Source organism: Pipistrellus hanaki (genome assembly GCF_964339955.1).
Source record: "Pipistrellus hanaki genome assembly, chromosome: X".
Taxonomy (NCBI): domain Eukaryota; kingdom Metazoa; phylum Chordata; class Mammalia; order Chiroptera; family Vespertilionidae; genus Pipistrellus; species Pipistrellus hanaki.
Genome location: NC_140524.1, coordinates 44,536,881 through 44,973,399, shown reverse-complemented (window position 1 = coordinate 44,973,399; position 436,519 = coordinate 44,536,881). Strand labels below are relative to the sequence as shown.

At 39.2% G+C, this 436,519-nt stretch overlaps 2 protein-coding genes and 1 pseudogene across 12 annotated transcripts; 1 reads left to right on the top strand and 2 right to left on the bottom strand.

Annotated features, from left to right (window-relative positions):
• Positions 1-6,325: 6,325 nt before the first annotated feature.
• Positions 6,326-246,958, top strand: TMEM164 (transmembrane protein 164). Of its 9 annotated transcripts, none has more exons than XM_084870512.1 (7): positions 6,327-6,545; positions 7,651-7,932; positions 98,534-98,583; positions 148,186-148,252; positions 200,100-200,178; positions 240,650-240,750; positions 242,433-246,958. In XM_084870512.1, the coding sequence occupies exons 2-7, from the start codon at positions 7,924-7,926 to the stop codon at positions 242,637-242,639; spliced, it is 513 nt and encodes a 170-aa protein (XP_084726638.1). In that variant the 5' UTR covers positions 6,327-6,545; positions 7,651-7,923; the 3' UTR covers positions 242,640-246,958. The 9 variants fall into 9 exon arrangements, with proteins under 9 accessions (XP_084726642.1, XP_084726638.1, XP_084726635.1 ...); XM_084870509.1 differs by having other exon boundaries at positions 6,428-6,545; positions 7,263-7,932; XM_084870508.1 differs by lacking the exon at positions 6,327-6,545 and adding an exon at positions 6,796-6,928 and having other exon boundaries at positions 7,263-7,932.
• An 18,714-nt stretch (positions 246,959-265,672) lies between these two features.
• On the bottom strand, positions 265,673-397,170 carry AMMECR1 (AMMECR nuclear protein 1). Of its 2 annotated transcripts, XM_084870499.1 has the most exons (7): positions 396,473-397,007; positions 337,683-337,793; positions 298,571-298,685; positions 273,834-273,924; positions 272,350-272,446; positions 272,160-272,233; positions 265,673-270,023 (listed from the first exon to the last, which is right to left on the bottom strand). In XM_084870499.1, the coding sequence occupies exons 1-7, from the start codon at positions 396,940-396,942 to the stop codon at positions 270,004-270,006; spliced, it is 978 nt and encodes a 325-aa protein (XP_084726625.1). In that variant the 5' UTR covers positions 396,943-397,007; the 3' UTR covers positions 265,673-270,003. The 2 variants fall into 2 exon arrangements, with proteins under 2 accessions (XP_084726625.1, XP_084726626.1); XM_084870500.1 differs by lacking the exon at positions 272,160-272,233 and having other exon boundaries at positions 396,473-397,170.
• LOC311615806 (inhibitor of growth protein 1-like) lies at positions 278,888-279,862 on the bottom strand (annotated as a pseudogene). The gene has a single exon. The product of its transcript is annotated as an inhibitor of growth protein 1-like (transcript).
• Positions 397,171-436,519: the final 39,349 nt, after the last annotated feature.

Below are 436,519 nucleotides of genomic sequence, written 5' to 3'. Positions count from 1 at the left end.
CCCTGAATTGTCTTGCTCTGCTCACCTGTGCAGCTGACTTGATACATGCAAAATTTGCTCTTAGGACAGTAGCTCTTACTTGCTTGGCTTGTGATTGTATCTCCCTGAAGTATTGTTAAGCAAACTTTCTTGTTTGTGAGCCCTGATTACCTAGCTGGATTTTAAGCTTCTTGAAGGCAGAGATTGCATATAGACTTGAAGGCAAGTCTAGCATATTCTTATGCACACAATAGAGGCTTAATAACTGAACCAGGTTTGGCCTCCTGCTGGAGGCTAAGACCAGCAGGTCATAATTATGCAAGAAGTTCTTCAGAAGGCTGATGGACCTTGGGCTTTTAGCAAGTTGAGTCAATGATAGCTGAAGGCAATTCCCCTAACCTGATAATCTTTTACTGTTTACCAAACCTTACCTTTGATATGTGTGTTTGCTCTGCTAAAGGGAAAATGTATGTTCTAGTAAATAAAAGCAAAGGGGCTGGAAAAGTCAGAGCTTCTCCACTAGAGGAAAGTGATCCACATCCCAAATTTATATTTCTTGTCTAGTGTATCCATTTATGTGCGACCCCTTCTCCAGGTTCCTAAACCCTTGCTGCGAAAGACTACAGCAGCTGCCTGCCACAATGAAAGCCAAGTTTGTGAGACAGGTGTTGGTGAAAAGGAAAGAGGTTTATTTGAGTGTCATCATCTTGAGAAGATGGGGGACTCCTGTCCTCAAGAACCCATCTTAATATCTCAGTGCAGACAGATGTTTTTATAAGGATATAGAGGGAGGGCAAAACAAAGAGATCAGGGGAAGGGCCTGTAGACATCCCACCTCCTGGGTGTAAAGATAGGGGGAGCTGAAGGGGAATTCGAACATGCTGCTTTTCCTGAGAAGTGAAGAAACTTGTGGGTATTTAGAGCTTCTCTCCTGAAATAGGTGGCTCTAAATTGTTTTTTTTTTTTTTTTTAAAAAAAAGGCTAGATAAGAAGTGAAAACACCCAACTTTATTTACATACTCAAGAAAACAGGGAGTTGGCTATAGCCTTGAGAGAATACGGAAAACTTTATTGCTTAATTGAAATGTTAAGTTATGGTTAAGAATGTATGCTGATGTTGATGATTGTGGGTAAAAAAGCACTAAGCATATAGATCAAGACAAAAGCTTCTCTCTTCATTCTCCTCCATACACATGCAGTTTATTTTTACTGAAAACACTTTATATAATATCAGGATTGTGCACTGGATTTTGCTTGTGGTTGATCATGTATGAATTTGACTTTCAGGTTATAATGGGGTAGAGGAGCAGGAGTAGTCTCAAAGGTCAAATGCAGGAGTAGAAAAGGTCAGATTGCCAAGTCAAAGAGCAAGACCATGCTGTTGAACCTCAAATTCTAGTTCTCTGCCACTAACTTGTGTGATCTTACACAAATCACTTTACCAATCTGAGCTTCATTTTTTCTGTGGTAATAATTTTGACACTTTGGACTTCACAGGAGGTCAGCCGAGCTCATAACTGGGAAGGTACTTTGAACAAAGGAATTTAGAGTCTTGTCTTAATAGGCAGAAAGGTGGCTCAGATCACCAATCCAGGTAGATCAGCTTTCTGCTTTAAGACTCAAACATGACTTGGATGAAAAGCAGAAGGCTGAGTTCCTAGAATCATAAAATATTATAGCCAGCAGGTATCTTAGAAACCATTCTAGTCCAACCCCTTCATTTTATCTGAATACACTGAAACAGAGAGAGATGACTCTCCCCAAGGTCTCTCTGAATGGAGCCCGGATTCCAGGTTTTCTTTTCATGTGCTCTGCAAGGCTCCTCTTAAAAAGCAAAGCTCATTTTCTCTTGTTACTGTTTGGAGACATGAAGCCTCTGGCCTGTGTGCCAGCAGAAAATGATCAAGACATTTGTGTGAAGCTTTTTGAGATTCTAAAATTTGACACACTATTTTAGTTCAATTATTGCTTGAACTGAACTCTATGGGGACAACAATGTCCTAGTGTTTGTCTACTACCTACTATCTTTACCACTCTGCTAGGTGCTGTGGGGGGTTTAGAAAAGATTAAGAACCATTCCCTGCTGTTGAAGATCTGAGTGTGGGAGACAGGACTAACAATGAGAGAACAATGGAAGGCAGTATGTGATTCAGAATAAAATGAGTAGTGCAGGCAATAACTGCTATAGAAGTTCAGAGGAGGCAGAGAGCTCTGGGAACTGGGGGTGGGGTTTAGGAGACTGCAGTTTCACTTGGGTTTAGAAGGATGAGTAGGACCGTTTATACAGATGTGGGGGAGGGCACTGAATTTGAGTGTGTATGCATGTATGAGCAGATGCAGAACTGGGTAAAATAATGAGAAGCACTTACTGAGCACTTTCTATGCACCAGATACGACATACTATTCTATATAATTCAACTTACTTAAATGTGCATAATCATAGGAATTGAACAATAGATCATTAACAACCCTTCATTTAATACATAGAAATTGAGGTAGAGAGAGATTGAATAAATTGCAGCAAGTAAAAGACATAAATTTAATTATAAAAAGACATGGTGATTCTGCCTATGAAAAAAAGAATAATTTGTGGCTCAGGTGAGAAAGTTGGCCTGGCTACAGTAGTTTAAAGGCAGTCATTTTGCAAACACAAAGACTCTCCAGGCCAAATTCCCAACTTAAGTTCAGCATGGAAATTGGAGGGATTAATGAAGCCATTTATTGAGTTGGTCTAGCCCAGTGTTTTTCAACCTTTTTTGGGCAAAGGCACACTTGTTTCATGAAAAAAATCACGAGGCACACCACCATTAGAAAATGTTAAAAAATTTAACTCTGTGCCTATATTGACTATATATAAAGTAATTCTCTTGAATAGGAATCAAATAAACACAAGGAAAGTATTTTATAATTACTTTATTATGAAATATTAAGTAAACAAAATAGTGAAAAATTATAAAATTCTTGTCTTGTCTGCACCTACGGCACACCAGGCAACATCTCGCGGCACACTAGTGTGCCGCGGAACAGCGGTTGAAAAACGCTGGTCTAGCCTGTTAACCTAAAATAAAAGGCCAAAGTGAGAGAAACAAGCATTTATTTGAGATCCCAAAGAATAGCTTGTTGGAAAGCACTGATTCTGGCAGTAACTCAAACAGCATTTGGAATAGGAGGTGAAGGGGCCATTTATGAGAAAGGGTATATGAATAGAAGTGAGAGGGCAGGGCGGGGTAAGAGGGCAGGGCGGGGTAAGAGGGCAGGTGGGGTGAGAGGGCAGGATGGGGCGGGTCCAGCTCCAGGTAACTGGACCCTAGGCCTAACCCAACCAGTCAGGTCAGCCAAGGTAGCCCACACTCCCTATAAAACCCATTGATATGTTAAGTTCTTCCTCTTTCTCGCCCATGCCCTCGTGGGTGTAGGTGAGACTGGGCTCGGATTAGTCCGAAATAAATACAGGCTTTCTGCAATTGCATCGGATTCGGCTCCCTGGTAGTCTTTGGGGTTTATGACACTTGGGCATTACAGAAGGAAGGCATTTCTATAAGTGAAGATAAGCTAAAATAGTGATACTAATTCTAAAGAAAGTCTTTAATTTTCAATTCCATGGCCATAAATGTCTGCTTTCTTGTTATCTTTGCAAACAGTTGTTTGGAATTTAGTGCTGCTTTAGGTCCAGTCAAAGGTTATTTTGCCCAGTTTTATCATTCCAAAAGTTTGAAGGTTAAGATATGAAAGGCAGCTCCAACCCCATTTTAAAGTGGCTCCATTTAGCCCTGGGCAGGTAGTTCAGTTGGTTATAGAGCTTTGTCTCATACACCAAGGTTGTAGGTTTGAACTTGTTAACAAACAAACAAACAAAAAACAAAACAAACAAACAAAAAAAACCCACCATTGAAACCTGTAAAGAATTTTAGTGAGTTTATTTGAGCCAGACTGTCGAAGGAAGAGGAACCAGGAAGAGGAACCCTCAATGAATTGAGATAATGCTCCGAAGAATGGCGGGTTACAGTTCTATTTATACATTGCAATAAAAGGAGGGACATAGATGGGTTACGTGAAATTCATTGGTAATGGATTAAGGAGGTGGGATAAAGCAAAGCGGTGGGAAACCCCTGGGATTGGATAAAAAATAAATGATGGATACATACTGAGGTGAATGCAGGAACAATTAGCATGATAATGAAGGAATTTGAGGCATCTGTCCTGGCGCCTACCATATTTGGTTGTGCCCCAGGGGCTCCAGAAAAAAAAAGGGAAGTTACAAGTTACCCAGACATCTAACAGATAGTTATCTTAGAGGCAAAAAGGCAAATGGGCTCAGGAAAGATCTAAGTTGATGTTTGTCAGGGAAAATATCAGCCTAGGAATGACTGCCCACTATAACCTGTTTGTAGTTAAATATTTAATTTTCAGACCATCTTTTGTGGTTATTTTAGGTCTCTGAGTTTGCAAAACTGCCACGCAGGCCTCCCCTGAGCTTGTCAGGTTAGCATGTGGCTCCTTTCGTCCACAAACTTCAATCAGGGAACATATATGAATCAACCAATGAGTGCATAAATAAGTAGAACAACAAATTGATGATCCTCTCTCAAATCAATGAATAAAAATTAAAAAATAAAGTGGCTCCATTTATATTATTTTTCACACCTCATTCTTATTTCCTTCAACATAAGAGCTTGGTCTCCAGAAGCTGCATGTCATTGCCAGGAGCTCTACAGCTTTATCCTGAATGTTTCTGGTTATGTTGCAGAGAATTTAACAAAAACACCTAAGGATAATGAATAAGTGAGCCTCTGAATCAAAGGTTTGTGGTTGTTCTTTATTTACTTTATGTTCTTTTAAAAAATTTTAAATCCTCACCCAAGGATATTTTCCCATTGCTTTTAAATAGGAGGGGAGGGAGGAGAGAGAGAGAGAGGAGAGAGGAGAGAGGAGAGAGGAGAGAGAGAGAGAGAGAGAGAGAGAGAGAGAGAGAGAGAGAGAGAAACAGATTGGTTGCCTCCTGCACATACTCCCCTGACCTGGAATCAAACCACCGACCTGTGTGCAGGCCTACTCTGCTACTCTGTACACTGAGCCAACCTGGCCAGGGCGTGCTTTTTCTTTATTAATTAGCACTTGAAGAGCAGCCAGCCTATGGTAGATTCTGTACAAAAGCTTGGAATTAGACAAGGCTACCTGGCTCTGAGGCTATAATCAGACTTAGTATGGGAGGACAATAGTCTGATAATACAGCAGATTTTATTTTATATTTTGAGTCTGGCTTGCAGCCAGCACCCCAAAGTGTTTCCTAGGCAAGGTACCTACCTGTGTTTTTCTGGATATTCTCCTAACTCACTGTAAGTCTTCAATAAATATTAAAGCAACATAAGGTAGATTTTAAGAAGGTCCTTTTCCTGTTTCCTTATCCCTAGAAAAGCAAGCCATAGTCTATGGGTAGAGAGCAGCAGGTGAGACAGGGCCCTGTTTCAATCAGATGTCCTTACCAATTCTTGGGCCCTTCCCACACCCACATTGTCCTGGCTGGCCTTTCAGTGTCAGGACTCTTCACCAAGTGCCAAGTGTATTACAGTTTGGGAAGCAGCTGCTACCTTGCAAGGAGGAAGGAGTGAAGGAGGTCAGGGGAATTTTCTTTTGGTCTGGCAAGTCTCCAATGGAAGACATCGTAGGAGATAGGGGAAAGGGGAGCGCCTGGAGAGGGAGTGGCACAGGTAGGCTGTGCAGCCCAAGGTAAGAGAGAAAGACCAAATCCAAGCAGGAGGGGGAAGAGCAGGGAAAAGGACTAGAAGCTGGTGTCCTAGGGACTGAAGTGTGAGGAGTGGGGCTGTAGCTAGAAATGAGAGAAGCTGCCATCCTGGTCCTGCACTATCCTAAGGCAAAAAGGAGTCTACTATTCCAGTGCAAAAAGGAGGAGACAGAAGGCCAGACCCGGCCAACATCCCAAAGGAAAGCTGGCCCAGCTACTCAGCACTAGACTTCAGCCCCTGCAGAACTTGAGGGATGGCTAAGTGCCTACTAAGTACCAGGAGCAAAAAGACGTGCCTTGGTGAGACGCTAGTCGCGGGATGTGGAGTCAGTCAAAAGGCTTCACAGAATGAGGTGCCTTAGGCACCCTTCGGGGAAGGAAGGTGGATATGCCCGCATGCAGGCTCCAAGAGTGCAGAATTCGAGGCAGGCCCAGGAAGGAGGGGAAGGAGGCGGAGATTGAGCCCGGAGGAAGGAGAGGGGAGGGGAGCCAAGAAGCAAGGTGGGAGGTGTGATTGGGGGTGGCAGAGGCGGGTGCGAGGGGGCCCGAGGAGGGAAGGAGGCTGGGCGGTTGTCGTGGCCAGCGAGCGTGGAGGCCTGGGGGGGGGGGAGGGGGGCGTGAGGCTGAGCAGCGCCGGAGGAGGCAGCGGCGAGGGGGAGGAGAGAGGGGAAGAAGGAGGAAGCGAGCGCGGCGGCCGCAGGGGGAGGAAGACGGGAGGAGGAGCCCTGCGCGGCGGCTGCGGCCGCCCGGGAAGCCGAGCGCCGGGGCGCGGGGAGCTCGGGAGCCCGGAGGGGCCGAGCCGGGGCCACGGGCCGAGCTGCCGGTGAGTGGAGCCCCGAGGGGCGCGGCGGCCGGGGCCGGGGCCGGGGCCGGTGGGAGGCGCGGGAAGATGCGGCGCCTGGTTGGAGGGAGGGGGCCGGCTGTAGCCCAGCCCCTGGCCGGCCCGGCCTCCCTCCCACCCCGTCCCTCCCTCCCTCTTTCCCTGCCGGCTTCCTCCCGCCGCTGCCCGCGCGAAGGGGGCCGGTCCCGGGCGGGCCGCGGGCTGGGGGAGGTGCTGCCCGAGGGCGGGAGCCAGGGGTGGAGTTGGGGGCTCCGGGGTGTACCCGGGGGCGGGCGGTCGGACCCGGACGGCTCTAAATTGGCCAGAGGGACCTGACCGCGGCGAAGTTGCCAGCTGGGGGCAGAGAAGGCCACGCGGTTGCCGGAGTAAGCGATCCCCGGTGGCGAGTGTGTGGAAGGAGGAGTCCGGCGTCCCTGCCATCCCTGTCGCCCTCCCTGCCCGCCCGGCCCCGCTAGCTCCCCTCCCGGCCCCCGCGTGTTCCGCGCTCTCACCCCTGTCACCCCCGGCTCGCTCCCGAGGCGCTGCCGGGTCCCCCTCGGCCCCGAACCTCTCTGCCTCTGACTTCCCCTGACCCCTGCTTGCTTCGCCACTGCCCGGGTTCCCCTTTTCTTCCCTCGCTAGTTACCCTTCCCCGCTTGGTAATTCCTGATGCAATTGCCTCTTTGAGACCTTTTTTTTTTTTCCTCTCCTTCCTTTTAGATTGGCCAACGGCTCGTTTCAACCCTGCCTCGTTGGTGGCCACTGGAGAAGCGCGGGGGGCTCCCCAGACAGCCGTGGGGACGAGTTAGAGCCAGCACTTTGCCCCGGGCCTCGCGTGTAGCTTCTCCCTCCCCTGCCCTCGGTGCCCCCCTGTCTGGAGGGAGTGCGGGTGTGGGTGTGTGCCCTCCGTACATGTCCCACCACCCGGGCGACTCTCTGGGCTTGTGTTCCATCTCACTCTTGCTTCCTGCACGGTGGTCGAGGGGAGCCACTTTGCATCATGTCCCGGTATAGCTACCAAACTCTTCTGGACTGGCTCTATGGGGGCGTGGACCCCAGCTTTGCAGGCAATGGGGGCCCCGACTGTGCTGCCTTCCTCTCTTGGCAGCAGCGGCTGCTGGAAAGTGTGGTGGTCCTGACCCTGGCCCTGTTGGAGATCCTGGTGGCCCTGCGGCACATCCTGAGGCAGACGAAGGAGGACGGTAGGGGTGGCCATGGCTGCCAGCCAGAGCAGGTGACCCAGCGGCCAGAGGAAGGCAAGGAGAGCCTGAGCAAGAATCTGCTCTTAGTAGCCCTGTGCCTGACCTTCGGGGTGGAGGTGGGCTTTAAGTTCGCCACCAAGACTGTCATCTACCTGCTCAACCCCTGTCACCTGGTCACCATGATGCATGTGAGTTTGTTGACTTTTTCCTGGGCAGCCTTAGTGATAAGAGTCATTAGTGTGCTCAGGACACTTGGCAGTGTACAGCACCTCATCCCTTCGGGAAGTGGGACCTTTAAAAACGATTTTCCAAAAATCTGTTTTTCTGCATATTTCAGATTGGCTTTCTTTCACCTTTGCACAATGCATCAGCCTCACAGTGTGGGGAAAGAACATAGCACCACAGCCGACTGGCACTCAGACTGGCTGCCTGTCCCTCCCAGCCCTGCCGGGCCTTTCACAAGCAGGAAGTCCAGCCCCAGCCAGGTGCCCTTTCTGAATCACATCTGGAGACCTGGCCCAGCCCCCACGCTCTCAGTCACAGTTAATCCTCAGAGGCCTGGTGACATTCTTTACTGCAGGTGGTCAAATAAGGTTCCTTTTCTCTATTAGGGTACTTTGGGGGAATACTTTTATTATGGGTTTCCCTTAATCATTCTTTCATTTGGGAGTTTGTACTATTAGGGTGATGTCTGCTTTTGAATTTTGAGGGTTTGGAGCAGTACTAAGCTCCTACTAAGTGCTCTCTGAAACAGGCCCCAGGCTGAAAATTGGGCTGGTGGTTTCTATCCTGGTGAAAAGGTATTTAATTTTTTGCAAACCTCTTTATCTTATTCTTATCCTGTCTGCTGTGGTCATGGTCCAGGGGCACTCAAAGAGCTGGTTTCTTTACCTCCCATTAGCCATATTAAGAAAAACAAACCGTATTAAAAAGGAAAGTGTCAGATACATAAAAATAATCTGATTGGAGACCAAGAGTGAGGCTGTCTGTCTGTACTCAGCCTGTGTGAAGAGATGTTAAAAAACTATAAAATCATGGAGGATAAGGAAGAGTTGAAAGGGAAACAAATCTTTTGTAAATTTCTGGATGTGGAAAACTTGGTGTGTTTTATTCAGAGATAGTTTTGAAACCTGTCATTAGAATCTTTATTGCATTTGTATTTGTAGGTTATTCTCAGGAGATTTGTGACAGCCCTATGTGGGGCAGGAGGCTAAGATTATTATGTCCATTTTACTGGCGTGTTGGGTGCCTAGGGATTGGATGGTCACTTGCCTGAAGCCAAAAGATGAATTATCTTCCAGTTGGTCTTTGGGATGGCAAGTTGGCAGTGAAATAGGGCAGTCTCTGCGGGGAGGCTGAGGCTGATCAGCATGACAATGCCTACTTGAGGCTCACAAGCTTGTTACTTCTTTGTTCTAGAACTCCTTGATTGCAGGTTCTTGGCCTCAGTTTTCCTATCTGTAAAATGTGGTAAATGGCCTCAAACCCTTTCCATTTTGCAGGTGTGGAAAAGAGATGCAGATAGCTTTGTAACAAAGAGGCTGTTATTGATTGGGTGGCTCTCATTACTGAGCAAAGCTGGAGGGGGCAACATTTTTTTTTTAATTATAAGAAAAGGCTTCTTGGGAAGTGGTGCTATTCACAGGAAGCCCAGGGCTCTCCCAGCTAGACCTTTTGTGTAAATTTGAGCCAGTCCTTTTTCTTTTTTTTCATGAATGGCCTGTTTGTTAATGAGAGGAAACAACGCATCTCAGCCACTGCTGCACGAGGCTCTTGGGACAGGAGTGCTGTTTTTGGACGGCAGGTGGTGAGGGTCAGAGGGCAACTCTTCCACAAAAGGGTCTTGAGGCCTCTGGCAGCCACATATCTAGAAGGTCAACAAAGGACTAAATTCAGCCCCACTGGGGCTGCTGTTGGTGTGATGATGTCAAATCTGGCAGTACCATGGTTTTTAGTGGAAAGGTTTTTAGAGGCTTTTAGAAGACTCTGGAGATTAGTTCTGGCATTAATTAGTTGTGTGACTGGGGAGAGTACTCTTCCTGGACCTTAGTTTGCCCATCTGCAAAATGAGACATTTTTTTACTCCTAGCTGTTGACAACCTATGTTCTGTGGTCTTTTTCTCCATGAAGCAGTGGCCCAGGATGCAACAGATAACTATTCTAGAAATGCTTTTGCCATCCGTGATTGAAAAAAGGAAATTAAGTCAGATGGACTTGTTCATCTTTTGCTGCTACCTCTGTCTCCTCAGTAAAGTCAGCCTGACCAGGTCACCCTTGGGGATATGTATAAATGATGATAACACTTAGAGCTGGTTGCTGCAGAGGGATGGATGTTTGGGAGAGTATGGACTGATTCCTGTCACCTGTGCATTTTCTATTTTCTTAGCTCAAGCTCTGTGCATTTTCTATTTTCTTAGCTCAAGCTCTGAACAGAGTCATGCTGAGGAAGACTTGAGTGTACCCTGAAGTAGACTCCTCTGTCCTTTACTTCTAAGTCACTACTTTGTGTCATTTAAATAGTAACTTCTGGCCTACCAGGGGACCTAGTCTTTGATGACTCCAATGTTCTATACCCTACCTATGGCTCTTCCTGGGAAGCATGAATGTGTGGATTTTAAAAACTTTATTTAAATCCTTAAAAAAATTCATAACAGCCGGAACCGGTTTGGCTCAATGGATAGAGCGTCGGCTTAGGGACTGAAAAGTCCCGGGTTCGATTCCGGTCAAGGGCATGTACATTGGTTGCGGGCATATCCCCAGTAGGGGGTGTGCAAGAGGCAGCAGATCGATGACTCTCTCTCATCGATGTTTCTAACTCTCTATCTCTCTCCCTTCCTCTCTGTACAAAATCAATAAAATATATTTAAAAAAAAAATTCACAACAGATGTTGGAAATAGTTTGCTGACTTGGTTGCAGCAATGACTAGTGATAGTAAGTATAGTTAATATTACCTTACATTTCTCTAGCACTTTACTGCTTATTTTAAGGCCCTTTCCCATAACTTGTTTTATCTATGGTTTTGATGAAGTAACTTGGACCCGGAGAAAAATATGTTAAAATGTTTCCTGTGACTGTCTTTATTCCAAAGGGGAAAGGATGAGTTCAAAGAAATACTTTGGCAAATGAATTTGCTGAATTAAGCTATATTTCGGCAGTAAATTATACGGAGTTCAAAGGTCATGATTAGGGAGAGGAGACATTAGCTGAAATAAAAGGAAGAGCTTAGCAGAAACATTTCTGATGTGTGTCTCACAACAGGATGACTAAATTTTGGCTTTATTGGAAGACCTTGTTCCTCAGTGAGTGCAAGTTTGTCTATAACAAGGATGGTATTGCTTTAGGCCAGGAAATAGAAGATTTAGAGAGAAGTTGGTTAGTCGTCTCATCTCCCATTTTGCAATAAAAAATATGTATTCCCAAAACCTCGTTACCCAGATCCTCTTCTTGGCCACATTGCCAGCTTTAGAAGCATAAGGGAGGGCAGTTTTTGTGCTTGAGTTCTGGTCTTAATACTCCTGGTGTCAAGTTTCTTTTTGATCTTGTCTGATTTCTCAAAGGCCCTGGGACTGTGGACTGATAGAGGTTTATATGATTGAAGCAGCACCATCTCACATCTAAACTCAAGCCAGAGATGTCTAAGGGTTCTCAGAATCAGCAAAGTAGCACCATCTTTAAACTCCTTGCTGAATATCAGTGGCATTTACCAATTGCACCAATAAGTATTTCTTCAAGCATAGCTAGTCCCCTTGTGCATATCATTTTGCCAGGTGTGGGTGACAGGAAATTAATTTACTGAATGATTATGCTGTTTACTAAAAATCATCCAGCCACATTAGTGGCAGAGGTGGCTTAGGAACTGAGCTGCCACAGTGGCAAGCTGGCTTTAGCAGGAAGAGATTCTCTTAGCTATTTAAACCCCCAAACCTACAATTTCTCAGCAAAAGGTTTAAAATGTCCTTGATTGATTGTATCTGTAAAGACCAGTTGTCATAAATTAGTGGCCCTTTATTTTCCTTGCATAAGTTATATTGTCTTTGCTTTAGAAACTTAACAGAAAGATTCCATTTGGAATGTCTTGTCTAATTGTCCAGTTGTTGTTGGTTCTGTATGTGTCTGTGTCAACATCTCCTGATGGGGCACGGAACTTAGTGAGGCACAATAAATGCCATTTAGTCCTCATTGTTGTGTGTACATAAAGCAAGCTGGATCCAGGCTGGACATTTGGCAAATAATTGATGCTATCATCCCTATATCCCCAAGGCACTGTGTGTTTTTTTTTAAGCAGTAATACTGAGTACACTCCATTTTTTTTTTTAGAGTTGCCATTTGCTATTTGATTTCATGTTTTCTTTACAATATATTAGAAGTCTGATTTCCTCCAAATATATTGTAGCTTACCTGCTTTTGGTTCACCATTTGATTCGCTTACTTCTTCCTCCTTGCTCGAAGTGTAGAATGGCACATATTCAAAACAGTTCTGAGCTTTTTTTGTGGCAACTTTGGGAATTAGCTGAATATACTCCAGTGTGTTCCATTTGCTCTGTGATGAATTTGTTTTACAGAAAACCTGATGGATTGGAGAACTAGCTTGACTTCAGACCAGCTATACCTCCCCATCCCCATCTGCTGTCTAGAGTGCTGATAAGAGATCCTGCTTAGAATTGACATCGGATGGGTAATGGGTACAATGAGGGATCCATCCATCTGCTGATAGCTTATCAGATGGACTGTGTCCTGTGCCATCAGTCTAGGGGACACAAGAGGATGTTGTTTATATGGGCCTCAGCAGTGAGGCATAACATTCCTTTTTAGTTTGTTTTGTTTTTTCTCCCATGGAAATTTGCAGAGAATTTTTCCATCTTTCATTGTTGTAGTCTTTTGGGGGCATCCATTATAAAGAGAAATGGTGTGCATTGGTGGATTAAACTGCCCACAGACAGCCCTGGGATTTAAAATTATGATGCTAGTTCAACTCATGGCTTGTTAGGGAACCTGGACAAATTATTTAACTCTTTCCTATCTCTATCTTCTCCATGAAATGGGCCCCAAGCAAGCAAAGCATTTTAATCCTCTGAATAGCTATGTGGTCACTTAAACAGAGAAACTGGGCAAAGCTGATCAAAGCTGGCAGATGCCCAATGTATTTTTACCTCTGACTCAGAAACTGACACACCTCAATTCCTTTTCATCTTTGATAGCCATTTGGAATCCATCCATTTAATCCTTTCTGTCGCTTTTCTCTGGATCCTGGCTTGTGCCTGCATACCCTTCTAATGCAGTCTATAAAACTGGATGCTGAAACTTACTAGAGGCCCAGCCCACAGCTAGTAAGAGAAAAGATGAATTTGCCAGCCTTTGCTTGCCATGCACCTGTTAGTACTGTGGTCAGCAAACTGTGGCTCTTGAGCCACATGCGGCCCTTTGGCCCCTTGAGTGTGGCTCTTCCACAAAATATCACAGCCTGGGCGTGTCTATTTTGAAGATTTGGCATGAGAAGAAGTTTAAGTTTAAAAAATTTGGCTCTCAAAAGAAATTTCAATCGTACTGTTGATATTTGGCTCTGTTGACTAATGAGTTTGCTGACCACTGTGCTAGTACAACCCATCAGGGGGCTTGCTTTTGAGCTACAGTATGTTGCTGGCTCCTATTCAGGGGGTAATCCTCAGGGCCCCTGAATTTTTGTTCCTTTGCCATAAAGTGGCACCTTTGTCATCATCATCATGGACTTTGTCATGTGTTCCTGCCCTCTGTAGATACTCTTCTGAGGATTCTCCTCTATGAAACTTTTCAAATGACCTTGAACCCGACTTTAGTTATTCCAGTTATTTTAGTAATACCATTTTTCTTCCTTTCTGAACTCTCTGAACATTCATCAGCCTATTTGATTCTATAAAGTATACCTTTGAATATGTTAGGTAATTCTATAAGTGTTGGCCTGAGTTGCTTTGTTGTGTTTTTGTTTTTTTTGTATACATATAGGTGATTCTGTAAGTATTTGGCTGAGTTGCTTATTTTTGCATGTTTGTTTAGTCTCTACCATTAGCAGAAATGCTTTTTTTTTTTTTTAACCAAAAGGAATAGTGCTTCTTTTTCTTTGTAATTCCTTGCATAGCTTAATGCAATATATACATGCACATTAATTGTTTAATGTGTGCCTGGAAAATGCTGATGGACTGAGAGAGCTGATTTGATAATTCCCTGTTTTCTTTCCCTCTGGTGGCCCTGTTTGTTCTCCTGAGGTCTCATGGGCATGGTTCCTATGTCTCCTTGTGCCATTAGGAAAATATCCTGTCTGTTTTGTATGTGTGTGTGTGTGTGTGTGTGTGTGTGTGTGTGTGTGTTTTTTAAATAACCAGAAGAGAGAGGCACTTTCAGCTCCAGCTCACACATCTTTTTGTTGAATTTCCATCACAAAGAGCTGGTTATTAGAACTGCAGCCCATTTTCTGCCTGAAGTATCCATTCCCTTTCATCACAATGAGGAAATTATGCTGTTGGATCTTGGTATTACTCTCCTGGTAGATATCTGGACAATACATACTTTCTTTTTGTCCTTTTTAATATCATATAAATTTTTAAAAATTATTAGGCTAGTGAGTTACTTCTCATCTTTTTCCTCTTCTGTGATTTTCAGTCATCATGCCTCATTAAAATACCCTCTCTGCAAGAACAGCCAAGTTTCTCAACTTCTGGTTTGTCATGTCTTTTTTCATGTTATTTTTTTTAGCTTTATTGAGGTATACTTGACAAAGGAAATTGTTGTGAGATATTTATTATTTTAAATATATTTTTATTAATTTCAGAGAGGAAGGGAGAGGGAGTGAGAGATAGAAACATCAATGATGAAAGAGAATCATTTATCAACTGTCCCTGGCACGCCCCCCCCCCCCTCCCCCAGGGATCAAGCCTGCAACCTGGGCATGTGCCCTGACTGGGAATCCAGCCATAACCTCCTGGTTCATAGGTCAATGCTCAACCACCGAACCATGCCAGTCAAGCAATTGTGAGATATTTAAAGGGCACAGCATGATGGTTTGTTATAGGTACATGTTGTAAAAGGATCCCCCACCCCCATCGGTTTTTAACACATGAATGGTCTTTCTTATTGCTTGTTATAATAAATTGAGAGTTTTTTGTTTCAGGTGCTCCTCTTCTGCCAGTAACTGGCTGAGTGGACATGAAGAACTATGGGTGTGGAGAGCAGTGATTCTTGAACTTTCTCTGTGAAAGATCTCCTTGGAAGCTTGTTGTAATGCAGAGGCCTGGCTCTCTACAGAGTCTGAGTAGGTGTAGGTCAAGGGTGGGGATCTGCATTTATTACAAACTCCTGAGTAATTCCGATGCTGATAAACCTTGGACCCCACTTTGACAGACTAGTTAGTGGCTAATGTTTTATGTGGGAAGTTGGTTCAAAAGCTCATCCTGTCTGACATGATTGCCCTGTGGGAAGGGCATTTAGTCTTCTGGTAGAACTAGTTTATATAGGTGATAAAAAAAATTACAGTGTTTATATAGGTGAAATGAGAGATTTCAGTTGGGGCCCCAAGTTATTGTGAGGTGGCTTTACAGTTCCAGTAGCTTGTTTGGTGACTGGTATTATGTCAATGGAATATTTCAGCCAGGCTTTCCAGTCCTTCAGCACTTCTCAGTTCTTCAAAGTCCCCCCCTTCCTTCAAGCCTCTAAGATCTTCAGGAAATAACAATAGGAAATATTGACACATGGTTATTGCATGCTAACTTAACTATTTGCAGAACTCTTAAACAGACATTGGAATTTATTCATTCTTGTATTCATTCAGCAAACATTTATCCAGTGCTATTATGTGTCAAACATTGTGTCAGGCACTGGAGATTCAAAGATAAATAGGAAACATTCTTTGTCTTTGTGTTGTTCACAGTTTAGATGAGACAGGGAAGAAAAGAGATCAACTAAATTGCAACATGACATATTCAGCAACAGTTTTGAACAAAGCATAAAAGATGGAGGGTCTTTTTTTCCTAGTGCAAGTAAGGAAATCTTCCTAGAGGAGGTGACATTTTAGCTGGATCATAAAAGAAACAAATTAGTTCCATGAGAGGGGAGATCCTGTGTGTCTTGTTTTCTATTCTAGTACCTCTAACAGGGCCAGGCTTATAGTAGGTGTTCTGAACACGTCTGAATGGATGAATAGAAGTTTGTTGGATGTTGTAGGAAGGAGCAGAATGAAGGCATAGGAAATGATACATGCAAAGGCTCAGAGTTACTTTGTTTTCACAGGAAAATGTCTCAACTGTAACTTGGAGTCATTTGAATATTATAATCAGGGCCAGAGTTCTTATTTTTCCCTTGACAAACCAAGTTAAACTGTAGGAATACTCTGTCATTTCTGGACTGTTAATAAGACAACTGCAGTTGCCCATGAATCTTTGATATAAGGACTTGTGAGATAGTGTTCTCTGTGTTGTCCCAAGGAGGGTTCACACTATCAAGGATTCACACAGATCATTGATGAGAGGGGGCAGACATTAAATATAGAAAATGAGATAGCAGGCATCCCACATTGACCAGAAAAAGATATTTTCCCTTTTTTATTGATATGTGTCCTTATCCCCCCTCCCCCCCATTGCCCTCCACCCCACTCCTATGTTCATAACAGCACAATTCACCATAGCAAAGATTTGGAAACAGCCTAAGTGCTCATCAGCAGATGAGTGGATTAGAAAACGGTGGTACATCTACACAATGGAATACTACGCTGCTATAAAAAAGAAGGAACTCTTACCATTTGCAACAACATGGACAGAGCTGGAGAGCATTATGCTAAGTGAAATAAATCAGTCAAAGAAAGATAAATATCACATGATCTCACTCATTTGCGGATCATAATGAACAACAGAAAATGATTTATAATGCCTGGTGCCCCCACTAAAGTCTACAGCAGAACTAATAGAATGTGATGCTATCCTTTCTTTTTCCTTTTCCTTCTTCCCTGCTTCCAAGTCTCTTCCCCCACCCACTGCATGCAAACTTGCCTCCTTCCAGGGTACTCCAAGCTCCAAACCAATCTCTTCTACAATTCAAAATTCCCATTCCACCAGATAAGGTGATATCCAAGATGGAACTAGGAAGAAAGCAGTTCTATTTTAGAGATTTATACTGAAGTGTGAGTGGCTCTTAGACTCATCTGGATGTGGGGCAGAGGATGAATTTTAAAAATGGCCTTGTTACCCTGACTTCATCCAAATGGTGAGGTAAATCCCGATGTATTTGAGCAGTGGCCTATGTTTGTGAGCAGTTTCTTGCCCCATTGTTGGTCTCTTCCCCACCCTGCCCACCCAGAGAACTGGGGTTATCAGTATCTTGCTACCCTCCTAGCTGACCCTCATGGGTAAGTCTGCACCTAAGGTACTTGGGTGCAGCAGTTATGTTTGAAAGCTTGGAGAAGACTCCTCTTCTTGTGGGTAGCAGTCCCTTTTGCTTACTGTGCCAGCTAAACAGGGCATTGCTTGCATATCTGGCAGTACATGGTGTGTCAAGGGACTTAGACCTGCTGCCAGTCTGAGCTCCTGCAGGGGGATGGTTTGGGGGATCTCTTGATTGGCTCTGGTTCCTTTCCAGTAGCTGCTGGAGGAAATGTTAGAGGGAAGAAGGGGTGAGTCTTGTCCTAGGCTGGGTGGTTCTGAGGGAAGGAAATGGATGGCAGGAGCTAGGAGGTTAGAGAGGATTGGCCTGTCTGGCAGAAACAGTTCAAGTTATGCCCTGTGGACAGGTGTTTAGGTAGGTAGAAGAGGGATAAGCAAGATTATCTGGAGGAAAAAGTAAGCATGAGCCCATTTCAGTTTCGTGCTTTTGTCTTCAGTCTTCCTATCTCCATCACACACCAGTGTTGTCATAAACTTGGGGTGTATTTTGCCTGTGAATTGAATTGCCTTTGCCAGTCGACCAGCTGTGTTTGCATAAAGACTCTGGCTGACTGTGCTCTGGCTGTTGCTAGCAAAAAAGACATTTCATTCAGGTGCTGATTAAATAAGGCGCAGAGCCGGATTGCACATTAAGGCCTTTAACTGGGGCTCTGGGAGCCTTGGGTAAACACTTATTAGATGTTCTGGGCAGAGCATTAGCAGACACTGCTGGAAATGAGGTACTTTTTTCAGAAATCAGGTTGAGGGGAAAAGGAGGTGATGAGAGACTTTTAGAGTCTTGAATCTCTCCCTAGATTAATCAGATCCGAGTTGCTGGCAGGTACACAGAATGACTAAACAGGCTTCCTCATTGGCATTGACTTGACAAATTCTCACTGAGACACTGTAGGTTTGGAATGGGACACAGCAGGGAGTGTGACTAAATAGAATAGGAGAAAAGCCTCCTTTTCCTAACGAAAGTTCAGTTTACTGGATTGAACTTTTGGACCATATTTCATGAGTTTGTTATTGAGCTCCATCACCACATGATTATGGGCATGTCACTTAACAGCTCTCAACCTCAATTTCACTCATCTGTAAAATGTTAATAATAGTAGTACCCACCTAACAGGGTTGTTGTAAGGATTAAATAAAATAATTTAAATCAAGCATGTAGCAGACGGTCAGGCTCACTGTGAGTACTCAACAGATGTCAGCAGTTTTTCATAGTAGTAGTAGTACTACTACTACTACTACTACATATTTTAAGGCAGTAGTGACACACTGGATAAGAATATAGACACTAGGATGGGAAAAGCCTGGGTTCAAATTCTACTACTGGCTGTGTAAGCCTGGGCAACTTAACCTCTCTAAGCCTAAGTTTCCATAATTGTAAAATGGAATAATAATCATACCTATCCTGAAGGATTATTGTGAGGATTAAATTAAAAATACCAAGAAAGCACTTTAGTTAGTATCTGGCACAATAAATTTTAGCTGTGATGATGGTGATAATGATGCTGACCATCATCAGTATTATGGTGGTGGCTGCTGCTGTGAGCTTGGGTGCTTGATGTTGGTTTAAATAATGGATTAGATACTGCAAGAACCTCACCTGAAAAAAGCTGCCCTGGCATCTTTGTTTCATGCAGTGGGCAAAAATGTTGGTTCTATGAAGTTGGCATCCAAGTAATCTCTATAGGGCAGGGCGGCTTGGCTGTCTGAGACCTAAGGACAGTTTTGTGAGTAATTTGAAAGTCACTTTAAATTGCACAGTCCTAGTTGAAGCATTTGGGGGATGGCTCTCACTGGTGGAAGGTTGGCTTAATTATTGCTGCTTTTCATCAATGGACAGGCTCCATGGTGCAAGCTATCTTGAGATTGGTAACCTAGGATACAGTGAGCCCATGACAGAAGTATGAAATGAGTGGTTTGGGGGGTGCGTGGGCAGAGACAGTTACGTGGATTTATTTTTTACATTTTCATTATATTTCACTTGCTTGAGGGGAGTGCAACTTCCTCAAATGCCACCTGCTACCAGAGTTAGGTGATTATTAGAGGAGAAGGGCTGCTCCTAGAGCTCCTAAGAGAAAGGAGGGTTTTAAATATCTCCGCTGGAGTAGAAGCACAGTGGTGGAAAATGTGCTCCTCAATAGAGATTCCAGTGTGCTTTGACTTACACATCAGCAAATGGACAGAAAACGGACAATTATTCTTGTCTCCAGGATATGGGAAATCTCTCATTTTCAAGACCAGCTACTCTCTTTCAGAGTTAACCTAATCCACCAAGCACTAGAAGAAGGCCCCCTTTATGTGCAGACTCCCAGGACAGAGGCTTTGTCATGTGGGGCCTTGAGTGTCCCTTCCCACCAATGCCATTGCAAGGCCTCTGTGCATATTTCCAAGAATTGGGAGTAAATCTGAAATTCCTTTGTCTCGAATTTGAGAGAAATGAGAAGACTAAGGTCATGTTTACTTTAATGATTCTGGTTCTCTGGGAGGAGCTGGCTTGGAGGGTACTTGTAAAACAAAGAGCAACCCAAAGAAACAACAATCTTCAGAAGTAGCGGTGGAAGGTCACTGTTCCAAGAGACCTAGGAGAGATTATAACAAAGGATCTTCATATCACCGCTTGTTCCTTGTCAATTTGCATTTGTTAAGAGTTTTCTTTTTTTATATTCCAGGCACTTGAGAGTGTACATGCCTGTTGTGGACTTTATTCTCTGCACCCTGCAGGAATGCGGCTGAGGGTCATGTGCTTAAGTGTCTCATTATCATTATCATCAGCACTTTTACATCCATCCCCTTGAGCTGCAACCACTGCAGGCTGCTGCTTCATGGGGTCATTTCTCCTTATTTCCTAGGCTACCAGCCCCAAGAGGAATAGCAGGGTACCCCAAATAAAGGGGCTGCTTTTACATTTGGATTTTCTTTCGGCTGCATGGTAGCTTACTGCACTTCCCACTTCAGCTTTTCCCAGAATAGTCTTGCAAGCTAGCACCAAGCCAAGGTCAAGTTTCTGTGTTTGCTTGTTGGGTTTCTGACCAGTGAGCGAAGAGAACAGATTATTGCCCCCCTCCCCTGCCCTGTGACTATTCTCTCTGAGCAGGACTCTCAGGGGGTTGTTGCCTTGGGCAAGGAGGTCGGGTAACTTTTAGGCCAAGGCTGCATTATATTTGTAGAGAAGAATGTGAAGCCTGTCACAGCACAGGTGCGCCTGACTGGTTGTGTGGTGTTTGGCCATACCTCACAGCCAGGCTGTGTTTGCCCAGATGGACACATGTTTAGGATCATCTTCCAAAATTTCTTACCCCCTGCTTTGGGTCTGTCCTGAAAACAATTTGCACAGTTCACTGTGGTTTGCACCTGTTGTTTTTTATTCCCCTTTTCCATAATTTGCAGCAAACTGAGAATTAATCCAGGCTCCTCACACTTTTTTTTTATGTTTTCATTTCTCTCTCTTTTTAATACTTTATTGTTTAAAGTATTACATAACACTCCTTTTCCCTCATTGACCTCTCCTGAGTCGCTTCCAACCCCCAGCATATGCCCTCCACACCCTACTGTCTGTGTCCATTGGTTATGCTAATATGTATGCATACAAATCCTTTGGTTGATCTCTTACTGCCCTCACCCCCTACCCCGTCCCCCGCTTCCCTCTTAGGTTGGACAGTCTATTCGATGCTTCTATGACTCTGATTCTATCTTTGTTCATCAGTTTATGTTGTTGATTATATTCTACAAATGAGTGAGATCATGTCATTTTTATCTTTCTTCTACTGGCTAATTTCACTTAGCATAATGCTCTCCAGTTCCATCCATGCTGTTGCAAATGGTAAGAGTTCCTTCCTTTTTACAGCAGCATAGTATTCCATTGTGTAGATATACCACAGTTTTCTAATCCACTCATCTGCTGATGGGCACTTAGCCTCTTTCCATATCTTAGCTATTGTAAATTGTGCTGCTAAGAACATGGGGGGCGGGAGGCAATATATTCTTTCTGACTGGTGTTTCTGATTTCTTGGGCTATATTCCTGGAAGTAGGATTACTGAGTCAAATGGGAGTTCCGTTTTTAAATTTTGATGAAACTCCATATTGTTTTCCTCGGTGGCTGCACCAGTCTGCATTCCCACCAGCAGTGCACAAGGGTTCCTTTTTTCTCCACATCCTCGCCAGCACTTGTCGTTTGTTGATTTGTTGATGATTGCCATTCTGACATGTGTGAGATGGTACCTCATTGTCATTTTGATTTGCATCTCTCAGATGATTGAGCATGTTTTCATATGTCTCTTGGCCTTCTGTATGCCCTCTTTCGAAAAGTGTCTATTTAGGTCATTTGCCCATTTTTTGATTGGATTGTTTATTTTGTTAAGTTGTATGAGTTCCCTGTAAATTTTGGAGATTAACCATTATTAGAGATAACATTGTTAAATATTTTCTCTCATCCAGTGGGCTTTCTTGTTTTGTTGATGGTTTCTTTTGTTGTGCAGAAGCTTTTTATTTTAATGTAGTCCCATTTGCTTATTTTCTCCTTAGTTTCCATTGTCCTATGTGCTGTATTGGTAAAGATATTGCTACAAAATATGGCTGATATTTTGCTGCCTATGGATTCTTCTAAGATTTTTATGGTTTCCTGTCTTATGTTTAAGTCTTTTATCCATTTTGAGTTTATTTTTGTGTATGGTGTAAGTTGGTGATATAGTTTCATTTTCTTGCATCTATCTATCCAATTTTCCCACCATCATTTTTTGAAGAGACTGTCTTGACACCATTATATGCTCTTGACTCCTTTGTCAAATGTTAATTGAGCATAATGGCCTGGATCGACACCTGGGTTCTCTCTTCTGTTCCATTGGCCTATATGTCTGTTCTTGTGCCAGTCCCAGGCAGTTTAGAGAACAGAGGCTTTGTAATACAGCTTGATATCTGGTATTGTGATCCTTCCAACTTTGTTCTTCTTTCTCAAGATTTCTGGGCTATTTGGGGTCTTTTTTTTTTTTTTTTTTTTTTTTTAAATAAATATACCTTTATTCAAATTATGTATTTCTTATTGTGTCATCTTTGGTAAGTTTATTGTTTTTTTCAAGAATTTGTCCAAGGGTTTCAATATATTCTTTTATTGATTTTACACAGAGAGGAATTGAGAGCGATAGAGAGTCAGAAACGTCGATGAGAGAGAAACATCATCGACCAGACGCCTCCTGCGGATGTGCCCGCAACCAAGGTACAAGCCCTTGACCGGAATCAAACCCGGGACCCTTTAGTCCGCAGTCCAACGCTCTATCCACTGAGCCAAACCGGTTTCGGCTGGGGTCTTTTTTTTTAATCCATATGAATTTTCGGAGAATTTGTTCTAGGTCTGTGAAATGTGCCATTGGTGTCTTAATGGAGATTGCATTGAATCTGTAGATTTCTTTGGGTAATATGGACATTTTAATGATGTTCATTCTACCAATCCATGAACACATATGTTCTTCCATTTGTTTATGTCTTCCTCTATCACTTTTTTCAACATCCTAAAGTTTTCTGAGTACAAGTCTTTTAGCTTCTTAGTTAAGTTTATTCCTAGGTATCTTAATGTTTTTTTTTGTTGCAGTGGTAAATGTGATTCTTTAGTTTCTCTTCCTGTGAGTTCATTTTTGGCATATAAAAAAGCTATAGATTTCTAGGTGTTAATTTTGTATCCTGCTACATTGTCAAATTAATTTATTAAGTCAAGTAGTTTTTTGATGGAGTCTTTAGGGTTTTCTATGTACAATATAATGTCATCTGTGAAAAATGAAAACAAGAAGTTTTACTTCTTTTCCAATTTGGGTGTCTTTTATTTCTTCTTCTTGTCTGATCCTTATGGTTAGCACTTTCAGTAGTATGTTGAACAGGAGTGGTGAAAGTGGGCATAGCTATCTTGTTCCTGTTCTTAGGGGAAATAGTTTTAGTTTTAGCCAATTGAGTATGATGTTGGCTGTAGGTTTGTCATATAAGACTTTTATTATGTTGAGGTATGATCCCTCTACCCACTTTGCTGAGAGTTTTTATCAGAAAAATAGTTGTTGTCAAATGCTTTTTCTGCATCATTTGGTATAATTATGTGATTTTTATCTCTCAATTTGTTTATGGGATGTATAATGTGTATTGATTTGCGGATATTGTACCATCCTTGCATCCCCAGAATAAATCTCACTTGGTCATGGAGTATGATCTTTGTAACGTAATGCTGGATCAGATTTGCTAGAATTTTGTTGAGAGTTTTAGCATCCATATTCATGAGGGATATTGGCCTGTAATTCTCTTTCTTTGTAGTGTCTTTATTTGGTTTTGGGATTAGGGTAATGCTGGCTTCATATAATGAGCTTGGAAGTGTGCCTTCCTCTTGAATTTTTTGGAATATTCTAAGACGAATAGGTTTTAGTTCTTCCTTGAATGTTTGGTATAACTTCCCTGTGAAGCTGTCCAGTCCAGAGCTTTTGTTTACTGGAAATTTTTTGATTACTATTACTTTTTCAATTTTATCAGTAGTTACTGGCCTATTCAGCTTTTTTATTTTTTATTTTTCCTGATTGAGTTTTGGGAGATTGTATTTTTCTAGGAATGTGACCATTTTGTCTAGGTTGTCCAGTTTGTTGGAGTAGAGTTGTTCATAGTATTTTTTTTTTTTAAATCTTTTGTATGTCTGCAGGGTCGGTTGTTACTTTACCTCTTTCATTTCTGATTTTGTTTATTTGGGTCCTCTATCTTTGTTTTTTGGTGGGCCTGGCTAGAGGTTTATCAATCTTGTTTATCCATTCAGGGAACCAACTCTTGGTTGTATTAATCTTTTGTATTTTTTGTTGTTGTTGTTGTCTGTCATTTATTTCTGCTCTGATCTTTACTATTTACTTCCTTCTACTTACTCTGGGATTTTCTTGTTGCTCTCTTTCTAATTCTTTAAGCTGTAGGGTTAAATAATTTATGACTATTTTTTCTTCTTTTTTGAGGTAGGCCTGTAGAGATATGAACTTCCCCTCTCAGGGCTGTTTTCAACTGTGTCCCATAGATTTTGGATTGTTGTGTTCTCATTGTCATTCCAGGATGCTTTTTATTTCTTCTTTGATCTCTTTGGTAACCCAATCATTGTTTAATAGAATGCTATTTAGCCTCCAAGTGTTTGATTTTTTTCATTGTTTTTATTGTAGTTGATTTCCATTTTTATGCCATTGTGAACTGAGAAGATTCTTGATATGATTTATGTCTTCTTTAATTTGAAGAGACTTTGCCTATGTCCTAATATGTAGTCTATCTTTGAAAATGTCCCACGTACACTTGAAAAGAGAGCAAAAATATTAGCAAGAAAAGTAAAATAGATAAGATGGAGCAGAAAAAGAAGAAAAAGCAAGAAAAAGATATATATGGAGAAAACACCATAGAACAAACAGATAAACCAAAAAATGCAAATAACCAACACCCAGAAAAAGGGTGGAGGGGGTCTGAATCTGTAGAGGCAGAGCTTATATACAGAAAGTATGGTTAAGGAATTGAATGAATAGTGGGAGGACCTTGGTTCAGTATAGAGGAGGCAGAAAGAGAATGAGTGGGTAAGAAGATAAGAAAGAAAAATAAATAAATAAGTAAAATGAAAAATAAGATAAAACGACAATAAATAAATAAAAATAGGATAAAGAAAAAATAAGGTGAAAAAATAAAACAAAAACACACTGAGAAAATAAATGAAACAATCCTATAGAATAAAGAGGTAATATGTGAATTGACCATCACTCCAACACACAAGATGGCTATCTCCATGTGGTCAAAGATGGCTGCTCCCATGTGGACACAAGATGGCTGCCACAAGATGGCCAGCATGGGAGGGCAGTTGTGGGCAATCAGGCTAGCAGGTGAGGGAAGTTGGGAGGACCAGGCCTGCAAGGGAAGGCAGTTGGGGGGGACCAGGCCTGCAGCCGAGGGCAGTTGGGGGGTGGGGGGAGAACCAGGCCTGCGGGGGAGGGCAGTTAGAGTGACCAGGCCTGCAGGGGATGGAAATTGGGGGTGACCAGGCTGGCAAGGGAGGGTAGTTAAGGGTGACCGGGCCAGCAGGAAAGGGCAGTTGAGGGTGACCAGGCTGGCAGGGGAGGGCATTTAGGGGAAATCGATCTGGCAGGGGAGCAGTTAGGCATTGATCACACTGCCAGGGGAGTGGTTAGGTGGCAATCAGGCTGGCAGAAGTGGTTAGGGGCAATAAGGCAGGCAAGCGGTTGGGAGCCAGCAGTCCTGGATTGTGAGAGGGATGTCCAGTGGGATCAGGTGTAAATGGACAATCAGACATCCCTCAAGGGGTTCCAGATTAGAAAGGGTGCAGGCTGGGCTGAGGGACCCCCCTTCCCCTGCACTAATTTCATGCACCCAGCCTCTAGTTTCTTTAATAAAAAAGTAAAGTAAAATAAAAACGTGAATTGTCATTTGATTCAGCCAAGTTTTAATTCCCCACAGAGGCTGATTTAAGATCCCACTCTTTTGTCTGACACTTCTCAGTGTCCTGTTAGGTAGTTAGCACCATGTTGAAGTTTCAAGTGATCTACCACTCCTCTGTGCCTATCTCTACAGCCTTGACTGCAAGCAAGTGGGACCAATCTGCCCACTTAGCCTGTCTGCCTGCTGTCAATCTTAATCTCTTAAGTAGCTGTGTCTGACTAGGCCAGTGTTTCCCAAACTTCTCTCATGATGAGAATCACCTGGTGGAGTTGTTAAAACACAGATTCCTGAATCCCAACTAAGAAGTGCTAAACTATTGTAGAATTTTTGGGAACATATAGGTAAAATTGTATACTTAACTAGTGCTCTAAGACAGATTTTATATACAGTGCACTAACTAGTGCTCTAAGACAGATTTTATATACAGAGCACTAAGTTAGGTATGCAATTTTACCTATATGTTCTCAAAAATTCTAGTTTAGCACTTCTTAGTTAGGATTCAGGAATCTGTGTTTTAACAACTCCACCAGGTGATTCTCATCATGAGAGAAGTTTGGGAAACACTGGACTAGGCTATAGGTAGAGAGGGTGCTGTATCTCATTCTATGACTGAAAGGCCGCTCTTCAACACAGTCCCTGAGGGCTCTTTGGGGCTATTCAGATTTTTTGTGTCCTTTGTATCACTCAGGGTGTAGTCTGGGTATGCCTGTATTAGTTGCCTGAGACTGTTGGGAGGGGCTGGCTCTTTAGGGGAAAAGTGGCTGCTTAGGTCTGGAAAGTCAGGGATGTTCCAGTGCTGGTCTTCTGGTCATCTTTCCCTGACCCACTCTCCTCCACAGCCTCTCCCCAGACTCTGTAAGTCTGCACCTCCACCTGAACCTCAGCCACAGGTGAGTGTATGTATTTGAAAGGTTTATGTATTGGGTTTAGCAAATAAAAGCAAAGACCAAACAGAGGCAAAACAACCGTGCGACTGCTAGTTTCTCTCCGCCTGGCACTGTGCAGTTCAGGCAGTTCTTCAGGCTGCTCCTTTGGACTCAGTCTCTAGCAGCTGTGGACTTAAATCTAACCCCCTGCCACCTGGAGCCCTTTGGACTCCCTTTCCATTGTTGAATGTTATGCTTGTCCCCAAGGGACACGGACTTGGTGCTGTGCAGCTTCCTTCCGACCCTCTTGGCTCAGTGGTCTCCCAACTCTCTTCAGCCTAGATCCCTGATCCTACTGTTCTCCAGGTGTCCTCTGCCCTTCCCAGCTGTGAATTGTCTCACCAACTGTGTCTACTTCACCAGTTGCGGGTGGATGTTATTCGATTTAGTTGTTCCTTCTATCTGCCTTGGGATAAGGCTTAGGACACGTCTGCCTATTTAAATGGCCGACATTTTGTACTTCTTTGCTGGTTCCCTTCCTTGGAGTCACACCCCCTCAGACCTTTAAACACTGTAAACCTGAAACAGGGTCAGATAGGTTAAAAATAGTTGAATTTAGGAGGAAGAGTTCATAATTTTTGGTTATATTAGCAGTAATAAAGTTGGCAGTATTTAAAAATTACTTGTAAGGTTTTGAGCATGTATTATGCTCCAGGGACTATGCTTAATATATTACCTCATTTTTTGGCCTTCCACAAAGGTCATTTTTGTCTTATATAATTATATAATTCTTCTTTGTTCTAGCTGATTTCTTCTTTGGTTTATTATAAATACTAGATAAAGGATTCTAGAAATACTTTATCAGGTTGCTGGAATAGAATGATGCCACATTAGAGCTAAAAAAAAACTTCAGAGATAATCTAATTTGACTTCTCCCTCCTTTTTCCAGATGAGCAAACAGACTCAGAGAGGTGAAGTGACTTGCCCAAGGTCACAGCAAATAGAAGCAGAGCTGGGTCTCCTGACTCCGCAGAGCTCACTGTGGTGAACTCATGGTTTCCTTTCATTCATAATCATTCCAGCATAAAAAGACTTGGACTTTTGTTTTGCTCACTAGTAATAAATAAAAATCTTGTGGGTTTTTTTTGGTGTTTTTTTTTTAATGTTATTGTCTATTGCAGCCTGGAAAGTGAGGATTGAATGGCTGCAGGCTACCTCTGTACCTGACTTTTATAGCAACTGCTTTTTCCATGTGTTTTTCTGCCTTTGCTTCTCTTTCACAGAAGAGCCTGAACCCAGTGCTCCCATTGCTGGCTGCTTGCCCTGGGCAGTTAGTCCAGAGAGACATGTGTTCAATGAGCCTGTGTCTAGAGCCAGTATGTTCTGCCATGAGAGTGGTTGTTTGGAAATGGGATCCTTTCAGCTGGAGATATAACTGAGGTCATCACTTCCTTCCTCCAAATAGAAACCTGCATTAGGTCCTAGTGAACAGTTGTATGAGTCTCCAGGGCAAGGGACCAATGTCAGAACCCAAGAACTTTGTCTAGCAGAGGTGACAAAGGCCAAGGAGGAAAAAGTTAAAAATAATCTGTCAGCCTAGTTAGGGAGAGGTCAATTCTTCTTGGTAAAGAATGAGTAGTAATAGAAAGAGCCCTACATTTAGTGCCAGCCAGACTTGGGCCTTGATTATAGGTTTCATCACTGACTAGTTGACAGAAGCTAGCTGTTTTGGCTAATCAGGAGCCTCTGAGTGCTCAACCTTCTTATATAATAAGATGTATAGTGTGGTAATTAAGAGTACAGGCTCTGTAATATCTGGTTGACATCTTGGCCCTGTCATTGTTGAGCCAGGAGACCTTGGGAAAATCTCACCACCCTCTGTGCTTTGTTTTCCTCTTTAGCAAAATGAGTTGACAACAGTACCTGCACCTTATAGGGTTGTTGTCAGCAACAGCACCTGGCAAGTAGTAAGTGGGATATATGTGTTGGCTATTTTGATTAAAGATGACACTCTTATTTTGATTACTGTGAAGAACAACAAAATTAAAGCATATTCTGTTGTGGCTGCATTGTATGTGCCCATGCTTTCTACTGGATTCTGTCAATGTGGAAGTGACAATAAAAATAGTCAAATGAACATAAAAAATGACATCAGTACAAAAAAGTAGTGACAGTGGTTTGTACCATCTGTACTAGAAAGCCCAGCTGTCACACAGGCATTACTGCAAAGAATTCCTCCACATGTGGTCGGACCTGGATATCATATACCTAGCCTGGGTCACATGATAAGACTGGGGAGATGGGAGTAACGTGGATATTATTGATAGATTATCAAGTCTCGTCTTGAGTCAAGCAAAATGTCATGAGTTCATCAAGCTTTAAGATGTGATCAACCTTCTAATAGTGAGAGCTTCAGTTTCTTAAAACATAATGTAGCATGTATCCCAATTATGTCATTTGGACATGTTTAGTAATTGTAATTTCCCATTTTAAAAGGCCTACAGATATGCTGTGATTAAGAATGGTTTCTTAGTGGTGCAAAAAAAAAAAAAAAAAATGAGTGCAAGCTCTGGAGCTAGACTAGCCAGGTTCAAATCCCAGCTCTGCTGCTTTCTAGCTGTGTGGCCTTGGGTAAATTAATTGATATCAGTGGGCCTGTTTTCTTCCCTGTAAATTGGGTTAATAGTATCTACTCATGAGAATTAAATGCATGGCTGCATGTGAAGTATTTATAGTATCTGGTACATAGTTCTTAGTAAATATGGGTTATCGCTGTTACCATCTATAAGATAGAGATGATCAAGTGAAATAAGGTACGTGAATAGTGAGCTCAAGCTAAATGGGAAGAATAATATTTTGAGAGCATGAACATCCAAAGGGTTAATTAGCTCTTTGTTTCTAGGATCAGATATTTATGGAAATTTCTTTGGTGATCTTGCAAAAAGGAAGAATGGTAAATTTATATTATATAAATGCTGAGGTCATCAAGCAATCATATATCATATCATATCATGCCTTTTCCCTTCCAGTGTGCTTGACAGCCTTGAAGCCATGTATCCCAAGTAAAGTGGTTGAAGGATTTGAAATGTAAAGCAATGATACCCTTTCTTCAGTACTCTTATCTTAGTTAATAACACTGCAGTCTCTCTACTAACTCAGGTTAAACCCCTTGAAACCTTGATACATTTCCCTTCTTTCCTTTTCTTCCCTTTCATCATCATAATCTGAGTCAACTTGAGTCTGTCCTCTCTCTTTTCTTTTTTGATTCCTATGCCCTAATTCATTTGGTTGTTTACCTTTATCATCATCATCATCATCATCCTCCTCCTCATCATCATCAATTATAGCAGTGTCCTGACTAAGTGTTCCTTCTTTGTCTTCCTATTCTGACCATTATTTTTACTGCTGCCAAAATGATTCTAGTAAAAGGAATGTGGGCCATGCCATTCTGTTACTCAAAAAACTTCAATAGCTACCTATTGCCTTATACTATATGTATACAGTATACAGCAGGTCCCCAATAACTGTTTTTATTCAATGTCTTTTTGTTATAACATTGATGAGATGCCATAGGAACTTAACTCTTATTTATATGTTAGCCTAGTGTAGCAATGGTTTCCTTATACATCATTTCATTGCAGTTTTCAGAACCTATTAACGACATTAAGTAATGGTACCTTATGGTGCCCTGGACAACTTTGCTAATCAGTCATAAACATGCTTTCCCAATGAGTCTCCATGTAGGTTCAAAATCTTTCTTAGCATAGCATTTAGGCAGCTATTCTTAATCACTTGGAGTTTGCACATAGGCTAGGGCTGGCAAGTATTATAGATAACCCTTTGAAGCCTGGATTCCTGATGATAGGATTCAGGATTTTCTATGATTTTGGTCTTTTCTTTCTGGCCTTGTCCTGCACATCCTTCCATAGGTGCCATGTACTTCCATGCTTCTCTGAGTTTATATTTTTGTTCATGCTATATCCTCAGCCAGAAATATTTTTCTTTATCTTTCTATTGAAATGCTAGTCACCATTCAAGGCTCAGCTGAGATATTCCCTCTTGTGAAGCTTTCTTCAAGCCTCCATGTCAAATTTAGGCACTTGTGTTTTAGCATTTTTTTCTGCCTTGTACTACATAATTGTTTATATGTCTTTCCAACTCTTTAGACTGTGTGTTCTTTGAATGTTAGAAGCACATGTGTAGTTTTATTAATTTTTCTATCCCCACAGCATCTAGTGCGTACTGTATTCCTAACTTAAAAATAATTGAATGTAATCCAGGCCCTTTGTTTTTTTTTCAGATGAGGAAACTTGAGGCTTAGAGGAAACAGTCATGAGTTCATTTGGGGATTTGTTGAATTTTAGATGTTTGAGAATTGAGGCTAGAATGTCTAGCAGGCAATTAAGGTGTGAGTAGGGCTAGAAGAAATGTTGATTTAGGGGGCATTTGTTTAGAGAAGAGAGAGGAGGAGGAGATGAGGACATTACGCAAGCTAGGAAGGAGAATGAAGAAAAGTATTCTGTGTACTTTTGGAGGCAGAAAAAAAAAAAAAAAGACTCAGTGATGCAATTACCCAGAAAGTGGAAGAAGACTCAAGAGAGGAAAGAGTTTCAGGAAGCAGGAGCAGGTCCTCTGTGTCATGTGATGCAAAGAGGTTGAGAACAAGAATGACTTGAGAAAAGGCAATTGGAATTGGCAAGTACAGTCTGGGTCTATTGCCAGCCATCCATCCACTTCTAAATAGTTACCCTGGGAATGTCCGTGTGTGAAGAGTTGTATGCAAGGGAGTTCTGGCATCAGAAAGAATGTTTACCAGCAGCAGAATGGTAAATCTGGCCAGCAAAACATTGTGCAGCTTTTACAAAGGAGGCTGATCTCTGTATTCTCTTTGAAAGATGTTCATGATATATTGCTAAAATTTAAAAAAAAGTTGCAGAACAATATGTATGATAGAAACCTATTCTCATAAGAAAGGAAACAAACTGTGAGTATTTTTGGATACACTGCAAAAGTGTAGAATGTACAGCTGACTTTTGAACATCATGGATTTGAACTGTGCGTGTCACTTATATGCAGATATTTTATTTTTTTTTAACAAAAATGCAGTTGGCCCTCTGTATCCATGGGTTTTGCATGCATTGATTTAACCAACTGCAGATGGGAAACAGTATTTTTGAGAGAGAGATTGGGAAACAGTATTTTTGATCCACGGTTGTGAATCTGCAAATTTGCAAGGCTGACTATGTGCATTGATCTACACCATTTTATATGAGATTTAAGCATCCATGGATTTTGGCATCTTCTGGGGGGTCCTGGAAACAATCCTCTGTGATACCAAGGGATGACTGCATTTTGGGGGAGTCAAAAGTTATACGTGGATTTTTGACTGGGTGGTGGCTTGGTACCCCTAACAATTATGCTGTTCCAGGGTCAACTGTATACCAAATACTGCTTACGCCTGAGTGATTAGGGGAAGGACACTCACTTTTTACTTTATACTTTCTGTATTGTTTGAATTTGGTGTAACTTCATATTTCTTCAGTTATTAAGAAAAAATTATTTTTAAAATATATTATTGATTTCAGAGAGGAAGGGATAGGGAGAGAGAGAGAAACATCAATGATGAGAAAGAATCATCAATTGGCTGCCTCCTGCACGCCCCCTCCTGGGGATTGAGCTTGCAGCCCTGGTATGTGCCTTGCCTGGGAATTGAACCTTGACCTCCTGGTTCATAGGTCATTGCTCAACCATTGAGCCACGCTGGCCAGGCAAGAAAAAGTATTTTTTAATGAAAGAGAAAAAGATGATTGGAAGCCTGGGAGAATACTTTCAGTAGAAAAGATGGATGAAGGAAGACAACTCATGAGAGATCTGGCAACTGAGAACACATGTGTTTGGAGGCTGTACTTACAGGAAGCTTACTATCTGTGTGTCTGATGGAGGTGAGGCAGGGGGCATGGAGAGAATTCTGCTGGAATGAGGCAGCCACCCCATGCTCAGGAGGTTCAGCTGAAAGGGGATAAGATAAGTAGAAGGGGGAGGAAGTGGCCAAAAGGCAGAGGAAGTGCAGGGGAGGGGGGAGGAAGGGAGGGAGGGCTGGCTGGGTGGTGAACTGCAGAGGCAGTGGAGAGCACTTATAGCTGAAAGGAAAAATCAGTATGAGGCTCAGTTGAGAGGGGACAAATTAAGTATCAATTTTAGGAGTAGAGAAGCTTCCCCCAAAAGGATGAGATCTCAGATCAATTAAGCCTCCAATAAATGGAATGGCTGCGGCATAGGCTGGATTACTTAATTGTCTTCTCTAATTATATGAGGGGTAAGGCAGCCCCTTTTGTTTAAGTTTTAGTTGCCCAAACTGCTTTGGCAGTGGCAGATTTGTCTTAATGGCTCAAAGATTAGTCTCGTGAGTGACCAAAATGGAATTGTGTCTCTTGCAGGCCTCTGAGTTGTCTGCTGGGCCTGTCACTAAGTTTAGGACTAGAAGTGGAGGTGGAGAAGGTGAAGGTCAGGAGTCCTCAACCCTGGCTGCACCTTACAGTCACTAAGCAATCATTTAAAAAATGCTAATGTCACCCTGGACAGTGGCTCAGTGGTTAGAGTGTCGGCCTGTACACTAAAGTGTTTTGGGTTTGATTCCTGGTCAAGGGCATGTATCTCCATTGCAGGTTCAATCCCTAGCCCCCAGTCAGGGCACATGCTGGAGCAACCAATCAATGATGTGTCTCTGTCATATTGATGGTTTTTTCTCTTTCTTCTGTCTCCCTCCTCCTTCCCTGCTCCTTTCCACTCTCTCTGAAAATCAATGGAAAAGATATCCTATTATAAAACTAATGTCTGTTTCCTTCACTTCATTCTTATACAGTTGTCTTGATGGGGGCCTGGACATCAACATTTTCTAAAACTCCTCAAGTGATTCAAATGTGCAATCAGGATTAGGAACTACTAGTGTAGAAAGCTGTATTAAATGTTTTCTGAGCCTACACTGGCCCTTGGAAGGTCGTGTGTGTGTGTGTGTGTGTGTGTGTGTGTGTGTGTGTGTTGTATAGTATCTCCACACAGGTATTTCCTCTGTATTCCCAAAGCCTTTGAGTGGGCTATTATTAATGAAGGGCTCATCCCATTGCATGCTAGTTAGTTGCTAGTCTTTGGGAGAGATCTGAGATCTAAGATGTGATAGCAACTGCACTTAGTGAGCTTCGCACCATGCTAGGTTAACTGACCCTGACTCATACAGCTTGTAGGATGGATGCCAGCAATAGGCCCAGTTTGTCCCTTTTCCAGTAGAGAACAGAACTCTTGGTACCTAGCTTTTTTTTTTTTTTTTCTTTTTAATGCAATGCTTTTTTTTTTTTTTTTCATTAAAAGGTCAGAATAGCAAAATCAGACATACTAAAAAAGTCTGGTGGGAAAGAGATTCCAGAACTGCCTGGCATGATAAATCAGGCCCTGTGCAGCTAATCTCTATAATGCAACATTTATTATGCAATCACTCCAGGCCTAGCATCATTCTAGGGACTGAGATACAAAAGGAATATCAGGTATGGTTTCTGCTCCCCAAGGAGCTTATTATCAAGGCTCATTTTTAGTCTCATTACTGCATTTTTGGTTGCATTTTATCTGCAGAACTTATAATAGGAAAATGCTGGAGGTCAGAGTAGCTTTTCTGAGTTCCTGTAGTTGAAAGCTCTTCATTTTGCGGAGGGAAAGAAGCCCAGAGGGGGAAGCTACTTGTCCAAGGTCACACCACTGGGAATGGCAGAGCCAAGGCTGGCAGGCCAGGCTGGTTCCCTTTGCGGTCCTATTACACTCTTCTGTCGATCAGCTGAAGGACAAGGGAACCTAACTGTTCATGTTGAAACTTTAATAAAAATTCAATTTTATACTTTATGCTTCGAGGCTTCCTGATAGTGGAAGGAGGGTGGTTTGAATTTTAGTCTTTCTGAAAACCTTGCCTGTGGAGCGCCAGCTCTAGTCACCACAGGAATTATAACTCAGTCTCAAGAGGCATAAAGATGGCTAACTTTTCCTTGACTGAAATAACCATTGACTCTAGACCCTCAGTTTTTAATTATGGTACCTTTCTACTTTTTCTAAGGGTCTTTCTCATGCTTAGAGTGTTTTTGAATTTTCTGCCTCAGTCATTCCCTTAAAAAAACATTGTGAAACTTACTGTAAAGGCAGGAGGTACCTGGACTTAGGTGTGGGCCCGAGAATTTGTGCAGTGGGGTGGGTTCCTAGTGGTGCCAGCATAGGCTGGTTGTTTTCTTTGTTTCCTGTCAGTTCCCAAGTCAGAAATTCACTCCAAATATGAGGATTTCTCTGAACAGTCAGGTGCAATTCAAGGTAGAGATACTGGGTTCCTTTTCCCAAAGCCCTTGCCCTACAGAGACAGGATGAGGAACTGCTCTGCCTTTCAGTTTGCCAGGTTGTGTTACTAGTCACTCATAATATTTAGAACAGTTACCATGTGCCAAGCACCCTGTAGGATCAATGCTGTTATTGGCATTCCCATTTTACAGATGAGGATAAGGAGATTTAGAGAGGTACCATGCTCCCATGCTCATTGTCTCACAGTGAGAAAGTGGCCAAGCTGATATGGACATTCAGATCCAGCATTGTTAACTACTAGGCTAATCTAGGTTAGAGTTCTGTATACAGTTCTTTTCCACTGTGGAACAGACTGTGTCAAGAGACATGCCAGTCACCAGCACTGATGAGTTCCCTTTCATCCTCTGGGATTCATTTTCTGCATCTGTAAACGAGAGATTTGGATCAGATGGTGTCTGAGATCTCTTCCACCTCTGACATTTGCTGACACTTTGTTTCATTTCTCACTTCCTGGCAGAATAGAAAAGTCAGAGAGCTGGGGGAGGGACCAAAGGCGTCAATAAAAGGCAAAAGTGGGGAGAAGCTAACACTGTTTCTGGATATTTCAATTTACCTCAAATGGCTTTACCATGTTTAGGAAGTTACACATTGTTTTTGTTTTCCGTCAGGAATTTATAATGAAATGGACTTTCTTTTCAGTTAGCTTGTTACCCATATGAGAAATACTTGCTTTCCTGCCCTATCTGATTTGGCTCAGTAGATGGAGCATTGGCCCGAGGATTGAAGGGTACTGGGTTCGATTCCAGTCAAGGCCACATACCTCAGTTGCAGGCTCAATCCCTAGTCCTGGTTGGGGCACGTGCAGGAGATCTCTTTCAATGTTTTTCTTTCTCTATCTCTCCCCCTTCCTTCAACTCTGAAAACCAATGGAAAAATATCCTCTGGTAAGGATTAACACAAACATACTTTCTTTCTTAAAGTGGCTATAATTTACTTTCAGGTTTTGTAGTCTCTAAAACTTTCCCTAAAGATTAAATAAATATAGGAAGGTAATAGGGCATTTAAATAGGGGGTGCTCATGCCAAGACCGGTTTGGCTCAGTGGATAGAGCGTCGGCCTGCGGACTGGAAGGTCCCAGGTTTGATTCCGGTCAAGGGCATGTACCTTGGTTGCGGGCACATCCCCAGTGTGTGGTGTGCAGGAGGCAGCTGATTGATGATTCTCTCTCATCGATGTTTCTAACTCTCTATCCCTCTCTCTTCTTCTCTGTAAAAAAATCAATAAAATATATTTTAAAAAAATATGGGGTGCTCATATTTTATTGTTATAGGTTAGAATTACTAGAATTGATGTTCTATTTTGCAAGAGGGCCTGAATCTAAACTGTAAGTTGTACATACAGCAGTTATCTCCCCTCAGAGTTTTTTTTGTTTTTTGTTTTATTTTTTAAATATACTTTGATTTTTTACAGAGAGGAAAGGAGAGGGATAGAGAGTTAGAAACATCGATGAAAGAGAATCATCAATCAGCTGCCTCTTGCACACATCCCACTGGGGATGTGCCTGCAACCCAGGTACATGCCCTTGACCTGAATCGAACCCGGGACCTTTTAGTCTGCAGGCTGACACTCTATCCACTGAGCCAAACCGGTTTCAGCTCCCCTCAGAGTTTAAGAACAGGTATATACATAGTTTGATTTAGTGTAGTTTACATTTTAGTGGTCTGTTTGTCATAAAAAAGCAACTTATAACACTTAAGGTTAATAATCTGTCAAATCTATGTGGTACTACAGTTAGATTACTAGCTTTGATCTTAAAAACATTTGTATGTTATTGTTGGGGTGTGAATATTCTTGAATCTAGAGGCCCTTATTTTGGATGGCGTGTATGTCAGCTTGTATCATGCAGGGCTCTTGGGGCTGCCCCTAAAGCCAGGCTCTTGTCTCCTCTTCTGCCCATTCAGATTAGTTATTACCAGTAGGAGGAACAAAATCATTGACATGGGGACAGGAAGGGGAAGTCCTGACAGGTGGCAGCAATGGGTGGCACATAGTACTGTACAGGTATTAGCCTCCTACTCACAGTTCCAGATTGAAGCCTTGGTAGTAGTTACCAAGTCACTTTGCCCAGCAGTGTTGCCACACAGCAGGAATTAAAATCCTGGTGATATCAAAACCCAAGAGAAACATCCTGTTCTTTAAAAAAAAAAAAATTAAATTGATTTTTAGAGAGAGGGGAAAGGAGATGAAGAGAGAAAAAAAACCCCCACACATTAATGTGAGAGTGGAACATTGATTGATTGGCTGCCTCCTGCACACACCCTACTGGGGGGATTGATCTTGTACTCCTAGCATGTGCCCTGACCAGGAGTTGAGCCAGCAACCTTTCAATGCAAGAAACAATACCCAACCAACTGGGCCACACTGGCTAGAACTAACACCTGTTCTTTAGCTACCAATCCTGTACCACAACCTGATTTTACCTTATTTTCATCAGGGTCTAGGTAAGCCCATATGTGTGTATGCTGTGACCATGAGTATCCTGGGCTTAAGAAACAATAAGTGAATTAAGGCCACACAGTGGCAGTAGTCTGGTGGGATTTTTCAAAATATTGCTCAGTCAACTATTCAATGGAATGGCACCAGCATTTTTTCTGGCTATATCGCAAGCACAGATTTGGATATCCTGCTGTTTTTCTGACTTTCACTCTTCTCTTCACATGATTGTTTGCATTCCCATTCTCATTTTAACTTCTGGCCTCAGAATGAGTATTAAAATCCATAGCTTCATATATGTAGTACCTACTTCCTTCCTTCATTTCAGGAACTAGTCCCCTTTATTTCTTTCTCTTCTTCTAGTTTTGTTTAAGTCATTGGGGTCAGACAGATCTGGGTTTGAAGCTAATTTCTGTCACTCATGAGCTGTGTGCCTTTAAGCAAGTCACATAATAACTGTCACCCTGTTTTCATTTATAAAATGTGGCTAAGAATTCTACCTATCTCATCACATTATGTAGAGAATGAACTGAGTTAATAATATTTGTCAAGCCATGCGAGAAGTACTTGGTACATAGTAAGTGTTAAAAAATATTAGTTACCGTCTTCCTCCCAAGAAATGGAGCCAATGACAAAAGCCTTTCTTTCAATACCTCATTGCAGCTCTCTGTCAGTAGTTTGCCCCAATGGGCTAAGGTTTGCCTTTTGATGATGAAGAGTAGCTGTCAAGAACTCTGGATTTCATCTTCACAGGAAGCTTGAACTTGTTGACTTGCTGCCAGTTAAAGAGTTGGTAAGATTGGGGAAGACATCTCAGAGAAAGGGTGTGAACTTCTGGTAATTTCTCTGTAAACAGAAGGGTATGTGCATAATGACCTGTATATTGGGTGTGAGACTTCACTGCCCAGCCTTAGGGAAACATGGGTGAGTTTCATTGGGTCCTGTGACAGGTGGCTCCCAGACTTTTTACCTTTGAGTTGGCTTGGAGTCCAATAGTTGAAACCTTGGATCTCTTGGTGATAAGCCTATTAACTACTTCTCCACAGTAATAATAACACCTTATATTTATTTCCCTCTCTCTTTGTACCAGGCCCTTAAGTGCTTTGCTTATACTAACTTATTTAATCCTCATAAAAATGCTAGAAGTTACATAGCTAGTGATAGCGTTGGGTCTAAAAACTAGGCAGTCTGATACCAGAGCCCAAGGACTTAACCAACATTGTATAGTCTCTTGTAGTTTTTTCCTCTTCTTAAAACATATATGTTGTAATTGTTAGCTGCACATTTCCAAAAATTCAATTGATTTTTGTTCATTATTTTTGTATCTACCCTGTTTCCCCGAAAATAAGACAGTGTCTTATATTAATTTTTGCTCCCAAAGATGTGCTAGGTCTTATTTTCAGGGGATGTCTTATTTTTCCATGAAGAAGAATATGGTACACATTTATTGTTAAATGAAAATAAAGGAAATTTATTACCTGTATAAGGTACAGTAGTACGGTAGTTGTCAACACACATCAGACAAACGTGAATCCTACAGTATCAAGAATTTACTCATTTATTCAATGACAATCATGTCACCATCTTCTGGAACATTATCATAACAATCCAATTCCTGAATTTCCTGGTGAATTTCTTATGACTCTATTTCTTTCAGAATCAGTGGACTAAATCTCTCATGTTTAGCCTGGGGGGGGGGGGGGAGCCTTATTTTCAGGGGGATGCTTTTATTTCACTCAGAAGGAAACCTGTAAGTAGGTCTTATTTTCGGGGAAACACGGTAACAACCTGGCTAAATGCTTTTAAGTTAATTATAGTTAATTTATCTGAGGATTGTTTTGGGTTCTCTGTGTTGATGTTCATAATCTGCAAATGAGACCTTTGTCCCTTCCTTTGCAGTGATTATAATTTTTAAATCTTTTTTTATAAAATTTATTGAGGTGACATTGGTTAATATAATTATATAGGTTTCAAGTGTACATTTCTATGATACATGGCCTGTATATAACATTGTGTGCTCACCATCCAAACTCAAATAATCATTTGTCACCATATATTTGACCCCTTTTACCCTTTAATGACCCCTCTTCCCTCTGGTAACCACTATACTGATTGATGTCTATGAGATTTTGTTTGTTTTTCTTATGTGTTCATTTGTCGCTTTTAGTTTTATATATGAGTGAAAACATATGGTACTTAATTTTTTCTGTGACTTATTTAACTTACATTATATTCTTAAGGTCCATCTATGTTGTCGCAAATGGCAGTATTTCATCTTGTCTTATGGTTGAATAGTATGACATTGCACATATGCACCACATCTTTATCCAGTCATCTATCAATGGACATTTTGGTTGTTTCCATATCTTGGCCACCGAGAATAATGGTGCAATTATCATAGGGATGCATATAAATGTTTTCAAAATGTTCTGGTTGCTACCCAGAAGAAGGGTTGCTGGATTCTAACTAGAGGCCTGGTGCACGAATTTGTGCACCTTATATCCTTGCTGTTTAGAAGGATACCTTGGCCTGGCCAGTGATCAGGCTGATCTGGGAGGTAGGCCCACCAGGGGGAGGGGTCATGGGAGGTTGGCCACTGGCTGATTGAGGCCGGCTGGCTGAGAGGAGGAGCAGTGGGAGGTTGGCCGGCCAGCCAGGGTATAGGCTGTGGGAGGTTGGCCAGTGAGAGGAGAGGCTGTGAGAAGTTGGCCGGATGCAGAGGTTAGCTGTGGGAGTGCACTGACTACCAGGGCACAGCCCATGCATTGAGCATCTGCCCCCTAGAAGTCAGTGTGCTTCATAGTAACTGGTCAACCAGTTGTTCCAGTTGTTCAGTCTTTTGGTTGGTTAGGCTTTTTTAAATTTTTTTATTTTTAAATATATTTTATTGATTTTGTACAGAGAGGAAGGGAGAGAGATGGAGAGTTAGAAACATCGATGAGAGAGTCATCGATCAGCTGCCTCTTGCACACCCCCTATTGGGGATATGCCCACAACCAAGGTACATGCCCTTGACCGGAATCGAACCTGGGACCCTTCAGTCCCCAAGCCGACGCTTTATCCATTGAGCCAAACCGTTCTCGGCTGGTTTAGACTAGGGGCCCAGTGCACAAATTCATGCACCTTGAAAGAAAGGCTGTGAGGCTGTGGTGGGCACAGGGGTGAGTCTGTGGGCACAGGGGCGGCTCTTGGCCCATCCTCCATGCTCCCACCTGGCCCTTCCCACCACGGCCCCCAGTTTCCTGTCTGCTAGCAGTCCAGCTCCCATTGTCACCACTAGTAGCACCAATGGTACCCGCCCCGATTGCCCCTCAGGAGCAGGGGAAGGTGGAGAAGCCCTGAAGGGTGATTGGGGCAAGCAGCCACCGCTTGCACCCACTGATGGTGCCAAGTGATCAGGGCCAGTGCTGGACACTGGCAATGGGTGTGAGCAGGGCCAACGCCAGCATCAGGTGTGAGCACCAGGTGGGACTGTGTGGCAGGAGAGCAAAGAATTTTCATTGATCATCAGCAGCTCACCCTGATGATAGCAACTGGTTCTCTGCCTTGGTCTGGCACCCCCACTCACCTGGTCCACCATCCCGCTGCAGCTGATGCCTGCCATGTTCTGTGCATGCCCCCTGGTGGTCAGCGCATGTCATAGTGACTGGTTGTTTTGTTGTTCCTATTAGCCTTTTAATATATAGGATGTTTAATAGAAATGGCAATAATGATTATCCTTATCTTGTTTCCTGTGTTAAAGGATATGCTTCCAGTGTTTGACCATGAAGTCTGATGTTTGCTATAGAGTTTTTGGTTGATATCTTTTATCAGACTATAGAAATTCCCTTCTATTCTGAGTTTGCTAAGTTGTTTTGTAAAATCATTTGAATGGATATTGAATTTTATCAAATTTTTTTTTTTCATCTATTGAACTGATCAGATTGCTTTTGTTCTTTAATTTTTCAATGTGGTTTATTACATCAATTGTTTTTTAAATATCAAACCAACCTTACATTGCTGGAATCTTACTGCCTTGGTCATGAAATTCATTAGCTTTCTTATTGAATGTGCTTTGTTAGTATTTGATTTTGTGTTTTTACAGCTATATTCATGAATGAGTCTGGCTCTAGTTTTCATTTTCATACTGTCTCTTCATGTTTTGGTATTAAATTTATGCTAGCTTCATAAAAAGGGTTGAGTAGTGCTTCCTCTTTTTCTAAACTCTGGAATAGTTTGCATGAGATTGGAGTTACTTGTTTCATGAATGCTTGCTAGTACCTGTTGACAAAACTATCTGGGCTTTTATGTTTTTTGTTTTTTTTTTGGGGGGGGGGAGATTTTGGACTATTGATTTAACTTTTTTAATGATGATAGGAATATTCAAATATTCTATTTATTTTTTAATCAGTGTTTATGTATTTTTTAGGAATGTGACTATTTTGTCTAAATTTTTTAATTTATTGGTTTTAAATTGGTAATATATTCTTTTTTTAATTTTAATTTTTATTTTTTTAAACATATTTTATTGATTTTTTTACAGAGAGGAAGGGAGAGAGATAAAGAGCTAGAAATGTCCATGAGAGAGAAACATCGACCAGCTGCCTCTTGCACACCCCCTACCGGGGATGTGCCCGCAACCAATGTACATGCCCTTGACCGGAATCGAACCTGGGACCTTTCAGTCCACAGACCGACGCTCTACTGCTGAGCCAAACTGGCTTCGGCAAATTGGTAATATATTCTTAACTAAAGAAACTGCAGAAAATGCTACAAAACTGCAAAAAACACTAATTTGAAAAGATATATGCACCCAATTGTTCATTGCAACATTATTTACAATAGCCAACATATGGAAACAAACGTAAGCGTCCATCTGTGGATGAATGGATAAAGAAATTGTGCTATATGTATATACAGCAAAATAAAACCTTGCCATTTGAGACACCATGGATGAACCCTGAGGGCATTATGGTAAGTATAAGTCAGAGAAAGAAAATACCATATGATCTCTCTCCAGTATGTGGAATTTTAAAAAAGATATAAAAACCTTTTAAGCTCATAGATATAAAGAACAGATTAGTGGTTGCCAGAGGTGAACATGTGAGTGTGTGTGTGTGTGGGGGGGAGAGGGAGCAGTGTAGATGAGATGGGTAAACTATTTTTGTTTATGTTTAATTTAAATAAAAGACTTCTTCAATATAAAAACTACAGATATTGGGAAGATGTTTTCACCCGTAATATCACTTATTTTAAAAAAAAAATATTTTATTGATTTTTTTTTACAGAGAGGAAGGGAGAGGGATAGAGTTAGAAACATTGATGAGAGAGAAACACCGATCAGCTGCCTCCTGCACACCCCCTACTGGGGATGTGCCCGCAACCAAGGTACTACATGCCTTTGACCAGAATCGAACCTTGGACCCTTCCATCCGCAGGCCGATGCTCTATCCACTGAGCCAAACCGATCAGGGCCATAACATCACTTATTTTTAACAACCAATCTCAGCAGAATTTTATAAGCTTTATTTATCATTTATAGGAAGCTATTTGGTATTTTTAATCCTCCCTATAGTATGTTAGTTTTCTATTTAGTTAATTTCTGCTACTTAAAAAAATTTGTATATTTCATATTGAGTTTTATTGCTTGTTCTTTTTCCCCCAAAATTAAATTGGATGCTTTGTTCATTTATTTTCAGACTTTTTTTGTTTCCCTATGAGCATTAAAGGTTAATAATTTTGTGCTTCCCACTGCTTTGGCTAGATCCTACAGATTTTGATGTGTAGTATTTTATTATGTTGTTTAGTTCCAAGTATTTTTCATTGCCACTGCAATTTCTTAACCCATGGATGTTTAGAAGGATTTTTAAAAAAAATTCTAAACATTTCATTAGTTATCCTTTTGTCATCAATTTCTAATTTAATAACACTGATCAGAGAATGTGGTATGTGTGATCTGTTTCTGAAATTTGTGAGACTTGAATTTTAGCCCAGCATGAGACCAATATCCACTAAATCAACCTTGTTAATTTTGCTGCTCTTTGATAAGTCTACTACCATTTATTTCCCTGCTTACTTTTATCAATTATTGGGAGAGTTGTTAAAACTTACTAACACAAGGTGGATTTATCTATTTCTCTTTTAGTACTGTCTACTTTTACTTTATGTATTTTGAAGTTTTGCTATTAGGTGTAGTAAGTTAGTTTTTTACACTTCTTTGTTATATCCATTTATCAAATGTTCAATATAGGAGTTCTCATTGCAATTTAGCTTGTAGATAGATTAGTAAGGATGACTTGGTGAAAGCAAAAATCCCCCTAGGTGGCCTGGATAAATTGAATTTTGAGCTCCAGGGAAGAAACACATTCAAAATCAGAATTTCCCCTTCCCGGTTATAGAATTAAATTCTTAAAGCAATTTGATTTTGCCAAACAAAATTATCACCCTTATATCCTCAAGTGCCAGAGGATTTTGTCTTCATTAAAGCATTTTTGAAAACCTGTATTCCTTTTCAGTTGGGTGAGAGGTTGGGAAGGAAAGCTTTGTTTCTCCTGGGCCTCATGGACATTACTGTTGGTTAGTCAGCCAGGTTTTAGACCCTTTAGGCATTCTTTTTTCTATTGCCAGGCATTTTCTGTGGGACTTGGCCCAAATCCCATTAGCTCTCTGCCTTTTAGTTTCAATGGCTGTAATTATGTGGGTAGTGCTCATTCCCCTTCCACCTGACAGGGGTGAGGTGTGCAGAAATTGATATAATAGTTTCATGGGGGTTCTAAATAATTCATCAATTCCTTGCTCACTCTGCAGAAAGAAAATAAAGACTGTAGGAGACAAGTGCTCACAAGGACCAAGCAACAGAAATGATGGCAACGACTACACCTTTTATTACATTTCAAATAGATTCAGACTACATGATGCTGGAAGTCATAGTGACAAATTATATTTGGTCACATTTGGGGGGAATGAAGCTTTTCAGCTCCAGCTCTTGAGCCTATGCGGTACTGTGAAATCTCATTTTCAGGCTCTGTCAGGGCAGCCCCGGATTCTGATTGTATCTCCTAAATAAGCATGCAGAGCTGGTCCTCTTGGCTAACACCTCCATCCCTCCCAGAGAGTTTCAAAGAAGCCGTTAGGTGAGCTATTTAGGACCCCTGTTTCTGGCTGCCCTTTCCTTTAAATAGAACAACAGTTGTCTTTCTCCCACTGCATTTTCAAAAATAAACCATTACTTTTTTTGAATTTGGAAATAACATAAATTTAAAAATCATAAAAATATAGGAATGTGTAAAGAAAAAGTGAAAGGTCCTGGGAATCCATCTCTCTGTCCCCATTCTCTTCTTTTTAAAGACCTGGCTAATTTCAAAGAATCTGTCCTCCCCATCCTCTGATTCTTCAAATTTTCTTTTTTCACAAAAGTATAGTGTAAAAGAAATTCCAACCTAATGGTGGGAGAGGTAGGGGTTCTAGATTTTACAGAAAATGGCTGCATAAAATAAAGGTCAGAGTTTGAAGGAACTGGATTTGGAGATACCAATTGTTCATCCTTATTTACAAATGGATAAATTATAAGGCAGGGAATAAGACTTTAGGTCCCCATACCCTGATCAGCTGTGTTTATGTCTGTCAGGGGGATAGGTGAGTAAGAGGCACAGTCCAAATTAGATTATTTTTGTGAAAGTGCTTTGTAAACTATAACATGCCCTACAAATATGAGATTATCATTACTATTGGTGCTGGTTGTGGGTGTGGTCTCATGTGTTTGAACAGTTTGTTAGTATCTGTTAGGCTACTGCACAAGGAACTGGCAAAATGGTACCCTGTACCTCTATTGTTACTTCTGTTTACAATTCCAGAAGTTTATTTAATTGCCCTTATTAGCTTATTGTGTACCACAGCAAAAGGGTAGGAAGCAAAAGCCAACCTTAGGAGAAAGAACTTATTACTGATATACATAGTTGAATAACCCACCTAATTTAGGCAATTGAAGCTTATTTGCATTGATCACCGAGTAGGACCTTAAATACAGTGAAGTGGGTGACAGCACTCCATAAACTGTAAAGCTGGGTAATAATGCAAAGGATTGTTGTCATCATGACTAGACATATTGGCTGTCACCCAGCAGCTTAGCTGTGATTTGCTTCCAGGCAGTTCCACAGGGGTCTTATAAGCTCCTTTCCAGCGCAGGTGCTTAAAAATGCCACAGAAATACAGTCCCCTGATAACTGTGAAAGTCAGGCAGCTAAATGTAATAAGACATTTGTCAAGAAGATAGAAGATAATGATTGGTAGACAGATAGTTGGTAGACAGATAGTTGCCTGCTGAAACAAAGCCTGTATTGAACTATTTTTGAGTGGGAAGAAGCATTGCTATGACAACAAATTACTTATATTTGATTTAGAAGAAGGAGAGATGTGCAGCTTAATGGTTCAGAAACCTTATGAGAACAATTGTTGGCGCTGGGTATATGTTAAAATATAAAATGTTAAGTATGATCTGTTAAATAATTGAGCACCTTGGTGTATTATGTATCCTCTCTCTCTTGAACCAATAAAATACAATATAAATACATGCGAATTGTTCTGTTTTATAATGTGCCCCAAATGAAATTCACAGCCTTAATTTGCTGAGATATAAAAAGCTATGTGTTTAAAAATGAAACAAAAAGAGAGACATATTTACTGTATTTTTTATTCCATCCAGACCTGGAATTATGGTAGTTTGGAGTTTTTCATTCTGGAGATGATTGATTAAACTTTGTGATGGGTAATGTGTTTATTTGAAAGGAAACTACTCTTCAGACCATTTCCACCCTTTCACTGTGTTTATGTCTGAGAAAATGAATAAACAGTGGTTTGTGGATCTGGTCATTGGCAGTGTATCTGGGAAAGTAGGCCTGAGGCAGGTGGTAAAGGCATGGAGAACCTGGAGAAGGCCTGTGCATAGAGATGCAGGCTTTCTCTTAGAGACAGCTGCTTTTCCTTCATAAGGATCAAACCGAACAGATGGCCCCTGTTCTCTGGAGATAGGTTTTAGCGTTTTCTTGTCCAGGTTCTAAAGGTGGATAGATATAGAGGGCTCCTTGAGGGTTCTTGAGATAGAAGCTTTAAATACTTTTTATTCTCTCCTTTTGTGCCTTTCTCCTTCCCCTTCTCCCCCTTAAGCCAAGGTCATTTTCCTGTGTACTTCTAGAACTGAAAGTAAAGTAGGAGATAGGGGAAAGATTGGAAAACAAGTACTGACTTCAAGAAGAGAGGAATACCACCCTAAACTTTCAAACTCTCTCTAGGGAAAAGCCACAAATTTGCATATGGCCTTCCCCTTTCTTTGGAGGGCAAAATTTGATTGGTTATTACTGCAGGGAGGAGACCATTACATAGGGTTTATTCAGAGGAGGAAGTTTGAAAACAATAAGCCAAATCTTAAGCTCATTTTCCCTTTCAACTGAGGAGTGGCCTAGAATCACAGCTGTTGATGAATCACAGATTTGGCCTGGCACACAGTTTAAATTCCATCTTCTTAAATGGTCTGGTGTTCTGTGGGCATCATGCCTGATCATGTTCCACTCTACTCAGAAACTTCTAATGTTCAGTTAAAAAATAACATCTTAAGTTGTTAGCCTGGTCCTTGCTTTTCACAATGTGGAAATAAACCTTTTAGAAAAAGGTTGCAAAAGAAACACATACTCATTATATAATATTTGGAAAACACAATGGTTGCCAAACTTTTTCTGTAAAAGGCCAGATAATAAATATTTTTTTCTTTGTGGGCCATGTTACCTCTGTCACTACTCAAATCTGTCATTGTACCACAAAATCAGCCATGGACAATGACAGTATGAAAAAGATTGTATGTGTTTGTGTTCCAATAAAACGTTATATACCAACCAGTTATATACTTACCAGATTTGGTTTGTGGATTATAGTTTACTGAGCCCTGTTATCCTATATAATAAAGAGCTAATATGCAAATGGTTGTCTCACCCTCATGTCACACCTGAGGCCAGGCCAGAGAACTTGAGTCCATGCCACCCTGCCCTGGTGCCGGGGCTGGTGGAACTGAGGCCACACCCCCTGCCTTTTGGGGGTCTTGATGGGGAGCCTGAGGCTGTGCCCCTGTACCTGACAGGGCTTGACAGGGGACCTGGGGCTGTGCTCCCCACGCAGCGGGGATTGATGGGAGACCTGAAGCTGCGCCCCCTGCCCTGCGGGGCTTCACGGAAGTGGGGCCGGCCAGGTCTGGGTCTCGTGCAATTTTAAGGCTGGCACAGATTGGCAGGTACTTGACTCTGGGTCCTAGAGTGCACCCCAGACTCTGATAGGAGGGAGATTTTCATATATGTTTTACTAATTGTCTTTCATCTCTGACACTTCTATTATTGAGAAAGGGCAAATAGCAATATTAAAATATTTCCTCTAATTAATTTCCTTTTAATGTGCACAAATTTTATGCATCAGACCACTAGTAGAGAATAAAACTCACCCATAATCTGATTACCAAAATATTAACATTTTTGCTTATTTTCTTACTTCTAATTTAAATTGTTTTAAATGGATGTGACTATGTATTGTATACTACCAATTTTATGCCCTGATTTTTTTCACTTGTTCTCATAAACATTTTACATGTCATTTAAAACTTATGAGAAGCATAATTCTTTTTAAAAATTAATTAAATTAAATTTTATTATTTTTTAACTTAATAAATCTTTATTCAGATTATTACAATTATTTCTCTTACCCCTCCCCCCCATAGCTTCCCTCCACTCAGTTCCCACCCCACCCTCTGCCCTTACCTCCCCTGCACTGTCCTCATCCATAGGTATATGATTTTTGCCTGTGCTCTTCCTGCACTCCCCACTCTCCTTTCCCCCTGAGAATTATTAGTCGATTCCTTTTCTATGCCCCTAATTCTATTATATTCACCAGTTTATTCTGTTCCTCAGATTTTTAATTTACTTGATTTTTAGATTCACTTGTTGATAGATATGTATTTGTTTTTTTTTTTTTTTTTAATATTTTTTTATTGATTTTTCACAGAGAGGAAGAGAGAGGGATAGAGAGTCAGAAACATCGATGAGAGAGAATCATCAATCAGCTGCCTCTTGCACACCCCCTACTGGGGATATGCCCGCAACCAAGGTACATGCCCTTGACCGGAATCGAACCCGGGACCTTTCAGTCCATAGGCCGAAGCTCTATCCACTGAGCCAAACCGGTCTCGGCAGATATGTATTTGTTGTTCACAATTTTTATCTTTACCTTTTTCTTCTTCCTCTTCTAAAAGAATACCTTTCAGCATTTCATATAATACTGGGATAGTGGTGATGAACTCCTTTAGTTTTTTCTTATCTGTGAAGCTCTTTATCTGACCTTCAATTCTGAATGATAGCTTTGATGGGTAAAGTATTCTTTGTTGTTGGTTCTTTCTATTCTTTACTTGGAATATTTCTTGCCACTCCCATCTGGCCTGCATAGTTTCTGTTGAGAAATCAGCTGACAATCTTATGGTTGCTCCCTTGTAGGTAATTAACTATTTTTCTCTTGCTGCTTTTAATATTCTCTCTTTGTCTTTTACCCTTGGCATTTTAATTATGATGTGTCTTGGCTTGGTCCTGTTTAGATTTCTTTTGTTTGGCGTTCTTTGACCTTCCTGAACTTGTAAGTTTATTTCTTTCACCAGGTGGGGGAAGCTATTGGTCATTATTTCTCCAAATAGGTTTTCAGTCTCTTGCTCTATCTCTTTTTTTAGCACCCCCACAATTCTGATGTTGGTATGCTTGAAGTTGTCCCAGGGGCTTCTTACACTATCTTGAAATTTTTGGATTCTTTCTTCTTTTTGCTTTCCCAGTTGAGTGTTTTTTGCTTTTTTGTATTTCATATCTTTGTCTTGATTCTTGTGTTTCTCTAGTCTGCTGTTGGGTCTCTGTATAATATTTTTTATTTCAGTCAGTGTATGTTTAATTTCTAGTTGGTCCTTTTTTATATGCTTGAGGGTCTTGCTAAATTTATCGGCCTTTTCTAAGAATTTTTTGAAAAACATTATAACCGTTGTTTTGAACTCTATATCTGGTCGTTTGATTTCCTCCATTTCTTTCGTTTGTGACCTGTTTCTTTGTCTCCGCATTTTCACTGCTTTCCTGAGTTTGTAGGGTGGATTTTTGTGCTAGGTGTCCTATATGGGCCAGTGGGTCAGCCTCCCAGTTACCTAAGGTGGACACTCTTGGTACACCCCTTTGTGGACTATGGGTACAGCCTTGTTGTGGTTATGTCTTGATTTTTGTTGGTATCACTGGGAGGAATTGACTTCCAGGCCAATTGGCTGTGAGTACCCCCTGTGTCTATAATAGAAGAACTGCTGTGCTGGAGACATGCTTATGGGGCAGGACTATTTTCAGTGGGGCTTTGGTGCTCACTAAGTCTTCCTCTTGAATGTGTGACTTATGGATGTGAGTAGTTGAAATCTGGTGTTGTCTCACACTGACCACTAGATACACTAGTTTCTGAATCTCCAATGGGGTGTGCATGTCAGCTACTGTCTGAGGCCACCCAGCAGGAGCTATGGTGAGAACTACAGTTTTCTCCTCTTTGCTTGGGGTTTGGAGGTTTTGGAGCTGTCTGACCAGAGCTGCAGTTTATTAGGTTAAGCTTTGAAAGGGCAGGCCATTTATATGCAAAATTAGCACATATTACACTACTCCTCTCTTGCATATATTGTATAGCACTGCCTTGCTCTATAGAAGTTTCTGTGATGATAAAAAAAAGTTTTATATTTGTGCTCTCAATACAGTAGCCAGTAGCCAGTTGTGGCTATTGTGCACTTGATAGGTGGTTACTGCAACTGAGGAAGTTATTTTATTTTCATCCTGCCTTTTTAAAAATTTAATTTTTAATATTTTATTTCAGAGAGGAAAGAAAAGAGAAGAGAGAGATAGAAACATCAATGACGAGAATCATTGATCAGCTCCCTTCTGCAGAAGGGGATTGAGCTCACAACCTGGGCATGTGCCCTTGACCAGAATAAAACCCAGGACCCTTCAGTCTTTAGGCTGACGATCTATCCACTGAGCCAAACTAGCTAGGGCAGGATGTGAATTTTTTATTAAAAATTTTTAAATGCTTTAAATTGAAATAGCCACAAGTAGAAGTGGCTATTATAGCAGATAGTGCAGGGTCATATAGAATATTTAAATGCATAGTTTCTTTTTATGACTAAGAGAAGGTTGGTATTTATAGTAATCTACAGTAACACTAACATTGTGTTACTTGCTGGAATTTTATAGAGGCAGTCAAGATCTTGGTAGAACCATGGAGAAAGAGGAAGCTGTGTTTGGTTCAAAATGGAAAACTGCATTGAAAGGTGTGTGTTGATATAAGAGGGAGATCATGCCAGATTGATATGGTGGAGGCAGAGTGTGACAAACTGGAGTACTAAGAGGAGACACTTGGACTTCATTTGGTCGGTAATAAGCAACCATTAAAAATTCATGAGAAGAGGAGTGATGGATGAGAGTGGTATTGTAAGATCACCTCTGCTATGGGTGGGCAAGCTGCTGGTGAGGGGTTGTAAGTCATTGGCCCCTCCTTTATTGGATAGGCCTGGGCGGTAGTGATTCACCAACTCTATCAAAATGCAGCCACACCAGAAAACACAAATTATTTATTTTTGCATTGTCTTCCAGTTATTGTGTGCCTTACTGAGGCTCAGATACACAGCCTGAATTGGGAGGTGGGAGAGAATGGCCACCATTGAGGGGAGGCAGGTTGGTCAGTGCTGTGGAGCCACAGATAGAATTGCTGTTTGTGGCCTTGGTACCCTGAAAGTGTGTCTTGGATGGCTCTCTGATTTTTCAAGAAACAAGTTGGGAGTCCACCCATTCATTCTGTTCCCACTTGCCTGATTCCTTTAAGGGCCAGTTGAAAATTATGAGTAGTTACTAATAATACAATTATGATTTCATCTATCAATATAAATCATAGAAATGTTCATAAAACAAATATTCATATAATTAGATTTATATATGAAGTTATTTTATATGTTAATGACTAAGTAGAGGATAACTTCATTTTTTTATAGACTAGTCAACCTAATATTTCAAGTTCATTTGTACTTTAAATACAAATAAAAATAAACTTGGTGAAAAATTTTTTAAAAGTTAAACATTTATATTTCTTTCTTCTTTATGCTCCTTACTGTCCCTACTCTGTACCTTATTACGTTGGTTATATTTCCATAACCCTCTTGTGACCTTAATAATTAACTTTTACAGTTCTAAAGATCTGCCTCCGGACTCATTTTAAGGAAAAAGAAAAACATTATCAAAGGGGCTCTCCCTCTTTTCATTATCCCCAACAAGCCCAGGTCGCCTCGCCCAGCCATTCCCCATTTTCTACCCTACCCGGACTCCTAACCCCAGCCTGGCTCAGGGAAATAGTCTAGCTTAGAAACAACCCACATTTTGGGAAAACACATTCTAGTTAAGTTATACCTAGAAGTCTTCAGATACCATAGACTCGGGTGGGGCCTTAGGAGACTAACAGTTAAATCACTATGTGTCAGGAGGACTTGCAGTTGAGAACAGAATGCCCCTTCCACCTTACTGACAATTAACAGAGGCCAGTTGCTGAGAGAAAAGGTGGCCCTGTGTGGGCTTCCTGCTCTTGAGATATAGTTAGAATAACTGTGAGTAGCCTTTCTCTTGCTAGAGTGAAATACTTTCTCACTGTTGCCCAATTAAAGGAAAGAGAAAAGTTCTTGCCTTGAGTTGCCATTTGGGGGAAGGAGAAATTTAAAAAAAAAATGCTTACTTGACCGATACACTTAAGATTTTTTATAAAACTCAATGTTGTTTTGGTTTCTACACTGCTCATGGAGATAGCATAGTTCAAGGATTATTGGTTCTGCCTGTTGTTAGCCATTTGAGCTTGGGTGAGGTTTTTTGAGCTTCATTTGACTTACGTATCTGTAAAATGGGAGTAATAATGCTTACCATGCATGTGTTTTTGTGAGGATTAGAGCGTCCATACAGTGCATTTCCTGGGATATAGTACAAGTTATTATTAAAGCATTCCATTTATGTTTGTAATAATTTGAAGTTAAGCCTATTGATTCAATATCCTTTTTCCTCATTCCTCATCATGCTTGCTGTTGCCTTCGTGAAGCTTCATATCCTCAGAGTAAGAGACAGTCGGTGCGACATATTTATGTAATAGCAAGATTTTCTTGTTGGAAAGCGTTCTTACTGGTAGGTACCAGGTGAGTGAGGAAAGCTCTTGTACTGCCTTTGCTAAGGAAACCTAAGGTAATTGCCACATGTCTTAGAGGTTTCTGCACTGTCTGAAGAGGGGTGGGGATTGATGACAGTGCCTCTTCCTGGCTTTTTCAAGAGTAATTTCATGGGGAATGGCACCTCTGTTTTCTGCAGTTGAGCGGGTGGGTAATGGAGGATATTATTTTTGAGTTAGGAAAGCCTTGTATTCCATACTTGGGGGTCATGGTCTCTTTACCTTGATTTGAATGCTCTATTGGTTTGGCTCTAAAGAAAGTTTCCTGATTGATCTCTTGATCTTAAGAAATAACATTGGAAATCAGTTATCATTTCACTTTCCATAGAAAACTAGCTTTCACTTGGCAGAGTTGTGTTCTGGGGAGTTAGTGGGTCTAGATTTTAACTTTCTGTACTGCTTGGGCCAGAATTTCTGAGAGTGATACATGTGGTATGTGGATTGAGGGGTCAGGGTTGACTCAGAGAATAACATTAAAAACCCTGAGCAAGGCTGAGGGAGTTTCCATGTCTACTGCCCTAACAGGGGACCCTAGCAAACAAGAGCACGTTAGATTATTGTGATCAGTTTGAAGAGATTATTCATAGATATCAGAATTAAATGTTAAGAGGATGCCCCTGTAAGAGCCACCAATGTCTTTCCTTCAAATTTTATCTCTTGCTATCTTTTTTTTTTTTTAAATAAGAAGACATATACACTTTAAAATTGCTTGTGATACAAATCTATATGTTAAATTCAACTTTAAGTGTTGGGGGGGGTCTTGCCTCTCTATTCTAAGGAATTCACAGAGAGCCTCTTTTTTTTTTTGATCCTCCCCTGAGATATGTTTTTATTGGTTTTAGAGAGAGAGGAAGTGTGTGTGTATGTGTGTGTGGTGAGAGAGAGAGAGAGAGAGAGAGAGAGAGAGAGAGAGAGAGATTGATATGAGAGAGAAACATCAATTGGTTGCCCCCTGTACCCACCCTGACTGGGGATCAAACCTGCAACCAAGGCAACCTAGGTATGTGCCCTGACCAGTAATCGAACCCCACAACCGTTTTGTTGTATGGGACGATGCTGTAACCAATTGAGCCCACCCACCAGGGATCCACAGAGAGCCTCTTGAAAAATTCTTTGGTAATGTGAATTATAGTCTTTAAATTTCTTGGTTATCGAATCTTGATTTTAATGTACTCAGTTGGCTTCAAGTACTTCAACTGTTTTGCAGGCTATGACCTCCTTTTAGTGAAACTGGGTGTGTTCCTTTTATAAAATACTCATTAAAATGGTACCAATGTCTTGGTCTCCCTTGATCTAGCTCCATAGAGACCTCAGAGCTGTAGGAGCAACTGTGTTGATTCAGTAAATATTCAGGTTCCCAGCAGCTTCTCTACACAGTATTTTACAAAGTTGTGTACAATCCTTTTCATGATGACAGAATACCGAGTAATTGATTTTTTTGAAAAGGAAATGAATAATTCTTTGCTTACGTCCTTCTGGCATTTGCCTTCTGTTTTTATTTATTTTATTTTTTTAGTGTTTTCTTTTTTTAAAATTTCTTTAGTGATTAAGGCATCACATATTTGTCCTCATTCCCATCCCAAACCCCTCCCCACGCATGCCCCCAGCCCCCTGTTGTCTGTGACCGCTGGTTGGGCTCATATGCATGCACACAAGTCCTTTGTTTGATCTCTCCCCCTTATCCACACCCTCCTCTACCTTCCCTCTGAGGTTTGACAGTCTGATCGATGCTTCCCTGTCTCCGGGTCTGTTTTTGTTCATCAGTTTATGTTGTTCATTATTTCCCTAGATGAGTGAGATCATGTGATACTTATAAGAAATACACTTATAAGAGCCGAAAATGAGACAAACAATAATGGTTATGCTGAGAGGCAAATGAATCAGTCTGTAGTGAGATTGTTTCTGGGCCAGCAGCTCTTTTGAGTCCCAATTTCAGTGTCGAACAGTTCCTTATGTGTACATGTCCGCAATGATATTTCAGTTCTGGATGGTGGACAATGGTGGAAATGCAGGTCCGACCCTCTATGGTTTGGTCTTGGGCAACCTCCTTTCCCCTATGCTCATCCTCACTCTAGGTTACCTATTGAGGCTTAGAGGCAACTAACAACATGGTCTCGGAGGCTAAATGGATACATCTAAAACTAATATTTGGGTCCTAACTTTCAGCTTGATTTAAAGAAATGCCACAGTTATTTCCAATGCCAATGTCATCTCCCCCCTCTCTCCCCACCCCTGCGGATCTATATTGTGAAGTTTGACTCTGACCCTTTGCAGGAAAGACGTAGGTGAGCAACAGATTAAGTGGAAAATCCTTCCATAAAACTAAATCCATTTAATAGTATTATATTGGTTGCCCCCCCCCCCCCTTATCCTTGGTTTCACTTTTCATGGTTTTGGTTATTCTCATTCGACTGTGGTCTGAATATATTAAATGGATAATTTCTGAAATAAAAATTCATAAGTTTTAAATTGTGGGCCATTCTGATTATATGATGAATAATCTCTTGCTGTCCTGCTTCATCCTGCCTGGCAGTTGAATCATCTCTTTGTCCAGCATCACTACACTATATACACTCATTGCTCTTTAGTCACTGAGTAGCTGTCTGGGTAATCAGATTGACTATTGAAGTAGCACAGTTCAAGTGACCCTTATAGTAGCCTAATGCGATGTCACAATGACTACATCATTTACCCCATTGTAGCTCATCAGTAGGCATTGTATCATCTTACATCATTACATGAAGAAGGGTAAGTACAGTACAATAAGGTATTTTAAGAGAGAAGAGACCACATTCACATAAATTTTATTACACTATATTTTTATAATTGCTCTATTTTATTATTATTTTTGTTAATCTCTTATTGTACCTAATTTATAAATTAAACTTTATTATAGGTTTGTTGTATGTATAGTATACATAGGGTTCAGTACTACCTGAGGTTTCAGGCATTCACTAGAGGACTTGGAACTTATCCTCTGTAAATAAGTAACAAATAAGAAAAAAAAAAAAATCCCTCATCCCTACTAGCCATACAGCTAGAGTATGAAAGTAGATATTTTTTGTTTCTTCAGTTTTGATTTTACTTAAAGTAAATTCTCAGATCAGATGCACCCCTGTTTGTGCAGAAGTCCCCAAAATATTGTCATAAATTAATCTAATAGGCCAATTTGGTTGTTCACAGTTATTAGATTCTATTTTGGTGGGTATTACTGACTTCCAGTAGTTAGATGTAGTTGAGGGCTGTAGGTTTCTTGCTCACAACTCATATATTAAAGTGAGAGTAATTCAGATATAATTCTACCACACATACATCCTATATAATAAAAGGCTAATATGCAAGTCGACCAAACAGTGGAACGACCGGTTGCTATGAAGTGCACTGACCACCAGAGGGCAGATGCTTAATGCAGGAGCTGCCCCCTGGTGGTCAGTGGGCTCCCAGAGGGGGAGCGCTGCTCAGCCAGAAGATGGGCTCATGGCTGGCAAGTGCACATGTGGTGGCGGGAGCCTCTCCGGCCTCTGCAGCAGCACTAAGGAACCCTCTGGGGAGCAGGGCCTAAGCCGGTAGGTGGACATCCCCCGAAGGGTCCCGGACTAGTAGAGGGTACTGGTTGGACTAAAGACCTCCACCCTCCGTGCACAAATGTTGTGCACTGGGCCTCTAGTTTATTAATAATCGGGCACAAAATAGTTGTATAGCTTGATCTATACAGTTGTACAACTACTCAGAGACTACTCGCATATTTTCTCCACCTACTATTTTGTGTGAAAGTTCATTGGAGATACTAGTAGATGTGACAATATTCTAGCAGTAGGATTCAGCTTACCTTCTAATCAAAGGTCACATCTGAATTCTTCATAAAGTGTCTGAACATAGGATTTGTTGGGACTCCTGAGCCTAAGGTGTCGTTCCAAAGGGGTGGAGGACATTGGGCTAACTAGAGTCTTAATCATGCAAGGATAGGGATGCCTGAATAATATTTCTAACTTATTCTAATCTTGGTAGGGAACATCAAGAAGTTCCCCAATGCATTATCATTTGTAGTATCCATTGTTCTTTTTTTTTTTTTTAATATATTTTTTATTGATTTTTTACAGAGAGGAAGGGAGAGAGATAGAGAGCTAGAAACGTCGATGAGAGAGAAACATCGACCAGATGCCTCTTGCACACCCCCTACCAGGGATGTGCCTGCAACTAATGTACATGCCCTTGACCGGAATCGAACCCGGGACCTTACAGTCCGCAGACCGACGCTCTACCACTGAGCCAAACCGGTTTCGGCTAGTATCCATTGTTCTAATTAAAATTAACAAACCATTTGAGTGTGGCTCTTTTTCCATTAAAAAAAAGTATATTTTATAATAAAATTCACCTTTGAAAAGTGAGTTTTGACAAGTGTATACATCATAATCAAGATAGAGAATGCATCCTATCCAGATAGCTCAGTTGGTTGGGGCATTTCCTGTACACCAAAAAAGTTGTGGGTTTGCTTCCTCGCCAGGACACATACTTAGGTTGAGAGTTCAAGCCCAGGTGGGGCACATTTGGAAGGCAACTGATAAATCTTTCTCTCTCACATTCATGTTTCTCTCTTTTCTCTCTCTGTAAACATAAAATAAATAAAACTGACCCTTAGGTGAGGAAAACAAAAATATAGAAAATGCTTCTATCACCACCCCTCTAAAATCCCCCCACAACATGCTTGAAGGTTTCTAAAGAACTTTATTGAGATATAATTCATACGACAGAGTTCATCCATTTAAAGTATACAAGTTATTGGTTTTTGGTATTACATTATTAATTTTTAAAATTGTGGATATATATATAATAAAATTTGCCACTTTACCTACTTTTAAGTGTACAGAATAATTTAGTGATACTACTTATATTCACAATGTTTGCCAACCATCACCACTATCTATTTTCAAAACCTTTTCATCACCAAAACAGAAACTCTGTACTCATTTAGCAGCAACTCCCTATTTCCTTCTCCCCCAGTCCCTGGAAACCACTGTTCAACTTTCTATCTCTATGAATGTGTCTATCTAGGTACCTCATATAAGTAGAATCATGCAATATTTGTCCTTTTATATCTGTCTTTTTCTCACTTAGCATAATGTTTTTAGAGTTCACCCATGTTATAGCATCTATAGGTACTTTATTCCTTTTTAAGGATATACCATATTTTTTATCCATTCAACTATTCATGGACACTTGGGTTGCTTCCCAATGACTATTGTGAATATACTGCTATGAACACTGGCTTACAATTATCTGAGCCCTGGTTTTCAGTTCTTTGGGTATATAACTAGCAGTAGAATGGCTGAGCCATATGGTAATTTTGCATTTAGATTTTTGAGGAACTGCAGAACCATTCACAAAAGCTGGGTCATTTTATATTCCCACCAGCAACGCATGAAGGTTCAAATTTCTCCATATCCTTTCAGGCACTTATTATTCATTTTAAAAATGTTAGCTATCTTAGGTATGAAATGATATCTCATTGTGGTTTTCTTTTGCATTTCCCTGATGACTAATGACATTGAGGACCTTTTTATGTGCTCAGTAGCCATTTGTATATTTTCTTTGAAGAAATGTCTGTTCATGTTCTTTGCCATTTTCTAAAAATAGATTGTCTTTTTGTTATTGAGTTTTTGATTATGAGTTTTGATTAGATTTCAGTTGCTAACTAATCACCCTGGCCGAAACTGGTTTGGCTCAGTGGATAGAGCATCGGTCTGCAGACTGAAAGGTCCCAGGTTTGATTCTGGTCAAGGGCATTTACCTTGGTTGCGGGCACATCCCCGATGGGGGGTGTGCAGGAGGCAGCTGATCGATGTTTCTCTCTCATCAATGTTTCTAGCTCTCTATCCCTCTCCCTTACTCTCTGTAAAAAGTCAATAATATATATTTAAAAAGAAACAAGACACTCCCTTAAAAAAACCAAACACAACAACAACACTAATCACCCTGTGAGTGTGTATTCTCAATTAGGGTTTTTTAGTTGTTAACAGTGGTGTGCTGGTAAACATTTAAAACACCTATTTATAGCATTTGCCATTTTTCACGGTGCATTTCAAGCTACCCATCTGTCCACACTAAAGTAAAAAGGAAAGGATGTATACAATCAATTCTTGCTAGCAGTACTACTGGGCTTTCATCACACCACTGAATGTTAACACTACTTAGCATAAGTAGTACACACACACAATATCAGTGTTTATACTGAAATTAAATTGGAGACAATATAACTCAAATTAAATAAAAATGATTTTCAATTACAGCACTTTCGCTTTCCCATTGAATGTAAGAATAGGTACTCTTTGTTGAACACATTATATGTTAGACATATTTCAAGTGCTCCATAGACATATCATCAGTACACAGAGGGTGGGAGTTAAAACAAGTTAATAGCAGGTTGAGACTTGAACCTGGACTCCAGAGTTTGACCTCTGTGCTACACTGCATTCTGTCCCATTTGTGGGATTACTGATGGAGTGCCAACTATCATAAACAGAGTGAACAACCTTCTTCTAACCCCAGAGACCCTTCTTTGATACTTTCTTCTCTCCTGTCTCTCTAAAACATACACAAATCGAAAGTGAAAACTAAAGCTGTGGGGTACCACCTATTGATGAACTGGAGGGGGTTAAAAATATCCTTTTCTTGATTGTAAAAAAATGTTTTGTAAGAAAATTTTAGCAAGTTATAAATGGCAAAAATATAAAGTGGGAACCCTCCATAATCCCATCCATCAGAAATAATCATTATTAACAGCTAGTATTCTCTCAAATCTTTTTCTTTGCACATCTTTTTTTAAACAAAAATTGGATTACTAATTATAATCAGAAACTTTTTTTCACTTGACAATAGAGTTTGTTGCCAGTGCATACAGTGCTTCTTCATTCCTTTTAACAGCTGCATAATATCCCTTGTGTGCAGGGAGTGTGATTTTGAAAGACTATTTTGAAGAAGGGATGATGATAGGTGGTGGCACCTGGAACAAAAATGTTGATACTGTTGGGTACCAAAAATAGCACCACCGTGTCCACTCACCCAGCTCCAGAACTACCATAACTTACTAACTTTGGAATGATAAGATAAAACCCAATTGTGTTGTTAAGAGTTACAAGAAAACTCTTAAACTAAACTACTCAGGGATAATTGCAAGATAAAACTACATGTCAAATTCTTTTACATTTCTTTGGGACTTTGCAGCTCTGTTCTTTGAAACGATGTTTGGAATCTTTCTTCAGCTGCAGTAGGCCATGCTCTGCGTTTGAGAAACACTGCTTTCAAGGCAGTGCAACCTTTCAGTTTCTCTTCATCTGTTACTCACTTTGTGATTTGGGTTTTCATTGGTTGTCAGTGTTTCCTCCTCTGTCCAGGCACTTGTCACTAGCAAACCTCCTATTGACTTTATCAGGTGTGGCATTTATTATTATTGAAACTGAAAATTGATAGGCAAAGAGAAGGTTATATAGGGGATGGTTTAGTTGAGAGTAGTATAAGTGTCTGAAAGCCATTATTGGGTGGTTGTCAAAAGAGCATGCTTTACTTTCCTGTATGGTATCATTCTAGGGAATAAAATAACCCAAGAATGATAAGCTCTCAATTGCCATCATCTGTTAGTTTGTGATGCTGCTTCCCTTATTCTAGTTAGCATTGAACACTGACCTCACATAGCACTTGGAGAAATTTGAAGAAGATTAGATGATCGTAGAGTGTAAAGCAAACTGACAGACTGCCTGCCAAGAGATGGGCTGAAAGCGAGTGCTGTCAGTTTATCAGGATTTGTCTATCTCCTGCTCTCTTGCCTTTTCATCTTTACCTCAGAGGGCTGGCAGTATGGAGGCCTAAGAGGATTGGGTTGTGGTAAGATGCTATCTTTTCTCTTAATTAAGAAAGTAAAAATGTGGGTATTTGAAGCTCATGAATGGGCACGCCATCTTCCAAATTTCATACTAAGCATCAGGCATATATATATGGCAGCAGCCATGAACTGTACCGGACACCTTGTCTCCCTGGCTTGGGTTGATTGGATGAAAAGTGGCTACCTGTCCTCAAAAGAGCCCATTGTTACCTGGCCAGCAACATGGGTTTAATAAGATGAGCTATACCATTTGTATGCCTCTCGTAGGAAATTAGAATTGGGAAGCTGAGAGACTAAATAAGGCTGTCCACAGCAGGGACAAGAGCCAAACGATGATGGGGAGAGGAGCAGTCATGTTAGGACATGTCTAAGCTGTTGTTATGAGGAGACAGAAACCATGAGTAACAGGAAGCTAGTAAGAGAGGAATAGAGATGCCCTGAGAGACAGATAAGCTATTCCCCATCCCTACCTTGAACTCGGAACCATTTTCCAGTTCTGAGGCAGAGCTTTATCCTGCATTAAGGTTCTCATGGGATACCTGTTTTCTTAACATAAACCTCCATATTTTTAAGTCACATTTAGTAGGACTCTGTTTTCTTGCAATAAAAATTGTCACACCAGTACTTGTTGTCTTTTGTGTTTTTTTATAATAGCCCCCCCCCCCCCCCCAAAAAAAAAAAAGATAATTGTTGGTGAGGATGTAAAGAGTCTGGAACCTTGATACACTATTATTGGGAATGCAAAATGGTGTGGCCCCTGGAAAACAGTTTGGAGATTCCTCAGAAATTAAAACTAGAACTACCATATGATCCAGCAATCTCACTTCTTGGTATTGATTCAAAAGAATTGATCTTGAATAGGATCAATCAGGATCTTGAAGAGGTATTCGCACCCTGATATCATTGCAGTAGTATTCACAATAGCCAAAATGTAGAAATAACCAAAATAGTTATTAATAGATGAATGGATAAAGATGATATAGCTGTGTGTGTGTGTGTGTGTGTGTGTGTGTGTGTACACTGGAACATTCCTCAGCCTTAAAAATGAGGAAATCTTATCATATGATATGACATGGTTGAACCTTTAGGTTATGCTAAGTGAAGTAAGCCAGTCACAGAGGATAAATGCTGCATGATTCTGCTGATATGAGGTATTTATATATATACTGAGTGGCCAGATTATTAATGATCTCTGAACGCATAATAATCTGGCCACTCAGTGTGTGTGTATATGTATGTGTGTGTGTGTGTGTGTTATTATATATATATATTATATATATATAATAATATATATATATATATTAGAGGCCTAGTGCATGAATTCGTGCATGGGTGGGGTCCGCCTAGGCTGGCCAGTGGAGGGGTCATGGGCAGTTGGCCAGCCTGCATGCTGGTTGAGGGGACACTTTGCATATTAACCTTTTATTTTATAGGATATATACTGAGTGGCCAGATTATTATGCATTCAGAGATCATAATAATCTGGCCACTCAGTGTATAATCAAACTCAAAGAATCAAAGAGTAGAATGGCAGTTACTAGGTGCTGGGAGGAGGGGTTATCAGGGGCTGGCAATTGCTAATCAATAGACATAAACTTTCCATTATATAAGATGAACAAATTCTAGAGATCTGCTGTACAATGTTGTGCCTGTAGTTAACAATATTGTATTATAGACTTAAATTTTTGTTGAGGGTCAATCTCATGTTAAATATTTTTATCATAAAGTAGAATAAATTGTCAGATCAGATCTAGACCCTACTTTTACAATTTTAGATTTTTGGGCTGAATTGACAACAGTTGGTTAACATTTAGGGTTAACATTAAGTGCTAAAGACTGTTGTATGTATTAGCAATAGTGGAAAAACACAGATGTTTATTTCTCTCAAGCTTAGTGCTGACGTTATGCACTTTAAATCTGTGTTCCTGGCAAACAGTGAGAATGAAAAGAGGCAGGGATCCTGACTGTTCATTTATCACCTCACAGCTCTCAACCAACAGGGGGCTGCCTTTATTCTATTTAACCTCTCAATAGAATATTTGCCTTTCATTTATTCTTCTTTCTAGTCAACTCTTGATTGTCCACATAATAAAGGAAAGTATTAATGTGAATAATAGGAGACTGCCCCAACTTGGCCTCTCTTTCCTGCCACAGCAGCACTCAGTTCCAGAAATGGAATTCAACTAACAGGAGAGGTAAGGAGGCTGAAAAAAGTTGGGGCAGGGCCAGGCAAGTTAACATTGTTTCTTCTCACACGTTTATATCTTCCTTCTAAATCATCCCTGTAGAGTTCTTTTTCTGGTCTTAGTAGGAGATTGCTGGAAAGGCAACGCCATCTGCCTGATTAAAGTAAAAATATGAAATTTTTAAATACTAAAATATAGTTGACGGCAGGTTGACTAGGATGTTATTTTCCCCACTTATCTATTTTACCCTTTGTCAGTGTCATAGCATATGAGAGCCACCTGCTTTCTGATTGGCGACTGTTATACTGTTATTCTCAGTTCAGGATTTAGCTAGCTAAAATATGTACAGAGTGGTTTCTCAAATTTGATTATTGAGCTGCTTGCATTAGAAGTAATTTTCTTTTTGTTGATTATTACAAATGCTGAATCCTGGACCTTAGCTTAGACCTATTGAGTCTGCATATGGAGGGGGGGAATTGATCTGGGAATATAAATTTTACCCACCCCTCTCCTGGTGACATTTATGCACACTCAACTTTGAGAGTGGCTACTCTGTAAAATGACCTGAGGGGATTTGGAGGGCAGTTCTGAGAAATCAACATTACTTCCTTTTTCCTCACTATTAATAGACCAAGTGAGTGTGCAAGGAAAACGAGGTGTTTCAGGTGTCACAGGGTGTTTTTCTGGGCACAAATAGATAAGAGGTTCTCTACGGAAAGAAACGTGAAGAAAAACAGAGATGCCACCATGAGAAATTAGATGGCTCTTAGCATTTAAATATTTGTTGAATTGCTGTGTGGGTAATTGAGAGTTCTTTGGGGCTGGGACACAGGTAGATTGTGTTGGTTACAGACTTGTTTTGGATCCATGTTTCCTTCTAAAGAGACCACCGTCTTTTCCATTTCTTCATTGTCTTTATATAGAATGAAAATATCTTCAACATATTTGGGGTTTTGTGGAAATTTAAATATATAAATAGGCACTACATAATGCCACTCAATGATTGTGCCTAAATATAACCCTACAAATCAAAATGATGATATTGTGTTCATTTTAAGACAGTGGTTATAGTGTTCAGTCTATTTTTCAAGTATTGGCTCTATGGAATAAAGCAAGGTCCTGTGTTTCACTGTTTGCCAGGCATCCCCCAACAATTATTGAAGGGGCTTTATTTCAAAAATTTATTTGCAAATCTGTTTAGAATTCAGATTGCACTTTCCCATGGACATAATATTCTTGAAGATCAAATTTCCAGACCAGCTGGCAAAAGCCTATTCTGAAGTGGAATGAAAATACAGTCACCCAGCCCCTAACAGGAATCTTAACAGTATATTTATGGGGGGGAAAGAGTTTCAAACTGTGATCCTAGGCACATTCCAGCTTTACTCTCTGAGCAGAATCATAATGATTTATTGTTGGAGGGAATAATTCAAACTCCTTCACGTGGCTTCCAAGGCCTTGCTTAGTGATCTTGCTTCCGTTAGCAAGCCTAATTTCTTACCATGTTGCCCCTGGCACTCTATATTATACAGGCAAAAGGAGCTACTTTGAGTTCCCTAAATATGCCTTTATAACTCTGCGCCATTGAAGCCTTTATCCATGCTTTTCCTTCTGCCTGGAACCTCTTCCCTTTTTCCTTCTGGCTAATTGGTGGCTCTGTTACAGGCTCTCAAAACTCTGACCACAGTTTTTGTTGTATATAGTATGATTTGCATGTTTTATGTCACTTCTCTTCTCTCCTGCCAAATTGACTACTCAAAAACAAAGGCCATGTTTGTGTTACTGTGATATCCTCGGCACTTCACATAATGTCTGAGAGGTGGTAGGTTCTTAATAACTATATGACTAGTGAATGCATGATCTAGTCCAGGGGTTCTAAACCTCTTTCTAGCTGCTGTGCTCATGATAGATGATCTTCACATCCTCAACAGATTAAGCCAAGGGCTGCATTAATAAAAATATAATATTTAGGTTATACAGAATTCCCAATCACTCATCTGTAACATAATTCAAGAAAGCATATAGGAATGCAAGTGAGAAAAAGTGGATTATCAGAGAGATCTATATATATAAAAGCCTAAGCGACCATTGCAACTGAACGGATGACTGAACAGGCTGCATGGGGTGACCAGGCTAGCAGGGGGTTAATGAGGGGCGACCAAACAATCAAGCAGCAGGCTGCGTGTGGCAACCAGAATGGCAGGAGGGTTAGTGAGGGGCCACCAAACAACTGAGCAGCAGGCTGCATGGGGTGCCCAGGCCGGCAGGGGGGGCAGTTGGGGGATGACCAGGTCAGCAGGGGGAGGCAGTTAGGGACGATCAGGCAGGCTGGCAGGTGAGCAGTTATCAGCCAGTGGTCCCAGATTGTAAGAGGGATGTCCAACTACCAGGATTCAGCCTAACCTGGCAGTCAGACATCTCCCAAGGGGTCCCAGATTGGAGAGGGTGCAGGCTGGACTGAGAAGGCCCCCCCCCCCCATGCATGAATTTCATGTACCAGGTCTCTAGTTATATATATATATAAAGCTAATATGCTAAGTGTCCATCTGGGTAATGACGTCATGTAGCAATGCCCAGCTTCCTCTCCCTAGTGACTAGCCTCCTTAGAGTTTCTTCAGCCCAGGAACACAACTTGCTTTATATCCAAGTACAAACATTTCACACTGTAACCAAATGTCTGTGAAGTGTTTTCCCGTGCCTCGTCTCATTTGATCCTCACAGAAGTCCTGTCCTGGAGTAGGTAGAAAGGAATCCCGTTTTCTTTTCATTAACTGGAAAACAGAGATTAAGAAAGCTTAGAAACGACCCAAATGAAAATAAGTAAGAAATGGTGGACTTTGAAAATGACTTCAGGTTTTCTCACTGTGCATAATATAGTCAAACACTGCTGCAGTTAAATATTTTACCCTTTGTTGTCTCTGTGTGACCTACAATAATAATCTGCTTTGTGTTGATATTTATTGCTGTGTTGCTGACAATTATCTGAAAGAGAAGTCGGTGTGCTTCACTGGGCTGAAAAAAGTTTAGCTAAATCAAAAAGCAGGTCTAATTAAGCAAACTTATTCTCTCTATATAAAAGGCTAAGTTGACTCGTGCATGCACAATATATATAAAGCTCTCACTGGTGCCAATCACAAGCATGTGTTTCGATCTGTCATTGTTGATCATTAATTTGGTTGACACTTCTATTATAGAGAAAGGGCGAATAGCAATATTAAAACATTTCTTTAATTTCCTTTCAATGTGCATGAATTCATGCACCAGGACACTAGTGTACAAATAAATATATATGCAGATAATGTAAATTTCAGTAATTTATTATTCATAATAACTCACTTGCCTCAGCTTTCGCCTGATGATACCCTTGGGCTGCTAAACCATGCTGAGAAGTACCAATCTGGATCAAACCCTGTTTTTCAGATGTGGGCTCTAACATTCAGAGAGGGAAGTTTTTTTGCCCAAGACCATACTTTAGTTAGCAGGTGCCTGGGATTAGAATCTAGGGTTCTGACTCATAGGCCATTGTAACTTCTTCCAGAGGTATACTTTTTCATTAATAAAGTCTGTATACCTTGAGGCACCTTATCCTTCCATGGTATTAAGGAAGTCTCAAATCAATTGGCTTGGGGCACTATTGGTGATAGATTGGTGAAGTAATGCAGAAAGCACATTCTTTTTAAAATATATATTTTTATTGATTTCAAAGAGGGAGAGGTATTTTTTAAAAATATATATATTTTATTGATTTTTTTACAGAGAGGAAGGGAGAGAGATAGAGAGCTAGAAACGTGGATGAGAGAGAAACATCTACCAGTTGCCTCTTGCACACCCCCTACTGGGGATGTGCCCGCAACCCAGGTACATGCCCTTGGCCGAAATCGAACCTGGGACCTTTCAGTCCGCAGATCAAAGAGGAAGGGAGAGGTATATTTAGAGAGAAACATGAATGATGAGAATCATTGACTGGTTGTCTCCTGCACGCCCCCTACTGGGGGGAATTGAGCCCGCAACTTCAGCATGTGCCCTTGGCTGGAATCAAACCAGGGATCCTTCAGTCCACAGACCAAGCTCTATCCACTGAGGCAAACCAGCTAGGCAGAAAGCATATTCTTTAGTTTAGATTTGGTTCATTAATGCTAGACCTGGAGCTAAGGGGGCACTGCTTACAGAATTGAGACATAATAGATGGCTTTTCATTATTCTCGGACTCCATATCTGTAGAGAGTTTAGAACATGATTGAAAGCTCAGTGGGTATTTCTTGATTATGTAATTTGCTGAAATCACTGCTGGTGTGATTTTTTTTTTAACACCATGGATCAGTTAATTGGTATGCATGTGGTTTTATAAGTGATGTTGTTGTTAGTTTTTTATAGTTCATATAGAGCTAGGAGAAACTGTTAGGCCATTCTGCTTAGCTATTTTTCCACTATTAAAATCTGGAGGCCTGGTGCACAAATTCTTTGCACTGGTGGGGTCCAGCTGGCCCACCCTGATGGGGGCTATTGGGGGCTGGCCAGCTGAGGCGAGGGGCCATGGACAGGGCTAGCCAAGATGAGGGGCCGCAGGTGTTCTGATCATTTCACTGTTTGGTCAATTTGCATATTTCCCTTTTATTATATAGGATTACATTGTACCTTGACTACCTGGTGCTTAATATTATTTGCAGGTCTTGTTTGGACTCTTGTGGGTTTCTTTTGTTCAGAATAGAATCTTCCACAGGACTGAATTAGAGGACTCAACATAATGGGTCACATAAGTAAAATTCAAAGGCATTTAGGAGAAAGGCTGATTTGTAGGTCCTTGGAAATGAAGGGAAAGCAGTACTTTTGTAAGTGTAAGCCTGTGACCCAGAGTTGGATTCTTGTGGAAGGTATGTGGCTGACTGGAAAGGATGGCATGGCTTGTTTCTCCACCTGCTTTCCATTAGAACACACTGCAGAAGTCTCACATCAGCCTCGTTGTTTGTCCTTGTGGTGAGGAAAAGGGCCAGCAGGTAGCTAATTAAAAAGATCATAAGCCCATAAGCCAATTTAAAAGGCTTATGAGAGCCAAGCATCCTTCCAGTGGGCCACCCAAAGTTCTCAGAGACTGGTCGGCCAATATCATAATAATAAAGGAAAGCATCGTTTATTGTGTTCCTTTAATAAAAGATAATGTATGGCTTTGTATTCCCTCAAACTACCAATAATTAGCTTCATCAATGTGTGCCCCTTCAATGTCACTCTGAATAAACTCTTGGCTGCCTGTCTGGACTGAGGGGAATAGAATCAGCCTAGAATGGCTATTCTTAAAGTCATGTATTTCCTTCCCTCTCCCAAACCACCAAATTCTGGGTCATTTGCATCTGCCTTGATTTTTCCTCATAATGTATGGTAAAATGTGTTTTGCTTCTAGGTACAATGCAGAGCTTCCTGGAGTGAACCAAGTGTGGAAAGTACTGTAATTTGAATCAGTTTTTAGGAAAGAGCCCTTCTGGTAAAGAAAGACCCATTTTCCTTGTTGCTTTCTCCCCCTCTTCTTTTATTATTATTTTTTTCATTTATGCCTCATCACATTGTGTCCAATTTCAGCTCATTGCAGGCTGAATTTTCCTTTTGATCTCTATTTTCCAGAATAACTCCTGCCTGAAAAAGGGGACAAAAGGCCAACTCCGTAGCTTTCAATTTACAGTGTCCCCAACTCTTTCATCCATCTTAGTGCTTCTCTGGTTGGGAACAAAACTTTAGCTCCAGGGTCAGAGCATATTCCAAGCATATGTGGATTTCACATTTCATTTTCATTCTGTTTTGCTATATGTACAGGTGGAGGTGTGAACTGAGAGAGGGCTTGGAGGAAAAAAGTGGTTTGTAACCTCCACAACAGCAGACATTCCCATTCTCCACCCCCTCAGAAGATTAATTAAGAAGATGAAAGGATGTTTTTAATGGTTTAATTTCATAATTCAGGGTTGCTTTCCATCTTTAGAGCATCTGTGTCAAGGTACTCAGTTTGGAAGATGGAGCCAGGAGTTGGATGTGCTGACAACCAGGCACTCTCAGACATCATGCCATTATTCTCTGGTTTCCTGTCCATTTTTCAGTGTCTGCTTTCTGACTTCTCTACTTTTTCTCTTCTGTTTCCTTTGGTTTCAAATCACAGAGACCTATCTCTTTGTGCTGCTAGCTTGTTGTCTTGGTTACAGACTTCTTTGGCCTGCCTTTTTTGAGGGGAATATACTGCTTAAAGAAGAGTTTTAAAAATAGGGACTGAGTGCTCTTTCTCTGAGAATACTGTGTTAGCTTCTGGATTTACAATAAGGACCAGGGCTATTCAGCAGTAGGTAGAAGTGTGGTTTTCAAATCAGGCTGTACACTGAAATCATCTTGGAAACTCTAAAATGCTGTTGCACAGGCCCCAGACCTGAGTAGTTAAATCAGGATCTTGACAAGTAGGCCCCAGGATTAGTATTTTAAGTAAACCACCTAGGTGATTTTAATGTGTGTTCAGCATTTAAAACCATTGATTTTTAGCACCAAAGCCAAACAGTTATATTCTGGGCTGTTTGAGACAGGTGAGGTAAATATGATCAACTTTTCCGTACTCTAGTTTTTCTTGCCTAGAAGATGAGACCAATAAAGTTTGAAGAGTTAAGAGTCTCCCTGTCACCTTCCTGTCATTATTATCATATACAAAAGAAACACCTTCCCTTCAAAAAAATATCCAGCTATCCAGCTGGCTTCACGTCTAGGCTGTAATAGTGGTTTGAGGCAGTCTCAGGGATTAAACTAAATCTTCCTAGCTGTGTGAAGAAAGAGCTTGTCTGTGGGGAGGAACAGCAGTGGCACGTTCCCCAGTACAGTTTAGCCAGAGCTTTCCGGATTTTTGAACCTGCCCTAGTTTATAATTGGTTCTATTCCCATAATCCAGGTGGTTAGCAGAGTTAGGCACCGATTTCCATTCTTTGTGAAATTGCCTTGTTATCATGTTTTTCTATCATAAAAGCACTACACGCTCATGACCCAAACCTGAAACATTACAAATAAAAGTTCTCTAAAAATCTTACTCCTAGAGATAACCATTATAAGCATGTTTTAACTTTTATGTTTGATTGGCTGTTGTTTATGTTTATGTTTGATTGGTTGTTATTTAAAAACTCAAGCAATTTGAAAGGAATAAAATAGCATGTATGATTCCCTCCAATCCCCGAATCCTACTCTACTATTACTGCTCCCCCAAAACAAATCACCATTACCAGTTTCTTGGAAATTTTAGGAGACACTCTATGCATAACCAAGGCTTACATATTTTAAATTGCTTTTGATTAGGTAACCAAGTTTGTTTCATTTATTTAATCAATAAATAGCTGATGAGCATCTTGTATTGTCCAAACACTTAGCTTCTGGATCTACAATAAAGACCAGGACCCCACAGCCACTACCTCCAAGAGCTTGCAGTCTAGTAGAGAAGATTGACATTTAACAAAAGTACTAGAAAATGAGAAATGTTGATGAATGTTGTGAAGGAAAATAACATACCTAGTTCACATGCAATACTTCTAAAATAGTGGCTGATAGAGTCTCCTTCCGCAATTTGCTAATACAGAAATGGGGTATTGGAAGCAGAAACATAACCCTCAACCTTTATTCTTGCCAGCATTTACCTTCTTTCCCACCAGAATTTTCATCTGACAAAATGCCCTGCTAAGAGTTAGTGTAATCTATCATTGGCTGACAGAGTCTAGCAGTACTCTACATCAGAAGACCTTTGTCGGACAGACTGTGAGCTTCTTGTAGAAAGCAATGATATTCTGTATCTTTCTATGTTCAACCCAAGCAAGGACAAACTAATGCAGGTATGGGGTGATAGGTACTTTTATTATATTTATTTTTTATAACTTGGGAGCACTGTAAGTGATAAGTATTCTTATTCCTATTTTTAAATATGAGAAAACTGAGGCTTACAGAGGTTTCCCCCCCCCAATTCTTTAAAAATACTCCTATCACCCTCTCTTCCTCCCCACAGCCTTGACCAGAGTCACATGGCTTCTCAGTGGCAGAGCTCTGTAAACATTTGCTGGCTTACATGGTTGTGACCATGACACAGTTGGCCCCTCTCTTGCAGGGAACTGGATATCATTCATCCCTCCCATTGGTTGGCCTAGGCTCTGTTCCTTTAGGGCTGTCTGGAAGAGTTTTAAGATAACCAGGTCATCCTGTTCTAAATATTTTTTTCTGGGTTTGAGGTCAAGGCATCAGCTTGATCCTCTTGTAAATGGGTCAGAGGAGGAGGACTCCTGTGGCTCCCTGAAAGGTTGAGCCTCTCTGTACTCTCTGTCCCTATTTCCTTCTCTCCCAGCTTGTGTCCTGGACTGGGCTTTGGCCAGAGAGCAGAGTCACACTTGCACATGTTTCCTGGGAAACTTTTCTGTGTCTGACAGTGTTTTAGACACTATGGGTAGTGGAGGCAAAGGAAACTCCTCAAAAGACCAATTATCATATAGGAGAGACAAAAGATAGTTGGCTGTAAACACAATCTCTGGGATCAATTCTGGGTATAAGGACTGACTTTCACTTATGTTTTACTTGTAGGACCTTAGGCAAGTTACTTAAACTTTTCTTAGATTGATTTCCTCATATATAAACGGGAGGGGTGGGATGGGGAAATATTACTTACCTCATAAGGCATACATGAAATAATACACCTAAGATCCTGAATATAGTAAAGTGGTCAATAAAGAATAGTTGCTGCCATTATTATTATTATTATTATTATTATTATTATTATTATTATTATTACTGTTAATAAATTTAACAGTATTTATTAATAATAAATAGTAGGCTAATGAAGGAATATGTGTCTAGTACAACTAAGTACAAATGGAATTCAAGAAAGGAATGATCAATTTGGGTGGTTTATACAGGAAATCTCTGGAGGAGGTAAAAGTAGAATGAAATATGCCAGGTAGAGCAAATATGAAAATTGGAGGCTGAGCTGAACTGTAGTAGAGACAAAAGAAGGCATAACCCCAATGTCTGGTATATACTCAGACTCTACTACAGCTCACTTGTCTTTGCAGCCAGTATGGCTTCCCATTTTGAAGTCCTGCATTACTGCTGTATTTGGGATAAATGGGCTTGTTGAATGGCTGCTCTGGCTGACTTTAGAGGGTATCTGCCTTGATGGAGTTGATATGGGTCCTAATTCTGCAACTTGGCTATGGGTTCAGAGCCTAATTTTTCCACTTTACCCATTGGTTTTTACACTCCTCAATCTTATAAAAGACTTCTTAATAAATCAGAAGGTGGATGAATGAAATGATGATGGGAGAGAGGCCTGTATAAATATGTAAAACTTGTGTCTATCAGCAAGATATCAATATTTTTGAAGCCAAGTTAAACAAGGGTTTGTTTGATAACTCAAAATGAGAACCTAATGGAGTTGAAAGGTCTAATGAGAGAGAGCATGTAGATCCATCACACCTTTCTATAGACCAGAATGTGTATCCATTTCTCTCTTCACTGCTGGAAAAACATCAATGAAAATTTTTTTCTAAGGGATGCTCCTGCTTTCTAATTCCATGCAAAAACTGATTGCTATGATCATGTTATTCTCCTGAATTTCTTTTTGATCTTCTTGATAAAATTTGGAACATACCCACTTTTCAACAGAAATACAATTCTAGCAATTCTTTCACTCTTGGCATTTTTTTTTTCTTTGCTTTATTTCCAAATTCTACTGATGTTTCCAAGCAGGGCTGCCATGAACAGCTATGCACTGCACAACCCTAGGAGTGTGTGCCATTCACATAGACTATAATTGAATGGCGCCACTAGGGTTGTGCAGTGCACAACCTACACAACTATACTTGGCAGCCCTGGCATAATATAATGTCAGTGCTTTGTTCATCAAGGGAAGAATTTTAGGAAAGCTACAGAATTGCAATTTGAAACCATTTTCAAGGACTTAATAATGTGGCTGACGCAGGGAGCTGTTGTGACTAGGTAAGGAAAAGGAAAATATGGCTTTAAGAGGACTATCCTCTGGCAGAAGCAACCATCATATGGGAAGACTACTTATTTTCATTCTTTCAGTAAATAACTTTCGAGCCTCTATTATATGAAGGTTGAAGAATATGGAAGGATTTTCATAGGAGGGAGCATTTGAACTGGGCCTTGTGAGAGCAGCAGGATATAAAAATATAAAAATGTAAAAATAAGCTATTAGGAGAGAGTTCCAGGGGAAGGGAATAGCAAGAGGAAAGACAAAGATGGAAAACTGCATGGGGCATATAGATAATGGTGAATAATTCATTTTTTTTTTTTTTATAGAAAAGGACTTGAAAAATTACTGAACAATAATTTTGGATAAGGGCTCAAATGATGATGGGTGAGGGAAGGGAATTGGGTTAAGGAGTTTGAACTTTTTGTTCAATAAGCATTAAGAGCCTTTAAAGTTTTGAAAAATAGTTAATAGATATATAACTCAGGACTATACTCTTTTTAAAAAAATTTTATTTTTTATTTATTTTAAAAAAATATATTTTATTGATTTTTTACAGAGGGGAGGAGAGAGGGATAGAGAGCTAGAAACGTCGATGAGAGAGAAACATCGACCAGCTGCCTCCTGCACACCCCCTACCTGGGATGTGCCTGAAACCAATATACATGCCCTTGACCGGAATCAAACCTGGGACCTTTCAGTCCGCAGACCAACGCTCCACCACTGAGCCAAACTGGTTTTGGCTATTCTCCTCTTTAAAGTGTTTAATTAATGGTTGTTAGTATATTGACAGGTATGTGTAGCCATTACCACAGTCAATATTGTCATCACCTCTAAAAGAAGCTCCATACCATTTAGCTATCACTCCCCCACCTGTTCTTCCCCTATCTTCCTAGCTCTAAACTATTGACTAATCTGCTTTCTATCTCTATAGATTTGCCTAATCTGGACATTCCATACAGATTCAGTATATAATAATATATGATATATTTTGACTGGTTTCTTTCATCCTATCTAATAAAAGGGTAATATGCAAATTGACCATACCTCAGCTACACCCACAGGCAACACCCACCAGCCAATCAGGAACAAGTATGCAAATTAACCCAACCAAGATTGCTGCTGCCATGAAGCGAGCAGGAGGCTTGGGTTTCCCCGGCAATGGAGAAAGCCAAGCTTCCCGCACACCCTGGCCGGCCCTGGACTCCACTCAAGGCTACAAAGATTCAATTATAGAGGATAAATAAATCCCAACAAAAATGATGTTAGCCATGGAGCTGAAGAGAGCAGGAAGCTTGGGTTTCCCCCGGCAATGGAGGAAGCCAAGCTTCCTGGTCTGCCTTGGCCTCCACTCAAGACTACAAAGTTTCAATTATAGATTATACATAAATCCCAACAAAAATGGCTGCAGCCAGGGAGTAAGCAGGAAACTTGGGTTTCCCCAGTGATGGAGGAAGCCAAGCTCTCTGCCTGTGCTGGCCTGCCCTGGCCTCTGCTCAAGGCTACAAAGTTTCATTATAGAAGATAAATAAATGCCAGATAGCAAGGACTCTGCTTGGGTCGCCGGGGGGCATGGCCGGCCTGAAAACCACCACAAGCTCTTGCCCAGGCCAACCCACACACCAAAGGAACCCCACCCTGATCCGGGCCACCCTTCAGGGCAAACCAGTCAGTCCTCTCCCATGCACCAGGCCTCTGTCCTATCTAATAAAAGAGTAATATGCAAATTGACCATCATTCCAACACATAAGATGACCAGCAGGGGAGGGCAGTTGGGAAGGAACCAGGCCAGCAAGGGAGGGCAGTTGGGGGCAATCAAGCCTGCAGGGTGACCAGGCCTGCAGAGGAGGGAAATTGGGGCAACCAGGCTTGCAGGGAAGGAAAGTTGGGGGGATCCAGACCTGCAGGGGAGAGCAGTTGGGGGGACCAGGCGGGTAGGGGAGGGTAGTTAGGGGCAATCAGGCTGGCAGGAGAGTAGTTAGGCATCAATCAGGCTGGCAGCGGAGTGGTTAGGGGGTGATCAGGCTTGCAGGCAGAAGCGGTTAGGGGCAATCAGGAAGGCAGGAAGGCAGGCAGGCAAGCAGTTGGGAGGCAGCAGTCCTGGATTGTGAGAGGTATGTCTGACTGCTCGTTTAGGCCTATTCCTACCAGGTATCTACCAGGTAGAGGGGTCCCAGATTGGAGAGGGTGCAGGCTGACCTGAGGGACACAGCCCCCCATGCATGAATATCATGCACCAGCCCTCTAGTTAAGTATAATGTTTTTAAGATTCACCCACGTTGTAGTATGTGTCAGTACTTCATTTTTTTGGCCAAGTAGTACTCCATTGTATAGATATACCACATTTTATTTATTCATTCGTTTAGTGATAAATATTTGGATTCTTTCCACCTTCTGGGTGTTATGAATAATTCTACTATTGACATCCGTGTATAGGTTTTTATGTGGACATTTCTCTTGGAGATAAACATTAACATATATGAAATTGGTGGTCATATAATAACTCTATGTTCCTTCCTTCAAGGAACTCCCATACTATTTTCCAATATTGCAGCATCATTTTATGAAGTTTCCATTTTCTCCATAGCATCATAAACACCTGTGATTGTCTTTTTTATTTTTGCCTTGCTTGTGTGTGTGTAGTTGTATCTCACTGTGGATTTGATTTGAATTTTCCAAATGTTTAATGATATTGAGCATCTTTTCATATGCATATTGGCCATTCATTTGTTTATCTTCTTTGGAGAAATTCTATTCAAATTCTTAGTCCACTTTTTAATTGGATTATTTGTCCTTTTATTGTTGAGTTTTAAGAACTACTTATGCATTCTGGATACTAGACCCTTATCAGAAATAGGATTTTTAAAAATTTCTCTTGTCCTTTGGGTTGTCTTTTTACTTTCTTGATAGTGTTCATTTAAGCATAGAATATTTTATTTTTATGAAACTCAGTTTACCTATTTTTTAAAAAAAATATTTTATTGATTTATTACAGAGAGGAAGGGAAAGAGATAGAGAGCTAGAAACGTCGATGAGAGAGAAACATCAACCAGCTGCCTCTTGCACACCCCCTACCGGGGATGTGCCCGCAACCAATGTACATGCCCTTGTCCGGAATCGAACCTGGGACCTTTCAGTCCGCAGACCGACGCTCTACCACTGAGCCAAACCGGCTTCGGCTACCTATTTTTTCTTTTGTTGCTTCCATTTTTGGTGTTATATCTAAGAATCCATTGCCAAATCTGGAGATTTACCATTATGTTTACTTTTGAGAGTGTTATAATTTTTGTTTTTATATTTAAGTCTTTGATTTTGAGTTAATTTTGTATATGGTTGTAAGATAGAGGTCCAAAGTTCATTCTTATGCATGTGGAAATCTAGTGGTTTTTTTTGTTTGTTTGTTTTTTAAAATATATTTTATTGCCGAGACCGGTTTGGCTCAATGGATAGAGTGTCGGCTTGGGGACTGAAGGGACCCGGGTTCGATTCCGGTCAAGGGCATGTACCTTGGTTGCGGGCATATCCCCAGTAGGGGGTGTGCAAGAGGCGGCTCATCAATGACTCTCTCTCATCGATGTTTCTAACTCTCTATTTCTCTCTCTTCCTCTCTGTACAAAAATCAATAAAATATATTTAAAAAAAATAAAATATATTTTATTGATTTTTTACAGAGAGGAAGGGAGAGAGAGAGAGCTAGAAACGTCAATGAGAGAGAAACACCGACCAGCTGCCTCTTGCACACCCCCTACTGGGGATGTGCCCGCAACCAGCGTACATGCTCCTGACCGGAATCGAATCTGGACCTTTCAGTCCGCAGACCGGCGCTCTACCACTGAGCCAAACCGGTTTTGGCGGAAATCTAGTTTTTCAAGCACTATTTGTTGTAGAGACTGTTTCCTCATTGAATGGCCTTAACACCTTGAAAATCTGTTGTGAGGGATTATTTTGGACTTTGAGTTCTCTTCCATTAGCCTATATGTCTATCCTTATGACAGTACCACACTTTATTTCTGTTGCTTTGTAAGAATTTTTGAAATCAGATAGTGTTGGGTCTCTCTTTATTTATTTATTTATTTATTTATTTATTTATTTATTTATTTATTTAAGATTTGTCCTTTTTAAGATTGTTTTGGCTATTTGGGGTACCTTGCAATTCCATACGGATTTTAGAATTAGTTTGTCAGTTTCTACAAAGAAGTCAACTAAGATTCTTATAGGGATTGTGTTAAATCTGTCATTTGAAACTTTTTAATGAAGAGCATAACATGATCAGAAAACTAGTTTAAAACTAGGAACCTATACTGAGTGAGCTAGAGTGAAGAAGGGGAGACATTGATAGGGCCCCGGCTGGTGTGGCTCAGTTAGTTGAGCATCCTCCTATCCGCCAAAAGGTTACCAATTCAGTTCCCTGTCAGGGCACTGGGAATTTCCATTCCTGGTGTGTGTTTGTTTGTTTGTTTGTTTCTTTCTTCCTCTCTCTCTTTCTTTCTCTTTTTTTCTCTCTCTCTCTTTCCCTCCCTCCCTTCCTCTTCCCCCTCTTTCTTCATCTCTCTCTAAAATCAATTTTTTAAAGAAAATGATAGGGACTGAACTAGGAAAAGATAATGAGGATGAATTTTAGATATATTCAAAAGGTTAAAGTTTCAAAATGACAGGACTTGGGGACTGACTATACATGGCTGTGAAAGAGGAGTCATCCAAGATAGCCCTGAGTTTAAAGATAGGCCAATGATTTGATAACAGTACTTTTTTATTTTACAGAAGAGTTGTAAAGATATTACAGAGAATTTCCATATACTCTTCAGTCAGCTTCCCCTAATGTAAACATCTTGAATAACCATGCTCAAATTATTAAAACAGAAATTAGCATTGATACTATGGGCCAAACTATATGCTTTATTCTGACTTCATTAGTTTTTCTACAAATGCCCTTTTTCTGTTCCAGGATCCAATCCAGTATCCCATACTGCATTTAGAGTACATACCTAGTTTGTACTCTAAATGTCTAAACATCTAAATGATGTTTCTCTCTCTCCCCCTTCTCTTTCTAAAATCAATAAAAAACATATCCTCAGGTGAGGATTAAAAAAACCAAAAAACATCCATCAGTGTTCTTCCTTTTCATGCGCTGACAAAGGATAGAAACCGCAAACTTGGTATGTACTCTGAGTTGGAATCAAATCCATGACCTTTTGGTGTCTGGGAAGACACTCCAACCAACTGAGCCACCCTGCCAGGGCGTTGTCATGTCTCCTTTATCTTCTTCATCCATGAAAATTCCTCAGCCTCTGTCTTTCATTATCTTGTCAGTTACTTTGTAAAATGTCACTAATTTGGACTAACCTTATGTATTTTTTCATTTGATTTGGGTAAAAATACCACAGAAAATGATGTTGTACCCTTCTTGGTACCTAGTTTCCAGGGGCACATGATGATATGCCTTATTACTGTGTTGTTAACCTTGGTCACTTGGGTAAGATGGTGTTGGTCAAATTTCCCCACTATCAAGTTACTATTTTGCCATTGCAATTAACAAGCATCTTGCATGCAAAAATGATAAGACTGTCCTTACTAATCAGGGTATCAATGATTCTTACCTGCAACAGTTATTGCTATAGTATTTACTTAATGTTGATTTTGTTTCCTTCATTCTTTTTACCTTTAACATTTGGATTTCTATTGTTACAAGAGCTGTCCCTTCTCTCCCACTTTTTGTGGGAGCAGTTAGAGAAGGAAGAGGCTAGGGAACGAAAATGGCAAGTTCAGATTTAGGTATTTTGGTATGAGGTACCTGAGTGCCATCCAGATGGAAATATCTAGAAAGCATTTGGTATCTGGAACACAGTTGAGGTTAATGATATTGGAGGCAAGCACTATTAGAATGTAGAAACTGAGGTTCAGGGTCAAAACCTGAGGCATCGTGAGTGATAAAACTGGTAAGGCTGCCGGTGTTTGGGGAAGGGTACATTGTTGAGGACCCTGATCACCCTACAAATGACTGGACTTTGTTCAGTGGCTCACCAATGCCAATTTAAGATTTGCCAGGAGGAAAAGTTTGATAATCAAATTCTAGCTCACAATTTATTGTAACACTGTGCGCAACATTAGAGAACCATTTAATGTCCAAAATTAAATAAAATCTAAGTACCCAATTAGTTCTATAGGGCATTAGAAAACAAGAGAGTTGTTACCTGAAGTTCTTGGAGAAGGTTTGTGGAGGAAATAGAATTTATCATGGCCTTGGATGGAATTATCAGTGAGAAAAGAGAAAGGGCCTCTAAGAAGGATGATGCTATCAATAGCTCATACTTATTTTATTCCTTACAATGTGCCATCCACTAAATTAAATGCTTCAAGCATTTAATCCTTACATATACCCTATGAGGTAGTACTATTTTAGTCTCCATTTGACACCTGAGGAAATTGAGCCCCATTTTATACATGAGGAGAATGGTTGTAAGTATTCTCTTCCCATAGGGACCTGGAAAAGAGGAGCCAAATAATATATCTGAACGTTAATATGCAAACATGGAATTAAAATAAGTCAAGTCAGATGAATTGGAAGTTCAATATGTGCTGATGTAGCTTACAGTAGGGATGGATTTTCTATTGAGATTAGAATAATTATAGCTACTTTGTATTGAGTGCTAGCTATGTGCTAGGCATTGTGCCAAGGGCTTTGTGTACTTTATCTCCTTTGATCCTCTCCAAAACCTTGTGAGACATAGATACTATTTTATCCCTATTTTAGAGATGAAAATTATTTCAATATCTTGCTCAGGGTTACAGTGCTGCTAAGTGTCATAGCCAGCATGTGGACCCAAGTCTGTCTTGACTCTATAGCCCATAAACTTAACCACTTAGCCATGCTAACTATTCACTTCCATCCTCTTAATAAAGATGAAATTGCCAATGGGATCAGAAAACTTGGTGATGAGTTAAGGTTCTCTGGACAGATGATGTAAGGACATCAAAATCTGTAGTGAATTTTTATAAACTTTGAGGTAAACAGAGGATAAGCCTAGAAATAATATCTCAACAAATTGAGATAAATGCTTCCAAGAAATGATAGTTTGCAGTTTTCATTTATAATTAAGACCATTTGAAATTAAGGGAGATTACATGAAGTTGGGAGAAAGCAAGGTAGGGGTCTGAATTACAGAATAGTTAACAATATTATGTGCTCTCTTGAAGATGGTCAAGCTTTAGAAGGAGGAGGTTGAAAGAGGCATTTCAAAGGTATGTTACTTTGATGCACAGAAACAATAGACAGGGCTTGCTTAAGGCAAAGGTAAAACTTTTACTAAAGAAGTCATATGTGTGGGCCCAACTACACACTAAGACCTGCCCAGGTAGGAATTTATGATCAGATCCATTTTTTTGGTCACAGGACCATGGATAATTGGAACCTGCCAATATGATTTGTCACTATTCTATACCTCAATGGTTGACCAACTTCAGTCTTTCTTTAGGTATAATTCAAGCAGGTTACAATCTGTTTTTTTTTTTTTTTTCCAAGCCTGAATGCCATTTTGGCTTTAAGATGAAGCTATTACCATTTTAATCCCTAATATGTTGATTTTAAAGCCCAATTCTTAGTAGGTACTCTTACTTTTCTTTTGTCTACATTCTTGAGGAAAAGTTCTCTCTGTAAGTTCCTTATACTGATAAAATGGTAATTTCTCAGCAAGAGGTATGCAGAATGAGTTAATGGGAGGAAAGAGGATGGGGACTTAACCAAAAGCTCCCTGGAGAAAATGATGCATAATTTTGTGTTTGAGAGATAAATAGGAGTTAGCCGGAAGAGCTAGGTGAGAAGGCCATTCTGGAAGAGGGAATAGAATTAGCAATGTTGCAATTTCTTGATATTAGAGATTGAAACTTTAAAAATAAAATTAGGAAACAATAATTGACTCTTTATAATTTCAGGGTTATAAAATATTTTCAAAGAATGACACCAAAGCCAGAAGCCAGAAAATAAATGAAAAATACATCTGATTACATAAAGATAAAAAAACTTCCACACATAAAAAAACTACCATAAGCAGAGCTATGACAGACAATTACAACCTGTGAAAAGTATTTGCAATAAATATAAAATGGTCTCCATTAAATGCTATTAAAACATAAATAACTCTTAGAACTTAATATGAAAGAGAACATACCAGTTGAAAAATAGACAAAGGCCACAGATGGTCATATCTCCCAAAAAAGTAATACACCTGGCCAAAAAACATGTTAGGAAATAGTTACACAAATTAAAGCAATCAGAGGGTGTGTGTGTGGTGTATGTGTGTTGTAGGGGAGGGAAAATAATTTTACTTCTACCCTTCTAGGTTCTTGGTTGAGACTCCTTCCCTGTAAAATGGATTAACAGGAGAAAAATGAACAGACATTTAATAAAATGTATACCTCTTATATACATGGAAGAGATCCCAAAAAACTGGGTAATTCTCCAAAATGGACCATATTACGTCCACCTCCAAGTAAAGACAAAAGGTGTTTGGTGTGCTTGTTTAGGGTAAGGGGGGAGCTAAATGAGGGAGGAAAGCACATTAAAAGGTGAATGCTGTTAAGCAGATTTAAGCCTTTGCCTTTTTTTAAATTTTATTGTTTAAAGCACATGTGTCAAACACAAGGTCCGCGGGCCAAATCCAGCCCGCCAGGCCTTGCAATGTGGCCCGCACCGCGCTGTCATCACTGCACTCCGCTGTCAGTTTATGGCATTGTCAGTTTATGACTGTTCAGTAAACCATTCGGCCCGCGATTTAGGCTGGATTTTAGATTTTGGTCCCTTCTCTGATTGAGTTCGACACCCCTAGTTTAAAGCATTACATATAGTAATACATATATCTCATTCCCCCCTCATTGACCTTCCCCCAGCCGCCCCTAACCCCTGTCACATGCCCTCATCCCACCCCCTCATTTATCTTTTGTCCACTGGTTGTGCGTATCAACATGCATACAAGTGATTTGGTTGACATCTTCCCCCAACTCCCCAACATTCCCCAGCCTTCCCGCTATAATTAGACAGTGTGTTCGATGTTTTACTGCCTCTGTATCTGTTGGTTCATCAGGTTGTAATATTCTTTATTTTCCATAAATAAGTGAGATAATGTGGTATTTTTCTTTAATTGCCTGGCTTATTTCACTTAACATAATGCTCTCCAGTTCTATCCATACTGCTGTAAATGGTAAGAATTTCTTCTTTTTTATAGCAGCTTAGTATTCCATTGTGTAGATGTACCATGGTTTTCTAATCCACTCATCTGCTACTGAGCATTTAGACTGTTTCCAGATCTTAGCTATGGTGAATTGTGCTGCTATGAACATAGGGGTGAATATATCATTTCTGATTGGTGTTTCTAGTTTCTTGGGATATATTCCTAGGAGTGGGATTACTGGGTCAAATGGGAGTTCCATTTTCAGTTTTTTGAGGAAACTCCATACTGTTCTCCACAGTGGTAGCACCAGTCTGCATTTCAACCAGCAGTGCACGAGGGTTCCTTTTTCTTCACATCCTCGCCAACACTTGCCATTTGTTAATTTGTTGATGATAGCCATTCTGACAGGTGTGAGATGGCACTGTATTGTTTTGATTTGCATCTCTCAGATAATTAGTGACTTTGAACATGTTTTCATGTTTCTCCTGGCCTTCCTTCTGTCTTTTGAAATGATTCTATTCAGGTCCATTGCCCATTTTTAATTGGATCATTTATCTTCCTTTTATTAAGTTGTATAAGTTGCCTATAGATGCTGGAAATTAAACCTTTATCACTGATATCATTTGCAAATATGTTCTCCCATGCAGGGGGCTTTCTTGTTGTTTTGTTGATGGTTTCTTTTGCTTTGCAAAAGCTTTTTATTTTGATGTAGTTCCATTTGTTTATTTTCTCTTTAGCTTCCATTACCCTAGGAGCAATATCGTGAAGAAATTGCTTCAGCACATGTCTGAGATTTCTCTGCCTGTAGATACCTCTAGGATTTGTATGGTTTCCCATCTTATGTTTAAGTCCTATATCCATGTTTATGTCCTGTATCCATTTTGAGTATGGTGTAAGTTGGTGGTCTAGATTCAGTTTTTGTGCATGTATCTGTCCAATTTTCCCAACACCATTTATTGAAGAGACTATCTTTTTTTTTTTTTAATATATTTTATTGATTTTGTACAGAGAGGAATGGAGAGAGAGAATCAGAAACATCGATGAGAGAGTCATCAATCAGCTGCTTCCTGCACACCCCCTACTGGGGATATGCCCGCAACCAAGGTACATGCCCTTGACCGGAATCGAACCCAGGACCCTTCAGTCCCCAAGCCGATGCTCTATCCATTGAGCCAAACCGGTCCCGGCTTGAAGAGACTATCTTGAATCCATTGTATGTTCATGCCTCCTTTGTCAAATATTAATTGAGCATAGTGGTTTAGGTCAATACCTGGGTTCTCTCTTCTATTCCATTGGTCTATATGTCTGTTTTTGTGCCAGTACCAGGCTGTTTTGAGAACAGTAGCTTTGTAGTACAGCTTGAAATCTAGTATTGAGTTCCCCCCTACTTTGTTCTTCTTTCTCAGAATTTCTATGGATATTCAGGGTCTTTATTTATTCCAGATGAATTTTTGAAGAGTTCTTTCTAGGTCTGTAAAATATGCCATTGGTATTTTAATGGGGAGAATATTGAATCTATAAGTTGCTTTGGATAGTATGGATATTTTAATGATGTTGATTCTACCAATCCATGAACATGATATGTTCTTCCATCAGTTTATGTCTTCCTCTATCTCTTTTTTCAGTGTTCTGTAGTTTTCTGCGTATAGGTCTTTTACCTCCTTAGTTAAGTTTATTCCTAGGTATCTTAATTTTTTGGTGTGATGGTAAATGGGATTGCTTTTTTAGTCTCCGTTTCTGTAAGTTCACTATTGGTGTATAGAAATGCCATAGATTTCTTGGCATTAATTTTGTATCCTGCTACATTGCCAAATTAATTTATTAAATCTAGTAATTTTTTGATGGAGTCTTTACGGTATTTTTTTATGTACAATATCATGTCAACTGCAAATAAGGACAGTTTTACTTCTTCTTTTTCAATTTGGATGCCTTTTATTTCTTTTTCTTGTCTAATTGCAATGACTAATACTACTAGTACTGTGTCAAACAGGAGTGGTGAGAGTGGGCATCCTTGTCTTGTTCCTGTTCTTAGGGGAAATGGCTTTAATTTTTGCTCATAGAATATAATAATGGCTGTGGGTTTGTCATATATGGCTTTTATTATGTTTAGGTATGATCCTTCTATTCTCACCTTGTTGTGAGTTTTTATCAAGAAAGGGTGTTGGATTTTGTCAAATGCTTTTTCTGCATCAATTGCTATGACTATGTGATTTTATCTCTCAATTTGTTTATGTGATGTATCACGCTTTTTGATTTGCGGATATTGTACCATCCTTGTATTCCTGAGGTAAGTCCTACTTGGTCATGTTGTATGATCTTTCTGATATACTTCTGAATCTGATTTGCTAGAATTTTGTTGAGGATTTTGGCATCTATGTACATGAGGAATACTGGCCTGTAGTTCTCTTTCATTGTGTTGTCTTTATCTGGTTTTGGTATTAGGGTGATGCTGGCTTCATGGAATGAGCTTGGAAGTGTTCCTTCCTCTTGAATTTTTTGGAATACTCTGAGGATAGGATTTATAGTTTTTCCTTGAATGTTTGGCAAAACTTTCTTGTGAAGCCATCTGGCCCTGGGCTATTGTTTGCTGGAAGCTTTTTGATGACTGCTTCAATTTCTTCCATAGTTATTGGCCTATTGAGCTGTTTAGAATCTCCCTGATTGAGTTTTGGAAGGTTGTATTTTTCTAGGAATATGTCCATTTCCTTCAGGTTGTTCAGTTTGTTGGAATAGAGTTGTTCATAGTATTTTTGAAAAATCCTTTGTGTTTCTGTGTTGTTTGTTGTTATCTCGCCTCTTTCATTTCTGATTTAGTTAACTTGGGTCCTCTCTCTTTGCTTCTTGGTGAGCCTGGCAAGAGGATCATCAATCTTGTTTATCCTTTCAAAGAACCAGCTCTTGGTTTTTTGATCTTTTTTATTGATTTTTGTTGGTCTCTATGTTGTTTATCTTGGCTGCAATCTTTATTATTTCCTTCCTTCTGCTTACACTGGAAATTTCTTTTCTTTTTAAAAAATATATTTTATTGATTTTCACAGAGAGGAAAGGAGAGGGATAGAGAGCTAGAAACATTGATGAGAGAGATATATTGAGCAGTTGCCTCCTGCACACCCCCCACTGGGGATGTACCTGTAATCAATGTACATGCCTTTGACCGGAATCAAATGTGGGACCTTTCAGTCTGCAGACCGATGCTCTATCCACTGTGCTAAACTGGTTTTGGCTACACTGGACATTTCTTGTTGCTCTCTTTCTAACTCTTGGAATTGTAGGACTAGGTAATTTATTACCATTGTTTCTTGTTTTCTGCAGTAGGCTTGTAGAGCTATGAACTTCCCTCTCGAGTCTGCTGTGTCTGATAGATTTTGAATTGTTGTATTTTCATTGTCATTTGTTGCCATGATGTTTTTTATTTCTTCTTTGATGTATCTGGTAACCTAGTCATTGTTTAATAGCATGCCATCTAGTCTCCATGAGTTTTTTTTGGATTTTTAAAATTGTAGTTGATTTCTAGTTTTATGCCACTGTGGTCTGAGAAGATGCTTGCTATGATTTCTATCTTCTCGAATTTGAAGAGACTTTGCCTATCACCCAATATATGGTCTATATTTGAAAATGACACATGTGCACTTGAGAAAAATGTATATTTTGCAGTGAAATGTTCTGAAGATATCAATTAATTCCATCTGGTCTAGTGAGTCATTTAGGATTGCTGTTTCTTTATTCATTTTTTTGTTTAGTAGGGGTGTCGAACTCAATCAGAGAAGGGGCCAAAATCTAAAATCCAGCCTAAATCGCTGGCCGAATGGTTTACTGAACAGTCATAAACTGACAATGTCATAAACTGACAGCGGAGTGCAGTGATGACAGCGCGGTGCGGGCCACATTGCAAGGCCTGGCGGGCTGGATTTGGCCCGCGGGCCTTGTGTTTGACACATGTGGTTTAGAGGATTTGTGAAATGGTGATAGTGGGGTTAAAGTCCCCTACTATGATTGTATTGGTATCAGTCTCTCCTTTGATATCCTCCAGGAGGTTTTTTTTTTCTTTTTTTTTTTTAATGGGTTTGGGTGTTCCTATATTTGGTGCATATATGTTTACCAGAGTTATTTCTTCTTGTTTGATTGCTCCTTTTAGTATCATGAAGAGGCCTTCCTTGTCACTTTTTATGTCCTTCACTTTGAGATCTAATTTGTCAGATACAAGTATTGCTACCCCAGCTTTTTTTTTCATTTCCATTCACCTGAAAAACCTTTTTCCATTCCTTAATAATCAGTATATGTGCATCTTTTTTCTGCGGTGGTTTTCCTGTAGACTGCAGATATATGGGTCATATTTTCTTATCCAATCAGTTACCCTATGTCTTTATATTGGGGTATTTAATCCATTTACATTTAAAGTTATTATTAATAGGTGTTTGTCACCATTTTAAAAATTTCAATAAATCTTTATTGTTCAGGTTATTACAGTTCCTCTTTTTGTGCCCAATAGCTCCCCACCCCACCCTCTGCCCTTATCCCCCCCACTCTCCTCCTCATCTATAGGTGTATGTTTTTTGTTCAGTCTCTTCCTGTACCTCCACACCCCTTTCCCCCTGATAATTGTCATATCACTCCCTTTCTATGTCCCTGATTCTATTATATTCACCAGTTTATTGTGTTCATCAGATTTTTTATGTACTTGAATTTTGATTCACTTGTTGACAGATATGTATTTGTTGTTCATAATTTTTATCTTTACCTTTATCGTCTTCCTCTTCTTCCTCTCCCCCCCTCCTCCTCCTCTTCCTCATCCTTCTTCGTCTTCTTCTTAAAGAATACCTTTCAGCATTTCATATAATACTGGTTTGTCGGTGATGAATTCCTTTAGCTTTTTCTTGTCTGTGAAGCTCTTTATCTGACCTTCAATTCTGAATGATAGCTTTGCTGGGTAGAATAATCCTGGTTATAGTTTCTTGCTATTCATCACTTTGAATATTTCTTGACACTCCCATATGGCCTACATAGTTTCTGTTGAGAAATCAGCTGACAATCTTATGGGTGCTCCCTTGTAGGTAATTAACTGTTTTTCTCCTGTTGCTTTTAATATTCTCTCTCTGTCTTTTTCCCTTGGCATGTTAATTACGACCTGTCTTGTCGTGGTCCTGTTTGGATTCATTTTGTTTGGGGTTCTGTGTACTTCCTGGACTTGCAAGTTTATTTCTTTCACCAGGTGGGGGAGTTTTCATGTCATCATTTCTTCAAATAGGTTTTTAGTATCTTGCTCTTATCTCTTTTTCTGGCACCCCCATAATTTTGATATTGGTACAATTAAAGTTATCCCAGAGGCTTCTTACACTATCTTGAAATTTTTGGATTCTTTTTTTTTAACTTGATTGATTATGGTATCACATAATTGTCCTCATCTCCCCATTCCCATCCCAAACCCCTCCCCACATATGCCCCCACTCCTCTGTTGTCCATGGCCACTGGCTAGCCCCATATACATGCATACAAGTCCTTTGGTTGTTCTCTCCCCCTTACCCCCACCTTCCCCTACTTTCCCTCTGAGGTTTGAGAGTCTGATCGCTGCTTCCCTGTCTCTGGGTCTGTTTTTGTTCATCAGTTTATGTTGTTCATTATTTTCACTAGATGTGTGAGATCATGTGATCCAATAAATACCCTTGTAAGAACCGAAACTGAGAAAAGCCATAATGGTTATGCTGAGAGGCCAATGAATCAGTCTGTAGTGAGTTTCTTTCTGGGCCAACAGTTCTTTTGAGTCCCAATTTCAATGTCAAACAGTTCCTTGTGTGTACATGTCAGCCATGGTATTTCAGATCTGGTTGGTGGACAAATGGTGGTGATGCAGGTCCCACTGTCTCTGGTTTGGTCCTGGGCATCCTTCAGCAACATGCAGCTGCTGTCTGCTGGTATGGCGAGGTATCGTCAGCATCTTCCATCTTTGAACTGTTTCTCTTCTGTCTTCATGGCTGGAGCACTTCTGTCTATTCCTATCTGTTACAGGAAACCAGATGTTCTCGGAGTTGTTTTCTGAAAATATACAAACATATTCTCGACCAAAAGTTAATAAAGGGATATTTTCTATAAATTTGACTTGGGATCCTTTTTCATTTTTTCCCCCCAAATGATTTTCCTCTGGCTTGTTTTGACACCATGTGTGTATTTTCTTGGGTATATTGCTGTTAGTGTTTCGAATGAAAGTTAATTTCCTAAAGTACAAATTTTTTAGATGTAATTTACTCGCAGAATATTTTTCCTTACATGATATTCTTCCACTGTCACCCCCTTTTTTAATTTAAATAATAGGAGTCTTTTGGAAATTTTATAATGTCGTCTTGATAGCTTTTACATTTTAAGTATTTGTGCTAAACTATGACTGCTTTAAGTTCATTACATGTTATGCAATTTTACCATGAGACGCTCTGCCAATAAGAATTTTGTTAATACTTTAGGAACAGCTTTTTGTACAGTACAATCAGTTTTTCTAGAATATTTGTTTATTTCCATTAGCCGTGTATTTATTTACCATGTGTGTATTAGTGGAAATGATTATTTGCCTGCTTGAGAAGGGCCTGAGTATTCTAGGCTGGATTTGGATATTAAAAACCTACTTGCCCACACCATGGGTACAAGACCTCTCAAACAAGTCTTGTTGCAGTGAGGGTGCAGCTGCTGTCAGCCAAGTCTCTGTCTGTTACCTGGGTCCTGATTTGAGCTGTGCATGGGAAGCGAAGCAGCCATAGGGGCAGGAGACCTCCCTCAGAAGGGGTGAAAATTCAGATGCCTGCCAAGTTGCAAGGGGGTTGGTGGTAAGGGTCTGTTGCCCCACCTCTGTTGACCCCCAAGTTCTCTCCTGATGGCCCCTCTGAGACTGTGCCTGTCTTAGGTTGTTCCTTCCTTGGAGAATCATACCCGTCTCCAGCTAACCAGCCATCCTCCAGGGCCAAGCAGGGTGATGTGAGGTTTAGTTCTGTCTCTTTGGTAGCCTATTCCTCCATGGGCTCCACGCCCAGCACCTGCCTCGAGAACCCCTCACCTGCTGGCTAGGCCCGGGTACTGATCTCATATTTTGGGGAACCCATGATTCTTCTCCACAGGGTGAGAGACAGATCCATGGTACCAGCCACCATGGTGTTTCAGCCTCGGCATGAACTGAAAGGTCAGGCAACAGCTGTGGGCACCTGGACCAAGAGAAGAGGGTCATTTTTGGCCAAAAGTGCAAGAGGAGCCAATATAGAATGTTCAGGTGCCTTTGCAGAGGGCCCTCTACACAGTGGAAGGGATTAAGTCCTTTCATGTAGTTTTTAAATTGCTCCCAGACATTCAGAGGATTGGTTTGTAAGTTTGTTTGGGATAATTGTACAATATGCTGTTGTAATTCTAAAATATCTAGAGATGTGTTACCTTTGTCTCCAAGCACCAACAAAAATAAATAAATAAATAAATAAACAAATAAATAAAATAAATGATTTTTTATTGATACCCCATGGTGCGAGGTACTATTATAGGTAATGGGGATAACCCAAATCTGGGAAAAATTATAATGACCTTGTAGAATAATATGTAAGGATATTCTTTGTTCTAGGCCATGGTAATTGCATTTTAAACTGTCAATTTTTTTTTGTGTAGACAAGGTCTTTGTTACATTTTCTGCACCTCTCCCAGGAGGAAGTAGTGATGGTCCCTTCCTTTGGTGTCCTCACAAGCCAGAAACCTCTCTTTAATTTTCCACACAAAGGAGCAGTGGTTTGATTTTGTGTCATACAGAATGGCAGCTGGGTGATGACCCCTATGTAATTATACTTCCTTATCCTACCTGTGGTCCTCCCGGTTGACCAAGGTGTTTGGTATCATCAGTGACTACTTTGGGCAGGAGGATCAGCTCAAGTAAGGGCTCCCACCCATGAAGAATTAGGAACATAAGTCCAGAAATACTTACCCAATAGCCCCAGGTTATATTACTTTACAGCTGATGACTGCTAGCATGGCAGTAAAGGTGTTCTCTGGTGTTCTTGGGGTTTGGATTCTTTTTTCTTTTTTCTTTTTTCTTTCCCAGTTGAGTGTTTTTTGCTTCTTTGTATTTCAAATCTTTGACTTGATTCTTGCATTCCTCTAGTCTGCTGTTGGGTCTCTGTATAATATTTATTATTTCATTTAGTGTATGTTTAATTTCTAGTTGTTCCTTTTTCATATCCTTGAGGGTCTCATTGAATTTATCGGCCTTTTCTAGGAAATTCTTGAAAAACCTTATAACCGTGGTTTTGAACTCTATATCCAATCATTTGCTTTCCTCCATTTCTTTCATTTGTAATCTGCTTCTTTGCCTCCACATTTTCGCTGCTTTCCTGAGTTGGTAGGGTGGCTTTTTGTGCTAGATGTCCTATATGGGCCAGTGGGTTGGCCTTCCAGTTACCTGAAGTGGACACTCTTGGTGCACCCCTTTGTGGACTGTGTGTACAGCCTTATTTTAATTAATTCTTGATTGTTGTTGATGTCACTGGGAGGAGTTGATCTCAAGGCCAATTGACTGTGAGGACCTGCTGTTTCTATAATGGAAGAACTGCTATGCTGGAGACCCACTTATGGGGCAGAACTTGTTTCAGCTGGGGCTTTGGTGCTCACTAAGTCTGCCTCTTGAATGTGTCACTTAAAGATGTGAGTAGTTGAAATCTGGTGTTGTCTCACACTGACCACTAGATAAACTGGCTTCTGGATCTCCATTGGGGTGCAGGTCAGCTACTGTCTGAGGCTACCCAGCAGGAACTACAGTGAGAACTACAGTTTTCTCCTCTTTGATTGGAGTTTGGAGGTTTTGGAGCTGTTTGACCGAGCTGCACTCTTTGTTTAAGCTGCAACAAGGGAGGCCATTTATATGCAAAAGCTGCTAGTGGAGCTTTGGTGATTTTATAGATTGTGTGGGGTGGGGTCTCAGGGAGTCACTAGGCTAGGGTGTGGCAAACAGCGATGCCTGTCAGTCAGCTGTGCCTCTGCGTTTACAGGTTTCCAAGTTCCCCCGTGTTCCACACCCCAGCACAGTAAACAATGATTGCTGAGCGCAGGTCTGCAAGTAAGCCACCCTTACTTTCTGACTCGATGGCAGACAGTCCAGCTTCTCCCCGTAGGAGTTTGGCTCCCTTGTGTCTCCCCAGAAGCTGGATTTCAGATTAATCGGGGGCTTGTCTCCCCTCAGGTTGAAAGAAGCAGCATACCCAGATACCCGCTGGAATCCCATTCGGCTGCTTCCGTACCTCTGCTTTTCAGCACTTCTGCATGTCTCAATGCTCTTTTATCTTTCCTTCTAGTTGTAGAACTCCACTCATCCAGCTTTCTCATGGTTCTGATTGATAGATGTTTTGTCTTTTAGTTGTAGTTTTGAAATTGTTGTGCAAGGCAGCAGTTTAGGTGTTTACCTATGCTGTCATCTTGGTTTCTCCTTCCAGAGCTGCATTTTAGATAGATTCCCTCTTGAAACAATGTGCCTAGAGGCTAGAGATCAGTGAAGAGATTCTTGCAGTGGTCCTGGGAAAATATGAACATTAGTGAATACATAGAACCTATGACAGACTTTGGGCAGTACAAGGAATGGTCGTGTAATTCAAAATTAATTTTAGACTATAATAAGAAATAAAAAGCAATTATTTGAGCAAAAGGAGTTACCACCCAAGAGACACAGATTTAGGTAGCAACCTAAATTATGTTCCACTGAGACAAAAGGAAGACCATCTTTTATATTGAAATCTCTGGCCCAGGTTCCCAATTAGGGCCCTTTTATATAACTGTGGTATCCAAATTGTGCAGTTCTGATTGTACTGCACACGTCTCAGTAGTAACTTGGTAGAAAGAGGAAAACAGTGTTCCCCCATAGTGGTTGACTCAGATGGCATAAGCAAACGGGACATGGTGTGGGAAGCCCAGAGTTCAGTCTGAAGTTCTTCCCACTATACATATTAGATGAGGAGCCCTTGTTAGCAAATGTCCACTAGGCTGTTATTATTTATAACTTTTAGGCTCTCTTTTGATGATAGGGAGTCCATTTCAGCAGATACATTTCTTCTTCAGGTCCACAGTGAATAATGGTTATAAGGATTAGTCCTTAGGAATCCCCAAATAGCTGCATGCTATCATAGGATGCGGAGGCAAGAAAACTGGAGCCAGAGGGCTGACCTGGGAATATGTGTACTCGGATAAACACCACTTTCCTGTCCCACTCGCATTCTGTTTTCCTTTATTTAGTTTTTCCATCGCCCTTCACTGTTAAACTGAGAAGTCCTTCTTTTAGGATGGTTTGTGGTGACTGGCTCTCCTTCCCAATTACATTTCCTATAGTACTGATATTTTCTACTGTGAACAAAAATTATATTCTTGACATGTTATGAAAATGTGGGTTCATTGACTCTAATGTTGCGTGAGCAGAAGTTAATGGAAGGCTGGACAATGATGCCAATGAACTTGGGTCTTATATGATTGTGGCACGGGAATTGGAACAATGAGGTGCTACAAGTGATAGCTTGGCTGGGAGGTTGGATAGTGAAGATGGGGACCGGGAACCAACATGGTTCAGATGTAGATAATGGACTGGTAAACCTGCTGGTGTCTAGATTGGTTGTGTTAAACAAAATTTTTGTGTCCAAAAGCTTTTATGAAAGAAAGGGTTGATGGAACCATATGCTTGCCAGAAAAAGGACCAGGTCCTGGGACATACAGTCTAAACCAGTACCAGCAGGAAAAGTTGAACATGTCTGCTGTCCTGGAGCTGAAGGGGTTCTTTTATGCATTGAGTTTGGGGAAAAAAGATATAAATTATTTTGAAAGAAATAACATTGGCTATAGAAAAAAAGAGGGGCAAAGAAGGTGAAGCAAGGGCAGTTCTATTATAGGTACATAGTCTGTAAGGAAGAAGTATTTCCTACTTTTTTGATTATATTATGGGCAACAATCCAGAAACTTCATGCATAAGCCAGATGCAGTGGTGTCTTGTGTCATCTGGTGGTCAATTTATTTGTTTATTTTTATTGATTTCAGAGAGGGAGGGAGAGGGAGAAAGAAATCATCAGCGATGAGAGAGAATCATTGATTGGCTGACTCCTGTACACCCCCTACTGGGGATAGAGCCTGCAACCAGGGCATATGATCAGACCATAACTTCCTGGTACAACCACTGAGACAGGATAGTCACCTGGAAGTTCATTCCCACTTTAAACCTACATTGAGGAATAGGAGCAGTCTTTTATTAATTTCATCCCACAGTTAATGGATTTACTACCCTTGTCCTTTCCCCCATACTCCAGCCCACTGTAATTTAATTTAGGACAGTGGTTGGCAAACTCATTAGTCAACAGAGTCAAATACCAATAGTACAACGATTGAAATTTCTTTTGAGAGCCAAATTTTTTAAACTTAAACTTCTTCTAATGCCACTTCTCCAAAATAGACTCGCCCAGGCCATGGTCTTTTGTGGAAGAGCCACACTCAAGGGGCCAAAGAGCCACATGTGGCTCACCAGCCGCAGTTTGCCAACCATGGATTTAGGACATCTCAGAATTTTTCTCTTGTCAGGTTTGTAGGAAAGAGCTGAAGTTACAAGTTTTAGGCAGGAGAACCCTGGAGTGGTACAAGAAGCTTCATGGGGAAGCTGAAAGAGTGTGATTTTGAATGGAAACTGTAGGTTTTATCTGGAAAAAAAACAGCCAAGAAAGACCCCAGTTTTGTAAGATTGCAATAATTGCAACCGCCCAGGAGCCCTGGAAACGCGGCAGATTAGAGCTAAGATGACCCTGACTTTAGGTAATGTTGAACTCTGAAACCTGCCCAGGTAGGTTTCTGCTTTGAGATGTTTCACCTTATAGAGATCTTGTGTGTTTTGTGGTAGCACAGGTGTAGGGCCATTGGGGGGACTATGGGCCATGAAGTTAAGATCTGAAAGTTAAGGGACCTAAGTTCTTGTCTGAAAGCTTGTCAGAAAATTTCCCAGAGTTTCTTCATTAGTAAAATGGGATTTAATAATAAGGCCATGCTTATCTACCCAATTATGGGAAAATGGAAGTGCTTCATTGCAAATTTTGGCATGAATATAAAAGTGCTAGTTTGGTGTTGGGATATGCTCAGATGCATTTTAATTTTCCTATTGTCCTTGTTTGCACTTTTAACTGTCTTATCTTCCCACACTTTTTGCAGCTGAAGGGAAATTTAGCTTTCTGCCTGGCTAGTCTAAAACACATACTACCAAAATTTGGAGGTGGTTGGCAGCTAACTAATGAAGAAAGCAGGGATATTTAGGCAAAGGTGGGGGGGGGGTGTCTTTGGGCCGCTGACTTAAAATGTTATTTTTGCATGGCTCCTTTGGTTAGTTGTGAGTATGGATGTGACTCCAGCATGACAGAGCAGAGAAGTTCAATGTTATAAATCTTTGAAGTTGCTAAAGGAGGCCGTTGTTCAACAAAAACCTTCAAGGCCAAAAGTTTTTCTCAAAGAAATGGTTTATTGAGCCATATGCTACGCAAAGAAAGGAGCAGGTCCTTGATGGAGAAGACATACATGCCCACCATCTAAGGTTGTGGGGACTCTTTTAACATATATTTTTATTAATTTCAGAGAGGAAGGGAGAGGGAAAGAGACATAGAAACATTAATCATGAGAGAGAATCATTGATTGGCTGCCTCTTGCACGCCCCCTACTGGGAATTGAGCCATGAAACCAGGGCATGTGCTTTTGACTGGAATTTAACCAGGGACCCTTCAGTCTGCAGGCCCATGCTCTATGCACTGAGCCAAATTGGCTAGGGCATGGGGATTCTTTTATACAATGAGTTTGGAGGGGAAAGATGTAAGTTGTTTTGAACGAATTTACATTGGTGCCTGGCCAGTGTGGCTCAGTGGTTGACCATCGATCTATGAACCAGGAGGTCATGGTTCCATTCTCAGTCAGGGCACATTCCTGCGTTGTGGGCTAGATCCCCAGTAGGGAGCATGCAGGAAGCTATAAAGAAATTGGGAATAGGTGAAGTGGAGAAAGTTCTGAAATAGGTGCATAGTCTATAAGGAAGATGTATTTGCTGCTTTTGGATTGGTAGTGGACAACAGTCTGGAAAGTTCATGTGTAATCAAGATGTGGTGGCATTCAGTAGTCAGCTATTGAGCTATTCTCTCTAGATAATCACAGAAAATAGTTACCTGGAGGTTGTTTCAAAGTTTTAACATACATTTAGTAATGAGAGCCATTTTTCATTGGTTCTGTTAACTGATTAACCTCTCTTATCTCCTCCTTCTACTTTTTGGTCTGCTACAATTTAATTTAGGACATCTCAGAATTTTTTCTTGTCATGAGTTTACTGGAAATGGGATATGATGAATTTGAGATTATTTTTCAAGTTTGCTGATTTGATATGTCTACATGCATCTGATTTCAAGATTTCTTGTAAAAGATACCCTCTATCATGCTTTTGGGAATAGATAGGAAAAATGAGAAAGACCAAAGTGCTGGTTGGAATTGTTAATAGTGAATGTGGAGTTAAACCTCGGTTCTTGAGCTTGGCTATGAAAGAATTCAGAGCCAAGAACACCAATGCAAGAAGTTTATTTAGAAAGTCACAGAGATGAAAGAAGTGATCCAGCTGGGCCAGTGTACAGGAAAAACATAACAGAGGCAAAAGAAGGGCCCGAGGAGCTTAGGAAAAAGAAAGCAAAGATAACATACCTGAAGGGGAAAGATGTAGGCATGCTCCAGAGAGAGCAACTGAGGATAGAAGGGGTTGGGGAAAGGCATGTTCTTTCAGGTTTATAGCATTTCTTCATTTGGTTTTGCTACTTTTCTGGGCCTGGAGCTGAAACACAACTGAGGGCTAAATGTCATCTCTAGTTTGACCAAAACTTTGTCTCTGTGGTCAGCAGACCTGAGGCTATTCTCTGGCTCCCTTGTTCCTCCTCTCGGGCTGTCTAAACCACATAACTAGCAATATGAAAGGTCAGGGGTATCTAAACTGCATGTTCAATGACATATTAGGGGAGGAAATGTTACCCTTGGGGCGAGGTCCTAGTGTATAATAGTTGTTTTCTCAGTTTTGCCCATTGCTGGGTACCCGGGACTTTTGCTTTTGGCATTCCATACCTGGCCTATCGTTCCTGCTCTGCTTATGCCTAACTGCCTACTCTATTAGAATGAGATGGCCACATGAAAGTAACTGTTGGAAAACTTAGAGTCAAGAATAGATTAGCTGCCTCAAAAGAAGTTAGATCCATGATTGAATTGAGGGTAATATGACACCCTCCTGTGTTAGTACTGGAGGCTTGCTCCCTTCAGTAGGTTTCTGGGCTTCCGGTGTAGTGCTATCGTGAATGAGAACCAGCCACATGGAGCAATTATAGGGAAATCTTCCCCCCAAGAATCTGTTCTTCTTTTCTTGGCTGTGAGTGTAGAAAATTAAAAGTTAACTGTGGGACCCAGTGGTATACTTTTGCTTCTCTGTTTAGTATATTGGAAGTATCATAGGTATTTCAGAAGCTCAGGAAGGGTACTGGCATGCTCGTAGGAGACTCCAGAAGTACTGAGGACCTTTCCAAGGTGGCTGAGGGCCTCTCTCTGCTCTCTGTATACTGTGGTTTCTGAGTTTAGCCTGTGGTGGGTCAGGTACTGGGTAACTATGTGCAGCCTCCAACTTGGTCCCTTGCCTAAGGTGAGTAACTTTATTGCTGGTTCAGTGATAAAGACTACCAGCTTTGTTTCTTTCTTTCTTGGACTGCTCCAGAGGGTTGGGGTGGAGAGTTGGGATAAGTTCATGTTTGGGTGATTGAAATTCCAAGTCAACAATTCTTATCACAAGTCATTAAGGTAATATGTATTTCAGAAATCAAAATTTTTGAATTTTTAAAAGGCAATACAGTGCATGTAGAGTATTTTGCTACTCAAATAAACATTGCCAGTGGGGTCTGGAACAGCACCCCATAATCAAAATATATTACTTTATGGAAAATATGTTAATAGTCACTATAATTGTAATAAATAAAGTTTGTTAATTGCTTTAGCTCAGTTCAAATCATGTTTTACTACCAAATTAACATTGAAAAAATGGATTTAGAGAGCTTTTTATATTTGGTGACTGCTGATAAAGGATTGTGGACCTGTAATTGTCATTGGTTTTGCACTTTTAATCAAATTGACCCATGAAGGAAAGGCACGTTCTTGATGGATATTTCCTTGGAGGAGTTTTCTGATGAGGTATTGTGCAAGTAATGGGCTCCTGCCTATGTTTATCTCAAGATCTCTTCTCTTTTCTATTCTTCTATCTCTTTCTTTTGAGAACGATTCAAGTGGGTGTCTTTCTTATAGTTTTTTTTTTTTTTTTTAGTACCCTTTACTTCTAAATGTAGGCTCTGAGAGAACTGAAGAACCAAATGCTGAAGAATATGCATATGACAAAGCCAAACAAATCTATAATGTAGATAATCTGTATTAATAAATGCTCACAAGATAGGGAAACATATTGATGATTTTATAAATGGCACCATTAAATCACTATAGGTGAAAGAACTCCACAAATATGGGTTTCATTTTTTTATTAGTCCTTAGTCCTCCTGAATGTCTCTGACTTCAGGCCAAGGACAAACATTCAGCATATCTGGCTCCCAGGAGTGATTACTATTACTGGGGTTTTTATTAAATGTGCATATTCCTAAAGTCCCAGACTTCTGGAAACAACATTCTTAATGGATGAGCCCAGCAATTCACATGTTTAATAAGCGATATGCAGGGTTTCTCTGCCCTTTGGAGAACCAGTGTTTGGGTGAAGGTCAAACTGCCACAGCTTTGAAGCTTGTAATCCAGGCCCAGGTCAAATAAAGTAGCATGGGACTGATTTGTCTCTTAGGACAAGGTTCTTTTTGTTTGGTTTGACCTGTATGGAGAATAGAAGCACTTAGTTGTGCTTAGAAACTAACCAACCCAATGTGGGGGAGGAAAAATAAATTTTCGTCTACCCTTCCAGGGTTTTGACTGAAATGCCGTTGTTATAAAAGACACATCAACAAGAGAAGAACAAATAGATGTTGAATAAAATGTATACCTCTGGGAGAGAGCCAGGAAAACTGAGTAACTCCCTGAAACAGTCTAAGCCATCACCTTAAATACAATCTGTAGCTAAAGATGAAAGAAGATGTTGGGGGTAAGGATGAGGTTATGGGAGATGACCAGGAAAAACACAGTAAGTTGAATAAGGCTGTTATGCAGATTTAACTCCTTGCCTTCTACATGGAAGAGGTTCTAGAGATTTAGTCATCCTTCTCTTCATGGTCCTCAGAGGGGGGCATGCTTACAAATGGATATTTCCCTAATAAAAGTAAATGTCTCTTACTAAAGGGCAGCTTCTAGGCAGTTTTCAGAGCTCTTCCTGTGTCTGGTGTTTCTTAAACAACCACAGAATAGCCTAGAATAATCCTTATGCTAAAAAGAGAGATTTTGGGGAGGCAAATTCAAAAATCAAAATCAAAGGGAGGTATAGAGGTTTAGAGGAAGTGTTCCACAGGCTAAAAGGACCTAAAAATTCTCCATCTCCGAACCCCCAAACATTCATCCTCTCTCTCTCTCTCTTTCTATCTCTCTCTCTCTCTCCATACACACATGTAGATGCATATATGCATATGCAGACACAACCATATTTGGAAAACCACCTGCTTTTTAAAAATTTATATTACACTTTCTGTGTTAGAGTTGGTTAATTATTATTATTATTAAAGTAACATTGTCTCGCTGCATCTAGCATTTCTTTTAATAGTCATACTTCATTTTTAATAATCATACCTAATTCTTTTTCCATTACAGATTTTTCTCCTGGCCTGCCCTCCATGTCCGGGAGCTACCGTGGTCTTCAAGTAAGGGAAAATTGTTTTTTGCTCTCTTGCCACTGCTATTCAGACTGTTTTGTCTGTTTGATAACCTAGGATGTTCACATTTCTGTGAATATCTTAGACCTGCACTGCTTTGTCTCTGCGCATCCTAAGGGATAAAAGTCTGTGTAACAGGCAAATGTTGTATGTGGAGATTTTGTCAAGCCCTGACAAAGCCTTTTCAGCTATTTCTTGTAGTGGTGGTTTATGGCCAAGGCATGCCCCCTTGGAAGTTAGCCACCTTCCTAAACTTTCTCTCGAGAGTGAGCTGGGGTGCAGACATCTTCCCTCATTTCAGGTCACCGACATCTCTCCTTTCAAGAATCTTTTCATTGTGGTCTTGCTGCTCCACTGAAGATATGTCTTCACTTTGAAGGCTTTTGTTCTTGTGTTTTTATTCCCTTAAAGTTAAAATGAGGAAAGAAAAATATTACTTATTACAAATTCTAGCTTTCTTAAAAATAGCGAACATTAAATCCATTAAAGTGTATTTCAAGCAAATCATGTTTATCTGAAGGCAAGTTTGCTTTAGCAAAATTCTCAAAAGTCCCAGAACCCTCATTGTAACTGTGAGTTGTGGCCATCTCATTTATCAAGCCTTTTATTAGAGTTGCTAATGAGAAGCTAAATTGAAAAAATTAATTTCATCTCTTTTCTGCTGCCTGAGCCCCCATGTTGGAGCAGTTCCTGAGCACTGAAATGGCCACAGGCCAGAGGGAAGGGACAGGAAATAAAGAGCCCTGAAGATCCTTGGATAATTGAGAGTGGTGTAAATGGCTTTCTGATTTACTTAAGTCATTAAAGTGTTATGTAGGGGGACATATACCCTATTTGCTGCTTCAAATAGCTTCTTGGAATAGACACTTAGTCTCTTGGCTTTGGTGAGTAACTTTCTGCTAGATAAGAGGTAATGGATCCTGATTTCATGTATTTCCTACTTGGACAGCTCCTAAGCAGAAGGGGTATTTAACCTTGTTTCCTCCCTTGATTCCCCAAAACGACCTCAAATTTTTAGTGTGAAGTCTTCAAAGTAAAATGTATTAGTTTTATTTCATTATTATGAAAGTAATAATTCTCATGATAGAAAATATAGAGACACATAAAGAAGAAAATAAACATCACCCTTAATTCTTTCATTCAGAGATAAGATAATTTTGGTTATTTCTTTTCTTAATAAGGAGAGATCCTCTTTAGAATTTTTACTGTAATTTATAAACAATTCATTTTATATAACATTTTATACATAAACTACATAAATATGATTGCTGGATTTATTTTTTTATAGGTTCTTCCCCTCTCCCCTTTGTTTTGTTTGGTTCTTCTATTGATTTCAGAGAGGAAGGGAGGAGAGAGAGATAGAAACATCAATGATGAGAGAGAAACATTGATTGGCTGCCTCCTGCACACCCCCAACGGGGGATTGAGTCCACAACCAGGGCATATGCCCTGACCAGGAATCAAACCTGGAACCCTTCAATCTGCAGGCCGATGCTCTATCCACTGGGCAAAACCGCTAGGGCCGTGGTCGGCAAACTGTGGCTCGCAAGCCACATGCGGCTCTTTGGCCCCTTGAGTATGGCTCTTCCACAAAATACCGCAGCCTGGGCGAGTCTATTTTGAAGAAGTGGCGTCAGAAGAAGTTTAAGTTTAAAAAATTTGGCTCTCAAAAGAAATTTCAATCATTGTACTGTTGATATATGGCTCTGTTGACTAATGAGTTTGCCGACCACTGGGCTAGGACCTCTGTTTATCTTTCCATGCCATCCTTGCATACTACCAAACAAGTATGTATCCTTCCATATTTTTTTCATGCTTATATGTGTATATACACACACACCCTTATACACACAGACATTAACATGAGTTTTTGTTGTTTATTTTATAAAAATAGAATTTTATACATAATTTAATACAACTTGCCTTTTTAGAAACATCAATGATGAGAATCATTGATCAACTACCTCCTGCATGCCTCCCACTGAAGATCAAGCCCACAACCAGGGCATGTGCCCTGACTGGGAATCAAACTGTGAGCTCCTGGTTCATAGATCTACGCTCAACCACTGAGCCACGCCAGCTGGGCTGTCTAATATTCTTTTAAAACAAGGATGCACAAAATTTTACAGAGGCACAACAATTTATTTAGCCATTCTCCTATTAATGAACATTCACATTAGTTCTTTCCAGATTTCTGCCACTATAATCAATGCTGAAATGAACATCATTATGCATATGTCCTTACATACTACTGGTGCTACACACACACACACACACACACACACACACACACACACAAATTTATATATATTTGTTAATTATATGTCCATATTGATTTTAAAAAATAGGCCATTACAATTTACTTTTACCTTTTGTATGTAATATATGAGATTATTCATTTATTCATAATGCTACCAGCATAAGGTGTCATGGTTATTTTATAATTTTGATGAATAATGGATGAGTTTCCTTGGCTACTAATGCATTTTATTATTATATTATACTTTTTTACCCAATTAAATTTGCCTTTTGAATTGTCTGTTCATATTATTGGCCCATTCTTGTAGGTTATTTGTATTTTTCTTAATTTGTAAGACCTCCTTTAATATTTTTGATATTGCCCCTAAGTCTATCATCCTATATAATAAAGAGGTAACATGCAAATTGACCATCACTCCAGCACACAAGATGGCCGCTCCCATGTGGTCAAAGATGGTCACCCCCATGTGGACACAAGATGGCCACCACAAGATGGCTGGCATGGCAGGGCATTTGAGGGGGGACCAGGACTGCAGAGGAGGGCAGCTGGTGGGGACTAGGCCTGAAGGGGAGGGAAGTAGGGGGCAACCAGGCCTGCAGGGGAGGGCATTTGGGGGTGACCAGGCCAGCAGGGGGGAAGGCAGTTGGGGGAGGGGGAACCAGGCTGGCAGGGGAGGGAAGTTAGGGGCAACCAGGCCTACAGTGAGGGCAGTAGGGGGCAACCAGGCCTGCAGGGGAGGGCAGTTGGGGGGAACCAGGCTTGCAAGGGAGAGAGTCAGAGGGGACCAGACCTACAGGGGAGGGCAGGTAGGGGTGACCAGTATGGCAGGGGAAGGCAGTTAGGGGCAACCAGGCCTGCAGGGAAGGGTAGTTAGGAGCAATCAGGCTGGCAGGGGAGGGCAGTTGGTGGGGGCCAGGCCTGCAGGTGAGGGAGTTTGGGGTAACCTGGCTGTCAAGGGAGGGCATTTGGGGGTCACCAGGCCAGCATGGGAGGAAAGTTGGGGATGAACAGGCCTGCAGGGAAGGACAGTTAGGTGCAATCAGGCTAGCAGGGGAGCAATTAGGCATCAATCAGGCTGTCAGGGGTGTGGTTAGGGGGTGATAAGGCTGGCAGGCAGAAGTGGTTAGGGGCAATCAGGCAGGCAGGCAGGCCTGCAGTTGGGAGCCAGCAGTCCTGGATTGTGAGAGGGATGTCTGACTGCTCGTTAGGCCCAATCCCACTGGGGTCCCAGATTGGAGAGGGTGCATACTGGGCTGAGGGAAACCCCCACTTGTGCATGAATTTCGTGCACTGGGAACCTAGTTGTTAAAGATAATCTCTCCTAAATATGTATTTATTGGGTTTGCTGATGGTATATTTTTCCACATAATATTTTGTTCTTTCATATATAAATATGACTCTTATTCAATAGGTTCTGGTTTCTAGTCTTGGTTCAAACTGTTTTTTTAAAGGTAGATAACCAGTTATAGTGGCATAATATATCAAGTAATCCCTACTTTTTCTTATGAATGAAACTATCATCTTTGTCATCTTCTAAACGTTTTTTTACTTGAATTTATTGGACTAATATTGGTTAATAAAATTATATGAGTTTCAGGTGTACAATTCTATAATACATTACTGTATATTGTATTATATGTTCACCATCCAAAATTAAGTCTTTTTTTCATCACCATTTATCCCTTTATTACCTTCTTTTACCACCTGCCATCCACATTTCCCTATAATAATATACAGTAATCATCATACTGTTGTCTTTCTATGAGTTTATCTATTTATTTATTTTTTGCTTAATCCCTCCACCTTTTTCACCCAGCACCTAACACCCTCCCCTCTGACATTTGTCAGTCTGTTTTCTGTATCTATGAGTCTGTTTCTATTTTGTTTGTTAGTTTATTTTGTTCACTAGATTCCACATATGAGTAACATCATGGTATTTGTCTTTCTCTGACTGGCTTATTTCACTTACTATAATACTCTTCAGGTCCATCCATGCTGTCGCAAAGGTAAGATTTCATTCTTTTTTTACAGCCGCATAGTATTCCATTGTGTAAATGTACTGCAGCTTTTTTTTATCCACTCATCTACTAATGAGCACTTGGGCTACTTCCAAATCTTGGCTATTGTAAATAATGCTGCAATGAATATAGGGGTATACATATTGTTTCAAATTAGTGTTTAGGGTTCCTTTGGATATATTCCAAGAAGTGGAATCACTAGGTCATATGGCAGTTCCATTTTAATTTTTTTGAAGTAATTGCACACTGCTTTCCACAGTGGCTGCACTACTCTGCATTCCCTCCAACAGTGCATGAAGGTTCCTTTTTCTCCCCATCCTCCCTAATGCTTGTTGTTTGTTGATTTATTGATGACTGGTTTGAGGTGATATCTAATTGTTATTTTAATTTGCATTTAAAAGAACATTGGTTAGTGACATTGAGCATTTTTTCATATGTCTCTTGGTCATCTATATGTCCTCTTAGAGAAATATCTATTCAGGTCCTTTGTCCATTTTTTTTTTAATTGAATTGTTTTCTTTTTTGTTGTTGATTTGTATCAGTTCTTTATGAGTTTTGGATATTAACCCCTTATCAGATATGTCATTGGCAAATATGTTCTCCCATTCAGTAGGTTGTCTTTTCATTTTGGTGATGGTTTTCTTTTCTGTGTACAAACAACTTAGTTTGGTGCAGTTCTGTTTGTTTATTTTTTCTTTTGTTTTTGTTGTCTGCAGAAATATATCAGAAAAAAATATTGCTATGAGAAATGTCTGAGATTTTACTACCTATGTTTTATTCTAGAAGTTTTATGATTTCAAAACTAACATGAAAGCCTTTAATCCATTTTGAGTTTATTCTTGTGTATGATGTAAGAAGATGGTCCACTTTCATTTTCAGCATGTATCTGTACAGTTTCCAAAACCATTTTTTGAATATACCATCTATATCCCATTGTAAGTTCTTGCCTCCTTTGTCAAATATTAATTGGCTTGGGTTGATTTCTGTGTTTTCTTTTCTGTTCCATTGGTCTATATGCCTGTTTTTACGCCAATCCCAGGTTGTTTTGAGTACAGTGGCTTTATAGTGTAACTTGTTATCTGGTATTGTGATCCCTCCAACTTTGTTCTTCTTTCTCAAGATTACTGCAGCTGTTCAGGGTCTTTTTTTGGTTCCATATACATTTTTGGAGTGTTTGTTCTAGGTCTGTGAAATATGCTGTTGGTATTTTAATAGGGATTTCATTGAATCTATGGATTGCTTTAGGTAGTATGGACATTTTAATGATGTTGATGATTCTAATCCATGAAGATTAAATATGCTTCTACTTGTGTTTTCTTCCTTTTCTTTTTGAAATGTCTTATAATTTTCTGAGTATCAGTCTTTTGTATCCTTGGTTAATTTTTTTTTTTAAGAAGGTGTGAATAGAGCCCTGATCTGAGGCTGTATGTTGGATGTCAGGGTTCTAGCATCTTTAAATTGATTACAGAGAGGAAGGGAGAGGGAAAGAGATATAGAAACATTAATGATGAGAGAGAATCATTGATTAGCTGCTTCCTGCACATCTCCCAGTGGGGATCAAACCCGCAACCCAGGCATGTACCCCTGACCGGAATTGAACCCAGGACTCTTCAGTCTGCAGGCTGACACTCTATCCACCAAGTTAACCAGCCACGGCTCCTTGGTTAAATTTGTTCCTAGGAGTATTTATTTTTGTGTTGGTGGAATATTTCGGGTTTTCTATGTATAGTATCATGTTGTGCAAATAATGAAAATTTTACTTCTTCATTTCCAATTTGGATGCCTTTGATTTTTTTTTTCTTTTTGTCTGATTGCTGTGGCTGGGATTTCCAGTACTGTGCTGAATAAGAGTGGTGAAAGTGGACATCCCTGTCTTGTTCCAGATCTTAAGGGAAACACTTTTAGTTTTTGCCCATTGAGTATGATGCTGGCTGTGTGTTTGTCATATGGCCTTTTGTTTTGTTGAGATATGTTCCCTCTATTCCCATTTTGCTGTGAGTATTTATCATAACTGGGTGCTGGATTTTGAATGCTTTTTCTCTGTCTATTGATATGGTCATGCGATTTTTATCCTTCATTTTGTTTATGTGATATATCACGTTTATTGATTTGTGGATATTGTACCATACTTGCAGCCCAGGAATAAATACCAGTTGATCATGGAGTATGATCTTTTTAATGTATTGTTGGACCTGATTTGCTGATATTTTAGTGAGTTTCGTATCTATGTTCATCAGGGATATTGGCCTGTAATTTTCTTTCTTTGTATGTTGGTGGCATTTGTTAGCCTATTACTAGTATATTTAAATAGTTTCCATATTTACTTAGAAATATTTTTAAAGGTAATGAATGATGGCTTTATTTTGTCAAATGCTTTCTCAATGTTTGTTGATCACATTGATTTTTTTAAACATTAAAAGCAGATTTTTATTGATAAAATGCTGATTTTATCAAAGAAATATTGTCTTTTCTCACAAATATTGTATTTTATTTTTTAATTTTTATTGTTGAAAGTATTATATATGTCCCCTTCCCCCCTTCCATTGACCCCTCCCAACCTGCCCTTGCCCCCCCCCCCCCATGCCTTCATGACCCTATTGTCTGTGCCCCTGGGTAATGCATATATGCATACAAATCCTTTGGTTGAACTCTTACCCCGCCCCCTCACCCCTGCCTTCCTTCTGAGGTTTGACAATCTGTTCGATGCTTCTGTGTCTCTGGATTTATTTTTGTTCATCAAATTATGTTGCTCATTATATTCCACATATGAGTGAGATTATGTGATGCTTATCTTTCTCTGACTGGCTTATCTCACTTAGCATGATGCTCTTTAGACCCATCCATGCTGTTGCAACTGGTAAGAGTTCTTTCCTTTTTATAGCAGTGTAGTGTTCCATTGTGTAGATGTGCCACTGTTTTTTAATCCACTCATCTGCTGATGGGCATTTAGGCTGTTTCCAAATCTTTGCTATTGTAAATTGTGCTGCTATGAACATAGGGGTGCATCTATCCTTTCTTATTGGTGTATCTAGTTTATTGGGTTATATTTCTAGAAATGGAATCACTTGGTCAAATGGTAGTTCCATTTTTAATTTTTTTAGGAAACTCCATATTGTTTTCCACAGTGGCTGCACCAGTCTGCATTTTCACCAGCTAGATTTTTGTCTTTTTGTTTCCACTTAAGTTTTTGATACAGTGAATTATATTGATAGATGCATTACTAGAATTAGCCCTGCCTATCACAGTATATTATTAATTTGCTACATTGCTGGATTCTGTTTGTCAATCTTTGATGTAGAACTTGGCCTCATTGTTCATAATATTGGAGTCTTTTTATCATCAGGGTTAAAAATTAAAATTATGGTGGCTATGTAAAATGAACTGTAGAATGTGCCTTCATTTTCAGGTCTAGTATATTTAATTACTCTTAAAATTAGGTTTTTTAAAAGGTCACATAAAAAATATAAAACCCATCTGGTCTTAGTGCCTTCTTCAGTTGGTAGACTGTTAATCATTTTTCCAATCTAATATATCTATCTATCTATCTATCTATCTATCTATCTATCTATCTATCTATCTGGACTAAAAGACTGTTATGACACACTGACCACCAGGGGACAGACACTCAATGAAGGAACTGTCCCCTAGTGGTCAGTGTGCTCCCACAGCCAATCTCTTGCAGCCAATCAACCTCCTGCAGTCCCTCCCCCTGGCTGGCCATCCCCAATCAGCCCCGATTGCCCTGATCGCCAGCCAGGCCAAGGGACCCAACCCAAGCACAAATTTATACACTAGTCTATATATATAAAAGCCTAAGCAACTGAATGACTGAATGACCCGTTGACCAGTTGCTATGACGAGCACTGACCTCCAGGGGACAGACACTCAATGCACAGAATCGGGCTCTTTCCTGTCTGGATCGGGCCTGCGAGGATTGGACCTGTGGGGGTTGGGCTCCCTCTGTCTGGATCGGGCCTGTGGGGATCGGACTCCTTCCTTTCTGGATCGGGCCTGCAGGGATCAGGCCTATGGGGATCGGGCTTGCGGGGATCAGGCTTGTGGGGATTGGGCTCCCTCCTGACTGGATCGAGCCTCTGGGAATCAGGCAGAAACTGGTTCTCCAACATCCCCTGAGGGGTCCTGGATTGCAAGAGGGTGCAGGCCAGGCTGAGAGACCCCACTGGTGCACAAATATGTGCACTGGCCTCTAGTGTATTCTATGATAACTAGAGGCCTGGTGGAAGAAAATCGTGCACTCAGGGGGTCCCTCAGCCCGGCCTGCGCCCTCTTGTAGTCTGGGAGCCCTCAGAAAATGTCCAACTGATGGCTTAGGCCCGCTCCCAGTGGGGAGCAAGCCTAAGCTGGCAGTCAGACATCTTTTTTTAAAAATATATTTTATTGATTTTGTACAGAGAGGAAGGGAGAGAGATAGAGAGTTAGAAACATCGATGAGAGAGAGTCATCGATCAGCTGCCTCTTGCACACCCCCTACTGGGGATATGCCCGCAACCAAGGTACATGCCCTTGACCGGAATCGAACCCGGGACCCTTCATTCTCCAAGCCGACGCTCTATCCATTGAGCCAAACCGGTCTCGGCTGGCAGTCAGACATCTTAGTGCTGCTGCAGAGGAGGGAGAGGCTCCGCCACTGCTGCTGCACTTGCCAGACATCAGCCCAGCTCAGGGCTTCCGGCTGAGCAGTGCAACCCCTGTAGGAGCACACTGACCACCAGAGGGCAGCTTCTGCATTGAGTGCCTACCCCCTGGTGGTCAGTGCATGTCAGAGCGACCAGTCGTTCTGCCATTCGGTAGATTTGCATATTAATCTTTTATTATATAGGATTAGTCTATTCAAATCTTTATGGGTCAATTTTGTCATTTGTATTTTGCTGGGAAGTTACCCATATCTTCAAAGTTTAGAAATTTGTTGCCACAAGTTTAGTTGAGCGTGCAGTATCCTTTTATTTTATAATTTTGAAATTTATCATATTATTTATAACCCTCTATTCTTTCTACAGCTTAATTTGTTAATTTTTTGTTCTCTGTCTTATATTTTATATTTTAGTCAAATTAATAAGCACTTAATCTATTTTCATTTGCTTTATAGAATCTAGTTTTTATGTATTTATCATTGTTACTTTGTTATTTTTACTTAATTTTTGGCTTTTTTACTTTATTGATTTTTCTCTTCCTTTTTTATCTCTTAAGATTTATATTTATTCCTTTATTTTTGTCTTCTTTAATTATAGTTTTCTATTCTGCTTTCTTCACTTAATATGTTGTCACCATTTTAGTACAGATTTATCATGCAAATAATTTTTAAATTAAACTTTGTATTTTGAGATAATTAGATAACAAAATAAATACATCACATCATATCATAATATATATTTAGTTGTAAGAAAAATACTGAGATATCCCTTGTACCCTTTACCTAATTTCCTCCAGGGGTAACCTCTTGCAAACCTATAGCACAATATCACAACCAGGATATTGACATTGATAGAGTCAAGCACCAAACAGTTCCATCATTATTTTAATCTCTCCTGTTGATCTTTTAGTCACACCCACTACCTTCCCAGCTAACTCTGTCTCTAACTTCTGGCAACTAATATGTTCTCCATGTTTGTAAGTTTGCCATTTCAAGAATATTAAATAAATGGAACTATACAGTATGTCACCTTTGATATTGTCATTTTTTTAACTTAGCATAGTTCCTTAGAGATTCATCTAAGTTTTTACCACATGCATAATTTTAATGGGTATATATTATTCCATGGTATAGAAATACCACATGCAATGTGAAGTTAAAAGTCAGTATTTTAGAAAGTAGCTCTTAAAATGACTCCATCTTACAGTAGTGTAGCTTGTTACTATTTTCAAAATACTTGGTCTTCAATGTTCTCATCTAATCCTTCAAATAATGCTGTGAGATTATCCATATTATAAAAAAAAGCTGTTGAGGCCAAGATATATCCAATAACTGTTAAAGTTACATAGTGGCAGAGCAGGATTCTCATTCTTTCTTTCTTGCTAATGCTTGTATCAGGTTTACTGTGTTCCTAGGCACAGTGGGAATCACTTAACATGTATTATTTCATATAATCCTTCCAAAAAACCTAGGAAGATGGTGGCGCCCAGTCCCCTCAGCCCCACTGGGATGGCAAGCACGCAGCAAGGTGGGTCCAGCCATTCCTCACGTCTGCCTCTGGAGTCTCCCAGTCACCTCAGGCCCCCAACCACCCAGGGCTGGCCTAAAGCTCAGGCAAGCCTCAGATGGCTGCTGCCTAGCTTCCCAGGGCTGGCCCAAGGTGCAGGCAAGCCTCGGATGGTGGCTTCCCAGCTTCCCAGGGCTACCCAAGGCTCAGGTAGCTGGGGCTGGCTGAGGCTTGTACTGCTGGCAGTGGCAGCAGCAGAGGTGTAATGTGGTGTCACCTTCCCCTGATCACCAGGTCGCCTCCCACCCTTGAGGGCTCCCAGACTGTGAGAGGCTGAGGGACCCCCCCTCTAGTTTATTTATATTAAAAAAAAAGTTTTGTCATTTTGACGTATGTACATATGTGCTTTATGTTTTTTTATTGTTTATTTACCACAAGTAAAGGTCAGGAATTGTTATCTTTCTTTTAATTTTTTTTTTTTTACTGTTTCACTTCATTACTGCTGTGTATATGCTCCATGTGAGTGACATAGGTGCTTATGGAGGTGGATTCCGACTTACTACAAAAATCGCGTTACGTCGTGCTGTAGGAATGGATCTTCGACATAACCCAAGGACCTACTGTATATATCCACCTCTCTTATTTTTTCTGTTTACCCTTTACCATACCATCCATGCATGAATTTGTTTGCTTCCCAGATAAGCAGGAGCTGGCATGTTCTTCATTTTGTCATGCCAGTCACTGCAGGAAATGGGTATGGTGTGCCTAGCAGGCCTCATGACCCATGCTGGGCAGGAGCTAACAATTCTTTTTGGAGTGGGAAAGAGGTAGGATTCTCCAAAGAGTTCCCGTGGTGCTTTGGACAAGAGGAAATGACTATTCCCCAGTGTTTGGCTGGGTCACAGAATACTTCATTTATGTGCCCTTCAGTTGACATGTGAATTGCTAAGTCTGCTGCTAGAAAGGCTGCCTCAGAGGAAAACATGCTTTCAGAACATGGAGCTAAGATTGGAAGGGGTTCTACCTGGTCCACCACTATAGCAACCTTGGGCATGGTGCTCTTTTGATCTCTAGTAGCTCCAACTCTTAGAATTCTAGCCTGGCTGCCTTCGACTTCTGAAGGCCTCTTATCTTTCCTGTTCATGGCTCCTCGTCTGTACAGCTCTTATAGCATCATCAGAATTGCTTGTTTTGTTGTGTCTGTGCATGCAGTGCTATTTTGTGTCTGAATCTGAGCCATTTTAAAAATTCATTTGGCTATTTTGAGTGGTTCTTTAATGAACAGCTATCTCCAGCATCTTCAATATGAAAGCCACAAAATGATTTCCCTCACTTAGGTTTGAGTAAACCAATATATCCTTAGAAACTATTCTGTGCTTACTAATCTTGCTATTAACTTTGAAAAAAATGACCAGTTTAATAAAATTTCTTTAGATATTTGGCATGCATTTAGGGTAACATCTAGTATATTAAAAGGAAGGAGATTTAAAAAATATAGAATTACAGTCTAGGTAGAAATCCCATATCTTTGATTAAACTGAAAAATTGAGTTAAAAGTAGCTTTATTGGACTAGACCTAATTGTAATAGATTAGAGTAGGGGTGTCGAACTCAATCAGAGAAGGGGCCAAAATCTAAAATCCAGCCTAAATCGCGGGCCGAATGGTTTACTGAACAGTCATAAACTGACAATGTCATAAACTGACAGCGGAGTGCAGTGATGACAGCGCGGTGCGGGCCACATTGCAAAGCCTGGCGGGCTGGATTTGGCCCGCGGGCCTTGTGTTTGACACATGTGGATTAGAGCATGTAAATATTTTAATAACTACAAATATTATTTAATGCATAAACATTTTATTGATGAATGAAACCATAATATAATTTGTATTTAATCTTTCTGTTTAGATATTAGGTTTATAATTTAGGATTATCAAAATGGAAATCCATTCTTCTTAAATTTAGCTAAACATGGACAAACTTTAAGATAGAAAAAAAAAATTTAGTTTGCTTTACACATCTAACCATTTTATTTTACATTAACAGAATATTCAAGGAGAAAGCAGGTCTCAAAATTATGGGGATCAGAGATAGGGAGGAGATCAGAGATATCACTAATTTGAAGTGCTATCCCACCCTGGTACCCTGCTCAAGCAAAGCAGGATATCCAGACACTGATTGATACATGTTTTCTGTGGGCTAATTCACAAATCCAAGAGGGTCCTAACACTTTTGTTATTTCTGAGCAGTTTAGAAACACTGTGATACTTAGCATCCAGGTAAAATTAAATACTTCTTCTGAGATTTAAAAAAGTTATCTGTCTCAATTACTTTTAGGAAACATACCCAATCCCATAATATGAACCAGCCTGCCTCATGGGTTCTTAATAATAAATAAGATTTCCTTTTGTAAACCTAAGGGAGAAGAAAGAGGATGGTGTTGCAGTGTAGCCAGGTATTCCTCAGTTCCCCCAATATCTCCCTGGTGTCTTTTCTTTTTCCCCCTCCTTGCCTTTTTCCTAAGTTTTTTCCCCCTTCACATTTTATTATAGAAAGTCCTAAACACATATATATTATGCTTATTATTCATTATATATATTTAAACTGTGATTTGTCATTTCATGTTCTCTGCCCAGTTTTTATATAGGGGTGTTTCTCTTCTTGTGGATATGCATGCATTGTCCACATGTAAAGAGTATTAATTATCACATTTGCAGTAAATATTTTCCCAAGAATGCCTTCCAATTTGTTGACAATGCTTTTAATATAAATTTTACCTTTTATTGCTTAAATTGATAGGTTTGCAAGGCATATTCAGATTGTGGTAACTTCTTCTTATGATTTTATGCTTGAAGACTTTAGGACTTTTCACATTCTGAGATCAGATACATGATCTAGCTTTAAATTATTTAAAAAATATGTAGCCAACAACTTATTTAAAATTCATTTTGTAGATATTATGAGGTAGGAATATAACATATTTTCCCAACATTTTCATTTATTTGAGCATTGTTTATTGAATGTCAATTTCCCTATGATTATTTTTTTTAAAATATATATTTTATTGATTTTTTTTATAGAGGAAGAGAGAGAAATAGAGAGAAACATCGATGAGAGAGAATCATTGATCGGCTGCCTCTTGCACGCCCCCTACTGGGGATGTGCCCGCAACCAAGGTACATGCCCTTGACCGGAATCGAACCTGGGACCCTTCAGTCCGCAGGCCGACGCTCTACCACTGAGCCAAACCGGTTTTGGCGATTATTGATTTTATATTTTTATCATACATAAATTCTTATATATGCTAGGATTTATTGGGGGTGGGTTTGTTGTACTAGTACAATGGTCAGCAAACCGCAGCTCGTGAACCACATGCGGCTCTTTGGCCCCTTGAGTGTGGCTCGGCATTAGAAACACTTCTTCAAAATAGACTCACCCAGGCCAAAAACTGACTTCTGCACATGGGCCACGAAGTTTCAATTGCCCTGTATGTGTGCGCCCGCACATGGTATTTTGTAGAAGAGCCACACTCAAGAGGCCAAAGAGCCTCATGTGGCTCGTAAGCCGCGGTTTGCTGACCACTGTACTAGTACTTTGATATCTCTGTTAAGTTCTGTGACAGTCAGCCTAGCCAGCCCAAGAGATAAGGACTCTGGAGACAGACCAGACCAGAGAGGAAAAGTTTAATAAAATAAAGTCAGTTGTAACTCAGTGCCTGGAATTCCTTTGTAGTAAGACATGCAAACCTCCCTCCAGATCTGGCTGGGAAATTGGGGTCATAAAAATCCGCAGCTCTCCACCAGTTTCATACTATTGTCTTTACAACAATTAGCAGGCCACATTTCTCTTTGCCAATCTCCCCAGGTTTTTGCTTGACCCACCATTCTTTCATTTCATTTATTTATTTATTTATTTTAAATTGTTGAAAGTATTACATATGCCCACCTTTTCCCCCATTGGCCTCTCCCAGCCGGCTCCGCCCCTGACCCCAGGCCTTTGCCACCCTATTGTCTGTGTCCCTGGATTATGCATATATGTATACAAGTCCTTTGGTTGATCTCTTCCCACTTGCCCACCCTCACCTGCCTTCCTTCTGAGGGTTGACAGTCTGGTCAATGATTCCATGTCTCTGGATCTATTTTTGTTCCTCAATTTATGTTGTTCATTATGTTCCACATATGGGTGAGATCATATGATACTTCTCTTTCTCTGGCTTATTTTGTTTAGCATAATGCTCTCCAGGTCTATCTATGCTGCCTCAAAAAGTAAGAGATCCTTCTTTTTTTACTGCTGCAAAATATTCCATGGAGTAAATGCACCACAGCTTTTTTAACCATTCATCTACTGATGGGTACTTAGGCTGCTTCCTGATCTTAGCTATTGTAAATTGTACTGCAATTTGCATAGGGTGTTTCAGGTTTCTTCGGATATATTCCTAGAAGTGGGATCACTAGGTCAAATGGCAGTTCCATATTTACTTTTTTAAGGAAACTCCATACTGTTTTTCCTTAATGGCTGCACCAATCTACATTGCTACCAGCAGTGCACTAGAGTTCCCTTCTTTCCACATTCTCCCCAAAGCTTTCATTTGTTGACTTGTTAATAGTAGCCCATTCTGATAGGTGTGCGGTGATACCTCATTGTTGTTTTAATTTCCATCTCTCGGATGATCAGTGACTTTGAGCATTTTTTCAAATGTCTTTTGGCCATCTGTATGTACACTTTGGAGAAGTATCCATTTAGATGTTTTCCCATTTTTTTAATTAGCTTGTTTGGCTTCCTTTTGTTAGGTTTTATGACTTCCTTATATATTTTGAATATTAACTCTTTATCACATGTATCATTACATATCATGTAATATGTTCTCTGATACAATGGGCTCCTTTTTCATTTTGTTGATAGTTTTTTTATTGTGCAGAAGCTTTTTATTTTGATGTAGTCCCATTTCTTTATTTTCTTCTTTGTTTCATTTGCCCTAGATATGTCAGCAAATATAGCTACAAGAGATGTCTGAGATATTGTTGCCTATGGTTTCTTCTATGATTTTTGTGGTTTCACGTCTTACATTTAACTCTTTTATCTATTTTTAGTTTATTCTTGTGTATGGTGTAGGTTGATGCTCTAGTTTCATTGTTTTGCATGTATCTGTCCAATTTTGCCAACACCATTTATTGAAGAGACTATCTTGACTACATTGTATGCTCTTGCCTCCTTTGTCAAATATTGGGTGTAATGGCTTGGGTTGATATCTGGGGTCTCTATTCTGTTCCATTTATCTATATGCCTATTTTTGTGCCAGTACTAGGCTGTTTTGATTACAGTGGCTTTGTAGTATAATTTGATATCTGGTATTGTGATCTCTCCAAATTTGTTCTTTCTTAAGATTGCTGCAGCTATTCAGGGTCTTTTTTGGTTGCATATAAATTTTTGGAGTATTTATTCTACATCTGTAAAATATGCCATTGGTAATTTAATACAAATAGAATTGAATCTATAGATTTCTTTGGGCAGTATGGACATTTTAATGATATTAATTCTACCAAACCATGAACATGGTATATTCTTCTACTTGTTTATATCTTCCTCTCTTTTTTCAACATCCTATAGTTTTCTGAGTACAGGTCTTTTACCTCCTTGGTTAAGTTTATTCCTAGGTATCTTAATTATCTTTTTTGCAATGATAAATGGGATTATTTGTTTAATTTCTCTTTCTGAGAAATCATTATTGGTGTATAAAAATGCCATGGATTTCTGGGTTCTTATTTTGTATTCTGCTCCATTGCCATATTCCTTTATTAAATCTAGTATGGGTTTTTTTGGTGCAGTTTCTAATGTTTTCTATGTACAATATCATGCCATTTGCGAATAATGAGAGTTTTACTTCCTCCTTTCCAGTTTGGATGCCTTTTATTTCTTTTTCTTCTTGTCTGATCGCTGTGGCTAGGACTTCTGGTACTATATTGAATAAGAGTGATGAAAGTGGACATTCCTGTTCTTAGGGGAAATGGTTTTAGTTTTTGCCCATTGAGTATGATGTTGGCTGTTGGTTTGTCATATATGGCCTTTATTATGTTCAGGATAGATGCTTCCATTCCTACTTTGCCTGAGAGCTTTTATCAAAAATGGATATTGGATTTTATTGAATGCTTTTTCTGCATCTATTGATATGATTATGTGATTTTTGTTTTTCAATTTGTTTATGTCATGTATCACATTTATTAATTTGTGAATATTGTACCAGCCTTGCTTCCCTGGAATAGGTCCAACGTGGTCATGGTGTATGATTTTTTTAATATATTGCTGGATCCAGTTTGCCAATATATTATTGAGGATTTTAGCATCTATGTTTATCAGGGATATTTGCCTGTAATTCTCTTTCTTTTAGTGTCTTTATCTGGTTTTGGAATGAGGATAATGCTAGCCACATAAAAAGAGTTTAGTTTTTCTTACTCTTGGGTTTTCTGAAATAGTTTGAAGAAGATAAGTGTTAGTTCTTCTTTGAATGTTTAATAAAACGCCTCTGTGAAGTTGTCCTGACCAGGGTTTTTGTTTGCTGGGAGTTTTTATTATTATTATTATTATTATTATTATTACTGCTTCCATTTCCTCAATTATTATTGACCTATTCAGGTTCTTTGCTTCTTCCTGCTTCAGTTTTGGAAGATCGTATTTTTCTAGGAACTTGTCCATTTCATCTACGTTGTCCACCTTCTTGCCATATAGTTTCTCTTTGTATTTTCTTACCATCCTTTGTATTTCTGTGATGTTAATTGTTACTTCATTGCTCTCATTTCTTATTTATTTGGGTCCTCTTTCTTTCTTTCTTTCTTTCTTTCTTTCTTTCTTTCTTTCTTTCTTTCTTTCTTTCTTTCTTTCTTTCTTTCTTATTCTTTCTTTCTGAGATACATCAATCTTATGTATCTTCTCTGAGAACCAGCTCTTGGTTTCATTGATATATATGTTTTTTAGTTTCTATGTCATTTATTTCTACTCTAACATTTATTATTTCCTTCCTTCTACTTATTCTGGACTTAGTTTGTTTTGTGCCATTATTTCTTCAAAAACGTTCTCTATCCCTTTCTCCTCCTGCCTCTTTGGCACTCCTGTTGTCCTAACAGCTCCTTTAAGCGGTCCTCCTGTTTTTTAATTTTTTTTGTTCTCTGATTGAGTGATTTTTTTTTCTACCCTGTCTTCTAATTCACTGATCCAATCTTCAGCTCCCCCTAATTTGCTGTATATTCCTTCCACTGTGTTCTTTATTAGTACTGTGTCATTATTCATAGTTACGATATCTTTTCTCATGCTGTTGAGCATCTTTGCTATCATTATCCTGAACTTTAAGTGTAATAAATTTCTTATTTCCATTTCATTTAGTTCTTCTGGAGAACTCTCTTGTTCTTCTGTTTGGGACTTACTTTTTTTTTTGTCTCCTCATTTTGGCTGTCTGAGTTTGTGTCTATGTATTAGGTAGATCTGTTACACCTCCCAATCTCTAGTGCAGGATAGTGTCAATCACTGTTTCTGACCATCCCTGATTACCCTGTTTGGAGCTATCAGTAATCCACAGTTTGTGGCTCCCTCTGCTGTGGCTGGATATTTTTGGAAAGCACCAAGATGGGTACCAAGGACTGCTTTTCCAACCACTGGGCCCTGAATTAGAGTGGGCAAAGACTCAAAGCCTCCAGAGTCCCACCTATGCCTGCAGTCTGATTATATTCAATCTTTTTTAAATTTTTTAAATTTTTTTTATTAAATTATTACCTGTGTATATATTTTAACATTGCCCCCCCTCCCATACATACCCTCCCTCCCCAGAGTTTTATGTCCATTGGTTGTACTTATATGCATGTATACAAGACCTTTGGTTGATCTATTATCTCCCCCAGATCTCCCTCCCTACCTGCTGTAATTTGACAGTCTGCTTGTTGCTTTACTGTCTCTATATCTATCTTTTGGTTCATCAGTTTATAATGTTCTTTATTATCCATAAATGAGTGAGGTCATGTGGTGTTTCTCTTTCATTGATTGGCTTATTTCACTCAGCATGATGTTCTCCAATTCCATCCAGGTTGCTGCAAATGAGGAGAATTCCTTTTTTTTTTTTTAAATGTATTTTATTGATTTTTCACAGAGAGGAAGGAAGAGAGATAGTTAAAAACATCGATGAGAGTCATCGATCAGCTGCCTCTTGCACGCCCCCCACTGGGGATGTGCCCACAACCAAGGTACGTGCCCTTGACCAGAATCGAACCCGGGACCCTTCAGTCCACAGGCCGACACTCTATCCACTGAACCGAACCAGTTTTGGCAAGAATTCCTTCTTTTTTATGGCAGGATAGTATTCCATTAGGCTGTTTGTTATTTTCAGTCTCTTAATAGGCCTCAGAACTTCACAGGGTGGGGCAAGTGATTTTTCAATAGGGTAGGACAACTGCCTTCCTCCCAGGTGAAAATTTCCTAAATAGCAAATATCTGCCAGAGAAAGATGTCCTCCACAGCTTGAGGGAATGACTCAGGACAGGAACCTGGAATGTGTGCTTCCAAAATCAAATCCCAGGGCCCTCAACCCTGACTTCCACTCACACTGATCCAGTCCACTCTGACCTCCCTCTGCCAGAACCCAAGATGAGTGGCTGCACATGTAGTTTTGTGCATTGGCCCTTTAAGAGGGTGCCGGCATTTTAAGCTGTCACTCCCAGGCAGACAGCAACCCTGCTGTTTTTCACAACCAGGTGTTCTGTAGGGACCTTTTTCAGTTCTGGTGCTCTGTGTTGGGGAGCCCAGCTTGGTGTTTAGACCCCAGAGTTCTGAGTGGGAATCCCCCACAGCTGAGATGTCCCTCCAGAACTTCAGCTGCTGTCTGTGGAAGCCTGGCCAACCATTTCATGCCTCTGCACTTCCTACCAGTCTCTATGCCATCTCTACTTTCTGTTCTTGGTTATCAGGGTTCTCTTCATCTAGTATTCAGCTGATAATTGAGGATGGTTCTTCTGTATTTTAATTGTAATTCCAGTTTGCTCCTGGGAGTGTGTCAGTATAGAGCCTGTGCATGTGTCCACAAGGGTGGCTGCCTCCCAATGTGAATTTTAATTTGGCTGCTATAATATTAATAGCTTTGTAATTCCTTCTTGTTTTGATGAATTATCTTTTTACTCCATTTTGTTATCTTTTCTATTTTTTATTTTCTAAATTTTTGTCTTTCTCAATATGTTTTATTCTAATGGCTTTCTATACCTGTTTTTATAGTGTTCATGTTTTCCTGTATCCTATTGAAGATGCAGTTTTCTAAAATATTTATTCTGGTTCAGACACTAAATCTAGACTTTTGTGCTTCCTCCAAGTCCATTTCTCTTCTCAGCCAGAAATTTTCATAGAAACCATACTGTTTTGGAGCACATTTATGCATTTTTAAAGTATGATTTATTTATTATTTGTCAAATAGAGGTCATGTGGATTGCATTTTATTCTTCTCATGTTTTCATTGGTATTGGTTAAAACCAATTTTCTGCTCCACTGTTAGCTGGAAGGTTGATGCACATAGATTCTTTCCCTATTCCCAGGGTCAGGCTTCACCTCGTGTGTTCTGTTGGGTTCATATGGAATCACTTACTCTCCCTATAGTGCTAGGTTCTCTGATATTCCAAACAGATAAAGTATGTGGAAAAAATACAATATCCCTCATGAATTGCTACCTGACTTTTACTGGCAAAATCTCCCACTGCCAGAATTCAATGCAACAGCACCAATGCTATAACATCAGCCCTTTTGATTTGTGGGTGTAGAAGTCTCCAAATAGATGGAGACCAGTTTGGAAATTGTTGATTTCCTTTGCAAGCAAAGTAGTAGCCCTGTAAGTGGAGATAGGGTTGTCCAGTTTGCTGGTTCCTAGATGATGAACTCTTTTCCCCCCCAGATGATGAACTTTTGATTTCTAAGCTATGAGGCTGAGATTGGCTAAAGGACTCAGTGCCTTTCTGTTATCAGCGAGAGTGGGCTTTCTGGGTGCTGCTGGAATAAGAATTTTGGAGGCCGCCGTGGGAGAATGAGATATTATAGAAAGCATGATTTCTGTGGAATTATACCCCTGAGTTACCAAGGTCCTATTTTCTTTTGTCCTTCCAGAGAAAAAGCATAGCTGTGGCTTCAACAGAGCTAGGATCAAAGCCAGTGTCCTGAGTTGCCACTCCATGTTGGAACACAGATTCAGTCCAACATAAGACTGGTTTAGTTTGTGTTCCCTACTGCAGTCCATCAGTTCATTGCTTATGGGGTCTTCAGGGCTATATGGCTATGGAGGGAACACTGGCAAGCACAAGAGAGCCACCAGAGCCCAGAGCTTCAAGAGCCAAGAGAGGAAAAAGAGTGAACTCTTTTGTCTTGGATTATGTATTTCCAGATTTTCATGCCGTTAGTGACCTTGCCCACTCTGGCCAATGATCTCTGTTCTCAGGTTTGATTGATACTTTCCCTACTTCACTCTGACTTTCTGTGCCTGTGCCCATCTTCTCCTTTGTCCAGTCCTTTCCCCCGGCAACTGGTGGTTCCCTGGGAAGTGCACAGCTGCAGCTTCCTGGTGAAGCTGCCCAAATGGCCATGCTTATAATGCCTAGCCTCCTTTTTGCTGCTCTCCTGTTATTAATATCTTGCTAATTACAATGGTATAATTTCTATCTTATTTTAGATTTCTCCTGCACAGATTGCTCTTTTCTCATTTCAGCATTAGCCTTGTTGTTAATGGAGATTTCTCCCAGATTCTCATAATAGGATGACTGTCAATCTAAGTTTTCAGTGATTTGGAGATTTTTATCTTTTCCTGTATCTTTGTAGATATTTCAGTGGAAAGCTGGGAGAGGCAGTGTTAGTAGCTGTTAGCTAAGTGCCCTTTTAAACTAGAAGTTGATTGTTTATATGCATTTAGAGCAGAGATTAGCAACCTTTTTCTGTAAAGGACCAGATAGTAAATATTTTGTAAGTTGTGGGTCATATGATCTCTGTTTTAACAACAAAACTGTTATTGTAACAGGAAATCAGCATAGAAAATATGCAAATGAATTAGTTTGGCTGTGTTCCAATAAATATTTGTATTCACAAAAACAGTAGGACCAGATGAAAAAGTTCTGGAGATGGATGATGGTGATTGTTGTACAACAATGTGAATATACTTAATCTCACTGAGCTATAGACTTCAAAACTATTAAGGTGGTAAACTTTTTGTTATGCATATTTTACCACCCCCACCCAAAAAATAATAGGAAACCCATATTTGCTAAAGGGTAGAGTAGTTAGAGGATCCAAGATGGCTGCACAGGTAAACACCTAACCACAGCCGCACACAACAATTTCAATGGAATACAACTAAGATATAAAATGGACATTGCCCAGAGCTACAGGTAGTTGACTGACTGAAAATTCTACAACAAGAAGGAAAGAGAAAACCAGAAGGAAAATCAGAGGAGCTGAAAAAGCCTAAGGTACGGAGATGCTGCGCGCGAGTGTGCACACGCAGAGAGGACTGAGCCAGAGAGGAGGAGAAGGCTGGGTGCCTGCCTGGCGTTCCCTAGCAGGAAGGAAATAAAAGCCCCGGACTGGGCTGAACCCCAGAACCGGCAGCGCTGAGCTCCAGTTCTGGGCCAGACCCTGGGGACCCAGGCTCAGGCAGGGGGAGACGGGGCTGTGAGGCAGAATCCCAAGGGAGCCGCGAAAATCGGAGCCCCGGGAGTCGCTCACATTGCTCGCAGAGGACGGAATGTTGACTCTGATGCTTGATTGCCCTGGCGGGAAGGAAACAAAAACTCTGGCTGTGCTGAGCCCCAGTTCCGACTGCTCTGAACCCCAGTTCTAGACCAATCCCTGGGGACCCAGGCTCAAGCAGAGGGAGACGAGGCTGTGAGGCGGAATCCCAGGGGAGCGGCGAAAGGCGGAGCCCCCGAAGTCGCGCACATTGTGCACAAAGGAAGGAATGTTGACTCTGATGCTAGATTGCCCTGGTGGGAAGGAAACAAGAGCTCCGGCCGTGCTGGGCCCCAGTTCCCACTGCTCTGAACCCCAGTTCTAAGCCAGACCCTCGGGACCCAGGCTCTAACAGAGGGAGACGGGGCTGTGAGGTGGAGTCCCAGGGGAGCGGCGAGGGGCAGAGCCCCCGGAGTAGTGCACATTGCGCGCAGAGGACAGTCTGTTGACTCTGATGCTAGACTCCCCTAGCGGGAAGGAGAAAAAAGCTCCAGACTGGGAGGAACGCGATGAGGAGCAGGAGCTGCTGCCGGACACTGGCCAGCCAGGCACCGGCAAGGATCCGGGCGACGGAGCCCCCGGGATTGGGGTTGGGGGGCGCTGGGCCCTCGACCGCTGATTGCAGGCCACGGAGCCGAGGCTGGGGGCTGCTTCCTGGGCGGCGCTGACCCTGGCAACAGGCTGAAGCTGCTCAGGAGGCCGCGGAGAACAAAGGGGTGCCTCAGGCCAGCCTGCTGAGCTTCCAGGATGAGGAGGAAGAAACTGAAGAAGTTTTCAATGTTAAGAAATCAAGTTATAGCAAAAGATAGTAAAATTACTTAAGAAAGAATACAAAGAAGATCTTGAAAAATCGAAGACTAAGACAGAACTCAACTCAGCAGCCAACATTGCAACATAAATGCGTTAAAAAAACAAAAGGACAGAATGTTGGAACGGTGGTGGCCAGGCCCAGAGTGGCCAGGCCCAAGGCAGTGGCAGTCGGGCCTGGAGCAGCAGCAGCCAGAACCAGAGCAGCAGCAGCCAGGCCCGGAGCAGCCAGACCTGGGGCAGTGGCAGCCAGGCCTGGGGCGGAGGCGGCCAAGCCCAGGGTGGCCAGGCCAGGAGCACCCAGGCCTGGAGCAGCTGGGCCCGGAGCGGCCGGGCCCAGAGCAGCCGGGTCCGGAGCAGCCGGGCCCAGAGCAGCAGCAACCAAGCGCGGAGCAGCCAGGCCGGGAGCGCCCAGGCCCAGAGCAGCAGCAGCCAGGCCTGGAGCAGCAGCAGCCAAGCCCGGAGCAGCAGCAGCCAGGCCAGGAGCGGCAGTGGCCAGACCCGGAGCAGCTGATTGTGGAGCAGACTAGAGCAACAGAGGCCGGGCCCGGAGCAGCCAGGCCCAGAACAGCTCGCTCCTCGCCTGCCCACGCCCCAGGGCTGCCTCTCAGACATGGCTGGAAACTTTTGCGGGAACTTGAGGGTCTGCTGAATCAAGTGATGAAGGCTTAGATCTGGATGTGTTGAGTTAGTATAGCGCTGGGGTGTTGATCTGTGAGTGCCTTGTGTGGGGTCTGGATGAGGTTGGTTGACCTATTTGGAAATGTCTTTTGTGTGAAGTGTATCCTTGGGCATGTGGAGGTATTATTGATTTGAGAAAATGCTAAGTAACTGATTTACTATCTGAAAAATTTAAAGTTCTGAAAGTTTAGGATCTCTTGCCAAAAAGAGGTTTTAAAGCTAACACCTTAATTTTAATGGAGAAAGGGGAGGACAAGCCCTTCCCACCCAGAACAGGTAATCCAATTCCAACCAGCAGCTATCTTTAAAAAATGTGTTCATTTACATTTGAATGGATACACCTTTTGATAGCCTAAGGGCAAGTTTACATGTAAACAAGTTTGCTTCTCAATTCACAGGGCAGAAAAAACAAGGTTTAAAATTATTAGATTTTAAAATTTATTCTTAGAAGTGTAAAAGTTTATTAATTAAAAACAACAACAACAAAAAAAGGAGATTGAAAAACCTGATGAACAATATTAGCTGTTGATTGTAGTAGAGTTGGAGATACAGGAGGGGAGTGGACTGACAGTTCTTGGGTAAAGGGGGAGTGGTGGATTCGGGAAGAGACTGAACATAAACTGTGCACCTATGGATGAGGACAATGGGGGGTGGGGAGGGGGCAGAGGGTGGGGTGGGAACCTGGTGGAGGGGGGAAGAAATGAGGAACCTTTGTAATAATATGAACAATAAAGATTGATTTTAAAAAAAGGGTAGAGTAGTTAAATCTAGCAGAAAGAGAGTGACTAGGGCAGAGGGAAGGATGGAGGAGAACATTACATGAACAAAATACAGTGACTTTGTTAATAAGCTCAAATGTAGTTGGACAGATTTATCTAGTATTTAAAAGGAATACTTTAGGGGTAGTGGGGTGGGGTGATTCTGGGAAGCAACAGTTTATCTAGGTGAAATCATCACATGGTCCTTAGGGATGGATATACTTAGTTCACAGTCACACTTTTTTGTATGAGGATCAGAGCAGGGCTTTCTACTCCCTGGACTGGGGAAACCTCCACAGCTGTCAGAAGTGTTCATATCAGATGTGAGTTAAAAGTCAGCCAGTCCTTTCTTCTTAGTGATTGGTAATACTTCTGTATGGTCTGGTCTCTTCCTAAGACTAGAAATCCCTAGATTTTTAGTTAGTAACTGCCACAGACTCAATGGATAAAAAAGAGCAGCCACTAGTCTGAGTCAGCTGTTTTTGCACTTTCTTGCCAAGATTCTTGTGCTATCAGGGCTGCTTGTCAACTGGAGATTCAGACCTTTCACATCTGGAAACAATACTGCTTTCAGAACCCCAAGTGATGTGGAGAGGATTCTCCTACTTCCCATCTCTAGCTTTGGCAGCCCTTGGCAGCTTGACAGATCTTTAAAGAGCTAACCCCATCTACTCTGGGAGCAGTCTCTTATGTGTTTAATGCTGTCATGGAGCACAGTTAGCATATCACGATCAATTTATATCCCCACCCCCATCCGAAGATACTAATAAAGCTGGAGGAAAGCTAAGATCTCTGTTACAGCTGATAGGTAGGGCTAAGGCTGAAAACAACACCATTCAGGTGAATTGCAAACCGTCTGCAGTGTCTGGGAGCAGCTTTGGGCAGTGCAGCATGGATTGCAGTTCCCAGGTCTCTCTCCTCTGCTATCAAGGCTGAAAGAGGGTGTCGTCATCATGATAGCAAGCACTCACTCCCCTTTCCCAGTCACCATGGATTCCACCACCACAAAGGGCTCTGAGTGCAGTCGACCTCTTAGTTTTCAGCTTTCTCTTTGGCATTCTGGCTGCTGTTTTTAGAAGAGGGTGAAATTGTTGATTTCACAAGGGGCTGGGAGCCTCTTAGAGAAGCCAGCCTTTTGGAAGCCCCCTCTCTCTGAGCTGGGATATTTTGAAGGAGCAGATGAAGGAAAGCAGAATGGCTGTTAAGATTTCCCCAGCTTTAGATTGTGATCCGACAGTTTAGCTGCCTGGTGAACACCCACTGCTTAATATGCGTGGTTACCCAAGTGTGTGCTGCCAGGGTGGGGGGACTCATGGAGTGAATCACTGAGCTGTGCAGTTTGAGAGGCAGAGGACTCTTTCCCCTGTGCTGGTAAGAAAAGAGCTGACAGACATCCTCTGTCTCAGGGAAGTGGATGGCCCTCTCTCCCCAAGAACACTGAAACCCTAAATCTGCTCATTTTCATGTACACATGGAGATGAGTGGATCTGTGATGCAACTTGGATTGTTTGGTCATGACTATCTGCTGACTCAGTCTGGAGAGGCTTTTGAAGCAGATGAGATGAAATTTCATCTGTGTTGCAGACAGCAGGGAGCGCATTGCTGGATGGAGAGAGGACTGTAGGCTGGTATGATCCAAGGTAGGTGCGGGAAGCATGGGGGTTGATGAGGGGAATTAGGACAGCCTGACATGTGATATTGCATTGCAAGATTAATAGCCTGTAAGCCTTTGGGCCACATGATATTACCAGAGTTCAGTAGCCCTGTGACACTCTCTCTTTCTAGGTCTCATTTGTTATAACTTGTCAGATTTTTAAAGAGCAGAACTTTACTCAGGGAGACTCGTATCCCTAGGACCATTCTGTTTATGAGATGGGCTCAGGCTGAACCACTTGTGTCTTAAATATCTCAGGATGGGTTTATCATCTCAGCATCCTCTTTTCAGTGATCAACAGGTCAGCCATTCTGGAACATTAAAAGCGGCAGCTTTTTGGCTTAGCTTTGGACTCATTACTGATAAAGGTGTTTGGGAGACTGCCTCTAACTTGAGGTTTATTACGACTGTTCTTGTCAAGGGGGAGAAAGTTCTACATATGACTGCTGCAGATTTAAAGAGACCAGGAGCCTAGAAAATCCATAGTAAATAAAGATCAACTTAAGGAGATCAATTCCTTTCTTATAGGAAATGCTGCTTCTGTGTCTGATTTCCTAGAAGTCATCTAACTGTTAAGTTGTTGCCTTGAATCCATTCATATTCTTTCCTTAATGCTTAGAAGAGGGAAGAAGCTTTCAGGTTGTTTACAGGTCTCTTCCCCTGCTACATAGAATAGAAGCTGCCTGCCTTCCCATTTGTACATATTCAATTTTGTTCTGTCTTAGGGAGCTTTGGCTTCTATGGTCTTGGCCCACATGTTCTGATTTAGTATTTTCATCTCCCCACATCCTCTCCCAGAAGTCTCTGAAGGTTCCTGGAGCAGGGACTGCTTTTTAAAATTCCTCTTGGGCTGCTTTGCTTTCAACATGCATTTGAATGTATATCATCTCTAGGTAAAAGGAAAGCAGAAGATTTAGCTAATTTTCCTTATCTGGGCAAGCATGGAAAGCAATACAAAGTAGAGGAACGTGGACGGATCCTTTTTGGTCTTTTGTACTGTGTCAGACCTCCCAGTTTTTATGGAAGCCAAGTGACAAATCTTACTATGCTATATATTGGACAAAAGCAATTCCAAGGGAAAAAATCAGTACAGCATAATAGATAAGGTTTGGGCAAGATATGGCAGAGCTGTGCAGAAGATAATAAAAAATCAGAAATGTTTTATTCTCATTATAAAAGCAATCCATGATCATTGTAAGGAAAATATTGAACATTACGAAAGCAATAATGATTAAAATAAGAATAAGTAACTGGTTTAACTCAGTGAATAGAGCATCATCCTGCGGACTGAAGGGTCCCAGGTTCGATTCCGGTTAAGGGCATGTACCTTGGTTGTGGGCACATCTCAATAGGGGGTGTGCAGGAGACAGCAGATCAATGTTTCTAACTCTTTATCCCTCTCCCTTTCTCGCTGTAAAAAAAAATCAATAAAATATATTTTAAAAAGAATAACTGATAACTCCTGTTAATATGTTGGTATAATTTTCTCCCAGTTTTCCGTATATGTGTGTGTAGACTATAATTGTTTGCTCATGTCATTAAGCATTATTCTAAACATGATTTCTAATGACAATAGTATTTCATCATTTGGATGAATATAATAATATTGATATATTCAAGCAGTGCCCAGATGACCATCAACATTTGGTTTGTTGGATAGATATGTTTCCAAGGAACCTTGAATAGTACAGTGGAAGTATGAAAGGAGATGAAATTAGGTTATAGCTATGGTTCTGCCACTTCTTAAGCTTTCTGAGCAAGTTTTAAAGTCTCTGCCTCCATTTCCCCATTTGTAAAAGAATGCTATGAATAGTAACTACTTCCTTGAGTGGTGGTGACAATTAGATGAGGTAATCTATCTTAATCTCTTAATATGGAACCTAATATAGACTTAAATGTTAATAATCTATTGCATTATCCTTGTCTTGATGTTTTACCATTTGTGTGATTGTCTCACTGTGAGAATTAGGGTCCCAGTAAGTGAAAATTGCTTTCATTCAGATACATAAAATTACAAAATGAAAACTATGTTCAGATCAGTTGAGCACCTCCCAGGTGAAGGATTTGGCCAACATCCTGAATTTCACCAGAAAAGAATTCTGGTTCCTCTGCAGTTTTATGGCCCCATTTGGCCCTGAACAAGGAAGTGAGAAACCACCAGTTGCAATCACAGACAAAACCAGCCAAGCCCTCCTGTTGTATTTGTTTGTTTTTGTTACTTGATTTTTATTTTCCAACTTTTATCCTGCTAATTTGAAAAATACAAGTAAGTAAACAGGGTAATATGCTGAAAACTTATAAGACCTCCACTGAAATTCAGCATGTTTTTTTCCTGCTTTCTGATGTGTGAGTTTAAAAATGGAAGATCTAACTGCATTCTCTGCTATGTGGCAGGCTTGTGCTGCAGGACCTCACACAGTGGGCAAAAGCGTATATTCTCAGACCAAGGGTTTATGGAAATAGAAGGTTACAGTGGAGAGATCCTGAGCTTTGGGATAGTGGAAATAAAGCTGTTGCTGGGTGAAGGAAAAGAGTAGATCTAGATGTCCATCGACATGAAAATGACTAAGTAACTTCTGATATATTGAATAATATACAGCACATAAAAACAAATGAGGTAGTTATATATATTAACCTGGATAATTAAAAGAAGCCATGCTGAGTGAAAAATGTAATTTATAGAATATATGTATACACACACACATATGTAGAGAAAGAATCATTTATTTAAGGGGATAAATATGAAACAACAATGTATATGGTTTGTAGATACATGCAAATGTAATAAATGAAAATCATTTAATTAAGGGGATAAACATGAAACAACAATATATATGGTTTGTAGATACATGCAAATGTAATAAATGTATAAAACACAGTCAGAAAGGAATCCCACTATTTCAGAACAAAGGTTCCCCATAGGGAGATGATGAGGCAAATAATATTCAGGAAGGGTAAACAGGGCCTCAATTGAATCAGGAATGTTCACATTTATTAATACAGAGGTTCTTAATGCTTTTACACTTTTCTGTGTATTGGAACATTTTAATGTAACAAATAGAGTGCAAGAAGCATTGTTTAAATGACTTGTAATCTTGGATCGCTTATTTTGTATGTGTGAAAGCTGAGGCTTGGGGAGTTTAGTTATTTGCTTCTTATATATATTTTTGAATTTTACTCAATTATAGAGTATATTTTATTTTTTGGTATACAGTTCTATGAGATTTTATCATTTTTTTTTATGGTAAAATACACTTAACACCTTCCTGACAGGTCACAAGATAACTCATGTTTCCATGTCTAAATGTTGCTGACCAGTCATGCGACAACTCATGTCTACACTTAAGTTCATTTAAGTAATTTTAAGATCTGAAAGTAATTTAGAGTTTTAAAATTACTTAAATGAATGTAAGTGCAGACATGACTTATCTCATGACCAGTCAGCAAGGTGTTAACATAAAATGCAGCCTCTTAATCATTTTTAAGTGATCAGTTTAGTGGTATTAAGTACATTCACATTGTGTGCAGCCACCACACTGTCCATCTCTAGAACTATTTTCACCTTGCAAAAACTAAAACTCCATAACTATGAAACACCGAATCGCATTCCCTCCCTCCCCAGTCCCTAGCAACCACCTTTCTATTTTCTGTCTCTATGATTTTCACTACTCTAGGTAGGTACCTCATATAAGTGTAATACATGGGTGGGCAAAAGTAGGTTTATTGTTGTGAGTATGCAAAACACAATTTATTCTTGTATTATTTATATATTTTTCCATATGAACACCGATAAGTCTATTTTGCCTCCCCCCAATAGTATTTGTCTTTTGGCCTATTTCATTTATCATATATTCTCAAGGTTCATCCACATTATAGAATGTGACAGAATAATATTTCATTATATATATGTACTTATTTTGTTGGTTAAATCTTCAACTTCCTTGCTTTTCTTCTGTGTGGGCTGTTCTATTATTTGGGAGTCGAGTATTGAAGTTTCCAACTACTATTATAGAATTGTCTATTTTTCCTTTCAATTCTGTCAGTTCTTTTTGTTAGTTTGTTTTTTAACTTTTGTTAATCCTCACCCGAAGACATTTTTTTTTTCATTGAATTTTTTGAGAGAGGGTGGAAGGGAGAGGGAAAGACAGAGAGAAACATTGATATGAGAGAGACAGACATCTATTGGTTGCCTCCCGCATGCACCCCAACCAGGGCCAGGGTGGAGACTGAAACCGAGGCACATGCCCTTGACTGAAATAGAATCCATGATCCTCCAGTCCAAGGACTGATAGTAACCACTAAGCAAACCTGGCTAGGGAAAATTCTGTCAGATTTTTTGTTTTTTAATTTTGTCAGTTTTTGCTTCATATCTTTTGATAGTCTGTTATTGGCTATGCAAATATTTATCACTAGAGATCCAGTGCACGAAATTAGTGCACGGAGGGTGGGGGGGGGGCTATCCCTCAGTCTAGCCTGCACCCTCTCTAATCAGGGACCCCTCAAGGGATAAGGCCTAAACAACAGTCAGACATCACTCTCACAATACAGGGCTGCTGGCTCTCAACTGCTCACCTGCCTGCCTGCCTAATTGCCCCTAACTGCTTCTGCCTGCTAGCCTGATCACCCTGTAACCCCTCCCCTGCCAACCTGATTGACACCTCACTGCTCCCCTGTCAGTCCGATTGCCCCCAACTGCCCTCCCCTGCAGGACTGGTCACCCCCAACTGTAATCCCCTGCATACCTGGTTCCTCCCAACTGCCCTCTTACGCCAGCCTGGTCGCCCCTAACTGCCCTCCCTTGCCGGCTTGATTTCCACAACTGCCCTCCCCTGCTGGCCATCTTGTGGCAGCCATCTTGTGTCCACAGGGGGGCAGCCATATTTGACCACATGGGGGCGGCCATCTTTGACCACATGGGGCAGCCATCTTGTGTGTTGGAGTGATGGTCAATTTGCATATTACTCTTTTATTAGATAAGATTGTTGTATTTTCTTGTTGTATTACACATTTCTTTTCTTTTTTTTTAAGATTTTATTTTTTTATTAAAAAAAATTAGGTTCACAGCAAAATTTAGACATGCATAGCTTCCCCTATTATCAACATTCCCCAATGCAGTGGTACATTTGTTATAATTGGCGAACCTACATTGACCCATCATCACCCAAAGTCATTAGAGTTCACTCTTGTTGTAAATCTGTGGCTTTGGAAAAATGTATAATGATAGGTATCCACCTTTGTAGTATTATACAGAAAACTTTTACTGCCCTAAAATTTCTTTGTACTTAGCTAATTTACTCCTCTCTCCCTTCCCACAAAGAACCCTGGCAACTATAGATCTTTTTTACTGTCACTATAGTTTTGCCTTGTCCAGAATTCCATATAGTTACAATCATGGCTTTTTAGATTGGCTTGTTTCCTTTAGTGATATGTATTTCCGTTTCCTTCATGTCTTTTCATGCCTTGATAGCTTGTTTCTTTTCAGCAAGAATAATATTTCATCACCTGGATATACCACAATTTATTCATTCACCTACTAAAGGATATCTTGGTTGTGTTCAAGTTTTGGCAATTATTCATTAGTACATAATGTCCTTTGTCTTTATAAACTTTTTTGATTTACAGATATACATTGTTTTTTAAAAAAAATATATTTTATTTATTTTCCACAGAGAGGAAGGAAGAGAGATAGAAAGCTAGAAACATCGATGAGAGAGAAACATCGACCAGCTGCCTCCTGCACACCCCCTACTGGGGATGTGCCTGCAACCAATGTACATGCCCCTGACCGGAATCGAACCTGGGACCCTTCAGTCCGCAGACCGACACTCTATCCACTGAGCCAAACCGGTTTCGGCCAGATATACATTTTTTTTTTATTGTGCTTCACAGATAATGCATTTTAACAATTGAGTGTTTATAGCAATCTTGCCTCAAGCAAGTCTATTGGTACCATTTTCCAACAGCATTTGCTCACTTCATGACTCTGTGTCATATTTTGGAAATTCTTGCAATATCCAATATAATAAAAGGCCAGGGACCATAATGGCATAACAACTGTAACGAATGATTGACCAATCACTATGAAGTGGATTGACCGCCTCTCAGTCTCTCCCCCTATACTGCAGGCTCTGATCCCTGGATGGCCAACAGGGAACCATGGGGAACTAGACTGGGTGGACCTGGGGAGGGACTGGGGACTGGCAAGTTGGCAGAAGGCAGTCTTCTTGATCCCTCCACCTGGCCTACAGGCTTCAATCTATTCTCAGTTTTTACTGAAAGGAACTTGGCGCCTCCACTGAGAAGCCTCCTGGGACACACACACACCATTGTGAGAGGTTCTGGAGTGGGGACTTCAACAAGGACTTTAGCGCCTGCAGTGACCTTCAGCTTTCATTGCTGGGAGGTGGGTGGAGAACATCATCTTTAAAGCACAAACACCTCCTCAGGAAGAATCCGACACCTCCCTACTCCAAAGCTGCTTCCAGGTCTGCAAGAAACTGCCCATGCTCCTCCCTGTGGGATGGGCAAGGCCAGAGCCTGAGCTGAGCAGTTCTGTGATGGGGGAGGGACCGAGCCAGGTGGCTGGTCCAGTGCAGGAACAAAGGGAGGGAAAGAGAGAGGGAAGGCACGGCAGGACAGGAGCAAGAGGGTAGCCCTGGTTCCCTGCACCTCCTCCCACAGGCATAGCCCTTCCTGGTTGAGTTTCCCACATCATTGTTAAGGTTTTGGCTGGTGACACTGGCTATTAAAGAATTCACAAGGGAGAGAAGAGACAGGTGCAGAGTGGGCTGTTCTTTTGATCGCTGGATGGCAAACAAGGATCCGGGGTAGGTGGCTGCAGTGGGGCTGGACTAGAGACTGGTGAGCAGGCGGAAGATGGCCCTGATCGCAGGCTAGGGACCTATCCACACACAATTTCATGCTCTGAGCCTCTAGTTTTATTATATTTGTTATGGTGATCTGTGATCAGTGATTTTGATGTTACTGTTTTAATATAATATACTAGAGGCCTGGTGCATGAAATTCGTGCACAGGGGTCCCTCAGCCCAACCTGCATCCTCTACAATCCTAGAGCTCTTAGGGGATGTCCTACTGATGGATTAGGCCCACTCCTGGTGGTTCTCTGCTCTCTGCAAGCCTGGAGTTTTTGCTGTAGCCATGGAGATGAAGCCCCCATGCCCTGCGGTCCACTCTCTGCCTGCTGCCGCCATGCGCCATGAGAAGGAAGCCCCAATGCCCTGCAGTGTGCTTTGTCTGCTAGGCCTGGGGCTTCACAGACACCGACACACTAAGGAAGCACCCATGCCCTGTTGTCCAGGCTCTGTCTGTGGAGCCTGGGGGTGTTCCCGCTGCCACCTTGCTAAGGAAGCCCCCATGCCCTGCTGTCTGGGCTCTGTGTGCCATGTCTGGGTGTGTTTCCGCAGGCTCTACACTAAATAAGCCCCCAAGCCCTGCTGTCTGTGCTCTGTGTGCATTGTCTGGGGACTTCACCACCACTGCCACGCTAAGTAAGTTCCCAAGCCCTGCTATCTGGGCTCTGCAGGACCTGAGGTTCCCCGCTGCCACCATGCTAAGGAAGCTACCAAGCTCTGCTTTCTGGGCTCTGTCTCCTGGGCCTGGGGGTGCTCCCGCAACAGCCGAACTAAGGAAGCTCCCATGCCCGCTGTCAGGGCTCTGTCTGCCAGGCTCTGTCTGCCCTGTCTGGGGGCAGATTCAGCCTTGCTGCTTGGTCCCCAGGAACCCTGGTGGGGCTGACAGGTCCAGACACTGCAGGAGCAGTGGAGTGGAGAGGCTGGATCCACCCCCTCACTGCTCCTGCGGATAGGCCGGACACTCCAGCAGTGGGGCTGAGGGGACTGGGCGCCACCATCTTGTGGCTATGGGGACCAACATTTTGTTGAGGAGTGATGCTTAATTTGCATATCACTCTATTATTAGATAGGATAATAGTGACATCAAAATAGTAACATTAAATATTGTTATTATATGTGTTATGGTGATTTTTGATTGGTGATCTTTGATGCTACCATTAAAATTGTTTTGGACACAATGAACAGCACCCATATAAAAGAAATAATTTATTTGAAAAATGTTGTGTGTGTTTGGATTGCTCAATGGATTGGCCATTCCCTCATCTCTCTCTCCTCAGACTTCTCTATTCTCTGATATCCAACAGTTTTGAAATTAGTTCAATTACTACTTCTACAATGTACTCTAAGTTCATAGGAAAGGAATAATTGTATGTCTTTGACTTTATATCAAAAGCTGGAAATGATTAAGCTTAGTGAGGAAGGCATTTCAAAAGCAAAGACAGGCCAAAAGCTAGGCCACTTGTGCCAAACTTACAAGTTTTGGATGCAAAGGAAAAGTTCTTTATGGAAATTAAAAGTGCTACTTCAGTGAACACATAAGAGAAACAGCCTTATTTCTGATATGGAGAAAGTTTTACTGGTCTGTATCGAAGATCAAACCAGTACAACATTCTCTTAAGCCAAAGCTTAATCCAGAGCAGGGCCCTAAGTGAGGAAGCTGCAGAAGAAAAGTATAAAGCCAGCAGAGGTTGGTTTATTAGGTTTAAGGAAAGAAGCCATCTCCATAACATAAAATGCAAGGTGAATAACAAGTGTTAATGTAGAAGCTGGAGCCAGTTATCCAGAAGATTTAGCTAAGATAATTAATGAAGGTGGCTACACTAAACAATAGATATTCAATGTTGAAAAACAGCCTTAGATTGAAAAAAAATGCCATTGAGGATGTTCATAGCTAGAGAGGAGACAATGCCTGGCTTCAAACCTTCACAGGACAGGCTGAAGCTCTTGCTGGGGACTAGGACAATTATGATTTAAAAAAAATATATATTTTTATTGATTTTTTACAGAGAGGAAGAGAGAGGGATAGAGAGTTAGAAACATCGATGAGAGAGAATCATTGATCAGCTGCCTCTTGCACACCCCCTACTGGGGTTGTGCCCGCAGTCAAGGTACATGCCCTTGACCGGAATCAAACCTGGGATCTTTCAATCCGCAGGCTGACGCTCTACCCACTGAGTCAAACCGGTTTCGGCGGCAATTGTGATTTTAAGTTGAGGCAGGTGCTCATGTACCATTCCAAAAACTCTAGGGCCCTTAAGAATGATGCTAAATCTACTCTGCCTGTGCTCTAGAAATCGAACAACATGGTTACTTAATATTTTAAGCTCACTCTTAAGACCTACTGCTTAGAAGAAAAGATTCATTTCAAAATATTACTGTGCACTGACAATGTACCTGGTCACTCAAGAGTGCTGATGGAGTGTACAATGAGAGAAATGTTGTTTTTATGCCTCCTAATACAATATCCATTCTGCAGCCCATGGATCAAAGAGTAATTTTCAAGGCTTATTTTTTAAGAGATACATTTTTAAGGCTATAGCTGCCATATATAGTCATTCCTCTCATGGATCTGGGCAGAATTAATTGAAAATCTTGTGAAAGTATTCACCATTCTAGATGCCATTAAGAACATTCATGATTCATGGGAAGAGTTAAAAATTTCAACATTAACGGGAGTTTGAAAGAAGTTGTTTCCAAATCTCATAGATTAATTTGAGGTGTTCAAAACTTCAGTGGAATAGGTAACTGTAGGTGTGGTGGAAATAGAATTAGAATTAGAAGTAGAGCCTGAAGATCTGACTGAATTGCTGTAAGATTATAGCAGAACTTTACTAGATGAGGAGTTGCTTTTTGAGAATAAGTAAAGAAACTAGTTTCTTGAAGTGGAATATAATCCTGGTGGATATGCTGTGAAGACTGTTGAAATGACAACAGAGGATTTAGAATATTATATAAATTTAGTTGATAAAACAGCAGCAGGGTTTCAGAACATTGACTTCAATTTTGAAGGAAGTACTACTGGGGTAAAATCTTATCAAAAGGCACCTTACGCTTCACAGAAATCATTTGTGAAAGAAAGTGTCAATCGATGTGCCAAACGTGATCTTTGTGTTCTTTTAAGAAATTGCCTCAGTCTCTGCAACCTGCAGTAAGCACAACTCTTTTTAGTTAGCAGCAATGAACATAAAAACAAGAACCTTCAGCAGCAAAAAGATCATGACTCATTGAAGATAACAGAATCCTTAACATTTGTTAGCAACAAGGTATTTTTAATTAAATTATTATCTGTGTACATATTTTAACATTGCCCCCCACCCCTCCCCCCCCCGCATACATACCCTCCCTCCCCAGAGTTTTGTGTCCATTGGTTGTACTTATATGCATGTATACAAGTCCTTTGGTTGATCTCTTATCTCCCCCAGATCTCCCTACCCTCCCAGCTATAATTTGACAGTCTGCTTGTTGCTATACTGTCTTTATATCGGTCTTTTGGTTCATCAGTTTATAATGCTCTTTAATATCCATAAATGAGTGAGGTCATGTGGTATTTCTCTTTCATTGACTGGCTTATTTCACTCAGCATGATGTTCTCTAGTTCTATCCAGGTTGCTGCAAATGATGAGTATTCCTTCTTTTTTTGGCAGCATAGTATTCCATTGTGTAGATGTACCATGGTTTTTTGATCCAATCATCTGCTGACGGGCACCTAGGCTGTTTCCAAATTCTAGCTATTGTAGCTTGTGCTATATGAACATAGGGATGCATATATCCTTTCTGATTGATGTTTCTAGTTTCTTGGGATATATTCCTAGGAGTGGGATTACTGGGTCAAATGGGAGTTTCATTTTCAGTTTTTTGAGTAAACTCCATACTGTTCTCCACAGTGGTTGACCAGTCTGCATTCCAACCAGCAGTGCACAAGGGTTCCTTTTTCTCCGCAACCTCACCAACACTTGTCGTTTGTCGATTTGTTGATGTTGGCCATTCTGACAGGTGTGAGATGGTACCGCATTGTTGTTTTGATTTGCATCTCTCGGATAATTAGTGACTTTGAGCATGTTTTCATGTGCCTCTTAGCCTTCCTTCTGTCTTCTTTTGAAAATATTCTATTTAGGTCCCTTGCCCATTTTTTAATTGGATCATTCATCTTCCCCTTATTTAGTTGTATAAGCTGTCTGCAGATGTTGGAGATTAAACCTTTATCAGTGATAACATTTGCAAATATGTTCTCCCATACAGTGGGCTTTCTAGTTGTTTTGTTGATGGTTTCTTTTGCTGTAAAAAAGCTTTTTATTTTGATGTAGTCCCATTTGTTTATTTTCTCTTTAGCTTCCAATGCCCTAGGGGCAGTATCAGTGAAGAAGTTCTTTTGGCATATGTCTGAGATTTTGCTGCCTGTGGATACCTCTAGTATTTTTATGGTTTTCTGTCTTATGTTTAAGTCCTTATCCATTTTGAGTTTATTTTTGTGAATGGTGTAAGTTGGTGATCTAGTTTCATTCTTTTGCATTTATCTATCCAATTTTCCCAACACCATTTATTGAAGAGACTTTCTTGACTCCATTGTATATTTGTGCCTCCTTTGTCAAATATTAACTGAGCATAGTGATTTGGGTTGATATCTGGGTTCTTGATTCGATTCCATTGATCTATATGTCTGTTCTTGTGCCAGTACCAGGCTGTTTTGAGAACAGTGGCTTTGTAATACAGCTTGAAGTCTGGTATTGAGATCCCTCCTACTTTACCCTTCTTTCTCAGGATTGCTGTGGCTATTCGGGGTCTTTTATTGTTCCAAATGAACTTTTGGAGAGTTCTTTCTAGGTCAGTGAAATATGCCATTGGTATTTTAATTGGGAGTGCATTGAACCTATAGATTGCTTTAGGAAGTATGGACATTTTGATGATGTTGATTCTACCAATCCATGAAAATGGTATGTTCTTCCATCTGTTTACATCTTCCTGTATCTCTTTTTTAGTGTCGTGTAGTTTTCCACATATAGGTCCTTTACTTCCTTAGTTAAGTTTATTCCTAGGAATCTTAATTGTTTTGGTGCGATAGTAAATGGAATTGCTTTTTTAGTCTCTGTTTCTGTAAGTTCGCTGTTAGTGTATAGAAATGCCATAGATTTCTTGGCATTAATTTTGTATCCTGCTACATTGCCAAATTCATTTAAGTCAATTAGTTTTTTAATGGAGTCTTTTGGGTTTTTTATGTACAATATCATGTCATCTGCAAATAAGGATAACTTTACTTCTTCTTTTCCAATTTGGATGCCTTTTATTTCCTCTTGTCTAATTGCGATGGCTAGTAATTCCAATACTATGTCAAAGAGGAGTGGCGATAGTGGGCATCCCCGTCTTGTTCCTGTTCTTAGAGGGAATGGTTTTAGTTTTTGCCCATTCAGTATGATGTTGGCTGTGGTTTTATCATATATAGCTTTTATTATGTTTAGGTATGATCCGTAACAAGGCATTTTTAAATGAAGGTATATACATTTTTTAGTAATGCTAAAAAATGCTATTGCAAAATTAACAGAGTATAGTATAGTGTAAATATAATTTTATATGCACTAGGAAGTGAAAATATTTATGCAACTCACTTTACTGTGATATTTGCTTTATTGAGGTGGTTTGGAACTGAACCTGCAGTATCTCTGAGGAATGCCTGTATGGTCTGTTTTGTAAGATGTTATTATAGCCATACCTGTTCTCTTTTGGTTACTATTTGCATGGAATATCTTTTTCATCCTTTTACTTTCAAAGTATTTGTGTCTTTGAATCTAATGAGGTCTCTTGATCATAGTGTATAGTTGGATCATGTTTTTTAAAAATTCCATTTGGTTAATCTTTGTCTTTCAAATGGAGAGGTTAATCCATTTACACTTAAAATAATTACTGATAAGAAAAAACTTCTATTTTGCTACTTGTTTTCCATCTGTTTTATAACTTATTTGACCTATACATTATTGTCTTCTTTTGTGTTTTGTTGATGTTTTGGTAGTGTAATAATTTAATTATATTATTTCATTTTGTGTATATTTTATAACTTTTTTATATATATATTTTATTGATTTTTTACAGAGAGGAAGAAAGAGGGATAGAGAGAGGGATAGAGATGATTCTCAACGAGAGAGAATCATCGATCAGCTGCCTCTTGCACACCCCCTACTGGGGATGTGCCCGCAACCAAGGTACATGCCCTTGACTGGAATCAAACCTGGGACCTTTCAGTCTGCAGGCCGACACTATCTACTGAGCCAAACCGGTTTCGGCATAACTATTTTTTTTGTGGTTATCATGGGGGTTACATGTAACAATCTAAAACTATAACATTTTACTTAGAATTTTTATTAGCTTAATTTCAATAACATTCAAAAACTTTGATCATCTACAGCTTCAACTCCATCCCTTTCAGTTATTGATGTTACAAAATTACATCTTATATATTAGTAGAAGCTCGATGCATGAAGATTTGTGCTAGAATGGGCCTTTCTTTCCCTGGCTGCCAGCACTGCCTTTCCACTCCAGTCCTGGAGCTGCCTCTTTGGGCTCTGGCCCCACCTTCCCATGATGCCCAGAGGCCCTGAGAGACTGGGGGTGGGGCAGAATGCTTACATCATCGCCATAGTGATGACTCAAGCATCCCGCTCACCCCTGACACTCAGCACCTGTGTATGCAAATTAACCACCATCTTTGTTGGGTTAATTTGCATATCAATCCTAATTGGCTGGTGTGCATAGTGGAGGTATGGTCAATTTACACGTTTGTCTATTATTAGGTAAGATGTGCCCCCAATTTAAAGTAATTATTTTATATTAGTTAGTCACTTAATTTATGTAGAAAACAAAACATGGAGTTCCAAGCCAAAATTACAATAATACTGGATTTGGACTAATAATTTTGGTTTTTGAAATTTATTAATCTCCTAAATCCTGTAGAAAACAAAAAGTAAAGTTATAAACTAGCTTTTATTATATAATTGCCCATGTATTTATTGTTACTAAGATCTTTATTGCTTCATATGACTTTTCATTACTGTCTAGTGTACTTTTATTCAAACTGCAGGACTCCTTTTAGCATATCTTATAGGGCAAGTCCAGTCATTAGTAAAACTCAGTTTTTGTTTTTTTGAAAATATCTTAATTTCATTGTCAGTCGTGTAGGTTTGTTTTGCTGGATGTAGAATAGTTGGTTGACAGATTTATTTTTCTTTAAGCATTTTTAATTATATTGGCTTTATGCCCCTTCCTCCAAAGTTTCTGATGAGAAAGCTGCTGATAATGTTATTGGAGGTCATTGGTATAGGATGAATCATGTCTTTCTTTTGTGTTTTCAATAATCTTTGTCTTTGACCTTTGACAATATGATTATATGTGTTGTGGTATGGATCTCTGAGTTTATCATACTTGGATGTTTCTTGGACATTAACAGCTATGTCATTCATCAAATTTGGGAAATTCTTGGTCATTTTTTAAACTAATCTCTCTGCCTTTCTCTCTTTTTCCTTCTTATAGGACTCCTACAATGCATGGATTGGTCCTCTTAACAATGTCCCACGGGTTTCATAGTCTCTGTTCACTTTTCCTCAATCTTTTCTTTCTGTTCCTCACACTTAATAATTTCAGTTGTCCTATTTTCAGGTTCATGGATTGTTTCTGCTGCCTACTGAAAGCTGCTTTTGAATTCCTCTAGTGAATTTTTCATTTCTGTAATTGTACTTTTCAGCTCTAGAGTTTTTTTAATTTCTTTTTTAGGTTTTTAATTTCTTTATTGACATTTCCATTTTGTTCATGTATCATTTTCCTGATTTTCTCAATGTCTTTCTTTCGTTCATTGAGCATTTATCAGCCAGTTGTTTTTAAATCTGGTCATTCTTTGGGACAGTTTCTGTTGGTTTATACTTCAATTCAATGAATGATATGTTTCTAGTTCCTGTATGCCTTGTGATTTTTGTTGTTGTTGAGAACTGGAACTGTATCTATTTGTGTGCTGACTCTGGAAGTCAGATTTCCCCATTTCCCAAGGTTTTCTGTTTTCTGTTTTGTTTTGTTGTTGTAGGCTGTCTCCAATCAAAGTTTCAGTCTGAAGTGTAATTTAAGGTCTCATGTTTTTGATGAGCCTCTGATTTTACCTCAGCTTGAACAGTGATTTTCTTATTTCCCCTATATATGCAGGTGCTTTTGAATGTCCTAATCTTTAATTTCTAGCTCCTAAAAGGGGGGGAAATAGAACAATGAATGGGGGGTGGGATGTGTTGGTCCTTTACATCCCCTAAAATTCACATCAACTTGATAGGGAGGAGCTTTCAACAATGCATGTGTGTGCAACAATGACTGCCTGTTTCTGTGCCAGTAACTTTTATGATCATGTTTAAGAGCTATTTACCTAACTAAAGGTTATGTAGACTTTCTCCCATGTTTTTTTTCTAAATGTTTTATAATTTTACATTTTCTATTTAGACTTATGACTTAACTTTTATATAAGTCATTAGGTTTAGGTTAAGTGCATTATCTATATAATAAAGAGGTAATATGCTAATTGGTTCTAATGGTATCCCAGTCATGACTGGTCATCAGGCTGTGTGTGCACAGGAGCTGCTGGGTGGGGATGGGGGCAGGGACTTCTCCCCCAGCAGAGGCGTGCACAGGAGGGGGGCATCTGGCCTGGAGGGGGCATCAGGACAGGGGCAGCCCCCTCTCCGGTAGAGGCACACGCAGGCCCCACAGCACCACCTGGCCCAGAGGGCGGTGTCAGGATGGGGGCGTGGCTTCAGTGGATAGCTCTCAGCACTCCTGTGCTGGAGTCTGAAGACACAGAGAGGAAGGGAGAGAAGATGGGTAGTTAGGGGGATCAGGCCAAGAGTGGAGTGTAGATAGGCAGTTACGGGAAACAGGCCAGAAGGGGAGAATAGATAGGCAGTTAAGGGGATCATACAAGGTGGGTAGAGCAGTTAGGGCCATCAGGTCGGCAGGGGAGTAGTTAGGGGCATCAGGAAGGCAGAAGAGAAATTAGGGGTATCAGGTAGGCAGGCTGGTGAGCTCTTAGGAGCCAGTGGTTCTGGATCATGAGAGGGATCCCATATTGAAGAGGGTGCAGGCCAGACTGAAGGACCCACCCCTATGCACAAATTTCATGCACCGGACCTCTATTTTCATAATAATGTCCAATTATTCTTATGCAATTTTTTTTTAAAAGGCTGTGCCTTCTCCACTGAATTGCTTTTCCACTATTATGAAAAGTCAAATGACTTATATCAGTGAGGATTTCTTTTCGGACTATTCTGTTTCATTGCTTAATATCTTTTCTTGGCCAGTAAGTATTGCATTGTTTTGATTGCTCTAACTTTACATTGTAAACCTTATAAACAGATAATGCAATTTATTCATCTTTCTTCCTCATTTTTGAAATAATTTTAGTTCTTATACTTTCCTTATCCTTCCAAATATATTTTGGAATTGGTTTACTGTGTCTACAAAATATCTTGATGGGATTTTGATCATAATTGAATTAAATATTTAGATCAATGCAATGCAACCTTTTTTTTAAATAAATTTTTATTGTTCATATTATTACAAATGTTCCTTTCCCGCCCCCCCCCCCCATTGCTCTCCTCCACCAGGTTCCCACCCCATCCTCTGCCCTTTCCCCACCCCCCATTGTCCTCATCCATAGGTGCACAGTTTATGTTCAGTCTCTTCCCACATCCCCCTTTCCCCTTTTCCCAAGAATCATCAGTTCACTCCCCTTCCATACCTCTGATTCTATTATATTCAACAGTTAATATTGTTCATCAGATTTTTTAAAAATTTCCTTGGTTTTTCGATTCACTTGTTGATAGTTACGTATTTGTTGTTCATAATTTTTATCTTTATTTACTTTCTCTTCCGAAAGAACCCCCTTCAGCAATTCATATAATTCTGGTTTGGTGGTGATGAACTCCTTTAGCTTTTTTTTTTTTTATTAGTGAAGCTCTTTATCTGGCCTTCAATTCTGAGTGATAGCTTTGCTGGGTAGATTATTTTTGGCTGTAGGTTCTTACTCCTTGAATATTTCTTGCCATTCCCGTCTGGCCTGCATGGTTTCTGTTGAGAAATCAGCTGACAATCGTATAGGTGCTCCTTTATAGGTAACTACCTGCTTTGCTCTTGCTGCTTTTAATATTCTCTCTTTGTCTTTTGCTCTTGGAATTTTAATTATGATTTGTCTTGGTGTGGTCCTCTTTGGATTCCTTTTGTTTGGAGTTTTGTGCGCTTCCTGGACTTGTAAGTTTAATTCTTTCACCAGGTGGGGGAAGTTTTCTGTCACTATTTCTTTCAGTATGTTTTCGATATCTTGCTCTCTCTCATCTTCTGGGACTCTCATAATTCTGATGTTGGTTCGTTTGAAGTTGTCCCAGAGGTTTCTTACATTATCTTCAATTTTTTGGATTCTCTTGCCTTCTTGCTTCTGTGGAGGAGTGTCTTCTGACTCTTTATGTTCCAAATCTTTGACTTGATTCTTGCAATCTTCCATTCTGTTTTTAGGACTCTGTATAATATTTTTTATTTCAGACAATGTATTCTTTATTTCTTGTTGATCTCTTATCATTTCTTGTTGATTCCTTATTAATTCTAGTTGATCCCTTTTCATATCCTCATAGGTCTTATCGACCTTTTCTAGGAAATTCTTGAAAAACCTTATATGCGTAGATATGAACTCTATATCCAGTCGCTTTTTGTCCTCCATTTCTTTCGTTTGTGATCTATTTCGTTGTCTCAGTTGCATTTTCGCAGCTTCCCTGATGGGGCGGGGTTTCAGGGTGGAGCCTACAGCCTTGGCTTCCGTCAGCCCTGCCCTATGCAGTTCCTGAGTCTCAGTAATCCCCAGGGTCCTTCAGTACTCGTTGCAAGCACCTCTGAGAGAAAAGGTGCCCTCGATTTTCGCCTGCTCCCAAACAGTCTAGGCTCTCCCCCAATGAGCCTGGAACTGGGGTTCAGTTCAGTTGGAAGTGGAGTTGGAGGTGGCGTTCAGAGCAGTCTGGAGCTTTTGTCTCCTTCCCGCCAGGGCAATCCCTCGGCACAGCCAATCGTCCCTTCTCTGCACGTAATGTACGTGCCTCTGGGACCTCCTTTCGCCGCTCCCCCGGAGTTCCGCCTTACAGCCCAGCTCCCTCTGTGTGAGCCAGGGTCCTCGGGGTCTGGCCTAGAACTGGGGTTCAGAGCAGTCGGAACTGGGGCCCAGCACAGTCAGAGCTTTCATCTCCTTCCCTCTAGGGAACGCCAGCCAGGCACTCAGCTGTCCCTCCTCTCCCGCTCCGTCCTCTCCGTGCGCACCACGTGTCTCCGTACCTTAGGCTTTTACAGCTCCTCTGCTCTTCCTTCTGATTTTCTCCTTGCTTCTCATTGTAGAATTTCCAGTCAGTTGACTTTCCTGTAGTTCTGGGTAATATCCATTTTATATCTTAGTTGTATTTTATTGAAATTGTTGTGTGTGGCTGCGGCTAGGTGTTTACCTGTGCAGCCATCTTGGATTCTCCCCAATGCAATGCAATCTTTAGAGCTGACATCTTTCCTATGTAGAGACTTTCAATCCTTGAGCATGGTATAATTTTTATCATTTAGTTTAATGCGGGGGCAAGTAATTTTTTTAGATACCTTTATCAGGTTGAGGACATTCCCTACTATTTCCAGTTTGTTGATATTGTTAACATGAATTGATGTTGAATTTTGAAAAATGTATTTTTATATCAATTAATATGATTATATACTTTTTATTATTTAAACTATTAATTTGAGGGATTTTATTAATTTCAAATATCAAATAAACATTTTATTACCAGGACAAATGCCACATGGTGATGGAGTATTTATTATTTTTATATTTTATTATATTTAACATTTCATTGAGGATTTTTGTGTCTGCATTCATTAGGGGTATTACATTAGTCTTAGTTTTCTTTCTCCCCCTCCTTTGTTGATGCATTCTTTGTGTGGTTTTGGTATGTGATTAATAATAGTCTCATAAAAGGAGTTGAAAATGTTTCCCTCTTTCCTGGACATTTTATAAAGATTTGACAGAATTGATCACTGAAGCCATCTAGGTCTGTGGATTTCTTACTTAGAATATTTTAAGTATAAATTTTATTTCTGTAATCAGGTTATATACTTTATCTAGTGTGTGTTTTGGTAATTTGCAGTTTCAGTGGAAATTTTACATTTTGTCTGTTCTCAAATTTTATGTGCATAGAAATCTTCATAGTATCCCACTTATTATTTCTTTAATTTCCTGGGGATCTGTAGTGATATCCCTTCTTTCCCTTCTGATATTGGTACTTTTTTTTCTTCTCTCTTTTTCTTCATATTATTCTGTCTAGAGTTATATCAATTGTTTTGATTTTTTTAAAGACAAACTTTGTTTTATTGATACTCTCTATTGTTTTTGTTTTTATTTTAAACCAAAAATATTTCTTTGGTTTCATCCTTATCTTTATTTCATTTCTTCTGCTTTCTTTGGGTTAATTTGCTCTTTTTTTGTGGATTCTTAAGGTGAAGTTAAGATTTGAGACCTGACTCCTGATTTGAGACCATTCCTTTTTTTTATAATGTAAGAATTAAAGATTTCATCCTTTTTGATATATTGTATTTTATTTTTGTGCAGTTCACTATATATATATATATATATATATATATATATATATATATATATATATATATATATTTATAAAGCCTAAGCGACAATCCTATCATTTTACTGTTCTCCTGGTAGCTATGATGCGCAATGACCACCAGGGGGCATACACTCCAATGAGTAGAGGAGGGAGCCTGATTCCTGCAGAATCAGCAGTGGGTTAGGTTGCTGCTGGGGCACTGTTGGCCCCGAATCTGCTTCAACGGTACCTCGACCCAGAGAGGAGGGAACCTGATTCCAGGGTGCACCACCAGAGAAACACCCCCTCACGATCTGGTACTCCGAGGGAAATGTCAGAGAGCCGGTTTTGGCCTGATCCGTACAGGCCAGGCTGAGGAACCTCACCAGTGCACAGCATGTACCAGGCCTATAATATATAATGTACTTTGAGAATTCTTCTCTATGAATTTGCCTTTGTATCCACTCAATTTGTCATGTATTCCATATCTTTTGGTTCTTGGTTGTAATCAAATGCTAAATTGAAATATAAGTAATCACATGAAGGTTTTAACAGCTTTATTTGTGGTTATGAATAATAATGTGACATTTATATACATTACTTTATTAAGGATAAGAATAGCTATCGTGTATTAATTGCATACTATGCATAGCCACTATGTTGATCACTTTATGTAACCATATCTCATTAAATTCTCCCAGCAACCATTTCAGCCAAGTACTGCTATTAGACCCATTTTAAGATGGAGGAAACTGTCACACATATTTTAAGTGACTTGTTCAGAGTCACTAGGCCAGTAAGTGACTCTGTCTTACTATGTACCATGTGTCTTACTATGTACCATGTACTTTTCTGAGCACTTTATACATATTGACTCTTTATAATAATCTTAAATTGGTACTATTATGTTTCTATTGTGCAGATGAGGAAACTCTTACAGGACCTTCTAGTGGCCCATTATCCATCTTGCATACCCAGTAGAAATGTGGGTGTCAGGCTGGAGGTGGGTATAAAGTGAAATCAAAAGCATTGGCCTCTGATGTGGTCAGTTGGTTACCTGTTAGACTGTGCCCTAGGTCAGTAGAGGGCAGTTGCACTGTGTAATTGGGACAGTTTTACCACAAAAGACACAAGGGGTGTTTTTTCCTATGTGGCTTGCAGTCTAACACACTCACTAATGTTCTAATGTTCTCTCTCTCTCTCTCTCTCTCTCTCTCTCTCTCTCTCTCTCTCTAATGTTCTAATGTTCTCTCTCTCTCTCTCACACACACACACACTGAACAGGTGTAATGATCATGTCATGAATTTGAAGCAGGGTACAGTGGCCAAAACATAGGCTTGAAACTTGAGGAAACCTGTGTATGACTTCTCCTTCTGCCACTTATTATCTATGAGATCTTGGGCAAGTCACTTAATCGCTTAGTACTTTGGTTACCTCAGCTATGCAATTGAAGAAGATGATTATAATAAGACCTATGAGGATTAAATGAGATGATGTATTTGAATAATTAGCCCAGTGATAGGCATATTGAAATGCTCAATACATGCTGATATTTTGCAATTATTGATATTCAATATCTTTTTATGTGTTATGGATAATTCTTTACCATGTATGTAACTTGTGAAACTGAATTTTGAGGACTCAGAACAAATCCTGTCTTTATCCAGGAAATTTATCAGTTTTTAAAATCTTGATATTGGTTTTATCTTCTTTATTTTTGGCCTTCCACAGTCCAGTTTCATCCTACTCAAGATTCAACATTTGGCGCTCCAATTTTTAATTTGCCTTGTGTAAATTCCGGCATTTAAGGCAAATGGCAAAGCCTGGCACCACTGTCCCTTATGCTGAGTACATTATACAGAGTGTTATGCTATGGCTGTCACATAGGAGGGGCAGACTTAGGCCATACTCTACTTCACCTGAGGCCTGGAATGACTGTTAATGACCCCTGGTCTAGGCACTGAGGCTTGAGCCATAGTTTTCATCAGTCAAGTTTCTCAGAGCAAGCAGTATCCCCATGACCCTGTTGTAAAAGTATGGTGACCTAGCCAGCCTGGAGAGTTAGGAGTAGCATTTTATTGATGTGCTTCCTCCCTTTGATAGACCAAGCCAAGTCCTGGTGAACTATAGGACTGTGATGACCTGCCACGACTTAAGAGCATTCTCTTCTTGGTCATTCCCTGAAAGCATATTAAGCCTGGGCAGTGGATGTTGGAGGTGGTAGAGAACTCCCCCTGAAGCCAAAAGGAAAAAGGAGCATCCCCAACTCTCTGCCAGAGGTCATTTTTGCAAGGGATAGTGCAGGAAGGCTCCGATAGAAAGCAGCGAGAGGTATATAAGAGTTTGGAGACTGGAGTCAGATAAATTTGGGTTTGAATCTTGGCTCTTAAATGTGGTGTTGACTAGGTCACTTTGCTTCTTTGAATTTGGTTTTCTCTTCAACAAAATGGGAAAAGTAATTATACCTATCTCATGAGATTGCTGTAAAAATTAAGCAATGGTGTTTATGTAAAGAAGTTAATTACTTTCCTAGAATATGTTAAATGCGCATCATCACTGTCATTTTAGCATTGGCAACAAGAACAAACACACTAGGAGAAATGAAAAGCAGCCTTGGAACTTCTGTGTTATTCTCTTGGGTCTACTTTTAACTTCTGTTAATATTAGGCACACATCTGTGAGTTCCAAGAGAAGAGCTAATGTTCTAGGGGTCTACAAGGTGTGGTCTGCTTTCCTATTCCTGGTATAAGAGAAATCATAGTATCTCAGGGCCACTGTGTTAGTGTGTGTGTAAGAGATTAAGAGAGTGAGAGGGAGAGACTTGAGATCTAGGAGGCATGTTGACTCAGCAGTAGTTATGTGTGACTCATCAAATCAGCTTTTCTTCAGGAGGAACAGACTGTCATTCTTTACTTCTCTCTTAGTAGTAAAGGACCAATGGCTTGTAATCATAGAGATAGCTATTCAAATCCATCCTCAGAGCCCTTTGCAAGTGAAGTTTATTTCTGACCTGGTTGTTCTTGAATTATAAGGAATTTCTAGTGTGCATTTTAACAAGTTTGTTATTGGGAAACAGTATCACTACACAATGCTGAAGTGACCACATTCTCCCTGTCATCCCTTCCTTTTAAGTCAAATATACCAATATATGAAATAAATCAAAGGAAGCCTTGGAGGCTGCCATCACCACTTCCTGTAGCAGCCCTAAAAGCATTTCTAAGAAGGTGGGGGAACAGTTTGCAAAGCACTGCAGTTGGCTCTCTGAGTTATATTGGCTTTTTTATGCCCAGGTTGCCATTTGGGGAAAAGAATTGGAAGTGGTTCCATAAATAAGCAACTCTGTTATAAGAAACTAGAGGCCTGTTGCATGAAGTTTCATGCAAAAATAGGCCTTCCTTCCCCTGGCTTTTCTCCTGGCCACTGGGGAGCGTGCAAGTCTTTGCTCTCAGCCAGAGCACAGCTCCTGTAGCTCCCTCTGGCCCTGCCCTCCCCTCATAGCAGGTGTTCCGCCCCGCCCAGCTGCTCCCTGCCTGCATATGCAAATTAACCCATCATCTTTGTTGGGTTAATTTGCATACTCATCCTGATTGACTAATGGGTCTCACAGAAGTACAGCCAATTTGCATGTTTCTCTTTTATTAGCATAGATGGGTCTCTACTGTAATAACAGAGCACTTGGATACTGCAGCTTTCCTTTCTAATGCTGTCTAAGCTGTAGTAGTTGAAGCCATTGATTGGGGCTGACTGGATGATTTGGAAGGTCAGAGCTCATCATGTAATGAAGTATTATAACCAAAGTATGTTCCAAATGTGTTTGGGGGATTTTGAGGCAGTGATGCTGCTCTTCAGAACATTTCAGTTAATACAAAATATGCAACTTTTCATTTATAGTGCCCATGTGCCAACTCAAATGCTCTTTTACATGGAGAGCCACTTGTTTACATTCTCTCCCATATGGTGTGGCAAAACCTGTCTGCCTCTCCATCAGTGTCTGTGTGTGACCTAGACTTTATTTTTCTTCTTCTCCAGGCTACAGATGCACATGTTAAATGGAGCTCTTTTGGCTTTGCTGTTTCCTGTGGTAAATACCCGGCTGGTAAGTAGTTTCTTCAAGAGCATACAAGCAGCATACAAAGCAGCATTTGCTCACTACTTCATTATGCATTGCTTGTCCTCATCTTTAGCTCATGTGCCCATGTGAGTGTTAAAATATCTACATATATTTTACCTTTAAATAACATAGGTTTGAACTGTGCAGGTCCAGTTATATGTGGATGTTTAAAAATAAATAACGTAAAGTACTGTAAATGTATTTTCTTTTCCTTATGATTTTAATAACATTTTCTTTTCTCTAGATTACTTTATGGCATATTATACATAAAACATACAAAATATGTGTTAATCATCTGGTTAGGCTTCAGTAGGCTATTAGTTAAGTTTTTGGGGAGTCAAAAGTTATACATGGATTTTTTTTTACTGCATTGGGGGTCAGATCCCTAGTCCCTGTGTTGTTCAAGGATCAACTGTATTTAATGTTCAGATTTGATGCAGCCCTGTTTGGATCAGTAGAACATGATGGAAATAGGAGCATTTTGTGGAACTCTGAGGCTTGCAATAGTTTCTGGTTTAGGCCAGAATCAAGGCAGACCACAAAGCCTATGGATGCTTTTGGAGAGGTTTTGTAGAGAGAAGGGAGACTATTAAACAGAGGATTCAGATGTTTCTAAGTGTCTCTAGTGTGAACTCAATCATGTTGAACCAAGATAATCTGCTAGGGAGTTTCAAAGCTTATCTGCTTTGCCTAGGACCCCTTTGGGCAAGAATTAGATTCCTTCCTTATTCTTCTAAACCCACAGGGAAGTCTGGGCCACACACATCCCCTGTGGCCAGCAGGTAGAATTCCACTGTGGCAGGAAGCTGAGTGTTAAACCCGCAGAGAGAGAAGCTAGAGCTACAGAGTGGGGTAGGAGGGCTCTGTGTTCAGCGTCCCACCTATGGGAGTCAGAGGGATTAGTAGGCAATGTTAGAAAGCTAAGGGAAGAAATCACTGATAAATCCTTCCTTTTGCTTTCCATTTGCATGATTTAAGTTTGCCTCAAGCATTAAGATCACAGTTTAAATCTCAAGATGATAATTGTTTTTCTTTAGATAACATAGTTTTACAAGGTATTTTCACATAACAATTGTGTAATGTAGATAGGGCAAGTATTATAGCCTTTCCTCACAGAGAAAGAAACTGACATTCACACACTCACGGAGCTTAAGCCTCCAGAGCTTATGAACACAGTTATACTCACTCTCTCTCTCTGAAAATTTAATCATTCCCTCTCCACAAATACTCATGTATATTCTTATGATTGTCATACTGTTCTAAATGCATATTATATATCAACAGAAATTAAAAGAAAAATTATTCATTTAAGCAGTGGTTTTGAACCCTCAGTATGTTCTAGGCTCACCTAGGGGTACTTTAAAAACAACAAACTGATGAATAAAACAATCAAAAAATTCTGAATGCCCTGTCTCTCTCCCCACTACCCCCGATTACAGTTCTGAATTTTTGACCTGTGATGCAGCCTGGGTACAGTGTTTTAAAAAGTCCTTCTAACATGGAGCTGCAGTTAGAGCCACTGATTTTGTGCAATGGTTCTGAAACAATATCCATAGCATTCACCTAAAGGAATGGCTGAAAAATGAGGTTTGCTAGTCCTGGCTGGTGGCTCAGTAGATTGGAGTATAGTTCCATGCACGAGAAGGTATCATGTTTGATTCCAGTCAGGAAACATACCCTCCCTCCCTCCCTCCCTCCCTCCCTCCCTCCTCCCTCCCTCCCTCCTTCTGTCTTTACCTCCCTCCTCCCTCCCTCCATCCCTCCCTCTTCCTCTCTCAAATCAATAAAAACATATCCTTGAGTCAAAATTTTTTTTTTTTAAAGAGGGTTGGCAGACCCCATCCCCAGAAAGTCTGATAGAGAGGGTCTGGGGTAATGCCGATTGCTTGAGCTCTCAGACCAGTCTTGGAAAATCAGTGTCCTAGTCACTGAAAATTCTAAGTTACTTGTGTGTAACTCAAAGTGTGGTCTGATGATCAGCATCAGGTGACTGCTGCTTGTTAGAAATGCAGAATTTCAGGACCCACCTCAGACCCACTGCATCAAAATCTGCATTTTAACAGGTTCCCCTGGTGGCTTATATGGATGGCCTGGCTCCTTTCTTCCAAAGAGCACAAAGTACCTTATAGGTTGACCATTCAACTGCCAGAAGAGGGAAACACAATGGTGAAAGAGGGCAGGCCATATAATACATCTTTGAACAACATTGCTTTCTTGAGATGCTGTAGGAACTTAACTCCTACACGCCCCCCCCCCTCCACCGCCCCCATGCATGAATTTCGTGCACTGGGCCTCTAGTAGAAGATAATACCCAAGAATAGTGTTAATCAAACAAATTGAAAACACATTTCTTACTGGCTCAGGTTTGGAGCTGGAGCTCAAGTTACCCCCTGCCTGTGGTGGTAACCTGCTAAGGCAAGGAAGTGTATTCAGTTCTATTTTTTCATCTCTCAAATCATCCTGCTACTGTTTTCTCAGGAGATTTCCATGTCTGTAAAGATATTGCTATAATATATGTCTGCTATTTTGCTACCTATGGAGTCTTGTAGGATTTTTATAGTTTCCTGTCTTACATTTAAGTCCTTTAGCCATTTTGTCTTTGTTTTTGTGTATGTTGGTTTCATTTTTTTGCATGTTATCTGACCAAATTTCACAGCACCATTTATTGAAGAGACTGTCTTGACTCCACTATATGTTCCATATTTTCCTCCTTTGTCAAATATTAATTGAGCATCTTGGTTTGGGTCTATTTCTGGGTTCTTTGTTCTTTTCAATTAGTCTATATGTCTGTTCTTGTGCCAGTCCCAGGCAGTTTTGAGAACCGTAGCTTGGTAATATAGTTTGATATCTGGTATTGTGATCCCTCCAATATTGTTTTTTCTCAGGATTGCTGAGGCTATTCTGGATCTTTTTTTTATTTTATATGAATTTTTGGAGAGTTTATTCTAGATCTTTGAAGTATGCCATTGGTATTTTAATGAGGATTGCTTTGAATCTGTAGATTACTTTGGGTAGTATGGACATTTTAATGATGTTTATTCTATAAATGCATGAACATGGTATGTTCTTCCATTTGTTTATATCTTCCTCTATCTCTTTTTTCAATATCCTGCAGTTTTCCGAGTACAAGTCTTTTACCTCCTTAGTTAAGTTTATTCCTAGAAATCTTAATTTTTTTTGGTGTAAATGGGATTGTTTTTTGTTTCTTTTTCTGTGAGTTTATTATTAGTATATAAACAGGCCATAGATTTCTGGGTGTTAATTTTGTATCCTGTTACATTGCTAAATTCATTTATTAAGTCTAGTAGTTTTTTGATGGAGTCTTTGGGGTTTTCCATGTACAGTATCATGTCATCTATATAATAAAAGCCTAAGCGACCTTTATGACAGAACGACCAGAATGACTGTTCCCTGTGAAGTTTGATGCAGGAGCTGCCCCCTGGTGGTCAGTGTGCTATCACGCTAAATGCAGGAGCTGCCCCTTGGTGGTCAGTGTGCTACTACAGGGGAGCACCACTCAGCCAGAAGCCGGGCTGAAGGCTGGCAAGCACAGTGGTGGTGGTGGGAGCCTCTCCTGCCTCCTCAGCAATGCGTGGTAAGGAGCAGTGAGCAGGCAACTGAGGAATGAGGGGTGCTGGATTGCAAGAGGGCGCAGGCTGGGCTGAGGGACCCTTTCTCCCCTAGTGCACAAATTTTGTGCACTGGGCCTCTAGTTTTACTTCTTCTTTATTTCTTCTTCTTGTCTGATTGCTATGGCTAGCAAGTTTAGTACTATATCGAGCGGGAGTGCTGAAAGTGGATATCCCTGTCTTGTTCCTTTCCTTAGGGGAAATGAGATTAATTTTTGCCCATTGAGTATGCTGTTGGCTGTGGGTTTGTCATACATGGCTTTGATTATGTTGAGGTATTATCCCTCTATTCCCACTTTGCTAAGAGTTTTTATCAAGAAAGGATGTTGGATTTTTTGTCAAATGCTTTTTCTGCATCAATTGATAGATTATGCGATTTTTACCTCAGTTTGTTTATATAATATATCACATTTATTGACTTGCAGACATTGTACCATCCTTGCATCCCCAGAATAAATCCCACTTGGTCATGGTGTATGATCTTTCTAATGTAATGCTAAATTTGATTTCCTAGAATTTTGTTGAGGATTTTAGTGTCTAAGTTCATTGAGGATATTGGCCTGCAATTCTCTTGTTTTGTGGTATCTTTATCTGGTTTTGGAATTAGGGTAATGCAGGCTTCATAGAAATAGCTTGGAAGTTTTGCTTCCTCTTGAATTTTGTGTCTGGGGAGGATAGGTTTTAGTTCTTTGAATGCTTGGTGGAACTCCCCTGTAAAGGTGTCCCGATCAGTGATCTTGTTTGCTAGAAGATTTTTGATTACTACTTCAATTTCTTTGGTCGTTATTAGCCTTTGCAGGTTTTTTCATTCTTCTTAATTGAGCTTTGGGAGCTTGTATTTTTCTAATAATATTGTATTTCCATTTAGTCTAGGTTGTTCATTTTGTTGGAATAGCATATATGTTATAACATGTTCATAGTATTTTTTCATAATCCTTTATATTTCTCTGGGATCGTTTTTTACTTCACCTCTTTCATTTCTGATTTTGTTTATTTGGGTCTGCATTCTTTGCTTCTTGGTGAGCCTGGCTAGAGGTTCATCAATCTTGTTTATCCTTTCAAAGAAGCAGCTCTTGATTTTGTTGATCTTTTGTATTATTTTTTGTTTGTTTGTTTGTTTTGTCTCTATGTCATTTATTGCCACTTTGATCTTTTTTATGTCCTTCCTTCTGCTTACACTGGGCTTTTCTTGTTGCTCTCTTTCTAACTCTGAGTTGTAGGGTTAGATAATTCATTACCATTATTTCTTGTTTTTTGAGGTAAGCCTGTAGAGCTTTGAACTTCCCTCTCAAGACTGCTTTTACGGTTTCATAGATTTTGGATTGTTGTGTTTTCATTGTTTATTGCCAAGATACTTTTTGTTTCTTCTTTGATCTCTTTGCTAACCCAATCATTGTTTAATAGCATTCTATTTAGTCTCCAGGTTTTTGATTTTTTTCATTTTTAAAAAAAATATACTTTATTGATTTTTTTCAGAGAGGAAGGGAGAGGGATAGAGAGCTAGAAACATCGATGAGAGAGAATCATTGATCAGCTGCCTCTTGCACACCCCCTACTGGGAATGTGCCCGCAACCAAGGTACATGCCCTTGACCGAATGGAACATGGGACCCTTCAGTCCACAGGCTGATGCTCTATCCACTGAGTCAAACTGGTTTTGGCTCATTGCTTTTATTGTAGTTGATTTCTAAGTTTATGCTATTGTGATCTGAGAAGATGCTTGCTATGATTTCTATCTTCTTGAACTTAAAGAGACTTTGCCTGTGACCCAATATGTGGTCTATCTTTGAAAATGACCCATGTGCACTTGAGATGAATGTATATTCTGTGGCTTTTTGGTGACATGTTCTGAAAATTTCAATTAATTCCATCTAATATAGTGAGTCATTTAGGTAGGATTAATGTTTCTTTGCTGATTTTTTGTGTACTAGAGGATTTATTCAGTGGTATTAGTGGTGTGTTACAGTCCCCTACTATTACTGTATTGTTGTCAATATCTTTCTTGATACCTTCCAGAAGATTTTTTTTTTTTTAATGTATGGGTGCTCCTGTATTGGGTGCTTATATATTTACCAGAGTTATATCTTCTTGTGGAATTGCTCCCTTTAGTATTATGAAGTGGCCTTCATTATCTCTTGTTGTGGTGTTCACTTTGAGGTATAATTTGTCAGATATAAGTATTGCTATCCCAGCTTTTTTATCATTTCCATTCACCTGAAGAACCTTTTTTCCATCCCTTCACCATAGGTCTCTGTGAGTCCTTTGTTCTAAGGTGGGTTTCCTGTAGACAGCATATGTATGGGTCATGTTTTCTTATCCACACAGCTACCCTATGTCTTTTCATTGGCGCATTTAATCCACTTACATTTAAAGTTATTATTGACTAGAGGCCCAGTGCATGAAAATTCATGCTCTGGAGGGGGTGTCTCTCAGCCTGGCCTGTCCCCTCACAGTCCAGAAGCCCTCAGGGTTGGGAGGTAACCCGGCGACCAGGGGAAGGTGACACCCCATCACACCTCTGCTGCTGCCACTGCCGACAGCATAAGCCTCAGCTGGCGCTGGTTTCCTGAGCCTCGGACAACCCTGTGTGCTTGTGCAGCTGCATCCGAGGCTTTCCTGTGCCTTGGGTTGTTCCTGGGTGGATGGGCAGTTCCATCCGAGGCTTGCCTGTGCCGCCGTCTGGTCCTGGGTGCCTGAGTGGCTGTAGGAACTGGGGGACTCCGTAGGCATGCACATGGAGTGGCCAGGCCTGCCTTGGGTTGGGCCCAGCCTCGCCATGTGCCTGCCACCCTGGCGGGGCTGAGAGGCCTGGGTGCTGCCATCTTGTGGCTGTGGTACTGCCATCTCTGAGGGCAGGGCAGTCAATTAGCATATTCCCTCCTTATTGGCTGTGGGCAACTTCATCTTTGAGGTCTGGGCAATCAATTAGCATATTCCCTTTTAATTGGCTGTCGGTGCCATCTTTGTGATGGTGTTAGGGTCAGTTAACATATTCTTTCTTTGTTGGATAGATAGGAGGCGGGTCCCAGCAGCTTTTCCTCAAAGCCCAGAGGAGGCGGGGCCTGGTAGCTCCTCTGCGCAGCCCTGAGGTCAGGGGGACTGGTGCTCCTCCATGTGGCTGGAGGTGGGGCCTGGGGACACTGCGCAGCCCAGAGACAGGGTCCAATGGCTCCGCACAGCCTGGAGGCTTTGCATCGTGGCAGCACTCCGAGACTTTGCACTGTCCCATGGCACTCTGTCCCCATGGGGCAGGACTCTGGGACTTGGGGCCTTCCCACAGAGTGGTTGGGGTCCCAGGTCTCCTGTGATTTGGTACGCTGGGTCACTAGTATAATAATAAAGTAATATCAAGTAAGAACAAAAATTATACTTTATTAAGTAAAAGATTTTAAAAAAGTGAAGTAGTGAACATTTTTCATTTCCTCTACTGTTCTGCGTGGCTCAGCTATTTCCTGTCAGGTAGTCAGCACAGTGTTGAAGTTCCCTGTGATTCACCACTACTCTGTGTCATAAGTCACAACCTTGCTTTCAAGCAGGCAGGATCCCTCTGCTCACTTTGTTTCTCTGCCTGTCTTCAGTTGTATTTACACAAGAGTCAATTTCTGACACAATCCCTGGGTGGCAGAGTTTCTGTATTAATTTCTGGGACTAAATGACCCCTATAACCAGTGTTTAGATTCTTCTTTCCCTGCTGCATTTAATACTGGATTGGAGGGATGGACTGACCCAGAGCTGGTTTTCTGCTCGTGTCTCCTTATTCTGATCCCCAGTTTCCACCAAAACAACTTTCCCCTGCAGTCTTGGTGAGTGTTTTAAATTGGAAGATCCTATGCACTGGACTTAGCAAGCAAAAGCAAGGAAGTTAAAAAAAAAAAAAAAGTCAAAGGAACCAAGTTGACTCATGTCTTTTCCCCCTGGCACTGCGTGGCTGGTATAGAACTTTAGGCTGCCTTACTGGGCACAGTTTCCAATGGTTGTGGCCTCATATCTAGAGTCTCCTTCTGCAAGCAGCCCTGTGGACCCCCTTCCACATTCGAGGGCTACACTGACCCCAAGGGCTGCAGATTTGGTGGGGCACAGTCTTCCTCTGAAGCTTTAGTCCTCACTGCATGCGTTCCTCCATTCTGGATCCCAGATCTCACCTCTCTCCAGGAGATCTCTGACCTTTCCATCCATGGGTTGCCTCACCAGCTATATTTAATTTGCCAGTTGCGGGTGGGTGTTACTCAATTCAGCTATCTACTCTGTGAGAAGGCATAGGGCCCATCCATATACTTGGCACCAGGCACCACTTTGTCTCTCCCTGGACAAACTTTTTAGGCACCCACAATTTGGGAAGCTGAAGTCTCAGTGTTCGTGGGTTCACAAGTGAGGCAGCTGATCCCTGGGCAATGTGGTTGCAGGGTCCTGGGAGGTATCCGAGTTCTCCCTGGTTGAAGGTAAGTTTGGGCTTCTGATCACAACTGCTTTCCCCTTCAAGATGGCACCGTCTCTGCAGCAGAGCTGGCTGCTCCAGGAGAGACTTTAGCAATAGTAGATGCTGCCTGGTCAGGGGAACCTGGTCCATCAGTCCCCAACAGGTCTGTGGAATATAGCTGTCCCTCACTCACAAATACAGACACTCCCTGCATGTCCACATACTCTTCTTTTCCTCTCTCGCGCACTCTTGCAGTCTGCCGTCCCATTGGCTGCCATATTGGATCCCCACTAAAGTAATGCTTGTTAACATCAAAACTTCTTTAATAAGCTTTCCCTTAACTAGCAATTTCAATCATTCTGGTAAATAATTTTTTTGTAAATAATAATTCATTTTGTAAAATGAATCTGAGAAAAGCTTTACAGTGCTGGACATGTGTCTTGGCAAATGGCTTTGGTCTGGTTATTTTAAATGGTTAGGACCCCACCCCCTGGGCTACTTCTGGCTTTCAGGACTTTTATTTTTCACCCCCTTAGTTGAGCTTAGATTGACTTAAAATAAGGTACAGGAAGATAGGCAATTCTTTCTTAAGCCTGATGACCCAATTAGCAATTAGGCAGGAAGCCAGCCTTTGACTTTTGCCCTTCCTTTTTGGCCCTTTATATTTTTAATCCTTTTTTTCTTTGCTCATTAGCAGTAATGAGGAAGCAAGGAAAATAAACTGGACTAATTAGTGTGTGCCAGAACACAGCCAAACATACACTCACATATATAAATACAGAGAGAGGCGAGAGGGTTGAATAAAATTGCCACAGTCAGCTAAAGGATTGAGGGGTCATCAATGAATTTCCATGTGTTGCACTATGTCCTGTGACTCATTGGCATCAGCTAGAGAATGTCCAGGTTTCAGTTCCTCCTGATTCTCCATGTTAGTGTCTGACATTTTAGAAGAAGAAACGTGTATTCTGATGGCCCTTATTACAAGTAAGTAATCTTTACTGCCAGAATTATATAGAAGGTTTCTTTCTTGCTTCAAATGAAGCATCTTAAGGGCATTTTTTTTCTTAGAGGGAAGGAGGGGACATGTATCATGGAACTATTGATTCTTAGATGAGTAAGGAGCTAAAAACTTGTCTTGTCTAACCTTATATCTTAGAGGGGTAATTTAAAAGACTTGCTTAAGAAGCCAAAGTGGGTGCCTAGAGAACTCAGATCTCCTGACTCAGACTTCAGAGCTCTTTTTGTGTTGTCTGACTGAAATTTGGGGTGAGTTTTGAATGCTAATGAGTCAAGGTGCTGGAGATGTTTCTTATCTTCACTCAATCTGAAAGAGTTAGGTCATAGGCTTCTTTGAGAAGCTGAAGAGGACCATAAGACTCTTCCTAGATAAATACACAAATACAATTTGCATATAGTTTCACTAAGGATACTCGGACCGTCCTGCCTTTCTCCTTACATTCATGGATCTCATATTAAGATACCCCTGCTCAAGCTGTCAGTAGTCCAGGGCTTGGAGAATAGATGTGCTGTCTAATTTGTAAGCTCTTTGTTATAGTCAGTGGCTTTTTGGTTTGATGGTGATGCCGGGTTGTTTTTTTGTTTGTTTGTTTCTTCTGTTTTGTTTTGTTTGTTTTGTTTTATGCCTGTGACTTTGCAAAGAACATCATATATTCCAGGCTAACCCACCTTCTGGAAAATGAAAGCCAAGAAGTGGGAGCTAAGTAGGGTGCCTGGAGAACCTGGCTACATATTAGATTTTCAATTACTGCTGTTACTTTGCAAAGCCGGTGGTATGGCCCTCAGAATGAAGCATTGTGCTCAACCTGCATCCCCATCTCTGTTCCTTTTGCCCTCTGAGACCCATGAAAGTTTTTTTTTTCTTTTTTTTTTTCTGAATGTGGACTGTTTTGAGCAAGGGAGATTGGAAACAGAAAAGAAACTTAAGACGTTAGATTAGCTTCCTTCCCAAACCAAAGACTAGTTGTATTTGCAGCCATCTAATACAATAGTAATGAAAAGAATGATAATGATTTTTTTTCATAAAGCTTCTTTCTTCTAACAGACCAAAAGCCTAGAGTATATTATTATCTCATTATTAAAATTGCCCATTTTTGTGTATCCCTGCTGATCTATTATTAGTTCTTTTGTCCCTCCTTTATGATACCTCCCCTTTTGCTAAGTACTTTTTTTCTTAGGTGGTTCTTTTGAATTTTTTGAACTCTCAGATTGAGTGAAAGAGGTTAGTAATGATGTTCATTACTTGGGAAGCTACTCACCACCCACAATCACCTCAATGTTCTTGGAATGCAACTTTTTCCACTGGCACACCTTGTGCTGCTTAGGAAACTTTGCTGTCACCAATGCAAATAGGCTTGAGAATCTCACTCTTGCTAATTGGCACATTGAAATGTGCTAATTGACCTAGAAAAGTTATTTCTGTGACTGGCAATTTTAGCTGTTTAAAAAAGTTATAGTTTGGAATTTGGACCTGAACTAGGGACAGAATGTCCCTCTGCTTTCTTGAGAGTACTTAAAACATAAAAAGCTTGGTTTCAAAACAGCCCTTAGCTTTCTGAATTCATTTGGGAAAAATTGTGTCTCAACCTACAAAAGCCAGTACCTTTCTGGTCAAATGAGTGCAAAGTATGTGAGTTTGTAGAAGGTTGAGAAGAGTCTGGAGTTCCTGGTCCAAATCAAATTATGGGGACTACCCTGGAATGTGTAGTTGCTACCTTATCTTAAGGTTCATCTTTGAGAGTCTTGCATTCTCCATGAATTCAGCCCCATCACACCAGTCAATGCATAGTTGTTTTTCAGAAACAAATGCTTTTATTACTCCCAGCACAAAAAGCAGAATAGGATTCATGTGATATCTACTTCCCTTGTCCCCAAGCCACAAAGGGAGTGGAGTGGCCCAGGTAAAGGCTATGCATGCCATGAATTTGAATATACAGAATTTTATCATGCACTTGTCTGTGTCAAGTATTGTGCTAATTGTTGCAGAGTATGAAGAAGTAGGCATAGTACTTTTCTCCCCCCCCCCACCCAAGGAACTTGCAGTTAGAAATCCTATCTAATAGAAGAGAAACATGCAAATTGACCACACCTCTGTTATGCCCACAAGCCACTCCCACTAGCCAATGAGTATGCAAATTAATCCAACCAAGATGGCGGCGGCCATTGAGCTGGAGCTTGCAGAAGGCTTGGATTTCCCTGGGAGATGGAGGAAACCAAGCTTCCCTGTCTGCTCTGGCTGGCCCTGGCTACCAAGTTTCAATTCTAGAAGATAAATAAATCTCAGATACCTGCTTCCAGTGGGCCCTGGCCTCTGCTCAAGGAGGTGCTGAAAAAAAAAAAAAAAGAAAGAAAAAAAGGAGGGGCTAGGAGCCGTCAGCCTCTCACCCAGGTTGGCCAGCCATCCCAGTGGGGACCCCCACCCTGAAGGAGGTGTGGCCAGCTTGAAAACAGCCCTCAGCCTGTCATCCAGGCTGGCCACCCCCCCCCCCCCCAGCAGGGACCGTCACCCCATGGGGGCATGGCTGGCCTGCAAACCACCACAGGTTCCTCACCCAGGCTGTCCCATGCCCCAAGGAAACCCCCACCCTGATCTGGGACACCCTTCAGGGCAAACCAGCCGGCCCCCACCCATGCACCAGACTTCTATCTATACTAATAAAAGGGTAATATGCTAATTAGACTGGGAGACCTTCCAGGAGACCTTCCAGAAATTCTGGACAAAGCCATGGTGGCGGGGCCCAGTTAGAGGTGGTTAGAGGCCAAGAGGGGAGGGCAATTGTGGGTGATCTGGCTGGTGGGGTCAGAGCCTTTGGGGTAAGCAGTCCAGCAGGGGGGCCAGTTGGGGGCAAGCAGGCTATCAGTGGGGATCATTGGAGGTGATCAGGGCAGCGGGGGAGTGGGCAGTTTGGAATGAACAGGCCAGCAGGAAGGCAGTTGGGGGCATGCAGGCCAGTGGGGAGGGCAAGTGCGGGTGATCAGGCCACCAGGGGAGGCAGTTGGGGGCGAGCAAAGTTTCAGGGGGCAGTTGGGGGTGAGCAGGCGAGTAGGCAGAATGGTTAGGGGCAATCAGGCAGGCAGTTAGGTGAGCAGTTAGTCCCAGATTGCAAGAGGGATGTCTGACTGCCGGTTTAGGCCTGATCCCTATAAACTGGCAGTTGGACATCCTTCGAGGGGTCCCAGATTGGAGAGGGTGCAGGCTGGGCTCAGGAACACCCCCTCTCCCATGCACAAATTTTGTGCACTGGGCCACTAGTATAAGGCATAAATGCCTGGAAAGATATGGCAATATTAGAGTCAAAATTGTGAAAAAGGGAAATCACAAGGCAATTCAGGCTTAATAGCTAAATTGCAATTGTTCCAGAGTTCTAAGAAATGGGAAGAGGATTAGTATTAGCATTTACAGAGCACCAAATATGTACCAGATAATTTAAATATTATTTAATTCTCACAAGAACTTTATTTTACATATGAAATAACAGGTTCAGAGACCATAAATGACTTGTTCAGAGTTACATGGTTTGTAAATGCTAAAGCTAAACCTGTGCACTTTGAACTCTAGAACACTACCTCCTAGAATGATCATTAAATGGGCCAGAAAGGCTTCATGGAAAAATAAAGCCTGAACTGAGCCTTGAAAGAAGATTCGAATTGCATGTACATCGTAGAGGAAAGAGGCAGTTCAAGCTAAGAGAATGCCATAGCCAGTAGGAAACAGTCAAGTCATCATTGAAATTCTGAAGAGTAGGATGGAGAATCCTGAATTCCAGTTGTATATATAGACTGTCATTTATAAGCAAATTGTCAGAAGACACCCTGTGACACTGCTTCTGTTACATCTTTTAGCTCTTATACTAGTAATGTTTAGATTTTACATGTATTTCTTACCTTTTCCTTCTCTACTAATAAGAATTCCGTACAAGTATACAGGTATATGGGACTTTACAACCAGAATAGTTCTTTCACAAATGTCTCAACCTAGAGTAGTTAAGAATATGGACTCGGGAATCAGATTCCCCAGGCTCATATCCTGGGTGTGTGTGTGTGTGTGTGTGTGTGTGTGTGTGTGTGAGAGAGAGAGAGAGAGAGAGAGAGAGAGAGATGTGATCATGAACTTGGGCAAGTTCTGTGGGCCTCAGTTTTCTCATCTATGAAATGGAGGTGATAATAGTGCCTACCTCCAAAAGCTGTTCTGAGGATTAAATTAATTTGTGTAAAGCACATAGCACAACACCTGGCAAATAGGAAGCCCTTAGTGTGAGATATTAATTATTAGTCTTTGATTTTCAAAAAAGCCCTATAAAGTGGGTATTAGCATCTGCATTTTATAGAATAAAATTTAGAAAGTTGAAGTAACTTGCATATGGACACACAGAAATCAACAGAATTGGCCTGAGAACTTTTCTCTTCTGATCCCAAAGCTCATGGTTTTTCTTCTTCCTCTGTCTTAATTATTTAGATTGATTTTCTAGTATTAAGCCAAATCAACTCCTTGTGGTAAATTTTATATAGTATCCATTAGAGATTGGGGGACTGATTATACTTTTAAGATTTTTTAAATAAGAATAATTCATGATGGGAAACCAAGATGGTGGCATAGGGTAGACACCCAAATGCAGCCTACCACAACAAATTTGAATTTAGAACTGGAAAACAGGGGAAACATCACCCTGAAGCGCCGGACGGCTGGCTGAGAGGAGGCTCTGCCATCTGGGAAGTAGAGAGAAGGCATGCTGAGCGTCAGGAACTATGAAGGTGCAGAGAACTGTGTGCGTGAAAAGGCGGCTGCCAGACTTCGCTGCTGGCTTGCTTGTGGAGCGCGGAGAGGCAAGCTGAGTTCGCTGCTGGCTTACTCCCTGTGCACGGAGAGGGCAGACAACTAATGTGCGGCTGGCTTTCTGGTTCGGGAGGAAAACAGAAGCATCCTATTGCTCTGATAGATGGCCCCAGACAGGGAGAGGCCAGACTGTCAGGCAGTGGGCAGAGATCTCTTGGAGGTGTGTGAAGCCAGCGGCCATTACTGCGCGACTCAGATATTAGACCATAATAGGGAGGGGCTGACCAAAGTTTGTCTGCACCACCCCGAGACTTCACCCCATCCAAGCAGAGCACAGAAGCCCTTCCAGTGGCTAGCTTCCTCATTCGCAGCGAATAGGACTCTCCTAGGGAGGAACAGACAGGAATCCAAAGCTTGTCTGCCCCATACCAAAGAGGTGCATGTGCCTGCAACCAATCTTGTGGGATTCAACAAAGCTTGTCTGTGCCACCCCGAGACACTGCCCTATCCAAGCAGAATAGAGACACTTCTTATCCTCATAGCCAATTGGCTTGGAGATCAACACTTCCCAGTGATACCAACAACAAGCAAGGCTTAACAACAAGACTACACACACAGTCCACAAAGGGCTACACCAAGACTATCCACCGCAGGTAACTGGGAGGCTGACCCACTGAACAATATAGGACACCTTAGCACACAAAGCCACCCTACGAACTCAGGGAAGCTGTGAAAATGCCGAGACAAGGAAACAGATCACAAACAAAAGAAATGGAGGACAAGAAGCGACTGGATATAGAGTTCAAAACCATGCTTATAAGGTTTTTCAAGAATTTCCTTGAAAAGGCCGATAAAATAAATGAGACCTATGAGGATATGAAAAGGGATCAAGTAGAAATAAAGAATACCTTGTCCGAAATAAAAACTATTATACAGAGTCCTAAAAACAGAATGGAAGATCACACGAATCAAGTCAAAGATTTGGAACACAAAGAGCCAGAGGAAACTCCTCCACAGAAGCAAGAAGATAAGAGAATCCAGAAAGTTGAAGATAGTGTAAGAAACCTCTGGGACAATTTCAAACGAACCAACATCAGAATTATGGGAGTCCCAGAAGAAGAGAGAGAGCAAGATACTGAAAGAATACTGGAAGAAATAGTGACAGAAAACTTCCCCCACCTGGGGAAAGAAATAGACTTACAAGTCTAGGAAGCACACAAAACCCCAAACAAAAGGAATCCAAAGTGGACCACACCAAGACACATCATAATTAAAATTCCAAGAGCAAAAGACAAAGAGAGAATATTAAAAGCAGCAAGAGCAAAGCAGGTAGTTACCTATAAAGGAGCACCCATACGTTTGTCAGCTGATTTCTCAACAGAAACCATGCAGGCCAGACGGGAATGGCAAGAAATATTCAAGGTGATGAATACCAAGAACCTGCAGCCAAAAATACTCTACCCAGCAAAGCTATCACTCAGAATTGAAGGCCAGATAAAGAGCTTCACAAATAAAACAAAAGCTAAAGGAGTTCATCACCGCCAAACCAGAAGTATATGAATTGCTGAAGGGGGTTCTTTAGGAAGAGGAAGAAGATAAAGATAAAAATTAAGATAAACAAATATGTAACTATCAACAAGTGAATCTAAAAGCCAAGGGAATTAAAAAACCTGATGAACAATATTAACTGGTGAATATAGTAGAATCAGAGGTATGGAAGGGGAGTGGACTGACGATTCTCGGGGAAAAGGGGAGTGGGGGGTGTGGGAAGAGCCTGAACAAAAACTGTGCACCTATGGATGAGGACAATGGGGGGTGGGGAAAGGGCAGAGGGTGGGGTGGGAACCTGGTGTAGGGGAGCAATTGGGGGGGGGAGTGAAAGAGGAACATTTGTAATAATCTGAACAATAAAGATTTATTTAAAAAAAGAATAATTCATGGTAATTTGTAGCCTATTCAGTCAGAGGAGTATGAAGAGAAAGCTAATCATGATACCCCCACCAACTTTCAATTCTATCCCCTCAGTGGTAAGTTGTATTAAAAATTTCTGTATCTTTCCATTTTTATTTGCTCATTTTTGTAGTTGAAGAGTTTCATATTTCTTTGGTTGTTTTTTATTGGCTTAGGTTTCCTTGGTATTATACTGTAAATAGTACTACAGTATATTTTCCTTTAACATAACAGGAGATAATCAATAATCTTTTCAGGGTTGGAGATAATTCTTTTCTAATAACTGCTTAGCACTCCATATGATAATGGACTTTACATTCAGTCTGTCCCTGGGTTCTCAGCATTGCATCATAACTATTCTCTGTGGGCATGGATAGTGTCTTTTGTGGTATTTGTCCCCTGTAGGGCCTCACACCTAACACATGATAGGTACCCAGAGATAGAATAAGTGAATTAGGCAAACAAACTGAACCTCTGTGTTGTTTAGAGAATTTGTAAGGATACCTATCACATATCTGAGATTGTGGGTGTGAAGATAGAGAGATGATAAATGATGTTTTTTCCTAGGTAAAGTAATTTTAAACCACTTAAAATAATGCTTTCCTGATTACAACAAAAAACATTTACTGTTGAGAATTTCTGAAAATGGAAAAGTATAAATAAAAAGACAAGACATAAATGCAAAGGTAGTTATTTTTCAATACATTAAAAAAGAAGCAACAAAAAGCATAGGGCTTAAAATATTAATGTTTTCCTGATTACATCAAAAGACATTTACTGTTAAAAATTTGTGAAATATAAAAAAGTATAAGTAAAAAATAAAAGTCACTAATGCATAGGTAGTTATTTTTCACTACATTAAAAAGAAACAACAAAAGTATGAGGCTTTTGTACTTTTACAAATTTATGTTTTCTTTATAGAAGCAATATCTACACTAATAAAAGAGTAAGATGCAAATTGGCCGTACCTTCACAACACCCACCAGCTATTCACGAGTGAGTATGTAAATTAATCCAGCAAAGGTTGTGGGTTAATTTGCATATGCACGTGCCAGGGGTTAGGTGGGATGCTTGTATCATCGCCATGGTGACAACGCAGGCTTTCTGCACTGCACCAGCAGCTCTGGCCTCTGGGCAGTGTGGGAAGGCAGAAAGGCGGCTCCAGCCGGAACAAAGGCAGTGCTGGCAGCCAGGGGAAGGAAGGCCGGTTCTTGCACTAATCTTCTGCTTTGGGCCTCTAGTATGTTTATAATGGGGAAAAAAGAAAACACAGAAAAACAACAGAATAAAATAGAAATCATCAAGTAGTAAAAACTGTTAGCATTGTTTGTTGTGTATTCTCAAATCTTTTTGTTTCTGCATAGAATTTGAGAATTAATATAGTATAGTGATCAAAGGTGCGGACCCTGGAGCCAGCCTGTATGTGGCTCCTCTGCCTTTAGCCCATGACCTTTGGTAAATTATTTAACTTCTGTGACCTCATTTTCTTAACTGGAAAATGGTGCTCAGATGATTGGAAATAATGTGTGGTAAGCACTTAGCCTCATCCCTGGCACATATTAAGTGTTTAATGTGTCAGATGCCATTATTGTTGTTACTATCCCTAATATTATCTTGGAAATTGATGGGGGTTCATATTGACATATGATTTTGATGTTAGTTTTCAGAAGTTTGGCCCTACCTCCCTGAGCTATTGAGTGATGGTGAGGTGAAGGGGGCTTTGCTTTTGAATAAGCATTGCTGAGGGAGATTAAAATTCCTTGGCAGGTCTTCTTTTCCATATTGACTAACAGCTCCTTTGTTTCTTGCACATTTCCAAGAAAGCCTGTTTGATTAGAGAACTAGCCAGCCATCTCACCTCCCTCCTGACAGATGAATTAGGCATACTTTTGGTTATTCCCATTTTAATAAAATGGTCAGAACTTTTGGTTTATCATGAGGCCCAAGCCCATGAGCCTATGGAGGGAGTGTCAGCTGTGAGAGTGTCACAAGGTAGCCTTTTTTCCCTCCCCAACTTGCTATTCTTTTTCTTGGTTCAATTTTACTAAAATGAGATAAGAAGGAACAACCTTTGGCAGTTGTAACCAATGATTTCCTCCCAACCTTGAATCACTACCCTAAGCAGTGTTTCTTTGTGCAATAAAAGCCTTATGTAGCAGGTGTTTTCACTCACTCCAGTCTTTGGGCCAGTGGTTCTCAACCTCAACGCAATTAGAGTTACTAGAGCTTATTTAAAAACAAATTAATTTTAACAAAGCCCTCTAGGCAATTCCAGTGTGTAGACAGGGTGCATAGCAGGTCATAAACTATGCACCCTGTTCCAGTCCCTGCTGACTGGGTCCTGGAGTTTTGCACAGTTAACTTTACCTCATCAATCATTAATTTCCCCTTCATCCACTGGGGTTGGTAAAGTATGCTTTCTATACCCCACAGATAGATTATAAAGAAAATATAAGAGATAAAAAAAGATAATAAGAGGTAGCAAAGAGCTTTGGAAATATTTTTTAAAGTATATTTTATTGATTTTTTACAGAAAAGAAGAGAGAGGGATAGAGTTAGAAACATCGATGAGAGAGAATCATCGATCAGCTTCCTCTTGCACACCCCCTACTGGGGATGTGCACGCAACCAAGGTACATGCTCTTGACCGGAATCAAACCCGGGACCTTCGCTCTATCCATTGAGCCAAACCGGTTTCGGCAAGCGTTGGAAATATTTTAAAACCAAGATTCAAGTGAGCACTTGTCTTGTTCTTTCTCTTGGAAGGTTAATTTAGGTGTAATTTATATAGCATAACTATCTTTTTAAAAAATATATATTTTATTGATTTTTTACAGAGAGGAAGGGAGAGGGATAGAGAGCTAGAAACATTAATGAGAGAGAAGCATCAAACAGCTGCCTCCTACACACCCCCTACTGGGGATGTGCCCGCAACCAAGGTACATGCCCTTGACAGGAATCAAACCTGGGACCTTTTAGTCCACAGGTTGATGCTCTATCCACTGAACCAAACCGGTTTTTGGCAGCATAACTATCTTTAAAAGCATATGATGAAGTGTTTTTTAGTATATTCATAGTTGTGCAACCATTGCTATTATTTAATTTTAGAATATTTACATCATCCCTAAAAGAAGCATTGACACATTAGTGATAGCTCTCCATTCTCCCATTCCAGGCCCTGGCAACCACTAATCTACTTTCTGACTCTATGTATTTTTTATTCTGGACAGTTTATATAAGTGAATCTCCACTAATAAAAGAGAAATATGCAAATTGAGTGTACCTCTGCAATGCCCACCAGCCAATGAAGAGTTGGTATGCAAATTAACCCAATAAAGGTGACAAGTTAATTTGCATACGTAGGCATGGAGTGGCTGGGTGGGGCAGGATGTCTGGTATGAGGGGGAGGGTGGGGGTGGAGGGAACTACTGGAGCAGCGCTCTGGCCTGAGTGGAGAAGACTGAAGGCTCTGTCCACAGATGGATGGCAGTGGCCAGAGTGAAGGTTTGGGTCCTAGGTGCCGCAGGAAAACCATGCCGGCAGCCAGGGGAAGGAAGGCCTGTTGCACGAGTCTTCCTGCAATGGGCCTCTAGTTATATAATATGTGGCCTTTTCTAACAGACTCTATTCACTTAGCATAACATTTTCAAGTTCATTCATATCGGTGCATGCATCAGTAATTCATTCCTTTGTATGGCTGAATAATATTTATTTGTATGAAATGTTAACCTAAAAATAAAAAGCCAAAGTGAGAAACAATAAGTGTTTATTTGAAATCCTAAAGAATCACTATCTGGAAAGCAGTAATTCAGGCAGAAACCAAAAAAAAAGTGTTCCAGTTAGGAGGTGACATGGAGGAATATTTATGAGAACGGGAAGGGAAACAATTATAGAATAGAAAGAAGGTATTTCTATAGAAGATAAGCTAACAGTGATCCTAATTCTAAATAATGTCTTTATTTTTCAGTCCAGTAGTCAGAATGTCTGCTTTCTTGTTATCTTGACAAACAGTTGTTTCAAATACAATGCTGCTTTAGGCCCAGTCAAAGGTTATTTTGCCCAGTTTTAACATTCTAAAGATTTGAGGAGCAAGATGTGAAAAGCAGCTCCTCTGAGATGGAAGCTCCAACTCCATTTTAAAAAAAATATATATTTTATTGATTTTTTACAGAGAGGAAGGGAGAGGGATAGAAAGTTAGAAACATCGACGAGAGAGAATCATCGATCAGCTGCCTCTTGCACACCCCCTACTGGGGATATGCCCGCAACCAAGGTACATGCCCTTGACCAGAATCGAACCCAGGACCTTTCAGTCCATAGGCTGACGCTCTATCCATTGAGCCAAACCGGTCTTGGCTCCAACTCCATTTTAAAATAGCTCCATTTATATATATATATTTTTCACATATATACCACATTGTATTTATTCATCCATCCATTGATGGACATTTAGATTGTTTCCAACTTTTGGCTTATTATGAATAGTGCTGCTATTAACATTTGTGTTAAAGTATCTGTTTGAATGTCTGTTTGGGGTGGATACTTAGACGTGGAAATCCTGGGTCATATGGTAAATCCTTGTTTAACCTTGTGAATAATTGCCAGATTGTTATCCAAAATGGCTTCACCACTTTATCTTTCCACTAGCAATGTATGAAGGTTCCAATTTCTCTGCATCTTCACCAACACTTTTTATTGCCTAATTTTTTTATTAAGTAGGTTGTGTAGTAGTAATTCACTGTGGTTTTTCTTGTGTTTCCTGATGAGTAATGATATTGTACACCATATCAGTATTAGCTATTTGTATGTCCTCATTGGGGAAATACCTTTTAAAATCCTTTCTTATTTTTTATTGGGTTATTTGTTTTTTATTGTTCAGTTTTGAGAGCTATGTGTTTTGGACACTACACTCTTATAAATGATTTTAAATATTTTCTCCCATTCTGTGGATTGTCCTTGCATTTCACTGATGATATCTTTTGAAGCACAAAAACTATAAACATTGAAGAAGCCTAAGCTCCCAACTTTTTGTTGGCTGCTTTTGTTTTGGTATCATATGTAAGAATCTATGTTCTAATTCAAGGTAACACACTTTTTAAAAAAAATTCTTTATTGGTCCTAAAGTATCACATGTTTCCTTTTTCCTCCATTGACCTCTTCCTGGTCACCCCTAACCCCCAAGGTAACGAACTTTTAGACTATCTTTTCTTCTAAGAGTTTCATAGTATTTGAACTTCTATTTCAAGTAAATTTATATACATAATATAAGGAAGGGGTCCAAATAAATTCTTTTGTATATTTAATTGATCTAGTACCATTGGTTGAAAATACTTTTTCCTATTTTAATATCTTGGCACCCATGTCAAAAGTCTATCAAAAATGAATGTAAGGCTGAAACTGGTTTGGCTCAGTGGTAGAGCGTCGGTCTGTGGACTGAAAGGTCCTGGGTTCAATTCTGGTCAAGGGCATGTACATTGGTTGTGGGCACATCCCCGGTAGGGGGTGTGCAAGAGGCAGCTGGTCAATGTTTCTCTCTCATCGACGTTTCTAGCTCTCTATCTCTCTCCCTTCCTCTCTGTAAAAAAAAAATCAATAAAATATAATTTATTAAAAGAAATGAATGTAAGGGTTTATTTCTGCAGCATAAATTCTGTTCCTTTGACATATAAGTGTCTTCTTATTGTAGCTCACTGGAAAGTTTTGAAACTGAGAAGTATGTCTTACAAATTTGTTCCGTTTTCAATATTGTTTTGACCATTCTAGGACTTTTATATTGACATATGAATTCCAGGATTATTTTGTTAATTTCTGCAAAGCAGCCAACTAGGATTTTGATAGGGCTTGCATTTAGCTGTCGATTAGTTTGATGAATATTGCCATCTTAACAATATTGTCTTCCAATCCATGAACATGGAATATCTATAACAACTGAACCATCTGGCTAGGGCCTATCTATTTATTTATACCTTTAATTTTTTAATGATGTTTTGTAGTTTTGAAGTCTAAGTTTTACACTTAAAAAAAATTGTTTAAAGTATTACATATGGAGAAACCAAGATGGCATCATAGTTAAGCACCTAAATTGCTGCCTCGCACAATAATTTCAAAACTACAAATAAAAGACAGAACAGACATCATTGAGGATCATAGGTAAGCTGGCTGAGTGTAAATTCTACAACTAGAAGGAAAGAGAAAAGCTCACGGAGAATCAGAGGAGCTGCAAAGGGATGAGGTACTGACACACGTGAACAGAGAGGAAGGACAGCTGAGTGCCTGACTGGCTTTCTCTGGTGGGAGGGGGAAGGAAGCCCCTGACTGCACTGAACCACATTTCTGGCCGAAACCTCATGGACCCAGGATCATACAGAGGGAGAGTGGACTGTCCAGTAGAGAGAAGGCACACAAAGACTTACTTGGAGGAGTCTTGGAAGGCAGGGGTCTGGAGGTGTGTGCGTGCAAGTACGTGCAGAGAAGACTGACTGCGGAGGTTGTTGCAGGCTTTCCCTAGCAGAAGGGAGTCAGGAGCTCCTGACTGCACTGAACCCCAGTTCCGACTGCACTGAACCCCAGTTCTGGGCGAACCCCTTGGGACCCAGGCACTTACAAGAGGGAATCTGGACTGTCAGGCGAAACTCAGGGGAACTGTGGAAGGCAAAGGTCTGGAGGCGAGCGTGGAAGGGCAGGGCTGACAGGAAGCCAAGACTGTCTGATCAGCCCTGAGACTCTGCCCCATCCAAGCTGAGTACAGAGGCTTTTGTAATTTTGCAAGTCTGGTCCTATAAGGCTATCTCCAGAACAGAAGGTCTCCCGACATAGACACAGTTGATACAGCCAATTATCTTGGAGGTCAATTCCGCCCAATGATACCAACAACAATCAAGACTTAACTACAACAAGGCTGTACACACAGTCCACAAAGGGGTGCACCAAAAGTGTCCACCTCAGGTAACTGGGGAGGTGGACCCACTGGGCCATATAGGAAACCAAGCACACAAAGCTACCCTACCAACTCAGGGAAGCAGCGAAAATGTGGAGACAAAGAAACAAATAACAAATGAAAGAAATGGAAAACAAATGACTGGATATAGAATTCAAAAGCACAGTTATAAGGTTTTTAAAGAATTTCCTAAAAAGGCCCATAAATTTAGCAGGACCCTCGAGGATATGAAAAAGGACCAACTAGAAATTAAACATACACTGACTGAAAAAAAAAAAAATTATGTACAGAGACCCAACAGCAGACTAGAAGAATGCAAAAATCAAGTCAAAGATTTGAAATACAAAGAAGCAAAAAACACTCAACTGGAAAAGAAAAAAGAATCCAAAAATATGAAGATAGTGTAAGAAACCTCTGGGACAACTTCAAGTATAACAATATCAGAATTATGGGGCTGCCAAAAGAAGAGAGAGAGCAAGATACTTAAAACCTATTTGAAGAAATAGTGACCAATAACTTCTTCCACCTGGTGGAAGAATAGACTTACAAGTCCAGGAAGCTAACAGAACTCCAAAGAAAAGGAATGTAAAGAGGACCACGCCAAGACATATCATAAATAAAATTCCAAGAGCAAAAGACAAAGAAAGAATATTAAAAGCATCAAGAGAAAAACAGTTAATTACCTACAAGTGAGCACCCATAGGATTGTCAGCTGATTTCTCAACAGAAACTATGCAGGCCATATGGGAGTGGCAAGAAATATTCCAAGTGATGAATAGCAAGACCCTACAACCAAGATTACTCTACCCAGCAATGCTATCATTCAGAATGGAAGGTCAGATAAAGAGCTTCACAGATAAGAAAAAGCTAAAGGAGTTCATCACCACCAAACCAGTATTATATGAAATGCTAAAAGGTATTCTTTAAGAAGAGGAAGAAGAAAAAAGTAAAGATAAATATTATGAACAACAAATACATATCTATCAACAAGTGAACCTAAAAATCAAGTGAATTAAAAATCTGAGGAACAGAATAAACTGGTGAATATAATAGAATCAGGGGCATAAAAGGGAGTGGACTGATAATTCTCAAGGGAAAGAGATATGGGGGATGCAGGAAGAGACTGGACAAAAATCGTACACCTATGGATGAGGACAGTGGGGGGGAGGTAAGGGCAGAGGATGGGGTGGGAACTGGGTGAAGGGGAACTATGGGGGAAAATAGAGAAATAATTGTAATAATCTGAACAATAAAGATTTATTAAATTAAAAAAATAAACTATTACATATGTCTAATTTACCCCTCCCCTGCCCCCCCCCCATTGATCTCTCCCTGACCACTCCCACCCCCAGGACAAGCCCCCACTGCCCCTGTGTCCATGTCCCTTGGTTATGCATTCATACAAGTCACTTGGCTGATCTCTTACCCCCGAACCCTGCACCCCGCCCCCCTCCCAGGAGGTTTGACGGTCTATTCCATGCTTCTTTGTCTCTGAATCAATTTTTGTTCTTCAGTTTATGTTGTTCATTGTATTCTACAAATGAGTGAGATCATTTGATATTTATCTTACTCCAACTGTCTTATTTCATTTAACATAATGCTTTCCAGGTCCATCCATACCATTGCAAATGGTAAGAGTTGTTGCTTTTTTATAGCAACAAAGTATTCCACTGGGTATATGTACAACCATTTTTTAATCCACTCATCTGCTGATGTGCACTTAGGCTGTTTCTATATCTTAACTATTGTAAATTGTGCTGCTATAAACATAAGGTTGCATATATCCTATCTGATTGGTACTTCTGGTTTCCTGGGATATACTAGTATTCCTAGGAATGGGATTACTGGGTCAAATCGGAGTTCCATTTTTGTCTTTTTGAGGAAACTCCATACTGTTTTCCACAGTGGCTGTACCAGTCTGCATTCCCACCAGCAGTGACGAAGGGTTTCTTTTTCTCCACATTCTTGCTAGCACTTGTCATTTGTTGATTTATTTGATGATAGCCATTCTGAGAGGTGTGAGATGGTACCACATTGTTGTTTTGATTTGCATCTCTTGGATTATTAGTGACTCTGAACATGTTTTCAGATGTCTCTTGGCCTTTTGTATATCATATTTCAAAAAGTGTCTATTTAAGTCCTTTGCCCATTTTTAAATGGATTGTTTATCTTTCTTTTGTTAAGTTGTATGAGTTCCCTGTAAATTTTGGAGATTAAACTCTTATCAGAGATAGCATTGGCTAATATGTCCTCTAATGCAGTAGGCTTCCTTGTTATTTTGTTGATGTTTCTTTTGTTGTGAAGGAGCTTTTTATTTTGGTGTAGTACCATTTATTTATTTTCTCCATTGTTTCTTTTGTCCTAGGAGATGTGTCTGTAAAGATATTGCTACAACATATGTCTGATATTTTGCTACCCATGGGGTCTTCTAAGATTTTTATGGTTTCCAATCTTATGTTTAAGTCCTTTATCCATTTTGAGTTTATATACTTCATTTGTTAATTGTATCACTATATATTTTATTCTTTTTGATAATATTGCAAATTGAATTATTTTTCTTAATTTTCACATTGCTCATTATACTCTATAAAAATGCATTTCCTTTTTCTGTATTGATCTTATATCTTGCCACCTTACATAATTCATCTATTACAGCTAATATTTTGTGAGTGTGGATTTTTTTTTGTTGTTGTTGTTGTTAATCCTCACCTTAGGATATTTTTTCCATTGCTTTTTAGAGAAAATGGAAGGGAAGCAGGAAAGAGGGGAGAGAGAGAGAGAGAGAGAGAGAGAGAGAGAGAGAGAGAGAATATGAATGAATGAGAATGAGAATTATCAATGTGTCTTGAGAGAAACACATGGATTGGTTGCCTCCTGCATGCACCCTGACCAGGGATGGGGAGCGAACCCACAACACAGGTACATTCCCTTGACTGGAGATTGAACTCATTGTGTAGGCCTATAGTTTAACACTGGCCAAGGTGGTTGTGTGTGGATTTGAAAAGATTTTCTGTAGATAGGATAATGTTATCTATAAATGGAGACTACTTCTCTCCAATTGGATGCCTAGTATTTCTTTTTCTTGCTCAATTGCCATGGCTAGAACCTCTAGTACTATATTCAATAGAAGTGGTGAAAACGGACATTCTTATCTTGTTCCTCATATTAAAGGGAAATTATACAATCTTTAATCATCAAGTATGACTTTAGCTGTTGATTTTTCATAGATACCCATATTAGGTTGAGGAGGTTCCTTTAGTAACCTTAAAAAATGTCTGTTGTTGAGGAACTGAGGGTAGTAGGATGTTGCTTAATGTGGAGGTACTTCATCATTCAGAGTTTGAAATTGCTTAGGGTGAGAATTCACTTCTTTCCACAGAAGACATTGTAATGCTCCAGGGGTTTAAGGTCATGTATATTCAAACTAAAATATAAAATCTTAAGTATATTAAGAAGAGCAGTCAAAGCTAATAGAGTTTCTGTTAAAATACAGTGATAATATATTGCCACGAAAGAAGTAGAGCCATATAGTAGGAATTCAATAAATGTTTATTGGATAGCTGATATGCTTATTTTAGGTCTTTTAGTCAGCTTGGACTATCATAACAAAACCATACACTGAGTGACTTAAACATCATAAATTTGTTTCTAACAGTTTTGGAGTCTGGAAGTCCAAGATCAAAGTATCAGCATGGCTGGGTTCAGATAAGGGTCCTCTTCCTGTCTTATAGATTGCTACCTTCTTGCTGTGTTCTCCTATGACAGGGACAGAGCTCTCAAACTCTCTTGTGTTTCTTCTTGTAAGGGCATTAATCCCATCGTGTGGGCCTTACTCTTGTAAACTCATTTAAAGTTAATTATCTTCCAAAGACTTAACCTCCAAATACCTTCACAGTGGGATTAGCACTAGCACTTCAACATATGAATTTTGGTGGGGAACACAGGCATAGTATCCATAACAGTAGGTTAGAATACTAATACACATTAGCTGTGGCATGGGCAAATATGAAATATTGGACTCATAACAGCAAAGATAGGGAATGGTGGGGCTCAAACATTTACAATAACAGCTATCATGTATTGAGGGCCTACATATGTGTCCAGAACTTTGGTAGATTTATTAATTCCTTTATCACATTTAAATCTCACATCAGCCTTAACATTTAGGTGACCTCATTTATAGAGTGGAATAAACTGAGACAGCTGCAAAGATGTTAAGTAATCTGCCTAAGGGCACTCAGCTAGTACAAGGACAACTAGTGAGAGACAATGTTGCAAATTAGAACCCAGGTTTCTATTATGAGAGTCCATTTTCTTTCCACTACACCATGCCTCCTGCCTCACTGTACCCCGAGTCCTTGCAACACTCATCCCAGGATGATTTTGAAGGAAATCTCATTTAATTTTAACTATCAAGATTTCATTATACACCTGTAAAATATAAGGACCATTTTAATATATATAATTGCAATACCACTATTGTATATACAATAATTATCAATAATTCCATAATATTACAAAATTCGTGCTTAGGGAAGGGTGCCCCTCAGCCCAGCTTGCATCCTCTCCAATCTAGGACCTCTTGAGGGCAGTCAGATATCCCTCTCACAATCCAGGACTGCTGGCTCCCAACCGCTCTCCTGCCTGCGTGCCTCATTGCCCCTAACTGCTTCTGCCTGCTAGCCTGATCAACCCCTAACTGCTCCCCTGCCAGCCCGGTTGCTCCTGACTGCCCTCTCCTGCCGGCCTGATCACCCCCAACTGCCCTACCCTACTGGCCCAGTCATCCCTAACTGCCCTCCCTTGCCAGCCTGGCTGCTCCTAACTTCACTCCTCTGTCAGCCTGGTCACCCCCTAACTGCCCTCCCCTGCAGGTCTGGTTACCCCCTAATTGTCCTTCCCTGCCGGCCTGGTTGCCCCCAACTACCCTCCCCTGCAGGCCTGGTCACCCCTAACTGCCCTTCCCTGTTGGCCTGGTCACCCCTAACTGCCCTTCCCTGTTGGCCTGGTCACCCCTAACTGTCCTCTCCTGCAGGCCTGGTCCCTCCCAACTGTCCTCCCCTGCTGGCATGCTTGCCCACAATTGCCCTCCCCTGCTGGCCATTTTGTGGCAGCCATATTGTGATCACATGGGGGCGGCCATCTTTGACCATATGGGGGCAGCCATCTTGTGTGTTAGAGTGGTGGTCAATTTGCATATTAGTCTTTTATTATATAGGATACCCAATCAGTGGAGCACAGGTTTCTAATCCAGCCAGATCACAGTTCTAATCTTGCTTCTACAGCATTAATGGCCCTTCTCTGTGCCTGTTCAATACTGTAATATGAGGACAATCACAAGAATTTCTAAACCTTCATTAAAAAATTACATGTAAAGTGCCTGTGCTTACTACAATGCCTGATACTACTGTAATTGCTCAATAAAGATTAGCTAAGTTGATCATTTATTAATACTCTAAAGCAGAAGTGGGGAATATCTGGCCCACAGGCTGTATCAGGTTGGCGAAATCATTGGTCTGGCCCTGCCAAGGCATTAGGATGAGTTAATTAAATGTTTGACTAAATATAGCAGGCTAATTTTTAAGTTGATAATTCTGTATGGCCAGCAAATGATGTTATAAATATCCAAATGGCCCTTGGCAGAAAAAGGTTCCCCACTCCTGCATATTTGAGTTGCTATTCAGGTTCTCTTAAGAATGTTTTTGATTTACAATCAAGAGGCAGATTTGGAGCGCAGGAAAAATATTTTTTGAGGGGAAAAAACACAAAAATCAACTTTAAAAGTGGCCCCCAATGTGACAAGAGAACACTGATATGAATTGGAGCTCAAAATGATAGGGTCCTTGTCATTTCTCACCATGTATGTAGTTCATTCCCTCTGAGATTTCATGTTCCTCGTTGTAGGAGCTTGTGCTTGTGCATTTTGAATACTAATTCCTCTCCTTCCCTGAAGAGAGAGGAGAGCTACCTGGGATATGGGGTGACAATACTGAACAGATCCAGGGCAGGCAGGGTCACTACAAGCAAAAGGGGGGCAGGGGCCTCAGTGTCCTTGTTCAGGAAATGAGGCCCCAAGTTCCCTGGGTAGTCATGTGTTTTAAGCTCCACCTTGGGGACTGGCCTGAGCAACACTGCATCTGTGCTTGAGGTCTGGTAGCAGGAGGCAGGCTTGTTCTCTTGTGTTTTTCTAAGCATTCATTTCCCTTCCTCTGGACAGCCAGTGTCACTCCCTGCCACCTGTTCTAGGCACCAGCTGAAAGTTTTTTTTTAATGAAATTGGAACCCAAAGGAGGAATGATAAGGTATCTGATTTTAACCTGAAGTGAGAGAATACCAGATGTTTCATTCTGTCTGAAGTTTCGAGGGAGGAAAAGCAATTAGCAGCTGCTACTGATTTAGCAACAGACACCTGCTAAATGAAAATCTGTAAAACCGGCCAGGCTTGGCACCACAAATGTGTATGCTGTTTCTGGGAATTTAAATCATGTTGGCCCAAAATAGGCTGGGGCTGGGGTAGGATATCAGCAGTAGGGCTGTAGGCTGCACAGTGGGGATAGGGGGCTCTAAAGAAACTGAACATCTCTATACATACCAGGAGTATGTTTTTTATAAGATGACAGCAACTTTGAAAAGGCTAATTGGTGGGTGAATGGAGAGGAAGAAAAGAAAATGAATATTTCAGAAGCTGCCTGGTTACTCCCTGCTTCTGGCCTGACTCAAAGCTGCCCTCTGGGGGCCATCCCATAGGGACAGGCAGTGCTGACAGGGAAGTCCTGCTTCCCTTCCCCTGCTAATCTAAGAGCACACCTCTCTTCCCCAGCAAGGGCAGTGAGCCTCAAAGCAGGAGGAACCTTAACTCAGTGCTCATGGCAACTTCCTGCCCTGGGACAGTTCCAGATTGCTAGCTGGAGGAGCGATCTGAATGTCTTCTGCTGAGCTTGTGCTTTGCTTTGGCTTGGATAGAGGCTTATGCTTATCTATAGCTTTCTGCTTTCCAGAATTATTTTCCAAGTCAACAGGGTGGGGATAACTGATAAAATATTCTCTTCATCAGAAGAGCTGAAAGAATGCACAGAGTTACTAAGTATTCATAGCTCAGAGAAAAGGGAGATAATAGAGAGGATTTGTTTTTGTTCTTGTCAGGTACTTGAGGACTATAGTACATTTTCCTGGAAACTATCTGTCATTTCTATGAGAAAATATGCTGATTCTATACCTAACATTTAGACTTTTGGAGCCTAGCCTACTGTAATGTTTTTCCAACTATATGTTAAGCACTTCTGCATCCAGTTTACATTAGGGAGCATTATTAAAATACACAATACTGGGACCCATCCCAGTGGGTCCAAAGAAAATCCCTTTGTTGTTGTTTTTTTAAATCTGTGATGAAAAGAAAGATCTCCCCCCCCCCCCCCCGACATTCTTTGTGTGTTGAATTAGCCACGATCTACTGGGAGTGTTAAATTTATCATCCTTCAGTGCTGATAGAAAACTTGCAAGCAGAGCAGAAACGAACAGCAGTAGGAAAATAAGTGATCATAGTCTATTCATTTCAGGAGGCTCAGTACCATCTCTTATGGCTTCAAAAGGACATGTGACATTTGCCTTCCCTTGATTTAGGGATTCATGAACTTGGCACCAGCTCAAAGCAGAGGTGATGGCCCTTGTTCAAGGGAAGCTGTTGGAGGCAGCAGAATAGTGAGGACTGACTTACAAATACTATCTGGCCTACTGGTTTCCTTCAATCAAGGTCCCCCACTGAATAGAAGATTAACCATACTCCCTGTTAGTTTGCTGAGGGACAATGGGCTGGGTGCTGAGTGTCCTTGAGCTGTTTGGACTGGGCTGAGAGACAAATCTCAGATGCTTTTGTCTTTTTCTTTGCTCTAGTGCTAAGGTGGGATTGAACTTATTTCAAGCCATCTGACACTCATATCCTTTGAAGGTACTAAAGTATAAATTGATGGTATGACAGATTGTCTGGCTGTTGACTGTGAGTTTAGTACCTTTTCTCTCATATCACTATTCTGCGTGGCTTATATTTTCTGGATGGAATCTGTAACCTAAGGCAGGGAAGAATGATGCCTTGGTCCTGTGAGTGGTGCAGTACCTCACCTGAGGATATTTTTTTCTATTGCTTTTTCAGAGAGAGAGGAAGGGAGGGAGAGAGAGAGGGAGCAGGAAGTAGAAATGGAAGGATGGAGAAAGAGAGAGAAAGAGATAGAGAAACATAGATGTGAGAGAAACATTGTAATTGGTCGTCTCCCACATGCACCCCAACCAGGGCTGAAAATGGAACCTGCATCTCAGGTATGTGCCCTTAATCAGGAATCGAACCAGAGACTCTTTGGTATGCAAGCCAGTGCTCTAACCACTGATCCATGCCAGCCATGCCTGATTATCTTTTTGACTTGTAGCTACCCTGGTTCCTCTGAAGGCCTTTTGAACAATGTCTGTCATTAGCCATTAGAACGATGGCTATCATTAGACTTATTCCCTAAGTTTTATAGCGAGAGCCAAACAAATATTTACTTTGTTTCCTTGAGTGAAAAGTCAAATAATGTATTCAGGGCTGAACTTTAAGTCCTGAAGTACCTCCTTGTCTACTCAAAGCTTCTGTGATTTTTCCACATGAAAGTTGAGCTTTTGGCCCAGTCTGAAGAAGTGGTAAATCAGGATTTAGTTAAATTGGAGACCCCTGGGTCCACTTGGATGGCTAGAGCCTATATCATGGTAGTTAGGTAGGGCAGGCCATCAGGTTTCATAGTAGACCCTATTTCTTTTCCATCAGGGGAACAGCCTAGAGTATTGAACAGACAACAGTAGTTAAGATCATGCATTCTGGAGACAGGTTTCTTGGGTTCACTCCATGGCTCATCCATTTAATAAGCCTGGCATCCTTAGACAAGTTATTTAAATAAAGCCTCACCACATTTTTGTTTGAAGAGACCTTGGTTGCACACAATTGGGGTAATCATGTTTACAATCCTCTATAACAAACTCCACCATTTGTCCATGCATGACATACTTTAATTTTATTCACAAATGAATTGATGAACCCAACCCAAGAATTAGCCACACTAATAATAACTTACGCTTGCCTATCTGTTTTTATATCTTTGTTCCTACCTTCCTATTGACAAGATAAAACCACTAACTTGGATTTTGGTAATCCTTCCTTTGCTCCTTTTGAAAATAGAGTCTCTCTCTCTCTCTCTCTCTCTCTCTCTCTCTCTCTCTCTCTCTCTCTCTCTCTCTCTCTCTCTTCTCCTTATGTGTGTGTGTCTGTGTGTCTGTGTATTCCTAAATAAGATATTTAATTTTGTTTTTTTTGTTTGTTTGTTTGTTTTTTTTTAATAAAAAAGTATTATGTTGTATGTAGTTTTCTGGGCTTTACTTATTTTATTCAACTCATATTACTAATATTAATCACTATTAATATAATTATAGTTACATTTTCATTGAAGTATAACATTCTATCATGTAAATATACTACAATGTCTTTCTCCATTCTCCTTGAGATGGACATTTGGTCTTTTCCAGTATTTTACTATTACAAAAGCCTCTGTGCCTCAGTTTTTTCATCTTAAAATTAGAAAATAACAATAAGAGCTAACTCTTAAGTGTGTTATGAAGAATGGAATTAATGTTATATTAAATTGTTTGGGCTGTCATAATACTATAGACTGAGTAGTTTAAACTTGAGAAACGTATTTTTTTTTCTCACAGTTTAGAGGCTAAGAGTCTAAGATCAAAATGTTACTAACATTTTTTTCCTTTGAGGGCCTCTGTCTTTGGCTTGTAGTTGTCCATCTTCTTCCAGTGTCTTCAATGGTCTTTCTTCTGTGTGTCTCTGTGTCCTAATCTCCTCTTCTTATAAAGACACCTATCATACAACGTTAGTGCCTAGCCATAGGACATCATTGTGTCTTAATTTCCTCTTTAAAAATCCTGTCTTTAAATACAGTCACATTCTGAGATACTGGTGGTTAAGACTTCAACATATGAATTTGGGGGGGATTATAATTCAGGCCCTAAGAATTAGTAAATATAAGCCATTGTGATCATCATTATCTTCTTTCTCCTCCACATTACATCTCAGAAAAATGCAACTGTCTTAGTTATGACATTTGCCCTGGGAACGCTCAACTGTTTGTTCTTATTACTATTAGGTGGTGAGAACAACAGAGCTTACTTTCTTGTCTTTTTAGAAATTACTTTTGATAACAGCAACAATACTAAAGATTGGTAGTTTGCAGTTTCCCAGGATGATATGCAGCAACTCATAAGCCTATTAGAGATGGGAGGAGAGGAGCTCAAAGGTTTCATTTTCATCTTGGTTAAAAGAAATGGTTAAGTGTGGCAACATATTCAAAGGCTGGCTGACCTGGAATTGCCTCTCATTAAAGTTCTAAGGGCTCACCTGGCTGAGGCAGGCAGGTCTGGGCTGCTATATATCTTTCACACTAGGAATACACTTGCACAAGTAGCTGCAACATTAGAGGAAATAGTATCTTTCATGGGCTCAAAATACTTTGTTCTGATATTAGGGAGTTATTAGAGAGTTGGCTGGGGACTTTCATATGACAACCACAAGTCTGTTTTAGTCTCTTGAGGGCCCTCAGCACCAGGAGGAAGTCAGGAGTAAATCTAATAGTGTTTGGACTCCTAAAGGACAGACCTGTCTTCCCCAAGCCTGTCACTTACCACTCCCTCTCACCACATCAGACCATGAGAATAACATGAAATACTATATGCATAGCATGGCCATGGGTATATGTCCTTACTGGCTGTCAATGTGGGGTCACAAAGGAGGATAAAATGAGAATGAAGGATTTAGGGGTTTATAGATTCTCCCCTTTACATGTTATTTATTTTACACACACTGATACTTTGAGAGAGGGATTTTTTAAAAACCAGAAAAATTCAAACTAGTCCTTAATAGCTTAATACGTCTTCTTGGTTAAGGATTCCTGTAATATAGAGATATGAAGAATATGACATGAAAGTTCTCTCCTCCCACTCCCCAGAGGTAGTTGCTGCTGTTTGGTACATTCTTCTTTTAACCCTCTTTCTTTGGCTTTTAAAAACTTTTAGCTATATGATTAATAAATAAATACATTAATTTGCTGTAAAAATCCAACTATACATGTATATAGAGTTCAAAGTGAAGCTTTCTCCTTTCCTAGCTCAACCTCTCCTTCCCATTTCTGCTCCCCTGTCATATGGGTTATATAATCTCAGTCATTTTTTATGCATTTATATACATCTAAAAATACAAATATGAATTTTACCTTTTTCTTCTATAAAAAGGATCATCCTTTATACAGTATAAATTTACCTACAAATGGTTGCACCTCCTTTTTTGTAAATGGTTGCATAATTAGTCTTCCAGAGTATTTTTTTATTGTTCTCCTACTAATGGACATTTTTTTATTATTACAAATAATGTTACAATGAACATTTTTATACATATAGCCTTGAGCATGTATGCAACTATCTCTGTTAGTATAAATTCCTAGAAGTTAAATCCATGAGTCAAAGTGAATGGGTATTTAAAATTTTTTAATAAATATTGACATTGTTTTCCTAAATGAATGTACCTTACTTTTTCTTACAGTTAATATTTCATAAGATTTTGCCATTTTATTTCAGAATTATCTAATTTAAACTCATTTAATTTTTAGACATTTCCAACTTTTTATTGTAAAATTTTCAAACATATTGAAGAGTTAAAATAATAGTATAACAAATGACTATATACCCTCAGCTAGATTCAACAATAAACTTTTTTTCGTATTCACTTTCTAAGTCCATTTCTCTTTCTATGTAAGTTTGCTGAATCATTTCAAAAAAATGGTTGCAGACATCTTGACACGTCAGTTTGTAATATTTCAGCCTAATATCCTAAGAATAAAAACATTATATTTTACAAGCACAATACCATTACCATTCTGTAATACTGTCTACTTTACCTAATAATCAATTTACACTCAAATTTCAGCCATTGTGTAAGGACTAATGAGAGATATTGAGACTTTAGAGACCTTATTTCTTAGAAGGAAAATAAGTTATGATAGAAACAGCATATATTTGCTAGTTCTCTATACTATCATTTATGGAATTCTTATTTAAATATAATAGTACTCATACTCCATTCATAAGGATCTTTCATCTTCTCATAATCATTTCGGGTCACTTAGATATGGTCCATTCCAAGGCTTTGGGTTATGTCACTAACAACTGCCAGGGAAAAAAGCCAAGACCCATTTTGTTACTGATGGGTTATAGAAAAAACATATAAATCAGAACAATAGTTTCCAAAATTTGTTTTGTGCAACAGTAGTATCCCAAAATACTCTTAAATAGAAAGAGAGAGAGGAGGAAAGGGGAGGGAAGGGAATGGAAGGGAGGTTGGTTGCAGGAGTGAACAAATAAAATTGAAAACCATTCCTTGCCCTCAGAGCCACCTCACAGCTCTAGTGATACCTCCCCCATACTTCAGGATTTGCAAGCTTAGAGCTGCTGTGGTGAAAATGTAGCTCCTTCTTCAAGGCTGGACAAGAGCCATTATGGCATGTAGCTTTTATAAAGCCCATCTATACTAATAAAAGAGAAAGATGCAATTTGACTGTACTTTAGCAATGCCCACAAGCCAATGAGGAGTGAGTATTCAAATTAACCCAACAAAGAGGGCAGATTAATTTGCATACACAGGCACCAAATGGCTGGGGGCCAGACACAGGTGTTCCACACAGCCCCAACCTCTGGGCAGCGTGGGAAGGCAGAAAGGCGGCTCAGGGCCGGAGCAAAGGCGGAAGTGAAGGCTGTGCCGCCAGCCAGGGGAAGGAAAGCCCATTCTTACACTAATCTTCGTGCATAAGTCCTCTAGTATCATTATAATAATATATTCTCGATTTTTCTGAATAATCCTGATTCTTGCTACCCCATCACACTCTAACACATACTCTGAGGAGGTTCCCTCTCCTTGGCCCTCACCATTCACCATCCAAGGAAAAAAGATCTGGAGAAACATTTTTTGGAATTGGGTGATGCTGCATACTATATTGCTCTTATATATTTCCAATGCATATTGCAATAACATTAGCATATTGGAGCCTCTGAGAAGTCCTGCAATAAAACAGCATGGTAAACTTTAAGCCAGCTTTTCCTAAAGTTATATGACCATGGAATCCTGTATTTACATGACACCTACTACTATATAGTTGAGAAAGAATGTACAAAGAAAAAAATCTTCTTAATGTATTTAAATCACTGGAAATACCTCAGAAAATGATCCTTTATAATGCAAATTATATTATTTAAGGTGTTCCAAGTAGGACAAAGGAAGATCTAAATTACCAATGTGTGAAAAACCTTACTTTTTTCTTTTTAGTCGAAAGTTCTTTTTATACAAACCAGCATGTGTTTTTTCAATGTTCATTTATTGATTTGAGAGGGAGAGGAAGGGGGATGGAATGAGAAAAACACTGATTGATTGTGCCCCCAATTGTTCCAAAACTGCATTTTTAACTTTAAAAAATTAGAGTCCAGTCAAGTTTCAGCATTGCTTTGCTTGTTCTATCTCTTCAGTTTTTGTTTATTTTCTCAAAAAATCTAGAAACAGTATCTTTACTTTTTTTCATTCATGATATTGAAATTTTTAAAAATATGTTTTTATTGATTTGAGGGAGAGAGAGGAAGGGATAGAGAGAGAAACATTGATTGGTTGCCTTCCATATGCACCCCGACCAGGGATCGAACCCATGACTTTTTTGTATACACCAATCAACTGAGCCACCCAAGCAGGACCATGGAATTGAAATTTTGGTGAAGCCAGGCCAGTTGTTTTGTGGAAAGTTCCACATTCTAGATTTGTCTGAGTGTTTTTTCATGGCACCTTGTTGTTTTTAATAGCATCATGATATTCTGTTCTGTGAATGCATTGTGGTTCATTTTAGGTTGTGGGCATTCCTTTTGTGGCTCCTCTAACAAGTGATATTTATTCCCAAGGAGTTTGTGGCATGGGTAGACCACAGTTAAAGTCTGTGGTCAGTTAATGAAGATGCAGTGTTCCAAAGCCAAACTTGTTTGGCAGGAACATTACCAAAGGCAGAAACAACAGTGGGTTGCATCCTTTCCCTTCCTTTTCCCCCATAAGGGAGATGAATTTTTGATTGTCTGTTAAGGTTTCTATGACAAAATATCATAAACTGGGTGACTTATACACAAACAGAAATCTTTCTCACAGTTCTGGAGGTTGGAAGTTTGAGACCAGGGTGTCAGCCTGGTCCAGAGAGGGCTTCTCCCAGGTCACAAATATCTCATTGTGTCATCATAGGGTAGAAGGGGCTAGGGTGCTTTTTGGAGCCCCTTTTATAAGGGCACTGATTCTATTCATGAGGGCTCCACCCTCATGACTTAATAAAGCCCCACCTTCAAATACCATCACATTTGCATGTATTGGGTTGAGGGAGCACAAACATTCAGACTGTAGCAATTATCTTTTCCTATTCTCTTTTTGTTGTTGTTGTTTGTTTGTTTTTTGTTTTTTGAGAGGCTGCAATCTGGGCTGAGCGGATATCCTTGTACTCCCTTTATAACCACCTATCTCTTGTACCTCATTAGCAGCCATGGACTCTTTCAGTAATGCCAAATTTCCTGCCATGTAGTGTGAGTTCCTAAGTTGTGAGTTCCCTCTGTTTCTAGCATGCCTGTCCCTTTTACAGATATTCTCACTTGAGTTTGTTTTTTTGCTGCTCATCTTCTGGAGCCCAAGAAAATCCTTTTTCTTGTTTTCTGGGTCTCATCCCATGCCTGCCTCAGGACCTCTCACCATCCAGTGCCTCCTGTCCATCTTCCTTCTTTAGCCTCATCCTTTCTGCTGACTCCTTTCCTCAGTCTGTAAGTATTTTCAAGTTTCTCCCATTCTTTACAATTTTTTCTTTATTGATATTATCCTTGAGTTATGTCTTCCATATTTCTCTAGTAATTGACTCTTGAAAGAGTACTGTGGAACAGGTTTCTGAAAAAAGGTGTACATAAGATATTCTATTAGAGTGATTAAAAAGAGTGTTAGCATTTCTATGCATTTTAAAATTTTATGCTTTTATTTTTCCATGTTTGTGTTTTATAAGTGTGTGTGTGTGTGTGTGTGTGTGTGTGTGTGTGTGAGTGTGTGTGTGTGTAATGTATAGTTTACATGTATATCACTCACCTTTTAATTCTTCTCATCCTCTCCAGGCCCACATGCCCACTGACTTATGAGCATCCTGCCAGGCTATCACCCTAGCCTCACAACCTCAGCATGTTCCCAGCTTCTTTTCTTTTAACCCACCTCCTCCAATATGCTTCCTTGATTATAGGCCACAACTTAGGGAGAAGCCCCTAAATCTCACCATCCACCTAGGCATAACCACTATTCAATCAATTACTTAGTCCCGATGATTCAACTTTCTTACCATCTCTCAAAAGTGCCTCTCTTCTCTTTTCTTGCTGCCTCTGCCTTAAGTTTGATTTAGGCATTGCTTTTTCCAGTCTCTAACTGGTGTCCCTGCCTCTAATCCCATGTACCCAGCCACCAGCAGAAACTCTACACAACTGTACATCATACAGGACTCTCTCTGACTTTCAAAGAAAAATCAAACCAAATTGAATGCCTGATCAACAGGTTTTTCATAGATATTATTCCTTTATCTATTTCAGACAATGTATTCTTTATTTCTTGTTGATCCCTTATTATTTCTTGTTGGTCCCTTATTATTTCTAGTTGATCCCTTTTCATATCCTCATAGGTCTCATTTATTTTATCGGTCTTTTCTAGGAAATTCTTGAAAAACCTTATAAGCTTGGTTTTGAACTCTATATCCAGTCGCTTTTTGTCCTCCATTTCTTTCGTTTGTGATCTGTTTCCTTGTCTCGGCATTTTCGCAGCTTCCCTGAATTGGTAGCCTTAAAAGTCTCTGTGTTCGGCTTGAATGGGGTGGAGTTTCAGGGTAGAGCCTACAGCCTTGGCTTCTGTCAGCCCCGCCCTATGAGGCTCCTGAGTCTCAGTATTCCTCAGGTCCTTCAGTACTCATTACAAGCACCTCTGAGAGTAAGGTGCTGTCAAGTTTCATGCACTACCAAACAGTCTAGGCTCTCCCCCAATGAGCTGGAACTAGGGTTCAGTTCAGTTGGAAGTGGGGTTGGAAGTGGGGTTCAGAGCAGTCTGGAGCTTTTGTCTCCTTCCCGCTAGGGCAATCCAGTAGCAGAGTCAATGGGTCCGTCCTCTGTGCGTAATGTGCGTGCCTCTGGGGGCTCTGCCTTTCGCCGCTCCCCTGAGATTCCGCCTAACAGCCCAGGCTCCCTCTGTATGAGCCTGGAATCCCAGGATCTGGCCTAGAACTAGGGTTCAGTGCTGTCGGATCTGGGGTTCAGCACAGTCTGGAGCTTTTATCGCCTTCCCGCTAGGGAACGCTAGCCAGGCACTCAGCTGCCTCTCTTTTCTGGCTCTGTCTTCTCTGCGCGCAACGTGTTTCCGTACCTTAGGCTTTTACAGCTCCTCTGATTTTCCTTCTGGTTTTCTGTTTCCTTCTCGTTGTAGAATTTCCAGTCAGTCGACTTTCCTATAGTTCTAGATAATGTCCATTTTGTATTTTAGTTGTATTTTATTGAAATTGTTGTGTGAGGCTGCAGTTAGGTGTTACCTATGCCGCCATCTTGGATTCTCCTATTCCTTTATCTATTAGCCTTCTCAACTAGACTATAGACCACATGTGTCAAACACAAGGCCCGCGGGCCAAATCCAGCCCGCCAGGCCTTGCAATGTGGCCCGCACCGCGCTGTCATCACTGCACTCCGCTGTCAGTTTATGACATTGTCAGTTTATGACTGTTCAGTAAACCATTCGGCCTGTGATTTAGGCTGGATTTTAGATTTTGGCCCCTTTTCTGATTGAGTTCGACACCCCTACTATAGACTCATGTAGGGAAGGGACTTTGTCTTCATTATTGCAGTATACCCAGAGCCAGGTATATTACCTGACATTTAGTCATGTCTCAATGAGTGTTATTTTTTACTGATTAGATGAGAATAAGAATAGAGTTGTTGTAGGTGAGAAGAGGAGAGCAGTGTTGACTGACATTCCTTTGAGAAATGAAGAAGTCTCCAGGGATAAACTTGCCTAGAGAAGGGCCAAAAGAATGGATTGATTTGGCAAGCAAAGTTATCCTAGCAGTCATCTGATAAGTATACTAATATGTGTCTTAAAGCTGTGGGGCAGGCACAGCTGCCACCATCTCTTGTTGGAGGTTCTTGCTCAGGTAGAATAATGAGGTGAAAAGACCACCTGCTTTTCACCAAAATTTACCTGGCACTAATTCATAATGACTGGGATTAAAATCCCGACTTTACCAGTTAGTGACTGATTGATGTTAAAGAGGAGGAGGATTATAACAGCCAAAGTTTATTGAATATATATTAATGCCAGCACTGTGCCATGCATCATATCACCTAATTTTGCCACAGCTTGATGTGGAAGGTTACTATTATCATTCCCATTTTACAAATGAGCCAACTGAAATAGAAGAAGATTAAGTGACTTACCCACAGGTTCATATCAACTAAATGGTGGAGCTAGAATTTCAATATCAGTAGCCTGACTCTAGGCTAGAGATATCCATTTGGGAGTCATCAGTATATAGATGGCATTTAGGAAGCTGGATACAATTATCTAGTGCACATGTGTCAAACACAAGGCCCGCGGGCCAAATCCAGCCCGCCAGGCCTTGCAATGTGGCCCGCACCGCGCTGTCATCACTGCACTCCGCTGTCAGTTTATGACATTGTCAGTTTATGACTGTTCAGTAAACCGTTCGGCCTGTGATTTAGGCTGGATTTTAGATTTTGGCCCCTTCTCTGATTGAGTTCGACACCCCTAATAGTGAATGAGAGTAGATAGAAAAGAGAGCCAAGGAATAGGCTCTGGTCTATTCCTCCAATAGTTAAAGGTGAGAAATATAAGGAAAATTCAGCAAAGGAGATTGAGAATGGGCGTCATTGAGGTAGAGGAAGAACAGAGAATGATAACCTGGATGTCCAGTGCAGAACGTGTTTTAAGTATGAGAGAATTATCAACTGAATCGGATGCTGCTAATGGGTCAAGTAAGAAGAGATCTGAAATTGACACCTTGCCATGAGGATAAAAATTGGGCAGCTGCTTAAAATTCATACAAAGATGCCATAGGGGCTAACTTCCATTCTCATTACTCATTAGTATTAGGAACTTGAAGGTCATTGGTAACAAACAATTTAGAGGTAGTGGTGGTCATGATAATTTGATTGGAGTAGATGGAAGGATAACTTATAGAAGAGGAAATTTTGGCAATGAGGAGAGACTACTGTTTAGAGTTTTGCTATAGGGAAGTAGAGATATGGGGTAAAAGATAAAGGGAATGTGGGCTCAAGAATATTTGTCTTTAAATGAAAAAATACAGTAACATGGTTTGTTTTCTAATGGGAATGATCCACTGGGGAAAAAGGGACAATTGCAGGTGTGATGTTGAGTTGGCGGCAAAGGATAAGATCTAGTGCACGAATGGGAGGACTAGCCTTAGTTAACAGCAGGGGTGGTTTCCACATAGCAGCAAAAGAAAAGGCAGATGTAGGGGATGGGTACAGAGAGGAGGGCAATGTCGTGGTGGGAGCTTGTGCATGTTCTCTTACGATTACTCCTCTCCTCTATCCTCTCTCCCCAATGAAATAGGAAGCCATATCACCAGCTGAGGAGGAGGATAGGCAAAGGTTCTAGGAGAGAGGAGAGTGAATGGACTTAGAAATGCAATTGGATCATGGGGTCAAATTAAGGGACCACTCAAAATTTGCACATGAATTTAACATGTTAAAAGCATCACTTTATATTTTTCTTTAGCCATGATTACTTGCAAGGTATAGGTATGTGAAAGCAGAGAGTTGGATTTAACCAGAAATATGGTTTGCATGGCAAGTAGGAAAAAGGGAGAGAGGGTGTCCTGGGAGTGATGGATAAGCATAGAAGTACATGAGGTTGGTGAGGGGCAGTAAAAACGTTTTAGGATGGACAGACTATAGTTACCAATAAAATTTAAAGATTGTCAGATTTGGAATGTGAGTTGGATAGATAGGAAGTGGTGGTTGGAGAGTGGGATACACAACAAAGTTTATGTAGGGATCCTGGGTATTAGTAATCACAGGAATGGCAATGGGAATAAAGGGCTGAGATAAGATGGAAATGAGATCTCAGGAGAAATGGAGACTATGGCATCGAGAGACCAGAGTATTGCTAAATATTGGAAATACAGGAATTTTGATAAAGGTGTGTCAGAAAGGAGTGACAGGGATGTCAGAGTTAAAGTCTTCAAGGACTGAAGGGGAATACACATAGAGGGGTTCATAGATGACTGTAACAAGAAGTGTAGTGGGTGATCAAGTCTAATGTCCTGAGAATCACATTGAGTGGTTAGAAAGGAGGCAGAGAGAATGGTCTGGAAAAGACAGCAATTCAGAAGCAGCAGTGAGGAACAAAGAGGATACAGCCGCTCCTCCCCCGACCCCACCAAGTGATATGGGAGGAAAATCATCCACAACGTGAGAATGTTGTAGGGATAGCAGTGTCCCTGGGGGAGAACAGGTTTTTGTTAAAAACAAGAAGGTGAGGTGAGGGGTCGCTCAGAGAAGAGTATGCTTATTATTGGGTTACAGAAGATACAGTTAAGGTGTTGGGCAGTGACCAGTGCGTCTTAGGCTTTGTATGGTGACTGAAGTAACCAGGGATGTAGGGCTAGAGGAAGGAGGTCAGGATCTTGTCTTGGACAGGATCCATGCACCTAATGTTTTTGGCAGTCTGAGTCTAAAACTGATGTTGACTTGGATGTGAGAAGAAAGTTAATGACTTGTGCAGCTTAAAATCTTTTTATTGCTTTTGAGTTTCAATTCCAGTGATATAAGACTTGGTGTAAAGCTTTGGGAATCCTCCCACTGAAAAGGAACCAGGATATGTACATTGCAGTGGAGTTCCAGATGTGAGTTCTGTAGATTAGAAATTAATTAGCCAAGTGGAACTACTTTTGGGGGAAGTACGACATTTTGCAGATAGTGTTTGTAGAATGGGGGAAAGAAGGTGGGAAGGCTCTCTGAGAAAGTTTCTGGGACTTAGCCTGGACTCAGTGTTTAGTAAAGAAAATTGCCTTTTTTTCTTCTTCATTGCCAAATATCCCTTACTATCCCTGCCCTGTCTCAGTTCCATTATCTGTCAAATGGGGATGATCATAGTTCCTGCTTTACAGGCAACTTGTAATAATTAAATGAGACAACACAGCTAAAAGTATTTAACACAGTGCATGTACATAAGTACTTAATAAATATTTTTATTAAATGACCAGTGGTAGGTTCTTGCTTTTAGTCAGCCCCCTTCTTCCTGCCACTTGTGGGTTTTTTTTTTCTTATGTCATCCCCCCGCCCCCTCCTCTGTCATATCTTTCCTTTCCTCTTCCCATTTTCCTACACTTCCTTCTTTGCCTGTATCCTCTTTCTCCTCCCTGGACTCAAATGTCAGTGGTAACTACACTCAGTTTAACACTCTCTTTGGCCTTCCAAGGTAGGGAACTCTTGGAATAGAAGGTGAAGCAACCCTCAGAGGAAGGACACTGCTGATGGGGACAATCTCCTGGACACCCCAACTGAGGTTTTTGCCTGAGTTGTCTGCATAGCCTTAGTGGGCTGGTAATAGAAAGCTGTATAGCAGGCCAAGCTGGGCCACTCTGTGATGTGGGGCTGGGGCCACAGTGGGGCAGAATAGGCTGTGAAGGTGAGAGTCAAGTGAATAGGGACAGACTGGGCCCAGTCCCCATGTGGAGGGACAGTGAGGACAGGTACTAATTTTGCTACTGCTAATATACTACCATTACCACCCCTGTTAATCATAACAGCTCCTATCCACTGCTGTGCATCTCCTGGGTATCAGGCCTTTTTTATGGGGTAGGAGTTAGATGGAGGGATCCACAGGGGGTACGGGGATATACTAACTAAATCTACACACTCTAGAGTCAGACTGCCTGGGTTTGAATCTTGATTCTATTACCAAATGAGTCATGTGCTCTCCAGTAAATTATTTAACCTCTATGTACTTCATCTCTAAAATGGTGATAATTGTAACAGTATAGCAAGTCCCCACTTATCATCATCAGTAGGTTCTATGACTTTAAGCAAACTGACATATAACAAAACTAATTTTACCACAGGCAATTTATATAAACAAGAGTTAAGTTCCTACAGCATATCATTAAATTTTTAACAAAATGTTGAAGGAAACAATGTTATTTGAAGACCTGCACAGTTGTTATAAGGATTTGGTGGGTTAATAGTTAGCAAACTGCTTATGATAATTACTGGAGCATAATAAGCACTATATAAATATTTGTTATGTTAAAAAATTAGAAATCTTACAATTATGTTTTTTTGTTTTTTGTTAATCCTCACCTGAGGATATTTTTTCCATTGATTTTTAGAGAGTGGAATGGGAAGAGGGAGGGAGGGAGAGAAGGAGAGGAAGCGGAGGGAGGTTGGGTAGAGGGAAACATCCATGTGAGAGAAACACATCAATCAGTTGTCTCCAGCACCCCTCACCCATGGGGGCCAGTAATCAAACCTGCAACCCAGGTATGTGTCCTTGACTGGAAATCAAACACACGACCCTTTGGTGCATGAGTTGATGCTCTAACCAGTTAGTAACATCGGCCAGTGCACAACAGTCTTTTAACAGCAGTTATTTTCATTTCACTGGGGTGGAGAGGTTAAGTGACTTGCCTGAGACCACAGGGCTCTTCGGTGGCAGAATCAAATTGTAGAACACAGATTTGACAAGACTCCAAAGTCCTTGCTTGCAGCCATGGTGCTAAACTGGACATGCAGGTAGACAGTTTGCTTCTTAGTAAGGCTGTCACGGACATAGAAGTAAGTGGGCACTGTGAGTCCAGTGGGGCAAATAGAGTCTGAGAGGCCATTAGAGATACTGTTTGATGACCTGGCTGGGACCAGGGGCTGCCAGCCCTTGACCTGGCTCTCTGCTCACTGCTGTGGGAGAGTAGCCTGGGTTCCCAAGCCATTTTCAGGAAGAGGTCAAGTCCTTTAACTACCTGAAAATTCGGGTGACAGATAGAGCATTGAACCTTCCAGGGTCCTTTCCTCCCTGCCTATTTTCTGGGTGACCACCATCAAGTCAGTTAACCCTTTTGCATATCAGTTTCCTCATATGTCAAATGCAGATAATGATACTTTATCCCCCAAGTTCATGGGGTTTTTGAGAGGATTGAGTCAATGGTGGATGTGAAAACATTAGAAAAAGCATGAAACAGTACTGAAATTTAAATTAGCAGGGTGATCCATGACCACATTACTAGAAGGAAGCTTAACTACCTCTTGCTTGTGATGCCCATTGTCAAACCCCATGACTTCTTCCCAGCTATTCAGGTATGGTCTGCAGAGTTGCTTGAGACCTCATCTCTTTTTGTGGGATTTTACATTTCCCTCTATGAACATAAAATAATAGTTGAGCATCAGCTGGATCCATGGGAAATTTTCCCTCTGTGTGGGTTTATATTTTCAAGAACCAGAGCCAGTGTCTGTCCAGGGTCCACAGTTGTCCCAAATCCCACTCTGGAAGCTCTGCCATCTGCTACGTGCCATCTTTTGGTTTCAGCTCTTGGCACAAGGCAGGCGTGGGCTCCCCAGCCTGGAGAGCCCATAAATGCCTCCTCTCATTAGTACAGAGCCTTGCTTCTGTGCCTGTTCTGTAGGGAACAAGGAGGCAGCTGACCTTCCCCTGGGTGTCCTTATTTCTCTGGGCTTCCCCTTGGTGTGTGTGTGTGTGCGTGTGCGTATGTGTGCGCACGCACTCGCGCGCGTGCGCACACACGCGCACACGCACACACTGTGGGCTGTGTAAGCCTGGAGGCTTGGCCTCTTGCCAGCTGCTAGAATTGAGTTAGTCACTCAGCCATTTTCGTTCTCCACTCACTGCCAGAGTATACAGCATGGTGCCCATGAGAATTTGAAACTGTGCTCTGCCTTGGTAATCCAGAACTTCCATTTGGAGAGAGAGATGGGAAACAGGATTGAATGAGTGGCCGTGTTGGATGGAGGGAGATTGGAGACTGTTTTGGCAGTGTATGACAAAAATATTGGCCCAATTGCTTGGTCTTCACCCAAAAGTAGGACTAACTCTAGACTGACCCCAAATATCCAGTGGGAAACTTGTTCTTCTTGGATCTAGACCACATTGGATCTAGCAATCATTTTTTTTTCATTTGGAAATCAGGAATAATAAATTCTATTCCATATGTTCTCCATATCAACTGATAAAAAAGCTTTTAAATAGTTCAGCAACTACTTACCAGTAATAGGAAGTGAAATAACATTGTTTTCCTTCCAGTGTATTCTTCAGAATACTAAGTGTTATTTGTAAAAAAAAATCACTGGCTAGCTAAGTTTGGGAAACACTCTATAAACAATTGTAATTGTAGAGACCACCTAGGTCCTTCATATACCACTAATATACATGATGAATCTTCAAAAGAATATATTGTATGTAGTATTTCTTACCCATTTAATCAACTTTTGTTATCTTTTTTATTTTTAATTACATTTGACATACATTATTATATTAGTTTCAGGTGTTCAACCCAGTGATTAGACATTACATAATTTACTAAGTGATCATCCCAATAAATCTTGTACCTATACATAGTTATTAGAATATTATTGACTATATTCCCTATATTGAACATTACATCCCCACAACTATTCTGTAACAGCCAATTTATACTTCTTTTTTTTTAAATTTAATAAATCTTTATTGTTCAGATTATTATAATGTTTCTCCTCCTCCCCCTCAATAGCTCCCCTCTACCCGGTTCCCACCCCACCCCCTGCTCTTACCTACCCCCCACTGTCCTCATCCATAGGTGTACGATTTTTGTCCAGTCTCTTCCCACCCCACCACCCCTTTACTCCTGACAATTATCAGTCCACTCCCTTTCTATGCCCCTGATTCTATTGTATTCACCAGTTTATTCGGTTCCTCAGATTTTTAATTCACTTGATTTTTAGATTAACTTGTTGATAAATATGTATTTGTTGTTCACAATTTATATATTTACTTTTTTTTTCTTCTTCCTCTTCTTAAATAATACCTTTCAGCATTTCATATAATACTGGCTTGGTTGTGGTAAACTCCTTTAGCTTTTTCATATCTGTGAAATTCTTTATCTGACCTTCCATTCTGAATAACTTTGTTTGATAGAGTAATCTTGGTTGTAAGTTTTTGCTATTCATCACTTTCAATATTTCTTGCCACTCGCATCTGGCCTGCATAGTTTCAGTTGAGAAATTAGCTGACAGTCCTATGGGTGCTCCCTTGTAGGTAATTAACTGTTTTTGTCTTGGAGCTTTTAAAATTCTCTCTTTGTCTTTTGCCCTTGACATTTTAATTATGATGTGTCTTAGTGTGATCCTCTTTAGATTCCTTTTTTTTTTGGGGGGGGGGGGGAAGGGACGGCGTCTCTGCACTTCCTGGATTTGTAAATCCATTTCTTTCACCAGGTGGGGGAAGTTTTCAGTCATTATTTTCTTCAAATAGGTTTTAAATACCTTGCTCTCTCTCTTCTTCTGGCACCCCCATAATTCTCATGTTGGTATGCTTGAAGTTGGCCCAGAGGTTTCTTACACTATCTTCAACTTTTTGGATTCCTTTTGCTTTTTGCTTTTCTGGTTGAGTGTTTTTTGCTTCTTTGTATTTCAAATCTTTGACTTGATTATTGCTTTCCTCTAGTCTGCTGCTGGGTCTCTGTATAATATTTTTTATTTCAGTCAGTGTATGTTTAATTTCTAGTTGAAATTTTTCATATCCTTGAGGGTCTTGTTGAATTTATTGGCCTTTTCTAGGAAATCCTTGAAAAACCTTATAACTGAGGTTTTGAACTCTATTTTCAGTCATTTGTTTTCTTCCATTTCTTTTCGTTTGTGATCTGTTTCTTTATCTCCACATTTTTGCTGCTTCATTGAGTTGGTAGGGTGGCTTTGTGCGTTAGGTGTTTTATATGGGCCAGTGGGTCAGCCTCCCTGTTATCTGAGGTGGATACTCTTTTTTTTTTTTTTTTAAATATATTTTATTGATTTTTTACAGAGAGGAGGAGAGAGGGATAGAGAGCTAGAAACGTCAATGAGAGAGAAACATCAACCAGCTGCCTCTTGCACACCCCCTACCGGGGAAGTGCCTGCAACCAATGTACATGCCCTTGACTGGAATCGAACCTGGGACCTTTCAGTCCTCAGACAGATGCTCTATCACTGAGCCAAACCGGTTTCGGCATGAGGTGGATACTCTTAGTGCACCCTTTTGTGGACTGTGTGTACAGTCTTGTTTTAATTAAGTCTTAATTGTTGTTGGTGTCACTGGGAGGAATTGACCTCCAGGCCAATTGGCTGTGAGGACCTGCTGTTTCTATAATGGAAGAACTGCTATGCTGAAGACACACTTATGGGGTAGAACTTGTTTTAGCTGGGGCTTTGGTGCTCACTAAGTCTGCATCTTGAATGTGTCACTTAAAGATGTGAGTAGTTGAAATCTTGTGTCATCTCACACTGACCACTAGATACACTAGCTTCTGGATCTCCAATGGGGTGCAGGTCAGCTAATGTCTGAGGCCATCCAGCAGGAGCTACAGTGAGAACTACAGTTTTCTCCTCTCTGTTTGGGGTTTGTAGGTTTTGGAGCTGTCTGAGCAGAGCTTCAGTTTTTTAGGTTAAACTGCTATATGGAAGGCCATTTATATGCGAAAACCACTGCGTGGAGTTTTGGTGGGTTCGTAGATTGTGAGGGGCAGGGTCTCAGGGAGTCACTAGGCTAAGGTGTGGCAAACAGCAATGGCTGCCAGTCAGTCATCTCTGCATCTCTGTGTCCAAGAGCCCGTGTCCCGTACCCCAGTGCAGTATACAATGATTGCTGCGTGCACCTCTGCAAGTAAGCTGCCCTCACTTTCTGACCCATGGTAGACAGTCCAGCTTCTCCCCATAGGAATTTGGGTCCCCAGCGTCTCCCTAGAAACTGGAGTTCAGAGTAATCAGTAGCTTGTCTCCCTTCGGGTTGAAAAAAGCGGTGCTCCCAGTTGCCTGTTGCCAGCCCGATTCGAGTACCTCTGTACCTCTGCTTTTCAGCCCTTGTGCATGTCTCAATGCTCTTTTCTCTTTCCTTCTAGTTGTAGAACTTCCACTCAGCCAACTTTCCAGTTGTTCTGGGTGATAGACATTTTGTCTTTTAGTTGTAGTTTTGAAATTGTTGTGCGAGGCAGCAATTTAGGTGTTTACCTATGCCACCATCTTGTTTTTTTTCTCCCAATTTATACTTCTTAATTCCTTCAAGATTTTCAATCATCCCATAACCCTTCTCCCATGTGGCAGCTATCAAAATGTTCTCTGTATCTATGAGTCTGTTTCTGTTCTGCTTATTTATTTTGTTTTTTGGATTCAGTTGTTGATAGATATGTATTTATTGCCATTTTATTAATATTTTTTACATTTCCCCCCCTCTTATTCTTAAAGAAGGCCCTTTAACATTTCTTGTAATAATGGTTTGATGGTGACGAACTCCTTTAGCTTTTTCTTGTCTGGGAAACTCTTTATCTGTCCTCGATTCTAAATGATAGCTTCATTGGGTAGAGTAATCTTGGTTGTAGGTCCTTGCTTTTTACTACTTTGAATATTTCTTGCCAATCCCTTCTGGCCCGCCAAGTTTCTGCTGAGAAATCAGTTGACAGTCTTATGGGTGTTCCTTTGTCAGTAACTAACTGTTTTTCTCTTTATGCTTTTAAGATCATTTGTCTTTAATATTTTGCATTTTAATTATGATGTATCTTGATGTGGGCCTCTTTAGATTCATCTTGTTTGGGATTTTCTGTGCTTCCTAGACTTGAAAGTCTATTTTCTTCACTAAGTTAGGGAAGTTTTCTGTCATAATTTATTTCAAATAGGCTTTCAATTCCTTGCTCTCTCTCTCTTATCCTTTCAGCACCCCTATGTTGTGAACGTTGGTATGTTTGATGTTGTCCCAGAAGCTCCTTACACTATCCTCATTTTTTAAAAACATGCTTTCTTTTTCTGTTCTGATTGTATATTTTATGGGTTTTTTTAAATCTTCCAAAACACTCACTTTATCCTCTGTTTTATCTACTCTACTGCTTATTCTCTATAATGTATTCTTCATTATAGTTACTATAGCCTTGATTTATGACTGGTTCTTTTTTGTGGCTTCTATTTCCTTTTTCATGCTTTCTCACTAAGTTTCTTGAGCATCCTTATAAGCATTGTTTTGAACTCTATATCTGGTCATTAGCTTGCCTTAGTTCTTTTGTTTTTTAATATATTTTATTGATTTTTACTGAGAGGGAGGGAGAGGGATAGAGAGTTAGAAACATCGATGAGAGAGGAACATTAATCAGCTGCCTCCTGCACACCCCCTCCTGGGAATGTGCCAGCAACCAAGTACATACCCTTGGCCGGAATCAAACCTGGGACCCTTTAGTCTGCAGACTGACACTCTATCCACTGAGCCAAACCAGTTAGGGTTTGCCTTAGTTCTTTTTCTGGAGATTTCTCATGTTCTTTCATTTGGGACCTGTTTATGTTTCTCTATATTTTGGCTGCTTTCCAGTTTTAGTTTCTATGTATTATGTAGTGCTTCCATGTTTCCTGGAATTGGTAGAGTGGCCTTGTGTAGTAGGCCCCAGTGGCACAGCTTCCCCATTCACTTGAGTTGGGCACTCCAGGTATGCCCCTGTGTGAGTTGTATGCACAGTTTTGTTGTAGTTGAGCCTTGATTTCCATTGGCACATCACTGGGAAGGATTGAGCCACATGCTGACCAGCCATGACTATATCAGAGGAGCTGCTATGCAGGATTCAACCCTAACAGGACTTGCTTCACTGGGTTTCTGGTGCTCACTGAGTTCGACCCTTGAGTGTGTCACTCTTGTACATGGTGGGGTTTTAATCCAGTTTGGTGTGAATCTGTCCATTGGGTTCACTTGCTCTGGGAACTTTTGGGAGGTGCAAGGTCAGCCACTGCCTGTGTACAGCTTGGAGCCACGTGGTACAAGCTACAGAGTGAGCTACAGAGTTAGCTGCAGATTGTTGCTACTTGTGCTTGACTTGAAGTGCTAAGGAGAGACCAAGCTATGAACAAATGCCATACTTCCACTAGTGCTAGGCCTGGGTTCACTTGGCAAGCGGTATAGAGTATGCAGAGGTTAGATGCATCTTGTTAGAGAGATTTTAGGAAAATCTGAAGTATGAGGCAAGACAGGCTATTCATATTGAAAAACCACCGGAAACAACTCACGTGGGCTCAAAAGTTGGGGGTAGCAGAACCTCAGAGAATCACCAAGATGGGGCAAACAATGTATGCCAGATTGATGGATACTCAGATATGGCACCTACCTTTCAGCTCTATGGGGGTGAGTCTCAGAAAAATAACAATGGCCCCTGCCAGCACTTCTGTCTAAAAGAAAGCTGCCCATCCACCATCTCTCTCCCTGATGCCAGACAATTCATTTCCTTCCCATATGTCCCTGATTCTTTTCATGCTGCTGCCCCAGTACTGGGGCTCAAATGGAGAGAGTCCAAGTAAGTCTGTGTTTGGTCCCTTCAAGAACTTCCTGTGACTCCAGAGCCCTCCATCTCACTCAGCCACAATCCCCACTGATTTTTACAGACAGAAGTTATGGGGTAACCAACTTTCTTAGGTAAACATTTTTCAAGTACCATCTCTGCAAAATACACAATGGAAGATGCCAGCCTAGGTCATAGGTATATTTATTTCAGGTTTTTTTTGTTTTGTTTTGTTTTGTTTTGGTGGTTTTTTTGTTGTTGTGGTTGTTGTTTTTGTTTTTTGTTTTTTTTGGCCTGATTGTGAAGGGAGGTGAACTGGTGAAATACATGGGGTTGTTAAAATGTGGCTTATAAAGAGCAAGAGTGTTCAAGTTCAGAATCTATGGAAATGTGTGCTTTTTGCACTGAAACACCTCTCCCTCTGTCCTTACAGCTCCCATTTGAATTGGAGGTATATTACATTCAGCATGTTATGCTCTACGTGGTGCCCATCTACCTGCTTTGGAAAGGAGGTAAGGCTAGCAAAAACCACACCCGTGTGCCACCCCAACACCTAGATGTTCCCTTCTGCTTTGAGGAGTCATAAACTCTTGGATGCCTACCAGGATCTTAAATCCTGCCTGGCTGGATTTATGAAGCATGCTTTATGCCAGGCAGTAGGAAATGGGCATGGATGGGGCCTGCAGAGAGTCTGGGGGCTTTTTAGAACCATCTTTTGTGGATGAGCTTGGTGCTGCTGACTGCCTGTGCCAGGGCCTAGGCCTTGGGTTCTTTGTCTGTGGTTGTTTGGGTTTGAATGAAACTTCCCATACTCTGTAATTTGCTTGTGCTTGTGCCTTCCCCTTGTTTTGGTGTGCAGTACAGGGTAGAAGGAGAGAAGGAAGCACTCAGTTCTCTTAGGAGACAAATCTTGTGCTCTTGCTCATTATATGCATCTTCTCAGAACCAAAGAAATACTGAAGGAGAGGAGAATTTCAGGGACTGTGGGGTTATGGGCTTGAGGGAAGAGACAGGTGAAAGCAGTGACCTTCATGTAAAATAAATTATTGAAAACCTTCATTTGGTCATGAAGTGAGACCACCAACCTGTTGGGAGAGGTGGCCCAGAATGGAAACTTATTTGTGACCATGGGATGTCCTTTAAATTATCCCTTCACTCTATTGTATAGTAGAAAAAAAGGAAGGGTAGTTCTTATCCCTTTTAGGTTAAGTATTAGAGCAGCTCCTTCTGTGTTCTTACCATCCTATAATGCCTATACCTGGAATACACCTTCTTCTACTCTTCGCCACCAGCCTCTTTATCTGGATTTTTGGGAGTTTTCTCAGAGATCAACCCTCCCTACCTTACTCCAGGCAGCAAGGGTTTCTTTTATATTGCATTAAATATGACAGAAGCCCACATGGTCCCTTGAGCCCAATGGAAGATGGTTTGGAAGTGTGCTTCCTCTAACTCAGAAATCTTCTAACTTAAGAACTTCTGGTATGAGATAGCCCCATGACCAGCAATCTAGGGACATGTTGGAGGATGCCCATTATTACTATATATGTCAGCTACTACCAGTCCAGAGATTTACCCCCTGTCTCTGGTTTCTATCAGTTGTGATTCTTAAGAGTTATTTAAATACTAGTGGCCCTGTGCACGGATTAGTGCTCATTGAAAGGAAATTAATTAGAAAAAATATTTTAATATCGTTATTTGCCCTTTCTCTATAATAGAAGTGTCAACCAAATTCACGATTGACAGTGACAGATCAAAACACACGTGTGTGATTGGCTCCAGTGAGAGCTTTATATATATTGTGCATGAGCGATTCAACTTAGCCTTTTATATAGAGAGAGTAAACTTGCTTAATTAGACCTGCTTTCTGATTTAGCTAAACTTTTTCCAGCTCAATGAAGCATCCCAACTTCTCTTTCAGGTAATTGTCAGCAACACAGCAGTAAATATCAACACAGAGCAGATTATTATTGCAGGGAGAACAAAGGGTAAAATATTTAACTGCAACAGTGTTTGACTATATTCTGTGCAGTGAGAAAACTTGAAGTCATTTTCAAGGTCCACCATTTCTTCTTTTCAGTCGGGTCAAGTTTCTAAGCTTTCTAAATCTCTGTTTTCCAGCTAATTAAAAGAAAATAGGATTCCACCAAGTCTCCTATATAACTACTCCAGGACTTCTGTGAGGATCAAATGAGATGAGGCATGGGAACACACTTCACAGACATTTGTTTAACATGTAAAATATTTTCATATTTGCATCTGGCTATAAAGCAAGTCATGTTCCTGGGCTAAAGAAACTGTAAGACTAGTTGCTAGGGAGAGGAAACCAGGCATTGCTACATGATGTCATTACCCAGCTCTCACAGAGACCGTTTCTGGGCTGGCCATGGGGTCTCGGCAGCGTTGGCTGCAATTTGATGGGCTTTGGCTCCCAGGTGGTGATGGGGCCTATGTCCCACTTGGGGGAAGCCGAGTGTTGCTTTGTCAGCACTGGTTCCACGGTGCTGTTTCTCTGTAAATGGCCAGTGCACGTCATGACAGCTCCTGCATTGAGTGTCTGTCCCCTAGTGGTCAGTGCACGTTATAGTGACTGGTTAGATGGGTGGAGGGACCTTTAGCATACTAGTCTTTTATATATGGAGGATAGATTCTTGAAGACTGTTTTTACCCTAAACAGCCACTTGGGGTCTCACACTGTCAAAGAGATCTTGACTTTTTTTTTTCTCCACAGATGTTAACTTTCAGTTTGCTTTAAACACAGTATTTTCCCCTTCTAATTTTTAAGGGAAATCTGAAGTTCCAATAACAAGGAAGCCTGTGCTATTTCTCTTGTCTGTCCCCTGTGGCACAGGAAATAGCTTCCTAATAATACTTAAATCTCAGGGATAGAAACATTATGAAGGGCACCAGGCAGGTAGCTGTCCCTGGGCTCCAGACCCCCACCACTTGTTGCTAGTTTCTGAGGTTTGCAATGTAAGTTCTGAGGGGTGCACGTGGCTGTTTAGTTAACCGGTTTGTGCTCTGATGTGCCTGTAAAAAATCTGTCAGGTACCTGAGCTAGACTGGTCTGACGTGAAAAATGCCAACAAGCCATTCCCCATACTCCCCACTGACCCAACAAATAAACCAAAATCTGGGAAGCTGCATCTTTTAGAAGTGGGTGATTCAACTGTGGCTTTCTTTTTTGTTGTTGTTAATCTTTACCCAAGGATATTTTTCCCATTGAATTTTAGAGGGAGAAGAAGAAAGGAAGGAAGGGGAGAGAGAAAGAAAGAGAGAGACTGAGATCCTTTGATATGTGGGCCAATGCTCTAACCCCTGGAAGCACAGTCCTGGGCCCACTGTGCCTTCTCTTGCTTCTATTATTGCACCATTTAGGGGGATTGAGCTGAGGAAGTAGGGATCCCAAGTCTTAATTCCAATTTATTTCCTAATGTTTGTGATTTTCTCCCCTTCTCCTCTAGTGTCTGACCCTGAGAAGAGGCTATAATAATGATAACAGCAATAATAACTACAGTAAATATCAATGGTTTCTTTTTATTGATTGTTTACTATGTGTAACATACTGTGCTAGGCATGTTTTATCTATTTTCTCATCACAACTAACCTGGTGAAAAAAAATCTTCCTTCTACATAGAAGAAAATCAAGACTCAGAAATATTAGGTAACTTGCCCACAGCCCAGATTCAGAGACAGCCTAGATTCCCTCCCAAACCACTACTTTTTTCCACATAATGTTTTCCTAAAAGATAGATGTCTGTCTCTTAACCACATCATGCTGGGAGTCTCCCCTTCTCATCTATAGGAGAAGAGAAATAATTGTAATACAACATTATAAGTATGACAGAGGGTACTATGGGAGCATGGTATGATTGCTGAAGCCTGGTTCACTTTCCCTTCACTATTTCTGGGTTCCTGCTTGGGCTCAGCTTCCTTTATGGCTATTTGCTGCCCTCTGCTGTTCACCTGGAGGAAATCATGGCATTTAGAGAATAACATGGATTTCCTTGGGCTGGTTTGACCTCCAGCAGAGCCTTGTTTTTAGGGCTTGCAGAGGCAAAGTAGATCTGCTGTGAGCAATGGGAAGATTATTCCTTATAAACAAACAAACAAAAAGTTGAGGTTTTTGGGCTTCTTTTCTCTAGAAGTTTCTTGTAATTTTCTAGAAATAACTGGCTTGGGGGGTTTTATACAAGGCAAGATGGCCCTCCTATAGATATATACCTCTTGTTTCCAGGAACTCTGTTTTCCTCAAAGGCACATTCCTGCTTCTTCCTGTGGTTTGGAGGTGGCTGAGTGGTGCTTATCAGGAACCCCATTCTTCCTTGTTTCTTCAGTCCTTCTGCACCACCATCTTTGTCCATACTGCTCTTTTCTTCCTCCAGCCTGGCTCTTGATTTCTGTTTCTTGATCTCCCAACTCTTTGCCTTTGACTCTCTGTAAAAAAAAAAATAAATAAAAAAAATATATATATATTTGTATAAACTTTTCAGCTCCAACACCAGTTCTTCACAGAACAAAGTCCTATCTCTTGCCTGAAGCTCCCTCTACTGGAGACTTCTCTTTCTGTTTGGCCTGCTCCCTACTGTCTCTTTCATTATTTCATCTCTGCTTATGTGAAAATGCTTCTACTTTTCCATTCTCTTGACCTTTTTTCATCATCACCACAACCTAATCTCTTGGTCACTTGTCTTTGGTTCATGGGCTCTCAAATTTTCCATTACAATGCTAGTCAGCATCCTGAGAGATTTACAGTGAGGACTGCTTATTCCACCCCCATCTTCTCAAGGTTTTGATTTCTTAATTGAGTGACTTCTATATTTCCTTCTCTTCAGCCATCTGGGCCTTGCCTTCTCCTTCCTCTAAAACTCCTCTGTCTGCTATTTTAAGCCTCTATATTCCTTTCTTTGACCCGAATCTCTACTCCTGTCAGCCTCCTCTTTTTCCCAGCCAGCTTATACCACTATGTCCAATTACTGGAACTTTCCTTTCACCAGCTCCTGAAAATGTTCACTCCTTTGCTCCTTCCACTGGGACCAGTGCCCAATTCCAATGCCTAGTGTTTCCTACTAGAGAAAATCTCTCAAGTAAATTATATTTGGGCCACTAAAATGCCATGGTTTCTATTATAATTTTGCTCTCAAAGCCTCTTGAGGTGATTTCAGGTGGTACAGAAATAAACTTAAAAAAATAGTTAAATGTATTTAACATATATAACAACAGAAACCAAGTCCAGTGAATACAGGATTTCATGGATAGGATAATATAAAGTTTCTCTTATAAACAAATATATTTTAGGGGGAAAATAGATTTATGGATCTATATTTTATACATAATAACAATACAAGTGTTATATGGATAAGACTCTTCTCTCAGGGCTTTCAAAATATCTCCCTCTCTTGGCTTACCTACCTCACTGACCATGTCTTCCTGTCTTCTTCAGTTATTTTTTCTCTATTTTCTGAGATGTTGATTTCCCAAGAGCTCTGTTCTGGGCTCACCTTTCTCTTGCTATTCCTGGCATGGTCTCATGTGCTTGCACAATTTAACCAGCAGCCTGTACAGTGATGACCATCACATTCCTATCTACAGCCCAGACTTAGGAGGTTCAGTTTCTTTCTTTCTTTCTTTCTTTCTTTCTTTCTTTCTTTCTTTCTTTCTTTCTTTCTTTCTTTCTTTCTTTCTTTCTTTCTCTCTCTCTCTCTCTCTCTCTCTCTCTCTCTCTCTCTCTCTCTCTCTCTCTTTCTTTTTAAAGAAATTTGCTACTTATATTTATATATAATGTGCCTATTTTAAGATTAAGCTTCTCATAGGCAGGATGAAGATTTATTTTTTAATATATTTTATTGCAGAGAGGAAGGGAGAGGGATAAAGAGTTAGAAACATCAATGAGAAAGAAACATTGATTAGCTGCTTCCTGCACACCCTCACTGGGGATGTGCACACAACCAAGGTACATGCCCTTGACCAGAATGCAATCTGGGGCCCTTGAGTCTGCAGGCCAATGCTCTATCCACTGAGCCAAACCTGCTAGCGCTGGAGATTCAATTTCATGTTGTTACCCAACTTTTCCACCTGAGTATCACAAGCACACCTCAAACTCAACCTGTCCATGTTGCACTCATTATCTTCCTCACCGGCCCTGCTGTTCTTCCTGTGGTTGTTTTGAGAGATGGTACCACTCAGTCATCCCAGCTAAACCTGGTAATCATCTCTACCCCTGTATCTGATTCATCCATTAATTTAACACATTTGTCTTAGTCTGTTCAGGCTGCTATAACAACATACTACCACCTGAGTAGCTTATAAAAAACATAAGTTTATTTCTCATAGTTCTGGAATCTTAGAAGTTCAAGTCAAGATGCCAGCACGGTTACCTTCTGGTGAGAACCCTCTTCCTGGTTCATAGCCAGCACCTTCTGACTGTGTTCTCATATGGTAGGAGGGGTGAGGGATCTCGTTGGAGCCTCTTTTCTAAGGCACTGATCTTATCAGGAGGGCTCCACCTTCATGACCTAAATATCTCTCAAAGGCCCCATCTCCTAATAGCATTATATTTGGGGGTTAGGGTTACATCATATGAATTCTGGAGGACACAGACATACAAAGAATAGCAACATATTTATATGTGCCTTATTTATGCTAGGCTCTGTACTGAGCCCTGGGGTACCTGAATGAGTGAATACCAGAATCTTTATTGTAGTGGGAAGAGAGAGATGTAAATCAAATAATCACAGAAATAAATGTATACAGGGTGGTGCAAAAGTAGGTCTGTAGTTGTGAGCACACAAAACAGTTTATTCTTGTATTATTGTTTATTATTATAATATTTTCCATACGAACAGCTGTAAAGCTACCTTTACCCCACCCTGTATAACTGAGGTAGGTACTCTAAAGGAAAGGAACGTGTTTTTGTGAGAGTTTACAACACAAGCTAATCTGGGTTTGAGGTTTGCGAGAGTGTTCCCTGAGGAAGTGACATTTCAACTGAGAGTTGAAGGATGAGTAGAGAAATTTACAAGGAAGTATAGAATTACTTATAACAGCACAGAATGGCATGTGTAACAGCAGGGCAGCAGGAGAGGGAGCCTAGGGAGAATGGGTAACACCAGACCTGAGGGGTAGGCAGGGATCAGATATAGAGGGCTTTTTCGTCATAGGAAGTTTGATGTTTATTCTATGAGCTGAGGAAAGCCAGTGAAAGTTTCTAAAAAGGGGATAAAATCAGTTTGCGTTTCCTCTTGATTCTTTTCTTACATAACTCATTGCTATACAGATGCTCCTCAACTTATGATGGTTAAGAGTTACTATAAGCCCATCATAAGTTGAAAACATCCAAAGTCAAAAAGCATTTAATATAACTAATCTACCAAATGAGCATCATAGCTTGCCCTACCCTGCCTGAAACATACTCAGAATACTTAACATTGGCCTATAGTTGGGTAAAATTATCTAACAATGAATATGCTGTAGAATATCAGTTGTTTACCCTTGTGATCACGTGAATAATTTGGAGCTGCGTGCTCAATGCCACTGTCCAGTATCATGACACACATCACTAGCCTGGAAAAAGATCCAAATTTGAAATTCGAAGTATGGTTTCCACTGAACGTGTATTGCTTTCACACTATTATGAAGTAAAAAAAAATCATGTTAACAACCATTGTATGTCGGAAACTATCTGTACTTCAAAATCTGAGATACAAAAAGTCATTCTGTGAAAAATCACCTTTCTACCCATTCCTTCCATTCACATACACCACTCTACAACTCCACAAGTAAATGCTGTAAATACCATTTTTGCTTTTGCATATCCTCCAAAGTTTGTTTTGAATATAGTGAAGTTGAAAGTATTTTATTTTATTCCGTCTTAAAACACATATCTCAAAATACTACTGCTTTGTACTACTGTTTTGTTGCTGTTGTTACAGTTTTGCTTAGTGTTTCTTAGCCAGCTTTCCATATAAGCCTATAGGAAGCTTCTTCGTTATTTTCCACAGGAGAGTGTGTTCTATTGTATGGATGATAAAAGTCAGTATAATAAAAATGGTAACACTTTATATTGCACTATGCTATGCCAGATGATATTGTTGCAAATTCGTCAGATTTACTAACATATTTAATCCCCACCATAGTCCTTGTAGGTAGATATTACTATTATCTCCCTTTTAAATGAGAAAACTGACACTGAGATACTAAGTGGAAGACCCAGGATTTGGACCACTGGTATGATTCCAAGTTTTTTTCTGTTAGACATAACACAAGGCTACAACACTATGCCATTATTTATTCTGTTCCCTATTGATAGACATTTAGGTTGTTTCAAATATTTTGCTAATATAAATAACATTGCACTGTATGATCTTGTACTGATGCCATTTTGCATGTGTGCAAGTGTATCTAGGGGATAAATCCTTCTAAGTAGAATTGCTGAATCAACAAATGTGTGTGTTTGTAATTTTGATGGATATTTCCAAGTCCATAAAGTTATACCAATTTAAATGCTCAATAGCAATGTATAAGATTGCTTGCTTCCCTTAGCCTCACCAGAAGAGTTTATTTCTAATTTTTTTAAAAAAATTTTCCCATCTGATGGTTAAAAATTATAGTATATCAATTCAGTTTTAATTTGAATTACTATTTTTGAGTTTCAGTCTTATGTAGTTGTGTATATGTATATTACCACCAGGTGGCAGTAGTCTCATATTTTCACCTTGTCAAGAGATGAGGATACACAATTAAGATTTTTAAATTTAAATTTAAATTAATAATAAATAAATAATCAAATTGACAGTGTTTGTTGTAATTAAGATGCTATGGAATGATGGAGAAGGCAACATCCGTGAGGTTCCAGAAATTTTGCCTGCATGGCTGGGCGGGGGAAGGGAGGAATAGGGTAATACTAATGGAAAGGGAGCACAGAAGGAAGGAGCATGTTTTAAAAGGGAGATGATTTTACTTGGTTTGAGGTACTTCTAGCCTACCCAGGATGAGATGTCCAATAGGTGGTTAGATGGAATATTCAAGAGCTGTTCAGGGGAGTGTGAGATAGAGACTGACTGAGGTATCATTGCTTAAAGCTGGTGGATATAGTCATGGGAATGGATGAGGTGTTCCAGGGTAGCTATGTAGGTGGGGAAGAAATAGAACTTAGGAAAAGGTTGAGGAGCATCAACCTGTAAATAATAGACAGAAGAAGAGTATAAGGAGATTACAGGAATGGTCAAAAGAATAGGAGTGGTTGGTTGTCCTGTAAGCTAAGACAATGGAAATCTTAAAGTAATAGTGCTCAAGAGTACCACATTGTTTGAGAGTTCTGTACGGTAAGCTGTTGGAGACGTGGGGATGGGAAGGAAGAAGAAATTAAGGGCCTTAAGGAAGGAGGGGTTAAGGGTGTTGTAGAGCCAAGGGACTGATTTCCAGGCCATCCCTTCCCCCTCTTCCTGTTACCCTCATTCCCTTTCCAATACTCCCTTCTCTCTTCCCAAGGCTGTGCATGTTAAGGTGTAAGATGAAGGCCAGTAGTGAGAGGGAAAATTGAAGGTACTAGGGAAAAAATGGAGAGAATACGTTACCAGGTGATGAAAACTGCTGAGAATGGAAGCAGTTTATGGAAGATTGAGAATGGTAATGGCAAGAAAGGAGCAAGTGCTACGGGATATGGGAGAAGGAGATAATTCTGGACTGTTTTGGCAATGTTCAATAGAATTATCTGTGATGATGGATATATTTTTTATCTGCTCTGTTCAATAAGGTAGCCTCTAGCTACATGTTGCTCCTGAGCAGATGCAATGTGGCTTAGTGCAACTAAGGAGCAAGGACTGACAAATTTCTAATTTGATTAAAGTTTAATGAAATTAAATTGAATTTGAAATAACTACCTATCTTTAGTAGCTACTACAGTAGACCCTTGAACAACACAGGTTTGAACTGTGCAGATCCACTTATAGGTGGATATTTTTCAATAAATATGCAATCTGCCCACTAAATCTTTGGTTCCACATCCATGGATTCAACCAATCCCTGATGGAACAAAGCATTTTCAGTCCATAGTTGAGAATTTTTGGATGTGAAGGGCCAACTGTGCGCACTGTCCCATGCCATTTTACAATATATAAGGGACTTGGACATCTGAGAATTTTGGTATCCATGTTGTTCCTGAAATCAATGCCCTGCAGATACCAAAGGACAACTGGGAGTCTACAGTTAAAGTCAGATTTTCTACTTCATGGGGGTCGGTGTTCCTAATCCCCTTGTTATTTAAGTGTCAACAGTATATTAGACAATGAAGCTCTACAACTTCGGTGACTAGCACTGAGGTGGTCCACCTGAAACAAATTTCTGTGCATTTCCCAGCACTGGTCTGTGACGCTACCCCAATTTTTCGGGGGGTAGGGGAGAGCTCAGCAGCCTGAGTGAAGGAACAGAACATCTGGCTTGAGAGATCCATCTGAGTTTGGGAGTTTTTAAATAGGGTGAATGATGTGGAAGATCCAGAATAAAAGGGATGTTCAGGGTTTGGAGCAGAGTTTGGTGATCTTGCCACCCAGTTTCCTCTTTTGGAGTTTCCACCCAAGGGCAGGTCACCCAGAAACAACAATGAAATGGGAAATGGAACATCACTTTATTCTTAGCTGAGCAGGCACCCTGTACCTCCAATGCAGATAGTGCTCCTCTGGTAGACAAAGCTAGAGCTTACACCTTTAGTATTGGCACCTAAATGAACTTCTTGCTCTGTACATACCCCGAGAATCTAAGGTAGCCAGATCTGTAGGGCAGTCCTGAACTATTTCCCACCCACTCGTAGGAGCTGAGAAGTTAGAGTAGATAGGAAGGTGCACAGGCCTAGCTGCCCAGAGTTAGATTATTTTGAGATATTTATGATGAACCTAGATTACCTTGTTTCAAATCCTGATTCTGTCACTTACTAGCTATGTGACCTTGGATAATTTCCTTAATTTCTCTGTGCTTTAATTTCCTCATATCTAAAATAAGAACAACAGTATTTCCTCAAAGAGTTATAATGAGCACTAAATGTATCATGTATGTAAAACACTTAAAATAATGTCTCTTACTTAATTCACACTATATAAATTTGCTATTATTAGTGTGGTATCTGCTTGCTAATGTACCATGACTATGCCTCCTATGTAATAAAATGTGGTATGAGCAGTTTCTTAGGTTTTCACCTTCAGCAGGCCATCTCTTAGGGGATAAACTAGTGAAAGGGGAGGTAGAAATTTGGTGCAGCTCACCAGGAAGTTGAGGGTGCTAGTGTGAGAGTTCAAGTGATTGGTCATAGGGTCCAAGCTGGTGTGGAAAGAGTGGAAGCTAGGAGACAGTTGCAGAACAAGGAGGAAATCCATTGGGGGAGGTCAGAGGCATCAAAGGGCCAGAGGTCACAAAGAAGTCCATGGATATGTGCATCATAGGAATGAGGATATGAAAGCTGAAACACTGGAAGGTTGTTTCTGACCACAGCCAGATAATCCCAATTGAGGCAGGGTGGTTGTGAGGATTGACTGAAACTGGTTGTAGGTAGACAGGTGGAGTGGTGGTTGCAGATCTGTAGAGATTAGGAGGTTCAAGAAGCCATGAGGTGAGGGTGTTGGAAGTGGTGCCTGCATTGATATTGAAATTACCCAGAATGCTGGCAGGAAAAGGCCCAATGTAGACTTATCTGAGATGAATCTGATAGTGACCTGAAGGACAGTGGGTGGCAGTGATGAGGAAGAGAAGCTGAAGCTTGAAAGAAGGAGAAAAGAGAAGATTAAACATCTAAAAGCAATAATGGGGAGCTAGAGGAATCTTTAATTCCCCTAACCAGGGGTCTTCAAACTACGGCCCGCGGGCCACATGCAGACCGCATAGGAGTCTGATCCGGCACGCCAGGTTTTTTGGGCAGTGAGCGCAGCCGAGGTGTTACAGTAGGAATTAGTAGTTCATATAGTCCGGCCCTCCAGCTCTCTGAGGGACCGTGATCTGGCCCCCACTTTAAAAAGTTTGAGGACCCCTGCAACCACTGCCACCGCCACCAGCCCTCCGCACTCCCCCCCCCCCCCCCCCGCCCCACCAAAAAAAGCTCTCTGTGAGAATAGGATCAGAAAGAAAAATCTCTGCTCTGAGCAGCCAGAGGGAGAAGTGTCTTCAGGGGAGAGCCAGGTTACCGTAGGGTGAGAAGGTGAAAAGGGCCTTGCTGTGCAGACATGAAAGGTATAGAAGGATTTGTTGATGGTGCCACCAGGTTTGGCGGGAAGTCAACTGAGTATAGTAGAGTGCCGGCACAGCTTCAGCACCTGCAGGACTGGTAACACAATCCACTCTGCACCCCCACCCTGAACTCCCTTTTCTTCATCCCTGTCGGGTTTTTTTTGTTGTTGTTGTTGTTCATTGCTTGTGGTTCTTTTTATTTCAGCAGGGGTTCTTAACCTGGAATCCACAAATAGAATTAAGGGCACATTAACTTGGATAGGAAAAAAAAAATCACATCTTTCTTTTCACTAACCTCTAGCCCGAAGTAATACCCCTGGATGTAGACAATCAGCACACCTGTGTCTTTGTTGTCAGTAGCAATCACAGATGGCTTCCTATCACATTACAGTGGTTGCAGACAGATCAGAATACTGTTTAGTTCCTCACTGCTTTGAAATTATGCTAGTAAATTAGACTTGTGGCTATATCTTATTATTGAATACATTAATAAAGAAACACAGGAGGACTATATTTCAAATCTGTTTACATATTTTGATAACCTTTAATATCATTGGCTTACTTTATAACCCTTTTATTTTATATATTTAAAACATTGTTCTGAGAAGGGATTTGTCCATGTCCCCACACTGCCAGAGAAGCCCTTAAGAAGCCCTGTCTCCAGGCTGCCTGGAAAGCCCTTTCTATTTCACTAGAGGGAGCTCCCGTTTCAGATTTGGGGGACAGTAGCCCCTCAGGCATGACACTTGGTAAGAAGGTTGTTTTGAATTATAGGCAAATCTCATGGTCTTTGGGGACATTTCTGAAAACTGGGGTGTAAGAACTCCAAAGTTGTTTGATCCCTCTTCTCTCTTGAGTGGGCTTTAAGTTGTTTCCTGGAGTATGAGGGTTGGGATAGAGTCCCTGTGCTAGATTCTAGAACAGTTAAAGCCAGAGCACTTTGGCCAATGATGGCTTGAAAATTGGTCCCAGTCATATTAACCTTAGTTGCATGTTGTACTACCTATTGTCTCCTCCCCATTAGTCCCGTGCCCCTCCTCCCTAGCTAGTGTGAGGCTGTTTTCCTCTTTCACTGGCTTTGCACTTTCACTTTGCTGGTCAGATGAGGGGCAGGGGAAAGGATAAAGGATTCAAGTCTCCTGGGGCAGAACCCAGGAACATGCATTTTCCAAACATTCTCTAAGACAGGGGTTCTCAAAGTGTGATACTTGGACCAGCAGGAGCAGCAGCAGCAGCAGCAGTAGCCCAACTAAACCTGTTAGAAATACAAATTCTCAGATTCCTAATTCTAGGCCCCTTCCCAGACCTACTGAGGCAGAAACTCTGGTGTGAGGCCTAGCAAGCTACATTTTAACAAGCCCTCCAGAGGATTTTGATGCCAGCTCAAGTTTGAGGGCCACTCCAGTAGTAGCTCCTGATACAAAATGAAGGTTAAGTTTCATTGTCTAAAATGATCCAAGAGTTGGCCCCCTTGCTGAAAGCTCACCAGAGACTCAGCCAATACTAACTACAAACTGTGCAAGGCATAATAGTATGTTATGTTTGAATAGCACTTTTCTCTAAAGTATCTCCATGCTTCTTTTAGCTTTTCTATTCCTACAGTGCTCCTGAAAGGTAGGGAGGGAGGGACTAGGATTCCCCTGTGAGAGGGACACTGATGCCTAGAGGGTTTTTGATCCACACAGATGGTCACACAGCAGCATGGTAAGAGTAGAAGCTAGAACCTGGGTCTCTGGACTCCAGAGGTAATTATGCTAGGCCAGGCCAGACCAGGTTCACCTGATAAATTCTTTGCCAACTCAGGGTCCTCACTTTGTATGAAGTTGGCAGAAGACTGGCTCTGGTGCTTATAGAAGTTGGGTCTTTAAGTTGCCATAGCCACAGGCTGGGTGGCTCTGTCAGCCCCACTGGGCACTTTGAGTATGAACCCTGGTCTGAGTGGACTCTCTAGCATCTCAGGATAGGAGGTCAACAAGATGGACATTCCATGTCGACACCAGCTCAGGACAGCCTCCATTTCCTTGTACCTTAAATAGTTCATTCAGTCAAATGCCTGGATGAAGGAAAACCTGACTTGGGATTACACTTCAATGGCTGGAAAAAAAATAAATTATACATCCATGTTCATCTTGGGGTTGTGCCACCCAGAGATATATCTTCTGGGCAACTAAAGCTTACAAAAGGTAGAAATGGAGGTGTCTCATTTAGAGGGCACTAAAGATGGGATGGCATTATTTTCAGGAACTAAAAACTTGTCATCCTCTTCCCTATCCCCAAATCTGCACCTTCTTCAATATTCCCCATCCCATTGAGTGGTACCACCTCCCATTCATTACCCAGGCCATAAATCTAGAGATAATCACTGGCCCTTTACCATTCTCCCTTTCCACTCCCACCACATCCAGTCAGTGATTAAATCCTGTTCATTTGACCTCAAATTAACTTCCACTACTAATATTTATGTTCTGATCAGATCACCCCTGATGTAGTCTATTGCACAGCCTCAATACTGGTCTCTCTGCCTCCAGTTTTACCTAGATCAATCAGCAACCAGACTGAAAACCCTATCCCTTTCTATTCTAACTATGGTCAGAGGATCAGCAGCACCTGGGAGCTAGTTAGAAATGTAGACTCTCAGGCACCACCCTAGATCTACTACCACAAACCCTGTGTTTTAACAAGATCTCAAGGTGATTTGTAAAATTCAAAATATCTAATGTAACAAACAATTCTTTATGAACTGGCTCTCATATCCTATTTTACCACTCTCTCCCATATTATAGTTCAATGATACATTCAAGTCTTGAATATATTGGGTTGCTCACTTTATTCTTTCAGTAAGTATTTATTGAATTTCTACTTTGTGTCAGGCACTAGGGAATAAACAGTGAGCAAAACAGATACATATACTTTCTTTCATGGAGCTTACATTCTTGTAGAAGGAGACAGTAAAGAAATAAGTAAAATATATAGTAAGTCAGAACAAGTTAAGTGCCAGAGGAAGAACAAAGGCAGAGTAAGGGTCATAGTGCTGTTGAGTATGTGAAGAGGACTACAATTTTTTCCCATTTTTGCATTAAGGTATTACATGTGTATATATCTTCCCATTGCCTCCCGCACTCCCATATATGCCTTACCCCCCCCCCACCCCAGTGTCTTGTATCAATTGGTTATGCTTATATGCATGCATACAAGTCCTTCAGTTGATCTCTATCTCCCCCATCTCTCCCTAACCTTCCCGCTGTAATTGTCAGTCTGTTGGATGCTTTACTGCCTCTGTGTCTATCCTTTTGTTCATCAGTTTATAATGTTCTTTATTATTTACAAATGAGTGAAATCATGTGGTATTTTTCTTTCATTGACTAACTTATTTCACTTAGTATAATACTATCTAGTTCCATCCAGGTTGCTGCAAATGGTAAGAATTCCTTCTTTTTTATGGCAGCATAGTATTCCATTGTATAGATGTACCATAGTTTTCTGATCCAGTCATCTGCTGACGGGCACCTAGGCTGTTTCCAAATCTTAGTTATTGAAAAATTGTGCTGCTATGAACATATGGGTACATATATCTTTTCTGATTAGTGTTTCTAGTTTCTTAGGATATATTCCTAGGAATGGGATTACTGGGTCAAATGGGGGTTGGATGTGCTCATGAGGGTAGGGCTTTCATGAATGGGATTAACACTCTTATAAGAAGAGACCAGAGGGATTTCCAGTCCCTCCCAATATGTGAGGACACAGCAGAAAGTTGGCCGTCTGTGAACTAGGGAGTAGGCTCTCATCAGACCATGAAACTGCTAGTGCCTTGATCTAGTGAGGAAATACATTTCTCTTGCTTAAGCCACCCAACCCATGGTATTTTGTTATGGCATTACACACTGGCTAAGACATTTTTCTACTGGCTTTGCCTGGACTCATCTAGAATGGCTGGGATGACTGGAATGGCTGGCTACTCTATCTACATGTCCTTTCATGACAGGGGGATCTTAGGTCAGCATTCCAAGTGGGAATATACAAGTGCTTATCAAGCCTCTGATTGCATTTTTTTTTTTGATGACGTGCAATTGAACACTGCAAATTACATAGCTGAGCCATGTGAGCCTCAGAGCCGAATCAATGTGGGAAGGGAATGCATAAGGGTATGGGTACTGTGATAGTGTGATTCACTGAGAGCCAGTATTGTAACAATCTACCACAGGAGCCAAGATTAGAAGTTGGGTTTAAAATTGAGATGCCCTCTAGATATCCAAGCACAGTATTGCGTAGGCTGTGAGCTATGTGAGCCTGAAGTTCAAAATAAAGGTCCAGACTGAGATATAATGGTTGGAGTCATCATCACTTCCATAGATGGTATTAAAGCCATGAGATTGTTTTAAATCACCTAGGGCAGTGTTTCCCAAACTTTTGACATATATGTACCCCTTCTATAATTTTCGTAACGCTGAGTACCCCTCCTACTCATGAGAATGTAGAATTAGGCACAGCTAAGCACGGTGCAGTGCATATCCCCACCAAACTCTGGTGCAACGCGTATCCCCACCAAACTCTTCCCGTACCCCTGGGGGTATGCTTACCACACTTTGGGAAACACTGACCTAGGGAATGAAATCATATGGAGAAGAGAAAAGCTCTGAATTCTGCAGAGTGATCTTCAGATCATTTAGAGGTCAGGGTGACGAGGAGGAGCCAGTAAAAGCAGACTAAGCAGAAGCAGGCTATACTAGTAAGTCTGGAGGAAAATTAAGAGAGAGCAATATCCCTAAAGCCAAGTAAAAAATGTTTCAAGAATGAAAGGAAACATAAGATCAGGCCTGAGAATTAAACCATTGGATTTAGCAATGAAAAAGGTTATTTGTGACCTTGATGGGAGTTGTTTGGTGGAAGCCTGATTAGAGTGGGTTAAGAGAATTAGAAGAAAGGAATTCTAGACAGGGAGTTTAGACAAATGCTGTTCAATAAAGACATGTGAGCCACATATGTAATTTCAGATGTTCTATAGTCACGCTAAAAAAAGAAGTAAAGCCCTAGCCAGTTTTGCTCAGTGGATAGAGTGTTGGACTGCAAACCAAAGGTTCCCAGGTTTGATTCCGGTCAAGAGCATTTACCTCAGTTGCAGACGCCTCCCTGGTCTGGGGCCCTGGTTGGGGCATAGAGGAAGTAACCAATTGATGTGTTTCTCACACATTGATATTTCTATCTTTCCCTCTCTCTTACACTCTCCTTAAAAATCAATTGAAAAATATCCTCTTGTGAGGATTTAAAAAATTTTTTAAATAAAAGTAAAAAGAAACAGTGAAATTAATTTTAATATATCTTATACCTTATGTAGCTTAATATATTCAAAATATTATCATTCCAATATGATTAATTCAAAATTATTACCTGGATATTTTCCATCCTTTGAAATCCAGTGTGTGTTTTACACTAACAGTTTATCTCTTTATATTTTATTTTTTTCATTTTTTAATTTTTTTTAGTGTTTTATTTTATTTTATTTTTTTAATCATTTATTTATTTATTTATTTATTTTTACATATTTTATTGATTTTTTTTTGCCCCCCTCCCTCTCTCCCACACATCCCCTCCCTCCCCAGAGTTTTATGTCCATTGGTTGTATTTATATGCATGTATACAAGTCCTTCGGTTGATCTATTATCTCCCCCAGATCCTCCTCCCCTCCCCGCCGTAATTTGACAATCTGCTTGTTGCTTTGCTGTCTCTATATCTATCTTTTGGTTCATCAGTTTATAATGATCTTTATTATCCACAAATGAGTGGGGTCATGTGGAGTTTCTCTTTCATTGATTGGCTTATTTCACTCAGCATGATGTTCTCCAATTCCATCCAGGTTGCTGCAAATGATGAGAATTCCTTCTTTTTTATGACAGCATAGTATTCCATTGTGTAGATGTACCATAGTTTTTGGATCCACTCATCTGCTGAGGGGCACCTAGGCTGTTTCCAAATTCTGGCTATTGTAGATTGTGCTGCTATGAACATAGGGGTGCATATATCCTTTCTGATTGGTGTTTCTAGTTTCTTGGGATATATTCCTAGGAGTGGGATTACTGGGTCAAATGGGAGTTCCATTTTCAGTTTTTTGAGGAAACTCCACACTGTTCTCCACAGTGGTTGCACCAGTCTGCATTCCCACCAGCAGTGCACGAGGGTTCCTTTTTCTCCGCAACCTCGCCAACACTTGTCGTTTGTCGATTTGTTGATGTTGGCCATTCTGACAGGTGTGAGATGGTACTGCATTGTTGTTTTGATTTGCATCTCTTGTATAATTAGTGACTTTGAGCATGTTTTCATGTGCCTTTTGGCCTTCTGTCTTCTTTTGAAAATATTCTATTTAGGTCCATTGCCCATTTCTTAATTGGATCATTCATCTTCCTTTTATTTAGTTGTATCAACTGTCTGTAGATGTTGGAGATTAAACCTTTATCAGTGGTGTTATTTGCAAATATGTTCTCCCACACCGTGGGCTTTCTTATTGTTTTGTTGATGGTTTCTTTTGCTGTAAAAAAGCTTTTTATTTTGATGTAGTCCCATTTGTTTATTTTCTCTTTAGCTTCCATTGCCCTAGGGGCAGTATCAGTGAAGAAGTTCTTTTGGCATATGTCTGAGATTTTGCTGCCTGTGGATGCTTCTAGTATTTTTATGGTTTCCTATCTGATGTTTAAGTCCTGTATCCATTTTGAGTTTATTTTTGTGTTTGGTGTAAGTTGGTGATCTAGTTTCATTCTTTTGCATGTGTCTGCCCAATTTTCCCAACACCATTTATTGAAGAAACTGTCTTGACTCCATTGTATATTCGTGCCTCCTTTGTCAAATATTAATTGAGCATAGTGATTTGGGTTGATATCTGGGTTCTCAATTCTATTCCATTGATCTATATGTCTGTTCTTGTGCCAGTACCAGGCTGTTTTGAGAACAGTGGCTTTGTAATACAGTTTGAAGTCTGGTATTGAGATCCCTCCTACTTTACCCTTCTTTCTCAGGATTGCTGTGGCTATTCGGGGTCTTTTATTGTTCCAAATGAACTTTTGGAGAGTTCTTTCTAGGTCAGTGAAATATGCCATTGGTATTTTAATGGGGAGTGCATTGAACCTATAGATTGCTTTAGGAAGTATGGACATTTTGATGATGTTGATTCTACCAATCCATGAACATGGTATGTTCTTCCATCTGTTTACATCATCCTCTATCTCTTTTTTCAGTGTCGTGTAGTTTTCTGCATATAGGTCCTTTACTTCCTTAGTTAAGTTTATTCCTAGGTATCTTAATTTTTTTGGTGCGATGGTAAATGGAATTGCTTTTTTAGTCTCTGTTTCTGTAGTTTCACTGTTGGTGTATAGAAATGCCATGGATTTCTTGGCATTAATTTTGTATCCTGCTACATTGCCAAATTCATTTATTAAGTCAATTAGTTTTTTAATGGAGTCTTTTGGGTTTTTTATTTACAATATCATGTCATCTGCAAATAAGGATAACTTTACTTCTTCTTTTCCAATTTGGATACCTTTTATTTCCTCCTCTTCTCTAATTGCAATGGCTAGTACTTCCAGTACTATGTCAAACAGGAGTGGCGAGAGTGGGCATCCCTGTCTTGTTCCTGTTCGTAGAGGGAATGGTTTTAGTTTTTGCCCATTGAGTATAATGTTGGCTGTGGGTTTATCATATATAGCTTTTATTATGTTGAGGTATGATCCTTGTACTCCCACCTTGTTAAGAGTTTTTATCAGGAAAGGGTGTTGGATTTTATCAAATGCTTTTTCTGCATCAATTGATATGACTATATGATTTTTATCTTTCAATTTGTTTATGTGATGTATCACGTTTATTGATTTGCGGATATTGTACCAACCTTGCATTCCTGGAATAAATCCTATTTGGTCATGGTGTATGATCTTTGTGATGCTCTGCTGGAGCCGATTTGCTAGAATTTTGTTGAGGATTTTGGCATCTATGTTCATGAGGGATATTGGTCTGTAATTCTCTTTCATTGAGTTGTCTTTATCTGGTTTTGGTATTAGGGTGATGCTGGCTTCATAGAAGGAGTTTGGAAGTGTTCCTTCCTCTTGAATTTTTTGGAAAAGTCTGAGGAGGATAGGTTTTAGTTCTTCCTGGAATGTTTGGTAAAACTCTCCTGTGAAGCCATCTGGCCCTGGGCTTTTGTTTGCTGGAAACTTTCTGATGACTTTTTCCATTTCTTCCCAAGTCACTGGTCTATTGAGATTTTTAGATTCTTCCTGATCGAGTTTTGGAAGTTTGTATTTTTCTAGGAATATGTCCATTTCCTCCAGGTTGTTCAGTTTGTTGGAATAGAGTTGTTCATAGTATTTTGTAACAATCCGTTGTATTTCGGTGGGGTCTGTTGTTATTTCACCTTTTTCATTTCTGATTTTGTTTATTTGGGTCCTCTCTCTTTGTTTATTAGTTAACCTGGCTAGAGGTTCATCTATCTTGTTTATTCTTTCAAAGAACCAGCTCTTGGTTTTGTTGATCTTATGTATTGTTTTTTTTGTCTCTATGTCGTTTATTTGTGCTCTGATTTTTGTTATTTCCTTCCTTCTGCTTACACTGGGCTTTTCTTGTTGCTCCTTTTCTAACTCTTTGAGTTGTAGAGTTAGATCATCTGTTACCCTTTTTTCTAGTTTTTTTGCAATAGGCTTGTAAGGATATGAACTTCCCTCTCAAAACTGCTTTTGCTGTGTCCCATAGATTTTGGATTGTTGTGTTTTCATTGTCATTTGTTTCCAGGATGTTTTTAATTTCTTCCTTGATTTCTTTGGTAACCCAGTCCTTGTTTAATAGCATGCTGTTTAGTCTCCATGTGTTTGATTTATTTGGATTATTTTTATTGTAGTTAATTTCCAGTTTTATGCCATTATGGTCTGAGAAGATACTTGATATGATTTCTATCTTCTTGAATTTGAAGAGACTTTGCCTATGTCCCAAAATGTGGTCTATCTTTGAGAATGTCCCATGTGCACTTGAGAAGAATGTATATTCTGTGGCTTTGGGGTGGAGTGTTCTGAAGATGTCAATTAATTCCTTCTGGTCTAGTGAGTCATTTAGGATTGATATTTCTTTGCTGATTTTCTGTTTAGATGATTTGTCGAAGGGTGACAGTGGGGTATTAAAATCTCCTACTATGATTGTATTGCTATTAATCTCTCTCTCAATGTCCTCCAGCAGTTTTTTTTATGTATTTGGTTGCTCCTGTATTGGGTGCATATATATTTACCAGGGTTATTTCTTCTTGTTGGATTGTACCCTTTAGTATTATGAAGTGGCCTTCATTATCTCTTATTATGTCCTTCACTCTGAGATCTAATTTGTCAGATATAAGTATTGCTACCCCAGCTTTTTTTTCATTTCCATTTGCCTGGAAAACTTTTTTCCATCCCTTCACCCTCAGTCTGTGTGCATCTTTTTTTCTGAGGTGGGTTTCTTGTAGACAACAGATGTATGGGTCTTGTTTTCTTATCCAATCTGTTACCCTATGTCTTTTGATTGGAGCATTTAATCCATTTACATTTAAGGTTATCATTAATAGGTACACATTTGACGCCATTTTTATTCTATACCCGTGTTCCTTCTTCACTTCCTATTTCTTTATTTTTACAGTAGACCCTGTAGCATTTCTTTCATTGCTGGTTTGGTGGAGATAAATTCCTTCCGTATTTTTTTGTCTGTGAAGCTCCTGATTTCCCCTTCAATTTTGATTGATAGCCTTGCTGGGTACAGTATTCTTGGATTCGGACCCTTCCTTTGCATGACTTTGTATATTTCATCCCATTCCCTTCTGGCCTGATAAGTTTCTGTTGAGAAATCAGTTGCTAGTCTTATGGGGGTTCCTTTGTATGTAACTTTCTGTCTCTCTCTGGCTGCTTTTAAGACTCTTACTTTGTCGCTGTTGTTTGCCAATTTGATTATAATGTGCCTTAGAGTCTGTCTTCTGGGATTCATTTTGCTTGGGACTCTGCGAGCATCTTGGATTTGTGTGGGTTTTTTCTTCTCTATTTCAGGAAAGTTTTCTGTCATTATTTCTTGAAATACTTTTTCCATGTCTACCTCAGTTTCCTTTCCTTCTGGAACCCCTATTATTCAAATATTATTTTGTTTTGTATTGTCCCAAAGCTCCCGTAGGCTCTCCTCCTGCTTTTTAATCTTTTTTTCTAGAAGCTGCTCTACTTGGGTATTTTTTTCCATCTTATCTTCTAGCTCACTGATGCGGTCATCTGCTTCATCTAGTCTACTCTTTTTTTTTTTTAAATAAATTTTTATTGTTCATATTATTACAAATGTTCCTTTCCCCCCCCTTCTTACCCCACCCTCTGTCCTTTCCCCACCCCCCATTGTCCTCATCCATAGGTGCACAATTTATGTTCAGTCTCTTCCCACATCTCCCTCTCCCCTTTTCCCCAAGAATCGTCAGTTCACTCCCCTTCCATACCTCTGATTCTATTATATTCAACAGTTAATATTGTTCCTCAGATTTTTTTTTTAGTTTCCTTGGTTTTTAGATTCACTTGTTGATAGTTACGTATTTGTTGTTCATAATTTTTATCTTTATTTACTTTCTCTTCTGAAAGAACCCCCTTCAGCAATTCATATAATTCTGGTTTGGTGGTGATGAACTCCTTTAGCTTTTTTTTTATTAGTAAAGCTCTTTATCTGACCTTCGAATCTGAGTGATAGCTTTGCTGGATAGATTATCTTTGGCTGTAGGTTCTTACTATTCATCACCTTGAATATTTCTTGCCATTCCCGTCTGGCATGCATGGTTTCTGTTGAGAAATCAGCTGACAATCGTATAGGTGTTCCTTTATAGGTAACTACCTGCTTAGCTCTTGCTGCTTTTAATATTCTCTCTTTGTCTTTTGCTCTTGGAATCTTAATTATGATTTGTCTTGGTGTGGTCCTCTTTGGATTCCTTTTATTTGGAGTTCTGTGTGCTTCCTGGACTTGTAAGTCCAATTCTTTCACCAGGTGGGGGAAGTTTTCTGTCACTATTTCTTTCAGTATGTTTTCGATATCTTGCTCTCTTTCATCTTCTGGGACCCCCATAATTCTGATGTTGGATCGTTTGAAGTTGTCCCAGAGGTTTCTTACATTATCTTCAATTTTCTGGATTCTCTTGCCTTCTAGCTTCTGCAGAGGAGTGTCTTCTGGCTCTTTATGTTCCAAATCTTTGACTTGATTCTTGCGATCTTCTATTCTGTTTTTAGGACTCTGTAAAATATTTTTTATTTCAGACAATGTATTCTTTATTTCTTGTTGATCCCTTATCATTTCTCGTTGATCCCTTTTCATATCCTCATAGGTCTCATTTATTTTATCTGCCTTTTCTAGGAGACTCTTGAAAAACCTTATAAGTGTGGTTTGGAACTCTATATCCAGTCGCTTTTTGTCCTCCATTTCTTTCGTTTGTGATCTATTTGGTTTAGGCATCTTCGCAGGCAGCTTTCCTGATGGGGCGGGGTTTCAGGGTGGAGCCTACAGCCTTGGCTTCTGTCAGCCCCGCCCTATGCGACTCCTGAGACTCAGGGTCCTTCAGTACTTGTTGCAAGTGCCTCTGAGAGAAAGGTGCCCTCGATTTTCGCCTGCTGCCAAACTGTCTATGCTCTCCCCCAATGAGTCCGGTATTGGGGTTCAGTTCAGTTGGAAGTGGAGTTGGAGGTGGCGTTCAGAGCAGTCTGGAGCCCCTGTCTCCTTCCCGTCAGGGCAATCCCGCGGCACAGCCGGCCGGCCCTTCTCTGCACGCACTGTGCGCGCCTCCGGGACCTCCTCTTGCCATTCCCTGGAGTTCCGCCTTACAGCCCAGCTCCCTATGGGTGAGCCTGGGTCCCCAGGGTCTGGTCTAAAATTGGGGTTCAGAACAGTTGGAGCTGGGCCCAGCACAATCGGAGCTTTTCTCTGCTTCCCGCTTGGGAACGCCAGCCAGGCACTCGGCCTCCCTCCTCTCCGGCTCCGTCCTCTCCGCGCGCCGCGTGTCTCCGTACCTTAGGCTTTTACAGCTCCTCCGCGCTTCCTTCTGGTTTTCTCCTTGCTTCTTGTTGTAGAATTTCCAGTCAGTCGACTTTCCTGTAGTTCTGGGTAATGTCCATTTTATATTTTAGTTGTATTTTATTGAAATTGTTGTGTGCGGCTGCGGCTAGTTGCCTACCCGAGCAGCCATCTTGGATTCTCCCTCTAGTCTACTCTTGATGTTTTCTATTGAGTTCTTCATGGTAGCGATGTCATTTTTCATTTCTTCTTGGTTCTTCTTCAATTCCTCTTGGTTCTTCTTTAGTTCCTCATGATTCTTCCTCATTTCTTCTTGGTTATTGTCAAATTTCTCTTCCATACTTTTTAGCCATCCTATGATCATTATTCTGAATTCTTGCTCTGGTAGGCTGCTTACCTCTGACTCGTTTACTTCCTTTTCTGGTGATGCCTGCTTTTCTTTCATGTGCGGACTATGTTTTTGTCTCCCCATGGCCTCTCTTCTCAGGATGTCTGGTTATGTGGTGTTCCTTCTTTCCGTGGGTGACTGATGAACTCCCTTGAATCCACGTGTCTGCGCCGATTCGGGCGTCTCAGCTGCTCGATGGACCTCCCCGATTTTGCAGAAAGGTCATAGCCACATGTGATTTTTGCATACCCAGTCTCACAGCCATTCAGGGTACGGCATTCAGCTAGCAAACAGGGGCCAGCCGCTCTGTTAATGCAGCCATCCACCATTGAAATAGCATGGAGGCACCTGGAGAGTATTTTGCTAAGTGAAATAAGTTAGTCAGAGAAAGACAAGTATCACATGATTTCAAATCATTTGTGGAATCTAAATAACAAAATAAACCGATGAACTTAATGGATCCAGAGACATGGAAGCATGGAACAGAGTGCAGAATCTCAGAGCTATTTTTTTCATTTTTTATTAAGGTATTATATATGTACATATCTTACCATTGTCCCCCCCCCCCACTCCCATACATGCCCTCCCTCCCCAGAGTTTTGCATCCATTGGTTATGCTTATATGCATGTATACAAGTTCTTTGGTTGATCTCTTATCTCCCCCATATCTCCCTCCCCTCCCTGCCGTAATTGGACAGTGTGTTGCTTTACTGTCTCTGTATCTATCTTTCTGTTCATCAGTTTATAATGTTCTTTATTATCCATAAATGAGTGAGAACATGTGGTGTTTTTCTTTCATTGACTGGCTATTTCACTTAGTATAATACTATGTAGTTCCATCTAGGTTGCTGCAAATGGTAAGAATCCCTTCTTTTTATGGCAGCATAGTATTCCATTATGTAGATGTACCATAGTTTTCTGATCCAGTCATCTGCTGACAGGCACCTAGGCTGTTTCCAAATCTTAACTATTGTAAATTGTGCTGCTATGAACATAGGGGTGCATATATCCTTTATGATCGGTGTTTCTAATTTCTTAGTATATATTCCTAGGAGTGGGATTACTGGGTCAAATTGAAGTTCCATTTTCAGTTTTTTTGAGGAAACTCCACACTGTTCTCCACAGTGGTAGCACCAGTCTGCATTCCCACCTGCAGTGCACAAGGGTTCCTTTTAGTCCGCATCCTCGCCAACACTTGTCGTTTGTTGGTTTGTTGATGATAGCCATTCTGACAGGTGTGAGATAGTACTGCATTGTCCTTTTGATTTGCATCTCTCGGATAATTAGTAACTTTGAGCATGTTTTCATGTGCCTCTTGGCCTTCCTTCTGTCTTCTTTTGAAAAGATTCTATTTAGATCCATTGCCTATTTTTTAATTGGATCATTTATCTTCCTTTTATTAAGTTGTATAAGTTTCCTGTAGATGTTAGAGACAACATTTGCAAATATGTTCTCCCATACAGTGGGCTTTCTCGTTGTTTTGTTGATGGTTTCTTTTGCTGTAAAAGAACTTTTTATTTTGATGTATTCCCATTTGTTTATTTTCTCTTTAGCTTCCATTGCCCTAGGGGCAGTATCAGTGAAGAAGTTCTTTCAGAATATGTCTGAGATTTTGCTGCCTGTGAATGCCTCTAAGTATTTTTATGGTTTCCCATCTTATGTTTAAGTCCTGTATCCATTTTGAGTTTATTTTTGTGTAGGGTGTAAGTTGGTGATCTAGTTTCATTTTTTTGCATGTACATGTCCAATTTTACCAACCCCATTTATTGAAGAGACTGTCTTGACTCCATTGTACGTTCATGCCTCCTTTGTCAAATATTAATTGAGTATAGAGTTTTGGGTTGATATCCGGGTTCTCTATTCTATTCTTGTGCCAGTATCAGGCTATTTTGAGGACAGTGGCTTTGTAATACAGCTTGAAATCTGGCATTGAGATCCCTCCTTCTTTATTCTTCTTTCTCAGTATTGCTGTGGCTATTCGGGATCTTTTTTTTATTCCGGATGAATTTTTGGAGAGTTCTTTCTAGGTCTGTGAAATATGCCGTTGATATTTTAATGGGGAGTGCATTGAACCTATAAATTGCTTTGGGTAGTATGGACATTTTAATTATATTGATTCTACCAATCCATGAACATTGCATGTTCTTCCATCTGTTAACATCTTCCTCTATCTCTTTTTTCAGTGTCCTGTAGTTTTCCGAGTATAGGTCTTTTACCTGCTTAGTTAAGTTTATTCCTAGGTATCTTAATTTTTTTGGTGCGATGGTAAATGGGATTGTGTTTTTAGTCTTTGTTTCTGTAACTTCACTATTGGAGTATAGAAAGGCCGTAGATTTCTTGGCGTTAATTTTGTATCCTGCTACATTGCCAAATTCATTTATTAAGTCTATTAGTTTTTTGATGGAGTCTTTTGGGTTTTTTATGTACAATATCATGTCATCTGCAAATAAGGACAACTTTACTTCTTCTTTTCCAATTTGGATGCCTTTTATTTCTTCTTCTTGTCTAATTGCAATGGCTAATACTTCCGGTACTATGTCAAACAGGAGTGGTGAGAGTGGGCATCTCTGTCATGTTCCTGTTCTTAGGAGAAATTGTTTTATTTTTTGCCCATTGAGTATGATGTATGCTGTGAGTTTATCATATATAGCTTTTATTATGTTGAGGTATGATCCTTCTATTCCCACGTTGTTGAGAGTTTTTATCAGGAAAGGGTGTTGGATTTTATCAAATGCTTTTTCTGCATCAATTGATGTGACTATACAATTTTTTTATTATAAAATCCTGTTTTTATTGATTTTATTTATTTATTTATTTATTTATTTATTTATTTATTTATTTAAATTATTATCTGTGTACATATTTTACCATTGCTCCCCCATACAAACCTCCTCCTCAGAGTTTTGTGTCCATTGGTTGTACTTATATGCATGTATACAAGTCCTTCTGTTGATCTCTTATCTCCCCCAGATCTCCCTCCCCTCCCCGCTGTAATTTGACAGTCTGCTTGTTGCTTTACTGTATCTTTATCTATCTTTTGGTTCATCAGTTTATAATATTCTTTATTATCCATAAATGAGTGAGGTCATGTGGTGTTTCTCTTTCATTGACTGGCTTATTTCACTCAGCATGATGTTCTCCAATTCCATCCAGGTTGCTGCAATGATGAGATTGATTGATGTGACTATACGATTTTTATCTCTCAATTTGTTTGTGATGTATCATGTTTATTTATTTGTGGATATTGTACCATTCTTGCTTTCCTGGGATAAATCCTACTTGGTCATGGTGTATGATCTTACTGACTTACTACTGGAGCCGATTTGCTAGAAATTTGTTGAGGATTTTGGCATCTATGTTCATGAGGGATATTGGCCTGTAATTCTCTTTCATTGTGTTGTTTTTATCTGGTTTTGGTATTAGGATGATGCTGGTGTCATAGAAGGAGCTTGGAAATGTTCCTTCCTCTCAAATTTTTTTGAATAATCTGAGGAGTATAGGTTTTAGTTCTTCCTTGAATGTTTGGTAAAACTCTCCTGTGAAGTCATCTGGCCCCAGGATTTTGTTTGCCAGAAGCTTTTTGATGACTGCTTTAATTTCTTCCATAGTTATTGGCCTATTGAGCTGTTTAGATTCTTCCTGATTGAGGTTTGGAAGGTTATATTTTTCTAGGAATCTGTCCATTTCCTCCAGGTTATCCAGTTTGTTGGAATAGAGTTGTTTATAATATTTTGTAACAATCCTTTGTATTTCAGTGGGGTCTGTTGTTATTTCACCTCTTTCATTTCTGATTTTGTTTATTTGGGTCCTCTCTCTTTGCTTCTTAGTGAGCATGGCTTGAGGTTCATCAATCTTGTTTATCCATTCAAAGAACTAGCTCTTGGTTTTTTTTTTTTATCTTTTGTATCGTTTCTTTGGTCTCTATGTTGTTTATCTCCGCTCTGATTTTTATTATTTCCTTCCTTCTGCTTACGCTGGGCTTTTCTTGTTGCTCTTTTTCTAATTCCTTGAGTTGTAGGATTAGGTAATTTATTACCATTGTTTCTTGTTTTCTGCAGTAGGCTTGTAGAGCTATGAACTTCCCTCTCAAAACTGCCTTTGCTGTGCCCCATAGATTTTGTATTGTTGTGTTTTCATTGTCATTTATTGCCAGGATGTTTTTTATTTCTTCCTTGATCTCTCTGGTAACCCAGTCATCATTTAATAGCATGCTGTTTAGTCTCTATGTGTTTGATTTCTTTGGATTATTTTTTTGTAGTTGATTTCAAGTTTTATGTCAGTATGATCTGAGAAGATGCTTTATATGATTGCTATATTCTCAAATTTGAAGAGACTTTGCCTATGTCCCAACATGTGGTCTATCTTTGAAAATTACCCATGTGTACTTGAGATGAATGTATATTCTGTGGCTTTGGGGTGAAATGTTCTGAAGATGTCAATTAATTCCATCCGGTCTAGTGCGTCATTTAGGATTGATGTTTCTTTGCTGATTTTTTGTTTAGATGATTTGTCCAAAGGTGATAGTGGGGTATTAAAATCTCCTACTATGATTATATTGCTGTTAATCTCTCCCTTAATGTCCTCCAAGAGTTTTTTTTTTTAATGTATTTGTGTGCTCCTATATTGTATGCATATATGTTTACCAGCATTATTTCTTCTTGTTGGATTTCTCCCTTTAGTATTATGAAGTGGCCTTCCTTATCTCTTGTTATGTCCTTAACTTCTGAGATCTAATTTGTCAGATATAAATATTGCTACCCCATTTTTTTTTTTTTTCATTTCCATTCGCCTGGAAAACTTTTCCATCCCTTCACCCTCAGTCCATGTGCGTCTTTTTTTCTGAAATGGGTTTTTTGTAGACAGCAGATATATGGATCTTGTTTTCTTACCCAACCCGTTACCCTATGTCTTTTGATTGGGGCATTTAATCCATTTACATTTAAAGTTATTATTGATAGGTACTTATTTGTCACCATTTTTCTTCTATACCCCTGTGTTCTTTCTTTGCTTCGTATTTCTCTTTTATTTTTAAAGCAGACCCTTTAACATTTATTGCATTGTTGGTTTGGTGGTGATAAATTTTCTTAGTCTTTTTTTGTCTGTGAAGCTCCTGATTTCACCTTCAATTTTGATTGATAGCCTTGCTGTGTATAGTATTATTGGATTCAGACCCTTCCTTTGCATGACTTTGTATATTTCATTCCATTCCCTTCTGGCCTGATGAGTTTCTGTTGAGAAATCAGTTGCTAGTCTGATGGGGGTTCCTTTATATTTAACTTTCTGTCTCTCTCTGGCTGCTTTTAAGATCCTTACTTTGTCATTGGTGTTTGCCAATTTAATTATAATATGCCTTGGTGTCGGTCTTTTGGGGTTCATTTTTCTTGGGACTCTATGAGTTTCTTGAATTTGTGTGGGGTTTTTTTATTCTCTATATCAAGAAAGTTTTATGTCATTATTTCTTCAAACATTTTTTCTAATCCTTGTTCAGTTTTCTTTCCATCTGGAACCCCTATTATGCAAGTTTTGTTTTGTCCCAAAGTTCCCTTAGGCTCTTCTGCTTTTTAAAATTTTTTTTCTAGGTGCTGCTCTAATTGGGTATTTTTTTTTTTTTCCATCTTGTCTTCTAGCTCACTGATGCAGTCCTCTGCTTCTTCTAGTCTATTCTTGATGCTTTCTATTGAGTTCTTTATAGTAGAAAATTTTCATTTCTCATTGGTTCTTCTTCATTTCCTCTTGGTTCTTATTCATATTGTCAAATTTGTTTTCCATTCTTTTTAGCCATCTTATCATCATTTCTCTGAATTCTTGTTCTGATAGGTTGCTTACTTCTAATTCGTTTACTTCCTTTTCTGGTGATGCCTGCTTTTCTTTCATATGTGGACTGTTTCTTTGTCTCCCCATGGTCTCTCTTTTTCATGATGTCTGATTGTGTAGTTCTCTCTCTCCTGCATTGATTTAAAGGCACAAAATACAACACAACCAGGTGCAACATACAAGGCACTGAACAGAAATGTATTTGCGATATTAATAACCTTCAATAAAGGTGACCACTAGAGAAAGGCAAATTAGTGGATGGGAGAGAAAGAAGAAGAGTAAAAAGAGAAGAAAAAAAGGAGTGTTAAAATGAAATTGGGAAACAGGAGAAAGAATTAGAGAGACAATAACAAGACTAAGAGAGAAAAGGGGAACAAATTATATATATGGGGAGAAAATTCCAACAGAACAACCACTAATCCCAGCAAATACCAGCAACAGTACTTGAAGATTTATACAAACTACAACACCAACTAATATCAAGCGAGGTAAGGGAAAACAAAAGTAAAAAACAAACAAAAATAAAGCAAACACAAAATACCAAGCAAAAACAATAACAAAAGAATAAGCAAAACAAACTCACTACAAAGCATAAAAATTCAATATAATCAACATTAAAGCAAACAACAACAAAAGGACTGAGAGAACATTTTTTGATAGTTAAGACAGCTAAGAAAGTGGTGTGTATGCACTTGGAATAGAGGATTAAAAATTAGATATACAAGTAGGGTGAAATTTTAGCAGGGGGTAGACAGAAAGAATAGGGAAAAATCTAAAGGAGGAAATTGTTAAGATAAACAGAACACCAAAAGGGGAAAAGTTAGGAAGAGAGCGATGGTACAAAGATCATGTTGAGATAGGATTAAACGATGCTAAAGGAAAGATGAAAATAGAATGTAGAACACTAATCCCAATGTAAAATAAAAAGAGAAAATAAAATGGCACTTAAAAATAGGAAAAGGAAACAAAAAATGTAAAATACCATGTTTCCCCAAAAATAAGACATCCTCCAAAAATAAGACCTACTTACAGGTTTCCTTCTGAGTGAAATATAAGGCTTCCCCCCAAAATAAGGCTCCCCCCCCCCAGGCTAAACATGAGAGATTTGGTCAACTGATTCTGAAAGAAATGGAGTCACAAGAAATTCACCAGGAAATTTAGGAATTGGATTGTTATGATGATGTTCCAGAAGATGATGACATGATTGTCATTGAATAAATGAGTAAATTCTTGATACTGTAGGATTCACAGTTTGTCTGGTTTGTGTTGACAACTACCGTACTACCTTACCATATACAGGTAATAAATTTCCTTTATTTTCATTTAACAATAAATGTGTAACGTATTTTTCTTCATGGAAAAATAAGACATTCCATGAACATAAGACCTAGCGCATCTTTGGGAGCAAAAATTAATATAAGACACTGTCTTATTTTCGGGGAAACAGGGTAGCAGTAGTAAATAATTATTCCCTAATTCTGAGTGAATCTAAAAATGTAATAATTAAAAAGGTAAAATCAAGTGAGGAAAAAAGAAAAAAAATTGTTTCTTAAGTAAAAGATGCAAAAAATGAAAAAATAATTAGCATAAAAATGTGCAGTAGTAAAGGTCATTTACTTCCTCTATTATTCTGTTTGGTACGCCTATTTCACAGAACACGTCTGTCTATTCTGCCACTATTTTCTCCCTCAGAGATAACTCTTTTTAAACCATCCATATCTCAAGGGCCCAATAGCTACACATGACCAGTAGCTACCATATTGGACAGCATAGTAACAGACAATACTTTTAACGAGTTTTGCTATTAAAGGGGAGCAGAGGAATGAGGGGGTTGCAGCGGGAAGTGAGGTGAAGTGTTTGTTTTAGAATGGGAGCTATTACAGTATATTTATTTTATATGCTAATGGGAATAATTTTGTAGAGAAGAAGAAATGGTTGATGTAAGAGAAAGAGGAAAGTTGCTGTAGTGATACTGAGTAGGCAAGAGGGGACATGATCTGGATACAAATGGGAGGACTTGCCTTGGCTAGGAACCTGGGCAATTCATTCATTGTAACAGGGGTGAAGGCAGAGTATTTGGACCTTAATGCAAATAAGAGTTTAGATGAAATCATGAGAGCTTATGAAACATTTTTGTCTGATTCCTCTTTTCTTAGTGAAGTAGAAAGCCAAGTCACCATCTGAGATTGAAGTTAACATCAAAGTATTGAACATCTGAGAAGAGAGGAGAAAATATTAAATTGTGGCATGAGACAGGGAATGGACTGGGGAAGTATAGTATGATTGCCTGGCAACATGAAAGATGCACTTGAGGTTTATGATCATAAATTTGAAGTGAGAACAGTCATTTGTCATTTTTCTCCAGCCAAATTCAACTTTGTAGGTGCTAACGAGGAGGAGGAGAAGATTGGAACTTAACCAGATCTGGATTTTTTTTTAAGATGAGTATGATAATGAGAGGTGAAATGGAGTCAAAAGTGTATGCCAGAGATAATTACAATGATGGGCCATGGAATTTGAAGAGGAATAGAAACCCATGAGGGAAAGCAAAATGATGATAGATAGAACTAATGGATTGCATATTCTGGCGAGGCCAAAGAACTGTTGGGGTCAAGGTTAGAGGGGGTAAGCTGTACAGAGGGAAAGGTTGAAGATACTCACAATTATAAGGTCTCAGGAATAACTATGAGAATAAGTGGCTGAGATGTGATAGAGGACAGTATAGTAGGAGGAGAAGAGGCCAAGGAATTAAGAGGTCAGGAAACTGAAAGGTTCAACTAGGCATATATTGAAGTTATCAATAAATATGACAAGAATACTTTTGGAGAGAGTAGTAATAAGCCAGATATTAATATACTCAAGGAATATTAAGAGCTATGGTTCATACATTTTAGACAAGTGTAAAAAGGGTGTGGAGGTTGTGAGGTTTTAGGGAGAAAGGAATGCCAATGGTCAGGAAATAGCAATGCAAAGAAAGAACTTACCTACTGTTCCTACATGGGCCAAAGGACCAAAACCAGTGACTACTTTAGAGGGGTAGAGCTGAAGCAGGCTTCTTATTGGGAGGGGTAGGTGGGATAAGAGCAAAAGGATAAAGGGAACATTCAAAGAAGTTGCTGAAATATTGGGGATTTGGCTAAAGATTTCTCCGTGACTGCATATCCTGTTTCCTTTTCCTGAAATTCCCTTTCTTTACCTTGTGCAACTAGAAAAATTTTCTTCAATTTTTACCAGCCAGTTCCTGCATTACTACTTTCCTGAAATGGCTATAGCAAAGATTACCAGTGGCCAGTGTGTTACTAAACCCAGTGGAACTTATTTTTCTTTACTGTGCCTCTGTAGAGAAGTATTTTTCCAATTTAATTTTTTTTGTGATGGTGGGAATATTCTATCTCTGCACTGTCCAGTATGGTAACCACTAACCACATGTGGTTATTGAGCACTTGATATGTAGTGTGACTGAGGAATGAAATTACTAATTTTACTTCATTTAAATGTAAATTGCCACATGTAGCTAGTGATAAACTAATTTTGTCTTCAATCGTATCTTCTCATGGATCGTTTTTCTTTTGGCGACTATTGCTGTTTCCTTTTATCTGTCTTTGGTCCTTTACTTATATTCTGTGGACCTTTCCCAGTGATTTTATTCATATATTAAACTGTTCCAGACTATCTTCATCTTTTGAGTGCTAGACATGGACACCCACAGCCTATTGGAGATGTCTGCTTGGATATCCTGTCGACATTCAGCATCAGTATGCTCCAACCTGAACTCATCTCTCCCCTCAATCAACTCCTCCCAGTTATTAAAGTCATAGATCTGGGAGTCACCTAGATCTCTCTGTCATACAAATTGCCAAGTCATCTCTCTCTCTGAAGCAGAATCTGAACCAGTCTACAATCTTGTCCCTCTCCAGTCCATCATCCACACTGCTGCCACAGCAGCCTAGCTAGCTGAAATATAAATTGACCTTGTTCCCCTGTTTAAAAACCTTTTGATGGCTTCTCATTGTGTACAGAATAAAGGCCAAGTTCTGCAACATGGCAAACAAAGCTATTCATGACCTGACCTTGCTCTTCTATCTCTCCAGCTGCATCTCCTGACACATGTCTTCTCTCACTTTGTGCTCCAGGAAAACAAACCTGCTTGTGATGACATTCAAGCAGTATGCTGTTTCATGCCTCCACGCCTTTTTTCAGGCTGTACCCACTGTCCCAAATGTCCTTTCCTTTCTTCAAGCTCCTATCCCAAATCCTTCTTATTTTTCAAAACTCACCTCAACTATTTTTTTTTTATTTATAATATATTTTATTGATTTTTTTATAGAGAGGAAGGGAGAGGGAGAGAGAGTTAGAAAGATCGATGAGAGGGAAACATCGACCAGCTGCCTCCTGCACACCCCCCACTGGGGATGTGCCCACAACCAATGTACATGCCCTTGACCAGAATCAAACCTGGGACCTTTCAGTCCGCAGGCTGACGCTCTATCCACTGAGCCAAACCAGTTAGGGCCTCACCTCAACTATTATCTTCTCCAGATACCCTTCCTTGGTGTCCCCATTACTTACTGTGCTTGCCTGATTTCACATCTCATATTCATCTGTAAGCTGCAGGGTCATTCTCAATGGCAGGGGCTATCCTTGCCTCCTTATTGTCACCGTGTAGCATGGAGTCTAGTGCCCAGTGTGTACTCAGTCGATGTTGAATGAATGTGTAACATGTAGAAGTGAATTAGTTGAGGTAACAGGAAGAAGATTAGAGAACAGAATGCCACTGTGCCTAGTCTCAATTCCTTGATGTAAGTTCTTCCTGCATGGGATTATAGAATTAGAGAACAGGAGCCTGGAAAGCCTCTCTGGGGATAGGTCTTTGATGCTGGTGCTGCAATTGACTTCTTTTCCAGCACTCATAAAGCTTCTTTCTGGCAGAAATCAATTTCAGCAAAAGCTATTATCTAGGTTTCCCCCTACCTTTGGTGCTGAAATGCTTCAATCATCCCAGGATAGAAGATACTAGCAGAAAATGTCACATCATTTTTCTTAAAGTAGGAAAAAATTTTTTATGTGTTTAATTTTTCTAAAAGTGCTTAAGTTTCTATTTTCTTTTAGAAGAAAACTGTTTTTTCACTAAGATTTTCCCAAGGACCACATCCAGATATATAGAAAAAGAATTAAGTATGTTTGCATATAATTTGCATATATCTATATAGACTGGGTCATCTATTCCGAGTGTGTTTTCTTATTCTTTATTTTTCAAAGAAATGGAATATTTGATCATCTTTGCTATGAAAAGAACCAATAACAGTAAAAATGGTGTGGAGACCACAAAGTCTTCCTTTCTAGAGAACACCTTTACAAGATTCTCTGTCTTCTAGTCTTTTATGAGATTTTGGATACCTGTGGTGAGCATGGTAAAAATAACAGCTACCATCTGTATGCCAAGTTAGTTGCTGTATTTACTTTTTAATACCTTATTTTACTCAGCAGCCTAGAAACGTAGATGTTACCTCCAATCTACATATGGGCAAACAGGCTTAGAGGGGCAGCACAATTTGCCCAAGCTCACCCCTATAGGCCATGGCAGAGGCAAGATTTAAATCCAAAGCTGTCTGACACCAAGGCCTTTATTTTAAACCACTAAGCTAGCGGATGCCAGCCTTTCCGACCTCACGGCGACTGCTGCACTAAGCTGTATTTTCCATCATCAATGTACTGTTTGGTGGTGTGTCTTTCACACTTGTCATTATTAGCCAGCGTCTTAGTTTGTCAGGTTGTCAGTTGAATGGCAATGGACTGTTACACAACATTGAGGTACCAGAGTTTACTTAACTTATCTCTTCATTTGGTTTGTTTCCAGTTTCCCAATATTTTAGTGCAGATGTAAGCATCTTTGTGCAAATAAGGGCGGTTTCTTGGTTTTTTAGGTATTCGAAGGTAGCCCTAAAAGTAAGGTTGTTAAGTCAAAGGGTTATAGTTTAATGTTTCTCCAGAAAGCCTGTACCCTTCATTCACCCATGCAGTGATAATTTTCTGAGTGCATACTGTGTACCAGGTGCTGAAGGTAAAGAGGTAATTCATCAATGGCTCCTCCCTCAGGGAACTAAATCTGGTGTGGGATGGTTGATGCAACACAGAACGAATGAGACCAAAGTGAGGGGTTTGGCTAGAGGCAATGAAAGCATTGAGAAACATAACCCCTGGCAGTATTCCTTTTACCCCATATCACAGGGCAGGGCAGAGAGAGTGTGATGAGAGAGGGTGCTGCCCAGAGGTTGAGACTTTGTCCCAACTTTCCCTAGGTCTGTGGCTGAGCTGCCTCCTGAATGAAGATACTTTTCCCATCTGTCCCTTTCCTACAGCTGCCACCTAGCCTACAAGGTCTGTCCTTACTACCCAGCTATACTAGGGGGAGCCAAGCTGAGAGAGGAGGGTAGGGACACCTGAGGAAATGGCTTGGGGCTTGAGGAGTGGCATGAGTGGCAGCCTCTGCACCTGTCAGTCCTCCACATATCCTCTTCTTCCCTTTTACATCTATAGCAGCCAGGGTGACAATATAGTGCCCAATTCCCACTCATTTAGCAGATATGAAAGTGCACGAAGCATAAGTGCATAGCTCAATGTCTTTTCACAAACCAAGCACTATGCTAGATGCTAGGAACACAGAAATTATTCCCACAATGGTCCTCGACCCTAAGGCACTCTCGTCTAGACGGACAGACAAGGAAAGAAACCGCCCAACTTAGTGATGGTGGTCTGGACAAGTGGCAATGGGCATTGAGCAGTGAGTCCCCTGGAAGTGTCTGAGAGCCCAGTGCTCAGCTACTGTGACTTTGGCTGTGGTGCTGCACATCTCCCAGCCAAAATTTCTCCATCTGTATAATGGAGGGGTGAATTTGACACCCTCACAAGGACTTCAGACTCAGATGTTCTGTAAGCCTGCCTGTTGTCAGAGAGCAAGGCTGAGCTGCTCCCCGAGAAGACCCAACTTGGCTTTAGTCACCCCATCTCACTCATCTGCCCTCCAGCCCCATCCCACCCATTGGTGTTCCTTGATATTCTGCTTCCTGCTTTCTTCCTCCCTTAGTCTACATGCACTCCTGTGACTTCAGTTACCATTATGTACTGATGATACCTATATCTGGATGTTCAGCCCCATCCTCTTCACTGAGTTTGTCATTCACATACTGACATACCTCACTTTATTGAGCTTCACAGATATTGTGTTTTCAACATCAAGGCAAGGCCCTCCACCAGCAAAAAGATTACAGCTCACTGAAGGCTCAGATAATGGTTAGCATTTTTTATAAATTAAGGTATGTACACTCTTTTTAAAATACATTTTTATTGATTTTAGAGAGGAAGGGAGAGGAAAAGAGAGATAGAAACATCAATGAAGAAAGAGAATCATCAATAAGCTGCCTCCTGCACACCCCCCACTGGGGATCTAGCCTGCAACCCACTATGTGCCCTTGACCAGAATAGAACTTGGGACTCTTCAGTCCACAGGCCAACATTCTATCCACTGAGCCAAACCAGCTAGGGCTGTACATTGTTTTTTAAAGATATAATGCTATTGCATACTTTATAGACTACAATATAATGACAACATAACTTTTATATGTACTGAAACAACAACAACAAAAAATATGTGGTTCACTTTTTTGCAGTGGCCTGAAACCAAACCTGCAATATCTCTGAGATATGTCTGTAATAAAAATAATCAGCATTTTTCAAATTCCAGATTTGACACTGCAATCATTACTTAAATTATATCATCTATCCAAAAACCTTGTGAAGTAGGCAGTGGTACCCGATTTTACAGATGAGTGATATTGAAGCTTGCTCAAGACCTGGAGTTAAGTGACAAGAGCCAGGATATGAAAACCTGTGTCTGGCAGGATCCGGTGCCCACGGTCACCCATCACACTGTATTTCCTACAGTGCATCTAGGTATTGAAGAAATATTTCCATTGTGATATTCCACAGACACCTCAATTTCAACATGTCCAAATTTGGCCTCATCGTTTCCCTACCTTCTCTCCAACCTGCTTTTCGTTTCTTTTCAATCTCTTAAATGGCACTGTCAACACAATGAGGCCCAAACTAGAAGCCTTCCAGGCTTCCTCGATCCTTCTTCACCCTTCCTCCCAACATCCAGTCTTCCACCACTTCCTAATGATTTTCCTCTACTTTTCTCCAGCCCCACTGCTATTATATTTGAAGGCCATCCATCCTTTTCCCTCTTTGGGTTCCTGCAGCAGTCTCCCAGCCTCTGCTCCCTCTGCTCCAGGTCACCCCCCACATACTAGTAGACCAAGGTGATCTTTTTCAAGTATATGTCTGATCTCATCACTTTCCAGCTTCAAACCTTCCACTGTTTTCTATGGCTCTGCAGCAGATCTCTAAGCTGGCCACCTGTGGGCTGAAATCCATCTAAGAAGACATGTTTTGTTTGGTCCATTGAGCTTGCTTAAAACAGTTTTAATTTGCCAACATTTAGAAACCAGGAAATTCCACATGAAAGTTCATATTTCTGGCTTCTCTTGCAAAAGTGGAAAACACACACACACACACACACACACACACAAAACCTGGCAATTTTGGGCCTGCATCTTTGCAGGGCAATGATTGGAAAGGAACTGAGTGGTGGTTGCCCTCTTTAGAAAGGGCATGGGATTTCCAGTTGGCCAGTCTCCAGCATCCCTAATGTCTCTTTGTCCCTGGCCACTCCCCTACACAGTTACCTGTCAGAGACTTGAGGCTTTTGGGCTTATGACCCTGCAGCATAGGATGGAGCCCAAAGCCCTCAGCCTGGCTCCTAAAGTTTTACGTAGTCCGGCTTGGAGCAGACCAGCTCTGCCAACCTCAAGTCTTACTTCAGCTCACTACCCCCAGCACACTCTCCTCTGTGGTCCCAGCTCTTACCCAATGATCTCTGAATTGTGTGGCTCCCCACTCACATCTGCCTTAGCGTAGGCTGCTGTTCTGGCATACCTAGGCCCCTGCTTAAGTCCCATTTGCCCTTCAGGACTCTGTGCCCAGTGAACCAAGAAGTAGTTCTTGTTTTTACACCTTTCCCCCAAAGCTGAGTTCTGTTCTTCCATAATACTATGTAGTGCAGACTTGGTCACTGTACCCATCATATTGGTTTATAATTGTTGACTGCCTTGTCTTCCTCCACTGCCAGACTGTGAGTCTGAGATTGCAGGGAGCCTTCCTTTTTTTATCTTCCTATCCCCAAAGCTTGGCACAAGGCTTAGAATATAATAGCTGCTAATAACTGATGAACGAATGGAGAATCAGTGAGAGACTTACTTGGGAAAATACTACTCCAGGATGTAATGTTGCCACCTCGTTGCTTGTGGTAGAGGATTCCAGGTTCCTTTCATTCTGGACCACTTCCTTCCAAGTCTCCATTCAGAGTGACATTCACAACATTCTATAAACCATACACCAGCCCTGCAAGCTATGGAATACATCTAAGCCTACTGAGATGGTATTTTTTAGTGACATAGAGGGAAAAGATACCATTCTTTGTATACCAGGAGATGTAGTTATCTAGCAGATGGGATATGGCACAACCATTGGATGTGGCACATTCTTTAGTTATTTGAATAATAATGATGTGATAATTATAGCATCTAACACATTTGTACATTTACATTGTAACAGATCTTGTTCTCATAGCTCTCAATATATTATGTCTTTTACTCCTCACAACTTTAAGAAGTAGGTAAGACTATTATTCCCGTTTTAGAGAAAACTCAACTGAGATTTGGGGAGTTTAAGCAACTTTTTCAGAGTCACACAACCAGTAAGTGGTAAAATCCAGATTTAAAACCAAATCTGTCTGACATCAAAGTTTATATTCTCAACCACCATGCCATACCCAATAAATGACATTTCTCTTCTGAAATTATGAGGGTGTGATTAAAATAAATGTGAAAATAAAGGATATATATATGCCAATTAGTAATTTAAAAAAAAAAGAAAGGAAAGGAAAGGAACCTCTAAGGCATAGAGGAAAGAACCAAGGGGACACCCCCTCAGGTTATCAGTAGCTGCATTTGCTGGGGATGTTTTTCTCCTTTTCCTCCAAATGTTTCTTCTATTAATATTTTCTAAATTTCCTTTAATGAGCTTGTATTACTTTTAAAAATTAAATGTAATGATGTCTTATTTAATTCAATATATTTAAAATATCATTTCAACATGTATTCAATATAAAAATTAAGATGTTTTACATTTTTTCATATGCAAAATCTGTGTATTTTGCACTTATAGCATATTTCAGTTCTAGTCACATTTTTTATTTTATTACTTTTACAATAAATAAAACCCCTCTCTTTGTAATGGCCCAGCATTACATGGCAGAACAGAGGTTGGGGGGGAGCTGATTAGAGTACCCAGATAGCAGGGCTGTCTCTTAGGTAGCTGTCACCAGAGTGAAAGGAGGTAATCAGGCAGCAGCTGTGGCCTCAGCACCTACACCTGGTGGGGCAAAGGAGAAGTGGGTCACCAACCCGACTATCTTACAATCTCCCCTTTTCTTCTAGGTGCTTATACCCCAGAGCCCCTCAGCAGTTTCCGGTGGGCCCTTCTCTCAACTGGCCTCATGTTCTTTTATCACTTCAGCATCTTACAGATCCTGGGCCTGGTAAGTTTGGTTCTATCCCCTTCTATCCCCTCTGTTTGGATTTCTCCATAAATCTTGATAATCCTGGTTGGCGCTGGTGTATCATTTTGTTTTAAAAATATAAGATGCCAAAGGCCAAGATGTCAGATTGTTGTGTCTGGGTTGCTGATTTATGATCTATATCCTTGGCTTCTCTAAAGAGTTTTCTGAATCCTTTAGTATTGGCTGTTTCTCTCATCCATCCAGAGGCAAGGATGCTGCCTTTTCTCCTGGCCACTTGGGTTGTAAACAGTGAGCTTCAATTGGAAAGTAGTTTACTGTGGACCCATAGGGAGGTAGGACCCTTACCCTTACTCGGGGCCTGGGTAGGCTTTTGAGCCTATTCCCAGACCTTGAAATATGTGGTCAGTGAAAGTGCTGTGTTGGGGGACCCCTGTGGCATTCTGGGGTATTCTAATCTGTCTGGAGTGTGCATGATAGCTAGTCTCAGTAGTTGAGTTATCCAGAGCCCAAGATTACTGACTGCATGATTGTCTATTGGTGGCAAAGTGAATATAAAGAGCTCAGGGCTGGGGCTGGGGGTCAGGAGACCCAAGTTCAAGTCCTAGCTCTGCCACTGCTCTGGGTAAGTCACTTCATTCTCAAGGGCGGAGAACTCTCCACCCCTCTGTGACATGGTACCAAACCCCAACCTCCCCAACAGGTGGTGAGGACTTCTCTTTAATGTGAATGGGCTTGAAGAGCTTTGGAAGGAAGGTGCTGTGGCATCCTTGGGGCATGAGTGGCATGTATGGTTTTGTGTGTGAGCGGCAGTAATGTAGCATTTGCCTTGTGGAGCCTTCCAGGACCTGGCAGGTTTAGGGCATGTACCGATGTCACCAGTGCCTTTGTAGAAGCAGTTACCTTCTCTTCCCCACCCTGGCATATTATTCTGCTCTGGTTTACTTTGGAGTATGGTTTGCACTTCTTGCTGAAGGTGTGAATGCTTCATGTACAATAGGAATGAAGCAGTACGATCTTCACACCCTTTTTCATACTACTCTCTACTGAGTCTCCTTGATTCCAGATAAGTCAGTGTCCTCATGTCACCATACTCAGTCCCACTTCCTGGCCTGGCTTAGGCCATACTTCCTCCAAGGAAGGCTCTGCTTACTCCATTCCTTGCCATGACACCCATCCATCCTTCATGAGTCCATTCAGGTGCCACTTCCTTCATAAAATCATCCCTGAAGACTTGGCCCTCATTCTGTACACTCTGTAGATCTCCTAGTGGGGAAAACCTGGTGAGCTCTATCTGGTCTGAGGTCAAATATGGTAAACTGATCACCCCAACTTGATTGGTTGCCAGTTATGTGGAGGCAGGGACCATGCCATTGACTGTACTTTTCTCCCATAACACCTCTCCAGGAACTAGGCACATAGTAGATGCTTAGGAATAGCAATGGGCCCTACACTCAACCTAAAAGGCAAAATGGAGCAAAACCGAACAGCTCTCCAGTGGACAGCCTTTCCCATCACCTTCTGTGGGCTCTAGCCTTGACCCATTCCTAAAACCTAGGGAAGAAAAATCCCAATTTGAACAGGTGGGGATTTGTCAATCCCTACTTGTCTAGTCTCCCTTTAGGTAGAGATGGCTGAACTGGCAGAAGCCAGAGAAAGCCTAAGGATGGTAAACGCTCACTCTACCTCCCTTGTCCCTGCAGGTCACCGAAGTGAATTTGAACAACATGCTGTGTCCGGCCATCTCAGACCCATTCTACGGCCCCTGGTATCGCATCTGGGCCTCGGGACACCAGACTCTCATGACCATGACCCACGGGAAGCTGGTCATCCTGTTCTCATACATGGTTGGGCCCTTGTGTAAATATCTGCTGGATTTGCTCCGGCTTCCAGCCAAAAAAATAGACTGAAGGTGCTTTTTGTCTCCCTGAGGAAACAAGTCCTGACTTGACTTGGAAAACACCCAGTTCTTAATGAAATCATGGGAGAGGGCAGTAAGATATTTGGTATATTTCCTTTTTCCTCCTCTCTGTCCCTTCCTTCCACCACTCTTCCTTCCCCAGCTCTTCTCCCAGGATGTCACCTAGAACCTGAGGTGTAGTGCTGATGGCTGGATTTGTCCTCCTCCCCTTTGCTCTTTTTCCCTGCTCCCAGTGGCCTTACACGGAGAGACAGTAGTCAGTAGCTTTCATGCTGCTTGTTGGTGCTTTAACAACAGCTGGTTGAGGATAAAGGGAACAACAAGCAGTAGTTTTTTTGAAATAACAATGATGAGATTGGTTGCATTTCATTTCTCCACTGCCAGGGACCTACAGATTTATGCTGGGGTCCCCTTTTGTCTCCAGCATAGTCCCCACCATAGGGGACTGAGGCCTTGTTTCTATACCAGCGACAAGCCAAGAGCCAAGGGACTTCCCAGCTCATGGCCAAAATAGAACTGGCCAGATTCTTCCCATTGGTGTCCCATGACTCAAAGCAAGCAGCCAACCAGCCACATTCTCCAGGGGGCTGCCTGCAGTGGGAGGTGGAGCACTACCCAGTCCAAAGGCTTGATTCCATTGAGGAGGATAGAGAGCTGTCGCAGTGGCAAATCCAAAGTGAACAAGGTTAAAATGCCCACAACTAATGCTAAGCAGGACCCTAGGTACATTCTGCCAGTGGAGCTGAGAACTGATCCATATTCCAGTCAGAAATGAGCATAGAAATTAATCAACAGAAGTGGTAACTTGAGAAAATAGTGATTTGAATCATATGCTCCAGTTTAGTTTAATGTTGATAATAGATTCCTCTTTAATATTGAGTGCCCCTTAAATATTCTCTTTCTCTTTCTCTCTTTTTAAAGGCAGCTTCAGGGAAGGATGAGCTAGTTGTTTTTTTGTGGGATTTTTTTTTTTTTGCATGTTGCCTTTTGTTTATTTGCTTGCTCATTTGTTTTGCCGTGTTTGAGTTTGGAGAATTCTTGCATTAGGGCCTGTCTCTATAGGGGCTCTTATCAATATATTTTGTGGTCTTACAGGATATGTCAGCATCCAGGTTTGGGGAAGATACAAATCCTGCTGGTATTGTTTCCCTAGGTCCAGATGTTGTCACTGTAGCCAGACTCAGTGCTGAATTGTTTAGCTAGGGAATCAGCCACATGCTCCCCACCCCAAAGCCCATGTATAGATTGAAAGGGAGGTATCAAGGAATCAAGTCCCCATGGGTGGAGATTCATGTATTCCAAAGGGAAAACCTTTTGTTGAAAGACTTGAGCATGGATCTCAAAAAGGGAAGGCAGTAGCTTGGCTTTTGCTGATTTCTTGTTAGCTCATACTAAGAACAGATTTGCTTTAGAACAGAAAAGAACCCTGGCTAGTGTGACTGTTGGTTGAGCTTTGTCCCATGCACCAAGAGGTCATCGGTTTTATTCCCAGTCAGGGCACTTGCCCAGTTTGCAGGCTCAATTCCCAGTAGGGGGGGTGCAGGACACAGCTGATCAATGTTTCTTTCCCACCCTTCCTCTCTCTCTAAAACAATAAATTTAAAAAACATTAAAAAAAAAAAAGAACAGAAAAGATGGTTCAATGACTTCCTCTGGTGAGCCTCCCCTCCCATCTGCCCCTCTAGACAACCCATTTGCTTTGAGCCTGTTCCAGTAATTCAGGTGTTACTGTATTAGATGTAGATTGAGCTTTGGTGACTCAGTGATCATGATTTTAGCAAATTGACCTACAGAAAGCAGTAGAATGAAGGAGAGTCTCTGAGTAAGGTGAGGCCCAGAGAAGCAACCATGGAACCAACCTTTTGCAGAGCCCTCCTGGCACTGAGGTGATCAATTTCCAGGGGTTGGGGAAACAGGAGGCAGAAAACTAGGTACTCTTAGTTCCCATGAGCTCCTCATGACATGTATCCTTCATTTTGTGCTATCTTTTCAGGCTTGGACAAGTTTTTCTTAGTGTCTCTTACTCTAGGGTTGCCTTTCAGAAGAGGCACCTTTTGATTGGCTTGATTTTTCTTGCCCACCATCAAACTGCTGTGTGTAGAATGGGATGATGAGGAAATGTGCAAGGCCTCAGTGCCTCTCAGCCTCTTCGCAAAAGGAAAAGTTGAAGGGAGTGCATGGGTGGAGCCCTTGAGGGCCTGTCCTGTCCCCTACCAGTACATGGAATCTTCGTAGGCAGATGATGTACCTCAGCTGGCCACATTGGCATAAGTGACTCTGAATGAGCTCTCTTTCTCTCTGTCTGTGTGGTATGGCACAGGTTGCCAGTCAGCCTGAGCTTTCTCTGCATTGGCATGCTTCTAAAAGCTTGCCTTTGCTCTGACTACAGCTCACTGTTTTGATCTGGCTGGCATTTTCTGCTGCTTGGAAGGAAAGAAGAGAGTGAAAGCCATGTGCCTGCTCTGGCCAGGCCAGAGACAGATACACCTGTCAGGGGAAGGAGGAAGTGAAGAGGAGATGCAAGGTTTCTGGGGGCCAAGTTGGCTCAAAAACATGTAGGTAGAAGGAACAGAGAGTGAGCCTAGTCCAGAGGTTCCACGGGGAGTCAGGAATGGTGTTTGAGATATTAGGGAGCAGTATACATCTGAATTGGTCTGTACCTCACTCTTAAAGGTACCTGGCCAGAACCACAGCAGCCTGCCTGGAGGGTGGCGCCCTTACCAGTGGGCCCAGACTGCCTAGCTCCTCCCCAGAGCTTTCCTTTCAATGCCAAGAAGGTTCCCCAACCACCCTAGCCAAGTTTCCATTTGTCATTAGCCAGCATGTGGGAGCTTGGTGTGTGTCTGAGAGTATTTGTAGAAGTGGACAGTTGCTTTTAAAACAGCCCTAAGAAGAGAAGTGAGTGTTCCCTCAAGCCCCTGGGTAGCCTTGGCCAAGAATCTAGGCCAATAAAAAGAGTCCGGTTAGCTGCCCAATTTATGGCATCAGCTCATAATAGCAGAAATATGGACCTTCTGCTTGCGGTCTCAGTATTTGGTTTTGTACACCAAAGATGATCTGGCCCATCTTCTTCCCAGTGATGCATACCTCTGTGTGCTTGTGAGAAAAGCACAGACTCAGTCTTCCCAAGTCAATATTCTCTTTTTCCTTGAACTTCCCAGAATTCACAGAAGCTGCTTGCAGGGTGGTTGGGATACGCCTGGTGGTCGGCACACTTTACTGTCTAGTACCACAAGTCTAGGTCAACGGTCTTGCCACAGCCTAAGCCAGAGCTTTGCTATTTGTGCTTATTGATAATTCAATGTTTTGGGGAGTGGGCACAGCTCCTCACAAAAAACAAGTTGTCACTGGTGTTGGGCCTGGTGTTGGGCCTGAGTGGTGCCCTAGAAGTAAGCTGGGTGGCTCAGTGGGTGAGCTAAGGCCCTTCCTCCCGCTCCCTTGGCCAGAATGACTTCCCTGGATTTGTAGATGTTGATCCAGATTATTCTGTCCTCATTGGAAGACTGAAGAGGAGGTATTGGAGGAGAAAAGAAGGGTAGATGAAGGGTAAGATGCAAATTCAGTGCTGGTTTTGGTAAATCTGGAGCAGGCATAAGAGAGGGGATCCCGCAGGCCCTCTCATGCTTCTCGTCAAGGCTCCAGCCTGAGAAGGGGCCTTCCTGCTGCATTCCCTGCCTGCCCTCTGGATGGTGGTAGGGTCCTGACAGGCAGTGAGCCTTCCTCTTCTGTATATAGATTGAACCAGTTTGTGCTCAGGAAAACCTAGTCATTTGTTATTGATCTTATCTGTGACATTTTGTATAGTGGATTGCTACTGAGTGGCACGAAACAAAACAAAAGTCATTTTAAGCAAAGCTCTTGTTTTGGAAACTTGCTTTCTTTTGGTGTCAGTTTTGTATTATATTTTAAAGAATTCTTCATTTATATTGGTGTTATTGTGGTATAGAGAATAGGATAATCTGATCTGTAATTATTTCTGCCAGAAAATTGGCAAATGACTCTTTCCCTCTTACTGCCCCCCTTCTCCCATCCTTCCTCATTCCCAAGGCAGATTGCTATGCACCGGGCAGACCATCCCTGTCATCACTCCTTCCCTTCTAAGACTCCCTTTAGGACCAGTCTTTCTAATCCCATTAAACACAACAGGGTGAATATTTTTGCCAAGCTGGTTCTTGGGTGCTCTGTACCCCCACCAGTTTGCTCACCTCTTGGGGCATTTTATAACATGTTTTCCCTGTTTTCTATAGCCTTTTGATTGTACTGAAATGGTTTCTGCAATCACCTTTGGAAATAAATGGTCATTAATTTGTGTACTTGGCATCCTGCATTTTAGTCTTAGGTGTTTTTATTGAAGACCCTTGGATGGAAAGGAACCCTCACCATGGGACTTGCTGTTATAATGTTTTCTTCATTTATTGTTATTAAAAGATTTATGAGAACCCAGGAGTCTTGGCCTTGCTTCCCAGAACCCTCTCAGAAGGCCCTCTGCTTTGAAAAGCAGACAAAAGGCTGTTAGTCACACACACCATGGAGGAGACCACCAAAGGGCAGTAGTGCTCTCTGCACAACTTTGCCCCTGGGATCTGTGTGGCTTTGAATTCCCACGTGCTGCCTGCTCCCACCAGGCCTGCCAGGGACCCAGGGAGTCCTTTGCTCTTAGCAGAGCTCGTCTGCTGGGGACATCTGCTGGGTTCATTGCACCCATGGTGTATTGGGCCAGGTTGGATGACTGAATTAGAGAAGGTGACTTTGAAGCCAACATGCTGAGGCTCACTCATCCCAAGTTCCCTGAGGACTGGCTCTGAGCTAGCACTCAACACAGGCCTGTGCTCAGCATAGGTCAGAACGGCCTATGGGGAGAAGTGAATGAGATAATCCTATACTTTGGGAACAGTCAGACCTGCCTGTCCAAGGCTACCCACTGATCAGCCCATGGTGAGTCTGATTAGTCCAGCTTGCCTTTACATCAGACAGAGACCCTCCTTGGTATTTTACTGGTGTTGCTTCTTCTAGAAGGGACACAGTTGGCAAAAGTGGGACCCAGTGCTGGTGGATGTCCTCACTGGCCAGTACTTGGGCACCCAGACCATCCATGAGGCAGGGCCACAAAACCACCAGGAGGGGCAAGTCATTTGTTCTCTTACACCCCAGGTTCTCCCTCTGCAAAGCAGTAACTATTATAGGCCACAGGAATCATATGTCAGACTTGGGGGGTCAGACCAAACCTGGGCTCAGCAACCTCAGTACTTGGATTCTGGCTAGGAAAGAATTCAGAGCAAGGCTCAAACTGTAAGAGAAGATATATTGGATAAATTACGGAGGTAGAAAAAGTAATCCTAAAAGAAATGGGTTTAGCAAACAAGTTATTGAGGTAAAAGAAGAGCCCTTGGAGCTTGGGAGTAAGGAAGCTAATGGTAAGGTGCCTGGGTGAGGAGGGAAAAGGAGAGGGAAGGTAAAGATATAGGCGTGCTCCCTAGGGGGAGAGAGCACTGGGTCCTCCATCCTAAGAACTGTAAGGGTGCAGATTTTAGGGGAGGTCCCAAAGAAAGATCATTTAAATTTTATATATATATGTGTGTGTGTGTGTGTGTGTGTGTGTGTGTGTGTGTGTGTGTGTGTAAGTGTAATATGCTAATTGGTCTTAACGGTGTCATGTCACAGTCATGATCACTAAGAAGGAGGCTGCCTGCACATGCACTTCGGGGTGTTGCTCCTGGAGACAGGTGGAAGTAGGGAGGCACCCGGAGGAGATCCATGCCTGGGAGGGCAGGGGTGAGAGCCCATAGTGCCCCCCTCACCAGTCCTTTGCCACCCACTGCTCACACTCAGAGCACACTGCTGCTCACCTGCCTGGGGAAGGAGCCCAGCGCAGCAGGCGGAAGGTTTCCACACTCTCCTCCAGGGCCATTACGGGGCAGAGTAGCTCCAGAGTCTGGGAGGCACCTGGAGAAGGAGGGACCAGCCCAAGGCCAGCTCGAGGTGACTCGAGGGACTGAGGGCAGGGATTGAAGCTGCCAGAGAAGGCCAGAGGGGTAGGGGTGGGGGTGGCTGGGCCAGGTGTGCTAGAGCTCTGTGTGGAGAGGTTCTGATGTCAAGGCAGAGTGAAGGGTGGGTGGGCGGGCCATGCAATTTCACCCCTGGGCTTCTAGTGTGTGTGTGTGTGTGTGTGTGTGTGTGTGTGTGTGTGTGTGAGAGAGAGAGAGAGAGAGAGAGAGAGAGAGAGAGAGAGAGAGAGAGTTTCAGAGAGAGAGAGAGAGGGAGAGAGAGAGAGAGAGTTTCAGAGAGAAAGGGAGAGGGAGAGAGAGAGAGATCAATGATGAGAGAGAATCATTGATTGGCTGACTCTTGCATGTTCCTCACTGGGGATCAAGCCCACAACCCAGACTTGTGCCCTGTCCAGGAATTGAACTCCACCCTCCTGGTTCATATATAGGTTGATGCTTAGTCACTGAGCCACGCCAACTGAGTCAGGGAAAGATCTTAATAGAATATTCAGAAGTTTTCCAGGTGTGCCCTTCCAGGAGGGTTGCCTTCTCCACTGCTCCAGGTCAAGGGGTCATTATTCAAAGCTGCTGGGCCTGGAGCTGAAATAAAACTGAAGCATAGATGTTCTCTCTAAGGAGGAAAGGTCAGGGGGCCCAAACATCCTGACCACTGATATACTAGGAAAGGAAAAGTCACCCTGGGGGTGAGGTCCCACCCTACAATTGATTGTCAATTGCTCGGCACATGGTGACTTTCTGTACTTGGCCCATTGTCCTTGCTCTGCTCATGTCTTAACTGCTTACAGCATAACTATGACCATGAGCCAGGTAAGATGTTAAATTTCTCCACACATAGTGCCTCCTGTGATTCCCACAAAAGCACATTGAGTTAGTCAGTAATGCAGCCCCCACCTGACAGACAGAGCTAATAAATGAGAAGCTGGGTTGTGAAGCATGTTTAGTAGACTCTAAAGCCCTTGTGCTTTATACTCACCCCCAGACTCAATGGTCTGTTTGGAAGGCTGGGGTTACTGGCCAGACCTTGCACACAGGCCCCAGCCCCGAAACAGATAGGAGGAAATGTGGGTGGAGAGAGAAGGCAAGAGAGGGGAAAGTAAGACCATGATACAGAGGAGTCAAGCCTATGGTTATTTCTGCTGCAAGCAGGCCCGACCCTGGCAAGCCTCAGAGCAGAGCTGAAAGGCCTAGAAGTTGGGAGGTGGGGGAGACACAAAGGATCTGGCTAGAGATGGCCCAGGAAGAAGGAAGGAAAGAGGCTGTTGGATGGAGGGGACAAAAGTTGGGCCCATGACCTTTCTGTATCTCACTTTTCAGGAAGAGCTAGATACCAATGGCCTGGGCCAAGCCCTCCCTTTTCCCTGGGCTAGTGCTTCTGCCTTTGTCCCAATTCAAATATTTTCCCCTTCTGCAGGCAATGGTCTCTCAAATGCAAATCTGACTCTCTCATTTCCCTGGGCTTTGTAAACACCTATGCTTCCTCTCCTCATCCCCAGCCACCCCCACCCCACCCCCATTACTCAGGGAGAGACCCTCTGCTCCAGGCACACCTACTCCATTTATTCTTGCCTTGGCATTTCCAGCTTCTTTGCCTTTCTCTTTGTGGTGTTTTATAAGCTCCCTACTCTCCCTTCTCATCCAAAGGCCTCAGCTCAAGGGTCAGCTCCTGTGAACAATCTTCTCTGAGACCCAGTTCACATTAAATTCCTTTCCATTTGGCTGCACAGCACCTACTGCTTATTCCCGGGCTGCAATTTTCCCCCTGTTGTGTAATTCCTTAAGGCTCTCTCTCACACTGTGGCCCAAGTTGGGATCTTATTTATTCTCCAGCCCCTGGCACAGATCTTCTCCACAGAATGTAATCTTTGAGCAATGATCTTACCCTGGAGTGCTGCAAAATCTTGTGAGGCACCATTGTTACCTGAAGGCAAGGTGAATTCTTGGCTATAAAACCATAGCCCATCTTCTGAGTTTTGCCCAGGCTGTATGTCTTTGTTTGTCCAGGCACCTCAAGATCTAGCCTCTGAGCCTCCTTGCTGAGGGGCCCATCCTACTTATCTGCAGGGCTCTGTGAGGTTGGGATCCTGGATGAGGTGGCGGTGTTGGGGTGGAAGAGAACTGAGACAGTATCTGTTCTCCCTGACTCTTCCCCAAACCTATGGGTAGAAGATGAGGAAGGAACCATCCATCTGTTTTTCTATGTCCTTGGCTCATCCCTACCAGTCACCCTTCATTTTCTGGGGCACACAGAGTTGGTGTTTGCATGGCAAAAGCCCCACTAGCCTATGGAATGCTGCACCTATACCTTAGATGGGTAGGGAGCAGGTTGAGATGATTACTATCTGATCCTCCAGTGAATTTTCCCCTTATTCCTGGTTTGCCAAAGCCAGTGGAGGAACAGAGATACACGGATGTCAAATTGACAAATGCAATACCTTTTTCAAAGGATATGTGGTTTGCTAACCTTGGCAACAAGCAAGGCTGGCCTAATCCAAAGTCAAGGACTCTCTGTTACTGCCTGTACCCTCCTATCTTCCAGTCAGCCTTTACCCAGCATCTATTGTAGATTGCACATCTTGGATGTCTGAGCTTGGTAAAAGGGTTTAAGTATGTCCCAGGGAGGCAATAAGGAAGGCTGCTCCTGTTGATAGTGAATGACCCAAAGGGCTTTGTCCTTCATAGCTGACTTCCTAACTTCTGTGCAGCTTCTCTTACATTTTACATCTCAGCCAGCTGGTAGCCTCAGCATCTCACAATGAGGCCGGTCTTAGCAAGGAGGGTGTTGCTTCCTTGATGTATCTCTGATAGGTGACAGTACCCATATAGGTGTTCTTCTTTCCAAGGACCCATCTACAGCTGTACTCTGCTCCAATGACCAATTCTCCCTGGTCTCTTCTGCCTCTCCTCTCTACCCAAGGAGCCTGCGGAGTTACTGCCTGCTTTTGCTGTCACTTCCGCTGTGCTTTCCTCTTCCCTAGTTCCCAGGAACCCCAATCCTTTGGCGATTATATTTTTAGAAAGACCCTGGGCTCTCCAGGAAATAGCCTCAGATTTCTGGAATGTTGGAGCTGACAAGGTAACACTCATACAGAGGCTCATAAATTTTCTGGCATATTAGAATCACTTGAGGAGCTTTAAAGACAGTTTCAATACCCAGGCTTCACCCTAGCCAGTAATTCAAAGAAAACTTTTTTTGTTTTATTTTTAAGTTTCCAGGCTGTGAGTCACCTCTTTGAACTGACCATCTCCACCACTGTGTGTGCGTGGTTTTTTAATGAAAAATGTAAGACATAGTAACAAAAGGTATAAAAATAATATCTTAGTCCAGCTTAAGAAAAATAATATTATGAATACTGTGGAAGCCCCCTTACTCCACAGGTTTGTAAATTGTTCCTCAGAGTTTCAGGGAACCTGGGGAGTGCCTTAGAGGCCAGTTGGGTTGAGGGATGGGTGAAGGCAGTATGGCTGGGGTTCTTCTAGCCTTTTCCCTTGCTTCACCCAGAACAAAACAAATTTTATTGTTTTGTACATGGAGGACCTATAAAAGAAATTTCATTGGGAAGAAGGTTTAAAAGCCACTTATTTGTACCCTCACTAGTTCTGTTACAGAAAACCACAGAACAAAGCAATACTTAGAGAGATGGAGTTCCATTTATTACGCGCGGGTCCAAGGAAAATGTCTCTCAAATTCTGGGCCCCAACATGCAGAAATTCTCCCTATTTATATATTTTTACCTTCTTTGTCTCCCAAATATGGAGTGTTCCACCCCTTTTGCAAGTTCTTAAAGGGCCCGTATGTGCTGGGCCTTGAGACCTCAACCAGAGGCCTGGCCTGGTGCCAGCACTGATAACCTTGCCTGGGGAAGGTTTAATGGCCTCTCTGAAGTGGGAGTAGTCTTAGCAAGCAAGAATTTACAGAAGCCAAATAGCAGGGTTAAAATTTCAAACAGCAGTTTTCATATAAAATGGATGCTTCAGTTCTGTCTTTACCTTATCCTAAATAGTGGTTGTAGTGTAATAGATGAAAAAGCATGGAGGTAGGACTCAGCAGATGGGGCCTGCAGTTCCAGTTTTCTGTCCCCTCTTTAAGTCCTGGGTGCCCTTGGTCAAGTCATATCTCTCTGAACTCCAGGGCAGCTATGAGACATCCAGTGAGATATGGGTGTAAGAAGGCTTTCTAAACAATAAAGCTCTGTCCAGTGTCAAGGTGTTTTATCTCTAAACAGTGTGGTTGCTGTGCTTGTTCTCAGAGCCCAGAGGTTAGTTGTGGTTTTGACTACACTCATCCACTGGGTCTTAATGTGACCCATGTGATGGGGTTTGGAGGAGAGGTGATGGGGTACATTGTATAAGCAATAGTACGACATACTTTAATCAGCAATTTATTTTTTCTCTTTCCCTGGTACATAAAGAAGTGGACATTTTACAACCTGAGGCATCTTAGAGTTTTTGAAATTCATGAATTCTTCATTTCCCCCATGAGAGTTACCCACCTGACTAGAGAAAACCCCTTTGGGAAAACTTAAAAACAAATTTTTAGCATATAGCCTCATTTTAACACTACATCTGCTTCCTGACCCAAAGGGGGCCCACATAATTGAGTTGTCTCTTGAGGCAGATGGTTTGTGGGACATGAGAGGAAGGAGGCAGAGTACACCTGCATAAGGTGGCCTAGCATGACAACTACTGGGTAGGGATGGAAGGTGGAGCAAGCCAGAGACTTGGGGAGGGAGCCAGATAAGCCAGGTCCCCAACAGCTCTGGTTTCTTTATTTCCCAACCACAGCCTGGCCAGACAGCTCAGCCTACTTCCCCTGGGGAACTCCCAGGTCTAGTCATTGCCAGAGATGAGCTAGAAGGGAAGAGGGGTGGGAAAGGAGCCCAGCCTGATCCAAACTCCCGGGGTTGATGTGAGTGGCTGTCTGGCCCACAGAGAAGAAGACAATGATTTTTCTCACATTTTCTAAGAAGGTGAAAGAAGGATTAGTCAGTGGGCCTTCTAAAGAAAAGCACCACTTTAACCAAGGGTAGCCTAAGCCATGGACATTCACTGCAGTTGGAAATTACCACAAACCTTCCCTCAGTTCTGTCAGACACTCTAATTAAGCATGGTTCTTACAGCCTTTAGGCCAAACTCTTCCAGAAGGGGAACAAGTAACTCCGGTGGGATCCAGGGACATGGGCACAGGAAGCAGTTTTTAGATACCCCAACCCCCAACCCCAAGAGCTTAACGAGACATTATCAGCCAGGATTACAGCTGCCCTCATGTAACTGGGTTAAAGTGTTGGCCTACTTAGGCCCCTTCTGCAATAGCCTTTGTAAAAGCTGATGAGGCCGATTATGGGGCTATTTCTGAGCCCTAGTTGTGTACCCAGACGCCTGGGGGCAGTCCTCCTGTGACAAAAAAGACAGTAACTAAGGCTGGACAACCAAGGACAGAGTCTTCTGCCCTTGAAAGCCATGCTATCAGACTTCATGTGCCCTTATGTAAGAAAGAGTCAAAGAACAAGTTTAAATCTCTGGATTTTGAACTTCAAGAATCAAACCAGCTAGCCCTGGCTGGGTGGCTCACTTTGTTGGAGCATTGTTCCAAGCAACAAAAGGTTGCAGGTTCAAGTCCCAGTCAGTGCATATACCTAGCTTGCAGGTTTGATTTCATGGTTGGGGTGTGTACTGAAAGTGACTGATAGATGTTTCTCTCATATCCATTTTTCTGTCTCTCTTCCTTCTCTCTCTCTCTCAAATCAATAAAAACATATCCTTGGGAAGGATGAAAAAAAAAGAATCAACCAACTAATCAGTTTACAGGGCAACACCTTATCCTATGTCTTTACCATCTCCAGCCCTACAAAGAGATAGTGGATGGTCAAAATGAAGTCTTCAATTTAGTAACTGGCCTCCACTAAGTAGATTCTGTGCACTTAAAGCAGATTATTATTTAACCTCTCTGGGCCTCAGTTTGCTCATCTATAAAATAGCAATAATAACAGTACCTACTTCATAGAACTGGTGTGAGGACTGAATACATAAAGCACTTATCACAGTGGTTGGCACATTGTAAGAATTGTTTACATAAATGTTAGATGTCACTACTACCGCCATTACCATCACCACTGCTACTATCATTGTCACCATTATCCTCATCCTATCAAGACAGTAGAGTGAAGTATAAAAAGTTCTGTCTCTGGAGCCTGAAAAATGTGGTTTAAATTCTGACTGGTGACATTTGATAACTGGTAGTTTCTTTGAACTCCATTCTTGTTCTATAAAATGGGAAATTCATAAAGCTGTTGAAAAGTGTATCACATGGTCCTTAGCTCACATGTGTGCTCACTAAATGTTGTCTATTTAATTAATTAAAAAGGGGTGATTAAGATCAGTGGTTTTCAAAGCTGGTGGGGAGGGAAGGATGGTTATGTGGAGCACAGATGGATATTTAGGGCAGTGAAAGTGCTCTGTATGATATTATGATGAATACATTTCATTATACATTTATCAAAACCCTTAATCTGTACAATATCAAGAGTAAACTCTAATGTAAACCATAGGCTTTGGATGATGATGATGTATCAATGGAGGTTGACTGATTGCAACAAATGTACCACTCTGGTGTGGGGGGATGTTGATAGTAGGGGAGGCCGTCTGGGGAAAGGCAGGGATCAGGGAGTACATGTAAACTGTACTTTTTGCTCAACTTTTCCATGAGCATAAAATTGTTCTAAAATTACAGTTCATTTAAAAAGAAGAGAAAGAAAGAAAACACAAAAGTGATCAAACTAGGTTGTTATAAATTTGCGATGTTAATTACAATCCCCATGGTAACCTCTAAGAAAATAAATAAAACACAAAAAAAGGAAATGGAGAATGAATCAAAATGGTGCATTAGAAAAAATGCAAAAACACAAAAGAATGCATTATTAGAAGAATTGTGGAACAAAAAAGATATTTTCTACATGACATGTAGAAAATAAATATCACAATGGCAGAAAAAAGGCTTTCATTATAAGTGATCACTTTAAAAGTAAATAGATTACATCCAACAATGAGAAGACAGATATTGGAACCCAGCCAGATAGCTGTTTGTTGGAACATCATCCCATACACCAAAAGGTTGTGGATTCTATTCCTGGTGAGCGCACATACCTAGGTTGTGGGTTTGGTCCACAGAGGCAGCCAATTGATGTTTCTCTCTCATCATTGAGGTTTCTATATCTCTCTTCCTCTCTCTTTAAAAATTAGTGAAAATGTGTCCTTCGGTGAGGATTAAAAAAGAAAAAAAAAATGAAACTTTAAAAAAGGCAGATATTGGCAAAATGGGTTTTAAAAAGCCATGATTTGCTGAAACCGGTTTGGCTCAGTGGATAGAGCTTCGGCCTGTGGACTGAAAGGTCCCAGGTTCAATTCTGGTCAAGGGCGTGTACCTTGGTTGCGGGCACGTCCCCAGTAGGAGGTGTGCAAGAGGCAGCTGATTAATGTTTCTCTTTCATCAATGTTTCTAACTCTCTATCCCTCTCTCTTCCTCTCTGTGAAAAATTAATAAAATATATTTAAAAAAATAAAAATAAATATAAAGGCATGATTTAATTACATGCTGGTTACAAGAGACTCAATTTAGATGCAAAGGTACAAATATATTAAAAGTGAAAGAATGGGGAAAGTAGTAATCAAAAGAGTTAGGATGGTTAAATAATACCAGGCAAATAGATATTAAGTGAAAAAAAAATTATAAAGAAGACAAAGAAGGGCATTTTTATTGATAAAATAATTGATTTATCAGGAAAATATAATAATTTATAAACATATACATACCAAATAACAGCTCTAAAAGATATGAAGGAAACATTGATGGAACTGGAAGAAGAAATAGACAGTTCTCCCATAATAGGTGGAGACTTTTATATCCCACTTTAAGTAATGGATAGAACATTCAGACAATAGATCCATAAAGAATAGAAGACAATACTATCAACTAATTAGACCTAAAAGAGATATATAGAATATTCTACCCAACAAGAGCAAAGCATACATTCTTCTCAAGTGTACATGAACATTCTCCAGGATAGACCATATGTTAGACCATAAAACAATTCTCAATAAGCTTTAAAAGATTTGAATCAAAGTATCTTCTCTGAACAAATGGAATGCAGCTAGAAATCAATAATAGAAGGAAAACTAAAAAAAAAATCAATATGAGGAAATTAAACAGCATACTCTTAAACAACCAATTGGGTTAAAGAAAAAAGCACTAGGAAAAACTGTAATATTCATTGAGATCAGTGAAAATGAAAATACAATATACCAAACTTATGAGATATGATGTAAACAGTGCGCAGAGTTAAATTTGTAGCTGAAAGCATCTGCATTAAAAATGAAGCTGTGAAATCAACACCCAACTTTATGTGAACTAAAAAAAGAAGAGCAAACTAAATCTAAAGCTAACAGAAGGAAGGAAACAATAAAGATTAGAGCAGAGATAAATGGTATAGGGGGAAAAAATAAAATAAATCAAACAAATAGTTGGTTCTTTAAAAAGATCAACAAAATTGATCTAAAGATCTTTAGACTTTAAGAAAAAAGAAGACACAAATAACTAAAATAGAAAATGAAATCAGGGATGTTACCACCAACCTTACAAAAATTAAAAGGATTATAAGAGAATATTATAAGCAGCTGTATGCCAACAATTAGATAAATCTTGCTGAAATGGAGAAGTCTCTAGAAACACCGAAATTGCCAAAACTGACTCTAGTTATGTTCCACAGAAAATAGAAAATCTGAACAGACATATAACAAGAGTTTGAATCAGTAATAAAAAACTTCCCAACTGCCCTGGCTAGTGATGCTCAGTAATTAGAACATTGGCCCACACACAGATTCTCCATCAAGGACACACACCAGGGTTGCAGGTTCAATCCCTGGTCCCAGTCAGAGTACATGTGGAAGCTACCAATCTACTTCTCTCTCACATTCATGTTTTTTTCTCTCTCTCTCAACACACACACACACACACACACACACACACACACACACACACGCACACGCACACACACACACACAACTTCCCAACTAACAGGGTCCATTGGTGAATTCTGCCAAGTATGTAAATATTTAACACTAGTCCTATTCAAATTCCTCCAAAAATAGAAGAGGAAAAGACACTTTCTAACACATTCTATAAGGCCAACATTACCTTGATACCAAAGCCAATGATATAAGAAAAAAAACTACTGACCTCTATCCTTTATGAGTACAGATACAAAAATCCTCAACAAAATATCAGCAAACTGAATCCAACAGCACATTAAAAGGATTATACACCATGACCAAATGGGATTTATGACAAAAAATATAAGGGTGACTCAACAAGACAATAAACTAATGCAGTACACCACATTAATAGAACAGAGGAGGAAATGATCTTTTCAATAGACACAGAAAAAGCATTTGACAAACATCAACACCCTTAGCAAGCTAGGAATAGAAAGCAAGTTTCTTAATGTGATAAAGAACATATATGTAAAGCCCACAGCTAACATCATACTAATTGGTGAAAGACGGTAAGTTTTCCTCCTGAGACTAGAAACAAGAATGTCTGCTTTCACCTCTGCTATTCAACATTGTTTAAGTCCTAGCTAGAACAATTAAGCAAAAGAAAGAAATCAAAGGTATCCAAATTAGGAAGAAGTAAAACTATATTTATAGATGATGTTATTGGGGGTGGTGCCAAAAGTAGATTTATAGTTGTGAGTATGCCTAAGAGTTTATTCTTGTATTATTATTTATTATTATTATTTTTTACATGAACCACTATAAACCTACTTTTGCCTACACATATCTATATATAGTGAATGGTATTTCCATTAAATTCACACACAAAAAACTAATACAATTGAATGCACACACACACAAAAACTACTAGAGCTAATAAATAAAGTTTCAGGGTATAAGATCAACAACAAAAATTAGTTGTGTTTCTGTATGCCAGTAATGGACAAAATGAAGAGAAAGTTAAGAAAAACAATTCTATTTGGAATAGCATCCAAAAGAATAAATTTAGCCTAGGAGTTCAAAAAGCTTATATATTGAAAGGTACAAAATATTTCTGAAAGATATTAGACTTAAATAAATGGAAAGGCAGCTTGTGCTCATGGGTTATAAGACATAATATTGTTAAGATTCCAATGTGCTGCATAATGATGGATGTGCAGTCAGTGACGAATTGCATATATATATATATATATATATATATATATATATATATATATATATCAGTGATATACAATATAGCCTCTGTGTATGGTAGACTACACTACCTAGATTTTTGTAAGTGCAGTCTATGATGTTTTCACAATGGTGAAATGACCTAAGGATGAGTTTGTCAGAATGTTTCCCCATTGTTAAGTGGTGCCTAAAATTATCTACAGATTCATTGCAATCCCTATAAAAATTGCATTTTTTTAAATAAAAATGGAAAACCAATCCTCAAATTTATAAGGAATCTCAAGTATCCTTGAATAGCCTAAACAATAGTGAGTAAGAAAAGCAAGGCAGGAAGACACACTTCCAATTTCAAAACCTACTACAAGCTAAAGTAATCAAAACAAGGTTGTACTAGCAGAAGGATAGACATATAGATCAATGAAATAGAATTGAAAGTCCAGAAATAAACCCAAATCTTTGTGAATTGATTTTCAACCAGGGTACCAAGACCATTCAGGGGCAGAAAGAACAGTCTTTTCAACAAATGATATTAGGACAAATGAATAGTCACATTTAAAAAAATCCAATTGGACTCCAACCTCATACCAAACAAAAATTAACTCAAAATTGATCAACAACCTAAATATAAGGGCTAAAACTATTCAAAGAAAACATAGGGGTAAATATTTATGATCCAGAGAGTAATCCAGAATTCATGGATTCTCAGATTTGACACCTAAAACAAGAGCAACAAAAGAAAAAATAGATAAATTGGACTTCACAAAAATTAAAAATTTTTGTTCATTACAGGACATTATCAAGGATGTGAAAAAGGCTAACTATAGAATGGAGAAAATATTTTCAAATCATTTACCTGATAAGAATTTAATATCTTGGCCAGGATCGGTTTGGCTCAGTGGATAGAGCGTCAGCCTGCGGACTGAAAGGTCACGGGTTCGATTCCGGGCAAGGGCATATACCTTGGTTGCGGGCACATCCCCGGTGGAGGGTGTGCAAGAGGCAGCTGATCGATGATTCTCTCTCATCGATGTTTCTAACTCTCTATCTCTCTCTCTTCCTCTCTGTGAAAAATCAATAAAATATATTTTAAAAAAAGAATTTAATATCTTGAATATATTTTAAAAATCTTACAATTCAACAACAAAAAGGCAAGTAACCCAATACAAAACTTGGCAACAGACCTGAATAGACATTTTTTCCAAAAGGTCTTTATAATAAACACATAAGATTTTCAACATCCTGGTGATTAAAGAAATGCAATTCAAAACCCCAATGAGATTGTATTTCACACTCACTAGGATAACTATAACCAAAAAGACATATAATAACAAGTATTGGTGAGAATGTGGAGAAATTGGAAACTTCATCCATTACTGGTGGGAATGTAAAATAGTGCATGCAGTCCCTATGAAAACCATTTGATGGTTTCTTAAAAAAAAAACTAAGCAGAATTACCATATGACTCAGCAATTCCATCCAATAAAATGGAAACATATATCCACACAGACACTTAGACACGAATGTTTATGTAGCATTATTCATAAAAACCAAATATTTGAAAAAGCCCAATGTCCATCAATGGATGTATGGATAAACAAATTGTGGTATATACATGTGATGAAATATTGTTCAGCCATAAAAAGGAATGAAGTAAACATGCTTCAACTTGGGTGAACCTTGAAAACATGCTATGTAAAAGAAGCCAGTAACAAAAGATCACTCATTGTATGACTCCAATTGTATGATATATCTAGATAAAGCAAATTCAGAAAAACAAATATTAGAGGTTACAAGGGAGGAATGGGGAGCAACCTCTTAATGGGGAAGGGTGTTTTTATGGGATGATGAAAAAAATTTAAAACTAGAGAGAACTAGTGGTTGTACAACATGGTGAATACACCCAATACCACTGAACTGTATGTTTTAAAGTGGTCAATTGTATGTTATGTGAATTTCACCTCAATAAAAGAAAATGTCAAAAAAAAAAGGAGGTGGAAAAAACGGAATTTCTTTTTAACTTTTAAGTGCCCTGTGTACCCCGTTTGCGGAACTCACTTTTTAACCTTCTCTAGCCTAAAGGATGTTGTCTCCCTTTCCCAGCCAAGGGCTGATTATTAGCAATTTCTATTTGACCTTCCTCAAGGCCAGATATTCTTCTGGAATGGTACAAACCCAAGTGGGGTAGTAAGGGGTGATTATTCCCATTTACTCAGGAACAATCACATCCTGTTTGAATAACCAGATTAATACCTTGTTCCCCTTTAAAATTCCATCATTCATGAGTGAGATGGACCACATATGCTAGGCCAGATAAACAAGAACCAAGTCACCAAGAGGCATGGTTTCATATACAGAGGTCACTATGGACACCCACCACTGTCCCATACCACAAGTGTGGGAAAGGGGCCATTGCTGAGGCCTATGCCAGCAGGGTGGCAATGTGTGCATGCAGAGTTCCTGGAATTCATTTGAATGTTTGAAGTAGAGAAAGTTTAGGGAAATGTTTGCATTACTCACACTGGTATTGTCCTTCAAAAAAGATGGGGGTTTCCCACACTTTCCAGTCCAAAATAACCTTTGTATTCTGCCAGGATTATGTGGGAATGGGAACTATGACTGCCCCATCTAGCTGTCTGGGCAATTCTATCTCCCATGCTGATACACACGAATCCGCTTACATATGTTGACACACACAGTAACCTTGGATCAATCCAGAATACCATTTAGATGGAAATGCTAGTTTGATGAAAAGGGACTATAGAAACTCATTTCAAATCTGCCTGTGTTCAGGCAATGGTTACAACTCTCAGCAGCTTCCTGTCAGTTAAAATATGTGATTTAAACATTCTATTGTGTGCTAGATCTGTTTCCTGTTTTATAATACCAACTTTAATACTGCCTTCCTGCCTTTCTTAGGTCGCAAGTGGTTCAGAAAGTTACTCTGGTTCCCCTCTTTGGATGGTATACCCCTACTATTCTTTCCTCCTCTTACCCCATAAATGGATCCCCCTCCATGGGATAATTTTCCAACCAATAGACATGATATAAATTTTCTTTTCCTCAGGCCTCAAGGAAGCTTCTTAGAGCAATGTGCCTAGTATCCACCTGTGCTCTTGTCTCTCTTCTGAACATGGGAAGGGCCTGATGCCCTTTAGAGGGCAGTTTTGCAGTGAGAAACACAACTTTCAGCCATTAAATACCATTCTGTATATACATAAATATGTTGCTTCTACAATCACGTAATTTCTCTTCCAAACACCTTGCACATTCCCCCAGATAGGGAGCAAGATAGCCACATTGTAAGAACAGAAACAATCTCTTCCTCCACTCACCAAGTTATGACCATGCCTGATGCAGGGTAGTTTTTGCTGCTGACATGTTGGAAGGCCAAAGAAATGCCACTTCCCAACATGGGCAGCCAAACCCTGCTCTAATGTCACTCTGAAGTGGAAGCCATTTAGGTAAACCCATGTAAATCCAGGCTGATGGTGCCTGGGCCCTAGTGTGAATGACTTTTCCCAACCAGAACTAACTTGTATGCCTCTCACAATGCTTAGCTCAGAGTAAACTGTTAATCTGTGTTATAAAAATTATACTATATTTATTCTGTAACCAAGCACAGTGCCATGCCCCTTGGGGTACAGACACTCAATAAATATTGATAGATCCGGTTGAGCCTGACATTTGGGAGGAAAAGGCCAAAATGGAAAAGATGAAATGATGGCTTGCCAAAGCCTTTCAAAATAAGTAGGCATGTGGGGACTCTAGCAGTGGTTTTCAGATTGTCCTGTGGGACCTGGCATTCTTTTGGCACTGATCCAAGTTTCCATAAACATTTGATTCAAAAAAGTGTGTGGTTTAAATGTATAATATCTATTGTATAAACTGTAATAAAAAACACACACACACAAAAATACCTAACAGAAACACCGCATGTGTTACATTCTGAATGGCAACTGAAGACCACCAATGGTCTTAGCAGCAGCCTTTGGATTGACTTATTTCTGTTGAAATCTCAGGAGGAATGCTTCTCTTGCCTGAATTTCTTGTAGGCCTTTTCAGGTCTCTCTCGGGAGGCTAAGTGCACCAGAATTTTGTATATCCACTCTCATAAAACAACATAAGTGAAATATCACCTCTTCGATGCAAATTAGGACCTTCTTGCTGTAGTACAGCCAAAACTGATCTATATATATATAAAAACTTAAGTGACCAGCCAACCAGATGACCAGCTGGTAGCTATGATACACAATGACCACCAGGGAGCAGACACTCAACGCACAGGCATGGAAACATGGAACAGACTGATGACTCTCAGAGGGAACAGAGGAGGGTGGAAAGAGATTAACCAAAGATCTTATATGCATACTAGAGGCCTGGTGCACGGATTTGTGCACCGTGGGATCCCTCAACCTGGCCTGTGGGAATCAGGCTGAAACTGGCTCTCTGACATCCCCGAAGGGTATTGGATTGCAAGAGGGTGCAGGCCAGGCTGAGGGACCCCACCAGTACAGGAATATGTGCACCAGGCCTCTAGTACAGGAATAGAGACTATAACTGCAATTGTCATTAATTACCCCCAATTGCAAAATTTTAGTCATTAAAATAGTGTCATCATTCTCATTAACTTTATAAGTAATTGCTACATGTTTGCACTTTATAACAATGAGATACTGCATTTAATCTAATATTTTTAACATATTGAAGGACCAGCTAAGATTTTGATTTAAAAAGCAAAGAGGTTCACCATGGAGGAAGACCAAAGGCTGAACAAATTACCAGTCCCTTGTGACTTGCCTGAGACTTTATTAAATGGGAGTATGGGCTCAAGGAGTCCAGGGCAGGCAGTGAGCATAGAGGCATGTAATGCAGCCACTGTCCAACTGCCCAGTGCGTGCTCCAGACTGAGATCATCCTACATCTAACCTAATGCAATCATCTGTCATGATGTAAATCAGCAAGTGCATGCCCCCCACCAGCCCTCTGGGTCAGTCCATTTATACAATTTAAGATGCACAGTCAATACACTATGAATATAATATATTAAAAGTCATTTTAAACACAGATATAATTAAGTTCTTGGGAGATCAGCTAGTTTCAAACAGCGCTTATGACCCAAGGCAGTTTCCTCTGATTCTTGAAAGATTTCTTTCAACAGGCTTGGGGTTTGGAACAGGAGATTGAACCATGGTCAACAGGAGCATGGAAGGCTTTTTAATGTAGTGGACAAAATAGTATGCCCAAGGTCTGCTTCAGTTGTATCTACCCACTAAATTATTCCTCCTGCAAGTGAGAAACCTGGGCAAATAGGTAGGAAGCCATCAGAGCTTACTTAGCCCAAATCCACACTTGCCTTAGCTCATGGTCAGAGATGCACAGGGTGGGAAAAGCCATCCTCTGAATGGGCTGTCATTCACTGATTCGCCTGACTGGTAGCTTTCAATCCAGTTGTGATATCCTCACAGCATACTTTCCCCAACTCACTCTGATAGCATTCTTTGGATATGGCAGTATTTTCCACCAATAGAGAGCCACCGTCTCATCCCTCACAGCCTCGCTTGTCCTCTGAAGCAGTGAGCTATTTAAAAGGTGCTAGTGGGGCATGGAATCTAAAGAAGAAAAGCTTAAACTCTGGAAAAATTTAGGTAGGTACAGTGTGATTACTGAAGTTGAAATCTGTCCAGGCCATTGAGTTAACCACTAATGCTATAAAAATGAATGCTGTGGACTCATTAAATTACTTCATTCTACCTGAACCTATTAATATTGTTTAAATTATTTTTAAAATCCTATGTATCATTAAACATGAACGATGAAACTGGGTAAACCTTGAGCAGATGGCAGCCTTAATGGAGCACTATTCAAACCACAATCGTACTCTAGAATCTGAGATGGCTGGTTTTAGTTACAGATTGATATAAGCACATGTTATAAAATTCCGTGTCATCAAATTCACATGGAAAATGGAGCATTGGAGCAATGTAACAGAAAAGTGCCCTGCATATATTCACTAGCAATTAATCCTGAAATATTCATGATGAAACTGAGACAGCAAATGATTTAGAAAAAGCAAAAGTATTTCAACAATGTCCTTGGTAGCCTTTCCAGAGAGAGAAGGCAACAGCTGATAGTGGTAGCCCAGCAAGAGATTCCTTTCTTGCTGCAGACTCTTCTCTGGCCCTTGAAAGTCAGGAGCACCAGTCACCCTGCCATATTTCGACATTTCCCAAGTTGTGAACAGAGTTCATCTCATCCCACTCTGGAAATGGAAAAGTAACAGGTAATAAGTTTAACTCTGTGGTATGCCTATTGTGTGTATGAAAGTGTACCAGCTCTGAGTGGCCATATTTTGGGTATTTTCAGATTCTGACCTGTAGTGAGAAAATGGCAAAGCCTTGATGGCAAAAGAAAGGCTTCCCATCTCATCAGATGGTTTCACTGAATGGCACTGAACCAGCTTACAAAGGGGAAACACTGATTTGGAAGAAACTTGGAGTGGGTTTAAGCATAGTTAAGCTGTCCCAGAAATTCAAGTTGGATGCTTGTCTCAGGTCCGTGACCAGCATAGACCATCCAGTAGGTTTCAGGACTACACAAGCTGAAAAAGGCAAATGATATGGTAGGGAACAGCTGAAGGCAGGTGAGGTATATTCAAAGTGTTAGTTTGGAAATAAATCAATGCCAGTTCCAAAGTATATTATTTCAAAGTCTTCCACTGTGAGTGCTTTAGTAAGAAGTACCCACGAGATCAATATACAATGAGGCAGATTAAAGGAAGAAACAACAAATGGTAACTCAGTTTTAACATTTTATTGGGTAAATGAGTTTAAAGGTAATAACAATAGTGTCAAAACTACTACAATATCTTTCCACAGCCATACCTTACAGACCCATATAAACCTTCTCATTTTACTTTGCTCTTTTATATTTTAAAGCCAAACATGTCATATAAAATGCCCATTTCCAATAGTTTCTTCAAACTACTAAGCAATTAAATGTGGAAGGAAGGAGGATCTAGTTATACTTGAAGGGATTTCAGGTAATCTCTGATGTCTTACTATAATCAAAAAGCAGATTCCTAAGAAAGAAGGAAAAGAAAAGCTACACCAGGTAGCTTTTGCTCATTACAAATCTCACCATGACATCACCAAAAACTCATTATGCTGGTGACCGATTCAAAGTGATTTTGGGGAACATATAAAACACTAAAATAACTTAGAAACTAGATCCAAATATTTCAAAAGTAATCAACTTTGATATACAAAAACAGTCAGAGGTGGTTACAAAAGTGTTTTCTCAGTGCGTCTATGTACCAGCGCAGTTACTGGGTCCAGAGCAAAATAAAAGGTTTATTTTCTTCTGAAACAGTAATAAAAAACAAGGAAAACTTATCTTTGTATATAAAGGATCAATGCTGGTCTTAAGAATAATGTAATCAGAAACCCTTAAATCGAGAGGCACACAACAGGTTTCCGTTTTTAAAAAATAAAAGGAAAGTCACCAGTTTATTTAAATTGAGGAGGTTCTCACACCCCCAAATAAACTTAATTCAATTTAATATCACTAGCAAAAATCACTTAGAAACTGTACAAAAATAAAAAAAGTTAACACATTTAATCCTGCAAGGTTTTTGTAAGGACTGGAAGGCAGGCTTTTGGAGCAGCATTTGGGCATGGCTGGGGGCTTCTTTGGTTTGATCTAACACATGTAAGAGATGGAACCTATTCCAGATGACAGTTTCAAATTGCCTGCACATTTGAAGACATGAAAAGAGGCCAGTACACAAACTTCTGGTGTGCTGGGTATTGGGACTGTATGCATGGTACTGCAAATCTTACAATTCTTTAAGCGGGATGGGGGGGAAAACAAGCCTTGCACTTCCTCCATTAATCACACCGACCTCTTATGGTAGGGGAGACTAGAAAAGGTAGTAGCACATTCTTGTGCAGTCAGAAGGCCACTTAATGAGGGGGGAGAAATTGTTCTTTTAGAATCTGGTACCTGGCTGACCTTATTTAAGGACAAGAAAATCCTTCCAGAAATGGAAGCCTTTCGCTACATACCAAAGTAAAATGCGTACAATTTTCCAAGAGGAAAAATACCCAGTTGCATTTGAAAATGGAAAACATAAATGGAACTAATTAACATTTAAAAGGGGGGCTATGTAAACTTTGTGTTACTCAAATGAAGTTCAAGTATTACGTCTGAGCTGTTTAAAGATCACTGAATTTATACAATATACTGGTGATGAGTGCAATTCACATTTGTGTTTCTGAACAAATAAACCACAACTGGCTAAGAACACAACCTGTGCAATTAGAATCTTTGTCAGAGTTAAAAACATATGCTACATATTTCAACATGTTCAAAGTTAATTCAAACCACATATTTAACATTTTGTAATATACGACAAAGGTGAAAGGGTCTAACATTTGTTTCTTTGAAGCACACCATTACAGTTTGTAGAATACCCTTTACACTACAAAGTCTTGAGACAAAACTGCACTTGTGCATTAATTTGAATACAAAAGGAGACAAAACTATCCTTTCCCCCCAAGCCATGGTGGGAAATATTGCTGACTGAGTCCTCTGAAGCCTGCAGGATGGTTATTTCTTCAGTATAACATTATTACACTGGTAAGAAAATCTGTATAACATCTGCATATATCAAGAAATTTAAAAAATCTGATATGATTTTAGAGTCCGCATGACCAGTCACATGACCTGCTCAAGATTGATTAGCACCGTTAAATACATAAACACACACATATGTATGTATGTATGTATGTATGTATGTATATGTATACATACAAATAGGTATGTAATAGATCTTTTCTTTAGAAAAAAATTCTAACCATGAGCTCAATCAGGATGAGGAGCCTGTTGAACTGATGAGATGATGGATAAGATGGATCAATATTGGTCACTTTTGTCTCTCCTCAGTTTGTTTTATTTACTTTTTTGCAGCAGACAATATCATTCAGCTTGTGCTCAGTTTCCCTATAAGGGCAAGAAAAGTTTCCATCAGGTAGCCACTTGTTTTTATACTGAAAGACTAATCTGCTCCAAAATGCTCCCATGTAGAAATGAAAGGATTCAAAATCCGTTCTAAAACCCAACAGCTAGCTGTCTAAATCTCTAGGTTCAATGGAACTGGCTACTGAGATTGCATTTCAGGCCAACAGTTGGCTTCTTAGTTAAGGCATCGCAATTGAAAATGGTTGTTTCAACAATGGATGCTATGGATGAAGGAATACCAACAAACTTCAAAGAACTCTCATCAAAAACTAAAACAGTTTGATTTGCCACAATGAATTTAGCCAATTATTTCACAAACTAGAAAAGGGTTTTTGAATTCCGAACTAGCAGTTGTCACTTGTCACAGCAACTATATGTATAAGCTGTGCCATTTGATATTCAGTGACATCCCATATTTTAAACTATATATTTGCACCATACTTAAATTCATCACTTGATATATTGGTTTCCTGTTTGAAAAAAATATATTTACACACACACACACACACACACACACACACACACACATATTTTCTACCATAAAAATGAAGGTAATCTTTCTCCAAAATCCTGTCATTTTTCTTGGGGATATACACATGGACCTCCTATTGACATTAGGAATTCTCTCTGTATATATCATGGGAAGAGAAGCCTTGTAAATGATCTCAACTCTAACAACTACATCGCATCTAAATGCCAACTCAATTTTTACAGCTGTAACATAGCATCAACATAGTAAATGTGTTTCTATCAAAAGTATGTAGTGCAGAAAGAGATTCAAGCTATTCTGTAGTATTTCTAAAACTCCAGTATTGTTCCCATTACAAACATCTGAAATCATGGCAAATATGAACTTTTGTTTCACTAGATTATCTTTACCATTTCTTCCAATGGTAGCTAAAATTGTCTCTGGCCAATCATGACTTATTGAAACATAAACTTCACAAATTTAAATTAATACATAATAGACACATGTTTCTTTTTGGTTATTCGCTCAAAATAATTATTTCAGCTTAAAAAAATATTTAAGAGTAAAGAATTCGTCTAATCTGTTGTTTTACAACATAGAAACAATAAAATTTTACAAGAATATTTCTCTAAATTGCCTTTTTCTACCCCCCTCTTAATTCCACTTAATTATATTCTTCTCAAAGGCACTAAATTCTGTATCTGGTCTCTTCCTGATATTTGCTGCTTTTCAAAAACGATTCTATAGCATATTTGAAAGGTAGCTTGTACTTTCTTAAAACAGTGTTTTAGTTTGTAAGTTGGTTCTATAAAGTGATGAGGCAATCTCTCCTATGATAACCAACACAATAGGCATAAATGATTTCTCACTCTCTGTGACAAGCCCTATCATGGACCTTCAAATGTTCTATACTAGAACTAAAGTTCATATATTTTAACCATGGGAAAAACATATACTTAAGGAGTGGAGACCCACATACTAAGCTCCATAGCAAAATTAATTTTAGACAAATTCAAGAATAATACACAAATACCTGAATTTCATATGAATTACTCCCAAACTCAGCTATGAAAAATTATCTATCTTACTGAGGAAAACTAAAGAAAAACCTAAATAAAATCCTTAAAAACTGTATAATTTCTTCCATCCATAGTCAAAGAAGAAAAAGGGGGAGGAAGGAAGAGAAGCAAGAAAGAATAAAAACAGGAAAGGAAAGCAAGATAGACAGAAAGATAGAAATCTGATTGACATAGCAAAGCAGAATTCTATATAATGTTGTAAGGAACAAAATTCCCCAAATGATATATGCTGCAAAAAAAAAAAAAAAAATCAATGACCTAAAATAATAAAAGAGGATCTTCTTAACAAATACCATTTTCCTACCCGTTACCATGATGATCTTAATTGACTATGTTGAAGGTTCACCATGGCAACGGAAACTATCATCATAAAATGGTACAGTAAAAGAGATAGCTAGACCAAGAAGGGGCAGGGTCTCCTGGGAAGAGGTCTGCAGAGAGGCCCAGTGACTGGTTGTGCGGCTCAGTGTCAGGAATAATGGTTGTATGGTGGAAGGGGATGCCCAATGCCATTTTGGAAATGATGATGCTGGCGATGAGCAAGGTATTCAGCATAGCTCAGGGTCATCTTTTCACTACGGTACCTGAAAGAAATTCAGGGAAGAGACAAAGTCAACATTCAAAAATAGATGACATGACAGTATCAGAGCTAGGAGATAATTTTACAGGTCAGGAAACAGACCCAGAGAGGAGCTGTGACTTGCCCAGTGTCACACAGCTAATAAGTAGCAAAGCTGAGATCAGAACCCAGGAATCCAGAATCTGAGTCCACTGCTCTTTCCACTCTACTACTCCTTGTTTAAATAGTTCTACAAATTATACTGTCCTCTGATCCACAATTTGTTAACAGAAAGGAACAGAGAAAAGGCAACCAATTACCATCATGTATGCAACTCACTCAGTTGACTAATTTTTTTTCTGAGATCATCCTTGCTCTGTCCTTTACCATTCCTTTCCCTCTGTCCACACATCTACTCAGATTTTACCATTAAGTAAAAACAGTAACAACAAAAAGCTTTACTTAATCCTGGTATCCCAAACTCTCTTTTCCCTCATTTCTAGCTTTTTCATTCCTACACTTCTCAGGAGCAATTAATGTGTACTTTCTCACACTACCCCTTAGCTCAATGCATCTTGGCTCCACAGAGAATGCTCTTTCAGAAGGCCACTCTTCCTCCTGCTTGACATTCCCATTTTGTTACTGCTCAGGACTACCATTTTGAAGTTCTCTTGTGCCATGAGTTCTACAAATACACACTCCTTGGTTTCTCCCCCTGCCACTCAGACTATTCCTTATGGCTACTCACCCTACATCTGCCTTGTAGGCTTTTCCTACATTTCTACCTTTAGTCCTTTTGACCTATGGTCTGTCCCTGCTCAATGAACCCTATCCTCAGGTTCAACTACGTCCTCTTTACAGATGATCCCCAGTCACAATCTCTGTCCATGAGCTCTACACATGCACATTCATAACCTACTGGACATTAATATACAGATATCCCAGGAAGCACTTGAAATCCAGAATCAATGCATAAATATGATTCTCCTTTTGTGGTTCCTCTCTTAGTTGAAGGGATCATCTTGGTCCCTTTTATCTACAGTAAAGCCTTGATTTGTTCTTTTTTTCTTCTGAAAGATGACTAAGTCCTTTCATTTTTCTATATTTTCTTATGTATTCCCTCCTTTCTTCCCATCTGACTGCCATAGCTCGTGTTAAGGCTCCCATTTCACTCCATTTGGATTGTTTCCAGATATTCTTAGACAATAGTAATGTCTTCTAACTACTTTTCTTGCTTCCAATTCTAATCTTACACCTTTCCAAATCCATCTTTTTAAAATCTTTCAATGGCTACCAATTGCCTATAGAATTGGGTCTAAACTTCTTAGTCTGGAATTTAAGGCTCTTTGTTCTGACCCAACCTACCTTCTTTGCCATATTTTCCTCTAATGACCACATTTTATGTATACACTGAAAGACCAGCCAAATTGGACCATTGAACATTCCTTAGAACTTGCTCTGTACTAAGCCACCTACCTGTGGTAATTCACAAAGTTCCCTTTAGTTAATCCTTTTTCTCCTCCACTTTCTATAAAATATTCTACCTATTTTAAAAGTCCAGCTTCAAATCTACCTCCTGTTTTAAATTTTGTTACTCCCAACCCCTCCTGGAATTCCTATTCCCCTACTTTATGATCTCACATCATCTATCACATTCTGCCTTATATTAATAATCATCTTTATACATGCCCTTCAATTAGACTATGAACTCAGAGAGAGCAGAGATAGAGGCATTTTCAAAGTTGTAACTCCTCAGAGCTAAGAAGAGGCCATTTTAGACCACAGGCATTCAATGTGGTTTTATGGAATTAAAATAAATGGAAACCACAACTCGTTTTCCTAAAATGTTGACATTTTCCTTTTAAAATAAATATGCCTATTATTCAATGTAGAACTTTATTTAGTATTTGTGAGTCTCGCTTAATTGTATTTTTCAGCAAGCTTTCATGGGAGACTTCTATCACTGCCAAAATTATAAGGTTAATTCAAATTTGAGGACTGTTTATCAGAAACCTAGTGTTCTGCTAAGCCATGTCAAAAGCTAGCCAACAGCTAATTCAGGTAACTTTCTTCATTAATGTAGTCTAAAGGCCCAGAGGATTTGCTTGTATAAAGCCAGAGTGATCACATAGAGCTAAAGATGGGAAGGATGGGCTCATACATTTTACAGGCTTTACTGCCAAGCATAGTTCCATTGTATCCATCCTCAGTATGGCCCTGCCATTCATTTCCACTCTGTTTCAGAAAAGAGAAGCAGGTACAGTTAGAGACCAAAGAAATCAAAGGATTATAGGCATATGCATGCATCAAAATATACTGGGTATTTTTGCACTAGAAAATGCCTTCTGTACCTGGTAAGTTTTATGGTTTTCCTGAATTCATTAGTAATCGGAGCTTTGTACCCTCCTTTCCTCAGTAAGGAGTCTATGGTCTGAATATGGTCCCATCCTGTGGAGAGTAGACCAGATAAAATACAGTCAAGTATATGTAAAAAATACATTGGTAAAATACAAAATTACTTTCTAGTGAGGTCAATTATCACTTTCACCAAATGCCATCAACTCCTTTGGTCCTAAAAATCACACAGAAGAGCTCAGATTTCATCCTGTAGAAAAGCAGGTTGACCACCACACACCTTAAGTTCTAGCTATCCAACGTGGCTAACAGCAATGGCTTCTTTATCTCACCCACATTCGAAGGCAAGGAGGCTGGCAGTAACTGCTCAAATCATGTCTCAGCAAACAAACTACAAGCATTGCATTCTCTTCTAACAGTGACATCTTTAAAAGGAAGGGGAGAGCCTAAATGTCACTGTGCCACCTCAGTAGCATTTAGGACTCCTACATTTACTTATGGTAATTGTTCTTTCTAAAGGTAACTTCTATCATTAATCAAGTGTATTTGGTTACAATATTCAAGGGCATTTTTGTTGGTTCTGACATAGAATGGTATATTAATATCCGAGGCCCTCTATTTCTTATGAATGCTTTACAAAGTCAATGTAACTACAGGATGAAGACATTTTTGAAAGCAACTTAACAAATATTCAGATAGCTGCCTTAAAGACTAACTCTCTTATTGGAAGTTTAATTATATTAAGTTTTGATGTTATGTATCTCACATATTTATGAGCTAAACACAGGAAAACCAAATTACAAATAGTTTCTGATGAGAAAAGAAGCTCCATAAAGTGAAGAAGGTATATTCATTTCAACTAATCTGAAACTAAAATTTAGTAGTGGCTAGAAAGGACAAAATACTACAGAGTGAGAGTTTTTTGTGTTACAGTGGTGGTTCATAAAGGTTTGTGTTTTATCTGCAAAACAGAAAAACATCTGTTAACTTGGAAATGCAGACCAAGTATATAAAACACTACTTCATGTATTCTCAATTCTCCTAACCTACAATCTTAACAGGAGCAGAATGAGTAATGATAAGTAACTAAGAATGAAATGTTTGATACTGACAATGAACTGTGTGGCTGACTGTCAAACCAAAGGCTTGTTTATACCACACAAGGCTGTAGCACAATGGAATATGGGAAAATGGCTCTTCAATTTTATAGCAAACTGTTGCCTAAAATAACACCCAGCTTTTACAAATCTTTGCTTTTTTTAGAGTATATGTTGGTGTGTTTTTGCTGTCAAACTTCAGTGCAGGGATTCAACTTCAGTGTAATTAACTGATTTCATACAGACATTGCAGTGGCTGTGACAGAAGAGTAGTTTCTTATAATTTGACATTGATCATAACTACAAGGTCAGATATTGCATTTCAATTTGTATATTTGCTTAAATTCTTCACCAGATCATATGAAATAAAGTACAACAATGACCTTGCTCCTTTGCAACCTCTGGTAGGTAGGTGGCGGTGCGTTTTGATCCTTTTTCATTGATGAATTCTATTCTAATGCCATGTACACCCACCTGAAAGAAATTGGCAGTTTTATTAGTACAATCTTTTTAATAGAAACAGAAAGAAAAATTTACTATTTTACTTTTAAGATAATGCAGTTCTTGCTCTCCCCTTAGTTTTGGAAGGGCATATTGGTTTTCTCTTTCCAAAGTATTGACTTTGGGTTTGAAAAGCATTATGATAGTGGAGACTGAAAACATTGATCTGATGTGCCCACCATTCACTGGGCTATGCTCTTCTGTTTGCAACCAAAACAACCATTTTGGTGCTGACTCCTTTCCCAGACTGTGTAATCTTAAAGAGACTAGATAGTTATAATTCAAGTATTGACTTTGGGTTTGAAAGTCATTATAATAGCCATGAAACAAAACATTTACTTGTATGTTCCCAGCATGTGCCAGGCTGTGCTATTCTGTTTGGAACCAGAACAACCGTTCTGGGGCTGTGTGTAGAATAAGTTATATATAACCTTAAATTACATGTAGATAAGCAACACAAATCAGACTGAAAAAAAAAAAAAAAAAACAACCCACAAAAAACAACAACCAACAATCAGATCCTAGATCATCAATCATTACATATAATTGTTCTTTTAAAAATGTATTATGGTTTAAAGTGGGCTAGTGGCAAATCCTCACTGTCTATCTGTATCACTGCCTTCACATACTATTGCTAAACTTAAGAGCAATAAAGATTTCTAATCATTCGGGGCAGGGCATTTTTGTAGTTTCTTTTACACTAACCCAGAGACCACTATAACATTTTTATGTAAAACAAACTTTAGGTGATGCCTTAAAAAAGATAGTCTTCTAAGTCAGTGTGGGTAATTACTTGCTAACTTTTTTTTTTAAGTAATGTATTTTTTCTTGGATTAGCATCCAATGAAAAGGAATTTGTCCTTTCCCCATTTATTTTACATAGAATACTGTATATAGAGCTAAAGATAATAAAAAGTACAATATTTTTAAATACTGATAATAAAAATGAAATTTTAAAAGCTTAACAATTCCATTATGTTCTCACAAATCTATGGTTGCTTTAGATCAATGGTCCCCAAGTGGAGTGTGAGGTCATCCACGGTACTGGAGGGAAGATGTAAGGCCAGGTAAAACTTTTTGCCCAGGAAAGAGGCTTCTTTGTAGAGAAGATGACTGGAAACATAGACCTTAACCCGTTCTGTCTGAATGGATGTGAAGGTCTAGAAGAGGAAAAAGGATCCATAAAATCTCCTTTTGCTTCTTCCACCCATAGTCTGAAAATTCCCAGTTTTCCAGGGAATAAAAAGGTTCTCTGCAAAATCCATTTCATTTTCCCCCAGGTCTTCATCCATTCATCCTTTAGAGTCTGTCAAATCTTCTGAGCAGCTTATGTTTTTTATTTAAGCCTATCTCTGTGGCTATGTCTTCTATCTATTTATTATCAGTACTAGAGACCCAGTGCATGGATTCGTGCGCATGGGTGTGGTCCCTCGGCCTGGCCAGCAACTGGGACAATATGGGCTGGCTGGCCAGGGGAAGGGACCACAGAAGGTTGGCCAGCCATGGGAGGATGGCTATGGAAGCACACTGGGGGGGGGGGGGGAAGGGGGGGCAGCTCCTGCTTTGAACATCTGCCCCCTGGTGGTCAGTGCATGTCATAGCAACCTCGACCTGCCATTTGATCATTCTGTTGTTAGGTTGCTTAGGCTTTTATATATATATATATATATATATATATATATATATATATATATATATATATACACACACACACACATACATATACACCAGAGGCCAGGTGCATGAAATTCGTGCATGGAGGTGGGTGTCCCTCAGCCCAGCCTGCACCTTTTCCAATCAGGGATGTCCATGAATTGGGCCTAAATGAGCAGTTCAACATCTCTCTCACAATTAGGACTACTGGCTCCCAACCGCTCGCCTGCCTGCCTGCCTGATTGCTCCTAATCACTTCTGCTTGCCAGCCTGGTCACCCTCTAACCACTCCCCTGCCAGCCTAATTGATGTATAACTGCTCCCCTGCTGGCCTGATTGCCCCTAACTGCCCTCCCCTGCAGGCCTGGTCACCCATAACTGCCCTCCCCTGCCCACCTGGTTGCCCCTAACTGTCCTCCCTTTCAGGCCTGGTTCCCCCCAACTGTTCTCCCCTGCAGGCCTGATTGCCCCAAATTGCCTTCCTTCGCCAGCCTGGTCCCTCCAAACGGCCCTCCCCTGCAGGCTTGGGTCCCTCTCCAGCTGCCCTCCCCTGCTGGTCTGGTTCCCCCTAACTGCCCTCCCCTGCTGGTCTGGTTGCCCCTAACTGTCCTCCCCTGCAGGCCTGATTCCCTCCAACTTCCCTTGCCTGCCAGCTTGTTTGCCCCTAACTGCCCTCCCCTGCAGGCCTGTCCCTCCCAACTGCCTTCCCTTGCAAGCCTGGTCCCCCCAACTGCCCTCCCCTGCTGGCCTGATCACCCACAACTGCCCTACGCTGCCAGCCATCTTGTGGTGGCCATCTTTGACCACATGGGGGTGGTCATATTGTGTGTTAGAGTGACGGTCAATTTGCATGTCACTTTTTTATTAGATATGCTAGATTTTTATGAATCTCCTTTTACTGAAAATGTAACCAGGGCAGCTGTTTAAAAACTGCCCTTTGGGAAATGACTGTGGACAGCTGAAAAGAAATATGAGTGCTTAGGCATTTCCAGGATAAAGGACATCCACGAATCTCCCCAGTGCCTGACACAGTACTGATACAATCACAAATTGGCAACAGTTTTCTGGTCAGTTACTTTGAGATTTTTCCTTACTAATATCACATCCTTCATAATTAATTTTTTAAAATTATACAGCATAAATAATTTATGCTCCCATTATTCACTGAAGTGAATTTTACATTTCCAACTCAATTTATAAAAATCTGTCATGTTAAAATTTAAAAAGAATTTTGTTGCTTACTAAAGTTTGTAATAAAAACTGTGAGAGAAAGAATGTTTCCCTACACGTGGGATGAGAGTGTTAGACCAAGTAGTGGTGTGTAACTGGCATAGGGTGGGAATGGGGGAAGTCCCTGCAAAGTTTATCTGAATTTCAGGTTTCATGTTTCAGCAGTATAGGTTGAAAAAAAGAAAACTCCCTAGAAATATTTATTCTACATTAATTAGATAACCTCTAAAAATCAGTCCGGCTCTGAAAAACTATAGTCATATATATATATATTTTAAATATATTTTATTGATATTTTTACAGAGAGGAGGAAGGGAGAGAGATAGAGAGCTAGAAATGTCGATGAGAGAGAAACATCGACCAGCTGCCTCGTGCACATCCTCTACCGGGGATGTGCCTGCAACCAAGGTACATGCCCTTGACCGGAATCGAACCCGGACCTTTCAGTCCGCAGACCGACGCTCTACCACTGAGCCAAACCGGTTTCGGCAAACTATAGTCATATATTGAAAAAATAAGTGATTTAGGCAAATTCAAGGTGACTTAAAAACACAAACCCTTTCTTTATAGAAATGCATTCTGTGGTTTTCAATGAACATTTCAGATATTTTAAAGCCAAGTAAGTTAACAATTAAAAGTTACTAAGACCAATTGTATAATATGTGAATAATATCTGGCTAAGAACAAACTGGAAAGATATGTTGACCAAAATAAAGTTTGTATTTTGAGAAGGCCCCAACATCAAATTCTATATGAAAAAAATATCCAAGTTCTCCCATTTTGAATTAGTACCACATTTACAATTTTAAATTCTTTTCTGTGTTCATATGATTCTGAACAACTGAAAGCTTCTGTAAATTGAACTGTAAGTATGATGATTTTAAAGTGAATCCTTTGTGAGAAATAAGTTATTTCATAGGTCAAAAATATTTTCTGTGACGATATAAAGCCCAAACCAGAGTAACTCATTTTTTTCAATGGAATCAGGACGATGGTAATAATGCTCTAAACAGAAAAAAAAAACATAATAGCTTTTTAAAAAAGTGAATGAGCATGGCTGTGTGCCAATAAAATTTTACTTATGGACACTAAAATTTGAATTTCATATAATTTTCATGTGTCACAAAATAGGTTTCTTTTGCTTTTTTTTTTTTTTTAACTATTTAACAATGTAAAGATCATTCTTGGCTCACCAACCATGCAGAAACGAGTGGAGGGATGGATTTGGCCTGTGGGTAATACTTTTCCAACCCCTGGTCTTAACATACACTCTTTTCACATTTATTTGCTGGCAATTATGTAACTTTTACTTCATTATTAAGTTAGAACAATATACAAAATGTTCCTTGAGATTTTGTCTAAAGTGCTGGTGTACCAATTTTTAAGATAAAAATTTAAAAGTCACTTATGTCAAAATTAAATATACTGCTAGAGGAACTAGCTAAGTTTCACTTATTTTTTTTATGTTGTTTCTATACAGGTTTCATGCATATAGCAGAGAACACACCTTTGTTTCACAATGGCATCTGGCTGCACTTCTGATTATAGAATGTGCAAGTTCACTTGGAAATGTACATTTATACAGCCGATATAAATTAAATAAGCTACATAAGGACGTGTAATAGCAAAAGCATGATTTTGAAACTCCATGACTACACTACTTCTGCTTGGCTTAATAAAAAATGAACACAATCTGGCCATTTGGGGTAACATGACAGAATATAAAATGTTTGTCCTGTAAAATTCAATAATTCACATTTTCATAAAACAATCTTCAAACTTGAAACCTTTTTATTGAATTGTTATAGGGATATACATTATTATAGCAAGAAGATTTAGCAACTTGGCTAATTTTTAAAAAAAAATTCATGAAATAATAACATTATTTTTGTTAAAACAAAATAGTAGCTAAATGAATATTTTCTTTCTAGATTCAATGTGTTAGGTTGCTTCCAAGTCAACTTCCTAGCCAAAAAAGAAAAGAAAAGTTTGAGACTCATTTGAGTATTTAATTCAAAACTATATTTGTAGTTTCTAAAATGTTGATCCACAGACCACTTTCTTGTTAACATGTGTACCAATGAAAACAAAAGGCAGAGAACCTCTGCCATCCCTACAAAAGGAATGGCTCCTTTTCTAGCATTCTTTAAAAATATACATTGTACAGTCTTTGTGCCTCATCAAAGTGGCAATATAATAAATACACTGGCTTAGTTCTCCTCCCTGTTCAGCAAGATCTACCTGTGCTAAGCCTTCTCCTTTATGATTTTTCCAGGGCTTTGTCCATTTTCTCATTCTCCCCTAGACATTTGGGACAGTACCACTGGCCATTTGGTTTATGATTCAGTCATATATAGGAGAAGTGGAAACACTCAATGGGGCACTTGTCATTATCATAGCCGATCATTTCTCCATAGGAGACCTGATTGCACAGACAGTACATGGGCTCCTTTGGGTTGATGGGAAGGTCTGCAGGGAATGCTTCCCTCTCTGCTTTGGCCTTGGAGCGTTTCTTCTTCTTGAAGGCCTTTGCTTTATTCTTCTTAGGCATTCCTGAAGTGTGTCATCATTGTTGTGATTATTGGCTGCATTCTCCCAATTTTCATTGTTGAGCTCTCTCTGAGACCTCTTGTTATTGGGCTTTCCTGCCTGTGTGATTGTCTCATTCTTGGACTTATCTTGGCCAGCTTTGCCACTGTGGCCAGTGGTGTCATTGACCTCGTGGTGTGCCTCAAACAGTTTCACGTGCTGTCCACCTGCCTGTTCCTGTTCTCCACCAGCTCCACCATCTGACTCACAATCTAGATCTCATCGCCCAGCTCTTGGCTCCTGGCTCCGGATCAGGGCTCTCTGAATGCAGTGCAACACTCTCCTCTTCTGGTTGCTGTCCATCCCCCATTTAAACTTCTCATAATACTCATCTAGTTCCTTCAGGATTTGTTTCCCCCATTCCTCTGAGCTATTGGCATGTCCCCCACGTTCCTGGGGCCTGGGTAGAAGGCATAAACTTTGTCCTAGGTGGAGCCAGGAACGCAGCTAACAAGCCTTGCCCCCAGCACCAGGGCACTACCATTGCTCTGCCCATATTAGCTTTTTTGTCACGTTGATCAACATCTTTTCCTTACTCTGACAACCACAGATGCCACCAAATAGTCATACTGCACAATTAAAACAGGAGAGTGGAAAATGGCCTGCTGTGGAGAATGATCAAATCTGGCTAACCTGTAGAAATCACTGGCTTTGCAAATTAAGTCATCTCCACTGAAATGAGCACCAAAACCAATTCTGTATTTTTTGAGGGAGGCATCTGTCACAGCTGCAACTCTAAAATATAACCCTTATGTATAATAATTGAATCTTCACTTAGTCCAGTGGTTCTCAACCTTTTTAATGCCGCAATCCTTTAATACAGTTTCTCATGTTGTGGTGACCCACAACCATAAAATTATTTTCGTTGCTACTTCATAACTGTAATTTTGCTACTGTTAATGAATCATAATATCTGTATTTTCTGATGGTCTTAGGCTCTACATCAGCAGTTCTCACAGGTTGAGAACTGCTAGCAGGGTCGCCTAAGACCATCGGAAAACACAGATATTTACATTACGATTCATAACAGTAGCAAAATTACAGTTATGAAGTAGCAACAAAAATAATTTTATGGTTGGGGGTCACCACAACATGAGGAACTGTACTAAAGGGTCGCTGCATTAGAAAGGTTGAGAACCATGGACTTAGATTGGAGGATCCTTTAGCCCAGCCTCATCCCAAGAGACAAAGGCTCTGAGTCTAGTTGTAATTATGAGCTATATAAGAGATCAGCTAACTAGGGAATTGGGATTCCCTGAAGCAAACTTAGTCTAAAACTCTATCACAGTAACTTTCCATTTCTCAGGATGGATAAAGAGGTAGTGTATAGGAAAACTACATCATCAAACATACCCCCAATTACCATTGCCCAAAGGACAGCCAGGTGGGCAAAAACTGGAAACTTGCAAATCTAGCCTTATTGGAGTCGGCAGGTCATAAAATTATTAGAAGTTCTGAGAAAAAATGCTTTCAAGACCCATCAGCTGTGATAATGTCCTTTTAATCAAGACTGCACTTTTGCTAAGCAAAGCTATAAATCAACTAGAATGGTAGTAAATTAAATGCAGTACTTATAGATAAGAGGATATGGAATTAAACAGAGCTGTATCTATGTGTGCTGAGGGAACATTAAGGCCAGTTCCATAGATTCACTTTCATGCTAAAAAGAAAGCCATATTTATTCTGAATCATTTCGTATCAAATGATTTTTTATTAATTCGTGCACATTAAAATGGAATTAGAAAAAATATTTTAATATTGATATTTGCCCTTTCTCTATAATAGAAGTGTCAGATATGAAAGAAAATTAGTAAAATGTATATAAATTGTCCCTCCTGTCAGAGTCTGGGGCACACCACGGGACCTAGAATCAAGTCCCTGCCTACCATCCACACCTGCTTTGAAAATGCAGACCCAGACCTGGCTTGCCCCACCCGCATTGGGTGAGACCCAGACCGGGCCAGCCTCACCCCCATTAAGCTCCTCCAGGCAGGGGGGCACAGCCTTAGGTCCGCCAGCCTGGCTCTGGGCAGGAGCCACAGCCTCAGGTCCCCTGACCTGGTGCTGGGTGGAGGGGGGAGGTGTCTCATGTTCCCTGTCAAGCCCAGCCCCCCTGCAGTGTCATATCAGCACTGAACTGGACTGTACGGAGGCAGTGTCATGTCTCCAGCTGGAGATGCAGACAGGCAGCTTCATCTCAGTGCTGGGTGGGGACGCACGCAGGCAGCATGACATTAGTACTGGGGGCAGAAGTCCCCACCCCCCAGTTTCTGTGTTTGTAATTCAGACACCATTGGGACCAATTAGCATATTACCTCTTTATTATATAGTATTATATAGTATTATATAATCTTTTGTTTTTAACATCACAAAAAATGATTAAATATAAAGATTAATGTTATGACCCTAAAACATATTTTGATTATTTTGGGGTTGATTATTTAGTTTGGGGACTATAGATTCCCAACTGCACCTGGACTCAGCCCCATCCTTTTTCCTCTCCTGTCCATTTTTCTTTTTGTTCATTCCTGTATCAGAGAGCATGTGGACACAGAAAAGAAATACATGCAAATTAATCAACTTTGCTACTTAATAAAAGGTTTGATAAGAGAACAGATGATAAATAATGGCTAAAACAAAGTTTCTAGACTGTCTGTAGATTTCATTTTTCTCATTATTTGGTTCTTTGTTAGAAATGTGGTTTCATTTAAAACTACTATACTCTAATGCAGTGACTATCAACACAGGAGCATTAAAAAAAACAAAACTGCCCTCTCAGAAACCAAGATGGTGGCATAGCTAGGCACCTAAACTGCTGCCTCCCTCAACAATTTCAAAACTACAACTAAAAGACAGAACAGACAGCACCCAGAACCACAGGAAAGTTGGCTGAGTGGAAATTCTACGACTAAAAAGAAAGAAAAGCACACGGAGAATCAAAACTGCAAAGGACTGAGGTAATGAGATGGGAGATGCACATGAGGAGAGGAAGGGGAGTTGAGTGCCAGGCTGGCATTCTCTGGAGGGAGAGGGAAGGAAGCCCCTGACTGCACTGAACCCCAGTTCCAACTGCATTGAACCCCAGTTCTGACTTCACTGAACCCCAGTTCCAGGTGAGCCTGGGGGAATCTGGACTGTCAGGCAGAAACTCAGGGGAGCCGTGGAAGGCAGAGGCCTGGAGGTGCACACACGAGGGCAGGGCTGACAGGCAGCCAATACTGTCTGATCATCCCTGAGACTCTTCCCCATCCAAGCAAAGCACAGAAGCTTTTACAGTTTTTGCAAGTCTGGTTCCTATAAGGGTATTTCCAGCACAGAAGGTCTCCCGGTGTAGACATAGCTGATACTCACAGCCAATTAGCCTGGAGGTCAATTCCTCCCAGTGATACCAACAACAATCAAGACTTAACTACAACAAGGCTGTACACACAGTACACAAAGGGGTGCACCAAGAGTGTCCACCTCAGGTAACTGGGGAGGCTGACCCACTGGGCCATATAGGAAACCTAGCACACAAAGCTACCCTACCAACTCAGGGAAGTAGTGAAAATGAGGAAACAAAGTAACAGATCACAAATGAAAGAAATGGAGGAAAACAAATGTCTGGATATAGAATTCAAAACCACAGTTATAAGATTTTTCAAGAGTTTCCTATAAAAGGCAGATAAATTTAGTGAGACCCTTGAGGATATGAAAAAGGACCAACTAGAAATTAAACATACACTGACTGAAATAAAAAATATTATACATAGACCAAACAGCAGACTAGAGGAACACGAGAATCAAGTCAAAGATTTGAAATACAAAGAAGCAAAAAACACTCAACCGGAAAAGAAAAAAGAAAAAAGAATAAAAAAAGTTGAAGATAGTATAAGAAGCCTCTGGGACAACTTCAAGTGTACCAACATCATAATTATGGTGGTGACAGAAGAAGAGAGACAACAAGATACTGAAAACCTATTTGAAGAAATAAAGACTGAAAACTTCCCCCACCTGGTGACAGAAATAGACTTACAAGTCCAGGAAGCACACAGGACCCCAAACAAAAGGAATCCAGAGAGGACCACACCAAGACACATCATAATTAAAATGCCAAGAGCAAAAGACAAAGAGAGAATCTTACAAGCAGCAAGAGAAAAACAGTTAATTACCTTCAAGGGAGCACCAATACTTGTCAGCTGATTTCTCAACAGAAACTATGCAGGCCAGACAGGAGTGGCAAGAAATATTCAAAGTGATGAATAACAGGAACCTACAACCAAGATTACTTTACCTAGAAAAGTTATCATTCAGAATTGAAGGTCAGATAAAGAGCTTCACAGATAAGAAAAAGCTAAAGGAGTTCATCACCACCAAACCAGTAGTATATGAAATGCTGAAAGGTATTCTTTAAGAAGAGGAAGAAGAAAAAAGTAAAGATAAAAATTATGAACAACAAATACATATCAACAAGTGAACCTAAAAATCAAGTTAATTAAAATCTGATGTACAGAATAAGCTGGTGAATATAATAGAATCAAAGGCATAGAAAGGGAGTGGACTGATAATTCTCAGTGGGAAAGTGGTATGGGGGGTTTAGGAAGAGACTGGACAAAAATTGTACACCTATGGATGAGGACAGTGTGGGGGTAAGGGCAAAGGGTGGGGTGGGAATTGGGTGGAGGGGAACTATAGTGGAGAAAAGGATAAACTATTGTAATTATCTGAACAATAAAGATTTTTTAAATTAAGAAAATAAAACTAGAAGCAAAAAAATAAAAATTAAAAATTAAAAAACTGCCCTCATCCCACACTTATAATATACTAGAGGCCCAGTGCACAAAAATGTGTGCACTAGGGGGTGGGGGTCCTTCAGCCTGGCCTGCCCCCTCTCACAGTCTTGGAGCCCTTAGGGAAAGTGATGACTTAGTCCTGCTCCCTACGCCACAGTCTGGCCTCCCTGTGCAGGAGCAACTGGGCTGATCAGGGGAAGGCACCTCCCCCATCACCCTGTTGCTGCTGCCACTGTCAGCAATCATGGCTGCTGGCCCTCCTAGGCCCTCACCTCACAGAAGCTGCAGCTTTTTCTGGAATGAGGTCTTCCTCTATCCTGTCTAATTAGCATATTACCCCTTTTATTAGTATAGATGGTCCATATTATGCTCCTCACAATTTCAGAGTCAAAGTTTATTATACCCTAATCTGTCTATAAGGCAAGTGTTAGTCCTATAATCCACTAGAGGCACTACAAAAGTACTAGACAGAAAAAACAAAACAAAACAAAACAAAACAAAACAAAAACACTTCACTGAAAAGTTCACATGGGTATGCGTCTGACAATTCTTATATTCCTAGGAGGAAAGAGCCATGTGGCAATTCTCCTAAAAGCACAAAAACCACAATGCATCATGGTCCACTCTTTTCACTCACAACCCCACAGTACCTTCTGAACCCCCCGCCCCCCTCCCCAGCTTGATCTTCTAAAGATTTTGAAACCTCTTTTTACCAATGAAAGGAAATTCAACATAGAAGATGAAACTATTCCAAAATTAAGCCTACTCAAAGTTTATCCTCCTGAATAATTCTGATTTGGGCAAGAAAAATTAAGATTTTTATCATATAGGCTGATGACAGTTTGCGTAGATTCTAATGAATAACTTTCCCCAATCCTGATACTACCAAAAACTGTACACTACATATTGGCCAGATCTGCCAGAGTTATGATTTTGCATCATTTGAATCTACCTATGAACTTCAGAAGTAAGTCTGATGTTTTTTATTTTATTTTATTACAGAGTGGAAGGGTGAGGGAGAGAAAGATAGAAATATCAGTGATGAGAGAGAATCATTCATCAGTTGCCTCCTGCATGTGGCCCACTGGGGATCGAGCCCACAACCCAGGCATGTGCCCTTAAACGGAATCAAACCTAGGACCGTTAGTCCACAGGCCACTGTTCTATCCAATGAGCCAAACCGGCTAGGGCCGTGGTTGGCAAACTGTGGCTCATGAGCCACATGCGGCCCTTAAGTGTGGCTCTTCCACAAATACCACGGCATGGGCGAATCTATTTTGAAGAAGTGGCATTAGAAGAAGTTTAAGTTTAAAAAAATTGGCTCTCAAAAGAAATTTCAGTCATTGTACTGTTGATGTCTGGCTCTATTGACTAATGAGTTTGCCAACCACTGGGCTAGGGCAAGTCTGATGTTTGGAAGCTGTCCATCTGATTAACAATGAACACTTAATATTAACAATTATTAACAAAGAACACTTCAGATTCTGGCCAAATAATAAATTTAAAAAATAAAGTCGCTGAAATTGTGTGTTTTTTTTATTCAGTAATTTTTACTTTTGTAAACATTAACAATTGTAAACATGGACTATTTTTTTCTGTTTATAAAAATAGTACATGCATATTATCCCAAATCCCTTTAGAAGAGCAGAAAGGAGAAAATAAAAATGACCTGGAATCCTGGTACCATCTAGAGACAAATCTTGCTTCAGTGACTTAAAAACTAATCTCCTGAAGGAATTGAGATGCCACGAAAGACTATATATTCTATGAGGCAGTTTTTGTCCATGGTCTGACCAGTTCCTGTAGCTGTGCTTGATTTCCAATCTCCTTTAAGTGAGACACTTTTAGAAGCAGAAAAATATATATAAACAAATTAAAAATACTAGAAAATTGAATTAAAAGTGTAAATGATTGCAATTCCATCACTTGGGCACAAGTAACTTTTTAATATATTCTACTATAAAAAGTTTTTTTTTTTATCATCTACCTCACATGAGATTATTTTTTTTCTGTTGCTATTTTGTGAAAAACAACAGCAAAGCTTTCATTGACCAAAATACATACATGTTACTCTTCTCTAAAACCCTTTCAAATTAGTCACTTTTAGCTTGGAAATTAGTTATGGACCAATTCTTGGCTTTTTTAGAGCTTACCAAAGGACCAATTAGTGCCAACTTTGATTCATGTAGGAGACTTAGACAGGAACACAAGCCTGCCAATTTATTTCACAAAGGCCACTAAACAATGATCTGGATAACATTTATTTTAACCAATAGCAGACACACAGCTCTAAAATACCTGAATTAGCGAATAATAACCCCCATGAACTTTTAAGGAATTAGTTAAGATTTTAAATAAAGCATGGTTAATTATGAAATGCTTTGAAAAGCTATAAAGCCAAACATGTTTATATATCATTTGCAATGAAATAAACTGTTCTTACATTATGATTTTACAGAGAACCAGTGACAGCTCAAAAGTGCAATTAAGGGAAGGGGGACACCAATACTCTGTAATGATTAATTATAATGAGCATTACTTAAAAATTGAACACCCTGAAGCTTTCCAAGGAAAGTTCAGGCAACACAGGTGACCTTAAAATAAAAGCTTGCTTCTAATCAAAAGTTAGAAAAATGCATTCCTGCCCCCCCTCCCTTTTTAAGGGAGCAAGGAAGGGAGTGAATTTACAGACAAGGAAATTAAATTATAAAATTCTCTTAGAATCCAGAGATATGAATTACTTCACTTTTCAAAGCTTAGGGGAAAAAACACCTCTTAACAAATGTACCTAATCTATCTATATAAAAGCCAAGGAACCGGAAAGACTGGTTGCTATGACATGCACTGAGGCCAGCCAACCAGCCCAATGTGGGCGGGGCCTGCCAGTCAACCTCCTGAAGGCCGCTCCCTGCAGCTGGCCACACCCCCAATTGCCCCCACCCTGATTGGGGGCGGGGCCAACCAACCTCCAACTGTGCACAAATTCATGCACCAGGCCTCTAATCCTATCTATCGATAATAAAGAGGGAATATGCAAACTGACCATCAAGCCATAACAAAAAATGGCTGCACCCACAGTGGAGGCAGGGATTTTGTAACACAAAATGGCTGTTCCCTCAGCAGAGGCTGAGTTCCTGTAAGGAGCCTAAATGAGCAGTCAGCAGGGACCTGAGGCTGTGTGGCGCTGGGCAGGGGCAGGGAACCTGAGGCTGCACCCCCCACCTGGCAGGGCTTGATGGGGGACCTCAGGCCGCACCCCTTGCCCCGGTACGAGGCTGGGAGACCTGAGGCTGTGCCCCCTGCCATGCGGGGCTAGACAGGCGTCCTCAGGCCATCCCCCCACATGTGGGGCTTGACAGGGGACCTCAAGGCATGCTCTTCACCCCGGTGTACACTGGGGGACCTGAGGCTGTGCCCCCACCCCTGGCTCTGGGCCGCGGGACCTAAGGCCATGTAACTCACCCTGCAGGGCTTGATGGGGACCTCAAAGCATGCCCCCTGACCCGGCCCAGGCCAGGGGACCTCATTCCACACACCCTGCCCCGGCACCAGGCTAGGGAAGCTAAGGCTGTGCCCCCTGCCTGGGGGGGGGGGGCTTGACAGGAGAACTCAGGCTATGCCCTCACCCCAGCACCAGGCCAGGTGACCTGAGGCCAAGCCTCCCACCCAGCAGGGCTTTATGGGAGTGGGGCTGGCCGGGGCTGGATCTAGCCAAATGGTGGTGGGGCCGGCTGGGTCTGGGTCTCATGCAATTTCAAGGTGCACATGGGTGGGCTGGAGCTTGACTTTGGTTCCTGTGATGCCACCCAGACTCTGATCGGAGGAATATTTTCATATACATTTTACTAATTTTCTTTCATCTCTGATATTTCTATTATAGAGAAAGGGCAAATAGTAATATTAAATTATTTCCTCTAATTAATTCCCTTTTAATGTGCATGAATTTCGTGCACTGGGTCACTAGTATAAAATAATATTGTTTCCCTGAAAAAAATCTAAGAAAAATTTTATAAAGTTTAGAACAATACATTGAATATCTGACTTAACATGGTTTTAATCGGTCCTAAAAAATTACAAATTGAATTTATGTAAATGAGTTAATCTTAAAGTCATGAGGAAGACAATAAAGACACCCTATAGCAAGTCCCTCTGCAAAGTAAAATATCTATTTGTAAAATGAATAATCATTCTCTAATATATTTGCTTAATATAGATTATACATATAATGGTTCCTTAAAACTGGGAATGATACAGTAATAAAATAGAGGCATTTACTAGTATGATTTAGAATATTTTTCTTCCTAAAAAAAATTCTTTTATGAGAAAGAAATCTAAAATGCTCAATTTCAAAAATTAAACTTTTTTTTACTTTTGCCTACATTGAAGTTATGAATGGCTATTTTAAAAGTTAAGGTCCTGCTGAAACTGGTTTGGCTTAGTGGATAGAGCGTCGGCCTGCGGACTGAAAGGTCCCAGGTTTGATTCCGGTCAAGGGCATGTAACTTGGTTGCGGGCACATTCCCAGTTGGGGGTGTGCAGGAGGCTGCTGATCGATGATTCTCTCTCATCGATGTTTCTAACTCTCTATCCCTCTCTCCTCTCTCTTCCTCTCTGTAAAAAATTAATAAAATATATTTTAAAAATAAAATAAATAAAAATAAAAGTTAAGGTCCTCCTATGACTTCTAAATGGCTAGTGATGATTCATTTTCTGGAAGTAAAATGAAACAGAAGCCATTTTAAAAAGGTGATTCACAGCATCACACTCTGTCAGCATCCAAAGACCTTAGGTATTACCTAGTTCAACTTTTCCACCTTTCTGGTCAGGAAAGATCCAGAAAAGTTACCAAACTGGGTAGTGGCATTCAGAAAAAGAACTCGAGTCTTCTTATTCCCTAAACACAGGACTCTTTTTTTATTAAGTGCTGGGATAGACACACACACACACACACACACACACACACACACACACACACACAGAGTATAGGAAAGAATATACTATAATGTAACTACTAAGGAAAGGGAAGGAAATGTTTGTGTATTTGGGGAAAGCAGGAAAATGTTCCCCCAGCAAAAAACAATGCTGGAAAACAGGAAGCAACTGGGAAAGGTATAAGAACGGACAACACAGCCAATTTCACTAAGAGTACCAATATTTAATGGAAATTTTTATGCATTAAATCACCTTCTAGAAGTTACTTTACTTTGTTCTGCTTGCTTCCTCACTAGACTTCTGATACATTGACTTGTTGATTCACAGCAAATTCTTTCTAGATGGCCAGGAAGCATGAAGCATTCCTTTTTCAATGTTTCACATCACTTGAAAAACATTCAGAGTAGAGCATCATGAAAAAGACTAAATTATCTTAATGATAGTAACATGTTATATAAAAATCTCAAGTCCCTAAGAAAATATTAAAAAGCATTTCCCTAAATATATGAAGCATATATATATATATATATATATATATCCCATTTCCCCGAAAATAAGACAGTGTCTTATATTAATTTTTTCTCCCAAAGTTGCACTAGGTCTTATTTTCAGGGGATGTCTTATCTTTCCATGCTCTAGGTCTTATTTTCGGAGGATGTCTTATTTTCAGGGAAACACGGTATGTGTGTGTGTGTGTGTGTGTGTGTGTGTGTGTGTGTGTGTATATATATATATATATATATATATATATATATATATATATATATTTATTTATTTATTTTTTAGAGGTTTTGTGCATGGGGGTGTGTGTCCCTCAGCCCAGCCTGCACCCTCTACAATCTGGGACCCCTCGATCAGGCCTAAACAGGCAGTCGGACATCCCACTCACAATCCAGCACTACTGGCTCCCAACTGCTTGCCTATCTGCCTTCCTGATTGTCCCTAACCACTTCTGAGTGCCAGCCTAATCACCCCCTAACCATTCTCCTGCCAGCCTGATTAATGCTTAACTACAACCCTGCCAGCCTCATTGCCCCTAATTGCCCTCACTCGCAGGCCTGATCACTCCCAACTGCCCTCCTTTGCAGATCTGGTCCCTCCTAACTGCCCTCCCCTGCTGGCCATCTTGTGATGGCCATCTTGTGTCCACATGGAGCCAGCCATCTTTGACCACATGGGGAAGTCATCTTGTGTATTAAGAGTAATGGTCAATTTGGATATTACTCTTTTATTAGATAAGATAGAGGCCTGGTGCACATGTGGGGGCCGGCTTGTTTTCCCTAAAGGATGTCCAAGATTAGGGTGAGGGGCCTGTGGTGGTTTGCAGGCCAGCCACGCGCCCCCCCCCCCCCCCCCCCAGTGACCCAACCAGAGGCCCTGGTATCTGGTATTTATTTATCTTCTACAATTGAAACTTTGTAGCTTTGAGAAGAGACCAGGGCAGGCCAGGACTGCCGAAGCTTGTTTTTTTCCATTGCCGGAGGAACTCAAGCCTCCTGCTCCCTCCAGCTCTGTGGCTGCCATCATTTTTGTTGGGATTTATTTATCTTCTATAATTAAAATTTTGTAGCCTTGAGCGGAGGCCAGGGCCGGCCAGAGCAGGCGGGAAGCTTGGCTTCCTCCATTGCTGGGGAAACCCAAGCCTCCTGCTAGCTCCATGGCCGCAACCATCTTGGCTGGATTAATTTGCATAGTCACTCCTGATTGGCTGGTGGGCATTGCTGGTGGGCATAGCAGAAGTACAGTCAATTTGAATGTTTCTCTTTTATTAGTGTAGATATATATATATATATATATATATATATATATATATATATATATATATTCACACACACACACACACACACACACACACACACACACACTAGAAGCCTGATGCACAAAATTCGTGCAAGGGGCTCAGTCCTTAGAGCTGCAACGGCTTGTCTTGCCCCTCACAGCCCAGGCTTCATGCAGAAGGTCATCCAGAAGCACATCCAGGACATCTGGAAGGTCATTTAGCTGTCTGGTCTAATTGGCATTTTACACTTTTATTATTATATATGTATATGTATATATGAAGCCTATATATCTAGATGTATATATAAACTATATATAACTATATATACATATTGATAAACCATATATATTTATATGTACATAGATCTCTATAAATAGGTGTGTGTGTGCATATATATATATATATAGATAGATAGATAGATAGATAGATAGATATCTCTATAGGATTCATATAGATATGTTTCATGCATCTATATCTATACATACACACACACACACACGCACACACACACACACACACACACACACACAGAGTAGAGGCCTGGTGCATGAAATCCATGCACTGGGGTGAGGTGTGTCCCACAGCCCAGCCTGCACCCACTCCAATCTGGGACCCCTCAGGGGATGTCTGACTGTTGGTTTAGGCCCGACCCCGCAGTCAGACATCCCTCTCAGAATGAAGGACCTAACTCCCTAATAGCCTATAACTGCTTCTGCCAGCCAGTCTGATCACCTCCTAACCATTCTCTTGCTGGCCTGAACACCTAACTGCTCCCCTGCTGGCCCGATCAACCCCAACTGCCTTCCCATACCATCCTGGTCACCTCTAACGGCCCTCCCCTGCTGGCCTGATGGCCACCAACTGCCCTTCCCTGCAGGCCTGGTCCCTCCCAACTACCCTCCCCTGCTGGCCTGATGGCCCCAACTGCCCTCCCTTGCCAGCCTGATCTTGCCCCTATCTGCTCTCCCCTGCCAGCCTGATTTCCCCCAATTGCCTTCCTGTACAAGCCTGATCTCACCCCCAACTGCTCTTCCAGGCTGGCTTGATCGCCCCTAACTGCTTCTGCCTGCCTGTTCATCCCTAACTGTCCTCTTCTGCTGACCTCATCTCGCCCCCAACTGTCCTCCTCTGCCAGCTGGCCAATTTGGTTCTGATTGGTCAGTTTCTATGCCAGTCAGAGTAAAAAGCTCCGCCTTCTAGGCAGCCATTGGCTCCTCACAGTTGACCCAGATTTGGTTCTGATTGGTCAGTTTCTATACCAATCAGTATCAAAAGCTCCACATCTTAGGCAGCCATTGGGTCCTCACAGTTGACCCAGATTTGTTTCTGATTGGTTAGTTTCTATGCTAGTCAGCTTCTCTGGGCCTATCAATGGGGCCTGATCAGAAAGGCAGGGCTGATCAGCAGCCCCAGTGGAAGCCTGGAGAGAAATGGAGGCAGGGCTGCTGAATAGGCGGGGGAAAAAAGAGAGTCAAGTGCTGATCAACAGCTGCCACAGAGGCTACGGATCAGATCCTGCTTCTCTCTTCAGGCTTCTCTCTGGGCCTGATTCGCAGTCCCCCCAGCAGTCAGTGCTGGGTCATCATGCCTGCAGCTGTAGCAGTCAGTGCTGGGTTGCCATAGTTACCCAGCTCTGACTGCAGGACTGACTTCTGGTTGGTCAAGCTTCCCGTTTGCTGCGGATGTGACAGACCCAGGGTTTTTATATATTAGGATAGACTTCATATAGATATAGGCTGCATATATCTAGAAAATAGATAAATGTATTTCAAAGTCAGGAATCTTAAATTAGAAGAGAAGCAAAACATGGTGTATATCATAGTTGGAGAAAATAAGCAAAGGGTGGACAGAACATATACAACTAGAAGTCATTTCACTTAATGACTTAGTGAGTTGTGCTAACTATCTGTATATTAATGGGAACTTTGTTTTCAGTGGTACATTAAGAGGAGCTAGAAAATTAAATATTTAAGGGAAGAAGGAGGATGAAAAACTGAACATGCACTTCTAAAATGTATGAGAGATAATGGCAGCCAATTTATTCATCTCATCTGTTTACACTCATGAAGGTTGTTACAAAAGCATGCTATTATTAACTGCAAGTAAATACATCAGAAATGGAGCTGTGATTGCTCAAGAGGTGTGTTTTGATGTTGCTTTTAAAGTGAAGTGCAGCTCTCAGTACCAGGACTCCAAAAAGCTCACGTACAATGACAGATGATTTGGTCCTTTAGGGGCAAAGCCAGGCTAGGGGATAGGGGTCTAGCTCTAAAATTCAGGGACAGATTTGACATCACACAAGAATCATTCTGGTCAGCCTCACCCAGCATGGGTTGATGCCATGTAAGTGTTGAATGTTAAAAAGGAATGGTCTGTCTTAGGACCACAATGTTTTGCCCAATTGATAGTGGTATATTCAGGTGAGACATCAGAAAGTGCCCTATGGTTTGTAAAAAAAATGTATTAATCTATTGAAATATAATCTATTGATTTACTTCAGAATACAGAAATTATTTCTTCCTCATGCCTTCAAAATGATCATGTTTCTAAACACTTAAATAAAACATGGCTCACTATAGTTTAGAGAATACTTTGTCTTCTGTCAGCAAATTGCTACAGAAGGAGCTCCCAGAAGATCATTGGTAGGATACTTGCTATACAAACAAAATGCTTATTCATTTTTATCATCTTGAAAATGAACAGCTACAAGATGACACACCTAGAATCACCTCTCAAGTTAAATCCAACTATTGTGATATCATTGGCTTTATATCCTTTTGGATCTTAATAAACACGGTTCCCAAAGAGTGTAACTATACAAGTTCTAGGCTACATATCATATTAGAGGACTCCAACATGCTTCATGAGCTTTTCTTTGTTTCTAAAGCAACATGTCGGTCAATCATCTTGTCATTCAGAATTAAGAGAACGCTGTCAATTGAAGAACACAGAACAATGCTAATAAATTTTTGTGTTCAAACACAAGGCGTATCACTTCAGATTTCTCCCTAGGGGAGCAATTTTCCTCATTTCACAACCATTTTATCTTTGCAGGTAGACATTTCAATTTATTAGTTAATTATATTTTCCCTCTAAATCATTCACTTTTCATCCTCCTCATATCTACCAGGGCAATTAAATAGATTATGATGCTAGCAACAATCAGCTATTCTCAGAAGGGTGGGACCACTATTCCAATTTGTCTTTACATCCTTTTCTGGATAGTTTTGCTGTTGTTTAATGATTACCCAGGCTTCTTTAGAAGCTACCTGTAGACACTCATTTTAAATGTGGTAATTGCTATTTTGAAGAAGGCATTACTGATCATTCTGCCAACTAAACAATGACTTGAAATTAATTACATCCACTTGTAAAACCATTTGTCATACATTATTAAATACAAGCATTCTAGCCTCCAAAACAAAGTCTAATATAAACCCTACTTTCCTACTAAGTGCCGCTGAAATTGGAGACATATTACCAAAAGAGAGTTCCAAATAGGCTGGTTTTAAAACCTTGCATGAAGAAGAGAGTAAGATAGTAGATAGTCAGTCCTGTGGCAGTTCACTTATTTGCTAATCATTTGAAAATTAGGTGGCCATTACCACTGGTCACATCCCTCATCCTCATGATCACATGGATGTCTGTCTTATCGAAGTTACCTGTCACTATTCTTTGGAACTTTTAGACTTCGCCCTCATTCTGCTTTGATCTGGGCATTTTCCTCCCTTTAATTAGGAATTCTGCAGTAACACAATTCACCAGAGGAGGTCATCTTTCAAACTATACTTCCACCAGAAAAGCCCCATGTTAGAAGATTCTGCTTATGTGAAACGTACTCATTACTGATCCTTGACTTAAAATTCTCTATCAAAATTCTGTAATTGTCTCCTGCTTCCCCCTTTGGCATATACATATATAGCACTTTGCATTTCATGTTAAAATTAGATACTTATAATGAAAAAGGTATTTCATTCTTGGAAGAAAAGTTGTAGCTATTAGACAGTGTGAAAGTTCTCAAAATGAAATGTATAGTTTCATAATAAGACAGGTTCCTCATAAAGGAAATTTGCTATATAAATAACTAACTTATATATACAAAGATAAACCATAAACAAAGACTTCCTCATAATTCCCTTTTTAATAGACTGTATATTCAATATAATTTCAGTTATATAAACAAATATTCAGATTTATAGATACAAAGACACAGACAAATAATTGAAAGAACTATTCCAAAATGTTAGGAGTGGATTTCTCAGATTGGTGTAATTATGAATGGCTTGCATTTTCTTCTTTATATATTTTTGAATTTTAGGTTTTCTTCAATAAATTAAAATTACTATAGTATTATGGAATATAGATTGAAATGTCTATGCATTTGCATGCATGCCTTTTTATTGTGGTAAACTACATATAAAATTTTCAGTTTTTTTAAAGTATACAATTCAGTGGCATCAACTATATACACAACATTGTACAACCATCACAACTATCCAGTTCCAGAACTTTGTCATCACCCCAAATGGAAACCTTGTATCCATTAGGAGCACTTCCCATTCACCTCTCCCCTCATCTCCTGGTAACAACTAATATATAATTGATCTCTATGGATTTTCCCATTCTGGATATTTTATAAAAATAGAATCATACAGTATGTGGCCTTTTTATCTGGCTTCTTTTCCTTAGCATAATGTTTTCAAGGTTCTTTTTATGTCTGACTAATATTAAATTGTATTGATATACCACATTTTTTTATCCCTTAATCTGTGGATAGAGATTTGGGTTGCTTCCAGCTTTTAGCTTTTGTGAATACTGCTGCTCTGAACATTCAAGTACAAGTTTTTGTTCCAATAATCTGTTTTCATTTCTTTTGGGTATATACCTAGAAGTGGAATTTTATTGACATATACTTTGTTAAAAAATACCTTTAATTCAACTCGACCATTCTGTGTTTAAAGTAGCAATGTTTTTTTTAGAATTATTAATGATGACCCTTATAACATCATTCCAAAATGATACCATTCCATTATCAATCACTGACTATGGTGCAGTTTTTTGTTTTTTGTTTTTTTTACTCCAAATCACAGTAATTTTCATCCTTATTCTTTGGGAACAAATTTCTCTTATGCTAAAACACTTTAAACTAAGAACTGAGAAGTACACACTTTTCCTTTTAGCAAAGCCATTCTAGTAGTACCTAATTCACTTTAAAATGCTTACATATCTAAAGTACGAAATATATGTTTGAATATTTTGTTGGTACTTTAACAGGAAAGCATCACTAAATAGACACCAATAGTTAAGTCTTTAAAATATCAAGTAGAAGCAATATAAAATCTTCTAGAAATTCAAACTGGAATATAGTGACCAGAGAGGATAAATATACCCTGAAAGAGTACACAGTACTAATTCCTAAGTGCTTAAACTCTCACCCTCCCAAAGGAAAGCTGATACATCTCATGAACATAAAACCCCAATAATATCAAGGTTAATTTTAGCTTCAGACAATGCTTAAAGTGGGCCAAAGAAGATGATGGTGGACTCCATGTTTACCCATACCTATTTAACAGCTGTTAGATTCTCCCATTGTTCCTTACCCACAAACACATGCACACACATCTATGCAATATACATTCATGCACATGCACACACATGCACACCCATGCACGTGCACACACACACACACCTGAACTATACTTCCAACTCGGTGGCTGCAATTAAGGGTAAAAGTGTTTTGTAGCTCAGTCATCCCTTAGATATCAGGCTGTCCCTGTTATTATTCCCACCCTCACCACAACATAGCACCTTAAAATTCAGAAAGCAGAAATAAAAATTTAGTTAGAGATGAAGGAGTAGCTTTAAAACCGTAAAAGAACCACCCAAAATGTAATTAAAGGATATGATTTGGGTTTATTAAAAATAAAGTAATGCGGAGCCCTGGCTAAGTAGATCAGTTGGCTGGAGCATTGTCCCCATACATCAAAAGGTTGTGGGTTTAATTCCAGGTCAGAGCATGTACCTAGGTTGTGGATTCTATCCCTGGTTAGGGTGCATATAGGAAGCAACCAATCCATTTTTCTCTCACATCAATATTTATCTCTCTCTTCCTTTATCTCTAAAAGTCCATTAAAATATCAGATGAGGATTTTTTAAAAAGTAAAGCACTGTGGAATATTTATATAATATTGATAGACTTCTCTTTAAGAGAAAGTAAAATAGGAACTATAAATTTATAGTGAACAATCAATTATGAATGTTTAATCACATTCCAACTTAGCTAAGATCAACACTATCAATTACTTTTATTTTTTTTCCTTTAAAAAAATATCTTAAGATGCTTTCATATTCTGATATTGCTCAAAAAACCCTACAGCAAAACACAAAAGGAACTCTTTCACCCTACTCTCTAAAGAATTTTTAAAATAACTGTGGCATAACAACAATAATTTATATCATAGAGGTTTTCTCAAATGAAGATTTATGAACTTTATAAATGTCTTATTTTGTATGTGGAAAAACTGAATGGCAGTGAAGGAAGTTGTCCAAAATCTCACTAAGAATCGTGGCAAAGCAAAAAATCAAACTCAAATCCAATTAACTATCAAGACAGTGATCTGTCCATAAGGCAAAATATCTCAGTTACCATGGGGGATGGGCATTTCAAAAAAGGCAGTAGAATTAAAATATGCTATATCATAAAAATACAATTATATCATTTGTGTGTGTGTGTGCGTGTGTGTGTGTGTGTGTGCGTGTAAGAGAATGCTATATATATCACCAAATTTCCAATATTTTATACTGATAGATTATTTATTCTTATTTTTATCCACTGATTTCTTCATGCTTTGCATATATTTCTTTTCTCTCCTAGTAGACTATAAGATGCTTTATGGTACAGACCAAATGTTAGTACTTTTTTACATATAGCACAGTGCTCTAAACATAGTAGGCATTCAATAATATGACCATGTCTATGTGTACAATTTCATGAATAGACACTTAACTATCTCTTCCCAACCACCAAAGCAAATCATAGTGACAACCTCTAAACTTCCTTAAAACCCCCAACCCCACATATTAAAGAATAAAAATAAGATCAATAGAGAATACTCCGATAATGTCAGTGCAGAGAGATATTATAACCTTAATATTATTTGTGTGTTTAAGCGCATAAATTAAGGTGGCCAAGAATGAATTGGCATGATTTAACTAATTAAATAACACCCTGTTATTATCCACAGGCTGGTACATTTCCCCCAAGTAGGGTGTTATCCTAACTTTTTTGCTCCTTGATTCTTAGATGCATCCTCTGACCACCTAACTACTTGGTGGCAGTTATACCAAAGTGCACCAGATTGTAAGAGGAGGAATAAATTCTAATCAGTCTTTCTTACTATTTATTAACAGCTTTTATGAAGTTCTCTGGTGAAATAATGGGATAAAATTGAATAGCAAATTCAATTTTTGATTAAAACAATACATAGTACTTTGCCTTTAAAAAAAAAACTCATTGATCAGCTCTGAGGTCTATTTATCCATGTTAATCTCTAATTTCTCTAAAATAATGAATAGGCTGAAAGAGTTATTTTCTGGGCCTAATTTTAAAAAAATTACTCAGAAGTTACCTTCATTTCTATTTTAAAATTTTCTATAGTCTTACCTCCCAGTCCAAATAGTCACAAACATCTTCAAAGTTAGTGAGCAGAGACACTGAGCAGAAGAGCCGTGGCAGTTCATCCCTTGTCATTGGGGGGAAACGGCTATCCTTAAGGGCACTGTTGAAAACAAAGCAAATATTAAAGCAATCACTAAATATGAGTATTCCTAATTTCAAGTGCAAATAATCATTTGAAAAAGGTAAGAGATAAAAAAAAGTCATTAAGGTGCCAACCACACCAATAATCTTCAATATATATTTAAAGGCCCCAAAGATTTTAGTTGTCATTCTTTTTTCATTCAATAGATTGTGTTTACTAGCCAATTCTGAGACCAATTCAATTGTAAAGAATGAATGCTCACCCAGCTGGAGTGGCTCAGTGGTTGAACATCAACCTATGAACCAGGAGGTCATGGTTCGATTCCCAGGCAGGGCACATGCCCAGATTCCCAGTGTGGGGCAAGCAGGAGGCAGCCAATCAATGTGTCTCTCTCATCATTGACGTTTCTATCTCTTTCTCCTTCTCCCTTTCCTTGTGAAATCAATAAAAAATATATTTTTAAAAAGAGTGAATGCTCAATCACATTTCTTGTACAGTCATTTCCTGGTGCACTTTCTTGTTACTTGTAGAATTTGGGAATGTTTTATTTTACTTTTAAGGAGAATAAAAGCCAGACTAGTGGAAACTTGTGGAAAGACTCCTGGATCTAGTGCTGGTGGAAAAAAAAATATGCATTTCATGTTATAAAACAAATTCATACTAGGTTGTCCAGTTACCATAGAATAGCATTCAGAGTTCAAAAAAATTATAAAAATTTCACTTTCTTCAAGCAAAAGAAATAAAAGAAAATGACAAGAATCATGTAAATTTCAGACTAAAACTACTCACAAGGATTTTAGGTCCCCTATAAAGAATAATTCAATATATGACTAAAAATTATTAAATTATAGGAAATAAGGCTAATCTAGGATATAAAAGTATAATTAGGAGACCACTAATCACATCAATTGATTTCAGAGTACATGAATTCTGATTGGATCTTATAATCAAAGGTAATATACCACAATGCCAAACTCTAGAAAACAACCACTATAAAGGACAAAAATGTTGGAAGATCCTAATTCTTCCTGTAACAACAGAAAATACACACACACACACACACACACACACACACACACACACACGTGCTGTGAGTTCCTTGTACTTTTAAAAGAAACCACTTCCTGGTCAAGAAAAACAAACATACCACTGATTGCATACTATATTAAATGGTACTGCTGGCATTTGGTCCATTGAGCCTCAAACGTCTTATATAGCGGCTAATCTTAAGCATGTTTTTATAGATTAATTCTAATAGGTTACAAATTTAGAGTGTACAAACTGTTTGGGTCATAACAAGGTCCTGTGGTCTTTAGAAATAATTTAATTCCATTTTAAGTGACTTCCTCGTTGCTGGATTCCCCCCTCCCCCATTTTCAATTCCTTCACATTCTGAAACTCACCCACTGTACTGTACAAATATATACATATGTTTGTATTTTCAAATATATTTTGGTGGTCATTCTATCCTGCTATAGATAGGAAAATGCTCGTAGAAAGATACAGAGGTGCCTATATAAAGTATAAATGATTTTTTCCAGCCAAGGAATCAAGATTATCCAAGAAATGCAGGAAATCTATGATAATTCATACTCTGAGTATTGACATTTCACTATTTTATAATTTAACAACATAAATTTCCTATGTATGGCTTCTTTTATTTTCCAATTGGCAAATAAAGTTTCAAAAAGTATTTTAAAGTTCTCATTCAAAGCCAAGATAAAGACATATGTCTGTATAAACTCCACCTTTTCCTCACCAAAGAATATACACACTCTGGAGAGAAGCTCTAAAACATAGACTAGAAGAATCTCATGCAAAAAGGCAAATCACGCTTTCAATTTTTCTGCTTAAAAAAAGGCTTACACATTAGAATGATATAAAATGTATTTTTTAGGGTTATTGCTTTTTTATTGTGGTAAAATATATAACATAACATTTACCTTATTAATCATATTTAAGAGTACAGTTCTGTGAGATTAAGTACATTCACATTGTTAAGTGACACCACCATCCATCCCAAGAACTTTTTCATCTTGCCCAACAGAAACATGATACCCATTAAATACTAACTTCCCATTCCTCCTTCCTTTCATAATTTCAATTATAGTAATATAGTCACTAATGTTTAACATAAAACAGCTTTAGTGACATATAATTCCTGTATAAAATTCACCCTTTTAATGTACACAATTCAATAGTTTTTATTGTATTCACAGTTGTACAATTGTCACCATTATCCAATATTAAAACATTTTAATTACACCCAAAAGAAAGACCATACCCATTAGCAGTCATTCCACCTTCTCTTCTCCCCAAGCTGTCTTTATGGATTTCTCTATTCTAGACATTTCATATAAGCAGAATCATACAATATGTGGCCTTTGTTTGAATTTTTTCATACAGCATAATGTTTTTGCAGTTTCACTCATGTTGTAACACATATCAGTACTTCATTCTTTTCATTACCTAGTAATATTCAATTATCTGTATAAATCACATTTTGTTATCCACTTATCTGCTGATGGAAATTTGGCTTGTTTCCACTTTGGAGCTGTTATGAATAATGCTGCTATGAACAACCATTTTTTACTTTTTGTGTGGACATCTGTTTTCATTTCTCTTGGGCAGATACATAGGAGTGGAATTGCTGGATTATATGGTAATTTCATGTTTAACTTTTTCAGGAGCCACCAAACTGTTTCCCACAGTGGCTATACCACTGTACGTTCCTACCAGCAATGTATGAGGATTTTTTTCAATGTCCCCACATCCTCGCCAATACTTGTTATGGTCTGCCTTTTTAATTATAGGCAAGGCCTCCTTCAATGAAGAGTCTTTTGTATCTAGCTCTGCTTTCCATTAAAATACACAAGCCATACAGTTAGTTCCTCAATACTCTGAGGCAAGTTATTTTTTCTTTACCTTATTTTGTAGCAAACCAACAAAAGGTAAATGGTAGCTCAGTGCAATTCAAACTATTTTAAATTAAGGGAATTTTTCTAAAATCTAACTAAGGATCAGGCCAGCAAGATTTCCTGGTTGCTCAATCATTCTGGACTTTAAAAAAAAAAAAAAAAAAAAAAAAAAAAAAGGTATGTTCAGAACAAGGAGTAGATGGGAGAATGCAACATGGCTAATAAGAGAAACTGACAATCATGCCTCACCATACCAAGACTCAAAAGTATTAAATTCAAAATTCTGAAATAGTGAAGGTATATTAGTCATGATGTCATGATGGAAACACTCTGCTTTTATAGAGACACCAGAACAAGACTTTTAATTCTTATATTTTTCATCAACTCTAAGTAACTTCATTAAATTCATGAACACAGGAAAATTCCAAAAGGTAGGAAGCCCTCAATATCTCTAAATGCAAATTCCTCGGGAAAGAAACTAGGAATGAAGGCCTAGCAAGGATTTAAAGGATTATGAAAAATATGAAAAATGCAGCTGGAAACTGACATCAGAGCTGCTAGGCTGATGCAGATAGCTAATAAACAAGATTCAGCTTCCCTCAGCCCTGCTCTCTAGTATATAGAACATGCAGTGTGGAAGGGGAGCCATGCAGTCTAGAATTGGGTAGTAGATTATTCAAGGTGACCCAGCTAGTTAGTGACACAGGTGGGGATACAACCGAGATTCTTGACTCATGTCTAAAATTCTTTCTAGTATCTATACTTTAGTTGCCACATTTGAATAGATTATAAAGAGATATCAACCAAAGGACTTATATGCATGCATATGAGCCTAATCAATGGACACAGACAACAGGGGTTGGGGACACAAATGGGAGGTGGGGGTAATGGGGGAATAAGGACACATATGTAATACTTTAATCAATAAAGAAATTAAATAAATAAATAAATATTAAAATTAAATGCTTGCCTTATTTGGCAATTCTAATCTCATACTTGCAATGCCTCTGCCTAAAAAAGATAACAGTTTAAAGCATTTATTAGTAGCCAAAGGGTAAATAAAGCCAGACTTCCTGTGTATCTGTGTATTGGAAATATGCAGGAGCAAAAAAAAAAAAAGGATTTTAAAATATTAATGCTGTCCATGGGAAGCATTTTATACCAAAGTAGGGTCTGCCCATTTAAATTCTAGGCAGTCTAAGGAACTGACAAATAGTGAAATCCTGTAGTAAATTCATATAAGTTTTCTTTCCTACAATAGGAAGCCAATTTCTAATGTTTGAACATTGCTATGGAAAAAAAAATAAAAACCACTTATATAGAAAACCAGCTGGCTGCTTCATCACTCTTATGATGGATGGGTAGGTTGAAACAACAATTTAATTCACATACCAAATTCAAATATATTCAATTCAAATTGGCACTTTCCCAAGAATATATTTCTCTTAATTGAGAAGCAGTCTTAACATCTGTCAAAGTTAATATCTAATGTTAAATAGCACTTAAATGAAAATGAACATTTTTTAAAAAAGGAATTAAGAGTTGGGCTATAAAAGACAGTGTTTGTGACAGTGCCTAGAAACTGTGAGAGAGAAAAAACACAGCTGAAAAGAGACAAAACCTTAGATATTACAAGGCTCATTGTAAAAAATATAGCATGCAATGGAAAAGATTTAAATGAATCTAGCTAGCTAGTCATTCTCTCACTCATTCATTCATTCCTTTGATTTGTAAAACACTAAAAACTTTAATCAGTTATCCAGTGGAATGTTACCAAACTGAGAAAGGCTTCATATTACAAGCAATCATTTTTCAGGACAAGGAAGTAATTAAATCAAAATTTAAAATCCCTGTTTGGATAGGTGAAGAAAAGCAAATCAAGCATACATTAGTCTAAAAAACACACTCACATAGTTTTCATGAGAGGTTTCAATCATTTAGATATTCTGCCATTCCTCATCAGAGCTACTGGAACAGAGTGCATGCACATGTGGCATGTATGAACTCCAAAAACCTTAGAGTACTAGAATTATCCCTAACCTTTCTTTCACATTAAGTAGCAATTTTTGCTTCCCCGCTATTAGAGAAAATAACAGGCATAAAACAGAACGTAAAAAAAGTGACTATTCATCAAACATAAGTGTAGAGAGAACTGACAAAAGACATGATTCAGGTTAAGGAAGGGACAAAGGAGCCTTATTTTGGTGAGGACTGTGACATAAAAAGAAAATTTTCCATCATTAAGCCATATGTAAAATGTTATTTAATTAGGAGATATTTTTCCCTTTAGAGTAATAAATACAACCCATTTACTGTTCAATGAACATTAACAGTTACATATATTAATTTAAATATATATAATATACAATTGTATATATTAATGTGATATGATGGGTGATTAACAAAGTATGGAGGAAAATTAAGAGAAAGTAAAAAGGAGAAAAAGAAAATATACACAAAGAAATAAAGATGGAGAGGAAGAGAAAATAAGAAGCAGGAAAAGTGGGAGGTACAGAAAGTAAATAATTACACACAAAAGGGACAAAGAGAAAGCAAGCAAGGAGGAGTGGAAGATAAGAGGGAAAGTAAGATTTAGTGCAATACTTCCTGTAGGTTTCCATAAATATTATGTAGCTCCTATTCTATAGGATTTACTTAGGCTTTAGAGTGTTATCACCTACTGATTAGCTTAAAGTTCTTGAATTGCTCTAATCTAGAATTCTTACTTGTAAAAACCTTTATTCTCTGGGATAGCCACAGGTGCCCACCAGGAGGGGAAAATACTCTCTAGGCTGCATGCTGTGATGACCAGAGCAATATTGTCAAGAATCTGCCTCCTAGCCACAAGTTCCTCACCTTTAAATTAGGAGAACAAGTTGTGAATTTGTTTTGGTGGAGCAGAACTAAAACTGGGGCTTAGGGTTGGGGAGATACATAGAAAAACAGATGGCTAAATGTTTAGTGTGTATGGAAGGTACTCCTAATTTCCCTCCATATACTGTCCACATAGTGCTCTCCTTTCAGAATTGCTGGGTTGACTTTATCCTGGTTTTAGAAATAGATGACTAGAAACAGTGTTTTGTTTTCATTGTTTTTCTGATAAAAATCTTTTAAAATATATTCTACAAAGGTATAATGAACATCATTTAATTGTCTCTTCATGACTCAGGTTCATCTTTAAGACTCAGTATGACTTTGGGTCATTCATTACTACCCAGTATTAGAATAGTGCTCTCAATGGTCTTGACAAAAAAAAAAAATCTGTGTATGTGGAAAACAGATTATGGTTTGACCACCAACAATTTTAATCTTGGGAAACTTGAAATTGTGAGATTGTCTCTACTTTCAAGTGAATGTAACACAAAATAAATCTGGCATAGACTTTCAAAGTTTCTAGGGATTTCATTCTTGTGTTATCTGAGTTAGGACACTATAAAACTGAACTACCTCTCAAATAAAATTGAACGTAAGCTGAAACCGGTTTGGCTCAGTGGTAGAGCATCGGTCTGCGGACTGAAAGGTCCCAGGTTCGATTCTGGTCAGGGGCATGTACGCTGGTTGCGGGCACATCTCCAGTAGGGGGTGTGCAAGAGGCAGCTGGTCGGTGTTTCTCTCTCATCGATGTTTCTAGCTCTCTATCTCTCTCCCTTCCTCTCTGTAAAAAATCAATAAAATATATATATATTTTTAATTGAACATAAATTTTATTGACTTTTCTCTTACAATTTAGAAACCTCTATAACCCTAACCAAGTATCATTTCCCCAGGGACATTAAAATCATGTCTCCAGAATATCACAACAGTTCCCTATGACTTACTGCCAATAACTATAGCTCCTAAAAATGCAAAATTGAAGTCCTCATTAATACATGAACACTATTTCATAGTCCTAAAGAACATAGCACAGTAGCATGGTCAAGAGTTTGGATTCTGAGTCAGACATACCTGCATTTGGATCCTGGCTTTATTGCATACTAGCTGTGTGACATCTGCATAAGTCTTTTAACCTGTGCTAGCTTCCATTACCTCGTCTATAAAATGAGAATAATAATAGTGCTTACCTCTCAGAGTTACTATAACAAATAAATAAAATATTAGCACTTGTATTAGTGTCTTGCATACACTAGGTGCTTAATAAGCAGTGGATAGAAAAGAACTTTGATCATCAGCATATTTGTAAAGTTGATGCTTACAGGGCAGCCACCATATCATGCTCTGGTGGAAGGGAGTTCCAAGAGTAAGATTAACCCTTCAAACTTGAGATGGGAGGATCTAAACAAGTTATCTTCTCTAGGAATTAAATGTGGCCATCCCAGGGGATAATGGCTATCTTCCCAGGTTCTGGCTTTGTTTTTGTTTGTTTTTCTGAGAAGCCTTCACTTCGTTTTCTTTAATTTTTAAAATATTTATTGGGTACCTGTTCTATGCCTTTTATTACATGAAGAGTCATGGAGCATATAAAAATAGTATATTACAAAATAATATATGGATACATATAAAAGACTTATTAAAATCACATATAATAGGAATGCTGACAGGAGTGGTCAGAAAAGGTTAACTTCTTTTCTGGAAAGATCTGTTTTACACTCATTGCTGCTGGGTTTACTAGTTACCGAGTGATCCAGAGTTGTAGGAAAATTTTACAGAAATGAAACGAATACATCTTTTCTAGTAACATATCTACTACATTAATTAAGGTGCCTCTTTATCAAGAAGTTCCATGATTTTGCAGACATGCATTCCTATGTTGCTTTGCTATTCTTTCTTGGTTTTCCTGAATTAGATTTTTAAAAATCTCTAGCGCAAAGGATTGGTCTTTTTCTTCCATACAAGAAATATTTACCCAGAAATGTAATTCCATGAATTATGTTCAATTTGTCTTCAATTGATTTAGATATATTATTCTATATCCTACTGATTATGCTACCAGAACAATATTTAGCAAAACAAAACTCTATAAGCAGCAAAGAATAAGAGCTGAGAGGTTTTGCGCTTTCCTTATCTAAACCAATGGTTTCCAAACTGTTTTTACTGAGCATTCTTAGCAATAAAACATTTGAGCACATATTCCCAACATGTATATTTACTTATAAAGTAATTAATATAACCAAAGCATAATATATACTTAGAGTAAGTTTTGTTCTTAAAAACAGCAGGTAAAAATACATATTTCAAATGTTCTTGATCATTTCTCTTATTTGGAGGCTGACATCTTTTGATTATTTTCATTTTTACTTTGTAACTTGGCCAACCAGGTTACGCGGTAACTTGAAGTGCCAGCTAGCTCCATCATTTTCTCATCTTTGCCTTGTGCTTGGATTATTACTATTTTCATTAATCCATGATTCCTTTGCAGGAATTTTCTTAAGCCACTTGTGTATCCTGCCTGGGCTAGTTTATTTAGCATTAGCTAATTTTAGGAGTAATGGACAAGTGGCTTAAGAAGATTCCTGCAAAGAAACAGGTTGCATTTAATATAAGAACTATGAATCTATTTAACTATGGGCATGTAAACTGAAATACTTTTCTGAAATTCGCTAAAAGTAAATGAAAGGATTGTGCTACTACCTATTCCCATCAAATAAGAGATCTTATGCTTTCCACAGGATTATGTGACAATGTCCCTTTGTTATAAACCAAATGAGAGCACCAGGGCCAATCCATACATGAACTATTAGTGGAGTACAAGTACTTTTTTATATTTTAGATTAGAAGATCACAAATAGAATGTCTAATCTTTTCTTCTCACCCAACAATGGATCATCTGGTTATACCTCTCTTTGGAGACTGCTAATCTACAGCTCCTAAATCCTAGGAGACTGGTTCTAATATACTTAGACATGCCACTATGAGCAAAAGCAGCTCTAAATGTAAGAGCCAATGTTGGTTGAACACATACTGTGAGTCAGGTGCTACACATGTATTTCTTGTTGTCTTCAAAACAATCACATTTGAAGACACTGAAGTTGACTGTGTTCAATGAGATCAAACAACTTGACAAAGGTCATATAAACAGTATGAACTCTGGGTTGCTAGTCTCTTTTTACAGTACTGTTTCTAGAATGTTAGCAAATCAACACAATGTATACACATTTAATAAGATTTAAGGAATTTTCTCCCAATTAATGCTTGTTCTCCTGGGGTTTAACCGAATGCTTTAGGTATAAGTGTGAGCAGGTTCTGAAACTGAGATTAAATAGTACTACTTTAGTGAAAGTATTAGCTTGTTTTTATTCTCTTCTTTCTCCATTTTGATCTTGGTGATTCAGAGTTGCTACCATTGAAAAACATCTGTTTTACCTAAATTTAATAAGCCATATTAGTGGGATACTAGGCCTTCCTTTATTCTGAAGCCTTTTCACAATTTTAAATTTAATCTGCTGTAAGTCATAATAGAGTTACCAAAGTACTAGTTTTGGACATATCTAGGATGGTAGGCCTATTTCTTATTTTTAACTTTACTTTTCCAACTTGAATGAATAAGCTCTTTCATACTCACCACAAGAGACATGCCTGCCTTTCTCCCCCCACTCCCCGTCCCTCTTTCCATGGTAATAAAATCTATAAATTAAAACTCTGTAAATTGCAAAACATATGTTGTCACTCTAATTTATGTGCCATGTTAGGGTGATTCTGTCTTACCCATGGATTTATTGTCTTTTCTAAAACTATTGCCAGTCCTAGATGGTAAAGGTCTGCTGAGAGCTAGCATGTTGGTTCTCACTGAGTGGACTATAATTTCCTTGGATGTCACCAATAGGGAACTAAAGGTAACAAAGGAAAAGAGTTAAGTCAGTGTTAAAGATGAGGTGCAAAGTAAACTTATCCACTCAGTCATGCTGAGAAAGAGAGAAAGAGGGATCCAGCCATTTCTATTGCCTCACTGACATTTTTTCCCCACTTTGAATTTCCTTCTGTTTTCCTCCTCCCCAAACTTCTGGATGTTTTCTTCTTTATACCTAGTTAGGTGAGGAAGCATGAATAGTAAAATGTCGCAAGGAGATGAAAGGAAAGAATGTGGGTGTGGGAACAGATGAAAACACAAAGGCCTACAGCTGCTGCCTCCATTGGACAAGGATAATTGTGCAAGGCAGTCACATGTTATCAAGCTCCACCATTGCGTCAGGATGACCCATTCCCTTCTGTACTGGTTTTACGTTCTATTTCAGCCTTTGGGGAGTGGATGGGTGATGGTGACAGAGAAAGGTACATGATCCATTCCCTGTTTTTTTTCTAGGGCTTTTAAGGTAACCTTGAAAAGCAGAAGGCCAGTTAGAAGAAAAAAAAAGCTGAGTGCCTCATCCTCCCAGCAGCCTAGCTGCTTAACCAGGCAATGGCTATTGAGTCAGTTCCTTGCTTTTTATAATTTGCAATCACATATTTTCCTGCAGTGAAGCATAAACTACATGTGTTTTAAGGCCTCTATAACTTGCCTTACATTCATTTAAACAGAACTATTTTCATTTTTATTACTATGTCATATCTTTGGGGAATTTTTTTCCTTTCAAATCACTCATATTGTCTTCATTTTATGATTCTTTATAAAGTTTCCAAAGGGTCTTCACATCATTCTTCCTAGGTGACCCTCAAAACAGCCCCATAAAGTAGCAAAGCTAATGCTACATTATATTATAAATAATAACAGTTGCCCTCCAAGAATAAGGCTCTAAAGTCATAGAGTCACCAAATGTCACAGCTACAAGAACTTAGATATCATCTAGTCCACACCTTTCATTTGATATTTGGGGGAACTAGAGAGGAAAGTGAGGTGTTCAAAGTCACGCAGCTACTGAGTAGTGGAGCTGGAACTATATGTTGCATCTTTTGACTTCCCCTCCCCCCAATGACTGATCTTTCCATTAATCTTTCACATATTTGTTGACCAAGTCCCAACTCTATCCTAATCCAATAACACCCCATAACCAATGTGCAAAGAAAAAAGAAGAGAATTATGTCAGAGGCTTCAGGGAACAACTAGAACAATAAAGCAGTGAGCTTCCAAGAATAACTAGACATTATCAGGCACCTGGCACTTGTCAGCATGACAAAACCACACAGAATGTAGAAACTGAGCAGATAAGGATTGGGGAGCACCAACATAGTGAGGGTGGCAAATGCAGGCTTCACTATGGCCCTCTTTCCATTTCTAACCCATTGCCTCCTCATCTCACTTTATTCTTACACACTCCTAGTAGGTGTGGCTCTCTCTTCATTGTGCTTTTCCCTTGCTATTCTTACCTTTGCAGCCTATCCATTCTGTCTGATCCTTTATCTCCAACTGCTGAATGCCATAGAAGGATTATTAGACAGAAAAGTTATGCATTTTTAAAATAAAGAGTATTTAGTTCCCTTGTAACAAGCTCTAAGAATGAGAGAACCTGCCCCTATTGTAAATGCCACTGTAGTTCCCATTGTATGTGTTCAAATATGTTAAACTATAAGGTGGTCAGGGAAAAGTAACCTTAATGTCCATTTTCAAGTAAATAGCACAAAGTCATGTGGAGATTCAGCAAGGGACAACTATGTTGTTCTTGATGTACTGCTAAAGCTCTTAACTTGAACCCAAGCTACCTTCCAATCTCTTGGAACATATTTTACTTTATTCCTTTCAACAAATATGTTAAAGTGAGCCTGATCAAACAGAAAGGGGTATTTTAACTCATCTCTCATTTTGTTTATAGCTTCATAAACCGAATTTTAAAAGGCAAAGAAAAATTTTACTTGTATAGTTTTCCATTAAAAATTACTTAATTCTCCCATTGAAAAGGTTCTACTTTGGCTGGTTAGGGTTAGGGTTAGGGTTAGGGTTAGGGTTAGGGTTAGGGGACAAGCACACCACCTAATACAATATTGGAAAAGCTTCACTATATGCTGCTGAAATAATGACAATTGTTGAATCTGTACTACAGTATATATTTAAAACACACACAATAGATACTAAAAGGAAATAAGCATCATTTGGCTTTGGAAAAAATGCAATGGATAAAAGCCATGTAATTTAAATTAGTCATGTGACATCGCTATCCCTGACAGCAGCAAAACCTGCCGTGAATAAGTGGCAGTCCTACTCATTACTGATGGAAGAGAATGTCTATGGATGTGAATTAATTTAGCAAATATTTATTGAGTGCCTGCTATGTGCCAAGCACAAGTATACATACAGTGGCCTAGTATGTTCAATTGCAGTCCTGTGGAACAACTTTATTCATAGAAGTTTTACTATAATGCCACAATATGACTGGCATTTATATGAGCAACTTAGAGCACCTAATGATAAGTACAAATCTCATAAACTAAGTCACATTTTAAAAATGTAAAAAAAAAAAAAAAAGAGAAATACACCTAAATTCACAAGGCCTTACTACTTTTAAACTTATGGATACTCGCCTATTTGCAGAAAATCTACCAGATTAAGCAAAACCCTGTAGAAACATAAATTCAAAACTACATTTTGACTATTTATACCCACGTGTATGTCATATATATAACTTTATTAGAGCATAAGCTCCATGAGTATGAGGACTGCTTATTTTTGCTCACTACTGTATGCCCAGTGCCCAGCATTCAGTAGCTAGTGAATAAATTTTTAATAAGTGAAAGAAATAATGTAGGAGGAAAATCTCATATTTAATAAACATTTATTGGCAATATAATAAACATTAAGTAGTCCTACTGATCATACTTTATTAAACACTCAACATTCCCCTACACTCTAAATATCCTTTTATTTATCACATAAAAACTGTCCACCAAAGTATGTTCTTACCTGTTTAATATGTATTAAAGACTATTTATTTAGATGGTGTAAATGGTCTTTTTGGTCTTTAGCAAGATTACTTACAGTGAATTCATAGTACAACACAAGTTAGCATCATTTTTCTAACTACAACTCATGGACTGCTATAAATAGATAATAATCTACTTCCACGATAGAATTACAGAGCTGCTTTGATCTCACAGGCCTTTTCCCCTGAGGAAAACACAGATGCTTTGCATCCTGAAGGAGTTCAGTGTTTGTGGGGTGATTGTTACTACTATTTTGTTGTAGCTTAAAACACATAGGGAACCATAACACCAGTCTATTTTTATGCCTTTCACACCTTCTTATAAAAGAAAATCTTTTGAAATGGATAAATCACAAATCAGCAAAGGCAGGCACGGCAAAAAGAAGCACCAGATAACAGTCTCTCTTAGGGGTGTCGAACTCAATCAGAGAAGGGGCCAAAATCTAAAATCCAGCCTAAATCGCGGGCCGAATGGTTTACTGAACAGTCATAAACTGACAATGTCATAAACCAGGGGTCCTCAAACTTTTTAAAGTGGGGGCCAGATCACGGTCCCTCAGAGAGCTGGAGGGCCGGACTATATGAACTACTAATCCCTACTGTAACACCTTGGCTGCGCTCACTGCCCAAAAAACCTGGCGGGCAGGATCAGACTCCCCTGGGGGCTGCATGTGGCCCGCGGGCCGTAGTTTGAAGACCCCTGAAACTGACAGCGGAGTGCAGTGATGACAGCGCGGTGCGGGCCACATTGCAAGGCCTGGCGGGCTGGATTTGGCCCGCGGGCCTTGTGTTTGACACATGTGCAATGAACATTGATCTAAAGGAAATCAGACATCAGTTCACAAATAAAAACTCCTTTCAAAAAATCCTCTGCCCACTCTTAGTTCTCTGTGGGATTGCAGGTGAGTAATCTTCCAAGAGGAAAGGGGAGCTTGTTGAAAATCAACTCTCTAAAGCTGGGAATGATTTAGTGGAAGAAGGGCTAACTTTGGGAAAGAGGAGTGGACCTTTGGTGCACTTCTGAATGTTTATCAATTAAGAGGTTCTTAAAACTTAGACTGATAGGGGTTAAAGCATTAGTGTATAAGAGCAAACATTCTCTAAATCACATTATACTTAAGATTCCCAGGTCTGATTTGTCTTTTCCAAGGAATATTGGTTTAGAATGCTGCTCAGAACCTGCTCCACAAATCTGAGAGACCTGGTTATAACACCTCATTTTCCTTTGCTACTGCCATGTTCTCTCCCCTCCCCATGTAATTAAAAGCCTCTTCTTAAACTTTGGTAAATAACAGTAAGAAAATGAAAAGAATAATTTTCTGTGGATTTAACTTTCATGAAAATAATTATCAGTAATGGAAAACAAACTATTTGTAACAGAATAAAACATTAATTTGAGCTCCACTAATTCAGAATGTGTGTTAATTTAAACAGAGCTAGGCTGACTGCTACATTGAGCAAATCAACTTTGTAATTAAGGTTGTAAGAAAAATACAGGAGTTGCTGAAAGAGAAACTATTATCAGGACTCTAAGATTAACCATCTACATGCCCTTTAACTCTATAATTATAAATCTATGTGTATATGACAAAGCAGGGCTTTGAAAAACTTCTACTTGACAATACTCTGTTAGCCCATTATGAATTATCTGTCTCAGTAAAACAAGCAAAATTATTTTTAAATAAATATTTAATTAATTCTTTGTTAATCATAATGGACTTCCTGCAATTTTATTTATTTATTTATTTATTTATTTATTTATTTATTTATGTGCAATTATTTTTAATCTGGGAGCTTTTATTTCCACTTTGGTGTTGCTAGCTACTCAAGGACCTTCAAGTGTAAGTCTAATGATAGATCTCTAATAACTGAATCAGAAATATAACACAATCACTTACTTACTACTGTCTGACCTAAGGAAGTTACTAACTTTTCATACTTTGGGTTACATTTAGCTGTAAAATAGGGGGAGGAGGGGAAAAAACTTGTATCTCTGAGATTATAGACTTACACGCTAGAACAAACAAAAGACAAAGCAACAAAGTCATTGGGGAACCTATACATTAAGCACAAAATAAGCAGTCATTATAAATCAATTATCAAATGAAAAAAGTAGCATCACTGTTCAAAGGAAGCATTTCTGGACGTTGTTACTCCTCAAACCTACATACTATCTCTCACTTGACTAGCACAAGGGGATCTTCCAGCTTTCCACATCCATTTATTCCTTCTTGAAGTATGGATCATGGCCTCAGAGGCCTAGTTACCTCAATTTAACCACTCTAATTATATTGTAAACTAGATTCATACATGTTTCCCTTAAGTACAAACTACACAGTACTAGCACAGCATGGATGGGTACTCTACTGACCTTACTTGATTTGAGGTGATAACACTTCCTCTTTTCATATGCAGAATTGTAAATCAGAACAGTAAGATAAAAAAAATGACTCAGAGATTTGTAGTTTCTAAAGAAACATTAAAAATATCAGAATCAGCAAATGTGTTTGCCTAAAATTAATAGGTATTCCATAAGAATACTAAATAAAATAGTCATAGGTTAATATTCCAATGAAAGTGAAATGATAGCCAGTACAGTCTGTAGGGGAAAAAATTATTCAAAAAGGTTTTGGGCAAGAAAGTCTATAGTCTGTTTTAAAATATGTGTCTTTATCTACTGGGTTGATCATTTGTGTCATCTTTGTATCATCACTGTCATCTCTGTATCATCAGTATTAAATGAGAGGAACAAGGGGACCCATAGTGCAAAAATCATCTACAACTGAACACCATAAGCTTGTGACTCCTTTTAAATGAGAATTTTTCTTTTTAAATTATGCATGGCTTGGACAAATATTTAAGGTAGTCAGTAAACACAGGACACAAACCCAATGGTAGGCAGAGTAAGGCAGCTCACAGTTTTCTGGTTTGGAGGTAGTTTTCTATGAAAGATCATAAAAGGCATAATCTATAACTAAGTGGTGCCAATTAATTTTCTAAATAAATATTGACAAACTAAAGGTCCGGTGCACGAAATTCTTGCATGGGTGGGGAGTGTCCCTCAGTCCAGCCTGCAGTCTTCGATTGGGAATCCCTCTCACAATCCAGGACTGCTAGCTCCCAACCACTTGCCTGCATGCCTGCCTGCCTGATTGCCCCTAACTGCTTCTGCCTGCCAGCCTGATCACCCACTAACCACTCCCCTGCCAGCCTTATCAACACCTTACTGCTCCCCTCTCGGCCCAATTGCCCCTAACTGCCCTACCCTGCCAGCCCGATCACCCCTAACTGCCCTCCTCTGCTGACCTGGTCACCCCTAACTGTTCTCCCCTGCTGGCCTGGTCCCCTCCAACTGCTCTCCCTTGCCAGCCTTGTCGCCCCTAACTGCCCTCCCCTGTAGGCCTGGTCGCCCCTAACTGCCCTCCATTGAAGGCCTGATTACCCCCAACTGCCCTCCCTTGCAGGCCTGGTCCCCCCTCAACTGCCTTCTCCTTCAGGCCTGGTCCCCCCCTAACTGCCCTCCTCTGCAGGCCTGATTGCCCACAACTGCCCTCCCCTGCTAGCCATCTTGTGGTGGTCATCTTGTGTCCACATGGGGACAGCCATCTGTGATCACATAGGGGTGGCCACCTTGTGTGTTGGAGTGATGGTCAATTTGCATATTACTCTTTTATTAGATAGGAGGATGTGCTCATAATACAAATTGAACACTTATCTAAAGTGTTTTCACTACTTAATGCTAAGCTATCCTATCTAATAAAAGCATAATATGCAAATTAACCATCACTCTGCTACACCCACCAGCCAATCAGAGCGAGTATGCCAATTAACCCCAACCAAGATGGCTGCAGCAACAGAGAGAAGGAGGGAGGCGTGGATTTCCCTGGCAATGGAGGAAGCCAAGCTTTCTGCACACCCTGTCCAGCCGGGGCCTCCACTCAAGGGTACAAAGTTTCAATTATAAAAGGTAAATAAATTCCAACAGAAATGGCAGCAGCCACTGAACTGGAAGAGCAGGAGGCTAGGGTTGACCTGGGTGATGGAGGAAGCCAAGCTTCTGCAGCCCTGGCCAGCCCAGGCCTTAACTCCCGGCTACAAAGTTTCAATTGTAGAAGATAAATAAATTCCAGATACCAGGGCCTCTGCTTAGTTTACCCGGGGGGCATGGCTGGCCTGTAAACCACCATAGGCCCCTCTCCCAGGCCACCCCATGACCTAAGGGAACCCCCACCCTGATCTGGGACACCCTTTAGGGCAAACCAGCTGGCCCCCACCCATGCACCAGGCCTCTATCCTATATAAGACCATTACTCCAACTCACAAGATTGATGCCCCCATGTGGTCAAAGATCCTGCCCCCATGTGGACATAAGATGGTCAGCACAAGATGGCCAGCAGGGGAGGGCAGTTGGGAGGGACCAGGCCTGCAAGGGAAGGCAGTTGTGGGCGATCAGGCAAGCAGGGGAGGGCAGTTGGGAGGCACCAGGCCTGCAAGGGAGGGCAGTTGGGGGCGATCAGGCAAGCAGGGGAGGGCAGTTGGGAGGCACCAGGCCTGCAAGGGAGGGAAGTTGGGGGCAATCAACCCTGCAGGGGAGGGCAGTTAGGGGTGACCAGGCCGGCAGAGGAGGGAAGTTGAGGGCAAATGGGCTGGCAGGGGAGCAGTTAGACATCAATCAGGCTGGCATGGGAGTGGTTAGGGGGTGATCAGGCTGGCAGGCAGAAGCGGTTAGGGGCAATCAGGAAGACAGGCAGGCAAGTAGTTGGGAGCCAGCAGTCCTAGATTGTGAGAGGGCAGTTGGACATCCCTCGAGGGGTCCCAGATTAGAGAAGGTGCAGGCTGGGCTGAGGAACATACACCCCATGTATAAATTTCATACACCGGGCCTCTAGTTACAATATATTAGTATTAAATGCTTACAATCTTTTTTTTTTTTTTTTAATGATTCTTTTGACAATGTGTACAGCAGCAACCATCCTGTCTTTTTCACTTTTTGGGGGCTTCTCTTAGTTTCAGAAAATATGACAGTTGTACTTAAGGAACCATCTAAATCATCTTGTGGTGCTAGCTGTTCATTTTTACTGTATATGAATGTTGCTCAAAATCTAGACCCCAGCTGATACCTTGAAATGTTTATTTTCTTTGTTAATGGAAATTACTGCACTAGGTGCTGGATTCTTTAACGCCAGGAAACTGCCCCCACAAGCAGCTTTGAGACTCTAAGCAAGTCAAAGAAGCCTAAGTGTCATGGGGCACTCCTACACACATTTCAAAAACCCCCCAGTCTAGAATTACACCATTCTAGGAGTTTCAGTTAGGACATCACTCAGCTACAATATAAAAACAATTCTTTTAAATTGGAATCATATTCACAGAACATCTGGGAAGTTCCCCAAAGGAAAAGAAGATTATCCAAATAAATGGAAGAGAAGATGCTGACTTTTATCATAAAACAAAATTCAGTCAGTTTCTATCATGCTAGATAAATCAACAGATGTGCTCTTTACCTTTTAAAAAAAAGTCTGGAATCTATCTTTATTCAGTCTTGAAACCAAGACATTCTTAGGTTGTAAGTACAGTTATTTAAATTCCATAACAACTGCCCAGTGTTTATAAACATTTATTTTTTTAATAGATGTATCATCCACAAAATGTATATTTGGTTAGAAAGAGGAATTTTAAGGGTTCAGTGTACTTTAACAAATGTTACATATCAATGTTTTTTCAATCAAGATACAGTCTATAAATTTATCTTTTGTTTTTCTAAGCTTTGCTTTGTGGCACAGGCTAAAAGAAAATCATGATATAAGGGGTCCCGTTCCTCTGTTTTCCTTATTATACTTTTTATAAAACAATATATTACATACTACTAATATAACAACATGTTAGACAGTATACTCCACTCTCAATACCATATCTTGAAAGAATACACTTTTTAAAAATTAAATTCTTAATTTACAAAAATCTCCAATATTCAAAATCAGAAAAAAGATACCCTAAGATTGAAGTAAAATTACTTTGACATTAAAAATGACTCTATTACAAGCAAAGTGTCAACGTGTACTTCTGCTGTGTTGCTTATCATTTTTAATTGTGTCATCTCCCCATCATGTAAGAAGAACCCTTTGGAGCCATCTTCAACTCTTCCCTTTTACCTTACTCCCCACATATAGTCTCATTTTGTTCTATTACTACCATGTCTCTGTTATATATCTTTTTATATCCTTCCTGTTACTAATCTAATTCAGGCCTGTAGCATATCTCATTTGGAATTTAAAATTAGTCTCCTAACTGGTCTGTCTCTCATCTCTATCCTTTCCATTCCATCCTATATACAAGCAGCCAGAGCCATCCCTAATGACCTTTTCACTCTGCTTAAAATCTTTCAATGGCAATTCAATGCCTTTAAAAAACAACCCTGTCCTTGTCTAACATTTTATCTCCCACTGTCCTCATTAGAACGCAAGTCACACATAGGGTTATTTACAATTTTCTCTCAAACAACATACACTGTTCTTTTCCCTTGCATTTGGCTCAGGAAGTTTTTAGACACACAATGCATATGCTCCCTATATCCTCACTTTTTAATGTTGTGAGTCTTAAATGCCCACAGAGATTTAGCTGCAATGTCAGTTCTCCTGTAAAACCTTTCCCATTCTATTCAACCAGAGCTAATTTCTCTCACTTCCAGTAGTGTTGTTTATATATCCAATGTATCACTTATTACACCCTTTATAGTTCTTTTGTGTACATGTTGCTCTCTTGCAAGACTTTAAGCTCATTGAGGGTAGATATTAAGTAGTTTCATCTTTGTAGCTCCACAGTACCCAGTGCAGTACCTCGCTCAGAATAAATGTGGGACTGAACTAAATAAGCCTTATTTCAGCCTGACATAATTAAGAAGCAAGACTGTTAGGATTTAAAATAAATTTTATCTTTAATGACAGCTGTGTTATTATAATTGCTGCTTATTTAAAGAAAATACTGAATGCATCTTTCAATCAAGCTTTGAAACTATAGTGACTATTCTAAGTTTGAATTACTTTATTAAGAAAATAATAATGGCAAGAACATTGAAATCTTTAGTAAAATAATGTCAACGAAGAAAGATTTTTTTACAGTAGATTCAGCTGTACAAGTTCAACCAATAAACCACAAAGGCAGTCTTTTTCCCTCCGAATATGAAAAGGGTAATATTAAACATATTGATAAAAACTAGCTAGGAGGCACTGGGTAGAGCCTCCATTCTCAATCAGTAACTGCTCGTTTCTGTAGCTGGATTTGGATCTTCTCGTGGAAGGGCTGAATAGATTGGATCCCACTAAATTTCCAAGTCGGACAAAATCATAACTTGGAAGTGGCCTAACTACTGGCAATTGTAAGCACAGTAAATCCCTTCTCCTTCTGTAACCCCCTCAAGTGTCCTGCGTTCACGACTTTTATACCAGATGTTTTGTTGAAATTAACACATTCCTATCAAATGCATATCAAAAGGACCTCTTTCCTTTCACTGCAACTGAAATTTATTATATTGAACATTCTAAGTATTCTCCAAACCACTTATTTGTTACAGAATTTTGCATAGTATTTATTACAAGGGGAATGACAATGAAAATTGGGCTCAGAATAGAGTGGGATCCATTCCAGAGCAAATATTCCTACAGTTGGTAATTGTAGACAGGAACTCTTGAAGACAGTATCTCTCAAAAGAAGTTTTTTGACCTTGCTAAATAAAATGATCAGCATGTCGCAATCCCTGGCCCAAATCTTTCTTGGGAAAAGAGCGAGGTAGTGTTTTGCTTGTCGAATCCAAGTTTTATTTCTATATAAACACCACCTCTTTACATGGTTTAATCCATTAATAGAATCAAGCATAATTAACCAAATATTAATAAATGGAGTAATATGAAGACATGACCTGTGATAGATTGCTCACCTGAAACTTTGGTCACACACACCCCCACCCCAAGATGTTTAGCCATTGCAGAAACATCATTTCTGACAAACCATCACCCACTCACCCAATGTTTTTAAGATCAGGACTGTTCACACAGAAATGGCCATCTCTCCCTTATGAGGATTTAAAAAAAGACTTGGAGACTAGTGCCACTGTGAATAAAATAGCCTTCATGACACAATTCTAATAAGCAGCCTTGTGGCACAAAATGTTTCTAAGCTGTAATTGTGTGCTACAGGTAATATATAGGATGTTAAATATCACCCTCATTTCTTCAGGCTATTTGTTTCTCACACATCTAATTTGTAGCATAAGTATATTTAGGTTTTTCCATGGGAGCACATTTTAAAATTTATTTCAACTGTTTCATTTTTATAATAGTAAAACTTAACAGCTGCAACTAGAATATCTAAATATTTTATCTACAGAAAGTCTCCTATAAGATTTAAGTATTACCATTCTTTATTATATGACAACTGATAACTATAAAGCAAGTAATAAGTAAAAAATTATTTGAACTAAAATTGTAAATAGAAAACAAAATATAGATATGTATCACCTTAGGTTACATCTAGGTTCCTAACAATGAAAGTAAATACTGCTTTTGCAAATTATTTTCCTATGATTCACATTTTCAGAGATGCTTTAATCTTCCTTTCTTAGGCCCCTTGCATGGATTCTGGGTCCTAGTAATTTCTTTTATTGCCTTACCTGTCCACTAAACAACATACTATAGGAACTCACTCTAATTCAAACATTTATTTTGATCTGTGCCTAATCCACCACAGCTATTTAAGAGATGCAACGAAGTGAAAATTTTAGCTTAGGTCTTCAAGAGACTACCAATCTAAGTAGGGAAGACAGTCATGCAAAACTGAATACCCTGCAGGCAAAATCAAGCAAGTGCTGTAACAGGTACCAGGAAGCATGCAATGAGCACACAAAGGAAGAAGCAGTAACTCTGCATGTATGGGGAAATCCTGGGTGAATCCTTTGGGAAACAGAAGAAATCTGTAATGTGAAACTATAGGGCCATGACCATTTACTGGTTTATTTGTTTTGAACATATTCAATTTTCTTTCTGGAAGGTTTTCTTAAAATGAGATACACCTTAGGCAAGAGACAGAACAACAGCAATCAAATCTGACATTCAATTATTTGGCAGAATTTCTGCTCTACCAGGCCTCATTACCCTCTCTTCCCACTTCTTTGGCCTATGATGTAAGCCTGCAAATGTCATTATAAGTGCATTGTTTAGCCTCACTCACATCTCAAAGGCTAAAAATGTTACTAATTTCGGGGCTAGCATTTCCAGCCATTTGTTGGTTTCTCTTCCACTGCATCATTAATTTGCCAGGTTGCCACAATTAATCTCTAGTATGTGGGACTTGAATATGTAAAATGACAAATTTACACTGGCAAAATTCTTTGAAATACTATTAAGAAACATGTGACATGGACAATCAACATTGCTATTAATGCTATAATAAACCACAAGCAGTATATACATGAAAAATTTGAAAGGTAATTTTCCTGTCAAATTTTAAAATACCTATCTTGGAAATAGACTTGCAATAATATAATATTTATTTCAGACAAATAATAGTTTTCAAACTATTGGGGGCAAAAACATGTTTGCATGCCTTTGGTTTTTAAGTTTTTATTACTATTTGCTTCAAAATTAAAAAAAAGAAAAAGAAAAAGATAATGCACCACTGGCCAGTGTGGTTGAGTTGATTGGGCTTCATCCCAAGTATCAAAAGGTTGCCAGTTCAATTCCAGGTCAGGGCACCTGCTCAAGTTACAGCTCCATCCCCAGTAGGGGGTTGGCAGGAGGCAGGTAATTGATGCTTCTTTCTCATCGATGTTTCTCTCTCTCTCTCTCTCTCTCTCTCTCTCTCTCTCTCTCTCTCTCTCCTTTTCTCTAAAAATCAATAATATATAGAAAGTGGCCAGATTATCATGATCTCTGAACATAAAACAATCTGGCCACTCAGTGTATATCCTATATAATAAAAGGCTAATATGCAAATAGGAGCTCAACCAGCAGGCAGGCCAGTCAACCGCCCATGTCCCCTCGCACTGGCCAGGCTGGCTGGACCCCACCCATGCACGAATTCATGCACCAGGCCTCATACACACACACACACACACACACACACACACACACACACACACACTAAGTGGCCAAATTATTATGCGTTCAGAGATCATAATAATCTGGCCACTCGCTCTGTGTGTGTGTGTGTGTGTGTGTGTGTGTGTGTGTGTGTGTGTATAGCAGCGTTTCCCAAAGTGTGGTACGCATACCCCCAGGGGTACGGGAAGAGTTTGGTGGGGGTACACGTTGCACCAGAGTTAGGTGGGGATATGCACTGCACCGTGCTTAGCTCATACTCATGAGAACCTAATTCTATGTTCTCATGAGTATGAGGGGTACTCAGCATTACGAAAATTATAGAAGGGGTACACATATGTCAAAAGTTTGGGAAACACTGGTGTATAGTAATTCAGCCTTAAAAGACTTGTATAAAATTAAAAATGCATTTAAAAATCTTGCCTTACCCAGCCAGTATTGCTCAGTGGTTGAGTGTCAACCTATGGACCAGAAGGTCACGGATCAATTCCTGGTCAGGCATATGGGTTGTGGACTTGATCTCCAGTTTGGATCATGCAGGAGGCAGCCAATCAATGATTCTCCCTCATCACCAATGTTTCTATCTCTCTCTCCCTCTCTGAAACCAATAAAACATTTTAAAAATAAAACTCTTGCCTGTTTTTAAAATACTCAGATTCCCAAATCCCAGATTGCAGTAAGAAAGAAACACAATCTAATTTTATTATTTTTTCAAAACCCTACAATTTTAAGAAATCTAAGTATGATAAAATTGACATAATCCACGTTTAAACACATACAATTCCTTCCTGAAATTCCTTTTTTTTTAATTTTAATGAGAAAAATGTCAGCCATGGACACATTTGTCTTTCATTTATATAGGTGCTTCTTGTTTTCTGATAAGTTTCCCCAAGGAACTTCACAAATTGTAAAAATGTAAACTAAATCAATAAATTTGTTCTAAATTACTTTGAGATTTGAAATTTGTTTCCTTACTTATAATTTCTAAGGGTCAAAATAACTTCTTACTCCCTAAAGTTGTCTCACTTTTGACTAGTTTTAGAGAAGAACAGGTTTTTATCTACAGTCCCTTTATGGTGAAGCTTTCCCTAAGCTACCCAAAAGTCATACAGTAGTCCCACCTTATCCATGAGGAGTATGTTACAGGATGCCCAGTGGATAGTACCAAATCCTATACATAATATGTTTTTCATATACATATACATATGCCTTTTAACTTAAAGGAAGCACTTTATGGATTCTTTTTGGCATATCTGAACTGCCAGCATCAATACTCTTGTGCTTTCGGGCTATTATTCAGTAAAATTGAGGTTACCCGAACACAAGCACTGCCACACCATGAAAGTAATTCTGATTATCTTAGATGGCTACTCAATGACTAACGGGTGGGCAGCATATAGGGGGACAAAGGGATGATTCACATTCCAGGTGGAAGGAGTGGGACTACATAAGACTTCATTATGCTACTCAGAACTGCATGCAATTTAAGACTCATTAATTGTTTATTTCTGGAATTTTCCATTTAATATTTTCAGACTGTGGTTGACTATGGGTAACTGAAACTGCCAAAAGCAAAACTGTGGATTGGGGCGGGGGGGGGGGGTGTTACTGTAGTAGATTTCAGAGGGTTATGCCTAGACAGAAAGCTAAAGGCTAAAATAGTATTCCATGTAAGCTCACTGGTGTTAAATGCAAATGTTGCGCACGCACATGCATGCGCGCGCGCACACACACACACACACACACACACACACACAATATCAAAGTTTGGGGTGCATGTATTCCTGAGAAAATGATCGATTCTAATGGGATCATGGGAGTTCAAAACATCAAATGAGACTGAGAGGACAGCTGTGAAGAAAAAAAGTACATGAGGGAGACAATGTGTTGCAGAATTCTAAAAGGAAAGAGAACACAGAGTTGAGTAAGACTGGAATTAATAGAGGGGGTGGGGGTGTAAGGGAAATTTTGGAATAGTTAGGAAACTGAGGATCCAAATTAAAAGTTATTCAATGGTTGGTTGATTGGTTGATTTTCTTGTGTGGTAAGACCAGGAGATATCAGTTGAGTTAGGACATAAAACTATGAGAAGTTTTCAATGGAGGAAAGGGAGTGATGTTACTATAATAGAAGAGAGCACTATACACAGTGGTTGAGAACACAGACTTTGGAATCAGATAGAGTCAGGTTCAAATTCAAGTGCTGTCATGTATTAACTGTTACTGAGCAAGTTATTTAACCTCTCTAAGTCCTGTTATTTCCTGATTGTAATATAAGTGAAATGTCTTCAACTTTACATAGTTGTTAAAAAGATTAAATGCGATAACATCCTATATAATAAAGGCTAATATGCAAATCGACTGAAAGGCAGAACAACCAGTTGCTATGACACACACTGACCACAAGGGGGATGATGCTCAACACAGAAGCTGCCCCCTAGTGGTCAATGTGTGGCTGGTGAGTGCAGCAGTGGTGACGGGATCCTCTCCTGACTCCAAGGCAGCGCTAAGGATGTCTAATTGTGGGAAGTGGGCCTAAGCCATCAGTTGGACATTCCCTGAGGGCTCCTGGACTGTGAGAGGGCACAGGCCAGGCTGAGGGACACCCCCCCTGAGTGCATGAATTTCATGCACTAGGCCTCTAGTATAAAATATTTGGACAAGTCTAGCACATACAAAACATGTTATTATTATTATGATTAAGAAATGTAACTAGTAGTATGTTGGGGGCATATTTGAAAAAGGGGTCAATCTAAGATAAAAATAAACTGTGTGTGTGTTTCTCTAATACTGATATTGTGTTACTCTTATAGTTTTTGTTGCATAGTTCCATAGTTCTTCATCTTATGGAAATATGCCCAAAACTTAACAGAAGGCAGATAATTTGAGACTTTATACCGCAAAATTATTATTTTATTATTGGGTGCCTTGAAACTATGTGCTTCTTAACATAAAACTAAAATGAATCAATTTATATATACTTATGGATCCCTTCTATTGTGAAAACTGCAGTGACAATCCCAGGCAATGTGAGAAGACCTGTGTTCTAACTCTAGTTCCAGCTCTGTATAATAAAATTTTGGAGGTTACTAAAATATCTAGTACAAGTTATAGCTCAAAATCTATGGACTCTCTGGACCAGCCAATTCCGTAAGTCTAATGTAGGCAGTGAGAGAAGATGTGATGGTATCAGCTTTAATGGTTCAATAATAACCAGTTAAAATTGTTTAGGACGAATGGATGGGCATCAGTTATAAAGCTGTGTATTTTACCACTCCTAATCTTTTAAAGACTAAGACATTATGCAAAGGGTAAGTTAAGTCACTGGTGGTTACTGTGGCTTTCTATAAAAAAAATGGTTAAATACAGGCAATCTTTGACTCTTGCATTTCAACTAAAGCTATATGGTAAATGGAGTTGTGGCAATAAGTTTAGAGGTGTTTGAAAAGAAATGGCTACTTAACTGGTAGTTGGTTCCAAGTCAGTGGGGATATTGAGATACAAGTTTCTCTCTCATTTCTTGGGAGAGTATACAAGAGACTAAAGTATCTGATAGGGGTTGGATGACTTCTAAAGATCCCTTCCAGCTCTATGGTCTCATGGTAAGCATCAATTTACATTGTTCTTCTTCAGTCATTTATAACCCTTATAAGTAGAGTTCAACCTTATGATAATTTACTTTCTAAAGTATTTTGGATAAGGATCCCTATCCCCTGACTCAGTCTGACTCCAAATGGCCTAAAAATACTCCTCTCACTACCAATCATCATCGGCAACTTCTATAGGTTCAAATACACTGGCAGTAAGAAAAGATGACAAACCAAAGCTACAGAATCAGACAGAAATAGAAGAGAGTAGAAATGGTTGTCAGGATCAAGTAAAGTTACCAGAAAGAGGTAAGACCGGTTTCTGTTTATTTGCTTTGATGTGGCTTGGTAAACTACTGCTGAGGGCAATTTCAAAAGGGAGAGACAAACATGTAAAGTTAATCAGTACAATCCAGTGTGTTAAGTGTTATAATAGAGGCCTGAACAAAGTGTTGTGAGAACACAGAGACTGACCAGTTTTGCTGGGAACCATCAGTGAAATGTCATGGAGGAAGTAATGAGCAAGCTGAGTCTTGAAGGATGAGTAGGAGTTGACTGGGTGGAAATGGAGAGAGGCATGGTTGTCAGAGAAAAAAAAATACATTCAAAGCCAGAGAGACACAAAGACTATATTTGGGAAGTAGTGAATAACTGTGCATAGCTGGAGTGTGAGGTTAAGGCCTTATATGCTGTGCTTCTTAAAAAGGATGGAATTAGGAGGTTGGGGAGAGGCAGAGCCAGACAGTGAATGATGGCATTGTAGGACATTGGTTTCACACTCTGGGTGAAATTTAAGTTTTGGAATAACTGGTTTTTACTCTAGACAAGATGGCTAGACATGGAGGGGGGATTCTTCTCTCAAGTATAAGGATTAACAATAATTGAGAGGAGTCTAGTCATGCCAGTAGGTGTGTTTGTGCCCATTTTGGCTAATGGGATAAGTGTGCTGCTCTGAGCAACAATAAAAGCTGAGAATGAAGAGGAAGATGCAACAGTATGGGAGGGCACATATGCTTAGACAAGAGACACACATCTTAAGGAGCTGACATGAGACACAGGAGCATCTCAATAACCATTAATGATAGCTTTAAAATGCATTTAAAAATGTAATATGCCTTAAAAAGTGCAATGGCATTTTAGAAACTTGTAAATTTAACAATCATCCTTCTATCGCTTAAGTACTTATGAGTCACTACAGCTAAAATCCACTATTATCTGAGATGACTCCCATCTTAACCACAATTTCTAATGACAGGTGGAAACTCAGGAAAGGGGAACTAATAAACATTTCTTCTCTGAGGCCAGGTATCTAACCAAAAATCTCCCTTTGTTCACAGCAATTTCAGGCCTGTTGAAACCCAACCTATGTTCTCAGTTCCACTGCCATTCCAGAAGAGCTCCCCCCGCCCCATCATGTTGGCTGTCTTTAGAGGACTTTTGAAAAATAATTAACATTTTAAAACATTTTCATTTTTTCTTTTGAATTCAAAGCAATTATTATTGGAGTTATTAACTATTTGGTAAGTTTGCTAAGTTTTGGGCACTCTGAATACAGCATGCTTCATATGCTGAGATGATGCTGAAGATTTGGGTACGATACTGAATCACCCACATGCTCCTTGTAATCAATTGTCTAGCGTTTAGGGTGCAGTCTATGATATGGAGCAAAACAAAGCAAAATGGCCCAAATGGGGATCAGATCCATGATCTCATTAGCAGCAGAGTCTAAAGAGAAGTGTGTGGTTATTTACTGTTCTTCATATGCAACACACATTTCAAAGGTTTAGCGGACTTTTTCAGACCCCTTAGCCAGGGAGCAACAGGTTGTCTAGAATGCCTTAGGTTTAAAGCAGCCTGTGGAATTTAAAAGAGATTCTCTTTTCTCCCTTCCTCATTGAAGTAGCAATAGTTAGAGCCTTTTAGCCATTTTTTTAATTGGATTGTCTTCCTGGTGTTGAGTTGTATATGTTTTGAACATGTTTTGGAAATTAACACTTTATCACATGTTTCATTGCCAAATATGTTCTCACACAACAATCTTTTCATTTTGTTGATGGCTTTTTTTTGTGCATAAGCTTTTTAGTTTGATGTAGTCCCATTTTTTAATTTTTTAATTTGTTTCCCTTGCCCTATGAGGGGTATTGGCAAAAATATTGCTATAAGAAATGTCTGAGATTTTGCTGCCTATGATTTTTTCTAGAACTGTTATGGTTTCATGACTTACATTTAAATCTTTTATCCATTTTTAGTTTATTCTGGTGTATTGTGTAAGTTGGTAGTCTAATATCATTTTTTTCACCTGTCCAACACCATTTATTGAAGGTACCGTCTTTACCCCATTATATGCTCTTGACTACTTTGTCAAATATTAAATATTAATTGAGGGGACTGGGGCTGGGTAGAGGTGGGCAAAGTGGGGGTGAAATTGAGGATTATCTGTAATAGTGTCAACAGTAAAAATAAAAACAAATAAATAAATAAATACAGCTGGAACCTTTTAAATCAGCTTTGTGTAACATGAAAATAGGTGGGTGTAGCAACGGGAAGTTGAGTTCTGGGCAATCCCTTTAATTAACGCTTCTGAAGAATTTATTTTATGACTTTTTAAATCTCTTTCACTGCTAGCAAGGGCAAAAATGTTTGCATTTTAATATATAATTTAAAAATGAGGGCCCTGGCCTGTGGCTCAGTTGGTTGAGTGTTATCCTGCACACCAAAAGGTCTCCAGTTCAATTCCCAGTCAGGACACAGTCAGGTTTGTGGGTTCAATGCCAGGCTGGAGTGTATGCAAGAGGCAACTGATTGATGTTTCTATTCACATCAATGTTTCTCTCTCTCTCCCTCTCCCTTCTTTCTCTAAAATCAATAAAAACATAGGTGTTGTTGTTTTTTTTTTTTTTTTAATGAGAGTTAAAAATATTAGACAAGAACATGCTAATCTAGTTTGAATGATGAAACCTATAGTTTCAATGTTACAGGATACTTCTCTGAGCTGAAGTAAAATTGAAAATTTTTCTGAACATTAGACTAACTGTAAATCTATATTTTATTAATCTAATGTATTTTCACTTTTAAGTTTTAAACTACTGATAATGCATTTTGATATTAATAATTAGAACTTCATTCTCAATAGAATGTATTAGACACCATTTTCATCTTTAAATTTCTTAGCACCTATAAAATTCTTATTGCAATAGAACTTTTTTTAAAGCTACCATTTGTATGTCTATTTTATTTGTTATATAAGTCTGGATTTTTCAATTCCTATTCTTAACAAACAGCTCAGATAATGTAGCTCTTGGAGACAAGCCTTTTATAGTGAATGCTTGTTCTTTATTTAAAATGTTAGAGAGAATGTAAAAAACAAACAAACTAGAAGTTGTTTCTAAGATAAATATATTTATAACACAAGATAAAGAGTTAACAACAATTAAGTGTTTAACTGTTAAAGAACACTAAATTTTTATCAATAATGAAATGGAATTTTTCTCAATGTTCTACTTTGAGTGTTTACATTTGAGGTAGTATGAAGTTTGAGGAAGAGCAAAGATCATGGAGAAGGGCTTTGTTTCTTTGCCTTTTAAGTAAATCTTTTAAAAGTATTTTCTCATGTCCTAAAGTAACTAAATATCTAATATTAAATTGCTGCACAACACTTCAACATTAACTTATCCTAAAGTACTCAAATTACTCGCAACATTGTCCTCTAAAAGTGGTTAAGAGCATATTATTTGCATGTTTTAAACAGGAATAATTGGCTTGAGCATTCATTGGCTTAAGTATTCTTCTAGAATACTAAGACACAAATCTCTGCTCTTATTCTTTCAGATCCTAATGACTCAAATACTTTAGACACTTATATGTAAATGCTCAGAAAAAAAGTAAATATACCATTAAATGCCTACAATTTGATTTTAGACCATATCTAATATAATAATGATTTCATGTAATATTTGTATTCTAATTTATTTTCACCGCTTCAGTCTTTCCTCTGAAAAAAATGAAAAACATCTCAAGCAACAATTCTTAGGGGGAAAAAGGCAGATATTAGTTTACTGAACTGAAATGAAATATGAAATTCACTTTAATTGAACATTAGGAAAGCGAAATCTAAACTATTTTTTTTTTCTATTTTTTCTTTCTTTCTTTTTTTAAAAATTTTTTCTATTGAGTATTTTTCAGGGCTATAATACAACTGGTCTAGCTACTCTTTGGTGAAGTGTGTGTGTGTGTGTGTGTGTGTGTGTGTGTGTGTACAATCTTTTAAGTGTACTCTATGTCTGAGGTTTTCATTTTTTTTCACAGCAAATTCATTTTCCCCTTCAAATATTTGTTAGCAATCTCTCAAAATACTGAACACTTTGTATATGGCAGTTTGATAATAAAATTTATAAATATGCTACTAATTTTGGACTTTTTTGTCCATGTAGGATAAAAACAAGCCAAAAAGTTATATAGAGTATTTTGCTTTTACTCAGAGTGAACTATGAATGGACTAAAATAATTTCATAAATTGCTTTACATATATTTCTGCATTTAAAAAAGATATTTGTGCCAAAACCGGTTTGGCTCAGTGGATAGAGCATCAGCCTGCGGACTGAAAGGTCCCAGGTTCGATTCCGGTTAGGGGCATGTGACTTGGTTTCAGGCACATCCCCAGTAGGGGGTGTGCAAGAGGCAGCTGATCGATGTTTCTCTCCCAATGATGTTTCTAACTCTCTATCCCTCTCTCTTCCTCTCTGTAAAAAAAAACAACAAAAACCAATAAAAAAAGATACTTGTATTTTTAAATATAATTTTATTGATTTCAGAGAGGAAGGGAGAGGGATAGAGAAATAGAAACATCAATGATGAGAGAGAATCATTCATTGGCTGTCCACAACTCCAGCATGTGCCTGCAACCCTAGCCCTTGGCCGGAATCAAACCTGGGACCCTTTAGTCCACAGGCCGACACTCTATCCACCGAACCAAACCAGATAGGGCTATTTCTGCTTTTATTACAAGATGTAGAGTATCTGTTCATCCAGTATCATCATCACCTCCTCTGCCTCTTTGGCAAAAAATCACTTCCTACCTAGGATTATAATTATTGTTTTCTTTTGTAAGTTTTATGTTTTGAATTTTTTCATCTTTATTTTTCTTTTTTAGGATTATAATTATTTATATAACTTTATCTCTCTCCTACTATATTATAAATTCTTGAGGCAAAATTTAGATGAGATTTGCAGGATGAATATTTAAACATGATTAAAGGGGGAAAGTTGCAGCCTCCTATGAGAAAAATGGTAAAGTTTAGTTAGATATAAGAATGGGGTCAATTTCTTGTAGTTTACCCTCTCCTTATGAACCAAGAGCAAAAGCCCATTTTCTGCTTCTACTATACCTTCACTTTTTTACAAATGGCCTTTTCTGCCTTTCTACAAAAACAATTGTGCCTGTAGCGCTTGATCAAAGCAGCATAGGGACTTCAACTGGAGACTCTGAATATCTGAAACATGTGATGAGGAATTAGAATTTGATATATTCACTATACTTAATTCCTATGGCAATCAGTGCTATATGAATCAGATCATTCTTTATAACTCAGGAGCTATTATCCATAAAGGGAATGTTTCTTACTCGTTAGTCATTCTTTCCACATCCTGCTGGCTATTTTCTGGCCACCTCTCTTCACATTAGCTCAACCACAGATAATGAAGGATTGCATTAAACTAGCAGCTAAAATGAAAATTCTAGAGTTCCACAGGTTATATTTAACTGTCCTATCTTATCCTATGGATAATTTTGAGTGAAGGGTATATAACAATCTAGGTTCCGAGCTATATCTTAAATTAAATGCTTATAAAATCTGACAAACAGTTTCTCATTTGGTACTTTATACACTGCAACTAACAAGTTAGGTATAAGTTTTAGTAAGCAGACCATCTTCCCTTTTGTAAAAAGGCAACAATATGTAGACTGTAAACTAAGCTAATTAACTTGCAATGTGTTTTTGATACAGCTAATTTATTTCTTTAAAAAGCATATTTTAGCCAGGAATATTGTCACAGCCACTTGCCAAAAATCATCTGGCCTTAACATCTCCAAAATGAGCTTTCATGACAATAGTGTACAGTCAGAAGTGACTCATGTACAGCTTTTCTTTTCATAAGAAAAATCAATATGGGTGATGCTACTGTGAGAACTGATATTAAATTTGGTAGTGGGGGGACATTTTTACAATGAGCCAAGTTTAGTTACCTAAAATAACCCTATATAATAAAACCCTAATATACAAATCGACGGAACAAGGGAACAGCTGGTCACTATGACAGGTACTGACCACCAGGGGGAAGATGCTCAACACAGGAGTTCCCCCCTGGTGGTCAGTGCACTCCCACAGAGGGGGAGTGCTGCTCAGCCAGAAGCGGGGCTCATGGCTGGTGAGCAGCGCTAAAGGAGAAGGCCTAAGCCGGCAGGCAGACACCCCCTGAGGGGGTCTGAGGGACCCCTCCTCCTCCCACCCACCCCCTTACAGGAATGTCATGCACCGGGCCTCTAGTAAAGAATAATAATGATCACAAAATAGTCTACCCAAAGTGGGGGGGTATAAATTACACTGCTTACAATGGTTTTAAATTCATAGAGAAAAGTGACAGATTATAACACCAAAATATAAAAGCAATGTGTTTTACAACAAATTTATAATCACTTAGAAATACCAATCTAGCCAGGACCTATTAGCTATTTCTACTACCTCAAGAAGACTAATAGTAAGTGAACAGATGTAACATGCAATCAATCTCTCTCTCTCTCTCTCTCTCTCTCTCTCTCTCTCTCTCTCTCTCTCTCTCTCTGTCTGTCTGTCTGTCTCATCTCTCTATCTCACACACACCTCACTCACACAAAACAAAACAAAACTCCAAAACAAAACATACAATATTTTATGTGGTCACACTGTTTCCTAGAAAGGAACAAACTTCCATTGCTAATTTTTCAGAATTAAGCAGTTCAACAAAGTAGCATATCAAGCTCTAGACACCTCCCACACCTGCATAATTATTTCATTATAAAGAGCTCCAAGTGCAATAAAGTAAACCAGAAGAAAGTCTTTTAAGTTTGAGGATAGACCACACTTTTCTTTTATGAAATAAGAACATATTAATCACTTATATGTATTATAATCACTTAGAATCCACATTCCTTTTACGAAATAAGAACCCATCTACTAACAACTTATATATGATTTTCATTCTTGAAAAATTACTACCAACTTGAATTTTCACAAAGAAATAAATCTACACTTTTGTGAACAATTTATTGGCCAACAATTTTAAGGAATATTCTTTGACTGTGACTTTTGTGTTCATCTGTATGAGTTTTAATTCACTTATCTATAAAAGTATATAATCTAAGTAAGGGATGAAATAAATTGTCTATTTTTTTTTAACATGAAAAGCCGTAAATGTAAATAGCTTGATAAATTCTATGAATTATTCTTCTTCAACTGGGATGAAGAATATTTCTACTTTGAAATTTTGACTACTAATAGCTGTGGACTTTAATTTGTCACCATGGATAAACTTCTATCAATAATTCTGAGTTCTCCTTCCTGCTTCTTACTAGTATTTGCTATAATCTTTCCTGCTTTTACACAGTCTCCAAGGACAAGGAAAGAATAGTCTATTTCATAGTTCCATGTTATAAATCTTTTTACAAAGTTTTCCTGCAGAAACTATGCATTTTTACAATGAGTAGTAAATCCTCAGCCTATTTATACAGTTTTACTTCAATCTAAAATAAAAAATTCAACCAAGAGAACATACACATTGACTATGATAAAAGTTTTAATTTTAAAACAGTATGTTTATAAATAAAAACTTAAACTAGGAGAGGCAGTTTATGTTAAAAGTAGCTGTTCATTTTTTTATATTTAGGTTTCAGGGATTAAGGGACCACAAACAAACTAGATCATTGTCTTCTATAAAATGGTTAGCTTTTTAAAAGAAAAAAAAAAAAGGGTACTTGTAAAGGCGGGGGTGGGGGGTTGGGGGGGTGGGGGGTGGGGGTAAGAGATTAACCAAAGGACTTCTATGCATGCATATTAGCATAACAAATGGACACAGACTGGGGAGGCGGGGGGCTTGTCCTGGGGAGTGGGAATGGCCTGGGAAGGGTCCATGAGGGAAAAAGGGGACACATGTATGTAATACTTTAAACAATAATAAAAAACATCTGCTAAGTAGAAAATACAACTGATAATTGTCTAGCAGACACAAAGAGAAGTTTTAAAGGTCATAGTTAATAGGGGGAAAAACATCACAAATTAAAACAAAACACAAACAATTTCATATGTATTGTTTAAAGTTTCTTTTAAAAATCAATCATAACATGGTAATATTAGGGGTAATTGGGTAGCAGATATAAGGGAATTCTATGTACCATTTTTGCAGCTTTTCTATAATTCTAAAATTAGTTTATTGATCTCTTTGTCTATTCCTGCATCAATTCCACACTCTTAAACCCTGTAATATTATGAGACTGATGAGCTGCCTACTGCGCTAAGGAGGCGGTTAAACCCTGTAATATTATAATAAAATTTGATATTTGGAAAATTAAAGTACTCAAACAAGTATTTGTATACATGTGTTCACAGCAATATTATTTTCAATTGCCAAAAATTGGAAGCCACTCAAGTGTCCATATATGGATGAATGGATCAACAAAATGTGGTAGGTACATTTAATGGAATATTATTCAGCCTTAAAAGGAAAAGAAATTCTAACACATTCTACAACATGGATGAACCTTGAAGACATTATGCTAAATGAAATAAGCCAGTTACAAAAGGACAAATATTGTATATGAGGTACCTAGAAGAGTTATAGTCATAGAGACAGAAAGTAGAATGAAAGTTGTCAAAGCTGTGGGAGGGGGAAATGGGGGGTTAATGTTTAGTGGATATAGAATTTCAGTTGAGGAAGATGAAAAAGTTCTAGAGATGAATGGTGATGATGATGATGCACATCAAAGAAACTTAAGTACATAGAACTATACAATTAAAATTGGTTAGAATGATAAATTTTATGTTATGTATACTTTATAATAAAAAAAAGGTTACAGCTGAGTAATATTCTGAAAAATGAACAGCAGTCTAATCACAGTTGCAGATAGTAAAAAAAAAACAGATTTTTAAAAAGATACCTGTACCTATGGAGTCTTTAATTTCATTATTTTTCATTTTGCTTTCTCCTTCCTTTTTATCCCCAGCCGCTAAATTCATTTTATTCTATTTGTAAATTTTGTGATTTAAGGGTTTTTAAGATTGGAAGGATAGACTACAAGAATCATCAATCATCATGTTAAGAAAAAGAGTATTCTTCTTGGAGTCTAGTCCATTATTTGCATGTAGCCAAAGAACACAATTTCATACTATATAGTATTATGCTTTTGTAATAAGCGTTATCCTTTTCTACAATATTAATCCAAGTGAATTTTCTTCTGACTACTCTATACAAACCCAAGTTATATACTTTTTATAATCCCATCTATGGATTTCCTAAAATCTAAAATATAACAAAATTTTAATCTTAACTCTTAACTAGAATTTTTAAAGAATTATTGATCCAAGATTTATATAATTATAGTAATCTGCTTTCAAGTTTATCTTTTTCATGAAGCTGAAAAATATATATTCTTAGAAAAATATATATTGTCTCATCTTAAATGTAGTAGTTAAGAGCTTAGACTTTGCAGTGAGATGGCCTGATTTGAATCCCAGTTCTACCACTTAATACTTACTATGTGTAAATGGGTAAAATATTTAAATTCTATACATCTTAGTTTCTAGAAGGAAAGGAAAGTGGGAGGATGTAGAAGCAGGTAAAGGAGAATAAATGGTAATGGAAGGAGACCGGACTTGGAGTGTACCCTTGGAACCTATATAATTTTGTTATATAACATGTTAATCCAATAAATTCAATAAATTCAAGATAAGAGTTGTTGTGAGAAACATGCATATAAAGCTCCTTTGCAGTGTCTGACATTTAGTAAGGTTCTTAATAAATGGAAGCAATTAACAACAATAATCATAACAGCAGTAACAACAGCAACAGCATGTAGAAATAATATGTGCCCTGTTGGACTGAAAGAAATACTGTAACTTTTAAAAATTATGCCACAATTTTGATTCTGAAATGAAAAAAGGAGCAACTGCATATTATAAGACTTGTTTTCTTTTGTTCTCTTCTAAATATCTTCTTATTATCATATTAAGCAAAAGAAATTAAACAAAACAAAAATAAGAAAACCAGGTATGTATATGTACACACACACACACACACACACACACACACACACACACGTCTAATATGATATATACAATTTCAAGAAGTTATATAAAAACATGAGGAAAAAGTTGAAAAGTAAACAGGAAGAGACATACATAGACTAAAATGAGGGTAATCATGTATACAAATGTAGAAAATTTTCAAGTTCAACTATCTGAACAATTCAGTTACATTATTATAATATATATATATATGTGTGTGTGTGTGTGTGTGTGTGTGTGTGTGTATATATATATATATATATATATATATATATATATACACACACTGTAATTCTTCTGGTAATTACCCTTGGAGACAGATCCACAAGTCCAGCAAAGTTGGATATTTTCATACTTATCAATTTAGGCCAAAAAAAACCAAAACACCCACCCATATTTTCTTTAAATAAAACCGAATTGCTACTACAGTTACAACTACTAATAAAAACTTATAAAGTATAATATTTTATACTGGGATTTCTGGCATATTTCATTAGAAAGTACTAGAGTTTCCATACTATCAAAGCAGACTCCCCAACCACAAAGAAAAAGAAAAAAAAATAAAACAGAATGAATGTATCTGAAAATATATTCCTTAGAACACTAATGGCATAAGATATTGAAGAGGAAGGAGGAAAGGGTTCAATAGTAAAATAAATAAATAAATAAATAAATAAATAAATAAATAAATAAATAAAAGCTGAAGTCTGGGAAGTCTCTCTCTCTCTCTCTCTCTCTCTCTCTCTCTCTCTCTCTCTCTCTCTCTCTCAGAAATGAACAATACTGTGAGCATAAAAGGTTCTGCAAAGTCCTGCAGGGATCAGGTCTATTTAAATTTGTTTAACCAGTGCTTCCAAAATATATTTGGCCATAGAATCCTTTTCTTCAGGCAAAACCAAGGAACCAGTCAGTGTTCCTAATAACAAATTATATTAGGAAATGCATAATAAATTGCCTTGATTAGCTATTAAAAGTGTAATTTCATATGCACCTGTCCCAAAGACATGGTCACAGGCAGAATCTGCTAAAGTCTCCAACTCATTTTAAGACTTGAGCAAATTCTGCCAATAAATTCAATAAATTTAAAAAAATTAGTTCATGGTATTTCACATCAGGGGAAAAACTAACATCCCTAGACTAGCATTTAGACTATCTTTAGCAAGTTGTACTTATTTTTTTTTCTTTTTTCTGGGCTTCATTACAAGCTAGGAAAATTCTGTAGCTTTGAGCTCCACCTTCAAATAAAAGAACACTAAGCTCAATTACCAGCATTTTATCAACTGGTGTTATGAGCTGCATTTATGTGATTCTACAATAAATAATGAATGTTCCACAGCCTTAATCCTGAAGCAAAATAGTGCTTGATTATTACTTCATTCCCCTAAGATCTCTCTAACATCCCTATTTTGCACATAGCACAAAATACATACAGCAATTACTACTTTATCCACTGGAGGTTAAGCAACTTGCCTTAAGTACCAATAGTCAGGAGAGACCAATTTCTTGTTGGACGGACACTTGTACATATTACAACTATAGAAATTATATTAATTAATCGCTCTGAAATATAAACAAAAACAGGAAATTCCTTTACTAATAGCTTATTATTTAAGGAATTTTCTTCTTTTGAAATAATTTTGGAACACAATTTGCTAGATATCAAAACTTGAAACTAAAAAAATCAGTTGGCAAGCTAGATAGCTTTTGGTGAGTTGAAAAAATTAAGAACCAAGTCCTAAAAACTGTAATGAGGCATTCATTACTTTGTCTTTGTGTTAGATTTGTTTCATCTAACGCAAAGACAAAGTAATGCATGTTGCAATTAATTCTGGATAAAGTGTGAATGTGAATGATTATGCTGCCAGGCTATGGTATCATTTTATTCCTAGGTTACTGGTTCCATTTAAAAATACATAAAAGTATAACAAAATGTGCAAGATGAAATAGGCATCAATACTTTATAAAAAGTCTAACAGAAGATACAATGACTAAAATTGTGGAAATAATACATTTTGGTAACGTATGGACATTTGGTCATTGATTTGAAAACGAAACCAAATAATCTGGTATTGAAAGAAAAGAAACACTTTAAAACATCTATGGTAGAATACATGTAATCACAGTATTTTATATTATGATAATATATATCAATAATATTTTACCAGAGATATGGCAAATGGTCGAAGAAAAATATTGAACATGAAAAGAGTCAAGAATATTGACAATTCAGTAAAGGGAAATGAATTAAATAATCAGGTTCAAGTTTTGTAAGTTGTTGGTTATTTTTTTAATGTAGAAACAGAGGTAACAAAAATTGATCTTCACCTGGTAAGTGTGTACTCCCTGAGTCCTGAATGCAAATTCATGGCAGAAAAAGTACCTATGCATCCACGCAATCTTTTGTCTCGACCAATCTTCCACGTTACAAACAGTGGGCTGTAATGGAAGATAAAAACAGGGTAAATCAATCAATTCAACTTAAGTATTTATTGAGCATTTTCTATATGCAAAGTTAGATGCCTGAGATATAAAGACCAAATGACAAAGCCAAATAAGACTGCATTTAGCAATAATTACAGCTACAATATATTGAGCATACCCTATGTTAGGCAGCACAATAAATGTTTTAAACAAATCATCTGTTAGCCTCATCAACACCTCTAAGAGGCTAGTGCTATTACTAACATTTCTATTTTAGGTATGAGGCAATCTCACAGTTCATACATGAAGTAGGAACTCCAACCTGAACAATCCTGACCATAGGACCTTAACCATAATATCCAAAATGCCATCATAACTGACTGCCTGATTCCTCATTTAAATGTCAAGTTACTGGTTGATTCATAAGTCTAGTTTAAAAAATCTTGGGGTAAATCACCAATTTTAATAAATACTTAACTGAATATATTGGGAAAAATCGCTGTAAAAGGTGCTACAGGAAATACAAAGTTGCCTAAAACATAGTTGTTGCTCTCTAGGAGCCAATACAGAAGGCAAGCATGTTCATAGTAAACTGCTATAAATTAAGTTACTGGGATAGAAGAAAATTTCATTAAACTTGATCATCTTCAGCTTGGTTTATAAAAATGAGTAAGGTTTGGAGATGAAGGACAACAGCAAACATTAACAGTAATTCTTTGAAACCAGAAAATTTAATTTAAATTTTAGATAAAATTATTGCCAATAAGTATGATCTCTCAAGCATCAACTACAAAAGGACTGGTATAAACAGTAATATAATTATATAGTTTTAAATGAAGTTTAATACAGTAAATGTTTGGATTCTGTAGCAAACCACTGACAGCCTCACTTATTGGTTAAGTCTAAAAGCAATGATTTTCATCAGAAGCTACTTTATATGTTTTATGAAATAAATTAATTTACACACATTAGGACATTTTGTAAAATAATAAACACCTATAGTTGGGGATGGCTCATGTTAATATGAGTAATGACAGTATTGTTAGTATCATGTAATAGATTTCAATTTCCTAAAAATTTAAATTTTAGGGGAACATACCATATGTCATTTTTGTGATAATGTGCTGTTGAGTTGGAGAATACATTATTTATTTAAAGTAGCCTCTAGTGAGTCAGCAGAGGTTGAATAGATATCCTGTTGAAGCACTTCAATTACCCATCTCAAACATTTAAATTGTGCTGCTGAGTTCTCTAGCCAGGCTAATGAAGAAACAAAGAGAGAGGACTCAAATAAACAAAATCAGAAACGAAAGAGGTGAAATAACAACAGACCCTGCTGAAATACAAAGGATTGTTACAAAATACTACAAACAACTCTATTCCAACAAACTGAACAACCTGGAGGAAATGGACATATTCCTAGAAAAATACAACTTTCCAAAACTCAATCAGGAAGAATCTAAAAATCTCAATAGAAAAGTAACTTGGGAAGAAATTGAAACAGTCATCAAAAAGCTTCCAGCAAACAAAAGCCCAAGGCCAGATGGCTTCACAGGAGAGTTTTTTTTTTTGTTGTTGTTGTTTTTTAATATTTTTTTATTGATTTTTCACAGAGAGGAAGAGGATAGAGAGTTAGAAACATCGATGAGAGAGAATCATCGATCAGCTGCCTCTTGCACACCCCCCACTGGAGATGCGCCCGCAACCAAGGTACATGCCCTTGACCGGAATCGAACCCGGGACCTTTCAGTCCCCAGGCCGACGCTCTATCCGCTGAGCCAAACCGGTCCCGGCTTCACAGGAGAGTTTTACCAAACATTCAAGGAAGAACTAAAACCTATCCTCCTCAGACTATTCCAAAAAATTCAAGAGGAAGGAACACTTCCAAACTCCTTCTATGAAGCCAGCATCACCCTAAAACCAAAACCAGATAAAGACAACTCAATGAAAGAGAATTACAGGCCAATATCCCTCATGAACATAGATGCCAAAATCCTCAACAAAATTCTAGCAAATCAGCTCCAGCAGAGCATCACAAAGATTATACACCATGACCAAGTAGAATTTATTCCAGGAATGCAAGGATGGTACAATATCTGCAAATCAATAAACGTAATACATCACATAAACAAACTGAAAGACAAAAATCATATAGTCATATCATTTGATGCAGAAAAAGCATTTGATAAAATCCAACACCCTTTCCTGATAAAAACTCTCAACAAGGTGGGAGTACAAGGATCATACCTCAACATAATAAAAGCTATATATAATAAACCCACAGCCAACATCATACTCAATGGGAAAAACCTAAAACCATTCCCTCTAAGAACAGGAACAAGACAGGGATGCCCACTCTCGCCACTCCTCTTTGACATAGTACTGGAAGTACTAGCCATTGCAATTAGACAAGAAGTGGAAATAAAAGGCATCCAAATTGGAAAAGAAAAAGTAAAATTATCCTTATTTGCAGATGACATGATATTGTACATAAAAATCCCAAAAGACTCCATTAAAAAACTAATTGACTTAATAAATGAATTTGGCAATGTAGCAGGATACAAAATTAATGCCAAGAAATCTATGGCATTTCTATACACCAACAGCGAACTTATAGAAACAGAGACTAAAAAAGCAATTCCATTTACCATAGCACCAAAAAAATTAAGATACCTAGGAATAAACTTAACTAAGGAAGTAAAGGACCTATATGCGGAAAACTACATGACACTAAAAAAAGAGATAGAGGAAGATGTAAACAGATGAAAGAACATACCATGTTCATGGATTGGTAGAATCAACATCATCAAAATGTCCATACTTCCTAAAGCAATCTATAGGTTCAAAGCACTCCCCATTAAAATACCAACGGCATATTTCAGTGATCTAGAAAGAACTCTCCAAAAGTTCATTTGGAACAATAAAAGACCCCGAATAGCCACAGCAATCCTGAAAAAGAAGAGTAAAGTAGGAGGGATCTCAATACCAGACCTCAAACTGTATTACAAAGACACTGTTCTCAAAACAGCCTGGTACTGGCACAAGAACAGACATATAGATCAATGGAATCGAATCAAGAACCCAGATATCAACCCAAATCACTATACTCAATTAATATTTGACAAAGGGAGCACAAATATACAATGGAGTCCAGACAGTCTCTTCAATAAATGGTGTTGGGAAAATTGGACAGATACATGCAAAAGAATGAAACTAGATCACCAACTTATACCATACACAAAAATAAACTCCAAATGGATACAGGACTTAAACATCATACGGGAAACCATAAAAATTCTAGAAGCATCCACAGGCAGCAAAATCTCAGACATATGCCCAAAGAACTTCTTCACAGATACTACCCCTAGGGCAATGGAAGCTAAAGAGAAAATAAACAAATGGGACTACATCAAAATAAAACGCTTTTTTACAGAAAAAGAAACCATCAACAAAACAACAAGAAAGCCCACTGTATGGGAGAACATATTTGCAAATGTTATCACTGATAAAGGTTTAATCTCCAACATCTATAGACAGCTTATACAACTAAGTAAAAGGAAAATGAACGATCCAATTAAAAAATGGGCAATGGTCCAAAATAGAATATTTTCAAAAGAAGACAGAAAAAGGCCAAGAGGCACATGAAAACATGCTCAACGTCACTAATTATCTGAGAGATGCAAATCAAAACAACAATGCGGTACCATCTCACACCTGTCAGAATGGCCAACATCAACAAATCAATAAACGACAACTGTTGGCGAGGTTGTGGAGAAAAAGGAACCCTTATGCACTGCTGGTGGGAATGCAGACTGGTGCAACCACTGTGGAGGACAGTATGGAGTTTCCTCAAAAAACTGAAAATGGAAGTCCCGTTTGACCCAGTAATCCCACTCCTAGGAATATATCCCAAGAAACTAGAAACACCAATCAGAAAGGATATATGCACCCGTATGTTCATAGCAGCACAATCTACAATAGCTAGAATTTGGAAACAGCCTAGGTGCCCGTCAGCAGAGGATTGGATAAAAAAACTTTGGTACATCTACACAATGGAATACTATGCTGCCATAAAAAAGAAGGAATCCTCATCATTTGCAGCAACCTGGATAGAATTAGAGAACATCATGCTGAGTGAAATAAGCCAGTCAATGAAAGAGAAATACCACATGACCTCACTCATTTATGGATATTAAAGAACATTATAAACTGATGATCCAAAAGATAGATATAAAGACAGTAAAGCAACAAGCAGACTGTCAAATTACAGCGGGGAGGTTAGGGAGATCTGGGGGAGATAAGAGATCAACCTAAGGACTTGTATACATACATATAAGTACAACCATTGGACACAAAATTCTGGGGAGGGAGGGTATGTATGAGAGGGGTGGCAATGTTAAAATATGTACACAGATAATAATTTAATAAAAATATAAAAAATAAATAAATTGTGCTGAGTTCTGACAGGTAGCCACAAAGGCAGACAGATTCCAAATAAACAGTATACAAACCAAGGAGCAGTACTAATAATTACCTTCTTCCTGAAGTCAAATACCCAGAAGCACTGAAAAAGATGACTAAAGTATAGGGCCAAGCTGTGGTTGATATTAGTATTCGAGTGCTGAATGAACTACAGTAAAGGTAGTAAAATAAAAAGCAAAATGTAAATTCTAGGTTTTCTGTTTTCTACATCATGTGTTCTGATGTTATATTATAACTTGATAAAAGATTCTAATGCTCCCATTGGAAATTTCCTCTAATTGCTCTTGACTAATATTAGATCAGAAAGATAAGAATTAGACAGAATTATTTTCTCATAAATACTAGTATCCCAAAATTCACATGTTATCTCTAAAGATGCATTTTACCTCTTAATTTTTTACTTTTTATTTTGAAGGAGTCAATATCAACAACCATTATATGGACAGTAAGACATCAATCATCTCCCATAACAATGCCTATGCAAAATATTTCTACACAAGCCATGTCTCTTGGCAGACCCTGGACAAAGTGAATCATGCTGTACTATATTTAATATGTCTTTAAAATGCTGTGATGGCTTCTCAATGACACAGAATCAAGGGGCATATTCTCTCCTCAGTGACTTAAGAGAAAATCTAAAAATACAAGTAAATTAATTTCCTATCAGAAACACAAGAAATGAAAGTCTTTTAAAAGTACTTTTAATTCTCTTATTTATCATATATATATATTCCTCTCTACTCAAGAAAACATTCAAAATTTGTAGGATAAATAGAAAAGGCAGATTAAGCAATGTTATGAAATATATTGGAGGGCATTCATACACAGTAGGAGGAATTATAGTTTCTTATAATGCTACTAGAGGCCCAGTACATGAAATTCGTGCATGGGTAGTATTCCTAGCGGCTGCCAGCCAGGGCCTCCCTTCCCCTGGCTACTGACTGGGGCCTCTCCTTGCATCTGCCTTGGCCTGGTGCCACCCGCTCACCTGCTCCATCATCTTGCTGTGGTCCCACTCTTATCAGGGCCCATTAGGGCCAGCAGCGCCTCCACAGCTGCCTGCATCGACAATGCCCACCATGTTCCATGCCACCCCCTGGTGGTCAGCGCACATCTAACTCCCAGTTGGTTGAACCACTGCCAGTAGGGTCAATTTGTATACTAGCGTTTTATTATATAAGATGCTTTCACTGATTAAGTGATGATGTAGTCAGGAGATAAAGCTCTGAGGATAAGTTGCATTTTTCTATGCAGCCTGGGAGAAAAGGCACTCCATAATAACTAAGAACACTAAGATGTAGAAGTGCACAACACTGTGGTCTCTTCCAGATTTAACATTCTATACATGTCAAGCACTCCTGAATATGTGTTCTAAAGAGCTTGCATAAGAAGCAAAGCTAAGGTGACCAGACATCCCACTTTTGGTGGGACAGTCCCGATTTTTTAAGAATTTGTCCCACGTCCCGCGGTATTTATAAAAAGTCTCAATTTTTGGAAAGAATGCACATGCACGACAAGCTAGGGAACGGCAGGAGAACGGGAAGGGAATATACGGTTTTCAGCAGCCATGTGGCTATTTAGCCAGGATATGAGTTTTATATTATTTTTTTGTTAATTTTATAATGTTAAACTTTAATAATAACAAATAATTATTTTAGAACTGATTATTGAGAACTGCTTATCAAAGTTCGCATTGTTGATCAGTTGTTAGAATTCAACCACCATTGTTTAGACTTAATGAACGATGGCATTTTTTGGGATTGGCAATGATGAAAACATTTTGTAACTGTTTCTCAGACGATACACATTGTACTGCGTGCTAGTAAGCTAGTTAAACAAGTGATATCATTACAAATCAGCTATTCAGATAATTTAGGTAAGTAATTTATTTACTTATTTCATAAATACATACATTTTATTGATTTTAGCAGACAGTACTCGTATTATTTATATTTTATAGTGGCGGCAAAAATTCTAGCACCAGCCTTGAAAGTAACACTTACAACTATACATAATTTTTATTTATTTATTATATTTGTAAATTGTACTTATGTTGAAATTTAAAAAATATATATAACAATACTATTTTTGTGTTCTATGAAAATTTTGGTTGCTCCATATAGACCAAATTTTTAATCAAGAATCCCCTCCCTCCCCTGGTCAATGGTGTCCCGCTTTACCAATGTTAAAATCTGGTCACCTTAGGCAAAGCAGATGCAGAATTGTCTGTACTCTCCTGGTTCCTTACCAACATTCATTCTGGTATTATAAGAAACTATCTGTGTCAAAGATGTGAAGGATTTATACTTGACAACCTCACTATGTTTATGGCAGATTCTTAAAGATGGAAGAAATCAGACTTTTAGTAGACAGAATAAAACTATTCTTTCAAAACCTTGGTCTCTAAATTCTCATTTACAAAGGCTCATCCAATATTTTTTATAAAGAATACATAGAAGGAATTAAAAAGCACACATAAAATACCTAAAAGCAATATTTAATGGGGAAAGGTTGGGAAATTGATGATTTTAAAGTAGACTGAAACAGAATAAACATAAATGAGCACAAAAGATTATATCTTTAGAGTGATAACTGCTTTGTATAGGGCAATGACTATGGGGACATTCACTATGAATTATCTAAAAATAGCAACAAAAAAGTTTTATTTTTCCCAACATACAGAGGAGAAAAATAGGCAAAGTAGAAAAAGATATTTAAGCCGGTTGCAAGAAGCTGCTCAATGACAAATATATAAGGAAAATCGTTCATGGTAAGACAGAAATGGAATATTTTTGGAAAATATTTTTATCATATGTTTTAAGGCCACCTACATATATTGAAAAAATACCACAAACTAGAAAAGGGCTCAAAATGAAATGAAATATTAATGGAAATGTTTATCTGAGGGTAACCAGACATTGCTTTTTAAGGAATTTTCCTACTTCTGAACATTTTATACCACTGTTTTAAGAAACCTTTGGAGAAGCTTTCTCCATTTTTCCCAGTCTGTAGGCAGGAACACTTAGTAACTACCTAATCTAAGTGAATCCTCCCTTCCAGCTGGCAGCCAATACGATCAGGTCAATAATAGTAGCTCTCAGAGAAGTGTAGTTGCATGAACTCAGAATGAGTACAGAAAAGCAATGGACCCTGGGCAGGATATTCCCCAATCCAAGTTGCATGCCACTTTTTGTGCTCCTCTTTAAGACTATCCTATTGCCAAAACCGGTTTGGCTCAGTGGATAGAGTGTCGTAGGCCTGCGAACTGAAAGATCCCAGGTTTGATTCCTGTCAAGGGCATGTACCTTGGTTGCAGGCACATCCCCAGTAGGGGGTGTGCAAGAGGCAGCTGATTGATGATTCTCTCTCATCGATGTTTCTAACTCTCTATCCCTCTCTCTTCCTCTCTGTAAAAAATCAATAAAATATATATTTTTTAAAAAGACTATCCTATTGATGCAAGCTAGAAATATGTTTGTAGGAGTGGGGAAAAACTATGAAACAGGTGTCATTACTTAACAATATTTTATCCTAAATCCTATTTCCCCAGCCATACCATGGCAAAAAATCAGAGGTTAAAAAGAAATAGCAGCCTTAGACATTTGTAAGTCCCCTCTCTGACAATTTGCTCTTCATTAGAATTAGATTATTTAGAATGAAATTTATAGATAACATTAACAACGATATCAATCCCAACCAATGTAATACTAATATATATATATATATATATATATATATATATATATATATATGATTATATTAATATTGTAGGTATATATGGGTAAAGAGAGAAGCCCTCTAACTTGGTTCTTTCTTCTGCCTACAAATAATAATTGCTTCTCAACTATGTTCAGGTTCTTCTGTTACTTAGCTCAAAAATCTAACTGAATTACTCATAATGTCCAACTCATAGAAAAACAGAAATGGAAGAGTTTTCCTTTCATCACCAGGTGAAAACCTTTCACTTCTTATTCCAACACAAAGTTATATATATTATTTACAAATAATATAAACTATAGATTCAATTCATAAATATACACTGAGTGGCCAGATTATTATGATCTCTGAACACATAATAATCTGGTTACTCAGTGTATATTCTACATAATAAAAGGCTAATATGAAAATTGTCCCCTCAACCAGGAGTTCAACCAGCAGGCAGGGCAGCCAACTGCACCAAGCCTCTAAAACACACACACACACACACACACACACACACACACACACACACGAGTGGCCAGATTATTATGCATTCAGAGATCATAATAATCTGGTCACTCAGTGTATACTCAATATGGTTAAATCCTGTATTAGTCTGCTTGGGATGCCATAACAAAATACAACAGACTAGGTGGCTTATACAACAGAAATATATTTTTGCAGTTTTCAGGCTGGAAAGTCCAAGATCAAGGTTCCAGCAGGGTTCTATTTCTGGTGAGAGTTCTCTTCTTCGGTAGTAGCTGACTGCTTTGTCCTGATATAGCCTTTCCTCTGAGCACTCAGAAAGAGCCAGTGATCATACAGAAGAGCTCTCCAATGTCTCTTCTTATAAGGACACTAATTCTATGGGATGAGGACACCACTCTTATGACCTCATTTACCCTTAATTACCTCATTATAGGCCCTATCTCCAAATACAGTTATAGTTGGGATTAGATTTCAACGTATGAATCTTGTGGGGACACAATCTAGTCCACAGCAAATCCCTAAAAAAATGTTAGCACATAGTTGAAAGTTTATATAATAGTGTATCTAAAGTTATTGACTAAAAGAACTTGGAAGAATTACCTGTTTGTTCTTCATTTTACAGGCGAAAAACAAAAAGCGACCCAGGGAGACTAAATGCAGAGGCACCATGCTGGTTAGTGTTAGAACTTGGCTGATTCTTCAAAGTCTCTTACAACCCATTTAATTTTTCCCCTTGTGTGTAGCATATCAGAGAATAGGAAAATCTCATGAATACTACACAGTACCATGCAGGTAGGCATAAGCACAAATATCCTCCTCAGAGAGACTAGCTAAGAAGATAACAGGGCAAACTGGAAATGCTGGATAAGCTAGAAACTAGACCCAATCTACAAATGTTTATACCAAATTTGACATGGTTGGTCCATACTATTCCCATTAAAAGCTCATAGCAAAACCTATCAGTTTATTTTTGATAGTTTCCCAGGACCTGTTCTGACGCCCTCTCAACCTTCTTCCTTCGTTTTTTAAATATTGTTTAGCCAACCTTCATCAAACTCAGGTGTTTTAGGAATATCTACAAATTTTCATCAAATCAAAATTTCTATTTACCACTTGATTATTTAAGTAATTCATATTACTTAATGAGACTTTTGAATGAATGATTAATGAATAAGGCTTAACTCTTCCAGACAATTTGAAATTCAAATTGATAGAAAGCCCTGAAAGGAGAGGAATAGAAAGGGGTAAATGGGGGTAAGGTTCTAAAGCATTTTATACTTTCTCAGCCACACTAATCCTTTACTGAAGAGAAGGAGAATACACTAAATCACCATTATAGCCTATACCACACTCTTCCCTCCAACCTTTGTAAATAGTCTGCATCCCATGGAGCTCAGGAAAATAAGGAGACAGAGACAGCATAGTTTAATATAGAAAACAACTATCTGAAAGTGTGAATCAGGAATTACCAATCTTTCAGTAATTTCCTTTACCTGGTATTCCCAGAAACTATATCATAACAGCATTATGTTTTTATTTTCCCTGTTTTTATAATGATAATTTAACTGCAAATGCCAGAGGAAGACAGGCAGTCTAAATACTTAAATATGACTGGGAAGGTTGAAAGTATGCATGTGCCTTGTAAATCAAGGATAATCACCACCAACATACAACCAGCCAAATCACAAGCACACTTTAAAAGATTACTTGATTCTGCCAATTTTTGAGCTGAATCATTTCTTCCTTTTAGCAAGACCAAATCAACAATTTTCAGCAAGCCAAAAATTCAGTCTCCGACTTGACATATTGCAATGTCTGTCTTATTATTTTGTTGTTGTTTTTTTATAGCCCCAAATTAGAGGGGAAAAACTACCTGTATTGGAAAAAATACCATATTTGCACATATTTCTCTTCTTAGTTGACACTGCAGTGTGTATTAAATTTAACAAATGGTAGCATTATAAGGATAAAATAGTTGTGTGTTTCTTCTTATAACAGGAACAAACCACAAATCTTTATTATCTGAAAATATAACTCCATTAAATTTTAAAAGACAAATTTCTATAGATTTCCAAAATAAAATAATTTCTATTTGAAATTTCTATTCTGAAACAATTTCTTCAATGAACTTTAAGTTTTGAGACTCAGCCTTTATTATGAAAAGAATTATTTTTATATATAGAACAGGCCAGGCAAAAACAAATGACCTTCTACTAAAGTCTTAAGATTTCTAAAGTCAATATAAGCAAAACTGAAAGACCAGAGTAACTAGATCCAGCAGTCTTAGAATGAATATTGTTGAATACAGTAAAATCTTTTTTTATGCCATTAACATTTTTATGGAACAGTGTTTTGGGACTTCTATTTGACAATTTGCATGCTGGATGATGGGGAGAATTCATAACACATTAAACAAAACAATGAAGACATGTAAGGGTTTTTTTGTTTGTTTGTTTGTTTTGGTTTGGTTTGGCTTGGTTTGGTTTGGTTTGGTACCTATAACTTACCTTCCCACCTAATTACCTTCTTCTACCATCTCAATTACCAAAAAATATATTGATTGAGTTGAACACTAATATAAAAAGAATTGGACAGTTATCCAGCTTCTTCATTCTAGATTTTTATCGTGTTTCCTGTTCAAAGAAGATCCAATGTAATGTGCCAGCTTAGTAAGACCGGCTATAAAACTTTGATATATTTGCTTTTCACATGTTTCCTGGGTTTAGGAAGGTAACTTTTGATTTTAAAGTCTTGTATTGTATTACTTGCTCCTTTGGGAGAAAGGAGCTGGATAGACTCATCTTTGTATCAGGAATTCAGCAAGCCTTTCTTATTTTAAGGGAAAGAAGAAAGGTGGGATCTAGGGACAAAGTGTAAAGTGAGAGCTTATTTTGTATCAGAGCTTCTTATGCTGTCTTTGCTTCCCCCTTCCTTTTACTTTCAGAAAACAGTTCAACCTCTCAAGAACCTCTCTCTACTATTAAATATCCGAGATTGAGGCTTTTTTTTTTTTTTACATTGAATTGACAGCCTCACCTCTAAAGTGTTTCTTTTAAAAAATCAACTTTATCAAGGTATTATTTCTATAATAAAAGCACCTATTTAAGTGTAAAATTCAATGAATTTTGATAAATGTATACAAACATAACCTAAACCACAGTTTCCTCATGCCTCTTTGTAATCACACCAACCCCCACCCCCACCTCCCCACCCCCAGGTCCACATACACTCCTGGAACTTGCTGAACACTAACCTGCTTTTGGTCACTATTATTCTGCTTTTTCTAAAATTTCATGTAAATGGAATCATCCAATACGCAGTCTTTTGTGTATACCTTCTTTCATTTAGAATAAAGCTTTTTCTATTCATCCACGTTGTTTGGTCCTTTTTATTGTTTAGTATTACACTGATTGGATATACCCAAATTTATTTATGCATGCATTCACTGATGGATATTAGGACTGCTTCCAGTTTGGGGCATCTATAAATAAAACTGCTATGATAATATTTGCATTTAAGTTTTTGTGTGAACATAGTTTTCATTCTTGTTAGGTTACTACCTGCAAAGAGTATTGCTGAGCTATGAGTAGGTGTATATTTAAATTGTCAAACTTCCAATTTGCCATACCAATTTCCAGTGGCAGTACCAATTATATTCCTACCAGCATTGTATGAGTATGCCAGCTGTCCACATCCTCACCAACACTTGGACTTCTTTTTTTAAAAATTCAAGCTAATGTGTAGGGATATCTCATTGTGGTTTTAATCTGCAGCTCTCTGATAATTAAGGATATTGAGCAACTCTTCAACTCTTTAAAAAAAAATATTTTTATTGATTTTAACAAGGAAGTGAGAGGGAGAGAGAGAAATGATGAGAATCATTGATCAGCTGCCTCCTGCACACCCTCTACTGGGGATCAAGTCCAAAACCCTGTCATGTGCCCTTCACTGGAATGTAACCTGGGACCCTTCAGTCCACAGGCAGACACTCTACCCACTGAACAAACTGGCTAGGGCAACTCTTCAACTCTTAACATTCACTCATATATCTTCTTTTAGGAGGTGCTTGTTCAACCCATTGACTCTTTAAATATTTATTGTTGAAAGTATTACATATGTCTCCTTTTCCCACCATTGACCCCCTCCAGCCCACTCCTACCCTCTGAACCCCCCTCCACCCTGCCTTCCCTCCAAGATTCCACAGTCTATTCTATGCTTCCATGTCTCTGGATCTCATTTTTAAATTGAATTGTCTTCTATTGAGTTGTGGGATTTTAAAAAATATATTCTGCATACCAATCTTATCACATATATGTACTGCAAATATATTTTCCTACTCCGTGGTTTGACTTTTCATTTTCTTTTTAAAAAATTTCTCTTCTTAAATATATATTTTTATTGACTTCAGAGAGGAAGAGAGTTAGAAACATCAATGAGAATCATTGATTGGCTGCCTCCTGCATGCCCCCTACTGGGATTGAGCTGCAACTCAGGCATATGCCCTTGAGTGGAATCGAACCCAGGACCCCTCAGTCCTCAGGCCTACACTCTATCCACTGAGCCAAACCAGCTAGTGCTGCCTTTTCATATTTTTTTAAATTAAAATATATATTTTATTGATTTTTTATGGAGAGGAAGAGAGAGGGAGAGTTAGAAACATCGATGAGAGAGAATCATCGATCAGCTGCCTCTTGCACACCCCCTACTGGGGATGTGCCCGCAACCAAGGTACATGCCCTAGACCAAAATCAAACCTGGGACCTTTTAGTCTACAGGCTGATGCTCTATCCACTTTCAGTCTGCAGGCCGATGCTCTATCCACTGAGCTAAACCGGTTTTGGCTCATTTTCTTAATAGTATCTTTTGAAGAGCAGACATTTTAAAATTTGATGAAGTTTAATCAATTTTTCTTTTCTGGTTCATGCTTTTGTGCCGAAAAGAAGAAATCTTCATCCAAAGGTAATGAAGATTTTCTCCTGTTCTCTTCCAGAAGATTTATAAATTTAGCTTTTACATTTAGGTTTGTGACATGATTACCTTTTTGTGTATACTGTGAGATTCAAATTTTTGTTAATATTTGGTGAAGAATCTTTGTATGTATGTATATAAAGAATATTGGTCTTTGGTTTTCTTGTAATATCTTTGTTAGTTTTTGATATTTCCAGTGATGCCAGCTTCGTGTAATAAGTTGAAAAGAATTTTAACCTCCTGTATTTCTACAAATTTGGTTTATTTTATAGAATTTACCATTTAAGTCATTGGAGCTTGGATTTTCATTATGGGATAATTTTTTATTATAATTTTTATTTCCTTAATAGATATAAGGTTACTCAGATTTTCTAGTTCTTTCTGAGTCTGTTTTGGTAATTTGTGTCTTTTAATGAATTCTTCCAATTCCTTTAAATTGTAGAATTTGTTGGCATAAAGTTATTCACAATAATCCCTTGTTATCCTTTTCATACCTACTATAGGATCTATAGAAATGCCCTCTTTCCTTCCTGATATTGGTAATTTATGTTAATTTGTAACTTTTATCTCTTTTTTATCTTTACCAGTCTACCTATAGGTTTATCAATTCTGCTCATCTTTTCAAAGAGCTGGCTATTGATTTTTCTTTATTGTTAGTTTTCTATTTTATTGATTTCTACTCTTCTAATATTTTATTCATCTTACTCAGGGTTAATCTGCTCTTCATTTCTTTCTTTCTTTCTTTTTTTTTTAAAATATATTTTATTGATTTTTTACAGAGAGGAAGGGAGAGAGATAGAGAGCTAGAAACGTCAATGAGAGAGAAACATTGACCAGCTGCCTCTTGCACACCCCCTACCGGGGATGTGCCCGCAACCAATGTACATGCCCTTGACCGGAATCGAACCCGGGACCTTTCAGTCCACAGACCGACGCTCTACCACTGAGCCAAACCGGCTTCGGCCATTTTTTTATTTCTTAATGTGCAATCTTAGATTATTGATCTTAGATCTTATTTTAAAGCTATAAATTTCCCTCTAAGCACTGTTAAGATATATCCCACAAATTCCAGTGTGTTGTTTTCAATATTATTCCATTCAAAATATTTTTAAATTTCCTCTATATTTACTTCTTTAACCCATGATTCATTTAGAGATACACTGTGTAATTTACTAATATTTGAGAATTTTCCAGATATCTTTGAATTGATTTCTAATTTAATGCCATTTAGATCAGAGAACACCCTTCGTATAACTTCAATTCTTCTGAATATACTGAGGCTTGTTTTATGGCTCAGAGCGTGGTCTATTCTAGTGAATATACCATGTTAATTTGAAAAACAAAGATGTATTCTGGTAGTTTCAAGTCCAGTGCTTTAAAAATGTCAAGTAGGTGTAGTTGATTGGTAGTGTAGGTCAGGTTTTCTATCTACTCACTGATTTTTTTTTTTTTGTCTATTTGTTCTATCAGTTACTGAGTTAAAGAGTGTTGAAGTATACAACTCAAATTATGGTTTTCAGTTGTATCTGCTTTGTTAAAATATGTATTTTGAGTCTCTTTGAGGAGCATACATTTAGGATTGCTGTCTTCTTGATGAATTGACCACTTTACCATTATGATATATCCCCCTTGCCCTGGTAATACTATTTGTCCTGAAATCTAATTTGTTTAATTAACCTAGTCACTAGTTTTCTTATGATTAGTTCTGTATGATATACATTTCCCACCTTTTTATTTTTAACCTGTGTCTTTATTATTTTTTAATATATGTTAATTGATTTCAGAGAGGAAGTGAGAGGGAGAGATAGAAACATCAATTATGAGAAAGAATCATTGATCTGCTGCCTCCTGCATGCCCTACACTGGGGATCAAGCCCACAACCTGGGCATGTGCCAGGACCGGGAACTGAATCGTGACCTCCTGGTTCAAAGATTGATACTCAAACACCAAGGCGCACCCACCAAGATAAGTCTTTATATATGTTTATATTTGATATTTGTAGTTATGCCTCTTTTGGTGATTGTTCCAGGCTGTATTATGATGAATCTTTAACTTACTCCAATCTACTTTGAAGTAATATCATATCACTATACATATAACACTATACATAGCAGCATATATCCATTTCACTCCTTCCATCTTTTGGGGCTATTGTCACACCTTATATAAATTCCATGATAGATTATTAATTTTGTTTTAAACAATGACTTAAATTTAAAAGAACATTTTAAATGAGAAACAAAGTATGTTATATTTACCCCATACTTACTGCACTTATCTGGAACTCTTCATTACATTGTAGAGATCAAAGTTTCCATTTGGTATTATTTTCCTTCAGCCTGAAAAACTTCCTTTAATATTTCTTGTAGTACAGGTCTGCAGTTAACAATTCTTTCAGTTTTTGTCTGTCTGGAAAAATGTATTTCACCTTCATTTCTTTTTGCTTTAATTTTTTAAAGATATTTTCATTGGAGATAGGATTTGAGTTTTTATTTTTTCTTTCAGCACTTCAAAGATCCCATTCCATTGTCTTCTTGCTTGCATATTTTTCTAAAGAGACCTATAATTTTTTTATTTGTGTTCTTCTATATTAATGCGTTTCTTTTTCTCTAGCTTCTTTTTAGATGTCTCCTCTACCATTGGTTTTCAGCAATTTGATTATAATAGCCATGGTGTAGTTTTCTTTTGTGGTTATCCCAATTAAGAGTTTATTGAGCTTCTATGCATTTATAGTTTTCATCATAATTGGAAAATTTTAGTCATTATTTCTTAAACTATTTTTCAGCCTATTCATCTCTTTCCTTTCCCTTTGGAACTCCAATTATATGTATGTTAGTCTGCTTGATATTGTCCCATAGTTCTTTCTCTTATCTTCAGGTTTTTTCCATTATCATTTGCAGATTGGATAATTTCTATTGTTGTCTTCAAATTCATTGCCTTTTTCTTCTGTAGTCTAATCTGCTATTAATCTCATCCAGTGAATTTCTCATTTCATATTCTATTTTTCCTCATTATATTCATGCTTTACTTTCAATTATTCAACATATTTTCATAGCTGTTTTAAAGTCCTTGCCTGCTAAATTATTTTTAAAATACATTTGTATTGATTTCACAGAGGAAGGGAGAGGGAGAGAGACAGAAACAACAATGATGAGAGAGAATCATGGGTCGAATACCTCCTGCACGCCCCCCAATGGGGATCAAGCCCGCAGCTCAGGAATGTGCCCTGACTAGGAATGGAACCATGACCTACTGGTTCACAGGTGGACACTCAACCACTGAGCCATGCTGGCTGGGCTTATTCTATAACCGTCATTTCTGATTCTGTTCCTATTGACTGATTTCCTCCTGGTTATGAATCACATATTAGTGCTTCTAGGAATATTTAGTAATTTTTGGATTTCAGATACTATAATCATTATATTCTTTTTAAAATTTTATTATTTATTCATTTTTAATATATCTTTACTGATTTCAGAGAGGAAGGGAGAGGGAGAGATAGAAACATCAATGATAGAGAATCATTGATTGGCTGCCTCCTGCACATCCCCCACTGAGGATTGAGCCCACAATCTGGGCATGTGCCCTTAGCCAGAATCAAACCTGGGATCCTTTAGTCTGCAAGCCAGCATTCTATCTACTAATCCAAACCAGCAAGGGCTGATTATATTCTTGATTGCTTTGATTTTACTGTCTTCCTTCAAAGAGTGTTGAAGTTTATTTTGTCATGCACCTAAATTATTTGTGGATAATTATTTTTCAACACTTGGTTTATAAGTTTTATTAGATTGGATTCAGAGTAGCCTTTACTCTAGGACTACATTACCCCTATTACTAAGGTCTGATGCTTCTGGGATCTCTACTAAATACCCTGGGTGTTCAGCAAAAATTTCCACTTTTGCTGTAGGAACTCAAATGTCTCTCAGTCCTGTATGAGTTTTGGTAAGTTTTCAACTTATAGCACCTGAGTAATTGGTGGTTTTTTTGGTGTTTTTTTTTTTCACAGCCATGTGTGTTTCTTTCAACACATGCATGGATTTATATTAAATGGAAGATAAAGGGGAGACTTATGCAGATTTGTGGAACTATTTCTCTGAATAGCTCCCCCTTCCAATATGTTGCTGTACAAATTCCTATTACATAGGCCTCCCTGGGTTCCTATCTCTGCCTCATCAATTCAACAAGACTGCAGGCTCTGCTTGGATTCTCTTTTACAATACTAAGGTCCAGAAACTGGTTGCAGGGGAAAAAAACAGGTGAGTATAGGTATCACTTTGTTGGTTCCCTTTTTCTCATGGATCACAGTCCTATGCTACCTGAAAACACTTGTTTCATATATTTTTCCAATTCCTATTTGTTTATAAGGTATGTGAGGCAAAAGGAAACAAGTTTTATTACCAGTTATTCTCTCATGGACCAAAGTGAAAGTCTCAAAGCCTTTTAATAATGTGTTAATTTAGGCTCAAACTCTGGTAGATTTCAGATGTTAAATGTGAAAAAAAAAACAAAACTACCACAAATAGTAGAAGGCTACAGCAAGCAGGAAAATGGTGTAGGAAACAGAAAACAAAATGAACAGAACTCTTCATCTTTGACAGACAGTGAACTCCCAGAAGAATATGAAGTGACTTAACCAATTTCAGGGGTAACATATTGCTCAGAACCAAAAGGTTAGAGATGTCATTTAAAAATATCAAATCAAGAACTCTAAAATCCAAAGTAATGAAATAAAAAAACCAAAGCAGTCAGGTAGAAACTGATCTTGACGAAGTGTCAGTTACCAGTCACACTGATATTTCTTTAAGTCTATGCCAAAAATAGTTCACTTATCTTATTCTTCCTCCATACAAGTTTTTTTTTTAAGTAAATGCAATTTGAACAACCTTAATTTACAACAGCTAAAAGTCTTGAGGAAGTTAATAATCATGAGTGGTATCTGATGTAAATGTGTGTTTGTTATTGCTATTTTTAAAGGGCTATTTTCCAACAATGACCATTTAAATATAAGTAATCTTATGGCACAGCAATTTTCCTCACTACTATACTACGTAACACTGAGTTTATCATATTCTCAATAGCCCAAGTCTTGTAATCACAGTGTCATATCTATAGATAGGCAGTTGACTAAGGACAGGAACTCCACATTAATTCAAACAGATATGCTATTATTTTATGATGGAAGAAATAAAGAATACTCTGTTATGCACCATTATATTATCATATCAAGGTGTTTTTTTAAATTTCCCACTAACACATCAGACAACAAAGCCATTATAGTTCAATGTTCATAAAGTAAACTGAGTCAGCTTCTAATTTGGGAGGCAGAGATTTAGTCAGTTTCTAATCTGGGAGGCACAAAACAACATACATTTCCACAGAAAATGAGGATAGCAGTAAGCAAGCAAGTGCAGAATGAATGAGAAAAAAGACAAAGCCCATGAATGACATTGGCTGAGAAACTGAGATAAATCAAGTAGTGAGATGAGAAGAATAATTGTTTACCTTCTTGCTTTACACTTCTCTTTAGGTAGTCCTATAAAACTACCTTCTTCAAAGCCTGTAACTTTGTGAACAAATGAAAGGGAAGATAAACAAAAAGACCAAACTCCCTGGGAAGATAAAGAAGAACAAAGCAGCTTAACAAACAAACATCAGTATAACAACTTCCTGTGTATATTTAAATGTTTTGATTTACAAAGCCTCCAGCTGAACTTCTAGGTACAAGGCAGACTACAAATTAGCCAAAGGTAACTTATAGGGTCTAGAAGTGAGGGTGACCTACTCAGCTTCATCACATCAAAACAATAAGAAAGTAAACTCTGCCACCTAAGCTATTGAATATACTCATCCCTGAAAGCTCATGTTTCCCGTAGAATTCACCTCGTCCTCTTCTTTAAAATCAACAAGAATAACTCAAACCTTTGCTTTTTATATAAACCCCACAGATAAAAACAATTTAAACTAGAGCTGTCTCTTTATTTCTAGATTTGAAATTCACTACCAGGCCTACCTCTCCCACTCCTCCTTGGCATTTTACACTAACCAAGTTTCCAGGTGCAGATGCAGATATTGGGACTCTATATGTCTCAGTTGAATACTGCTATATTGATGAAAAATCTTTTTATTTGAAGAGTCTTTCAGTGACCAGCTTCATGCTATCAAACTTGCCCAGCATCTTTCCTCATTCTGCCAATGTAAACATACTACAAAAGCACTTCTTCTTAAAGAAATTAAACTGAGCAATGGAAAAATTAAATCCAAATTGTTTTCTATAGGAATGCATTTCTCATTTTTGTAATGTAAGACAGCAAAATTACAAGATAATTGTTTTACTTATAACTAACTAGTTCTCAGATAGAATACAAAATTACATAATACATGTACGTGTCTAACCCAGTGGTTCTCAATCTTTCTAATGCCATGACCCTTTAATACAGTTCCTCACAGGTTGAGAACCGCTAGCAAGGTCGCCTAAGACTATTAGAAAACACAGATATTCACATTATGAGTCATAACAGTAGCAAAATTACAGTTATGAAGTAGCAACGAAAATAATTTTATGTTTGGGGGTCACCACACCAGGAACTGTATTAAAGGGTTGTGGCATTAGAAAGGTTGAAAACCACTGGTAACCCAATAAATGATTCACTACTAGTAAATGGTAGCTATGTTCACCCCAAATTTGTCTGCAAAGATCAGTTTGAATTAGAAAAGTCTGTATTATAAAGTTTAAAATGAAACAAACGTAGTTTTATCACTTTGGGGTACAAATTTACCAACCCATCTCCCCCTTTCTCTACTCAGGTGGTACTTTAATAAATAAGTGAAACAATTTAACAGATAAGAATAACTGGTAATTAATTTATCAGCCATGTAAATAGAAGTTCATTTACACCTAGAACAAAGCCATTCTTCATCCATCTGGCCCACATGAATGATCATCGATTCCAAAAATGGAAAAAGAAAATATGATTGGAAAACAAATCAATAAGGTTTCTACTGCTAAAATTTGGAAACTCTTTAAAATAATTTAAAAGCAAAAATGAAAAACTAACTCTACCTGCAAATAAGACAAAAATAATCATTTTAAAATTACAACTGTATAAAAGAATAAAAGATATATAAAAGGAGCACTTTGCAAATGATCATAACAAGATGTATATGTTTGTGTATATATGTGTATATACACTACTAAAAATACCTAACTTCGATGGTATATTTATATTTACTATGTAATAGCTAAATACACTACTAAAAATAGCTAACTTCCATGGTATATTTATATTTACTATATTTATATTTATATTTACAGGCTTTTTTCAAGTGTTTACATGTAATAATTCTTTTTTTAAAATATGCTTTTATTTATTTTAGAGAGAGAGGAAGGGGAAGGGGGAGTGATGGAAGAAGGGAGGGAGGAAGGGAAAGAGGAAGGAAGTGGGAGAGAGGGAGAGGAAGAGGGAGGGAGGGAGGGAAAGAGGAAGGAAGTGGGAGAGAGGGAGAGGAAGAGGGAGGGAGGGAGGGAGAGAGGGAGAGGAAGAGGGAGGGAGGGAGGGAGGGAGAGAGGGAGAAGGAGAGGGGGGGGGAGAGAGAGAGAGAGAGAGAGAGAGAGAGAGAGAGAGAGAGAGAGAGAGAGATGTGAGGAAGAAACATTCATCAGTTCCTTCCCTTATGCACCCTGACTGGGGACCAAACCTGCAACCTGGATAGGAATTGAACAGGTAACCTCTTCTGGTACAGGGGATGACACTCAACCGAGCCCATATTGGCCAGGGCTATGTGTAATAATTATTTTAAATTCCTACTATAACCCTATGAAGTAGACCCTTCTATTATCCCCCATTACAAACAGGGAAACTTGAGAATCAGAAAGGGCAGTTAACTTGTCAGTTGTCATAAAGCTACTAAGTGGTGGGTCCATGATTTGGACCCAGGCATTGTGGCTCCAGGGCCAACTCTCTTTACTATATACTGTGAATGTGTGTGTTTCATATAAACCAATTGAAAAATAGTATTCCAATGTGCAATTGAATTATTGGCTTTAAAGAAAACCTGGAAATCAAAACTAGCATAAATAAAATTGACACTGTGTATATCATAAAAATTAAAATAATCAGAAGGTTAAAAACATAATACTTCACCAGAAAGAAAAGCCCTAAAGGTGAAAATCTGGAAAAAAATTATGTCATAATAATATAAATGGACTGGGAGTTAATAAAAAGAACCCCATTGAAAGAAAGGATCAAAACACTTATATAACATTTTTATTCACTATAAATATACATGTTTACTGTAAACAATTTTTATAAAATACAGAAAAATGGGAAGAATGAAATAAAAATCACACATAATCTCACAACCCAAAGAGAATGAAAATTTACAATATTTCCTGACAGTCTTTTTCTATGGAAATATTTTCACATAGTCAAGATCATACTATATGGTTTTATAGAGTTTATTTTTCAAAATAAATTTATGAAATATTTCAAAAAAAACATTTTAATGACTCCATGATTATTTCATCATATGAGTGTATCATAATTTGGGAAATGATTTCCTTCTTTTAAAATTGTGGGGAACATCTCTGTGCACTAAAATCTATCCAGATCTCAGATTTATTTTCTAAGGAATTTTAAACACATTAATTATCAGATCAAAATGTATGAAAAAATTTTTAAAACTCTTGATGCGTTTTTCCAAATTGTTTTCCATAAAGACAGTGCCACTACAATAAAAAGTACTGACTTTATTGAGTTAAAGTTTCAAGAATATTTATTTACAACCATCATTTATTAATCATTTTAATTGCTGTCAGCTGCTTTAAATGTTCATATTGTTAAACCAGTAAAACACCATAATGGAAACTGTCTTAATTTAAGGTCAAATGGCAGTTATAGTTTAAAAATTAAACTCAAGTATATTTGCCTCATAGTACGAATGGCTTATTTCCAACTTGCAAACTCCCTGTTCTTTAAAACTTTTAAAACACTTATGTAAAAAGAACTTATTCTACAGTCTTATGCCATAAAAAAAGCATATGAGGGGGCTATTATATATTGTTTTGTTAAACAGCACAGTTGAATCAATACTTTAAAATACATCTATCTTCAATGTTCTTCATGTAACACACTATAAGTCAAGACATTACATTTCAAGGATAAAGGATAAACACAACTTTAAAGTAGATGTGAGATTGTTTCTCTAAAGGTATTTTATACATAAAAGCCTTCCTCTCCAGTTTGTGTTTAAGTGCTTGGTCATATCCTTACAATCTAACTCTAAAAGAGTTGTTCACAGCCATACAGGAAAGCAAGGTCTTAGTCCAAAGAATGGAGAGGAAGATAGGAACTGCTAAGGGCTGTGAGAGACAATGTTCCTTTCAGGAAGAACATGTTCCCAATAACTCACTCTTCTAGAGAGTCTACCAGGGGTCACTGGTAGCTATCGCAATTTTAGTACTTTCATGGCTTAGGCAAAATTTTTAGTGTTTTATTTGTTATTCACAGCACATATCACTATCCATTTATTGTCTAACCACCAGACTGTCAGTTTCAAGAAATCTGTCTTTGGAATGGTTGCATCACTAGTCCCTGGAACACAGTAAGGTCTAAATACATTTGTTGAAAAATGAAATAATCTAATCTAAAATATCTAATGATAATCACACAAAAAGAGAATTTTGTTATGGGTCTAGGCCCAAGAAATACCATTTTTAAATTATTATGGATGTCTAACTGTGGCACACAGAATTTATTCAAAGGTATAAGCAGCTTTTTCAGTCCCCTAGGTAGAGTTAGAAACTCTTAGGGAGATAAATGTCTTGGGGATATAAATCAGGGGGAAACATGAAAGATGTCTTGTTCTTAGGATTCTAGTGATTGGGTAAATCATGTACCAGAACCTCCAAATTCAGATCAATGCAGAATAGTAGGATAAAAATGCTGAAATAGGGTGAGAAGGGAATAGAAATAAGGATGGGGCATCAAAGATACAGGCCCAAAGCTCAATTCTACCATTTATTAGTCAGAAGACCATGAATGAGTAATCTAATTTCCTTCATCTTCAGACATGGATATGCAAGATGGGGACAAGTGCACTGTCTGCTTGAGGGATCCAAGGACAATAGTCATATAAAAGGTCCTGGAAACTGCCAATTATAATGCCATGTCAATAAAGGTGTAATTATTAATGTAATCATCATTTTTAGCCAATAAAACCTCTACTTTAAGTAGCCCCTTAATAATTGCTGATTTCCTTCCTTGGATACCTGGAAGAAGTAGAATACTCTGGGTATTATAATTTAGTATGATAATTTGTTATAATAAGTATTATAATTCCACAGGTGGTTCTTGAATGAATTCCATTATGTAAGGAAATGTAAGATTCTGGTGTAATGGGTGTCTTGCTCAATCAAATAGTTCAGGACTTTAAGAACATTAAGTAGGAAAGTGAGAGTTAATATTTAATAAGAACATAATATGAGTCAAATACAATTAGGTGCTTTCACAGGCATTTTATTCTTCATAACAACATTATTAAAAAGGGTTGGTTTACTTAAGTCTTAGACACTGCGTGTATAGTGCAGACCTGACATTATCAATAAGGTTATCTAACTCCAAAGCCACAGAAAAGGTTTATCATCTTAAGATATGAGTGAGCTTGCATACTATTTCTTATTTTGGTACTATTATTTCAGTCATTTTTGTGGTTGATATATGGGTTTAAAATATACTGCTTCATTCTATACCTAGTAAGAAAATTCTGAATTCACAGGGAAAAGGTGATTCTTAATCTAGTAAAGTTGTTAAATCTGGTCCCCTAGGTGTAGGTAGGTAGAAGAGACATCATAACCATTACGTATGCACTGGGCAACTATTTTAAAATTTTCTTAAGTAAACCCAGGATATCCTTGGCAAGCAGAAAAGTTATTTTCTAGCATTTCCAATCTGATAAATATCCTCTGGTTTGGGAATTTATAGCAAGGTGACTAAAGAAGCCAGTCATCCCAAAAAAGTATAGCTAGGTCAAAAGGAATGCTCTTCCTGGAAACACCCAGAGAAATACCTGGTAAGAGTCCCTTTAACCCAGGGGTCTTCAAACTACGGCCCTTGGGCCACATGCAGCCCCCAGGGGAGTCTGATCCTGCCCGCCAGGTTTTTTGGGCAGTGAGTGCAGCCAAGGTGTTACAGTAGGAATTAGTAGTTCATATAGTCCGGCCCTCCAGCTCTCTGAGGGACCGTGATCTGGCCCCCGCTTTAAAAAGTTTGAGGACCCCTGCTTTAACCTCTCTAGGAACAGAACACCAGAGAAAATGTTTAATCAAAACTGAGTAAAACTGGATATCAAGGAAATGGTTCTAGAGCAGGAGGGTTCCAAAGAAAAGCTAATTAAATCATGTCAGGGCGGAAACTTCAGAGCTCAAAATCTGAGCGCAGCAGATAAGGACAGCTGGGAGCAACATCACTATCAAATGTTTAGAATTTTTTCAGGTCTGGTCAACACAACTACAAGCAAGGTTTGGCTTTGTGTTACTCTGATAGACATTTGAAAAGCAGAAAGTACCCTAGACTGCAAGAATCTATAAATTTTCTTTGAAGAAACCCAATATCAGGGTAGCTAGAGAGTCATGTGGATTCCTTTACTGCCACCCCTTTCTGGAAAAATTTGCCAACTGGCAAGAAGACAGAATCTTAAAATGTCACTGATAGTTAGTTATAAGGTGAAGGCAGTGGCCATGAATTGTAGGCTCACAGGCCCAATCCTTGGTATATATTCTTCTTAAGCCATCAGATACCAAGGAATGTGACCTAGGTAGAGTCAGAATACAAAATTAGTCTACCCTTCAAATTCCTCTGAACCCTGTATCTATATTGGGTGGGGGGAGGTTGAGGTAGGTGGGGAGGAGGGAAACAGTCATAGAGGAAGTATGCAATCAAGCTTGGCCACGGCCACAGAAAGTTGCCGAGGTCAGCATGAAAATTTATGGAGTTCTGCCGAAACCAGTTTGGCTCAGTGGTAGAGCGTCGGTTTGTGGACTGAAAGGTCCCAGGTTTGATTCCGGTCAAGGGCATGTACCTTGGTTGCGGGCACATCCCCGGTAGGGGGTGTGCAAGAGGCGGCTGGTCAATGTTTCTCTCTCATTGATGTTTCTAGCTCTCTAGCTCTCTCCCTTCCTCTCTGTAAAAATTCAATAAAATATATTTTTTTTAAAAAAGAAAATTTATGGAGTTCTCCCAAAGCAGTCATCACCAGTGATGGCAACAGAGATTGGAGATGAGAAAAGCCAACCCTCAAATTCTTAATACGCTCTTCACATCCTTTAAGTCTCAGACTAAATAGTAGCCTTTCAAAGAAACCTTCTCTCAATGTGTCTAGAGAATAGCAACTGTTATTCTCAATGTTGATCTATGTTTATCCCAAATAAAATTAGTTTACTCCTCTATTTCCTCCACTAAACTATAAGCTTTATGAAAACAAAAACCTGTCTGCCCATTTCACTATTATATCCCCAATGCCTAGCAGAGTGCCTAAAACACAGTTAACTGCTGAATAATAACTTGTTGAATAAAAAGCAATTAGTCAATAACAATGGTTCTCAGAGTGTGGTCCCTGTACCAGCAACATTGGGGTCACCTGGTTACTTGTTGGAAATTCAAATTCAGGCCCACCCCAGAGATACGGAATCAGAAACTCTGGGAGTATGGCCAGCAATCTGTGTTTTAACAAGATGTCAAGGTGAGTTCCATACATGTGGAAGTTTGAGGACCACTGGTAAATAAAAGGATGTGTGAAAATTCACCTATCAAGAATACAAAAGCATACATTTCCTGATGGCAGGAAGTATAAGGATTAAGGTACTTTTCTAATATGGGTTTGGAATGTTTGGTCAGATTATCCACAATTATGAGTTTGGTATGAACACAACTAATACCTTATCTGGAATGTAGCAAAGATTTCCAAATGGAGACTACTAAGTAGAGATCTTGAACAACGTATTTAATCTTCCTAAGCATGTTTCTGTATCTATAAGAAGGAAATAATATCAAGTTCACAGATTGTAAGGATTAAATATTTTAAAAAATTAACCCAAGTTCTAGTACATGGTAAACAATAAATGGTAATGGTGGTGCTGCTTACTAAATTTGTTTTGGAGACATGAAGATGAGTAGCTCACAGGAACAGTTTTCAACCTCCAAGAAAGCCCTGAGAATAAAGAAAGTGTGCTAACTTTTAAAAGGGTATCACCCAAATGCTAGGATATATGTAACCTGTTTCCCTGAAAATAAGACAGTGTCTTATATTAATTTTTGCTCCCAAAGATACCCTAGGTCTTATTTTCAAGGGATGTCTTATTTTTCCATGAAGAAGAATACGGTACACGTTTATTGTTAAATGAAAATAAAGGAAATTTATTATCTGTATATGGTAAGGTAGTACGGTAGTTGTCAACACAAACCAGACAAACTGTGAATCCTACAGTATCAAAAATTTACTCATTTATTCAATGACAATCATGTCATCATCTTCTGGAACATCATCATAACAATCCAATTCCTGAATTTCCTGGTGAATTTCTTGTGACTCCATTTCTTTCAGAATCAGTGGACCAAATCTCTCATGTTTAGACTAGGGGGGGGGGGCTTATTTTCAGAGGGATGCCTTATATTTCACTCAGAAGGAAACCTGTAAGTAGGTCTTATTTTCAGAGGATGTCTTATTTTCGGGGAAACACGGTAGCTTTGTGAGCATATAAGGGTACACCATTTGCTAGCCTCTGAAGCAAAAAGATGTCAAAGAAAAGAACCCCTGAAGGGTTAAAGTAAGGAGAGGAAACAAGATGGGAATATACAGGTTGCTAGAATTACTGAGAACTGCTGTCAGTGAGAATGGCAAGGTTAAAAGACTATGCTATGATGGCCTCTTCTCCGTTTACAAGACATAAGTCTTTATATGTCTGGTATCTATATTTTCCAAACCAAAAATTGGCACAGTCTGATGAATATGAGTATACTTATGGACACAATGCAAAATGAAATCAGGCCTGTCCTGGGAAATCCTAAATATATGGTTACTGTCTGGAAATGGTCTATTTTTAAAAGAACCCAACACCAACATGGCTAAAGAACTGCACAGTTTCACAATAACCTCATACAGGCTCTAGTTATGACTCACCCTGTATGATGAAGGCCGGATGAGCACATGACTCCTAAAAATTTAAAGCATGTATGAAAAGTTACTTAGGGTCATCTCTTTCTATTCATTCCACTAGTTCCTTCTGACTTTGTAAATGCACTAGAGTCCCGGTGCACGAAATTCATGCACTTGGGGGGGGGCGGTAGTCCCTCGGCCCAGCCTAAACCCTCTCCAATCTGGGACCCCTCAAGGGATGTCCAACTGCCAGTTCAGGCCCGATATGACTGGGCCTAAACCAGCAGTTGGACATCCCTCTCACAATCTGGGACTGCTGGCTTCCAACCTCTCAGCTGCCTGCCAGCCTGATCACCCCTAGCCACTCCCCTGCCATCCTGATCGATGCCTAACTGCTCCACTGCCGGCCAAATTGCCCCCAACTGCCCTAACCTGCCGACCTGCTTGCCCCTAACTGCCCTCCCCTGCAGGCCTGGTTCCCCCTAACTGTCCTCCCCTGCTGGCTTGGTCACCCCAACTGCCCTCCCCTGCCAACCTGGTTGCCCCTAACTGCTCTCCCCTGTCAGCCTGGTTGCCCCTAACTGCCCTTCCCTACTGGCCTGATTGTCCACAACTACTCTCCCCTTGTGGTGGCCATCTTGTGTGAAGGTGTGAGGGTCAATTTGCATATTACCCTTTATTATATAGGATTGGCCAAAATCTAGAGCCCTTAACAAAAGATCATTAGGCTTACTCTGAGTATCCTAGATTAGCTACTACTATCTTGTAATACCAGTTCAAGCATCATTTTGGACTATTTGATTGCCTTTGATGGTAAGGAGGGACACAAGACCCTTCAATACTAAATCATGTTCATGACTTAATATTCTTGAGAACAAATGGATAGCTAAGCAGAATTTTATAAACACTAGTTATAAAAATGGGGCTGGTTAAGAGTTAATGCCACTGAATCTGTCAGTTATGAAACTACTGCTATCAAATCAGTCAAAGCTAGGTGAGTTTGAATAATTTCTCTTCCTGATGAAAGTAGCAGGTTTAAGAAAGAAGAAAAGCCTGACCAGCATGGCTCAGAGATTGAGCATCAACCTATAAAACAGGAGTTTATGGTTTGATTCCTGGTCAGGGCACGTCCCCAGGATGTGGGCTCGATCCTCTATTGGGGGTGCAGAAGGCAGCCAAACAATGATTCTCTCTCATCATTGTTTCTCTCTCTCTCCTTCTCCCTTCCTCTCTGAAATCAATAAAAAATGAAATAGAAGAATTCTGTTAGAATTTAAGAGTAGGAAGTCAAAAGAGATGGATGAAGGAAAATGCAACTCATACTGTTTCGTCAAATTTCCTCCCAGGGATGCGTTTTCGAAATAAAAATAAAAATTCAGAGACACACTAACTGCTGCAGTTATCTAATGTGACTGAGATTGAGGAGGCATTGTTGAATCAGAGGATTATCCACTTCAGGGAAATTGCTATGCCTCCAGACCTAGTTGAATAAAAACTTTAAAATCATTCTGGTTTCCTCTCCAACTCTAGAAAAGAAAGGCCATGCTATTATTGTAGTTGGAGAAAACACATACAACCACAGGGCCTGCCAGAGTGACAGTAATTAGCGTGACTTGATCAAATTTGAATCTGGAGCACTTCACACCTCCTTAGGTAACCAAAGGGTTCCCTGGTTTCCTGGCTGTCCTCATTCCTGAGAAGAAATTAGTGTGTATATTGCTGCTCAGAATTCCTCTCACCTCAACTATATATTGCATTTCAATCTCCCAAATTACTGGTCTACATGACACTGTGCAGTATGGGTTAGAGCTTGGAATACCAAGCCCTTAGAGGAATGTCTGTTATCTGAAGATGAGTCAGAACTAGCTATTCAGGGCATACAGTTGTCTGGATTAAGAGAGACTACAAAGAAAATAGGTTTTCCTTCTCCTATAATTTTCTTAATAGAAGAATGTACAGGGCCATCCAACAAGTATAAACAAGATGAAAAGCTAAACTGTTGAGGATAGGGTCAATTTAGTACAACAAACCATTATGAAGCACTTTTACTATTTATATGATATACACCAGGGATTGGAAATGAAAAAGACCATCCCTACTCATTCGTAGCTTCTAGTTTAGTAAGTGAAGGAGAGAAACATACAGGGAGAATTTAATATAAAGCATAAAATGATAAGAAAATAGCTACAAATGAGGAGTGATGGAGCATAGAGGTAGGCCACTTAATGTGGGAGTTAAGGGACGCAAGAAAGGAGAGGACCACGCATGACTAGCTCAAGGTCTGTGGCTTGGAGCCCCCAGATAGTATAAATCAAAGATAGAATAAAATGAAGGGAGGAAGCTTGAAAGCTCCTGGTCAAAGAGCCCAAAGGGCACCATTGCTTTTGGACATTTTATATGGCAAAGGCTTTGACAGTGTGGAGAATTCTCTCTCACACAATACCCACTCATGCACCCATCCACCCATCCACCCACATATATATCCTTATAGAAGTTTTGATTTGGTGGAGAAACAGGGAGGAAAAGCAAGTGTGTAAAATATACAGCCGGGTACATATCACACAAGTTCTCAGCTTTTGATTTCTTACCACAAACTCTACCAGAATTTCATGTGTCAGATTGTGTATTCTCTGGATTTAAAAAAACAACAAAAACAAACAAACAGAAACCTCCAAAGTATACCTTGGAGGCAAAAATACAGAACTTACTCTGCAGAGATTTGTCATGTATGGCTGACAGAGCTCTCCCAAATCCACCGGGTCATGGCATAGCCATTCTCTTTGGATGAATAGTGTGAGAGTCTAACATGAACATCTAGATCACCACCACATTATTCATTAAAGTGCTAAACTCTATTATTTCTTTCCTGTGCTATTATTTGTACCTATTCTTATCTCTCAAACCTAACTTCACATCTAATTCTTATGTAGACCAGAGTCCTCTCTAGTCTAACCTATTTCAATATTTTCTTCAACAATGACTCTGTTTTACTAGAAAATATGACCAATCTCTCTGATTCAGCTATACAACTCCTACAACAATATTTCCTAATAGGTCAAAAAATCAAGTCAAAATGAATGAACAGATGCTTTAACTTTCAAGCCTTTCTATTCTTCCCTCTCCTGATTCAAGATTTCTCAGGTATTCTCATTTCCTGATAGTTTTCTGAACAAAAACTACTATCAACTCTGTTTATGATATTCCCCCAAATCAGAATCTTTATGATTTGAAACATAATTCAAAATCTTCCATGAATTTTTTCAGCCAATAAATTAAGTTTATTAACTTCAACATGAATATTATGTCTACTCCATTCTCATGCATAACCATAAATACCCAACTCCCAATTATCCCACCTGTGGCTATTTCCCCTCTTTTACTGAGTTGGGGGGTATGGCTACTCCACTTGAAGGCACTGGAGCAAAATAGCAAAGAGACAGACAGCTCACAGGATGAGGAAAAAAGTCAAGAAAAGGAGATAAGCAAATTACTTCTTTGCACCATTTGCATTATTATTATTAGAGGTGATTAGATATATATGTAAATTTTAATTATGTCAATATATATTAAAAATTGAAACATAACTGATAGCCACAGAAATACCCACCTGCTTATTGTTATATAGAAAAGATGGATTACTTAAGTATGGCCCAGTGAAGAGCAAGTTAGTGAATTATTCTATATATACTGGAAGTTTGCAAACTGAGATAAATATGAAATGTGTAGTGTACATAAACACACACATTTAAAGTAAATATGTCCATCACCTTTATTCCTGAAAGAAAGCTTGCTACACCAAACTATTCCTTTTAAAAATGTTTTTATTGATTTTAGAGATAAAGGGAGAGAGAGAAAGAGAAACATCAATGTTGATCAGTTGCCTCCCATATTTGCCCCAAACAGGGATCAAACCCGTAACCTGGGCATGTGCCCTGACCAGGAATTGAACTGATGACCTTTCAGTGCATGGGATGATGCACAACCAACTGAACCACAGCAGCAAAGCACACCAAACTAATTCTTTAAACTCCTATTAATCTGTAAGAAACTGTCAAATATGTAGATGGTACTCAAGTAGTAGTTGACAGTGATCTTCAACACTGGCTGAATGAAAACTATACATCCAAGTTCAGGAGGAAATCCTATATAATAAAGAGCCAATATGCTAATTAGATAAGATAGCAGACCGATCTTCTGGAACAACCTTCCAGAACAACCAGTGGGTGGGGCCACGAGGCAGTTGGGGCTTCGAGGGCAGAACCCCTTGCATGAATTTCATGCATCAGGCCTCTAGTTAAGTCATAAAACAATTCAAGAAAAGGATCCCACATGTTACAGCATACTTATAATTGTACTAAAAGATATATAATTTACCTAGTATAGCCAAGAATTTATAGAACCGTGATTCAAAGTTACATACAATCTGATTTTAGCACTAAAGATGAAAAAGAAAACCCAGTGGAATCAATCCAACTTGTTTTATTTCCTGGAATACTGGTAAAAAACAAAAACAAAAACAAAAACAAAAAACCCTTATAATTAACATTAGGATAACAGAGCCTCTTTATAACAATGCTCTATCTCATAATGAACCCACAGTAGTTTGTTAATTTGGTTACAAAAATTATTTACAGCAAACAATCAAGGAAAACTAATGTTTTCTTCAATTCTCTTCCAGCAAATATCACTCCCTTTAATGAAAAAATATGTATGTGCTGCTGGCAAAACAGTTTTCATTTGATAACTTACTGTGGACATCTAAAGAGATTTCCCTCCACAGTTTTATTTGGCACAACTTCCCTATCCCTCACCTCCTTAAATATTATACACAAGCAAGTATTAACTATCTAATATTGGCCTTAATCTTCAGAATCAAGTTATTCTATAGTTACTATTATCTACCTTTAGGTTCTTTATGAGTAGAGCTTTAAAATGCTTTATTTTATCTGTAACAGTGTATATTTCTTTTTTACACATTATGAGTTCTTAAAACACCCTTAATGATGGATTATTCTTATTCCCATTTTTTAATATTCAGTGGAACTAAAACTTAATAACCTTACAATTTCACAAGTTCAGCTTCTCTAATTTCTTTCTTTCAATACTATTCAATATAATGTTTAATCTTTTTTAAATTTTAGTACCCCGTTATTAGTTTGCTGACTTCATAACACATTCCTTTTCTTTCCTAGAAATGTTGTATGTGTGGGTATTTTAGTTAAAAGCAATTTTGGTTTAAAATCTCATGACACCTTTTGAAGTATTGAGAGACAGATTTAAAAATTCACTGCTCTTAATTTCCCTTAAAAAGTTTAAACAGAGCCGAGACTGGTTTGGCTCAAACAAAAATGTACTCATTCAACACTTTTATACAAAACAATATTCTATCTAGTAGGTAATAGTGGAGTAGGGAAAGGGAAGGATACAAAGATGAGACACAAGGTCTCTGTTATCTAAGGAGCTTACCATTCAAAGTGGATGATAGACATGTATACAAAGAAAATGTTCAATGACTGAGATATTGGGAAGGGGTGAAGAGGATTACAGATGTGGTCACGAGTGGGAAGACATGACAAGTTTTAAAGGAGACAGATTCAACATTTCAAGTTGGAGTACTGGTATCATGCTGCAGATTTTAAATTACACTCCATTAGCCTACATATATATTTACACCTATGTGCAAAAAGATATACATGCAGCTATATATGCATATTATATATATGCATGTGTATTACATTTATAAAAGATATAAATGCTAAATGCATTTATCCAGGTTGTATTCTGTTTTCCAAGCCATGTGCCTATCTAGGGTGCCCAGAGAGGGCACTTTTTCCCCCCTAATTCATACAAAGTCTATGTATGTGCTAGCAGGGATCCTGGGGTATTTATTGTCTCCTATATTTCCTATACCAGCAATGCTACAATCTAAATGTGCATTAATAAAAAACAAGATAAGTAAAATATCTTGCAGGCATTAAAAAGAAACAAGCACCATAGTCTAATTAATCATATTATGGTAATCAGATTTCAGTACTGATAATACACTAGAGATATGTAAGATACCACCAGTGATAGAAGCTGGGCAATGGGCATACAGGACCTCTGTACTATTTTTGCAACATCTTGTGAATCTATGATGATTTAAAAATAAAAAGTTAAAAGAATAATAGAAGAACTAGGCAGTTCTAGGTGTGCTGATATAGAAGTATTACAAGATTAACTCTTAGCTAAAAAAAAAAAAAAAAAGAATGTAGAAAAGCATGTATAGGACACTCACTATTCTTTCTGCAAAACAAAAGGGAATGTTTGTGTACACAAATGCTAGTATACGTATAGATTATCTCTGTAAAGATACATAAGAAACTGGTGGCAGCAATAGTACAATGAAAAGAAAATAGCTATAAATGAGGAGTGGAACTGGATAGCTGGGTTATAGGGGTGTGAGGGAGCTCTAACTAACATCTATTGTCCTCTTATGATGTTTAAATTTCATACCAGGAGCACATACTACCTCTTCAAAAACAGTTCATTTGAAAGGCAGTTTCCTGCAAGAAGGTTTTAAAGTATCCCTTCCATCTGGCGTATTCCCCTTCACCCAATTTAGAAGGCCCAGGGTTTATGAGATGTGATTTAAAGACAGGTTCTTCCACTGATCCATCATTCTGAGTTCTCTTGCTAGGTCGTGATCTAGCTACTCAAGGGCAAGGGACCATAACATCAGCTGTATTGGGCACAATATCTGGCATATTAAGGAACATCAATTTTCCTGACTTAATATCTTGGCTCTTCCTTTCAAACTACTCTTAAAATCCAGACCCCAAATAATTCTTTACCATGATTCTACCCCTGGAATAATATTTTAAAACTTAACTTATTAGCATAAGTTTTTCCAGGCCAACAAATATCTATCCCTAGATAGATGAAGGCTTATTTTAATGAAAGCAAGATTTTTTGTGGAAATATGGGTGATTTGTAAATTTACTTTTTATTTTAATATCTGTATGTCTGATAAATTCTTCAGTCATCTTAGCTAAAATCTCCCATCCATGCTCATCATTCACTAACTTCTAAAGGTTTTATTTGTTCCTCTGTAAGTCACTTATTTGCATTAGTTATCTCAGTGCCTAACAGCTCTCTTTCTAAAGTATAAACTTCTTTAGGGCAGGAAAGTCTTATCTTCCTCATTATTCCCAGAGTAACCACTATCAAGGTAAATCATCCCTGGAGTCAGTTCATTTAAATAACATTTCATAAATTAAAAACTAAATAACTTTTAAAATATAATTTAATTTATAATGGAACTAATTTGCTTAAAATAGTATAGGAGGTTTGTTGTGAGGGCAGATAAAAAGTACATATACTCTTAGAAGTATATATTCCAGAAAGAAATCATCCTAATATAAAATTCCAGGGTCTATAACAACCGACCAAAGGCTCTACCAAACACCAAAAGTCAGTCCTGCAGTCAGTGTTGGGTTGTCGTGGCGACTCAGCACTGACTGCCACTGGTGCGGGCGAGGCAACCCAGGACTGACTGCAGATCAGGCCCGGAGAAAGGCTCAAAAAGAGAGGCAGGGTCTGATCTGCAGCCTATGTGGCAGCTGTCGATCAGCACTTGCCTCTCTTTCTCTCTGGGCTTCACCAGCAGCCATGCCTGTTTCTCTCTGGGCCTGTGTGGGGACTGCTGAAGCCTGTCTCTCAGATCGGGTCTGATAAGCCCAGAGATGCTGACTGGCATAGAAACCGACCAATCAGAACAAAATCTGGGTGAACTGTGAGGAGCCAATGGCTGCATAGGAGGCAGAGCTTTTGACTCTGACTGACATAGAAACCAACCAATCAGAACCAAATTGGCTGGCAGAGGAAGGCAGTTGGGGGAGATATCAGGCCAGTAGGGGAGGGAAGTTAGGGGTGATCAGGCAGGCAGAGGCAGTTGGGGGCAATATCAGGCCAGCAGGGGAGGGCATTTGGGGGCAACCAGGCTGGCAGGGGAGGACAGTTCGGGGCAAGATCAGGCTGGAAGGAGAGGGCTGTTGGGGGCAAGATCAGGCCAGCAAGGGAGGGCAGTTGGGAGCAACCAGGGTGGCAGGTTGGAGAAGAGTTCAGGCCGGCAGGGGAGAGCCATTGGGGGCAAGATCAGGCCAGCAGGGTAGGGCAGTTGGGGGCAACCAGGCCATCAGGGGAGGGCCATTGGGGGAGAGATTAGGCCAGCAGGGGAAGGCAGTTAGAGGTAATCAGGCAGGCAGAGACAGTTGAGGGCGAGATCAGGCCAGCAGGGAGAAAAGTTGGGAGCAAGATCAGGCTGGCAGGGGAGGGCAGGTAGGGGTTATCAGGAAGGCAGGCAGAGGCAGTTAGAGGCAATCAGGCAGAAAGGTTAGGGGCAATCAGGCAGGCAGGCAGAGGGTTTAGGGGCAATCAGGCAGACAGGTGAGCAGTTAGTTGCCAGTGGTCCCAGACTGTGAGAGGGATGTCTGCCTGCCAGTTTAGGTCCAATCCCAGAAGGGTCCCAGACTGGAGAGGATGCAGGCTGGACTGAGGGAACCCTACCCCCTCTGCACGAATTTCGTGCATCAGGCCACTATTCTACATATATAAAAGCCTAAGCTATTGTTACAACCAGCCAATAGCTATGATGCACACTGACCACCAGGCGGCAGACATTCAATGTAAAAGCTGCCCCCTGATGGTCACTGTGCTTCAACAGCCAACCTCCCACCGTTCCTCCCCTTGGTCAAACTCCTGCAGTCCCTCCTCCATGGCCGGACAGCCCAGATGGGCACTGATTGCCCACCAGGCTAAGGGACCCCACCTGTGCACAAATTCATGCACTGGGCCTCTGGTGCTATTATAATTAACAAGCCTCGTCTGTTGTTCTGACTTCATGGAGATGAAACCAGCACCGTCTTTATATATTAGAAGTGCATCCTTACTTCCTCAACCATGTACAGTTTGTTTCTAAGTTGAACTGGTACACAAAATTGCTAAATTGGGAGACAAAGATCCCTAGGGAAAGAGAAAGAAGATTGCAGCACCTTCTGAGAGTACCAGTTCAATAGTTTCCTACTTACAAGGAATCCTGCTTTGTCTGCTGGACATCCCTGATGCTGAGAGCCATCCCACAAAAGGAATGCAGTCCTTGTTTCATGCTACTTGCAGCTGGTTCAAGATCCATTCAAAACTGTTCAGAGCTTTTAATCATTTTGTTTGCCACATTAACTTCTTCCTCAAATAAACACAACTGAAATCAAGTCAAATCACCAATATTATAATACAAGTTATAATGGAATTTATTATCTGGAACTTCATTAATCTATTCTCTACTTAATTAGGTAAAGTTACATAAGTTCCAAAGAGTTAGGTCATATTAAAACTCCATTATAATCCTTCTTTCTTATTAAAGTAGGTATTCATATAAAAGGTAATCTTTTTTCATCATATTACAACAACACTTCACACTTGTCCTTAACAGTAAGCCATGATAATGGCAGGCACCACATCTTATCTATCTTTGAATCCCCCACAGTGCCTTGGACATAGTAAATTCTTAAGAAATATTTAAATTAATTCTCTCAAGGATGCATTTAATCTCCATGTTGACAGATAACTCACTTCTAACATTCAGAAATTTCTATAAAAATGATTCATCTTTTATTGATGTGTCATACTTATTTCAGAAACAAATATTTTTTCCAATCTCTTGAGAAACTCCACCTGAGCTAAAAACAACTTTTTGTGTAATAGATATACACATTTCGTGACAGATACTGTATTTCAGACTGAGGTTTCTTGAAGTTAGTTCTGGAAGAGAGGAAAGCAAGCTCAGAGAGAGATTTTTAATTGTCTTCAGTTCCTTGAGGTATGTCATAAAATTATTAAATATATTAATTTTAATATAAAAATAAATATCTGCCTTTAAGCTCTTTTAGAAACAAGGAGAGATGTGTTATAAATAGCTTGAAAATTGCAATTATCATAGTGTTAGAAATCATACTAAGAAGAAACAGGTAAGACTTAAATTATCTTGGTATAATTTTATCATGTTAAAAACTAGAAAAGAACAAATTCTTAATACATAAGAATGTTCTGAGAATTGATAATTATGAAGGTTTTGTATTTTATTAAGGTTGATCTAGAAAGAGCACAATATATCCTATGTAGACAATATACTTCTTCCTGTTTACAGTATATGAAAGAAACTGTCAAATAAAACTTAACTACCAGAATCTAACCTGCATGTCAAAGCACTGAGATTTCTAAGCTAACTACCAATTCTTTATTCTTGTTTGAGTCATTTTCTTAATGACTGCCCTGGAAATAATTAGCATGTTGACCTTCAAAAAATTAGTTCAAATTAATACCAATTTCAGCTAAATTTTAAACTCCAGATTTTAAATTTATTTTAAAAAGTAATTTCCATCTCTTTATTGATATTCTTTATTTGGTGAGGCATTCACATACTTTCCTTCATATGCTTTTCTTTAATTCTTTAAACAGAATTTCCTTTTATTTATTTATAATAGCTTATTTAAAGTTTTATCTGGTAAGCTCAATATTATGGGCTTCCTCAAGGAAAATTTCTATTGACTGTGTATTTACTTGTATATGTGCCATACTTACATATTTCTTTGATTGTATTTTTCTGCTGAAAACATATTTTAAATAATATTATATAACAAGTTTGGAAATCAGATCCCTCCCCTAGGTTTGTTGTAGCTGTTGCTGTTTGTTTAGTGACTGTCCTGGACTAATTCCTGGACTATTCCCTGCCATGTGTGGCCACTTGAAGTCTCTGCTGTTAGCTTAGGGGTCAGCTAATGATTGGACAGAAATTTTGCAAAAAGTCTTTAACCAGCAGATCTTTCACCTTTTGCCTAGGCAACCTATGTGTGCTAGGGCATGCCTTATATTCTCCAGCAGTTTACAATATACAATACTGCTTCATTTCCTGCTTCCATGGGTTCTCAAGGTCAGCCAGAGGTGAGCAAGTAGGGCCTTCTCAAGTCTTTCCTGGTCATGCACACAACTCTGCATCTGTGTGGGGCCTTCTAGATACCCAGGAATATCTTGGAGCTTTTTAAAACCGCTTATCTCATCCCCATATGGTCCTTTTTTGGACTGCCTCTTCTTTGACTTTCCTGGTGTATCACTACTTAAGGTAGGTGCAATGTTAAACAACTGCCCCTGATTGTTTTTGAACAAATGCCCTGAGGATATGGCTTTTCCACTGAGCAAGAATAAACCAGGTCAAATACCTTAAATATAAGCCTGGTGAATGAGATGGAGCTGACAGGCATGTCAACTAGTGAGAATTCTCTGGGGAGATGGATATTTGGGAAGCTTGACCCCTCCAGAGGCTGCTGCTTCCCATAACTACTGTGGGAGCAATGTTGCTGGTTTCCTTTTGGAAAGGAGATAGGACTGGGGCAAGTTAAAACACAACAAAGTTCACTGTTCTTACCAAAAATCAGCTATTTTTAATACATAAATGCTTTCCAGGTTGTTGGACAACTTTAGTTAATGACCAGAATTCTAAAAAAGTTGGTTTTGAAAATGTTTACCAGTGTTCATGTTGCTTTTATAGAGGAGTAGTTTTTTGACGTCATTAATCCAATATTCTGGAAATTCCCACTTTGGTTTGAAAATCATTCTGTAATTGATGTCTTCTAAAAAGACTGCAAACTTCAGTTCTTAAAATTGTTCAGCAAAATATAAAAAAAAATATGTGAAGTCCTTGGTATTATCTACACATAAATTGGTAGGCTGAAGTATTCATGAAATTAGAAAAGAGAAAATATGATCAAGCCTAAATTTACAATCCATTGTACCTATGATAACTACAAGGAAATGAATGTTTTCTAATAACAGATTCAATAAAAAAGCATTTATTATTAACATTTGGCTGCATTTCAAGTATTTAAAAAATATACCTCTTTTAAAAAGATTCAGAAAATTTAATTTTAAATACAAGAACATGAGAGAATATGACTTATCTGAGTCGTGGTGGGATTGAAAGGATAGCATCTTGCTTGATGCCTAGAGTAATAACAGATTAAAGGTTACCAAGGAAAGGTTTCAATGTATTTCTTAGATGAAATGAGGAATATGGTGATTATAAGCTTTAAATCTTGACTTTAATAACAAATCATGAACATCAAAATAAGAACATTTTAATAGAACATTCACTATTTTATCACACAATTAATCACTCCTTATAATACTGCCAAACCAAAATACAAATTATGAAAAATTTTGACATTATTCTAATACTAATTTAGGAGATGTCATATATATTATAAGTGGTTATTCATTTGAGAGTTCTTGGGAGTCCTGAATGAGTTTAGTCACAGGCATGATATGAAATAAATATTCTTATACCTTTGTGTGAGTGAGAGGGAAAAAGGTGGAAGGGGGGTTGGAGAATGAACATACAATATTTCTATATAACTGCCCTGCCCCTCTTAAAGTAGCACCTAGAATTCCCTGAATTTGGAGGTCATACTGTAGGGCACAGAGTTATGTTGCAAAAATGTTGAGAATTGCTGACTTAATTGTAAAAATACCATAAGAGTGATTACAAAGTCATTAAGACCTTTTTCTGAGAAAACCAATTTAAATTAAGCAGATCCTTAATATAGAGGAAATCACTCAAAATAACAATAGTAGTTTCAGTGATATTTATACTATTATTCATTCAGAGTTTCACTGTTCTATTCCATACACATTTTTAAAAGCCAGCATGAGCAAACAATAAAGTATATACCATGTATTCACTACTATGTATCTTTAGAATTCATGGATTTAAAATCTGCAACTTTAGGAATTTATGAGTAACCATTAAATTAAGGATTAAACAATTTTTCATTTTGCTGAGACATTAATGTGAAGAATTTGAATCTTGTGTAAAGGCTACGGTAATATGTGTAAATAGGTTGCTAAGTTAGTAAGTCTATCCTTATCATCAACTATGCCCTGATGTTTTCTTTGCATTGTAAACTAAGCGAGCACTCAGGAAGTGACAAATTATTTTAAAAAATGCCTCCCCCAATAAAGCAAATTTCTACTGCTGGTGATTAATATAAGGAAATGATATAAGAGTCGTAAAGCAGTGTTGGTTCTTAGCCCGATGATATTAATTTTGGATAAGTTAAAGACTAATGTGTTTAATTCAGCTTTGACTCAGATCTATGACATAAACAAGTCTGCCATAAAACATTTTATGAGGGAAACTACATGCTAAATTATTATTTGTGCTTTCAGGATAATTTATAATCCCTTGGGTCAGGTATCCTTAAATCTGTTTTTCTTTATCTAAATTATATTAATGTGAAAATAGCCATACCAAGAATTTCCATAAAAACAAATTAAGGTATTCCTGTTGTTCACCAAATGTAGACATTCAGTGTGCTTGCTGAACCCCTAAAATCTATCCTAGGGCAACAGATTGAAAACTTCTGACTATAGAAATATTAGGAAAGAAAGAAGCATTTATTTAAACAGATGGGAACTTATAGTTTAAAACAAAACAGTAGAAAAGGAATAAATAAATAGTACCAAATGGCATTTCAAACATTCCAATCCGCTATAGAAATGGAATAGAGTAAAAGATAAGCAGGTGATTAAAGTTTATGCCATACCTCCTTAAGTACCATGAAAACATATTCTTACCCTCCTGCACACAGCTACATATAGCCAGGTCAGTCCCCAAATAACAGTATCAAATAAATCCACCAAGTATCTCCTGGTATCTGTTATACACATGGAGAAGATACTCAATTCTAGTTAAGGCACAAGAAGGAGCACAGTGGAATATCACACTTAATCTCTACTTTAAAACCTCCTTTGAAAACTTTTAGAAACCTTTGCAATCTAGCACTGCTCTAAATTCAAAATCAGGCCAGTTAAACAGTGTTTATACATTCCTTTAGATATACAAATCTATTGTTTGAAAAATTCTGGAAGTCATAAATTTACATCCTCTCAGCCCCCATCACTCCATCCCCTCCCCAAACTGGAACACTAGCAGGACCAGTAAATAACTTTCTAGATAATGCTGAGTGGGTAAACATTGCTAAAAAATTAGTAGTAAAAATTCTATAATGCAATTGTTACCAAGCCTTCAGATATTCAAGACTGCTGCTCTCAAAAATGGCAAAGCTCCAGAGAGAAATTATGTTCAGGAAGAGTAAGAGAAGCATCTTCCTAGATTTATACTTTAATTCTGGGGTGGGAAATATTGGGAGTCAAAACTATTTAGATCAATATAAAAATTTTGAGGACAGGAAAGTGAAGGTAACCCTGCTGAGTTGGTGCAAATTAGTTAAGTTAGTAAAGAGTTAATGAATGTTTATTATAGAATGGTGAATAATTATAATCTTCAAGAAAGTGAAAGGAATCTTCAAGATTAAACCCCTCCTCTTCTGTAAAAACTGACCTGAATTTCTCTAGACTGAACTGAAATAAACTCAGCAAAGGTTCTAAGAACAGCAGCCCAATGGAGAAGGGAATCAGGACCCTTAGGACCCGCAACCATTTTTTTTCCCCACTTTACAATAGGATTTGCTTGTTCTCTTGCCATAGCCAAACCGGAAAAACCACTAACTTTTTTTTTCCTTACTTGATTGTGCTTCACACTATCGATGCCATTGCCTATTTAACAAGGCTATTGTTTGAAGCCTGTGAAAATGAAATTGCCCTCTCAACTGTTCAATCAGGTTTAAGCAAATCTTCAGTCCTTATTCCAGTGAGGGCATTCACCTTTGTTCATAAAAATGTGAAGGATATTGAGAGTGATCAGGGATCTTAGTGTGGTCTGTCCTAAGAACCACTGGATTCCATTTGGCCTCCTACCCAATTATGGGGTAGGGGTCTATGATCATAGGTCAAAACACATTATACTTCTTCAAAAACTTTGATTAAAATATTTTATTATACCATTTTCTTTTAACATCTGGCATTTCTTCACATCACTGTGGTAATATTTAATTCAAAGTACGCATTATTCATAACTCAAGGATCTGATGTGAGGGAGAGTTCATTTATTCATAAACAAAAACAGACTACACTGTTAATAAGCATCATACTAGTGTTGTTTTTTACTTCCTGAGTACACTGGCACAACTTTCATGATTATGTGGCTAGAACTTGTCAAGAGATCAGCCTCATAATTGGGAAATAATTTCCTCATATTCCGAAACATATTCTGGAGAATGAAAGAAGAGTTACTAAAATAAAATTTACAGTGATCACAAAGGAACTCTTATTCACTGCTAATGGTACAGTCACTATGGAAAATAGTATGTGATTTTCTAAAACAAAACAAAACAACAAAAAAACAACTAAGAATAGAGATACCATATACCCAGCAGGCCCTCTTCTGGGCACCTACCCCCAAAATTTGAAAACATATTCAAAAAGATAGCTGCACTCCTATGTTCATTGCAGCATTGTTCATGGTGGCTAAGACAGGGAAACAACTGAAGTGCCCTTCAGTAGATGACTGGACAAAGAAGATTTGTTACATTTATGCAATGGCATACTACTCAGCCATAGGAAAAATGAAATACTGACATTTACAACAACATGGATGGTCTCTGAGAATATCATGCTAAGTGAAATAAGTCAGAAAAAATTAAAAACCATATTACTTCACTCATATGTGGGATATAAAACTGAAAGCAACAAGTGAACAAACAAGAAAAATAAACAAAAACTCAAGGTCACAGACAACACTATGGTGGTTACCAGAGGGAAGAGGAGTGAAGGGTGGTAAGGGATAAAGGGGACCAAATATATAATATGATGACAGAAGAGTATTTGATTTTGAGTGGTAAAACACACAACGCATCAACAAAAGGCTCTGAATTTTTTCTTCAAAGGGTAATTGTTGTTCAACATAAAATATGCAGTTCCATTGTAATTCAGGAAACTTTTAGAATTTTGTTTAAGGATTTTGCTTCTGTAGTCTATATCTTAGATCTGTAGCATTCTTGAATAGGGCATGTTAAGAACCATAAGGAATATACTTATTAGACTAATCTATGTCTAAGCTAATTTAGTAAATAATATCATTCAATAATTAATACTCAGTCCTCCTATAATCATTGTAATTCCCAGTACCCACCTTATGTGGGTTACATTTGGAACATCCAAGTAGAATTTTTAAATTAATTTGGAGAGAAAATAGTGGTTTGAAGCCATTTATTTATTCTATAGCAATTAGGGTAGTTTCATTTTAAAGTTACATAATTTTTGTAGCTACTCAACTTTTTAAAATTCATGTTATATACACTGAAGTTTATAAGAAGAAAAAAGAATATTGAGAATAGAAGACACTCAAGCAAAGGGTGATGTAACCAATGTTAATCTAACTGACTTATGACTATGGTGAATGAAAGCACTTTGTCTACACAGCAGATTCCTGCTTGTGTTATTTCTTGTCCAGGTTTCTTGTCCAGGCTTCATGACATTCATGACATTAAAGGAGCTGCTGAGGCATAATTAACAGGACAAAAGAGAAACTTTACCAAGAAAGAAGCAATTCACAAGCCATTAATAGTTTGTTCACTTGTTTGTTCACTTGTCACCTGGCAGACCTTCATTTCCCAATGCCTGAATTCTAGCAACAGTCTCCTGACAGGTGCCCTTTTTTGCTATGATTCCCCCACTCCCAGTCAATCTACCTTTGATTGGTACCCACTGATAACTGTATAATGCTCCTTCTGACCACTGTGTCTTTAAGTTGTTTCCTGTTTAGAATGCTTTATTCATCTGTGAAAGGTGTACCCAGCCCAAATCCTATTTTGTCTATGGAGCTTTCATGTATAACTCCAGCCCACATTAGTCTTTGCCCAAACTTATATACCCCATTGTCTCCATCACTCATTTTGCCATTAAATCATGTATGACCTCATTATTTGTTTCATGAATCTGGTCTCCTCAATGAGTGCAAGCTTTCTAAGGACAGGCAGCGTGGCTTATGCCTGTTTTATAGACATTTCACACATACCCAAAAAGTAGCCTTGCACATATATTACTTGTAGAACTTAAATATTAAAATTTACCATATTATGAAGAGCAGTACTAGCTTAAAATAAGAGATAGGTTTTAATGTAAAATGCACCATCTTAGGATAATGCTGGCAAATAAGTCTTGAAGCTTGAACGGATATTCATTTTTAAATGTCTATAAGCAAGGGATAATCATGGTGGAAATTCTACTTTCCTCTTCAGAATTGCAAAACCATCATCTCTAAATGAAACTAGAAACTGCTCCAAAATCCAAATTAATACATTAAAATTCAGTGATAATATGCCTACACCTGTGCTAATGATAAAGAACCTCAATACTGATTGTGCAGACAACAGGACAAATAACTTTCAAGACTCATGACTTGATCATATCTAATATTTCACAAATGTCACTACCACATTTAGATATGAGCTTTTCATTAAAAGCAAGTGTGTACACTATAAGAAGCAATTTCAAGAAGTACTTAACTAAAGCAGTTTATATAAACACATATGGAATTAAAGGCTTAGTTAAAATATACCATTAGGAAAGATGTCTTCCAATATTTCACCTCTCTAGAAAACATATTTCCTCAGAAATATCAGGTATCATGGTTAACTGTCCAAATTAATGTTCTCCTTTAATGCCTAGTTCCTTCTACCTTTAAAAGTGGGTTAACAGGGCAAAGTTTCTACCTATCAAAGACATTTTCTTATAGTATTATAAAATTTATTAGAAACCTCTAAAGTAGGGGTGTCGAACTCAATCAGAGAAGGGGCCAAAATCTAAAATCCAGCCTAAATCGCGGGCCGAATGGTTTACTGAACAGTCATAAACTGACAATGTCATAAACTGACAGCGGAGTGCAGTGATGACAGCGCGGTGCGGGCCACATTGCAAGGCCTGGCGGGCTGGATTTGGCCCGCGGGCCGTGTGTTTGACACATGTGCTCTAAAGAACAGAGGATGAGAACAACAACCTAAAAGGTAACCTAGAAAATCAAATTCTTTTCAAACACAGATATTAAGTACACTTATTAAGTAAATGTTAACTGCCAGGTTAAATATTTAGATGCTACGAGTTTGAAACATTTTTTTAAAAAATTGATACTTCTGACTTCTTGTTTTTAATCTAGTCTATGCATAATTTTCAATAAGTTTAGAAACTAATTTGAAGCCTAAAAAAATAAACAAACCTCAAAGTTCTACTGTTTAGGCTTTGTGCAACTCTAATACATGTTTGTGAATGATCTTCCAGAAGACAATTTGACTTTGAGTGGTGGGCACAGACACAAATTATAACAATAATACATGTTTGTAAAGACAAATGTTAAAGAATTCTCAAAATTTCTATGAAAAAATAATTGCTTAGGTAGCGCCACTATTATGTATCTTTATAAAACAAGCTTAACATGGGGTTTATAGTTAATGGTACTGTATTATACACTTAAAAATTTGTTAAGAAGGTAGATCTCATGTTATTTTTTTTTACCCAGTAAATAAATAAATTTGCTAAATAAAACATACATTTATATCAGCTATTTTTTTTTTATCTCATGGCACACATAAACTAATTATTATACTAAGATTTTGTGGCACACCAAAAAATATGTTTTTTGCTGGTCTGACAAAAAAAAATAGGTATAATTTTTCTCCACCATCATTTATTCCCCTACATGCCCTCCCTACCTCCACCCCTGCAATCAGCACTATTGTCCACTTCCATAAGCTCTCTCTTTTTTGGTCCTTTTTCATTCAACCCCTGCACCCATCCACCAGAGCTATCTGCCTGTTCTCTATGAGTCTATCTCTAAAAATAGGTATAATTTTGATTCACTCACATTGGAAGGCTATTGTCATTTTTGTATTTGACAATCTAAGAGAAAAGAGGTCAGTGTCCCTGACTAAGTAGTCAGGTATTGCATGTTTTAAACATTCTTGTGGCACATGCATCTTGTGGCACACTGGTTGAAAATTGCTGATCTATATGATTAAGGAAAAACTGATTAACTCAAAATAGTTGATACTCCAGTTATCTGTGACAATGTAATTTGCAAATCAGACTGACCATAGTAGATCCTGTTAATTAACACTGGTGACAAAGTACAGAAAGATGTATACATACAACATGATGCATTCTTATGACTGCATTCTGTAATGAGAAATTATAGCTGGCTCTATCATTTAATATTATCTGTTCCATAATCTTTGTTTTGGAGAATAACTGTAAACAAGCTATATAAAAGAAAGTTCATACATCTAAGTAGAGGTTATTGATACCTAAATACTCAGGTCTAAAAATAAGATACATCTGATTACCTCAGGATTTATAACTACGCTCATAGACAAGTCAAGAAAAAATTTTTTTTAAGGATAATGACCAGAGTGTGGCTACATTTATCAGTTTGGGGTATGCTTATACTACTTGTTCCACAGCTCCTAAACTTACCTAGAGGTCTCATTCTGAGAACACTCTAGGAATGATTTTCAATGTGGTTCTCTTAGAATATTCAAGGGACCTATATGTGAGTACTTTTATATTATTCAATTTAATGCTATGCATCTGTTTCTGATAGGAATATATTTTAACAAGAGTACCATGGCCATTGGTTCGAAAGGAGGAACATCTAGGTTTGTATAATGTAAAATATGCACTCCTACTCCAGACCATGCACTCAGTTTCCTTTTTCTGCCCTGAATCCTGGATTCACCTCACTTGATTATAATCTCATTTTCTCCCTCCCTGATTCCCACATGCACTCTATTCCTGCCTCCAGCCCTGTATGACTCTGTTTCTCCACAGAGATAATGCATTCAGTGTGGAAGAGATTTCTGGAAAACAACTTGCCAAACAGGAGTGGTTAGAGGAGTTTGTAGAAGTATACCACAAACCATATATCACCTTATTAGTGTCAGAGAAACAGACGTGGTATCGTTCCCATTTGTTCTTCTGAGGGTTTTTTGAACTGACAAGAATGCAGGGTACATAGATCCATGAACTGTACAAAAAAAATTTAATCAATGACTGCAGGGCAACTACTCCTAACATCAAAGAGCTATTCCACAAATTCAAGAACCTGGACAAAGTAGGGACAAGTTTTTTTGTTTGTAATGGGAAATAAGCAAAACAAAGCTTTTATTTGTTTGTTTGGTTGGTTTAACTATGGGGAACTTCATGAAATGCACTAAGAGCAATACTCCAACATGGAAAAATAAAGGCCAGAAGACTTCATAATATTCCACTTACCATATTTTAAAAAGGATGTAAAAAAGCACCCATCATCTAAACACTTACCTCACCGTTGTTCAAAATCAGGATATAGAGTATTTGTCTTACTACAATGATGTATATACTGAGGTCCAAGCTTTACCAGCTAATAATCTATTTGCACCCCAAACTGCCTATACCCAACTGTGTGGTTGTTAGGCTACATAAGGAATATTAAAGTCACAGAGAAGAAGCACACTGATGTGACTAGCACATGAGGATTTCTTTGAGGCAGACACAGTGGTAACTCTAGGCTAACAGCAACAAGACAAGTTTTTCACAGATTCCATTCTATGAGAATGACTCAAAGGTCCACTAATGCCTGAAGCAAAGCACAGAATCTGCTGCTACCACCTTTGTAGCAATCCAAGATCTCAAGATAAGATAATGTTACTAGAATTGCACGCCATATGCTTACAGAAAGTATATGGAATGGCAAGGCAAGTTATATAGACTGTCAGGTCAATCTCACTATTTTCCATTACTACAGATCTGGTCAGCATCTTCTGGCAGGATATTGCATAATACAGTCAACTGTAATCTCCCAGCACTGCATGTGGCTTTGGGTCACAGTGTGGATTATCTGTAAAATGAAAGAGATAGGGGAAAGGCGAGAATCATCAACACTATCACAGACCTTATTTTAAAAGCTAATATTAGTAGGCCTGAACTCAACAGAACTTTTCATATTTGCCTATCCACTGAAGATCATAAAGCAATATGGCTGATCCTTTCCATTGATAACATTCTTCCTTCATTGTTGATCAAAGCTGTGAAACAGAGCCAGCTTGATTCTTTACTTTCTAGGCTTTAGGACATGGGACCCTAGAATCTACTACCAGACAGTATTTCCAATCTTTCACAAATATCCTTTAATCCAAGATCTGAAACTACAAGTTCCTGAGATGGTCCTCCGCGAGGCTCTGTTTTGCTGAAGGCTGTGCTATGATATGCACATAAAACAATATAAGAAATGCTGACTACTTTACAAATTGATAAGCCTAAAGACTGAGAAGATATATAAACCTACAATAGGAAAACCCAACATTCTGTCAGGTATCTTTATTAGCAATACAAAGCTAAAATGTGTCATTGATCTCGACCCATTTGAGTTGCTCAAAGTCACAACTTGAGCAACCAAGAGACCCACTAAATCAGCACAATACCACTGTCACTGCTCTATGGTTCTGCTAATTGAAAAAAGAAATAACACTGATAACTGCCAATGCTTGAAATACTAGTACACATATTAAGAAATCTGATTTCACTTGATCAACTATTTGTTTCTCCCTATTTCTCCTCCCCATCTGTCCTCCATCTTTTATAATAGCACCATCACCCTCTTGGCTCCTCAGGCTTATAAACTATGAATTATGTCCAAAGCTTCTCTCCCTTTCACTTCCCCTAGCAATGGGAATTTGGCAGATTTTTTTTCCTGCAAAACCTCTTTACTCATATGCAATCACCTAATTTCAGGTCCTCATCCAAAAGCTATCTCAGCTATCTTTATACTTCATCCAACATATCTCCTCCTTTCAAATTAGATACAGTTGGGAATAGGTGAAGAGAGAGAAAGGGGAGGTTCTTACACCTGTGATCAAATGTCATAGCAATTCCAACAGAGCTGTTGAACAAACATTTTCTGAGCACAAGAATAGCTAGGCACAGAGCCAAAAAAAAAAAAAAAAAAAAAAAAAAGAGGTAATGATGGAAGCCAAAAACAGGTGAGCTGCAATCTTTCTATTCCTACACAAAACCTGGCCCTGGAGTGCAAATTCCTATATATTCTGATAACTTTTTCTACTTCCTAATTTCATAACATTCCTATATTCACAATTCTGCCCCTGGGTTGGCTTCCCATTTTTTTCAATGCCAGTTTTCCTACTGCCCTCATAAATTTAAGCATAGCTAATCTGTACCTTGAGACTATTCTTTCAACTCATCTTACATTCTAAAGAACTCTTCTACAAATGCTGTCCTCTTAATACAAATATATATATATATATATATATATATATATATATATATATATATATATATATATTGGGTCGGCAGCTAAGTAATTGCGGGTTTCACACATATATGGCTTCAGTTGAATTTTTAGTTTGCAGACGTAGTACAAATGTAAAACACATTTTGTTATTTGATAGTTGGCTATTCAGCTGTTAATCAGTAAAAAAAGTTTTTGGATCTGTTTTGTAGTTTTCGTTTGGCGTTCGTTGAAAAATGGAAAATCAAAAGGAACATTTTCGTCATATTTTGCTTTTTTATTTCCGCAAAGGGAAAACGCATCGCAAGCTCATAAAAAGTTATGTGCTGTTTATGGTGACGAAGCCTTAAAAGAATGGCAGTGTCAAAATTGGTTTGCCAAATTTCGTTCTGGTGATTTTTCACTCAAAGATGAAAAACGCTCTGGTCGTCCAGTTGAAGTTGATGACGCCCTAATCAAAGCAATAATCAATTCGGACTGTCACAGCACAACACGTGAGATTGCAGAGAAGCTTCATGTATCACATACATGCATTGAAAATCACTTAAAACAACTTAGCTATGTTCAAAAACTCGATACATGGGTTCCTCACGAAATTAAAGAATCACAGTTAACGCAACGCATTAGCAGCTGCGATTTGCTAAAGAAACGTAATGAAAATGATCCATTTTTAAAACGACTGATAACTGGCGATGAAAAATGGGTTGTTTACAACAATATCAAGCGGAAAAGATCGTGGAGCAGGCCAGGTGAACCAACTCAAACAACATCAAAAGCTGATATTCATCAAAAGAAGGTTTTGTTATCAGTTGGGTGGGATTACAAAGGAATTGTCTACTTTGAACTCTTACCACCCAACCGAACGATCAATTCTGATGTCTACATTGAACAACTAACGAAATTAAACAATGCAGTTGAAGAAAAGCGGCCCGAATTGACAAATCGAAAAGGTGTTGTATTCCATCATGACAATGCAAGGCCACACACATCTTTGGTCACTCGGCAAAAATTAATGGAGCTTGGTTGGGATGTTTTGCCACATCCACCATATAGTCCTGACCTTGCACCATCTGATCACTTTTTGTTTCGATCTTTACAAAACTCCTTGAATGGTAAAAATTTCAATAATGATGATGATGTCAAATCGTACCTGATTCAGTTTTTTGCTAATAAAAACCAGAAGTTTTTTGAACGTGGGATTATGATGCTGCCTGAAAGATGGCAAAAGGTCATTGATCAAAATGGGCAATACATTACAGAATAAAGTTATTTAGTTCCATGAAAAAATTGTCTTTGATTTTCTTTAAAAAATCCGCAATTACTTAGTTGCCGACCCTATATATATATATATATATATATATATATATATATATATATATACACAAAAAAAACACAAAAAACAAAACAAAAAAACACCACAAAAAGATCTATAATCTGATCTAATAGCGCTTATCCAGCTTTTTCAAAGGGTTCCAAAGACAAAATGTTACTTTAATTTCCTTGACATTTTATGAGCTTAGCAAGGGGAATGGTATGGAGAATGCTGTATAAGTTGCTGACTAAAGACAGCTGCTGGGAATTCCCAATTACTGTGGCAAGGGGTGTGGTGGTGACAGCAACTGGTTTGAGAACAACCAAATAAAACTTCAAGATCTAGTGGTATATAGACTCTTCACTAATAATTTTTGTACCTTTGTCATTTAAAACCTTGGCTCAAAAGTTATCCTCTCAAAATCTTCTTCCTGACCACTCTTTTTTCAAGGTCATTAGCATGCTTATGTACAATATTTTTTCATATATTAAACTAATCTATAATTATTATATACTAGAGGCCTGGTGCACGAATTCGTGCACAGCTGGGGTCCAACCGGCCACCTACCCCAATTGGGGCTGATCGGCTGGCTGATCGGCTAGGGAGGAGACATGGGAGGTTGTCTGGCCGGTCCCACCCCCTGGTCGAACTCCTGATCAAGGGGAAAATTTATTAGCCTTTTATTATATAGGATTGTGTTGTAAGCATTTTAAGTGATTTCAATATTTGTATCATATCTTGAGCAACACTGTTGCTCTGAGGGTATAACTAGTATTTTATTTCTCTAGTAGTGTACAACCAACCATGGAATTAAGCATAATGTATATTGCTAAAAACAAACAAAATAAAACTGAAAAAACAAAGATAGCTTTTTCCCCAGTGACATATAATTTCCACTCAGCTATTCAACACTAACATTTTTAAGGTTGAGCAAGTTTGAAAGTATGGTACATTGAGGGCTGTAGAAAATACACCCACACTTGATAAAAAAAAGATGCCACTTAAGAGTTGGACTCAACATAAATTATGCTCCACCCAACCAACTATACTATTACACCATACTTCTTCCCTTGGACTCTTCTTTTTACTGCATAAGCTTGTGGCTCCATTTTGCTCTTAGCAACACTGTAACTTCAGAAGCTCAACTCTAAATAAGTTTACTGTTGGGAATCTACTCTTCCCATCTACACAACCAATGGCTTCCCACACTGTCTCCACTGTCCTGTGAGCAACTGCCCAGTTACTGTGTGGAAAGACAGCTTACACAGTGAAAGTCCATTCTTGACAGCCTCAGGTTTTTACTGCTGGTCCTCACTTATTTGGCTTAATTGATTCAGAACAGTATCAAAAAAAGACATTATTACATGAGTTCAGGGGGTGAGGGGAAGGCCATTTAGAAAATTTAAATTGTAAAAGCCCTGGTGATTGTACTGCTTTAAAACAGGCAAGCTTGTGTGACATCCAGAGACTAAAATAATTCCTATTGAAATTGGAACTCTTACTAATCTCATTGCACAAGTTTTAGTGTTTCACACATATACATTCTCAAAAAGTAAAATAGTCTACAAATGGGAAGCATAACTGACTTCAAAATTATAATTCATTACAGTAATAACTGATAGTGTTTTACACAAATACAATTTCAAACAGTGTACAGTTTTTAAAGAAAACAACGTGAATGTTAGTATGTGTTTGTGAGAACAACTCATGCATGGGCTAACAGGACATTTTTCACTTTCTAAGTAGTAGTCTTTCTTCCTATTGGACTTAAGAAATCCCAGCAGAGATTCCTTCGTAGTTGCAACTCACTAATTAGGACTTGAACACAGCACAAACACAGTTCATAAACAAGAAAATTATTAGCTAGATTATTACTCCCTTTGGCCATATGGGAGAGAAGGTAAAATAAGCATCAGTTTTTTCTATATAACTAAATATACCTGGCCCTACATATACCTTTATTCATGGATATAAAAATAAGTTGTAATTTATATTTCTACATCCTTTCATCCCAGTCTCTGATGCTTTTTACAGTACTGACAACTGGGCAGGGGGAGGGAGCATGCCTGCTTTATTATCAGTAAGACAGGACAACAGATTGTCTTCTAATGGAAATCAACAGTGTTGAAAAACAATCCATACCTTCAAAAAATGCTCAAATTTTCAGAATTTTTTTTTTTAAGAAGACATGACTATTTTGCTAGCATGGATAAGGAAATCTGGCCTAGTAGCATCATCTGCAGATACACCTTCCAGCTATTATGGTCAGTTTTCATAAAAAAGACATTGTAGAAAAATAATAGCTTGTGTTTAAAATGATGATTTAATATCACTTTGGCCTGAGCTGTATTATCAAGTCATCTTTTTTTTAACTAATGTGCAATAGGATTATTGCTGTTTTAGTAAAACGAAGTGCCTGCCTCACCTCCCTAATACAATGTAATTCCTCCCAAGCACACTGAAAAACAGTAATTTGAATACTGTACCAAGATAAGAAAGAGTTAATTGATCAAACACCCGATCAGAGTCTCTTAACATCTGCATGACCAGGGGATTTGTAAAATAAAAAAAATAAAAAAGAGCATTGTATGAATTGTAATGGAAAACCACACCTATTGATGTTTAATAGTAGAGTATCTTTTATGTGCTATGGTCTATACAAAATGTAGTATTGCATTAACTTCAACGGTGGTAAGAAGATTAAAATTAAAAGTTCATGGAACATGACATGTAACACAGCATTAAAGATATAAGACTGAACATACCCAGTGCCTTTGCAGGATCCTTTTATATTTCTTTGTCAATACGGTAAATTCTTAAAATACAATCCAGCAAGCACAAGTGTAAGTAAAGCTTTTAAAATCTTAGACAACATGTTATTTAGTAAGTTAATCATCAAAGCATATTTTAGGGGAACAGAAGGGGGCTTATTAAAATCAATACAATTCACTATAAGATGTCATATTTGTGCTGTTTTTAACTCCTAAAATGTGCCTCTTACATTTAACAATATCTGGAAAAATATAAAATCACACTACATACAGGTTTCCAAGAGTCAGTCTTCCCCCTCCCCAAAACATCCCAAGAACCCAAGATTCTCCTTACGATCAAGGCAGCATTCAATTTGACTGGTGCTAAATTAGAAAGAACATGATAAAGATAGTGACATGGAAGCAGGAAGTTTCATACTAGAAAATGGCAGTGAAGATTACCATTCCCTTCTCATAGCTCAAGCAGTATGCAGGTCCACCCTACTCTCTAACCCAGAGGGGCTCAACACGTGGTCTTGGGAACTGTGGCAGCGGTATCACCAGGGAACTTGTTAGAAATGTAAATTCACTGCCCCACCCCAGACCAACTGAATCAAAAACTCTGGGAATGGGGCCCAGCAATTTGTGTTTTAACAAGCACTACAGGAGATTATGATGAATGTTAGAGAACCACTCCTCCTGAAACTTTAATGTGCCTAAGAATCACCTGGGGAGCTTGTTAAAATGCAGATTCTAACTCAGCAGGTCTGAGGTGGGGCCTGAGAGCCTCCATTTCCAACAAGTTCCCAGCTGATGTCTTCTGCAGACCACACTCTAAGTGTTTCCCAAACCAACTGTTCAACAAAATTATCCAGTGTGCTCATAAAATATGGGTCCCCAGGCAGCACCCCAGACCAAATTAATCTGAATCTCAGTAGAAAGGCTATTCAAATAAAACCAGTATTTGAGTTCAGCTACACATTAAAATCACCTGGGGAGCTTTTAACAAGCCTGATGCCCAGGCCCCATCTAAGTTCAATTAAACTAGAATCTCTGGGGCTGGGATCCAGGCATCACATTTTTAAGAATTACGCAGTGATTCCCTATCTAATTTGGTTCAGTGGATAGAGCGATGGCCTGCGGACCAAAGGGTCCCAGGTTCAATTCTGGACAAGGGCACATGCCTTGGTTGCAGACTTGATTCCCAGTAGGGGGCATGCAGGAGGCAGGCAATCAATTATTCTCTCTCATAATTGATGTTTCTCTCTTTCCCTCTCTCTTCCTCTCTGAAATCAATATATTTAAAAATCAAACTTAAAAATATTCCCCAGTGATTCAAAGTGCAATCAAGATTGAGAACGACTGCTCTGAAGTCTACCTGGCTCAACACCTGGCACAGTGAATCCCATTATAGTAGCAAATGGTTTGCTATAACATGGCTAACTAGGCTCCCACATATAAATCCAAGAGCTTGACTTTGAATGCACCTCAAGTCAATGTTTTTATCAAGTCTTGAAAAAAATGTGCCTATTACAACTGAAACAAAGGATTTAATAATGCACAAATGTCACTTGTCTTCCCTTAGTAAGCTCTAACTACTATTAGCTCTCTGCAGTGAGGTAGGTGCTCCAAGAAACAGCAGCAATGGTAAAGAATTTGTATCCATACAACCTGTTCATATATTGACGCTCCCCCCACCCCAATCCCTAAAACACTGGAAATTTCTAATAACCTTTCAGAGTGGACAAATAACTGATTAATCTAGGACTTTTAAACCTATAAAAGGCAGATTTCACCAGTTACAGATTTTTGACAGAAAGGTCCTGGAAAGGGATGGAAAGGTGTGCTTTTACACATGAGAATCTCAAACTATCGAAAGCAGGTCTTCTGGTGGACAGAGACAGGGTCTGAAATACCACTGCTTATGACACCATACTTATAACTCTTAGAAAAAAGCAGTATACTCATTTATGTCTTATGGCCCCCAGCACAAAGTCATGCTAATAAGTACACAACGCTGTTAAATACAGGATGGGGCAAAAGTAGGTGTACAGTGGTGAGTACACAAAAAAGTTTATTCTTGTATTATTTATTAATTATCGTAGCATTTACTATACAAACAACTGTTAACCTACTTTTGTCCCCTCTATGTAAAACAGAAAAATGTGTGGTAGTTACTAAGGTACTGACTGTCAAGTGATTATAGCTATTTCACTCCCATAATCAAACACTGCTTTTAAGCAATTTTCCTGAATTTTACACAGTACATTTCAAAAAGTGACTTTAAGATAAATGAAAAGAAGACACAGTCCTCTTTCCACTTAAGTGAACTTGGTCATGTGCAGTGTCTTTTCTAAATTAGTTGTTCTGTAGAATACAGGACACATTCAAGGACTGCTAAATGATAATAGTTATTATTCTTCCACTATCATTTCAACATATTCACAGAAATTGAAACTGTGTCATATTTTATCTATTATTTCCATGAAAAAAATCCAGTGGATGGGGAATTAGAAGAGAAACAACATCTCAGTACATGTTCAAAGTGGCTACTGTTAAATGATATTTTCTAAAGCATTTTCCATATGAACTGGTCAAGCTCTCTTTCCTTTTAAAATTCGTGATCCAGTCATTCAGCTAACCCAAACTCACTTTAAAATGTGTGAAAATAGCACCTCCTGAAAGTGTGTTCTCATAGGCTTTGGAGCATGAATAGTAAAACAGCCTTTGCCAAACTCATGTAACTAAACAAGTGAATTTTTGCAGTCCCGTGACTTTTTAGGGCCAACCTATGTATCATTCCAGGACTGGCCCTAATACATCATAGACATCCAAGAGAAGGCAGAAGAGTCACAAATAAGTGAGTCACGCTAATAAATATTTCATAGTTTTGTTTTTACATGGCAGTCTTTAAAAAATGAATTTTACTTCTTAACCAAAACAGACACACACACACACACACACACACACACACACACACAGGCTAAGTAAAGGTGTGGCTTTAGGACTTAAGTTCCTAGAATAAAAACTATGAAATTTATGGAGATATTTATTTGACAGTGTCAGTCTGGATGCCATTTCATGTATTTCTTATGAACTAATGCCTAAAGATGAACAAAGTCTGAAAGAAAATGCACAGACCACAGAGGAGTCACACAAAGTAAAATACATTTAAAATATCAAAGTCAAAGAAAACAAACAATACAAAATTACAATTTCCAGGACACTTTATTGTAATTTCCACTTTACATTATTGATTTAATATTTTTAGTCTAGGCATAAGTGTTTGTACTTGTTCAGTAGTAGTATAATCCCACTAATCTCACAAAGTGAAAAGAAGTTATAAAGAATATCCATTCAGGTATTTATGATATAGGGCACTTAGCTAGCAAAAAGTCGATACTTTTCAGTATAAATTTATCTGAAAATTTTCTCTATTATTTTTCCTGTTGATGCTAAAGTACTAATAAAAAACAACAATCGTTCTCTTTGTTGTTCTGCCCTTCCTTGGGCTTTACATTCTGTCTAACATTTAACTCAAAAAGTCAGGTTATACTCAGTTTACACATTTTTAAAAAAACATATGCCCCATCTCTCACACATCCAAATGAACATGGATCTGAATTAACCTGGCTTTTAGCTGTAATAGAACTATTTTAAACAATTTCAGCCACACACTTAAATGGTAAAAATAATTAAAAGTAAAAAACCAAAGGAAACCATAAAAATTCCTACACACTATTGGGATTACCTATTTCTCAAATCCTCAAGTCTAACATAGATTTCTTAAAAGTGAAATCGACACAAAAGCGAATGTACGCTTTAATGTACAAACTGACAGTGGCTCTATACGGACTGCTCTTTGAATGAGCTATATTACTCAGATGGTGGAGTGAAAAAAAATGTCTCACTCTTCAAATGTGAGAGAGCTGGCAGTATGCTTCGAAACACATTTTAATGGGATTGTTCGGATAAAAATAGGTAGTAAGAGAAAATGTGATTTTTAAAAACCTCCTCCCTCCCCAGGACACAAGGAAACCCAAATGAAAATATGGGAACCTCATAAGCTCCGGTGCTAAGTTCCATCACTAACAGAAAAGAAGTTGGATAGTTGCTATTTTTTCACCCTGCAATGGGCTCGAAACTCTCCTTGTGCGAGGCGGGAATGCTGGCGGGACTTGGGGGGAGGGCCCCCCCCCCTCCCCCGCAATGGAAACCAAAGTGAGGAGAGGTCAACACCTTGAGTAATCCAGATCTCCAAATCCCAGGCGATAGGGAGCGGGGTGGCGAAAGAGAGAAGGGTCAAAACTCCTCGAAGTTATTGCAAAAAGAAATAGAACACCTCTGGGAGCCAGCGAGCCATCTCTTGCAGCAGCACCCTGCTCCAAGTGTGGGGTACTTGCCTTGGAGGGCAGAAAGCGCGGGTGCCCTAACTTGGGTCTAGTGGATCCGGGGACCGGGGTAGCGAGAGGGGCCAGGAGCAGCCGCCGCCAGGGAGGCAGGCTTGTGCGCCGTACTTTACCTCAACTATGAGCCCCATCCCGAGCGCAAGGGAGAGGGCGGCGGAGGACAGGTACTCACTAGGGCTCGTTGGTGAACCGGGGAGTCCGGGGCTGCTGGTATCCGTACAGGTGACAGTAGAGTACATCGAAGCAAAAGCAGCACATCTCCGCTGACACCACCATCTTCCGGGAGCTGGGCGATGAGGACGAGGCGGCGGACGACGAGGAGGGCGAGGAAGAGGTGGCGGCAGCCGTGGTGGAAAGTAGGGTCCCCACTCCGCAGCTCGGAGGTGGCGACAGGGAAATCCCCCCGCCGCCGCCTCCGCAGCCCTGGGGGGGAGAGAGGGTACAGCCACCGCCGCTACCTCCCCCAGTGAGACCTCCCAGCCCGTTGAGCCGCGTACCGGCGCCTCCCAGTCCCAGCTCCCCAGCTCGACACGGGCTCTCTCCGATGCAGTGGGAGGAGGAGGCGCCACCACCGCCACCCGAGCCAGAGGGGGGCGAACTGGACAGTTTCTGCTTCTTCACCCCGCAGCAACCCGCCGCCATCTTGGAACAGTCTCCCCCACGCAACGCTTCCGACCCATAAGTGAGGCGAGCAGGCGGCGGGGGCGAGCACGCTGCGGCCCGGCCGCCGGGGGCGCGCCAGGAGTTCGCGAGAGGCGCGCGCCGCGCCGCCGGTGCCTGGGCCACGCGGCGGCCCCGTGCGCTCCGGCCTCCGCCTTGGCGGGAGCCCTGCGCTTTCGCGGCTCTGCCCTTCGCGCCAGTCCCGCCCGCCTCGCGCCTCGTCCTGGCCACTGCCTGGAGCCTGGGGCCCGCGGCGGATAAAAGAAGGGAAGCCCTGTGGAAAGCAAGAAGGGAACTACAAGGAGCAAACGGAGAGTGGGAGCGAAGGGTGGAGGTGGGCGCTACCTAGGAGGAAGGAGGGAAGGGAAACTAGTTGGGTGGCGGGGTGGGGAAGAAAAAAGTCCGAAGTAAGTATCCAAGTTCCAAAGCACGGCTTGATGACAGGAGCTGCACATGGTGTTAGTGATACTTGAGCCAAGTTATGTGGAACCTGAGCCATTGGCCTCAAATATGCTGGTTGCTGAACTACTAGAGTGTGAGCAAGCAGGTGCTCAGAGCTCCACACCTGAGACCGCTCCTATAAAGCATGGGGCAATGGCCACACTTCTGTAGCTCTAATACCAATCTAAGCATGCAGGGGCGTTTGCCGAGAGTACGGTAAAAGAGCAATACTATTTCCTTTCCTTGTGGACAAATATGCAAGACCAATTGAACCTATATATACACTACTTGTTCACCAACTGTCTCTACTTGCCCCATGTAAACATTTAGAAGCAAAAAGTAAAGTCCTAGCCAACACATCACTTGTTAACTGTGCTCTGGAAACTGCGGTGGTGGATTATGGGTGTGTGTGTGTGTGTGTGTGTGTGTGTGTGATGCGCTTGGAAACAAAGCAAGAGAAATATGTCGTTGGTCAGCACAGATCTTACAGGTAAATAGGGCAAGTACTATAATGACCCACAAATTGAAAGAGTTTGTTCAGGAATATTATTATACAGTATCCACTATTAATTTTTTTTTAATTTCTCAAAGAATGCTTGGATGGATGAAGAGTCATATGATTAAGTAGGTCCCATTTTGAGCGCCTAAGACAATCAAATGTTAAAATACATTGAAATGAATCTGATAGAAACAGAAAGTATGTTATTTCATAGTCTGTACACCATGCTAAAACATCTAGACAAATGTATATTTGAAGACATCAAATGATTGATTCAGTTGCTTTTGAGCTAAAAGTGCGGGATCTTGAAAACAGCTGAGAGCTGCTTACTCCACTTAGGGAAAAAAAAGTTTATTCATTCAATAAATATTGAACCTCTTTGCCATAATATATGCACAACATTGTACTTATGTTGACATCCAGGAAGTATGCCTCCCACTCACAAAGAGTTTGTGAGTTAAGCCATGTCTTGGTACATAATCAGATTAATAGCTACTATTTATTGAGCACTTATGGGGTGTTAAGTACCATGGCTCAGTTTACCCATAGCCCTTCAAAATAATATATTACCTCATTGATGTTCGCAGTAACCCTCCTTTGATGTTGCTCATTTAAAGATGAGAAAATTGCACCTTAGAAGTAACTTGTCAACATGACACACCTGGAAAGTGACAGAGCCAGAATGTGAATACAGGCATGTCTGATTCCAAAAACCATGCCACTGTGCAAACTGCTTCTCATTATAGGACAGAAAGGGTAGTAGTGATGGATAAAAGATGGTGACATTAAACTACAATGGAGGAGCAGAGGTTAAACAAAAATAAGAATTTTTTTTTTACAGAAAGATTTAGAAATACTTAAATATGTTTCTAAGAAAGATTAAGAAATTCATTTTAAAAAGATTTTATGAAATAGATCAACTGTCTAGAGTGATTACATAAAACCTAAAGACAAAAGAGATGGATTAACTGTTTTCTGGTATGCGATCTCATCCTCTCTAATCTCACTGTTAGAACTATCCTGTTTGAGGCAAATGAAAATTCATTGTCAACCCCAAGTGAAGTAAAACAACAACAAAAAAAAAACAACCATTATTTTTTGTCTATGTTGCAGAAGAGGAAGCAGAATGTTTTTTAATGCTGCAAATGATGAATATAAACAAACAAACAAATTCATATTTAACTCAAAAATAAAAATGTTCCACAGCAACTGGAACATTGTTAGGGTGTTTTGTTTTTATTTTATACTTTACCTTTAACTATCAGAGCCTATCTTTTAATTGGTTTGAAACTAGGTTAAATACAATAGGTACCAATTTACTCACCACTCCGCTAAGAAGTAAGCAATTTTAGGGTAGAAAACCAGTGCCATCTAATGATATCACACTACAGTATACTACAGGAAGCAAAGTGGGATAGCATGGATGGCTGCTTCTGCTAGCGGAATTTGGGAAAGCAGAATGTAATCTCCCATTTTAGAATTTGGCCAGTAGACAAGAGTCTAACGCCCTTACTCTTGTGAAAATAGCAAGGAAGCACCAGTAGTCTTTCGTTCTGCATTTTATCTAAAAGACAAAACACTATTATGGCTATCATACCAGGCTAAGAGACTGATGCAATGGGAAACCCTAAAACAAGGACATCCCAGATGAATTACAAAAATACCCCCCCCCCCAAGGATTTTAAAATCTAATACCAAACCTTACAATCATAGAGGGAATAGATCCAAACATGAACATTGCAGAAAATACTAGTAAAGCATTTCCTGATCACTAGGAGTTACTATCTGAAGTACTTTGTTGTATTGGCTGGCTAAAGTGGGGTAGGAAGGAACAGTGAGCCCTCCAAGCTTTTTCTCTGTGTTAACTTCTTCTGAGCCTGGCTCATCTCCCGTACTAATTTTGTGCCTCAAGATGCTTTGCAAATGCCCTGGCACATACTGGTGGTGGTGGTAATGCCTTCTTTTAGCCTTTGAGGAAATGCCTCTCCTGGCTTTGTTTTCTTGCAAAGTCACAGCATAGAAATAAATATATTCATTCAAACAATAATGAAATTCACAAATCTAATTCTGTAAAAGTGTGTTTGTTTTTTACACAAAGTGTACACTGGATAGGAAAATTGGTCTTGCTCGGGATTCTTTCTACTTGAAGTGTAAGGGTCAAAGTAGGATAGAGCACATGTGTTTTACCCGCTACTGATACTGGAGTGCATTGATAATATCCTCCAGCAGAAACGTTAAGATGCCTTCTGTTTTTTGTAACTGACTCTCAAGCTGGGAGCTAAAGATTCCACATTTCCTTTAAGTAAATAAAAAAGTAAATAGGCCATAGTCTCTTTGTCAACAGAGCACATTTGAACTGTAAGCATTTCTGCATCTGCCTCTAAATTACTATGAACTAACTTTTGTCAAATGCTTTGTTTAAAACTGTGAAAAGCAACTTGAACAAAAGTTATACAGACTGTTTGCTAGGTGGTAAAACTAGAAATGGAATTAAACCCAATAGTTATTGGTTATTTTACCATTACCTCAATTTGTTCCCATGTTTACAAATATTTTTCATTTCAGAAAAATTTATTTGGTAGGGTGCTGAGCACTGTTAATATTGAAAAATCCTGGGGATGTGGGTAACATGAGAAATGTTCACATAGTTTAATGAAAAGAAACTTCCATTTATGCCCAATCAAGTGTTATTTTTATCCTGTCATCAAACTTTCTCAACTGTCATCCTTGAACAACTGCAGAATATTATATTATTAGCTCCCACTTTGATCTAACTTTGTACACGTATAACACATGGCTGTGGTGGTGGAGGTGGCCATCAGTTTCCTTTATCATTTGCATGAATGTGAGAATAAATACTGAAATTCTTTACCTTCTTTTCAATTCAAATTGATAAATAAGCTTTTCTTTTCCTGATTACAAAACAGATCCTTCCTACCGGAATCCTTTATTTATCTAATAAACACCTTAATAAGCAAAGTACTATCATCTACTATGGACTGTTTTCTAGTTATTTCATTTATATATTCTCTCAATTGGAGAGCAAACTAATTGAATATCTTCTCTACCTATTTCCTTGAGTCAAAGTTATATAAACTCAATGAGAGTTAGTCATGCTAATATCTATGTGGTATGTGGAAGAATTATCTAGTTGTGGACTGGAAAGGAAAGTTTTTTAGGGAGGAGATAAAATGAGTATTATTTTGGGCAGTTAGAGGAATTGTGAGCAAACAAAACCCGAAGGTGTCTACTACAGTTTGAAAAATCATTACTTGACTATTTTTCTTATTTATCTTTTTCTTTAAGACTTCATCTACTAGCCTCTGTGCATGTAATATGGTGTGAAAATATCTATACTATAACGTTCTTCTCCTTCAAATGTAATTATAAACATATAGTTTTTTTCCCCTATAATTTATCGTGTTCTGGAGCATGTATTCCAGTTGCCTGGAGATACAGGTTGGACAGAGTGAAGATTAACATTGTCAATTAAAATTTAAAAATGTGTTCTGAATTAAAAGTCTCTTGTGCAAATACAGGTTTTCCCCATTGTCTGAACTAGAACATTTTTATGAAAACTTTTGTGAGCATAGGTTGTGTAAAACAAAGTAATTACTATTAAATTATATGGAAAAGTTTTTGAGCATTCCCAGATCCAAAAATATCCTACCAAGTCATACCAAATAAAACATAAAAGTTAAACCAAAACCGGTTTGTCTCAGTGGTAGAGCATTGGTCTGTGGACTGAAAGGTCCCGGGTTCGATTCCAATTAAGGGCATGTATGTTGGTTGCGGGCACATCCGTGGTGGGGGGTGTGCAGGAGGCGGCTGGTCGATGTTTCTCTTTCATCGACGTTTCTGGCTCTCTATCTCTCTCCCTTCCTCTCTGTAAAAAATCAATAAAATATATATTTTTTAAAAAAACAAAAAACATAAAATTTAAAATAATACTAATGTATATTTGTTCAGTGTTAACAGAAAAAGAGTGATGCAATAGATACACACGATGCTTTCTACACCCATCAATCCCCTGAAGAAATAGACTTCACTGTATGCATTACTGCATGCTGATTAAAAGAGACTACTTTGCTACTAGCAGAACCACATTCAGTTCTTTTTTTAAAATATATTTTTATTTTTGATAGTATTGCAGATATCTCCCTTTTCCTCCTCCCAGGCTCTACCCCCACCCCAGCTCTTCACCACCCTAATGCCCATGTCCATGGGCTATGCATATCCTATACAATAAAAGCCTAGGTGGCTTCACACCCTATGATGCTGCCACAAGATGGCCGCCGCAAGATGGCCGCCGCAGGATGGCCGCCGCAGGATGGCCGCCGCAAGATGGCCGCCGCAAGATGGCCGCCACAAGATGACCGCCACAAGATTGCCATGTGCACAGTGGAGGCCAGTCCAGGCGGAGGAGGTGGGTTGTGGCAGGGGAGGGCAGTTGTGGGTGATCAGGCCAGCAGGGGAAGGCAGTTGGGGCCAATCAGAATAGCAGGGAAGCGGTTAGAGGATAATAGGCAGGCAGGCATGCTAGCTGTTTTGAGTCAGAGGTCCTGGATTGTGAGAGGGATGTCCCACGGCCAGTTTAGGCCTGATTCCTACAGATATCAGGCCTAAACTAGCAGTCGGACATTCCCCAAGGGGCCCCAGATTGGAGAGAGTGCAGGTTGTGTTGAGAGATACACCCCTTTCCCCGTGAAAGAATTTCATGCACAAGGCCTCTAGTAAGTATATAAGTTCTTTGATTAATCTCTTCTGGTCCCTCCAACCCCACATCAAGGTATGTCAGTCTGTTCCATGCCTCCCTGCTTCAGATTTTATTTTGTTTGTCAATTCCTTTTGTTCATTAGATTTCACAAATAAGTGAGATCATGTGATATTTGTCTTTCTCAGTTAGGCTTATTTCACTTAGCATAATCTTTTCCAGGTCCATCCATGTTGTCCCAAAGGGTAAGAGATCCTTTTTTTTTTTTTTTTTTTTTTTTACAGCTGAATAGGATTCCATAGTATAAATGTCCCATGGCTTTTCTATCCATTCATCTACTGATGGGCACTTGGGTTGTTTCCAAATCTTAGCTATTGTAAAAAACACTGATATGAACATAGGGTGCATATATTCTTTCTGATTGGTGTTTTTGGGTTTTTAGGATATATTCCCAGAAGTGGGATCACTGGGTCAAATGGAAGTTCCATTTTTTTATTTTTGGAGGAAACTCCATATTATTTCCAGCCTCATACTGGGACAAGAACAGGAATATAGACCAATAGATAAGAACAGAGACCCAAGAAATTGATCCACACCATTATGGTCAATTAATATTTGACAAATGGGACAAGAACATGCAATGGAGTAAAGACAGGCTTTTCAACAAATGGTGCTGGGAAAACTGGACAGACACATGCAAAATAATGAAACTAGACCACCAACTTACACCATACACAAGAATAAATTCAAAGTGGATAAAAGACTTAAATGTAAGACGTGAAACCATAACAATCTCAGGGGGGAAAAAGGCATTAAAATATCATACATCTCACGTAGCAATAAATTTATGAATGTCACCTAAGGCAGATGAAACTAAGGGGAAAATAAAAGAAGTGGGACTACATCAAAATAAAAAGCTCTGCACAATAAAAGAAACCACCATCAAATTTAAAAGGGAACCCACTGAATGGGAGAACATATTTGCCAATGTTATATCTGATAAGGGTTAATGTTCAAAATATATAAAGTACTCATACAACTTAACAAAAAAGAAGACAAACCCAATTTAAAAACTGGGCAGAAGACCTAAGTAGACATTTCTCCAAAGAGCATATACAAATGGCCAAGAGACACATGAAAAAAATGCTCAAAGTCACTAATCATCAGAGAAATGCAAATTAAAACCACAATGAGTTACCACCTCACACCTGTCAGAATGGCTATAATAAAAAATTCAACAGAAAAGTGCTGACAAGGATATGGAGAAAAGGGAACACTAGTTCACTGCTGGTGGGAATGCAGATTGGTTCAGCCACTATAGAAAACAGAATTGGGTTCCCTTAAAAAATTAAAAATAGGACTTCTGTTTGACCCACTTCAGTTCTACACTAAGCATAACACCCTTATCAGCTCTTTTAGGCTTTTCTGATCTCTTAGGACAGTGGTCATCAAAACACGGCTTGAGATCCACATGCGGCTCTTTGGCCCCTTGAGTGTGGCTCTTCGACAAAATACCACATGTTGGGCACGCATGTACAGTGCGCTTGAAACTTCGTGGCCCATGCTCAGAAGTTGGTTTTCGGCCTGGGCGAGACTTATTTTGAAGAAGTGGTTCTAACACCAAGCCACACTCAAGGGGCCAAAGAGCCGCATGTGGCTTGCTAGCCGAGGTTTGCCAACCACTCCCTTAGGACATGTATCTTGCTAACAGATGCACAGAATAAATTGAGATAAAATATAAATGCTCACAGACACATTTCCAATTTATGAGTTGATGCTAAAAAGATGAGTGTAGTTCCCAAATAAGAGCAAGGCAGTACTATTCTGGTTGCTTGGGGGATTTGCTGCCTCTATAATGGCTGTTCCAAAACAAACACTGAACTCTGTTATCACTTTTGACTTTGTTAAAGTGAAAATCCTCTTCAGATTTCTTTCTGTTAGAAAAAGTAGGTACTAATGTAGGCCTTTTGTAAAAGCACAGTAGTTTAAGGTGAACTTTCAAAAGTGGGAGACCTGTATTTAATCTAAAGTTTAAACTTATTTATGGCAGTAAGTGAACCCTATAACCTCTGCTTGATCCTTTTGACTCATTATCTCATTGTGGCAATATGCAACGATTGTGTCAAAAAGTTCAGATGTCTTTCCCTACTTACTGTCCAGAATTCCTACCTTATATCCTATTGGCCCTCTAACCTTATAACCTTCAGCCATTTGATCATTCAACCCTTGACTTTGGGGATATTCACCCCATGCCACAGCAACTGCCTGGCAAGTTTGCTGCCTTTTAATCCTTAGCTGCCTTCAGTCTGCATCCTTCACAGGTTCCTCAAAAGGATTTCTGGATTTCCTTGCTATTTGATGGGCCACTCTCTAACTAAAACCGCCATTCTGTCATTTCTATTGCAGATGATTCAGGGTGGCATATGGCTTCTCTAAGGACTTAAATTTTCTCATGCTACACCCTACTTTATGATTCCCCAAAATTTCTCTGTCTCTTCTTTTTATTGAGATATAATTCACAAAGCATACAGCCCACCTATATAAATGTTTCTATTCAATGGGTGTTAGTATAGTCAGAGTTGTGCCACCACCAACATAATTTTGGAACACTTTCATGACCCCAAAAGAAGATCCATACTCATTAGCAGTCACCTTTCATCCCCCACCTCCACTTCAGCCGTTGGCAACTAATAATCTACTTTCTGTTTCTATAGATTTGCCTATTCTGGACATTTCAAATAAACAAAATCATATGTGTTCTTTTGTGTGTGCCTTATTTCATTTAGCATAGTGTTTGCAAAATCCCTGCATGATGTAGCATATATCAGTTCTTCATTTTCTTATGACTGAATAATATTCCATTATATGAAATGAGTGACTGGGGTGCACAGATTCATGTACATTGAAAGGAAATTAATTAGAAGTTGATCAGCAGGGCGGAACTGAGCAAGATGGGCTGGGCACGCCCTGGAGCCAACTTCCCATGGTCCCTCCCCAGCCATTGGCACCTGTGGTGGCACTGTGGTCTGCTGAGTGAGTGGAGTCCGTCTGGCAGGTAGGGTCCCTTGACGTGGCCTGCAGAGATTGGGCCGAAACTGGCTCTCTGACATCCCCTGAGGTGTCCCGGAGTGTGAGAGGGCACTCTGCAAAGTTGTTGTCATACAGGCTGTGGAATGCAAATGCAAGTGTAAACCAGATTCAGAGCTGACAGTGCCCTAGCAACAACATAACCCATGGCTGAAGATGGACACGCGGCCCTGTGAGGAATTGGGATCCCTCCTCTCGGGATTTAGGGTGCGCCCCAGAGAACCTCCACTGCCAAGTCACTGTGGCTCAGCAGGTCCTGTGTTGAGCATCTGCCCCCTGGTGGTCAGTGTGTGTCATAGCTTCTGGTTGGATGGACACTTAGCACTTAGCATATTAGCCATATATATATGCTACATTTTGTTTATCCATTCATTAATTGATTGACATTTGGGTTGTTTCCACCTTTTGAGTATCATGAACGATGCTGCAATGAATATTGTGTAAAAGTTTTTTTATGGATGTGCGTTTTAATTTCTCTTGGTGGAATTTCTGAGTTATATGATAACTCTATATTTAACCCTTTGAGGAACTGCTAGATTGTTTCCCAACTGGCTGCATTATTTTATTTATATTATATATTTTTTATTGACTTCAGAGAGGAAGGGAGAGGGTTAGAAACATCATTGATGAGAGAGAATTATTGATCAGCTGCCTCCTGCATGCCCCCTACTGAGCATCAAGCCCACAACCCAAGTATGTGCTCTTACTGGGAATAGAACCATTCATAGGTTGATGCTTAACCACTTAGACACACTGGCTAGGCTGCATAATTTTAAAATGCCATCTGAAGTGCATGAAGGTTCCAATTCTTTTGCATCTTTGCCAACACATATTTTTATCTTTAAAAAAGGTATTGTAGCCATCCCAGTGGGTGTGAAATGGTATCTCATAGTTTTGATGTACATTTCACTAATGACTAACAATGTTGTACATCTTTTCATGTGCTTATCAGCCATTAATATATCTCTTTTGGAGAAATGTTTATTTAAATCCTTTGTCCATTTTAAAATGGAATTATTTGTCTTATTGGACTGAAGGAATTTTAATATATTCTAGATACTAGTCCCTTATCAGACATATTATTTTCAAATGTTTTATTTCATTCTGTGGGTTGGCTTTTTACTTTCTTAATAATATCCTTTGAATAAAAAATAATTTAATTCCAATATAGTCAAAATTTTTCTTTTTTTCTTTTGTTGTTTAAATTTTGGGTATTATGTCTAAGAATCCATTGCCAAATACAAGGTCATAAAGAGTTATACCTATGCTTCCTTTTGAGTTCCATATGAGTTTTTTTGTTTGTTTGTTTGTTTGTTTTTTTGCATATAGAGTGAGGAAGGATCCAAATTCATTATTTTCCATGTGGATATCCAGTCAGCAACGTTTGTTGAAGACTTCTTTTCTCATTTAAATGTCTTGCCACTCTTTTTAAAAACCAATAAAAAATAAATGTTTAGGGCTTATTTCTAGACCCTCAATTCTATTCCATTGATCTATAATCTATCCTTGTGCCAGCACCGCATTGTCTCCATTACTATAGCTTTGTAGTGATTTTTTAAGCTGGGAAGTGTGAGTCCTCTAAATTTGTTCTTCTTTTTAAAGATTTTTTTTTTAAAGCTATTATAGGACCCTTTCATTTCCATATTATTTCAGAGTAATCTTGTAAATTTCTCCAAAGCAGCCAGCTGTGATTTTGATTGAGGTTGCATTGCATGTAGATCAATTTGAAGAGTATTAACATCATAACCATGTCATCTTCCAATCCATGAGCCTGGGATTTCTCTCCAATCATTAAAACCTATTTTAATTCCTTTCAATGATGTTTTGTAGTTTTTAGAGTATAATTTTGCACTAGTTTTGTTACATTTATTTCCAAGTATTGTATTTCTTTGATGCTATTATAGATGGAATTGTTTTCAGTTTTTGGATTTTTCGTTGTATAGAAATGTAACTGATTTTTGTATATTGATCTTCTATCCTATAACCTGGTTGAACTTGTTCATTAGTTCTAATAGTTTTTTAAATTGGATTGCTTAGTATTTTCTATATAAAATAGGCCACCCTCCTTATTTTCACTTTCTGAAGTTTAGATACCAGCGGTCAACTGTGGACCAAAATATTAAATTGGAAAATTCCAGAAATAAACAATTTAAGGTTTTAAATTGTGTACCATTCTGAGTTGCATGGTAAAATATTGCACCATCCTGCTCTGTCCAACCTGGGATATCCCTTTGTTCAGAGTATCAGTGCTGTAGATGCTACCCACCCATTAGTCAGTATTTGTCTAAATTATTAGACTGACTGCTGTATCACAGTGCTTGTGCTCAAGTAACCCTTATTTTGTTTATTTATTTATTTTTTCATGTGTGATTAAGATTATGTAATTTTTTTGTATTTTTTTTATAGTTTAAAGTATTACATATAGTAGTACATATATCTCCTTTCCCCCCCCCCCCCATTGACCTTCCCCCAGCTTTCCCTATCTCCTGTGGCATGTCCTCATCCCACCCCCACAGTGTCTTCTGTCCATTAGTTGTGCTTATATGCATGCATATAAGTCCTTTGGTTGATCTCTTTCCCCCACTCCCCAGCACTCCCCAGCTTTCATGCCGTAATTCGATGCTTTACTGACTCCGTATCTACCTTTTTGTTCATCAGGTATAATGTTCTTTATTTTTCATAAATCAATGAGATCATGTGGAATTTTTCTTTCATTGCATGGCTTATTTCACTTAACATAATGCTCTCTACCCTTGTTTTAATTTAAAATATTCATAAAAACTCTAGTGAGTTTGGCTCGGTGGATAGAGCATTGGCCTGTGGACTGAAAGGTTCTGGGTTTAATTTTGGTCAAGGGCACATGCCCAGGTTGCAGGCTTGATCCCCAATATGGGGCATACAGGAGACAGCTGATCAATGATTCTCTCTCATGATTGATGTTCTATCTCTCCCTCTCTGAAATCAATAAAAATATATATTTTTAAAATGTACACAAAACAAAAGAGTAGTGATGCTGGCAACCTCTGATATTCCTAAGAAAATATAAAGTGTTTCCTATAAGTGAAAAGGTAGCATGTATAAGAAAAAACATAGTGTACAGAGGACCCTAAATACACTATGAAATTATCAATGTTTTCAGACATCCACTGATAGTTGGATGGTCTTGGAATGTACCCCAGCAGATAAGAAAGGAATACTGTATAAGATTATGTCATCTGCATATATATATATATATATATATATATATATATATATATATATATATATGTGTTTTTTTTACTTCTTCCTTTTCAATCTGGAAACACATTATTTCTTTTTAAAATATATTTTATTGAATTCAGAGAGGAAGGGAGAGGGTGAGAGAGATAAAAACATCAGTGGTGAGAGAGAATCATGGATCAGCTGCCTCGTGCAAGCCCCACACTGGGGATTGAGCCCACAACCCGGGCATGTGCCCTGATCAGGAATCGAACTGCAACCTCCTGGTTCCTATTATAGATCAAGGCTCAAGCACTGAGTCATGGCAGCTGGGCCATTATTTCTTTTTGTTGTCTAATTGTTTTTGCTAAAACCTCGAATATGATGTTGACTAAAATTGGTGACAGCAGACATTCTGTCTTGTTCTGGATCTCAGGAGGAAAGCTTTCAGTCTTTCTTCATTAAGTATGATGTTAGCTATGGGTTTTTCACAGATGCCCTTTGCTAGGTTGAGGAAGTTCTGTTATATTTCTAGTTTGGTACGTGACTTTTTCCCATGAAATGTTAGATTTTGTCAAGTGCTCTTTCTGGGTCTGATGAAAGGTTCATGTGGGATTTTTTGCCTTTTATGCTATTGATGTGGTGTATTACATTAATTACATTTTGGTTTTTAAACCACCTTCCATTCAATTTTGGGATGAATCCCATTTAGTCATGCTGCATAATTTTTTAAAATGTTGAGAGGTCAACCTGCTAGTATTTTGTTGAGAATGTTATATCTATATTCATAAGAAATATTGTTTTAAGTTTTCTTGTGGTGTTTTCGTCTGGTTTTGGTTTCAAAATAATGAGTTGGGACTTTTCTTCCTCTTCTTCATTTTGGATAAGTTTGAGAAAAATTGGGAATTAATTATTCTTTAAAAGTATCGTAGAGTTCACCAGTGAAGCCATCTGGTCCTGAACTTTTCTTTATTGGGAGATTTTTAAAATTACTGACTCAATCTTGTTACTTGTTATATGTGTTATGATTTGAATTATTTTGAGTCAGTTTTTATAGATTGTGTGTTTCTAGGAATTTGTCCATATCAAATAGATTATCTAATTTATTGGCATATAATTGTTTATAATATTATTTTCTAATTTTTATTTCTGTAAATTCTATAGTAATATTCCCTCTTTCATTTTTTAAATTAAATTTATTGGAATAACATTGGTTAATAAGATCATATAAGTTTCAAGTGTACATTTCTGTGACACATTATCTGTATATTGCATTGTGTGCCACTATCCAAAGTCTTATCCATCTTCCATCACCATATATTTGTCCCCCTTCACCCTTTACACTTCTGATTTTAGTAATTTGAGTTTTTGTCTTTTTTCTTGGTCAGTCTAACTTAAGGTTTGCCAATTTTGCTGTTCTTTACAAAGAATCAACTTTTGTTTCCTTAATTTTATCTATTGTTTTTCTATTTCCCATTTCATCTATTTCTGCTGTAATCTTTATTATTTACTTTCCCATATTTGCCTTGGGTTTTGTTTGCTATTCTAGTTTTCTAAGGTGAAAGATTAGGGTATTGATTTGAGATACTTCTTTTTTTAATGCAGTTATTACAGTTATAAGCTTTCTCTCTAAGTACTGCTTTAGCTGCAGCCCATATGTTTGGCATGTTGCAGTTTTGCTTTCATTCATTTCAAATATTTTCTAATTTATCTTGTGATTTTTTTCTTTGACCCATCAGTTATTTATAGGTATTTTGTTTAATTTCCACATATTTGTGATTTTTCCCAAATATCATTCTGTTATTTATTTCTACTTCCATTTCTTTGTGTGAGAGAATATACCTTGTATGATTTCAAGACTTTTAAATATTTTACGGCTTATTTTTTGGCTTAGTATATATAGACTGTCCTGGAGAATATTCCACATGCACTTGAGAAGATTATGTATTCTATTGTTGTTGGGTGGGATGCTCTATAGATGTATGTTAGGTTTAGTTATTGTATAGTATTGTTCAACTTTTCCATTTACTTATTGCAGAGCTAGAGTGGCTCATGCATCCCAAAATAAAGAATCTGGCTTTTATGCAAAGAGCCAAAATGGGAAGCCATTGAAGTGTTCAATCAGACAAGTCAGGAAACTTTCATAATCTAGGACAGGCCTCGATCTATGTAGTAGCAGTTATGATAAACTGAAGGGAGATATTCTACATGAACTTGAGAGATAGAGTAAATAAGACTTACTTATAGATATGTTGTTGAGGTGAGGAAAAGAAAGTATGAAATTAAGTATGAAGCCTATATTTCTGGATTAAATAACTGATTAAGTGTTGGTGACAAATTAAGATGGGGAATATAGAGGCTGGAACTGGTTTTGGGGATATCAGGAGGCTTTGACATAATAATTTTAAGGTATGTGATAGATATCCAAATGGAGATGTGAAGTAGAGAGTCAAATATGCACATTATGATCTCAAATGAGAGTCTTGAATATAGAAATAAATTTTTGAGTTATCAGCATATAGGTGGTAATAAAATCCATTGTCTGGATGAGATGACATACAGAGAATATAAAGGAAAAAGAGAAGTCCCAGTATTGAGTCCTATTATACCACAATAGTAAAAAAAAAATTCAAAGGAGACTAAACAAAAGCAGCCAGTAAGGTGGGTGTGGGAGTGGGAGATCAGCCATGCTGTATCACAATATCCAAAAAAGAAAATATTTTAAGATAAAGGGAATGGTTAACTATGTCAAATACTGCTGGAAGTTCAAAAAAGATGGAAATAAAAAGTGTATATTGGGTTTGGCAATATGAAGAGTGCTTGTAACAATAATATGAGTAATTTAATTGAAGTGTAGAGGCCATAAACCAGGCAAGAGTGAACTGAAAAGTGAATAGGTATGTGAGGAATTGAAGATAGGTTAGACAGATAATTCTGTTGAAACATTTGGCTCCCAAAAGGAACATAGAAATGAGAAGATAGTCAAAGAAGAATTTTGGGTCAAATAAGGGCTTTTCATTCATTATGGATAGTTTTTAGAGCTATTATAAGTAGTTGCAATTATTATAAATATGAGAATTGAGATTCCAAAATGGAAGCAGAATAACTGAAAGGTACACTGACACTCTCCCATGACCAAACTGTAAATATAACTAAAAAACAGAAGAACTACCGTGAAAAATCAACTAAGGACTAGCTAGAAAGAACCCTGATAACCAAGAATGGAAAGTGGAGACCTCACAGAGATTAGCAGGAATTGTGAATGTACAAAAGGGCTGCCCTGGTTCCAACAGACAGCAGCTAAAGTCCCAGAGGAATACCTCAGCTGTTGGGGGTTTCCAATGAGAACTCTGGGATCTAAACCCCAAGCTGGGCTTCCCAGCACAGAACACCAGAACTGAGAAAAGTGCTCACATAACATCTGGCTGTGAAAAGCAGCAGGGTTTCTGTCTGCCAGCAAGAGATGGTGGGAAATTCAGGCACCCATAGAGGGAGGGCAAATTGGACTGAAGCTGTGCAAGGAGAGTCCAGGGTTGGAGGCTTTGTGATTGGAGTTTGGAGGACAACCACACCAGTTTTCTGTCCTGAGTCATCATGCTGTAGAAGAGATCTTATAACCTGCTGGTGTTTTCTATTCAGGCAGTTTTGCCTGGGGGAAGGGAGTTGACCCTATGGGAAGACAACTTGCTATACCCTTTGGTCAATAACCTGAGACTAACCAGGGCTGATGACAATCCCACTACAAGCAGAGGAGGATCTCTGTAGGCTTTGAGTCTTTGCCTGATCTTCTGAGCCTGGGACCAGGAAAAGCAGACCCTGATGCACATCTTGGCACCTAGCCCCTGCAGAAGGAACCACAAGGTGTTGAGTGCTGATAGCTCCAAACAGAGTACTCATGGAAAGTCACAAACAGCTTCTGACATTGAGATTGGTAGTCATAGCAGATCTCCTTAATACACAGACACAAACCCAAGCACACAGCCAAAATGGGGAGACAAAAAAATGCCTAAAATGAAAGAACAAGAAAATTCTTCAGAAGAAAAGCTAAATGAAATGGAGATAAGAAATTTATCAGACATAGCATTCAGAATAAAGATGGCAAAGATGCTCAATAGCATGATAAAAGATATAGGAACTATGAAGAATGACATAGCATTAATAAAGAATACAGTGAAAGACTACACAGCAGATAAAGAGAAACCTAGGATCAGATCAGTGAATTAGAAGATGGCAGAAAAAATAATCAGAAAACAAAAAAGAACAAAGAATTAAAAAATAGGAAGACAGCCGAAATTGGTTTGGCTTAGTGGATAGAGGTTGGCCTGTGGACTGAAAGGTCCCAGGTTCGATTCCGGTCAAGGGCATGCACCTTGGTTGTGGGCACATCTCCAGTAGGGGGTGTGCAAGAGGCAGCTGATCAATATTTCTATCTCATCAATGTTTCTAACTCTCTATCCCTCTCTCTTCCTCTCTGTAAGAAATCAATAAAATATATATTTTTAAAAATAGGAAGACAGCTTAAGGGAACTGTGGGACAACAGGAAACATAGCAATATTCACATAATAGGTGTGCCAGAAGGGGGAAAAAGTGAGCAACATTTAGAGAATGTCTTTGAAGAAATAATGGCAGAAAACTTTCTTAACCTGGTGATGGAAAAATTCACACAAGTTCAGGAGCCTTAGAGAACCCCAAACAAGGAGAACCTAAAAAGGCACTAAAAGAAAGAGAATTACAGGCCAATATCCTTGATGAATATAGATTCTAAAATCCTCAACAAAATATTAGCAAATCATATCCACCAATATATTAAAAATATCATGCACCATGACCAAGTGGGATTTATTCCAGGGACACAAGGTTTGTATAATATTTGCAAATCAATTAACATGATACATCACATAAAGGAATTGAAAGTCATATCAATAGACTCAGAAAAAGCATTTGACAAAATCTAACACACATTTTTAATAAAAACTCTCAGCAAAGTGGGAATAGGGGGAGCGTACCTCAATATAATAAAGGCCTTAGATGACAGACCTACAGCCAAATCATTCTCAATGGGAAAAAACTAAAACCATTTCTCTTAAGAATGGGAAAAAGACAGATATATTCACTTTCACCACTCTTATTCAACATAGTACTGGAAGTTCTAGGCACAGTGATCAGATAAGAAGAAATAAACGGCATCAAAATTGGCAAGGAGGAAGCAAATGATCATCATTTGCAGATGGCATGATATTTTACATAGTAAACGCTAAATAATCCACCAAAAATAGAGTCCATAAATGAATATAGCAATACAAAATTATGACTCAGAAATTCATGGCATTTTTATATACCAATAACGAATTCTCAAAAAGATAAACTAAATAATCATAATTACCATTGCAACAACAAAAAATTAAGATACTTAGAAATAAACATGACCAAGGTAGTAAAAGTTTTGTACTCAGAAAACTACAGGACATTGAAAAAAGATATAGAGGAAAATATAAACAAGTGAAAGAATATATCATATTGTTTATGGATTGATAGAATTACCGTCATTAAAATGTCCATACTAACCAAAGAAATTTACTCATTCCGCACAATCCTATTAAAATACCAACAGCAAATCTTTTAAATTCTTTATTGTTTAATGCATTACATATGTCTCCCTTTTCCCCTATTCACCCCTCCCCAGTTCCTTCCACCCCCCAGCACATGACCTCACCCCCTAGTATCTGTGTGCCAACAACATATTTCACAGATCTAGAACAAATACTCCAAAAATTATTATGGAACCAAAAAAGATCCAGAATATCCACAGCAATCTTGAGAAAGAAGAACAAAGTGAGAGGGATCATAATACCAGATATCAAGTTATACTACAAAGCCGCTGTACTCAAAACAACTTGGTACTGGCACAAGAACAGGCATAAATCAGTGGAACAGAACAGAGACCCCATAAATCAAACTAAACATTATGCTCAATTAATATTTTACAAAGGAGGCAAAAATATACAGTGGAGTCAAGACAGTTTCTTCAATAAGTGGTGCTGAGAAAATAGGACAGATATATGCAAAAAAAGTGAAACTAAGCCACCAACTTACACCATAGACCAGAATAAACTCAAAATGGATAAAAGACTTAAATGTAAGTTGTGAAACCATAAAAATCCTAGAGGAAACCACAGGCAACAAAATCTCAGCCATCTCTCATTTATGGATACATCTTCCAGGGCAAAGAAAACTAAGAAGAAATTACACAAATGGGACTAAATCAAAATAAAAAAAGTCTGCACAACAAAAGAAACCATCAACAAAATGAAAAGGCAGCCCACTATATGAGAGAACGTATTGGGCAATTATACATCTGATAAAGGGTTAATATCCAATATATATAGGGAACTCATACAACTTAACAAAAGGAAGACAAAGAATACAATTAAAAATGGGCAAAAGACCTAAGACACTTCTCCAAAGCAGACATACAGATGGCCAAGTGACAAATAAAAAAATGTTCAAAGTCACTGATCATCAGAGAGATGCAAATTAAAATGACAATGAGGTACCAACTCACACCTGTCAGAATGACTATCACCAAGAAATCAACAAATGACCAGTGCTGGCAAGGATGTGGAGAAAAGGGAACCCTAATGGGAATGCAGAATGGTACATACTTATGGAAAACATATGGAGTTTCCTCAAAAAATTAAATATGTTACTGCCATTTGATCCAGTGATCCCAGTTCTAGGAATATATCCTAAGATCCCCAAATCACCAGTCAGAAAGAATGTATGCACCTCTATGTTCATAGCAGTGCAATTTACAATAGCTAAGATCTGGAAACAGCCCACATACCCATCAATAGATGAGAGAAAATAGCTGTGGTAGCTTTACACCATGGAATACTATGCAACAGTAAAAAAGAAGGATTGCTTACCCTTTGAGACAACATGGATGGACCTGGAGAGTATTATCCTAAACGAAGTAAGCCAGTCAGAAAGACAAGTATCTCATGATCTCACTCATATGTGGAATCTAATGAACAAAATAAACTGATGAACAGAGAGGATCCAGAAACAGAGAAGAAAGGAACAGACTGTAGAATCTCACAGGAAAGGTGGGGGTGGGTGGGTGGGTGGGAAGGGATCAACCAAGGAATTTGTATGCATATATGCATAAACCATGGACACAGACAATAGGGTGGTGAAGGCCTGGGCAGAGATAGGGGTGGCTAGAAGGGGTCAATGTGGAAAAAAGTGGATCATGTGTAATACTTTCAACAATAAAAATTTAATTTTTAAAAAGATTAGTATTATCCTTGATGATCATCATTACAGTCTTCAGTGAAGTACACCTACAAGCAGTTCTTAGATGAATTAAACCAGAAATATTTCTATCCTGAAAAGCACAAATACTGAGGTCTCAAAGCATCAATTTTATTCAGTTCTTTTCTCATAAATAGGGTTATTGATAAGATAGGATCCACCAGGGAACAGGGAGGACTGAGCTGGATTAAAATGATCAGCACAGGGAGAAGACAGTCAACAAAATGTCTGGGCTTTGTTGGTGGTTGAAGAATAAGGGGGTGAATTAACAAAACAATAAGAAAGCTCACTACATGGGAGAACATTTTTGCCAACGTTATCTCTGATAAGGGCCTAATCTCCAATATTTACAGGGAACTTATACAACTTAACAAAAGGAAGATAAACAATCCAATAAAAAAAAAATGGGCAAAGAACCTCAATAGACATGTTTCCAAAGAGGACCTACAGAAAGCCAAGAGACATATGAAAACATGCTCAAAGAAACTAATCATCCAAGAGATGCAAATCAAAATGACAATGAGGTACCATCTCACATCTGTCAGAATAGCTGTCATAAAGAAACCAACAAACAACAAGTGGTGGTAAGAATGTGGAGAAAAAAGAACCCTCTTGCACTGCTGTTGGGAATGCAAACTAGTGCAAACACTATGGAAAACAATATGGAGTTTCCTCAAAAAGTTAAAAATGGAACTCCCATTTGACATAGTAATCCCACTTCTAGGAATATATCCCAAGAAATCAGAAATACCATCAAAAAGGACATTTGCACCCCTACACTCATGGCAGCACAATTTATACTTGCTAAGATTTAGAAACTGCCTAAGTACTCATGAGTAGATTGAAAAAACTGTGATACTTCTATACAATGGAATACTATGCTGCTGTAAAAAAGAAGAAACTCTTACCATTTGCAACAGCATGGATGGACCTGAAGAGCATTATGCTAAGCAAAATAAGCCAGTCAGAGATAAGATAAATATCACATGATCTCATTCATGTGGAATATAAGGAACAACATAAATTGATGAACCAAAATAGAGCCAGAGAAAAAAAATATTTTAGAATATAATAGAAGTAATCATGTTATTTGCATATTTTAATATGTACTATAATTTTTGTGATATTATACTATATTAGTACAGTTTTGGTAATATTATATCTAAAATATTTTTCTTGAATATTAATTTTGATTGCATGTAATATATTTAAAATAACTTGTCTTTAAATATTAATGTTTATTGCATGTAACAGTATACTTAAAATTGTTTTTATTGAAATATTTTAAAAAGAAAAAGAAATGAAAAGAATAAAGGGGTGAGAGAAGTACACAGATGTGGGACAAAGAGGAAGAACATGCATTTTATAAACCAGCCTTTGGGTTCCAGTAGAATTTTGATGTGATGTTTTTACTCCTTTAGCAAAAGTTTGCTCACCAGAATCACAATAGGGTCTTGCAGTTACTTTGTACATAGCTTGTTTGAGGCTGTAGCAAACCTTCACTCTCAGACCTTGAGCACAGCAGCTATTCATTAATTGTACAACTTCAAAAAAGTTACTTAACCTAAATTTCCTTATCTTTGAATAACATATCAATACTTTCCTCATAAAATTATTTTTAAAATTAAATAATGTGTGTACCATGCTTGGCATAGTACCTATATTAAAGTAGACAAGCATTTGTTAAGAATCTACTGTGTTCTTGACCCATAATAGGGATGTAGGGATGAGTAAGGGCCAAATAAACAAGGTTTAAGTTTACTAATATGTGGGCCGCAAAAAAAAAAAAAAAAAAAAAAAAAGCTTCAATTTTCATAGAAAGGTTTCCATAGAGACATGCTGAATACAAAGGGCTGAAATAAGTGAGTCAACGTTAGGAGAAACCAAAATGGTGGCATAGGTAAACACCTGAACTTGCAGCCTCACAGAACCACTTCAAAATTACAACTAAAAGACAAAACAGGTATCATCCAGAACCACAGGAAGGCTGGCTGAGTGGAAATTCTACAACTAGAAGGGAAGAGAAAAGCACACAGAGACTCAGAGGAGGTGTGGAAGTAAAGTGCAGAGGTACAGAGGCATGCAGGCGCAGAAAGGGCTGGCAACTGAGGGTGCGGCTGTCTTTTTCAATTGCAAAGGAGACACAAACTCCTGATTTCTCTGAACTCCAGTTATGGACAAGACTCTGGAGACCCAGACTCATATGGGGATAAATTGGACTGTCTCACTTCTGATGGAACTGGAGGGTGGCTTTCTCTCAGAGGTGCTTGCAGTGATTACTGAGGGACACTGACTGATGGTCAGCCATTGCTGTTTGCTCCACCCTGAGATCCCGCCCCACCCAAGTTGTGTGAAGAGACTTTTGCATATGAATGGCCTGGTCTTTTGAAATTTAAAATTACCTAACAAATTTCAGCTGAGTCAGTGAGACTCAGAACATCCAAAAGGAGGCCAAAGGCCCCACAGCACCTTGCATTCCTTCACTGCTGGGCATCATCTGGGCACCTCCAAAACTCAAACAAAGAAGAATCTGCAAGACCGGTTTGGCTCAATGGATAGAGTGTCGGCTTGGGGACTGAAGGGTCCCAGGTTCGACTCTGGTCAAGGGTATGCATGTATCTTGGTTGCGGGCATATCCCCAGTAAGGGTTGTGCAAGAGGCAGCTGATCAATGACTCTCTCTCACCGATGTTTCTAACTCTCTATCTCTCTCCCTTCCTCTCTGTACAAAATCAATAAAAAAAAAAAAAAGAAGAATCTGCAGATCTCTCTGTAGCTCCTGCTGAGCGGCCTCAGGCAGAGGCTAAATTAGCACCTCCTTGAGGATTCAAGAGTCAGTGTACCCTGTGGTCAGTGTGGGACTATCCAGATTACAACTCCTCATATCCATAAGGGACACACTCAGGGGGCAGACTCAGTGAGCACCAAAGCCCCACTGAAGCAAGTCTTGCTTCATAAGGATGTCTCCAGCACAGAAGTTCTCTTATTGTAGACAGAGCTGATTCTTACAGCCAATTGGCCAGGAGGTCAATTCCTCTTAGTGATACCAACAACAATCAAGACTTAACTACAACAAGACTGTGTACACAGCCCACAAAGGGGTGCACCAAGAGTGTCTACCTCAGGTAACTGAGCCACTGGGCCCTATAGGACACCTAGCACAAAAAGCCACTCTATCAACACAGGGAAGCAGACAAAATGCAGAGACAAAAAAACAGGTTACAAATGAAAGAAATAGAGGAAGGCAAATGACTGGATATAGAGTTCAAAACCATGGTTATAAGGTTTTTCAAGAATTTTCTAGGAACCATGGATAAATTTAGTGAGACCCTTGAGGATATGAAAAAGGACCAACTAGAAATTAAGCATACACTGACTGAAATAAAGAATAATATTCAGAGATCCAACAGCAGACTAGAGGAGTGCAAGAATCAAGTCAAAGATTTGAAATACAAAGAAGCAAAAAACATCCAACCGGGAGAGCAAAAAGCAAAAAGAATCCAAAAATATCAAGATAGTGTAAGCAGTCTCTGGGACAACTTCAAGCATTCCAACATCCAAATTATGAGGGTGCCAGAAGAAGAGAGAGAGTAAGATATTGAAAACCTATTTGAAGAAATAATGACAGAAAACTTCCCCCACCTGGTGAAAGAAATAGACTTACAAGTCCGGTATGTGCAGAGAACCCAAAACAAAAGGAATCCAAAGAGGACCACACCGATAGACATCATAATTAAAATGCCAAGAGCAAAAGACAAAGAGAAAATATTAAAAGCAGCAAGAGAAAAACAGTTAGTTACCTGCAAGGAAATACCCATACTATTGTCAGCTGATTTCTCAACAGAAACTATGCAAGCCAGATGGGAGTAGCAAGAAATAGTTAAAGTGATGAATAGAAAGAACCTACAACCAAGATTACTCTACCTAGCAAAGCTATCATTCAGAATTGAAGGTCAGATAAAGAGCTTCACAGATAAGAAAAATCTAAAGGAGTTCATCACCACCAAACCAGTATTATATAAAATGCTGAAAGGTATTCTTTAAGAAGAGGAAGAAGAAAAAGGTAAAGATAAAAATTATGAACAATAAATACGTATCTATCAATAAGTGAATCTAAAAATTAAGTGAATAAAAAATCTGATGAACAGAATAAACTGGTGAGTATAATAGAATCAGGGGAATAGAAAGGGAGTGGACTGACAATTCTTAGGGTGGAAAGGAAAAGGGGGTGCGGGAAGAGACTGGGAAAAAATCATATACTTATGGATGAGGACAGTGGGGGAGGGCTAAAGGCAGAGGGTGGGGTGGGAACCAGGTTGAGGGAAGCTATGGGGGGGGGGAGAGGAACCATTGTAATAATCTGAACAATAAAGTTTTACTTAAAAAAATAAGCGAGTCATCGTTAACATAAAATAATAGAACATTTTAATAAAAATTAATATTTTTCTTGAACATTAACTTACCAGACACTGAATAACTACACAAATTAATAAGCAGAATGCAAATAAACCTATTTTTCTTCTTCTCCAAAAGTGAAATACTTTTTGTTGTGGGCACCAAACAAGTCAGTACAAGACTAATGACGTGGCAACAGGCTGCTAAAATATTCGCTGCTAGTATTAATGGGTAGAAATAGTGTGCCTGCATATAAGGTGCATAAGGGAAATGAATGCAACACTATTTTAATAATCAGTCATTAGTGAACATTGTAGTTCATTATTAATAATGATGTATAACAGAATATTGTAAAAATTAAGTTATGAGATGTTTATTAAAATGTTCCTTACATACCATGATATTGGCTGGGCCACAAAAATATTCACTGTGGGCTGCATGCAACCAATAGGCTGAGAGTTTGACATGCTTGCTCTAAGGTTTTACCAACCAGTGCAGAGTAATAAAAAGACTTATAAAGCCCCACTGGCATGGCTCAGTGGATGAGTGTTGAACTATGAACCAGGAGGTTACAATTTGATTCCCGGTTTGGGCACATGCCCAGGTTGTGTGCTCAATCCCCAATGTGGGGCATGCAGGAGGCAGCCTATTAATGATTCTGTCTTCAGTGATGTTTCTCTCTATCTCTCCCTCTTCCTTCCTCTCTGAAATAAAAAGAAAAAGTTACCATCAACAGATTGTCAAAGACCATATGTGGATTCATTTTCTTACATTTAAAAGACAAAGATGATAAATTTTCTTCTTACATATGCTATATAATACATAGTATAGTAGTAGGAGCATTGTGTGCCTTCAATAAATGTGCTAGATTGAAATCAACTGCAAAAATGTAGATACATGATTAGTGATGACTTACAAATAGTATGCCTAAATTAAAAAAAACAAAACACACACACAAACATACCAAGAAGCATTGTATGAGGAACACAAACAGCAGTGTGGTGATTGTAAGAGGAGAGGGGGTTGGGGAAGAAGGGAGTCCTAATATATAGTGACAGGAGAAGATTTGACTTTGGGTAGTGAGCATTGATGCAATATATAGATCTTATAAAAGAAACTCACACCTGAAACCTATATGTTCATGTTGACCAACGTCATTCCAATAAATTTAATTTAAAAAAGAGTTGTAATAAAGTTCGTGGCATAATTATTCATTGAGATATTGTTTTTTAATAATCTGCTTTTGCTGTTATAGGGTTTCCCCCTCCCCTCAAATCAAAACATAGTCAAGTCTTTTTGTTCCCTGTCTTGGGAGCTCTTGTTTTGGGAGATCAAAAGTAGAAGTTGCCAGGCACCTAGAAGATCACCTGAATCCAGAGTGTTTGATTTAAAAAACCTAGGTGCATTTGGGGGAAAATTATGTTGGCTTGTCTGAAAGGGTTAGGAGGTGAGAACTTTTGAGTAAAGATGGCAGAAGCTGCCTGACCTAGAAGTTCTAGAGGACTAAAATTAGAAAGGAGATGGAAGCAATGGTAGATTCCTTCAGCAGCAAAAACTACCTTTATTCCCTTTTAGAGCCCCAAAGAAGAGGCAAGATCTCAAAGGAGAATGGCTGCATGGTACTCTTGAAAGAGGCTGGATATTAGGCCATGAGCCTGCTAAAGACACCCCTCACTAATGTCCAAGAGTGGCACAAAAGCAGTTGACACATCTATCTACTAGGGGCCTTGAACATTTGCATGATAAACATATCAATATGGATAAAAAAGCAAAAAGCCTGCCCTAAAAGTTCTGGTTTATTTATGATTTGTTAGTGCTATCAACAACCTTGGCCAAGGGATGGCCTCTAAAAACCATGAATGAGCCCTGGCCTGTGTGGCTCAGTTGGTTGAGCATAAGCCCATTCATTGAGAACTCACCAGTTCAATCCATGGTCAGGGGTTATTGAAGATATAGTTCAAGAGGAAAACAGTGTGGGTGTGTATATCTATATAATAAAAGTGTAATATGCAACTTGACCAAATGGCGGAATGACCTGTTTCTATGACATGCACTGAACACCAGGGGGCAGACGCTCAATGCAGGAGCTACCTGCCCCCTTATGGTCCGAGCACTTCCATAGGGGGAGTGCCACTCAGCCAGAATCCCAGATCACAGCTGGTGAGCACAGGTGGGCCATAAGGAGCAAGGGTTCCTGGACTTTGAGAAACCCAGACTGTGAGAGGGATGTCTGACTGCTGGTTAAGGCCCAATCCCCCAAGGGATCCTGGACTGCGAGAGGGTTCAGGTCAGGCTGAGGGCCTCTGCTCCAGAGCGCAAATCTTGTGCATGATTGAACACAGAGCAATTAAAGAAAAGCTGTGGAAAACAGCCAGTGATTTATGGGGAAAATATTAAAAACATACTTTAATATAGGCAAGTCAAATTAAGATAATAAATGTATTTGTACTATCAGTTTTACCATAACATATCCTTTAGGTTTACTATAGAACTAAAAGCTCTAAAGTATTTATTTTCACACCAATTCTACATTTTACTGAAATATATTCATTTGTTTAATGTCTTTTAAAAGGAATTTTTCTTATCTTAGTTCTTCTTGGTCTCATAAAAACCTTGCAATATAGAAGAAGAAAGGGATTGTCTTTGTTTTACAAAAGTATAAATTAAAGATACAAAGTAAATATGTAAGTTACCAAGAACACATATTAGAATTGAAGCAGTGAAATTTGGTTCACACTTCCAAGGTGCAAAAATGACAATATTTTTATATTTCTACAATAAATGAAAAATTGCTCTGAGCCTTCTAATTTTCTATGTGGCTAAAAATACAATCCACTTGTGATTTTAACTTTAGAATATATTTTTATTGATTTTAGAGAAAGAGAGGAAGAGAGAAACATCCACCAGCTTCCTCCTGTTATAAATACAATAGAGTCAGGCCATATAATTCTAGGACCACCTTGAGAGTAAAAATCTTATTTTGCTAGATAGGTAAGGGATCATTAGGAAATACTATCTGGGAAAAATTCTACCTAATAAAAGAGTGATATGCAAATTAACCATCACTCAACTACACCCACAAGTCATGCCCACCAGCCACACCCAGCAGCCAATCAGAGAGGGTATGCAAATTAACCCAAATCAAGATGGCTGCCACCACAGAGAGCAGGAGGGAGGCTTGGGTTTCTCTGGCAATGGAGGAAGCCAAGCTTTCCACACACCCTGGCTGGCCCACGCCTCCACTGAAGGTTACAAAGTTTCAATTATATAAGATAAATCGCTAGAAAAATGGCAGCAGCCACAGAGCTGGAGAGAGGAGGAAGCCAAACTTTCCACCTGCTCTGGGGCCCAGTCCTCCACTCCAGGCTACAAAGTTTCAATTATAGAAGGCAAATAAACCTCAACAGAAATAGCTGCTGCCACTAATTGAGCAGAGGGTTGGCTTCGCTCCAGGCTATAAAGTTTCAATTGTAGAAGATAAATATATCCTAAATGCCAGGGCCTCCACTTGGGTTGCCGGGGGGCATGGCAAGCCTGCAAACAACCATAGGCCTCTTGCCCATGCTTCTCCATGCCCCAAGAGAACCCCCACCCAAATCTTGGACACCATTCAGGGCAAACCAGCTGGCCCCCACCAATGCACCAAGCCTCTATCCTGTCTAATAAAAGAGTAATATGCAGATTGATCATCACTCCAATACACAAGATGGCTGCCCCCATGTGGTCAAAGATCCTGCTCCCATGTGGACACAAGATGGCCACCACAAGATGGCCAGTAGGTAGGGCAGTTGGGGGCAATCAAGCCTGCAGGGGAGGGCAGTTAGGGGGGACTAGGCCAGCAGAGGAGAGAAGTTAAGGGCAAACAGGCTGGCAGAGGGGCAGTTAGACTTCAATCATGCTGGCAGGGCAGTAGTTAGGGGTTGATCAGGCTGGCAGGCAGGTGAGAAGTTGGGAGCCAGCAGTCCTGGATTGTGAGAGGGATGTCCGACTGCTCTAAATTGGCAATGGGACATCTCTCGAAGGGTCCCAGATTGGAGAAGGTGCAGGCTGGGCTGAGGGACACCACCACCCCGGTGCACGAATTTCATACACTGTGCCTCTAGTAACTATATAATGATGTGTGCCTGATACTGATTTGACCCTTACTAGATAGAGGGCTGGAACTTTATGCTGATTATTGCTGTATTCCAGAGTAGAATAGTGCTTGGCATTTAGTAGTCATTCAATAAAAATGAGTTATGTGAATGTAGTTGGAGATTACCAATGGCATAGGCCCCAGAATTCAATAGTTGCCAGTCCACAAGGGCGAGCTTAGTACAATGCCCTGAATACAGTAAATACTCAGGAAAGAATGAGTGATGACAGTTTTATAACTTCCCAAGTTATTGCCCACTTTACCTTGTTGGATAAATTACATCACCCAAATTTCTGCTTTCCTTAAGTTGCCTCCGTTTGATTAACTTCACAGCCCTACCCTAACTTCAGAATCCCAGGTTTATCATGTGCATTTATTTGACAAATCTTTCTTTAACACTTAACTACATGCTAGGCATTATGCTAAATGCCAGGGACCTGGAACTTGTCATGCAGTAGAGAGACTTGCAGTTTACAAGTAAAAAAAACAAACAAAAAAACCCAAAACCAAAACAAAACAAAAAAACAGACAAGGTGATTTCCAATAGTGATAAGTGCTGAGAGAAAAATAAGACAAGGTAACATTCTAGGCAGTTACTGTAGATTGGATGGTCAGAGAAAGTTTCTCTAAGGATGTGACACCTGAGCTAGAGGTTGAAGATCAGTAATTGTGGAAATAGCTGCTGCTAGTTCTTTTTGAAGTGCCCAGTTTCTTCTGAAAAACTATGAAAAATCTCTCAGAAAATGGAGAACGGTTAAGCAGAGACTGGAGACTGCAAGAGAGGAAAGAAAGCAAAGATTGGCAAGTTGCCATCCTGCTCAACCCCATCTCAACTTTAAAAACTATTTTTAGAGGTTAAGTGTTAGAGGTCATTTACAGACCATCCAGATCAGTGCTTTCATACTTGTGGTATATGTCCCCCTGGTGGTGTATGAGATAATTGTAGGTGATGGCTGATGCACATTATTTATTTTAGTGTGCATTTTTAAATACAACTAATATCCAACCCATTGTTTCATAATTAGTATGAAGAGGAGGTTAAAGTAGGTAAAACCATAGCACTTGGCTTTCTGAGACCAACTTGGCTGGCCCAGACCCTATTGAGATGAAGTGAAGGCGAGTAAGGCTGCAACCTTCACCCCCAGGGAATGAGAGAGCAGGCCTGAACACCCTGTCTGTAATTCATGTTGTCTTTGGATATGGCAAAAATTGTGCAGGCCATGCAAAGATGGAAAAACTGATTTGGCTCCTACATTTGAATCCTTTCTGGAAAAATATTATTTAGAGCCTAAAAATCTATGAGAATGGCAGGGCCCTTTGGTGGTTAAGAAAAAGTCCTTCGGAGTTTATCAGAACTCAATTTGAATCCTAGCTATGCCATGTAATTGTTATATGGTCTTGAGAGCAAGTAGTCTAAACCTCACTATGCCTTAGATTCCTCATCTGCAGAGATGGGAATTCTAGAGCCTACATTTTAGGGTTGTTGAAAGGATGAAATGAGATAAGATACATGGGAAGTACTTTTCCCAGTACCTGGCACATAATAAGTATTCAAAATACATAATAGCTATGATTATCCAAGTTTTCTGGGGCAGTCCTGATTTAAAATATTTTGTTCCATTTTCAGACTATGTTTTCCTGTTTGAAATTCCAAAATGTGATCATTCTGCATTTCTCTTCAGCCTTTTAAGGAGGCTTTGTTTATTCAGGCATGAAGACAAAAAATTGCCTCCTGTCCCTGCACTTGATTTAAAACCATCAATCCTAGTCAGAGACATTTTATTAAGACCCAAAGCAGACTTGTGACCATGAAGAACTGGCAGGCTAGGGTAGGGTGGGGTGGGGTAAGAAACCTGATCTTGAACCCAGTAGTATTTAATAAAGTTTTCAGTTTTCCACAGAAGTACACACAATGAGTGGACAAACTAGAAGCTTAGAAACTAAGAATCTTTTCACCAGGTATATCCTTCATTTCCAGTTCTGTTTGAAAGTTTTGCTTTAATGATGTAAAGTTGAAGTTCATATTGTGGATGGCCTGACATTGCTCACAATCAGTCATTTTTTCTAAATTATCCAAACTGCATTATAATTATACATAGGTAATGTCTTGTAATGAAACAGCATTGTCATTACACAACTGTCAACACCAGTATTCATCCTGTAGGATACAGCTGCCTCTCACATCCATTATAATCAGGTTCTACTGTTTGACAAATAGCAGGTTGAGGAAACCCACCAAATGGTTTTTGCTCTGGGATCTATATGCCCTCTAGGGACAGCCAAAGCTCATAGAAAATTGTCTTTTAATATTTGAATCAATATGGATATATTCAAACTATACTCTCCTTCTTCATCAACTCCTGAGTTCTGCATTACATTGAGAAAAATGGATTAGAGTCATCGATGTCTCTATAGATTTGTGAGATGAAAGATTAAGCAATGGGTCAGCCAGTCAAGAGTCTGGGGAGCCAATTTACAATACAAGGGATGCTAAGAAATCTCTGGGATTAATTACAAACATGGTGTTGACTACCATGGGTTTCTGCCAGTACTTCCCAAAGCGATTGTTAAGATGGAAATTGGTCCCCTCTCTTGCTAAAGAGGCGTGGGCCCTTGAATAAAAAATTAAAAACAAAAATAAATCAGTTCTCACTGGTGTCAGCCACTGCATTTTTGTGATGAACATGTGCAAGTTATAGGGTGTGCCACCAACTATGGGATAACAAACTTGGAGCTGTTTAAAGTGAGTGATTCTCACAGTCAGCTGATATTGTGAAACAAAATAGTGCATGCCACAGTGCTATTTACCAGGAATGAGGGGTTTATACTCTTATCTAAATTTTAAATCCTCTAATACAACTCTATGAAAGTTGTCTGGTTTGAAAAGTTGTAAAAGGGAACTACAAAAGGGAACTGTAAAAGGGAATGACAAAATAAGAACTACAGAAGAGTATGATATGGTTTATCAAAAAACAACAGGAAAATCTAAAATCTTTTAAATGTGACTTTATAATTATATTCTTATAAATTACTTTCCTTTTATTCACTTTTCAGGGACAAAAAAGAAAATAAATGAAAGAAATTATTAGGTTAAAAGGCCAATTTAGGAATTTTGCTATAGTTGAAGGCAATAAAACATAGTGGTTAAGCTTATAGGCTAAGGTTTAAGCCTGCCCGAGTTTAAATCCTAGCTCCACCACTTACTGTGTGATCTTGCCTAAGTCACTTAATTTGTTTGGTCCCCATATATTAAACAGAAATGTGACGATGATGATGACGACAATGATGGTGATGATGATGCCAAACTCCTAGTATTAAATGAGATAACACATGTAAAGTGGTTAGCACAGTGGTAAATTCTTAATAAATAGTAGCTGTTACTGTGATAGGTTTTTGTTGAAAATTCTTTATTTTGAACATATTGAAAATAGTTAAAAACTAAGTCTCTTCCTACTTTAACTAAGTAAATGTTGAGCAAATATTTAAAAATATTAAAGATACACGAGAATATAAAGCCCTCCTGAGGCATTCACATGTTTCATTTAGACTTGCTGAGGAGGGAAATTATGTAACAGTCAAAAGACCCCTAGATTTAGAGTTGGAAAACCTGGCTTCAATTCCCATCTATGCAACGTAGCAGCTACTAGCCTGACTATGAACAAATCATGTAACCTTCCTGAGTTACAATTTCCTCATAAGAAAAGGGAGATAGAACTATAATAGATCAGTGGTGAGGATTAGAGAAAAACTCATATATAAAAACAGTTGGCACCTATTAAGTACTTAGCAAATATTTGTTGACTCTGAATCACAGAGTTAAAAAAAAATTCTATGGAAATTTCAATATGTACCTACTATCCAGGATGATAGCTTAAGTTACTGAGCAGCACTGGTATTGCCTCAAATTAGCTTCCACTATTTCTAGTGAAAAGGTCAGTATTGCTCTCAAATCCACCTATCCCCAGTATCTGATTGTGTATGGCTACTAAAGTTTTTTAAAGCAGAATGATAGATGCCATCAAAGTCCTTTCTAAATATACCCAGTAATAAAAATGTGCTTATATATTCCAAAGATGTTATTATTAATACCAACTTCAAGAATAATGAGGGAATAGATGATGGTGACTACAATAACTTCTTTTAATTTTTGTTATGTTTTGTTTTTAAATGCTAGCAAGATTATAATCCTTTTTTTTTTCTCTGTTGACTACCAAACAATATTGCTTGTTGGATGCTCCTAGAATATGTTTGGCTATGGTATAACTTGCTTTAGTGAATGTAAATTAGATTTAATGCAGAAACAGAAGAACAGCATCAAAATGATTTCAGGATACTCATAGACTTATGCAAATATTTGACAACATTAGTTGATTTCAAATCTAATAGTTACTGAGCAAATTTAGCTGTCTCTGGAAGCTCTTACTTAAAGATATTAATGTCAGATAGATGGTACAATAATATGTAAAGAGCCTTTACAAAGCAGTAGTAAAAAGACTAGTAGGAAAGCACACAAATGATATGAGAAGAGTATTCAAAAATAGAACTACAAATGATCATATGATCAGTAAACATATGAAAAAGTGTCCAATCTCACTAATATTTAAGGAAATGATAAACTACAATAATATACTATTTTTGGAGAAAAAATGGTGGTAGAATAGATAGATGTGTCCTGAGCCTTGTCCAGGAGTAGAAAGAAAGAACAGCTTAGGGTCACACGGGGAGTGTTTGTTGGTGAGTTAAGGGATAGCTATACTCCAGGAGAAGGCGAGGGACTGCTGAATGGGTTCCCCTGACCTGGCAGCACCCACTGCCACTGAATTCCCTCCCAGAGCCACTGGCTCGAACGTGGAGACTGCGCCATTTTGAAGGGAAAAGTGGATGTTATCAGAAGCCTTAAAATCTACAACTGTGGCACCCACCGAACAGCTGAAAACCCCAGAACACTGGTCCATAATTGGCGCAAACACGCAGATTTAGAGGAGCTCTACACCTCACAATGGAAGGTCAGATTTCACCTGGGATAAGGAGAGGGAGAACTACATAACCAGATATCCAGAAAAGAGAGACCATGGGGAGACAAAAAAACAGTCTGCATATGAAAGAAAAGCAAGCATCACCAGAAAAGGAAATAAATGAAATAGAGGCAAGCAATTTGAAAGAGAAAGAATTCAGAGAAATGATCATAAGGTGGCTGAAAAGAATGGAAGACAAATTTAACAATATGAGTAAGAACCAAGAGGAACTGAAGAACCAAGAAGAAATGAAAAATGACATCACTGCTATAAAGAACTATAGAAAGCATCAAGAGTATACTAGAAGAAGCAGAGGACCACATTAGTGAGCTAGAGGACAAGGTGGGGAAAAAATACCCAAGTAGAGCAGCTTTTAGAAAAAAAAGTTAAAAAGCAGGAGGAGAGCCTAAGGGAACTTTGGGACAATGCAAAACAAAACAACATCCGCATAATAGGGCTTCCAGAAGGAGAGGAAACTGAGCAAGGAATAGAAAACCTGTTTGAAGAAATAATGACAGAAAACTGATATAGGGAAGAAAAAACCCACACAAATCTAAGAAGCTCACAGAGTCCCAAGCAAAATGAATCCCAAAACACCAATGCCAAGGCACATTATAATTAAAATGGAAAACAACAACGACAAAGGAAGAATATTTTTTAAAAAATATTTTATTGATTTTTTACAGAGAGGAAGAGAGAGAGATAGAGAGCTAGAAATGTCGATGAGAGAAAAACATCGACCAGCTGCCTCTTGCATCCCCCCCCCCCACACCGGGGATGTGGCTGCAACCAACGTACATGCCCTTGACCGTAATTGAACCTGGGACCCCTCAGTCCGAAGACCGATGCTCCACCGCTGAGCCAAACTGGTTTCGGCAAAAGTAAGAATCTTAAAAGCAGCCAGAGAGAAACAGAAAGTTACATACAAAGGAACCCCAGCAGACTAGCAACTGATTTCTCCACAGAAACTCATCAGGCCAGAAGGGAATACAATGAAATATACAAAGTCATGCAAAGGAAGGTTCTGAATTTGAGAATGCTTTATAGCAAGAATATCAATAAAAATTGAAGGTGAAATCAGGGGCTTCACGGCCAAAAAGGGACTAAGGAAAATTTAAAACCAGCAATGCAAAAAATGCTAAAGGATCTGGGGGCGGGGGGGGTGGGGGGGGGAGGAAGCAAAGAAGGAACACAGAGGTAAAGAATAAAAATGGTGAAAAATAAGTACCTATCAATATTAACTTTAAATGTAAATTGATTAAATGCCCCAATCAAAAGACATAGGGTAACGGGTTGGATAAAAAAAAAAAAAAAAGACACATATATCTGCTGTCTACAAGAAACCCATCTCAGTAAAAAGACGCACATAGACAGAGGTTAAATGGATGTAAAAAGGTTTTTCAGGCGAATGGAAATGAAAAAAAGAAAGCTGGGGTAGCAATGCTTATATCTGACAAATTAGATCTCAAAGTGATGGACATAACAAGAGATAAGGAAGGCCACTTCATAATAGTAAAGGGATCAATCCAATAAGAAGAAATAACTGTGGTAACATATATGCACCCAATACAGGAGCACCAAAATACATAAAAAACTCCTGGAGGATATCAAGGTAGAAGTTGATACAATACAATCATAGTAGGAGACTTTAATATCCCACCATCACAAATGGACAAATCCTCTAAACAAAAAATCAGCAAAGAAATATCAATCCTAAATGACTAACTAGACTATTATAGATGGAATTAATTGACATCTTCAGAACATTTCACCCCAAAGCCACAGAATATACATTCTTCTCAAGTGCACATGGGTCATTTTCAAAGATAGACAACAAGTTGGGACATAGGCAAAATCTCTTCAAATTCAAGAAGATAGAAATCATATCAAGCATCTTCTTAGATCATAGTGCCATAAAACTGGAAATCAACTACAATAAGAACAATCCAAAAAAAAAAATCAAACACATGGAGACTAAACAGCATGCTATTTAACAATGACTGGGTTACCAGAGAGATCAAGGAAGAAATAAAAAACACCATGGCAACAAATGACAATGAAAACACAACAATCCAAAATCTATGGGACACAGCAAAAGCAGTCTTGAGAGGGAAGTTCATAGCTCTACAAAGCCTACTGCAACAAATAAGAAACAATGGTAATAAACTACATAACCCTACAACTCAGAGTGTTAGAAAAAAAGCAACAAGAAAAGCCCAGTGTAAGCATAAGGAAGGAAATAATAAAGACAGAGCAGAGATAAATGACATAGAGACCAAAGAACCAATACAAAAGATCAACAAAACCAAGAGCTGGTTCTTTGAAAGGATAAACAAGACTGATTGACCGCTAGCCAGGCTCACCAAGAAGCAAAGAGAGAGGACCCAAATAAACAAAATCAGAAATGAAAGAGGTGAAATAACAAGAGACCCCACAGAAATATAATGGATTGTTACAAAATACTAAGAACAACTCTATTCCAACAAACTGGACAACCTGGAGGAAATGGACATATTCCTAGGAAAATATAATCTTCCAAAACTCAATCAGGAAAAATCTAAACATCTCAATAGTCCAATAAGTAAGGCAGAAATCAAAGCAGTGATCAAAAAGCTTCCAGCAAACAAAAGCCGGGGCTAGATGGCTTCACAGGGGATTTTTACCGAACATTCAAGGAAGAACTAAAACTTATCCTCCTCAGACTATTCCAAAAAATTCTAGAGGAAGGAATATTTCCAAGCTCATTCTATGAAACCAGCATCACCCTAATACCAAAACCAGATAAAGACAACACAATGAAAGAGAATTACAGGCCAATGTTCCTCGTGAACATAGATGGCAAATTCCTCAACAAAATTCTAGCAAATCAGATCCAGCAGTAATCAGAAAGATGATACAACATGGCCAAGTAGGATTTATCTCAGGAATACAAGGATGGTACAATATCTGCAAATCAATCACATAAACTAATTGAGAGATAAAAATCACATAGTCATATCAACTGATGCAGAAAAAGCATTTGACCAAATTCAACACCCTTTCTTCATAAAAACTCTCAACAAGGTGGGAATAGCGGGATCATATTTCAACATAATAAAAGTTATGTATGATAAACCCACAGGTAACATCATACTCAATGGGCAAAAAATAAAACCATTTCCCCTAAGAACAGGAACAAGACAGGGATGCCCAATCTCACCACTCCTGTTTGACATAGTACTGGAAGCATTAGCCATTGCAATTAGACAAGAAGAAGAAATAAAAGGCATCCAAATTGGAAAAGAAGAAATAAAGCTGTCCTTATTTGCAGATGACATGATATTGTACATAAAAAACTGAAAGACTCCATAAAAAAACTAATAGACTTAATAAATAAATTCAGAAATGTAGCAGGATACAAAATTAACACCAAGAAATGTATGGCATTTCTATATCTATACACAAATAGTGAACTTACAGAAAGAGATACTAAAAAAGCAAAGCATTTACCATCGCACCAAAAAAGTTAATATACCTAGGAATAAACTTAACTAAGGAGGTAAAAGACCTATATGCAGAAAACTACAGGACACTGAAAAAAGAGATAGAGGAAGACATAAATAGATGGAAGAACATTCCATGTTCATGGATTGGTAGAATCAACTTCACTAAAATATTTGTAATATCCAATGCAATCTATAGATTCAATGCACTCTCATTAAAATAGAAATGGCATATTTCACAGATCTAGAAAGAACTTTCAAAAATTCATCTGGAATAAAAAAGACCCCAAATAGCCAAAGCAATCCCGAGAAAGAAGAATAAATAGGTGGGATCTCAATACCAAATATCGAGCTGTATTACAAAGCCACTGTTCTCAAAACAGCCTGGTACTGGCACAAGAACAGATATATAGATCAATGGCATAGAGTGGAGAATCCAGATATCAACCCAAACCACTATGCTCAATTAATATTTGACAAAGTAGGCATGAACATACAATGGAGTCAAGACAGTCTCTTCAACAAATGGTGTTGCAAAAATTGGATAGATACATGGAAAAAAATGAAACCAGATCACCAACATACACCACACAGAAAAAATAAACTCAAAATGGATACAGGACTTAACCATAAGATGGGAAACCATAAAAATATGAGAGGCATCCACAGGCAGCAAAATCTCAGACATAGGCCGAAATCAGTTCTTCATTGATACTGCTCCTAAGGCAATGGAAGCTAAGTAGAAAATAAACAAATCGGACTACATCAAAATAAAAAGCTTTTTCACAGCAAAAGAAACCATCAACAAAAGAACTAGAAAGCCCACTGTATAGGAGAACATATTTGCAAATGTTATCACTGATAAAGGTTTAATCTCCAACATCTACAGGAAACTTATACATCTTAATAAAAGAAAGATAAATGATCCAATAAAAAAATGGGCAACGCACCTAAATAGAATCTTTGTGAAACAAAACAGAAGGAAGACCAAGAGACACATGAAAACATGCTGAAAGTAGCTAATTTCTGAGAGATACAAATCAAAAGGACAATGCGCTACCATCTCATGGCTATCATCAACAAATCAACAAATGACAAGTGTTGGTGAGGATGAGAGAAAAAGGAACCCTTGTGCACCGCTTTTGGGAATGCAGACTGGTGCAGCCACGGTGGAGAACACAGTATGGAGTTTTCTCATAAAACTAAAAATGGAACTCCCATTTGACCCATTAATCCAACTCCTAGGAATATAGCCTAAGAAACTATAAACACCAATCAGAAAGGATATATGCACCCCTATGTTCATAGCAGCACAATTTACAATAGCTAAGATTTGGAAACAGCCTAGGTGCCTGTCAGCAGATGACTAGATCATAAAACTATGGTACATACACAATGGAATACTATGCTGCCATAAAAGAGAAGGAATTCTTACCATTTGCAGAAACTTGGATGGAACTAGAGAACATTCTGCTTAGTGAAATAAGCTAGTCAATGAAAGAAAAATACCACATGACTTCACTCATTTGTGGATAATAAAGAACATTTTAAATCAATGAACAAAAAGATAGATATAGAGACAGTAAAGCATCAAACATACTGTCAAATTACAGCAGGAAGGTCAGGGAGAGGTGGTGGAGATAAGTGATCAACAGAAGGACTTGCATGCATGCATATATGTATAACCAATGGACACAAGACACTGAGGGGTGAAGGCATGTATGGGAATGGGGTTGGATAGGGGCAATGGTAAAATATGTACACATATAATACCTTAATAAAAAATGGAAAAAAATAAATGCACAAAATTATACTATTTTCACTAATAAGATAAAGATAGTACTAAAGATATATATTTTTAAAAATAATTTTTATTTTTCAATTACAGTTGACATATAATATTGTATTAGTTTCAGATGTAGAACACATTTATTAGACATTTATATAACTTACAAATTTATCACCTTGAGAAATCTAGCATCCATCTAGTACATACTTAGTTATCACAATATTATTGACTATACTAGAGGCCCTGTGCACAAATTAGTGCATGGTTCGGGTCCCTTGGACTGGCCAACAATTGAGGCCAATTGGTGCCATCTTGCCCAGTCGCTATCAGGGCTGGTTGGGGCCAGCTAGCTGAGGGAAGGGACCACATGAGGTTGGCTGGCCATGGGAGGTTGGTTGTGGGAGCACACTGACCACAAGGGGTCAGCTCCTGTGTTGATCATCTGCCCCCTGGTGCTCAGTGCACATCATAGCGACTGGTCAGTCAGTCGTTCAGTTGTTTGTTCACTTAGGCTTTTATATATATAGACTAGTAGCCCTGCACATGAATTCAATTGCTAGTATCTCTCTAAGGGGGCTGGCCGCTCCGTGCCCACTGCCCAGAGGATTTCTTCAGCCTAGAAGCCCATCCACAGCTTGGTTGAGGAAAGCTTGCCTGGTCACTGTGGTGATGAGACAAGCATTCAATCAGGCTGCTCGTGCTGCCCGCTCTCAGCAACTGCCCCCCCCCGCACCCTCCCCCCCAAGGACTGGGGGACTCCAGTAGGGCCGAGAGGACTGGGCGCTGCCATCTTGTGGCTATGGGCACTGCCATCTTTGTGACAGAGTGATGATTAATTTGGATATTACCCTTTTATTAAATAGGATTCCTTATGCTGAACTTTACATACCATGACTATTTCATAACTACCAATTTGTACTTCTTAATCCCTTCACCTTTTTCACCCATTCCCCAAATACCCCTCTCATCTGCAACCATCAAAATATTCTCTGTATTTATGTCTGTTTTTGATTTTCTTATTTGTTTATTTTGTTTTTTACTTTGCATATATAAGTGAAATTATATGGCTGACTTATTTCATTTAGCATAATATCCTCTAGGTCCATTAATGTTGTTGCAGATGGCAAAATTTCATTGTTTTTAATAGCTGAATCATATTCCATTGTACATGTGTACCACTTCTTTATCTATTCATCTATGGACAGTTAAGTTGCTTTCATATATTGGCAATCCTATATAATAGAAGCCTAATATGCAAATGAGCCAAACAGCAGAATGACCAGTTGCTAGATAAGCATTGACCACCAGGGGGCAGACATGAAATGCAGGAGCTGCTCCAAGCTAACAGGCCCCAGCCAGCCAAGGCAGGTGACAGCAGAGGCATTGCTCCACTGGTCACTGCACAGATAGGCCCTGATCACAGGCCAGGCCTAAGGACCTTACCCATGCATGAATTTCATGCACTGGGCCTCTAGTTATAAATAATGCTG

What these genes read in the sequence shown, in the direction of transcription:
- AMMECR1 (XM_084870500.1), bottom strand. Translation starts at nt 396,942, where the DNA reads ATGGCGGCGGGTTGCTGCGGGGTGAAGAAGCAGAAACTGTCCAGTTCG. An exon ending in CGGTTCACCAACGAGCCCTA is followed by an intron (nt 337,794 to 396,472) that starts GTGAGTACCTGT and finishes CTTCCATTACAG; the next exon opens with CCCACTGTTTGTAACGTGGA. An exon ending in GTGACTATTTGGACTGGGAG is followed by an intron (nt 273,925 to 298,570) that starts GTAAGACTATAG and finishes AATTTCTTTCAG; the next exon opens with GTGGGTGTACATGGCATTAG.
- TMEM164 (XM_084870509.1), top strand. Translation starts at nt 7,543, where the DNA reads ATGTCCCGGTATAGCTACCAAACTCTTCTGGACTGGCTCTATGGGGGC. An exon ending in ACCTGGTCACCATGATGCAT is followed by an intron (nt 7,933 to 98,533) that starts GTGAGTTTGTTG and finishes TTTCCATTACAG; the next exon opens with ATTTTTCTCCTGGCCTGCCC. An exon ending in TCTTACAGATCCTGGGCCTG is followed by an intron (nt 240,751 to 242,432) that starts GTAAGTTTGGTT and finishes TTGTCCCTGCAG; the next exon opens with GTCACCGAAGTGAATTTGAA.